Source organism: Phoca vitulina, unplaced genomic scaffold (assembly GCF_004348235.1).
Source record: "Phoca vitulina isolate PV1807 unplaced genomic scaffold, GSC_HSeal_1.0 scaffold70, whole genome shotgun sequence".
NCBI classification, from domain to species: Eukaryota; Metazoa; Chordata; class Mammalia; order Carnivora; family Phocidae; genus Phoca; species Phoca vitulina.
In genome coordinates this window covers 5,512,879-6,057,870 of record NW_022589773.1, presented here as the reverse complement: position 1 = coordinate 6,057,870, position 544,992 = coordinate 5,512,879, and the positions used below count along the sequence as shown (strand labels likewise).

At 41.1% G+C, this 544,992-nt stretch overlaps 2 protein-coding genes and 2 pseudogenes across 20 annotated transcripts in view; 1 reads left to right on the top strand and 3 right to left on the bottom strand.

Moving 5' to 3' along the window:
- Positions 1-67,198: 67,198 nt before the first annotated feature.
- Positions 67,199-346,488, top strand: FANCC (FA complementation group C). 9 transcript variants are annotated; one of them, XM_032392967.1, is made up of 19 exons: positions 67,199-67,362; positions 76,386-76,399; positions 76,499-76,549; positions 87,626-87,687; positions 167,940-168,182; positions 176,287-176,371; positions 180,861-180,955; positions 218,880-219,000; positions 219,177-219,208; positions 256,343-256,456; positions 257,363-257,427; positions 280,462-280,626; positions 298,817-298,973; positions 309,823-309,875; positions 311,172-311,271; positions 318,960-319,035; positions 321,503-321,584; positions 323,842-324,016; positions 328,279-329,304. In XM_032392967.1, exons 5-19 carry the CDS (start codon positions 168,018-168,020, stop codon positions 328,750-328,752), a joined length of 1,959 nt encoding a protein of 652 aa, XP_032248858.1. In that variant the 5' UTR covers positions 67,199-67,362; positions 76,386-76,399; positions 76,499-76,549; positions 87,626-87,687; positions 167,940-168,017; the 3' UTR covers positions 328,753-329,304. The 9 variants fall into 9 exon arrangements, with proteins under 9 accessions (XP_032248858.1, XP_032248861.1, XP_032248857.1 ...); XM_032392970.1 differs by lacking the exons at positions 76,386-76,399; positions 76,499-76,549 and adding an exon at positions 345,466-346,488 and having other exon boundaries at positions 328,279-328,485; XM_032392966.1 differs by lacking the exons at positions 76,386-76,399; positions 76,499-76,549.
- LOC116624804 lies at positions 92,449-92,575 on the bottom strand (annotated as a pseudogene).
- Positions 346,489-358,708: 12,220 nt separating the features above from the next.
- AOPEP (aminopeptidase O (putative)) overlaps positions 358,709-544,992 on the bottom strand; it is a 337,732-nt gene continuing 151,448 nt past the window's right edge. For 2 of the 11 annotated variants that reach the window (XM_032392876.1, XM_032392875.1), the window contains 12 exons: positions 507,233-507,422; positions 503,087-503,193; positions 480,688-480,790; positions 479,948-480,055; positions 469,369-469,412; positions 459,314-459,374; positions 435,242-435,304; positions 434,753-434,827; positions 382,213-382,329; positions 364,540-364,626; positions 362,733-362,877; positions 358,710-359,754 (listed from right to left, as the gene is read on the bottom strand). In XM_032392876.1, the coding sequence (XP_032248767.1) occupies positions 362,737-362,877; positions 364,540-364,626; positions 382,213-382,329; positions 434,753-434,827; positions 435,242-435,304; positions 459,314-459,374; positions 469,369-469,412; positions 479,948-480,055; positions 480,688-480,790; positions 503,087-503,193; positions 507,233-507,422 (1,096 nt within the window). In that variant the 3' untranslated portion in view covers positions 358,710-359,754; positions 362,733-362,736. Of the gene's footprint in view, positions 359,755-362,732; positions 362,878-364,538; positions 364,627-364,849; positions 366,919-368,995; positions 374,423-382,212; positions 382,330-434,752; positions 434,828-435,241; positions 435,305-439,264; positions 441,857-453,792; positions 458,862-459,313; positions 459,375-469,368; positions 469,413-479,947; positions 480,056-480,687; positions 480,791-481,800; positions 485,299-503,086; positions 503,194-507,232; positions 507,423-544,992 lie in introns of those variants that run through there. The other 9 variants (XM_032392877.1, XR_004297944.1, XR_004297945.1 and 6 more) reach the window with 9 other exon arrangements.
- LOC116624734 lies at positions 477,101-477,928 on the bottom strand (annotated as a pseudogene).

Here is a 544,992-nt window from a genome sequence, read left to right as displayed (position 1 = left end):
CGGCTCTGGTATTTACCACTGTGTCCCCGAAGGCTAGAACTGTGCCTGGAACATAGCATTCAGTTCAGTACATTATTTGTTAAGAGAATAAACCCAGAAAGTACCTACTATAATTTCTGCCACTTTACAGATGAGAACACTAGAAGGTTACCAGTTTCGCTAGAAATTGTAATGCAAGTCATGGATTTCTGAGCCGCCAGCCTTAGGCACTACCCGTGGGAACTCTATGACTACTGTTTGCCTCTTCTCTGCGTTCCCATCACAGCTGGTTACTGAGCATAGCACCCTCTCTAGATCCAGGCACCGTTCCCGATTCTGGGCAGGATAAAAAGAGTAACAGGACCACAGTCCCTGATACAAAGAACCTTAAAATCTAATTCTTCCTATTTCCCTACAAATATATAAATATAAGGACACATATAGGTGCATTTTTGTTTTGTTTTACTTTGCTTTTTATTATGGCAAAATTTCCAAACACACAAATATAGCAGAGAGTAATGAACCCCCATGGATCCAGTTCCAACAATTGGTAACATTTCCCTGTTCTGTTTTGTCTGTCCTTCAATTTCTTGTTGCTTGCTGGAGTATTTTAACACAAATCCCAGACATCATCCCATTCCACCAACAGATACTTCATTATGTATCTCTAACCAAGAAGGATTGTTTTTTTTTTACTTGAAGTATAGTTGACACACCATGTTACATTAGTTTCAGGTGTACAAAACAGCAATTTGACAAGTTTATACATTATGCTAGGCTCACCATGAGTGTAGCTGCCATCTGTCACCATACAACACTATTACAACATCATTGACTATATTCCCTGTGCTGTGCCTTTCATCCCTGTGACTTATTCATCCCATAATTGAAAGCCCATCCCGTCCACCCCACCCATTTTGCCCAACCCCCTCCCTCTCTCCTCCTCTGGTAACCTAACCACCCTGCTTTACTACCCCAAACAGAATTGACAATAATTCCTTTATGTCACATAATACCCGATTCATATTCAAATCCCCCAGATTGTCCCAAAGTTGACTTGTGTGTGTGTGTGTGTTTATTTTCTCCTATTTTTTTTGAGCATTTCACCATTTCTATAATTATTCAAAATAAAACAAAAAAAGGCAGGGTGCCTGGCTGGCTCAGTTGGTAGAGCATGCATGTGGCTCTTGATCTCAGGGTCATGAGTTCGAGCACCACTTTGGGTGTGGAGATTGCTTAAATAAATCAACTTTTAAAACAGCAACAACAAAAAAAAGACAACAAATTTTTTTATATTTTAAAAAGAAATATGTTAGATAAATGAAGATAGGTGTACAACTAAATATAATATAGAATATGATGCATCGTTTTTTAAAAAGGAATGAATCAAGCAAAATGGGACTTAAAGGGATGACTAGATCAGGAAAGATGTCATGGAGATGGCATTTGAATTTGGCCTTGAAGGATAGGATTTCAATAGGTAGAGACTTTGGGAAGGGCATTATCAATAAAAGAAAGAGGCTGAGCTAAGTCCCAGAAGATAAGAAATTTAGGGTGTGTCTGGAAAACGTGAGGTCTATTATGTTGGAGCAGATGCCACCCATGAACTACGGTTCTCAGAGTGTGGTCCTAGGACTAGTGGCTTCAACATGACCTGGGAAATTGCTAGAAATGTAAACTCACAGGTTCCGCCACCCCCAACTCTACCAAATCATAATCTCTGGGTTTGAGGCCCAGGAATCTGTTTTAATAAGTTCTCCAGGTGATCCTTTTTCTTTCTTTCTTTCTTTCTTTTCTCTTTCTTTCTTTCTTTCTTTCTTTTTCTTTCAAGTTTTATTTATTTAAATAATTTCTAAATTTAAATATTTATTTAAATAATCTCTTTAAATAACCGACATGGGGCTTGAACTCAGGATCAGTGGTTGTACTCTTCCAACTGAGCCAGCCAGGTGCTCCTCTCTAGGTGATTTTTTTTTTTAAGATTTTACTTATTTATTTGAGAGAGAGAGAGAGAGCAAGCATGAGTGGGGAGAGGGGCAGAGGGAGAGGGAGAAGCAGACTCCCCACTGAGCAAGGAGCCCAACACGGGGCTCAATCCCAGGACCCTGAGATCATGAGCTGAGCCGAAGGCAGGTGCTTAACCAACTGAGGCACCAAGGTGCCCCCTGATTCTTAAGCTCCCAAAAGTTTAGGATGGGCACGTGTAGGGCACATGGGAAGAAGGTGACCTTGAAAGCTAGCCTGACAGTGGCCTTATTCGTTTGCCCTCTTGAAGACTGTTAAGCAGATACCTGATCGTGCCTGTGTTTCAGAGCTCTGAAGGATGGATGAGAGGTACAGAAATAGAACCTTGAAGCAGGAAGAGCATAGGAAGCTGTTGCAGGGGCCGCCAAATGCAATTATAGCAGCAAGGCCTATTACTTGTGTTTCCCAACATCTGCTCACTGCTTGGGTTCCCAACCCAATTTTCTTCTGCAAGAACCAGCACTTTCCTGACCTTCAGTCCATCTGCTTCAGGTAGAGCCATCCAGGCTTCAGGGTTGATCATGTGACTCAGACTGTCCAATAAGAGCATCATTTCCTGGCCACAGTGATTGGTTCAAGGATGGGAGCATGAACCAATCAGAATCTGTTTGATGTTGTGAGGCTCTCTGAGTAGATGTGCTTTGGTAGGATTTGCTTTCCACTGAGAAATGTGCAGCCTCCTTGTGAGTGGAGAGGTAGAGAGCTTTTCTGAGAAAGGAGCCCGTAGTGCAAAAGGCAGGGCCAAGGAAAGAAGAGGATGAAGTCAAAACTGCTTACATCATTTGAACCCTGGATCCAGCTGTACCTAAAGCTAATCTATTCTCAAAATTTTCAGTTCTGAAAGTCTTAGTGTTCTGGCCAACTGGAGGCAGGTTTTTTTGTTTTTTTGTTTTTTGTTTTTGTCCTAAATGACCTAAACCTATTCAAGCATTGGGCTTGATAGGGGAGCCACAGATTCACAGGACACCGACAGTGGCTTTTCACTGAGAGGAGAAGAGATTGAGGAAGTCAAAGGTGACTGACAGTGTTGCAGGTTGGATTCCATGAGAAGCAGACTCTGAGAAGGAGACGTGTGTTGGGACGTTCACTGGGGAGTGCTCCCAGGGTCAACCCCTATAGGACAGTGGAAGCAGCAGCCCTGGGCAGAGGGAGAAGTTGAACTGCCATGCTGCTGGTCCTGTGGGGGCCAAGATGGCCCTGCGGAGTTGGATCAAATTAGGGTGAAGAGACTATAGAGCTCTACACTCTTAATTCGACCAGTCACTGGATACACGCTGCCACCAGAAAGGGGGCATGAGATCGGGTCAGGTGTGTTTCCTCCACCAAGTGTAACTCCCAAAGAGAGACTGAGCTGAGCCATCAGCCGCCAACAACCCCACAGCGGGGCAGAGTGCTGAGTCTCCGGGCGGCGGGAGCAGCCCAGCATTCACCACAGCCAGGCTTCCTGCTTGAGTGCGCGGCTGTGAGGACAGGGATGCCTGCAGTTGAAGTGAGGGAGGGAGGAGGAGAGGATGCAGTCCGGGAGAGGGTGGAGGCAGTTCTGAACCGGTGGTGTTTAAACACTTGAAGAGATGTTCCCAGAGGTCCAGACTGACATCCATCTGGGAAGAGTGGGAATGGAAAGCATAGTTGAGGAGCACCTGCCAGGAGAGAGTGGAGATGGAAAGGAGGGAGGATGGAACTTAGGGGGCAAAAAGAAGAAAAGGAACCCATGAAAAGAGAAAAGAGGAGCAGTTAAAGAGGTAGCAGAACCAGGCAGTGCTGCAAATTCCAAGAGAGTAGTAATAATAGCAAATACGGGTATTAATGCTGGGCCAGGCTGTGAGCATTCACTGGCCAGGGACCTTAAGGTGATGGCAAATGAGTTGGGTGGCAGTTAGTCAGTTGATGAGCAGTTAAATTAGGGGAAGAATCTGGAATCTGGGGATAGGACAGGTGTACTTGAAGCATGTGTATTTGCTGACTAATACATAAAAGTCATCAAAAGTGAGAGTATGTTTGCTGAATAAATTTTATCCCTACTCTCTGTTTTCATTTAAAAGCTGTTTTGGGATGTAATTCACATACCATACAATTCACCCATTTAAAGTGTACAATTCAATGGTTGTTAGTATAGTCACAGACTTGAGCAACCATCACCACAGTCGATTTTAGCACATTTTCATCTCCTTTTCAGCTGTTACTTCCCTATCCTCCCCATCTCCCTCAGCCACAAGCAACCATTAACCTACTTTCTGCTCTGTTTTGGACATTTCATACGAATGGAATTATATAGTACATGGTCTTTTGTGACTGGCTTCTTTCACTTAGTGTAATGTTTTCAAGGTTCATCCAGGTGGTAGCATGAATCAGTACTTCACTCCTTTTTAGGGTCAAATAATATTCCACTGATGGCTATACCATGTTTTGTTCCTCATTAGCCAGTTGATGGACATTTGGGTCATTTCTGCCTTCTCGTGATAATGAATAGTGCTGCTATAAACATTCATGTACCAATTATTGTATGGACATACTTTTTTCATTTCTTTTGGAGATTGCTGGGTCATGTGGGAAATCTATGTTTAATCATTTGAGAAGAGAGACATACAGGAATATTGGGAGTGTTTCCCATCTGAAAATACAAATAATGATAAAACCAAACAAATGACCACCCTAAGGAATGACCTAACCTCTGAGATTCCAGGTCTTTAGTACTAAAGAGATGCTCCATTTGGTCTCAGAATAACCATGGATTTGGCTGTATCCCCTCCCTTTCCCATCACCACCTGTTCTTGGGGGTGAGCTGAGGAAAGGAAGATTAAAATGGGTCCTTTGATCCTAATAATGTATGTATTTTACTTGCAAAGAATATTATGTAGCTTATGATAGAATCTGAGTTTGGAGTCAATCTAACCAGTGTATGCCCTAATTTGGGGTACATTGGTGGGAGTTAGGAGGGAGTAAATGAGGTATAATGCTATGTGTCAGATGGTTAAAGGATGCTAAATGGGGTTAAGCTTCAGGACCAGGTAAGCAGAACCTAGAAATTCAGAAGCAGGAAGGATCATTGTGAACTGGCAGGGTCATTTTGATATTTCTGTGGGAGGCAGGACCAGGTTTTGAAATTACCTATCTGGCAGAGCTACTGGCACCCTGTGAATAAATGTCCAGGATCAGATGGGAGGAGAGATAGTGTCCAAAATAGAGTTGATATCTTTGCCGGGTACTGGGCTTTACATTCACTTTCTTATGTAACCCTTCGAGCAAGGCTGGTATGAGACATTAAGTTCCATCGTGCAACTAATCATACCGAGGCTCAGAGAGTGTACCAGTCAGGGTCCAACAAGAGAAGCAGAGCCAATAAAAGAAATGACAGATAGATGATAGGTAGATGATAGATAGATAGATAGATAAACAGATTTATTAAAGAAATTGGCTAATGCAGTTGTGGGGGCTGGCTAAGCAAGTCTAAGGTCCTCCGTAGAGCAGACAGGAAGGCAAGATAATGAGCAGGCTGGAACCCCAGAGGCATGACCTGAAGAGAATCTTTAAACTCAAGGAAAGCCTGAAACCTCTGTTGAAGATCTTCCAACTGATGGGTCAGGCCCACCCATGATAATCTCCTTTTTAATCAATTTAAAGGTGATTGATTAGGTATTTTAATCACAGCTGTAATATTCCTTCACAGCAGCACCTATGTTAGTGTTTGATTAAATACTGGAGAAGGGGTACATGTTATAAAATGGCCACTGTTTCCCTTCCGACGCCCCAATTCTTGAAGGAGAATAACCCTAACCAGAAACTAATGAAAGAGAATGCTAGGGACCGTAGTTGAGCCTAGCCAAGGAGACCATCAGAAGCCACCACAGAGAGGATAAGGAACTCTGTTGACTCCATTATGAAGAACAGAATCCATTCTTGCTGGCTTAAGCAAGAAGAGAGTCACTACAAGGTAACAAATGCTTGAAAACAATAACAGAATTACTGAGAAGGCTGGAGGAAAAAACTGGGGGCTGGGGTTTGAGGAACAATGCAGAAGCAGACTACCAAGAGGGTTCCTGCCTCTCTTAAGATGAAGAAGCCACCAGTGACACTGGAAAGTTTCTTGACAGCTCCTGAACCAAGCCACCACAACCAGGAGGAACACCAGAAGCAACACAAATCTTTCCTCAGACTCCCCTCTGCTTTCTGCCTTCTCGGACTGCACAGGATGGCTGGGAGGTGATTTATCACATCCTGACTCCTGGCTGCAAGGGAGTCTGGGAAGTGCTTTTAGTTCCTCACCTCTAAGAGGTAAGATGGCTGGGTGGATGTTGGGCATCAGTCCACCCCAGTAATAGACAACGTCCTCCAGCCATTAGGGAGCAAAGCCAGTATGCAAGTCCACGACAGGCTCTTAAACCCCACAGTACACTTCCTGTGATCCACAATGGTCTTTCTTACCTTTTTAGATTTGGGACTTTTTCCTGTCTGGGACTTGTCTAGAAACATTTCTGGTCTCTACTATCTAAATTTGCACTTGCCTATTACATCCACAGTTTCCCCTGTTGTCACTGGGGGCAGACTTCTCTGAAACTGGAGGTCCTCTATATGCAGGAGCAAATAAAAGCAACCCACTGTGTTTCTACCTGTTCACATCGCCTCAAGCACTGGGAAGGCTGCAGTGTGTGGAACTCTCTCTTCTTCCTGAGCCAGTTGCTTCAAAATCTTCTATTTATGGAAGCTAGCCAAGCAGTCACCGGGCCGTTAAACCCTGTGGTCTTAGTGATATTTGGAATTATAAGAAGCATTTGCGAAATAAAACAAAAAACAAAGAAAACAAAGCTGGCAACAATAATAGGCAATATCTGCAATGAAAATCAAGTTCTTCCTTGGATCTTCTGTTTGTGTCCTGGTCACATCAGTCCTGTACCCCAGAAAGTCCTAAATAAATCCCAGTGAACACACCTAGGCCAGCTTCTGGATAAGCAAAGAACCATGACGGTTCACTGTGGGCAGTTCATGAATGAAGAAAGATTTACACATATGTCAGTATGACTCCTTTGTAACCATTAGGAACTCTGAAATAGACATTTTGAAGTCTCTAGAGAGAACCAAATCAGCATTCCTAGCAAACATCCCCAATATCAAAGTTCTAGGTAAATGATACATAACTCCATAAATCTAAATTGATGGATTTTTCTGGCACAATTGTACAACTTCTTTCTGGGAAAGAATCCTCATAGTAAGTCTTTGTTTAAGAGAAATAACCTTGCTTCATGTGGTTTGTTCAATAAATCCCACACACCTGTATTTGGCTGTATACATATGAGAGGCCTGATAACGTGACGTAGCAAGACCTATATACATATTTATTTGTGACAATTTGATTTTCTGCGAGATCGGGAAAATCCTTGTGGGGCTGCAGAAACTCTATGTTTACTGATACTGAAAAAACTTCATGATCTATTGATCAATTAAACTGCAGATTATGAAAAAAGTAGGTACATCATATTCCTCTTTCTGAGAAAAAGTAGCTTTACATAGAGCAGAGGCAAAGTCAGAGAGGGTGTACATTTTAATGATATGATTCTTACAAATAGTTTTCGGTATTATTTATTGATATCAATGTGATATTATTTAATAATTACGTTATTACTTAATGTGCTGCATTATTCATTGTTTATTATATTATGCCGTTTCAGTATATTATTGTTTCTGGTGATTTTATGTGTATCTATGTCTTCATTACTCCGTGAGAAATAGTTGTCATGTTATGAAGAGAGATTTCATCCCAGCCCTTCTTTCCTCTTTTCCCTTTTGAAAACTAGCTTTCTTCAGGGACTGCATACAAGCAGCCATGGATCCTCACGGAAGCAAGGAGCCTCTTAGAACATCATGAAGGCTTCACAGGGGCTCTGGGAGAAACGAAGGCAGCCTGGCCCCTGGGAGATGCTGTGGGGCAGGACCGGGCTGGGGTCTGCCATCAGACAAAGGGACTGCTGCACATGGGAGGCGAGCAGATGCCAACAGACAGCTTTTGTGAGTCCCTTCATGTTAATTAACTTTTGTGAGAACTTTCATGTTAATTAACTTTGCTTGAGCTTTCCCTGGACTTGAAAGCTTTGGAGTGGTTTGTTTTTGTAAAATGCTTTGACTCCACGGAGAGCAGCTTCAAGAGGGAAAAATGGAAAAACAAAAAGAAAGAAAGGGAAAATTTTTAAGTGGGGTTGTGCTTACCAGGACATTTCTTCCCTTGGCTCCGTCTCTCCCCTCCCCCCACAAGGACCGACGCAACCATCAGAGAGAATTTTAATGACCTTTTTTCTTACCCTAAAAAATAAACCAGAACCAGACTTCCATGCAGTAAGAACTAGCTTTGCCTCACCCAGGCGAAGACAGGTGTGCGTGTGTGCGTGTGTGTTTTAAAGGAAACAAATTCGAAGTGTGAAGAGCCTTGGCCTAATTTATTTCAAGGTAGAGACAAAGGAAAACAGAGCTAATTTGGTGGGGCCCGTTCTATAGGTGAACCAACTTGCCCGTCCACAGAGCGGCAGACCCAGGTGACATACAGCTGGCGGTGGCGGTCCTGGGGTTTCCAAGACTTCGTGTGACCAGACGGGGATGGTAGAGGCTGGCAGAGGCCAGGTAAACAGAGAAGGTGCTGGAAAGTGGAAAATCTGGTCAGCCCTCTAGTTGTTGATAAAGGCTACACAACATCAAACTCCTGACTTACCTTTTCTTCCATTTTGTTATGAACATTTTCAAACGTATAGAAAAAGTTGAAAGAATCGAACACCCACGACCTACATTCTGTGATGAACACTTTGCTATTTGCTTTTATCACATGTGAAACCGTCCATCCCTCCCACTCACGTGTCCAGCAGGCCATCTTATTCTGCAAGGATCTGGAAGTCACTGATGTACACTTCCCCCTGAAGCACTTCAGTGTGCATCTATTAATTGGAATTCAATATTTGTTTATGGCTTGTGGAATTTTTTAGGTAAAATTTATATGCGGAGGAATGCATAAATCTCAAGTGGACCTTCAGATGAGTTTTAACCAATGCACACAAATTACCTTTTTTAAAAAAATGATTTCGAATTTAACAAAAAGTTACAAGAATAATACAAAAAGCTCTCGTTTGCCCTTTACCCAGGTTCCCTACTTTTTTTTTAACTGGTCGTGAGTTGCATACATCATGTACCTTTACTACTTAATAATTCTGTGTATGTCCTAAGAGCAAGGCGAGTCTCTTATTTAGGAAGTTTGACTTTGTTATGACATTTTTTTAGCTAAACCACAGTCCATATTCCAAATATGACAGTATTACCCCGATAATTTTCTTTATAGCATTTTCGCCTCCAATAGAGGTTCCAGTCTTTTGTGAGTTATGGTTTTAACTTTACTGTGCCCTTATTTATCTTGTTTAATGATTTTGGCTTAAATTCTGCTTTGTTTTATATCACAATAATGATCCTTGAATTCTTATCGTGTCCTTAGCCTGGTAAATCTTTGTCCATCTCTTTATTTTTACTCTGCTTGATTCACTGTGTTTTAGGTATGTCTTTTCGATCACAGCATAGAGTTGGGTTTTGTTATATAAGCCTATAAGCCAATTTGAAGATCTTTTCACATAGAGGCAAGTTAAACCCATTCACATTTAATAAGATGACCAACATTTGGTCTCAACTCTGTCATATTTTTTTATGTTATAATTACAGTGAATATTATACTATATTTGCTATGCTTCTTTCTCTACTAATTCTATCACATATATTAATTTTAAATGTTTTTTTGGTATTTGAGAATTTTTTGTTCTCCTTTGTATTTCTATATTGTATAGTTTCCTTAAGTCCCTTTTTTCTTACTTATCTTCTTATTATCTGATCCATCAGTGGTATCTTCTGACTCTCACTTACTATAATAGGCAACGATCTTATTCTGCTCTCCCTGTCTTTATCCTGGCTCCTCACATTTTTGGATGTTTCTTTCTACTTTGTGAGAACATATAATATTTATGTTTTCCACCCATGTTTGCTTTCTTGTTTTACTCCTAGCTCTGCAATTGACTATATTAAGTGTTCACCATTGATTATTTTGCTAAAATCTCGTCTGTTATCACTTAGTGGGATGAAGTTCATTTTCTCCTGTAATCTTCAGGAAGCGCATATGCACAGTATTCCATGGTTTGGATAGCTGAGGTGGGTATAAAATCCTTGACTAGCACTTTCTTTCCTTGAGCATCATGAAAATGCTGCTTCACTGTTGCTTTACTTCATATGTGGCTCATGAGAAGCTGATGCTCAGCCTGATTTTCTTACCTGTAAGTTACCGGATCTTTTTTCCTGGAGGCTCTGAGGATGTCTTTTGTTTTTGTTTTTGTTTGTTTGTTTTGTGGCCTTAAAGTCTAATTGTTTTACTAGGATATGTCTTGGAGATAATTGTCTCATGTCAATTTTCAAAGTTACCCTGTAACTGAATGTTTATTTATGTAGACTGAAATGTTCTTTTATTTCCAGAAAATGGTCTTGGATGATAAATTTAAATACTAGTTCCATTCCAATGTTCTGTTTGCTTCTTCAGAGACCACATTATTCATGTGTTGGACCTTTGTCATCTGCCTTCCATTTTAGCCACTTTCTCTTGGATTTTTTTAACTTCTTTATCTCATTTTAATTCTCTTGGTTGTTTGTCTACTCTTTTTCGATGTCCCTTATTACATTTCCATTGAAATTTATTCTCCAGTGGGACTTTTAATTTATTCTTACTTTCTCAGATAATTGCATCTTTTTCTTTAACATCTCTCAATCAATTCGTGTTGCATTTCTTCTTGTTTTACAACCATTTCTATTCTTAGGTTTTTTTAAATTTATGATTCAAAGATTTTAAAAACTCTATTTCCATATATTTCTTTAGGATACTTAATTCAGTTTAAAGAGTTGTGTTAAATTTTCTTTTGCTTTGTGAATGGGTTTTGGGAGGAGAATTTTTATCAGTTCAAATGTGACCATCAACATGTTTGTTTTCTTTTTACAATTGTCTTGTAAGAAGTCATCTTGATCTTTCAATTTCTAGCTATTTTGTGGGCAGTGTCTTTAGATAAAGAGTGCTTTCTTATGCCAGCTTGCAAAGTACAATTTCTTTAATAGATGATGTTGACAGTTGTGGTGGGGGCAGGGAAGGAATTGATTGGTGCAGTGGTGTGCTGATAAATGTTTAACACCCAGATCTCCAGGGGGAAAGTAGGCTGAATTGTAGCTGTTGCCAGTTTCTGTGGTATCTATCCTCCCTCCGTGGTGGATTTCAAGCTACCAATGGGTTGTCACTGAACACAGAGTTGGGAAGAGATGCTGTTAGTCTTTGTGAGCCATTATGTCTCCTGAACATCTTGTTTCTCTTTTATTTTTGCATGATCTTTAACTTCCCCCCATCCACCTCCCCTCCAGCAACCCTCAGTTTCTTTCCTATAGTTAAGAGCCTCTTATGATTTGCCTCCCCCTCTGTTTTCATAATAATAAGAAGAATTTAAAGCTATTTTTAATTTTCGTGTATGGAATCGGCAGATCTTCAGTTGAAAGCTGTTCACTCTTCCCATGGCTCTCAGTATTCACAAATGCATTTAATGTTCACTTGTCATTGAATCTCAACCCAACATGCTCCTCTTGTGAAGATTTATCCATCTTTGTGTTTACAACCTCTAGCACAGATTCATGAGTAAAGTTGTTCATCTGCTGATTTTATATTTTAAAAGGTTTTTTGTTTTGTTTTGTTTTGTTTTGTTTTTTAGTGCCAACACAGTCATAAAATCAATGACTCAGCAACACTCATAGGCTACAACACACAGTCTACAACACAGGCTACAGCTCCATGTGCTCACACGCTAATTCACTCATTCATTCAGTCAGTCCATCAACAAACATATTTTTTTTTTTTTGCTAACCCATCCCCCCACCCCGCTCTCCTCTAGAACCCTCAGTTTGTTTCTCAGAGTCCATAGTATCTCATGGTTCATCTCCCCCTCTGATATCCCCCCCTTCATTTTTCCCTTCCCACTATCTTCTTCTTTTTTTAACATATAATGTATGATTTGTTTCAGAGGTACAGGTCTGTGATTCAACAGTCTTGCACAATTCACAGTGCTCACCATAGCACATACCCTCCCCAATGTCTGTCACCCAGCCACCCCAACCCTCCCACCCCCCACCACTCCAGCAAACAAACAAACAGCATACTTTGAGCACAAGCTCCGGCAACTGTTCTAAGGATGATAGGAAGATGAAATGACTCTGACATAGACCCTGACCTGAGATAGCTGGACGCTCAGTTCCTTGCTGCCTTTCTGCCTCCAATTTTTATTTTAATTCTGGACACTTACTGTGTCTTTATAACACTCAAGGAATTGAATAAAAATTCGAAAATCCAATTTATTGTCTGTTTCTGTATGTTCTGTCTGTATCTTTACATTTTTATTCAGACACTGAAGCAACTCACTACTTTGAGGTATCTGTCACTACGATGGTAAACGATCCAGGTTGGACCTCACTTCCGTTCCTCTGTTTTGACGCAGGTGTAACCACATAGGCCTGGAGAAAAGCTCCGTTTTCGGACCGTCTGTGACCAAGCACGTAAACACGGACAGAATTTGAATTTTATCTTAAAGAACTTTTGTAGACTCTAATATGTTGTTTTGATGGAAAAAGGTAAATATGTGTGGAGAAAAATAACAATGGTTTAAACATCTTAGTCCAAGGTGGCAATATTTTTTTCCAAGGGAAAAAAAATAGACTGCAAACTAAGTGGACCTAGGGTAGTTTGGTTTGGTGAAGTAAATTACAGGTGGAAATTCTGAAACTGAAAGAGGGCAGCACCACTCAGATGGCCATCCAAGGGATTTTTTAAATGTATTATTCGTCCATCTAAATACATCCTTTGGATCCTCAACAATGTGATTTTCTTTGCAGAGATTGTCTTGCACAAGATATAGGCCACTCTTGGTAAGCAGCCTGCTCTGAAGCAAGCCATCATGCTTGGCTCCTTAGATCTTGTAATTGTTTTTTTTGCTCATGATACATTTACCAACATACCCCCTTAATTATACATGCCACTGCAGAGCCTCATTATGCGGCTCCAGCTTCCTTCGCTGACTGGGTGAAGGAGACCCCATTCGATTTCCTAGTTTCGTTGAAGTGGAGAAATGCTTCACTAACCCTCATCTTAAATGTACAGCCTCAAAGCTGCTTTGCTTGGGTTGTATTAAAACGTTTATAAAGAAGCAAGATGATTAAAGCTGGAAGGGGTCCACTGGCTTTTGAGATTATGGATGATTTTTTTAATACTTCTGTATAGTTTCTAAACTTTTTTTCAGTGCATGTATATTACTTTTGTCAAAGCCACATGATCAAATTTATTTTAAACACACACACACACACACACACTAAAAATCGCAAGGAAATATACCAAGACTACACATTTATGGGATTTGGAGACATTTTTATATTCTGCATGCTTTTAATATCTTCTAAATATTATTTTTAAAAATAGAACAATTACATACAAAAAGTTGCCCATGAACTACCAAAAAAAATTAATTCTCTTTATGAAAATCAATAAGCATTATAAAGCAGTATTAAAAATTCTGATCTTTTAGCACCTAGATTCCCATTGTTTACATATTCCATTTCAGATAACCCTTCTTGATAAATGTAAAGATTTAATTTAAGACCTTTCCAGCCTTCTTGACTGTTTTAATATTTTCAACAAACCAGACTATTCACTGCATCTCTGAGGCTTCTGAAAAGCAAGCCTCTCTCACCTTCCCTCCAAAACTCACACACACACACACACACACACACACACACACGTGTCATACTGGTGATCTCTAGGTACTAGAAACAGGATTTAGTTTTGTTTTGGTTTGGTTTTGCTTGTTTCCATTTTCTAATTTTCTTCAGTGCTGCTTCCATAATAATAAATAGTTAAAAAAATAAATCGATCATGTAAATAACTGCATCCCAGGCAAATAAATAAAACATTGCTCCATATTCTTACCAACATTTGGTATTATCAGAAGTGTCCATTTCTGGAAATCTGGTAGGTAGATAGTATTACCCAGAGTGCATTTCCTGATAATTAATAAAATATGCATTTCCTGATTATTAATAAAACAGTCCTTGGTGTATTTGTCTAGATCTGCACAGAATTTGCACTGTCTTAATTACTACATTACAAAAAATAAATAAATAAAATCAAGGGGCGCCTGGGTGGTTCAGTCAGTTAAGTGTCCAACCCTTGTCTCAGCTCAGGTCTTGATCTCAGAGTCGTGAGTTCAAGCCCCATTTTGAGCTCCATGGTGGGTGTGGAGCCTACTTAATAAATAAAATCTTGATATCTGGTATAGCAGTTTCTCTAACCTTGGTCTAAATCTGCATTGTTCAATACAGTAGCCACCACCCACATTAGTCCTCGAAATGTGGTTAGTTCAAATTGAGATGTGCTTTAAGTCTAAAATACATTTAAGTGCAAAAGACTTAGTACCAGAGAAGAATGAAAAGTATTTGTTAATAATTGTTATATTGATTACATGTTGAAATGATAATATTTTGAATATAGTGGGTTAAATAAAATACATATTAAAATTATTCATACTTGTTTCTTTTTACTTTTTTAAATGTGGCTACTAGAAAATTTCAAATTATACACATGGCTCACATTCTTGGCTCAAGTTATAGTTCTCTTGGACAACACTATTCTAGAACAATCTATTTTTTCTATTTTTTAAATCAAAATTAAATTTATATTTTTCCCTAGAAATGTTTCCACCTCGTAATTTTCAAATGTATTAACATAAAGTTGTTCATAATATTCTCTTATAATCTTTTTAATGTCTACAGCATCTGTAGAGATGTCTCTTCATAAAATTTCTGATTTTGGTTATTTGTGCCTTTTGTCTTTTTTTCTTGATCAGTCATGCCAGGAATTTCCCAATTATTGATCTTTTTAAAAAACCAACTTTTGACCTTATTGGTCCTCATTTTGTATGTTTGTTTTGTATTTCACTACCTTCTGCTCCTATGTTTATGACTTTCTTCTTGCAATCCTCTTCATGTTTATTTTGCTGTTCTTTTTCAAATTCTTGAGGTGTATACTTCAGTTATTTATTTTTAGACTTTTTTTCTATTGTAATATGTTCTATGCTCCATATGTTTTAATATGCATTATTTTTGTTCAGCCTAAATATTGTCTCATTTCCATTATAATTTCTTATTTGATTCAATATATTTAGGTGTCTTTATCTGATTTCCAACCAAAGAAAAATGTTTTTTTTTAATTATTTATTTAACTTTTAGTGACCAATTTCTAACATAATTTCATTGCCGTCAGAGAACATTCCTCTGTAAAATTCATTGAGACTTGCTTTTATGGCCTATTAGATTGTCAATTTTTATATGCCCCTGGTTTGCTTGAAAAGACTGCGTAGTCTGCAGTTCCTGGAGACAGATTCTATGTATAATTTAGGTTGAGTTTGTTAATCATGATGAAATCTTCTTTTGTTTTAAAGATTTTATTTTTAAGCACTCTCTACACCCAATGTAGGACTCAAGCTTACAACCCTGTGATCAAGAGTTTCATGCTTTACTAACTGAGCCAGCCAGGTGCCCCTTTGTTCAAATCTTCTATATCATGATTTTTTTCAGCTACTGAGAGACATGTTTTTAAATTTCCTCCCATGATTATGGTGTGTATATTTCTCATTTTAGTTGTCAAATTTTAATTTAAATATATTGAGGTTATACTAGTAGGCATATACAAATTTAAAATTATTATTCTTGTAAATCTAGAGTGTATCATTATGAACTGGCTCTCTTTATCTCTCATAGTGCTCTTTGCCTCAAAGTCCATTTTATCTAATATTCATAAAGCTACACCGGCTTTATTTGGTTAATATTGGTATGGTATATGTTTTTCTATTCTTTATATGTGCCTCTCTTAAACAGCACATAGTTGAGTGCTTGTTTGTTTTAGTATATGACAGACTGATGATCTTTTTCTCTTATCTGAACAATTAAGTCCATTTATATTTATTATAATTATTGGTATATTTTCATTTAAATATACAAACTTATCATGTACCCTCTATTTAACCCACTTTTTCTGCATATTTTACTCAACTTTTTTCCATTTCTTTCTTATGGACTATTTTTATATCACTCTCATTTTTCTTCTTTTGCTAGCTTAGAAGTTATACATATTTTAGACCTACCATCTGGGATCAATCTCCTTATGCCTGAAGTATTGCCCTTAGAATTAAAGTTAATAAGTGTGTGCTGGTTATAAAATTTCTCAGTTCTTTTCTTTAAGAATGTTTTTATGTCTTTTTCCTTTTTGGAAGATAGTTTTCCTAGGTATAGAATTCTAGGTAATAGTTACCTTCTTTCAGCACATCTAAAGAATCATTCCTCTGACTTCTGGCTTTCATTACTGTTGATGAGCTTTCAGTCCATTAATCTATTGAAAAGAAATCATCATTATTATTTAATGTGTGGTAGGTTGAAAATCTCCTCCCTAAAAATATGTCCATGTCTTAATCTCTGGAATGTATCATTAACTTTATTTGGAAAAAAGAATATTTGCATATGTAGTTAAATGAAGGATCTTGAGATGAGAATATAGCCCTGGATTATTAGGTGGGTCATAAATGCCACAGCAAATTTTCTTATAAGAGAAAGGTAAAGGGAGATTTGATATACACACAGGGGAGGAGGCAATGTAACTACAGAGACAGAGATTGGAGTGGTATGTCCATAAGCCAAAGAACACCAAGGAATGGTCGTAGCCATCCAAAGCTGGAAGAGGCAAGAAATAGATTCTCCTCCAGAGCTCCCAGATGGAGTACAGCCCCACTGACATCTTGATTTCAAACTTCTAGTCTCCGGAATTGTGAGATAATGGATTTCTGTTGTTGTTTCAAAGCACTATGTTTGTGATCATTTGTTACAGCAGCCACAGAAAATGAATATAGCCTTCTTGAGGTTTAGTGTGCCTCTCAAATAAGTGAATACATGTCTTTAGTCAGTTCTAGAAAATTCCTATCCGTTACCTTTTCAATACTACCTTTGCTATTTTTCTTTTTTCCTCATTTGAAAATCAAATATATCTTAGAATTTTCTCAGTACATCATAACTCTTACCTTCTTTTCTATATTTGCCATTTTCTTTTTGTTTCTATCTGCGACATCGTGGATCATTTTTTCTGTTCCGTTTTGCAGTTCATGGATTCTGTCTTCTACTACTGAACAAATCTTTTAATTGTTGGTTTTATTAAAACATTTCTTCTATAAGTTTTGTATGACTCATTTTTATATGTGTAACATGTTTGCCATGTTTTATAGTTTCCTATTCCATGCAGATAAATAAGTAAGCATCTAGAAGACCCATTAAGCTAGATAACAGAGCTCCTAGAAGCCAAAGGGTGCATGGTTCCACAATAGCTTCATGTGCCCTAATTTGCAATAATTAAGTCTGGAGAGAATGGCATGCCTCAGAAAGAGTTGTGGTGTGGCCTTTGCAATGGAGTGGGCTGGAATGAAATACATAGAAACCTATATTAAAAAACTTAATTTATATTGTTTATATTGGTTAAAGTGATGCCAGCTCATACTAAAAAAGGAGAATGATGCTATGATCCTCATGTCTGTAACTGGTTGTAAGATTTTAACTGGTACTGATGGTTTCACTCCCATTCCACTACTCATTCTGTGTTCCCTCTTGATTGGGGGCTTACTTTTCAGGGTTATTTATCCAGTGGACTGGCCCAAATCTTTATTAACAGAAATATGAGCCCTTTGTCTCACTGCATAGGGTTGCTGTGGTCTTCCACTAATTTTTACCATTGAACATGGTCAAACCATTAGATGTGTCCTCTGAGTTTCACTCATACTCCTCCCTACTCCAGTTATGTGATGTAAATCCTATTCTCCTGGAGAAGCAGAATAAATCAACCTAACCAGTGCTTAGTCCAACTTTTTCTTGAGTACTTAGTGGTATGAGGAGCCTCAAATGATCAAGAGGAAAGTCATAGCTTCTAATTCAGTGTTGTGTGCCCATTGGGAGCATTCCTTTCTTAGAAATTAAGGTTCTAAATCAATAGACCCTAAAATTACAGAGCCAATAAACAAACTTTGCAAGTGGCAATAAGGAAAAATTTTTAAGTGGATGATAAAGCCAATAATGAGAGGTGTCATGCCCTCTTCAACTCATTAATTCTGGCAATGGGAGAAACCACACTATTGGTCATTGATTCCAAGTATATAATATTATCCCATAAGACAACATACCAACTTCACAAGATGTTGTTGGCAACACACCTAATCTTTAATTGGCTTCTTTGTTGCAAAGTCAAATGCATATGTGGGAAGTGAAACTTATTTTCATTTTTCCATTGCCTTACTTCTTCATGGGAGCTTCATGAGCTTCTTTGTCAAAAACACAAAGATGGGTAAGGTATTCAATAAATCATGAATGCAATTGCTGGAAGAAACATGGTGTGTAGGGAAGCAAATCCAAACCCAAAGTATGTATCTATGCAGGTTCGTCAATTGTAACAAATGTACCACTCTGGTAGGGGATGTTGTTTATGGGGAGCTTTGCATGTGTGAAGGCAAGGAGTGCCTGAGAAATCTCTGTACCTTCTGCTCAGTTTTTAAAAAAGAAAAAAAAGTATCTATTTCATGCCCCCTCCACTGTTGGGGAGGCTTGTCCTCCCAGGTATGTGTTAATTGACTGTGTACGTTATCAGTAAGGCTTCTGATCAACAGCAGGCTATTAGTGGTTACATTTTTGGGGAATCAAAAGTTATATGTGGATTTTTTATTGCGCAGGATGGGGGTGGTGTCACTAAATTCCATGTTGTTCAAGGTCAACTGTACAGTTGTTTTGGCAATCAAAATGAACAAACCACAAAGCAACATGGATAAATCTCAAAAATATTATGCTGAGTGAAAGAAGCCAGATTTCCAAAAATATTTTTTATATAAAGTTCTAGAATTAGCAAAACAAATCTAATTTGTTGTGATTGAAATCAGGTCAGTGGTTGCTTTGAGAGTATGGGGTAGAATTATCTAGGAAGCAGCACAAGAGAACTTTCTGGGAGATAGAAACTTTCTGTATCTTACTCAAGGATACACATTCACTGAGCTATACAGTTAAGATCTGTGCTTTTTACTGAATACAAATGGTACCGCAATAAACAACATATGATATATGAATGTGTATGTATACAAATATATGTGTGCATGTGTGGGTATATATCTGTTCTTTGCCCCACCCCTTTCCAGTCCTCCCTTGAGAAGATATAAGATCTAGGAACTAGATAATACAGTCCCAGAGAAAAGCAAGGCAAGTCCAAGGATGACAGAAAAGAAGGCTCAGGATGATAGCTGTACCATAGGCCCAGATGGAGGGAGAATGGAGGTCTTCAGGAGGGAAGTCTCTAAGTAAGTCTCTAAGTAAATAATAGAACAGATAGATTTCTTCACAAGGAAGCCTGAGGACTGTCCATGTAAAGTTGTACTGAGAGGTTATTAAAAGGTGTGGGAAAGAAAACTAAGGAAAAGAAAAAGAAAGGCAATCATTAACTACAAAAAGGAAAAGTAAGGAAGGTACTATGATCAGAGTACTCTGTAATACTCAGCTGAGAACAATATTTATATAATCTTAATAATGTAAATACTAAATATTAACCAATTCTAAAATTTGTGACATAATTATATTGGGGGACAGAGGAGGGAAGGCTGAGGGGATGGATCTTCTACAGTAATATCAAGCAAATAGATAAAATGGGCGAATTAAAAGAGGTCAGGGTACACACAATACTTTGAATTATGGACATGTAAATGCCAGGAAAAAATGGCTTAAAAAGTTGATAGTAGTTGCCCAGAGGAAAGGAATGGAGCATGATGAAAACAGAAAACACTGTGCTTTGGCACAAACTATTGAATACTATTTCTCTTTATAAGTATTATAAATGTACTGCATTGATAAAATAATAATTACCTAAAAATTGTGTGGACTTTAAATTGTATTTACAAGGTAACATTAGGGGCGCCTGGGTGGCTCAGTTGGTTGCGCGACTGCCTTCGGCTCAGGTCATGATCTCAGGGTCCTGGGATCGAGCCCCGCATCGGGCTCCCTGCTCAGTGGGAAGCCTGCTTCTCCCTCTCCAACTCCCCCTGCTTGTGTTCCCTCTCTCACTGTCTCTCTCTCTCTGTCAAATAAATAAATAAAATCTTTAAAAAAAACAAACAAACAAGGTAACATTAGCCTTTTCCAACAACAGAGTTCTCAACCTTCTAGGGAGATGTTTAGAATAATTTGGAAAAAAAATCTGAAGCCATTTACTAAGGTAGTTTATTAATTCAAGAGGCCCTGTAGGCACACACAACAGACACTGCAATTTATCTTTACTCATTTATTTGTTTACTTGTTTCAGAGGTTCAAACTAAAAACATATAAACAAACAAAAACATTGAAAGCAGCTCAGCAGCAAAGAAGAAATGGGAACCCTTACCACCCTGTGGTGAACAATGCAAGGATCCCTCTCCTTAGGCAGTTTACAGACTGGAAGATCCCTTTACCCCCATCAGCCAGTAAATTAAATACAGTATTTCCTCGATTCTAAGATCACCTATTCAATACCCACTATCGATTTAATAACAACTTTGGGGCAGGCATGGTTGGGAGAATGATTGGCAAGCCTACTTTGGCTTGAATTGTAAGATGCATCCCACTTTCAGAAATATTATGTGAAGACCATGTATCTCTCAACTGAGGGATGCTTTAAATGCCCTGTTTATTGGTCTTGTTCTACATGTCCCATCTGGGGCCTGTTGATTTCAGGATTTTTATACAGTTGTGCAGTGGATACATTACCCCGAGTCACCACCCTGAGGTGGTGGTTCCCTCAGCTGAGGCCCTGGTTCCCCCAGCTATATTGAGTGTTGGCTGCCAACAGCACTTAAGGGAATCCTTTCCTACAATTTGCCTTTGGTTCAGAAGAGACACTTTTCCCAAGTTCATGCCCCTTCCCTGGAACAGCTTGCATCCAATGAGTGGTGGGCCAGGAGTATGAAAGCTCAGCCCTCTGAGAGCCCTTTCAGCTCCAGAGCTGCCTGGGGGTTGACTGAAGCCTTTGTTGAGATTGGCAGCTCAGCTTCTCCCTCTGCCCAGTCCTGCCTGGAGGATCCCCTCCATGGATATAGAGCTTGAGCGAACTCCCCACAGAACTCCAACATGCAAATCCCTCGAAGCTTCCTGGGATGCCAACCTGGGACAAAGTCGAATTTCAGCCTTTGGTCTCTCCCTTCATGCTGAAGGTAAGATTTTCCTGGCATTTAATGTTTTTAGGTCTGAGAACATCATCTCTCTCAGTGTGGAAAGGAAAGCATCATATCTGAGGCTTTGACTTACTTCCTAAGGCCCAGGGCTGGTGCTTTTCTGGGGCAAAGCCGTTCTCTGGGTTCCTGAAGATGTGACTCAGACAGGGCAGTCTACCACTATAACTGATGTGACATCTGACTTCTGCAAATTAGTTACTGTCCCTGAGCCTTCATGTCCTACTGTGTAAGATAAAGACAAATGAGAGAATTTGTGCTAAATACTAGAAAGTATTTAGCACAGGCCTGGCATGTGGCAGGGGCTCAAGGAACATTGTTTCCCATTCCCAGTCATCTGCCCACACCCACTTTGCTCTGAACATCCTATATAGCGTTATGGAAATGGGTTCGGCCTCGTTCAGAGAGGATGGGGCCGGCAGTGAAAGAGAGACTCAACCAGACAAACCTTTCAAGGTGCGGCAGACCATGAGGGGTGCTGCCTGGGGTCCCAGTCCAGCCCCACGGAAGAGGCCACCACATTCAATGACCCAAGAGGCACTGAGGGGAGAGTCAGGCTGCCTCTGGTTCCCTTGGGAACTGGAGGGGGTGTCTGGGTGTGTCCCCTTTCTGCTTTCAGCTGGGAATGAGCTGGTGGAGAATTTTCCCCTCCAAGCAGAGAATTATCTGCCCCTCCCCCCCCCCCCCCCCCCATCCACTCATAGCCCACCAGTTCTCTGGGCAACCCTGGTTAGCAGTTTGGCCCTTTCTTGCTGCACACAATTGACACGGAGCTCCCAAATCTGGTCCATTCAAACATCACGAGGAACACTCTGTTTTTGTCACTCAGCTTCTAGAAACATGATCTTATCCAACACAGGCAAAATGGATCTGGTTTGTCTTCTTCCAGTGACAGTGTGCTTCCTCCCATGGCATGGCATTTTCTGTAACTTTTCAGATTTAACATTTCAAATTATTTTTAATGGGAGCTCCTATAGACGCTGGGTTCTGGTTATTTTTTTTCCCCCCAAATGCTGAAAGGTTTGATTCTTCCATCTATCCATCAACAAATCGCATTGAATGACGGTGCTCAGTGACCCAGGATGCCACTGGAGACAAAACAGACCATACATATTTTCTGGTCTCCCTGGAAAATTAGTGCAAACACTTTCATCACTGCAGAGAAGGAAAATATGCACGGAGAGGTGAAGATTTGCTTTGTTTTGTTTTGTTTTGTTTTGCTTTCCTAAGAAGAGATTTCCCCCTCCTCCAAACAGTGAAATTCATATTGTCCTTATTTGTCTGCAAATTAAGCAGTTAGCTAGAATCCCCGCTCTGCTCACTCAGTTTCTGTGAGCCAAGGCCCTCACTTCTCTCCACCTCGTCATCCTACGTATTCTAGGACCATAATCTCTCTCCCTCCAGGACTATTTGGAATTCATTCTATTTTTGCCCTGCCTTGTTAAAAGCAGCACTTAAAATACTTTGATTTGATCTTACCCCATCTGTCCTCCTTTTTTAACCCCATTGTAAAGAATCCCCTTTGCTTTATGAACAGCCTGTTTTTATTTTTTTTTATTTTTATTCATTTATTTGACAGAGAGAGAGACAGCGAGAGAGGGAGCACAAGCAGGGGGAGGGGAGAGGGAGAAGCAGGCTTCCTGCCGAGCAGGGAGCCCGGTGTGGGGCTTGATCCCAGGACCCTGGGATCATGACCTGAGCCAAAGGCAGACGCTTAACGACTGAGCCACCCAGGCGCCCCAACAGCCTGCTTTTAATTCGGTGGAAAGCTGGTTGGGTTGCTCAGCCCCTTTTCTCTCTCCTGCTAAATTTTCCCGTTTATGAAGAGATACAATCTAGCCCTCCGGAAATGAAGCAGGAGGAGAACCAGGAGCTCCGGGCCTCACTTCGGCTCTCCCAGTGTGCTGTGAAGTCGTTCCCCTCTGAGAGGTGGGAAGGACGATTCATCTCTTCCTACACAGAAGCGGTGCCTGAATACTTTAAGATGAAAATGTTTGTGTACAGGGTGGTCTATTTAAAACAGTTCCCGTATGATGCAATGCAACTTGAAAAGGAAACTCTTTCAGATGACTCACCCATTTAACAATAATAATTAGCATTGAGGAATCTTGCTTAGAACACCCAGCAGAATATTTTATGATTCCTTAAGAGTTCACACTCTGCCTGGAGATTCAATCAAGGCAACATATCAAAGACTGACATCCAATTTCATTTGTGTAAGTTTGGAGAAGGGGAGATGGGGTTTACCAACAATTCAAGAGAAAAGGACTTAGGGAATTTAGGAGACTTCGAATTCAGATAAGCCATTAGTGCAACCTAGTCATTCAAACAGCCAATAAAATGTTGGGATGCATTAATGAAAGCCTAAGGTCTCAAACAAAGGAGGTAATGACCCCATAGTACTCTTTGATGGTCAAGGCCATATTTGGAGTATTTTTTCAGTTATAGGTGATGAATCTTAAAATAAATATCAACAAACCAAGAAAGCATCCAAAGAAGACAGCCTGAAAAATGAAAGATCTGGAAACCATACAAAGTACTCATTTCTAGATTAGGTAGGAGAACAGGTTTCAGAGTTAAACAGAACTGGGTTCCCGGCCCAGCTCTATAATTTACCAGCTTTGAACTTGGACAAGTCACTTAACCCTGCTTCTGTATCATCATCTATAAAAATGGGGATAATAGTACCCACATCACTGGCTTATTCTGTGGGTTAAATAAGATCATTCGTGTGTACCTTGTGCTCAGTGCCTAGCATATAGCATGTGCTCAATAAATATTAGTATTATTGTTAACACTGACAACAAAAATAGTGATTATGATATTACCTTCTAGTTGTGCAGCATTTTCAGTTTCTAAATTGAGTTTATATCATCATGTTTTCTAAAATTCACATTTACTCTGAGTTAGGCATTCCTGTTCTCATTTTCAGAAGTAGAGAACTTCACGGGCCCCACCGGGTCCTTTCCTTTATGCTCTGTTACCAAGCGCGGATCTCCTCTGCCACCACCACAGAGTCCTCACGACCAGAGCAGCATCTGGGCACCCAGCAGCTGATTGAGTGAAGCCACCCTACGCCTGAGGAGGGGGCTGAGGGGAGCCCCAGAGGAAGGGACCCTGACAACAGATTGGGCCAATTATTGTGACCACGGAGCTTCTGGTCAACCTGGTCTTCTGGGAACAGCTGTATCTGTAAGTGATCAGCTATATCTATAGGAGCACTGTGCATGACGCTCATGCTCACTTCCCTGAGAACGGAGAGCCCCACCTTGGCACCAGCAGAGCCTTGAGCAAGTGATGTAACTTCTCCACCTTGTTTCCTCAACAGAGAAACAGAGTCCCTCTCTGTAGCAGGCAGTTCTTGAAGCAAATGTGTAAGCACATCAAAGTCCTTTGAAAACACTAGAAAGTGCCCACAATAACACTGCTAAAGTAATTTCAAAGCAGATGATACTAGCTTTTAAACATCAAAAACTCTGTAAGTCAAAGCTACATTAACTATAGCAGACTTGCGTAAGTCACTGGGTTCACCGTCAGACATTCATAAATGGAGTCACTAGGGGCCCAAGAACTTTACCTGGAGTGGAGGCCCCGCCTTTATCCCTGAGCCCAGAGCCTTCTAGCACAGCAGCTTGGCTCCCCCAGCCCTGCCTCGGCCACCCACCCTAAGCCTGGGCAGCCAGGCCCCCTCACCTGGCCTCCCCCTTCCATTTGGGGACCCCTGGACTTTTCTGGTGTCCTGGTCTTTCACCCTACCTCGGCCCTTTCTCACTTGTGGTTTTGGCACCCCTCTTACTTCTGGTTACTCTTCTGGCACAAACCCCGACCCCCAGAGATCATCACTCAGGCCAGTTTTCCATCCCTGGGGCAGGGAGCAAAGGGATTCAAATTCCACTGTCCAACTTCACCTTCAGTGGCACCTCAAGGTCACAGCATCTGTGGAATTGAGGTCTGAGCCTTAAAATGGCATTTAGGGGAATGTTCATGACCTTGGCCTTGGTGATGATCTCATGGATGTAAGACCAAAAGCACAGGCAACAAAATCAAAAATAGACAAGTGGGACTACATCAAACTAAAAAATGTCTGCACAAAAAGGAAATAATTAAAGGAGGAGAAAAACAGCCTACAGAATGGGAGGACATATTTGCATATTTATATATATATAGCCAATAAGAAGGTTAGTTCTAAAATACATAACTATAACTCAGTAGCAAAAAAAACCCAAAACCCTAATAACCCGATTTTAAAAATGGGTAAAGGACTTGAATAAACATTTTCCAAAGAAGACATCCAGGGCACCTGAGTGGTTCAGTCGATTAAGGTTAAGCATCTGCTTTTGGCTCAAGTCATGATCCCAGGGTCCTAGGATCGAGTCTCTCATCGGACTCCCTGCTCAGCAAGGAGTCTGCTTCTCCTCTCCCCTTGCTCCTCCCCCCTGCTCATGTGCACTCATGCTCACCCTCTCTCTCTCTCTCTTTCTGTCAAATAAATAAATAAAATCTTCAAAAAACAAAAACAAAGAAGACATCCAGATGGCCAACAGGTATGTGAAAAGATGCTCAACATCACTCATTATCAGAGAAATGCAAATCAAAACCACCATGAGATAGGGGGGTTATTTTGTACCCTGTTGGTGGGAATGCAAAATGGTGCACAGCTATGGAAAACAAGAGGTTACTCAAAAAATTAAAAATAGAACTACCATATGATCCAACAATCCCACATCTGGATATTTATCCAAAAGAAATGAAATCAGGATCTCGAAGAGACAGTAACACTGCCATGTTCATTGCAGCACTATTTGCACTAACCAAGATATGGAAGCAACCTAAACGTCTACTGATGGATGAATGGACAAAACAAATGTGGTATTTACCTACAGTGGAATATCATTTGACCTTAAAATGTGAGGAAATCCTGAAATATGTGACAACATTGGATGAACCTAGAATATAATGCTAAGTGAAATAAGCCAGTCACAGACAAATATGTATGATTATCTCAAATAATCAAACTCAAGGAAGCAAAGAATAGAATTGTGGTTCTATTCTTCCCTCTGCCCCTCCCCCCACTCACTCACTCTTTCTCACTCTCTTTCAAATAAATAAATCTTAAAAAAAAAAAAATGCCACAATTTCCAAAAGATAGTGAGTTGGCAGAACCTGCTGGTGTCCATCCAATATCCATTCTCTCCTTGTTCCTTACCATCAGCCTGAGGCTTTACCTGGGGCAGCGGTGGGCCCAGAAATCACTCACTTCCCTCTGCGTTTAGGGATGGTCACATTACCCAGTTCTAATAGATAAAATCTGAACAGAAGTCACTGAATGGGTTTTAACTGCATTCTTACTATGATCGTCTTCTATCATCTGCCCGTAGTAATAGAAGAAGTTTGTATGAAGCATGAATTCAAGCGTTTTTCCTACCTAAGCAAACTAATACAGAACTAAAGATCATGAAAGCCAGGTGGGCAAACACCTGGAAATAGCATATTGGACAGAATCTTTAATAAGGTACAACCCCCCTTTTGCCCTCATCACAAAAATGTAGAACTGTGGTTAGACTCCAAATTTGGGGGTCTTTTCAATTGATCTAGACAAAGCAGTGGCAGTAGACCAAGGGAAGGGAGGCAGGTGAGGTGTGAGTCTTTTCCTCTCCTAAATTTGGTAATTCTGAATGTCACAAAGGTCCTTTGTTTAAGAACACTGCATGTTCCAAGCTATTCCCGGAATTTTTTAAATGGATTCCATTTTCCTGGAGGAGTAGCTTGTAACGATCTGCTTGGCTCTCTGCCTTTACGGCCCTCTACCGTAGTCACTTAGCCCCCCATTTGTAGATTCAGCCCTGCTCCCAACCCTGTCCTCAGGCAGAGGGACGGTACAGCAACCCAGTCTCTCCTGCCTTTTTTTAGTGGTCTCTGGCCCATCGACAAAAAACAAGGATCCTGGTTAGTCTCTGGCAGAGATGGGCATTTACTCCTGGGTAGAAATAAACAAACAAAAAGATGTGTTTATTTTTAAACGTCTGTGTGTAAATGTAAAACAAATGTGAAATCTTAAAAAATAAGTATTCCCAAGCACTTGCCAAGTATCAGCACTCCTAGGTGGCCAAGGCATTCAGTGCGTGAGGACCTTCTGCTTCCAATTGGTCATAGGAGGCTTAGGGGATCCTTTAGGATTTATTCTAATTTTCCAGGAAATATCCCATTTAAAGGGAGAAAAAAATACTTAAAAAAATAATGCCATGAAGCTTCCATTATACAACCCTTAACATACAGCCTCTTCCTTTCGAAGCTCACACATTTCCATACTATCCTATTTTTATTCAGACTGGTCAAAACTGGGCTTCTTTTATATATATATATATATATAATTTAAAGAAAGTGATTTGATGAAATTTAACAGCCTTAATGAATTAAGCTGAGGAAAATGCAGAAGGCTTTAATAACAGCAAACCTATTGAAATGAAAGAGCCTATACATTGTTCTACTGACAGACTTACTAGCAGAGCAAACCAGATGTAGGTTGCCAAGGGAAGTTCAGCTTGTAAATTGTAAGAAAAGAATATATTGCCAGGCTCTGCTGGGCTCTGTTACTTCTTCATTAAAATGCACTGTCAATCAGGTTGAAAAGAAATGTCTAATTAACACCATAGGGCACCAAAAAATTTAGTGTCAGAAACTCAGCTGCTATCCCCCCTTTACAACTGTATCTCTCTAAGCAACTCCATTCCCCTCTTTTAACTTTCCCTCCACAGTGGAACCCCTCCCCCATATCCTACTTTCTTATGATCAAAAGCATCAGAGAAATTGCAAAGTGCATTGCATTACACAATTCCCTCTTTATAGCTAAGAACCAGCTAGAACTAAAATTTCCAGCAACTTCTCTTCTTTGTATGCCCGGTATCCATGCAAGGACTCAAATACAATGGAACATAACAAAACCAACAGGTTCCACCTTGAGGTCTCCCCTTCCAAGATGTGGAAGAATTAAGAGTTCTCGCTTGGCAGATTCTAGGCTTGGCTTTACCACCAAACTGCTTGTGTGACTTGGGGAATGTCCCTTCCATACTGCTGAGCCTCAGCTTCATCACGCATAAAATAGAAGTAAGTCATAAAAGGTCTTGTCAGCCCATGTCAAGGATTGCTTCAAGGATCAAATGAGACAGGGTGTACAAATGGGCTTTGTAATATTTAATGCATGATTATTACCCCAGTATCAGCAGAGTTGTGTGAAGTCCGTATGTGTCTGGTTAGTAGGAGGATGTGTCTGCATCCTGATGCCTCCAGAACGGTCAAGGTCCCTCAGTCCCTCTGCTTTCCTCTGTTCACACATTGCTCATGCCCAGCAATAGGCACTATTGGAGACAGAGTGGAAGCTGAGGGTAAACCAGGCGATTTGGGTTTGGGGAAAGTTCTAGAAGAAGGAAATAAAAGATGTCAATCAGAGACTCTAAGACATAGACTAGAATCCTCCCTACTCGCTTGACAGCCAGGCATCAAATATCGTTGGTTTCTCCATCACGATGCTTCTCTCCCGTCCACACACTCTTGCCATTTTCATCTCAGGATCACATGCTGGCACTCCTGCCATGGAATTGTTGGTTGATTTTTGTCCATCTTCTCCCCTCGAGTTTCTTCTGCACATAGGTACCAGATTAGTCCTAGTTAAACCCTGCTCAGCATATGGCAGTCCCCTTCGGCAGATTTCAGTGGTTCAATTGTGTCTCTATACAAAGGCCCCTGTTCTTCACCTGGCATCTGAGGCTCCCACAGTTATGCTAGCATGTGACTGGCTCACCTCCCATCACTTCCTTTCTGTGTCTGCCTGATCATTTTGAAGTTTTTTGTTCTTTACTCATACATATAATAGCCCTTTCTATTTCTTCAAATATAATCCAATATAGTCATTGTATATTCTGTGTGTGATCATTCTAAAGTTCTATTGTGTGTTGTTTGTTGACTCTCATTCATGGTACCTGTTTTCTCACACGTTCTCTGATTTAAAAAAAAAAATGACTCACATTCTCTATAATTTTATCTAAAAAATTATTTGAAGCCTGAATTTAAGTTTTCTCCAGAGAGAATTTTAGTTTGCATTCGGCCATGTATTTGGGGTGCTATCAACCCTGGTTCACTTTGAACTAAAATTCTTGGCTTGAGGTTTAACTTTCAGCAAGGTAGGGGCACCTGGCTGGCTCAGTGATAGAGCATGTGACTCTTGATCTCAGTGTTGTGAGTTTAAAGCCCAAGCTGGGCATGGAGCCTAAAACAAAACAAAACAAAACAAAAAACCTCTCATCAAGATAGGAATGCAGGGAACTTCCATGATTTGGTAAAAAGCATCTACAAAAAAGCTGCAGCTAACACCATATTCTATAGTGAAGTTCATAACAGTCTCGTTCTAAGATCATGAACAAGGCAAAGATGAGGGTTCATACCTATCTTATTCAACATAATACCATAAGTTCTAACCACTGCAATAACACAAGAAAACAAAATAAAAGGTGTACAGAATGGAAATGAAGAAATAAACTGTTCCTATTTGCAGATGATATAATTGGCTGTGTATCCCAAGGTATCTATATAATAACTAAAACTGATAAGTGAGTTCAGGGAAGTTGTAAAATGCAAGAGCAATATGTAAATATCAATCATATTTCTATATTTTAACAATGAACATGTGGAAAATGATATTTAAAAGGCAGTATCATTTATAATTGCTGCAAATAAAATGAAATACTTAGTATATGCTTGATAAAACATGCAGGATTTGTATGTTGGGAATTACTAAATGTTGGTGAAAGAAATCAAAGCAAACATAAACATATGGAAATACATACTATATTCATGAATTGCTTCCAATTGAAAAACATAGTAAAGATGTCATTTCTCCCTGAACTAATCTGTAGGTTTAATGACATACTATTAAAATCTCCACAAGATTTTTTGTATGCACAAACAAGTGTGTTATAAAAATTACATGGAAAGGCACAAGCCCTGGAATAACTAAAACTATCTTGACAAAGAAGATTAAAGTGGGTGGATGCATTTAATTCAAGGCTTACCATAACAGCTACAAAAAGGCCATGTGATATTGGCAAGGCATAAATACATAGATAAATGGAACAGAATAGAGAACTAGACCCACACAAATATACTCAATTGATTTTTGACAAAGGTACAGAAGCAATTCAATGGAGGGACAATAGCTTTTTCAGCAAATGGTGCTGAAGCAATTGGGCATAGACACAAACCTTATAACAGATGCAAAAATCAACCTCAATGGATCAGAGAATTAAATGTAAAATGTAAAACAATAAAACTTCCGAGAAAATCTTTAGGATCTAGAGGTAGACACAGAATTCTTACACTTGATAGTAAAAGAACAGTACACTAAAGGAAATTTTGATCATTTGGACATTATCAAAATCAAAACCATTTTTCTGTGAAAGTCCTTGTGAAGAACATGAAAAGACAAGTTACAGACTGGCCGAAAATATTTGCAAATCACATATCTGACAAAGGACAAGGACCTAGACTATATAAAAATGTCTCAAAACTCAAGAGTAAAATGAATGAATGAATGAATGAATGCAATTAGAAAATAAGCAAAAGATACAGATATTTTACCAAAAAAAGGACATACAGATAGCAAATAAGCACACGAAAAGATGACAACATCATTAGCCATCAAAGAAATGCAAAAATTTAAACAATAATGACATATCATTATACACCTATGAGATTGACTAAAATGAAAAATAATGAGGGGCGTCGGGTGGCTCAGTTGGTTAAGCGTCAGAGTCTTGATTTTGGCTCAGGACATGATCTCAGGGTCGTGGGATCTTAGGGTCATGGGATCTCATGCCGTGGGATCCCTGCATCCGGCTCCATCAGCGGGGAGTCTGCTTGAGATTCTCTCCCCCTCCCTCTGATCCTCTCCTCTTTCCCTCTCTCTCTCTCAAATAAATAAATAAATCTTAAAATAAAAATAAAAAATAGTGAGAACATCAAATGCTGGTGAGGATGTGGCAAAACTGGAATCACTCATGCATTTCTGGTAGGAATGTAAAATTGTAAAGCCCGCTTTAGAAAACAAGTTCATAGTTTCTTACAAAATTGAACATGCCATCAGTTGCAGTCTTGAGCATTTATCTCAGAGGAATGAAAACTTATATTTACACAAAAACCTGTACATAAATGTTGGTAGCAGATTTATTTGTAATAGCCAGTGTGTGTGTGCTTAAACAAACTTTGCTACATCTGTATCAGGAAAAACTGCTCAGCAATAGGAAGGAATTATTGGTACATGCAATGAGGTGAATGTATCTCCAGGGAATTATGCTGACTGGAAAAAAAACAATCCCCAAAGATCATATACTGTATTATTTCATTTATAGAATGTTCTTGAAATGACAAACTTATACAAATGAAAAACAGATTAACAGTTGCCAGGGGTTGAAGATGAGGGCATGCGGGCACATGTGTCGGGTGGGGGCAGGGGGCCCTACAAAAGGGCAACAAGAGAGATCCTTGTGATAGAACTGTTCTGCCTCTTGACTGTATTGTCGTCAATGTCTCGGTTGTGATTTTATACATAGTTTCTAAAGATGTTACCATTGAGGGAAACTGGATAAACCCTATACAAATCTCCCTGTATTATTTCTTACAATTATACGTGAATCTACAATTATCTCAAAATTTAAAAGCTCATTTTAATCTTAAAAATATTTGTGCACACACGGTAATAGGAGACAGAAATGTACACAGAGGAAGGAGCGTTAAGCAGGGAATTAGGAACATTTTCATGGATAATATGGCCTTTGGCATGATTCTTGCAAGGTGAGTGGATGGTCCCCAGATGGACAAAGAAACAGAAAGAGCATTGAATCAGAGGAAATATTCTTCCCAGATGGGTAGACAAATTTGTCCACTGAGGGGGAAAAAAAAAAAAAAAAAGAAGCAGCTCAGGATATGTTATCTTTTTAATTGGTATTTCCAGGGGTGCCTAAAGGCCTCCAGAAGAAATCAACCAAGAACAGGGATAATCAGAAGGTCAGCTTAGCTTGAATGAAACTGTGTCTGTTCCAGTCCATTTTAATGAAATAAATTAACTTGCTGATGTAGAATTAGAAATTTGGAGGTAACTTTTGAATTATGACCAAAGTAATTATTTTGTTGATGAATCATGTTTTTCTCAAATATGATTAGGAGAAATAAATGGATCAATGCTTTCATTTGAGACACTGTGACACAAGAGATTTCTACCATAGTGTATTTATTATAGGGGTATTTTGTTTTCAGCAAAGCCTCTAAGGGAGTCTCACTCCTCTGTTTTGCCTAACTCCTCCATAGGGAGGTCTGAGATTCCAGAACGCATCATCATTTTGAAATGCAGGTTAACACAAAGATGGGATTAAGATAAGCAAATTAGCTTAATATCCACATTGGAATGCAAGTCTTCAAACAGTGGAATATTTCTGTGCTTACTGTGATCTCATCCTCTCATTTTCTGTCATGAATTAACCGGCTTAGAGAAGAGCATTGCTGACCACCACAATAACTGGAGACAGATTCTAAACCACAAGATCTGATGGCACTCCAAAACTAGTTCATGAGACTCGGCTCAGCGTATCCGACTATCTATGAATGAAGGGAATATTTGCATTGTTAGTGTAAAAGCAGCAAGTTATTTCATCAGCTCTTAAGACATCTCTCAGCAGTAGCCACGTCGGCAGCCTGAAGCTGCCAAGGATGCGGACTCTCAGGCCTTCACCCAGGACTGGGGGCATATTTGTAAATGTTACTCAGTTATTTTTTTGTTTCTAGGTCATCTAGAATGCTTCGTTTATTCTCAGACTCCAGACTGAAACTAACCTGTTGAGTTTTATCAGGGCCGAGTGGCCCTAGGAAAATGGAGAGAAAGAGAAGAGCCTTGTGTTTGGCCTCCACCTCCTCTTCCAACAGCTTATTTTTTTCCCTTCACCTCTCTCTCAACTCCCCATATTCCTGGGCCACCCCTCACAATCTACCTGCCTTCTGCTAGAAATCTCCTAGAAATCTGGATTTGGAGTGTCACCAGCCTGACCAGGGCAGAGAATCTGCCCTGCAATTGAGTTGTAGATGAGCCTTTGTCTTAAATCAACTTTGAGAAAAGGCACAAAGCAAAATGTGTGGAGGCCTGGAGAGATCCGGTGGCTATATGATGATCCAATGCAGGTGATTCCCAATTTGTCAAGTAGCATAGTGATGGGCTGCCAACACACAACAAATCTTTAATAGGCATCTTCCCTGTTCCAGAAGCTCTGCTAGGTACTGGGGAGAGCAAGAAAAAGATGTAATCCATGCCTTCAGGTAGCTCGAGATCTATGAAGAACACAACAACTAAAGGAAACAATTAGAACACACACTCAGTTGCTCCACCTTTGAGTTTCCATTGCATTAGGCACAAACGTCTGTTGGCACTTACCTCACACCATGGTTTCTCCAGGTTCTAACAGTGTCGGGCATACAGCAGGCTCTCAAAAATATCTGATGAAATAATGAATGAATAAACAAATGAACAAACAAAACATTATTCAAGTTACCAATATAGAGTGTGACAGAAGCAATTAACTCTGGCTGGAGAAAAAGGAAGTCTTAATGAGAGATGGTAATTGGAACTGAGACTTAAAGCACATCTAACACAGTGTCTGACCTTGAACGAGCCTATAATCAAAGATAAATTGATTAAGTTCAGGTAGAGAAGAGGAATTTGGAGGCCAGGGTGTTTTTGGCAGAAGTACCTTCAGTACCTAGCTTAGTGCCTGGCACATGGTAGGAACACAAGAAGGAAGGAAGGAAGGAAGGAATAGATGAAAGTAACAAATAGCATATACAAAGTCAACCATATTGTGAAAAAGTAGGCACATGTAGGGAATGGTATATTTGGAAAATTATATAATCAGAAAAGGGAGAAAAACAGATTGTTAGGACAAAAAGAATGGAAGATAAAAGAAAAGTGTAATGCAAGGAAAAGAGCTGCTTGGAAGAGAGGAATGGGACAGGGAGAAAAGAAATTTTTAAATGAGAGCCTGGGAATAGTTCAGGACTACAGAACTGAAGGTCTGCTTGTTATGAGAAATGAAGTTAAGTATCGTATATCACCAGAGTCAAAAGAGCTTGCAGGCAACAGGACTCTGCCTAGGAATAGAAGTATGTAATTCATTAAGAAAAGATGAAGACTCTAACAATCATGGTCCAGAAGGAGCTGATCCATAGGAAAATAAAAATAAGAAGAGTCAAGAAAAAATTGATTATCTCTAAGCTGAGGCAAATCTGAGTGAGCTTTATTAGACTGTGTATTAGTTATCTATTGCTGCATAACAAGTTATCTCAAAAGTTTGTGGCTTTAAATAGCAATAAATATTACATCACATAGTTTCTGTGAATCTGGAATTCAGAGGCAGCTGAGCTGGTGGAGGGAGGACCGAGGGGCAGGAAGAATTTGGGGTGATGGATATGCTCATTGTGCTGATTGTAGTAACGGCTTCCCAAGTATATATACGTGTAATTTCTTTTAAGTCAATTATGTATCAATTAAGTTGTAAAAAAAAGAATACAAGATTTAATTTACTTCCCTTGTACCCTTTCTCAAGAAGGTACTGGAGGGTGTACTCCCCCAAAATAGTGGGGTAAAGCAAGAACGGAGAAGACATGGGATCCAGGATGCAGGGAATTCAAAGCAGAAGAAAGAAAAGGGAATCCCAGGACAAGGGTGAAAGGTTATGCAGGAAGTCTGGAGAGCAATCAAGTCAGATATGACTAAGTTAGAAAGCCTTTGGAGAGATTTCTTCAAGATGAAACTGATAGAATGGCCAATAGGTCCTAATATATTGAGAGGAGATTTGCTCAAACAGAGAAGAGTCTAAGGATATCTTATAGTTATCACATGTACATAGAAAACTTAGCATATAATTAAATAAGAAAATTATCAACTCCAAGGAAAATCAAACATTGTGCAAGAAAATGTCTTTGACGTGGCTCTGCTTTGGATGATCTTCCATCCAAATCTATCATGGTGAAAATGTCAATGATGCATATTGGTCTAGCTAAAGTTATTGTAGAACTATATTGGGAGGATGAGGGTACGGGAAGTATATGTGTGAGGTAGGACTAAGCCAGTCCAGGGATGAAATCCTCATTGTCCATGGTGGGAAACAATAAATAATTTCTAAAATTAAAAAATCAGAAAGTCACAACACATTTAGATATATATAGAAATCACTAGAGAAGAAATAGCTGACAAATTGGGAAAATTGCCGCTGGGAGGAAAGGGCAAGAAATAGGGAATAAGCGGGCCAGGATCTGTGATGTAGGTAACAAGCCTTCCTGAACCATTGCACTCAAACTCTATGTGTATGTAATTTTGATAAAATTGAGAACTAAATTAACATATATGGTGCGATAAAAAAATACCTCATTTAGGATAATGGGGTTGGTTGTACAACAATGAATATGCTTAATGCCCCTAAATTGTAAGCTCAAAAATGGATAAAATGATAAATTTTATGTTATGTGTATTTTACCACAATAAAAAAATGCATTTATTCTAAAAAAAATTGTGAATAATATGCCAAAATCTTCAATGAATGCCAGATGACAAAGACCGCATCGGGCAAGAGATGGAGGAGGGGGGCAGAGTGCAGGTTGAGCCCAGAAGGGAGTTGGTTGGGGAATAAGACGTGTGCATGGTGGCATGGGTAGAGTATGATTATGTCCCCATCTTGGAGACTAACTAGAACTTCAGGGATCTGAGGTATGTTGAGTTTAACTGGCTGAAAATTTACCCCCTAAAACAGTTTTTTGGTAAGTGGGAAGATCTGGGGGTCTTCATCTTCCTTCTCTTGTGGGTAATGCTACATGCCCACTGCTAGAGTTTGTTTCTCTCAATAATTCTCTGGGCCAGATAGACACTTCGATAGAAGCATTCTTTCTTCAAATGTGTGACCCTCCCTGGTGAAGCTGCTTTTTCTTGCCAAGCACTGTTGTAATAATAGTCTATTTCCTCTCTGTGTTGATGTGACTTAAATATCCAAGAACAGCCCCAGATTTGGGGGAGGGGAGTTACCTGAGGTCTTCATCATCCCAAGCACAATTACCTACAACTGACAAGTCAAGCCACGAAGGACTGCCATATTTCCCATCTCCTCAGTGAAATCTCTGACAATCCCAACTTGAAGGGAGGGTTCATTCTGTCCCATTTGTCTCATGTATATTATAATCCAGAACATTCTCTTGGTTCTTCTAATGCACCGATTACTTTGTTTTATTTTGAATCATTCAAATTATCCCTCACGTTGCTTTTTTTTTTCTTAATACCTTTGATTCCTGTCACCCAATTTTCCCACCCCCCACCCTCCACCTTTGACAACCACTAATCTATGTATCTGAGTTTCTTTTTCTTTCTTTTTTTTGCACTGATTCCTCTGTTCATTGTTTTTTTATTCACATTTTTTTCAAGCACCTACTATGCTGCCCTATACTAGCTGTGGGGGAGAAGATAGCTGTAGAAACCATTTGAGTTCAGAATGAACGTATTGGAGAGTCCAGGAAAAGGAGTGATTAACACTTTCAAGCAACAAATAGCAGAGGAGGGTCAGGGAGGATTCTTAAAGGATGAATATGAAGTTTTCAAATGCTCTAATCTTTTATCATCTATTAAATTATAAGCAAATCAAGACAAGCACCATGCCTTATACTTCTCAGATCCCCCTACACCAGCCCGCCTTGCATGGAGTGAATAATGATTATATGTTTGTGAATTAATCATTAAAATCATATGGATGGACAGAGGCCCAGACTTCTCAACTTAGAATTTCCATTTTTACGGGGCAATTCCCACAGTTGTCATTAAGGTTTGCAAATTTGTGTTCTTTGACCCACACTGAGAGAATCTAATGTGGTCGTTAACCTTTTTGGAGGATGTGATGGCGATGTTGCCAAAATAAAAATGAGGGTCTGGCGCCTGGGTGGCTCAGTCAGTTAAGTGTCCGCCTTCAGCTCAGGTCACGATCCCTGATCCCAGGTCCTGGGATGGAGCTCCGACTCCGACTCCGGAGCAGGGAGTCTGCTTCTCCCCCTCCCTCTCCCTCTCCCTCTGCCCCTCGCCCCACTTGTGCACTCTCCCTCTGTCTCCCTCTCTCTCTCCCTCAGTGTCTCTCTCAAATAAATAAAATCTTTAAAAATAATAAAATAAATTTAGAAAAATGAGGGCATTTCAGATAATATGGAGATAAGAGCTGCCCCTCTGTTATAGTAAATTGCTAATCTTCCTTCCTTTAAACATTCATTTAAATGTGAATGTAGTCGTATCCCACGAAGTTGTAAAATATTTCAGGCTCGCCTTTCAAAATCAAAGTCCACAGTGACCCTGTGGGGCAGGTCATGATCATTAAGAATAACTTCCGGGTGTCCCCCTGTGGCTCCCCCCGCCACAGCCCGGCTGGGAGCGCCGCGAGCCGACTAATGACAGGCCTGTGACAGCATCAGCTACCAAGTCAGTGAAAGAAAAGAGTGTTAGCGACCCTGCTAATGAATCTGTAAAACAGAAATCATAAATTTTGCTTCCTTGTGTGGGTGACTGCCTCTCACACCTACTTGTTATTCTTACCTTTGGGTGTTTCCTGAATTGAGAGAGAGAGAGAGAGAGAGAGAAATATAGGGATTGAGGGTGCTGCATGTTTAAATGGTCAAACGCCACACCCCTAAGAGGCCCCAGGTGGTGAGAAGGTAAGACGTTTCTGGCCTGTGGTAAAAACACCAGGTTGATCCTGGGTATTTCACTCTATTTTAACATGGAGAGGCGGTAAATGATACATAAGTTATTGGCAACGATTTGTCCCAGACAAAGTGGGTTCTGGAAAAGCAGCGCAACTGTAAGTAACATCTGAACTATGGAACCAGCATGCAGTGCTCCACATCATTCAATACTTTTAAAATTGATATCAGCGTTATTTACCAATCCCCTCCCTTGATATTTAAGGACTTACTGCATTTCAGTGTTAAATGACCAAATCTCTCTGGCTCCTAACTCCAAGAACCTGTTCAAAATAAGATTTTTTCCTTGCTACTGTCAATGTATGCAAATATATTAAGTACAAAATGATCCTCCAGGCTCATGCTTCCCACATAGTTTGAATACTCACTCTTCACACAAGGCAGATGCCAGCAATACCATAAACAAAATCAGCATGTTGTCAAAAAGTGGTCACTCAGGAAAGACAAGTGCACTTGTCAGATGGAGACATTGGGAGTGTCCGTTGGGAAAGATGATTCCAAAGTGTTTCCCAGCATTTGTGCCTGGTCATTGAGAAGAGACTCAAATCTCAGGCCCTCTGGATCTGCCAGCACAATGTGTTTCCCGGTGATTTTCTAGCTTGGTCCCCAAGCGCAGTTGCTTCAAGCGTGGAGTGCACAATCTCCAGAGTAGATCTCCATGTCGCATGCTGAGTTTCCACAATCATTTTCCCAAGTGTCCAAGTGCATCTTGTTGACATAGGTTGTGGGTATATTTATGTAGGGCTCTATTAGACCCACAGCTTGCCAGCCTGGCTAACTGCCCAGGCATTTCCTCTCTGAAAATTTCCAGAGGAAGTGGGCAGGGGTGGGCACAGTGGGGTGGGGGTATGGAGAGATTCATGTGGCTCCAGGTGTGATGAATGGGATGCCGGGAAATGTTATCGAGGCTTGGAATTTTGGAAACACTGGAGTCTGCAGAAGGGGAGGAAAGTAGGTTTTTATTTCATTACTTGTATTAATATTGAGATATAGACTCCAAAAGTAACGAATGAATGAATTCAGGCAACATTTATTGAGTCTGACTGAACCAGACGCTGTGTGAGGTGCTAGGATCACAGAGGTGTTTTTCTTTGGGTGGAAGTTAAGCAGATACAAAACTACTGAGGAAACACTGATGGATATACAAATGCTTGAAGCTGGTATATGTATCAGCTTGGATGCTTCTGGCTGGAAATATTAGAAAGTCTGATTCAAAAAGGCTTAAATGATCAGTGAAATCTACTGGCTCACAGAATTGAAGAATCTAGAAGCAGGGTTATCTTAAGGCTTGATCCAGAAACTAAACCATGTTACCAAGGCTTCAGCTTCTTTCCAGTTCTCAAAGCTGCTTTCTGCTTTATCCTGAAGTTTGGTTCTCTCATGGTTCCAAGACGGCTGCTGCCAGCCTCCAGGAGTACAGTTTTGTCCACATCCAGCAGGAAAAAAAGAGTGATGTTGTCACACCATTCCCCTAAATATTCTGAGAACAATGCTGACTGAAACAGCATGGGTCATACGACCACACCCGCCCCCCCCCCCAAAAAAACAATTACTGTGGCTAGGAGATGAAATGCATTATCTGAATAACCTCTAGGTTACATGTCAACCACAAGGGTAGGAAAATAGTTCAATTTATCAATAAATACTTGGTTGGGGATGCTGGTGCAAAAGATGGGGGGACTTCTGATTCTGCCTGAGGAAGGGATGATGTGGGTGGGAGAGAGGAGGTTGGGGAAGTGCTTCAGCAAAACGGAGATGTCAGGTGGGACCAGAATACGAAGAACCTTGAGTGCCAACTAAGAAATTTGGACTTTCACACTATGGGGAAAGAAGTTGGTAAAGCAAATCCGTAGCATAAGCCACATGGATTTACCAGTGTCAAAGCATAATTTTCAAAAAGTTAAAAACATGACTCTCTTATAAATATAGGATGAGTACGTGTCAAAAAATGTATTCAATTCATTAATGTATGAGGAATCGGCTAATAATGTAAAGAGTGTAAAGCTGGTTTGAAGAGCATCTGAGGGACAAGGGATTATATAGCTCATCAGGAAAGGCACTTAAAAAAATAAAAAGGATATTAGAAGAACATTACTAAACTAGAAATAAAACTGGTTAATGTGCTTCAGAGCAATGAAATCATAACCCCTAGGGTTATCTTTTCTACCTGAGAGAAATAACTTGCATTTCTACTGGACAAGACATAAGTTAATACTTAAGTCTGCATAGAGTCTGAGTCTTTAAAAAATGGTAGCAAGCAAAGTAAAATAATAATACAACCTCCTAGACCCAGATAATTAAATAATTCTTCATGCGCCTGTTAAACAATGCTTTAGTATGATATTAAAAAGGCGGTCATCTTCTTGGCTTTCTTTCTAAGTTTTGGATACTTTTTTTCTTAACATCAGAGCAATCTATTTAAGAAGTTTGGGGCTTTTTTTTAAATGGACTTGAACATTATGGTACTAGCATGTCAGTGAATACTGCCAATTATAATCAGTTTTAATTAGTCATTAAAACAGGTGTGAGGAAATCTGCTCAAAGAAAGGCATTTTGACTGATTTCTGGAGTGGAAGGTGGTTGAATTCAGCCACCCTTCAGTAGAAGGGGAGGTCCCCTGCTACCGTCAGACTAGAGAAGAGACAAGAGAAGGAAGAGTAGGAAGGAGACAGCCTGGGGCCTCCAGCGCCCACAGAGACAACTTTTCCAGGGGGTTATCCAGAAAGCAACCGGAGTGGAAATCAGGGCCTGTTTCAACACTGTCAGTCCAAGAGACATCAATACTGAACCCACACTAGGCTGCAATAATCCCACCTCCTGGTCCCTTTCTCACCCATGAAGTGTTTTGGTTAAAAAAGAAAGACATTCTATACACTCAATAATTAAGTACGGCCAAACTAAGCCATGTTTAAACCCACATTTTTGGATAACAGATTTATTAATGATCTGGTTGAGAGAATTGAACCATTTGGTGTTTGGAAAAATTCGAAATGTTTAAAATAAATACTTGGCAATGTTTCTCTCTGACTGCTGCAATATGTTCAGTTATTCTTAGGGGTAAAATGTCCCTATCGAAGATTAATTTCATAGAAATTGCTTAGCAGCTTTTCACTAAAAATACGTTACAAAATATTAAAAGGCTAATATCCATTTCTACAAAGTGGAATTTATTTCAAAAGCAGCTCATCAGTCCAAACAATTTTTTAATTTACTGTTAGAGTCTTAGGTGTAATATTTATCATGCCATAGATACCCCATAAAACCAGGATCGCTACATTTAGCGAATAAAAATACAATAGGCCCAGTAAATCTGAATGTCAGAAAAACACTGAATAATTTTTTAGTATAAGTGTGTCCCATGAATACTTGGGACATACATGTGATAGAAAAATGGTCCACAAAGATGTCCAAATTCTAATCTCTGGAACCTGTGAATATATTACCTTACATAGCAAAAGGGACTTTGCAGATGTGATCAAATTAAGGATTTCTCTTCAAATGGAGAGATTATCCTGGATTATCTGGGAGGGCCCAATGCAATCACAAGGGTCCTTGTAAGAGAGACGCAGGAGTGTCAGAGACAGAGAGAGATTGCAAGATGCTACAATGTTAGTTGGGAAGATACAAGATGGGTCCCAAGTCAAAGAATGCAAGTGACTTTTAGAAGTTGGAATAAGCAAGGCAACAGTTTCTCCTTTTGAGCCTTCAGAAGGAGCACAGCCCTGCCAACACCTTGACTTTAGCTCAGTGAGACCCAGTGGGATTTCTGATGCACAGAACTGTCAGGTGTTAAATTTGTGTTGCTTTAAGCCGCTGAGTGTGTAGTAGTTTGTTACAAGAGCCATAGGGAAACTCATACAAAATTTATACTAAAAAATTATTTGTTGTTCATTTGACATTCAAATTTCATTTAAGTGTCCTGTATTGGATCTGGCAACCTGCCTAGACATGGCAGCAGTGGGGTGTGGCAGAAAGCACTCTTGGAGGAGATAGGAGATGACTGTGGGGATCAAATTCTTACCTTCAGGCCTGATTCCTCAGGTGTAAAAGGAGGGGTTTTGCCTGGATGATCACTTTGGTTTCCTTATAGTCCATGATTCCACTGAAGAAATATTCTTTTGCCAATATAAAATAGAACAAACAAACCTTAAAATGTTTGTAGGTCAGGACAATTGTCTTCGTTTGCTGGATGCATGTGCATTCATGTGTTTGTGGTCTGTCTTCTCAATCTTTAACCACTCACCCGAATATGGACTACCCATTGTGTGTGTGTGTGTGTGTGTGTGTGTTACGTGAGCAGGCATGGCCCTTCCGCGGTGCTGTATCCTCATATTGCTTTCTCTCTCCTCACTGCAGCCCTGCTTCTTCTGAGCTCTGTGGCAGACGATGCTGGCAGATACTGTATTAGTATCTTACAGCTGCTGTAACAAAGTACTGCAAACCTAGTGGCTTCAAACAACACAAATTTATGTTACAGTTTTGAAGGTCAGAATTTCAAAGTAAGTTTCACTGGACTAAAAGTGTCACAGGGCTGCACTCCTTCTAGAGACTCTAGAAAACCCATTTCTTTGCCTTTTTCTACTTCCAATAGCTGCCAACTTTCCTTGGCCTGTGGCCCCCCCACATCACTTGGATTTCTCCTTCCATCGTCACATCTCCTTCTCTGAGTCTGACCCTCCTGTCTCCCTCTTCTAAGGACCCCTATGACTATATTGGGTCCACCCAGATAATCCAGGAAAATCTCCCCATCTGAAAAGCTTCAACTTTATCTCATCTGCCCGGTCCCTTTCACCATGTAAGGTAGCGATCACAGGTTCCAGGGGTTGAGACACAGACATCTTTGGGGACCTATTCTGCCTACCACATATATCCAGCATCTATTCTCTCCTTCCTTTCTAACAGAGCATATATTTGTTCACTCAGACAACATGATCGGCTTATAAATTTATTTCAATCCCTTGAAGCTACATGTTCCAGATGTGACATAGTCTGGCTAACAAGATGTTAGCAGTCTACTGGCCAATGAGAAGTAGCATTCTGGCTTTCCATGAAAGCTGTTATTTTCTGGATTAAAAGAAGCGGATTCAGCTGGTATATACCTTTTGCCCTCTGCCATGAACTCTTCATCTTGCATGAAAAATGAATGTGATACCCAGAAGGACAGCCACTATATTTTAAACATGAGAATGAAAATCACGCATGAAAGATAGTGAAACACAGTCAAAGGATCTGAGATCCCTGACAGCATTGTGGAAATGCCACACTAGCCCTAGTCTGCCAATCTCTAGACTTGTTCCTGAGGAAAAGGACCCCTTCATTGTTGGTGCCAGGGCAATCAGCTTCTGCAACTGAATCTGGTTCTAATGGACGTGGGTTCTATCTCAACCCTTGCTACTCATAGTGTGCGTCCTGGATTGCAGAATCTATGGCCCTTCTCCAGATCAGCTGAACCGGAACCTGCATTTTAACAAGAAAGTGAGGTACTTTCATTTGCTAGGGGTGATACGTATGCACTTCGGAGTTGGAGAAGCACTGCCTGAAACTCACAGAGGCCAGGGAGGGAAATGGCCCTGGGTTCTTTGGCCCTAGGCTGGAAGATATGGTTGGTCTGGAAATGATGCTGCCCTTGGGATTTACTGGAATAAATTTCAAACATTGGAAGGTGGGCACAAAATTGCGTATACACAATCATTAAGTATGTTTCTCATCCCCCCACATACACACACACCAGTTACCTTGATTTCTTTCTTTCCTTGTCTCTGCTATAAAGTTGTGGTTCATACTAGTCAGCCTAAGACCCTACATCTATTTTATTCAATCAGACCAAACTGATGAGGAATTGAAGGCAGGATGAGATCAGGAAAAGAAGGAAGATTACCTCTTCCTTTAAAAACTCTTGGTGGTTTGTAAATATACCTGCACACTGCGTTTCTCATTTCTATTAAATCTCCGAATTTATACATTTAACATGGACTGTAAATTTTGTATTCATTTCTTTGCAATGACTTCTATCCGAATATTACAATGTACAATGTTACAATGTTACAGCCACCAAGTTTCCTGGGGAGTGAAGGGAAAACATCAAGGGAGCAGATCTTTTTTTTTGAGAGAGAGAACACATGCAGAGGGGTAGGGGAGGGGCAGAGGGAGAGGGCAGACTCCATGATCAGCACAGAGCTGGACTCAATCTCACAACCCTGAGATCATGACCTGAGCTGAAACCAAGAGTCTGATGCTTAACTGACGGGGCCACCCAGGCGTCCCTCAAGAGAGTGGATCTTTTGATTGAATTTGCCCTCTTGAAAACTGTTTTGTGTGTCTTTAAAATTTAATTAATATTAAATCCCAAAGGTACAAAAGAATATACAGTAAAACCCCAAAGGTACAAAAGAATATACAGTGAAAAATCCCCCCCTCCTTCAATCCCTCTCTCCAGCTGCCAAACTTCTCTCCCTTAAAGCAACCACTGTGATCAGTTTCTTGGGAATCCAACCACATGGGAATTTTGCATGTTGGAAGAGGCAAAGAAATGCAGCTGAAAATCAAGAGTGAAGTGTAGATCGTTTTGAATTGTAACTACAAGCATACATTAAAATTAATCTTTCTCATCATCCAATTGCTTTCTGTTAAGATCTTTTGCTGGCATTTAATTTTTCTCTATCATAGATAAAACATTTGTTAAGTAAAGATCAAGAATCTTGCCACCCACTCATCCCAGAGGACTAAGGAGATAGTATTTATAAATGCTTTGAAAGTCTCAGAGGAAAGTTCTGAGTAAATATGAATGGCTGTTATGGCTGTAGCCCACTTTTATATAATTTGCATGTTATAACTGTCCCCTCATCCCCAAGCCTATCACACACTCCACCCGCCCCCTGCATCCCCAGCAGCTTCTAAGGGTGAGAGGTTAATAAGAAAGGATGATTGATGTAAGGCAAGGTTAAGTAGGATACTTAAGTAGAATGACAATTTTTGTTTTGTTTGCCTAAAGCTTCCCAACTCACCTGTTCTCTAAGAAATCTGGAACTTCTTCCAAAAGAGAGACACCTAACTGCATAACTTCACAGTTGTGTGGCTTTATTTAATAAATCAAATAATTTAAGAATATTCTGTATTCTTTTAAAAAATAGTTTAATATTTTAATACTTTCTTCTTTCACTTAGTAATATGTCATGGGCATCACTGTTCTGAACAATGGCATTGTATAGCATTTGAAAGTAAGAATGCCTCCTGTGTTTAAGGATACATACAAGGAGACTTGGTTCACACTCACACAGTCCAATCAATATATGTTTTTGAGGGCCTACTGTGTGCTGAAAACAAAGTGGACACTGCAGAGACCCAGGATGTTTTCCTGGCTCAATACAAAGCCTTCAGTGATAAGTGTGAAATTGAAAGATTCAGGGGGGAGTTCTCTGGGACCTGAGAAATATGGGGGAGTGCTTAAATTGTAGTGGTTTGAGAAGACTTCTTGACTTTGTCCCAGACCACTTTGAGTACCCAGACAAATGGCTAGACTTTTCTAATCATAAGCAACTGAAGTAGATGGAAATTAATAGACTTTATGTCCTTTTTAATTTTTAATTTTAATTTTAATTTTTTAAATTTAATTTTATTATGTTATGTTAGTCACCATACAATACATCATTAATTTCTGTGTAGTGATCCACGATTCATCGCTTTCGTATAACACCCAGTGTTCCATGCAACATGTGCCCTCCTATTAAGGGCTAACCTATCCCCCCACCCCGCCTCCTCTAAAACCCTCAGATTGTTTCTCAGAGTTCATAGTCTCTCATGGTTTGTCTCCCCTTCCGATTTCCCCCCCTTCATTTTTCCCTTCCTTCTCCTAATGTCCTCCATGCTATTCCTTATGTTCCACAAATAAGTGAAACCATATGATAATTGACTTTCTCTGCTTGACTTATTTCACTTAGCATAATCTCCTCCAGTCCCATCCATGTTGATGTAAAAGTTGGGTATTCATCCTTTCTGATGGCTGAATAATATTCCATTGTGTATATGGACCACATCTTCTTTATCCATTCATCCGTTGACGGGCATCTCGGCTCTTTCCACAGTTTGGCTATTGCGGACATTGCTGCTATGAACATTGGGGTGCATATGGCCTTTCTTTTCACACTTTATGTCCTTTTTAAACACAAGACCTTTAATTATAGCACTGTTGGGCAGAATGCCGAATGATGGCCTGAGCCATCTGATAAGCCGATGTAGAAAACAGTAATTTCCATGTATATTCCATTAAAGGGCATAGCCCATAAAGATAGTATTAAGAGTTTATATTTCCTTCTCCTTAATCTTGTACTATAGTTAACCTCCTAGACCCAAGACATTTCTAGCAATTAATGATTGGTTGAGGTTAATGGTTCTGACAAAACCTTGGTTCATTAATCCTCTTCAGATGGTCATTAACCTCTAGAATCTGGTCATTAACCTCTAGAAACTGCTAAGTAGGATGCAAAAAAGCATTTTACCAGTATTGTTTAAAGGGTTGTATAATTGTTTCGTACATGTAGATAGTTCACATGCAAGAAAATGTCTGTCCTTTATTGTGTATGTATGTATGTGATAGAGTAAAGTTTTTCTACATTTTTATTTCTAGGATTTTCTTCCAATATGAAAGAATAATTTGACATAAACATACTACGTATGTAGAGAAAACTATCACCAAAATCTGGCATCCTAAAATGTTTGTATTGGCCCAAAGAATAGAGGGTATAAAATTCACTTTAAAAAATGGAAGTGATTGGTTTTGTCCTTAATACTTTGAATGAATTTATTAAAAGTTACAATGAGAGTGAAAATTGGATTGTAGGTGAACATCCCCTTGAAAATGATGCCGTATGTTTCCCATATTCTTAAAAGAATGGAGTATAAAGTATAGTTGATATATCACAAATATAGGTCAGTTTGTTATTGTAACCACGACTCATATTTTTACAATAATTTGTTCTGATGCAGGAATTTTCATAAGGAAAGATATGATGTCTCAGTGGATCATAATGTTGCTTACTCCCGATTCAACATTTAATTGGCTTTCCTCTGATTTTTACATCCTGAGTCCATAAAGCTTATTAAATGACACTTCAAAATTTCTTTCGGTGGTGGAAGCTCTTGTTAAGTGAAAAAGCCTGTTGGGGTTTTCCCGCTGTGGTTTCCTACTTAGGGCTTCCTTATTACATCATGAACATTAATCACCACATTATCCAGTAACAGATCAGACTTACCCTATCTTTCAGATCCTCATTAATCTACTAGTAAAGTTATGAGCTCCATTAATATGGTTACATTTAGACTGTCTCCCTGAAGCACAGTCTATTCATTACTGGGCTGAATAACTCAAAACCCACACGTCTCCTCCAGGCTGAAGATGTTTCTGAAATGTCAGCTCTGACAGAGCAGCCGTCCCAACACCCTCCACATAAGATTCCTACAGAAAGTTTGCTTTATTTACTGCTTTGTTTACTATCTTAGCAGGAGACAAATTCTCCGAGCAGGATCAAGCGTGCATCTTGCAGAGACCAAACCATGTGTTGCTGTCCAGAGTTTGGCTGTTTTCCATTCGGAATGCAGGGCCAGCCCCACTTGAGAAAGAATGTGACATCTTCCTATAGTGGGATCACCCCATCAGGGAGAGGGAGTACTGCCAGTTCCTTGTAATCCTAAACCTACCCACGCTTGGATGTTCCTTGGATGCATGACAGTGAAAACAGCAGAGCATCAAGTTCACCTGGCCATGTTCACGTTGCTGAACGTGGCCAGCTCAGATGCAGAGCCCAATGTGGTCCTGCAAGAGCGCGTCACAGAAATGATAGACCCTCCCACCATTCACAGTCTGTGGATCTCTCGTAAATGCCTGTCATTTTATTGGGAGTGTGGGATTTTCTTTAAGATCATGACAGGAAGAAGTCGCTGAGCCTCTCAGCTTCCCTTAGAGTTCAATTTGCTGCATTCATGGCTGGATTCAGCAGTTACTTTTCGCATTCTGATTTTCTGTAGACTAGTATATGGATTTAAGCGTGTTGTTTCCTACTGCAGGATGTAAAAATGAATAAGTAGTTAAGATATATACCATATACATATGTTGTTTATCCTGAGACTCATCTCAGAGAACTTAAATAAATTTAAAGAAATTTAGAAAATTAGATATTTTTTCTGAAAAAATACTGAAGTCAATAAATATTTTGTCCAAAATGTCACATGGATAACACAGAATTCCATGTCAGGGGTGCCTGGCTGGCTCAGTTGTTAAGCATCTGCCTTTGGCTCAGGTCATGGTCCCAGGGTCCAGGGATCGAGCCCTGCATCAGGCTCCCTGCTCGGCGGGAAGTCTGCTTCTCTCTCTCCCACTCCCCCTGCTTGTGTTCCCTCTCTAGCTCTCTCTCTCTCTCTCTGTCAAATAAATAAATAAATAAAATCTTAAAAAAAAAAAAAAAAGGATTCCAAGTCAGACAAGGTGAAAGAAGCAAACTATCGGTAAAAGCAGAAGTCTGTGAAAACAATTTAGTGATCACTTTTTTAAAGACTACATTTCAAAGACTAGAAATTATAGATTTGTGAGCAGAGTAATGTGAATATCAAAATTTTCAGCAAAATAAGCTAGTACTGGAACTTGGGGGGCTCATTTCATTCTTAAGATCAAGGAAACCCCTGTATTCTTTAGCAAGCTATAATGAAAGGTAAGGAAACATGAAATGGATCGGGAAATAAATGAAGGCATTTTCAAAGTCTTTCATGATTTTCTTGTGGAGCACCTGGAGAACTAAGGCCTGGATAATGGTACAGTTTGGTGGATTCATAGCTGATTACACCAAAGAGGTCAAAGGGGCAATGCTACATGGAAAAGAAGGTCTTTAAAGGAGGGCTCGACAGCTCTGTATTTGACCTTGCACCCAAGAAGTATGCTTCTCAGATTCATAAAGTGTGTAAAACTCAGGATTCAAAAAGATCTCTAAAGATTGCACAGATGGACAGAAATCAACAGAATGAAATTGAATGCGAACAATTAAAACTAAAAGCCTGCATTTAGGCTCAAAAATGCCACTGTAAAGTACACAAACGAGCCTAAGAAGTTTATGTGAGAAAACGTACACAGTCACATGCAAACACGCTCTAGGTGTTTCAGCTGATTTCAAGGAGAAAATGAGTCAAAAGTGTGAGCTGGCGAATGAACTACCTAATGAGATCTTAATTTATATTAACAGAAGGATGGCATCCAGATCAAGGGAAATAATCATCCCAATGGGCGCGTCTCTGGTCGGTCCACATCTGGAGTTGCAATTCTGTGTGCCACCCTGGGGAGGCCAGGCTGGGCCGAAGGGTAATGGAGAACAGGCAGAGGTCAGCTACGAGGGAGGTCGAGGGGATGATTAGGGGGATGGTGAGAGAAGCGGGCTAATGAGAATCTAAGTCTTTGAAAGCTCGGGAGCTTCCCATAACAGGGGAACAGACTTATTTTTTTCCAGAACGAAAGTGGAATGTTAAAGGGGCTAAGAGAAAATTTAAAATAAAGGAAATTCACTATTATATACTCCGACCACTCCAACACAAGTACAACACTAACGTGATGTAGTAATTAAGGGGCTTCTTCAACAAATAAGTGACATGAAAAAGAGAAGGGAAATGGATGGGTTTTAAAAGAGCCTTAAGAGATTTATCAACCAACCAAATCGTGTGGACCTTGTTAGATCTTGATTCCGACAACTACTTGGTAAATCAAAGAATTTTTGAGATATTTAGGGAAATTATTTTTTAATAATAGCTTTGCTGAGACATAATTCAACATGCCACAAAATTCACACTTTAAAAGTGTACAATTCAGTGATTTTAGTACGGTCACAAAATTGTGTACCACTCACCACTATTTAATTCCAGAACTTTTTATCACCCCCCCAAAAAACACCCCATGGTCATTAACAGTCACTGCCCCTTTTCTCCATCACCCCAGCCCCCAGGAAGAATTAATCTATTTTTCTCTCTCTGTGGATTTGCTTTTTCTGGACATTTCATATAAATGGAATCATATACTATGTGGTCTTTTGTGTCTGGCTTCTTTCATTTAGCAAAATGCTTTCAAGGTACATTTATGTGACATTGTATCAATACTTCATTCCTTTTTATGGTGGATTTATTCCACAGTGTCCCAGTGGAATAAATCCATTCCTTTGTATGGATACACCACCTCTGTTCACCCATTCAGGCAGAAGTTGACAGACATTTGGGTTATTTCCACTTTTTGACTATTATGAGTAACACTGCTATGAACATTCACGTATAAGTTTTTATATGGACATATGTTACCATTTTGGGGGGGTAGATACCTAAAAGTAGAATTGCTGGGTCATATGGTAACTCCATTTTAACATTTTGAGGCACTACCAAACTGGTTTCCAAAGTGGCTGTGCATTGTACACTCCACCAATAATGTGGAAGGCTTCAGATTTCTCCATGTACGAACCAACACTTGCTGTTATGCCTTTTTATTAGAGATATCTTAGTCAATATGAAGCAGTATCCTATGGTGGTTTTGATTTGCATTTCCCTAATAATCAATGGTATTGAGAATTTTTCAATGTGCTTATTGGATATTTGTGTATCTTCTTTAGAGAAATGTCTATTCAAATAACTTGTTGATATTTATATTAGTCTATTTATCTGTTATTGAGTTGTAACAATTTTTTTTTTTAAGATTTTTTTACTTATTTATTTGACAGAGACACAGCGAGAGAGGGAACACAGGCAGGCGGAGTGGGAGAGGGAAAAGCAGGCTCCGCGCAGAGCAGGGAGCCCGATGCGGGGCTCGATCCCAGGACCCCGGGATCATGACCCGAGCCGAAGGCAGACGCTTAATGACTGAGCCACCCAGGCGCCCCAAGTTGTAACAATTCTTTATACATTCTAGATACAAGTACCTCATCAGCTATAGCACGTGAAAATATTTTCTCCCATTCTGTCAAGGTTGTTTTTTCACTTTCTCGATGATAACATTTGAAGCATACATAAAGTTTTAAATTTTGATGAAGCCTTATTTATATAATTTTTCTTTTTTCACTTGTATTTTTCTCTATATTTCTATAATTGGATTTTAAAGATAACTTTTCCACCAATTAATTTAATGTAGTTAAATATGCCATTAAAAACATGAAGTAACAATGGTGTTAAATGCAGTACATTTAGTTTTACGATGGTAACTTATTATGGGACTGCTTTTCGTGATAAAGATGTATATGTAGTCATTCAGTTTTTAGATCCACATTATATCAGCAGTTCAATTATCACAATGGTTTAGTCAAGTCTGGAAGGGAAGGGACCCCTCTGGAAATCACTGTAAGTAGTAATACACTCATATCACTTGACAGTTGTTTCCCTTGCCCAAAATTTCACAAAACAGTTATGTTCATGAATAAGGGAAAAAAAACACATTGCTTCTGAAATTTTTCTCTACATGGTATTGCCAACCTGGGAAGCTCACCTGTCCTTCCTCCCACCCCCAGCAGAAGGAACTAATTAGAATCTGGAAAAGTGAGAAAATGTGATTTGAAGTACTTTCTATTCAATACTTTGTATTTGAAAATAAAAATAAAATCTTAGTTTTGTAATTCAAAATATAAAAGATAAATCTTAAACATCTTCTAGGCTCTTAAGAGAAACACATCAGAGGGAGGATGGGTGCAATAGGTGAAGGGGATTAAGAGTGCTCATCATCATGAGCGCTGAGTCATGTATAGAATTGGTGAATCATTACACTGTACAGCTGAAACTAATGTAACGTTGTATGTTAATTATACTTGAATAAAAAGAGAGAGAAATTCATCAAAAATGGCAAGGATGGGGGAAATGGTGAGTTTTGTATTTGTCCAAAAGAGATGTGAGGTTTAAAATGTTGGGAAACAGTGTCCCAGTGGAATAAATGATTGTTATAAAGGGTCAAATCACAATGCTTCCACCCATCAGTTAAACATGTTTAAATGCCTCTAAGGAGTAGATACTTAAGGAGATAATATTAAAAGATAGTATTGCACAAATAGGTATAAATGGAGTAAAACTCGGGTTTCATTCGATAATCAGTGTCCTCACATAAACTCAATTCCATAATCCCTGGGTCATTATATATAACTATGCACTAAAAATTACATAATACCTTAAATACAGATATTAATCTTAATTAAGTCAGTGATTCATCTTCACAAAACGAGTATTTTTTTTCGAGTAGTTTTTTATAATTACTATAACTAACTGCCCTACTTTAACTTTGTTCTATGGTTGAAATGTTTTTCTTTTATTTTTACATAAATATTATTTATATTGGACATAACACAAATCACCTACAATTAAATACGGTGACTAATAAATTTTAATTTTTGCTCCCTCTCAATACCCCACGAAACAGGGCAAAATAAATTAAACAGGCATGAAACCAGAAGAATAAAGAAAGCAGAATAGGCAACAAAGGCGAGATCGCAAAAAAACTTTGGAAGCCTACGAGCAAATCCGTGGATGGCATCTGTCTTAGTAAACCGGAGACTAAAATCTTGGCCTGCTGAGAAGATCAACAGTGAGCGGATCTACACTACTAAACCCTGGGACGGCTCCGGAATTGGAGGTGTTGGGTCCTTCAGAAGCAGGAGGGCAGAGTAGAGCTAAAAACAGTCCCTCAAGCTGCGCTCCACCCCCGACCCACCCACCACACAGCCCGATAATTACCCCGCCCCTTTGCCGGCAGAAAATAGGACCGGTTTAACCAACCTGGATTCTTGATGTTGGGGATACACGGTCCAATTTAGGGCAGGGATAAAGTTTGTCCTGAAAATCACAAGTGCAAATCTACACACTGAACTGGGAGACCGAAGCCTGGTGTATTCTGCTTGGGGTCCCCTAACACTGGTAGCCAGGAGTATGGTCCCAGGCCGGAGCTAAGCTTTCTACTCTGCTGGGAAACTAACCAGCCCCCTTTTCCCAGTTCTGTAGATACTAATATTTGGGGTTCCCCTACAGAAAGGACAGGCTGACACCTATCATCACCCAGTGAGGCCCACCCACTGACAGGTTCCACCCAGGTATGTGGAATTTCCAATGAACCTTTAATGTCTCAATATTAAATATGAATAGGCAAAGTTCATCATAAATTTGAAGAAATCTTTTCTTTTGGAAAACAAAAACAGAAATGCAGAGAAAGCACAGATAATTCAAGAAAACTTCAAAATAAGAAAAGGTATTGCATCCAGATACAAACATTATAAACATGGAATGTTTGGGAAACAAGAAAGAGCTTTTGTAAATCATATATATGATTGCAGAAATGTGAATTTTAACATAATATTCAAAACTAAAGATGGAGTATCCCAGTAATTAAAAGGAAAAAGACAATTAGAAAATTAGAAGACAAGGGGCACCTGGGTGGCACAGTTGGTTAAGCTTGAGACTCCTGGTTTCGGCTCAGGTCATGATCTCAGGGTGGTGAGATAGAGCCTGGTGTTGGGTGCCGCGCTCAATGTGAAGTCTGCTTGCGATTCTCTCTCTCTTTCCTTCTCCTTCCTCCTCCCTCAGCCCTTCTCCCTGCTCATGCTCTATCTCTCTCTCTCAAATAAATAAATAAATAAAATCTTTTTTAAAAAAAAAGGAAAAGAAAATTAGAAGGCAAATTATAAGAAAAGGAGAGCATCCTAAAGCATCCATTCATTCCACCAATATTGAGTGAGGGCCTGCTTTGTGCCAGACACTGGCCTGGGTCTTCAGGCTACAGCAGTAAACAAACCAGCAGAAGATCCCTGCCCTCTAAGACTTCACATGTTAGTTGGAGAAGTCATAAACAATAAATGTAATAAATAAGTAAATTATATAACGTGTTAGGAGACAATCGATGCTTCAGTCAAAAAAAACGAAGAAGAAGAATAGAGCAGAGTAAGGGTATTGGGAGCATGGGAGTCTTGTTTCTTGTTTTCATTTTAAATAGGATGACGAAGGTATACCTGATTAAGAAGGAACATCTGAGCACAGACAGGAAAGAGGCGAGAGAAACAAGAAGCAACAGCTAGTGCAAAGGCCCTAAGGTGGGCCCTTCCGCAGCATGCTGAAAGAAGAGAAAAAGACCAGCGTGCTGGAGCCCAGTGTGCTAAGAGGGGATGAATAGGGGCTGGTGGCCAAGCAAAAGCAGGAGTTCAGATCCGATGGGCCCTTGTGAGCCAAGCTTTGACTTGGACTTAGACTTTTTTTCCTGAGTCAAGATAGGGCACCACTGGAGGATGTTCCGTAGAGGAATGCCTACTTTGGCTTTTAAAATGACATTGGCGCTACAGGGTGGAAGCAGAGAAATCCAAGAGCAAAACATCACAGTGATCGAGGTGAGAGACCGTGATACCTGGGACCAGACGACCAACAGTGGAGTGGTCCTCTTGGAGAAAGATGCCAATGGCGATAAATTTACGAAATCCGTAGGGGTAAATAATTATGAGTACAACCACTGCTGAGCAAAAATATTGTATAACTGAAACTAGCAGAAGGAATCTCAAAGCATCCAATGGAAAGCAGGAAAAGAGAACAAAGTTAATGGATCCAGGGATATATAATAGAAGCTTTGAATAAGTTGGTTTTATTTTTATTTATTTATGACTAGTCCATATTTCCTCCAAGAAATCCATGCTACCTTTTAAATGTTAAAGAGTTTGCTTTTGCCCTTGGGGTCAGGTTCTGTTGTGAGTCACTTTGGAAAAATGGACTTGAACCCCTGGAGCCACCCCACCTGCCTAGAGTTCGGCATACAGAAGCAGAATTGGGGTTGAAGGGAGGGGGTGGCTAAAATGAGAAGAAAGGAGGTGGAAGCCCACCTCTGTGATCTTGCTCATTAACTGGTTCTGCAGACCTTACTCAAACTTTCCCTCCCCGAGGTGCTCCCAGCACAGAGCTAGCTCAGTGCTTCCCACAAACAAGGCAGAATGCCTAGAACAGGGGCCATAGGCTCAAATACTTTTGGAGTCAGCCAAGTAACAGATGTGGCAGGGTTGAAAATGTTCAGTCATATTATAACTTGGGAGGGTAGAAAAAAAGGCACATCTTAGGCTGGTTACCCAGAAACAGGCCTGGAGATGAGCTTTTGTGTGTAAGGGGTTTATTAAGGAGGGCCCCCTAAAGAAACCAGGAAGGGGAAGGAGGAAGGAAGGGGAGGGGAAGAAACCAAGCAAAGGTTCAATGTCAGAGTCTGCACCTGCAGGGGAGGTGACTCCAGGAGTCCAAGTCCAGTTTTCCGAAGCAGATCACTGCAGGGCCTGAATTTTAACGCAAAAGCCCAGAGAAGCCAAAAGAGGTAACAGGGGCTGGAGGCAATTTCTTTGACTCTTCTTAATCCGTTCTTCCTGAATCCCTACCCATTGGTTTATGGTGGGAACGGAGAGTAGAGAAGTAGTTTAAAAATTAACCGTTAGTTCTATCTGGCTTAAAGATTCTCGTCTGTTCCCTTAATATAATCAGTCTCTTTAGTTGTGGCTTGGCCTTCTCAGAAACGTTTACTTGCTCAGTTACCCCTTCCCTCCCCGCTTGCTTCTCTTCCTAAGATGGTATCTTGAGCTATGGAGGGTGGAGTATGTCTTATACAACTCCTGGGATGACAGAGAAGGGCTGGGGGCTCCAGTTGAGGTGTTCTTTGACTTCTCTGGCCTCTGGAATGATGGCTCTTAGCCACCTCTGTGTAGTTCACCCGGATGTCATTCATCCCTGGCCTGGTCTCTGTCACTTTGATCACAGTGTGGAGTTATTCCCTCCTGACGTGGCATCACATCGGCCGCCCCCTGCTATAGACCCTGGGGTCTGTGCCATGTTTTCCCTCCATCCTTTGGGCTAAGCAGCCCAGACTTATTTACTATCCACTCATTCTGACCACCAAGTCTTAACTCACCCACACTGGTGTGGGAAGCCCCAGAGGCAAAAAAATATATTTATTTGTTGTGGCAAAAAAAATAATTTTTTATTGTGGTAAAAATATATATAACATAAAATTTGTCATTTTAACCATTGTAGTGTACAATTCAGTAGCATTTTTCGATATGTCGTATTATACAACCATCACCACTCTTTCCAAAACATTTTCAACATCCCTGACAGAAGTTCTCATTACCCCCTTCCCCCAGCCCCTGGTCACCTCTGATCTACCTTCTACATCTATGAGTCTGCCTATTCTAGATATTTCATATAAGTAGTAAAGTCATACAGTATTTGTCCTTTCGTGTGTCTGGGTTATTTCACTTAGTATAACGTCCTCAGGGTTCATCCATGTGGTAGCATGTGACAGAACTTTATTCCTTTTTATGACTGGATTATATTCTGTTGTGTGTGTAGACCTCATGTTGTTTATCCATCCATCTCTTGGTGGACACTTGGGTTGTCTCCACCTTTGGCTATTGGGAATAATGCTGCCATGAACACTGGGGTAGACGTATCTGATTGAGTCTCCAGTTTCAGTTCTCCGGGGTGAGAGTTCTTTGGGGTAGTAGCAGATTGTTGGGTCATACAGTCATTCTCTGCTTAGCTTTCGGAGGAACTGCCAAACTGGTTTCCACAGCAGCTGCTTCGTTTTTACATTCTTACCACCAACTCATGAGAGTTCCAACTTCTCCACATCCTCACCGACACTTGCTATTTTCTGTTGTGGTGGTGGTTGTTTTATAATGGCCATCTTAGTAGGTATGGAGAGGTTTTGGTTTGCATTTCCCTGTTGAATGACGTTGAACACCTTTTCAGATGCTTATTGGCCATTTGTGGATCTTCTTTGGGGAAATGTCTATTTAAGTTCTTTGCCCATTTTTAAATTGTGCCACCTGTCCTTTTGTCAGAGGCAGATTTTAAGAGAAGTGTGAGGACAAAAATCCTTGTGCCTTCGGTGTGCGCCTCACAGAATCTGTACACTCACATCCTGGACTGAGTGTGTCCCATGCCTCAGTTGTCAGTGCTAAAAAAGGTGGTGTTTTCCTTTTCCTTTCCCTATAATGTACCCTCCTTCCCGGCCTAAACCTAGACAAGTTACCTCATTTTTTTCTTTAGGTATTCTTGGTATTTTAAATCTCTTCCTACCCATTTAGAAGGATGCCTCTGATTCTACATTTATTTTTTTAATCATTTATATAAGTAATCTCTATACCCAAGGTGGGGCTCGAATTCACGATCCCAAGATCAAGAGTCGTATGCTCCACCGACTGAACCAGCCAGGCGCCTCAATTCTACATTTAGACAAGCATAAGAGAATGGCATGTTAATAATTTTCAGAGTATTATTTCCATGACACATAAATGAGTGAGAGTTAGGCCTGGCCTTAGTGTTGGGGTGTGTGTGTGTGTGTGTGTGTGTGTGTCAGATAGGGTTAGCCATAAACTCTTATCTAGAGTAGCCCTTCTCAAATTTTAATATATATTCAAATCACCTGGGTATGATCCTGCTTCAGTAGAGCTTGCTTATTTATTTATTTGAGAGAGAGAAAGAGAGAGAGCATGAGCAGGGGGAGGGTCAGAGGGAGAAGCAGACTCCCTGCTGAGCAGGGAGCCTGACACAGGACTTGATCCCAGGACCCCGGGATCACGACCTGAGCTGAAGGCAGATGCTTAACCTACTGAGCCACCCAGGCGCCCCTCAGTAGAGCTTTAAACAAGCTTCCAGTTGACAGTAATGCTGCTGGTCTGTGGATTATACTTTGATTAGCAAGGTTTCAGAGGACAGCTTGCACATTAAAAAACTTTTTGTGAATATACCCTCAAGTAGTTCCTGGGCCGGAGAGGGGTTTAACAAGCAGTTTCCATGCGTGAAAAATGAAGGGATACTATTAGTAGGCAGATCACTAAAGATTTCTACAAGGTACGCAGTATGGGAGTCTCAAACTCAAGTGCTTGTATGGGTCAGTCTGGGCTCAGTGGAGACCATCAGGCTGGAGAAGCTCTGCCTGTGGACAGGGCATTCTGCTCCTGAGCTCCCCCTGATAGTTCCCAGGCAGAAATGCTGGCCTAGTGTGTCCATACTGTCTAATTTCTTGAAGAGAATTGGGATATACAAAATTTTCTGTGAAATGGTCTGAGTTCTAAATGTTTTCAATTAATTTTTTCTCAAGTGCCCTTCAAGCTAAACTAACTCTGTTGGCCAGATGCAGATTTTGGGTTGCTTGCTTACTTTCTCTGGTCCAGGATTTTGCTAGACCCTTGAAAGCTATAAAAGAAGAGGACTTGATTTCAGCTCTTCAGATGAGTGTGGCCTTGTTGGGAGCTAAGACGGGTGCATATGAAGTAGCCAGGAAGCAATACAAAGATGTGTGTCTGCAAGTGTGAGTCACTTAAGGAAGCCATGAAACCAAGCCCCAGTGAGGCTGCAGATACCATCCCAGCGCTGAATCTTGTGATTTGCAGAAATGCCCTATGGGTGGGAAAGAGATCTTTACCTTGTCTCAGTGGGTCAATTAGTGCTGATGGAGAGACAGTGAAGTTATTATTGTTCAGCACCAACTTTGATAGTTAAGCAGGTAATAGTGACGAGACAATTCTGGTTTAAGAAATAGATTCATCTGCAAATATTAGTGGAATCTGCCATGAATACTACAAGAAACTGTCCTTGAAGAAAGAAAAAGATTTTCTAAAAGTTATATGGTTTGCAACTGTCTTCATTACTATGGAAAAAACATAACAAATTGTATTATGAATCATTATCTGAAATGAAGTCATGAAAATTCATTTGAATTAACAGATGGGGTATGGTAAGCTGAATAATGCCCCCCCCAAAGGTGTCTATGTCCCAATTCCTGGAAATTGTGAATGTTACCTTATGTGGCAAAAAGGACTTTGCTGGTGTGATTAAGTTAAGGATTTTGAGGTGGGGAGATTATCCTGCATTATCTAGGTGGCACAATGTAATCACAAGGGTCTTTATAAGAGGGAGGCAGGAGGGTCAGAATCAGAAAGGGAGAAATTGGAGGATGGGACCATGAGCCAAGGAATGCAGCCAGCCTCCAGAAGCTAGAAAAGACAAGGAAACAGATTTTCCCCTAGGATCCCAAGAAAGGACATAACCCTGCTGACACCTTGATTTTAGTCCATTGAGATTATTTGGGACTTCTGACCTCCAGAAGTACAAGATAATAAATTTGTGTTGTTTTAAGCCACTAAGTTTGTGGCAATTTATTATAGAAGCAATAGGAAATAAATACAGATGATGGAGGGATATAGAGGACAAGAAGTATGAAAGCTTCTGAAATGTTTTGAGTCCCAAACATAAGCAGAGGAAAGTGGTTTTCTATTAATGATACTCTGTCACTTGCTGAATGGAATATTTTTTACAGTTAAAATGATTTTTTCAGATATACCAAATCTCTATTGGCTTACATGAAAAATGGGAGTGACACTTTTATTACATCTCCATGTGATGAGATTATGTCAGAGAAATGAAATCAAGAGACAATAAATGTAATGTGCTTAGCAAAATGCCTAACTCATAGTAGGTGCTCATTAAAAGCTAGTTCCTTCTACTTGCCCTTACAGATCTTAGATCTTGAGTAATAAAAGCATAACATATATATAGATGTCATTCTTGAAGTTTGTTCTTTTAGCATGTAGTTTTTTTCCAACTTTACTGAGATATAATTGACATATAACATTGTGTAAGTTTAAAGTGTACAACATGATAATGCGATACACATATATATTGTGAAATGACTACTACACACAGTAGGGTTAGGTAACAGCTCCATCACCTCACATAATTATCTTTTCTCTTTCTTTCTTTCTTTGGTGAGAACATTTCAGATTTACTATCTTAGCAGTTTTCAAGTATATAATACAGTATTGTCAAATATCGTCACCAAGCTGTACATTAGATCCCCAGAACTTCTTCATCTTCCAAGTGGAAGTTTGTACCCCTTGAATAACATCTTTTTATTACCCCCACCCCAAGCAATTGTTTTATGGTGCAACTTGAATGTACTGAAACCTTAATTTAGTACATGAATAAATAGAAAGATGCAGTTAACGAGTCTTACTGGAAAACACTAGGCAATTAAAGGGTCAATCTGAAACAGACACAAGAATGTGATGAAACTTACTTATTTTTGACTTAATAGTTGCCAGAATTAATCAAATCATAAATGTGCATAATTTCTTTTCATTTGGGATTTTTTAAGTGCTTATTCTTAGCAGTTCTTTAATATTAATTTCATATTAAATGAACCATTATGAAATACTTATGAGAAAAAAATATTTTTAAACCATGTGCTCATTTAAAAATATAATTTATTACTTTCCACAGGCAATAAAAATGTACTATACAACACACCATGATTGGTGGGAATGCATTTTTTACTAAACTAAAGAAAATCAGACTAACACTGCCTTAATATGTGTATATTTTTTTGAAACAGAGTGTATCATTGCTCAATGAAAAAAGGACAGATTTTTTAAAAAGATTTTATGTATTTATTTTAGAGAGAGAGAGAGAGAGCATTAGTGAGAGAGCACAAGCAGGGGGAGCAGCAGAAGGGGAGGGAGAAGCAGACTCCCCACCGAGCAGGGAGCACAGGGCCCCAGGATCATGACCCTAGAAGGCAGTTGCTTAACCCGCTGAACCACTCAGGTGCTCCAAAAGGACAGATTTTTGTTTTCTGGGAATTCTGTGTCAGAGATTGTACAACAATAAAGTTGTTTTCCCATTCTACAATGTTGACAGAATTTTAACAAATGGTTAAGAGTCCCTTGCCTTCCTCTCTCTTGGTGTGGTTTAGGTCTCCTCCCCCACCTTTATTGGAATTAAACTTGCTATTCTCTTGAGTTTATCTCATTTTAACAAATCTATGTCTATTGATCTATGCTGCTGGAAGAGAAGATGTTGATTAATTAAAGACAGATTCCCTTCACTGGAATAAATTTCACAAGCACAGAGAATATGTTTTTTTTTTTTTTTTTTTTTTTAAGATTTTATTTATTTATTTGACAGAGAGAGACACAGCGAGAGAGGGGACACAAGCAGAGGGAGTGGGAGAGGGAGAAGCAGGCCTCCCGCCGAGCAGGGAGCCCGATGTGGGGCTCGATCCCAGGACCCTGGGACCATGACCTGAGCCGAAGGCAGACGCTTAACGACTGAGCCACCCAGGGGCCCCTTTTTTTTCTTTTTTTCACCACATTAATCCCAGACCCACCATAGTGCCTTAGCTGAGTTCAGCCCTAAGCAACAGGGATCTAAAATGCTAGTTGAAACAAAACAGATTTTTCTTTATTGTAAAAGAAGCTCAGTGTTAGGCAAACTAGGTGACTCCCATGATTACTGTGGACCCAGAATCCATTTCTTTTGCTCTGCCATCTTTATTCCATGGTTATCATCCTTGAGGGTACCTTATGGTCCAAGACTACTGGAACTCCAGCCATTTTGCCCCACATTAGGTAGGAAATAGTTGAAAGGGGAAAAGGGCTAAAAAGTTCCTTGCTCTTGTCTTGCTACCTTTTAAGAAGACTTTCTGAAGATGTGGTATATATATACAATGGAATATTATGCAGCCATCAAAAAAACCTGAAATCTTGCCATTTGCACCAACGTGGTTGGAACTAGACGGTATTATACTAAGCGAAATAAGTCAATCAGAGAAAGACATGTATCATATGACCTCACTGATATGAGGAATTCTTAATCTCAGGAAACAAACTGAGGGTTGCTGGAGTGGTGGGGGGTGGGAGGGATGGGGTGGCTGGGTGATAGACATTGGGGAGGGTATGTGCTATGGTGAGCACTGTGAATTGTGTAAGACTGATGAATCACAGACCTGTACCTCTGAAACAAATAATACATTATATTAAAAAAAAAAAAAAGAAGATAGCAGGAAGGGAAAAATGAAGGGGAGGAATTGGAGGGGGAGATGAACCATGAGAGACTATGGACTCTGAGAAACAAACTGAGGGTTCTAGAGGGGAGGTGGGTGGGGGGATGGGTTATCCTGGTGATGGGTATTAAAGAGGGCACATATTGAATGGAGCACTGGGTGTTATATGCAAACAATGAATCATGGAACACTACATCAAAAACTAATGATGTAATGTATGGTGATTAACATAACATAATAAAATAAAATTTAAAAAAAAGAAGCCTTTCTGAAAGTCTCATCCAACAGTTTTCACTTATGTCTCTCTAGATACAATTAAGTTAGAGGGCCACCCAATAGCAGGGGAGTCTGGGAAATGTAGTTTTTTAATTGGGCACATTGCCATGCTAAGTAAAAGTAGTGTTCTCATACTAACAAGGGGAGGAAGTGGTAAAATGAGATCAATAAGGACAATGTAATGAGTTTTCTGTTAAGCAAATTTATTCAGTTTACAAGACTATTCTTTGGATTCATACCCCCCCATCTATTCTTAAATTTTTAAAAATTGAAATGATGGTAAATTTTTTTTTCCCTCCTAAAGTCCTTACTTGACCAGATAAAAAGTTGTTAACTCTGTTAGTCCTCTAATATTATTGACATTTTACTGGTACAAGAAATTCAAAATCTAGGGAATTCCTGGACTACATAGGTGACCTGCAAGATTTCTCCCTGCTCCAAGATACTCAGATGGATCTGTGTCTTCAACACAGCCTACATGCTTCATGCCTTCTGCTTAGAAGTTCTCACTAGGTAATCCATTGATTAATTTATCAAGTATCTCAGCCAAAGTGCTAACACCTAGAGACACAAAAGCTGGCACCGCCAGGTCCTTAGTCAGGGCTTGCTTTTGCGAAACTGAATAAACTACATTTAAAATGGAGACAGGAGGCCAGAAGGGGGAGCTCTCACCCTACCATTTGTCCTCTTGCAGGAACCCTCGCCCCGCAACAGGAAGAAGCCTATAGTTTCTTACCTCAGCAGGAGGCACATTTTCTCCTGCCCCAGCAACAGCCTAGCCAATGAAAGACTATCCCAACTCAACCAATGAAAAGCAACTACACTTGGAACTCCCAATTTGGGCTTTTTGTTTATAACAGTCCCTCAAAATCCACCCCCCCCCTTTTTCTTCAAGGAGAGAGTATTCCTCTCCTTTCTTCTCCAAAGTTGCCAATGGTTTTGCAGAAGCTTGCATGTCCCCAATTGCAATTCTCTTGCTATTCCCAAATAAAACCATTTTTTGCTGGTCAAATAACTGACAGTTTTATTTTTAAGGTTAACACTTTGTAGCAAGAAAGAAAAACTCTGGGGCTCAGTTGGTTAAGTGTTCAACTCTTGATTTTGGCTTGGGTCATGATCTCAGGGGTGTGAGATTGAGCCAGGCATCAGGCTCTATGCTCAGTGGGGAGTCTGCTTGGGATTCTCTCTCTGCCCCTCCCCTACTCTCGTGTGCAACGCATGCTCTCTCTCTAAAATAAAAAAATGAGAGAAACTCATTGAAAGATTAGATAAAGGGGTAATTGTTATGAAGATGTAGGGGAATCTCACAGAAAGCTAAGAACAGAAAAATAAATATAGTCAGTTTGCCTTAAAATTGGGCTTAAAAAAGCTGGGAATAGAAGCTATCTCTATTTCTCATGGAATAATATGGCCTTTCAATTTCTTTTCTGCTTTTCTCTCTGAACCAACTTTCTTTACTGCTTGTATTTTTTTTCTTCCCCCAGTAAGTTTGGCTGGCATGGGGGCTTAGCTCCTGTGGTACAATCTGGGTTTTGCCATTCCAAATTCCCCAGCAGTTGCTTCACTGATTCAGTGAGGGTCAGGTTACCATTCCGAGTTCAAATAGCTGTGGCAAGGAGTGAGGCAATTAGTACAAATATGTCCTCTTAAGGTGCATTCTTTCCGCAGCCCCTAGACAGTGAGCATGTGAGGGGAAGGAGAGGTACCTGCAACAGTTATAATACACTTCCCTTTTTCCATTAATTTCCACTTCCTGCTGCCCTCAGTGTCCTGATCTCTGGTGCTTTTCCCCCATTGGGGTGGCAGATCAAAGACCTTCACTATTACTTGCACCATTTCTGAGAGTATTTTGTGCACATTCTTATTGTTTTCTTCTCTAATTCCATGTACATTTCCTCAGACAGAATGTTTTAAGAGAAAAGCAATGTGGTGATTACCTTATATAAGCCTCTAGGGTCACATCGCCCCCTCCCCGACTTCTGCCCCATCAAGAACTTAGGAAGTGGTCTGGTACCCAGCCTGGAGAATGAGCAAGAGCATAGCAAGTGGGAAGAAGCAAAGCACCAGAGTCAATCTATCTGGATTTGAAGGTACTACACCTATTAGTAAAGACTGTTCTGTGCATCAGTTTCAATAGCTGTGAAGTTGGAATATTACCTACCACGTAAGATCACTGTAATAATTAAAATAATCAGTTCAAGGCATCAGCCCCGTGCCTGAACTTAAATACTCATTAAATATTCACAGTTGAGATAGCACAGGCGAGTATCAGAGCTGTGGACAATACAGTGTTGAAGTGCTATGAAAGCTGAAAACTAGGTGGGTGTCTGGACTAATTCTGGAAATATGAGTCTTACTACAATGGTTAGACGCCAAGACAGTTGATTTTATTTGTTTGTTGAATTTTTTTTTTTAACATTTTAAGGATTTTTAAAAAGATTTTATTTATTTATTTGAGAGAGAGAGGATGAGAGAGAGAGAGAGAGCACGAAAGGGGGGAGGGTCAGAGGGAGAAGCAGACTCCCTGCTGGACAGGGAGCCCGATGTGGGACTCGATCCCGGGACTCCAGGATCATGACCTGAGCCGAAGGCAGTCGCCTAACCAACTGAGCCACCCAGGCGCCCTGTTTGTTGAATTTTAAAAGAAGATTTGATATCAGGTACTTTATAGCACTCACCTGTGATGTTTTCCCCCTAGAATATAATGATTCTAATGGATAGATTCCATTAGAATAAATTCTAATTATTTCTGAGAATGAAATAATTTTCACCTACACATGCTGCTTTTCATTTTTGCTACATTATTTAAGTATGATTAGGCTCTGTACTATACCAAAACTGTTTCTAGAGGTACATATACTCAGGGTTACAAGCTGATTAAAACTAGGATTTTTTTTTTAAAGATTTGATTTACCTGAGAGAGAGAGAGCATGAGCGGGGCAGAGGGGGGCAGAGGGAGAGGGAGAAGCAGACTCCCCACTGAGCAGGGAGCCGGATGCAGGGCTCCATCCCAGGACCCAGAGATCATGACCTGAGCTGAAGGCAGACACTTAACTGACTGAGCCACCCAGGCACCCCAAAACTAGGATTTTTATCTTGGTATTTCTCAGGAAACTTTTCAGGCATTTTACAAAATGTTGATTTCATTACTGCTTAAAGTATTAGGATAGTTCCATACATATGGATGCCAAATAAAATGAGCATCTATAAATCTCCATTAATTTACATTTATATATTTACACTATACATGCTACCAATTTAGGTGTAAACTAGGCCTAAACATGACATCCTTTTATCTATAGTAAAGTTGAATTAGCTTAGCAAAACTTTATGAACCACTAAATCAAAAAGACATATAACTGCAATATGGCAAGACCTCAATTATTATTATTATTTTAAAGATTTTATTTGAAACAGAGAGTGAGCACGAGTGGGGGAGGAGCAGAGGGAGAGGGAGAAGCAGACATCCCACTGAGGAGGGAGCCCTATGCAGGGCTCAATCCCCGGGACTCCTGGATCATGACCTGAGTGGAAGGCAGATGCTTAACCAACTGAGCCACTCAGGCGCCCCGAGACCTCAATTATTAATGCTACAAATATCAGAAATAATTTTTCAGCAAATATGTAAAGGGACCTGAGTACCACAATAGATATTTTCTCTAAGGAAATAAACAGCTTGTTTCCTTTGCTGGTAGAAGCAAGTCTTAAATATTAACTTGCTCACATTTGTCACCACAAACACAATGACTTTCTCCTTATGGCCAATGAGGCCATAATGAGTGTCACTCAAGCAGGTATCTTCCTACACAGGCTCTGCTTTGGATTTACCCACAATGAACTATGCACCCATCAATATAGCATAGACCTCTTTAGTGGGCAGGGAATATTTTCAAGAATGGATTTAACACCTGATTCCTTAATACAGCTGCAGATCCTGCCTATTTTGTCTCAAATTCTGGATTGGGTTCCTTTCGTATCTCCCTTTATGAAAAAAAGATTGTTGCTACCACTAACCTACATGCTAAGTTTGTCACTTAGGACCTGTGTAAGCTTGATGTAACCTAATCCCTGTATTCAATTTCTTCTTATATAAAATGGGTATTCCTTCATCACAGAAGGCTGTAAGTGTTTGAATATTTTTATTACATGCATACACTGCGTTGCAGTAAGCTTTTTTTAAAGCACCCATTAAGTTGTAGTTTTAAGATTATGAGGCACTGATTTAAAAATATCTAAAGCTTGTTAGGTTCCTCAGATTCTTTCTTTTCACAACTTAAACATCTATGAAAAACCTCCGTGCACTAAATTAAAGAATAAAAAGAAAAAAAATTCACCAAGACAAGCTGAAATAACGGAACTTTACAGAAAATGCTTTTATTTAAGCGGTTTCATTGAACTTATCTAAAACCGATTCACACTGTATAGAGTTGATTGGGAGGGGATAGGAAGGATTATTAACCCCAAAAAGATTCCTTTTTTTGTGTATGACCACAGCTAGCAAACCATATGCTAGGCCTTGTTTAGAGGTTTTACCCCTTGACAAAGCTTCAATTTTTCTTTTAAAAAACTGATTTCCATTTTACGTCCTCTGCATTTTGGACTGAGTCTTGCAACACTGGGCAACAACCTGATTAAAAACCCCAGGTTTCTCCCTCCCGGGTCTTTCCCGCCGTCTAGTTCTCGCCCGTTACTCCAGCACCGACCCTGGAAAGGTAAGGCAGCCCCAGCTTCCCCACCGGCCGCGGAGCTCGCCCGGCCGGCGCGAGCCGACTTCCGGCGAGCCGGAGCTAGACCCGCGTCCCTCCCCCGCGAGCGCGAGATTCCTCGCATTTTCCCGCGATGCCGCGGAAGCGCGCGGCACCGCCCGCCAGGCCCCAGAGTGCACTGCGGGGCTAGAGAGCGCGAGCGCCGCTCCACTGCCGGGCGACCGCGGGAAAATTCCAAAAAAAGTCAAACAAAACAAAAAACCAGTACGGGGCAAAGCCAAATTTGCAAGCCACAGAACCCGGGCGGAGGCGTCCTTTCTGCCACTGCCCAAACTGCTGAAGCAGCTCTGGCGCAGACCACCCGGTAAGAGAGGCCGCAGAACGAGAGCGAAGGCTGCTGCTTCCCTGGGGGTCTGGCCGACGCGTCAGCCTACGGATGGGGGTGGGGAGGGGGAGAGTAGGGAGGGAAGACTCGCGAGAACGTTCGCCGCGCTTTGCGCATCTAGGTGGGTGAGCGGAGCGCCCGCCGTGCGTTAGGGCTGAGGAGGGGAGGTGGGTAGAGGCTTGAGGTGGCGCCAGCCCGCGGAGGGGCGGGTCGGTGGGCCAGGGGGCGGGCCAGGGGGCGGGGCCGGCCCGGGGGTGGAGCCGGCTCAGGGGTCACGCGGAAGGGAGCCCCCGGAGCGGTGAGACCTGGGAATGGGCGTTTCGGTTCTTTTTGTTCATTGAACCCTGGCAGCTCTGTCTACTTAAAAGGAGAGGTGCAAAGGTGAATTTCTTCACTCCGGATCCGTGGGAGCTGTGAAAAGCTCTCCTCTTCTAACCCATCACCCTTACAGCTGGCCGCTTGCTCTCCGTCCCCCTGCCTCCAGGGCACTGGGAGGGGGCGAGGCCCAATTAGAGAAGCCTGGGGCGCGGCTGTTACCCCTCCCGCCCTCAAGGCCTTTCATCGCACAAGGGGAGGGAGGTTCTGATCGGCGACCGTCTCCCCGCAATTCTCTTTCTTTGACCGCTAGGCCAAATCGCGTTCAAATCCCTGAGAGATTTTTTTGGGAGATGTTTCTTGGATTGCTTTTTTGTATTTACGTGGGCGCTTTTACAACCATGAACCTTCTGTGGTTATGTTGTACGGGTTAGAAGTCTGGAAGAGGAAAAGATTAGGACTTATTGAAACATGAGGAATTTGGGACCAGAATTTTAAGGAAAGAGGCCGAGGAATTTTCCGGCAAAGACCTGTATGTGCCAGTGCTTTTATCCTAATCTGAAACTGTTGGAAAGCTCCTTGGCTCCCGGTTTCATTATAACCTGTCCATTTAGTGCATCTTAACTGTGATGTGATTGACTTACCATTTATCACGTGAGCAGGGCACTTTTGGGCCACCCAACTTCAGCCATTTATGAATGTCACTCACCTTCAGTGATGTGCAGCTCAGAACCTTTTCTCATTATTCCCTTAAAGAGGGGAGGAAAGGTTGTTACAAATGATAGAATTCATACCATGTGTTGGGATCATTTATTACATAAGTTTAGATAGAAAACACGTTCATTGTGACTTTATCCATTAAACTTAAATCAAACTGATGTTTCAATATAATGGACTGTGCCAGATTCACAGGGAAAGAAGCATTCATATGCATATACAAGAAAGACTGCATCAAAACAGAATTTGCTTTTCCTAGTTCTATTAGAGGCCTCTTTCCCCAGGGTTAAAGTTAGGTCCTGCTTATTTAGAATTGGACTAATTATACTTTAGTATATATTACATTTTAATTAATCTTTTTCGTTATTCAGTCATATTCCTCTTGATTTCTTGAAAAACATTTACTGAGGTTCCAGAAAAGGAAGGCAAACTATATTGGAATTTTTTGTTCTCTAAAAAAAAGGCATTAACTTGATTGATTGGCTGGGTGTGGAAGATATGTTGCTGCATGTATGTGAAACTGTGCATGTACATTTAAAAATAAATGGTATTTTAAACCAGTTCCATATTTCAGCAAGTAGTTCCAGTAACAATTATACAAATTTTGTATTTATGAAAACCAGCTACAAGGAGGCCAGCCTGGCCAGTAGAAAGTTGGATTGATTACCTAGGCCACAGAGAGCGCCAGAAAAATCACACATGGTGTGGCAGTTCCAAGTTGGTAGTGGTGGAGCCTCAAATCAGGCTGGAAATCAGTACCAAATGGATTTATAAAATTTTAGGTTGGGGTATGTATATTCTCTGTTCTTGTTTATGGATCCTGACTTTAATATGAAGGAACACCTATGGGAGAAGTACATTGAGTTTACAGTGTTTTAATAAAAATGTAGTAGAAATAGAGAAGGAAAAAACTTAAAAATTTATCAGAAAAGTTAGAGAACACTACAAATCTTGAGCATTTCATTTTCTACTAAATACCTTTTTTTTTTTTTTTTGGAAGAGACCTTGCAATGTTAACTGGTTCGTTCTCTTAGGCTCTTCATTAGTTCTGCTGGGTATGTAGAAATCATTTCCCTGTTGAGATCTCTGAAATAGGAACATCTATAATCTTCCTGGTACCCTTCTCTAGTTATAGGGAGGCAGAGGTCATGTGGAAATCACCTTTTTGACATTGTATACTCTGTTTTCTAAAGAATTAAGTGATTTTTAGTAAATTTAGGTTTTTGGAATTGTGCAGTGATTACTACAATTCATTTTTAGAACATTTATACCACCCTAACAAGTTTGCACATGCAAGTTCCTAGTTGATCCTAGCTGTGGCTTTCAGCTAGGCAATCAGGCAACTACTGATTTGCTTTCTGTCTCTATAGGTTAGCCTTTGGGCATTTCATATAAATGGATTCATAAAATAAGTACTGTCTTATCTCTGGCTTCTTTCACTTAGCATGATATTTTTGAGATTTATCCATTTTGTAGCATGTATCAATAGTTCCTGTTTATTGCTGAATAGCATCCCATTGTATGGATATGCCATATTTTGTTTATCTGTTCATCGCTTGCGTTACTTCTTTTTTGGCTATTATGAATAATGCTGCTGTGGGCATTCATGTGCAAGTCTTTGGACATATGTTTTCATTTTTCTTGGATAGATACTTACAAATGGAATTGCTGGGTTGTATAATAAGTTCATGTTTAACTTTTTAAGAAACTGCCAGACTTTTCCAGTGTGGCTGTACCATATTATACCACCCTAACAAGTTTGCACATGCAAGTTCCTAGCAATGTATGTGGGTTTTAATTTTTCCAGAACTTCATTTGTTAATTGTGTCTTTTTAAAGTAGCCATCCTAGTGGGTGTGAAAGTAGTATCTCATTATGGTTTTAATTTGTATTTCCCTATTGGTCAATGATGTTGAATATATTTTCACGTGCATATTAGCAATTTCTATGTCACTTTTGAAATATCTATTGAAACCTTTTGTCCATTTTCAATTGGGTTATGTCAACCTTTTAAAAGTAAAAGGTAGATGATTCAGGCAGCAAAATCAGGTTTATTTGGGAACAGCAGAGGAACTGCAATTCAAGACAAGCAAACTATGGTGAACCATAGGCAAGTCCTGAGAGCAGAGTAGGTGTGTCCTTTTATAGAGGAAAGGAGGAAGTTTGGGAGGGTCTGTTTTGAACAAAAGTTCATTGGAAGAAAATGAGAATTTGAAGTGGTGGCAGCTTATCGTTGGCTGTAGGTGAGGGCAGCTTGTTGTTCCTGGGCGGAGAGCAAACCTTCCTTCTTACTGCTGGACAGTGCAAGCTGGGACAAGTGCTATGTGTGTGAATCATCTCTTCATGGTTTCCAAAATTCCAATTTTGAGTTAGGTTTCCTTAACACCTTTTCAAACCTTTCTTAGCATCACTGACCAAAAGTTGAGCCATCTGTTCCTTGTTAGAATTGTTTTTGTCCTTTGGTGCCAGGAAGGATCTTTCCTGTATGTCATGTCCCACATCAGAGGGAGGTGCACAGATTGGAAACCACTGAAGCCACATTTGAGTAACAAGAAACAGTGGGAGAGAGAACTCTCAGGTATTCATTCAAAGTCTGTATCTTATCAAGGTTATAAGCATTGGAAATATCTTGATGTGTTGAGGCTGCCGCATCATCCTGTTGGATATGTCCTTTCTACAAGGTTTTGACAGGCAACAGGTACAAAGCTTAAAAACGATTATACAGAATGATATGAAGAGCAGAATAATGACACCAGTTTATGTAATAGTCCTGAACCAGGAGCCCAAACCCGAAAGTGACTGGCTAAAGAGAGCGAAGGACCCTAGATCTTCAGATGGAATTTATTGTAGCTAATGTACTTGTTCCGTAATTTTATGTGATTGGGTTTCTACTTTGGAGGATTTATCCAAGTGCAACAGGTGGTGTTTGCTATTGCATAAATGCTTCCTGGTTCAGCAAGTAGGTAATCAAAGGCTATATGCAAACTCAAAGATATTGTGGGTTCAGTTCCAGAACACTGTAATAAAGCGAATATTACAGTAAAGTAAATATTGCAATAAGGCAAGTCAGATGGATGTTTTGGTTTCCCAGTGCATATAAAAGTTATGTTTACACTATACTGTAGTCTATTAAGTGTATGATAGCATTATGTCTAAAAAAATACATATCTTAATTAAACAATATTACTAAGAAATGCTAACCAATCTGAGCTTTCAGCAAGTTATAATCACTGATCACAGATCACTGTAACAAATATAATAATAAGTTTAAAATAGTGTGAGAATTACTAAAATGTGACACAGATACAAAGTGAGCAAATGCTTTTGGAAAAATGGCACTAATAGACTTGTTTGACACCGGGTTGCCACAAACCTTCAGTTTGTGGGGAAAAAAAAAAATGCAGTATCTGTGAAGCGCTATAAAGTGAAGCACAAATAAGGTATGCCTTCCTATACTTTAGCCAGTGACCAAGTGTTTGTTGTTGGGCTGCTATTGCCTTAGGACTGGGTTTGGCAAGTTTTCCCAGTTCCAGAGGAAGATGTCTAATCATTCGTTCATTGTCAAGGAAGTCCACAAAAGGGGTAAAGTACCCTACTGGTGGAGGCAAATCCAAAGTCACATATGCCTCCTGGGAGTTACCTTTTAATGTGGCAGTGAAGTTTTAATGGGGAAAACCTATGCGAGGCTTCAGATTTATTGTGGATGTCCCTGGGGACAGTTAGAAATCCTGGTATGCATTGGCTCCCCCCCCAACCCCGTGGGCTAAACATTCATAGGCCCAGTGATTCACCACAGACAAAGATGAAACCACGTAGTGCACATAAGACTCCTACTATGGTTTGATTATTAATAATGGTGTTAATTGAGATTATTCAGTTGGCCCTTTTGAGCCTAGGGTCACTGGTATTTAGGGAATAATTAGGGAGAAACGGTCTTGTTCTGTGGACTTGGTTCTTGAAGGCTGTATAGAAGGGGGTTATTTTGCTACAGCAAGCAAACGTGAAGTAGTAGTGAGAATGGGGAACTGTATAAGTGCAATGGGTGTAATTAGTTGCATTGAGAGTTATAACAGGGGACAGGTCAAAGCAAGGTATGGGGAAAACCTGGTTGTAGAAGTTTGACTCAGAAAGAAATACCCTCTCCTCCCTCCCCCTCCAGCAACCCTCAGTTTGTTTCTTATGATTAAGAGTCTCTTATGGGGGGACTGGGTAGCTGGGTGATGTAATGAGCACTGGGTATTATATAAGACTGATGAATCACTGACCTCTACCTACAAACCAGTAATACGGTATATGTTAATTAATTGGATTTTAAAATTTGAATTTTAAAAAAGGTTGTTTGAAAAAAAAAAAAGAAAGAAAGAAAGACCCTGAAGGGTGAGGGTCTAGTTAGTGGTTGCATTGGAGATGAAGAAAAAGTTGGCTACAGGGAAGACTAAAGGTTCACAGCTGTCATGGACAGATCCAGGTTTCTGATGACATCCAACAGTGGGAAATGTTTTCCCCTTTTGCCAGGAATCAGGAAATATATGGTGTCTCTCCCAATCGTATGGGGGCCTAAGATGTGGGGTGACCTGATGGGGTGGAAGCCAGCAGTTTGGACAATGAAAGGATTCACCTGAGGGAGAACAGAGGCGTTAGAAGTTTATTTAATACACCGCGAGGGAGCAGCAGGCAAGACAGCAAAGGAGAGACTGTCTGCCACGAGGTAGTGGGTGGGGGCTGTTTTTAAAGGTGGGAGGAGAGGAGGTATGGGGACATGGAATATTCCCTTTTTTGGTAACTGTGCCTGATTGTAAGTAGCCCTTTGGTCAGTTAGGGCTTATGGGTATTTTGAGGTGGGTGGCCAGGTGGTTGCTGTGGGCCCTTCTGCAGAAGCAGAAAGGGGAGAATGTACAGGTCTACCCTCATCATGTTGGGAAAACTCTGCTTCGGCTGTTGTTTGCTTCAGTTCCTGGAAATCCTTAATTTTAGGTCACCATTTGGTGTGCAGGTTTAGTCAGGGTTTGAGGCTTTCTTTAGATGAGACACATGGATCCAGGAGTCAACTCCATGGAGTTTGCTGGCACAAGAATTGGTCGTAATTACCTTTCTAGTGTGGTTGAAGAGAGTCTTTTTGGAGATGTCCTTTCTAATAAATGAAATCCCCAGGTTACAGGGTGTGGTGTTTGGGGGTCTTCATCTCCTGGGAACAGGTTGTGAAAAGATTGCTCTGTTAGCGCATTATTGTTTTCAAGGGATGTAATTAGACCTTTGCGATACTGAAATATATCTCCTTTTATTAGGTGTGGGTCAAAAAACGTCGAAGCTAGATGCATAGGGCACTCAATAATTATCTCAAAGGTGAGAACTTGTGGGTTCCAAAGGGGGTGGATCTGAGATTAGGAAGGACTAAGGCAGTTCTTCTGGCCAGGGTATTTGGAAGTTTTCCACAAATTTTGCCAGTTGAGTTTTTTTTAGTGCTGCTGGTTTGTTCACTTAGTCCTGAAGACCGAGGATAGTAAGTGAAAGATGTGAAGGGTGATAAGTAACAGTGAAAATGCTACAGAACTGGCCAGACATCACAGACTCACCATAATATTTGACCAATAAAGTGAGTTTTTTGGTCACTGTAGGGCTTAAGAGGGGTTCCTCGGGTAGGGATGATTTTTTTTCCCCCCAGTAGAATTTTAGCTACTGAAGAGCAAAGTAGCTTGTCTACATGGAAAGGTTTTGACCCAGTGGGAGGACATGAATCATTGCCAAGACATATTTGTACCCATGAGATGGGGGTAGCTGAATAAAGTCCATTTTTCAAACCTCGAATGGTTCGTTAGGCAATTTAAAGTGCCCAGGAGCAGTGAGGATAGGTTTTCCTGGATTGTATTTTGGGCAGTTGGGGCAATCACAGTAGGCCTTTTTTGTGGCTTTGTTAGTATTTCCCCACTAGTATTGAAGAGGAAAATTATCCAGAGCAGGCCCAGGCCGGCAGGCCCCAGAAGGTGGAAAGTTACTAGCAATACTAAGAGATAACCAGAAGCCCCGCTTGAGCAAGAGATAACCAGCCATTTCTGCTTCTGTAGACAGGCTTCCCGCCACAAGCTTCCTGCACTGCCCTAACTACTGTTCCCGCCTAAAAAGCACCCCCCTCCCTGCCAATTTAAACCCTCCTACCGGCAGTCAGCACAGCCCTTGGAACCTGACTCCCTGCACTGCCCTATAAAAGCTCTGTAACCCCGCTACCTGGGGCCCAGAATTTTGAGTGCGAGCTCGTCTGGGTCCACCAATGTAAAATAAACCCAGGTTCTCCTACTTCTCCGAGTGTTGCTTGGTTTCTCACCTTTCCATAACAGCATTGATTCAGAAACCTTATCATTTTATCCATAGACCACTGGTTGAGTGCATGTACAGTGGTCAATAACGGAAACTTTAAAAATAAACTCAAAATGGATTAAAGACCTAAATGTGAGACCTGAAACCATAAAATTCCTAGAAGAAAACAGGCAGTAATTTCTTTGACATTGGCCATAGAAATATTTTTCTAGATATGTCTCCTGAGGCAAGGGAAACAAAAGCAAAAATAAACTATTGGGATTACATCAAAATAAAAGGCTTTTGCACAGTGAAGGAAACCATCAACAAAACAAAAAGGCAACCTACTAAATGGGAGAAGGTATTTGCAAATGGCATATGCAATAAAGGGTTAATATCTGAACTATATACAGAGCTTATACAATTCAACTCCAGAAAAAATCCAATGAAAAATGGGCAGAGGACCTGAATAGACATTCCTCCAAAGAAGACATACAGATGGCCAACAGACATATGAAAAGATGCTCAACATCACTAGCCATCAAAGAAATGCAAATCAAACCCACCGTGGGATATCACCTCACACCTGTCAGAATGGATAAAATTAAAAAGACAGGAAATAACAATTGTTCATGAGGATGTGGAGGAAAAGGAACCCTTGTGCACTGTTGGTGGGTATGCAGATTCGTGTAACCATTGTGAAAAACAGTATGGAGTTTCCTCAAAATATTAAAAATAGAATTATCGAATGATTCAGTAATCCCACTACTGCTATTTACCCAAAGAAAATGAAAACATATGTATTTTGAAAAGATATATGCACCCTATGTTTATTGCAGCATTATTTACAATAGCCAAGATATGGAAACAACCCGTGTCCATTGATAGATGAATGGATGAAGGTGTACACACACACACACACACACACACACACACAGGAATATTAATCAGCCATAAAGAAGAGATCTTTCCATTTGCAGCAACATGGATGTACCTAGAGGGTGTAATGTTGAGTGAAACAAGTCAGGCAGGAAAAGACATACCATATGATTTTACTCTTACATGGAATTTAAGAAACAAAACAAAAACAAATGAACAAAGAAAAAAGACAAAAAAACAAGAGAAATAGAGAGAACAAACTGGTGGTTACCAGAGGGGAGGTGAATGAAGGAATGAGTGAAATTAAGGGAATTAAGAGGTACACTTATCTTGATGAATATTGAACAATGTATAGTAGTGTTGAATCATTGTATTATACACCTGAAACTAATATAACATTGTATGTTTATTGTATGTTAATGAATTATTTATTTTTAAGATTTTATTTATTTGAGAGAGAGAGAATGAGAGAGAGAGAGCACATGAGGGGGGGAGGGTCAGAGGGAGAAGCAGACTCCCTGCGGAGCAGGGAGCCGATGTGGGGCTTGATCTGAGGCCTCCAGGATCATGACCTGAGTCAAAGGCAGTCACTTAACCAACTGAGCCACTCAGGCGCCCCTATTGTATGTTAATTTAAAAAGGGAATAAAAAAATAGAAATACAGAATTTCTGGTGGGGCTGAGTTTTTGTTTGGCCCAAAACACAAGTTTCTCTTTTTATCATACCAGCCACCGTTTGATTGCCAATATTGTTTTTCCTTTTCTGGTGCTGATTGTTGGTGTGTCTCGTCAATTTCTCCAGACTGCCCTCTGGAGGTGAGTTCCTTTGGACCATAACAGAGGTTTGACTTTTGGACCCTTTGAGGGTAGCATTTTTTGGGAAATGTGAGTGAGGTGATTTCCTTTACCTTTCAGAGAGTCAAGCTTAGAATGCCCCCTGGACCTTAATAATAGCCAAAGCAGCAGGTAAGAATATGGCATCCAATAATTACTGAAGGTAAGGCCCGTTTTTAATTTTATCTCTGCTGGAAGTAAAAAAGCCACGTTGTTTATATAACATTCCAAAATCGTGAGCCACTCCAAAGACATGTCTACCCTCAGTGCAAATGTTGCAATTTTGTCCTTGTCTAGGATACAGGCCTAAAGAGTGCATATAATTTGCCTTGATGGGCTGAAATAGCCAAAGGCAAAGGTGCTGCTTCAATTATTTCAAAAGTTGATATTGCATACTCAGCACAATATTTACCATTTTCATCTTTCAAATAAGATCCACCGGTGAACCATGAAAAGTCAATGTTATCTGAAGTTTTCTGTAAATCATCATGTGGGTCGGAAGGTGATTTGTTAGTATTTAGCAGTTGTTGGGGCTTTCATCAGTAGAGGAGGGGAGAAGATTAGCAGGATTAAGGTAACTACAGTGAACAAGAGTGATCTAGGGGGCAGTTAACATGATGATTTCATAGGAAGTGAAATGGCTTAATGAAAGATGTTGAGTATGATGAGAGTTAAGAAGAGCTTTGACAACATGTGGCACAAAGATGGTTAAAGGGGATCCCATGATTATTCCCTCAGTGGCCTTTACAAGAAGGGCAGTAGCAGGTATAGCTATGAGGAACGGGGATATCCCGGGGCTACAGGATTTAGTTGTTTTCTATAATATCCTGTGGGTTGGTGGTGATCCTTTTGTTTTTGGGTGAGTATCCCAAGGGCATTCCCTTTTTCATATACAACAAAGAAAGGGAGTTGATAATTGGGGTGTCCAAGGGCCAGGGGATGGTTATTAAACCAAATCTTTTAAGATTTGAAAAATCATGTCATCTCAATCTTCCTAGGTTTAGATGTTTTTAAACAAGGTTTATAAGGGTTGGGCCATAAGGGAAAAGTTGGGGATCCAGTTGCAACAGTAGCCTGCCAACCTGAGAAAACCTCACAGCTGATGTTTGGTTTTGGGCTTTGAGAAGTTCAGGGTGCCATGAAGCCTGTGTGATCTTAGATGCAGTCCTTGTTCTAAGGTTAAATGTCCTAAGTATCAAATTTAAGTTTGAACAAATTTTAATTTTTTTAAAGAGACTTTCTATCCCTTTTTGGCTTGGAGTTTTAGCAGATGGATGCTATCTTCTTGTGAGGAGGCTTGGGAAGAGGAGCAGAGAAGTAAGTCATCCACATATTTAAGTGGAGTCTCCAGGGAACTTGATATCATCTGGGTCAGTCTTTAAAGCTTGTAAGAAAAAAGGGCTTTCCATGAAACTCTGGGGCATTACTGTCCAGGTATATTGCTGTTCTTCCCAAGTAAAGGCAAAAAGATATTTACTAGTTTTATTTACTGGGATACTGAAGAAAACATTACATAAATCAATCATAAGAAAATTTGCTCTCAGTAGGGATGGAAGCAAATAAGGTGGGATTGGGGACAACAGAGTGGCAAAGCGATGACAATATTGTTTATGGCTCGGAGGTCCTGATGAGCCTCCATCCATGGCCATTTGGTTTCTTCACAGGTAAAATGGTGTTGCAGTGCCTGGTGCAGGGGATAATGAGGCCCTGAGTCTTATAGCCTTCTGTTATTGGCTTAATGCCTTGAAGGGCCTCTATTTATTAGGGTATTGGTTAATTCTGGGGAGAAATTTTGAAGAATCTGTTTGGATCTTTAACAGGAGGTGCACTGTGGATTCTGTAAATATCAGTTGGGGATTTTGCCATGGAGAGGATGGTAGCTGATCCATTAGAGACAAATGATTAGTGTCCTTGGAATAGATATATTGATATCAGAGATGGAGCAAATAAGAGATATTGAAGGGTCATTTGACTTATCTAGTTAGCTATTTTGGTTCCTGCTGTCAAATTCTAGAATTATTTCCACCTTTTGGAAGAAAAATCCCAGCATGATATTTTTCTAAGAAATCTTGGCCCAATAAATAAATAAGGTCAGAGAAACTAAGGAGAAAAAGTTGGGTATCTCCAAAGGCCTAAGCAAAAAGGTATAGGTTTAGAGATAGGAACCTGTTGAGATTTATTAGAGACTCCCGCTATTTGAACTGTTTTAGTACTCTGAGGCAGCGGCTGTTTAATGGCAATGGAGTTGAGCACTGAGGAGTGTAGCTTTAGTATCAGTAGGTACAGAGAGATTCATTCCCCGTCTGGAGAGTGGTTTCTCCAGGTCAATTAAGGGAAAGGACTGGAATAGTCCCTGGAGTTTGGAGTTCCATCACTGGGGATTAGAACATTGGCTGGATAGAGGGCTGAAGGTGCCTGGAGCACTTAGACTTGTAGCAGTCTTTCTTCCAATATTTTGGCTTTTTGCAATAATGGCAGAGACCAGGAGGGTTTTGGTTTTATTTAGGATCCTTCATTTGTTGGAGTTCAAATGAAGGGGTTTATGGGTCTTTCTTTTATTTGAATCATCTAAGATGTAGGTGACCTTGTTTGCTAAATCAGCTCAATCTGCAGTGGAGATACTTTTTCATTCCATCCTGGTCCTTTTAACTAGAATAAAAAAATCCCAGTTCAGCCTGTTAATGAACATAGAGTTAACTGCTATCCAGGTGGACTCAATATCCAAAGCAAGACCAGAATTTTCTTTAAAGATAATTTGGAGCTGGCTCTAATAATCATGCATGGGCTCATTGGGCTTCTGGGTACAAGCCTGAATCATATTCCAATCAGCTGGCTTTGGGAAAGCCCTGAGAATTACCAAAAGGAGTCAGTTGGCAATTCCCCAAGCCTGATCATATATATGGCAGCAAGGGTTTCTTTTTACCCATGTTGTAATTCTAGGCTTCTTGGGATCGTTCCATTTGGTAGTTTTCATCCAGTGTTGGGCCTGGCCTTCCCTAACAAGCATATGGTATAAACCAGAGAAACCGGGCTGATAAGTTTGAATGACTATACTAAATTCCTTAGCAAGTCTATGGGGATCCTCAGTTACTTTGGGAAAATCTTTGACTATGGCTTGTAATTCAACTTTAGTCCAGGTAACATAAGAAATTAAGGGTTTAGCATTTGGATTGACAGAGGGTCTGATTTTAAAGGGGCAGGTTTTAATAGGTTCAGGGGAGCAGGAAGTGAGGAGAGATTTTGAGAAAAAGAAAAGTTTAGTGAGGGGATCAGAATGAGAAAGTGGAGGGTATAAAGAAGATGGGGGTGGTGCAGGAGGAAAAGAAGCTGGCAGCAGAGACAAAGAGCACAAGGGAGGGGAAAAAGAGGCCTTAGAAGCTTTTTTGGGTCTTCTTTCAATTGTTCACCTCAGTTAATTTGGAAATGATATTTTGTAAAGAGATGATTTTAAAATCTTGGAACATTTGGAAGCCTCCAGGTACCAATTAAGATAGGGATCCCATTTAGTCTGTTTAATTTCAGAGCTATGGTCTTCTAATTTGGTTCTGAAAAATATGAGTTTGGGCGATTGAAGGTTCCCCATAATGGCCATTGGAGTTGTAAGTTATCTTTGGGCATTTGAGTTGTAAGTTATCTGTAAGTTGTCCTACTTAGTTAAGGATGCACAAGAGGAGGGACTGTAGTTTTTGAACATAAAACTGGGATCCCAGAAGGAGGACCCTCTTGAGAGAATTTAGAGGATTGGGATCTTCTCATACTTCAAAACCAGAGGTTCAGAATATAAATGAGTATCACTAAAAGGACTATACCTTCAAGAAAACAGATCACCAATAAAATTGGAGAGCTCAACCAAAAGGAGGGAGCTTGAATCTGAGAGAAGACTTATCAAACTGAAAGGAAGAAGACAACTCAAGCAGAGAGTATGAGGGGTACAAGTGGGTGCCATGTGTGGCTCTAGGGGTCATTAGTTCCTCTAGGGTTCATTGCCTTCGGATCCCACTTCTGACACCATGAAATGTCAACTTTTTTTTAAAAAAAATGTAAGTGATGAGCCAGCAAAATCAAGTTTATTTGGAAATAGCAGAGGAATTGCAGTTCAAGAGAAGGAAACTATGGTGAACCATAGGCAAATCCTGAGAACAATGGAGGGGAGGATCCTTTTATAGAGGAAAGGAGGAATTTGGAGGGGTAGTTTTGAATAAAGTTCGTTGGAAGACTGTGAGAGTTCAGCTGCAATAAATGGGTCTATGTGAGAGCCCTCCTTTCATGGCTTCCTCGTTCCAATTTTAACTTAGGTTTCCTTAACACATTTTCACAGTTGATTGTCTTATTATTGGGTTGTAAGCATTCTTTGTATATCTCAGTAGAAGCCCATTATCAGACACGTGTTTTGCAAATAATTTCTCTCATTCTGTTACTTGTCTTTTCATTCTCTTCATGGTATCTTTTGAAGTACAAAAGTTTTAATTTTGAGGAAGTCCATTTTATCAATTTTTTTTCTTTTTTTGGATCATATCTTAGGTTTATGATTAATTTCCATAAACTTTTGTGTATGGTATGAGATAGGGATCCAAATTCATCTTTTTTGTACATGTATATCCAGTTGTGCTAGCACTATTTGTTGAAAAAAACCTTCCCCCACTTTTATCAAAAATCAATTTGCTGTATGGGTACCTGGATGGCTCAGTTGGTTGTGTCTAGCTCTTGGTTTCAGCTCAGGTCAGGATCTCAGGATCATGAAATCAAGACCTTTGTCAGTCTCCATGCTCAGCACAGAGTCTGTTTGAGACTCTCTCCTTCTCCCTCTACCCCTCACCCCACATACGCACGCAAGCTCTCAGTTTCTCTCAAGTAAATAAATAAAATCTTAAAAAAAATCAGTTGACCATTAATTATTCCTAGACTCTCATTTCTGTTTCAGTGATCTGCATGCCTGTTTTTATACCAGCACCACACTGTCTTAATTATGGTAGCTTTGTAGTAAATTTTGAAATTGGGTAGTAAAAGTCTTCCATTGTTTTTGTTCTTTTTCACATTATTTTGGCTATTCTGGGTTCCTTACATTTCCATGTTAAGTTTTGGTATCATCTTGTCATTTTTTTCCCCCAAAAAGCCTGCTGATTTTGATAGAAATTGCATTGACTCTGTAGATCCCTTTTGGGGGAGAAATGTAATAACATGAATATGGAATGTCTTTTCATTTGTTTAGATCTTTAATTTCTTTGAGCATTTTTTTGTAATTATCATTGTACAAGTCTTGCCCTTCTTTTGTTAGTTTTATTTCTTAGTGTTTCCTTTTTGATGCTATTGCGAATAGAATTGTTTTTCATATTTCAATTTTGGATTGCTCATTGCCAGTATATGAAAATACAAATACACTTGTTTTTTTTGTATATTGACCTAGTATCATGCAACCTTGTTTATTACTTCAGGCAGGTTTTTTGTGAATTCCTTAGAATTTTCTACATACACTCATGTCATCTGTCAATATAGACAATTTTATTTTTCCCTTTGCATTTGGGTGCCCTTTTTTTTTTTTGGCCTAAAACTTCCAGTACATTGCTGAATGGAAGTGGGGAGAGTGGACATTCTTGATTTGTTTCTGATCTTAAGGGAAAAGCATCTAATATTTTACCAGTAGGTATGATGTTAGATATAAGTTTTTCCTTAATGATCTTCATCAGGTTGAGGAACTTTCCTTCCTATATTGTTGAGAGTTCTTATCATGAATAAATGTTGGATACACAAAATAAAGAGTTGTAAAAGAAGATATCAAAACATAAAATGTTTGGGGGGCGATAGTGAAAATGAGAGTTTTTAGCATGCCTTCAAACTTAAGTTGCTACCAACATAAAATAGACTGTTATATATACAGGCTGTTATATGTGAACTTCAGGGTATCCAGAAAGCAAAAACCTGTTAATACATGTACAAAAGATAACGAGAAATGAATGTAAATATAACACTACGGAAAGTGATCAAACCACAAGGGAAGAGAATAAGAAAGGAAAAGAGAGAAACTACAAAAAACAGCCAGAAAACAATTAACAAATGGCAATAAGTGCATACTTATCAAAAATTACCTTAAAAGTAGATGGATTAAATTCTCCAATCAAAAGGCCTAGAGTGGCTAAATGGATTTAAAAAAAACAACAAGACTCATTTAAATAACTGTTAGAACTAGTAAATGAATTCAGTAAAATTGCATGATACAAAATCAATATGCAGAAGTCTGTTGCATTTCTATACATGAGTAATGAAGTATCAGAAAGAGAAGAAACCCCATTTATAATTGTAAATAAAAGAATAAAATATGAATAAATTTTTTAAAAGATTTATTTATTTATTTTAGAGAGAGGTGAGCATGCAAGCAGGGGGAAAGGCAGAGGGAGAGGGAGAGAGAGAATCCTTAAGCAGATTCCCTGTTGAGTGTGGAACCGGACATGGGGCTCGAACCCAGGACCCTGAGATCATGACCTGAGCTAAAATCAAGACTCAGACACTTAACTAATTGAGCCACCAAGGTGTCCCTACCTATGAATAAATTTAACCAAGAAGGTGAAAGATCTGTACACTGTAAACTATAAGACCTTGATGAAAGAAATTGAGGAAGATACAAATAAGGAGAAGATATTCCATGCTCATGGATTAGAAGAATTAATATTGTTTAAAATGTCCATACTACCCAAAGCAATCTGTAGATTCAGTGCAGTCCCTATCAAAAACGTTTCAGTATTTTTCACAGAAATAGAACAAATAATTTAAAGATTTGTGTGGAACCACAAAAGACCCTGAATAGCCAAAGCAATCTTGAGAAAGAACAACAAAGCTGGAGGTATCATGCTTTCTGATTTCAAACTATACTACAAAGCTATGGTAATCAAAACATTTGTTATTGACATAAAAACAGGCACATTGATGGAACAGAATAGCCCAGATTAAACCTACACACCTATGGTCAATTAATTTCTGAAAAGGAGCCAAGCATTGCAATGGGGAAAGTCTCTTCAAAAATGGTGTTGGTAAAACTGGACAGCCACATGCAAAAGAATGAAACTAGAGCACTATTGTATACCGTACACAAAAATTAACTCAAAATGGATTAAAGGCTTGAATGTAAGACCTGAAATCATAAAACTCCAAGGAGGAAACATAGATGGTAAGTTCCTTGACATTGGTCTTGACATTTAATTTTTGGATTTGATTTCAAAAGCAAAAATGAACAGATGGGAGTACATCAAACTGAAAAGCTTCTGCACAGCAAAAGAAACCATCAAAATGAAAAGGCAACCTACTGAATGAGAGAAAATATTTGCAAATCATACATCTGTTAAGGGGTTAACATCCAAAATATATACAGAACTCAAGCAAGTCAATAGCAAAGAAGCCGAACATTTTCATTGAAAAATGGGCAGTGTATCTGAACAGACATATTTCCAAAGAAAATATATAAGTGGCCAACAAGCTCATGAAAAGATGTTCTACATCACCATCAAGGAAATGCAAATTAAAACCACAGTGGTATATTACTTCACACCTGTTAGAGTGGCTATTATTTTAAAAAAAGTTTGAGAGAATGTGGAGAAAAGGGAACCCTTGTGCACAGCTGGTGGGAATGTAAATTGGTGCAGCCACTAAACAAAACAGTATGGAGCTTCCTTATAAAATTAGAAATAGAACTACCATATGATCCAGCTGTTCCACTTCTTGGTATTTATTTGAAGATGAAAACACTAATTAAGAAACATATATTGCATACCGTGTTCATTGCAGTTATTATTTACAGTAGCCAAGATATGGAAACAACAAGAATATTCATCAGTAGATGAATGGAAAAAGAAGATGTGGTATATAGACAATGGAATACCGCTCAGCCATAAAAAAGAATGAAAGCATGCCATTTGCAACAACATGGATGGATCTGAGGGTATTATGCTAATGAAATAAGTCAGAGAAAGACAAGTTTATGACTTTATTTATATATGGAATCTAAAAAATGAAACAAGAAACAAAACAAAAACTCCAGATATGGAGAATAGATTGGGGTTATCAGAACGGCAGTTGGTTATGGGGTGGATGAAATGGGTAAACAGAGCAATTATATGGTGATGGATAGTAACTAGACTTACTGTAGTGTATACAAAGATCAAATCATGGTGTGTGTATGAAACTGAAGTTAATATAACATTACAATCCAATTGTATTTTAAGAAAAAAAAATGAACGTTGTTGAATATATCGACATAAGTCATAGCATAATTGAAGCATTAAAAAAAGTCACCAAAGTTCTTTTTTACCTTGTAATGGTATTTTACATACATCCGTATAAAACAAACATGGTAGAGATAATAAAGCAGAGAACAGATCTGCTTTGAAGTTAAGTTTTGTGTGGCTTGCATGATGTTTAAGAGTTTTCTAATCACTAACATTTAAACACCAAGCAGTTTCACCTTTAAAAACCCATATTTTCTAGGTTTTTATTAAGGCAGTAGGACAACTAAATCTGACTTTTCCTTTGCCAGCAGCTGGCAGGAACTAAGTTCTGGCTGTCTTCTTTGGATGATGCTTTGTCTCCCAGTAGCCTCAAGCCCTTTTGATTGCTTTACTCATTTATCTGACCCATTCTGGACATTTGAATTTATGATCTTTGTCTAAAGTAATTTAGTAACACTTGAATCATTTTGAAGTGCATTCAGTTGTCAAAGTTATAGCTAGGGGAAAAAATGGGTAATTCTGAACAAAATAGAGTGGAGGCTTTTCAAAAAATTAATTTTGACCAGGATGAGGAATTCCTGAGAGCCCAAAAAGAGGATAGTGCTGAAGAACTTGTGGGGTTACTTCTGTTTGTGCAGCTTTTAAATATGTCTTAGTTATTAGGGCATGATAATCTTTTCAGTTTCTAAAAGAGCCGGGCATTTCTGGTTGCCCAGACTCAACTTATTTTAGCAGAGAACCTTCACCTTCAATAATAACTTCTCTGTGAAATGTTTACAGAGAAAAAACTGAGGTTAGTGGCAAAGCTGTTGACTGTTACCCCCGAAACTGACGCTGGTCTGGTGCTCTTCTCATTGCCCCAGCAGCCCCATGGCCAAGGATTGCTGGTGCTCCCTGTTGAAACAGTCTTAAGCAAGTCTTTGGCAGGCTTTTTTGTTGCATTTTTCTACTGTGTAAATAAAGGTATTAGAAGAAATGTAGGCTTTTGAATACTGCCTAACCAGTTTCTGGTTGGTAACTTGCCCTGAGAGCCTCCGTGAATGCCAGCAAACAAATTAGATGCACAGTGTATTTGATATGCATATCTTCTCCCCAAACAAAATTTGAATTCCACAAACACAAATTGAGTCATTTTCCAAATGTTTGTATAGGAATGGAAGTTTTTATCCTATCCTTCTGTAACCAATACCATAAAACTTCTGAAGGTCTATGATGCATTTGTTGTACAATGTTAATCCAAAACAAAACTTTATTCTGACCAAATTTGTAGCTATCGAGAGATACCAAACTCATTTCCATTGATCAGTACAACATGTTTGTACCAACCAGATCTAAAAAATGTGTAAAGGAGTGCCATGCTGTAAAGATCTTATTATAGTTGTAAACACAAGTGCAGCTGTTACAAATCTAGCAAAACCTCAGATTAAACAATTTAAAATTTACTGAAGATGACATTCCAGAGCCATTTTTCATAATATAAACACTCTGGGACATGCCTTTGAAATGAGTGGGATTGTCATTAATATTAATGCCACTGAATTCAAGGCTGGGAAGTCCTTTCTTTCCGAGCTTATTTTCACTGCTAATTTTGGAATAGAATATGCTTTAACCTGAAGTATGGCATGTTTATTCACATCCTGAAAAAATTTGATTCTGTTGCTTTCGAATTGTAGGAATGCAAAAATACAGTATAAGTATTTTATTCTTTCTTTATGGTCTTTTAACTTAAATGAGTTTTTTAGAATTTGGCAAAAATTAGCTGTTAATGGAATCCAATTGCATTAGTCAATTAGAAGATAGTAAATAGTTGATATTTTAGAATTGTATCAGTTGGACAATTTAAAATGCTGTATTTAAGGAAAGAATTTTATTGTGAATGATTTTGAGCATGTTTCTTGTGAACTTGTCTTTCAGTTAGGCTGTGGTAGGACAAGCTTTCAAAACCTGCACTATTCCAATTTGTTTTTCTCATTTTCCACTTAGTGTGATTACCAGTGAGGTATCAGTTAAGCAGCATAGTATTTTCTAGAGCTACGTTCTGTGCTTTGATTTCTTATGAAATCTTGTATGATTTTTTGGGGTTTTTTTGGTCAGATTTAAGAGTATACAGGAGTCCACTGGAGGCGCTTTGAATGGGTCAGATAGTTCTAGGAGTGGGTGTGATTGTTTTGTTTTTGTTTGCTTGTTTATTTGTGACCACATTTTATTTTAAAGATTTATTTATTTGTTTTGAGAGAGAGAGAGCAGGAGCAGGGAGAGGGACAGAGGGAGAGACTATTTCAAGCAGATTCCCTGCTGAGCAAGGAGCCCCATTCAGGGCTTGATCCCACAACCCATGAGATCGTGACCTGAGCCGAAATCAAGAGTTAGATGCTTAACTGATTGAGCCACCAGGTGCCCCTGGTGACCGCATTTTAAAATTCCATTTACCTTTACTGAATTTCTCCACTGGACTGTTGAGGAAGCATCTAAATTGGGTAATAAAGCAGTTGAATGGCTATTGCTAAACCATCTTTAGTCTTTGATTAAAAAGAGGCAACATTTATCAAAAGAAGGCAGTTGAGTCTCCCTTATTTACATTTGTTCTTTAATTTCTGTTAAACATTTTCTGACCAGAAGAATTGAAGCCAACCATTGTTAAGTACTGTGTTGTAACCTAAAGTTAGTAACTGGAAGCACAGAGCTGATCAGAAGAACTGGCTTTTTCTATCAATATAGAAGACTGGTATACCACAGTGAATGCTGTTGCTTTTGTCTCCCCCTTCTTTCTTTTTGCTTTCCTTTTTTTTTTTTTTTTAATTTAAGAGGTTGTGGAGGTTTCTTGAATTCTTTCAGCATTTACATAAAATTCTGTATTTTGAGAAGGAAATCTGAGCAGATACAAAAAGCCTCTTTCTGTTTAAAAACTTTTTTCAGTTATTGTAGGATTTTCCTTCATTATCATCCATTCTGTCCTTTCTCTGATATTATATCTTCTTTTTGTTTCTCTTTCTAGGTTTATTCCCTGCTTATGGTGGTGAACATCCTCTAGTATCTTCTTGAAAGGGTGTGTGGAAGGTGAGTTATTTTCTGGTCACTGTCTATTGAATGTGTCGTGATTCTAGTCACGCTTGATTGATAGTTTGATGGATATAAAATTCCATGTTAGAAATAATTTTCCTTCAGAATTGTGAAGGCATTGTTCCATTTCCTTCTACCTTCCAATGTTTTTACAATTTTATGATGATGTGCCATGGTGTATTATAATGCTCTTTTCATCCATTGTGTTGAATCCTTTCAGTTTGGAGCCTCTTGTTCTAGGAAAATTTGTGTTCACTGTATCCTCTCTTCCGTTTTCTTTGGAGCCCCTTTATTTGGAATTTGACTTCCAGGACTGATATTCTTTACCTTCTTCCTGTTTTCCATCACATTGTGTTTTTGCTTTACTTTTGAGACATTTTTTTCAACTTTAAATTCTTTCTTTTCTGTTGAGTTTATTTCTAGTATTTTATGTTTAATTTCCAAGATCATTCTGTGAATGTTCATTTTGTTAATATTTTCTCATTTCATGGATATAGTATTATCTTCTCTGTACTATAAAGATACGAATGTTACGACTTTTTGAAAAAGTTTTTAAAGTCTCTCCTTTTCCCGTGTGACTTCCATGTTGTTTTTTATCTGTATATTTTTTAAATTTAAATTTAGTTAATTAACATATAGTGTATTATTAATAGCAGAGGTAGAGTTCAGTGATTCATCAGTCTTACATAATACCCAGTGTTCATTACATCATGTGCCTTCTTAATGTCCATCACCCAGTTACCCTAGCTCCTCCAACAACCCTCAGTTTGTTTCCTATGACTAAGGGTCTCTTATGGTTTGTCTCCCTCTCCGATTTTCTCTTGTTATATTTTCCCCTCCCTTCCCCTGTGATCCTCTGTTTTGTTTCTTAAATTCCACATATGAGTGAGATCATATGATAATTATCTTTCTCTGAATGACCCATTTCGCTTAGCATAATACCCTCTAGTTCCATCCATGTCATTGCAAATGGCAAGATTTCATTTGTTTTGATGACTGAGTAGTAGTCTGTTGTGTGTATGTATATATATACATACCACATCTTCTTTATCCATTCATCTGTCAATGGACATCTGGGCTCTTTCCATAGTTTCACTATGGTGGACATGGCTGCTATAAACATTGGGATGGAGGTGCCCCTTCAGGTCACTACATTTGTATCTTTAGGGTAAATACCTAGTAGTGTAATTGCTGGGTCATAGGGTAGCTCTATTTTCAACTTTCTGAGGAACCTCCATGCTGTTTTCCAGAGTGGCTGCACCCACCAACAGTGTAGGAGGGTTCCCCTTTCTCCGCATCCCCGCCAACATCTATTGTTTCCTGACTTGTTAATTTTAGCCATTCTGACTGGTGTGAGGTGATATCTCATTGTGGTATTGATGTCGAGTGATGTTGAGCATTTTTTCATGTGTCCGTTGGCCATTTGTGTGTCTTCTTTGGAGAAATGTCTGTTCATTTCTTTTGCCCATTTCTTGATTGGATAATTTGTTCTTTAAGTTTTGAGTATGATAAGTTCTTTATAGATTTTGGATACTAGCCCTTTATCTGCTAGGTCATTTGCAAATATCTTCTCTCATTCTGTCAGTTGTCTTTTGGTTTTGTCAACTGTTTGCTGTGCAAAAACTTTTTATCCTGATGAAGTCCCAATAGTTCATTTTTACCTTTGTTTCCCTTGCGTTTGGAGATGTGTCTAGCAAGAAGTTGGTGCAGCCGAGGTCACAGAGGTTGCTGCCTGTGTTCTCCTCTAGGATTTTGATGGATTGCTATCTCACGTTTAGGTCTTTGATCCATTTTGAGTCTATTTTTGTGTGTGGTGTAAGAAAATGGTCCAGTTTCATTCTTCTGCATGTGGCTGTCCAATTTTCCCAACACCATTTGTTGAAGAGACTGTCTTTTTTCCACTAGATATTCTTTCCTTCTTTATTGAAGATTAGTTGACCATAGAGTTGAGGGTCCATTTCTGGGCTCTCTATTCTGTTCCATTGATCCATGTGTCTGTTTTGGTGCCAGTACCATACTGTCTTGATGATTACAGCTTTGTAATAGAGCTTGAAGTCTGGCATTGTGATGCCCCCAGTTTTGGTTTTCTTTTTCAACATTCCTTTGGCTATTCAGGATCTTTTCTGGTTCCATAGAAATTTTAGGATTATTGTTCCAGCTCTGTGAAAAAATTTGATGGTATTTTGATAGGCATTGCATTGAATGTGTAGATTGCTCTAGGTAGCGTAGACATTTTAACAATATTTGTTCTTCCAATCTATGAGCATGGAAGGTTTTTCCATTTCTTTGTGTCTTCCTCAGTTTCTTTCATGAGTGTTCTATAGTTTTCTGAATACAGATTCTTTGCCTCTTTGGTTAGGTTTATTCCTAGGTATCTTACGGTTTTGGGTGCAATTGTAAATGGGATCAACTCCTAAATTTCTTTCTTCTGTCCCATTGTTAGTATATAGAAATGCAACTGATTTTTGTGCAGTGATTTTGTATTCTGGCACTTTGTTGCATTCCTGTATGAGTTCTAGCAATTTTGGGGTGAGTCTTTTGGGTTTTCCACTTACAGTATCATGTCATCTGCAAAGAGTGAGAGTTTGACTTCTTCTTTGCCAGTTTGGATGCTTTTATTTCGTTTTGTTGTCTGATTACTAAGGCTAGGACTTCCAGTACTATGTTGAACAACAGTGGTGAGAGTGGACATCCCTGTCGTGTTCCTGACCTTAGGGAAAAAGCTCTTAGTTTTTCCCCATTGAGGATGATATTTGCTGTGGGCTTTTCGTAGATGGCTTTTGTGATACTGTGGTATGTTCCTTCTATCCCTACACTGCATAGAGTTTTAATCAAGACAGGTTGCTGTACTTTATCAGATGCTTTTTCTGCATCTATTGAAAGGATCATATGGTTCCTGTCCTTTCTTTTATTAATGTGATATATTACATTTGATTGGTTTGCGAATGTTGAACCACCCTTGCAGCCCAGGAATAAATCCTACTTGATCATGGTGAATAATCCTTTTAATGTACTGTTGGATCCTATTGACTAGTATCTTGGTGAGAATTTCAACATCCATGTTCATCAGGGATAATCGGTCTGTAATTCTTTTTGGTGGGGCCTTTGGTTTTGGGATCAAGGTGTAATGTGGGCCTCATAGAACGAATTTGGAAGATTTCCTTCTATTTCTGTTTTTTGAAACAGCTTCAGAAGAATAGGTATTAATTCTTCTTTAAATGTTTGGTAGAATTCCCTTGGGAAGCCATCTGGCCCTGGACTCTTGTTTGTGGGGAGACTTTTGATTACTGCTTCAATTTCCTTGCTGGTTATCAGTCTGTTCAGGTTTTCTATTTCTTCCTGGTTCAGTACATCTCTAGGAATATATCCATTTCTTCCAGATTGCCTATTTTGTTGGCATATATTTGCTCATAATATTTTCTTATAATTGTTTGTATTTCTTTGGTGTTGGTTGTGATCTCTCCTCTTTCATTCATGATTTTATTTATTTGTGTCCTTTCTCTTTTTCATAAGTCTGGCTGAGGGTGTGTTGAGCTTACTAATTCTTTCAAAGAACCAGCTCCTAGTTTCGTTGGTGTGTTCTAATGTTCTTTTGGTTTCTATTTCACTGATTTCTGTTCTAATCTTTATTAATTCTCTTCTCCTGCTGAGTTTAGGCTTTATTTGCAGTTCTTTCTCCTGCTCCTTTAGGTGTAAGGTTAGGTTGTGTATTTGAGACTTTTCTTGCGTCTTGAGAAAGGCTTGTTTGCTGTATACTTCCCTCTTAGGATCGCCTTTGCTGCCTCCCAAAGGTTTTGAACACTTGTGTTTTCATTTTCATTTGTTTCCATGAATTCTTTTAATTCTACTTTAATTTCTTGGTTGACCCATTCATTCTTTACTAGGATGCTCTTTATTCTCCATGTATTTGAGTTCTTTCCAAATTCCCTCTTGTGATTGAGTTCTAGTTTCAATGCATTGTGGTCTGAAAATATGCAGGGAATGATCCCAGTCTTTTGGTACTGGTTGAGACCTGATTTGTGACCCAGGATGTGATCTATTCTGGAGAATGTTCCATGTGCACTTGAGAAGAATGTGTGTTCTGTTGCTTTAGGATGGAATGCTCTGAATATATATGTGAAATCCATCTGGTCCAGTGTGTCATTCAAAGTTCTTGTTTCCTTGTTGATCTTCTGCTTAGATGATCTGTCCATTGCTGTGAGTGGGGTGTTATAGTCCCCTCCTATTAATGTGTTATTATCAATGGGTTTCTTTAACTTTGTTATTAATTGTTTTTTTTATTTGGCTGCTCCCATGTTAGGGGCATAAATGTTTATAATTGTTAGCTCTTCTTTTTGGATAGACCCTTTAATTATGATATAGTGTCCTTCCTCATCTCTTGTTACAGTCTTTGGTTTAAAATCTAATTTGTTTGATAAAAGGATTGCTATCCCATCTTTCTTTTGATGTCCATTAGCATGATAAATGGTTTTCCACCCCCTCACTTTCAATCTGGAGGTGTCTTTGGGCCTAAAATGAGTCTCTTGCAGACAGCATATGGATGGGTCTTGCTTTTGTATCCGGTCTCATACCCTCTGTCTTTTGAATGGGGCATTTAGCCCACTTACGTTCAACTACTGAAAGATACGATTTTAGTGCCGTTTTATTACCTGTAAAGTCACTGTTTCTGTCTATTGTCTCTGTTCCTTTCTGGTCTTTGTTACTCTTCGGTTCTCTGTTCACTTACAGGACCCCCTTTATTTCTTGCAGGGCTGGTTTGGTGATCACAAATTCTTTTATTTTCTGTTTGTCCTGGAAGCTTTTTATCGCTTTTTCTATTTTGAATTAGCAATAATCGCTCCTCGGATAAAACTCATTGGCTACGATACTGCCACTGCGCAAAGCTGCTTTTTCTATTTTGAATGACAGCCTTGCTTTATAAAGTATTCTTGGCTGCATATTTTTCTCATTTACCACCCTGAATATATCATGCCAGTCCATTCTGGCGTGCCAGGTCTCTATGGATAGGTCTGCTACTGTAAACTACCCCTGTAGGTTACGGACCTCTTGTCCCAAGCCGCTTTCAGGATTTTCTCTTTGTCTCTGAGATTTGCAAGCTTCGCTATTATTATATGTCCATGTATTGACCTATGTTTATTGGTTTTGAGGGGGTTTCTCTGTGCCTTCTGGACTTGGATGCCTGTTTCCTTCCCCAGGTTAGGGAAATTCTCCACTGTAATTTGCTCCAATATACCTTCTGCCCCTCTCTCTCTTTCTTCTTCTTCTGGGATCCCAATTATCCTAATATTGTTTCATCTTATGGTATCACTCATCTCCCAAACTCTCCCCTTGTGATCCAGTAGTTGTTTCTCTCTCTTTTTCTCAGCTTCTTTATTCGCCATCATTTTGTCTCCTATATCACTAATTCCCTCTTCTGCCTCATTTATCCTAGCAGTTAGAGCCTCCATTTTTGATTGCATCTCATTAATAGTATTTTTTATTTTGACTTGATTAGATTTTAGTTCTTTTATGTCTCTAGAAAGGGATTCTCTAGTGTCTTCTATGCTTTTTTCAAGTCTAGCTAGTATCATTTATAATTGTTATTCTGAACTGTAGTTCTGACGTCTTAGTTATATCTATACTGATTAGGTCCCTGGCAGACAGTACTGCCTCTTCTCTTTTTTGAGATTAGTTTTTTTGTCTTGTTACTCTGTCCAGAGAATACATGATGGAGAGAACAAAATACTAAAATCGCAACAGCGACTCCAGAGAAATACACACTAATCATATCAGAAGGGACCCAAAACTGGAAAAAAAAAAGAAAAATTGGGAAAAGAAAAGAGAGAATATAATCAGACAGGTGAACAGAACAGAGCAATACACTGGACCCTCTGTGTATTTTGATCTGTTTGTTAGTAAACTAGATCCCAAAATTGTAAAGAAAGAAAAACTTATATACGTACAAAAAGAAAATTAAATACAATAAAAGGATAGACTATAACTGTAAAAATGAAAATTAAAAGACAAAGAAGGGGTGTCTGGGTGGCTCAGTCATTAAGCGAATGCCTTTGGCTCAGGTCATGATCTCAGGGTCCTGGGATCGAGCCCCGCATTGGGCTCCCTGCTTGGCAGGAAGCCTGCTTCTCCCTCTCCCACTCCCCCTGCTTGTGTTCCCTCTCTCGCTGTGTCTCTCTCTGTCAAATAAACAAATAAAATCTTTAAAAAAAAAAAATAAAAGACAAAGAAAAAAGAAAGGCTATAAACAGACAGGTGAATAGAACAGAGTGATACACTATGCCTTGGGTGTCTTTTGGTCTGTTAGAAGAAACTGTATTCCAAAACTGTAACAAAAGGAAAACTTACACATATGCACATGCAACTGTAACAAAAGGAAAACTTACACATATGCGCATATATATACACACACACATACATGCACACATACAAAAACAAAATTAAATACAATGAAGGGATGGCATATAACTGTAAAGATGAAAATTAAAAAAGACTTTAATGAAACAGTACAGAATGTAATCAGACAGCTGAAGAGAACAGAATAATACTCTAGGTTCTGGGTGTATTTTGATCTGTTAGAACAGACTGCATCCCAAAATTGTAAAGAAAGAAAATCTTATATATATACAAAAACAAAACTAAATACAATGAAAGGATAGAATGTAACTGTAAAGGGGCGCTTGGGTTGCTCAGTCAGTTAGGTGTCTGCCTTTGGCTAGGGCCATGATCCCAGGGTCCTGGGATTGAGTCCTGTATCAGGCTTTCTGCTCAACAGGGGGTCTGCTTCTACCTCTCCCTCTGCCTGTTGCCTCTCCTGCTTTTGCTCTCTCCGTCTCTCTCTCTGTCCGTCTCTCAAATAAATAAATAAATAATCTTTAAAAAAAAAAGAATATAACTATAAAGATGAAAATTTAAAAAGACTTAAAAAAAAAAAAAAGAATAAGGGACACCTGGGTGGCTCAGATGGTTAAGTGTCTGCCTTCAGCTCAGGTCGTGATTCCAGGGTCCTGGGATCGAGTCCCACATCAGGCTCCCTGCTCAGTAGGTTGGTTGAAAAGGAAAGAGAAAATAATTAAAATTGAAAGACTACAGAATCGTGAGAAAAAAACCATGAATTCTATATAGTATTTCTCTCTTGCATTGGTGTTTTGCAGTTCTGTGTGATCAGTAAACTTGCTCTTACCCAGATGTTTTTGCTTATCTCCTGGGGGCAGGGGACTGTTGCGCTGATTTCTCAGGTGTCTTTGCCCCATGCAGAATTGCACCGCCTCTGCGTGGGGTGGGAGGGGGGGCACCTAAGTAAGTGGTTGTGGATTACTGTATGTGGCTTTTGTTCCCTTGAAGGCTTTCTGCATCGTTTTTGAGGATGAGAATGAAAATGGCGGCTTCCCAATCTCTAGTCCTAGAGTTGAGAGCTTGCGCCCCCCACTCTTCAGTGAGCCCTCAGGAAAAGCAATCACTCCTGTTTCACTGGTCTCCATCCACACTCCTTGCTCACACAGCCTGTGATCGAGCATTTTTATCTCAGGCATGTGACCCTGTCTTGGGTCTCCTAACCCTGTAGACTACTGTGGCAAGCCGCTTGTCCCAGGGGAAGAAGGGGGTTTCACCATGGTTCTCCCGCTTGGTGGGCCCCTGCTCGGATAGTGCCAGGGTTTGTGGTTTATGGCAACACCAGGCTGAAAGCCCACTCCTGGGCTCACTGATTACAGCCGCTTTTCCTGCTTCGAAATCTGGGAACTCTGCTGCACTCAGGCACCCCCGTTCTTTCTGAGACTGCAGTGTCCCACCTAGGATTCTGCCCTACTTCACCACCTGAGCGCCTTTTAGGCAGGGATGTCCTCCATTGGAGTAGACTTCTAAAAGTTCCGATTTTGCGCTCCGCTGTTATATCACTTTCTGGTTGCTGGTCTCCATCCCCTGTTTGCGGCACTATGGCTCTGCTCTCAGCTGTGTCTGTTGACTTGTAGTCCAGAGACCTCTGTTTTATCATCTCCAGAGAATAAACTACCTCTTTTTGGTCAGGTTGGGGCCTAGGCTGCCAGAGTTGGAATGAAGCTGTGGAGCTCTAACTGTATCTTAGATAGCCTTTAAACCAGTTGACTTTATTTTAGGTCTCCCTTCACATCTCCATTTCTAGATGTCCCAGATTTCTTCATTTCCTGATCCTGTTAGGAGTCCAGTGGTATAAAATGGGATGTAAAATGGGCTGGGTTTAGCTCTGTTGTTCTTCTCAGATTCTGGTTTCTTCAGTTTATTAAGTTAGTCACCATTGGTCTATCACTTTCTAGCTTGTTAAATTCTATTGCTGTTTTCTCCTTTTCTATCCTCTTCATCCTTGTAAGTTTATGCCTTAAAAAAAATGAAAAGTAATTTCCTTTATTTTCATCTTTGTACAGTTTCAGGGAGGAATGAAACCTATGTATGTTCAGTCTACCATCCTTATGTGGACATTCCTACAGCAAATACCCCCTCTTCTTTTTTTTTTCTTCTTAAATGATTTAATTTTTAAAGTTTAAACCTTCATACACATTTTATCCCTTAAATGGCTAGCTGGTTATTCATATAGAACATATAGAACTAATAAATTGAGATTACCAGTAGTGACATTTCTACATGCAGCTGGGTTACCAGCATTATGTTCCATTCTGTTTGCTGTAGGTCTGATAGATGGATGACGATATTAATTTGTTGAATGAACATTTATTAAATGGCTGATGTGTGCATAGCTTTTCACCAGGCTCTACTGTGATAGTGAACTACTAAATAGGAACAGTGTAGGCTGGAATACCAAAAAGACATGTTAAGGAAAGAATTCAAATAGTCTTCTATAACTTCTATAACTTCGGATTGCTATGATATAGTAGCTGTAGACATACCAATGGAATTGTGAAGCAAACAGACCTAGATGATCTTTTTGAACAAAAGTATCAAGAAGACTATTAGTCTGAGTGATCAGTAGGATCCATAGATATATTTATCCTGTAGGTGTTTGGAGGTGAGATTCTGGGGCTTAGGACAGGTGACAGAGCTGAAGGCAAAGATGTATGGATTGTAGGTAGAAGCTCAAGTTAGGGAAGTAAATGGAATGGTCTTTGGGAAGTGAGGTGAACGAGGCAGAACGTGGAGACCCGTGGAACACTGACATTTAAGGCTATTTGGAGGAAGAAGCAGCTTATAGCAGATAGAAGGAGTGCTCTGCAGCTTCTACCCTTGCAGAAAGATCAAGTAAAATGAGGCTCAACATGGAGAAGTGCCTGGGAATGCTATTTTTACTAAAAGATTTAGGAAATGAACATTTTTATATTAAAAAAAAAACACCTGCTGCTGTCTCTTGGAGCATATTCACCCCAATTACAGAAGCACTGATACATAGTGAGAGCAGATGGTTATCTTAACCTGAGTGATTGTGATAATTGTAGAAAATTGACTGGATAAGGCCAAGGCTGGGAGAATTATGGGTTGGAGTGGAACTTGGGAAGATTAAAATATAGGAATATGGGGTTCTTTTACTAGGGTGGATGTTTGGTGATACGAATTAAGTGGATTGAAGTGTCAGATGTCTTCTATACTACAACTTTGATGATTCACTAGGAAGACTTCACATAATTCAGCATGTAGTTGTCCTCAAATTATGGTTTATTACAGGGAAAGGATACCAAGTAAAATCAGCAATGGGAAAAGGTGCATAGGATGAAGTCAGGAGAAAACCAGGCACAAGCTTCTAAGAGTCTTTTCCCTGTAGGGTCACACAGGACACATTTTCTCCAGCAGAACTGTGATAACGTGTAGTATGTCATCCATCAGAGAAGCTCATTAGAGAGAGAGTCAATGCCCAAAGTTTTTATTGGGGGCTGGTCACATAGTCTTCCTACCATCCTAGCAGGTACCAAATTCCAGACCCTCAGAAGGAAAGCAGGTGTTCAGCATAAATCACATTGTCTGTACAGTTTAGGCACTGTGAGTCCCTCTTAGTAGTTAGGGAGGTGGGAACTCTTCTAGTATCCAAGTTCCCAGAGTCTAGCCAAGTGCCAGTGTTACAAACAGTCCTTTCTGAGGAGAGCAGTTTCAGGCCTGCTGTGTTAACTCTTTTTTGCACAACCATTTTAGGAGTTAAGCCATTTTTGAGGCTCAAAGTTAAGTTTTAATCTTGGTAAGTTGCTAAAGTGTCTGAAGACAGAGTTAAAGCCTTACACGGGTGTAAACTGGTGGTGTGGCGAGAGTAGGCAGAAGACTAAGCTTCTAGAAGATTATGAATTAAGGGTGAGAAATATATTCCATGGAATTTTGGAACTCATGATAAGAAAGCTGGTTAGTGAGTGGAGGATTGTGCTATGGACTGAATTTCGCCTGCCCATCCCCCCCCCTTCATGTGTTGAAGCCCTAACTTCCAAAGTGACTGTGTTTGGAGATAGGGCCTTTAAAGAGGTAATTAAGGTTAAATGAGGTCGTAAGGGTGGGGTCATAATCTGGTTTGGTGCAAGAATTGGTACCTTAAAAGAAGGGGAGGAGAGATCTCTTTCTCTGCATGTGCACAAATAAGAGGTCATGTGAGCATACAGAAAGGTGGTGGCCATCCACAAGCCAGGAAGAGGAACCTCACCAGGAACCAAGTCATCCAGAACCTTGTTCATGGGCTTTCCAGCTTCTAAAACTAAGAAAATAAATTTGTATTAAGTTACCCACACTGTATGATTTTTTGTTAATGGCAGCCTGAGCAGACTAAGGCAGCTTGGGATCAGACGAGGACTTCAGCTTTATCAGGGTGAACTCTTTGTGGAGCAAGAGAATATTAACATGGCACTGGGTTTCTGCTTTTGTTGGTTTTTTGGTGTTTTGTTGATTCTCTTTTTGTCTTTGCTTTTAGCTGACTCATCCGCATACCACCCTTTTTGAATTAGCACAAGTTATTAACCCAGGGTTCTAGATCTGTGCCATCCAGTACCATAGTCAATAGCCACATTTGATCATATAAATTTAAATTAGAATTAAATAAAATAAAATAAATTCATTTCTTCAGTTGCACCTGCCCCATTTCATGTGTTCAATAGCCACATGTGGCTAGTGGCTATCATAGTGGATGCCATAGATCTGGATAGAACATTACCATCATTGCATTGTCTTGCCAGGCAGCACTTTTCTAGACTGTTGCTTCACACCTCTCTCCTCTCTCCTTTATTTTCTGTCTCAGTGGTTCTGAACTTTTCCAGGTTCAGGGCATACTTATGAATACTAAAATTTTTGGTGGGCATCCTTAAAAGGTTTTAAAACAACACTAAGAAATGAACAACAGTTGCAGTGCAAATTCTGGTGAAGCATAATGTGTCAAGCAGAGCCTATAACAATATCTGCAATTATCATGCAATTCATTTGGTCACTCTTCTGCAGTATGTGCCATTAGAAGAGATGTTTTCTACCCTTACTGGGTTTGCTTATATATTTGTAGGACAAAGAACTTGGATAAGCACACATTTGTTCTCTGACACGTGCTTTCCTGTTTTATTTTCCTGGAGGTGGTAAGTACAGATGCTTTAAAAGGAAGCATCAATAACCAGGCTGCTTTGCTGAGCACTGATTAGTCTGAGGGATCATAGGCCAAGTGAAAGCTGCAAACAATCTGGCATTATTCAGAACAGATTGTTTCATGAGATAATAAGTATAATAGTGGTTAGAAGGGTCATAATTCTCCCTGATACCCATCCCACCCATCCATGTCATATGTAGGAACTGTTCTCAAGAATCTTCAAAACAGCCCTGTGAGGTAGGTATTATTTCATTGCCGAAGCCAAGTGAAGGCAACACTCAGAAATTTCATATGATTTGCCATGGGTCACCGAGCTAGTAAATAGAGATTCTGGATTCAAACCTTTCTGTTGGTCTTCACAGCTCGTGTTTTTTCCACCATAATGCAGCTGGGCTTGGCCAGTGGCCCCATCTCCCCACGGGCGGGAATAGGTCTCTCAAAGCTGTGTTCAGGGTGAAAGGGGTTCTTTGTAAATTCCGTACACACTTAAGGTAAAGACTGAATGACCTGGAAGGGGATATTTTTCCTTTTATTTTAAGGGATTGTTGTTATTTTTATTTTAATTATGTTGACAACGCAGAAAAAAATTTTTTTTAAAGGAAAAATCACTCATAATACCAGCACTTATTTTGGAACATTTAAAGACTTTTCCTGTGCTTATACAGACGTATTTTTACAAAAAATGTTATGTATCATATGTATTTGTCTGCAACTTCCTCATTTGACTTAAGAATTTAGGATGAACGTATCTCCAAGTCAGTCAGGTATAGTCTTTGTGCAGTTAACTGCTCTGTTACTTTAAAAATATATTTTGTTTTTTAAATGGTTATTGTTATACCCACTTTAAGGACTCTTTTCCCCATTTTAGCATCTAGGTCTGTTTTTTTCTTTGTGTGGTGTTACTAAGAAACAGTTGCAAGACAGGAACAGTCAAACTTGGTGGCACTCAACACCAAATAATTCCAGATGTTTGCTTTTCCCTACATATAGAAAGAACTCAGTCTGATGCTGTGTTTGCTCTTCTCATTCTCCCTTGTCTTTATTTCTCTTCCTTTCATTTAATTTTAACCTCAATACCAGACTTGTTTTGTGCAGTCCTTGGCCTGCTGTTGTGCTGTCTTTGCCACGGGCCCCCCCTCCGGCCCCCAGTCGCTGCTGTGTTTTTTGGCAGGGAACAGAAATGATGGTGGTCCTCTACATTGACTCGGGAGTACCCCAAGTCAGCAGTAATACTTGGCATAACAAGTACCAGGGTGGGATAACCACACATCCCTGGCCTGGGATTTAAAAGTTGTTAGTTGTCCTGTGAGCTGTGGTTTAGCGATCGACTGAAGCAGGAGATTGAATTTATTTCTTACAGGCTTCTTTTTCTTGGTCATCATCTGATATTATTGCCTCGTTATTATTTATTTTATTCCCTTTATTATCTTTGGCTCAAATTTTCCTTTTAGTCATTTTTCTTTGATCATTTTTTCTTATCTTCTTTCTGCTTCTGATTCTTCAGACTTCTTCCCTTTTTTAAATTAGTCTTATGCTAATCAGATTTTCCTTCGGAATCTAATCTGATTTTTCATTGGATGGGTATAGGGAGGGTGAGGTGAGGAAGGTGGTGGTAAATAGGCCACCTGCTACGTGTTTAATATAAAACAAGATTTTAAGGAACCTAATTCCTTTTTGATTCCTTGTATTTGGAAGACCATAGAATCAGCTGGACACTAATATGTGGCTTATGTGTGCAGTCCTACAAAAAGAAGACTGGTAAGTCCCTACTTCCTAGGAGTTCAGGACACATCGTAGGAGATGTAAGGAAAATATGTCAGCAAAGGTAAACCAACATGACAGAAAGAAACTGTCCTATCAGACACATACATTGTGAATGGATGATAGAGAAAAATGGGAAAACTTTCAGAAGCAGATGAGTTTTCGGCATACGGAGGTGTTTTATGTCAGTGATAAATAGAGCTATACTGTTAACTTTTATTCGAAGGAAGGTTAAATATTGACTAAGGGATAGAATCTGTTCTGGGGCTTGGGAAATAAGGTTTTGTATTCGGAAGACAATTAAACGTGGCTGACAACTTCAGTATTGAATTGGATAACTTTTTACTAAAATGTGGTCTGTGGATATTTATTATATCTAGCAATAGAATAGTTGTTAATGAAGCACTTAAAGAGATATACAGATGAATCAGATAGAATTTCTTAAAATAACGTATTTTTCATCTTTGGGGAAATCCTAGTTGGAACTGGAAAAATCCCAAGTTTTATTATCACTCATTACAAATTATAGGGATTTTGATATTGTCCAGCAAAAAATTCAGTAGATTTTAGGAACTAGTTATTAGTTGACCTCACTTCTGCACATTTTTGTTGTTTTGTAAGAGTACCTTAAGGTTCAAATCACGTTAGAAGTAGGGTAAACAGTATGTGCCTGTGAGGTCAGACTGAAACTATAGTTTTTCCTGTCAGCACTTGAGTAGAAAAAAACTAGTTTAAGAACTTGACTACAGTTTAGAATCTTGCACAAAATCACATATACTATGGTACTTTTAAAGCCTGGAACCAAAATGTAGAATCATTTTGTTTTATAGCACTTAAAACTACATCTGATATTACTCTGTGTCTGTGCTGTCTTGATACAGCTTTTGGATTGCATTAGTGGTACAAGAATGACTCTTGTATTTAAGTGTAACATACGTTGCTTGACTGCACAGATGGTATCAGTTTTGAATCTACTAAGTAAAAGAAAACTAGAACAACAATGATTTTGCCAGTTCGTTTTTACTGATTTTTATTTATTTTGGATGACTATAGTCTTTGTAAAGGTGGCAGACTGAACCTGGAAACTAGAGCCAAGAACAGAGTGGGTGGGCGCCCCTCCTGTTCTACCACACGTCTGCTAATTTTTCCCAGGAGAACTAGTGCAAGACTGCTCCCTAACATAACTACTGTCAGATTAGCCCTCCTCCCTACCTTGTTTCTTCAATTAAATGTCCACAGGTCAATTAAACCCTCTGTAGTTCTTTTTTTTTTTTTTTAATTTTTAAAAAGATTTATTATTTATTTGACACAGAGAGAGAGAGACAGCGAGATAGGGAACACAAGCAGGGGCAGAGGGAGAGGGAGAAGCAGGCTTCCCGCGGAGCAGGGAGCCCAATGTGGGGCTCAATCCCAGGACCCTGGGATCATGACTGGAGCCGAAGGCAGACGCTTAACGACTGAGCCACCCGGGCGCCTCAACCCTCCATCGTTCTTACATCCCATTTGTCCATGGCCCAATCCTTTTTTCTCATCCTTCCTCGATTATGTCATCCATTTCCATGGCTTTAATTACCTTCTGTGTGTTGATGGTTCCCACATCTATGTCTTTAGCTCAGATCTGTCTCCTAAGCCTTCATACTCATATAGCCTATTGCTTATTGGACATTTTCGAGTGGATGCTCCAAGTATCTTGTACTCATCGTGCCCTAAACTGAACTCATCTTTCTATCCAAGTAAATCCTTAGTTCTCTGTTCCCTCCTTTAGTACACGATGGTACTGTGCACCTCGTTCCCTAATCAGAAACCTGAGCACCATCCTGTTTCCTCCCTATTCCTTTTTTGCTATGTTCAGTCAGACAGTAAATGTCATACACTCTACTTCTTAAGTGTCTCTCATATCTAGGAACTTTTCTCCATTCTTTCATGCCACTTGACTGGGCCTCAGGTAACTAGAAGACAGTCTTCCTCTCTCCCCTTCTAGCCCATTTTCTATACTGCTTCTCTATGATATTTCTAAAACACAAATCTGATTATATCACTTTGGTGCTAAAAATTCTTCAGTGGCTTCCTGTTGCTCTTACAGGAAAGTCCAAGGTCCTGACCACATCTTATAAGGTCCTTTCAGTTCATCTGTTGCTTGCCTGAGCAAGGTGACAGCCTTAGTTAGATTTACTTTTATAGCCTGAAGTTCCCCTAACACCATTCATGACACTTTCTTTTCTTATGAGAAGCAAGAAATTTTTACTATGGTCTGTTGTCCCTTAGTAAGCCCCTGTCAGATCTGTGCACCCCTCTTCCTACAGATCCATCATCCATAGTGCAGCAGGTAGTTGTAATGGTTGGCAGCTTCCTCTGAGAAGTCTCCATCTAGAAGTTATGCTTGATGTTGTTTTAATGTTTTTATGACAAACTATAGAGAGCCTGTCTACTGATCCTGGCCCAGACAAAGTAATGGAGATGATTAGATGCCACCACAGCCTGTCATTTTGGGTTAATAAATAGAACAGGTAATAAAAGGGGTCCCTGGGTGGCTCAATTGGTTAAACATCTGCCTTCGGCTCAGGTCATGATCCCAGGGTCCTGGGATCGAGCCCCCCGTTGAGCTCCCTGCTCAGTGGAGAGCCTGCTTCTCCCTCTCCCACTGCCCCCCGCTCATGCTCATTCTTGCTCTCTCTCTCTCAAATAAATAAATAAAATCTTAAAAAAATAAAGAACAGGTAATAAAAGAGTTAACCATCTGTTCCTTTTTTTTTTTTAAGATTTTATTTATTTGACAGAGAGATAGAGCCAGAGAGAACAAGCAGGGGGAGTGCTTTTTTTTTTTTTTTTAAGATTTTATTTATTTATTTATTTGACAGAGAGATAGAGCCAGAGAGCACAAGCAGGGTGTGGGGAGGAGGAATGACAGAGGGAGAAGGAGAAGCTGACTCCCTGCTGAGCAGGGAGCCTGACGTGGGGCTCAATCCCAGGACCCTGGGCTCATGACCTGAGCTGAAGGCAGACACTTAACTGACTGAGCCACCTAGGTGCCCCCCATCTGCTCCTTTTGAAGCAGTTTTCCAAACAGGCCAACAGAGGTTGGCTATAGGATATGGACATTATTTCTTCCCTAAGAGAATGGGATTCCTGAACGTCTTGGGAAGAGAAGAAGGAAGGAAGGAACAAAGGAAGGAATGTCACCAGTAGAAATATAAAAATGGTGAGGTCAAAATACAGAAGTATTGGGGTGCCTGGGTGGCTGAGTCAGTTGAGCATCTGACTCTTGGTTTCGGCTCAGGTCATGATCTCATGGGTCATGGGATTGAGCCCCATGTCGGGCTCCATGCTCAGTGGGGAGTCTCCTTGAAGGTTCTCTCCCTCTGCTCCTCCCCAACTTTTGTGCGTGCACATATGCGCATGTTCTTTCTCTCTCTAAAATAAATAAATCTTTAAAAAAATACAAAAGCATTAATAGAGTAATCTTTCAGCTGGTCTCTATTTCTAGATACCCTAAAATGTTTGTTTTCACTATTGACAAAGAGCCTGGTGATGGGTATTAAAGAGGGCACGTACTGAATGGAGCACTGGGTGTTATATGCAAACAATGAATCGTGGAACACTACATCAAAAACTAATGATGTAATGTATGGTGATTAACATAACATAATAAAAAAAATTAAAAAAAAAAAAAGAAGTCAACTGTGGGCCTCTCCCAGAGAAGGGAGTAATCCCTGATTTTGGCAAGATTCTAAAACAATGCATTATGCCTTGTTAGTCTATGCTTTGTCTAAAGACAGGTCCTCTTGCCTCAGTTTTTTACAAATGCTCTTCCCTCTGCTTGGAACATTCTACCTGCTGTTCACTTAATGAACCTTTGCGTATGGTTCAGGTCTCTTTCCCTGTAAACCTTCCTTGACACCCTAAGTCTGGGTTAAGTGCTCTGCTGAATCTCCTGTACCATAGAATGCTTCTTATACTGCAGCTTTAGTTTATGTTTTAAGTTCAGTGAGTATAACTAATTTTATCATTTGAAATGAAGGGGGTTTCAGGAGTGTTTTCAAGAGGATTGAGTCATGAGACATTTCTCCACTCCTGAAACCACTAAAGCCATGAATTTTCTTTGAACCTAATTACAGTTTTGAAATATTTGTAATATAGCATACCTTAAGATATTCTGTGAATGAGAGTGGCCTGCCATAGTCCAGTTGTGAATGTCTTGAATGTGAATGCCAGTGTTCATATTTGATATTTTTTATTTTGGTATATATTCCACCTGTCAAGCCAGCCCAGTCTCGTCCTAACACAGGATGTGTGCTTATTTGGCTATCTTAATATACCCTGCATTTTTTTCCTGTCTTAACACCCAAATTCTGCCTGAAACTTCTTAGCCTCTTTAACACTTAGGCTCTACCTCCGCTTCTGATAGATTTCATTAACCATGTATTTTTCCTAAGGCATTGTTGTCTGGACTGTTGCTTCTGAGAGTACTTTTATTTCTGTGCTCAGGAGAATTTAATATGCCTGAAATAGTATAATCCACAAAGGCTATGTAATTTCCTAATTTATACTTTGCTAAAACCCTATTGAAAAATCCAAGTGAATTACCTTTGAATAAGAAAAAAAAATGTCTTAACAAAGGACTATGGATTTGATATGGTATGTAAAGGAGCCATGAAAAAAGTACAGTTCTTTCACATGTGATGTTTTTTTTTCACTTACTCTACCAAAGCCATCTTTGTCATCCAAAAGACATCTGGCTCTTTGTTATTTTTCTGGAAATGAAGCCTCCTCATATGTGAAATCAGTGTATTTCTATCCTTATGTCATTTTAAATTGGAATTAATATAGAGGGGTTTTAATATACAGCAGACTTGATATTTTCAGATTTAGCTTGTGCAGTTTTGACTGTTTGCAATTGATCTAAAAAACCGATGACATACACTGAATTGTGGTTTTCCTGAGACTCATATTTGAGTAATAGGTAGTATGAGTCAGGTTTGGGGGCATGAGGCATTGACATAGTCAGTAAGCCTACCTCAGCCCTCAGAACCTGCTCTCAGGGCAGCTTTGCTATCTACCCATCATCAGAGCTTATACCTTAGTTCTCACGAAGTAATAAAGCATTTTTCCATGGTTTCATAAAGAAAGCCAACTGCTAGTCCTACTGATGAAAAAGAAGAGAAAACCTTACGATCTAAGAAAATGCTGGTTCTTGGTGTGAACAGTAAAGTTTTGGATAAATTAAAGACTATGATGTCTCATTAAATTGTAGTTGTGAACTAAAATGTGAATGAGTCCATGAAAGTCATCAAGTTGGTGAACCTGTTTCAGTGAGTACCCTCCCAGTGTGAATATTGCTCAAGTGAATGAGAAAATGTAGAAGTTGGGTAGATGATTAGTTTGTACTATGAGGATATGAAGAATTCATTATTCTTCATGGAAATATTCTGTAGAAGGTCAGGGTTGGATAACAGATATGAAATATCCAGTATCGAAGGCATTTGTCAGTTCCTAAAATAACCTTTAGGGTGGGTCTAGTTTTATTTCATAATTTTTAGACATGATTTTCTTTGTGTAACACAAAGTTAATGTGAAGCATCAACCAATCATAGTGCTAGGGACAAGTTTCCTCTTGCATTCTAGAAAGTGAAGATGTTATAGACGGGAAATGTGCTCCACACAGATGACAAAGATAGAGACCAAAACGGTGATGAGGAATATGAATAAGCTGTGTGTGGTGTTCATAACTCCAGTGAGGTAGTCTAATATTAGGGGTTGCTAAGTGACATGTTCATCACTTGTGATGTAGTAGTGAAGTGGAGGTTTAAGAACGCCTGAGCAGGAAATTTCTCACTAGCCTCATGTAAAGAAATTTATAAAAAGCTAGAAAGGGGAAAAATAGTTACTAAGTATTCTTTAAAAAAGTGTCTACCACTTTTTTGAATCTCCTTCAAGCTTTTCACGTTTTGGTTGAAAACTTTCTCCTTTGTCTTTTTCTGCCGCCTGTTTTGTTCCTGATATTATTGCTGATGGCCACCACAAGGTCGGAAGGACCTCACTGCAAGTTTATAACATTCTCTTTCACATATTTCATCTTGGGTGCAGCTATGAGGCATGAATAGCCTTATAAAGCATTGTCATTCATCATTTAGAATCACTTTGGTACCTCTTCGTTCAGTGAATGGATGCTCCATCCTTCTGTAGTAGTGATGTTATATAACATTGAGTAGATTTTGATGGCAGAATTTTATGACTTGGCTTTTATTTATTGAGACTAAATTTACAAAGATCACTGTTTTAACCATTTTGACGCGTATAATTCATTAGCATTAAGTGCACTCACATTGTTGTGCAACCATTACCACTTCCTAATTCCAGAACATTTTTACTGTCCCCAAAAAGAAACCCCTTACCCAGTAAGCAGTCATTCCCCATTGCCCCCTTAACCTCTCCCTCACCCCAGCCCCTTGGCAACCACTAATCTGCTTGTGTCCGTATGGATTTGCCTTTCCTGATATTTTGTATAAATGGAATCATGCTGTATGTGGCTTTTTGTGGCTGAATTCTTTCACTTACCATGTTTTCAAGGTTCACCCATACTGTGGCATATGTCAGTTTTTCATTCCTTTTAAAGGCTGAATAATACTCCATTGTATAGATATGCCATATTTTATCCATTCATCAGTTGATGGATATTTGGGTTGCTTCTACTTTTTGGCTGTTATGAATAATGTTGCTGTGAACATACGTGCGCAAGTTTTTGTTTGGATACTTGTTTTCATTTTTCTTGGGTTTGTATCTAGGAGTAGCATTGCTGGGTTGTATGGTAATTCTATGATTAACTTTTTGAGGAACTGCTAAACTTTTCCACAGTGGCTACACAAAAGTTTTTAATTCTATGAAGTTTTTAGTTTTTATTAAGTCCAGTTTCTTTTTCTTTTTTTTTTTTTTAAAGATTTTATTTATTTATTTGACAGAGAGAGAGAGACAGCGAGAGAGGGAACACAAGCAGGGGAGTGGGAGAGGGAGAAGCAGGCCTCCCGCGGAGCAGGGAGCCCGATGCGGGACTCGATCCCAGGACCTGGAATCATGACCTGAGCCGAAGGCAGACGCTTAACGACTGAGCCACCCAGGCGCCCCTCTTTTTCTTTTGTTACCTGTAAGTTTGATGTTAGAAAAAATCATTTGCCAAATCCATTGTTATGAAGCTTTTCCCCTGTTTTCTTCTAAGAGTTTTATAGTTTTTGCCATTACACTAAGGTTTTGATCCATTTTGAGTTAATTTTGTGTGTAGTACAAGGTTAGAGTACATTAATTTTGTAATCTTTAAAAAAACACATTTACAGCTATAAATGCTTTAATTACCTCCCACTTCTTTTGATTATGGAACTATTCTATTTCTTCTTGGAGTTTTGTTAGTTTTTGCTTTATGTGATTTGATACTATATTATTTGGTATATACACATTTTAAGTTATTATAGCAATATAGCAATTATAAGCAATTCATCAGTTTGTGAATTGACTTTTATCATTATTGAGTAATGATTTAGCTGTAAAGCTGATTTTATTTTATTTATTTATTTTTTAAATTTTATTTTATTTTATCATGTGATGTTAGTCACCATACAGTACATCATTAGTTTTTTTTTTTTTTTAATATTTTATTTATTTATTTGACAGAGAGAGACACAGCAAGAGAGGGAACACAAGCAGGGGGAGAGGGAGAGGCAGGTTTCCTGTGGAGCAGGGAGCCCGACCTGGGGCTCGACCCCAGGACTCTGGGATCATGACCGGAGCCGAAGGCAGATGCCCAGCGACTGAGCCACCCAGGCGCCCCCATCATTAGTTTTTGATGTAGTGTTCCATGATTCATTGTTTTCATATAATACCCAGTGTAAAGCTGATTTTAAATAGAAATAGTTACACCAGCTTTCTTTATGTTAATGTTTGTAGCCATATTCAGCATTTCTTTATCCTTAAGTTTTAATTGTCACTCAGATAAACACTGTATGTTTGAATTTAAAAAATTCAATCCAATCATCTTTTTTTTAACTAGATCCTTAGTGTATTTTTATTTTATGTGACTGGTGATACAGTTGGATTTAAGTCTGCCTTTTATTTCTTTTTTTCTTTTAGCTCCAACTATTCTGTATTTCATTTTCTTTCCTTTCTTGCATTCTTTTGATGATTTTAACAAAATCATTCTATAGTTTATTTCTATTAGTTTCAAAATTACATACTCTGTTCTTTTTAATGGTTAGCCTAGAAATTGCAAGATACATATTTAATGTACAAAAGTCTACCTTTCCTCTTCTCTGGGACAATATAAAGACATTATAACAGTTTATGTGCTTTTGCTGTTGTCGGTTTTTTACATTTTATACATAATTGCTTTTTTCTTTGTTCTTTGTTACTTCTGCCTTCCATCTTCCTCCTGGTATAATTTTTTCTTCTACCTAAAGAACACTCCTCAGATTTTTCTTTGCTGGTTTGCTGGTAAACTCTCCCACTTTTTAAAATCTACCTGATAATGTTCTTATTGCATTTTTATCCTTAAAAAATATTTTTGCTGGGTATCGAATTCCGGGTTACCAGTTTCATCTGGAACATTGAGACTGTGCCTGCTTTTAGGATTTCCTCTGTGCCTTTAGTTTTCTGCAGTTTTACTATATATTTTGTTTCTGAGGAGTGTGTTTGGTACCATTCCCCAGAGAATGCTCTTGGACTGATGGAATGCTCCAGTTACTCACCGGGTAGTTGGCTTAATAACCTTTTATTAGCTCCTTTCTCTTCCCTCTGTCACCTCCACTTCCCTAACAGTGTTTACCTTCCAAATAAATGATCTCTACTCAAATCGTTTTCTCAGGGTCAGCTTCTAGGGAACCCAAAATAAGGCATTTATCTTTCTGGAGGTTAATTAGGCTTCTAAGATCTGTGGATTAATGTGCATATTGGTGACAAAAAGATAAACTTGGAAGATGTTTGGTTTTCTTAATGGCAAAAGACTTGGAAACTTCTGGATCAAGATAAAGCATACATGATCCTAGACAGAAGTATAGGCTTCTCAGTTGCCCGAGTTTCCCGTATGGTGTATCTACCATGCATGAGAAACCCCTTTAGCAGTTCTCATGAAGTTTTATACGTTTTTGATCATCCCTCCACCCTTTGCTTGAGTGTTATTGTTCTGGAACCCAGTAATATGCCTGCCCACTCAGGCAGTAGGAATAACTGATGCACAGCAATCCCCAGACATTCTTCAGAATTTGCTGCAAGATTAGATATACACGAAGACCAGTTTTCTGGGAGCAGTCTCTTAGCAAGCCTAAACTTTAGGCGTGTTTAAGTTCCATTCTGAAATCCGTGTGCTACATTTAAGGTTAAAATAAAAAAAATGTTTTTTATTTTGAAAAAATGATAGAGAATTCATGAGTATTGCGGTTTTTTTATTTTTTATTTTTTTAAGATTTTATTCATTTGAGAGAGAGAGAGAAAGCACGAGCAGGGGGAATGGTGGGCAGAGGGAGAAGCAAGCTCCCCACTGAGCAAGGAGCCCGATGCGGGGCTCTATCCCAGGACCGTGGGATCATGACCTGGGCCCAAAGCAGACGCTTAACCCACTGAGCCACCCAGGCGTCCCTGAATACTGGGGTTTATGTGAATTTTGTGGAGAGGAATGACTTACGAATTTTAGTATGATCATAATTTTTAACTTACTGATGTTAATGCGTGGAATTATTATTCCCCTCTAAAAGACAACTACCTTTTTATAGAGTGCTGTCTTTATAGTATACTCAGGGTTTGGTTGTGTAGTTTTTAGGTTCCCACTCCAACCCAGTGGATATGCAGACACTTAGTGATTGTATGAAAACCATACTTCACTGTCAGGAGACAGATAGATAGTGCTATATATAAGAATTATATATGCATCTGAGCATTTACCTCACCAGATATTTTAAAGGTTCAGAAAATTAAAAAAAGAAGCAGTAGCTGTGAGAAACTGTAGAAGACACACTAATAATATATATAAAGGAGAAACCATAGATTGAAATGAAACTTAGATGAAGTGAAACTCTTAGACAAACAGAAAACAGTGAAGGGAAGTATAATTGGAAATAAGAAAAAGAATGAAATGCTATAGAACTAATCAGAAACACGAGATGTAAATACTCAACAAACTGTACTCAAGATGGAAAAGCAAAGGAAAAGTGTCATGGCAAGAACTTGGTAATGCAGGATTATCAGGGACCAGACTTTTTTTTTTTTTTTAAAGATTTTATTTATTCATTCGAGACACAGGGATACAGAGAGAGAGAGCATGAGCAAGGGAGAGGCAGAGGAAAAAGCAGGCTCCCCGCTGAGCCAGGAGCCGGACGTGGGGCTTGATCCCAGGATCCTGGGATCATGACCCGAGCCGAAGGCAGATGCTTAACCATCTGAGCCACCCAGGCACCCCAGGGACCAGACTTAAACACATTGAATCCATGTGCTAAGTGCTGTAACTATTACCTATGATGAGAACATGTAAAAGGAAATTATGGGAAACACAATCATAAATACAGTATATGTATGAAATTACAACTTGCCATTGGAGTTTATATCAGTGCATACTAAGATTAAATCACTGCCTTGAAATGATCCAGTAGTTTTCAAATACGTGGACAGATAAAATACATCAACATTTATAACTAAGGTCTCTGGAACAAATAGTTGTTACAGCAGCCATAGCAAGTTGAATTTTCTTCTATATATGGTCTTAGCAAAGACAGATTATCTTATATAAAAAAGACATGATCAACGTGGACAATGAAATTATAAACAAAACACTACTTTACAAGTTGTACTTTCTTGCTGAAGCATTAGTCTATGTTTTAGAGGAAGTTCAGAATGTTTTTAGAAAAGAAGAAACAATTTCTTATCCCACTTGTTAATATTAAATGCCAAGCATTTTACTTTTCTGTCTGATATCCCTTTTCTAATACATAGATTATTAGGAATTTGGGACAGTAGTCTGCAGCTGAGAATTAAAATTTCAGAGCTCTTAAGAGAAATTGTGCATTGAACATGGGTGAATGGGGGAAACTTATCAGCTGGAAAAACTAATTTTACTGCTACATAGCAATAGAAAAAATATCGACTCAAACCCTTATTTTGGAGACCTATCTTGAATTTTTATACAAGGAGAACAGAAATAAATTCTTATTCAGGAAAAAAAGCATATTGCAGATATGTGGGTCTTATTTACAGCTGTCTCCTTTTTTGTTGTTGACAAAAAGAAAAATTTCTAGTTTAACTCCTTGAAGGCAATTTGAATGATTTCCATTTTGGAAATCATAACAATTTCATATTAAATAATGGATGGTGAGGTAGTCAGATGGAAGTATTCAGTTCATCCAGCATCATCAGATTGGTTTGACAAATGGAATTCTTTTAAACTGTGTGGAAAACATTTTGCTCCCTTTCTCCTTTGGCAGAGGCAGACACTGTGGTTTCCCTGTTGAAGTTTGGTTGGGTAAACTTGGGATGTGTAAACAGATAGAGGGATAGCCTCTGATAGTTGGAAGGACCCACTGAGCATTTAGCATGCGACTGCAGGCTCTGAGGAGGTGGGTTGGGCTAGGCTGGGCTGGGGTTGTTAGAGAGACTTAAGAGAGGAATTAAGCAATGTGGACAGAAATGAGGAATGCGAGTGCTCAGAATAACATGAGGGTTCTTAAGAAGCCAAATATTTCAGGTTGAGGTTCCTGAAAAGTTTTGCTTTGGATATGGATAAAAACAAACAAAAGTAACTCTTCATATTCAACCTTCATCTCCTTTTGTGACGTGTCATCAGTGATTTGTGATGCAGATGAGCATGTGATGTGTTTCTCAGTGAATGGCTCTATCTGACACGCTGTGTGACCTTGGGCAAGATCTTCAACAGCTTTTTGTCTCAGTTTCCTCATCTATAAAATGGGATTGTGGGGATTAATTGAGCTTTGTCTAAAGCGCTTATAAATGCTGTCATAGAGTAAGCACTATGTAAATGTTAGGTGCTATAATAATAATAATTACCATCATCATCATTTTATTTTTTTAGTTTATTTTAGTAGCTTAAGAGACCCTCTTGAGGAAGAAGCTATTGCTTCTTCTAATACCTTAGTATAAAAATATGTATTTCTATATAAATGAATCAGTAATGAATTGTTTAGTGTTAAGGTGATTTATAATATGTCTGTGTTACCTTTGAAAAACTAATTTTTTAAAAAAATTTTTATTTATTTATTTGACAGAGAGAGACACAGCGAGAGAGGGAACACAAGCAGGGGGAGTGGGAGAGGGAGAAGCAGGCTTCCCGCGGAGCGGGGAGCCCAATGCGGGGCTCGATCCCAGGACCCTGGGATCATGACCTGAGCTGAAGGCAGACGCTTAACGACTGAGCCACCCAGGCGCCCCGAAAAACTAATTTTTTTAAGTTTTACTTGTATAAGTAATCTCTACCCCCAACGTGGGGCTCGAACTCACAACCCCAAAATCAAGAGTCACACACTCTGTTGACTGAGCCAACCAGATGCCCCTGAAAAATCAATTTTTGAAAAATATTAGTAACTGTGGATGATTTCTATTTTTGTAGCATTTTTCCAGATTAAAACATGAGCCAATAAATGTCACATAAAAAAACATAGCCACCTGGGGCTATTTAGTGTAGAGTCAAAGAACTATACACACTTCAGGGATCCCTAAGGGCATTATTATATTATAAAACTGCACAGTAATGTTCAGTGGTAGGCATCCCCTGAGTAATCCAAATTTTAGGATGCTTTTTTAAAACGACAGGGAATTGTATAATTGCTTTTGAAAAAGATTTCCATCATGAATACATAAATCAAGTTTTGACACTTAAAATTACTCTGTGATTTTATTAATTTAATTTTTATTTTTTAAAGAATTTATTTGAAAGAGAGAGCACACGTGTGAGAGAGAGAGAGCGCAGGAGAAGGGGGGAGGGGGAGAGGGAGAAGCAGACTCCCTGCTGAGCAGCAAGCCTAATGCGGGACTTGATCCCAGGACGCTGGGATCATGACCTGAGCTGAAGGCAGACGCTTAACCCACTGAGCCACCCAGTGCCCTACTCTGATTTTAGCAACTTCAGTTAGCTTTAGTATATTCTTAGGTGCATTAAAATGAAAGATGCATGTAGTTTTTTACAACCTTAAAATTAGCATGAGAGAAATAGAACCCTTAATTTTCCTTCCAGACTTTTCTTTTTCCTCTTGTCTTTTCTAATACTGTCCATAATGTGTTAAACGGCAATGATGGTTTGAAACTATCTTGTCTTGTTTTTGTTTTTGTTTTGTTTATATGGGATCAGTTGGGGTTTTTGTTGTGGTGAATGTGTTGGTTTTGTTTTATTTTCTTACACATTATACCACCATTTATCCAATAATTTCTCTTTCCTGTGAAGAAGAAAGTGGAAGTTGGAGGATGTCAATGCAAAACGAACAAACCTTTCAGAATTTCTAAAAAAAGGTAGAAAGTTTTATTTGAGCTGAAGTTAGGACAGCTGCCCAGGATACACAATCTTCACAAAGAAGAGAGTGCTCTGGCAAAGGAACATTTGGTTTAGGGTCATATACATTTTTACGTACAAAGTTACAAATCATTAGACAAAAGACATTTCAGAAAGTTGCAGACCTTATCTTAGGTTTCTAGCATATGCAGGGCTGTGTGACATTAATCTTAAGGGAATAGGAAAGTTTCCCTTTTTTTATCTTTTGTGTTCAGAATGTTCCTTTTTGGTTATTTAATGAAGCAGATGTACACTGTGTGCTCAGGGCACAAATAGAACCCATGCTTTGAGGTTTTGTGGAGTCATTTGACCCTGGAAAATTAAGTATAGCTTCCCTAGGAGCCCAGGAGAAGGGCCTGCAAATGTTAAAAGTTGAACATTTCCTATATCAGTGATAATTAGGATTTTTGTATTTAGCTACTAAAGTTATTATATTAGGATTCCTAGAAATAATAGCAAACGTAATCTCCATATTTAGAAATAGCTTGAGAACTGTGTAGTAGGTGTTCAGGTAAATGTGTATTGAATGAAAGATAAATGAATCATATCTAGATGCAGCCTTATTTATAAGAAAGCAATACCTCTCTTACTTTCCTTCTCAGGAGCAAGGGAGCCTTTCCTGGAAGCCTCCATTCTCGGTGTTTCCTTGTATCTCCTCCTTGGCCAGGATATAGTCATTGACAAGGGGAGTGGGATTACCCTGACTGATTTAGGTGGAATAGGTGTTTTGGGTGTAAACCACAAAGACAACTGCACTGGTTATGAAAATAATCCATGATTATCATAGGAAATTTGGAAAATAATAAAAAGCATAATATAAAAAATTTAAAGACTATGATCACATAGAGGTAAGTATTGTTAACATTGTGGTGTTTAGCATTCCAGTTTTTTTTTTATTATGTTAATCACCACACATTACATCTTAGTTTTTGATGTAGTGTTCCATGATTCATTGTTTGCGTATAACACCCAGTGCTCCATTCAGTATGTGCCCTCTTTAATACCCATCACCAGGCTAACCCATCCCCCACCCCCCTCCCCTCTAGGACCCTCAGTTTGTTTCTCAGAGTCCATAGTCTCTCATGGTTTGTCTCCCCCTCTGATTTCCCCCCCTTCATTTCTCCCGTCTTGCTATCTTCTTCTTCTTCTTCTTTTTTAACATATAATGTATTATTTGTTTCAGAGGTACAGGTCTGTGATTCAACAGTCTTACACAATTCACAGCGCTCACCATAGCACATACCCTCCCCAATGTCTATCACCCAGCCACCCCATCCCTCCCACCTCCCACTACTCCAGCAACCCTAAGTTTGTTTCCTGAGATTAAGAATTCCTCATATCAGTGAGGTCATATGATACATGTCTTTCTCTGATTGACTTATTTCGCTCAGCATAATACCCTTCAGTTCCATCCACGTCATTGCAAATGGCAAGCTTTCATTCCTTTTGGTGGCTGCATAATATTCCATTGTATATATATACCACATCTTCTTTATCCATTCATCTGTCGATGGACATCTTGGCTCTTTCCCCAGTTTGGCTATTGTGGACATTGCTGCTATAAACATCAGGGTGCATATCCCCCTTCGGATCCCTACATTTGTATCTTTGGGGTAAATACCCAGTAGTGCAATTGCTGGATCATATGGTAGCTCTATTTTCAACTTTTTGAGGAACGTCCATACTGTTTTCCGGAGTGGCTGCACCAGCTTGCATTCCCACCAACAGTGTAGGAGGGTTCCCCTTTCTCCGCATCCCCGCCAACATCTGTCATTTCCTGACTTGTTAATTTTAGCCATTCTGACTGGTGTGAGGTGGTATCTCATTGAGGTTTTGATTTGGATTTCCCTGATGCCAAGTGATGTTGAGCACTTTTTCATGTGTCTGTTGGCCATTTGGATGTCGTCTTTGGAAAAAGTTCTGTTCATGTCTTCTGCCCATTTCTTGATTGGATCATTTGTTCTTTGGGTGTTGAGTTTAATAAGTTCTTTATAGATTTTGTATACTAACCCTTTATCTGATATGTCATTTGCAAATATCTTCTCCCATTCTGTCGGTTATCTTTTGGTTTTGTGGACTGTTTCTTTTGCTGTGCAAAAGCTTCTTATCTTGATGAAGTCCCAATAGTTCATTTTTGCCCTTGCTTCCCTTGCCTTTGGCGATGTTTCTAGGAAAAAGTTGCTGCGGCTGAGGTCGAAGAGGTTGCTGCCTGTGTTCTCCTTTAGGATTTTGATGGACTCCTGTCTCACATTGAGGTCTTTCAACCATTTTGAGTCTACTTTTGTGTGTGGTGTAAGGAAATGGTCCAGTTTCATTCTTCTGCATGTGGCTGTCCAATTTTCCCAACACCATTTGTTGAAGAGACTTTTTTCCATTGGACATTCTTTCCTGCCTTGTCGAAGATGAGTTGACCATAAAGTTGAGGGTCCATTTCTGGGCTCTATCCTGTTCCATGGATCTATGTGTCTGTTTTGGTGCCAGTACCATACTGTCTTGATGATGACAGCTTTGTAATAGAGCTTGAAGTCTGGAATTGTGATGCCACCAGCTTTGCTTTTCTTTTTCAACATTCCTTTGGCTATTCGGGATCTTTTCTGGTTCCACACAAATTTTAGGATTATTGGTTCCATTTCTTTGAAAAAAGTGGATGGTATTTTGATAGGGATTGCATTGAATGTGTAGATTGCTCTAGGTAGCATTGACATCTTCACCATATTTGTTCTTCCAATCCATGAGCATGGAAGGTTTTTCCATTTCTTTGTGTCTTCCTCAATTTCTTTCCTGAGTATTTTATAGTTTTCTGAGTACATATTCTTTGCCTCTTTGGTTAGATTTATTCCTAGGTATCTTACGGTTTTGGGTGCAATTGTAAATGGGATCAACTCCTTAGTTTCTCTTTCTTCTGTCTTGTTGGTGTATAGGAATGCCACTGATTTCTGTGCATTGATTCTATATCCTGCCACTTTACTGAATTTCTGTATGAGTTCTAGCAGTTTCGGGGTGGAGTCTTTTGGGTTTTCCACATAAAGTATCATATCATCTGCAAAGAGTGAGAGTTTGACTTCTTCTTTGCCAATTTGGATGCCTTTTATTTCTTTTTGTTGTCTGATTGCTGTGGCTAGGACTTCTAATACTATGTTGAATAGCAGTGGTGATAGTCGACATCCTTGCCATGTTCCTGACCTTAGGGGCAAAGCTCTCAGTTTTTTCCCATTGAGAATGATATTTGCTGTGGGTTTTTCATAGATGGCTTTTATGATATTGAGGTATGTACCCTCTATCCCTATACTCTGAAGAGTTTTGATCAAGAAAGGATGCTGTACTTTGTCAAGTGCTTTTTCTGCATCTATTGAGAGGATCATATGGTTCTTGTTCTTTCTTTTATTAATGTATCACATTGATTGATTTGCAGATATTGAACCAACCTTGCAGCCGAGGGATAAATCCCACTTGGTCGTGGTGAATAATCCTTTTAATGTACTGTTGGATTCTGTTGGCTAGTATTTTGGTGAGAATTTTTGCATCCATGTTCATTAAGGATATTGGTCTGTAATTCTCCTTTTTGATGGACTCTTTGGTTTTGGGATCAAGATAATGGTGGCCTCATAAAACGAGTTTGGAAGTTTTCCTTCCATTTCTATTTTTTGGAACAGTTTCAGAAGACTAGGTATTAATTCTTCTTGAAATGTTTGGTAGAATTCCCCTGGGAAGCCATCTGGCCCTGCACTCTTGTTTGTTGGGAGATTTTTGATTACTGCTTCAGTTTCCTTAGTGGTTATAGGTCTGTTCAGGTTTTCTATTTCTTCCTGGTTCAGTTTTGGTAGTTTATACATCTCTATGAATGCATCCATTTCTTCCAGATTATCTAATGTGCTGGCATATAGTTGTTCATAATATGTTCTTTTAATTGTTTGTATTTCTTTGGTGTTGGTTGTGATCTCTCCTCTTTCATTCATGATTTTATTTATTTGGGTCCTTTCTATTTCTTTTTGATAAGTCTGGCCAGGGGTTTATCAATCTTGTTATTTCTTTCAAAGAACCAGCCCCTGTTTTGTTGATCTGTTCTACTGTTCTTTTGGTTTCTATTTCATTGATTTCTGCTCTGATCTTTATTATTTCTCTTCTCCTGCTGGGTTTAGGCTTTATTTGTTGTTCTTTCTCCACCTCCTTTAGGGGTAGGATTAGGTTGTGTATTTGAGTCCTTTCTTGTTTCTTGAGAAAGGCTTGTATTGCTATATATTTTCCTCTTAGGACCGCCTTTGCTGCATCCCAAAGATTTTGAACAGTTGTGTTTTTATTTTCATTTGTTTTCATGAATTTTTTAAATTCTTTAATTTCCTGGTTGATCCATTCTTTAGTGGGATGCTCTTTAGCCTCCATGTATTTGAGTTCTTTCCGACTTTCTTCTTGTGATTGAGTTCTAGTTTCAAAGCATTGTGGTCTGAAAATATGCAGGGAATGATCCCAATCTTTTGGTACCAGTTGAGACCTGATTTGTGACCTAGGATGTGATCTATTCTGGAGAGTGTTCCATGGGCACTAGAGAAGAATGTGTATTCTGTTGCTTTGGGATGGAATGTTCTGAATATATCTGTGAAGTTCATTTGGTCCAGCGTGTCATTTAAAGCCTTTATTTCCTTGTTGATCTTTTGCTTAGATGATCTGTCCATTTCAGTGAGGGGGGTGTGTTAAAGTCCCGCAGTATGATTGTATTGTTGTCAATGTGTTTTTTTTTGCTTTTGTTATTAATTGGCTTATATAATTGGCTGCTCCCATGTTAGGGGCATAGATATTTACAATTGTTAGATCTTTTTGTTGGATAGACCCTTTAAGTATGATATAGTGTCCTTCCTCCTCTCTTATTACAGTCTTTGGTTTAAAATCTGATTTGTCTGATATAAGGATTGCCACCCCAGCTTTCTTTCATGTCCATTAGCATGGTAAATGGTTTTCCACCCCCTCACTTTCAATCTGGGGGTGTCTTTGGGTCTAAAATGAGTCTCTTGCAGACAGCATATCGATGGGTCTTGTTTTTTTATCCAATCTGGGGCATTTAGCCCATTTACATTCAGGGTAACTATTGAAAGATATGAATTTAGTGCCATTTTATTGCCTGTAGGGTTACTGTTACTGCGTATTGTCTGTGTTCTGTTCTGGTCTATGTTACTTTTAGGCTGTCTCTTTGCTTAGAGGACCCCTTTCAATATTTCTTGTAGGGCTGGTTTCGTGTTTGCAAATTCCTTTAGTTTTTGTTTTTCTTGGAAGCTTTTTATCTCTCCTTCTATTTTCAATGACAGCCTAGCTGGATATAGTATTCTTGGCTGCATATTTTTCTCATTTAATGCTCTGAATATATCATGCCAGTCCTTTCTGGCCTGCCAGGTCTCTGTGGATAGGTCTGTTACCAGTCTAATGTTTTTCCCATTGTAGGTTACAGACCTCTTGTCCTGAGCTGCTTTCAGGATTTTCTCTTTGTCTATGAGAGTTGTAAGTTTTACTATTAGATGTTGGGGTGTTGACCTATTTTTATTGATTTTGAGGGGGGTTCTCTGTGCCTCCTGGATTTTGATGCCTGTTTACTTCCCCCAATTAAGGAAGTTCTCTGCTATAATTTGCTCCAATATACCTTCTGCCCCTCTCTTTCTTTCTTCTTCTTCTGGGATCCCAATTATTCCAATGTTGTTTCATCTTATGGTATCACTTATCTCTCGAACTCTGCCCTCGTGATCCAGTAGTTGTTTATCTCTCTTTTTCTCAGCTTCTTTATTTTCCATCATTTGTTCTTCTATATCACTAATTCTGTCTTCTACCTCATTTATCCTAGCAGTTAGAGCCTCCATTTTTGATTGCACCTCATTAATAGCCTTTTTGATTTCAACTTGGTTAGATTTTAGTTCTTTTATTTCTCCAGAAGGGGATTCTCTAGGATCTTCCATGCTTTTTTCAAGCCGAACTAATATCTTTAAAATCGTCATTCTGAACTCTAGTTCCGACATCTTACTAATGTCCGTATTTATTAGGTCCCTGGCAGTCGGTACTGCCTCTTGTTCTTTTTTTTGAGGTGATTTTTTTCCGTCTTATCGTTTTGTCCAAAGTAGAACAGATGAATGAGAGAACAAAATGCTAACAGGGTAACAATGACCCCAGAAAAATATACACTAACCAAATCAGAAAAGACCTGAAACCGGGGGAGAAGAAAGGGAAAGAAAGAAAAAGGAGGAAAAAAAGAAAAAGAAAAAGATAAAAACAAAGAAACCAAAAAAACCCAGAATATGATCAAATATGACCAGTGCCACACACTAGATTTTGGGCGTGTTTTGGTCTTTTAGAAGAAAGTGCCTCCCAAAATTTTAAAGAAAGAACAACTTATATAGGTACAGAAATAAGGGTAAATACGCTGAAGGGATGGAATATGACTGTAAAGATAAAAATTATAAAAGATTTTATAAAAGGAATTGATAAGATAAGAAGTTGGTTGAAAAAAGAAAGAAGAGGATTAAAAAAAAGTGGGGGAGGAGAGAATGTGATCAGGCAGGAGACTAGAACAAAGCCATACACTAGAGATTTAGGGTATATTTTGGTCTGTTAGAAGAAACTTTATCCCAAAATTTTAAAGAGAGAACAACTTATATATATATGCCAAAAATAAGGGTAACTACTATGAAGGGATAGAATATGACTCTAAAAATGAAAAATAAAAATGTTTTTTAAAAAAGGGATTGATAAGATGTTGGTTGAAAAAGGGAAAAAGAAAAATTCAAAAAAAAAAAAAAAAGACAGTTAAAAAAAAATTAACTTTGAAAGACTAAAGAATCATGGTAAAAAAGCCATGGATTCTATGTGCAGTATTCCCCGAGCGCTGGAGTTCTGCTGTTCTCACTGATCGGTAAACTTGGTCTTGGCTGGCAGTTCTCACTGATCTTCTGGGGGAGGGGCCTGTTGCCGTGGTTCCCAAATGTCTTTTCTGGAGGTGGAATTGCCCCGCTCTTGCCGGGTCGGGCTAAGTAATCTGCTTGGGTTTGCTCTCGGGAGCTTTTGTTCCAAGCTTTCCGTACAGCTTTGGAGGATGGGAGTGAAAATGGCGGCCTCCCAATCTGCACCCGGAGGAGCCGAGAGCTCAGGTGGGGCCCCACTCCTCAGTGACCCCCAGAGAAAAGCAGTCAATCACTCCCATCTCCTCGGTCTCTGGCCCCACTCTATGCTCACCCGGCCTGTGACCGAGCATTTCTATCTCTGGCACCCGACTCGTGTGGAGTCTCCAAACCCAGCAGATCCCTGTGGTATGCTCCCATGCTGCTCCTCCTGGGGGAGAAAGGGGAGTCTCCCTGGATCTGCCGCTTGTTGGGTCCCTGCTGGAAGAGCAGTGGCCCGAGTGTGCCACGGATCACGGTTTATGGCCACCCCGAGCTGAGTGCCCACTCCTCGGCTCCGTCTCTGCAGTCGGCTTCCCTGCTCTGATACCTGGGAGTTCTTCCGCACTCAGGCACCCCTGGTCTTTCTGTGACCCCGAGGGTCCTCAGACTACACTGTCCCAGCGAGGGTTCCACCCCCCCGCTTAGCCACTGGAGCGATGTCCCTCAGTGGAGCCGACTTCTAAAAGTTCTGATTTTGTGCTCTGCTGTTCTGTCACTTGCCAGAAGCGGCTGATGGAGGCCCCCTCCTCCGCCGTCTATCTTCCCGAATATCGCCTCGGATTCACTTCTCCGCTCGTCCTACCTTCCAGAAAGTGGTCGCTTTTCTGTTCAGACAGTTGCTGCTATTGTTTGCTTCGATCTCCTGTTGAGTTGGTAGGTGTTCAGAATGGTTTGATCCCTATCTAGCTGAATTCCTAGGAGCAGACGAATTTAGGTCTCCTACTCCTCTGCCATCTTCCTCCTGTAGCTTTCTAGTTTTTGTTTTTTAGAAAATTGTAGTCATGTTGTACGTAGTGTTTTATAGTCTTAAATTTAGTGATCTAACACAACCGTTTTTTCATGTCATGAAACCATGTTCTTCAAAAATGAGATGAGTGGTCTTCTGTGTTCTTCCATATGGCTATATTACAAATTATTTAAATAATTGCTTATTGTTAGAGATTGAGATCATCAGTAGTTTATTAGTATGTCTATGGTAAAGACCTGTTAGTATCATTGTGTACAGCTGTGGTAAGGAAAGTGGGTGAAGGGGCATAAATACTTTCAAAGCTTTTGGTGTACTTCTCTGTTTACCCTCCAGAAAACCTGTGCCATTTACACTTCCACAAACCTATATGTGAGTGGCTATTTAACTGTATTCTTGTCAGCTTTGGGAATTATGTTGTAATTGCTTGTTTTATAGACAAAAAGTGGTATTCTTTTGTTTTTCTCTGCTTTTTTGATTACTGGTATTATTGAATATTAGCAATAGTGGGTACCTGTTGAATGAAAGAATAAATATATGTTTCCTGATGTGTAGATTATCTATTCACATCCTTTACATGACATTATTTTTACTTTTTTATTGTGATGTACATAAAATAAAGAACATAAGGTATGTCAATGGTAAGTGTAAAACTCCATAGAATAAATTTATGACATTCTATTTTAAATTGGTTATTCCAAATATTAGTTTACCTAATTTATGATATTATAGTCATTTGAAATTATAGCGTCTCAGAGCCTGCTCTGGTTGGGTGAGTTATTTCATCATACATCCTCCTGGCTATAGACTTCACCTTTGATACTGAATGAATAAGTTATTTCTTTCCAGATTCCTTTATGTTATTTAGTAAATGTCTATGACTCTTCCACACACTGCTTTGCTTTGGCAACATAACATTTTATTTGTCTTCATATTCTCCCAGGTATCAAAATCTGTTTTCCACCCTATAGAAAGAATTTAAAATTATTTTCTTATTCCTTGGCTCAGATTCTTTGTTCTTTTTTAATTGTAATCGTGTGGGTGTGTGTCTCAGAGCTTGAGTAAATGACATTTTCCTGTGTTATTTATTAATAGTTATAACTACTATTTATTGTTAGCATTTTTCTCATTTAATCTTCTCTTTTGGTTCCATGAGATTAGTATCAATACCCCTTTCTTTTATAGAGAGATGAAATATTAGCCATACAGCTAATAGTGGTAGCTGGGATTGGAACCTAGCTTGCTAGTGATATGTTTGGATATTAAATTATAAACTATACTGTGTTTGGTCTTGCATGTAGAAAGAGGCTGAGCTGAGGTTTCCAAGTTATGTTGAAATTTATAATTAATTTAAATTTGGTTCTTGTTCTCAAGTGGACTCTTCTCCCTATTATTTGCAGCTAGAAAAATAAAAGGCCTCAAATATAATTTAATAAAACCAATAAGAACCATACCACTTTTATAGTCATTTTTGTTGTAAACTAGTGTTTGTGCAACCCATGACTTGACAGCTGACCAAACCATCTTATATTACCATATTTTGAATGTAGCAGGAACTGGCTTAGCAAAATCTTAAAACCTCAAACTCTAATATTTGTGGTACAGTAAAATAAACAATTTGGGACTTTCAGGTTTGTGTGGTGCACAGCCTGTCCAGGACATTGATGCTTATTCTCATTGTTGACTCCCTTGCTTTCATGAGCAGTTTTGCTGACATTAGGGTTGCCAAGAGAGATTATTTCTACCTAGCAGAGAAATCTTGGAGAAAGCCATCAGCTTCTTTTTATTAGCAATACAATAATTAATGATAATATCTAACATTTCTTGAATGCCAGGCCCAGGTCCAAGTGCTTTCTGTATATTGACCCATTTTAAGCTTCATTGTAGCCCTATTAGGTTTTTTCCCATTGTACAGATACCAGAACTGAAGAACACAGGTTAAATAACTTCCGAGGTCACAAGGCTTGTTTATGGCAGAGTGGGAATTCAAACCTTGGCCGTCTACCTCCAGAGTCTGCCTCCTTCGTCACTCTATTATACTAACATTTATTAGATGGAAAGAGGGAGGTATTGGTGACTCAGAAATAGCTGTTCACGTTTTTGGGAAGGTTTGACTTGATGCCTGGTAGCAGCTCAAAATAGTTAAGCAATTGCCATTCATTAAATTCTTAACTCATATGAAATGAGTCATCTTGTACCCAATATTATGGTGGAACACAGTGAGTCAAGCATATTCTTTTGTGTTCATACAAATTTAGGTAAGCTTGCATTTCCAGTAAACAAAACAGTCTCCTAGAAAGACAGTGTTTAAAACAAAACTTTGGAGAGTAGATTCAGAATCATAGTAATAGTCACAGAATGATCAATGATCAATGTTTAATACTCTCTAATAGTGTAGCCTTATTGGTCTTGCACTCCATTCCTTTTAACTGAATATTTCAGAAATGGCAGGCTGAATATTTTGAAATTGCCCAGGATGGCTATAGGCAGAATTTATCTTTGACACCTTCTCATTTCACCTGTCACTGACACCTTGGTCTGTTCTGCCATTCCCCATTACTAGGTGGGGTGCCCAACCATCTTTACTCACTGTCAGCAAATCCCTTCTAAGATATTCATATTAATATTTATAAGTATGGTATGCCTTTTCTTAGGAGGGCATTTGCATTTAATAAAAGAGTCAAAGGCCAGTCTATAGGGTTACTTTTGATATTTGCTTCACTCTTCCTGAAGCTCAGGAGATTTGTCCTTTTCATCCTTGTCTATCATCAGTCTGTCTTGTTCTATTGCCAAGTCTAGGTCTCAAGAAGGAGACTTGGGTGGCCCAAGTTAACACCGGTGACATGATTGATAATGATAAGGGTGAATGATGGAAGCAATTCATTGTAGAGTACCGTTTTGATCTCACCTTCCTACTCTTCCCATGGTTGAAAACTAGTGAGTAAATGAAAACTTGGTTTATTATCTTTAGGCATTTAATATTACCCTGTGTCCTGTACCAGTCCTCCTCACTGTCTCTGATCAGGACTTGAGGTGAATAAATTAGAGAAATTAAACTGAAAATTCTGACCCAGTTTTTGGAAATAGTTGATTGTGTAGTTTTGGCCAATTTAGAAAGCTGTCACTTAAAAGTGGCCCTTGGTCAGATATTAATTGGTCAGTTCAGATGTGGCACAGTTGCTTCTCTGTTTGTTCCTAAGGCAGTAGTGTGTGGTGGAATCAGCTACTGGTCTGAATTCAGGTGTCACTAGCAGGCCTAGGGGACAATATGGAGTTAGGATCATAAGTAACATGTAAAGGGTGGAAGGATCCAGAGGCATAAATCTCTCCCTGTTCTTCATCTTTTGCAGAAGCCTCTCTTATTATCCCTTTGGTCTTAGAAATAGAGTTTTTTCCTTGGCAATGGTCAAGATCAATCTGTCAGGGCAAGGACATGGTGAGAATGTCAGCCTAGGTTTTTAAAATGGCAAGGGGATAGGCTTTTGTGGTTTGTGTGTGTGTGTGTGTGTGTGTGTGTGTGTGTGTGTGTGTGTGTGTGTGTAGGCGGGATGTTTTACACAATTGAAAATCTGCAAGGACAGAGAATCAGTCCTGAGAAGCATGTGTGTTGCATGATGGCCAGAGGAAGAAGAGCTTTCAGAAGGGCTGACTTAGAAGGTACTATTGGAGAAAGGAAGAGTGATGTCCATGAAACCAAGGGAGGAGAGTATGTGTAGGGCAAGCACTGAACAGTTTGATGCTACAGAGAAGGCAAACAAGACCAGAGCAATTAATTCTGCCCTTGTCCCAGGAGGTTTGGTAGCACAGAGTTGCTATGGACCTTTGCTCAGAAATCTTAAACATGATGGTGGGAACAGAAGTCATTTCTGGAAACTGAGGAATGAATAATTACTGAGGAAATGGAGACAGCAGTGAGTGGGTATGTAGACTGTTCTTTAAAGATGCTTGACTGTGAAAGAACAGAAGGAAATAGGATGATAAGATCAAGGAAAAGCTTTTTACTTTATTCTTTTTCAGGATAGGGGAAAGAAAGGTTTTTAATGGGCCAAGAGAAAAGGAGGTGATGGATAGGGAGAGCAGTGCATGGAGAAAAGTCTTAAATGAGATGGGAAGGGATAGGAGTAGAACCTGGGTGGGAAAAGAGAGGGTTCCCAGAGACCCCAGGGAAGGGTGCAGTTTCATTTGACAATGAGATAAGTGTGGGGAAGTTGAGGACATTCTAGACAAATAGTTCGAAACATGGAGAGACTGCCTTTGACTGAGTACAGTGAATACAAGAATACAGGTAATAGACTTCCAAAAGATTGTACAATAAAAATGCATAGAATCTAAGATTATACATTTAAATTTTTTCCTGAATTATCTTTTTATTTTTAAATTTTTTAATTTTTAATTTTTTTTAAGTTTATTAAGTAATCTGTACACCCAACATGGGGCTCAAACTCACAGCCCCAAGATCAAGAGCTGCATGCTTTTCCGACTGAGCCAGCCAGGTGCCCCAGACTTGAGTTATATTTTCGATTATTCCTAATACACAGTTGATTAAAGTGATGTAAACATTTGACAAATTTAAAAATAATCTGTTAAACATAAAAGTAAAATTTCATGTCAACTGCAGTTCTTTTTTTTTTAAGATTTTATTTATTTGTTAGAGAGGGAGAAAGAGAGAAAGCACAGCAGGGGGAGTGGCAGGCAGCGCAGGCAGAGGGAGAAGTAGGCTCCCCGCCGGAGCTAGATGCAGGACTCAATCCCAGCACCCTGGGATCATGACCTGAGCTGAAGGCAGATGCTTAACCGACTGAGCCACCCAGATGTCCCTCAACTGCAGTTCTTGATGGTTAGATGGCGATGGGGTGGTGATATTTCTGTTGAGAAATGTATTGGTGCTAATCTTTTTGAGTGGCCCCTGTTTGGAGCCGTGGGTTTTACATCTTAGCACTATCATGTACCATGGTGAAAGGCAGATGGAGTAAGAGTCAGGAATGGCTTTTTTAAAGAAGGGAAAACCCACTTCCCTTCCTGTACCTCTCCTCTGTTTTTAATACTCTGCTCACATAATACTTTGTTTCACTTCTCACTTGTGGGCACCAGTTGTGTAGAGGTTTCCCCACACTAAGCAATTCTCAGACACCAGCTGGGGTCCTACAATTTAAGTCTGTTCTGACACCACCTGGAGATGGAGTCAGAAAGGAAGGGTCCAGAGGGTTCCTAGTGCAGGAGCTTCAGTCTCTATGGAGTTTGGGATACACCACCCTCCTGAACGTGGATGCATTCTTTTTTACCAACATGAAAGCTCTCCTAAACCCCAGAGTTCGGGGATTTTTATGGAGGCTTTGTTATGTAGGTATGATTGATGAAATCATTGGCCATTGGTGACTGATTCAGCCTCCAGCCCCTCTTTTCTCCTTGGAGCTATATGTGGAGGGGTGAGACTGAAAGTTCCAACCCATGAATCATGATTGGTTCCCCTGGCAACCAGCCTCTATCCTTAGGAGCTTTCCAAAAGCATTAACATAAACTCAAGTGTGGTTGAAAGTGGCTTGTTATAAATAACAAGACACCCATTTCACCTTTATGGCTGTGAAGCTATTTCAGTAACTGAGAACTCGAGACCAAATATAACAGAAGATGTTCCCATTACTCTTATCACTTAGGAAATTCCAAGGGTTTGGGAGTTGTAAGCCAGGAACATTGGATGAAGACCAAAAAACATATTTCTTACTACACAGTGTAGCATTACAGCTTTCTTCTACAAAGTGGGAGAGGAATGATTATGACAGGAGAAGGAGGAAAACAGAGGCTTAGACTTCAGTTGTTCTTAACAGAGTTTTTAGGAAAGAGAATGATGCAAAATTCATAGTTTGAAACCTAATCCCCAAAGTGATGGTATTTGTAGGTGAAGTTTTGGGAGGTGATTAGGTCATGAGGATGGAGCATTTATGACTGGGATTACTCCCTTATAAAGGACTCAGAGAGCCTCATAGTCCCTTCTAATGTGTAAGTACACAGCAAAAAGACAGCTGTTTATGAACTAAGAAGCAGGTCCCTACTAGACACTGAATCTGTAGTATCTTGAACTTGGACTTCCCAGCCTTCAGAACTTATGTAAGGAATATATTTCTGTTATTAATAAGCCACCCAGTTTGTGGTATTTTTTAACAGCAGCCTGAACAGACTAAGAGTACTTAAAAAAGTTGAAGATCCAGGAATTGATCCTAAAACGAATTGTGCCTGTGTACTCCTTAGAAAATCTCTATATATCCCCACTGGAAAGTGTACCTCAAAGTTAAGACAGTAGTATAGACCAAAGACTGGAAGCATGGTCATGGCAGGTCTGGGTCAAGGTCATCTCCCTTTCTTTCAGTGTATTTGTTTTTATTGTTCAATAATACATGGCTTGTTCAGTAATACATGTCCTCAAGTCATTCTGGGTTTAGTTGGGTAAGTGACTGATACAGGGTCTGAGTCTCCTCATTTGTGAACTGGGGAATTTGAGTTTAGACGATCCCTAAAGTTGCTTCCAATTCAAAAACTGTGATTTTATGATATAATTATTTGTGTAGGCCACCCTTGATATTGGTAATGCATACAAATTGAGACCAGTTTCATCTCCTTTCCTTTTTTAAAAAATTAATTAATTTATTTATTTGAGAGAGACAGATAGCAACAGAGAGCACGAGCCAGGAGGAGAGGAGGGAGAAGCAGGCTCCTCACCGAGCAGGGAGCCCAGTGCGGGACCCGATGGGGGGCTTGAGCCCAGGACCCTGGGAGCATGACCTGAGCCCGACTGAGCCACGCAGGCGCCCCTCCTTTCCTTTTTTTAATGAAAGGTAAATCTGGTTAGTTTTTCTCTTCTATATTGTGATGTGTTGAAAATGATTATTTGATTGTTTGAACTCTATGGAGTAATTTTTGGACTGTGTTCTTAAAACATATTGATAAATAGGTCATCTTTCAAGATATTAAAAATTAAGTTATATTCCTTTTACATAAGAAATGCTGACAGATTTGCTAGTTTTTCATTTGCTCAAATACCACATATTTGGCTGTTGATTGTGGATGACACTTTGTTAGAAAACTGATGTTTTTAATTAACGATAACCCAGGCTCACGGCCTGTGTCCAGTTTGATGTTGTAGTGATTGTCATTTCTTTGAATTTTAAGACTCCCTCTTCTTCCCACCTACAAATACAATGAAAGAAACTGAAGAGTCCGAGCCAAGGAGTAAAGGGGAAAGCAAAAAGCAAAAAAAAAAAGTAATTCTTGTAGAGAGGAAAAAAATATTTTGATATCTGGGAGAAAGTGAAATAAAATGAAAAGACTTGTTGGCCAAAGACAAAAAATGTGAGAATGAGTACTAGATATTTACTGAATAACATAAAACATTCTGGAGACAAATAATTTTTTTAAAAATTAAGTAGGTTTTGGATATACAACTTTATAATTCAACATTGTATACACTACAAAGTGATCACCAAAAGTCTAATACCATCCATTATACAGTTGACTCCTTTCACCCGTTTTGCTTACTTCCATCTGGTAACCACTCATGTATTCTCTGTATCTATGAGTTTGTTTTTGTCTTGTTTTGTTTGTTCATTTGTTTTGATTTTTTAGATTTTATGTATGAGTGAAATCATACGGTATTTGTCTTTCTCTGTCTGACTTATTTTGCTTAGTGTAAATACCCTCAAGGTCAATCCATGTTGTCAAAAAATGGCAAGATTTCATTTTTTCATGGCTGAGTAGTAGTCCATTGTAAAAATATACCATGTCTTCTTTATCTATTCATCTATTAGCGGACACTTAGATTGCTTTAATATCTTAGCTATTGTAAATAATGGTGCAGTGAACATATGGGAGCATATAACTTTTTGAATTAGTGTTTTTATATTCTTTGGAAAAATACCCAGTAGAGTAGCTTGTGTTATATGGCAGTTCTATTCTTAATTTTTAGAGGAATGTTTTACATGGTGGCTTTACCAGTTTACAGTCCTGCCAACAGTGTACGAGGGTTCCCTTTTCTTCACATCTTTGTCAGCACTTGTTATTTCTTGTTTTTTTGACAATAGCCATTATCAGTGTTAGGTGATATTTTACTTTGGTTTTGATTTGCATTTTCCTAATAATTAGTGACGTTGAGCATATTTTCATGTGCCTGTTGCCCATCTGTATGTCTTCTTTGGCTAAATGTCTATTCAGATCCTCTGCCCCTTTTTAATCAAGTTTTTTTTTTTTTCTTTTTGAGTTGTATGAGTTCTTTATGTGTTTTGGATATTAACTCCTTATTGGTTATATGGTTTGCAGATATCTTCTCCTGTCAGTAGGTTGCCTTTTCGTTTTGATGATGGTTTCCTTTGCTGTGCAGAAGCTTTTTAGTTTGATGTAGTCCCATTTGTTTTATTTTTGCTTTTGTTTCCCTTGCCTTTGGAGTCAGATATATCACTTCAGTGTCAGAGAGCTTATAAACGTGAACACAGATGCAAAAACCCTCTTTTCTGTGTTTTCTTTTAGGAATTTTACAGTTTCAGGTCTTACATTCAAGTCTTTAATCAATTTTGAGTTAACTTTTGTGTATAGTATAAGACAGTAGTTGAGTTTCATTCTTTTGCACATGCTGTCCAGTTTTCCCTGAACCATTTATTGAAGAGACTATTCTTTCTCCATTGTATATCCTTGGCTCTTTTGTCATAGATTAATTGTTCATATATCTCTGGGTTTATTTCTGGGCTCTCAGTTCTGTTCCATTGATCTGTGTGTTTGTTTTTGTTCCAGTACCATACTGTTTTGATTACTAGCTTTGTAGTATAGTTTGAAATCAGGGAACATGATACCTCCAGCTTTGTTCTTTCTCAGGATTACTTGATTATTCATAATCTCTTATAGTTCTATACAAATTTTAGAATTATTTGTTCTAGTTCTATGCAGTATGCCATTAGAATTTTGATAGGGATTGCACTGAATCTATAGATTGTTTTGGGTAATGTGCACATTTTAACAATATTTTAATCCATGACCATGAAATATATTTCTGTTTATTTGTATTTTCTTCAGTTTCTTTCTTCAGTTTCTTTCTTCATTGTCTTATAGTTTTAGCTTTTTTGTGTAGTTTATGTAATTGTAGGTATTGTAGTTTACAGGTCTTTGCCTTTTTGTTAAATTTATTCATAGGTATTTTATTCTTTTTGATGCACTTGTAAATGGGATTGATTTCTGTATATTGATTTTCCATCTTGCAACTTTACTGAATTCATTTATTCTAACAGTTTTTTTTGGTGGAATCTTTAGGGTGTTCTGTATATTATATCACATCATCTGCTAATAGTGCCATTTTACTTAGTTCTTTACAATTTGGAAAGAATTTTTTATTTTTCTTGCCCAATTGCTGTGTCTTGGACTTCCAATATTATGTTCAATAAAAGTGGTAGAAGTGGGACATCCTTGTTTTTGTTCCTATTCTTAGAGGAAACACATTCAGCTTTTCATTATTGAGTATGATGTTACCTGTGGGTTTGTCATATATGGTCTATTTTATGCTGAGGTACGTTCCCTCTATCCCCACTTTGTTGAGAGTTTTTATTCCAAATGGATGTTGAATTTTGTCAAGTGTTTTTTTTTCAAGTGTTTTTTGTTTTTGTTTTTGCATAGATGATCATATGATTTTTATCTTTCATTTTGTTAATGTGATGTATCATGTTGATTGATTTGTGGATGTTGTACCATCCTTCCATCCCTGGAATAAATCCTGCATGATTGTGGTGGTGATGATCCTTTAAATGTTGCTGCATTCGGTTTGCTAATACTTTGTTGAAGGTTTTTGCATCTGTGTTCATTAAGGATATTGGTCATAATTTTCTTTTTCTGTGATGTCCATGTGTGGTTTTGGTATCAGGGTAATGCTGGCCTAAAACGTGTTCAAAAGCTCTCTGTCCTCTTTAGTTTTATGGAAGAGTTTGAGAAGGACAGGTATTAAATCTGCTTTAAATGTTTGGTAGAAATTGCCAGTGAAACTGGTTCTTGAGTTTTGTTTGTTGGGAATTCTTTGATATTGTTTCAGTCTTCTTACTAGTAATCAGTCTATTCAGATTTTCTATTTCTTCATGATAGTCTTGGAAGATTATATGTTTCTAGGAATTTGTCCATTTCTTCTAGGTTGTCCAGCTTGTTGGCATATAATTGTTCATAGTAATCTTTTATGATCCTTTGTATTTCTGTGGTATCAGTTGTAATTTCTCTTTCATTTCTGATTCTGTTTGAGCCCTCTATTTTTCTTGGTGAGTCTAGCTAGAGTTTGGCAATTTTGTTTATCTTTTCAAAGAACTAACTCTTAGTTTTGTTGAACTTTTCTACTGTTTTTTTGGTCTCTATTTCATTTGTTTTCTCTCTGATCTTTATTATTTCCTTTCTTTTACTAATTTTGGATTTTGTTCTTCTTTTCCTACTTCCTTTAAATATAAAGTTACATTGTTTGAGATTTTTCTTGTTTCTTGAGGTAGGCCTGTTATTGCTATGATTTTCCTCTTGGAACCACTTTTGCTGCATCCCATAGATTGTAGTATGTCCTATTACTGGTTTCATTTGTCTGTAGATACTTTTTTATTTTCCCTTTGATTTCTTCAGTGACCCATTGGTTGTTCAGTAGCATGCTGTTTAATTTCCACGTTTTTTGTTCTTTTCCATTTCTTGCTTGTAATTAATTTCCAGTTTCATACCATTGTCATCAGGAAAGATGCTTGATATGATTTCAGTTTTCTTGAATTTATTGAGACTTGTTTTGGGGCCCAACATGTGATTGTTTTGCAGAATGTTCCACATGCACTTGAGAAGAACATGTATTGTATTGCCTTGGATGGAACGTAATATATATATCTCATAAGTCAATGTGGTCTAATACGTTGTTTAAGGCCCATGTTTCCTTATTGTTTTTTTTTGTTTTTTGTTTTGTCTGGATGATCTATCCATCAATGAAAGTAGGGTATTAAAGTCTTCTCTATTATTGTATTGTGTTCAATTTCTCATGTTAGGTCTGTTAATATATGCTTTATGTTTTAGGTGCTCCCATGTTTTGGGTACATATACATTTATAAATGTTGTGTTTTCTTGCTGGATCAACCTCTTTATCGTTATGTAATGTCCTTTTTCTTTTATTACAATATTTATTTTAAAGTCTATTTTGTCTGATATGATTATAGCTACTCCAGCTCTCTTTCATTTTTGTTTGCATAGAATATCTTTTTCTGTGCCTTCACTTTCAGTCTATATGTGTTCTTACTTCTGATGTGAGTCTCTTGCAGGCAGCATATAGATGAATCTTTTTTTTTTTTAATCCATTCAACCTAATATATTTTGATTGGCAGATTTAGTCCATTTACATTTAAAGTAATTATTGATAAGCATGTACTCATTGCCTTTTTAAAATTGTTTTCTGGCTGTTTTTAAAAAATTCCTCTCTGTTCCTTTCTTCTTCTCTTGCTCTCTTGTGGTTTGATGTTATGTTTAGATTCCTTTCTCATTTCTTTTTTGTATTTACTCTAATTTTTTTTTCCTGTGATTACTGTAAGATTCACTTAAAATGTCCTATGTAAATAGTCCTTTTTTAAGTTGATAGCAGCTTGATTTTAAACACATTCCAAAGATTTACCTTTTTACTCCACCCCCCACGTATTATATTTTTGATGACCTATTTTTATTTTATGCTTTCCTTAACTCATTTTGATGACATCTTTTTATCTTATGCTTTCCTTACCTAATTTTTTGTAATTTTAGTTAATTATACTACTTTTGTCTTTTCACTTGCTTTGTAAATGATTTACCACCTTTGTTACATATTTACCTTTTAAAGTGAGATTTTTTTTTTTTCATATGTTTTCTTGTTATTAATGAGAACCATTTCTTTTTGGCTTAAAGAAGACCCTTATCATTTCTTGTAGGGCCAGTTTAGGGATGATGAATTCTTTTACCTTTTGCTTGTTTGGAAAGCTCTTAATCTCTCCTTCTATTCTGAATGATAACCTTGCTGGGTAGACAATTCTGGGTTAGAAATTTTTTTCTTTCAGCGCTTTGACTATGTTGTGCCACTGCCTTCTGGCAATAAAGTTTCTGCTGAAAAGTCTCCTGATAGCCTTATAGAGTTTCCTTTATATGTAACAAGTTGTTTTTCTGTTGCTGATATAGGCTTCTGTCCTTATTCTTAACTTTTACTATTTCAATTATAGTATTTCTTGGGGTGGATCTCATGAGGTTCATCTTATTGGGAGCTTTCTGGGCTTCCTTGACCTGGATATCTGATTCTTTCCCTAGATTAGTGGGAAATTTATTATTTTTCAAATAATTTTACTGGTCCTTTGTCTCTCTTTTCTTCTGGTATCCCTAAAATGTGAATGTTATTCCACTTTATATTGTTCCAAACATTCCTTGAGGCATTTTAACTTTTCTAAATTCTGTTTTGGTTTTACTGCTCTGAGGGAGTCTTTTGCTTTGTCTTTGATTTGTTCTTCTACTTCATCCAGTTTCCTGTTGAATCCCTCTATAGTGTTTTTCAGTTCAGTTATAACTTCTTTTTGGTACTTTCTTTTATTTTTTTTACCTTTTTGATGGAGTTCCCACTATGTTCATCCATGCTTCTCCTGAGTTCAGTGAGCATCTTTATGATCATTACTTTGAACTTTTTATCAGGTAAATGGCTTATGTCCATTTCATTTAGTTCTTTTTCTGAGGTTTTGTCTTGTTCTTTTGTTTGGAACATATTCCCCTCTCTCTTCATTTTGCCAACTCTCTGTGTTTGTTTCTATATATTAGGAATGCCAGCTACCTCTCCCAGTCTTGAAGGTGTGTGGTCATATGTAGGACATATCCTGTGGGGCCCAGAAGTGCAATCTCCCTTGGTCACCAGAGCCAGGAGCTAATGGGGTGTCCTCTATGTGGGCAGCATGTGCCGTCTTATTGCAGTGGGACCATGGCTGGGGCATGTTGGTGGGTGGGGCACATCTGCTGTGGCTCACTGATGGTTGAGATTGTCTCCTGACCTGATTGCAAATGCTGTGGCTCACTGGTCATAAGGCTGGCCCTCCACGTAGCTGTAGGGCATGTCAGTGACTGCTATGGTGAGTTGGTGTGTGGGGTTCTCAGTAGGGTGCACGTATTGACACCAGCAAGTTGGAGGGAGAATGCCAGAATGGCTGGTATTAATAAGGTAGGTTGAGACTGCAGAAATTACTCCCACCAGTCTTTCAGTTCCCAGGGAGAGTCCTTGCTGTTTTCTGACTTTCCAGCAGATACTTTAAAGTTAGTAAATGGGTTTAATTTACTTATGGTCTATGCACCTTTCAAACTGATAGTTTTTCACTGGTGTCCTGGTTGAGTGAGTCTCTGCAGAAGGACTTTAAGAGCACATTTTCTGTTCCCTATATTTTTATAGTTTTTCTGAATGTAATCCCCATTGATTTTCAAAGTCCAGTGTTTTGGGGTTTTTTTCCTCTTGTGTAGGATCTGAGTTGGTATGCTTTATGTGGAGCTTGAATCCCTTGCTCCTCAGGGAAAAGTTCTGTATGGTTGTTATCGTTCCCAGTTGTGACTGGCTGTAGCTGGGGGGGTGGTTGTTCCCTGGTCAGTCTGTTCTCTGCCTCTCTTTTCTATCTCAGTGCTGTCGTTTTATCCTTTGTTGTGGAGATTCTTTTTATTCGTTTTTCAGGTTCCTTTCAGAGAGAATTATTCCATATGCAAGTGTAGTTTTGTTGTATCTGTAGGAGGAGGTAAGTTCAGGATCTCAGTACACTGCTATCTTCAACCCAACCATAGAAACTGTTTATTACTAGAACTTTTTAGATTGGAAATTCTGTGTGCATAGGTAGTTTCTTTATTACCTGAGTTGGCAAAGCATCTTTTTATAAAGAGCCTAAGAAATTTCTCCTCTGAAAGGGTGCCAGGAACAATTGTGCTTCTTCTTTATAGTTGATTTGTGTTTAGCTTTTGGTCAAATTGATTCACGATTTGTTTGCCAGTTTGGGGTTGGCCATGAAAAAATATAGAGCTAGTTGGTGTCATTTTGTGTACTAACCTCTGTTTCCCATGCTTCTGTAATAGGTTACCACAAACTAAGTGGTATAAAAGAGCATAAATTTCCTGTATTACACTATTGGAGGGCACAATTCTGAAATTAGTTTCTCTGGGATAAGATCAAGGAACTGTCAAGGCTGATTACTTCTGGAGACTTTAAGGGGAGAATCTTTTTCCTTGCCTTTTCCAGCATCTAGAGGCTACCCTCATTCCTTGGCTCTTGGCTCCATATCACTCCCACCTCTGCTTTCAGTGTCACATTTTATTTTTATATTCTTCTGCTTATCTCCTTCCCTTGTAAGGACTCTTGTGATTACATTGGGCCACCTGGATAAAGACAATAATGTGTCATCCCCTGTCCCATGTCCCCCCCGCCCCCATCCTCAAGATTCTTAACTTCATCACATCTACAAAGTCTCTTTTGCCATGTAAGATAACATATTCGCAGGTTCTGGGGATTAGGACATCTCTCTTTGTTATGCTTTTTTCATCAATTTGCCTTGGGTTGTATTTTACAGTGCCTAATTGAATGAGTAAAGGTTAACCACCTTAAATATTCATGGAGCAGGTTGGAGGTGTTAAAAAAAAATCAATACAATAAAAGCAAGCATAATTCAGAAAATAATGGAGTTGGGGGACAGCTCTGGATTGTAGGTTTTTCCATCTGACTTTGGAATTTAAAGAATATTGAAGATTACTTTCAGTTCTTACTTTTTCCAGTACAAAATATGGTGATCTTGAGGATTCTGTGTAAATTTTGGAAAGTTCCGATTCAACCCATTTTAGGGTAAGCCCAGGTTTAATTCCCTGAGGGAATTAACCAAGTCCCTATATTCAGCCGTAAGTGGTCATAGAACACCCAGTTTTGTTTGTCCTGGATGTATAATTTTAGTACAGTTTGTGATTGCTTCAGACGTTGCCTAAAATTTTTTGAATCTAATACCAAACTTGACTCTCCTGCTTTAGGAGAGACATTAGAGTAAAGGAAAAACCACTTCTTTCTGTGACTCCACTATAGACCCTTAAGGCATTAGAAGTAAAATTAATTCTTTAGGGCATTGTTTCTTAAACTGCTGTTCTACATAATAGTCTTTCTTTTTGGTTTCTTTTTCTCTTCTTTTTTTTTTTTTAGAGAGAGAGTGCGTGTGAGCATGTATGTTGGGGGGAGGGGCAGAGGGAGAGGGAGAGAGAGAATCCCAAACAGTCTCCACACCCAGCATGAAGCCCGACTTGGGGCTTGATCTTAGGACCCTGACATCATGACCCGAGCTGAAATCAAGAGTCGGATGCTCAACTGACTGAGCCACCCAGGTGCCCCTCATAGTTTCTTTTTCATTGGCTTTATTGAGATATAATTCACATACCATAAATTCCTCTATTCCAGTTGTGCAATTCAGTATAGTTTAGTACATTCACAAAGTTGGACAACTGTCACCACAACCCAATTGTAGAACTTTTTCGTCACTCCAGAAAGAAACCCCATACCCATTAGTAGTCACTCTCATGTTTCTATCCCAGCTTTTCATTTATCCGTTTATCAATTGATGGACATTTGGATTGGTTTCACTTTTTGGCTATTATAAACAGTGCTATGAACATTTGTGTACATGTTTTCATATGAATGTGTGTTCTAATTTCTGTTGAGTATATACTGTAGTGGAATTTCTGGGTCATGTGGTAACTCTATGTTTAACCTTTTGTGGAACTGCCAAACTTTTCCAAAGTGATTACATCATTTCACATTCCTATCAGTGTATGATGGTTCTGATTTATCTACATCCTCATCAACACTTGTTATTATCCGACTGTTTGATTTTAACCATGACTAGTGGTTGTGAAGTGGTATCTCATTGTATTTTGGTTTGCATTTCCATTATGGTTAATAATACCTAGCATCTTTTCATGTGCTTTGTTGGCCATTTGTATATCTTTTTTAGGGAAACGTTCCATGTGACCTTCAGAAGAATATACTATGGTTGGGTGAAGTGTTCTATAGATGTCTGTTAGGTTTAGGTGGTTATTTAAGTCTTTTGCTTCCTTGATCTTCTGTCCAGTTATTCTATTTATTACTGAATGTGAGGTTTTGAAGTTTTATTAACATTAAAGTCTCTATTTCTCCCTTCACTTCTGTCATTTTTTGCTTCATGTACTTTGGTGCTCTGTTAGCTGCACATGTTAATAATTGTTATATCTTCCTCATGGATTGACCCTTTTATCATTATAAAATACCCTTCATTTTTCTAGTAACATTTTTTGTTTTAAAGCCTGTTTTCTGGGACACCTAGCTGGTTCAGTCAGTAGAACATGCAACTCTTGATCTCAGGGTTGTAAGTTCAAGACCCAGATTGGGTGTAGAGGTTACTTAAAAAATAAAATCTAAAAGAAAGTCTGTTTTCTCTGATATTAGTATAGTTATGCCACCTTTCTTGTTTTTGCATGTTTTCATGATACATCTTTTTCTTTTTCTTTCCATTTTATTTGTATCTTTGAATCTAAAGTATATCTTCTGTAGACTGTGTATAGATTTATTATTTTTTTATACAGTCTGATAATCTCAGCCTTTTGGTTGGATTGTTTATTCCACTCAAATTCAATGATGTTATCCATATACCATTGACCTTGAACTACATGGGTCCCCTTATAGGTGGTTTTTTTTTTTAAATAAATGTAGTATAGTATGTAGCTGTATTTTCTCTTCCTTTATGATTTTCTTAATAACCTTTTTTCTAGTTTACTTTATTACAAGAATACAGTATATAATACATAAAACATACAAAATATGTGTTAATTGTTTATGTTATCTATAAGGCTTTGGTCAACAGTAGGCTATTAGTACTTTAGTCTTTTGGGCGTCAAAAGTTATACACAGATTTTCAACTGCATGTGGTATCCCCTCCCTGCCATGTTGTTCAAGTGTCAACCATAATTAGATCTATTTTTGACACATTTGCTTTTTATTTATTTACTTTTATTCTCTGTATTGTCTTTTTTTGTTTCTCTTTTATTGCATTTTTTTTTGCCTTAAGTGAATATTTTTAAATATATCCTTTTAATTTCTTTAATGATGTTTTCACTATACTTTTTGAGTATTTTTATTAGTGGTTCTGTAGGCCTTACCATATATATCTTAACATATCAGAATCAGCTTCAGGTTTATACCAGATTAATTCCAGTGGTATATAGAAACATTAATTCTATATAGCTCTGTTCCCTTCTCCTCCCCACTTTTTGTATTATACATACTGCATCTTTTAATGTTACAGATCCAAAAATGCATTGTTATAGATACTACTTAACATATGTAGTAATTTCCTTGGCCTAATACAGCTTTGCTCCCACATACCTCATTTGTGCTGGTATTGGCAAATATATCACATATATCTTACATATTTGTATGTCCAGCCTAATGACATGTTATATAAGTAGTGCTTCATACAGTTGATATTTATGTCAGTTATGATAGGCAAGAAGAATATGCATTTATAATGACTTTTACTGGTGTTCTTTGTTTTTTTTTTTTTTATGTAGATTTGAATTACCTTCTGTGGTTACTTGCTTTCAGTCTTAAGAACTTACTTTCGTATTTTTTATAAGGTGGGTCTTCTAAGGAGCAAGTTATCACAGTTTTTGTTTATCTGGGAAAATTATGATTTCATCTTCAGTTTTGAAAGATAGCTTTGCTGGATATGAGATTCTTGGTTGGCAGATTTTCCTTTGAGCACTTTGAATGTGTTACCCACTCTCTTTTGGCCTCTCTTGTTTCTGCTGAGAAGTCTGGTATAGTTGATCTTGGATTTTTTTCCCCCAGTAAATTTGAGAAGGTTTAACCATTATTTCTTGAATGATTTTTTTTTTTTTTGGTTCCTTTCTATCCTCTCCTTCTGGTACACTCATTACAAGTATGTTGGTGCACTTAATGATGTCCCACATTTCTCTGAGGCTTTCTTCATTTTTCCTCATTCTTTTTTTCTCTCTGATATCTCTCTCTTGATCTATGTCGATCTTGAAGTTTGCTTATTCTTTCTTCTGTCAGTTCAAATCTATTGAAGCATCCTAATGAGATTTTTTTTCTTTTTTTCTGTTATTGTACTTTTAACTCCAGAATTTCCATTTGGTTCTTTTAATAATTTCTGTTTATTGATATTCCTTATTTGATGCGATATTGTCAGCATACCTTCCTTTACTTCTTTAATTATGGTTTCCTGTAGTTGTGAGAATATGTTCATAATTGTTATTTTGAAATCTTTTTCTGATAAATTCAACATCTGATTGTTCTCACAGGCAGCTTCTGTTGCCTTTTTTCCTGGTCTATGGGTCATACTTTCTTATTTGTTTGCATGCCTCCTCATACTTTTTTTTTTGTTGAAAATTGGACGTTTCATGTAATATACTGTAGCAGCCCTGGGCACTGGTTGTCCTCTGATGCCCCCTTTCAGGCCTTGTTGTATCATTTGCTTGTTTATTTCTTTATTAACTGAGTAGTCTGTTTCTCTTCCGACAGTATTAAGCCTCTGATATTGCTCCTCAGAAGCTTTGGGTATGTCCGTAGTCACTTTAGGATGACAGTGATACTGGTAGGGTTTTCCTCAACTCTTTCTCTGACCATACCCAACTGTTGAGCTCCACTGATTGCTGGATAATTACTGTATTGTTTTTAATAATGCTCTGAGATCTAAATTGCTCTATAAATGAATCCAGTCAAATTACGTCTTCTTTGAAGGAATTATTTCTGAGGTTAGTGTTTGATATTTGTTCCATCCCCAGGAGGGCTTCTCTGAACTTATTCCCAGTTCTCTCCTGCAAACTAGCTGGCCTGCAGTTTAGCATGTATCTTGAATCTCCTCCCAGATGCCTTTCACCACAGTCTTTACTGTTTTTGAGAGCACACTAGGCTTGAACTTCTCCACACCTTGTTACAAATGAAGTAAGTTCCTTTGGGTAGAGGTTAGAAGTCATCTGTTATGGCCTGCTTCCCCCTTCTGGCAAAGTCTCTGAGCCAGGGCTCTGGAGCTCGGGTGGTGACAATGAAAAGCTTCTCTTTGAGTGACATTCTTGCTCTAGTTGGTGAATGCTTGGTGGAGGTGCAGCAGCCTGAGGTCTACTCAGCTGCCACTTCTGGTGTGGAACCACCGCAGCAGGAATGGGCAGGGCCTCATGATTCTTGGTTTGACACACCCAAGTTAGAGCTGTCATACTCCTTTGGGACTTAGCCTCAGCAACAGGCAGCTGGAGGCAGTCCTGCTCCTCCCGGGAAGAAAGCCCCTCTGGCTATTAGCTGGAGGGAGAGGGAACTGTTCTGGCTGTTGCAGTGTGGAGTACTCTTGCTGAGCTGAGAGGAGAGAGGTAGGGAGTGTTCTTCGTTCAAATGCCTCAGACTCTTTCTTACCAAATTTGCATAGATTTTCTTGAATAGGTATTTTTTTCATTTGCTGTTTACCTTTGGGACCATTTCCAGAAGCTTTAAATAGTTGTTGTTTTAATAATTTTCACCAATTTTGCATGACAAAATTATGTGTGGACTAGTTTATTCTCAAAACTTTAATTAACCAAATGTTACAATTGCGCTTTTTAAGCTAGTGGACATTTGTCAAGATCTTTCCTCAGAATTAGTAGGCAAAATAAGTCATACTGCTTCTTTGACTTATTTATTTTTTTGAAATCCTACCCAAGTGGATGCAGTTAAACCTTTTAAAGATTGCCAGACCAAATACAGTTCTTGGGGCATAACAAGGAATGGGCAATAGTACTTTATTAAGACTTAGGGTAGGTACGTACATACATAATCAAGTTGTTACTTAAGATTACCTTGCCCCTAAATGAGTTGTCTTGAAGATGATGCAGGGAGGGTAAGAGAAAGACCAGGCTCCCTCTGAGAGGAAGAGGAGCATCTGTTAGAGGAAGGGTTTAAGGAAAAGTTGGCCCATGGAATTAATAATGCCACAGGCCATATGGTACTGTTAGAATTCTATCCTATAGTCTAAGTCAAGATGAGAACTTTTTTAAGAACAAACAAACCTAGCAACAAAAAACCTTCATATGTTAGATGTGAGAGATTGCCCCATGAAATTTTTAGTTGACATTGGAAATGCATATTATCTTGGGGGGAGAGTTAGGGGGAGAAGCAATAAGCTTTTGTATTTAATTTCCTGGTGGTTGAGGAGTTCACATACTAGACTTGGAAGCAGAAAATACCTCATAGTGCAACCAACAGGAATTATCCTGTTGGATAAACCAAGCATCTGGCTGTATGAAATTGGAGCTCAGAGAACTGATTAATTGTATTATATAGGGTGTGAGGGCTGTGGCTGCTGCCAGATGTAGTTGAGATCCATTCTTGCTTTTCTCACTCGGTTCCTGATATTTCTGTTCTTTATGCCCACAGTCTAGAGTAGTTTTGAATCTTGTGGGTCCAAAGTTGCTTATGCCACCATGGCCTTTTTAAATAGCCCTTTTTTTTTTTTTTTTTTGTGGGTGGGGGTGAGTGGGCCGGCCGAGATTTACAGCCAAATTGAGCAGGGAGCACAGAGTCCCTGTATATCCCATTTCTCCTCAGATGTACAACTCCCTCCACTATTGACATCCTGTACCAGAGTAGTGCATTTGTTACAATTGGTGAACCTACACTGACAAATCATAATCATCCAAAGTACATCATTTGCCTTAAGGTTGACTCTGGAGGTGTACCTCTGTGGGTTTAGACAAATGTATAATGACATGTATCTACCATTATCTTAACCAGTATCTTACAGACTGGTTTCACTGTCCTAAAAATCCTCTGTACTCTGCCTGTTCATCTACCACTCTTCTCAACCTCTGTGAGACTTTTGCTTTTATTTTTAAAATTACTTAAGGAATCAGTTCTGTTATAATTCCATTCCTGTGCTGAACTGTTGAATTACATGTACTTTGACCATAATATAGTTCAGAAAATTCCAATTATGTAAGGACTGCTGATACCTTCCTTTTATTCCCTTCTTCCCTTTCTTTCTCCAAATAATGGCATGTCAGGACCATATTGTGTAAAAGAGATGTTCTTTTATTTCTTGAGATTTCCTTGATGATCTGCTAATTGGAGATACTTGTGGACAATGATAAAATCTGATAATGCAACCTCAAGTAGTAAGGTTTTGCTCTAGCTCCGTAGAGCTAGAAGAAAATTTAAAAATGGTTCCTATTCTCTGTTTAGAGGTTATGGTCACTTCTTGCACAGAACTCAAACACAGAAATGACATGTTCTTGCTGTGTAGCCTTACCTAACAGAGCTATATAATTCTTGGGTACCTTAATGCACATGCTGATCAATTTCTCCCTGCTGCACCACTTTTGGAAGAATCTGCCCAGACTTTACTACCCATTGATCACCAATCATTACAGGATGAGCAGCTGATCTAGTAGCAGCCAGTCTAGAGACTCCATTGGCTGAATTGAGCCCATTGGATTCTCTTCCCTGAGAATGGGGACCTTGAGATCCTGAGTTAATTAGATGGTGATGAATCCTTGGGGTGAAAGATCATCTTGAGTTGTGACCAGGTTCTGAACTATCCCATAAACTTACATAACTTACACCATCTGCCAGCCAGGGGGAACGAAAAAGCCGTGAGTCAGTAGAGGAAGGGTAGTCTACAGAGAGGAGCTGACAGCAGAGGACACATGTGGAGACCCATGAGAAATGGTGGCAGGAGCTTCTAGTTCCAGTTTTCACTTGGTCCAGCTAACTTTGTTTTCTTTCCTTGAGTATCCGTGAGATTTTTTGTTGTAGCCTTTTCAGAATGCCTCCCTCCCCATTTAACTCAAGTTAGTTGTGTGGGGTTTTGTTCTACAACTGAGATACAGTGCCAGTAGTTAAGTAGATTCTCATAGAATTAAAAATCTTGAAGACTCTGGGTTGTAAGACACACAGAAAGATGGAAAACCAAGGTTTGATTATCAGTGCAAAATAAGGGTATGTGGGGTAGCCTTTTGTCGATGTTTCCTTTACCTGCTGGTGTTTATTAACTCATTCACCACCCTTCCCTTTTTTACGGAAAGAATGCCTATATCATTTCATCTTTTCTTAAAATGGTAAAAATGTCTGCTGTTTTCTCCCTCCTTAGTTATCCATTTTTCTTCAATTTCTTTATATAACCTCAGGTAGAATACTGAAGTAGGTGCTAGGAGACCTGGATTCTGTTCTTGCTGGAATTCCAACCAAATGGATGGTCTAAGGAAGGTACTTCATCCTTCCGCCACCCTATTACTATGAAGTGAAAGGGTTGGCCTGGATCATTGAGACGTCTACCTATAGTTCCTGTCTCCTTAAAGGAGACATTCACAGGCTGTGGGGCTTAGGACATGGACATATATTTTAGGGGCCACTGTTTAGCCTACTACAAATGAGATGGCATATTTGAAGCAATTTTTAAAACTTTTTGTTCCATAGGATATTCTTGACAAGACACGGCCATTCTTTATTTGAAGCTGTGTTAAAATACTATCTTATAGTGATTTACTTAGTGTGCTGTAGCATGAAAAGGTCATATAGTGACAGGGGAAAAAGCAATCATTGTCCAAAGTGGTGCATCTTTTTATAAGAGGTCTTATGGCAAGAAGCCATCACTTGAACTCTGTTTGCCTTCCACACTTCATCCTAAGGCTGGTTTCTTTGTGGTTGTGAGTTGGTTTCCAGCAGCGGCTAGAGCTCTTGTTTCCTTCTTCGTATCTGGTGAGGAGCCTTTTCCCAGTAGCTCTTGTATGAGAAGATAGAGTGTTTTAGCATGGGTGAGGGAGTATCATTTTGGGCCAGATAATTGTTGGTTGTTGGGGACTTTGTTGTGCTTATAGGATGTGTAGTGGCATGTTTGACTTCTCCCCACTGGATGCAAATAGCACTGTCTTCCCCAGTCCTGACAACCAAAAATGTCTTTGAACAATGTCATAGATCCCCTGTATGTCAAGATTGTCCCTGATTAAGAACCACCGCTTTAACCCAGTCAGAGCCCATTTTTGTCTCACCAAAATCTCACCAAAATCTGCTGGCTAGAAAATTTCAAGTCTTGTTAGGAAGGAATAAGGTAGAAAAATGGGTGCTGGAGAGGTAACTGCAAATATCTACTGCACCTGAAATTCTAATAAGGACCCAAAATGGGTCAAACCTGGCAGGCTTGCTAAATTTTTGCTAGATCCCTGTTAGTATATTCTAACATTATGGTCTTTTATGTTAGAAAACTAAAACCCAATATTACACTTCTGTAAAAAAAAATTCCATGGGGCTATGAATCTCAAGTTTTCTTTTTCTGCTTTATTAATGTCAAAAAGTCAGTTGCTCTTTAGCTTAGAATTTTTGTCCCTGCATAACTTCATTCTTTTTCAACAAGTCTCTTCCCTGAGGTTTTCACATTCAGTGGGATTTACCCTCCCTGTGACACTGCTTCTCTTGCCCCTTGCCATGGGGCATTAGGAAACACACAGTAGTACAAACTGCATTTAGCATTGCCATTTATGCACTAGAGAACTGTGATTGGAATTTTTCTAAGTGGTCATTTTTTTTCCCTTCTGAAGTAATTGAAATAGAATACAGGCGCATTTTGTTTTGAAGTTTCTGTGATTTACAAATGAACGAATCTATACTTTTATAGGCATCAGATGACTGGTATTTTGGGGGGTATGTGTTATTTCTTTCTTGATTGTGCTCTGTAGAGGATCCTTTCTCTGTTTTCATGCGAGTGCTCTGACTGTAATGGAAGCCCTGACTAGTACTAGATGAGAGGGTAGGCAACATGATTGGGAATAAACATAAGCTGCTGCTTTTTTTATCACAACTAAAGCATAGTAGTGGTTACACATACAATGGCTCATAAATAAAGTGCCCCCAGCAGACCAATAAAATATAACAAAGCTAAGTGATATACAAGCTAGAATTTATATGAATTGTTCAAGTGAGTCTGTGTTGGGGTTTTTGTCATTGGCAATACGTTGGTGCTTCACAAAAGCCATGAAGAGCTCTAGAAAGAACTCTATTTTTGTCCTGACTTTAGTTGTATTCTGTATGTATACAGCATAGGAGAAACAATCTACTCTATCCTAATTATTACTTATCCCATAAATTATCTTTCCCTACATGCCATTTTCTGTTTTACTAATAGATCATTTGACCTCAGCTTTGCTGGTATAGAACCTTTATGTTCATCTTAAATTCCTTCAGGGTGGGCTGGGGGGACTATATTATAATCATCTTTCAATGAGTTGAAAAAGCACAATTCCCCAGTCGAGCTTAAAATGAAAGACTTGAGTGAGTGACTTTATGAATATCCTTCCCAGAGCTTTTAAAACTACTACAGCTTCTCCCCCTTGAGTTTTCTCACCCCTTTGGAAAACAGGTAGGGGAAGAGATCTACAAGTAACAGTATTCACTAAGATAATTGAAGCTGCCTAGGAGGGAAGAGGACATTCAAGAGATAATTGAAGCTGCCTAGGAGGGAAGAGGACTACTAGCAAGATTTGGTTTGCTATGGTTATTAAAGCAAAAATGGGAGCAAGGAGAAGGCATGCTGCTTCTTTTTCAGGAGATCTTGGCAAGGGCCTAGTTTTAAAAGAGAAAGAGACAGCCAGTTAGGTTGAAATGATTTGAAGTCCATCCCTTCATAATCATATTTTTTGAAGCCAAGGTTAACAGTTGGGTTGGAGGTAGGTATACATAGCCCTTTTTTGACAAATGGACTAACTTCTCCCTTGGAACTATTTCAGTAGGTGGTGCTCTTGTGCCATAATATAGCATAGTTTTTAGAGAGGTTCTGAGACCACAGTGGGTAGTAGTAGAGCCTGTGTCCCTGTTGATCCTGTGGGTCACTGCCAGGTGCATCAGTTGGATAGCAGCATATGGGTGTTTTTGGTGAGAGGGTTTTGTTTTGTTTTTTTCTGGAAATGAGGTAAATTTAGGTCTTTACCTAAAGCTACCTGAGCTCTGCTTTCCAGGGGAACGTAACTGAGAGGTTTACTAACCTTTTAAAAAATTTCGTGGCTTGGGGTGCCTGGGTGGCTTAGTCAGTTAAACATCCGACTCTTGGTTTCATTTCAGGGCCTGATCTCATGGGTCGTAAGATCGAGCCTAGTTCCGGGCTACCCGCCCAGTGGGAGTCTGCTTGGATATTCTTTCCCTTTGTCCTTTCCCCCACTTGTGCGCTCTCTCTCTCAAATAAAATTTTAAAAAAAAATGTTGTGGCTCTAGTTTTTATCTAAACACTTGTGATGTGTGTTGTGTGTTACCAGTTTTCTATGACCATTCTTTTTTAAGATTTTATTTATTTACTTTTTTGAGAGAGAGAGCACAAGCAGGGAGAAGGGGCAAAGGGAGAGGGAGAAGCAGACTCCCCACTGAGCAGGGAGCCTGATGCGGGGCTCAATCCCAGGACCCTGAGACCATGACCTGAGCCAAAGGCAGACGCTCAAGCAACTGAGCCACCCAGGCACCCCTATGACCATTCTTTTTTATTGTAAATCATCAGTGAACCTCCAAATCAAGTTCCTTTCCAGATAACTCAGGCTATCATTCTGGTTTCTTTGTTTTCCTTTCCTTTAGCTTCGGAGAAGATGGAGTAGAATAAAATAAATATATGGGAGAGAAACTTGTAAATGATGAAGGAATATAGATGAAAAACATTGAGTTCATGCAATATCCAGTAATAACTACAGCTGACAGTGAACCCAGTTGGCATCAGCCCTTTGCCTCACTTCTTTTGCTGTATATTGAGTTCTTTGGTTCAGAGTTGGTTGTGAAGTCATGATGGTAAACAAGGCATCCAATAAAGTCCACGTTTGGTGCTGCTGGCAGACATGTAGTAGGGAAGGAAGAGAAATTTAAATCCAGACTGAGTATCCATTCCAAGCAGGACAAATTGCTTTTTGCCAGAAGTTGCCAAAAACATTTACGGGTCTGTTTTCTCTGGAAGTTTCTTGGGATTGTCTCTACAGTGAAAGACAGTTGGTTCACTTTGTATTCACCAACTACTAAGGAAGAGGCAAATGCTTGCCAGACTCTGCATCAGCTGGGTGTGCTGATCTGAGCAGCTGATTCCTGTTGGCTCCCCATGCTATCAGGTATCAGTGAGCTTAGCTGGTCTTGGCTACAGCACTGGCAGCCCCCCTCTTGAAATTTGTGACCCAGAGATCCAGTGGATGTTCAGGGCACTCTCTGGTGGCTTTTGAATTTTTCTTTTTATAATTCATACTTTATTTTGTGTAGATTTGTTTATTGTCTTATCTGCTTTTGTTTTTTTTAATTATCTTTCTTAGTATTCAGAATACACTTTCTTTTTTTTCCACAGGGCTTGAACTCATGACCCTGAGCTCAAGACCTGAGTTGAGATCAAGAGTTGGATGCTTGACTGACTGAGCCACCCGGGTGCCCCCAGCATATACTTTTAATCTCAGAACTCAAGTATTTCTTGAACATTCTTAGCTCAGCTTCTCTTCCATTTTCTTTACTTTCTTTTGCTGTGATACCTCCTAGATGTTTGTGAAGCTATCACTCAGGTTTCTTAAATGCTTTTCTTCTTTTTTTCTGGGCTACATTCTGAGTGAATTCCTTATTAATATTATCTTCAGATTTACCAGTTCTTTCTTCAGTTCTGTCCAGTCTGAAGTATTTTGTGTGCTGAGTTTTAAACTTTAATGACTGTATTCTTCATCCATGTAATTTCTAAATGATTCTTTTTTAACCATCTCTTGTTTTAATTCTGCCCTTTTTGTTTTATAATTTTTAATTCTTTTTCAATTAGCTTTTTAAAAGCATCTTAAATATGCTTATTTTGTTGGACTGTTTTGTAGTATTAATTTCATCTGAAGTGAATTAATGCTCTGATGACTGATTCTGTTGCCTTTATTGGCATTAGATTTCTTTATGTACTTAGAACTTTGGTTGAATGACATGTTTTAAATGAGGTCTATTTTGTATTGTTTTCATTCGTTTACTCATTTTCCACCTCTTTTCCTCTTTGCTCATTCTTTGTAGCTATTTTAGAGTTGTCTTGGGTGGCTTCCATGGAGCCCCAGTCTAGAACCACAGTGGTAGTTTATACTTGGGCAATCACAGGCGGTCTTATTGAGTTACTGAACGCTGGCTGGCCCGTGTCCTCCTTCCTCCCTACGCCACAGCTCTGTATGAAACAAGGAGCTGCCAGCCTTGTTTCAGAAATGGGGGGCCTCCTCCAGTTATCATGTTGACCGTGCTGTCACACAGCGATGCTAGGTCTGACTCTGTCTTTTGTGGATTATGTTTAGCCTCAAAACTTTGTAGGACTCATACTTCCAGTTTCGGTTCCTGGATCCTGAGCTTAGGAGGCTCAAGGCTTTAATTTCGAGGGCTTCCCTCTTTGAGTTTCTGCCCCATACCTATTTCACAGAAATGTTTCTATTATTTTTGAGCTTGCCTGCATCTTTTTGGTTTTCTCTTCTTATGTTTCCCCTCTCATTGCTCTATGTTTGGAGTAGAGAGGTTCCATCAAAGTGAATTTACTGTGCCATCTTAACTGGAAGTCATGTGGGCTGGGGTTTAAAGGAAATAAAGTGAGATATTTGGTTTTACATAGTACTAAATGCTAACCACAAAAATGCTTTTTTGTGTGAGTTCAGTGACCCATAGCATACAGTTATTTAAACTCCTCCTTCAGAGGCTTGTAGCCCCAAGAAGAAGAGTGGGATTAAGCAGGTGGGATTTATTAAGATTCCATGGTTCTCTACAAGGATTTCACCTTTTATTTTTCATTTTGATGGTAATTTAAAAATTCAGTTGTTTCCAAACACTTAAATGCCCACAATTCTAGCTAGTGTCTTCAGATGTCAGAGCCTGCGGTTCTGTTTGTATTGGCGCCAAGTAGCACTCCTTTTAGATATTGCAAATGAACAGAGGTGAAAATGCAAATCATATATTTGAGCTGAGTGAGAGATTGCTGTTTCACAGTAGTTTAAAAAGAGAAAAGGGTAAATTTAGCCATCCCCACATATGGTAGCAAATGACAGAAGCTGCTGGTAGTTTTTGGTAGACAGTACCAAATTTACATGACCAGTCCAAGTGAGATTTAGTAACCTGTCCTCGATCACATTGAATTCATTTTGTTGATTGAAATTTTATTCAGTTTGTAGATTTGTTGGTATTTGTGCATGTAAAAATTTTGTAGATGAATAAGAGTTATAAGCATAATGGTTTTACTGGTTTTGTACTTGTTAGTATTTAACAGGTTAAAAATGGTTTTAGATGGCTCTGAGAGCCCTCAGCAGTTTTTTCTTCAAGTTTGAGAGACATGGATCAAAGGGTAGCTTAACTCTTCCTGTGCAGTGTAGTAGCATCCTGTGTTTGGTTTTTATGTTTTTGCCTGGCTCACTCCTGCTCATACTTCATGCTTTTACTCAGCATAGGCATCCTTTCTCTCTGGAAGTGTCTGACACCCCCGTGCTGGGTGAGGTGCCCCTTCTTAGTGCTCCCTGCAGCACCTTCTGTTTGCTTTTTCCCAGCCCTTCCCACAGGGGATTGTGTTGTTTCTGTTTATAGATCCTGATTTTCTCATTAACCACAGGTTGCTTGAGAGCAAGGAACACACTGCCATCTTTTTACTTAGAGTGTTTTTGAGAGTTTCTGTCATAAAGTGTAGGCTCCCAATAAATGTGTGGGATTTTTTGTTTCTGTTTATTTAGTAATAAATTGTGAGTGGAACCAAGGGTAGAAAGAGGCAGAAATAACTTGGAGGCAAATCAGTGACAAAGGTAAGATTTCTAATATTTTAATATCTAGTGTGCTCCTCAGCCCATTTTTCAAACTTTTGGTCTCACCAAAAATCACAATCTTACTCTAAGATAAGAGAATTAAGGACAAGAATGCAAGGAAAGTAACCACTATTTCTAACAGAATGTATGTGGGAAGACTGGTATTTTTTTGAGCCTCAGTGGTTGCTCTTTGGTGCTCTGACAGATAACAAGGTCAGGGGGCTCTTTCTTAGTAGCTCCAAAAGCAAGCACTATCACAAAGGGATGCTTCTGCTTGGAAGCTAGGTCCAGAGAGCAGTTCTTTTCTCCACACACCTGGGGCCATGGGCCGGAGAATGGAGCCCCATAAATCCTTAGACAGAGTTATCTGCTAGATTAAATTTCCTTAATTCTTTGCAAAGTCATCTGAAGAGTGTGTTCACTCTGCACCTGGATTGCAGTTGCTTCCTCTGATTCCTTAGACCTAGATTTTGTTTACGATTGAGGTTTGTTTGAAATTATCTGTAGATTTCATGTCTGTGTTTTTTATTAGACTATCTCCAAGGAGAAATGCTGCTGACTCAATAGAGAAAAAGCCAGCTCCTCCTAGTGGAACTTTCCTTAAAACCTCATTGTTTTTTTTTTGGGGGGGGGGGAATATAATTTCTTTCTTAAGCACTTTATGTGGAAACAAGAATATTTTATTGTGACTTTTTAAAAAAGTCACAAACACAGGGACAAATTGACCAGTCTTACTTAAAATAACGAAGCAAAGAAATATTACTTTTTAGTAAATTAAAAATACTGGTATCAGGCTTTCAGTAAGGCAGAGGTGGTGTGTTGTCAACCTTAAGCATGGTTGGACATAAATTTCTTAATTTTATTTTTGATTATATTCCTAGAGGTTTTAATTCTCTCTCTCTCTCTCTTCCTCTTTTGAAATAGGCTCCACACCCAATGTGGCTTGAACTCACAACCCTGAGATTAAGAGTCACACGCTCTACTGACTGAGCCAGCCAGGCGCCCTTAAATATTTTCTGATAAGGCCATTGTGCCCCTAGTTGATGACATTAATTGGAGGCTAGGTATTTAATTTGTCTTTTTCTTCTCTCATAAAGTGTGTTTTGTAGCATTCTGTCCTTAAACCTCTGTTTGGTGCTTATTTCATGGGAGAAGTGACTTCAGTTGACTCATGCTCAAGGGAAATGAAAAAAATAATAGTGCTTTTTATCATAGGTTGCCATTTTGGTCATGGGCCATATTTGGCATGTATAGACTTACCTCTCCTACGTGTGGCCTAGAGATGGAATAGACCAAAGGAAAGCAATTTCTAACTTTCCTGGCCCCTGACAAGTATGATACATCCATTTTGAGACTGTGAGGTTTTTAATGAACTTTGAAATGTTGACAATCTGGGAGCTTCATGTCTATCAACACAAAATCAGTTCAAATTTTGTCTGTCTTAGTCTCTCCTCTACAGCAGCCTTAGTGGATTTGTTTATTTATGTATCACACATTTGTTCAACAAATATTTATTGAGTTTCTATGTGCCAGCTACTGTGCACAGCAGTGGTGTCAGAATGTGCTTAGCAAACTAGGTCCTGAGGACATGTGCCAGTTATATGTGTTTGACTGCAGGTAACAGAAAAGCCAATAAAAGGTGGCTTAATCCCAAAGGAAAATTCAGAGTAGGATGGCTACTTAATTGCCTCAACTATGCTAGTGAGAGGACCCAGGTTCATCTTTCTGCTCTGCTCTTTGTAGGTTTTTGGCCAGTCCTCTCAGGCGTATTTACTGCTGGATCCCAAGGCAGCCACTGCTATTCTAAGCATCACATGAAGACTATAATATCTAATATAAAAAAATGTGAATTTATTTTAGATTGAGAAAGACTCTATCAGAAACCTTCCAGCCAAAGCTCAGTTGTCATTGTCCCAAGTAGCATAACGCTGGCCATTCCTACAGTTGGTAAGAGGGCAAATGGAAATACCGTGACTGGTCTACACCAGCCATTCTCAAAACGTGGCTCAAGAACCCTTGGGTATCCCTGATTCCCTTTCACAAGGATCATAAGGGCAAAACTATTTTCATAATAATGCTAAGACATTATATACATCATCCACTCTCATTTTCTCTGTAATCTATAGTGGAGTCAAAGATTACATGATGTATGATGGTATCATTGCTCTGGCAGCTAATGGAATGTGTGTGTGTATATTTTTGGGTCTTACATTTTTTTCAGGTTTAATTTCTAATGTGGTAAATACAAATATAACCCCGTTTTATTATAAATATATATATAAATATTATATTACATAAATATAAATATATAAATATAACCACATAAACAAAACCTCTCGGTAATATCTTTAGTAATGTTTAAGAATATAAAGGGTCCTGAAAATGTTTCCGATTTCCTGGTCTCCATTAATCAAGATGTTCACCCGTGGCATTGGAACACATCCCAGCTTCCCCAAGACTCATGGCTGTGAGATTCCTGGATGAACTGATTCTGTTAACAAAGAAGCAGCAGAAGGGTTAGGGCTGTCAAGTAGACAGTTCTGAGGAGGAGTTCTGTTCTGAAGAGGGGGCCTTGGACAGGAGGACATAGCAGGGACATAGCACATACTTCAGGCTTTGTCTCTGCTTTGACCAGAGCCATGCTCAAGTCTGTCCTTATTTTGTTTTTAAATGTAGTACAAGTATACATAAACATACAACTTATCATTTTAACTATTTTTTAAATGTACAATTCAGCAGCATTGATTATATTTACAATGTTGTACCACCTTCACCACCATCCATCTCCAGAACTTTTTCATCTTCCCAAACTGAAACACTGTACCCTTTAAATAATAATTCTCCACCCAGTCCCTGACAACCACTATTCTATTTTCTGCTTCTATGAGTTTGACTACTCTGGGTATCTCCTATAAGGGCAATGATATAATACTTGTCCTTTTGTGTCTGGCTTATTTCTCTTAGCATAATGTTGTCAAGGCTCGTCCATGTATGTATCAGAATTTCCTTCCTTTTAAGACTGATAATACTCCATTGTATGTATATATCCATTTTGTGTATTTACTCATCTCTCAATGGACATTTGTGTTATTGCCACCCTTTGACTATTGTAAATAATGCCGTTATGAACATGGGTGTACAAATATCCATTTACTTTCCTACTTTGAATTCTTTTGGTATATATGTAGAAGTGGAATTGCTGGGTCATATGATAATTCAATGTTTAATTTTTTAGGACCCATCATACTGTTTTCCACAGCAGCTACGCTATTTAGTATTCCCACCAGCAATGCTGGGTTCCAATTTTTCTGTATCTTCACCAACACTTGCTGTTTTTTGTGTTTTTAAACAATAGTCACCCTCATGGGTGTAAAGTAGTATGTCATTGTGGTTTTGATTTCCATAATGATTAGTGATGTTGAGCATCTTTTCATGTGTTTTTTGGCCATTTGTATATCTTTGAGAGAGATCTATTCAAGTCCTTTGTCCATTTTTTAAAAACTGGGGTTTTCTTTCTTTCTTTCTTTCTTTCTTTCTTTCTTTCTTTCTTTCTTTCTTTCTTTCTTTCATTGAGTTGTGGGAGTTCTTCATATATTCTGGATATTAATCCCTTATTTGATACATGATTTGCACAGGTCTGTCCCTTTTATGTGTTGAACTTTTATACAAGGTTTCATTTTACTAAACAATTTTTTAAAGAGCTTTAAAGTTCTATATCACTGTTGTCATTGTTGTCACTTTTGTGACTTCATCCTAGATGTTTACCCACTGTACTGGTTTAGAAGATACAGATGGTAGGAGCTTGGTAATTACTTTAGTGCTCACAATTAAATTATAATAACTACTTTTGAATTTCTCACACTATTCAAAATGTAGCCCTGGCTACTCTTATTTGCATACTTGGCCTTATAGATTACCAACTCTTTGCCATGAAAGAAAACAATGATGATTAAAATGAAATGATTTTTAGAATATTTTTCCTTTATATCTGTGGCAATTGTAGCCTTTGACAGGACTTTAAAGGCACCAGATTCCTCATCATATCAGCTGAGTAAGGATTCTTTTTAGATTTTTTCAGAAAATCTAAAAACAGTTGAGTTCTAAGTTGTCTCTAGATGGGACAGCCCTTTTGAGATAGCGAATTGCCTTTCAACAGCAATACTAATGGAGGATCAGAAAATTGTAAGTTAAATTATAGAAGGGATTTTCCATCCTGAAACTTTATAGATTAAGAGAGGGTAATACTGTCACATAATGTTAAATGAGAGGCTGGAATTGCTGGCTCATGCCATTCCTGGTCACTCCCAGTGCTGTGATAGACAGAACATCCTGCGTGCTCCTGCCTGGGGCTGCAGGATTTACTCTTTGAAGTCAGGGCTGCTTAAATACTCAGGTGTGAACATGGAACTTTGGGAACCCACCTTGCTTTCTAAAAGATAATTTGAGAACCATTGGTCTGGGGGCTGTCCCTTGCCAGGTTCTTAACACTTGGTATCTAAATTAAGGGAAATGCTTTTGTTTGTTTTTTTAATAAATTAGGATACTTTGCCCCAGCCTGTCACCTACTTGTTTCTTTCCTCTTCATCATCTTTCTTCAGACACTGCTCAAGTGTTGTGATGCTTTTCTTTCCTTCATTACTTCTCATGAGTTGTGCTTGGTAAACACCATATTCTTTGTGAAGCACATTTCCATTAAGTTTTTGAATATATCCTTTACCCAGAGAACAGATATCACCAGAATGGGGAACCTTTTAGCGCTGAAGCATTACCTCTTCTTCACCTGCTGTATTTTGAATCCAGGCCGTTATCTTGGCGACTCACATTGTGAACCCTCATGAATAATGGTGTATCTTTGTGCCGTGGTGATTTGAGTTAATAAAATAGTACTTTGCAAGTAGTGGAGTCATTTTCAAGCAGTTTATAAATGAGAAAAGAGGGGGAGACAGTGATCCAAAGCAGACACCATTTTTTAAAAAGGTTATTTATTTATTTATTTGAGAGAGAGAGAGAGAGAGCAGAGTGAGCAAGAACATAGTGTGGGGGCGGGCAGAGGGAGAGAGAAAAGCAGGCTTCCAGCTGAACAGGGAGCCCGAGGTGGGGCTCGATCCCAGGACCCTGGGATCATGACCTGAGCTGAAGTCAGACATTAACTGACTGAGCCACCCAGGCGCCCCCAATGCGGACACCATTTTGAACCAGCCCTGTTTCAGTATCTGATGTTTGCTAGCTCTGATGGCTGGATTCCCTTGCTACTTTATCCCTCTTCCTTCTGCCTCCTTCTTCTGTAGGATCTCCTCTAATAGCAAAAGACAGGGACATGAACAAGTACATGGGGATCCTTTACTAGACAGTCATTTGCATTTGGGTGTCTAGCTCTCTCTGCTCACAGGACATTTCTTTTGTCTCTTCTATATGGCAATTTCTGAAGGTCATTTTATTTTCTCCTGGAAATATATAGTGAGGAGACTAAGAACTTTTGTTGTTTTTAGTCTGTATATGTGGAGAAGGTGAAATCATGGTTTTGATTCTTTAGGACTGGGTAAATGTGCCAAAAGAGAAATAACTCAAGAAATGGAAAATGAGGATTTCCTTCCAACTTTCTGTGCCATTTGCTTTTGCCACATAAGCATATACAGTTTGTGTACAAAATACTTGTTAAAACCCTGAGTTCTAAGGAAGTGATGTCATTGGCATCCACCTTTCTTTTATGCTCTCAAAAGATGCTAAACATTATTTCTCTGGTTGCTCCAATGAAATGAATATGGGCATAGACATCCATGTGAGGGCATGCACACTAAGCAGACTCATGAGAAAGTAAAAAATTTACGTTGGAATTTGATATTCTTGATTTACATCAAGAATTTGATATCAATCAAAAGATGTAAAGTCAGATCTCAGTTGTCTAGTAAGTGTGCAGATTAACTGGGATACAAAAATTAATGATTTGTGAAAAAAGTTGAAATCACCGTGAATCTGCAGAATCCTCTCTTTTATGAGGCATGGATTCTGTTTTAGCTGCATGGACACAGCCTCATTTTTCTCTGCTTGAACATGGACCTCTCACTGGTTACCCTCCTCTGAGAGATGAATTGGATGTCTCTTCCACCTTATGACAATGGCCCTCTCAGGGCAAAGCAGTAGCCACATAGCTATGGGGAAGTGAGGGTGGGTAGAGAAGGCTGTGGATTTTCTCCTCCTGAGAGCCAAGACTAGGAAAAATGGAGCCATTATTTGAGGATGGGAAGGAGAAAGAGAAAACAAGCACTAGGATTGTATCTCTGGCCAATTCTGATAGTTGTAATATTTTCAGAGAACTCAGCTAAAAAATAGAAGATACTCTTTCAATACTTTAAAATTTTTATTGTATTCATCAGATACTTTAATGATTAGCATTTATAAGCTATAACATTTTTTCTTTTTTTCCTTTGGAGTAATATCTGTATGGTAAATGTATATTTAGAAGTTTTTTTTTTTTTTTTTTTTTTTAAAGATTTTATTTATTTATTTGACAGAGAGAGACATAGTGAGAGCAGGAACACAAGCAGGGGGAGTGGGAGAGGGAGAAGCAGGCTTCCCGCGGAGCAGGGAGCCCGATGTGGGACTCGATCCCAGGACCCCGGGATCATGACCTGAGCCGAAGGCAGACGCTTAACGACTGAGCCACCCAGGCGCCCAATGTATATTTAGAAGTTAAAGATTTTTTTTTTCTTTTGTAATGGAAAGTAACACATATAGAAAAGCACATAAACATGACTCACGGTTTTATAAATTTTTAAAATGTTAATACACATGTTACTGGCATCCAGGCCAAGAAATAGAATATTGCCAGCATATTGATTGCCATTTACATATACCTTCCCCATAGTACTTCTTTTCTTCCTCTAAAGGTAATAGAATTCCTGACTTTTCAGGGTAACCACTGCAGTTTAGTTTTACCTGATTTTGAACTTTGTGTAAATGAATCATATCTTATATATTATGGGTTGGTTTCTTTTTCTCAACATTATGATTGAAAATTCATCTCTATGCCTGTAGGTATTTTCACTGCTGTATAGTATTCCTTTGTATGAATATATCACATTTAATTTATTCATTCTACTCTTTTTTTTGGCATTTGGGTTCTTTTCAGTTTGGGTCTATTATGAACAGTGCTGCTATGAACATTCTGCTGGTGTACATAAACAATAAGCTTGGAGTATTCTTTGAGGGAGAGTTTTTAATTTGTGGATTTTTGCATGATTATGATTTACTGAGAGGGATGTGTGAAAATTCCCAGTATGATTGGGATTGATTATTTCTTTTTGTAGGTATGTCAATTTCTGTGTTATATTTTGAGCTTTATAGTTTGTTTTACATTTCTGTGTTACTGGAGCATACAAATTTAGAATTGTTTAATCTTCTTGGTGAATTGAACACTTTGTCATTACTAAGTGACCCTTTTTACCTCTGGTAATGCTTTTTGTCCCAAAGTGTATTTGAGTTGGTACAGTTTATTGGATTCCTTTGGTTAGGTTTGCATGGTTTTTCTTTTCCTATTCTTTCAGCCTCTCTGAATTACTGTATTTTTATGTTTTAGATGTATCTTTTGTAACAACATACAGTTTTTTTAAATTAAAAACTGATAGCGTTATCTACAATAGCCAAATTATGGAAACAGCCCAAGTGTCCATTGATTGATGAATGGATAAAGAAGATGTGGTGTGTACACACACACACACACACACACACACACACACACACACACACACACACAGGAATATTACTCAGCCATGAAAAAGGATGAAATATTGCCATTTGCGACAGCATGGATGGAGCTAGAGAGTATTATGCTAAGTGAAATAAGTCAGTCAAAGAAAGACATACCATATGATTTCACTTGTATGTGTAATTTAAGAAACAAAACAAATGAGCACAAAGGGGAAAAAAAGAGAAAGGGCAAACCAAGAAACAGACTCTTAACTACAGAGAACAAACTGATAGTTACCAGAGACGGGGGGTGGGTGAAATAGGTGATGGGGATTAAGGACTGCACTTGTGTTGGGCACCAGGTGATTTATGGATATGTTGAATCACTATATTGTACACCTGAAACTATTATTACACTGTTTGTTAAGTAACTGGAATTTAAATAAAAACTTAAAAAATAAATAATAAATAAAAAACTAAAAAACCTGATAATCTTTGGGTTTTACTTAGAAATTTAAGCCATTTATATATCATATAATTACTGATATATTTGAGTTTAAATCTACCATCTCACTCTGTGCTTTTTTAAAATCTTGTCCATACTATATTCCCTTTTTCTCTTCATTCTTCCCCTTTTGGGGTGGTTTTTTGAATTGTAAATTTTTCTCTTCTGATAACTTGGAAATTATATACTACCTGTTGATATTCTATTAGTGGATATCCTAGAAATCACAGTACGTATTCTTGAATTATTAAAACCTAATGTTAACACTTTTATCTTCATTCTCCTGGAAAATGCAGACTTTAGAACTCTTTGACTCTATTTTTCTTATATACTATTGTTTTTATATATCTTAATTTCTGTATATATTTAAAACCCCAATGATATTATTCTTATTTTATATCATAAATGTTAATTTAATTTTTTCCATGTATCTACCATTTTTGTTATTTTTCATTTCTTCTTGTGCCTCCAGAATTCTGTCTGGGATCATTTTTTGTCTGAGAGCAGGCTTACTGGTGGCAGATTCTCTCATGGGTCAGATGTTTATTTCACTTTATCTTAAATATTTTAGGTGGGTATAGTATTCTGGGTTGGCCCTTTTTTCTCTTTTATTGTATTGAAGGTATGTTTTCTAGCCATCTTGCTGTATTTTTTTAATATCTTATCCATTCTTCTGTATATTCCATTATTTTTATTTTCCATGTTGAATTCTGGGTAGTTTCTTCTGCTATATCTTCTAAGTTCACTAATTCTGTTTTCAGCTGGGTCTGATCAGCTGTTAAACCCATCTGTTGAATTCTTAATTTCAGCTAGTTTTTTTTTTTTTTCAGTTTTAGAATTTCTACCATATTCTTTGTTTTGTTTTTTTGTTCTTGTCTGTTGTTTTGGAGTTCTTCTTCATGTGTTCTTTTCTTCCTGTGTGCTTGATTGTCTTCATTATGTAATTTTTATTGTATTTGAAAAATTATTTTTAGAAATAGAAACCTACGATGATGTTGTTTTCCTTCAGAGAGGATTTTTGTTTGTATCTTCCAGGCACCTGGCAGCAGACTTAGAAACCAGGGACCACCTTAATTTAGTTTTAATTTCGTAGTTAGGCGTGGTATATGCAGGCTGGTTCACTTCTGTTTCACCCATCCTCCCAGGGTGTACCCTTATAGGCCTCAACCCTAAGTGTGGGGTGGTTTACCAGGCCCTCACTTTGGTAGGGCTGGCCTCCTACTATTATTCTCTGGCAAGGTTATCAAAAGAGGATTTTTGTTTTTTTTAAGATGTATTTATTAATTTTGGAGTGGGGGGGAGGGGCAGAAGGAGAGGGGGAGAGAGAGAATCCCAAGCAGACTCCCCGCTGAGCATGGAGCCCAATGTGGGACTCAGTCTCTTGACCCTGAGATCATGACTTGAGCCGAAATCAAGAGTCAGACGCTCAACTGGCTGAGCCACTCAGGCACCCCAAAAGAGCTTTTTTAACCTTTGCCTTTTAACTGCATCTTCAGGATCAGAAATGCATCCCTAGGCCTGTGTAACCCATGTGCCAGGATCTTTCTCTATAATTTGACACTGTCTTTCTGATTCCTTGATGATTTTTAAATTATGTTTTTGTATTCCATGCTCAGTAGGTAGGTTGGTCTCAATTGTATAGTCTACCATTACCTGAAGTAGGACTGAAATTGGATGCAATTTTAATTAAGTATGTTTACACTAAATATATTATGTACCATACTTTTGTTTACCTCACCTATCCTGGTTAATCAAGAGAATTTATGATAGACTTCTACTTCCAGCTATTTACAGTGCCTAGAAGAGCCAGATAAAACATCTTTTGAAGCCATTGAAGTCAGTACTCAAGGGGTTAAGCCCCTGGCGTGAAAGGAAGTGCAGAGTACTGAACAGATTCTTTAGCAGCTTTTCACCCTCAGGGCATTGCCATTTCTTGAGAAGCTGGGAGAGACTGAGAACCTGCAAGAGGGGGTCAGAGAAGTTAGCAACTCTTCTGGCAATTTCACAGGGTTAGAGAGACATACATTGGATTTCCATAGGAAAAGATTGTTATTCTTACTACCTAAAACTGTACAGCTTTGATATGTCAAGAAACATCATAAAAATGCAGGAGAATGGATAAAATAGGAAAATCACTGTTTTTCAACCCCTAATGGATCTAAAATGATCATCAATTCAGAAGACCATTCAGGAAAGGGTTGATGGTGAACTTTATAATGGATGGATTAGGTTGACAGTACCTGAAACAACTGATCAGTTTCAACATTATGGTACATGAGACAACCAGTATATGCCTTCTGGTTTGATTCAAAGCACACACCACTACAAATGAAGTATTCTTGGGAAAAGGTTGACCCTAAATCTAAAAAAACCCTCTGAATCGTGCTTTCAGTTTGTAGGCAGTATAGGGGATAGCAAAACATGCTAACACCACAGAAATGCAATCAGCCAAATGCACCTTTGAAAGCTTCTACTAGTCAATACAATAGATTCTATTAGCTTCTTCTATTGGTTGTTTTTTTCAGGGGATGAATGTTATGAAAAAGTTAAAAAAATCAAGGGGTAATTATTACAGATTAAGGGACACTTATTTTTATATTATTTTGTTACAGAGTAAAGGAGAAATATCAATATTGACCATATGCAATGTGTAGATCTTGTTTGGATCCTAATATAAACAACCCAACCTAAAGGGAAATTTTAAAGAAATTTGAACTTAGATGGGCTATTAGATGATTATTGCTGGATTTATTGGGTGTGAAAGATAGCGTAGTTAAGTTTCTTTTTTCTTTTTGAGTCCTTAGAAAAGAGATACAAATCAAAGTATTTTGGGTAAAGTGGTATGATGTCTGTGATTTGCTTGAACTAGTTAATGGGTGCATAGGGGTTCATTTGGCTGTCTTGTCTGCTTTTTGGTGTCTTTAAAGATAGTCATTAAACTGGGGGAAAAAAAGAAACATAAACAAAAGTTAACTTGTACCACATAGCCTGTGCCTTAAGTGACATCATCATAAGCTCTTCTCTCTGTTGGGTAAAAGTCTGCTGTTTATGAGTGGTGTCAGATAAAGAGACGTAAACTTTATTTTTTATTTATTTATTTATTTTAAATGTTTTATTTATTTATTCATGAAAGTCAGAGAGAGAGAGAGAGGCAGAGGCAGAGGGAGAAGCAGGCTCCCCGCCTAGCAGGGAGCCCGATGCGGGACTCGATCCCAGAACCCTGGGATCATGACCTGAGCCGAAGGCAGACGCTTAACCATCTGAGCCACCCAGGCGCCCCTAAACTTTATTTTATTTGCATAGCATTCTTTCCTAGCTGTTAGCCTCATCTGTTAGACCTATGTAACTCTCTCACTCTTAAGGAGGCACACCTTGATCCATAGTCTTAGTAAGAATATATGGAATGGAAGAAGGGCAGTTCTTCAGTGCAAAAGTGGGGTGCATTCATGTTAAAAGAACAGGAAAAAGGGTGGTAGATGGGCAAAACCCACAGATATCTACTACTTTACACTTGCTGGTTACTCAGGACATTCAGACCTGCTGCTGTCTACACAAAGAATTTTTAAAACACTTCCAACTAACATAATTTAGCTTTCCCTTCAAAATAGGAGATAATCTGAAGTAATGCCTGGTTAATGCTTCTGGCTTCAGGTCCAGAATTTCTGGATAATGTCAGTTCCTCTTCCATTTCTGTGATAGTTGGTAAATTAAGACTTTAGAAAATTTATCTACTAATAATATACTCTATATATGCAGTAGTAGGAGAGGGAAAAATGAAAAGGAAGGGAATTTAAAAAAATTATATGACACAGCAGGGAAGACATACACAGCATCCAAAAACCTCACTCACGCATTTTGCTCAAGCAGGCATAATTTGCACATGATGATAGAGTACTGCTGGGCACACCCGGCTTTGTGGCTTGGACGATCAGTCCAGTCACTGAGGCCTGCTATAGGCTCTGCCCAGAATCCAGATCTTCCACACACACTTTAAACACCATTGGATCTGCTGGGTCATATGTGGCAGAGCAATTTAGCATGAACCAACTGTGCAGTGATTCTTGCTCTGGGCCCTACCCATATTTCTCATTGCCAAAAAATAGGCAGAAGCAGATAAATGGTCTAAAACCCATGCAAGTTTATGTTCATGAGTCCCAGAGATGTCAGCCAAATGTTTTGAAAAGGTGCAAAAAGGTGGACAGTAAAACCCAAGTTTGTTTTCTGCACTTATCATCCAGCTATCCAGGTCTCCACATTGGAGGCAGCCACTGGTACTAGTTTGTAGTTTATCCTTATTTTAAAGGGCATATTCTGTCTTGTATGGACCATTGGATCACAAGAAACTTCCTGAAGTGGCAGGCCCTGTATGTTCATGGGATTTATATCCCACCATCTGGAACACATGCAAAGCACCTGTGTCTTCTTCATCTCTAGGTTCTGTCAGCCTGATAACTTCAATATGGTAGACTAGTGTAATATACCGTGTTCTGAGTTGATAGGAGGTGAAAGTGAACTGCTTTAAGGGAGGTGAAAGTGAACAGCTTTCTCATGTCCTCAGGTTATCCCAATGGAGAAATGTGTTTATTACCAGCTTCGTAACTGCATTCTAGGTGCCGGGGGCAGCGGGGGGGTGGGGGGGTGGTTACTAGTTTATTCCAGTTAGGATCTACATCTGAAAGTACACCTTGAGTTGGAGTCACCATTTGATTATGTTTATGATAGCCCAATATCATTGACTAAAACCAACTGGCCTCCTGGTTGGAGAGGTGGGTTTTGTTTTTTTTTTTTCTTTGTTTTTTTTTTGCAGATCACCAGACATCATTTTTTGATAATCCAATCTTTCACTTGGCCATTCCTACTAGAAGAGTATAATGAGGTAGCGTCCCTGATCATAGGCAATACCTCATTGACCTGTATTCCCTTCTTGTTCCATGGACTTCTGGTTTCCGATACCCTAATACAAACAGAAGTTTCCCTGCTGTTTTCTATGATTTGGCCCAGTAACCAGTTCTAAATTCCTCTTCTTTCTTCAAAGGTTTGTTGCCTGCAGCCCACTATCTAGTTTGTATTAGATATTATATCAGTATATATGAAACTATCAGTTTGTAGTTGCTTTTTTTTTCTGAAACCACAGAAATCAACAGTGGTTAATTTAAGGGGGAAAAAAAAGGATTTTGCAGAAAGCCCCTGGGTAGTGGACAGAATTAAAGAGAGAGCTGAGGGGCGCCTGGCTTGGCTCAGTGGGTGGAACGTGCAACTCCTGATCTCAGCTCAGGGTTGTGAGTTCAAGCCCCACGATGGGTATAGAGATTACTTAAAAATAAAATCTTTTTTTTTTTTAAGATTTTATTCATCCATTTGACAGAGAGACACAGCGAGAGAGAGAGAGAGCACAAGCAGGGGGAGCAGTAGGCAGAGGGAGAAGTAGGCTCTCTGCTGAGCAAGGAGCCCGATGTGGGACTCAATCCCAGGACCCTGGGATCATGACCTGAGCCGATGGTAGATGCTTAACTGACTGAGCCACCCAGCCACCCCCAAAATAAAATCTTTTAGAAAAAATAGCTGGAAAGCTATACCTTGTTAAGGACATGATGTAGGGTGGCCTTAGGGATCTAGACTGAGAGAGTCTTTGGAATGACTTAGTTCCATCCTTATGTCAGTCTATTCAAGATTCAGATTCCCAGCACAGGGTCTGGTTTGCCTAACCTGAGTCATCATCTCACCTCTTGGCTGATGCCGCAAGGTGCCTTGATTAATAGGCTCACCAAGACTTGTGGAATGAAGGAGAGGTTCTTTCTTCAAGGGACAGTGAGGTGTTGTAACCAAAAGAAGAGAGGAGGAATGCTCAACAGGCACAGTCAACAGATGCCCATTCCACGGTGTTCGGATTAGGTCATCATTTCTCAGTAGAGGTGTCATCGGCCTTTGGGGTAAGACTATTTTTCTTCGTGTGATGCTGTCCCAGTGCATTGCAGTATGTTCAACATCCCTGGCTCCTGGGCACTAAATACCAGCAGCACTCCCACTGCTAAGCATCACAGTCAGGTCTCCTTGTTTCCCAGCCATTACCATCTCCCCCTAGACCGGCTGTGAACAGGCTCTCAGAACCATGGCTACATGATCCCTAAAGCTGTTTCCATTTAAAACAATCAGATGTATTCCTATGGCTAAGCAAAAGGTTGTTTGTAATTTGGCTATAATAAAATAATGTTTTCTGTTTCCTAACCAAAAAGGTCTTCAGTTTAGTGTCTCTGAATATCTAAACAGGCCTCATCTAGAACCGTATGAACTATGTATGAAATTCATTAATTTGTTTCTTCGGTTTATTTCTTTGTTTAGGGCACAGACTTTAGAGCTAGACTCTGAATCAAATCCCACAACCTGTAGATCTGCTATTTACTAGCAGTTACTTCCTTTGGGCTTTTACATAATCTTACTTTGGGCAATTACATAATCTCTCTGTGCCTCTGTAAAATGAAGATAATGATAATAATACCCATTTCATAGGGTTGCTTAGAGGATTAAATTAGTTAGTGTGCATAAATCATTTAATATATTGTTAAGAGCATAGTAAGTGTATGTAGGTATAAGCTATTACTGTATTTCTAAATGGGATATTAATTAAATTTCACATAGATACACCTTAAAAATTTTTTTTTCTGGGGAAGTTACCTTTTAAAAATTAAATTGCTATATCTGGAAAAGCATTTTGTTATGGCGTTTAGTTTAGAACTATACTTTGAAAAATATTGGTGAATTATTCATTCTTTTATCCAATATTTCTTGTTTGCCAAGCATTTGTTAAATTCTAGGAGACAGGGAATTATATACCAGTGGAAGAAGCAGTAACTAAGTGAGCAAATAATTACTGATGGGATAGGAGTTATGGAGGAATGAGCAGAAAGCAGTGAAGCAGGGAAGGCTTCCATGTGTTGACGGTGAACAGATGAGAGGCTTGGACCGGACAGGTGCACAGCATAGGAAATGAGAGCAGGTGCCAGAGCTAAGTTTTTGCAGGACTTCAGAGACTCCAGGAGAAGGAGCTAGGATCTTTTCTACAGGGAGTCTGTAGAAGCTTTTGAAGTTGGGGGGAGGTTTTAAGTAGGAGTGTGCTGGGTGTGATTCTCATTTGGGAAAGTTGTTTTGTGGACTGTAGAGAAAGAATTGGAGAGGGGTGGGTGGGACCAGGTAGAAGACTCTAGGGAAGAAATGGATGGGGATGGGATGGAATGCAGCAGTGGAGTTGGAAAGAAGTGGATAAGTTGAATGAAATCATGCATTTTTATTTTGGAAGTAGAATTGACAGGTGTTGGTGATGGCTTGGATGAGGAGGACAATGAGAGAAAGGGAGGAATCAGGGAGAAGGAATAAAGTTTTGGCTATTAGGTGCCATTTGACAAGATGCATATATTTCTTCTATGATTAAACCTTTTTTTTCCTCATGGTCCCTAAGACCAAGTTTTTAGGACCATTTAAAAATTTCCACCTTCCTGGTCTAGAGTTTTTTGTACTGCAACCAAATTGTATGCTCTCCTTAAATATTTTTATTTTCTTCTTTAGTAATGAAACCCCTATGTTGATGTTTTTAGCACCTAATTGGGACCATTTTATCTGTTAATTATTGCTGCTGAAAGTTTAAACTCACTCACTGTTTGCAGAGCTATCTTTTGAAATCAGATAGCTGAGTATCATCCCTGCCCCAAGAAAGTCGGAGACCTTGTAAAAGCCTGCATGGTTAAGAAGCAGCTCTTCCTCCTCTGCACGGTGTGCTTCTATGGGTGAGGATGGCGAGGAGCTGGGGTGGTGGGGGGGCACCTGGGGTTTATTTAGCCAGCTCTGCCTGAGGCCCACGCTCACTGCGCCACTCCACGGTTCTTTCTAACATGTACTTCATGTGTGGTAAGTCAGATTTATGGGCTATGTTCTATCCCTTAGGACTAGTACACCTCCTCAGTAATTGCAGTTTTTCATATTTTACTAAAATATGATTTCTTCTTGTGAATGAACTGAGATCAAGCATATATACTAGTCTTTAATTAAATCAGTTGCTCAAATCGATGCATGTGGAATGAATTATTTTACTTTTTCCGAAAAGTGAAGAGAAACTGGGAAGAAGTAGGCAGTAGTGCATAGAGATTTTCTTTAACACCTAAATGAGAAGCCAGAAATGCATATAAAACATGAAAACTTTAAAAAACATTTTTTAGACACAGACTATTATTAAACACCCATGGATGTTTTTGATTTCCCATTACATTAAAATATCCAAATGAACTTCAGAACATTTAAAAATAGCTCAATCTTAAAAAGAAGATATAAAGTATTATTAGCTGTGTGCTTTTTGTGCATAATTAACATGTGTCTGTGAAGATATAATGATTTCTAGTGGAATATTACCCATGATAAAAAGTTCAGAAGGTGAATATTGGAGCTATAGCTGGGTGACATGTTTTAAAATAATTCAAAGATGACTCCATAGAAGGCATTCTGTTCTAGTCCCTTATACTCCCCCTTTCACTCATCAGTGGAATATGAAGTTGCCAGTAAAAATCCTTTTAAAAATGTTTCATTTTTCCCCTTTTTTCTAGATTTGATGTGTGCTCACTGTTTCCTTCAGTGCTTGGCAGGCCACTGTGAAGGTCCATCACCTTTTCCCTTTTTCCAAGATGGCTCAAGATTCAGTAGGCTTTTCTTCTGATTATCAGTTTTGGCTGCAGAAGCTTTCTGTGTGGGACCAGGCCTCCACTTTGGAAACCCAGCAAGATACCTGCCTTCACCTGCCTCGATTTCAGGAGTTCCTGAGACAGATGTATGAAGTTTTGAAAGAGATGGTAAGTGGTGGACCAAAATAACGAATCTCTACTACATTTAACCAAGCCTGAATGTTATCTAGGGTCAGGGACTTGTGGTATTGACCTGATGTCTTGATGGATTAGAAAGACAAATTACCCATAGGTAATACAGATGGGGCAGTTTCCTGACCTTTGATTTCTTATGATTTCAGTCTCCTCGAATAGTTACATTGTCATATGAGACTTCCTGACCAATAAAGTTGTTTTAAAAAAAAAACAAAAAAACAAGACTTAGGGGCACCTGGGTGGTTCAGTCGTTAAGCGTCTGCCTTCGGCTCAGGTCATGATCAGAGGGTCCTGGGATCGAGCCCCGCCTCAGGCTCCCTGCTCAATGGGAAGCCTGCTTCTCCCTCTCTCACTCTCCCCTGCTTGTGTTCCCTCTCTTGCTGTGTCTCTCTCTGTCAAATAAATAAATAAAATCTTAAAAAAAAAAAAAAGAAGACTTTGATACTTGTTAGTAATAATTGAGATTCTTTTAAAGTCCTTTTCATCTCTTAAATATTGAAGAGTTTTCCAAAGTGCTTACCCTTTCTTTCTTTCTTTCTTTCTTTCTTTTTTTTTAATAGAGGGAGAAAAGTTAGGGGGAGGGGCAAAGGGAGAGTAGGAGAGAGAATCTTAAGCAGGCTCCATGCCCAGGGTGCAGTCCAACACTGGGCTTGACCTCAGAGCCCTGAGATCATGACCTGCACCGAAATCAGGAGTAGGACGCTTAACCAACTGAGCCACCCAGGCACCCCAATGCTTACCCTTTCTTTAATGCTGTCCTAAAGCAGGTTCTACCAAGAAATGATAAATAAGATATCTTCTTTTGAATATCTTAAGTGTCTTTTCTGGTGAATATTAAGATTTTGAGTGTCTTCACTATTGTTGTATAATGTGTTTAAAATTTGGTATTTTTTTCATTTTGACATTTCTCATTTTTATTGCAATGGATATTTTTATGAGTTAACATGCTTTCATATTATGAAAATATTCTTTGTTTTATACTTACTTTCTAATTCAAAATGAAAGTGAAATTTTCATTTAATATATTATTATTAAATATATTCATTTAATATAGGTGTTCTTGTGTTACATTTTTCTTCCCTTAATCAAAGAAGCAAGTCAGAAATTTAAAGAATTATTTATGTTGACAATATGAGTTCATGTGTTTTTAGCAACTAGAAGGAAAGAAAGTCTGTATGAGCAACTGATGCTACCTTTTATTTTTTATTTATTTATTTTTTAATTTTATTATGTTATGTTAGTCACCATATAGTACATCATTAGTTTTTGATGTAGTGATCCACGATCCATTGTTTTTGTATAACACCCAGTGCTCCATGCAGTACGTGCCCTCCTTAATACCCATCACCGGGCTAACCAATCCCCCCTCCCCCCTCCCCTCTAAAACCCTGTTTGTTTCTCAGGTCCATAGTCTCTCATGGTTCATCTCTCCCTCCAATTCCCCGCCCCGCCATTTTTCCCTTCCTTCTCCTAATGTCCTCCATGCTATTCCTTATGTTCCACAAATAAGTGAAACCATATGATAATTGACTTTCTCTGCTTGACTTATTTCACTTAGCATAATCTCCTCCAGTCCCATCCATGTTGATGTAAAAGTTGGGTATTCATCCTTTCTGATGGCTGAGTAATATTCCATTGTATATATGGACCACATCTTCTCTATCCATTCATCTGTTGAAGGGCATCTCGGCTCTTTCCACAGTTTGGTTATTGCGGACATTGCTGCTATGAACATTGGGGTGCATATGGCCCTTCTTTTCACTACATCTGTGTCTTTGGGGTAAATACCCAGGAGTGAAATTGCTGGGTCATAGGGTAGCTCTATTTTTAAATTTTTGAGGCAGCTCCACACTGTTTTCCAAAGTGGCTGTACCAACTTGCATTCCCACCAACAGTGTAGGAGGGTTCCCCTTTCTCCACAACCTCTCCAACATTTGTTGTTTCTTTCCCTGTCCATTTTTGCCATTCTAACTGGTGTAAGGTGGTATCTCAATGTGGTTTTGATTTGGATTTCCCTGATGGCTAATGATGATGAGCATTTTTTCATGTGTCTGTTAGCCATTTGTATGTCTTCTTCAGAGAAGTGTCTGTTCATCTCTTCTGCCCACTTTTTGACTTGATTATTTGTTTTTTGGGTGTTGAGTTTGAGAAGTTCTTCATAGATTTTGGATACCAGCCCTTTATCTGTAGTGTCATTTGCAAATATCTTCTCCCATTCTGTGGGTTGCCTCTTTGTTTTGTTGACTGTTTCCTTTGCTGTGCAGAAGCTTTTTATCTTGATGAAGTCCCAAAAGTTCATTTTTGCTTTTGTTTCACTAGCTTTTGGAGATGTATCTTGAAAGAAGTTGCTGTGGCCGATGTCAAAGAGGTTACTGCCTGTGTTCTCTAGGATTTTGATGGATTCCTGTCTCACATTGAGGTCTTTCATCCACTTTGAGTTTATCTTTGTGAATGGTGTTAGAGAATGGTCGAGTTTCATTCTTCTGCATGTGGCTGTCCAATTTTTCCAGCACCATTTATTGAAGAGACTGTCTTTTTTCCATTGCATGTTTTTTCCTGCTTTGTCAAAGATTATTTGACCATAGAGTTGAGGGTCCATATCTGGGTTCTCTATTCTGTTCCATTGGTCTGTATGTCTGTTTTTGTGCCAGTACCATGCTGTCCTGGTGATCACAGCTTTGTAATATAGCTTGAAATCGGGCAACGTGATGCCCCCAGTTTTGTTTTTCTTTTTCAACATTTCCTTGGCGATTCGGGGTCTTTTCTGATTCCATACAAATTTTAGGATTGTTTGTTCCAGCACTTTGAAAAATGTCATTGGAATTTTGATCGGGATGGCATTGAAGGTATAGATTGCTCCGGGTAGCATAGACATTTTAACAATGTTTATTCTTCCGATCCATGAGCGTGGAATATTTTTCCATCTTTTTGTGTCTTCTTCAATTTCTTTCATGAGTGTTTTGTAGTTCCTAGAGTATAGATCCTTTACCTCTTTGGTTAGGTTTAGTCCGAGTTATCTTATGGTTTTTGGTGCTATTGTTAATGGAATCGTTTCTCTACTTTCTCTTTCTACAGTTGCGTTGTTAGTGTATAAGAAAGCAACTGATTTCTGTGCATTGATTTTGTACCCTGCCACATTACTGAATTGCTGGATGAGTTCTAGTAATTTGGGGGTGGAGTCTTTTGGGTTTTCCACATAAAGTATCATGTCATCTGCGAAAAGAGAGAGTTTGACTTCTTCTTTGCCAATTTGAATACCTTTTATTTCTTTTTGTTGTCTGATTGCTGTTGCTAGGACTTCTAGTACTATGTTGAACAACAGTGGTGAGAGTGGGCACCCTTGACGTGTTCCTGATCTTAAGGGAAAGGCTCTCAGCTTTTCCCCATTGAGGATGATATTCGCTGTGGGTTTTTCATAGATGGATTTTATGAGCTTGAGGAATGGTCCCTCTATCCCTATACTCTGGAGAGTTTTAATCAGGAAAGGATGTTGTATTTTGTCAAATGCTTTTTCTGCATCAATTGAGAGGACCATATGGTTCTTCTCCCTCCTCTTATTAATGTGTTCTATCACATTGATTGATTTGCGAATGTTGAACCACCCTTGCATCCCGGGGATAAATCCCACTTGGTCGTGGTGGATGATCCTTTTAATGTATTGTTGGATCCTATTAGCTAGGATTTTGTTGAGGATTTGGGAATCCATATTCATCAGGGCTGTCAGTCTGAAATTCTCCTTTTTGATGGGGTCTTTGCCTGGTTTGGGGATTAAGGTAATGCTGGCCTCATAGAATGAGTTTGGAAGTTTTCCTTCTGTTTCTATTTTTTGAAACAGCTTCAGTAGAATAGGTATTATTTCTTCTTTGAATGTTTGGTAGAATTCCCCAGGGAATCCATCAGGCCCTGGACTCTTGTTTTTTGGGAGGTTTTTGATCACTGCTTCAATCTCGTTACTGGTTATTGACCTATTCAGGTTGTCAATTTCTTTCTGTTTCAGTCTTGGCAGCTTATAGGTTTCCAGGAAGGCCTCCATTTCATCCAGATTGCTCAGTTTATTGGCATATAGTTGTTGATAATAATTTCTAATAATTGTTTCTATTTCCTTGGTGTTAGTCGTGATCTCTCCCTTTTCATTCCTAATTTTACTAATTTGGGTCCTTTCTCTTTTCTTTTGGATAAGTCTGGCCAGTGATTTATCGATCTTATTAATTCTTTCAGAGAACCAGCTTCTAGTTTCATTGATCTGATCTACTGTGTTTATGGTTTCTAATTCATTGATTTCTGCTCTAATTTTAATTATTTCTCTTCTAATGCGTGGCTTAGGCATCATTTGTTGCTTTTTCTCTAGTTCTTTAAGGTGTAGAGTTAGTTGGTGAATTCGGGATTTTTCTGTTTTTTTGAGTGAGGCTTGGATGGCTATGTATTTCCCCCTTAGGACCGCCTTTGCAGTATCCCACAGGCCACACCGACCGATGTGTTTTCGTTCTCATTGATTTCCGTGAATTGTTTAAGTTCTTCTTTGATTTCTTGGTTGACCCAAACATTCTTGAGCAGAGTGGTCTTTAGCTTCCAAGTGTTTGAATTTCTGCCAAATTTTTTCTTGTGATTGAGTTCCAGTTTTAGAGCATTGTGGTCTGAGAATATGCAGGGAATAATCTCAATCTTTTGGTATCGGTTGAGACCTGATTTGTGACCCAGTATATGGTCTATTCTGGAGAAAGTCCCATGTGCGCTCGAGAAGAATGAGTATTCTGTTGTTTTAGGGTGGAATGTTCTGTAAATATCTATGAGGTCCATCTGGTCCAAGGTATCATTCAAAGCTCTTGTTTCCTTATTGATTTTCTGCTTAGATGATCTGTTCATTGTTGAGAGTGGAGTATTGAGGTCTCCTACAATTAACGTATTGTTATCAATATGACTCTTTATTTTGGTTAACAGTTGGCTTATATAGATGGCTGCTCCCATGTTGGGGGCATAGATATTTACAATTGTTAGATCTTCTTGTTGGATAGACCCTTTAAGAATGATATAGTGTCCTTCTGTGTCTCTTATTACAGACTTTAGTTTAAAATCTAATTTGTCTGATATAAGAATTGCTACCCCAGCTTTCTTTTGAGGTCTGCTGGCATGGAAGATGGATCTCCATCCCTTCACTTTCAGTCTGGATGTATCTTTAGGTTCAAAATGAGTCTCTTGTAGACAGCATATGGATGGGTCCTGTCTTTTTATCCAGTCTGCAACCCTGTGCCATTTTATGGGAGCTTTTAGGCCATTCACATTGAGAGTGATTATTGAAAGATATGAATTAATTGTCATCATGTTGCCTGTGAAGATGTTGTTTTTATATATTGTTCCTGTAAATTTCTGTTGTATATCACTCTTGGGGTCTTCTTTTATAGAACTCCCCTTAATATTTCTTGCAGGGCCAGCTTAGTGGTCACATATTCTTTCAGCTTCTGCCGGTCGTGGAAGCTCTGCATCTCTCCATCCATTCTAAATGAAAGCCTTGCCAGATAAAGTATTCTTGGCTGCATGTTCTTCTCATTTAGTAACCTGAATATGTCTTGCCAGGCCTTTCTGGCTTGCCAGGTCTCTGTGGATAGGTCTGACGTTATTCTGATGTTCCTCCCTTTGTACGTAAGGAATCTCTTCCTCCTAACTGCCCTTAAGGTGGTTTCCTTGGTTCTAAGATTTGCAAGTTTTACTATTACATGCCAGGGTGTTGGCCTGTTTTCCTTGATCTTAGGAGGGGTCCTCTCTGCCTCTAGGACTCGAATGTTTGTTTCATTCCCCAGATTAGGGAAGTTCTCAGCTACGATTTGCTCAAATACATCTTCTAGTCCTCTCTCTCCACTCCCTCCGGGATTCCAATTATTCTGACATTGGAACACTTCATGGTGTCACTTATTTCTCTGATTCTATTTTCATGGATTCTGAGTTGTTTTTCCCTGGCCTCCTCTTTTCCCTTTTTATCTATTATATTGTCTTCCAGGTCGCTTATTCTCTCTTCTGTCTCATTTACCCTAGCTGTTAGATTATCTAGATTGAATTGGATCTCATTGATAGCATTTTTAAGTTCTGCCAATTCACCTTTTGTTTCTGCCCTTAGAGACTCTATGTTGCCATTAATTGATTTCTCCATTCTAGCCATTGTCTTCACAATTGCTAGCCTGAATTCCATCTCCGACATCTTGGTTATATCTGCATCCATTTGTAAATCTGCAGCATAAGTCATAATCTCTGAGTCTTTCCTGTTTTGGGGGCTCTTCCTCCTAGTCATTCTGTTGATGGGTGTTTGAGGGAATGTATAGAGTCCAAATTATTGACCAGAACCCAAGCAAGATGCACCTGTTTTCTTGGGACCTTCGGGTTGCTGGCCTCTTGTTTTCCCAGGCTATCTTCTGCAGGAGGGGCCTGCCGCACTGTTACTCAGGCAACCCTCTTTGGGCGGAGTTGCCCTGCGCCCCTGTGGCGGGGGATGGGCTCAGTGGGAATCAGTCTTTGGGGCTTTTGTTCTCTGGCGCCTTTCCCTGGCGGCTTTCCGCGTCTCTTCCGCGAGTCAGAGCAGAAGAGACCATTTCCAACCCTCTGCCTCAGAGCAGAGAGATCGCAGTCTGTTCTTCAGTGAGCCCTCCAGGCCACACCGTCTCCGTTTCTGTCCGTGCTGCTATAAACTGCAGCGTCCTGGGTTGTGCGCCCCTCCGCAGCGCTCCCAGTCCTGCCTCCAGGTCAAGGCACGTCTCTGCCCTTTGTGCTTCTAAAACCGCCAGCCGCTCCCAGTTCGCGTGCGCAGGACTCCGCTGCTCCAGGTTTCTGCCCCGGGGGCTGCAGTTCACCGGCGCAACCCTGCTGCTCTGGATTTCCATCCAGGGGGCTGCAGTTCGCGTGCAAACGACCCCGCCGCTCTGGGTTTCCACCCTGGGGGGCTGCCCTAAAGTCCTTTCCCCGACACTACCGGTCTGCGAGTCTGTGCCCCGTCCACAGCGTGCGAGGCTGTCACTCACCAGCGGTGTAGGATCCCCATGGCCAGGCTCCCTCCCGCTGCCGTTTATCCTCCAATATCTGCCCGCAGAATCACGGCTCTCCACTTCCTACCTCAAAACCAACTGCCTGCAAAATTCTGTTTGTAGAGATCCAGATCTTCTTACATCTCAGGCTGGTTTCGTGGGTGCTCAGAGTGGTCTGGTAGAGATCCAGCTCAGTTCCGGGCACCAGCTGAAATAGGGTCCCCTACTCCTCCGCCATCTTTCGCCCTCTCCTGATGCTACCTTTTAAAATTGTTTTTCTGTAATAGGACTTCTGCAACTTGGCTTTCAGTTGGTCCCAGAAAGTCTAGGCCTGGCCTTGATGCTAAGATGAATATGAAGAATTTATTGGTGCAGCAACTTATATTTCAGCTTATATACATATTACCTCATTTAGGTCTTATTTTTGAACTTTCTTGAAAGGTAAAGAAGTGGGAAGAGGGCCAGTTGTACAATAGCATGTAGATTGTTTAATCTTAAGCTGTTTTCTATTTGGTTGATCTTTTTTTTTTGTCTCAGGTTGTTGTAGAGTAAGTATGATGTCATTTAACATATAGTAACTGAAATCGTAATAAACAGAGATATATATCTTTATGCTTTGGCTGCTTTTGTTTCTTTTTACAAGTTCCAGAGTTCTTGTCCTCCCAAACCTTCTTTGAAATAGTCCTAGTAAAGTTGAATTAGGAACCTCTCTTATGGTAGAGTAAAAAAACCAGGATGAAGATATAGGATTATATAGTTATTAATCACCCACAATATTTTGTTCACTGTTATACATTCTTTGTTATTTTTAAACAAATTGGCCTTTCCTAAGTATGAGTAAAATAAAGATAATTTTGTAAGAAGATTGATTTTATGTAAATGTGCTGTACATCTTAGTTTTGATGATGTGGTTTAAGGATGAAGTTAGGTGGTTACTTGTTAAATTTTACTTGAAATTCCTCCTTTTCTGAAATACTAAATATTCAGATTCCTTCAACCTGTAGTGTCAGTTCAACTTTCTGAGTTGTGTGGTGTACTTTTGTTGACCAAAACATAATTTTCTTTTACAGGATTCAAATACGATCATTGAAAGATTCCCCACAATTGGTCAACTGTTGGCAAGAACTTGCTGGAATCCTTTTATCTTAGCATTTGGTAAGAATTCAAAACCTGTCTTCTCAAAATACAAAACTTCTAATGATAATTTTAATCTTTGCATTGTTTAACAAAATACAGAGCTTCAAATTACAAATTTTGTCCCGTTGTTTACAAAACAACTATTAAGATTTATTCATTGTTCCATTAGAAAGATGGCATCCTTTTCTTGTCCATATATGTTCATATAGATAATCTCACATACACGTACATACACACACCTATACACATGCAGATCTGTAAGAAAACAGAACTTGTATTATAGAGTAGACTCTTCAAGATGATTATCATAACCTCATTTTTAATTCAGCGTGAAATGGTGATAATAATGAAATAATTTCTTGTTTCACAATTTCATGTTAACTCACATTTTCCATGTGTAAAATCATTCTTCAGTGTCTGAATCCTCCCATGGCCCTGACATTATTTAGGGGTGACATTGTGGTTTTACCCAAGGTGAAGAGGAATTTGGGGACACTTTGGGGGTAGATGTTCCTTTCTTGACTTCCTGCCTACCTGTCTAGCCTCATTTCCTGTGTAATTCTCCACGGGCACACCACACGCATGATAGCCAGGTCGAGTTACAGTGACTTGAACGTACATGATGTCAGGACCTGTGACATGTGATTCCTTTGCCTGGAGCTCTGTTTTCATCTCCTGTCCTCTTAAACTTTCTTTGGGATAGTTTTGCTGGGGCTGAGTTAGGAACTTCTCTTAGTGTCTCCATAGCTGATCGCATCTCCCTTAATTATAGCACTTACTGCACTGTTTTGTAATTGTTGGTTTGCCTGTCTGATGTCCTGGAGGACCGAATGCCTCTCAAGAGCAGGAACTGTGGTTTTAGTTCTTTTTGTCGTCCTAGGGCCAAGCATAGGGGAAGCAGACACATCGGAAGGTGTACCGTTGAGGTTTATTGCCTTGACTTGGCTCTATTTTTAGCTAGTGTAATATTTACTTGATGATAGTTTTGCAGGATAGGTAATTATGGATTAAGGCAAGGAAATCACTTTCCCCATAATGTAAAACTGATAAAAGCCAGGATCCCACCCCTCTAAAGCCTGCATTGTTGTAATGATCCATCCTGTGTATCACACCGTCATGGTTGAAGTGGTCCAGTTCTGGCTTTAACACCAGCCAGCCTCACGTGAATGTATATATTTACTGGACAGGTATTTACTAAGCTTTTTTTTTTTTTTTTTAATATGTGAAGCCTAGGAAAACATGGCTACAATTTCTCTCACTGGAAGCATCCAGTCACAGAGAAAAGAGACCTCAGCAGATCAGCCTGACTCAGAAATGGTTTGTGTTTATGGAGCTCCGAACAGGGAGCTGAGAGAGAAAGGAGAGTTTTTCAGGGGAGGTCGAGCTGGGGCCGACTCTTAGGGAACAGTAGATGATTCAGGACTTTCTGAGACAAGTCACCAGACTTGCGTGGTTTCAGATCCCTTATTTGTAAAAGGGCTGGACTGATTTATCCCTAGGGCCTTAAACTTGTATCTGTCTGTGATCTTTCCTTTGCACCTATCCGTATTACATTGGCCCCCTCTGACAACCAGAAACAAATCCTTCATCTCTTTTTGTTTCTGTGCCTCTGTTATGTTTCGAACTGCCTGTTAAATTTCAGCTTCCTGTTTGAGGTGTGCCTTGGGTTCTGAGCTTAGTGGAGACTGACAGACAACAGAACTCCGGGATGAATCAAGTCTTGCCTGCGTTGCTACTGTTGTTTTGCTAGTTGGGTACTTTTGTCCAGGAAAGGGTCCTTTCTTATGGTTTTATAATAGCAAAATAACTTTTTAAATACAGGAAAGGTGACAGTTTCCATCAAAGAAAGAAGTTAAGTCTCTCATAATGTTAAGTGAGAATTGGATCAGAAATAAAGATAATAAAAAAGGAGGAAAGATTCAGAAAGGAAAAGACACCATGAAGAGGAGAGAAAAAACTGATAATAGAAAGGGAGGGAACACCTTTTATTCAGGGGTGTTCTCTGCATAAACTTATCGCTTTCACCTTCTTGGAATTCTGACTGGTTGTTTTGAGCTATGCTCTCATGATTAAGCATAACAGCTATAACCTCACTATTTGCTATTTATTGCTATATAAAATTTGCCCCCAAACTTGGCAGCTTAAAATAATAAATATTTATTGTCTTAAAAAATGCTGCTTTCACACTTTTAAATTATAGATGAAGGAATTTTAAAAGAATTTTATTTTTTTTTTAAGATTTTATTTATTTGAGAGAGAGAGAATAAGAGACAGAGAGCATGAAAGACAGGAGGGTCAGAGGGAGAAGCAGACTCCCCGCCAAGCAGGGAGCCCGATGCGGGACTTGATCCCAGGACTCCAGGATCATGACCTGAGCCGAAGGCAGTCGCTTAACCAACTGAGCCACCCAGGTGACCCGAATTTTAAAGAATTAATTTAGCTTTCATTCGGAATTTTAGTTCAGGATACCAAAAAAAATATTAGGTGGCAAATATATGCTGGTATATTCTTTTCCCTTCCACTCATTTTTAGAATCCAAATTTTCACGAAGATCTGCTGGCAGTGACTGCTTGCATGATGAACCCCAGGCGTTTTCCCATCTCACTTAACTGCCCTGCAGGATGTCCACTCTGAATCTCGGGGTCTCAGGGAGGAGCCTGACAGAAGCCTTCTGCCCTGCAGCGAGTGTTGGTGGCACTCATGAATAACAAGTGATGGCTTGCATCTGTAAATCCCTAAAGCAAAATAAGTTCGTTAACAGTACATTTCAGTGCATTTCAGTACATTGACTCTGGGCAAAGGAAGGCACCTCCCAAAGGTTGGGTGAACATTTGTCTGGCTGCTCTCTGTTTTTGTTTTTGTTTTTGTTTTGTTTTGAGAGAAAAATTTGAAAAATGATATACTTGTTGAACTAAGTGTGCATATTCACTCAACACCTGGGGAAAATTTCCATCTTTTAGATGACTTAAGTTTTCTAACAGGGGAAGCTGCTTGTGTAATAAGCATATCATTGCATGTGTCTGACACTCTGTGACATGAAGATAGTTAGAATTTCTTCTAATATTTAAAGCATAGGAAGTACAACAGTCAAATTTTTAATCAGTGGCATTGGTTAAACCTGAAGAATCCTAGGATCTTCGGAGGTTAAATGACATGATTCATGAAATTAACCTATAATAGGCAAGCCAGTGATACATTTGAGCTCATAAAAAGTAGGAAAAAAATCAATGTCCCTCAAAATAATACCAGATAAAGTTTGTTCAGAGGTGTTATTATGGGAGTATAAACTTATGACGTTTATGGGGAATAAAGGGTTTAATAAACAATTACTATTAGTGTTCTTTGGTGTGTGGTTGAAAATGCAGGGGTAGCTTACTGCAGTTTATATTTTTCTTATTTCTTGTTACCGTAGCTCTTAGAAATGCTGTGTTTATGAGACCGTAGAAGATGAGAGGGTAAAGGGCATCAGGTGATTCTGCAGAGGATTGATTCCAGGTGCTGGGCTTCCTCAGCCGCCACTCCATGGTCTTCGGATGAAGGCCACGGTTGCTTGGCTCTCGTGTAGATACTGACATCTTCAGTTTTAGGCATCCTTCTTGCTTCTCAGTTGTGTTGTAAAATCTCCAACTGGAATGGACTCAGTTACCAAACGAGGAAAAAGAAAATGGCTCACTGAGTAGATAATTCTTGCCAAGTATAAGATTTCAAAGTTCAGTGTTTTCATCACATATTTGGTAAAGTTTTAAATTTTAGAGTAAAGAATGAGGAACATGTAAGAGGCTTCTATTTTATCCAAACCCTTTAGTACTAAACAGAATATGTTTTAAAACGATCCTTTTGTTAATTTTGTTTTTAACAAGTGAGGGTGTTTTGGGAAATTAGAAAATTAAAAGATTAAGACTAATATTGACTACTGCCTATAACAGTTATATTGCTTTTAAAAGGTTGAAATTACTAGCAGTTTGAAATATACTTTAAGAGAACTTATCTTGAGAAAAGTACAGTTCTTTTAGTTATTTCTATCATTCTCTTTTGGCTTTAAAAATTGTTGCTGTGTCAGGGACACCTGGGTGGCTCAGTCATTAGGCGTCTGCCTTCGGCTCAGGTCATGATTCCAGGTCCTGGGATCGAGCCCTGCATCGGGCTCCCTGCTCAGCGGGAGGCCTGCTGCTCCCTCTCCCACTCCCACTGCTTGTGTTCCCTCTCTCGCTGTGTCTCTCTCTGTCAAATAAATAAATAAAATCTTAAAAAAAAAAAAGAATTTGTTGCTGTGTCAGAACGGTAATTGACCACACAAGGGCTAAGCATAAGTGATCCCAAAACCACAAGAATAAAAAACCCCACGAAGTTTCACACATGGTCCTGGATGCTTGTTCTGTGAATTTAATAGTTTGAGATTTTCCTAAAATATAATACATGTATTTCCTTTAAATACAGTGTTTAAAAAATTTGTATACTATCTTTTCTATTTGATAAAACCTACTTATTTTAGTTTTCCTTTTTGCAGATGAAAGCCAAAAAATTCTAATATGGTGCTTATGTTGTTTGATTAATAAAGAACCACAGAATTCTGAAGAATCGAAACTTAACTCCTGGACACGGGTAAGAGTAAATCTTGCCCTGCACTGCTTTGCGTTGAATTGGTTTTTTAAAGGTGCTCCTTGGATATCCAGTCCAGTTCTATGATGTTTTAGAAACTTTTTCAAATAGTCTTTACTGTTCCATTATCTTGCTGGGTGTAAAGTTATTCAAGAGATTTCATTTTTGCTTGATTGTGAATTCCAGAAGATAGCAGTCTTTAGGGTGAACTTTTTCATGCCTGGAAGACCTCACGTTGTGTGATTTTGAAAAATTACTTTCAGGTAATGAAAAGAATGTTCTCTCTTTCCTTCTAGCGATTGCAATCCTTCAAAAAATTGTTTCTCCTTATCAACCTAGTTTAAATACTTACATAATTTCCGTCTTAAGTATTTCTTTGCCTCTCTCAGGATCTAATCTGTAGTAAAATGAAAATTTAGAAGTGCCCTGGGAGCTGCTGTCTTTATTTTATATCCTGAAGTTGGTATCCAGGCCGGGGTGTTCAGACTAGCACCCGGTGCTCATTGGCTGCTGCTTGCTGCTCACCGTCAAATCGGTTCCTTGACTGTGCTAGGCCGCTTAGCTGACAGCGTCCTGCATTCCCCCCACAGGAAGGACAGGCACAAGTTGGCGAATGTTGTAAGGCTGGGCTGTGGCTGCCCTCACCACCAGCAAGTTGCTGTTCTTTTCTTATACCCCCCATTGTCCTGCTGTAATAACCCCAAGGACTCGCTGATGCCGGTCAGACTTCACTTAGTATGCATATGGTTCAGATTAGCTGCTTAGTATTATGAAATCACCCACCCAGATTAATGCATACAGTTTTGTCTATCAGTCTGACTGGTGATCTCATTCCATTCACTGCTTTTTACCATTACTTTGTTTTATACAAAATTGCTGACAGAGCTGACAAAGACAGTGTTTGTATTTTTCTTTTAGATTTAAAAGAAGAATTGAAGGGAGAGTAGAAATGAAAAGAATTGGGCGGGGGAAGCAAAGGGTGCAAACTTTACGGGAAGGTAAATTACTGTAAAGAGCTAAAGAAAGGAACTGGTAAGTAGAATTAGGGAAGAAAAGGTATGAAAAACAAGGTTATAGAAATAGAATAACATATATAGTCTTTAATTTTTTAAATTGTTGCTTTTGTTGAGTATTTGATGTTTTAATGATTACTTAGGATATATTTTTATATTGGCTAGTTCATTAAGTCCTGAAATAAGGCATGTAATAAAGTGTTTTTAGGGTCACTGGGTCAACTTTCTTCGTTTAAACTCATGACTTTATTAGCCTATTTTAAAATTTCTAGCCTTGCATTTTATTCTGTGGATTTCCCTTATTTAATACTGCGTTCATTTATCAATAGGTATATATAAAGTGTAGCACAGGAAGGTTAACTTAAAATCTTAACTCCGGCCATCAGGGAATTCACTGGTAACCAGAGCTATGTACAGGTGTGATGGTGGTACAGAGGACACCTGCTCAGACTTGGGGGTTTGTGGATGTGTCCTGCAGGAGGCGATATACCAGCTGAGTTTTGAAGGGTGACTAGGAGAGCAGGGATAGAGCTTTAGGAAGGATATTCCTGTCAGCAAAAAGAGCTTGCGCAAAGATGATTGGAGAGAGCCCATGCCCTTTTCAGGGAACTGCAGGTACTTAGATAATGCTTGAGCTTGGGATTTTGGACGGCTGGTAATGAAGCATGAAGCCTAATGTATAATTATAAGAAGTTTTTGGGACGTCTGGGTGGCTCAGTCGGTTAGGAGTCTGCCTTCGGCTCAGGTCATGATCCTGGGGTCCTGGGATAGAGTCCCGCGTTGGGCTCCTTGCTCAGCAGGGAGCCTGCTTCTCCCTCTGCCTGCCGCTCCCCCTGCTTGTGCTCTCTCTCTCTCTGACAAATAAAATCTTAAAAAAAAAAAAAGAAGTTTTTATTTTATTTTGAAGGCAGTGGGGAAGCCAAAGTATTTTAAACAGAGAAGTCACTTGGCCAGGTGTGAATTTTAGAAACTTAACAGCAAAAGGAAGTTGATTTGGAAGGGAGCAGGGATAGCACTTTGGAAGCTATTTTAGTGATGAAGGTGAGAAGTCATGCAGCCCTAAATGAAATGAAGAAAAGGGGCCAGACTTATGATATGAATAAGGTAAATATTCAAAAGATGTAATGGCAGGTTAAGTGCAGATGTACTTAGGTGTAGATGGAGTTGAGCATACTGTTCTTAGAAAGTGAGCTGATTTACACATAGGAGGGCTGACAGTCCTCAGGGCTTGGGAACAGTGGAGCCTTGGGTGAGGGTGAGATTGCCCAGGGAGGGCAGCTGGCATGGGGAGGGAAAAGAGCCTCGGGACAACCTTGGGAGACACTGGCATTTAAGGAGTGAGTGCAGGAATAAGCTACACTGCGGGTCAGAAACAGAGAGTCAAAGGTGTAGAAGGAGAAAACCAGCAGCATTTCAAGAAGGAATGAGTGGTCATTCATATCTAATGCTATAGTGCAGGACTGTCCAACACAAATAAAATACATATTACATAGATAATTTAAATTTTCCAGTAGCTGCTTTAAGAGACAAAAAGAAATAAGTGAAATTAATTTTAATAATATTTTATGCAACCCAATATATCCAAAATATTATCATTTTAACATATAATCAATATAAAAATTATTAATGAGATTACTTTATAATCTCTTTTCATACTAAGTCATTGAAATCCAGTGTGTATGTTACATTTACATTTTGTATCTACATGTTACATCTTAATTCAGATGCTAAATTTTCACTGGAAGTTCTTGCTCTGTATTTCAATTTCATAAAATTTACAGTTGAAAAAGTAGGCTCACATACCCAAATTGTTACAAAGAAACTTATAACTGAACAAAGTGTCAGTTTTTAAACTTAAATTTAATTAAAATTTTTAAAAATTAAAAACTTATTATCTTCACCGTACTCAGTGCATTTGAAGTGCTCAGTAGCCCCATGTGGCTAGTGGCCACTGTAGTGGACAGGGCCGCTCTAGAGCATGAAGCAAGATAAGGACCAAAAAGCAGTGCTTGGATTTAGCCACTTAGGAGGAATCACCTTGGTGAGAATAGGTTGAGTGGGAGGTGTGAGAAATAGCCAGATTCTACAGTTCAAGGAATGTGATTGAAACAGCCTGAGTCAAAAACTACGAATTTCCTCCATAAATTCTAAAATTCAATAAAAATTCAGATTATTAAATTTGAAAATGTTGGACTGAGTTGTATGAGTTGTATTCTTAGAACAGAGATGAAATAAAATTTTTGTTTGCTGGCCATATGTTAGCGTATGTTAATATGTTGGAAATACATTAATACAGTGTATTTGTTTTTGTTTCTGTTTTTGAAGTTTTACTGGTAACCTCAAATGTATCATCAAATAACCACCTCAGTGACTATTCTTACAGTTTAGAGATTTGTTGAAGTCACAGAACTCTTTCACCTTTTTCGGAATACTTGGTTCTTGAAAAACTTGGTTTTACTGGTGAATCGACTGAACGGATACTTTTTGAGCACCTACTGTTGTCAGGCCCTACACCAGAGGCTGAGGATATAGCAGTGGATCTAAAGATAGTCTGTTCTGAGAGGTTATAATCCAGGCGGAGATACCAGGCCTGCCAATTTAGGAGATACCTGTCTTCTCTGGGCAAGACCATACCTCTATGAATTTTATTCTGATGCGAAGAAAACAACAGAATACCAGGTGCAGAGATCAGTGAAAAGGGTTTTACTTCATCTTTATTCCCTTTCAAAATGCAGTGCTAAGTAATATCCAAATGTTACATGTATTGCTTTAGTCCTCTACTTCATTCTTCTTAAAAAAACAAACAACTTTTAAATTATACAGAATCTAACAAACATACAGAAAAGTGTATCAAGCACAAATGACAAGCTTAACAAATTATTACAAAATAATTTGCAATTATTTTTGTAACTACTGTTGTAACTATCACCTAGGTCAGGAAGTAGAACAGAGCATTATCTGCCTCCTCTAAGCTCTCTGCCCCCAGGTGCCTCTTCCTGCTTACATGCTCCTTTGTCTCCCTCTGGTAGTAACCACTAGGCTGGCTTTTATTTACATTGCTTTATGGTTTTACCACTTAATTATGCAGTTTGGCTTATTATTTTCACTTGATATAAATGAAATAATACACTATTGTTTTGTGTTTGATTTATTTTGTTCAGAATTGTTTGTGGTATTCAACCATGATCTTAGATGTTGTGGTTGGCCCGTGTTCATTTTCATTGCTGTATAGCACTCCATTTTATTAATGTATCACAGTTTATTTATCCATTCTGCCTTTGATGGGAATTTGTTTCTGGTTGGGGAGAAGTAGGAACAAAGTTGCTGTAACATTCTCTCCTGCATATCCAGGGTTCAAAGCATATATTTTATAAAGAACTACAAAGGAAAAGAAGAGCAGCGGGAGAGTAAGAGAATGTGTTTTAGTGTTTAAACAAGTGTTTACAAACACTTGTGAACAAGCCTTGCACATGCCCTGTTTTGTGAAAATAAAGAGCATTCTAAAAAAGAGGGAATTATAGGTTATTTTGTATGCGTATCTTTAATTGTATCAGCTCATACTAAGTTGCTTTCCACAGTGGTGGTTCCAGTTTAAATTCCTATGATCAGTGTATAAGAGTTCCATAGCCTCCTGGTTACTTGGCATTGTCAGACTTTTAAAGTTCAGTTATTCTGGTGGATGTGTGTGGTAGTATCCATTATAGTTTTAATATTTCCCTGAAGTTGAGCACCTGTTTTGTGGAATTCCTGTTCATGTTTCTTAATTAATTTTCTACTTGGCTGTCTCTCTTATTGATTTGTAGAAATTCTTTATATGTACTGAATCTGGGCACCTTTTTTTTTTTTTTTTAAGATTTAATTTATTTATTTGAGAGAGTGCACGCAGAGGGAGAACAGGGAACCTGATGTGGGGCTTGATCCCAGGACTCCAGGATCGTGACCTGAACCGAAGGCAGACACTTAACTAACTGAGCCACCCAGGTGCCCTGGGTACGATTTTATTTTATATATATCGTAGCTATTTTTTTCCATTCTGTGGTTTGTGTTTACATTTCTTTCTTTTAAGGAAGACATTTTAAATTTTATTGTAGTCAAATTTATCAATCTTTCCCTTTGTGTTTAATAATTTTGTATTTTGCTTAAGGAAATTTTCCCCACTTCAAGATCATGGAAATCTTCCATATTATCTTCTAAAAGTATATTGATTTGCCTTTCCCATTTAGGTCGGTGTAGCTGTTTTTTTGTATGCTCTAAGTAGGCATCCACTTTCACTTTACTTCCACATGTATACCCATTGTCCCAACACCATTACTGAAAAGTTCTTTCCTCACTGATGTATGGGGCTACCTTCATCATAAGTCAAGTGTCTTTGCATGTGCAGATATGATCTTAAATCTCTCCATTGGTTTCATCTATCTGTGATGGTTAATTTTATGTCAACTGGACTGGACTATGTGGTGCCCAGATATTTGGTCATACATTATTCTTGGTGTTTCTGTGAGGTGTTTTTGAATGTGATTAACATTTAAATAGATTGGGTAAAGTAGGTCATCCTCTTTAATGTGTGTGGGCATTTCATCCAATTAGCCAAAAAGGCTAAACCCTCCCATGAGAGTTTTCTCTGTATTGAAATCGAATAAACAATGGGTTTGAGTGAACCCAAAGTTGTATATTTTGTTTTTTGGTGTAATACATCATTGTCAAGGCATTCTACAGGGAGTGTCCTAAATTTTTCGGAAACCAGTGGTTTCAGAAATGATGGTATTATGTATACCAAGTTGCAAGACAGGCAAGGGAGTCAGAAGAGACAGTGGGTTTGGTGCTGGAACAACTGCACTAAAGACTGGTCAGCCAAAGGGCAGACACTGCTGCTTTGGAAACATGATTATTCTACACTGTTGGTAATTTCCATTATTATTCGTTTTTGTGTTGTTTGGGATTTGGAAATGCTAGTCTGGCTCAGCTCAGATGTTGAAATGTAGGGAAAGAATTATTGTCCACAATTGAATGGTACTTTAAAAGGGAAAATAGCATGTTTCTTGAGGGCAATTAGTGAAAGACAATAGAGGCAAGGTGAAATTCAGGGACAAGGCTGGGGATGCTGGAGATTTCTCTTCCACAGCTCCACTCTGGCAAAACATTGGCAATCCTGTATGACTGCTGTCTCTTTTGTTTTGGTTTTACTTTTGAAATAACAAACACAATACCAGTATCTTTTCCTACCTGTATTCTATTTGCTTGACTTTCTAAAACCTGCAGTTTCTTTGTTTCTTTGAATTTTTATATTCACATTTGGCGGATAGTTATTAATTGCTTTCCCAGTATCCATCTCCCTCCTTTCTTACCTTCTTACAATACTGTGCATTTCTCAGCTGTGCATTGTGCATCTTGGGTGATACTTACCCCACCATGGTCCTGGAGTTAGTCCTGCCTGGCTTAATCAGGACCACCTCTCCCTTTCCTTGGCCACAGCGATTGGTCAAGATGGACATATAGCCCACGCTGGAAATTCAGTCCTACAACTTTTGTTTGATTGATCAGGGAAGTGGATTTTATCTTTCCTCCTGAACATGAATTAGGTAGCACATAGTCCCTGAAGTTGCTGTCAGTCATTGTGGGTCCACGAGGACAGAGCCTGCCTGGGAATGAAGTTAGTCCTGAGGAAACACAGCTGAGAGAAAGAGAAAGACGGTCACGTTCAGGTTGTTTTTGTTGGGGCCCTGGACCAAGCCTCTCCTGGACTTCAGTGCTCTAGTCCATTCCCTTTCCTGTTCAAGCCAGTTTGGTTTAGCGTTGTTTTTACTAGCAGCCAACGGCATCCTAATGGAAAAAACAGATTTATTTTGAGGTTTAATAAACTATTTTTTTGAAGGGTTTCAAAACTCAGGTATACACATACACAATTGCAAAAGAAAAAAAATCTCATTTACTCAAAGGGTAATATGAATCAATAGTGAATTTGACAAAATAATTATAGTTACTTAAAAGTTGCATACTTGATTCAGAGTTGTTTTTCCACCACCGCTTATGATGAAGATGTATATTAAAGAAGGCCTCCTTGGAGGGTGATGGCAGCAGCATGGTGGCGTGACAGTCTCGTTTTTGCCCCTGCTAAACATTTAAAATTCAACATTTGTCCACGAAGAGAAATGCCTATGTGGGAATTGTGGGATCCAGCAACATACGCGAGGGACCCAGAAGGTGTCTCACCTTCCTCTGCATCAGGTAGACCCCAGTGCGGGCAGGTAGACCCCAGTGCGGGCTGTGGAACCGGCTGGAGCCTGTGAACTGGCTCCAACCCCTCAGCAGAGGCCCCTGGGAAACGCTGACTTGGGCAGATATCCACAGAGGCCAGAGCCTTGTACAAGTCCAGGTTTCTAGAGGAGACATTCCGGCACACTGCTGGAATAGTAATACAAGTTTGGACACTTTAAAGTGGGCCCTGTTTCCTTTCTCGGCTTGTGTGAGAAAGAACAAGGTGAGAATGGAACTCCAAGGCACATGCAGCAGCAGCCCAGCCACCCCAGTGGACTCATGTCACGTTGGTGTGGATTAGGATTTCAGACACCTGACATTTGGAGTAACAGAGGGTGTGTCACAAGTGGTAGGACCAGGGCCTGCAGAGCTTATAGGAAGAGAATTGGACAAAAATGTTAAAGCATCTATAGGTCACATAGTTCTCCTAGAATATAAATTATTTTTCTTATAAAAGCTAGGAAACTTCTAGCATTCATATTTATAGATAAGTTGAAATATGCTTTCTTTGTATTCTGTCCACCACCAAACATAATGTTTGGAGACTTGAGAGAGAACGAGACCAACTTTGACCTAATTTGCCTCCCTGTTACCGAAAGCCAAGTTCGTCTGCCTGTTGCTCTAAAGGCCAATACTCAAGAGATGAGTGTTTATGATAAAGGAATATGAGCTTTATTCAGGAGGCTGACCACCTGGGGAGAAGGTGGACTCTTGTCCAAAGGCCAACTCCAAGGTTTCTGTGTGGCCAAGAGATTTTTAAAAGGGTTTAATCATTTAAGGGAATGCAGTGGTCTGTGACACTTCTTGATTATGTGCAGACTCGGTGATACCAGCTACAGAGTTACCTCAGTGCTTGGAGGTTGTGCAAGAAGTTCTAGTTCCTTGGTGCCCAGAGGGGGTTGTGTAGGAACGTCTGAATCCTTGGTAACCTGTGCATGAGTGCCCTGTTCTTTCTGCAAAGGAGGGTGAGGTCTGTGGATGTGCAAGGGAGGTCAGTGAAGTCATTTGTATAACCTTAAAAATGAAAAACATTTTGCTAAAAGATTGCTGGGCTAATCAGAAAGCTAAGGGGGGCTTCAAACAGACTTGTTGGCCACTGTGGTCTGGGAACGTTCTGGTCCTTTATTCCCCAAGGCCCGTGGTCTGCAAATCTCAAAGAAAGTAAATTAATTCTGTTACAGATCAAGGGCCTTAAGTCAGCATGTGAGTACCTTGAAGCAAGTTAACCCTTAAGACTGGCTGGAGTGCTGTCACATCCTGACTCCATCTCTCATTAGCTTCACTGAAGTTATTTGTTTGAGCCTTACTTTACCTGAAATGGAGATTTTAACAGTTTCTACTTGATAAATTTTTTGGAAGATTAAATGAAATAATCCATTTCATTCAATGGATTAAATTAAATGAATAAATAAAAATATATTTAAAATGAATCAAATAAAAAAGGTGTCCTTCATAGCCTCAAGTCTGTTTTACTTTTTTGCACAGTCCTGAAGTAAATTCATAATATCCTGGTCCCCTCACACTCATTTCCGTAGTTGCACACTAATGGCATAAGCCCAGTAGTTGAACATCACCACAAGATCTTAGCAAAAGAGAGACTGGTCTGCAAGTAACACCTTTATCCCATGTCACAGCTTACCAAATAACAAAGGACTGGTCATATACATTTCTTTTAAAAATATCTCTTCCTTTGATTTTCATCCCCATGAAAATTCCCCTTTAAATTATAAACTGTCTACTTCTTTATTCTGCACATTTGGAACTTTTCAAATATAGTGTGACTTTCCTGGACCCAGCAACCTCCTCTCTAGAGTGTATGCAACTGTTTCCACAGCTCTTCCCCAGAGAGCCACATGGCTCCTTCCAGAACCTCTCTCAGACCACTGCTCAAATATCACCTTATCTGAGAGGCCTTCCTCATCAGTGCCTGTCTCAGGCACTCAACTCTCCTTATTTTGACTTATTTTTCTTAGTGCTGATCACCCCCTGACATACTGATTATTTTTTCTTCCTGCCTGTTCCCTCCCATACAGCCTACGAATTCCATGAGAGTAGAGACTTTGTTCTAAAAGTATAGCACAGTATCTGCTACATTGTAAGAATTCAGTGATTATTTGCTGAATGAGTAAATAAAGGAGTATGATTTCAGATGGTAAACCCTAGTGTGTGTGCGGGGGTGGGATTCCACTTGGAAAGAAGAGAGTGAACAGACAGAAGGTTGGGCATAGTCAAGAAGGAGTGATTTTCCATTTAGGCTGGAGAATAAGGTACTTATGGAGAAAAGTAGAAATTAAGATTAGAAAAAAACAGTTTGGGAAGAATTTTGGAGGGCCATGAATGCCAGTTTGTGAGTTTGTTCATAAATTAGTAGCATAGGGCAAAGGAAGGAGCTACTGAAAGTATTTTAACTGTGGCATTGGGAGAGAGGCATTTGTCATGTTTGGATCCCTTCCGGTTTTTTCCCTTGCTCTCCTCTAGTCTTTCTCAGTCCTTCATTCATTTATTCCATAAATATATCCTGAGTGCCTACCATGTACAAGCAGATATTAGGGGACATGAAGATCTTGCCTTGCAGGATCAGGTGGTTTTATTGCAAAGTAATAAGTGAAGGAGTAGAAGGACAGCATGTTGAAGGTACTGTGGTAGCCCAGTGAAAAGGAAAAAAAGCCTCATTGGGAGTTGGGGAGGTTTGCAGGGCTGGTCAGGAAGGCTTTCAGAAGATGACATTTGAGCTTGTATCATGAGGTATGAGGCAGAGGTTAGGGGTGTTCGTGGAACTGGAAGAACTGAAAGGGATTTGAGGTGCATGTAGGAGAGTAGGCAGAGAAAAAGCTAGAAAAGCTCTTCCTGGTAATGATATTAAGAATGGGCTATCCCATCTACTGTGGGCTATCCCATCTACCGTATACTGGCTATGCATGACAGGTAGATAGGGCCGGATCCTGAGGATTCAGACGGCCCCTAGTAAAGAGTGTCTTTAACCTGGAAAGCAAGGATTTTAATTGGAGGGGTTTAAATGGGAGTGTGGGGGCACTTACATTATATATTTATGAATTAGTGGCTTCAGTGCTGAAAATACATTTGAAAGTACAGGAGGACAGGACTTGGTACTGATGAGTTGTTAGGGAAAGGATAAGGGAGCAGTTTAGGATAGTGTTGAGAGATTTTAGGGGACTAATAAATAACACCTCTCTCTTCTTCTGAGTTAGGAACTATTGAGATACACCAGAGTTAGGTAGATGGATATCAAACATCCATCCCTTAACTCTTAAAACAGATTTAAGAATGTAGCTTCTGTCTGTGGTTCAGTTGGGCCCATCTGCCTGTGGTAGACAAGTCAGCCTGTCACAGCTAAGCTGGACTACAGTAGGCCTGCCTGGCAGGGAATGAGCCTGTCTGACTAAGCATGGTGCAGTGGTAGACTAAAACACATCCTTTCTGCAGGTAAGGCAAGTCAGAAAGACAGAGTTGGGAGAGGAATTTTTTTGTTTCTTCTCCCAAATTGACCAACCAGGTCAGTTCTTCTGGGGAGAAGAGAGTGATAGGACTGAGAGATGGTGTCATAGGTTGGGCTTTCTGGAAATCTCGCCTTGAGATGGAGATAATGTGCAGGGAGTGACAGCTGTCGAGGGGATAGGAAGGACACAGGATTGTGCAGAGGGAGAAGCTCAGCTACAGTGCAGTCTCAATGGAAACTTCTGCTGCACGTACAGGGACAGAGATGGGGGACCCTTCAGAGCTTTCCTGCTTTCGGACAGGAGGGCTGGGCCCTTATGCCTCTGCTTCCATCAGTCATTGGAATGTGGCCACTGAGGGAAGGAGGTATGATCTTGAGCAAGGCAGAGATGGCTAATGATGATATGGATGTGACTTCACAACATCCTTCACAGATACCAAAACCATTCCTTTTCTGCTTTTCCCTCCTGGGGAGTGGGGTGGACAGTCTGTCTTCTCTGAAAACATGAGGACAGGCAATTTGTTTCCCTCTAAGAGAGAACTCCTAGGTTTTTGACTTGAGCATCATGGTGGATGGTAGTACCATTCACTGAGAAATGTAAGGGGAAGAGGGCAGAGTCCCTAAAATAAGCCAAGTAAGAAAGTACAAGAGGAAGGAGGAGGAGATCAGGTCAGCCCAGCAGCTGTCCCATATTCGTCTTCTGTGCCATCTTCCAGAACAGTGGAATGCAGAGACCCTGTTTTCTCACTGCCTTTTGGGTTCCCTTTACATTCCTGGGACCATAACTCAGGGAATACAATGCAAATTGAGTCCTCTTCCTTTTCTTGTCTGTTATTGAATAAAAAACTGGCTGGGAAAATGGGAAAGCATAGAAGATTTCTTCATAGTTTTGTAAATGTGTTTTCCCCATGGCTTTTGGAAACCACTGCAGCTGTGTGCCATACTGTGCTAGGGCAGTGGTATCTAGTAGTAGGCTACCCAATTCAGCGGGTACTCAGTAACTCCATGAAACAGCATCTGCCTTACTAAATATCGTGCTCTGATTTAGCCTGATAAAGTCTCCTCAAGATTTCATAGTTTTGCAATAGAAGTATGGTATTTAGTATTTTGCAGGGTTCTAGAAAATGTGCAAACACTGCTATTCTCATTCCCAAGTATTTTACATCCATTCAATGTAATCAGCAATTCATGCTACACATGAAGTTGAATTGTGAATGTTTATGTCTTTGTATGTGCATGTTTTGGGGAGTGGTAACTGTCTCCTGAGTCATTAATGTGAAGACACTGAACTTATTATTGAACTTCCTGGAATAAACATTTGCTTCTTCTGAGAGGACAAAATGAGATACCATTTGTGTTCTTGACTAGGTTTTTCTTTATTTCATTTAGGTGGATTTCTGCTTATTCTAATTCTAAATTGTATCAGATTGTTTTTTAGTAAGTTGCCACTGCTCAAATAGGCCAGATCAAGACATTTATTGCCAATTAGGAACAGGATGTTTGAGATGTTTGGTGATGTTCTCCGGATGACCTGTTTTATGTTTTATGTTTATTTTGTTTTATTTTTGTTTTATGATCATGTTGGCTTTTCCATTAAACTATAACTTTAATTGACTTGGCTTTGTTAATAGAACATTGACCAGATCCCCTTCTATAACTCCCAGTCTTCTTATTTCAACCCCTTCACCCAGTTCTCCTGTTGTGCCCCAACCTCAGTCTGGAGTAAACGGGAATTTTTAGGTCTGTGTGTTACAGGTGTAATATATGTTTCTAAGACATAGGCTCACTGTATTTCAATCTGAATTGCCTGGGTAGTGCTCCGTGGGCTATTTTGAGGATAAATCCCGGTGAAAAGTAAATTTAAACAGTAATGTCTATAGTGGAGGTATTTCATACTGAATAGCCACCATTGAGGGCCATGTGGATGTCTGCACTACATGTGGTGACATGATCTCTACATCTGTTTTGAAGTTCAGTTGTTTCCCAGACCACATGTGCATTTCTTTAGGGGGCTGACATCCCTCCCTCCCAGGATCCAGGCATTATAAGCTGGCAACTATAACTGGTTTACTCTCTTTGACCTAGAGATTGTTATACTTTATCTTAGTTTGACTGTTGTTCCTATCAGATCTGGTTCTGTTTAATATTGACAACATTGGAGTTTCTATAAATTAGCAGCATGGCAAAAGAACCAGGCATATTTAAATCCATAAATCTTGATTTCCAGGTCTTTTAAAGGCTTTGTGGTTTAAATAGTCCTTTACTCTATGGTTGACATAAGCAGTACTTAAAAGAATGCTGGCTATCAGGGAGCTTTTGTAGCTCAACTGGAACTAAAAAAAAAAAAGAAAGAAAAAAACACCTCAGCTGGGTCACTCTTTTAAGAATCACAAAGTCCAGATCTCTTCTGGCTCTATTAGTGAGATATTATAGAAGTTACATACATCATTTCCATATCTTAAAAAAAGGAGAATACTAATGATTCTATTTACATGTGATATCTAAAGTGGTCAAATTCATGGAAACAGAGTAGAACAGGGGCCGGAGAAGGGGAAAGGGATTTGTTTAATGGGTATAGAGTTCAGTTTTGCAAGAAGAAACGTTCTAGAGATCTGTTGCACAATAATGTGAATATTCTTAACACTACTGAACTGTATATTTAAAAATGATTAAGATGGTAAATTTCATGTTATGTGTTTTTAATCACAATTTTAAAAATTTAAAGAAACTTTAATGGATAGTGTTACTGTTAATTGAATGTTTAGTATGTGTTTTAGATGAATTATCTTATTAAATATTCACAACTTCATGAAGGCAGGTATCATTACCCTGTGTTATAGTTAAGAGAATTTAGATTTAGAGAAGTAATTTACTAGCTAGTAAGTGGCAGACCATTTTGGACCTAGTTGTGACTTTAAAGCCACTCAAAAAATACATTGCTGCCAGCTAAACTTAAGCCAGTCTATTTTAGCTTTGGAATCTGTGATTCTTAGGATTCTGAGATGTCCTAGGGACCCTGCAGAGATCCTTCAAATGAGAAAAAAGAAAGTTCAAATGTTTAGGTGTTCAGAGATGACCCCTCTACCATTTCTACTGAACTCAAAATGCATGCTAGATTTAATCTGTGGTACATCAGGAACAACAAATGCCTTTATGGGAAGCCAAGGTGTCATTCAAATGTTAGAATAGTTAAGAGGTTAATAGCTATTACTTCTGTGGAAAGTAGAGACTGAGAAGGGCCTTTACCATTTCATTATATTTTATTTCTGCTTTTTGAGTGTTTAATAACAAGTGTAACTTCTGTTTTGGGTTGAATTGTGTTCCCCCTAAATTCATATGTTAAGTCCTAAATCTCAGAACCTTAGAATGTGATCTTATTTGTAGATAGGATCTTTGCAAGTGAATTGATTAGTTAAAATGATGAAGTCAGCTGAAGTAGGGTGGCCCCCTAATCCAGTGTGACTGGTGTCCTTATAAGAAGGGAACATTTGGACACAGACATGAACAAAGGCAGAATGCCATGTGAATATGAAAGCAGAGATTGGGGTGCCAGCCAAGGAATGCCAAAAATTGTCAGGAAACTACCAATTCTGATGACCCCTTGATCTCAGAACTCTAGTATCCAGAACCCTGAGACAATAAATTTCTGTGGTTTAAGCCACTCAGTTTGTGGTACTTTGTTACAGCAGTCCTAGCCAACTAATATGTAATTTCTAAAGTGAAAAAGAAAAGAAAGTTAGCCATGATTCCTGGGAGTTTATTCTAAATAGTATTCAAATTAAAAAAGGATCTTTATATATGATGTTCATTATAATAATTTTTATAATTGGGAAAAATGAGAAGCAATGCAAATGGTCTAAAGACTAGTGGATAACTAAATTATAGCATATCTACTTTTTTATAGCAAATCTACTTCAAGAAATATAATGTCATTTTGTATAGCCTATGAAATAATGTGAAAAATGTGTATAACATAAATAGAAAGTTGGATGTAAAATTATTTATACAAAACAATAACAGCTGTGCAAAATATATATGCACTGACTTAAGATTACAAGCAGAAATGGAAAAACTTAGGATAGTGGTATCTGGGTGAATTTTTCCTTTTAATATTTCTTTTAATTTGTATGCTTTTATTTCATCAAATTATGATAATGTATTGTGGTTATAACAGTATATTTTTAAAAATCAACTTTATTGAGGCAAATTTTCCATACAGTAAAATGTATCCTTTTAAAGTGTATAGTTTGATAGTTTTGACAAATGTATACATGCTTCTGACCACCACCACAATCAAGAAATAAAACATTTCTGTCATCACAAAAAGTTCTGTATTGCCCTTTTACAATCTGTCACTCTCTCAACCCTGGCCTTAGTCAACTACTGATCTGTTTTCTGTAATCCACAGATTTGCTTTTCTCTTTTCTATTATTTCATATAAACAGAGTAATATAGTATTGATTTTTCTGTCCGGCTTCTTTCATCCAGCATAATTTTTTTGAGATTTTTCCATGTTGTAGCTTATCTGAGTAGTTGATTCCTTTTTATTATTGAGTATTCCCTTGTATCAACACATCGTTTTGTTTATCCATTTATGTGTTGATAGCAATTTAGATTGTTTCTGATTTTTGGCTGTCATGAATAAGTTGCTGTGAACATACTTGTATAAGAGTTGCATAGTCATGTTTTAATTTCTCATGGATAAATGCTTAGGATTGGAATTGCTGGATTGTGTGATACATTTATACATAACATTGTAAGATGCTGTCAAATGGTTCACATTCTTACCAGCGATGCATGAGAGCTCCAATAGCTCCACTTATTCACCAACACTTAGTATACTAATATGTTTTTGTTTTAGTCATTCTCACGGTTGTATAGCTGTCTTCTTTTGTGGTTTTAATATGAACTTCCCTCATGATTTGATGTTAAGGCATCTTTTCATGTGCTTATAGTTTCTTTTGTGAAGTGTCTATTCAGGTATTTTACTTATTAAAAAATTGCTTCCTAAAAATATTGCCATCTTATGTAAGAGTGCTTTTAAAAAAGTATTTTAAATACTGTTCCTTTGCCAGATAATTATATTATACATATATTTTTTTTTATATATATAGAGAGAGAGAGAATATTCACTCCACCTGTGGCTTGCCTTTTCTTTTCCTTTTTTTTTTTTTTAAGATTTTATTTATTTATTTGACAGAGAGCAAGAGAGCACAAGCAGAGGGAGTGGGAGAGGGAGAAGCAGGCTCCCCTCCGAGCAGGGAGCCCGACGCAGGGCTTGATCCCATGACCCTGGGATCATGACCTGAGCCAAAGGCAGATGCTTAACCGACTGAGCCACCCAGGCACCCTGCCTTTTCCTTTTCTTAATAATATACTACAAGGTACATAAGTTTTAAATTTTGGTGAAATCTATATTTGTCCATTTTTTTCTTTATGATTCAAACTTTTTGTGTCCTCAGAAATTTTTTGCTTATAGCAAGTTTATAAAGATTTTCTCTGTGTTTTCTTCCAAAAGTTTTATAGTGCTAGCTTCTATTTACATTTAGATATATGATCTACTTTGAGTTAACTTTTTTATATGGATTTGAGGCAAGGGTAGAGGTTTGTTTCTTCTAAATTGAGATCTAGTTATTCCAGATATATTTTTTATCAGTTTTTTCAAAAATGTTTGAGGAGATTCTGATTGGAATCTCTAGATCAATTTGAGGAGAATTGACATCTTACCAATCAGTATTAAGTGTTTCAACTCAGGAGCATAGTATAGCCGCCCATTTATTTTTTTTTAATTTTTTTAATTTTAAAAAGATTTTTATTTATTTATTTATTTGAGAGAGAACAGAGCGAGTGCAAGAGAGAGAAAGCACAAGCAAGGGTGAGAGGGGCAAGCAGACTCCCCGCTGAGCAGGGAGCCTGATGCGGGGCTCGATCCCAGAACCCTGGGATCATGACCTGAGCCGAAGGCAGACACTTAACTGACTGAGCCACCCAGGCACCCCTAGCCATCCATTTATTTGTATTTCTTTAACTTCTCTCATCAGTATTTTGCAGTTTATAGTATACATTTCTTTTTTTAATTCTTAAAATTTTAAAAATTTTTATTTTTTATTATTTAGTTAACATACAGTGTTATGTTAGTTTCAAATGTATAATACAGTGATTCAACAATTCTATACATTACTCAGTGCTCATCATGATAAGTATATTCTTAATCCCCTTTACCTATTTCATGCATCCCCCAACCCACCTCCCCTCTGGTAACCATCAGTTTGTTCTCTATAGTTAAGAGTCTGGTTTTTGGTTTGTCTCTTTTTTTCTTTGGTCATTTGTTTTGTTTCTTAAATTCCACATATGAGTGAAATCATACAGTATTTGTCTTTCTCTGTCTTACTTCACTTAGCATTGTACCCTCTAGATCTATTCATGTTGTTGCAAATGGCAAGATTTCATTCTTCTTTATGGCTAAGTAATATTCCATTGTGCATATGTACAATTTCTTCCTTATCCATTCATCTACTGGTGGACACAGGTTGCTTCCATAATTTAGCTATTGTAAATATTGCTGCAGTAAACATAGGAGTGCATATATCTTTTTGAATTAATGTTTTCTCATATTTTTTGGGTAAATACCTGTAATGGAATGATTGGATCATATAGTAGTTCTGTTTTTAATTTTTGAGAAAACTACGTACAGTTTTTCATAGTGGCTGTACCAGTTCGCATTCCCACCAACAGTACACGAGGCTTCCCTTTACATTCCAGCCAATACTTGTTTTTCTTGTATTTTGATTTTAGCCATCTGACTGTGTGAGATGATATCTCGTAGTTTTGATTTGCATTTCCCTGATGATTAGTGATGTTAAGCATCTTTCATGTATCTGTTGGTCATTTGTTTGTCTTTGGAGAAATAGACATTTCTGTCTGTTCATGTCTTCTGTCCATTTTTGAATTGGATTATTTGTTTTTTTGTGTGTATTTAGTTGTATACATTCTTTATATATTTTGGATATTTAACCCTTTACCAGATAGGTCATTTGCAAATATCTTCTCCCATTTAGTAGGTTGCCTTTTAGTTTTGTTGATTGTTTCCTTTGTTGTGCAGAAGCTTTTTATTTTGATGTAGTCCCAACAGTTTATTTTTGCTTTTGTTTCCCTTGCCTCAGGAGATAGATCCAGAAAAATGATAGTACAGCTGATGTCAAAGAAATTATTGCCTGTGGTCTCCTCTCGGATTTTTATGGTTTCAGGTCTCACATTTAGGTCCTTAATCCATTTTGAGGTTGGGTTTTGTTTTGTTTTGTTTTTGTGGTCCACTTTCATTCTTTTGCGTGTAGCTGCCGAGTTTTCTCAGTATCATTTGTGGAAGAGACTGTTTTCCCATTGCATATTCTTACCCCCTTTGTTGAAGATTAATTGACCATATAATTGTGGGTTTATTTCTGGACTCTGTCTTCTGTTCCATTGATCTGTGTCTGTTTTTGTGCCAGTATCATAGTGTTTTGATTACTGCAGCTTTGTAGTATAACTTGAGATCTGGGATTTTGATACCTCCAATTTTGTTCTTTTTCAAGATTGTTTTGGCTATTCATGGTCTTTTGTGGTTCCATACAAATTTTAGGATTATTTTTTCAAGTTCTATGAAAAATGCTTTTGGTATTTTCATAGGGATTGCATTAAATATTTACATAGATTGCTTTGGGTAGAATGGACATTTTAACAGTATTTGTTATTCCAGTCCATGAGCCTGGAAAATCTTTCCATTTGTTCGTATTATGTTCAGTTTCTTCCATCAATATTTTATAGTTTTCAGAGTACATGTCCTTCACCTCCTTGGTTATGCTTACTCCTAGGTATTTTATTATTTTTGGTGTAATTGTAAATGGGATTGTTTTCTTAATTTCTCTTTCTGGTACTTCATTATTAGTGTATAGAAATGTAACTGATTTCTGTATAATCGGTTTTTATCCTGAAACTGTACTGAATTCATTTATCAGTTGTAGTAGTTTTTTGGTAGACTTCCTAGGTTTTCTATATATAATATCATGTCATCTGCAAATATTGAAAGTTTTACTTCTTCCTTACCGATTTGGATGCCACTTATTTCTTTTTCTTGTCTGATTGCTCTGGCTAGGATTTCTAGTACTATATTGAATAAGTGATGAGAGTGGGCATCCTTGTCTTGTTCCTGGTCTCAAGGGAAAAGCTCTCAGTTTTCACCATTGACTACGATGTTAGCTGTGGGTTTTTCATATATGGCCTAATTATTAAGTTATGTCTAAAGAGAATTTTTATCATGAAGGAATCTTTTTATGATTTTATAGTGTCATTCTTTGTCTCTTGTTACAGTCTTTGTTTTTTGTTTTTTTTTTTAAGATTCATTTGAGAGGGAGAGAGCGCAAGCCGGGGGAAGGGCAGAGGGAAAGAATCTCAAGCAGACTCCCTCCTGAGTGGGGAGCCTGATGCAAGGCTCTATCTCATGACCCTGAGATCATGACCTGAGCTGAAATCAAGAGTAGGACGCTTAACCGCCTGAGCCACCCAGGCACCCCACAGTCTTTGTTTTAGTCTGTTTTGTCCAAAGTAAGTATTGCTAACTCAGCTTTTTTTATTTTCCACTTTCATTTGCGTAATAAATGCTTTTCCATCCCCTCACTGTTAGTCTACATTTGTCTTTAGGTCTGAAATTAGTCTCTTGCAGGCAGTATGTAGACAAATCCAGCTTTTATTTTTTTAATTTTATTTTATTATGTTACATTAGTCATCATACATTACATCATTAGTTTTTGATATAGTGTTCCATGATTCATTGTTTGCGTATAACACCCAGTGCTCCATGCAATACGTGCCCTCCTTAATACCCATCACTGGGCTAACCCATCCCCTCACCCCCCCTCCCCTCTAAAACCCTCAGTTTGTTTCTCAGAGTCCATAGTCTCTCATGGTTTGTCTCCCCCTCCGATTTCCCCCCCTTCATTTTTCCCTTCCTACTTTCTTTTTTAACATATAATGTATTATTTGTTTCAGAGGTACAGGTCTGTGATTCATCAGTCTTACACAATTCACAGTGCTCACTATAGGACATACCCTCCCCAACGCCTATCACCCAGCCACCCCATCCCTCCCACCCCCCACCACTCCAGCAACCCTCAGTTTGTTTCCTGAGATGAAGAATTCCTCATATCAGTGAGATCATATGATACTTGTCTTTCTCTGATTGACTTATTTCGCTCAGCATAATACCCTCCAGTACCAACCACGTCAGTGCAAATGGCAAGATTTCCTTTTTTTTTTTTGATGGCTGCATGATATTCCATTGTATATATATATACCACATCTTCTTTATCCATTCATCTGTCGATGGACATCTTGGCTCTTTTCATTGTGGACATTGCTGCTATAAACATTGGGGTGTGTACCCCTTCAGATCACTACATTTGTATCTTTGGGGTAAATACCCAGTAGTGCAATTGCTGGGTCATATGGTAGCTCTATTTTCAACTTTTTGAGGAACCTCCATACTGTTTTCCAGAGTGGCTGCACCAGCTTGCATTCCCACCAGCAGTGTAGGAGGGTTCCCCTTTCTCTGCATCCTTGCCAACATCTGTCATTTCCTGACTTGTTAATTTTAGCCATTCTGCAAGTCTATCTTTTTATCCATTCTGTCACTCTTTGTGTTTTGATTGGAGTGTTTAGTCTATTTACATCCAAAGAAATTATTGATAGGTATATACTTACTGCCACTTTTTACTTGTTTATGATTGTTTTTGTAGTTCTTCTCTGTTCCTTTCTTCTCTTGCTCTTTTTTCTTACAGTTTGCTGGCTTTCTTTAATGATATTCTTAGATTCCTTTCTGTTTATGTTTTGCATATTATTACCAGTTTTGATTTGTGGTTACCATTAGGTTTACATATAACATCTTATGCATATAATAATTTATATTAAGCTGATGGTAGCTTAAAGTTTGAACGCATTCTTTGCTCCTTTGCTCTTTGCTCTTTGTATCCTTTTATTATGTAAATCCCTTGACTGGTTTTTTTTTTTATAGATATACTTAATTTTACTGGTTTTATGCTTCCTACTTTTCTTATTCCTACTTACGGTCTTTTTATTTCCACTCAGAGTCCTCTCTAACATTTCTTGTGTGGCTGGTTTGAATTCCTCTAACTTTTTTGTCTGGGGAACTCTTTATCTCTCCTTCTATCCTGAATGATAGCCTTGCCAGATAGAGTATTCTTGGTTGCAGGTTTTGTTTTGTTTTGTTTTTTGTGTTTTTTTGTGTGTTTGTTTGGTATTTTGAATATATTGTGTCACTACCTTCTGTCTTGCAGTGTTTCTGCTGAACAATCAGCTGATAGCCTTATGGGGTTTCCTTTGCATGTAACTGTTTTCTTTTCTCTTGCTTCTTTTAAAATTCTCTTTATCACTATTTTTTGCCATTTTAATTACATAGTGTCTTGATGTGGACCTTCTTAGGTTGATTTTGTTGGGGGGCCCTCAGTGCCTCCTAGATCTGGATTTCTGTTTCCTTCCCCTAAATTTTATTTCCTTCCCCTCTTCTCTCTATTCTCCATCTGAGATCCCTATAATGCGAATGTTATTACATTTGATGGTGTCTCTGAATTCTCCTTGTCTATTTTCATTTTTTATTATCTTTTTCTCTAGCCTCTTCAGCTGGATCATTTTACATTACTCTGTCTTCCAAGTGACTGATTAGTTCTTCTGCTTCCTTTAATCTACTGTTTATTCCATCCAGTGTATTTTTAATTTCATTTATTGAGTTCTTCATCTGTGTTTGGTTCTTTTTATGTTTTCATTCTCTTTGTTGAGGGTCTCCCTTGGCTCCTCCACTTTTTTCAAATCCAGTGAGTACCTTTATGACCATTACTTTAAATTCTCTATTAGGTATATTACTTATCTCCATTTTGTTTAGCTCTTTTGTGATTTTTGCCTTGTTTTTTTTTCATTTGGGACACATTCCTGTCTCCTTTTTGTTTAACTCTCTGTTTATGTGTTAGGAAATTCAGTTATGTCTTCTATTCTTGAAAATAGTGGCTTTATGAAGAAGAGGTCCTGTAGTGCAGTGTCCCCTCTTTATCACAACCTGGCACTTCAGGGGTGTTTCCTCTGTGTGTTGTACACACCCTATTGTTGTGGCTGAGCTGCATTTGCCTTCAGTTCAGTCATCTACAATGGCTCTCTTTGCCTGTTGTAGGCAGCGTTTGGTCCCTCTGTTAGTGGGCCTGTCTGGGGTTGCCTTGGCCTTGAGTTTAATCATACCAGGTATTTGTCAGAGATGCAGTAGCACCAAACTGTAGCATTCTTTCCCTGTGTTGTCCTTTGAGAAGCTTTTATTGGTGGGTGGGGCCTACAGTCAGATCTGATATCTGCCCCCATCCCACTCCTGAATCTGCAATTGGCCTGGTGTGTGTGGTTATCTTCCCCCCTTTCTGGGGCAGGAGTCACTTTGGAGTGGTGCTGACCCCTCTACGGGGTGCTTGGTCACTGCCAGGCTTGTGGAACTGCTTTGAGTGGTCTGCAGCCAGGGGCATATTGGAGGGGGCAAGTCCATCGGAAAATGCAGGGACAGAGTGTTAGGTGCCAGCAAGGTCGTTGTGGTCTGTTCTGGGTGGGGACCTACAGCTGCCTAGGAAAAATCCTGCCAACTCCTGGCAGGTTGGAGGGGGTGGGTCCATAGGAGAATGCAGGGCAAGGTGTGTGCTGCCAGCAAGGTTATGATGATCCACTGTGGGAGGGGACCTGCAGCCACCGAGAAAAACTCTTGCCATGGCCAAGATGGAGAGGGTGAGTCCAAAGAGGAATCCATGTGGCGGTGGGGCTTGCTGTTAGCAATCTAGGTAGGGAGTATTGGTGCTATGCTGGTTCCCACAGATTTCCAAGTATCTAGCCCGGGGGGTGGGGTCGGGGAGGGAAATGGTGCCCGCCAGCTCTTTTATCCTTGGAGAGGTCTTTCAAAGATCCTTGCCCCTCCAGCATACACTTCAAGATTAGTAAATAAATCTCCTTCCCGTATATTCCAGGTGTTTTTCAAACTGTTGCTTCTATGCTGTATCTCAGTGAGGATGTTTGTTGTGTTGTCTCTTTAAGCAGGAACTCCGCCCTTCTGGCTCTCCCAGAGTCAAACCTGTTGAATTTTAAGATTTTTATTTATTTATTTATTTGACAGAGAGAGACACAGCGAGAGAGAGAACACAAGCAGGGGGAGTGGGAGAGAGAGAAGCAGGCTTCCCGTGGAGCAGGGAGCCCAATGCGGGGCTCGATCCCAGGACCCTGGGATCGTGACCTGAGCCGAAGGCAGACACTTAACGACTGAGCCACCCAGGTGCCCCAAACCTGCTGAATTTTAAAGTTCCACACGTTAAGCCCTGTCGCTTGTTAGGCCCCTCCGGCTTTCAAAGCCAAATGATATGGGGATTCATCTTCCCCCTGTGGGTCTCCTGTGCCTGCTGTGTCTGGCCGGGATCTGCTCCTCTCCCCACTCTGTGCCTCCTGTGTCGCTCCTGCAGATATCCCATGGTTGTCTTTGTCTCCCAGCTGCATCTCTGCTCTTCCTACCCTCTTCAATATGCCTCTTCACTACATTTAGCTATGAAGAAGAGTCTGTTCTGCCAGTCTTTGAATTGTATTCTGGGTTATTTACACTGATGTGGGTGTTACCTAGTTGTGTCCATGGGTCATTATGATCTTATGATCCTCCTAGTCTACCATCTTTCCTGGAAGTCTATAGTGTACATTTCTTGCACATATTTTGTTAAATTTATATCTAAGTATTTTATGTTTTTGAATGCTAATTATTTAATTTACAGTCTTTTATGGCCCATACATAGAAACATACTTTTGTTTATTGACTTAGTATCTTGGCGCCTTGCTAAACTTATCAGCTTTTCATAGATTCTTTAGGATTTTGTACATAATCATATTTAAATTTTTACTTCCCCATCTATATGCCCTTAATTTTTTTTTCCTGTTTAATTGAACTTGCAAATCCTTCAGTACAATGTCGAATACATGCTTTGAGAGCAGACACCTCCCGTTTCCTCATCTTAAGGGGAAAGCATTTAGACTTTCAGTATTAGCATGACTTTATTTCTTTTTTAAGATTTTATTTATTTATTTGAGAGAGAGAGAAAGAGAGGGAGAGCACAGAGGGAGAAGCAGACTCCCCACTGAACAGAGAGCCTGATGCGGGGCTCGATCCCAGGACCCTGAGATCATGACCTGAGCCAAAGGCAGATGGTGAACCGACGGAGCCACCCAGGAACCCCTAGTATTAACATGACTCTAAGTGGGTTTTCCATAGGTGTTCTTTATAAAGTTGAGGGAATTCCCTTGTATTGATAATTTATTGAAAGTTTTTATGATAAATGAATGTTGAATATTTTTTTATTTTTCATTTTCATTTTTAAAAACTGTGGTAAAATATACATAACAAAGTTTACCATTTTAACCATATTTTTTTCTGAAAGATTTTATTTTTTAGGTAATCTCTTCACCCAATGTAGGGTTCAAACTTAAAACCCTGAGATCAAGAGTCACATGTCTATTGACTGAGCCAGCCAGGCGCCCCCCATTTTAACCATATTAAAGTGTACAGTTCAATTGCATAAATGTGCAACATCAGTACCATCCCTCTTTAGAAATTTTTTCATCTTGCAAAACTGGAACTTTGTATCCATTGAATAATAGCTCCACATTCCCCACTCACCCGCCCAGTCCCAGGTACCCACCATTCTACTTTCTGTCTGCATGAATTTGACTACTCTAGGTTTCTCATATAAGTGGAATCATACAATATTTGTCCTTTTGTGACTGGCTTATTTCATTCACCATATGTCTTCAAGGTTGTGATACGTGTTAGAATTTCCTTAGTTTTTAAGGGTGGGTAATATTCCACTGTATGTATATACTACATTTTGTTTGTCCTTTGACTGTCAAGAGACATTTTGGCTGCTTCCACCTTTTATATATTATAAATAATGCTGCTGTGAACATGGGTGTAGAAATACTTGTGACTATCTGCTTTCAGTTCTTTTGGATATGTACCCAGAAATGGAAGTGCTGGATCATGTGGTAATACTCTTAATTTTGGGGGGGTACTACCATACTGTTTTTCTCTCTTTTTTTTTTTTTTTTTTTAAGATTTTATTTATTTATTTGAGAGAGAGTGAGAGTGAGAGAGAAAGTACGAGCAGAGGGGAGGTGGAGAGGGAGAAGCAGACTCCCCGCTGAGCATGGAGCCTGAAGCGGAACTCGATCCCAGGACCCTGGGATCATGACCTGAGCCCAAGGCAGATGCTTAACCGACTCAGCCATGCAGGTGCCTGCCCTGCCATACTGTTTTTCATATTGTCTGGAGTATTTTATATTTCCATCAGCAGTGTATGAGGATTTCACTTTCTCCAGAGCCTCCCAACACTTATTTTCTGTTTGCTTCTTTTTAATAATAACCATTCTAATGGGTAAAAAGTGGTTTCTCATTGTGGTTTTGCATTTTCAATTCCCTAGCGATTTCATGTGCTTATTGGCCATTTATAAATCTTTAGAGAAATGTCTGTTCAAGTTTCTGCCCATTTTTTAACCAGCTTGTTTTGTTTTGTTTTTAATGAGTTGTAAGAATTCTTTATATATTCTGAATGTTGACCCCTTATCAGATATATGATTTATAGATATTTTCTTCTATTATGTGGTTGTGTTTTACTATGTTGATAGTGTCATTTGTTGCACAGAACAAATTTAAATTTTTTAATGAGGTACAGATTATTTATTTGTTGTTGTTGTCTGTGTTTTGGTGTCATATTTAAGAAATCATTGCCAAATACAATGTCATGAAGCTTTTCCTCAATCTTTTCTTCTAATGATTTTGTAGTTTGGGGCCTTAAATTTGGAATTTTGATCTTTTTTTCAGTTAACTTTTGTATATGGTGTAAGGTAAGGGTCCAACTGCAGGGGTTTTTTTTTTTTGCATGTGGATATCCAATTTTTCCAACACCATTTGTAGAAAAGATTACCCTTTCCCCATTTGAATATATATGCAAGAGTTTATTTCTGGGCTTTCTAGTCTGTTCCATTAGTCTGTTTCATAGCACCATATGATTACTGCATAGTTGTAGTAGATTTTATAATCAGGAAGTGTGAGACCTCTGCTTTGTTCATTTTCAAGATTGTGTTGGCTCTTTAGAGACCCTTGAGAGTCCATTTGAATTGTGGGTAGATTTTCTAGTTTTGTGAAAAACATTGGGATTTTGAAAGGGATTGCGTTGAATTTGTAGGTGGTTTTGGGTAGTATTGGCAATAATATTAAGTCTTCCAACCCATGAATAAGGGACGCCTTTTCATTTATTGGCATCTTCTTTAATTTCTTCCAGCACTGTGTTGTAGTTTTTAGTTTATAAGTCTTTCTTCTTTTTGCTAAGTTTATTCCTAAGTATTTTATTCTTTTTGATGCTATTGTAAATGGCATTGTTTTCTTAATTCCTTTTTGGGTGATTATTGTTCATGTAATGAGAAACACAATTGATTTTCCGTGTTGACTTTCTATCCTGCAACTTTGCTGAATTCATTTATTAGTTCTAACAGGGTTTGTTTTGTTTTTGCTCTTTGTTTTTTTGTTTTTGTTAGAATCTTTAGGGTTTTCCACATATAACATCATGTCATCTTTGAACAGAAATAATTTTACTACTCAAGTTTGGATAGCTTTTATTTCTCTTTATTACCTAATTGCCCTGGGTAGAGCTTTCAGTTCTATGTTGAAAAGAGGTGACAAGAGAGGGCATTCTTGCTTTTCTCCTTGTGTTAGGGGGAAAGCTTTCAGTTTTTCATCTTTGAGTATAATGTTAGCTGTGGACTTTTCACATATGGTCTTTATTATCAGATAGTGTTCTTATATTTCTAGTTTGTTGAGTGTTTTTATCATTAAAGAGTATTGAATTTTATCAATTCACATGATCATGTGTTTTTTTTTCCATCATTCTGTTAATATGATTTATTTCATTGATTTATTTTTGTATGATGAATCATCTTTGCATTTGAGGAACACATTCTACTTAGTCTTGGTCATAATCTTTTAATGTGTTGCTGAGATTGATTTGCTAGTATTTTGTTGAAGATCTTTGTATCAATATTCATCAGAGATATTGGTCTATAGTTTTTTTAAAGTGTCTTTATCTGGATTTGGTGTCAGGATAATACTGTTCCTCATAGAATGATGTAGTTCTCTCCTCTTTAATTTTTTGAAAGTGATTCGGAAGGATTGATGTTAATTCTTCTTTAAATATTTGTTAGAATTGTCCAGTGAAGCCCTCTGGTCTGGGGCTTTTCTTTGTTGGGAGGTTTTTGATTACTTATCCAATCTTTTTACTAGTTATAGGTTTGTTTGGTTTTTTCATTTCTTCATGATTCAGTCTTGTTGTAGGGATTTGTTTATTTTATCTAGATTATCCAATTTGTTGGTATATAGTTGTTTAGAGCACTCTTATAATCCTTTTTATTTTTGTCACATGTCTTCTGTTTCATTTCTTACTGTGTTGAGTCTTTGCTCTCTCTCTGTCTCTCTTTCTCATTCAAGCATTGTAAACATTTGTCACTTTTTGTTCTGTATTTTTTTCATAGAGCAAACTCTAGGTTTCATTGATATTTGTCTATTGTTTTTCTATTCTCTTTTGTTTATCTCTAATGTTTATTATTTCCTTCCTTCTGGCAACTCTGAGTTAGTTCCTCTTTTTCTAGTTTCTTTTTTTAAGATTTATTTATTTTAGAGAGAGAGAGTGAGTGCGCACATATGTGTGTGGGGGAGGGGCAGCGGGAGAGGGCAAGAAGCAGATTCCTCACTGAGCGTGGAGCCCCACGTGAGACTTGATTCCACGACAGGTGAGTCTCGATCCCACAACCCTGAGATCATGATCTGAGCTGAAATCAAGAGTCAGACACTTAACCGACTGAGCCATGCAGGTGCCCCCTCTTTTTCTATCTTGAGGTTTAAAGTCAGCTTGTTACTATCCTTCTTTTTAATATAAATATTTACAGCTATAAATTTCCTTATTACCATTTCTTTTGCTATATCCTGTAAGTTTTCGTATGTTTTGTTTTTATTTTTTATTTTTTTGTCTCAAGATGTTTTCTAATTTCCTTGTGATTTCTTATTTGAACTACTGGTTGTTTAAGAGTGTGTTTTTTTTAAAAAAAGAGTGTGGTGTTTAATTTCCACATTATTTGTGGATTTTGTAGTATTTCTTCTACCATTGTCATCTAATTTTGTTGGATTATGATAGGAAAAAATACTTTGTATGACTTCAGTCTTTTATAATTTATTGAGACTTGTTTTGTAGCCTAACATATGGTCTATCCTGGAAAATAGTGTATGTACATTTGAGAAAAGTGTGTAATCTGCTATTGTTGGGTAGGGTATTTTTTATATGTCTCTTAGGTCCAGTTAGTCTATAGTATTTTTTTAAGTCCTGTGTTTCCTTATTGCTTTTATCTTTGGTTATTTTGTCTATTATTGGAAGTGGGATACTGGAGTCTTTACTCTTACTGTAGAGCTGTCTCTTTTTCCCTTAAATTCTGTCAGTGTGTGCTTGCTTCATATATTTAGGAGCTCTAATGTTTGGTACATGTATGTTTATAGTTATATGTTTTGATGAATTGGCACATTTATCATTATATCATGTCCTTTGATTCTTGTATTAGTTTTTGACTTAAAGTCTTTATTGTCTAATGTGGTCTATCCAACTCTACCCTCTTTTGCTTATTGTTTGCATGAAATATTTTTTCTATTCTTTTACTTTCAATCTATGCATGTCCTTAGATCTAAAGTGAGTTCACTGTAGACAGCATATAGTTAGATCTATTGTTTATTTTTGTTTTTATTTTAACCCATTCTGCTAATCTTTGTCTTTAGATTGTAGAGTTTATTCTATTTACATTTTTAGTAATTACAGGAAGGACTTATTATTGTCATTATGTTTTTGTTGGATGTCATAAGTTTTTGTTCCTTATTTCTTCCCTTATTTCCTCCTCTGTTTAGTTGATTTTTTGTAGTGACATGTTTTGATTCCCTTTAGTTCAGATTCTATAGGTATTTTCTTTGTTGAGTCTTTTTTAAATTGATACCAACTCAACTTCAAGCATGTACAGAAATTATAACTCTGCCTCTTTACTTTATGAAATAGATGTCACAGATTACATCTTTATGTATTGTGTACCCATTAACTTAGATTTATTTTTTATGCTTCTGTCTTTTAAATTTCCTAAAAGAATTAAAATGGATATACACACCTCAGTTACAATAATACATGAATTTGTGTCAGTATATTTAACTTTATTGCATAACTTTATATTTTCATATGGTTTTGAGTTTCTGTGTAGCATCTTTTCTTTTTAACTTGAAGGACTCTCTGTAGCATTTCTTGTATGGTAGGTCTCGTGGTAATGAATTCCCTTCACTTTCATTTATCTGGGAAGGTCTTAATTTCTCCTTCATTTCTGAAGGACATTTGTGCCAGATATAGTAATCTTTGTTAGCAATTTTTTCTTCAGCACTTTGAATATATCATCCATTCCCTTCTGGCCTGCAGTGTTTCTGCCGAGTAACCCATTTATAATCTTACGGGGGCTTCCTTATTTGTGATGAGTTGCTTTTTTCTTCCTGCTGTCAAGTTTCTCTTTGTATTTGACTTTTGACAGTTTGATAATATATCTCAATGTAGACCTCTTTTGGTTCATTCTAGTTGGAGTCCTTTAAGTTTCTTGAATTTGGATGTCCAGTTCCTTCCTCAGATCTGGGAAGTTTTTGACCATTATTTTTTCAGATAACTTCTATGCCTGTTTCTCTCACTTGTCCCTTTCTGGGACTCCCATAATGAATATACTGGTGTTCTTCATGGATTCCATAAGTCCCATAGGCTTTCTTTACTTTCTTCATTCTTTTTGTTGTTGTTGTTCCTTTGATTCAATAATTTCAGATGACCTCTCCTTAAATTCAGTATTCTTCCTTCTGCTGGTTTACCCACTATTGAATCCCTTCAATGAATTTTTCAATTTTGTTCTGTTTTTGAGCTCTAGAGTTTCTATTTTGTTGTTTTTAAAGACATTTTTATTTCTATATTGATATTCTCATTTTGTTCATATGTAATTTTTCTGATTTTCTTTAGTTCTCTGTGTTTTTCCTTAGCTCCTTGAGCATATTTAAGACAGCTTTATGTCTTTTTATAGGAAGTCCAAAGTCTGTGTTTTTTTAGGATCACTCTGGAGATTTATATTGTTCCTTTGAATAGTTCGTATTTCCCTTTTTCTTTGCATGCCTGGTTATATTTGTTGAAAATTTGTTATTTAAAAAGCCAATTTTCTCAATCTTTACAGGTTTGCCCTGCATGAGAGAAAATCGTCCTAGTTAGCCTGGCATAAAGGCTTAAGGTTTTCTCAGGCCTCTTCTGGGTGCATTTTTTTCTGGGCCTGTATGTTTTCTTTTTCCAAGTTTTCTGTATACATGGCTTCTTTGAAATATCCTAATTTTTTTTATATGTGCAGCTGAAGCAAGCACTAAAATATCCTAATTTTTTAATGAGTCTCCTTCCTGCCTCTTTATAGGGTGTTGGGTGTTCTACTGTTTTTCTTTGCCTATAATCTTACCCCCAGGTGTCTGCCGGTATCTCATCCCCTGTAGTTTTTGCACACTGCAGTACTCACCACTGCCTTCTATGACTTCAGGCCTGAAATCCAAACTGTGCCACCATTTGCATCTGAGCTCCAAGTCAGGCAATAGAGAAAGCAGTTCCTTGGGCAGGCTACAGGCAGGCCTTAATATTACAAACAAGTTTCACTCTTTTTCTATTGTTAGGAGGGCGGAAACTAGAAATTGGGCCCCTTCCTTCTGAGCTGCATGGGGGGAAGGGATGGACAAGGGCAAGCAAAAATGCCATGCAATTTCATACTGTTTTGAGTGTGGCTTTTTCTTGATTGGGTGTTTGATTGGTTGCTGCAAATCCTTGACTGCTTTTCAGAGTTCCCGCAAAGTTGTTTTAGTCAGTCTATGGTTGTTTTCTTGATACTTCTATTGGAGGAATGAGGGCTTGAGACTTTCTAGTCTGCTATTTTGCTGACATTACACCATCAAATATTGAATATTGATTTTTATGTATTAGTTGAAATAATCATATGATTTTTCTCCTTTATACTATCAATGCTCATATAGTCAATATAGCATTTATTGCAATTTACGTTGTTAACCCCACCTCTCATTACTGGGATAAACCCCATTTAGTAATGTGGTATTATCCTTTTTATGTATATTGTTGCTTTCTACTGCTAAAATTTTGACAAGGGACACCTGGATGGCTCAGTCATTTAGTGTCCAACTCTTGATTTTGGCTCAGGTCATGGTCTCAGGGTAGTGGGATCGAACTCTGCATTGGGCTCAGCATGGAGTCTGCTTGCGAGTGTCTCTCTCTCTCTCTCTCTCCCCCCCTCTGCCCCTACCCCCTGTGCTCTTTCTCCCTCTCTAATTAATTAATTAATCTTTTTAAAAATAAATTTTGTTAAAAATTTTTGCATCCATGTTCATGTGGAATATTGGTCTCTAGTTTTCCAATAATGCCTTTGTTGGCTTTGATATCAGGGAAATTCACCTTTATTTTCTAAGTGAATGTAGGAATGTAGGAATTTTTTTTTCTCAAATGTTTGCTTGATATCACTAATGAAACTATCTGGTCCTGAAATGTTTTTTCTGGGAAGTTTTTAAATTATTGGTTCAATTTCTTTAATAGGTAGAGGGGCGGAGGAAGATGGTGGAGGAGTAGGAGACCTGGATTTTGTCTGGTCTCAGGAATTCAGCTGGATAGGGATCAATTTCTTTAATAGGTGAATTCTGTTAAGATTTTCTATTTCTTTTTGAGTCAGTTTTAGTAATTTTTGCCTTTTAAGGAATTTATCCATTGCACCTTTGTTGACATAATGTTTTTTATAATGCTTTTAATATCTGTAGGATGTCCTCACTTTCACTTCTGACATTAGAACTTGGATCTTTTGTTTTTTTTTTTTTTGGACTTGCATATTCTCCCCTTTTGCCATGACTAGAGTTTGACAAATTTACTAAGTTTTTAAAAAGAACCAGTCTTGGTCCTCATTGATTTTTATCTCTTGTTTGTGCATTTTTCTATTTCTTTTATTTCTGCCTTTATATTTGTTATTTCCTTTCTTCTTATTTTGGATTTACTTGGATATTTTCTTCCTAACTTTTAAGCTGGAACTTACTTGATCTGAGACCTTTCTTCATTTGAAACATAAAACTTAAAGCTATAAATTACCCTTTAATTGCTGCTTTAGTTGCTTCTCTTGAATTTGGGGACATTATGTTTTCATTTTCTGCAAAATATTTCCTAATTTTCTCTCATAATTTTTTCTTTGATTCTGGTTATTTTGAAATGTTTTGCTTAATTCTCAAATATGTGAGGATTTTTCATATTTCTTTTAGTGATGTATAATTTAATTCTGATGTGTCTGAGAAAATATTTGTATTATTTTAGTTCCTTTCAATTCTCTGAGATGTGTTTTATGGCTCTGAGTTTGATCTGTCATGGTGACTTCCACATTAAGTTGAAAATAACTGGATGGAGTATTCCGTAGATGTGGGTTAGTTCAACATGGTTGATAGTTGTTGAAGACTGTGAAGTTCTGAGATTTCTTTCCTCCTTGCATGCTAGGAGGTTAGTCTGTCATGTTTTAATGCCTGCTGGTAGAAACAAAGGGCTTTATTATAATACAGTAAACAGTATGACTTTGATGTATGTGTCTATTCCCTGTGTCCCCTGTTTTCTATGGGAGATGCAGAGAGTTCCAGGTAAATACTGTTCATAGATGGGTATGAGTCATATCTGAAAAACCTTCAGCTTGGGAGTAGTCAGATCTATAATAGATGGCAGACAAACTTCATTTTACCCTGAAGGGAGACATTATATTATACAGTAAACAAACCTGCCCTTTGCTTCTGATTGAGACCCTACCTCTCTCTTCCAAAACTGTTTGGTGAGAAGCATCCTTGAAAAGATAGCATGACGCAAAGGCAGCCACTGCTTTGGCTCACAAAAGGTGCAGAAATGCAAGAGACTAATAGAGAATTATCTCCCTATAACACTGTTGTTCAAGTCTTTTGTTCAAATCAGCCTTACTGATTTTCTGTTTTCTACCAGTTACTAACTGATAGATGATGTATGTTGAAGTCTGCAGTTATAATTTTGAGTTATCCATTTCTATTTTCAATTTTGTCATTTTTTGGGTTTCATTTATTTTGGAAGCTTTGTTATTGGGTGTAAGCATGTTTAAAATTGTGACATCTTTGATGAATCAACCCTTTTATTATTAATGGAGTGACTCTTTTGTTTCCCGGTAATAATCTTTGTTCTGAAGTATACTTTGATATTAGAATGAAAAACAAAAAAATACCCTAGCTTTTTTTTATGTTATGTTAATCACCATACATTACATCATTAGTTTTTGATGTAGTTCCATGATTCATTGTTTGCATGTAACACCCAGTGCTCCATGCAGAACGTGCCCTCTTTAATACCCATCACCAAGCTAACCCATCCTCCCACCCCCCTCCCCTCTAGAACCCTCAGTTTCTTTTTCAGAGTCCATAGTCTCTCATGGTTCGTCAACACCCTAGCTTTTTTCTGGTTAGTGTTTGCATGGTATATCCTTTTCATCCTTTTACTTTTAACCTAATATGACTTTTTAAAGTGGGTTTCTTGTAGGTAACATATAATTGGTTCTTGGTTTTTATCCAGTCTGACAGCTGCTGCCTTTTCATGGAATGTTTAAATATTTCTACTTAATGTGATTACTAATGTGCTGGGTTTAAATATTTTGTATTTGTTGCTATTGCTAAGTCACAAACCATCCCAAAATTAGTGGCATAAAATTAATCATTTTAATGCCTTTTTGGATTCTATCAGTCAGGAACTCAGAAAGGACATATTGGGGATGGCTTGCTCTGCTTCTCAACGTCAGGGGCCTTGGATGGGGAGATTTGAATGCTAGTAGTGATGGAATGATTTGGGGCTGGAATCATCTCAAGGCTTACTCCATTAATGGTGGTTGATGATGGCTGTTAGCTAGCACCTCAGCTAGGGCTATTGGCTGGAACCCCCTACCTAGTGGCCTCTGTGTCGGGCTTTTTGGCTTCCTCACAGCATGGTGGCTGGGTTTCAAGAAAATGTCTAAAAGTACCAGGTAGAAGCTACCTCTTCTTTGTAACCTTTTCTCAGAAATCACAGAGTCACACTTACCGCACTCGCTAAAGTAGTAGTAAGCACAAGCCCCTACCCAGATTCAAGGGAAAAAGACAGAAACCCCACCTCTCAATGTGAAGAGTATCAAAGATATTTAGGACCATGTTTTAAGACTGCCACAAAAAAAAAATAAAATAAAATAAAAAAGATTGCCACATCTAGTATCTTTTTCTTGTTTTCTTGTTTTTCTCATTTGTTCTTCATTATTTTTCCTATACTCCTAACTTTAAAAAAAAATTTATTTTTGCTATTCCATTTCATCTCTACTTTAGTTTAATAGCTATACTTTTTTATCTTATAGTGGTTGCTGTAGCACAGCACTATTTATTAGAAATATAATGTGAGCCATAATTATGTATTTAATTTTCCAGTAGCCACATTAAAAAACTAAACAGGTGAAATTAATTATAAAAATATTTTATTTGGGGCACTGGGTGGCTCAGTGGGTTAAGCATCTGCCTTCGGCTCAGGTCGTGATCCCAAGGTCCTGGGATCAAGCCCAGTGCCAGGTTCCCTGCTCAGTGGGGAGTCTGCTTCTCCCTCTCCCTCTGCCCCTCCCCCCGATCATGCTGTCTCATGAATGTGCACTCTCTGTCTCTCAAATAAATAAATAAAATCTTAAAAAAATTTTATTTTACATAATACAACCAGTTATTATTTCAACATGTAGTCAATATTTAAAAATGAGATACTTCATTCTTTTTCTCTATAGTAACTCACTGAAATTCAGAATATAACTTATTTATAACAATTCTCAATTCAGACAAGTCATGTTTTAAGTTTCAATTTGCCACAGGTGGCTAGTGGCTACTGTATGGGGCAACACAGCTCTAAGATTTATAATACTCATATTTTGTATCATGTAAGAGTATTTATATTACCTTAAAGTATAGTGTATATGTATAGTATGTATGTGTATAATATTAGAATGTTACAGCAATTTATATCCATTTCTTTTCTCCCGGCTTTTGTTTATTATTATGGTAGATTTTATTTATGAAAATTTTATAAAGCCACAATACATTGTCATTAATTTTGCTTTAAGGAGTCAGTTATTTTTTTTTAACAAAAATGAAAAGTAAGGAAATAATCTTTTATATTAACACATATATTTGCTATTGTCAGAACTCTTATTTCTTTGTGTAGATGCTCATTTCCATTTCATAACATTTTCTTTTCTCTTGAAAAACTTCTTTTAACATAGGGTGGATTACATGTCTGCTGTTGAGAATTCTCTCCACTTTTGTCTGAAAGAGGTTTCGTTTCATTTTCACGCTTGAATGACATTTTCACTGAATATAGAATTCTGTTTTCGTGTTTGTCCTTTGGTATTTTAAAGATGTAATTCGAGTGACTGTGTTGTATAGTTTTGAGAAGGCTATTGTCATTTTTATCTTTATATTCATCTATGTCTTTTCCCCTCTGGCTGCTTCTAAGATTTTTTTTTTTTCTTTATCACAGGTTTTCAGAAAATTGATTAGTATGTATCATGGTATGGTTTTCTTTGTATTCATCGTAGTTGGGATCTTTTGAGCTTCCTGTATTTGTGTGTTTATAGTTTTTATCAAATTTAGAAAAAGTTCAGCCATCATTTCTTTAAATACTTACTCTGTCCTTTGCTTCTTTTCGAGGATTCCAGATACATATATGTATATATTAACAAGTCCCAAAGGTCATTGAGATTCTTGTCATATGTTATCCTATCTTCTGTCTGCTTCATTTTGGATAGTTTCAGTTGCTATGTCTTTTAGTTTAGTGATCTTTCTTTTGCAGTGTTTATTCTGCTTTATTAATTTAAACACTACTTAATTTCAATAGTATTTGCTTCCTTATTATTTTTTTGGTCACATTTGGTAATTCTTGCAAGATTTCATACTTTTTCATTGCTATTATATTTGTTACGGGGATCTGTGATTACTAACCTTTGGTGGTATTATTGTAATTGTTTTGGGGCTCCATGAACTGTGCCCATATCAGATACTGAACTTAATAGATAAAGTGGTGCTCCAGTGACCAGCCACTCCCCATCTTTCTTCCTCACCTTGGGCCTCCCTATTGCCTGAGACACAACAATATTGAAATTAGGCCAGTTAGTAACCCTACAATAGCAGTGCTCATGTGAAAAGAAGAGTCACATGTCTTTCACTTTAAATCAGAAACTAGAAATGATTAAGCTTAGTGAGAAAGGCATGTCAAAAGCTGGGATAAACCAAAAGTTAGGCCTCTTGCACCTGATAGCCAAGTTGTGAATGCAAAGGAAAAGTTCTTGAAGGAAATTAAAAATGCTACTCCAGTGAACACACACGTGATAAGAAAAGTGAAACAGCCTTATTACTGATATGGAGAAAGTTTTATTGGTTTGGACAGAAGATCAAACCAGCCACAACATTCCCTTAAGCCAAAGCCTAATACAGAGCAGGGAAGGCCCTAACTCTCTTTAGTTCTATGACAGCAGAGAGAAGTGAGGAAGAAAAGTTTGAAACTAACAGAGGTTGGTTTGTCCATGAGGTTTAGAGAAAGATGCCATATCCATAACTTAAAAGTGCAAGCTGAAGCAGCAAGTGCTGATGTAGAAGCTGCAGCAAGTTATCCAGAAGGTCTAGAAAAGATAATTACTATTTTTTTAAAGATTTTATTTATTTATTTGAGAGAGAGAGAGCAGGAACAGGGGGGAGAGGCAAAGGGAGAGGGACAAGCAGACACCCAGCTGAGCAGGGAGCCCATTGCGGGGCTGGGATCATGACCTGGGATCATGACCTGAGCCAAAGATAGATGCTTAACTGACTGAGCCACCCAGGCACACCTAGCAAAGATAATTTTTGAAGGTAGGTACACTTAACAAATTTTCAGTGTAGCCTTCCTTCTGTTGGATGAAAATGCCATCTAGGACTTTAATAGGTAGAGAGAAGTCAATGCCTGGCTTCAAAGGACAGGCTTGAATCTCTTGTTAGGGGCTAGTGCAGCTGGTGACTTGAAGTTGGAGCCAGTGCTCATTTAGCATTCCAAAAATCCTAGGACCCTTAAGAATTATGCTAAATCTGCTCTGTCTATGCTCTGTAAATGGAACAACAAAGCCTGGTGACAGAGATCTGTTTACAATATGGTTTACTGAATATTTTAAGCCTACTTTTGAGACCTACTGCTCAGAAAAACAAAGATTCCTTTCAAAACATTACTGCTCATGGACAATGCACCTGTTCACCCAAGAGCCCTGATGGAGATGTACAGTGAGATTAATGTTTTAATTCCTGTGAACACAATATCCATTCTGTAGTTTGTGGATCAAGGAGTCATTTCAATTTTCAAGTCTTATTAAGAAATACATTTCATAATGCTATAGCTGCCAGAGCCAGTGATTCCTCTAATGGATCTGGACAAAGTCAATTGAAAACCTTCTGGAAAGTATCCACCATTCTAGATACCATTAAGTATATTCATGATTTATGAGAAGAGGTCAAAATATCAACATTAACAGGAGTTTGGAAGTTGATTTCAGCCCTCATGGATGACTTTGAGGGGTTCATGACTTCAGTGGAGTGAGTCACTGCAGATGTGGTAGGAATAGTAAGAGAGCTAGAATGACAAGTGGAGCCTGGAGATGTGACTGAATGGCACAATCTCATGATAAAACTTGAAGAGGGGTTGGTTGCATTTTATAGGTGAGCAAAGAAAGTGGTTCCTTGAGATCTAATCTAGTGAAGATGCTGTGAAGATTATTGAAATGACCACAGAGGGTTTCAAATATGACATAAACTTAGTTGATAAAGCAGAGGATTGGCTCCAGTTTTGAAAGTTCTGCTGTGGGCGAAATGCTATCAAGCAGCATTACATGCTACAGAGAATTTGTTCATGAAAGCAAGAGTCAGTTGATGCAGCACACTTTATTGTTGTCTTATTTTAAGAAATTGGTACAGGCACCCCAGCCTTCAGCATCTACCACCCAGATCAGTCAGCAGCCGTCAATATCAAGGCAAGACCCTCCACAAGCAAAAAGATTATGGCTTGCTGAAAGTTCAGATGATGGTTAGTATTTTTAGCAATAAAGTATTTTAAAATTAAGGCATGTACATTATTTTTTTAGAGCTAATGCTATTGCACATTTAATAGACTACAGCATGGTGTAAATGTGATTTTTATATGCACTGGGAAACCAAAAAATTAATTTAACTCATTTTATTATGGTATTTGCTTTATTGCAGTGGTTTGGAATCAAACCCACAATATCTTCAAGGTATGCCTGTGGTTTTTGGGTTTGTTTTTGTTTGTTTGTTTGTTTAAGTAGGCTATATGCCCAATGTGGGGCTCGAATTCACAACCCCGACATCAATAGTTGCATGCTCTACCAACTGAGCCAGCCAGGCGTCCTGGTATGCCTGTGTTTTTTAACTACCCATTTCCTTCCTTGTTATATTCATAATTTTCTTTAACATATATAATTGTAATATATGCAAATACCTGTTAAGGTCTTTGCTTGCTAATTGCATCATCTCAGTCATTTTCAGCTTCTTTCTTTAATTTTCTTCTTGGTTATGTGTCATACTTTGCTCCTTCTAGGCATGTCTAGTAACCTTTTGTTTGATGCCAGATACTGTGACTGTTACATTGTTGAATGTTTTGATTATGTTGTCGTCTTTTTAGTTTAGTTTTATCTTGGCAGACATTTATGATCCTGAAGATAGGTCAGTCCCTTCCAGGCTTGAATTTAAACTGTGTTGGGGTAGGTCTATAATAACTATAGACCCTGCTATTAAGATGTGACCCTTTCTGAGTATCTGATGATTTCCTGAACACAGAATTCCAATGTCTCCTAGTCTTGTGTGATATCTGGGAATTGTTTAGCTTATCACTCCCTGGCAGTTTTTTGTTTGTCATTGTGGAATTTCACCATATACATCCATGGATTATTATTCAACCAAAGGCACGACCCCCATGTTGATTTGTGGAGTTTTTTTCTGTCTAGTTCCCTTGTTTACCCTTAAATTCCAGCTGCCTTTGTCTTTCCAAGCTCTAGTATCAGTCTCCTTAACTCAGTGAGACTTCTGTGCTCTGCTTGCAACGGCTCTCCCTGCTCCATGCTTCAGAAAGTGCATCCAGGCAGAAAGCCAGGCTGATCATAGGACTTACCTCATTGGTTTTTCTACTTTCAGGGATCAGGCAGTCTGGTGCTGCCTCTTGTCAAATGTCTGAAATCATTTTGTCTAGTTTCCCTTTTTTTCTATAAGGAAGAAGATAAATGCAATAGCTTGCTAGGATTAGAAATCCTGAAGATAACTGGAGTGCTTTAAAAACCTATGAACAGATTAATAAAGTTTCAAGAAATTGACAAGTCAGTTTTATAGATTAGCATATATATTAATATGCTGTTTGCCCTCTGTATAGCTAACATTTTCAGTTTGCAAAGCTCTATTGTAACCTGCCCTATTAGCATATAAATAGTAAGAGTTTGCAGAATGTACATGAAATACTTTAATAAGAGTATTTGTTCTGTAATAATTGTCCTTTGTTAATTTAAGATTGTAAAATTAAAAAAAAAATTGTTGGGCCTCTGGATCAGATCAGACAGGAATTATAGCGTTTTGAGACTGCATGTTTTGGAATGGTTGGGCACAGGCACTCTGCAACAAACTGCCTGGGTTTAAGTCCCGGGTCTGCCACCTATTAGTTTGGTATTAGACAAGTCATAGAACTTCTCAGAAATACAGTTTCCCATCTGCAAAGGGAAAATCATTTTGCCACCTTGGGAGGATTAAATGATTATATATGATGTGTGTGTGTGTAAAGTTTTAAGAGCAATGCTTGATGTTAAATGCTCATTTAATGTTAATTATTATTGTCATTGTAGTTGTCATGCTGAGTTTCTGATTAGGTTAAGATTTATTCCTCTAAACCTCAAAATTATTTTTACCATTTTAATAGAAACATCCCTTGTTTTTTTAAAGCATGTATATTGTAGAATTTAAAGAATAATAAATAACACTTATATCTACCATTCAGCATTAGCAAAAGAATATTATTACGTTCAAAGTCAGCCATACAACTCAACCCCCTCACATATCCCATTATCTCTGATCTTGAATTTTCTTCTTATGATCATATGCCTTGCTTTATAAAAAATAGTTTGACTATATATTGATTTAGTCTTAAACAACATATAATTTTTCATGCTTTTTGAATTTTATGTAAATAAAATGACATATTCTTCCACTTGTTTTGCTCAATGTTTTTTTGTTTTTGTTTTTTGAGATTCATCTGCATTGGTACATGTAGTAATAGTGCATTCATTTTCACTACTGAATAGTACTTTCCTTATTTCTAGGTTTTTGCTCTAAAAACAGAATGGCTCTGAATGTCTGTACATGTCTCCTGATGTACATGTGCTAGAGTTTCTCTGGATATATGTCTAGAAACATAAATTTGAGGTTGTAATCTTTAGCTGACTGCCTGTGGGAGCAGATGAGAGTGGAAGTGAGTTGTTGCAGTATTCCAGGCAAAGGGTTATGGGGGCTTGAAACAGAATGGTTATCAAGTGATGGAGGGAAGCAGATGAATTTCAGATTCATTTTGGAAATATAATCAACAGGTGTCGGCACTGTATTTCACAAAAGTGGGGATGGGGTGAGGAAAAGGGAATATCAAGGATGACTCCCAGAATTTTAAATGGAGGTGCATTTATTGAAATGGGTACTTCTCCCAGCAGTTAAGACATTTTATTTTGTTTTAATTAATACATGGGTATTTCTTTTTTTCCTTTTTTACATTTTTAATATCTCATTAACTGCCATTCCTAATGTCACTGTGCTTGCCTGTAGAATACATTATTCTTTCCAATATGGTGCCTTAGATCTGATCTAAATATAATAAGAACTAAATGGTTTGCAATTATATGTAATGACATTGAATAAAGACTCAAGAGGCTTTCTTAGGAATATCCTGAGATTTGGACTTACCTCTTGATTACATCCAGTACCAAGCCGTGTGGGTGGAAGTTACTAGTTAGCTAAGTTTCAGATAGGTAATGTATGATCCCATTAAGGCCTTTAGTCCATGCTTAAGTAATTTTAAATGCATTGACATTTGGAGGTTAAAAAAAAAAAATCGTAATTTATATGCTAAGGGACATAACAAATAATACCAAGTCCAAAGCTCTGGATTCGAATTTTGGCCCTGGCACTGATAAGCTGTGTGTTAGTTTCCTATTGCTGCTTTAGCAAATTACTGCAAATTTAATGGCTTAAATGATACATTTTTTTATCTTTCAGTTCTGGAAGTCCAAAGACCAAACGAGTATCTTTGGCCTAAAATCATGTGTTGGCAGAGCTGCATTCCTTTTTTTCTTTTTTTTTTTTTAAAGTAAGCTTCACACCCAGTGTGGAACCCAGTGCAGGGCTTGAACTCTGAGATCAACACCTGAGCTAAGATCAAAAGTCACATGTAAGCCACCGAGGTGGAACGCAGGCTGTGGGAAAGAATCTATTTCCCTGCCTTTTCCACCTTCTAGAGGCTACCCCAGTTTCTTTGGCTTGTGGCCCCTTCCCCTGCCTTCAGAGCCAACAAGTCCTTCTCAAGACTGCCATCTCTCTCTGTTGTCACTCTTCTGCCTCCTATTTTTACTTTTTTTTTTTTTTTTTAAGATTTTGTTTATTTATTTGACAGAGAGGGAGAGAGACCTAGAGAGGGAACACAAGCAGGGGGAGCGGGAGCAGGAGAAGCAGGCTTCCCGCTGAGCAGGGAGCCCAATGCGGGGCTCGATCCCAGAACTCTGGGATCATGATCTGAGCCGAAGGCAGATGCTTAACCGACTGAACCACCCAGTCACCCCTATTTTTACTTTTAAGGACCCTTATGATTATATGGAGCCCATCTGGGTAATTCAGGATAATCTCCCTATCTTAAGTTCAGTTGATTAGCACCTTAAATTCCATCTGCAACCTCAGTTCCCTTTTGCCATGTAAAGTAACATAGGTTCCAGGGGATCGGACACGTGTGTACGTGTACACACACCTACCATAAACTTGGTGCTCACAGGCCAGTCACATTGGCAACTTGAGCAGCTTTCTTATCTATGAAACAACAGCGATGATGATGATGATGCCATCACCTCCAGATTTAAGTGAACAGTTTTTATTTTTTTGGAGTACTTGTTTAAAAAGTAAACAATTTGCAAATGTTGCAGGTATTATTTTTGTTCTAGTTTATACTGAAGCCAGTATGTAATACAGGAAAACACTTAACAGGCTCATAATCCGCTTTAATCTTTTATCTCTGTGTCCATAAATCATGCACTTTAAAATTCAGGAGATGTGTATGAATTTTAGTGTGTTCTGAATAATGTGTATAAATGAGATATTTAAAGTATGTGTAAGTTCTAATGCCCATTTTATTTTTTAAGCTAAGTAGGCTAGGAACAATAACTTTATGAGCCCAAGACATGTGGCTCTATTGCAAGCTTCTTAAATTCGAAATTGTGTCAGAAAAGAAAACGGCTGCCATATAAGAAGGCAGTGATGTAGGGTGGGGGGATGGGTTAGCCTGGTGATGGGTATTAAAGAGGGCACGTTCTGCATGGAGCACTGTGTGTTATGCACAAACAATGAATCATGGAACACTACATCAAAAACTAATGATGTAATGTGATTAACATAACATAATAAAAAAAACCATAAAAATCAAAAGAAAAAAAAAAAGGCAGTGATGTAGTAAAGGACATATATGGGTGATTTTTCTCTTAAAAGGTTTGTGGGTTAGCACAAGTCATTTAAAGAGTTTAATACTTTCCTCTCCGCTGCTCCTCTCTGAATCACTTCCCTCCTCCCTGAAAAGTTTATTCAAAGCTGGAGATGAAAAGCCAGACAGCCAGATGAAGAGCTCGACTGCAATCAGAGCTGTTTGTATCATACTCATAAATGCAGTCTAATCTATTAGTAAAATTCTAAAATAGCATCGAAAAGGAACTCTGAATCAACCAGAGGAATTTAATTTAAATGAATAACTTTATATATATATAGATAGATAGATAGATAGATAGATAGATAGATAGATAGATCTATATATATATAGATCTATCTATCCATCCATCCATCCATCCATCTTTGTATTTGTTTTGCCATTCTTTGGAACAAGGTAAATTTTGTTAACTTAAGCCTCTAAACATAAACTGCATTTTGGTTGTAAGATCAAGTCATAGCTCACACAGCTTTGTGTCATTTTTTACTGTGTAGCATTTTGCCACAGGTAAAGTATATAATGAGGTAGGCAGGGGAAGGTTGTAACCCTGTGTGAGAAAGAGGTACTCCCTGCCCCAGCACTGAGTAGTGGAGCCTTCTGGAATCCATGGGAGCATATGTCCAAGGAGAGGGATGGAAATGTGAAGTCTCCTGGAGGCCAGCACAGTTCAAAGTTGGTTTCCTCAGTCTCGGTCTTGTGGTTTTGGGGGATTTTATGGCTTTTTGAGGTATGTTTGGGAAAGAAGGATCCTCATTCCTTGTTTAACCTATGCAAATAATCTCCAAGGACTTTGATCACTAGGAAGAGGGAAATGAGTCTATCATCTGTCCTCCAGATGAAAGGCTTGTCTTGGCAGGAGCGTTACAGAGATGGGTCACGATTTTTTGGTGGTTTTGATTTTATGCTTCTAGAAAGGATATTTTAAAAATGCTTATGGTTATTTTGTTTTCTTTAATTCTTCTTGGTTTCTTTCCGTTTTAGTGATAGAAGCCGTGGCCAGCTGTCTGTGTGAGTTCACTCATACAGCCTTCCCAAGGCAGGGGCCCTGATGTAGACGGGTTTAGGTAGAGGTCTGGAGGTTTTACTCTGGGGGCAGGCCTGCCTGCTAATTTCTGGTGGAGCTGACTTGTCCTTTTTAAAAAAGAGTTTTAGAAAAACTTTGGTTTTTGGTTGGTTGGTTGTTATTTATTTATTTATTTATTTATTTATTTATTTATATGTATTTTTATTTATTTAGAGAGTGGGAGCTGGGGTAGGGGCAGAGAGAGAGAAAGAGAGAGAGAGAGAGAGAGAATCCCGAGCAGGCTCCAGTGCCCAGCACGGAGCCCTATGTGGGGCTCAGTCCCACAACCCTGAGATCATACCCTGAGCCTAAATCAAGAGTCGGATGGATGCTTAACTGACTGAGTTACCCAGGAACCCCTAGAAAAAACTTTGTGTTGTCTTAGCTCCTACAGAGAAGACCTGCTGTGCCTAGGTGACGGCTCCCTCAGCAAGGATGGGAGGGTAGAGTCAGGGAAGTTGATGAACCAAGGGTGCCCTGACTGACATTTGAGCACCACCTGTGATAATACTCCTTGAAGAGTATGTCTTTAAAGCCAGATTACTGTTGTGAACACAATTAGACAGAATGGAAAGCAAATTTTTGATAGAAAACAAAAGTTTGGGGGTGAATAAACCTACAGAATTTTATGCCTGTATTCCTTAGTATACTTCTGTGTGTTTAATCATGGGATTGATGTAAGGGTGAGTTGTTCCTTGGTATATGTTTAACCTATATCTTAGCTACTTATTAAGAAATTTAACTTGGGCCCATTATCTTCTTTAAGAGGACTGAAAGGGAATTTGGAGGGGCATATCTGTTTTCATGGTAGTGTTAGATGTATGGTGAGTTAAACCATTTTTGTGAAAGTTGAAAGTGTAATATTAAAAGTATCCAGTTTTCTAGCTATTTGTGCACATTAAAAATAACTTGCTATTCATGTTCAGTGGTTTTCTTGTTAGACAATGTAGGGGACTTGCCACAACACATGCAACAGATTATAAGAAGACTGCAAATTTAGTAATTACAGCGTGGCAGAGACTGTGCTGGCAGATCCTGGACTACAGCACTCTCTTTAATCACGGTGCTTCCCGTAGTGTGGGTGGTCACGGTCCGCAGACAACTCAGGCAGTCCAGTCCCCACGCGAGGGGGATTGTGAGCAGAGCACAAGTAAACAGCATTCCACAGGCTTTTCAGGATTTTCAGTTTGAGAAAGCATAGCATTTCTTTTTAGGTTGCTTTTCCCCTTTCTCTCCTCTTTTTTTAGACTCCTCCTCTAAATGTTTATTGCTTAAATTGTTTGCTTTTTCCAGATGAAGCCTTCCTGCATATGCTGTTGCCTTCCTGGTCCAGTGGTTTTTAAAATTTTTCTTTGAAAATATATATGTTCAAAATTTTATTTCAGCACAAAAGCTGAAAATAATCCATAGGATATTGTGATCATTAGAAGGTAGCAACTTCTCATAGTAAGCCCTGGTAAAATGAATTTAATCAATTTATTTCCTTATTTCATTTAAAAACACTTAACTCCTCCCTCAAACATCTTTTGATGTTTGTTTGACTGAATGAAAATCTGAATCATTTGCAAAGTTTTTTCTTACTTATTAAGAAATGTCTTTGCTGGCCTGTTTTGATTTTTGGTAATCCAGTTTCCCCTTTTAGAAACTTTTATTATTCTAGCCCTTAATGTTTATGAATATTAACAAAAGAAGCAAGTGATGGAAATGCAAAGTCACTAGTTTCTGTCTATGAGAATTATGGAGTTTATGAAAGCTTTTGGTCAATTTTTCTGGGGAGGAGGTATTTTAAAAGATGAAGTATACAGATGATAATGTATTATCTGAAGCTTTAACGTTTTTCTCCCTAAAAGAGTGATTTTTAAAAGAAGGACTTGGAAAAATACAGATATGTTAATAAAAGACCAGTTAATACTACAAATGTATACCCTTACCTCCTCACCCCTATTGATTTCTTTAAGGTAATAATGTCTTATTGCTTAAAATTATAACCAGGCTGTTCCTAGTCATCAATTTTTTAGTAAAACATGACATTATAATATTTTATATTAACATATATAATTAAGTAATATAAAGGAGATTTTTAAAAAAACAAAATAGTTTTCAAATTGTATTACATAAGATATAGTCCCTAATAAAGTCATATTATACTGTACTTTTTTCCCATAAACTGATGATAAATAAATTGCCTACGATTATAATTTTTAATGACATTGTCAAAAGCAAGAGTAACCTCCTTTTAAAGTCATACCTGTAAAAAATCCAGTGTTATATGTAGATTTTTGGAGAATTTTATTGTTGTTCATGAAAGCACTTACAAAATACTTTAGTCATTTTCATTTATGATAAAGCTAATCTAATTCTCTGTTCTGATGCTACTTGCCAAGCTTTAGATCACAACGGCTTAATTTAAGAAAAAAATTGCTGGCTAATCCCCTTTGGTATTTTGAAGCTATTTTGGGCATCCTTTGTTCTATGGTACGTTACAGTCTGTTTATGGGGAGCCATCCTGTGTTTGATGTGGGACCCTCTGGCAGAGGGAATTGGAACTTGAGAGTCTGGGTGCAACTGGGACAAGTTTAACGATGCTGAATTTAACTTTCTTTTGGAATAGTCTTTCATCTATAAATTGAAGGATTACATTTAATTTTAAATGGAGTAGGGGTGAGGCAGGTTGGTTTTGGTTTGAGAAATTACCATTTGGAGTTTAGTAACCATATCAAAAGCAGGGATGTTGACATTTTTTATTTTAATAGTACCGGTTAACGTATACTTAAGACTGAGTGTTCAGTCTCCCTTTCCGTGAGCTTCCTGATAGATCTCAGAATTTGCCTTAAGACACCAGGGTAAACCCTCCTTCACAGAAAATGCACCTTAGAGTTCTTAATGCCTCATTTCAGGCACATGTTGTGGTTCCCACAGAGTGGGCTGCATGAGACCCAATGAAGCTTCAGCAGGTTTCTATTCATAGACGTGCTCTCAGAACATTTCCCCAGTTACCAGTATGTAATTAAGCTGATAATGTCCTCGTGACAGAGATTCGTGGGTTTATTTAGATGTAACCCCTTGAATTCCTTTCATAAAAAAGATATTAGCAATATGAGAGACAGAAGTAATATGAAGACTAGAAGACTGAAGGTGCTACATATTACTTTTTGTGGTTTTTTGAATGAAATTAAAACTATTACATGTATTCAGATTACTCTTCTTGAAATTAATTTCCTTTCCTTATCTTTGGTCTATAAGGAACATATTGACATATTACCAACATGGTATTTATATGCTTCTGGTGATATTTGCAGTTCTGTATTACCCTCATTCCACCCTAAGTGTAAATATTCATCATTGTGTTTTGTATTATTGATTAGTGACTCTCAAAGTGTGGTCCATGGATCCTCAGGTCTCTAAGAGTTCTGCCATGTCCTTTCCAATTTTTTATCTTTGTGATGTTAGATTTTCTTCAAATATTGAACCCAAACAACATTTCACAATAGATTGAATGCAGCAGCAGATAAGAGAACACAGATACCATTTATTAAGCTAGACATTAAAGAGATTTGCAAAAAATGTAAAACTGTGCCACTGTACTCAAAATTTTTCTGTTTTGGAAAATATCTTTTTCATAAATAATATTGTTACATGTAAAGGGTTTATTGTTATCTCTAATGAACTCATAGATAATATAAATTTTTCTGAGGTTTAATTACCAGTACTGTAAATATTAAAAGATAAAACATATATAAACAGAATCTCTTTGGGGTCCTAGGACCAGAAAATCTGAGAACTGCTATTATAGATATTAGGACTATTAATGTGGTTCTCAAATCAATATTCTGTTGGCTTCTCTGAGAGTCTGATCCAAATGAGCCTATAAATATATGAAATTAGCCTGCAGCCATGAGGTTTTAATTAACTGTCCACTTTATATTTTCAGAATATTTTCATGATGTATCTTTTTATTTTGTTTTTTAAAAAATATTTTATTTATTTGAGAGAGAGAGAGCACAAGCAGGTGGGGAGGGGCAGAAGGAGAGGGAGAAGCAGACCCCCCGCTGAGCAGGGAGCCCCATGTGGGACTTGATCCCAGGACCCTGGGATCATGACCTGAGCCGAAGGCAGACACTTAACTGACTGAGCCACCCAGGCACCGCTGATGTATCTTGTTATAAATGAAGTTCTATCAAGCAGAATGTCCAATGTCCTCTTACAAATTTAAGAAGGCGCCATAGGTTGCATAGTTATGATCCCTTTTACTTATTTAACTACCTCTTTCTAGTTTGACATAATCTGCACCCATTTGTATTTTAATACATGGCTTTTAACAAACATTGTAGATTGCCATCTTTCATAGATGATTCTATGGCAATTGTAAAATGCATGGAAATTGTAATAAGCAATAATATACATCAATCTTAGGTGTACTTCAGATATTTCTAACCACATCTGCCTCAGTTACCTAATAATTTTTATTTTTCTATTGAATTACAGTTTGGGATTAAAAAAGAAAAAGTGGCAAAATAACCATTATTTTTGCCTTTATTATTCTCTTTAGTTTGTCTTGCTTTGTAACTAATCCTTTAAAAGGTGATTACTTTTGACTTGGAAGGGGCTAACTGCCCTATGGAACAAACTTCTATATTGGAAACAGACAGGTAAGAGTTGATATGGCTCCTTCTCCTCTCTTTAGAATTATCTTAAATCTTTAGAACAAGTGATTGCTTGTCTTTGAAGTACCTCCAGAAACAAAGAGTATGCCTTGGCAACTTATGGTGGGGGTTGATTCACTATCTATAGGAAGTTGTGTAACTTCTGTCCCATGCTGGGAGAGCTGGCACTTTATCCAGACCAGCCTCTCTCCCATTACACCCCGTCCTCTGTGCTTAGACATCCCCACTTCTGCTGGGGGAGTTTCCCCAATTCTTTTCATAGCCAGCAGCACCCCTAAAGTCTTCCATTTAGTCTCCAGTCACATGGATGGGGAGGAAGTTTTCCTCCTCTGAGCTTAATACAGCAATTTTTTATTTGGCATTGTAGGTGATTTGCATGATAATGAGCTTATTATGCTATTTGTTGAGTTCTGCCAAATACCTAGTTGATTTTTTCAGTTTTCTTCCAAGATTATAGTAGTCAAGAGCCATCTGTCTTCTATATTACATGGTACAGCTGCAAACGCTTCTTTAAGTAAGCAAAATGTAGGTGTGTATGTTATTATAGAAAGTAATGCAACATTGCTAATCTGAGGTTTGGAGTATATTAAGGGACTTGGTTTCTGGAAATCTTTTTAAACTTGGAAACTTTTAAACCTGCTATTACCTATCACTTAAAAAGAAGTCTACAACTGTCTAAGTAGGTGGCCTTCTGTGTCTTGGCTGATACTAGAGTGTGGTGTTTCTTACGCAAAGGGAACAAATTTAAATCACTAGGTGCTAAACCAACAGATTTCAATGTGGATTAGTTAAGAACTATTGTCGTTCTTGTTACATGGTGGCATAAATGTGGTTTCTTTCCACATTTAGTTTATATGGAATCTGTCTTTGTTCCTTCATCCTTTTCTTTTCTTTTTTTTTTTACTGAAAACAGAAATAGCAATTTTGTTAGTGGATTGCTTTGAAGGGAATGTGGAAGGAGGGACAGAACTGGACTGGACCTGTGATTACTTTTCATGAGTGTGGATAAGTACAGGCTTCAGAGTTCACCAGGCCTCCAGTTCCCTGGCTTGTTTTTTTGTTTTTTTTTTAAACTTTCCAGAGATTTTGTTAGTGACTTTCAAATGGAACGTCAAGCCTTGGAACGGCTCCATTAGAGAGTTGTGTGGTCTGAGCCACGGGAGCAGCACTGTTTCTTTTTCCTGCACTACTTTTACAGAGGTTCACTGAGCTGGGATGCATGAGAGATGAGGGTGCACGGGTGTGTGTTAGATGCCACTCTTTCCCTCTTGACTTGTTTGAAAAAAATACTTTAGCGAGTTAACATTTGCTTGTTGCTTAAAAAGGAAGCAAATCAGACAATTCCAGGGGCGCCTGGGTGGCTCAGTCGGTTAAGCATCAGACTCCTTTTATCAGCTCAGGTCTTGATCTTGAGGTTGTGGGTTCAAGCCCTGCGTTGGGCTCCATGCTGGGTGTGGAGCCTACTAAATGAATGCATACATACATACATTTTTAAAAATACATACATACAGTTTATTTAAAAATACATACATACATACATTTTTAAAAATACATAAATACATACAATTTATTTAAAAATACGTACAATTTTTAAAAATCAATTCTAAAGTGCTTAATACTATATAGTTAAAAGTTTTCAAAAATGGTCTATCTTTTTAATTGTGTTTTTATATTGCATAGTACTAGATTGCATTGTATGGATTTTCTTTCTTTTTTTTTTTTTAAAGATTTTATTTATTTATTTGACAGAGAGAGACACAGCGAGAGAGGGAACACAAGCAGGGGGAGTGGGAGAGGAAGAAGCAGGCTTCCCGCTGAGCAGGAAGCCTGGTGTGGGGCTCGATCCCAGTACCCTGGGATCATGATCTGAGCCAAAGGCAGATGCTTAATGACTGAGCCACCCGGGCACCCCTGGATTTGCTTTCTTGTTGGGAGATGTAATACACCACTTTACAACTTGGCATCATCTCAGCTGACTTGTTCTAGAGAGTACACTTTGATTGTCTAAATCTAAAAGAACACTTGACTATTATGTTCATGATTGAGACAGGCTTATTCTTTAGGTAAATATCTTGAAGTGAAAATAGATGTCTTTTATTCCTTACATTGCTATTTATTTTATTTTTAAAGATTTATTTATTTATTTGAGAGAGAGTGAGAGAGAGCACGTGTACGTGTGGGGGTAAGGGCAAAGGGAGAGAATCTCAGCAGACTCTCCGCTGAGCGCGGAGCTGGACTGGGGCTCTATCCCAGGACCCATGAGATCACAACCTGAGCCAAAACCAAGAATCTGACGCTCAACCGACTGAGCCACCCAGGCGCCTCTCTATTTTTTTTTAAATGATCTTCCATTTCTATGTGATCTGCTTATTATACATGTAGGTTACTTGAGAAATAGTAAGTTTCTAGTGAAAATAACAATTATATTAATACTTTAGATTTTGATGCTCTTTTGTGGATTTCAAAGCAAATCCATATCTCATTTAATTAATTCTCACAACCCCATGATACTCCCAGGCCATGTAAAATTATCTCCGTATTTTAGATGAGATGAGACATGTAGGAATTTGCCTGAAAACCCCCCATTTGGTAAGTGAAGTTACTCTGCTAAACATCTTGCTGCTCTTCTATGAAAGTGAAACAGCCACTCTGGCTTCCAGGTAGATCTCCTTTGTATTTTAAAGATGTCATGTGGAGGAGCAGCAGTGCTAATATTTTTTATAATGCACATTTTTTGACTGTTTACAAAGTGTCACACACTCTGAGATAATGTCCAAGATTCAGGATTCCTGCTACACTATATTAGCTCTTGATAGTGACTCATTTGCACAGGTATTCAAGCACCAAATATTCACTGATATTTCTGATAGCATCCGTTTGCATTTGTCTGTAATTTTGAAGATTTGACAATGAAAATTTAGAAATAAGAGATTTTATCCTTTAGATTTATACCAAAAGAAAGAAGAAGAAAACATTTTTAAATGCTAAATATCTATTATTATCAGTGGCTATACTACATGGAGTAGATAGATGCCAATTAGTATAAACCATCCTAAAAATAAGACAAGTATTTCCTAAGAAAAAAAAGAAAGCTCACATGAGCTGTGAAAGCTTTTTACCTAATAGATGTCCACTCTCGTTTAGAGGGTTCTTGTAACATAAAACTTGGCGGGGGAAGTAAAGTATGGAAAGGTCTCATCTAAACAAGAGAGCCATTGTACCAAGGTGAATGTTCACCTTTCACATCCCTGGAAGATGGTCACTGCTGTAAACACTCATCCTTAAAATGGAAACTAGGGGCCTCTAATAGTGTTTTTCCTCTGTTCTCCCCCTCCTTCATTCTCCCAGTGGCATGCCTGTGTGCACCAGTCCCTACCTGCACTAAGCGGAACATACAGTGGTACTCAAACTAACCTAGGCACTGTCCTTGGAGCAAACTGTCCAGGGGGCAGACTGCCATCAGTCAGTGCTTACTCAGACCCAGGGACCATGTAATCTACCATATTAACATGCAAAAGAAGGGGCACCTGGCTGGCGCAGTCAGTGGAGCATGATCTCAGGGTTGTGGATTTGAGCCCCACTTTGGGTATAGAGAATTACTTAAAAAATGAAAAATTTTTTTTTTAAAGCAAAAAAAGAAAAATCATTATCATGTGATAAATCATTATCATGTCAATTGATGCAGCAAAAAGCATTTGATTAAATCTAACACCCATTCATTACAAAAATCTCTCATTGAGTTAGAAATAGAGGGAAATTACCTTGATAAAGAGTATGTACTAGGTATCTACAACTAGTAGCATCATATTTAATGGGGAAAGGTTGAATGTTTTCCCCCTTTGATCAGAAACAAGACAAGGATGTCTGTTCTCATAGCACTGGAAGTTCTAGCTACTGTTATCAGGCAAGAAAAAGAAGTAAAAGGCCTACATTCTGGAAAGGGACTTTAAGGGATGTAGGGACTTGGAAAGTGTGGCCTGAGTGGAGTATGTGGTACAGATTATTTTAAAGAAAATGGTACATAGCAGAATTCTCAACACTTTCAGACCCAACACCAGTTTTTTTTAGAACAGACATTTTATAATGTCCCCTTAGCTATCCTGAAGTGAAATTCATAAATACTCTTCCTAAAAAAAAAAAGAAATCAGTATGTTGCCTTTACTATAATATAAAGAAAAATAAAATGAAGATAAATATATAAAATAATATACATTTCAAAATGTAGGTGCTTCGACATTATGACCCTAGAAGACATAATAAATAATCTAATGTATGCATCTCCACATAGGTTCTCTGAGAATGTGACCGCCACAAATGTAGACTGTTACAGGAAGGTGATGTGACAGTGAGAAAAGTACCATGAGTGGCCTTGCCTTCTGGGAGATGATTTTCGATAACAATGGACAACTCCTGATAGAGTTCTGACTAAAATGCATCAAAATCTCCCCTTATAGACATTGAAAATTACATTTTTTGAGAAGTCAGAGGATGTCAAAACATGCAAAAAATGCTTTGTGTTGATGTGTAAGGCAGATTTAGGCTCTACGGGCAGGTTTTACATACCTGAGAGTTCAGTAGGACATTTGAACGTTGTGTCTGTCCGTTCACCCTTAGAAGATGTATTTCTAGTCTTCCTTGACTAGCTTATGCTAGTAGAGCCACAAATTTGGGGGGGGGGGGAGTGGGTTTTGATTGGTCCCATTGAGAACCATTATTCTGCTCTACAGCCCTTTTTTGCCTAATATCTTCAACATTTAGTTCCAGTCAAGTGTGGTAGCATTTTAGAAATTCCATCAGCCCTAGCTCCTCCGGGGTCATGAAGTGTGTCTTACTTCTGTGAGTGCTGGCTTTGGGTGCCTTTAGAACATCTCTAGGCCTACCAGACTATAGCCATGGCATCAGGCATGGAGCCATGTGCCTATTCTAGGGGTCTGAGTCTCAAACCTCTGATCATACTCTTGCTTGTAGGCCACATCTCCCTTGCTGAGATTGGCTTATCCCCTAGGGACTTCTGGAAATCGGTCACTGTTGTCCACTTCATTACAGTTGTGGGGTCCTATGGGAATCTCTGCTATGTTCTTCCACCCACCAGGAAGGTCTCTTTAGATGGCTCTATCAGTTTAAAATATGCGCAGATTTAGACAAAAAAACATTCTGGCCTCTGCCTAGTAGCTCCTCAGGGTTCAGCATCACAGCAGTGGCAGCAGTAGAAAGTTCTCCTGTCTGTGCACCACTGGTTTGCCTCAAGAGTCATCCCACTACCTTTAGTACCAACAAGCCATGCTTCCTGCAGAGACTATAAGGAGTGTGTGCAAAAAAATAAGCATGATTATAGGGCTGTTCTATTAGCATGAGGCCTAACACAAAAAAAACGGTCAGTACCTGTGGACTCTGATTACCATACAGTTCCTTTTTCTTTTTACTATATTTGGCTTTTTTTTTTTTTTTAAGATTTTATTTATTTATTCATGAGAGACAGGGAGAGAGGGAGAGAGGCAGAGGCAGAGAGAAGCAGGCTCCCCGCCGAGCAGGGAGCCCAATGCGGGACTCGATCCCAGGACCCCAGGATCATGACCTGAGCCGAAAGCAGATGCTTAACCATCTGAGCCACCCAGGCGCCCTATATTTGGGTTTTTAACTGAAGATTTTGAAACCTGGAGTTCATGAATGGGCTTCAGAGTGTCAGAAAATTCCATGAAATTATATTAAAATGTTACTGGTACGGATAGTTTTCCTGGAAGGGGGTTCACAACTTTCATCAAATAATCCGAATAGGTCATAGAGGACTTCTGTTTCTAGCTATTGCAAACTCAAAAACCCTCCTCCTGAGAAGGAGTAAGTCTGGACAGTATATTAAAAACACGCTTGAAGGCATGAAAAAGTCCATAAAATAGTAAAGGCTTACCATGGCAGGATCCAGGTAAGGACAGAGGCTAAGGGAGGTGAACCCATTGTTTGGGGCTGAAGGTGTCTACCAATTCCAGAGGAATCAACTTTATAAGAAGCAAGGTGCTTTTAACAGCATTGCAGGGCTAGGAGGGTAAGAATTAGAGTCTATGGCCTACTAATGAGTGAACCCCTCACTTTAGATTGGGACCCTGAGTGTGTGACCTTAAGAGTAAGTGTGAAGTGGACAGGCCCTCTCAAGGAGTGCAGTTTAGTTTCAGATCCTTTTAGTTTCTGAAATTGGATTAAGATGGTCCTGGATTGCTAGTGCTTCAGGTCTAGTAGAAGCCTCCTTGGAGGAAGCTCTTATTTCTACCAAGAGTGTAATAAATGTAATATTTGGCACAAAATAAAAATAACTAGGCACACAAAGAGCCAAAACAGCAAAATTGAATTAGTAGATACAACAGAGAACAAAACTGACACATAGGAGTTTTAGATACTGGCATTAAAAGTCTCAGACTTTAAAATACCTATACTAGGGGCATCTGGGTAGCTCAGTCAGTTAAGCGTCTGCCTTCGGCTCAGGTCATGATCCCAGGGTCCTGGGGTCAAGCCCTGCAAAGTGGGGGTGGGGGTGGGGGTCCTTGCTCAGCGGGGAACCTGCTTCTCCCTCTCCCTCTGCCTGCCGCTCTGCCTGCTTGTGCTCTGTCCCTCCCCTTCTCTCTCTCACTCTCTGTCAAATACATAAATAAAGTCTTAAAAAAAAAAAAATAAAATACCTCAATCCATGTAATCTACCATATTAATAGGCAAAGGAAGAAAAATCATATTTTCATATCAATTGATGCAAGAAAAAGTGAGAAGATCTAGTACTCATTTATGACAAAAATCTCTCAATGAGTTAGGAATAGAGGGGAATTACCTTGACTTGATAAAGAGCATATATCAGACACCTACAACTAATAACATCATACTTGATAGTGAAAGATTGAATGCTACCGCCTCTGATCAGAAACCAGGCAAGGGTATCTGTTTTCATAGCACTGGAGGTTCTAGCCATTGTTATAAGGCAAGAGAAAGAAATAAAAGGCCTATATTGAAAAGGAAGAAATAAAACTATGCCTATTTGCAAGAAATATAATTGTCTATGTGGAAAATCCCAAAAAAGAAAGCAACTCTTAGAATTGATAAGTTCAGCAGAGTCACCCAATAAAAGATCAATACACAAAAATCAACTGTATATCCATATACTAACAATGAACATGTGGAAACTGAAATTAAAAACAGTATCACTTACAGTCACCCCTAAAGAAAATGAAATCCATGGGTATATACTTAACATATACTTATAACTTTTATCTAAAAGTGATTAAAATAATAAAAATAAAATGCTGATGAAATTAATTTAAAAAGACCTAAATCAGCAGAGAGACATGAAGTATTCATGCATCGAAAAACTCAACATAATAAAGATGTTAGTTTTCCTCAAATTGATCTATAAGTATAAAGCATTTCCTGTCAAAATCCCAGCAAGTTTTTTTGTACACATAGACTTATTCCAAAACTTACATGGAAAGGCCCAGATCCTAGAATAGGTAAAACAGTCTTGACAAAGAAGAATAAAGTGGGAGTGATCACTGTATTCTATCTTAAGGATTACTGTAATAGCTACAGTAATTACATCAGGTGATATTGGCAGAGGCATAAACACAGAGGTGAATGAAATAGGATAGACTCCAGAAATAGAGCCTCACAAATAGGCTCAACTGATTTTTGACAAGTACAGAAACAGTTCAGTAGAGGAGTTTCAACAAGTGGTACTGGTGTACTTGGGCATCAGCCTAAACATTACAACTTACATAAAAACTAACTCAAAATGGATCAGGGACTTAAGTATAAAATGTAAAGTTATAAAACTTTTGGAAAAAAATAGAAAATCTTTAGAAATTAGAGCTAGGTAAAGAGTTCGTAGACTTGATACCAAAAGCACAGTACATACAAGGGACAAAAATCTAGGGGCGCTTGGGTGGCTCAGTCGGGCATCTGACTCTTGATCTCAGCTCAGGTCTTGATCTTGGGGTCATGGGCTTGGGCCCCACATTGGACTCCATGCTTGGCATGGAGCCTACTTTAAAAAAAAAAAAAAAGAAGTCTCAAAACTCAACAGTAAAAGCACAAACAATTCAGTTAGAAAATGGGCAAAAGATATAATAGACATTTTACAAAAAGGGTATACAGATGGTAAATAAGCACATGAAAAGATGTTCAAATCATTAGCCATCAGAGAAATGCAAAAAAATAAAATCACAGTGAGATATCAGCACACACCTATCAGAATGGCTCAAATTGGGGCTCCTGGGTGGCTCAGTTGGTTTAAGCATCTGCCTTTGGCTCAGGTCACGATCCCAGGGTCCTGAGACCGAGTCTCACATTGGGCTCCGTGCTCCTTGGGGAGTCTGCTTCTCCCTCCACCTCTCTCTCTCTCTGTCTTTCATGAATAAATAAATAAAATCTTAAAAAAAAAAAGAATTGGCTCAAATTAAAACTAGAACACTGAATGCTGGTGAGGATGTGGAGTAATTGGACCACCTACACGTTTCTGGTAGGAATGTGGCAGTAGGTCCAGTATCACACCAAAGGCAAGTGCCTTACTCTATCACTCTAGTACCAGCTTTGACAATTACACAGACTGTTGACTTCTTGTAGAAGTAATGACAGCTAGAAGACAGTATAATGAGATCTTTAAATGCTGGGGGGAGGGGGGAAGGCTGTCATTCTTTTCAGAATAAGCCATTTTCAGACAAAAAGTAAGAGAATTTATTACCAGCTGACCCACAGTAAAGGAAATGTTAAAGTTGTTCTTTAAGAAGGAAAATGACCAGAATAATCTTCTACCCAAAAAATAGAAGAAATCAATCCTGGTTTTGTACTCTGCTTGGGCCAGTGAGTTCCAACCCTGGCTGCACATCAGAATCACCAGTGGAATTTTTAAAAAAATAACCTCCATGTCCTTCTTCAGTAGGTTTGGTGTGTGGCCTGGGGTCTAATGGTACTGGTGCCCAGCCTTGGGTGAGAAACAACTAGAACACTGGACTAGAATAATGCAGTGAGGTAGCAGGGTGGTAACTGTAGAATGAGAAGCAAGGGGCACTGTGGCTGAAACTGAGTAACTATCTCTTTCCTTTACCTGGGCCTCCACCTTTATACTTTGTGTGTCTTAGTTGAAAACTTCCCCACAATTTTTCCTCTTCTGTTCAAACCAGGTTCTGTCCCTGCCACCCGTGTAACCTGTCTCCCTTTCATCCTTTCTTTTCAGTCCTTTGCTGTCAGGGCAGTTCAGGCACTCACCATGTTGTGACTTCATGTGATAGTTGGCTGTTAGTCTCAACCTCAGTGTCGTCCTCTTCTTCCAGTCTGTCTTGCATGGTGTTGCCAACCCCATCATCATAAAGCATAGCTTATGCCACTGCCCTCCTCAGAAACATTTTCATTGCTCTTCACTGTCTACAAAATAAAGCGTGAACTTAATACTTTTTAAAAATACAAATCAAATCATTTTCCTTCTAAATACCCTTTAGTTTCATCCTGTTGTGCTTGAAATAGCATTCCCAGTTCCCGTTAACCACAGCCTGTAAGATCCTGTGTGATTGGAAGCCGGTTTTATCTCCATCCTGTTGCATACCATTCTAACCCTGCTCACACGGCCTAGCAACACTGGCCTTCCTAGGGTTTCTTCAGCCGCACTTTCTTTCTTGCCTTTGATCTGAACTTGCTGATCCATGGCCTGGAATGCTGTTCCTTCCTTTTCCTTCAGGTCTTGGTCCCATGCTCAGTCTTTAGAGTTGCCTCCCTCCCTTCTTGACAATAAACCCATTCTTTCCTCCCTGCTTTTTTCTAGTCACAGCATCCTGATCATCATCTCTTATCATTGTCATTGTTGTCGTGTACTTCTTTATTTATTCATTCCCTCTTCCTCCTCCCCTCACTGGAAGGTGAACTGTGAGTGCAGCAACCTACACTGGCTTGTTGGCTGTTACATCTCCAAAGTGAGGTACACCATAGGTGCTCAATAAATATCCTCTAACTTATTTTAAACATAGATATGTAATGATAACGTTTTTATAGTAAAGCAACTCTCTGACAAGAGACTCTTGTTTTTCCGTTGGTGCTAACAATGTATGAATTCATGGTTTTTTGCAGAAATTCTGCCTATTCCCATTCTCACATGTAATCTTTGGATGAATGGAGGTCAGGGAGTGTGGTGGAAAATGAAACTGTTTAGGAAAAGACTGACATCTGGGGGAAAACAAGCTGGGAATAGAATTCTGTAATTATGCAAGTTCCAAGAACCTTTACCTTGTTAGCATAGCTCAAGATCTCTGAAATTTCCATAATGATCTTTACTCTATCTGTTCTATAATTATTAGTAATAAAAAAAAATTCAGTCGAATTAATAGTATTTTTTGTTTAAAGGGCATGTCAGAGAGGGTTACATTCACAACTTAAATTTGTGTTGCTTTCTATAGTTTGTTCATACATATTCATTTAACAAGCCCCTATGAAAAATATATCTTCATTTTGAAAATGAGAAAATGACACTCTAAATGTTAAGAAACATTTAGAAAGCTGGTTGGGTTATAAAACCAGGACATAGGTCTGTTTCATTATTGGGTTTCCCATCACTGGGGTATCAGGTTTCAATTGAAAGTATCTGTGGCAGGAACTAGAGAGTGAACAGACTTGCTTGTCCTTAAATCCTGCAGTCAGTGAAGGTAACTGCTGCCAGGTCAATGGTCTGAGCCATGTGATAGCTACGTGTTCCCTGGATCCCCATTCCATTAGGAGACCAGTCTCATCAAAACTATTACTGCATTCAAAACTCTCAGAATTGCTATTTTTAAAATTTATTTATTTATTTGAGAGAGAGAGCACAGGCAGGGGGAGGAGCAGAGGGAGAAGCCGACTCCCCGCCGAGCAGGGAGCTGGACATGGGGCTCGATCCTGGAACTCCAGGATCATGACCTGAGCCGAAGACAGACATTTAATTGACTGAGCCACCCAGGCGCTCCAACTCACAGAATTTCTCACTGTAATGTTGTTTTGCCCCTGAGAGAGCTACATCCTGACACTCCTTCTTGCTGCCTTATGGAAAATGGATCTGGGGATGGGAGAAGGCAAGAATAAAAAGCAGGAGAGCAGGTAGGAAGCTGTGACAACATTAGGTGAGAGGTCATAGTGGATAGGATCAGAGTGAAAGTAATGGCACTGGAGAGAAGTGCACGGGGGCAGAGTGTATTTGAGCTGTGCCTATTTCCATTCTCACATGTAATCTTTGGATGAATGGAGGTCAGGGAGTGTGGTGGAAAATGAAACTGTTTAGGAAAAGACTGACATCTGGGGGATGGATCAGATATGGAGGATGAGAGAAAGGGTATGAAGGATGAATCAAAGGTAACAGCTAAAATTTTGAACAACCATGTGGATGGTGACATTTACTCAGATGACAAAGAGGAAAAAGTGGTTTGGAGATGGTGGGAATAATAGTAGTCTTAGACTTGTTAATTGTGAGCTCTCTCTTCCACATTCAAAGATACCAAGTAAGCCGGTTGCATATATGAATCTGGAGCATAGGAGAAGGAGCAGGGTGGGGCTAGAAATTTGGAATGTGTTGTAGTCACCCAACGAGAGTGAGATGGGCCTCCTAACACCGTCCTCCAAATTTGGTTCTGATGTAGAGATCAGTGGTCTCACACTTAAACCAAGAGGGCACCACACCCATACCAAGAAGGTATGAAAAAGTTTAATGCTTATGTAATGGGGCTCTCTAGGGAGATCAGCACTGGCTCCCCAGCTGTTCCAGAAATGACTTGAGAGAGCTGGAAAGCAGACCGGTTTGGCTTTTATGGTGGTGAGAGGATGGTCTTGGGCAGGAGTTGCCTTGTGTGGGCTGAGCCTTTTGAGGTTTGCACTTCACGCTGGGGCCACAGGAAGGAGCACCAAGGCCTTCTTGTCAGCTGCCAGATATGGGGCAGAAGGGGGAAGGGGAGCAGTGGGACTTGAAAGCTATCAGCAATCAGACATCAAAAGTAGATTTAAACTCTTTATAACAGAAGACTTCAGAAATAAGCAGTATCTAAAATGATGGAACTAGATGGGGCGCCTGGGTGGGTCAGTTGTTAGGCATCTGCCTTCAGCTCAGGTCATGATCCCAGGGTCCTGGGATCAAGCCCCGCATCAGGCTCCCTGCTCCGTGGGAAGCCTGCTTCTCCCTCTGCCACTCCCCCTGCTTGTGTTCCCTCTCTGGCTGTGTCGCTCTCTGTCAAATAAATAAATAGTCTTTAAAATGATGGAACTAGAAAGGATCTCCTGGAGGTTCACTGAGCTCTGAGGACTCCAACACTTAAAAAATCAGATTGAGGAGGAAGTACCAGCAAATTAGACTGGATGAGGAGAGAAACTATAGTACAGTATGCCACCAGCTAAGACAAAAACGTTTCAGGCGAGCAGAAGCCGGGGATACCATGTGCCTGCAGCACCGCGGCATGTGGTGGGTGTGTGTACTGGAGAACGCGGGGTGGCAGCGCTGGGGGGAGAGTCAACACCTAGGATACCGCTGAGGAGGTGAGCAGGATGGGGGAGAGGTGGGTCCATTAGTTTGCATCATGGCCTTCTGATCAGTGAATTTGTAGAGACAGAAGCCAGATTAGAGAAGACTGGGGAATGAATGTGAAGTGGGAAGTAGACAAGGCAAATTTAGAAAGTTTTCTCAGGAAATTGCTAAATGAAGAGCAAAGAAATGAGCAGTAATTAGAAGGAGGGAGATGTTGGATCAAGGGGAACTTTTTTTTTTTTTAAGTTCGAGAGTGCTCAGAGCATGGTTATAAACCGATGTGAACAACCGAGTGATGATGCCAGAGAGAACGAGGAGCATGGCTGTAGAGAGAGACCTGGCAAAGAGGGGAGGAGAGGGGGTCAGAGCCCAAGTGAACAGCTCCGCTTTATAGGAGCAGAGACACGCTTCTTCCATCAGAAGAGGGAGGAGGACAGAAAACGGGGCTGTTTGTGTAGGTGAATTTATGAACTGGTTGGTGATGACAGGAGCGAGCTCCTTGCTAATTGCTGTTTTCCCAGCTATAGATGAGATGAGGTCCTCTGCCAGCAGTTGTGGGGAAGGGGCAGTGGTGTGATGAGACAGGAGGAGATATGAAGTAATTGCTCAGAAAGTTGTGGAGCAAATCGCCCAGGAAGCATAGGAGGGCCTGAGGCAGTGCCGGGCCCATTCGAGGCTTGTGGTCATGAAATCAGAGCCAGAGCAGGCGGCTCCGGGGTCTGATGTTCTCACCAGTGTCGGCTGTGTGGGCGCTGGCGAAGAGAAGGTAGAGATGGGTTCACGGGGTGGGGGTTTCACAAGGCAAGCGCTACAGCACTTTGGGGTGGGGGTGGCAAGCAGGGAGCTGAGGGTCCTTGCAAAGGAGTGATCATTTAAGCTTGGCAAGGTAGTTATTAAACACGTGACCTGCTTACAGTAAATGTAAAGCATACATTTCTAGATCTGCCTACCTCTGTCTTTCTAAATTATGTGAGTATAGGTATATTTTAGTGCTATCGTTTGAATCATTTTTATGGCTCTTTTTAGTTCAGGCTTATTTTCTAAAGCCTTTTGATTTTGGTTTTTGGAAAACCAATGTATTATCCCCCCTGGAATTAATGAGTGAGCAAGCAAGAGGTTCTGTAAGCAAAAGTAAAAGTTGCAGACTTTGTTATGATTGGACCTGTGTTTGGAAATTCTGTGAATTGTGTTATGTCAGCATCCTGCTCATGGAATAGGCTATGTAAACAATGGGTGTTGCGCGGTTCTATGAATGAGCAGCCTTCCTTCTCGCTTACACACTTAACCACTGCAATTCTCCAGATTTCTGAGTGTTTATTTCATAGTAAAAAGGGCTCTAAAAATACCAGGCCAGTTAGGTTTTTATTGTAGATCATTTCATTTAAACTGCAATGGGACACATAAAGTTTAAAAAAAAAAATTGAAGGCAGGATTTTGAAGGAAAAGCTACATAAGTCTGTCTGTAGTAACTTGTTTTGGCTGTGGATGTGAAAGTGCAAAAGAGATGTGAATAACTTTGTTTCATCTTTTAAATGAGAGCAATTGGTACATTTAATTGATGTACAAAGGATTTGAATAATAGCACACCAGAATGTCCAAATACTGTGCCAGGCTGAGAATATTCCATATACCGAATTTTAAAGTAAAAGAAATTCTCCTTTTGAAGTTGATTTTCAATATATTCATAACTTCTTATCTGCAATATTATTTTTTAAAATTGTGAAGGCATGTCAGATGATAACTCTGAGTGTTCAGAGTGAAATGAGAAAAGGATTAGAATGGATTAAGCTTTAGGACAAGAGACAAGGAGCACAAGTCGTATAGGGGAAGATTATTAGTTGGAGTATGCGAGCTGGACTGAAAAACATGAGACAGCAGAGCACTGCAGGGAGTAGAAGTTAGTAGGAAACAAAGAGATAATCTGTAGAGAAAACAGACCCAAACACTTGATTGTTTCAGCCTGCCAAGTAACAACAATTTTAGGGATATAAGTTGTATTGATCATGAAGATTTAAAAGTCTGGACAGGAGTAATAAGTACAAAGAAAACTAACGTTTTGCCTTTCACTGGGTGGGAATTTCTGCCTTCCAGGAACCCTGACCTTCTTCATTGGGCCTGTGGACTTCCCTGACAGTGTCCTCTCCCCAGAAGCAAAGACAGCTGGGGTGGGAAGGAGGGTGTTTTGAAAATGAAGTCATGATAGGAGGGAGGCAGGGGCAAGAGCCAACGGGAGTTTTTTAGGAGAGGACTGCGTGAACAACACCAGCTTGTATGCATCCTGAAGCTGTGGCCACAGTGACACCACTTGCTTTCCTGAGGAGTGCATCTCGTGTCTCTAACCTGGGGACATTGCAAATATTTAAGTTTGCTATAAGAGATTGTTAATGTTTGATTTGTAGGCAAACAGATTATGAGACAGAATGCACCAAAGACCTCTCTCTGTCTTCCTAATAAGGGTACCTTCCAGACATTTGGCCTGTCTCAAAGAAATTGAGTCAGTCCTGGCACTGAACCATGAGAATTAACATTTATTTAGCACCTACCATGAGCCAGATCTCTAGCTGGGTGATTTTCGTACAAGGTTTCTTTCAGTCCTCCTAACCTTGAGAAGTATTGTTTTCTCCATTTCAGAGATAATTTAGAAACTGAAGCTTACTGACAGTGATATTTTACACTAAGCAAGAGTTGCCAGTTGAACCTAGGTATGTCTGACTCCCAAGTCCTAGGATGTTTCCACTCCAGAGTATTCCCATTCAGCTCCTCAGGTAATCTTGCTACAGCTACACAGGATGGTCTAAAGCTTGCTTGGATGGTTGTTACAGTAGATTTTGGACCAGAGAAGGATTAACTCTAGCAAAGGTAGGGAAGTGATAGGACGACCTGGGCTTCTCTCTTTGTCTTGATTTATTCCCCAGTGCATGGGAGATAAATATACATTGTGTTCAGGTTGTGGGCAGGCACTAGGATGGTGGTCCTTAAACTTCACAGTGCAGTGTGCTGGGTGATGGTCCTGCTGGAAAAGCTCCATACCCAGAGGTTTTGGTTCAGTGGAATGTCTGCGTGGTAATGAGAACCTAGATGATTCTGATTGAGGTGTGTGTCTCCACATCACACCAGGAGAAACACTGAGGTAGATCACCCTGTTTTCACTGGCTCTTCCTTGGTCTCTTCATCCGTTTCTTATCTGATTATGAGATGATAAGCCTAGAGGTGGTGGGCCCACTGTCAGATAAGTGTACACAAAACTGGGCATTGTGATGATTTAGAGGGCAGGAGGTGGACCTTGACCATGAAAATGAAGAGAGAGAAGGCTAAAGTTACCCCAAACCCAGGAGCTGGGTTACTTGGCTGTCTATTCTATTCCCTCCTTACTCAAACTGAGATTGAGCAGAGCAGCTACCGATGATCAGGGATGTGCTGTGAACCAACACTCCCATGCGTGTGCCTCACTTAATTTTGTAACAAACATATAAAATCAATTTTATCATCTACATTTTATAGAAATGGGAACTGGGGAAGCCTGACACTGTTTAAAAAAAATTATCCCAAGATCATATAGCTAGAATCAAAGTCTGTTTAATTTTAAAATCCCACAACCTTTTTCTTTCCTTCATTTTTTATAAATTACACAAATAATGCATCAATATAGTCTCACAGACAAAAACATCGAACAGCCCAAACATTGGATACTTCTCCCAATCCCATACCCCTCCACAGAAGTAATCTCTGCTATCAACAGACTGCGCAGATAGTCCATGACTTTTGATGGTTCAACTGACAATTTTTTGACTTTACGATGGTACAGAAGTGATACACATTCATTCGAATTCGAATTTTGATCTCTTCCGAGGCTAACAATATGCGGTATGATCCTCTCACGTGATGCTGAGCTGCCACAGCTCCCATCAGCCAGCAATCATGAGGGTGAACGACCGTTAACACTGACAACCGTTCTCGACCCACACGACCATTCGCTTTTTCACTTTCAGTGCAGCATTCCATAAATTACCTGACGTAGTCAATTCTTGATTATAAAATAGGCTTTGGGTTAGGTGATTTTGTAAGTGTTCTGAACACAGTGAAGGTAGCCCTGGCTAAGCTATGGTGTTGGGTAGCTTAGGGGTATTAAATGCACTTTCAACTTATGATATTTTCAGCTTATGATATGCTTATTGGGACATAATCCTATCATAAGTAGTGGAAGATCCATAGAGCCTTCTAGTCTTTGCATTTATATATGAAAATATCTTAATTTTTTTGTGTTTCTTTTCATATAAAGGTAATAACTCTGCATGTATTATTCTGTAACTTACTTTCTCACGTAATACTAAGTCTTGTAGTTATTTCCATATCAATTACAAAGTCTTCTTTATATAGCCAGGACTCATCTTTATACCAGAAACAGCAGGAATATGCACAAACTATAATCCAAACTAACTTTAAAAAGCAGGCGTGTGTTTAAACCAGAGCTGCTTAGCTGGGACTGTTTTGCTATTGAGGGGATTTGGCAATGTCTGGAGAGATTTTTGGTTGTTACAACTTGGAGGGGGGTTGCTACTGGCATGTAGTCGGTAGAGGCCAGGAATGCACAGGACAGCCCCCAACAAAGAATTATCAGGCCCAAAATGTCAATAGTGCAGAGACTGAGAAAAACCTCCTCATCTTAAGGATTTCAGCAGCCTCCTGAAGGGCTTGATCGATACATAGTTTCTCAGCATTAACCTTTACTTAAGAGTGCTGAGTAATAAATCAATTAGTTTTAAATGGTAGGATTTCAAGTTTTCTGAGGAAGAAAACAATTATACTCTAGCTTCTTCCCTGATTTGCAATCATATTTGAACTTTTATACCTCACAGTGTGTGGTTTATGAAAACGGCAAAATAATCAGTGACTAATTATTGAATCTTGCATCCCAATTTCTTGAACCATGCTTCCCCACCTAATAGGGAAGGGTGTTTCTCAACACGTTTTATATGGTTAGTTTTCCTTCAGTAGTAAATTGCTCACTGAATTAAACTTTGTCCACTTTGGCTTGAGTAGATACTGATTCTATAAAATTAGAAATCATTTAGCAGTTTCAACTATTGAAATACAATAGTTTCAACAATTGAAATAAAAGGAACTGTGGTAATTGCACATCTATTAGATTGAACCTGCCATGCCCAAATAAGACTAATAAGCGAGACTGTTGGAAAAAAACTGTCGGGTTCCAGATTGGGAATTGGCATTATTTAGGTTAATTTATTTAGACTGCTCTTTTATGTTGAAGGAGATAATGTATAAGTTCTAAGCTTAGGCTGTTTTTATCCTTTAAAAAGTCTGTTTATTACCACTTTGCTAAAGTATGCATAATCACAAATATTTGCAATGAAAATAATGAGGGTTTTTTTTCCCTCAAAATGATTTTAAATTAATAAACATGTCTGATTTTTAAGAGGAACATACTAGAAATAAAACCATATCTTTAATTTAGGACTCATTTCTTCTTGATTTGGATTGCAGATTTTTCTAGTACCTGGTGGTATGCCAGTTACATTTTGAAATATTTTTTAATTCTTAATTTATAGAAATAACAAAAAATACTATCAAAACTTAGAAAATGTTTTTAATTTACAGAATTCTAAATAACTTTCCAAGCAATTTATATCTTAGTTGTTTTATAGTTTTATCAAGAACAATGGGTATGCATTATAACATGAAAACAGTCTTCCTTATAATTTTAGATATTAAGGATTTTAAATTTTAGAAGAGTTAGCAGTGAAACTACATCACTGTAATGATATTTTTTTCCTGAGAAGTCTCAGTATTATGGGTGCTTCAGACTAACAGGCACAGAATAATTGTGATGGTGTAAAATATTTAATTCTCTTTATGCCACTTTGTCTCTTAGAACCTTCATCCAGAAGTAATTTGCAGAGTTTGTAGTTTTGCCCCTTGTGTCTGTATCCCTGACCAGCACCTTGTTTAGTCTGCCTGCTTTTGAACTTCAGAGAAGTGGAGTCATACTGTGTATTTATTTCTATAATTTTATTCTTTTCCTTAACATGTGCTGTGCTTGCTTTTCTATGTAAGTTTTAGAAAAGCTTCTGAAATTCCACCAAAAAAACCTATTTAGAATTATTAATGGTACTACATTGAGTCTCTATGACAGAGAATTTACATCTTTATGACACTGAATTTTTCTTGTTGAAGCCATAGTGTATCTCTCCCTTTAGGCAGGTCTTTAATAGATGTCTTAAAGTTTTGTGACATTTATCTTCTTTGTTGTTTTGTCATGTAGTGTCGTGCGCAGGGCACTGCTGGTCCATTTTACTTTATAGAGGGCAATTTTTCTTCTTTTTCACTGAAGTAATATATTTAGTCACCGCTTATATGTTGGTCTGTATTCTAGATTGTGTTTGTTGTCAGGGGAAATAATGATTTAAGATTGAGTTATTAAGAAAATTAGCCAGTTTTCACTATGATATCTAATTTAGGAAAATATAAATCACTTGCAGGGATTTAATTAATTGAAAATTTTAATATTAAATGTAACAAACAGGATAATAACATAAATGTTTTACTAGACGTTTATATAAAATGCCATGGGAATATAAAAAAAGAAGTGACTAATTCAGTATTTGGGCACAGGTATTTTATATGGTAAATGAACGTGCCAAGTATTCAAAATGACATCAGTTCTATTGGCCAACAACTGAATAGACCGGATGCTTTTGTAAAAGCTTGAGAGAAGAGAAGATTAATTATGTTGTGCTGTACCTCGAGGATTAAATTTTTTGGTCAAAAATGGATAAATTGGATTGAATTAGCAGAAGCTTTGTTTTGCAATTCAGGTTTGCAGGAAAAAAGTGTTGTTTTTTTTTAAGATTTTATTTATTTATTAGAGAGAGAGAGAGCACAAGTAGGCAGAGTGGCAGGCAGAGGGAGAGGGAGAAGCAGGCTCCCCACTGGGCAGGGAGCCCGATGCGGGGCTGGATCCCAGGACCCTGGGATCATGACCTGAGCCGAAGGCAGCCGCTTAACCGACTGAGCCACCCAGGCGCCCCTGCAGGAAAAAAAGTTTTAAAAATGTGTAGCTGTCCATTACAGTTTTTATTTAAGGATAGTCAAGACAGATTTTTGATTTTCTAGTGCCCTTTTAGCAAAGATGGTCCTTGCTGCTGCTTCTCCTGTCCCTTCTGGGTGCTCTCATACCGTGGTACTCTTAGATTGTCACAAATTTAGTAGCACCAAAGCAGCATATTATTCAGTGAAACTACATTCATATTGGTGTGCCAGGTTCCAGTCAGTGTTACCAAATTAAGTAAACCCCTTTGAAGTAAAAGCGCATAAGCAATGTCATGTTTTTTCCATTATTCTGTGGGTATTTTATGGGCTGAAACTTAGGAAAGCAAATTGTGAAAAGGAAAATTCATCATTTTATACTGTAACGAGGTTACAGAGGAATCCTGCAGTAATTATATTGTTCAGTAACTATAAATGAGCAATCCATTCTATTTATTTTTATTCGGCTAGTGTTTATTGAATGCCTAGTGTATGCAAAGCGGAGGGCTAGTCAACAGTTGCTCTAGGGAGTATAAAGATAGTAAGACCGTCCCTTTCTTGGGGAGCCTACAGGCTAATGAGTAGAAGAGGAGAAAGATGACTTCACTGCAAGGCAGAACTTGGTAGGCACTGTCACAGAAATACAGATAGGGTGCTGTGGGGATTTCAGGAGAATCTGATCTCATCCTGTAAGGAACTGGATCAGGAGTCTTGGAGAAAGATGGATTTTGAAAGACGTGTAATTCTGGCAGCTAGAAATGTGTGGAGGTTGTGGGTTTTCTTAGGAGAAAGAAATGGTAGGGAGGTGGGAATGTGGTGACCAGCAGGGAGTCTGATGCCGCCAAATTGCTGGGATCAAAGAGAAAGACCAGGAGAAATAAGATTGACCAGGTGGGCTGCGCTTAGGCATCCAGCAAAGGCTGGGAGCAGGAGGAGTGACAGGAGCATTTCCCAGGTGTTTCTGCCCTGCCTACTCTAGCCTCTTTCCCTCCGCTTCTCTCTGCTCCTTCCCTAATGGTTTTGTGTGTCTGTCCCATCACACAGCCTCTCTTTCTCTCTTTCCCTGCCTCCTTCCCCTCACTCTTTCTGTCTGTACCAAGCTGTCAGAATCAGCTCAGAAGTCATCATCTCTGGGAGCATTCTGAAACCCTACAGTTGGAATTAATCATTATTTCCTCTGTTCCCACAGTGATTGTCTTACCCCCTCGTTGTAGCACTCACTGCATTCTGTCTTATATTATGGCTGTTTCCATCTCGATCTCCCTTCCTTGGGCCGTAGGGTCTTCTTATCCCAATACCTTAGTAGCATGGTTTGAATATAGATCACATTCAGTATGTTTGTTGAATGAATAAGGGATCCTTGTTTATAAACAGTTTTTATTTATATTATGTATAAAGAGCTAGATGCAGTAGAGACCAAAGTGATGGAAATTCTAAAAGACTTTAATCATCAGATGAAGAAATTGTTTGGAGAAGCATGAAATATGTGCTCTGTCTCAGTTCAAGAAAATTGACCACAGTTTGGCTCTCCTAGCCTGAGCAGAAACCACAGTCCTTCTTCCACAACCCAGCCCTGTGCCAAACCACAGCCTCATTGCTCCAACTTTCCTAACCCGCCTGTGAATGTGCTGCCTGTTACAAGATGGAGCAGATACAGTGAGGTGAGGACAGAAAAGACACCTGAAAGCAAGGGCAGTGGATTTTCCTCTGATTTATTTAAAACTTATCTCCTTATGAAACTTCACCTTCATGGTATAAGCAGTTTTAAAATGGCTTTTCAAACACTAACAGTGTTCTTAAAACTCCTGCATGAATAAAAATTGGGCTTCAAATGTTTTGTACACCACTGTGTTCGTTCCTATACCTTCCACCCTCGAAGGATTTTAGATCACGAGTCAGGGGGATGTATTTGCACATTTTCTTTATGCCCTTCAAGTTAGAACCTGTGTGTTTACATTCACATCCTTTTTGTGGATACTGCTTCCTATATTCAGAAACCCAGTTCTTCATCAGTTCATTGGTAAAATGAGAGGATTGAAAGAGAGGATTTCCAAGATTGCTCTCTCAGCATTTACAAAATAATCAATTATCATATGACAGTAGGAATGAATTTTTATCCAAGGGCCAGATGCCCACAGAATCTTTAATGGTTTTCTGTTTGGACTGTTAGCCACTAGGTGGCAGTAAAAAAAATTCTTAGCAAGGTCTAGTTTGAGGTGTCTGTTCTGAAGTTATGTAACCATAGCCAGGCCTCAGTATGCTGTTTCTTAGGACCTGTGATTATTTTACCAGGGATAAAACTCTTGTGGCCCTCCATAGCAATTCTTACTAGAGAATTATGGGAAAAAACAGACATAAGTTAAAGCATGTAATTTTATTTTACAAAACATTTTCTATGATAAAACGTAAGCCATAAAGGGTCTTATGCTGAGGACCAATCAGAATTGCATTGTTATGATAAAAAACTATTCCAGCTGCCTTGTGTAGAGTGGATATAGGGAGGTTCCTTCTAAGTTTTGGCCATAGAGTAAGTAACCAGCTTTGGTAATTGTGGAAATTTTGGAAATACAGATACTTGAAAGAAGAAATTTTAAATCACTGCTAGAAAAAAAAAATCTGTGTTAACTATTTGGTATATTTCTCCTCAGCATTGTTTTTCCATACAAAATTAAAATCACATTGAACATACAGTTTGACACCTTGCTTTTTAAATAAATGTTACATAGTCTTTTCCTATGTCATTAAATATCTGTTTCAACATAATTCACACTGTTGCATAAACCATGATGAATTCAACCAATCCAGTGTTGTATGCGGTCCTTGGGTTCCTTCTTAGTTTTTCACTATTATAAGTAATGCTGCTCTGAACTTAAAACTTTCATTAAGATATATTCTTGGAAATTAAATTACTGGGTAAAAGGATATGAACTGTAATGCTTTGGCTACATATCATCAAGTGATTTCCCAGAAAGGCTTTATAAATTTGTGCTCCCAGTAGGGACAGAGTGCCCCTCTCACCACATCCTTGCCAACACTGAGTAGTATAGTATGGGGTTTTTCTTTGTTTGTTTTTGTTTTTTAAACAGGTAGGAGGTGGGATGGGGAACTAATATTTATAGCATTTGATTTTTTAAAAATCATTTTCTAACCATATCATTTTAGGAATTTAGTCTAGGACAGGTCTGCCAATTAAGTTGTTTTCATTTTTCCAAGACCTTAAATATTAGAGTAAGCTTGCATAAAGCAGGCATTATGAATACTATCTAGGGAACTGTTTATTACTCAGGAATTATTTACAATCCCTAGTCATACCCTCTGAATCTATTGAGTGTCCTAAAATTTTTTTTCTTTTTTTCTTTTTCTTTTCTTTCTTTCTTTCTTTTTTTTTTTTTTAAACTTATCATTGGCTCAGCTACCAAAGTAACTCATACACTTTTAAGAAGCAAGCCTCCATGCATTGGTTCAAGGACCAGGATGTGAGTGCTTCTGGGAGGCACTGGATTTATAGGGGAAAGACTTGGCATGGTTTTCCTTAAGATCTACAATCTTAACTGATCCCTAACTGTTACAGCCTTGAAATTGGTTTCCTTCTACTGTACATACACTGTATGACTTTTTATACCAACTAAGCTTGTAGTACTTTGTGCTTTAATTTTTTAAGGGTCAATCATGTGAATTATAATGACAGTAGCCACCTGTTTATAGGTGGTTTAATTGAAACTTGCTTAATTGAATTTTATTAAAAACTTGATTTATGGGCTTTTAAGTGAGACGCCATACTTAGAGAACTTAGCACAGTATTTCACACATGGAAAGCACTCATAAATTTTAGTTGTCTTAATTGTTAGAATTCCCTCAAGAAGTGACATTTAACCAGGTCTGGAGGAACCCTCATGGCAGAGGGACTGGAACATCCTAAAGTCCTGAGGGGCCAAAGAGCCTGTAGCCCTATGTGGCTCCAAACAAGCCAGTGAGGGAAAGTCAGCCCTAGGCGGCGGCTTAGCTTTGACAAGAAGTTTAGGCTTCACTGGGAGAGCAATTGAGAGCCATAAAGGGTCATAAGCTGAGGACAAACCCTTTTGCATTGTTATGTTAAAAAACGATTCCATCCACCTATGGAGAGTGGTTACAGGGAAGTTCCTTACAAGGTTTGGCCATAAAGTAAATAACCAGCCTTGGGCACGTTACTTAAGCTAAGTGTGTCTTAGTTTCCTCATCTCCAACACAGATTTAGTAATAGTAATAGTACTCACACCATAAACTCTGAGTTGTTATTTATTTGTCATGTCCTCAGAACAGCTTCTAGTGCTTTAAATGTTGGTTAAATTTAGAATGCTGAAAGTTAAGCACTTCCAGTACTACCCTCCCTCCAAATAGCTGACCTCCACCAGGGAAAACCCAGACTGGCCCTGACTCTGAGTCCTTGGCCGAGCCTAGTTTCCAAACCAAGCCCAGCTTCCTCGGAATCTCCCTGTGTCTGGTCTGGGGTGGGTGCCTCCACATGGATGTGGCATATGCTGGCCAGGCCTGGCTGGCCTTCCTTCCCTAGAGCACTTGCATGGCACTTCACACAGTGGGTCAGGCCACAGTTAGCCACTTACACCGTGTGGGCTTCCTGCTGGGGTGAACTACACAGAACTCGCCAGTACCCACCGATCCTCAAAGGATGGCACACTGGAGGTAACTTACCTCCCCTGGCGTTGCCAACCTGACCATGACTGCTTACTCTCACCCACATGGCACTTGGTGTTTGAAACCAACTGGGCTGTCCTCAGCTCCTGTTTGCTTTCTGTATTTATAAAGGACAGCTTTGAACTGAAAGAGAAAAAAAGGCAAATAATATGCAAATTCCATCCAGCCTTTTCTTCTTCACTCTAGTAAGGAGCCTCTTAAGTATTTTATACCTTACAAAAAGTTTACTTTAACTCTATAAATCTCTGTTTTTCTCCCTCCTCAGTGACTTACTTTTGTAAAGTCGTGTGATACATGTTGCTGGGTTTTTAAAAAATCATCAATATCTTTTGCTTAGTAGTTAGTAATGTTTCAAAGCTACTTTCTTAACTTGCTATGAATTTTTCCAGTTTGAAAATAGTAAATGGGATCGCATGCAGGGACAGCAGTTTTCAACCTGCATGACTTAGTAGTGTTGCCTGGAGTCCTGTTTTGAGGATCATGAGGCAAATCTGAGCTCGCAGGGAGAAAGTATCATGACCTACAAGAAAGGGTGCACACCAGATCCAGGGTAGAATTCTCCTTGGGAGGAAGGACGGCTGTAGAACTAGTCGGGGAAGGGAGAGATGGCACAGAAGGCCTCCTCAGTGTTTCTAATGCTTGTTAAATGTGGTGATGGGTGAAATTTGTCATATTATTTTATATCTTTTTGAATATGTGAAACAGTTCATGGTAAAATTGAAATGATGCCATCGACCCTGGGCATTACTGGTAAGTTTGTTGTCCTGGTCTGGAGGGGCCTACCCTTCACTGAGGTAACACAGCCCCTTCCCTAGATTCAATGGTCCTCCAAGTATTTGTATATGGACTCATACACTTAGATGCACATACACGAGTTTATTTTATCTCATAATGTGTACTTACAAAATGCAATACAGAACTTAAAAAAGAATAAAAAGGTATATTCCCTGTGAATATACTGAAAACCACGGGGTTGTACACTTTAAAGAGTAAATTTTATAGTATATGAATTATATCTCAATAAAGCTGCTGTTGAAAAATAAAATGTTTCCAAATACAACACTTTTTCAAAAAGTAAATATTTTTTTTTCTGATTTTAATAGTAGTATACATACACACATAGGAAACTGGAAAATGTACTAAAGTAGAAAAAAATATATATACCCATAATAGCACCACCCCAGAGAATGTTAACATTTGGTGATAGTTTCTTCCATTATTTTTTCATTTCCATGTATGGATTATTTTTATATTGATGAGATTGTTTCTGAGTATTAAAATTTGCATCTTCCTTTCTTCATTTAACATTGTAATACAACTATTTAAAATGCTCTCATAAATTCTTTATAAACATTTTAATGGTTTACAGTGGGCCACTGTATGAGGGTATTATAAATTAATCAGTTCCTGCTGTTAGCATTTTTCACTATGAGAAATACCATTGTAGTGAACATCTTTGATTATAATCCCCATCATCATATTTGGATTTATTTCCATAAACGTGTGCCAGATACATTAAAAGTCCTGAAATCTTTTAAAAACCTTTAATATGTATGTCCAAGTTGCTCTTTATAAGGCAGGCCTCTACTACCCTATAAGGCACCTTTGTTCAGGTTGTAAACCTCTGGGCAGATATAGCCCTGGCAGTCTGAGCTTGGGGTGGGAAATGGGCTGTGTTACACCCACTCACACCCCCTGGGGGTGTCTCAGTGTGGTTCACAGCAGCAGGATGTATGGATACCCATTTATATTTTAATAGCTCACACAGAGTACCTGTTTCAGAGAATCCAGATTAGCATTTGGTATTTAGGTCTGTAAAAATCTTTAATTCATTAAGTGAAAAATGGTATGTTGATGTTTGAATTTACCCTTTGGTTTTATGAGTGTGAACATTTATTGGTGTGTTTCTTGTGCATTTGTATTTTCTTTTATGAATTATCTGTTCATACTCATTTTTTATGTTCTTAGTGTTTGTCATGTATTTTGCACATTTATTTATGATCTGTCATTACTTGTTAATAATATTCTTCCTAGTTTGTGCTTATATTATTTTATGAGAGCACAAGGTTTTATTTCTATTTAGAAAAACCAATCATTTGCTCTCTTAATTTTCAGTTTACAAAGTTCTTCCCTATTCAGACACCTGAAAAGTACTGTTTTCTTCTCATTTATTATTTCATTTTTACGTTGATCTCTTTACATTGATGTTTAACTTTACATTAAATTCAAGTATATTTTGATGAATAACATAAGGTACGAATCTAATTTTTTTTTCAAATAGCGTTCCCATAACACCATTTAGTGCATCATCTTTCCTTAGTAATTTGTGGTATGTTCCTTGTCATGTGTTAAATTATAGCTACTTTGATAAAAATATTTTGCTGAGTTTAAAAACAATAAATATCACATTCTTAATATGGTTAAAGCACTGTTCATTTATTATATATTTTTGCTTCACTGTTAACATTTGTTTAAATTGACCTATTTTTAATGTGATAATTTTAATGCTAACTTATTTCTTCTTTATACCACGAATCCAGATGAACTGAGTATTTGGACAAATTAGGATTACTCATTTCACAGAGATGAGTGCATTTACAGATGACCTAAACTCTAGACATTATACGTAATAGGCACTTGCACTCGCTTTTAATAACTTTGTCTGTTTATGTTTTTAAGGGGTTGTTATCTCATATACTTTCGGCATTCAGATTTGATACAAAAGAAGTTGGTCTTTTTACTCAAGGTCTTGGATATGCACCTGCAGATTACTGTCCTGGTTTGCTTAAAAATGTGAGTATTTTTAATTTATTAGTATTGAAATTTTTGTTGCTTAATGTACCATTGGCAAAAAGGGTAAATGGAAATATCTCACTCTTCCAGGAGAGATGTTTTAACTTTTCTCTGTTTATCTCTTCTTACCTTGGGCCGACTTACAGCCATGTAAGGAAGAAATGTGAGGTGGGAGATTATGAGAAAAAAGAAGGAAACCAGGAGAGGTTATTCTAAATCAACCAACCCCTCTTTTCTCTTAATGGATCTCATTTATTCTCTCAAAGATTTTGGGAGAAGAGATTTCCTTAACCAGTGTAAACACACCCTTTTACTGTTGGGTGAATTTTGTATTTAAAATAACCTGATAGGAACTTTATGTTAAAGCAAAAAATTCAATAAGTAACAATGTTGTAAATAGTATTATATATTCACATCTTAGTATTAAAGCTATGTTTCCTTTTGCCTTGAATTTTGGCCAAATTCAAGAAATTTTAATTTATGATCTTCTAAATATTGTTATGAGATTTCTAATGTTTGTTAACTGTCCTGGTCTTTTGGAAACTTTATATATAAATAGCATTTTTAAAAAATAACTAGAGCTAAATTAGGAAAGAAAAAAATAAGGTAACTTTAATGTGGTTTTATTTTTAACAGGTTTGGTTTTCTTTGGAAATTAATGATCAGTCTATTGTTCATTTGATTAAATTGGAATGTGGAATAACAGACATTAAAAATAAAATCCAAGTTATTAGTAAATGTGACTTGGCACTGCTTTCTTTTCATTTTGACAAAGTAAAACAAGGAGAGGATGGGTAGGGGAGGGGAGGGAATCTCAACGGAAATATCACTCACACCAAGAAAAATAGAACTGATGTAATCCTGTTTTGCAGGATGAGTTAACCTGCAACTGATTTTGTTTTACAGATGGTTTTATCATTAGTGTCTGAACTCCGAGAGAATCATCTTAATGGATTTAACACTCAAAGGCGGTAGGTGTTAAACTAAACATCCCCCTTCTTAAGTTTCAAAATGTATCAGTCTGGTTATGAGAGAAAAATTTTATAATTCTTTGGAAATGCATGTTCATAAGTTCAGGTTATATTCTGTATGGAGAGATTATTTATACACGGTAAATTGGTGAGTTTTATGAAACTTTCTTTTTTTAATCACTATTCTTTCAACTTTTATAGGGCAGTAAATCATGCAACGTCTCTTGTGACCCATTGAGTAAAAAACCCTACATATACAGTAGGGAACACAAACAAAGGAAGGGCTCAGCTCAGAGAGAGAGAGAGAGAGAGTGTGTGTGTCTTATAAATACACACACACACAAACAGTATTTACAAGGCAACAGATATTTGATATGCACATATGACTTATTTTAAGAAACATAATATTCCAAAATCTAGACTAAACAAATCAAATAGATTCAGACAAATTAAAAGGCAATTAATCACATTACAAAATGTTCTTCACTATGTGAGAGAATTCAAAGTTGTCTTCATTGGTGAGTAGCATTTCATTTTTTTCTTTAAAGATTGTATTTATTGATTTGAGAGAGAGAGAGAGAGGGAGCATGAGCAGGGGGAGGGGCAGAGGCAGAGGGAGAAGCAGAAGCCGTACTGAGAGCTGGGAACCTGACACAGGGGCTCCATCCCAGGACTCTAGGATCCTGACCTGAGCTGAAGGCAGACGCTTAACCAACTGAGCCACCCAGGTGCCCTGGTGAGCATTTCATTTTTAACAAATTATTAACTAAGAGAGTCTGGGGACAAGGGACTTTTGTCCTTGTTTTTTGCTTTTTGTTTGTTTTTATAAAGTTACTGTCAATTAAAACTATCACAAATGGTCTTTGCTCTCAGCCTACGTGATTCTTTGCATCTAAACTGTAAAGTAAACTATAAAACCCTTAAACAAAAACACTGGAGAAAATCTTCATGACATTGATTTGGCAATGATTTTTTTGGATATGATACCATAAGCACAGCAACAAAGGAAAAGTAAATAATTGGACTTCATTAAAATTATGAATTTTTATGAATTATAAGACATTATCAAAGCAAAAAGCCTATTGACTGAGTGAAAATATTTGGAAGTCATGTATCCAATAAGGGATTAATACTGAAAGAACTGAAACTCAGCAAAAACAAAAAATTCAATTCAAAAATGGGCCAAGAGAGATGTCTTACGTGTCTGCAAAGATGATATGTAACCGGCCAGTAGGCACATGAAACTGTTCAGCATCACCAATTATTAGTGAAATGCAAATCAAAACCACAGTGGGATATTATGTCACATGTATTAGCCATGATCTATAATTTTTAAAACAAGCAAAAATGGAAAATAATAAATGTTAGCAAGTAAGTTAAGGAAGTACAACCCTTGTGCATTGTTGGTGGGAACGTAACAAACTATAGACTATAGTCTTGCTGGTGGGAATGTTAAATGGTACAGCCACTGTGGAAAAGTTTGGCAGTTCCTCAAAAAATTAAACATAGAATTACCATAAGACCCAGAAATTCCACTCTTAGGTATATATTCAAAAGAATTGAAAACAGGGACTTGAACAGATATTTGAACACCAGTGTACATAGCAGCATTATTCACAATAGCCAAAAGGTGGCAACACTTCAAGTTCCCACTAACAAAATGTGGAGTGGATAAACAAAATATGGTATGTAAATACAACAGAATATTCTTCAGCCATAAAAAGGAATAAAATTTTTATATATGCAAGAACATGGGTGGACCTTGAAAACATCATGCTTAGTGAAATAAGCCAGACACAGAAGGGCAAATAATGTATGATTCCACTTATATGAAGTACCTAGAAGAGGAAAACTCAGTAGAGACAGACAGCAGAATAGAGGTTAGAGGTAGAGGGAATTGGGTTATTGTTTAATGGGCCCATTGGTTATGTTGGGGGTTAGGGATAATGAAAAGCTTTGGGGATAGATTGTGGTGATGGGTACACAGCATGTGAATGTGTTTAATGCCACTAAATGGTTACCAAGTACAAATAGTTAAAAAATAATAACAATTATGTATGTTTTACCATGATTTTAAAAAAGCAAGAAAAAAAACAAACATGATACCAACTGTACATTCCATCAGATGACTAAAGTTTAAAACACTTACATCAACCTGTGTTGGAGAAGATATGGAACCACTGGATCTCTCATCCACTGTCTGTGAGAATGTGAAGTGGTATCATTACTTTGGTAGACAGTGTAGTACTTCATTATAAAGTTAAACACACACTTATCATATGATCCACCAACTCCATTCTTGAGTATTTACTCACAATAAACGAAAACATAGGTAGTCATAAATATTTCTATACAGATACTCATAGCTGCTCGATTTTGTAATAGTTCAAAACCAGAAATGATCCAAAGGACCACCTTAACTGGATGGATAAACAAGTAAGTATTGTCTGTTACCACCATTTAAGAAATGAAAAGACAAGTCACAAACTGTGAGAAAATATTTTCAGATTATGTATCTGATAAAGGGCTCCTACCCAGAATATATAAAGAACTCAGTAATAAGATATAAAGAACTCAGTATAAGACCACCTAGTTAAAAAAAAAATAGGCAAAAGATTGGAAAACGTCATCAAAAAATATATACAAACAGCTAATAAGCACATGAATACTTGTATACAGATGTTCATAGCAGCATTATTCATAATAAAAAGTGGAAGCAACCCAAATATCCATCAACTCATGAATGGATAAACAAAATATGTTGTGTCCATACAGTAGAATACTATACCTCACTAAGAAAAGAACAATCTACTGATTGATGTTACAACATGTGTGAACCTCAAAAACACTATGCTTAGTGAAAGAAGCCAGTCACTGAAGACCATATATTATATGATTCCTTTTTTATAAAATGTCCAGAATAGGTAAATCTATAGAGACAGAGTAATTAGCTGTTGCCTAGGGCTAAAGGTAGGAACAGGGATTTGCTGCAAATGAGTACAAAAGATCTTGAGGTGATGGAAATGTCCTAAAAGTGGATCATTAGTGGTAATGGCTGTCCAACTCAGTAATTTATTAAAAATCTTTGAGGGGCGCCTGGGTGGCTCAGTTGTTAAGCGTCTGCCTTCGGCTCAGGTCATGGTCCCAGGGTCCTGGGATCGAGCCCCACATCGGGCTCCCTGCTCCGCAGAAAGCCTGCTTCTCCCTCTCCCACTGCCCCTGCTTGTGTTCCCTCTCTCGCTGTGTCTCTCTCTGTCAAATAAATAAAATATTAAAAAAAAAAAAAAATCTTTGAATTGAACATTTCAAATAGGTACATTTTGTGGTATATAAGTTATACCTAAAAAGTAATAAGAAGAGTCCCTAGGAGGGACATGGAAAGCATTTACAGTCATTTATTTACATGTCAGGTAGAGACTTTGGTTTTGCCTTGAGATAAATGTTGAATAATAGAATTAGAAATTTATTTAAATGGACTTAAAACATCAGTAGGATACAATGTATATGTACACCCTTCACCAACAACCCAGACTATGTCAAGTTGATGATTTTTTAAAAACTTAACTGAGAATAAACAACAACAAAACAAAAACACTATTAACAAGTGGAAAACATTAGCCAGAGAATTGGAAGATATTTGCAACCATAAAACAGACAAAGGATTAGTATGGGAAGTATAGAAATGCCTCCTGCAAATCAATCATAAAGAGGCAAACACTCCAGTATAGAAATGGGCAAAAAATATAAGTAAGTTATTATTATTACTAAAAGAGGAAAGAAGAATAAATAACAAACATTTAAAAAATTCTTCAAGAGTGATGTCAGCATGACAGTAGAATAGGAAGCCCCAGTCCTTGTTTCCATACAGAGACACTGACTTAACAATGGTATATGACCCAAAGAGCCTTTATGAGAACTCCAGAAACCAATTAAGACGTTATAATACCCCAGGCAAACTCAAAGTTAAAAACAACCATATGGAAATGGGTAAGAAGGCCATTTCATATCAATCACAGTAGCCCTTCTCCTAAGCTGGCTCAGTGTTGTGGGATTGGGAGGAAAATTCTAGCTTACAGCTTCTCCCTTGATGGGGAAAGAAAAGAATGGAATATGTTCAGTGTTTCTGCTTTGGGGGGCTGCCTGAGGGACTGGTGTCTCACTTGCCTGACTCTGACCACTGATGGGGAACCAGCATACTTTCAATGCCTGGGGACTGTGGCACATTAGAGAGTCCTCAGCTGCTTTTTGCAGCACCAGAGAACTGACAGTGCTGCAGACGGAGGTAGGCTCGGAGAGAAAACACCCAACTCACAGCTAATGTCTAGGTGGCGTAGGGGGTGGGAAAGAAGAGTGGAATATATATCTAATCTTTCAGCTTCTGAAGGGACTACCTTAGGGATTGGTTTCAGTCTCCCTTGACTTGAAGCAATAACAGAACCAGCATACTTTGGAGGTGAGGAGGCTGCAGAGAACCAAAGAGCTTAGTGGCTTGTTGTAGCACCAGAGAACCTGCAGTACCACAGACAAACACCAGAGGGAGAAAGAGATTGCAAACTCCTGAAAAGCTGGCACACTCTCTGGGAAATTACATAAACAATCCCAGAGAAGACCCATCCCCAGAAAAGATTCAAAGGACCCCCAGACTCTCTCACCAGGTTGATTAGTGAACGTCTTCCCTTGTACAAAGGCAGTCCATAAAGACTGGGAGAAGTGGCTATTTGTTTGGCTGCAGAAAACACAACAAAATATAACAAGGCACACAAAGAAACAGGAAAACATGGCCCAAACAAAGGAACAAAATTAATTTGCACAAACCTACCCTAAAGAAGTGGAGAGCTATGACCTAACTACCTGGCAAAGAATTAAAAATAATCGTCCTAAAGGGGCTCAATGCGCTACAATAGAATACAGATAAACAACTAAATGAAATCAGAAAAATGATGCATAAACAAAATGAGAATATCAGCAGATAGCAATTATAAAAAACAACCAGATAGACATTCTGGAGCTGAAGAATACAATAACTGAATTGAAAAATTTAGTAGGGGGGTTCAACAGTAGACAGTCAAGCAGTTAACTTGAAGACATGTCACTTGAAATTGTCAAATCAAGTAAAAAAAAAGAATGAAGAAAAGTTAATTAAGCCTTAGAGTTTATGGGACATTATCAAGTGGACCAATTATATGTATAGCAGGAGTCACAGAAGTGAGAAAAAGACAGCTTATCAAATCTGAGGAAGGAATTGGACATCCAAATTCAAGAAGGTCAAAGAACTCCCAACTAGAATAAATTCAAAAGGACCCATAGCAAGACATGTTGTAATCAAACTGTCGAGAGACAGAAAATGTTGACAGCAGCAAGAAAAAGCAAGAAAGAATACGAGGAATGCAACACCTACAAGGAAGCTCTCCAGATTATCAGTGGATTACTCAGCATAAACATTAAGTCCAGAAGGGAGTGAGATGACATATTCAAAAGTGCTAAAACAAAAACCTGCCAACCAAGATTATTATATTCTGCAAAGTGTCCTTCAAAAATGGAGAAATTAAGACTTTCCCAAATAAACAAAAGCTGGGGGATTTCATCACCACAAGACCAGCCTTACAAGAATTGTTAAAGGGAGTTTTTCAAGTTGAAACCAAAGGGCTTTAGGCAGCAATACAAGAGCATACTGAAATATAAAACTCTCTGTTAAAGGTAAATATATAAACAAATGCAAAATCCTGTGATACTGTAATGGTAGTACATAAATTACTTTTAAATCTGTTACAAAAGTTAGACAATAAAAAGCATAATTAAGAACTACAACCACAAAAGTATGTAAATGGGAGCACCTGGGTGGCTCAGTCGGCTAAGCATCTGCCTTCGGCTGAGGTCATGATCTTGGGGTCCTGGGATTGAGCCCCATGTGGGGCTCCCTGCTCAGCTGGGAGCCTGCTTCTTCCTCTCCTCCCCGCTCCTGCACTCTCTCTCTCTCTCTCTCTCGCTGTCCCTGTCTCTCTCTCTCAAATAAATAAAATGTTTAAAAAAAAGTATTAAGTGATAAAATCCTGAATACTTTTCTTAGCAGTCCTACAATACAAGTTAGATGAAAATAATAACTATGGTGTTAATTAACATTTTATTCTACTACTAATGCATGTCAGTCCTCCGTAGTTATAATGAGATATGTAGAACTAAGTTAGTGGTAATTCTTTTGTTCAGTCACCAGCTTTTAGGGTAAATAAAACATTCAGGGCATGCCTGAGATAAAAATGCTCAGTCACAGGCTGGGTGAACACAGAGTTCTGACAGAAACCAGGGAGACAAGAGTGATTGACTACTTCTCTGTGAGGGTTCACTGAACACTGAAAGCTCACTTTCAGCTCAGGGGCTAGAGAGTGGAGCACCGCCATATTCATCCTGCCTATCAGTGCTGAAAGCCTTCAGGGAGCAAAACCGCACCACCTAGTGCAATCTGGAGCTGCTTACACTGAGCTGGGCCCCCTAGCAAGAGAGGCCCATTTCCACAAGTGCAAGGGCACCTGAAAATCAGCCCAATAGGCCCCTCGCCCAGAAGACCAGCAGGAACAACTGGCTAGCACCCTTTACTCATCATAGAGAACTGCAAAGCTTCAGCTCTTGGGAAAAACAGTATATAGCATTCGAGGGTTTTTTTTATTCTTTAGTCTTTCAGTTTTAGTTTTTTTTCAGCTACTTTATTTTTTTAATTGTTTTTTCTTTTTACTTTTTACTCTTCATATATATATATTATTTTTGGTTTCCTTTCATAGTATTTTATTTTATTTTTGTATATATATGTTTTTCTTTCTTTCCTATTTTAGGATCTAGTTTCTTTTAACAAGCAGACCAAAATACACCCAGGATCTAGTTTTTTGTTTTGTTCTGCTTTGTTTCTTGTTTGACTTTTTCTTGTTTTATTTTTGTTTTCTTCTGCTTTGTTCTCTTTGTTGTGGTGGTGGTGGTGGTCTTTTCTCTCTCTTTCTTCTGTTCTTTTCTGGACAAAATGATGAGATGGAGAAATTTACCCCCAAAAAAGAAGAGGAGGGTAGTACTCACTGCCAGGGATTTAATCAGTACGGATATGAGTAAAGATGTCTGAACTGGAATTTAAAACAATGATTACAAAGATACTAGCTGGGCTTGAAAAAAGCATAGAAGACACTAGAGAATCCCTTACTGTAGAAATAAAGAAACTAAAACCTAGTCAGGCTGAAATTAAAAATGCTATTACTGAGATGCATCCCAAATGGAGGCCCTGAAAGCAAAGATAAATGAGGAAGAAGAGTGTCAGTGATATAGATAAAATGATGGAAAATAAGAAAGCTGAAAAGAAGAGAGAAAGACAACTACTGTATCAGGAAGGAAGATTTCGAGAACTCAGCGATTCCATAAAGTGAAATAATATCCAGATAACAGGGGTTCCAGAAGATGAAGAGAGGGAGAGAAGGGCAGAAGATTTATTTGAACAAATTATAGCTGAGAACTTCCTAATCTGGGGAAGGAAACAGGCATTCAAGTCCAGGAGGCAGAGAGAAACCCCCCCCAAAATCAATGAACATAGGTCAATACCTTGACATATAATAGTGAAGTTTGCAAATTTCAAAGATAAAGAGAAAAATCCTGAAACCAAGAGGTCCTTAACCTACAAGGGTAGACACATAAGACTGGCAGCAGACCTGTCCACAGAGACCTGGCAGGCCAGAAAGGACTGGTATGATATATTCAGTGTGCTAAATGGCAAAAATATGCAGCCAATATACTTTATCCAGCAAGGCTGTCATTCAGAATAGAAGGAGAGATAGAGAGTTTCCAGGACAAATAAAAACTAAAGGAATTTGTGAACACTAAACCAGCCCTACAACAAATATTAAAGGGGATCCTTTGAGAGAAGGGAGAGCCCAAAAGTAACAAAGACCAGAAAGGAATAGAGACAATAGACAGAAATAGCAATGTCACAGGTAATACAACGGCACTAAATTTTCACTAGTTACTCTAAATGTAAATGAGCTAAATGCCCCAATCAAAAGACACAGGGTATCAGACTGGATTAAAAAAAAACAACAACAAAAAAACAAGACCCATCCATATGCTGTCTACAAGAGACTCACTTTAGGCCCAAAGACACCTCCAGATTGAAAGTGCGGGGGTGGAGAACTATTTATCATGCCAGTGGACATCAAAAGAAAGTTGGAGTAGCAATCCTTATATCAGACAAACTGGATTTTAAACCAAAGAGTATAATAAGAGATGAAGGAGGATACTATATCATAATTAAAGGGTCTATCCAACAAGAAAAGCTAACAATTGTAAATATTTATGCCCCTAACATGGGAACAACCAAATAAATAAACCAATTACTAACAAAGTTAAAGAAACTCATTGATAATAATACAATAATAATAGGGGATTTTAACACCCCGCTTGCAGCAATGGACAGATCATCTAAGCAGGAGATCAACAAGGAAACAAGAGCTTTGAATGACACACTGGACCAGATGGACTTCACATATATATTCAGAGCATACCATCCTAAAACAACAGAACACACATTCTTCTCAAGTGCACACGGAACATTCCCCAGAATAGATCACATCCTGGGTCACAAATCAGATCTCAACTGGTACCAAAAGATTGGGATCATTCCCTGCATATTTTCGGACCACAATGCATTGAAACTAGAACTCAATCACGAGAGGGAATTTGGAAAGAACTCAAATACATGGAGAATAAAGAGCATCCTGGTAAAAAATGAATGGGTCAACCAGGAAATTAAAGAAGAATTAAAAAAATATATGGAAGCAAATGAAAATGAAAACATGGCAGTTCAGAACCTTTGGGATGAGGCAAAGGTGGTCCTACGAGGGAAGTTTACAGCAAACAGGCCTTTCTCAAGAAACAAGAAAAGTCTCAAAAACACAACCTTACCTTAGACCCAAAGGAGCTGGAAAAAGAACAGCAAATAAAGCCAAAATCCAGCAGGAGAAGGGAAATAATAAAGATTAGAGCAGAAATCAATGATACAGAAATCAGAAAAACAAAAGAACGGATCAAAGAAACTAGTAGCTGTTTCTTTGAAAGAATAAGATCGATAAACCCCTAGCCAGACTTACCAAAAAGAAAAGAGAAAGGACCCAAATAAATAAAATCATGAATGAAAGAGGAGAGATCACAACCAACATCAAAGAGATACAATTATAAGAGAATGTTATGAGCAATTAACAGATTAGGCAATCTGTAAGAAATGGATGCATTCTTACATATGAACATAGAAACTACCAAAACTGAAACAGAGAGAAGTAGAAAAAAACCTGAATATACTCATAACCAGCAAAGGAATCAAATCACTAATCAAAAATCTCCCAACAACCAAGAGTCTAGGGCTGGATGGCTTCCCAGGGGAATTCTACCAAACATTTAAAGAATTAATACCTATTCTTCTGAAGCTGTTTCAAAAAATAGAAATGGAGGGAAAACTTCCAAACTCATTCTGTGAGGTCAGCATTACCTTGATCCCAAAACCAGACAAAGACCCCACCAAAAAGAATTACAGACCAATATCCCTGATGAACATGGATGCAGAAATTCTCACCAAGATACTAGCTAATAGGATCCAACAGTATACATTAAAAGGATTATTCACCACAACCAAATGGGTTTTATTCCTGGGCTGCAAGGGTGGTTCAACGTTTGCAAATCAATCAGTGTGATACACCACATTAATAAAAGAAAGAACAAGAACCATATGATCCTCTCAGTAGATGCAGAAAAAGCATTTGACAAAATACAGAATCCTTTCTTGATCAAAACTGTCCACAGTGTAGAGATAGAGGGAACATACCTCAATATCATAAAAGCCATTATGAAAAGTCCACAGTGAATATCATCCTCAATGGGGAGTAACTGAGACTTTCCCCCTAAGGTCAGAAACACAACAGGGATGTCCACTCTCACCACTGTTGTTCAACATAGTGCTGGAAGTCCTAGCCTCAGCAATCACACAGTAAAAAGAAATAACAGGTATCCAGACTGGCAAAGAAGAAATCAAACTTTCACTCTTTGCAGATGACATGATATTCTATGTAGAAAACCCAAAAGACTCCATCCCAAAATTGTTAGAACTGATAAAGGAATTCAGCAAAGTCACAAGATATAAAATCAATGCGCAGAAGTCAGTTGCAGTTTTATACAATAACAATGAGGCAGAAGAAAGAGAATTCAAGGAATCGATCCCACTTAAAATTGCACCAAAAACCATGAGATACCTAAGAATAAGCCTAACCAAAGAGGTAAAGGATCTTTACTCTGAAAACTATAGAACACTTATGAAAGAAATTGAGAAAGACACAAAGAAATGGAAAAACATTCCATGCTCATGAATTGGAAGAACAAATATTGTTAAAATGTCATGCTACCCAGAGCAGACTACGCATTCAGTGCAATCCCTATCAAACAAAATACCATCAACATTTTTCACAGAGCTGGAACAAACAATTCTAAAATTTGTATGGAAGCAGAAAAGACCCCGCGTAGCCAAAGTAATGTTGGAAAAAAAAAGCAAAGCTGGAGGCATCACAATTCTGGACTTCAAGCTGTATTACAAAGCTGTAATCATCAAGGCAGTATGGTACTGGCACAAAAACAGACACGTAGATCAGTGAAACAGAATAGAGAACCCAGAAATGGACCCTGAACTCTGTGGTCAACTAATCTTCAACAAAGTAGGAAAGAATGTCCAATGGAAAAAAGACAGTCTCTTCAGAAATGGTGTTGGGAAAATTGGATAGCCACATGCAGAAGAATGAAATCAGACCATTTCTTACACCATACACAAAAATAGACTCAAAATAGATGAAAGACTAAATGTGAGACAGGAGTCCATCAAAATCCTAGAGGAGAACGCAGGCAGCAACCTTCTGACCGAGGTTGCAGCAGCTTTGTACCAGACCATCTCCAAAGGCAAGAAAAACAAAAGCAAAACTGAACTATTGGGACTTTATGAAGATAAAAAAGCTTTTGCACAGCAGAGGAAACAGTCAACAAAACTAAAAGGCAACCTACTGAATGGGAGAAGATATTTGCCAATGTCTTGTCATATAAGGGGCTAGTATCCCAAATCATTAAAAAATAATCAAACTCAACACCCAAAAAAACAAAAAAATCTAGTCAAGAAATGGGCAGAAGAGATGAACAGACATTTTTCCACAGAAGACATACAAATGGCCAACAGACACATGAAAAAATGCTTAACATCATTCGGCATCAGGGAAATACAAATCAATACCACAATGAGATACCACCTCACAGTGGTCAGAATGACTGAAATGAACAACTCAGGAAACAACAGATGTTGCCAAGGATGTGGAGAAAGGGCAACCCTCTTACACTGTTGGTGGAAATGCAAACTGATGCAGCCACTTTGGAATACAGTATGGAGGTTCCTCAAAAAGTTAAAAATAGAGTTACCCTACAACCCAGCAATTGCATTACTAGGTATTTATGCAAAGGATACAAACAGTGATTTGAAGCAGCGCATGCACCCCGGTGTTTATATCAGCAATGTCCACAATAGCCAAACTATGGAAAGAGCCCAGATGTCCATTGACAGATGAATGGATAAAGAAGAGGTGGTATATATATACAGTAGAATATTATTCAGCCATCAAAAAGAATGAAATCTTGACATTTACAACAATGTGGTTGGAACTAGAGGGTATTATGGTAAGCGACATAAGTGAGAGGAGCACAAATACCATATGATTTCACTCATATGTGGAATTTAAGAAACAAAACATGAACGTAGAGGAAGGGAAAGAAAATTAAAATAAGACAAAGCATAGAGGAAGGAAATCATAAGAGACTCTTAATTGTAGAAAACATACTGAGGGTTGCTGGAAGGGAGGTGGTGGGCAGATGGGGTAATTGGGTGATGGGTATTAAGGAGGGCACTTTAGGTAATGAGCACTGGGTGTTGTATGCAATTGATGAATGACTAAATTCTACCTCTGAAACTAAGAATACAGTATATGTTAATTAAATTGAATTGAAATAAGAAACTTAAAAAAGAATGAGACTACTATGAACAATTATACTGTAACAAATTGGATAACCTAGAAGAAATGGTTAACTTTTTTATAAACATACAGCCTACCAAGAGTGAATCATAAATTTAAAAAATCTGAACAGATCTATAACGGGAAGGAGATTGAATCAGTAATCAAAAACTTTCCAACAAAGAAAAGCCCAGGACCAGATGGTTTCACTAGAGTTTTCTACCAAATATTTAAAGAATTAACACCAATCCTTCTGAAACTTTTTCAAGTAATTGAAGAGGAGGGTACATTTCAAAACTCATTTTATGAAGCCAGCATTACCGTGATACCAAAGGTAGATGAAGACAGTAGAAGAAAAGAAAACTATAGACCAATATTGATGATGAATATTGATGATGTGTAAAAATCCTCATCAGTATACAAGCAAACCAAACTCAGCAATACACTAAAAAGATTATGCATATGGTCAAGTGGGATTTATTCCTAGCATGCAAAGATGGTTCAACATACAAAAACCAATTAGTGTAATACACCATATTAGCTGAATGATGGAGAAAACCACATCATGATAATTTTAATTAAATCAGAAAAAACTATTTGATAAAATTCAACACCCTTTCATGATAAGAAAATTCAACAAATCAGGAATACAAAGAAACTACTTCAACAAAATAAAGACCATGTGTGAGAAAGCTGCAACTAGCATCATCCTTCATGGTGAAAGACCAAAATTTTTTCCTTCTAAAATCAGAAACAAAGCAAGGATACCCTCTCTTACCACTTCTTTTTAACAAAGTACTGGAAGTACTAGAGCAATTGGGCAAGACAAAGAAACAAAAGGCATCCAAATTTTATTTTGTGTGTGTTTTTTTTAAGATTTTATATATATATAGAGAGAGAGAGCGCACGCACATGGGAGGAGGGGGAGAAGGGGAAGGAGAAGGAGAGAGAATCTTCAGCACAATCTGCGCTGAGGGTAGATCCTGACGCTCAGTCCCATCACCCCGAGGTCATGACCTGAGCAGAAACCAAGAATAGGACACTTAACTGACAGAGCCAGTTGAAATACCCTTCTCCTAAGGAAAGGCATCCAAAAATTTTTTTTAAGATTTATTTATTTAGTTTAGAGAGAGAGAATGCGCAGGGGGGGAGGGACAGAGGGAGGAGAGAGAGTCCCAAGCTGACTGCATACTGAGCGTGGAGCCCTGCGGTGGGTCTTGATCTCAGGGCCTTGAGGTCAAGACCTGAGCCCAAACCCATAGTCGGACGTTTAACCAACTGTACCACCCAGGCACCCCTCAAGGCATCCAAATTTTAAGGGACAGTTTATTGTTTGTAAATGACATGATCTTATATGTACAAAAGCCTAAAGACTCCACAGAAAAACTGTTAAAACTAATAAATGAATTCAGTAAAGTTACAGGATGCAAAATCAATACTCAAATATCAATTGTGTTTTTATACACTAACAGCAGTCCAATAAGAGATTTTTTTTAGAAGCCCATTTATAATAGCATCAAAAAGACAAAATATCTAGGAATAAACTTAATCAAGGAGATGAAAGACTTGTATGCTACAAACTACAAAACATTGCTGAAAAACATTAAGTATGACACAAATACATGAAAAGGCATTCTATGTTGAGGGATTGAAAGATTTAATATTGTCAAAATGTCCATACTACCCCAAGCAGTCCATAGATACAGTGCAGTCCTATTAAAATCCAGATGGCATTTTTCTTTTGCAGAAATGGAAAAAAAAAAAAAAAGCCCTAAAATTCATAAAGAATCTTAGAGAACCCCAAAGCCCTAAAATCCATAAAGAATCTTAGAGAACCCCAAATAGCCAACAACCTTGTAAAGAAAAACAAAGGTAGAGGACTCACACCTCTGGATTTGAAAACATATCTCAAAGCTACAGTTATTAAGCCACTTTGGTACTGGTATAAAGCCAGACACAGAGACCCATGGAATAGAATAGGAAGGAAGTTGCAAAAAGATACCCATAATGTCATAAAACAATACACACATATAAAGTAAAAGTGTTAAAACTAGACAGAAAGGACTCATATCATTAGGGGAGTGCCAGGTCCTGGGAAGGAGAAGAGGAAATGGGACAGGAGAAGGGTATTTCTTTTTTTTTTTTTTCCTTAGGAGAAGGGTATTTCAACTATAATTGAAACATTCTTATTTCTTTAAAACCTCAACTAGAAATAACAATAAAATGTTAGCGTTGTAAAAATCTTGGCAATGAGTACACAGTTGATGTTATAGTAATTCCCTATGTTTTTGTATACGTCATAATTTTATAATTAAACTTTAAAAAATGAAAATACAGTGTTAGCTAGTAAAATCCTGAAAATTAAAAGATAATATTCATAATAAAGGAATAATTTCGTGCTTCAGATTCTTATTTCCAAAATAGCAGGTGTAGTTCATGAAAAAACAATCATCTTTAATCAGCCTCCGATTGGTTAGTATTTATTCCTCTGTGCAGTATTTTTCCCCTTTATTTAAATCTTTTTGCACTGTACCCATTATTTGATTTTACTGGTCTTTCAGATTCTTTCTTCAGAATTTATGCTTTTCATTTTCTCACCCTCAGACAGAAGAGGACAGCAGTTCAGAAAGGCATCTATACTCCACTGACCACAATTAGGAAAGCCTGCTGGAAGCTATTAGCTCATATTCTCATTGCATCTGAGAAATTTCCATTTGTGCCAGATTGTATCATTTTGTGGGTCAGGTTCATTCCCAAATTTATGATTGTTTCTTCAGTAAAGATGTATTGTTCAAAAGCAATATGCACATATTCCCCGGTGCAGAGCAAAGTTTACTGAAGGATGTCCATGCTGGCACTCCAGCTGGCGGTAGCCACAAGGACACAGTGGTGATTAACTTGGTTAGTAGTTTAAAAACATTTTTAGTCAAAGCAAGTCGGTGATGTAATTAGTAAAATTCTTAACTGAATTTACCAAGAGTATGAGATGCTTGTGCTAGTAGAATGTCCTCTCACTGGCACATCTGATACATTTCTAATTTGCTCTGTTGAATAATGTTTACTATGGAGTCTTAATTTTTGAATGAATTTCAGAATTCAACAAGAAATGTCTTGCAGGTATTTTTTTGAATGTGTTGAGTTTTTAGAGAAATTCAATCTCTTGAATTAAGTTCATTTATACTTATCAGAAGATTGAATTTAAAAGCAACTTGATGCTCAGCATTCTTTTTGAGTCTCTTTATGAGCTTTTAAAGTCCTACTTTTAAGACCTCAAACCAGGAAGTTCTGTTCTCCATCCATAAAGGAACCTGGATCCCTTAAAGCTTATGTGAGACTCAGAACTCCACATCTACAGTTCTCTAGTGAATTTTAAGTCCAACCAAGTGTGTTCTCTTGTCCCAAGTAGAAACTGATTTCGTGAAATTGGTAGTGGAATGGCATCATGATAACATTTAAAAGAGCTGCCAAACTCTTTATAGTTGTTGCTATCATAAGTTATAATAATAACTACAAAATGCATCATTTTAATGTGTAAATTTCTCCTATTATATGTATATATATGTGTGTGTGTGTGTGTGTGTGTGTGTGTATGAAGTTTTCTGTACATTTTTAAGATTTAAAAGTCAAAAAAGTTGAATAAGAATATACTATAGTAGGCAGACTACTTTCTGGTATACTTGAATGTAGATATTCCCCTATTTATGAGACTTAAATTTTATCATTTTCCTTCCCCTAGGAAGACTTAAAATGTTAAAGCCACCAAGAGCCTCTTAAACACCATATGAGCAATGCAATTCTGTTTTTTTCTGTGATTTTTAATAGAGGGCATCTTACTTTTTTTTTTTTTCATTTTTTTTGCTACTTAAATCTTTTTTTTTTAAGATTTTATTTACTTTTGAGAGAGAGAGCATGAGTGGGGGAGGGCAGAAGGAGAAGCAGACTCCCTGCCGGACAGGGAGCCTGATGTGGGACTCAATCCCAGTACCCTGGGATCATGAGCTGAGCTGAAGGCAGACATTTAACTGACTGAGCCACCCAGGCGACCTCTACTTAAATCTTTAAAGTTCATTTCAAAAGACTCAAAAGTCTTGTAGAAAATATAGAATTAATCTCATAACTTCAATGCATACAGTGGCAGAGGAACAAAAAAATAGGAAAATCTGTTTGGTTTCCTTTTGCATTATTTTTAGAAGCCTGATAAATGGTCTTGTCATAGGATTTTAAATAGAATTTCACTTGCCACCAGCTAAAATCAACAATTCAGTGACAGAATATTTAAATTCTCTCCTGTTCTTTGCCATAAACCGTCCAGAAGGAATGACATTCTGGACTTTGAGAGCATCATCAGTTTATCTTGTAGTTCTGTGGTTTGCTGCAGATGTTTTGGAAGCGTCAGTATAGCCACATGGGAATGATGTTTCCAGCAGTATATGGTTACTGTTGAGCCTTATGCAGTTGAATTTTTGTGCAAAAATCATTTGGAAGTGCTGCTCTGGCAATCAATCAAGACATAATGCTTATCATAATCCAGTCTGGAAAGTGTTGCATAACTATAGTTGAAGTTGGACCTCCACATTCTGGCAAGCTTCAGACCAAAAGAGGGAGTCGTGAAGGCTGTGAGCACTTTGAAGCCCTTCAGAAGATCATCAGTTGACCTTGCCTGCATTTTGATAGAACCAAGAACTGCTGAAATTTATATGAGACTTTAGAATTTTTCAGGAAAATTCTCTTGGACCTTTTCAGCCTAATTGAGAGATAACAGTCTGCAGACCATAAATTTCAGTGCTTGATAAATGCCCTTGGTGCCAGGATTGTCTTTTCCACTCACCTAGTCACCAGTGATAGTCTCTGACTCCTCTCTTTTAAGGTAATGAGAGGATGGTAAGAATTTTAAGATAATGAGAGAAAAGTTGGACTTACAGGTCTTTTAGAGAGGAGGATTGTTGAAGGGCAAGATCACTACCTCCCTGCTTCTTTATTTCAGAGTTCTGGATTTACTATGAGTACACATAACTCTTTTTCCATTTCTCAAACATTCTCAGAACCCTTATTCTATGCAAAATATTCTACATTCTGTGCAAAATATACAAAAAACCTTCCACATTCCACACACAACAACAACTCTCCCTTTCTCCTATCCTACCCAAGTAAGTTAATAAATTCCAAAAATTTAAGGTATTTACAACTTAAGCTAAATCTCTCTTTTCATTAAACTAAGATGATGGACTTGAAAACGTTAATTATTTTTAGATCTAAAACCACCTTGGTGGTAGGTTAAAGAAAGATGGTAGAGCACTGTGGAAGATACCTGTTGTTAAAGAGACCTCAGTCATTTAGGAAAGTGGTACAGAACAAGAAGTGAATTTTAGAAAAGGTGATTATTTGAGGAGAAAAGACGAACTGTTCACACATGAGAAGAAATCATTTTGTAGTTTGACAAAAATTTATTTCTGTGAGAATTTTACAGTTGATTATCAAGAATATAATACAGCTCAACTGAAAGTTTATAGGAATTAACTAACAAAAAATAAATCTTAAATACAGTTCTATCATGTCTCCTTAAAGTATTCAGGTTATTACTAGAGATTGATACCTTATTCTGGGGACTGCTACTGAAGAAGTAGTGTACAGCAGCGTTTCTCAGGCTTCAGTGTGCCTAAGGATCATCTCATGTTAAGATGTTAACAAGCAGAGGGCACCTGGGTGGCTCAGTCAGTTAAGCGTCTGCCTTTGGCTCAGGTCATGATCCCAGGGTCCTGGGATTGAGTCCCATACAGGGCTCCTTGCTCCCCAGGGAGTCTGCTCCCTCTGCCCCTCCCCCCTGCTCGTGCTTGCTCGCGTGCTCTCTTTCTCTCTCTCTTGCAAAAATAAATAAAATCTTAAAAAAAAAAAGATGTTAACAAGCAGATTTTTTGGCCCCACTCATAGGGATGCTGATGCTGATGATTCTGAGGACCATATTTTTGGAGTAACTCCGATATAGAGTGCTTGGCCAGATCCTGAAGATTAAAGTACAAGACCTGGGGCACCTGGGTGGCTCAGTGAATTAGGCATCTGACTCTTGGTTTTGGCTCAGGTCATGATCTCATGATCTCATGGGTCGTGGGGTCGAGCCCCACATCATCGGGCTCTGCTCAGCGGGGAGTCTGCTTGGAGATTCTCTCTCTCTGCCCCTCCCCCCACTCATGCATGTGCTCTCACTTGCATTCTCTCTCTCTCTGTCTCAAATAAAAATAAATAAATTTTTTAAAATAAAATAAAGTGTAAGACCTATGAAGAAGAGTGGCTCTCCTAATCTAAGCAGATGGAAATGTAATGCAAGAGACTAAATCAAGTGATGAACTAAGTTCATACATGGCCTAGCATTCACTTTATACTCCAACTCCTAGAAATGATGGGGGCATTTTAACAATTAAGTATATAATACTGTAAAACAAGGGAGCATTTGACAACCCACAAATTACAGGAAAGGCTTCAAATAGCAGGTAGTGGGATATTTTTGAAGGAAAATATCACAGCCCAAAAAGCTTGCAAGAGAGGACTACTGCAAAGGTAAAAGTAACACTGGGGTGGATTCATGGAACAGGAGGGTACATGGCAGCCAACAAGACAGCTTGTTGGGACTACTGCAATTCACAGAATCCAACTATGGGCTGGGCCCTCATACGCTCCTCCTTATCCACTGCCTTCAAACAAGAGACAACAGAAATGTCCTGTTTCCAGCAGGAAGGAGGGAGGAAGATTTGGAGAAGTAAGCACCAAATGGCTATTAATTCCCAGCAGTTCTGGGGGTGCTCCAATGTGCAGAGTGTGATTTATTGGCAACCCCAACCAGCACTACATCCTGACCTCCAGAGGAAGCTATAGTAAAAGGCATTCATGGGGAGGCTAATGGGGAATCCCAAATTCCAGAAAGAGCAAATAAAAAAATCACCAGATACTCATGGAAAACCAACACCATGAAGAAAAATGAACTAAATGCAACAAAACAGAAGATGCAAATATACTAATTAAATGGATTATGTTGGACAAACAAGTGTTTTTTTTAAAGGTATAATTAATTGCCCTAAGAATAATAAGAGAAACTTCCAAATCCTTGAAATACGAATAAATTGGTTACATTTCTAAAAAGGGGACTTACAGGAAAAAATGAATAAAAGGCTAAAGAGATAGAGCTGAATAGCAAATAATGACTTCAAAGACTGAGCCAAATAGTTCTCCTAGGAGAAAGTACAGAAGGACAGAGAAGTAGAAAGTAAGAAGGTGGGGTTTTTGGTTTTGTTTTTCCTTTTTAATATAAGAGATCAGAGTGGGGTATGGGGGAAGATGATGGGGTAAGAAGGGCCAGGAATCCACCTCTTTACTTAGACCAAAACTTTACTGAGAGACTCTGCCTGATGTAACTGTTTTGGAACTCTGGAGTCTGCTTGAAGACTTGCAGCTTTGGGGGGATGGCTTGGCCAGTAAATTTCAGCTGTTATCATGATAGAGACTACCCATCACCAATCCCCTAGACCCATGATGGGCAGCTGTACCTGCATTCCTAGACAGGCTTGTAGTAGGAGGGGTGGGCAGTGCTTGATGAGTTTTGGTCTAGTATCAAAAGATAATATGCACAGTTATATGAAGAGGCCATTAAAATACTCCTGCCTTTGAAAACTATATATCTTTGTGGGGCTAGGCTCTATTCACATACTTTGCTCAAAACATAGTGCAACAGATTGAATGCAGAAATGTGTACAAGAATCCAAGCGTCTTCTTTCAGGCCATATAGTAAGATTTACAAACATTTAAATGAGTGCCACTCTTCTCACTATTTTATTTTTGTCTTGTAAAATATCGTTATGTTTAACAAAAAATGTTATTCATGTTAACATCTAATGAGTTTATCATTGTTACTTTTAGTGAATTAATAAGTATTTTCAGGTGTCTCTGCTTTAATTTCAAACATCATAAATGTTGAAAGTTACAACCTCATAAACAAAAGTTCTTTGGTATTCTCAGTAATTTTTAAGTTAAAATTCAACACACTGAGAATCTCCTGACCTCTACACAATTTCTATCCCAGACCCCCTGAAGAAGGGGAAGGGCTCAGGGAGACCTATCTTGTGATGTATCATCAATAAAGTATACTGTACCCAGCTCAAAAAAAAATACATGTATATATAAGCAGACCAGCAGTGGTCACCAGATATTTAAGGAAATCATATTAAGCATATAATATGAAAAAATAGCAATACAAATAAAAAAGATTATTCAAAGAAAAGACTATCTCAAGTAAATTAATATTAGTGCCTGCATAAAAATAAAAGGTAACATTATATCCATTAAATAAGAACAGGATGCTATTTAAAAAAAGGAAAAGGAACATCTAGGCTATTAAAAAAAACTTCTTGTAAATGAATCATGAGAGATGAAAACCATAATAAAAGGATTGGGAGGTGCCCGGGTGGCTCAGTGGGCCTTTGGCTCGGATCATGATCCCAGGGTCCTGGAATCGAGCCCCGCATCAGGCTCCCTGCTCAGCAGGGAGTCTTCTTCCTCCCACTCTGCCCCTCACCCCCTGTTCATGCTCTCTCTCTCAATAAATAAAATCTTAAAAAAAAAAAAAAAAGGATTGGAAGATAAATTTGAACAGTTCTTTGAAAATCTAGAGTAAAAAGACCAAGAAATGAAAAATAAGACAGAAAAGTGTCCAGGAAGTTCAATATTCAAAAACATTGGAGTTCTCATAAAGAGAGAACAGATAATGGATAGAAAATTATCAAAGAAACAATCCAAGAGAACTTTTCTGGTTTAAGCTCCACTGAGTGCCCAGCACAATGAATAAAAATAAATCCATACCAACACACATCAGTGTGAAATTTCAAAGAGAATTTCCAAAAGCCTCAAGGGAGTAAAAACAAGACTTATATAAACAATAAAGATTCATAATAGCATGGGCCTTCTCAGGAACAACACTGGAAGCTAGAAGACAGTAGAACCACACCTCCACAATTTTGTTGGAAAATTATAAGATTTCTGTACTCAGCCAAAGTATCAATCAAGTGTGAACGTAAAATAATTTCGAGACATGCAAAGTCTCAAATACTTTATCTCTCATCCACCTTTTCCCACATAAGAAGAATGAACCAAGAAAAAAAAAGATACAGGGTTCAGGAGAGAAGTGAAGGAAATCCCCAGGACAGAGATCCCAAAATGATAACTGTACAGAGGGAATAAAAAGTGACCTGCCTGGATTGGAACAGGTCAGAGGGTTCTAGGAGAAACTTCTTTTAAGATGATGAAAGTGGTAGAATGTCAGATATATTTGAATGTAGTGCAAGGAGATTATGCACTTGGGTTGGAGTTTGGGAAAAAGGAAACTGGTCTTTTGGAGTGCAATTTAATATGCAAATGCTGACACAGGGTCCCAGATAGGCATGTGCAAGGATACCGCTGTAGCAGTGTCTGTAATGGTGAGAAATCAGAAATAACCTAAATGTCCATAAATAGGGACATTGTCAAATTACAGAACACACATATTTGTTTAATAATAGGCAGCAAGTAAAAAAAATGCGGGACAGCTTTTTGTTTTCTGTTGTGGTTCCATTTGTTTTTCAGAAAACACAAGACTAAATTTCTAGATTTATGATTATATATGAATATAACTAGAAAAAGATCTAATAGCCTATATCTCAAACTTTCATTGTATCGATCTCTAGTTGTTTATTCATTTAACATCTATTTCTTGAGCATGTAGTATGTGTAAGGAGTTGGTTCCTTCATGCTGGGAATGGAGCAGAGAGCAAAACAGAAAAAAGGACGTGTCCTCATAAAGCTGATATTCTAGGAGGAAGAAACAGATGATGAAAAATAAATAAATACATTATAGGTCAGGTGATGCAAAGTACTCTGAAGAAAAGTAAAACGGTAAGATAGATAGATGGGGTGGGAGGGCACTTTCTGTGTTTAAGCTCTGCTGTCCAGTGGCGCTTCCTGCAGTTATGGACAAGTTCTGGAAATTAGCAGTGTCTAATACTATAAGCCACTAGCCTCATGTACCCACTGAGCATTTGTTATAAGGCTGGTGCAACTGATAAATTTTATTTCATTTGAATTTAAATTACCACATGTGGCTCAGTGCTACCATATTGGTCAGTGCATTTGAATGGGATAGTCAGGGATGCCATCACATAAGGCAACACTTGAACTGAGACCTATACAAAATGAAGGAGCTAGCCATGGGTTCCAGGCAGAATGAAAACCAGGACCTCATCTGGAGTAGTTGGAGAAGTTCTGTAAGGCTGGGGCAGGATGAGTAAGGGAAAGAGTAGAAGAAAATGAAGCCAGAGGAACAGAAGGGGCCACCATCATGGAAGGCCACAGCGGCCAGTGTAAGACTTTGCTTGTTCTCTGAGGTGGGAAGCCATTGCAAAGCTTCGAGCAGACAAGTGAAGTGATCTGAATTTTTAAAGGGTTGCTGGAACTATTCTGATGATAAACAGTGGGGATGAGGGCAGAAGTAGGGAGAAAGTTAAAAGGCTCCTACAGTAACTCAGACCACAGGTGATGGTGAATTAGTGGGTAGTGATGGAGCGTAGAGGTCATCAAATGAATTGACAGTACTTACTGCTGGTTGGTAAGGCGCACGAGAAAGGGGGGACCTTGAAGGGCTTTCACCTGAGCAAATGAGATCAGCAGCACTGGGGAAGAGAACATTTGGAGAAGGAATTCAAGAGTTCTGTTTGGGGCATGGTAAATTGGAGGTGCCTGTAGATAGTTATGCCAAAGTCCTGACAGTAAGTGATGTCAAAATGGGAAATTCAGCTAAAGGATTTCTTCCTGGAGAGTTGAGTAAGAGAAAGGTTCATTGATGGTGTTAGCCTTCTTTATGTGAGAGACAAAGCAAGTAACTTGTCATCAGTCTTCAGCGTGAAGATTTTCTGTCTTTAATTACACGTGGCTCTAAGATTTGGATAATTATTTATTTATTCCATAGAATGGTTCCTGAAAAAATAAGGTTCCTGTCACGAGTTTGTATACCACTTGTAACTCTGCCAGATATTGAACCCCTGGTGGAGGCTCTGCTCACCTACCATGGACATGAAGCTCAGGAAGTGCTCTGGCCTGAGTTCTTTGATGCTGTGAATGAGGCCTTTCTGCTGTAAGTGATGTCCATTTACTCTCAATCAGCTTTGTTTTTCCTTTCTTAGAATGCTTCAGTATATTGGAAATGCAGTTTTCAAACTTTTGGTCTCAGCACCGCATTATTGAGGATCCCAGTGAGTTTTTTTTTTTATTTTTTAAATGTGGGTTTTATTTATTTATCAATATTTTACCATGCTTGAAATTAAAACAAGTTTTAAGAATATTTATTACTTCATTTAAAAATAATAAATTGATTACATGTTCACACAAATAGCATATTTTTATGAAAAAGTGATCTTTTCCAAGAAGAAAATTGTTTACAGGAGTGGCATTGTTTTACATTTTTGCACATCTCTTTATTATCTGACATAAGACAGCTGGTTCTCATATGTGTTTCTGTTCCGTCTGATGTGATACGTTGTTTTGGTTAAAGTATATGAAGAAAATTCAGCCTCACACAGATACATAGTTGGAAAAGACAAGAATATTGCAGTAGCCATCTCAGATAATTGTGGATTTTCTCCTTGGATAGATACCTCACCAAAATTTGAAAATGGTAGTGTTTTAAGGTTAGTTGCTATGCAGAATCTGAAATTATAACAATGAGCTTTTCATACTGTTACATTAAAACCCATTGAATGTCTGAGAAATACTTTTTTGTTTGGTTGGGGTTTTTTTGGTGGTATAATTTTAATAGCTCTTCTGCCCAAGCAGGATTTTGTAGCCTGGTTTTTGAATGCATGCTTCATTTGGGAAATATTGGTTTATTAAGTTATGCAGATCTTCTAAACCTGACATACTTCATCAACACTTTCATTCTTGTCAGCACCAATCTCATCAGAAATGTCTTTAGGTATTAGGAAGCTTTTCAGGCTCACATTGGCAGGAACAAATTCTCCAAGATTAAAATTTCTACTTAAAAACTCAAATTTATCTTTGGCTACGAAATACTGTCATTTGTTTTCCTTGAGGTACAAAGGTCATTTCACTTATTTTTGAGAAAGTATGTGCCAAATACTCAATTCTGAGTAACCACTGTGTCTGCCATTCTTTCAAGTAAATTTCCATTACAAAAAGGTGGCTAGTTGATCTTGCAGCTCATACAGTTGCAAGTGCTTTTCCTCCAGACAACCATCCTGATTTGTTATGCAGCAGAAGTGCAGTATGCATGCTTTCCTTTTCACCACACAGAATGTTTTTTTATAAAAAGTATTCTCAAGTGTAAAATTTAGTAAAATTAATATTTTATACTGCTTCCTCAAACACATTTTTGTGTGAAACTGGCACTGTTATTACTATATGTAGTAGTGAAGAATACAGTGACTACTTCCTCTGCTTGACTCATGCTGGGCACAGTAGTTTTACTTGCTAGTGCTTTTGCACTATGAGTGCAAATGTCAACACAGTTGTTCCAGGAAAAACCATGAGATTCTAAATAGTTATTCAACATTTTAAGTATTTCTCTACCCTGTGTGTGTACTGCCCTGCTCATTTAACAGAACTCCTGTTCTCCGTGTTGATACGAGATGAATACAACCAACACAGCTAGTTCAGCCATATCGAGAGGTCCACTTTTAAGGCAGAAGTATAATTCTCTTGATGAAATATTAACTTATTACATCTGTGTTTGAATTATTTAATTCCTTTTTGTTTCGACTCTGAATGATTGATCTCACAAGTGATGCCACAGTAAGCTAGCACCATAATAGTACTTGAAAACATTCTATTCAATAAGGCATAATAAGGTAAATTAGTAACATCTATGAAACCAAGGGAAAGATAGCTTTCTTCATATTTGCTTTCACTTACAGTTTAGCCCCGTTCCTTTGGTGTACACGTCTCCCTGTCATGAGTCGGGGAAATCTCTGGTGTATTGGTTTAATCTTTTCCCAATGAAACAGCTGTGGATGAGAAAGCAAATCTTTTCATTCTCCTTCGTAAAGTAAATGTTCCATTCTTAGATGTTAGAAAATATATTATAAATGAATTTTATTTTTTAATAAAATATCAAATTATAAGAAAATCTAAAATATGTTATATATTTGTGAAGTATATATAAATATACTTAGATCTAAAATAATTTAGATAAAATTTAGACTTTTCAAAAAATTTTTAAATATTATTGCACAATTAGACAACAAAGTGTACTTGCTTCTTGTTATGTTTCCCTGTAGGCTCAAGAGGAAATACTAGTTTACTTATTTACTTACTTACATTTACCACTCCCCGCTTTATTGAAATATAATTGACATACAACATTGTGTAAGTTTAAGATGTACAAGTTAATTTGATACACTTTTATATTGCAAAATGATTACCACCATAGCTTAGCTAACACCTTCATCATGTCACATAATCACCATTTCTTTTTTGTGGTGAGAACATTTAAGATCTACTCTTAGCATCTTTCAAATATATCATACTGTATCAACTATAATCACCATGCTGTACATTAGATCCCCAGGATTTATTCATCTTACAACTGGAAATTTGTACTCTTTAACATCTTCAACATCTCCCCATTTCACCACACCCTAGTTCCTGGTAACCATCTTTCTAGTCTCTGTTTCTGAGTTCAGCTCTTTTAGATTCCACATAAAGTGATATCATACGGTATTTGTGTTTTTCTGTTTGACTTATTTCACTTAACATAATGCCCTTAGGTCCATCCATGTCACAAACTGCAGGATATTCTTGCAGTTTGTGTCTGAATAATATTCCAATATATAAATATACCACATCTTCTTTATCCATGCATCTACTGATAGACACTTAGGTTGTTTCCATATCTTGGCTATTGTGAATGCTGCAGTGCACATGGACGTACACTACATCCTGTTTTCATTTCCTTGGATATATACCCAGAAATGGGATTGCTGGATCATAGGATAGTTTTAATTTTCCATGATGGCTGCACAAATATACATTCCCACCAACAGTGCACAAGGGTTCCCTTTTCCCCACATCCTCACCAACAGTTGTTATTTGTTGTCCTTCTGATTCTAGCCATTTGGACAGGTGTAAGGTGATATCTCATTGTGGTTTTGATTTGCATTTGCCTGATAATTAGTGATGTTGAGCATCTTTTCACTTGTCTGTTGGCCATCTGTCTTTTTTGGAAAAATGTCCATTCAGGTTCTCTGCCCATTTTTTAATTGGACTATTTTTGAGTTGTGTGTGTGTGTGTGTGTGTGTGTGTGTGTGTGTGTGTGTTGAGTTGTAGAAGTTCTTTATATATTTTGGATGTTAGCCCCTTATCAGATATATCATTTGCAAATATCTTCTCCCATTCAGCAGGTTGTGTTTTCATTTTGCTGTGCAAAAGCTTTTTACTTTTGTATAGTCCCAGTAGCTTATTTTTGCTTTTGTTTCCCTTGCCCGAGGAGATATATCCATGAAAATGTGGCTAAGGCTGATGTCCAAGAGATTACTGCCTATGCTTTCTTTTAGGAGTTTTGTGGTTTTAGGTCTCACAGTTAGGTCTTTAATCCATTTGAGTTTATTTTTATGCATGGTGTAAGAAAGCTGTCCAGTTTTCTCAGCACCATTTGTTGAAGAGACTCTCTTTTACTTATTGTATATTCTTGTCTCTTTTGTCAGATTAATTGACCATATAAGCATGGGTTTATTTCTGGGCTCTCTATTCTGTTCCACTGATCTGTGTCTGTTTTCGTGCTAGTACCATAGTGTTTTGATTACTATAGCTTTGTAGTGTATCTTGAAATCTGTGATTGTGGTATCTCTAGCTTTGTTGTTCTTTCTCATGATTGCTTTGGCTATTCAGGGTCTTTTGTGGTTCCATGCAAATTTTAGTATTATTTTTCTAGTTCTTTCCCAAGTTCAGTTATTGAAGAGACTGTCCTCTCCCCATTTTATATTTTTGGCTCCTTTGTCATAGAATGACCATATATGCATAGCTTTATTTTGAGGCTATCTGTTCTATTTACTGATCTGTATGCCTTTTTTTATGCTAATACCATACTGTTTTAATTATTACAGCTTTGTAAAATAGTATGAAATCAGGGAGCATGATGACTCCAGCTTTGTTCTTTCTCAAGATTACTTTGACTCTTTGGGGACTTCTGTGGTTCCCTATAAATTTTAGGATTGTTTGTTCTATTTCTGTGAAAACTGCCATTGAAATTTTGATAGCAGTTGCATTGAATATATGGATTGATTTGGGTATATGGACATTTTAACAATATTAATTCTTGTTAGGTTTTTGAAGATATTCTTTATTAGTTTGAGAAAATTATCCTCCATTCCAGTTTACTGAGTTTTTGTATTGAATTGGTTTTGATTTTATCAAATACTTTTTCTGCATCTATTGATACGATCACGTGACTTTTCTTTTTCAGCCTGTTGATGTGACTGATAACATTAACTCATTTTCTTTTTTTATTTTTTTTTTAAGATTTTATTATTTGACAGAGAGAGACAAAGCGAGAGAAAGAACACAAGCAGGGGGAGTGGGAGAGGGAGAAGCAGGCTTCCCGCGGAGCAGGGAGCCCAATGCGGGGCTCGATCCCAGGACCCTGGGATCATGACCTGAGCCAAAGGCAGATGCCTAACAACTGAGCCACCCAGGCACCCCAACATTAACTCATTTTCAGAAGTTAAACCAGCCGTGCATACCTATGACAAACTCCACTTGGTCGTGATGTATAATTCTTTTTATACACTATTAGATTCAATTTGCTAATATTTAGTTGAGGATTTTTACTTCTATGTTAATCAGAGATATTGGTCTCTAAGGTTTGTTTTGTGTTTCTTTTTTCTCTAAGTTTTTTTATAATGTTATTGTCTGCTTTTGGTATTAGTATATTTCTGGCCCCAGAAAAAGAGTTAGGAAGTATTTCCTCTGCTGTTCTCCCCTGAAAGAGATTGTAGAGAATTGCTACAATTTCTTCCTTGAATGCTTAGTAGAATTCAGCAGGGCCTGGTGCTTTCTTTTTTGAAAGGTTATTAAATGTTCATTTAATTTCTTTAATAGGTATAGGCCTGGCCTATTCAGCATATTTCTTCTTATGTGAGTTCTGTTAGAATGTTATCTTTCAAGGAAGTAGTCCATTTCATTTAGGTTATCAAATTCATTCGCATAGAGTTGTTCATAGAGTTCCTTTATTATCCTCTTAATGACCATAGGATCTGTAATGATGTCTCCTCTTTTATTTCTGACATTAGTAATTGCTGTTCTCTCTCTCTCTCTCTTTTTTTTTAAGTTAGCCTGGATAGAGACTTAATTGATTTTATTGATCAATTCCAAGAACCAGCTTCTGGTTTCATTGATTTTTCTCTATTGATGTCCTGATTTCTATTTCATTGATTTCTGTTTTAATTCTTACTTTTTCTTTTCTTCTGTTTACTTTGGATTTAATTTGCTTTTCTTTTTCTAAATACCTCCCTGAGGTGGAAACTAGGTTATTGATCTTAGATATTGCTTATTTTCTGAGTGTGTATTTAGTGCTATAAATTTTCCTCTAAGCACTACTTTTGTTGCATCCCACAAATTTTGATAAATTTTATTTTCATTTTCATTTAGTTAAAAATAATTTTAAATTTCTCTTGAGGTTCTTGCTTGATCCCTGTGTTACTTAGAAGTGTGTTGTTGAATCTTTACATAATTTGGGATTTTCAAGTTATCTTTCTGTTATTGATTTCTAGTTTATAATTGAATTGTGGGGGCGCCTGGGTGGCTCAGTCATTAAGCGTCTGCCTTTGGCTCAGGTCATGATCCCAGGGTCCTGGGATCAAGCCCCACATTGGGCTCCCTGCTCCACGGGAAGCCTGCTTCTCCCTCTCCCACTCCTCATGCTTGTGTTCCCTCTCTCGCTATATCTCTCTGTCAGATAAATAAATTTTAAAAATCTTAAAAAAAAAAATAATTGAATTGTGATCTGAAAGATGACATTGTATGATTTCTATTCATTTAAATTTGTGAGGGTGTGTTTATTTAGGTTTTTGGGGGGGTTGTTTGTTTTTTAGAGAGAGAGCATGAGCAGGGAGGGGAGGGACATAGGGAGAGGGAGAGAGAGAATCCCAAGCAGGCTCCATGCTGAGTGCAGAGCTGCAGGGCTCCATCTCACAACCCTGAGATCATGGACCTGAGCTGAAATTAAGAGTTGGATGCTTACCTGACTGAGCCACCCAGGCACCTCATGAAGGTGTGTTTTATAGCCCAGAATGTGGTCTATCTTAGTGAAGTTCCGTGTGAACTTAAGAAGAATGCATATTCTGCTATGTTTAGATGAAGAATACTACAAATGGCAATATATACAGTTGATTGATGGTGTTGTTGAGTTATGTCCTTACAGATTTTCTACCTGCTGGATCAGTCTATTTCTGATAGAGGGATGTTGAACTCTTCAGCTGTGATAGTGGATTCATCTACTTTGCAGTTCTGTTACTTTTTCCTCATATAATTTTACACTTTGTTATTAGGCACATACAAGTTAAAGATTGTTGTATCTTCTTGGAGAATTTACGCCTTTATCAATATGTAATGAATTTCTTTAGTCCTGATAACTGCTAGATTTGAAGCCTACTGTGTCTGAAATTAATATAGCTATTCCTGCTTTCTTTTAATTCGTGTTAGCATGGTATATTTTTCTCCATCCATTAGTTTTGATCTGTATGTTTCTTTATACTTAAAGTTGTTTTTTTGTAGACAAAATATAGTTGGGTCTTGTTTTTTGATCTACTCTGTTGGTCTCTATCTTTTAATTGGTGCATTTAGACCATTGAGGTTCAAAGTGATTATTAACATAATTGTCTTAATATCTATTATATTCCTTACTGTTTTATATTTGTTGCCCTTGGTATTTGTTCCTCTTTTTGTCTTCCACTCTTTCTCTGCCTTTTGTGGTTTTAATTGCACATTTAATATGATACCATTCTATCTCATCTTCTTTCTTAGCATATTTATTACACTTTCTTTTTTTACCTTTTTTAGTAATTACCCTAGAGTTTGCAATATCCATTTATAGCTAATCCAAATCCACTTTCACATAACATTATATGTACCTCTTTACAGATAGTGAGTACCTTCTTTTTTAAAGATTTTATTTATTTATTTATTTATTTATTTGAGAGAGCGTGTAAGTTGAGGGAGGGAGAAGGATAAGCAGACTCCATGCTGAGCATGGTGCCCAACTTGGGGCTGGATCCCATGACCCTGAGATCACAACCCCAGCCGAAACCAAGAGTTGGATGCTCAACTGACTGAGCCACCCAGGGGCTCCTATGAGTACCTTTAAATAACAAAATAATCCTAATTCCTTTTTTCTGTCTCTTGTATCATTGTCATTCATCTCATTTATATGAAGCACCCTAAGCATATATACACACATAAACATATATAATTGGGTACATTGTTCCTATTTATTATTATTTGAACAGTCTATTTTCTGTTACATCAGTTAAGAATAGGAAAAATAAAAGTTTTTATTTTGCCTTCCTTATTTTTTCTTTGATGTTCTTTTTGTAGGTCTGAGTATCTGACCTATGCTATTTTTCTTCTCTCTAAAGAACTTCATTTAATTTTTTTTTTACAGGTTAGGTCTACTGGCAACAAAACTCTTCAATTTTTGTTTGTCTGAAAAAGCGTTTGTTTCTCCTTCACTTTGGAAGAGTAATTTCACAGGGTACAGAATTTTAGAAGGTGTATTTCTTTTTCTCTCAACACTTTAAATATTTCACTCCACTCTTTTCCTGCCTGCATGGTTTCTGAGAAGTTGGATATAATCCTGTCTCTTTTCTCTATAGTTAAGATGTATAGGCGCCTGGGTGGCTCAGTCAGTTAAGCGTCCTACTCTTGGTTTTGGCTCAGGTCATGATCTCAGGGTCATGAGATCAAACCCAGCATGGGGCTCTACACTCAATGGGGAGTCTGCTTGAAGACTCTCTCCCTCTGCCCCTCCCCACACTTGCCCTCTCCCTCTTTCTCTCTCTCTCTCAAAATAAATAAATATTTTTTTAAAAAATGATGTATTTTCCCTCTGGCTTCTTTCAGGATTTTTTCCTTATCTTTGATTTTTTTTGTAATTTCAAAATGATATGCTTAGTGCAGTCTTTTGTATTTATCCCACTTGGTGTTCTCTGGGCTTCCTGGAATTGTGATTTGGTATCTGACATTAATTTGGGAAAATTCTTAGGCATTGTTTTAAAAAAAAAATTTATTTCTCTCTCCTCCTTCTCCTTCTAGTACACCCATTACACATATGTTACATCTTTTATAGTTGTCCCACATTCCTTAGACATTCTGTTCTGTTTTTTCAGTCTTTTGCTTTTTGGTTTTCAAGTTCCCATGGATATATCCTCTAGCTCAGACATTCTTTCCTTAGCCAGTCTATGGTCCACCAAAGGCATTCTTCATTTCTGTTGTAGTGGTTTTGATCTCTAGTATTTCTTTTTGTTTTTTTAAGATTCCCAACTCTGCTTACAGTGCCCAAATCTGTTCTTGCACACCATCTATTAATGCTCTTAGCATATTAATCATAGTTGTTTTTAATTCCAAGTCTGATAATTCTAACATCTCTGTGTGTCTGGTTCTGATTATTGCTCTGTCTCTTAAAATTGTGGGGTGTTTTTCCTTTTGATATGCCTTGTCATTGTTTTCTTGATAGCTAGATATGATGTACTGGGTAAGAAGAACTACTGTAAATAGGCTTTTGTAGTTTGGTGGTGAGGTATGAGAGGAGGGGAAGTGGTCTATGGTCTTATAATTAGGTTTCAGTCTTTTAGTGAGCTTTTGTCCTGAACTGTGAACTTCACACAAGTTTCTCAGGGTTTTTTTTCCCCTTACTTAGAGGACAAATGCCCTGAGCTGGCTGGAATTGGTTATTTGCCTTCCCACAGGTCTTTTAGGCTCTGATAATACCACCGGAGGTTAGGCTCTGGTTAACTAGTTTTCCTTGAGGGCAGACCTTGTTAAGAACGGAGTGCTGTATTGTATTCAAAACCTAAAGTAGAAGTAGATTTACTCCCAGTGTTTACTAAGAGAACCGGGTTAAGCTCCTGGAGGCAAATTTCGTAATATTGTGGGGGCCTTCCATGACTGGATCCCACTGGACTTTCTAACTCTCTGAGTTGTCCACACTGAGCCTCCAGCCCTTCACTAATTACAGTGCACGTTTTCCTACCTGGCACTGGTTCCTAGGGCAGTTTCTACTTGTGGATCTCTACTCCAGTAAGTCACAATTTCTATTTGCTTATCTGTTTTTCAGTCTTAGGGGCCAAGGTTTGTCCTATGTCTATCTTAAGGATACAAGAAAAGTTGTTGATTTTTCAGTGTGTTCTGCTTTGTACTTGTTAAGATAAGAGTGGTGACTTCCAAGTTCCTTTCATGTGCAACAGGAAATTGGAAGTCTCTATATGGTGTATTTGAAAATACATATAACTACAATAGCATTATTATATTTAAAAAATTGATACTAATTCCTTAGCACCATCACGTATTTAGTCAGACAGTAAATTCTCTTGATTGTCTCAAAATTTTTTTTTTTTTTTTTTTACAGTTGGTTCTTTTGGAGTCAGAGTCCAAAGTCTACATGTTGCATTTGGCTGATAGGTTCAAAAGTCTCTTTCAATCTGTAGGTTCCCAATTTCTTTTTGTTTTGGTTTTGCAAAGTATTTGTTGAAGTAATATGGTTGCTTTACCACACTCTCAGGTTACAGAGCATTCTACCATCTCAAGTGTGATAAAGGGTGCAAACCCCTTGCCCTCTTAATATGCATTCAATTTCTGTATGTATAATTTAGGCCTATTTTGTTATTTTCTGTTCTGGGTTTTTTGGTGTTGTTTTTTTTTTTTTTTTGGCCTGTTGTATATTCACACACCAGTACCACTTTGTTTTAATGGTGGAGCCTTTCTTATACACCTATTATAAAATAAAGCTAGTTCTCCCTCATTTCTCTTCCTTTTCAGGGTTTTTCTGACAATTCTTACTTGTTTTATTTTCTTGTTGTTGTTTTGTTTTGTTTTTTTGTTTTATCTTCTAAATAAACTTTGAAACCATTGTGTCTAGCTTCAGGAAAGATAGTTAATGTTGTTTGGGGGAGGCTCATGTGAAATATATAGGTTAACTGAGAAAGAATTGGCATCTTTTCTGCATGAAGGCTTTCTGTCCACCTGTCCAAGAACACTTATGTCTTTCCATTTGTTCAGGTTTACTTTTTGATCTTAAAGGGGTGTTTTACATATTTTCCTCATATATAAGTTGTAATATTTTTTACTCCTAAGGTTTTATTGTATTTGGGGGGGGGGGTCGGATTTTTTTTCTGTAACAAGTATATCTTCTCCCCATCTTTAAATTGATTTTTATTATATCATTGCATTTGGAGAATGAGCATCTCAAAATCACCATTTTTCTTTCAGTTAGTTCAGAGGAAGTAATTACCAGTAGAGTATTTGCTGTTTTTCATATATAATTCTTAAAAATTAATGTAAGAATGTAAGTTTTAATTTCATTTTACATGAAGTGTTATAATACAGGAATTTGTTAAGGTAATATTTAGAAAAAGAAATAGAAGGTTAAATTATTTGATGTTGAAAAAAGTCCAAACAATTCTCATGGTTAAAAAATACAGTCTTTTTCTACCTACTGTAAACCTCTGTCACAATTTACCCAAGTCTGAATTTCCTGAGGAGTCTGATCAGTTGTCTTTGGTTTGTATAATGTGATAAATGTGCTTCACATCATTTACCTGAGTACATACTTCAGGTTCTAGTGGCTTACCCTACAGCTTTCATTTTTCATCCTACAAAGCAGTTTTTCAAAGTATTTACTTTTGAGTAAAATGTTCTTTGCCTTTCACCATTGCAGCTCTGTTTCTGATTTATTTAGTAATACATTTCATCAAGTTATAGGGTCTTAGCAACCTGTGCTTCCAGCCTCTTTCTGCAAGACTTGAAGTAAAGGGAAATGGGAGGAGAACGCCCCTTGGCATCCCCTGTGAAACCTCTCAGAACTGTTTTAGAAATTACTGGTGAGGAAGAGACATGCTCAGAAAATAGCTACTTTTGCTCCACCCACAGTGCTCAGACAGAAAGCTGAGGGCAGTGGCTTCATGGGTAGGCCTGAACTCCTTTGCTGTTTATTTTACTTCTGATAGCATGTTCTCCCTCAGCAACTAATAAAATTTATTTGGTTTGGAAAATTATGTCTGCTAATCCATTGGGGACAGACAGTCCAGAAATGCTGGGTGGCCTTCAGCTTGTCCAATTCCTATGGCTTCAGCTCAGCAAGTTCCCCGAGCAGTGGCGTAAGGGCTGGCACCTTTCCATGGACACTTTCCCATGGACGGAGCATCCTAGCCACATGTTGACATGGGGAGGCTGATTCAGTCAGTCAGTGCAAATTACCACCCCCACACCCAACACTGTTCTCCCCCCAGCCCCTTGAGCAGTTCCCCAAATGTGCTGTGTGGTCATTTAGAAACCACATACTTTCTTTGACCAGTGCGCCCTGCCCTGTGTTTAGACTTCCAACTCTTTGCCTGCCACAATACACCAGTGGAATTTCATCTGTTTTACTATTGGCCGGGTGTCTGTGGCCTTGGCTTCCAAATACAGTCATGTACTTTCAGAAATGGGCTGCCTGTCTTCTTTTAAACAGCAGATTCTTGCCCCTCTCTGCAGTTTAGATAACCTAGAGGAAATCTTTAATTTCTTGGCCTAAATGTCAAACCTAACTTCTCAGGTCTCTTCCTGCAGTTGCCCTCACAGTCACGCAGGCTGCAGGCTGCATACAACCTTTCTGGGAGGCCTGCTTGAAATCCTTCCGGGGGTCTGTGGAGTATAAATAATTCAGTATGACATGTCCTCTAAGGTAAATCTACAGAAATATTGAAGAGTTTGATGACCGGGTGGAGAGTTTTTTTCTACATACTAGAATGAATGAGTCAGTTGAACAAATGAAAGGAAGAATGAATGGATGCAGGACTGACCAACCAACTGGCCTCACGGTATGGCTGTGAATGTTAAATAGGGTGACCGTACAGTTCATAATCTTGACCCAAACTTTGAGAGTTCAAAGGGGACTGCCTTTTTATAACTGTGGTGGGGTAACAGACGTAAGGCACACTGAAATGTATTTAAATGGGTCTCATGCCTGTAATATGTTTAGCATGGTGCCTCGCACCCAGAATAAATGTTCAGTAACTGTTCACATGTTGCTATTATTATTGTTGACTTTAGTAATTATATCATTTTTTATAATGTTTTATTAGGTTTTCTCAAGCTTATATCTTTTCCTTCTAATGGAAAGGTCACTGAGCTAAGGCCAAATGTAAGCTAAATTCCTTTTGCTGAACTATAGTGTGTGTGTGTGTGTATATATATATATATATATATATATTATTCCCTATTAAAAAAAATTTTTTTTAATCCTGTTGCTGAAAGAACTAATACAGCCTCCAAAGGTGCCTACCAGGAAAAGAAAGTAAATTACAAGAAAAGGCTGACCTTTTGCCAAGCTACTGGTTCTGTACTTTTTCAGCTCAGATAAGAAAAATCAGGCTTTAAGTGTTTTCAAATGATATAGGTGAATGTCAATAAACAAAGAAAGGTTAGTGTAATACCAAAGACAGAAAGGTAGCAAAGATGAGTAGTAGTAACTAAAACTCTATTTATCCATTTATTGAGACTTCCTGAGATCCTCTTTTTTTTTTAAACCTTAATAAGATATGGTCACAAAATTAGTCATTGAAAAAGTTTACTTTTCAAATAAAAACCTGCTGATGCTGATTTGTAATAGACATTCCAGTATGTTTGGGTTTGGACATTTCCTTTGCTTGGTGTTGCTGCTCTTTGTTTTGAAAAGTGATTTCTCTGAACACGTAAGTGGCAATGGCACAGTCCTCAAATTTGTTATACTTCTTGGATCGAGTTTTCATGGAAGTACACCTTTGGGATATAATAGAGAGTGTTCTTTCCAATTCCTTGGAATTAAGTAGTTCTCCAGAAAAGCTGATCCGATTTTTGTGGGCTTCTCTGGCAACCCAAACAGCCCTGATCTCTTTCTGGTTTGGAAAGGTGGACTGCTGCCTGTGTTTGTCTTGAGTGAGGAAGCGTCTTCCTTCCCTTCGCCTCTCTGACATTCCCTACTGACAGGCACTGCCTTCGTTCGGAACTGTTCTTGCAAAGAATTGAATTCCACATTCTGTCTCTATTGTAGCTATCAAAAAACAGTTGGAGCCAAAATTATTTATTAAGCACCTGAACCATTTTCTTTATATACTGCCTCTTTTTGGAAAAGATGGGACAAACAACAGCCTCAGTATTTTGGAGAAACAAAGTACAGTTTTCTAAATGCCAAGGAGGCATTTATCTAGCAGACTAATAGCAGGAGATGTTGGACACGGGAGTGTCCTGTCAGGCTTCTCCTGCTTTGTGTCAGAAAACTAGGACTCAGATGTTTGGGGCGCCTGGGGGTTCGGTGGGTTGGGTGTCCGACTCTGGGTTTCGGCTCAGGTCATGATTTCGTGAGTCGTGGGATTCGAGCTGCATGTTAGGCTCTCCACCTGACAGAGGGTCTGCTTAAAGATTCTCTCCCTCTGCCCCTGCCCCCCAGTCACACACACGTTCTCTCTCTCAAATAAATAAATAAATACTAAAAAAAAAAAAAGACTTAGTTGCTCTACATGAAAGCACTGACTGGAAGCCTATTCCTCCTATTTTAAATGAGAAACTTTTAATGTATTACACCAAGTTTTGATCGGTATCTGGGCTAGATAGATGGAGTAAGTATGGTTAGAGTAGAAAAAGGACTGCCTTAGTGTTTCTATGACTAACACATGTTCAGTAGAGTAGAATGAAATTTTTCAGTGTCCTTTAAAACATTTTTATCTTCTGTGACTTTATTGGCTCTTTAAATTTCCACAGAAATAATATATTCATTTTATCTGGTCAAACAATACAATACAGAAGTATATACAGAAAATGTTAATTATCCTCTCATTATCACCCTCTAGTACTTCTGATAACCATACCTTATATTCTTGTAAACATAGAAATCTATATAAAACAGTTTTTTCTCTTTTTTTAAGTAGTTTTAAAAACAAAAAACAAAAACAGCATCACACCATACACATGACTCTGGAACCTGTTTTCTAACCAATATATTTTGGCTAGCCCTCAAGGGTTATAGATCCAGCTCATTTTTATAAAATAGGAACATATTCCCTGATATGAATGGACCTTAATTTATTCAGCTACTTGCCAGTAGATGCATTCAAGTTGTTTTTAATTTTGTTTTTATAATATTGCTGCAGTGAATGTCCTCCAACTGATGCTTTTATTTCTGCCAGGCAGATTCACAAAAGTATGGTTATGAAAACCAGGATGATGTCTGTTTTACAATTCGTTAGATGGTATGCATAAACAAAAGAGCAAAGCCATTCCATCTCACCTCTGAGAACATATGTCCCCTGTACCTACTAAAGCATTGGACGTTGTCGTAAACATTTGCTGATGTGTGAGGAGGAAAATGATAGCTGTGTTAGTTTACCTTTCTTTACTATTAATAAGGTTGAAAATCTGCATATCTTTATTGGCCATTTGTGTTCTTCTTTCATAATTTGCCTCCTCCCAGCCCCCGGTTTTATTGAGATGTAATTGACATATAATGTAATTTGCCTTTTTTATTTCAAAACCAACCTGGTACACTTTTAGAACATTTTACATAATATGAATGTGTTGGTCTAGTCAAATTCTGTTATGCAAGTATATTAAGATCATATTGTTTTGGTGATTTCTTCATCACCAGTATTGATTATAAAGAGTTAAATTTTTGATGTTTTAGGGCAAAATAGATTGTTTTCTTCAACATGAGTTCATAAATTTATTTTATTTTATTTTATTTATTTATTTATTTTTTTTAAGATTTTATTTATTTATTTGAGAGAGAGAGAATGAGAGACAGAGAGCATGAGAGGGAGGAGGGTCAGAGGGAGAAGCAGACTCCCTGCCGAGCAGGGAGCCCGATGTGGGACTCGATCCCGGGACTCCAGGATCATGACCTGAGCCGAAGGCAGTCGCTTAACCAATTGAGCCACCCAGGCGCCCCATGAGTTCATAAATTTAATCACAGCAAATAAATGAGTATACTCTGAATAAAGGGTAATAAAAAGATAATTGTTAACATACACATTTTTTATTTTTTATTTTTTTTAAAGATTTTATTTATTTTTTTGACATGGGGGAGAGCAAGCACAAGCAGGGGGAGCGGCAGGCAGAGGGAGAAGCAGGCTCCCCGCTAAGCAAGGAGCCCGATGTGGGGCTCCATCCCAGGACTCCTGGGATCATGACCTGAGCCAAAGGCAGCCACTAACCGACTGAGCCACCCAGGCGCCCAACATACACATTTTTTAAACTGTTTCTGAGAACAGAACAAAAATATTATGTACTTACTGACTTGAGTATATAATTTTGCAGATCTTACGTAAATTTTTAAGCAGTATTTTTTATTTCAGATATTTGATGGAACTACCATGTTACACTAGCTTCCTTTTTATATTTGTTCATGTTTATCTACTGCTCATTCTCAACAGCTCATACCTTTGTGCTGCCAGGCCTCACTCGGCCACTGTGACCATTAGGTAAAAATCACACTTACTGCACACGGCTGCTCAGAGGCCCTGGGAATGGTGTTGCATGAAGAACTCTCCCTGAAGTGAGAAACTTCTCTAATGACATACATAGTTATTTCATATGGATCCTGAAAAAAAAAAAAAGATGTGGTGAATGCAGGTCAAAAGATGTCCCTGCTGTTTGGGAAGGGAGGAGCCACTGAGCAGCCAAATTCCCTCTGCACCTCAGAGCGTCCCTGCCTCTTGGGGGCTTTCTGGTTCATGACAGGGGCTACAGATACCCTCGCCCCTGTCCAGGGAAGTTCTCCTGTAGAAAGCTGGATGGAAACCTCTCCCAGGGGTCTGTTAATGTGACTAAAACTGGCTGACAGCCTGCCAGCCTAGACTTTGAAAAGACTTCCGCAAACACTGAAGGGAGTGGACACAGGGTCCAGGCATCTTGCTTACCCAGAAGTCCGTCCGTTCACTCCTCCACTGCTGCCTGGTTCACGCCAGCACTGCCCACACCGGCCCCCTTGCGCTCCTGAGCTCCCCACACCCATTCTAGGCCCACACTCCGTTCTCCCTGCTGCAGCCGGACTGACCTTTGTGACTGCACACCGCATCCTGGCACTCCTCTGTGTAAAGTCCTTTGGACCAGAATAATCACTGAGTGGAATCCCAAAGCCTTACAAGCCACCTCACCTTCGCTCTCTGGGGTTTCTCTCTCCGTCTGACATTGCTCTTCCCTGTCTCAGGACCATCACGGCTGCCATTCCCTCAGCTGAAATGCCCTTCTGGCTACTCTTCACCTAGCTAATCTCAACTCAGCTGGAGAGGCCGTCCTGACCACCCAGTCTCGGTCAGGCCCCTTCTGTTACTCTCTTTTACCTCAGCCTGCCCTTTTCCTTCATTGCCTTTTTCTCAATTTAGTATGTGTATGTGTACCTCCCACTGGGCCCCAAGTGTTAGGGGTACAGACTAGGTCTGTTTGGTTCCCACTTGCTTGGCCTGTACCTGGCACTTTGAATGCCTCACAGGAAGTGCTCCTCTTCCTTGCATGGATGCCCACCAGCTCCTTGCCATCCAGGATGATAGGGGAGGTGGCATGGGGCTTGCAGCCCAAAGCACCAGTGGCACAAGAAAGGACATCCATAGCGTGGCCCCCAGATGGGCCAGGTGATGCAAGAAGGGGGGCACCGTGGCAGTTCTTCTTTGCCAGGTGTCGGGAGGTGAGGGAAGGGGGTCCTGCAAGACTTCCCAGAAGAGTTGAAGCTCAGGGTGAGAACGTGAGATGAGAAAGAGGGTCAGAGGGGGGCCTCCGTCCTGCCCTTTGTCCTGTACTCTGCCTGTCTGTGAGAGTCCTTCTGACTCTTCAGCTTTGTCTGGCCTTGCCCCAGAGTTAATCCAGGACAAAGGTCTACAGGAGGTACGCCGAGGGAGAAGAAAAAAGAGAAATCATGAGAAATTGCACTGTGACCCTGCCTATTCATTTCCTGCGCCTGCGCCCATGCTCTGGGCTTCACACCAGCTCCTGCAGAGAAGTGGCCCAGAAGCCCTGGTGAAGGGAAAGGCCTGAAGGGGTTTTTGGCTAAGAGGGGGCCTTTGTGCCCTCAGCTTTTGTTTTTCTTAGTAAAGGCAGTAAACATCTTTGGCAGAACCTGGCAGCTCTGATGTCTGTGATACACAGGTGAAGGGAGGGAGGTCTTGGAAAAGCTGGGCTGAAAGGAGAAAGAGAAGTCTCCCCAGGCCAAAACAGGCCCAGTGTTCACAGGGAGGAGCCACCAGTGGCTCAGAATTAGGTGTCCCCTCATGCTCCCTCCCAGGAGAGGAGGGAGAACCCCTGACTCACTGACCTGACTCAGGAGGAACATCCACGTACATTCTCCTGTGGAAACATAGCTTCACAAATTATTTGGGGCCCATAGAGTACCATGGTAGGGATCAGCTATGGATCTACCAGGCTATTACCACCATTTTTGAAATGATTACTAAAGGAAAATATTTTTTAACTTTCAAGCGACAGATTCACAAATACAGCCACTGAATATTCACTAGATGTCAAGCATTGTGCTAATCTCTGCACATGTATTATTACTGCATTTGATCCTTCTGAGAACACGGTGAGGGAGATAGGCCCACTTTACAGATGAGTATACTGAGGTTTAGAGTTTAAGTAACTTTCCCAAGGCCATCGAGTTAGTAGGTGGTGGCTCTGGTCTGATTACATACTTTAAATCCTTATGATGTACTTTCAAACATAACTTTCTTAAATTTGGGACGGTATCCGTCAAGGCCTTTTTCCATCTTATTACTTATTACTTATTACTTATTACTTATTACCTTATCACTAATCTTTCCGTCACTAACACTTCCGTCACTACTACTTGTTTTTCCTTTTGGAAAGCGTTTCTTTGGGCATTTCTCTAATTTCTTGAGTTGAATTGCAAGCAGATTCACATTATTTTGCAAACTGACACTTGGTAAATATTCATTGATTACTGTAAATATTAACTGCTGTACGACCATGATGAAAAGAAGATTCACAAACTGGACTCATTACTGCATTTTGATCTATCTCAATCTTATTTTCTTAGTAACCCATTTCTGTTTAAAATTTTGTTTATTCTTGCTGAAAGGAAGAAGATTTCTCTCCCCACATCAGCTGTAGTCTGCCTCTGGCTTCGGCACCTTCCCAGCCTTGAAAAAGCAACACTGCATCTTTTTGATAAGCTAATCTCCAGTGAGAGAAATTTCCTGAGAAGGATCGAATGCTTTTTGAAAGATTCATTACTGGTATGTGCTGGGCTTTGATGAGGAGAAAAATCCTTAAAGAGGATGCTGGGTATCCTCTCTTTTAGTCAAAGCAAGGGGAAATGTAAACGAGGGCAGTTGGCACCTTTTAAAATAATCATGTATCTGCATTTTGTTATAGGAATACCCAGCTTAGGGGGCTTTTCTGCACGGTTGGAGCGTGTCTTGAAAACAGGGAGAGGTGTGAGATTTACTGGGTCAGTGCACCTTAGAGTGCACACTCACGAGAACTGATACTAAGGCACACTGTTTTAAAACAGTAATTCTTATTTCCACATGAAAAGTAAGTTTTAAAAAATGAAGACCTTACAAATGAGAGGCGGTATAAAACAAAATCCTGGAAGAAAGGTTAAAACAACAAAAACAACTAAGAATTCTTTTAAGTTTTCTTTTGGTATAAGCCTTCTAGCCTTGAACCCTGCCCTCCCTTGTATTTGGGACTTCTCAGGCCTGGGAATTTGGGGGCTCAGTGGACCAAATGGACTGGCTTCATTACCTAAACCAGGGTCAGATGGCAGGACTCACAGGCAATCCTCAGAACCTGACCGGTGGGGGTGTTTTCCCTTCGTGGGAGGCAACTCTGTGGAATTTATGTGCATTTTTTAAGAGCAGGAATAAAGACCAATGCACCCTGAAAAAACAAGCCAAAAACTACAGGAGGTGCCGTGCTCCCTGGGCATCTGTTTTACGAGAACCTCAGTGGTTTCTAACATGTTTTCTCATTAGCTTTTGTAACCTGGGGAACGTAGGGCACAGAGATTTTCTTCCTATTGTACCGGTGGAGAAAATCAGTTCAGAGATGGTGAACGGTCAGATCTTTAGTTGGGGGCTAGGAAGAGTGGGCAGGAGAGAGTGTTCACCTCCCCACTTGAGTGAGACTTGGAAAGGGGGGAGCTCTGAGGTTGGCTGAGTTCACACAACGCCCACCTCCCAGACACCTTCTGGTTTTTTTTAATTCAGTTGGCACTTCCTGTTTTCTTTCTCTTTCATATTGGAGACTGTGTTAGGGAATCCTGATTGAATCAGTTGCCTTCTTCCTCTGTCCCATTGTTCCTTTTAGGTCCCCATCAGCCGTCTCCCTTACTGCACAGGCTCTTGTCTGCCTTCACGTTCTGGGGCCTCCCAGGCAGCTGTGCACGGTGCTGCGGTCACCAGTAGCCGTGTCCCTGCAAGCCAAGTGGCACAGATTGAACCCCGCTGGTTTGCAAGTTTACAGTGTTTGACAGGAAAAAAGGAAGGAAAGAAGATAGATACAGAAGACTGAGAGAGCACAAGAGGTTTCTTTGTTTTTAGGAAAATTACTACTTTGACCTCACCATTCAAAAGACTTGCATAGTAAGGTGAGAAATAAGAATGCACCTTACGTAAAAATAGCTACAGTAAAATTCAAAATGAACAAAGGCTTTTAGAAGTCCCTGGCCATTCCAAACATTACCTTTATTATCAGGTACATCTCTGTTTCTAACTTAAATGTACATGGTATAATTTAATTTTCCCTAGTCCTTTCTCAGGGACAAAATAACAGTAACTGAGTTATTTCCTTGCTTGTGGGGTCCTTATTAATTTTCTTTAGGTCTTGTCCCTATAGAGAAATTCCAGTTCCGTTGGCTTTTCTGAGTTGGTTTGATTCTGCAGCCTTTCTTTGGTCCTGTGGTTCTTCTCTGAACTTCCCCCATGTCCTTTTTACCTGTGGCCCTCTGGCTTGAGAGCACTCCAGCGAGCACAGGATATCCCAGCATATGAGAGCCAGGAGGCAGTCACCCCCACTGAACACTGCACTACACAGCCTTCAGTCTCCAACTTTTATAGTTTAATGTCCCCCAGGCAGACAGCTTAGCAGTCTGTTGATCTACAGAAGTATTTATCAGGCTCGTGTGTGTAGGGATTCGGAGCTTCCATTATGGTTAAAGGAGGATTCCAGAGAGTGTTATTTGGTTTAATTTATTGTGGCATTGGCAGGATGTGACCTCTCTATGCCTTATGGTTCAAGGAGGTAATTACAGTACAGAGCTGCAAGCCCCTGATTGGCGTGGGCCGCTCTCCTCAGGCATCCTGGGTCTACAGTGCCAGAAAACACGGCAGGCTGGAATATGCCTGTGACGTGACTGAGTGATTACAAGGGTAACCTGAAGAGCCTGCTTCCTAATTGCATCATCTGATTCATTTATCGCAGCACAGTATCTTGGTGCAGTGACAAGGCCGTGCAGAAGTATCAGAGAGAGATCTCGAAGACTCAGATAGCAGGGGCCTGCTGTGTTTTCCTCCAGAAGAAACTTGATGCCTATTACATTAGAGTTGGATTCTGAGAGTAATTAAAGTGTGATGGTCTACGTAACTTGTATTTTATATGGAGCACTGTTAATTATGTTTCCATCTCTTGGGACTGTCCAGAAATAGCCCTGGAAATTCTATAGTTACAAGATGTTGCAAAAACAAAAGATAAAAGTGTGGTACAGGTTGTACAAAGGGAAATGATCTCCCCAAATGTGCTTTGGTCTTTCAGGGACTTGAAAGCCTGGTATTTTCTTTTCATTTCTTCTTCTTCTTCTTTTTTTTTTTTTGTAGTTTTTTTTTTTTAATTTAAAATTTTTATTTTAATTCTAGGTAGTTAACATACAGTATTATATTAGTTTCAGGTGTACAATATAGTGATACAACACTTCCATACATCACCTGGTGCTCATCATGATAAGTGTTCTCTTAATCCCCATGATCTGTTTCACCCCTTCCCACACCCACCTCCCCTCGTGTAACCATCAGTTTGTTCTCTATAGCTAAGAGTCTTTCTTGTTTTGTCTCTCTTTTTCCCTTTGCTCGTTTGTTGTTTCTTAAATTCCACGTGTGAGTGAATTTATAAGGTATTTGTCTTTCTCTGACTGGCTTATTTTGCTTAGCATTATACTCTCTAACTCCATCCATGTTGTTGCAAACGGCAAGATTTCATTCTTTTTTAAAGCTGAATGATATTCCATTGTATGTAGATCCCACATTTTTATCCATTCATCAATCAGTGGACCCTTGGGCTCCTTCCATATCTTGGATATTGTAAATAATGCTGTTATAGACATAGGGGTGCATGTATCCCTTTGAATTAGTGCTCTTTTTAAAAAAAGATATTTATGTATGAAAAAAAATATTTATTTATGTAAGTAATCTATACCCAACATGGGGCTTGAACTCACAACCCCAAGGTCAAGAGTTGCACACCCCTCCAACTGAGCCAGCCAGGTGGCCCTTGAATTGGTGTTCTTGTATTCTTTGAGTAAATACCCAGTATGCTGTAGCATAAGGTTGTTCTATTTTTAACTTTTTGAGGAACCTCCATACTATTTTCCAGAGTGGCTGCACCAGTTTTCATTCCCACCAACAGTGCACAAAGGTTCCTTTTTCTCCACAACCTCGCCAACACCTGTTGTTTCTTGTGTTGTTGATTTGGGCCATTATTACAGGTGTGAGCTGATATCTCATCGTGGTTTTGATTTGCATTTCTCTAATGATGAGTGATGATAAACATCTTCTCATGTGTCTGTTGCCCGTCTGGATGTCGTCTTTGGAGAAATGTCTGTTCATGTCTTCTGCCCATCTTAATTAGATTATTTGGTTTTGGGGGTATTGAGTTTTATAAGTTCTTTACTTATTTTGGATACTAACCCTTTATTGGATATGGCATTGGCAAATATCTTCTTCCATTCCATAGGTTGCCTTTTCATTTTCGTTTTGTTCACTGTTTCCTTTGCTGTGCAGAAGCTTTCTATTTTGATGTAATCCCAATAGTTTATTTTTGCTTTCATTTTCCTTGCCTCAGGAGACATATCTGGAAAGAAGTTTCATATCTAGAAAGAAGTTGCTACAGCCTGTGTCAAAAATGTTACTGCCTGTGTTCTCTCCTAGAATTTTTATGGTTTCAGGTTTCACGTTTAGGTCTTTAATCAATTTTGAATTTATTTTTGTGGATAGTGTAAGAAAGTGGTCCAGTTTCATTCTTTTGCATGTTGCTGTCCTGTTTTCCCAACACCATTTGTTGAAGAAACATTTTCCCATTGGATATTCTTTCCTGCCTTGTTGAAGATTAATTGACCATATAATTGTGGGGTTTTTTTTTTTTCTGGATTTTCTGGATTTTCAGTTCTGTTCCATTGATCTTTGTGTCTCCTTTTGTGCCAGTACCATACTGTTTTGATTACTAGAGCTTTGTAATATAGCCTGTAGTCTGGAATTGTGATGCCTCCAGCTTTGCTTTGCTTTTTTTTTTTTCAAGATTGCTTTGGCTGTTTGGGGTCATCTGTGGTTCCATACAAATTTTAGAATTGTTTGTTCTAGCTCTGTGAAAAATGCTGTTGTTATTTTATAGGAATTGCATTAAATGTGTAGATTGTAAAGCTTGTTATTTTCTATTAAGACTAAGTAATGAGGCACCAATCTAATATTACCTGAATTCTAAATGCATATATCTTTTTGACTTCTAAAATAAAAACAAGGGATGCCTGGTTGGCTCAGTCAGTTAAACGTCTGCCTTCGGCGCAGGTCACGATCCCAGGGTCGTGGGATCGAGTCCTGCATCGGGCTCCCTGCTCAGAGGGGAGCCTGCTTTTCTCTCTGCCTGCCGCTCCCCCCAGCTCATGTGCGTGCACTCTCTCTCTCTTTGACAAATAAATAAATAAAATCTTTAAAATAAAATAAAAACATGTTTTTGAAACCTGCTTACTTTTGAGACTCACCCTTTGGCTTCCATGGGCTGAACTGCCCCCAAGTTCATGGCTCCCTGCCACAACTGGTGGCTCCTAAATAAATGGCAGTATTAGCCTCAGTTTGTCATTTATTCTGCAGACTGAAACTTTTCAAAGCAGATAGTCTCGTGTTTTCCTTGACAGAACACACACTGCAAGACTGTAATCCGTAGCTTCAGACCTACCTTAAAAACTGATGTCACCAAAGCAGTGAAAGCCACTTGCTAATTATGCAGGGTTTTTTGACCCTGTTTGGTTTCCCAAGACTGACCAGAATCAGAAGGATATTATGTTTTCCAGTTACCATTCTGTCTGTGGAGCCCAGAAAGCTATTGTTTCTATTCCACATTTGAATGAGAAGTGCGGGCTGGGTGGCACGGTGGCGCTGTGCTTGGCTGCCCTGCTGCATGCCAGGGCTGGGATGTACCCTGGTTCCCATGCCCTTTGATTCAGTCATTCGTTGGCTGACCCCGCATGCCGCCTGCCCCTCGAGCTGGGTCCAGAGAAGCTGCTCCCTCGCCTTCACCAATAGATTTGCCCAGGAAAGAGCAGGGAGGAGAGGGGGAAGGGAGGTGGGGTGCATTTTGTTTTTGTTTATTCAGATTTTGAATCTATTCCCTCCTACCTGAAAGTCTTTGTAGCTCAATTAAAATCATTTCTTTATCTTGTCGAGTATACCTCAGTAAAGCTGAGGAGGGGGGGTGGTAGAGGAATTATTTCTTAATCTAATAAGAGCTTAAGAATAAAAGCATGCAGATACCCCTGATGTGAGATAGGATGTGTTGTTTTCATTCTCCAAAGAGCAATTATAGCCACTTCAAAAAGAAAAACTGCCTTTACACAACATTCCAAGCACAGATCCCCTTTAATAAAAGATTATACTGAAGAATTAACTCCACATCCCAGGTGATGTCAGTTTTCTGTACTTGAATAACTTCTTACAATGTTCTAGGGTTTTCTTTTCCTGCTTTTTCATTAGCAGTCCTTTAAGCATTTCTTTTTTTGAGCTCTTTAATGTGGTGCATGTAATTTAGCAGTGGTCGAATAGGAAAGTGTGGTGATGGCTTACGCTTGTAGCAAAAAGGTGAAGAATCTGCATCTGGGACAGTAGTTGCACTTCCCAGCATCGACCTCTGGGGGGCACCAGACACACACACCCCCTCCCCCGTTCCAGGCATCATCTCTGTAAAGAAAGAGGCCCAGATTGCAAGTGCTGGGGATTCTTACTGTTGGGGATGCAGGACTTTGCAACCGACCAGTCAAATGAAGGGAGAGAGAAAAAACGAAAAACAAAGTGCAGTGTTCGACCTGGGGTTTCAGTGCCACTTAGTGACTGAGCCAAGAAGCAGCAGGAAGCTGAGGGGCTATCTTCCTGCTCAAGCTGCACAAGTTCAGCTCACTGGACAGAGGCCACTGGGCAAGGCTAGAAAGAACTTCAGATTTGGGGGTTCTTGTTCTGCATCCAGAGCTGACATGCCCTGCGTCTTAACGCTCTTGGGGAGCACAGGTAAATTTAAAATACAGAAGTACATTTGGTGCTTAAGTTGTTTTTCTTTTAAGCCCAGAAATGATACATTTATCACTAATTAAACAATAATTGCATTATGGAGTACTGAAAAAAATTGCTTGTAGTATAAACAACATCTGGTAAAGATTAAAAAGAATAATTTTTCCAGGCTCAAATTTGTTGAAAGAAACTTGAGTGTTTTGAAACAAAATAGGTCCTGAAATGTAAAAGGGATATTTACAGTCTTATGTTTAGCATTCTGAAAGCAGAAAAGAAGAAAATGGCATAATAAAACATACGTATTAATAAAGATACTTTACACAATAGATATAAAGGTTTCATATAAGTCGGTATCTTAAAAACCAAATTGCTTTTGAACTCCATAAAAGAGTTTACTATTAGAATGAATCTTCTGGAGAATCCCTTTTTTAAAAGAGGAAAGTTATCTTCTGGTAAATACAGTCACCCTTCAGTTACATACATATATCACCACAGGGGCTCCCGCCCGTCAGGGTTTGGAGGAGTGGGCTGAGTGGGCCGGACTGCTGGCTCCTGCATACGCCGCACACCTGGAGGGCAAGCTTCTCATCAGCCATTTCTTCTTGAAGAGAATGACCGTTCCTGAGTAAAGTATTTAACTCTCTTAAAACAGACCACGAAAGAGAATCTATTCCAGGCTTCCTGAACTTCATCTTCTCTCTTACCTCCAATTTCCCTCTTTATTTTTTAGATAAAAATATCTGTGAAGGATGATAAATGGAAAAGGCTTGAGAACTTTTCTGTTTCCTCACTGCCCTTTTTTCTATGAGGCATTCACTTTTGTCTGTGAATTACCTCGAATCATGGTACAATTTCCCTTTCTGGTTTGTAGTCTCTCTTTTCTTCCCCTCTTCCCCATACTCTATCGAGCACACACAAGGAATCAGAAAATGGTAGAAAAGAGGAAAGATTTCTTCCATGAGAATTCTGTTCTTCCATGTTCTCAGGCCTCTTTCAAGTGACAAGTGGCTTGTAATAATCCTTGATGAATTGGGATGAAAATAACAGATTAGGCATCAAGGGCAGAGAGTGTGCATGGATGTTATTTGTACAGTTGGCCTCTCTCTCACCTTTCCCCCACAACCAACAGGCCAAGAGCACACGGCCACTGCGCATTTCTTCTGTGTTGACTCTGTCTTGCCTCGTTTTGTTGAGGGCTGGGAATAGGCTGTCCTAGGCAGAGAGGAGATAAACGATGCATTTCTGGGTAGCTGTGGGAGACAGGAAGGGGATGCACACCCAACAGAACAATCTGGTCGATAAGAAAAGGAAGCCAGAGTCCGAAGCTCTCCATCATCATCTTCTGTTCATCCTCCGACATTCAGTGAAAGGATTGGGGGTGGTGTGAGGGGAGGGAAGAAGGCAAAACGTGTGTTATTGATGGCCTCTTGGTGACATAGTTTCCCTAGACTTGAAATAATGTGTACATGGAAATCGTTAGGCCAGATGGAGAAGAGCAGAGCTTGAGAAGGAACAGATTTTGGTAGGATGGAGAAAAACAAACAGATGGAACCCAAGAAAGTTTTTCTTTCCCTCATTTTTACAGGAAAGATAATCGCCCAGATTGCAGGGCTTTAGAGCTAGGGTTCGAGGCTCTGGGTTGCAGGGTAGCCCGTGGTGGGCTGTAGGGTCCCATTCTACAAATAAGACAGGGCACAGAGGGGTTAAATGTCTGGCTCTTCCCTCACAAGGATGCTGTAAAGATTTAGGGGAGGGAAATTTATGGCTTCCAAAGAAGCATAAATTAAGACTTTAATTCTATTTGGAGGATTCTCTTGATAAGAAAAGCAGCTTAAGTTTGCTTTTGTGATTTGATGTCACTGGGACACATGCCTGGCCTGTGACCACTCCAGGCTTCATGAGGGGACTCACTGACCCTGAAATTATGTGCTCGGGAAGTGTAAAGAGTCTCATTTGAAAAACCATCAGTAAAGGCTTCGGATGAGAAAGAGCTGTTCACAGCTCTGGGGCAGCAAGGAAGACTGGTTTTTAAATCAAAATCTCTGCCACTGCTGTTTCAGCAAGGTTCTCCTGCCTCTTGGCATCTTATCTGTTGTAAAAGCTAAAAGGGGTTGTAGAAGCAGGCTGAGAGCAAATAAAAGTCTGAAATATTTAGATAGAAGGAAATCTAAGCAGAGAGTCCAATGGCATGGAGAGAGCAGGAGGTTCCACACATTCTGGAGACATTTAAAACATTGGATTGAGTGGTTTTGATAGAAAACACTGCATAAAATAAAAGTATGTCCAAACTCTAGTCCTCTCTTAACAAACTAAGTTAGAACATTCTTGCTTCTCCCCCTTTATTTTCATGGCAGCCTGTTCTACCCATTGGATTATCTTGTCATTGGCGATTTAGAAATCCCTCCCTGTAATCAGTATTTTTTTTAAGATTTTATTTATTTATTTGAGAGAGAGAGCACAAGCAGTGTGAGGGGCAGAGGGAGAAGCAGACACCCTGCTGAGCAGGGAGCCCCATGCAGGGCTTGATCCCAGGACTCCAGGATCATGACCTGAGCCGAAGGCAGACGCTTAACCGACTGAGCCACCCAGGCGCCCCCCCTGTAAATAGTACTGAATGATTTTCTGCTAGCATCAAATTTACATTGTGGCTGTGGATTAGTTAGGCCATTTGGATTGAAAGGAATGGTTCTATTTTACCATTTCTAATTTTGGTTTTCTATCAGTGCATTTTCAGGCTCTGTATGTCTGCTTGTGGGCATGTGACACAAACACTTATTCAGGCATATTGTCCATCTGTGAAAGTTTGAAAAATTTTTGGCAAATCTGATGAATCACTGTAAAACATATAGTTCGCTTTTCTCTTGTTTGATTTTTCCATTATGAATATGTAGAAAGGTTTATGATACTTTCTGGGCATTTATCCAGTGACCTCTTAATAACTGTTATTATTTACAGTGGGTCCGAGACACAGGGAGATTAACTGACTTGCCTGAGATCAAAGCCAAGAAATAATTTGCCTCCCTTCTGTTGAACCATGGTCCTGCCACATTACTTCTTGAGTACATAATGAATTTACCTATGAGAATTTTTAGTTGGTTTCTTTTAAATAAAAATTCACATCAATGAAGGATTAGGGAATGTGGGTTATTCTACTTAAAGAGTAGCAATTTGTAACTTGCAAAGCACAAATCCCTTTCTTCCAGTAATTAAAAGGAAATCTTCCCATCCTTTCAACAAGTGGCAGTGTTTTTGCCTGGAGCGGGCTGGGACAGCCTGTAGTGGCAGGATGTGAACACTAGATGGCACACGTTCAATGTTACAATTCAAAAGGTCAGCGCAGACTGGAAAGTGGAAAAGAAAATCTATGGAGAGAGACTCCATTCTTTCTTCACCATGGCCCAGAAAACTTGCGAGGCAAAGCATATCCTTTCTTCTTCTTTTCTTGCTGAGGGGCTATGAAAAAATGTTTACCAAAGCTGGTCATAGCAAGTGCAGTAGGACTCAAAGAAATGTCCCTTGTAGAGCTTAATCCACTCACATTTTGATGCTACTGTAAAATCTGTTTCAGAACACAAATGGCATTTTCTTTTTTCTTTTTTTTTAAAGATTTTATTTATTTATTTATTTATTTATTTGTCAGACAGAGTGAAAGCACAAGCATGGGGAGCTGCAGGCAGAGGAAGAAGCAGGTTCCCTGCTGAGCAAGGAGCCCGATGAGGGACTCGATCCCAGGACCCTGGGATCATGACCTGAGCTGAAGGCAGACACTTAACGACTGAGCCACCCAGGCATCCCACAAATGGCATTTTCATCTGGCTTAATGTTATGCTTTGAGCTCTGGCTGAGAAGATAGGCAGCCTGGGTCAGGCCCACTGAAGCCCCACCTAGGCCACAGTAGGTCAACTTCTGCAGATTGAAATCATCAAAACCATCACAAAAATATTCACAGAATAAATCACTTTTCTTGTTCAAAATGATGGTATCTATATTTTATTTTCATTAGCCCCTTTTTCATCCTAAATTTAAGCTGTTAAATTCATAGTGCACTAAGATGTGATATTATTTAGTCCAGGATGGTAGTAGTCACTGTTTTCCTCAATAATAATTCTAAATTACTATGTACTCATTGCCTAATAAGGAGGAATGAAAAGATGGCAGGCCCAGACCTGGCCTTGGGGCACTTCTGGGCCATGGGGGGTGGTCAGACACACGGGCAGGTGTAAAACTAGCAACACAGGCAGGCTCTGCCTTTACTACAGCATGCTGGTGAAAGGTATTTTTAAATTTCCCATGATACTTATTGATTCTTTCTCTGGATCATATTGGCCTGTTGGAGAAAATGTAGAACATACAGGAGTATAAAGAGGAAACGAAGCTTGCCCATAATCTCTTTGCTCCTAGAGAACCAGTTTGTGTTTGTAATGCAAGGCTTTTTCCATGCACTCAGCGTTGGTTTTTTTTCCCCAACCCAAAGGGATATGCCTATTTTCTAGACACCGGCAGTTCTAGACAACTCATCTCCCTGATAATAACCAGTCATATGTTATCCATGAAATGCTTCTGATATTTTACTTTCTTTTGGTCTCTTCCTTTACAGCCTGAAGCAGCCTGCCACCCTGCCATATTCAGAATTGTTGATGAAATGTTCAGGTAAATGATGTGCTATTTTTGATAATAATTGATCTAGAAAAGCCAGTTTCCAAATATGAATTAAAAATTTTGTGGTAGTCTCTGGCTATACAATGGGGAAGTTAGTTTCTGATTCTGTCTTACCCCTCTGAGCTATTTGGTAAAACCTAAATATCAGTGTATATTTAAAAGCCAATGCCTAAGAATTAAAAATAACTTTTTTTAAACCATTTAAAGTTCTAATTATAATGGTAGAAAGGCAAAATCGAATTAGATATTAATCATTAACTGTTCATGTAGGACTTTTCTCAGCTCAAAATAAAGCATAGCAGTGTACTCCCTTCACCACATGAGGGCTGACCGATCTTTTTAAAGGAATTTAAAGCTAAGGAAAAACCGAGAAAAAGAAATAAATAATGCCATTCTTAGAGCTGAAAGGCAAAATCAACTATGCATGTTATCCTAAAACACATTAATTTTACAAATATGAGTACTTCTGAGGAAGTTCATTGGATTTACAGGTGAAGAGAGATGAGAGACCACTGGATACCAGGTTGGGTCATGGCTGGCCGTTAGTGGGAACTTGTTACCAAGGGAGGGTTTCCATCCTCTTTCCTGGGTGCTGGCGCTTACTCTCCCCGCCTTCATCCCCCTCGCCCTCAGCAGTAGAGCCTCCAGAGCAGACAGTAACCCTGGGGAAAGGAATTTTTACAACAGCAAATAACCCAGTCCTTGAGTTGGTCTTAACATACCAACTTCAGGCTAAATAAATGAGCACAGGAGTAAGTCAGAATGATGTTTTTAGTTTAAAGCGAGCAAAGTTTGAGTTGATTTGTTTTGTTTCAACATATAGTTAGTTGTATGAAAATGCACAAAAACCAATCCAGGTACAAGGCAGATTTTTCACAGATTCTTTCACCGCTTCTCTGGGTGGATTTGACCAAGGCATTTTACCCCCTTGGGCAGCTCTTTCTCCACTTGAAAAAGCAAAAGGTCTGTTGATTTTGCATGCCTGGGCGTACAATGTGCGAGTATTTCTAAAGAGCACTCAGGCCTATGTGGAAGGGATATGCAGTGCTTAATAATTTAAAAACCAAGAAAGGAAGCTCCGCCGATTGCTATTTTAATGAAAGTATTTAGAAAAGGAGTGACAGATTTCTCCTACTTTCACACGAGGACTGAAATCTGATGAGCTAAGATACTGCTGAAGCTTATGGCACAAAAAGAACGTTTCCACTCTTTCCTTTTACAATTCAGGCTCACGTGTTTGCCAGATTAATCATTATGTGTGTTGTAATCTGGCTTTGCATTGCTCAGGTGTGCACTCCTGGAAACCGACGGAGCCCCAGAAGTACTAGCCGCTCTTCAAGTGTTTACACGGTGCTTTGTGGAAGCTCTGGAAAAAAAAAACAAGCAGGTTTGTTATATTGCATATATTACTCATTACCTCAAAGACAAAAAAGGCTGTTAAGAGTATCTAGCTAATCACCAGGAAGGAGCACTTTATTTTTAGTAATTTTGATAAACTGTTTTGCTTATGAAGAAAGCTTCCAAATGAATGCCCCAGCAAAGGTAAAACCATTTTAGTTGAAAATAAATCAGGATAGTTTCTGTCTGCCCTGTGCCCTGGTACCCAGAAGCATTTACCTGCTCTTGTGTAAGAGAACTCTCACGCCAGCACGTGCCACCCTGGAGGAGGCATTTTCCGGTGCCTGTGTTGCATGCTGTCTGCCATGCGGGCCTCCGCCCTGCCCAGGCATTCTGGAATCTATATGGCAGGTGCTAAGAAGGAATGCCACATATTACAAAGGAGTGCTGGGCATTCTTAATTATTAGAGTTTCCTTGCCTAGCTAGGAGAGACCCAAATGTGAATTGGGTTCCAGGAGAGAAAGGAGCCAGTAAAAGTGACAAGGAGAGATTTGAATCATTGTAGAGAAGCAGCTAGGAGTGGCAGTGACCAAGAAGTGCGGGTTGGACACAATCAGCGAGCGAGAAGCCAGGCGTGAGGGCTGTAGGAAGACTTGTACTGTGGGGCCCCATCAGCAGAAGCCAGACAACCCCTACCAAGGGCCGGGGACTGATTAGAGGGACCTTGTGAAACAGGAAGCGTTCCTACCAGAGCTTTCACTGTCGGGCACTTTAACTGACCTATACTATGTGTGGGGCCTTGCCTGTCCGGGCGCCTGGGTCCACTGCAGCTTCCCAAGAGGTAGGCCATGGTCCCTCACCATGCTTTCCACAGCCTGACTGAAGAGAGCAGTGCTGTGTGACTGTTACCTGCTACAATCCCATACACCCCTACACCGAAGAAATCTCTCAGGTTTTAGCAGATGTTTCCGCTTTTTAAGGCAATCATAAATATTTATGATGTGTTTTCTCCCATCCTTTTTCCCTAGGGAGGTTAAATAGACTGTAGCAAACCACGTTTCAGTGGTACCCAGCCTGGAATTCAGGAGGAGAGCTCTGCTGAAAGGCATTGGTTGGCCCTCACACCCATTTTGAGGCATAACTGTAAATATCTTTTATCCTCCCTTGTGCATTTTTTGTATTCCCAGTTAGGAACCAGCCTCTAGAAAACCTGCCCCCTTGACTCCTGAACAACACCTAGGCTGGGGCTGAAGACACTGGTGAAAGCATTAGCTTCAGTGTGTTTTTCTTATCAGCCTTGCCTTGGGCACTGCGGATTCGGACTGGAGTTGCGGTTGCTTTTAAGTCATTTGTCTATTCTTATTTTTTTTTATTGAGGTCTAATTAACAAATACCAGGTTCAAGTATACAACATAATGATTCAATATTTGTATATATTGTGAAATGTTAGAGTAAGTCTAGTTAACATCTGTCACCACAAAGTCACAAAATTTTTTTTCTTGTAGTGAGAACTATTAAGATCTACTCTCTTAGCAGATTTTGGATATGCAATACAGTGTTATTAACTGTAGTCACTATGCTGTATGTTACATCCATGAGACTTATTTATTTTATAACTGGACGTGTTTGTACCTTTTGATCCCCTTCACTCATTTCTCCCACTCCCCAGCCTGCCTCTGGCAACCACCAATCTGTTCTCTGTATCTGTGAGCTCAAGGGGTGTTTTGCTTTGTTTTGTTTTTTGATTCTACATATAAGTGATATCATATGGTATTTATCTTTCTCTGTCTGACTTATTTCACTTAGCATAATGCCCTCAAGTTCCATCCATGTTGTTGCAAATGGCAAGATAGCACTTTTTTTAACAGCTGAGTAATAGTCCATTGTATATACATAGACCGCATTTTCTTTATCCATTCATCTATCGGTGGACACTTAGGTTGTTTTCATGTCATTGCTACTGTAAACAATGCTACAGTGAACATAGGGGGTATAGTTAGTTAACCATCTTTTTGAGTTAGTGTTTTCATTTTCATTGGGTAAATACCCAGTAGTGGGATACTGGATCATTTGGTAGTTCTATTTTTAATTTTTCAAGGAACCTCCATACTGCTTTCCAGAGTGTCTGCACCAATTTACATTCCCACCAACAGTGCACTAGGGTTCCTTTTTCTCCATATCCTTGCCAACACTTGTTATTTCTTGTCTTTTTGATATTAGCTCTTCTAACGGATGTGAAGCGATTCCTTGTTGTGGTTTTGATCTGTATTTCCCTGATGATGAGTGACGTTGAACACCTTTTCATGTACCTGTTGGCCATCTGTAGGTCTTCTTTGGAAAAATGTCTATTCATATTTTCTGCCCATTTTTTTAATCAGATTTTTTTTGTATTGAATTTTAATGAATTCTTTATATATTTTGGATATTAACCCCTTATCAGATATATGATTTGCAAATATTTTCTCCTATTCGGTAGTTGCCTTTTCATTCTGTTGATGGTTTCTTTTGCTGTACAGAAGCTCTTTAGTTTGATGTAGTTCACTTACTTAGTTTCACTTTGGTTCTCTTTGCTTTTGGAATCAGATACAAAAATCATCACCAAGACCATTGTTGAGGAACTTCCCACCTGTGTTTTCTTCTAGGAGTTTTATGGTTTCATTCTATTTTCAATCTATTTTGAGTTTATTTTTTGTATATGTTGTTAAGATAGTGGTCCAGTTTCATTCTTTTACATGTGGCTGTCCAGTTTTCCCAGCACCATTAATTGTAGAAACTGTCCTTTCCCCTTTGTATATTCTTGGCTCCTTGACCATGTATGTGTGGGTTTATTTCTGGGCTCTCTGTTCTGTTGATCTGTGGGTCAGTTTTTATGCCAGTACAATACTGTTCTGATTACTATAGGTTTATAATAAGGTTTGAAATCAGAGGGTATGCTGACTCTAGCTTTGTTCTTCTTTCTCAAGATTGCTTTGGCTGTTCAGGGTCTTTCGTGGTTCCATACAGATTTTAAGATTGTTTGTTCTATTTCTGTTGCTTTTCTTTTCTTTTTTTTCTATTTTTGTTGCTTTCCTTTTAGAATATTACCCTGCTTAGGCTACACTGGTCTGGCGGTATGGAGGGGTACACACTGAGTCCCAGTGGAAAGCAAGGCAGGGATCCAAAAAAGAAAGAAGAATTCATTGCCCTAACTTTGGTCTCAGAATAAGAGGGCAGTAACCTCTTATCTTTGCACAGGCCTTCATATACATATATTACGTCATTCCTCTTTGTAGGGCTATTCCTGATTGCCTGCCTTTTTAATTGACGGCCATTTCTCATCATTGATCTCCTGCCTTCTTGAGTGCCCATTTTTAGATTACTCATAATCCTTTTTTTTTTTTTTTTAAAGATTTTATTTATTTATTTGAGACAGAATGAGAGAGAGCACATGAGAGGGGGGGAGGGTCAGAGGGAGAAGCAGGCTCCCTGCCGAGCAGGGAGCCCGATGCGGGACTCGATCCAGGGACTCCAGGATCGTGACCTGAGCCGAAGGCAGTCGCTTAACCAACTGAGCCACCCAGGCGCCCAGATTACTCATAATCCTTAATGCATAACACCCTGTGTCCTGTGTGATCCATGCATAACACTCTTTCCTTTCTGTGTTTTATTCATTCATTCATGCATTTATTCTTTTTTTAAATTTTTTTTTAAAGATTTTATTTATTTGACAGAGACAGAGATAGCGAGAGCAAGAACACAAGCAGGGGGAGTGGGAGGGGGAGAAGCAGGCTTCCAGCCGAGCAGGGAGCCCGATGTGGGACTTGATCCCAGGACTCTGGGATCATGACCTGAGCCGAAGGCAGACGCTTAACGACTGAGCCACCCAAGCGCCCGTCATGCATTTATTCTTAATAAAACGAATATTTATGAATCTGATATTCAAATGAGACCTGGACTGGTAACAATAATTTACATGTATCCGTATAGCCTGTCTCTGTCTTACAGCCTTGCCTGTCTCCCCCATGTAGCCACTGTTCTGAGTTTATGTTTATCATTCCTTTGCTTTTCCTGAAAATAATGTAATCACATATATGGGATTTCCTAAACCATGTTTTCTTTACTTTTTTGCACTTCATAAAACAAACAACAAACAAGAGTAGCATACTGTGTGCAGTCTTTTGAGCCTTGCTTTTCCCACTCACCAAGATTGCTCTATGTCGTGTGTGGCCACGGTGGGGTGTTGCTGTATAGCACTCTGTTGGGACAGTGGTGGTAGGCCTCTGGGTTGTTTCCAGATTTTGTTTTCGTTTAGAGATAGGGTTGCCCTGAACATTCTGGGATATATATATATAGGAGTGGAAGTGCTGGTTATTAGGTATGCAAAGATTTAGCTTCTGTAGATACTGCCAAATTGTTTTCATATGTGGATGTACCAATTTATATTCCCCCCAACAGTTTATGAGAAATCCCATTCATCCACATTCTTTCCCATTGTCAGAAATATTTATCTTCAGTGCTTCGCATTCTCTTTTTATCCTTTCCTCTCACCCTTGTTGTATTTGGCAAGCACGGTGCAGTTCCATCAATGTGCCCAGTTGGACCAGTGTTGCCACAACAAGCCACTTTTTCTAAACTTGCCTAATGGCTTAGTACAAACAGCAAATCGGTTCAGGTTCTGGTTCCAGCAATGGCAGAGTCCAATAATAGACTAAATCTCCTAATGAAAATTATAAACTCTGAGCAAAATATGCTTAAAAACTATTTGAAGGTACTAGAGAGCCACTAAAAAAGCACATAGAAACTGGAGGAGATTTAAGCCTTGAAAAAGGAAACCACATTGGGATTTCTGCTAACCGTCTCCTTAGGTCTCTCATGTGAGGAGTGGGAGGGGGTTTTGTGGGGTCACAGGTGCCCAGAACTGAAGGCACAATCTGCTGGACTTGAGGTGTCATAAGACAGGGCTGTGAGCTGCCAGAGAAACAAAAAATAAATAAATGGGACAAAAGAAAACTAACATCAAAAGGTAGACTTAAACCCAAACATACTAACAGGCACATTAATTATAAAAATTAAATAAAAATTAGCTAAATATGCTAGTAAAAAGGCACAAATGTCAAATTGGATAAACTAAGATCCAACTGTATGTTGTTTTCAAGAGACCCATTCTAATTATAAAGACACAGATAGAGTAAAGTAAAAGAAAGGAAAGATAGGCTATACAAGTAATCATCACAGAAATTTGGTACGGCGCTATTAGCAGCAGATGGCGTAGACTTGAGGACAGGGTATGACAAGAGATAAAGAGGGACATTTTATAATGGTACGATGGTCAGGTCATCAGGAGAAATACCAATTATAGATGGATATGTGCCTAATAAGAGAGTTCCAAAATACATGAAGCAAAAATTGACAGAAGTAAAGAGAGAAAGACAAATGCACAGTTACATACTTAAGGGGCATCTGGGTGGCGCTGTCAGTTGGGTGTCCAGCTCTTGGTTTCGGCTCAGGTCCTGATCTTGGGGTCCTGAGATAGGGCCTGCTTCAGCTCCGTATTGAGCATGGAGTCTGGTTTCCCTCTCCCTCCACCCTGCGCCCCCACGCTCTCTCTTTACCCCCCCAAAATAAATAAATCTTTAAAAAAATAAAATAATACTTAGATGTAAATTTAATAAAAGATATATAAGACCTCTACACTGAAAACTACAGAACATTGCTTTAAGAAACTTAAATATGTGAAGAGAGAACCCATAAAATTCCAGAACAATAGCCAGAACAGTTCTGAAAAACAAATGCAAAAAAAAAGACAAACCCCAGCAGACGCATACTACCTGATTTCAAGACTTTAAGCTACAGTAATCAAGACCGTGAGGTATCAGCAAAAGGATAGATAGATTGGTAGAACTGAAGAGTGAAGAGTCCAGAAATATATATCCATATAGTTCATACATTATATATATATGTGTGTGTGTGTGTGTGTGTGTGTGTGTGTGTGTGTATGGTCAGTTGGTCGTTGACAGAGACACCAAGGCAATTCAATGGGGAAAGGAACGTTTTGAACAGATGTGCTGAAACAGCTGGATATCTATATGGCAAAAAATGAACCTCTGCCTCACAAAATACAAAAATTAATTAGAGATAGATCACAGACTTCAACGTAAATGCTAAAACTATAAAGCTCCTAGAAGAAAACATAGGAGAATATCTTTTTTTTACATTGGAACAATCTAAGATTTCTTACAATGGATGCAAAAAAAGCATAAACCATACAAGAAAAATTGGGTAAATTATAGATTTCATCAGAATGAAAAGCTTCTTTTCTTTGGTAGATTCGTTAAGAAAGTGAAAAGGCAAGCCACCACATGAGAGAAAATATTTTCAATACATATGTTTGACAGAGAACTTGTGTCTGATCTCTTACTCTTACTCCCTAAGAATATAGGGATATATAAAGATCTCTTACTCCCTAAGAAACAACTCAGGTTTTTTTTAATGTAGAAAAGAAACGAATACACACTTCAAAAAAGATACATAAGTTGGCACTAAACACATGAAAATTGTTCAACATCATTTGCTGTCAAGAAGATGCATAGTAAACGCATAAAGAGGTGACATTTCATACCCACTGGAATGGCTGAAATTAGTAAGATTGGCAATATCAAATGTTTGCTGTGTGGAGCAACTGGAATTCTCATAAATTGCTGGTGGGAATGTGAGATGGTACAACCATTTTGGAAAACTACATGGCATTTTTTTAATAAAGTTAAACAGGCATCTACTCAGTAATTCTTCTCCTGTGCTATTTACCCAAGAAAAATGAAAACACATGTCCACAAAAAGACATAAATATGAATGTTAATTTGACACTTTTTTCATAGTAGCCCCAAACTGGAAACAACCCAAATACCCATCAATAGGGGAATGAATAAACATTATGGTATATTCATACAATGATTATTTCAAGCAATAAGAAAAGACTGGAAGAACGAACTACTCAACAAGCAGAGTAACATGGAAGAATCTAAAAAAAAAAAAATATGTTGAGCCAAATTAGACACAAAAGAATACAAACTCTATGATTCTATTCATATGAAATCCAAGAATAAGCAAAATGAAACTCTTGTGGAAATCAAAATATTGGTTGCTGGGGAGTGGTGGAACCACAAATGAAGTTTTTGGGGTGACAGAAATGTTCTCTGTTTTGACTGGGATGATGGTCACATGGATTTACAGATTTACCAAAACTCTTCAAAGCCCGAGCACTTCACTGTTTCTAGATTTTCCTTTAATTTCTTACAAACATACTTCAAAGCCACTCTGCCTTCAGAGGGCATAAATAACTATAGCGCTTTGGTCCTCAAAGTGTTGCAAGCACCATTGTTGTTTCATGCTTTTTTTGTTGTTAAAAAACCATGCTGGAATACCTAACATCTCACAACCGCCTTGGAAACTCTCACTTAAATAGGAGATTTATGTGCATAATTGGGTTCATGTGAGGTAAAGAACTGCTATGAAGACATCAGGAACATAACTTCATTTTTCTTAAGCCCCAGAAGGTGATTTCAAAAGGTTCATTTTTCTGGTACGTATTTACAAGGTTATTGGAAGCATTTTTTAAAAAATAAATGTTTAAGAAAACATTCTGACCATGTTAGTACTAGTAGGTCTTTTTGGGGTAGATGATGCAAGATTTTGTTCTTTCTTAATATCCCTTTCAACCGTAATGTCCATGTGTTTTTGAATTTTTTATTCTCTTGTAGCTGAAGTTTACATTCAAGACCTACTTTCCTTATGCTTCTCCATCTCTTGTAATGGTGCTGCTCCAACACCCGAAAGGTACGTGAAAGTTGATTCTACCCATATTAAAATAATTTCTGAGAAAGAACACTGACAAATAATGACCCTTCCCTACCAGTCCCTTATGTATAAAACAGGGGAGACGGACTCAGTCATCTCTAACATCCCTTTAAATTCTCGGGGTCTCACATTCTGTGGGATTTTGAAATGAGAATTTTCTGGACTTACCAGTTATCACTTACCAAAAGAAAGAAAAAAAGTGGACTCTCGTTAAGTTTTGATAGTCTGCTCCGGATAACACGGGCTTCTACTGGTGCTGGCCAGATCCACCTGAATGCCAGGATCAGGCCAAGACTTGGCTGAGGAAGATTAAAACAGTATGTTTATTTGTATTTCATTCTTTCCACTCTGTGCCCCTTGTTGCAGAAGGAAAGATAAAATGATGAACAAAGCCTAGGAAATTTAGGGGAAATTTCTCCTAACCGAGCCAAGGGAAGAAGACTTTTGAAAGGATTCAGTAAGTGTATTGGATCATGGCCTTCTCTGGTCTCATTTGCCAGCCTTCCATTGGCCACATCCAGTTGGGGAAGTGATGATTCCATCCTTACTGGAGTTGACCTGTTGGCGTGTGTAGGAACTTGTGTTTAGGCAACGTTTCAGGCATAGAGAATAAAGGCATCCTTCCCCGTGGCAGCCTGGCATCTGAGGGAAAGGCAGCACACGGACGCAGCGTGGCCTGTGCCAGAGAAGAAGGCATTTTAAGTGTGGAAGGAAAAAGAAGAGGGAAAGAGCCGGTAGTATTTCCTTTTTATGCTATTTTTACTTGCATTTTTCCTGAGACTTGAATAAGTTGATTCATTCAAGGAAAGTAGATGATTCAAAGTTTCAGAGCATTTTACAAAATCCAGTTCTTTTTCCTTTTTCTAAAAGATGTAGGTTCTCACCCAAAGTGACCCATCTGACCCTGTCCTCTCAGGTGCTGGCAGTAGAGGTGGTAATGAGGCTAGCGGGACCTGGGGTCAACAGTGTTGTGAAACTTACCCTGTGGGAACACAACGGGAAAACTTTGATAACGAGACAGAAAAGTCAGCATTTCTCTTTCTAGGGGTACACTTTACAGCTTAGGTCAGATTAGCAAAGCCTGAGGTCAGCCAAAGCTGAATGAGCTCCAGAAAAAATACCGGAGTTGTTATTTTTTAAGTTGGGAAATCTATAAACAAAAGACTAAGGTGATACCTTGGGCATGAAGTCAGCCATTTACCTTTTCCTTTATGTGACTGTCCTAGATTTATGTCCAAAAATAAATAAGTGAATTTTAGCAGGAGTTCCTCCTATTCTGCTTTTCAGCATACTACTTTTGGAAAAAAATGAATGTTAAGTTCACAAATTGAAGTATTTTTTTAAGACTTTATTTATCTGAGACAGAGAAAGAAAGAACACAAGGAGGAGCAGAGGGAGAAGCAGACTCCCTGCTGAGCAGGGAGCGCGATGTGGGGCTCGATCCCAGGACCCTGAGATCATGACCTGAGCCGAAGGCAGATGCTTAACCGACTGAGCCACCCAGGTGCCCCTGAAGTATTTTTTAATAGTAGAATCTTCTATTCATCAGAAATTGATTTTGTGTCCACTGTAAAGTCCTGTGAGGCATAAAAGATAGATCACTTACAAGCCCTGACTATCCAAGAGCTACAGTAGGGGGGGACATAAAATAAGTATCTAAATAATTAATACAAAGAAGAAAATGAAACATACCTTCAAAGGCTACAAATCAAGAGTTAATGGGCATTTCAGAGGAGGGAAAGATAATGTACGAGCCTATAACCCGTGACATTTGTGGGGTCGTTAGCAGTGCTTACCCTGTTGCTTACATTATCTTCTGATGTATTTAATTACAGAGCCTATCACTGCATGGAAATGTGGTAACTTTGTCAGATGTTGTGTAGAACTGCAGATACATACGTGTTCAGATGTGTCTAAAACCATGGGATAATTATGAAACCAGAAAAACTAACTCAAGAAAGGACATTTGTTTGTATGATATCTGTGTATTATTTTCCTGGCCTTTCCTTTAAACCTGAAATCATATTCTGAATTCATCACAGTCATAGAAAAACAGTTGGGCAACCTATTCTTAGTTCCCTGTTGACTTTTATTACCATCTTCATGTACTTTGAAATCATGAATTGTCAGTGATGGGGAGGGTAGAAAAGAAAAAAACCTGGGGTATCTGCAACATAACATTTCCAGTCCTAGGGCAGGCTGCAGTTTGTCTCCTTCCATATTCCTGAGTTAAAGAGCCTTTGAAGTTTAGTTCTGTGTAACACTGAGGATCTTCCCAGGCCTAAGGGATGGATATCGACTGGGAACAGCATGAGACCAGTGGTATGGGTCCCATGGACCAGGAAAAACAAGGCATTTTTCCAAAGCTCTTCTGGTCTTAGCAGCAGATGATCCTGATAGGTTTGACTTTTCTTCAGTTCCCTCTGGTCTGTCTCTCTACCCACAGAGATCCCACAAGAACTGTGGCACCAGCCACTGAAACATATTTCTGAAATGCTCAGAGAAATAGTTGAAGACCAGACTCACGGGTAAGCAAATCCTGACGACTCATAGGTCTGCGTCACAGTGGTTTCTCTTGATCCTGATCGTCCCTTTATGGAGGGCTGACGGGGGATGGCCTTTACTGGTCTGTGACCATCCCCAAACAGGTAAGCACTTTGCTGAGTGAGAAGTAGAGGAAGCACATAGCGAGCTGCATGTATCGCTCAGAATCAACAGATACGTATGTAAATACCTTGTATAGAAACTGTCCTGAATAATGGCCGGTATTGGATTTTGAAATATATAAGCATAACAATAAGAAAAATAAAAGCAGTGCCCGCATGCCACCCCACCCCCCCAGCCATGCAGAAGGAGAAGGGTGGTGCCCTCTGGGTCCCTTGGTCTTCTCCTTCCTCTTACTCTCTACGGAAGCAAATTCTAACCTTCTCCTGCACAGTAGGATAAAATGCCCCTTTTCCTCCTCTTTTTAATAAATATTTTTCTAAAGTTAGAAAATCCATTCTAATATAAATTAATTTCTAACATGATATTAAATACCCTCTCATATACATTATTTTCCTAAAAGCAATCACATTTAGGCTTTTAGTTCTTTGTGACATAACACCCTTCAGCTTCCTCTTGACTTACTTTTTTGTAGAGTACAAATATTTTATTTGTTGTCTATACTAACCTACTAAGACTGTCTTTATTTGTTCCTTTTGCCACTATTCCCTCTTGAAATTCTCTGTAATCTCCTCACTGAGCCATCACATATTCCACTTGGTCCTCCTTATGTTCATGATCACTGATGAAGGCTTTGTGCCGGTTACTCACCTACCCCTCCCCAACAAGATTCGTACCAATAAATGAGACAAAAAGAACTAGCAGCCAAGCGGGAATCAGAGTATTGGACTCACTGACGACCTGTAACACCGTCAGCCTCATGTGCATCCTTTCAGATTGTCTCTGTTGCAGAGCAGGACCTAGACCCAAAACTTCACAGTACTCCTACTTAACCTAGATCTGCCTTAATTAGATTTCAGGGTCCACCTGCAGGGAGGAGTGGGTGAGCAGGTTTAGATGCTTTCTCAGCCGGCCACTGGGACTGCCTCACATACTTAGTTATTGGTAGAAAACAGCAAGAAGGACCAGGCCCATTTGTGCAAGGCAAGCTCTGAGCTCTGATCCAGGTGTGATGCCCATCTGTGAGTAGGGAGCGTGAGAGAGCCCTGGTGCTCAGCTTATAGTGAGGTCTGTAGGGGAGAAACCCTGTGGAGCTTGTCCTTTGCTTTTGAGACATCATAACCCAGCCGACCACTGATGCGGCCCACAGAGCACCTCTTCTCCCTCCTGTGGGACAAATAAGATTAATACCCTCCTTTTTTCTTTTCTCTCCACTGTTCCAGAAGCTAGATTTCAAAACATTTAATCACTTAGACCCAGATCAAACCAAGAGAGTCCTAGAACTCTCCTGTTCCAGGAGCTTCCCCGGTTCAGAAGGAAAGTTCTGATCTAACTTGATCTCAGGGCAGACTGCTCCATTTTCTCCAGGGGAGATATTAAGCTGCTGACACTGTCACTGTGCATATTAATGGATCCTTTCCTTGACTGGAGTCTTCCCTTTAAACAACCAGCACACCTCTCAGTTCCCAGCATGACAGAAGGATAGCTTCACAAAAGCTTCTAGCTTTTCAGCTTGGACATATACGTGATGACAGGAAAGAATACAGTATGCAGCCCATTAAAAATTCATAATTACTAGAATACTGACCAGAACCTTGTGTTTTGTCAGAAGGAAACCGTGCATGTTTCTGTCTGCATCCCTTCTCTGGTCTCCATCTGGACCCCCGGGAGCCCCCTCATTTCTTGCTATGGAGCTCTCTGGGTGGCTGCGTAATGGCTGGGGGGCCCCACTTTCCACGGCAGCCCAGCTGTGCAGGCCAGGCAGAAAGCGAAGGGGTGCCTGCAGGTTCTCATCTTGTAGCATTCCTATTGGTCATGGTCCAGAATCTTTCTTTGTCAAAGTCCTGTACTCACTCATGGTCCTTGGATATAAAGATTTAAATGTCTGAAGTCCTCAGGGCACATGGGGTTTTGAAAGACCTGCCTTTGATGGCCCTGTGATGAATTCAGCATGGCATAGTGAGCTACTTTTCTGGGTCTAACTTGTATTCCTTGCAAGTTGTACTTCAGTGCATAAGAACAATTCAAGCCAACCATTTGCAAACATTACAGTTGCTTTAAGAACCAAAAAGAGAAAGAAATCAAGTTGCTGGGCTGCCATGTGTTTTGATTCTGTTCCAGGTCCTACGGAGGCCCCTTTGAGTGCTGGTTTTTGTTCATTCACTTTGGAGGATGGGCTGATATCGCGGCTGAGCAGTTAGTGATGTCAGAAGCTGAACCCCCTGAGGCCCTGCTGTGGCTCTTGGCATTCAGCTACAGCCCACGTGACGGGAGTCTGCAGAGAACACAGACCATGGTGGGTGGCAGGGCCCACTCTGTGTGGTGCTCCGGGTCCATCTCGGGATCAGAAAGGATGCTGCAGGAAGGGGCCCTGTAGTGGGTTTGGCTTCCACTAACCCCCAGGCACCTAAGCACTGAGTGTTCACTGTGTTCATTGTGGAAGCATGTTGATGTCCACCCAGATAAGTGAGTGGACGGCTGCTGGGTTTGTGGTCGGAGACGTCTTCTTGCCTCACAGAGTTGAGTGGAGACAGGGGCCTGCCACTCTGCTTTCCCAGGAAGCATGGAGGAGATGAGGCATAGCCCTTCTGTCCCCCACATTGTTTTATCTGTTCTTGCTCAGCTGCCACCTCTGCCCTCATTTACAGACGCTCCTGGCCCAGGGGCCACGTCCTCTAGCATTTGCTATGCGGAGTCTGACTGCTCTTCTGAGGAGCACTGTCCTCTCTCTGATCAGCAGCCCGGCCTGTCTTGACTTACTGCTTTCTTGGCTCAGTCAACAGATCCTCACATTACCAGCTTTGTTTAGAACTCTTACTAAAGTAATCTGATATTAACCCCTTAGCTTCTGAAAAAGGACTTGGGCATTCCATAAATAACAGAGCCGCTAAGTACTAGACTGACTGTCTATGGCAAAGAGAGTTGTTATTTTATGTGGAGTATAATGATTACAGGAAGCAGTGCTTTGATTAAAGGCATTGGCGCCTCCCTTGCAGACATTTATTTGTTGGTTTTTAAAACTTTAACTAAAGCTAGAACTTTTTGCTAATTTTAATAATTAAAGGGAGCAGGTTTCTTTATGTAGAAAGGAGTGCTCCTTTTTGCTTGATGTTTCCCATTGTTGGAAAAAAGCGGACTAGTACAGATATGTCTGTATATTTTACTTGTTTAAAGGCTTGCATGGTAGAGGAAAAAAAGAGTTTTGGATTTTAAAAAGTGGAAATTTGGTGATTATTTCGGATCAAAAATAGAACATTTTAAGAAATTATCATAATCCACATATGTATTTGAGGGTTAGTATATGATTAAAAAGAAAGCCTTCTATTTCCCTTTTAAAATATCAAACTAATTAAGGGAAATCCTAATCCTAATTAAGGGAAATCCTTATTTTTAATGATAGTAGTAGTTAAAATGCATGTAGCACTTGCATGTATGATTTCCAAAGCCCTGTTATATATACTTTGATTGTTTATAAGTTAAGTAGGTAGGTTATGTGTTAAATTCTATATCGATCATAGAAACCAACAGAGGTTCACTTTTGAACTATAGAGAAATAAGTTGTCCCCCCCAAAAATGTAAGTTCTAGAAAGTTCTGCATTGGCATGTCTTTCTAATACTTAACTTGGTCTTTTTTTTTTTTTTTTTAATAAAACCTGTGCATAGTTCTTACTCCAGGGATGCTTAGGCATACTGGATAAAAATAGATTACCTTGGGGCACCTGGGTGGCTCAGTTGGTTGGGCATCTGCCTTCAGCTCGGGTCATGATCTCGGGGTCCTGGAATCGAGCCCCACATCAGGCTCCCTGCTCGGCAGGGAGTCTGCTTCTCCCTCTCCCTCTGACCCTCCCCACAGCTCATGCTCTCTTGCTTTCTCTCAAATAAATAAATAAAATCTTTAAAAAAATTAGATTAGCTCACTCAGAGTAGTTTAGCACCAGCATGTTCACTTCCTTCTTAGCTATCCTGTCAGAGGTGGCTATTCGTCTTGTGATTGAAGCCACACTCCATGTTTGTGATCCCAAAGCTTCTTTCTTCCTCCTTGGTGCCCTACCCGAGGCGCTGGTGTGTGTGACATCCTGAGAAGCAAGTGGGCCCAGTTTTCCTAGTTTAACTAGTAAGACATGCCTCTCGTTCTCCTGGGTTTTTTGAGCTTTAATCCCTTTGATGGTCTGTTGGGTGACTTGAGAAACGAACTGTGAGCTGCCTTTGAACGTGTGATTATGGGGAGATTTGAATGAGCCTGACAGCATCTGTGCCTTTTCCCCAAAAGGTGTCATTAAATCCAGTTAATCGCTCAGCCCTGATAGCATACTGTAGCTAGAAGCACCCCCTCCCCTGACCACCCTTGAGGTTCAGTAGCAGGGAAGCAAGAGCAGCCGCCGCACAAAGACCCACCCTTCTCTCTGCAGACTGTGTTCACTGCCAGCCAGTGTCCATCTTCTTTTGCTAACTTTGAATTGGATCATGATAAAAACAAAAAATGCCTGTGTTTGTATATCCCTAAGAATTAGGCCAGGGTTCATACTCTAACTTTGTCATTCCACCTCTAGGAATTATCCCTAGGGAAGTAATTAGAGATCCATACAAAGATTTATGTATGAGACATGAGCATTATTGTAATTGCAGACATGACAAATGGCCTAAACTTTGAATAGTAAAGAACTGACTAAATAAATTGTGACATATTCTAACCATGGACTAGCATTCTGCCATGAAAAATCATGTTCTCAAAGACTGTCATAGATACATGACATTGCTTACAGTGCATTGTGAAAACGCAAAGAAAACATAGTGCATAGTGAGTGCTGTGTGCACAAGGCATGGGAAAAAGACGAGAAGGATGTGAACCTACCTGGTTTCCTCCATCTCCCCTGGAGAAAATGGAGCAGGACCAGCCTGAGATCAAGTTAGATCAGAACTTTTATTTGGGTAGTGGAGTTAGATACTTTTTTGTTCTAAACTTCTGCAGGGAGCATATGTAAATTTTCATAATGCAGGATAAAAAGTGCTACTTAGAAAAGAAAGCTTATGTCTTTTACCTAAAAACAAATGAAAAAGCATTTAAAGTTTTGGCATGTCGGGGGACGCCTGGGTGGCTCAGTGGGTTAAGCATCTGCCTTCGGCTCAGGTCATGATCCCAGCGTCCTGGGATCGAGCCCTGCATGGTCCATACTCAGCGGGGAGCCTGCTTCTCCCTCTCCCTTTGCCTGCCTGTCTGCCTACTTGTGATCGCTCTCTCTCTGTCAAATAAATAAAATCTTTAAAAAAAAATAAAAATAAAAAAGTTTTGGCATGTCAGGTAGAAGCTTATGGACATGGAAGGCATTTAAAGGGAAAGATGGTCTGGGATGAAGAAGACCAGTCTTAGAGAGTACTGGACAAGGGTAGAAAATCAAGAAGATTTTCTTCAGTCAAGAACAAAATGGATATGAAGGCATAACTTCCTAAGCTCTGACATTTTTGCAAACCATTTAGATGAGAAGAGGGTCTTGAGCTCCCATAGACGCCATCAGATGAGGGCAAGCTGGGCCCAGCTGACAGGAGGAGGTGGTGAGAGAGTAGCCCTCTCCTGTTGGAATGCTGCCATTCTCCATGGAAGAGCCCCATGGTGCAGTTTCTCACGGTCTTGGACTGTGGTCAGAATAGCTCACACAGCACTCCTAGTGTACTGGAGTTTATGACAGACTTCATTGAATGAGGCCTTAACTTCCAGGAAAAAAAAAAAAAAAGACTCACACAAAATCCATAAAATTGGTCATGGGAATTCTCAGAATAGGCCTAAGTATTCTTCCGAAAATGACGGAACATAGCTGTTCATGAGTGCCATGTGGCATTTTGGATCTATGGCTTTCAGTTTTTTCTTTGTTTCCAAGTCACAACTTGATGTACCATTCTTCTAGCAAGCAGAAGTCTCAGCATGAAATAAGTATTTTTTATGCAAAAACAACCCACAGACCTATAACAATCACCATTATTATGTGGATTCCACAGACTTGTGACCTCTACTTGGGCTTTAAACATGTATGAACAGACTGTCCCTGTGTGTAAAACAAAACAAATATGGTGTGTGTGTGTGTGTGTGTGTTTCCACCCCTCAAAGATAGCAAAAGGCAAAAGGCAAACTCATTCTTATCAGAACATTGGCTCAGTGGAGGTCCAGTTGCATGGGGCTTTAATTGATTTGTGGCTGTGATAGTGAGCGGGTCTTCAAGGAGCTTTTTGTTCTTTTTCCCACAATATAAAAATCTGACTACATTCTGCTGAGGATTTTTCTCCATTTCCTTTCTTTAAAAAAAAAAAAAAAAAGGTCAATTCCTGGCATGGTGCCTTGGCTGCTTAGTGAGCAAGACGAAAGAAAGTCAAGAAATTTCCATTACGCCCATTTGGGTTTGTGTGGAGCAGTGTGTAAGCTCAGACATGAGTCGCCTCTGTCTGCCTTCCCTCGGGCGCCAGTCCTCTCCTCTTTCTGGGGGTTGCTTCAAAGTCCCAAATCAGTCCTAGAATTATGCATGTGTTGACTCTTCCCTAATATCTCACCTTTGAAATTATACTTCCCAGATAGAGGTAAAGGCAGTGCTTGGCCACCTCAAGAAGCTGTTCAGAAGTCCGACTCTCTCAGCCAAGGATCTGCAGGCAGCAGCTGCAGAGAGCCGAGACAGAGACCCCAGACCACCTTTGTGTCAACAGCTGATCAGGCACCTCGTCCTGAACTTCTTGCTCTGGGCTCCTGGCGGCCATGTGATTGCCCGGGAAGTCATCACCCTTGTAAGTCTCCCCTTTTCTAGCATGCTAAGTCTCACTCACATTCCAGGGAAGAGGTGGATTGTCTGCCCAAGGGTCTGGCCTTTGACGAGTGTGTGTACCAGGGTGCTATCCAAACATGGAAGGACAGGCAGTGAAATTGACAGTTGGGACCCCAGAGCCTACCCCTCGCAACACCTTCATGACATGGAAGAGAAAATGGAGGCTCAGAGAAAGGTGGTGACTTCTTCTAGGTCACAGCTTGCTGCCAGGGCCCATAGCCAAAGCTAGTTCTTCTATGTCCTCATGTATTTATTCTTTTAGTTACATTGCATGACTCCCTTCCTCACGAAGAGGACCAAGACTTCAGTGAGGTGTGTTCACTGTAGCAATCCAAAGAGTTTTGTTTGTTAATTAAAAAAAAAAAAAAAATGTTTGCTAATTACAGTGAATTCCTTCCTGAAACCCAGCTGACATGAGAGATAAAGAATGGTCCAAGTCAAAAGTGAGTATTATTCATGGCATTGGCTTAGGCAGTGACTTCTTGGATAATGTCACCAAAGGCACAGGCAACAACAACAAGTAGATAAATTGAACTTCATCAAAATTAAAAACCTCTTGTTCATCATAAGATATTAGTAAGACAGTGAAAGGACATGGAATGGGAAGAAAACATTTGGAAATCATATATCTGATAAGGGTTTAGTATCCACAATATATTAGGAATTCTTACACCTTAGCAATAGAAAAAATCTAAATCAAAGGTCAGATCAGATTTGATCAAAGGTCAAAACAGATCAGAATTGACATTTCTCCAAAGAAGATATACAGGTGGCCATCAAACACGTGAAAAAATGCTCAACAGTATTAGACATTAGGGAAGTGCAAATCAAAACCCAGAATGAGGTCATACTCCACACCCACTAGGATGGCTATTATAAACAAAACAAAATGGAAAAGAACAAGTATTGGTGAGGATGTAGAGAAATTGGAACTCTCAAAAAAAGGAAAAAGAAAAAGAAATTGGAAGTCTCATATATTTCCAGTCGGGAATATTAAAATTGTACAGCCACTGTGGAAGAGTTTGATGGTTCCTGAAAAAGTTAACCAGAATTACCATATGATCTGGCAATTCTGTTTCTCTGTAAAAGAATTTATAGAATTAAGTTAGACACTTAGCCACCCCTGTTCACAGTGGCATTATGCACAATAGCCAATATGCACAACAACCCAACTGTCCATCAGCAGATAAATGGATAAATAAAGTGTGGTCAGTACATACAATGGGATATTTTTAAGCCCTACAAATGAATGAAGTTCTAATACATGCTACCAAATGGATGAACCTTGAGGATATTATGCTGAAATAAGCGAGACACAAAAGGACACGTACTGTATGATTCACTTATATGAGGTACCTAGAATAGCAAATTTATAGAGACAAAAAGTAGAATAGAAGTTACCAAGAGCTGGGCAGGGGAGAGGGATGGAGAGCTTGACTGGGATAAAAAAAAAAAAAAAGTTCTGGAAATGGATAATAGTGATGGTTAGTGATGGTTGTACAGTACTATGAATTTACTTCATGCCAATGAATTGTCCACTTAAAAATGGATAAAAGAGCAAATTTAAAAAGCATCCACAAGCTGGCTCTTAGAATTTTTATTTGCTTTTGTTTTTATTTTTTATTAACATATAATATACATGCAGAAAATGTACAGCTTGATTAATGTTCATAAACCAAAAATAACTATGCAGCCAGCAACCAAATCAAGAAAGGAATGGTCTCAGCACCCAGAAAACCCCCTCTTGCTCCCTTCCCCGGGCAGGTTCTGTTTGAATGTGAATATGAGGGGAGTCCCAGTGATAAGTGGGACTGCCAAGAACCTCAGAAGCCAGCACTCAGGAGGTTCTCCTCAGTCCTAGTAGAACAGTCAGCATTGAGCAGGCAGGCCACAGCAGCCAGCCTGTCAGTCCTGCCTCTCGTGTTCAGACAGAAGGCCTCTCAAGAGCTTGGGCATTGCCAAGAGCAGAAGAGGACTCACCTGTTACACATGCTAGGTGCCATCTCCTCAGGGCCCACCCCAGCACAAAATCTATTGTATAGTTTTATACAGTGCATACCTCACTTTATTTCAAGTCTGTTTAGGGTGGATGAACTTCATAGGTGAGAGCTAAAAAATGTCCATGTGTCCATAGACCTCAGTACCAACTAACGTCTTATCTCTGGCCAGGTATAAGTTATAATAGTCACTTTTCAGCCACTACCTCAGCCAAGTGATCAAGGTCAACAGGAACAGTGATAAGTCGTGTTGACTGTAGGTACCCTTAGTATATTGTGATGAAAGTGGCACTTCTGTGGTCTTCCTCCCCAAAACCTGCAGCCCCAGTCTAATATTGAGAAAAGTAATTGACAAGCCCCAATTGAGGGACATTCAACAAAATACCTACTCAGTTATTTCAAAAAGTCAGCAACAGGCACTTTTGAATCATGAAAGTGTTGGAGGCATTTTTGTCACCTGAGACAAATGAAATACCGTGAGACAAATGAAAATGGGAACAGCTTTCCAAAATTTATGACACACAGCAAAAGCAGTTGAAAGAGCAGTTCATAGCAATACAGGCCCACCTCAAGAAATAGGAAATCCCAAATAAACCACCTAACTTTATACCTTTATATCTAAAGAAACTACAAAGAGAAGAACAAAGCCCAAAGTTAGTAGAAGTAAGGGAATAATAAAGATCAGAGCAGAAATAAATGGCAGAGGGACCACACACACACACACACACACACACAAAGATAAATGAAACTAAAACCTGGTTCTTTAAAAAGATAAAATTGAGGGGCCCCTGGGTGGCTCAGTTGGTTAAGCAACTGCCTTCGGCTCAGGTCATGATCCTGGAGTCCCAGGATTGAGTCCTACATCGGGCTCCCTGCTCAGCAAGGAGTCTGTTTCTCCCTCTGACCCTCCCCACTCTCGTGCTCTCTCTCTCATTCTCTTTCTCTCAAATAAATAAATAAAATCTTTAAAAAAAAAAAAATAATAAAATAAAATAAAAAAATTAAAAGATAAAATTGAAAACCTCCAGCCAGAATCATCAAGAAAAAAAGGGCTGAAATAAAATCAGAAATGAAAGAAATTACAGCTGAAATCACAGAAATACAAAGGATCATAAGAGATTACTACAAACAACTATACACTAACAAATTGGAAAAGCTAGAAGAAACGGGATAAATTCCTAGAAACAAGCAACCATCCAAGACTGAATCATGAAGAAATAGAAAATCTGAGTAGACTCATTATAAGTAATGAAATTGAATCAGTTATTTTAAAACTCCCAAAAGACAAAATTCCAGGACCAGACAGCTTCACAGGTGAATTCTACCAAACATTTAAAGAAGAACTAATGGGGCGCCTGGGTGGCTCAGTTGATTAAGCGACCAACTCTTGATTTCAGCTCAGGTCATGATGTCAGGGTCGTGAGATCAAGCCCTGCGTTGGGCTCCATGCTGGTTGCAGAGCCTGCTTAATATTCTCTCTCTCCCTCTCCTTCTGCCCCTTCCCCATTCACTCTTTGGAAATAAATAAATAAATAAGAGTTAATGACTGTCCTCAAATTATTCCAAAAAATTGAAGAGGAAGGAATGCTTTCAAACATATTCGTGAGGCCACCAAAATCAGATAAGGACACCACACACACACAAAAAAACTACAGGCTAAAATCCCTGATGAACATACATGCAGAAGTCCTCAACAAAATATTCATAAACCAAATTCAACAATACGGAGCATAAAAGTCATATGATCATCTCAATAGATGCAGAAAAGCATCTGACAAAACTAAACATCCATTTATGATAAAAACTCTCAATAGAGTGGATATAGAAGGAATGTACCTCAAAATAATAGGGGCCATATATGACAAACCCACAGCTAACATTATACTCAATGGTGAAAAAAGGATGAAAGCTTTTTCTGTAAGATCAGGAACACGACAAGGATGCTACTCTGACCACTTTTATTCAACGTATCACTGGAGGTCCTAGCCATAGCAATCAGACAAGAAAAAAAGCATCCAAATTGGTAAGGAAGAAATAAAACTGTCACCATTTGCAGATGACATAGTACTATATTTAGAAAACCCTAAAGACTCCACCAAAAAACTATTAGAACTAATAAATGAATTTAGTAAAGTCACAGGATACAAAATTACCATACAGAAATGGTTTACATTTCTATACACTAATCATGAAGCATCAGAAGGCGAAATTAAGAAAACAGTCCCATTTACAATTGCATTAAAAAGAATAAAATATGTAGGAATAAATTTACTTTTTTTTAACTTTTTTTTTTAAAGACTTTATTTATTTGACAGAGAGACACAGCGAGAGAGGGAACACAAGCAGGGTGAGTGGGAGAGGGAGAAGCAGGCTTCCCGCAGAGTAGGGAGTCCAATGCGGGCTCGATCCCAGGACCCCGGGATCATGACCTGAGCTGAAGGCAGATACTTAACAACTGAGCCACCCAGGCGCCCCTAAATTTACTTTTTTAAAAGATTTTATTTATTTGAGAGAGAGAGAGCAAGCTAGCACACACGAGCAGGGGGTCAGGGCAGAGGGAGAGGGAGAAGCAGACTCCCTTCTGAGCAGGGAGCCCAATGCAGGACTTGATCCCAGGACCCTGGGATCATAACCTGAGCTGAAGGCAGATGCTTAACGGACTGAGCTACCCAGGCACCCTGGGAATAAATTTAACCAAAGAGATGAAAAGACTTATACTCTGAAAACTATAAGACATTGATGGAAGAAATTGAAGACAACACAAATAAATGGAAAGATATTCTGTGCTTATTGATTGGAAGAATTAATATTGTTAAAATTATTACCCAAAGCAATCTGCAGATTCATTGCAATCCCCACCAAAATACCAATGGCATCCTTCACAGATTAGAACAAAGAAATCTAAATTTTGTATGGAACCACAAAAGATCCCAAATAGCCAAAGCAGTCTTGAGAAAGAACAAAGGTGGAGGTAACACATGCCCTGATTTCAAACTATACTACAAAGCTATCATAATCAAAACAGTATGGTATTGGCACAAAACAGACATAGAGATCAATGGAATAGAGCGTCCAGAAATAAATCCATACATATGTGGTTAATCTATAAGAATGGAGGCAAGAATATACAATGGGGAAAAGACACTTAATAAATGGTGCTGGGAAAACTGGACCACTGTCTTTACAAAAGTAAATTCAAAATGGATTAAAGACTTGAATATAAGACCTAAAAGCATAAAACTCCTAGAAGAAAAAACATAGGCAGTAAGCTCTTCAACATCAATCTTAGCAATATTTTTTTGAACCAGTCTCCTCAAACAAGGGCAACAAAAGCTAAAATAAAATAAATTGATTACATCAAATTAAAAAGCTTTTGCACAGTGAGGGAAACCATCAACAAAATGAAAACATAACCTATTGAATGGGAGGAGATATTTGCAAATCATACATCTGATAAGGGGTTAATATCCAAAAGATATAAAGAACTTAAACAACCTAAAAAAAAAAAAAAAAAAAAAAAACCTGATTAAAAAATGGGCAGAGGACTTAAATAGACATTTGTTCCAAAGAAATACAGATGACCAAGAGATGCTTGAAAAGATGCTCATCATGACTAGCCATCAGGGAACCAGAAATCAAAACCACAATGATCTATCACCTCACACCTGTCAGATGGGCTATTATCAAAAAGACACAAAGTAAGTGTTGACAGGAATGTGGAGAAAAGAGAACCTTATACACTACAGATGGGAATGTAAATTGGTGCAGCCACTATAGAAAACAATATGGAAGTCCCTCAAAAAATTAAAAATACAACTATTTATGATCCAGCAATTCTATTTCTAGGTATTTATCTGAAGAAAACGGAAACACCAATTCAAAAAGACCATATGCAGCCCTATGTTCATTGTAGCATTATTTATAATAGCCAAGATACGGAAGCAACCTAAGTGTCTATCAGTACATGAAAGGCTAAAAAGGATGTGGAATATATATGGAATATTACTCAGCCATAAAAAATGAAAAGAAAAAAATGAAATCTTGCCGTTGCCACAACATGGATAGACCTTGAGGGTATTTGGCTAAGTGAAATAAGAAAGAGAAGGATTTTTAAAAAATAATAATAATAAATAAAAGAGAAATATAAATGCCATATGATTTCACTTATATGTGGAATCTAAAAACAAAACAGGGGCACCTGGCTGGCTCAGTTGACAGAGCATGTGACTTTTGATCTTGGAGTCATGAGTTCAAGCCCCACATAGAGCTTACTTAAAGTAGATAGATAGATAGATAAAATTAAAATGTCCTTAACTATTTAAAAAAAATAAGAATTAAAACTTAAAACAAATGAAAAAGCAAAATAAAATGGAAACAGACTCATAGATAGAACAAATTGATAGTTACCAGAGTGGTGGTGGTTGGGGGTGGGGGAGGTAAAACAGGTGAAGGGGATTAAGAGGTACAAACTTCCAGTTATAAAATAATTAAGTCATAAATTTTGGTCCAAGATGGCAATGTAGGAAGATGCTGAACTCACCTATCTCCGTGGACACACCGAATCTATGCCTATTTATAGAGCAATTCCTCCTGAAGAACTGAGGGCTGACTGAACAGCTTCTGCACAACAGAAGATAGACCACATACAGAATGGCAAGAAAGATGGAGACAACGGTAATGAAGGGAAACCCCCAACTACAGCGGAGAGGGATAGTACTGAGAGACCATGAGTAGATTTGTCTGCCCTGGGGCACAGAAAAAAAAGCCTTGGTTTAAAATTATAAAGGAATCAGCCCTAGAGCCCTTCTGAACAATGGGGGAGCTGCTGTAATTCTTTGGGTTAGAGGGGCTGGTGAGCACCATAGTTTATGTTCTTCCTTCACCTTCATAGCACAGACATGAGCCAGGTCTGGGCACCAAAGCCAGCCTGCCACCTCAGCAAGCCCCATGCCTCTAGCCCACACAGTTCCAGACACCCTGGGGAACAGAAAAATGTAATTTAAAAGAATGACTAGAATATAAAGGATCCATCCCTAGAACCTTTCCAGTCATTGGGCAGGGGCAGACTCTCTCCAGATCAAAGGGCTGGGTAAGCACCATGGTTTATATTCCCCCCCACCTTAATAGAATGGACGGGAGCAGGGTCCAGGTGCCCCAGCCAGCCTATCACCTCAGTGAGCCTGGGCCTCTAGTCTATACTAGCCCAAGCCTTCCCACCCAGCACAGTGCAGACCAGGACAGCCCTGGTCAGCATTCACTTGGCCTCTGCTGTCCCATCACGGGCCCCTTGCACAGAGCATCCTGGGATCCCCAACCAACACCAGACACAGATCCAAGCATCTAGTCAAAGTCACCAGGCACACACAGTCTACACAGAAGATGACCATTCTTTCAAGTTTAGGAGAAGTAACTGTACCACTGAATTCATAGAAACAAACACAGAAAGTCAGGCAAAATGAAGAGACAGAGGAATATGCTCCAAACAAAAGAACAAGCACAAAACCTCAAGAAAAAAAAAACTGAATGAAATGGAGATAACCAAGCTACCTGTTAAAGAGTTCAAAGTAATGATCATAAAGATACTCACTAGAATGAAGAGTGGCTGAACTTACTGAGAACTTTAACAAAGAGATAGAAAATATAAAAACGAATCAATCAAGAGTTGAAGAATACAATAACTGAAATGAAAAATACACTAGAGGGAATCAACAGATTAGAGGATGCAGAAGAATGGATCAATGATCTGAAAGACAGGGTAATGGAAAAACACCCAAGCTGAGCATAAAAAAAGGATTTTTAAAAATTGAGGTTAAGGGGAGGGGTGTCTTGGACAACATTAAGTGAACAAACATTTGCATTAATAGGGGTCCCAGAGGAGAAAAGAGAAAGGGTCGGAAAACTTATTTGAAGGAATAATAGCTGAAAACTTCGCTAGCCTGGGGAAAGAAACAGACATCCAAGTTCAGGAAGCACAGATGAAGTTCAAACAAGATGAACTTAAGGAGGTCTACACTATGACATGTAATAAGTAACATGTCAGAGATTAAAGATGAAGAGAGAATTTTAAAAGCAGAAAGAGAGAAGCAACTAGTAACATATGAGGGACTTAAAGGGATGAACGGGGAAAAAAAAATACAAGGAGGAATACTCTCTTGGCAAGATTATCATTCAGAATTGAAAGATAGTTTTCTAGATAAACAAAAGTCAAAGGAGTTCATCCTCACTAAACCAGTCTTACAAAAAATGTTAAATGGAATTCTCTTAGTGGAAAAGAAAATGCCATAATTGGAAGTAAGAAAATTATAAAAGGAAAAAATTTCATGAGTAAAAAGAAACATATAGTAAAGATAGTAGAGCAATCACTTATCAAGCTAGTATGGTTAAGAGACAAATGTAGCAAAAAGTAGTAGTATATATTACATTGGGTGGGAAGGTAAAACTGAAGTTCTTTTAGAATGTGTTCAAACTTAAGTGACTATCAACTTAATGTAGTCTGCTATATAATTAGAATGTTACATATGAACCTCACGATGGTCACTAACCAAAAACTTATAATAGATATACAAAAATAAAGAGAAAGAAAGCCAAGCATAACACTAAAGAAAGCCATCAATCATAAGGAAAGAGAACAAGAAATGAAATGAAAGAAAAGAACTCCAGGCGCTGGGTGGCTCAGTCAGTTGGGCGTCTGTCTTTGGCTCAGGTCATGATCTCGGAGTCCTGGGATTAAGCCCCGCATCAGGCTCCCTGCTTCCAGGGAGTCTGCTTCTCCCTCTCTCTGCTCATGCTCTGTCTCTCTCAAATAGATAAATAAAATCTTTAAAAAAAGAAAAGAGAAGAACTACAAAAACAACCAGAAAACAAGAACAAAATGGCAATACATAGCTACCTGTATATGCTGCCTACAAGAGACTCTCTTTAGACCTAAGGACACATACAGACTGGAAGTGAAGGGATGGAAAAAGATATTCCATGCAAATGGAAACAAAAAAAAGAGAGAGAGAGGCAGAGTAGCAAGACTTATATCAGACAAAATAGACTTCAAAATAAAGACTGTAACAAAAGACAAGGGCATTATGTAATGAAAAGGCATCAGTCTACCAAGAGGATATAACAGTTATAAATATCTATGCACCCAACATTGAAGCACCTAAATACATAAAGCAAATATGAACAGACATAAAGGGGGAAATTGCCAGCAATACAATAAGAGTAGAGGGTTTTCCCCACTTATACCAATGACTAGATCATCCAGGCAGAAAATCAATAAGGAAACAGTGTCTTTGAATGACCCCAGAACGTTATACCCCCAAACACCAGAATGCACATTCTTTTCAAGTGCACACAGAACATTCTCCAGGATAGATCACATGTTAGGTCACAAAACAGATCTCAATAAATTTAAGAAGACTGAAATCATACCATGCATCTTTCCCAAACACTATAGTATGAAACTAGAAATCAATCACAAGAAAAAAATGAAAAAACAAACACATGGAGGCTAAACAACATGGTACTAAAGAACCAGTGGGTCAATGAAGAAATCAAAGAGGCTATCAGAAAACTGCATAGAGACAAAATGAAAACAATGGTTCAACATTTTTGGGATACAGTGAAAGCAGTTCTGAGAGGGAAGTTTATAGCAATACAGGCCTACTGTAAGAAACAAGAAAAATCTCAATCTAACCTTACACCTAAAGGAAGTAGAAAATGAACAAAGCCCAAAGTTAGTGTAAGGAAGGAAATAATAAAGTTCAGAGCAGAAATAAGTGAAATTGTGACAAAAAAAAAAAAAAAACAAAAGGATCAATGAAAACAAGAGCTGGTTCTTTGAAAAGATAGACAAAATTGATAAACCTTTAAGCAGAAAAAAAGAAGACCTAAATAAAATCAGAAATGAAAGAGGAGCAGTAACAACTAAAACCACAGAAATACAAAGGATTATGAGACTATTATGAAAAATTACGTGAGATCCAACTGGACAACCTAGAATAAATGGATAAACTCCTAGAAACATATGGTCTTCCCAAACTGAATCAGGAAGAAATAGAAAATCTGAACAGACCAATTACTAGTAATGAAATTGAATTAGTTATCAAAAACTTCCAAAAAAACAAAAGTCTATGACCACACTGATTCAGTGGTGAATTCTTCCAAACATTTAAAGAAAAGTTAATACCTCTTCTCCTCAAACCATTCCAAAAATACAGAAGAGGAAGGAAAACTTTTTTTTTTAAATTTTATTATGTTATGTTAGTCACCATACAATACATCATTGGTTTTTGATGTGGTGTTCCACGATCCATTGTTTTCGTATAACACCCAGTGCTCCATGCAGTACGTGCCCTCCTTAATACCCATCACCGGGCTAACCAATCCCCCCTCCCCTCTAAAACCCTGTTTGTTTCTCAGAGTCCATAGTCTCTCATGGTTCATCTCTCCCTGCAATTCCACCCCCCGCCCCATTTTTCCCTTCCTTCTCCTAATGTCCTCCATGCTATTCCTTATGTTCCACAAATAAGTGAAACCATATGATAATTGACTTTCTCTGCTTGACTTATTTCACTTAGCATAATCTCCTCCAGTCCCATCCATGTTGATGTAAAAGTTGGGTATTCATCCTTTCTGATGGCTGAGTAATATTCCATTGTATATACGGACCACATCTTCTCTATCCATTCATCTGTTGAAGGGCATCTCGGCTCTTTCCACAGTTTGGCTATTGCGGACATTGCTGCTATGAACATTGGGGTGCACATGGCCCTTCTTTTCACTACATCTGTGTCTTTGGGGTAAATACCCAGGAGTGCAATTGCTGGGTCATAGGGTAGCTCTATTTTTAAATTTTTGAGGAACCTCCACACTGTTTTCCAAAGTGGCTGTACCAACTTGCATTCCCACCAACAGTGTAAGAGGGTTCCCCTTTCTCCACAACCTCTCCAACATTTGTTGTTTCTTTCCCTGTCCATTTTTGCCATTCTAACTGGTGTAAGGTGGTATCTCAGTGTGGTTTTGATTTGGATTTCCGTGATGGCTAATGATGAACATTTTTTCATGTGTCTGTTAGCCATTTGTATGTCTTCTTCAGAGAAGTGTCTTTTCATATCTTCTGCCCATTTTTTGACTTGATTATTTGTTTTTTGGGTGTTGAGTTTGAGAAGTTCTTCGTAGATCTTGGATACCAGCCCTTTATCTGTAATGTCATTTGCAAATATCTTCTCCCATTCTGTGGGTTGCCTCTTTGTTTCGTTAACTGGGAAAACTTCTAAATATATTCTGTGATGCCAGCATATTACCCTCATACCAAAACCAAAAGCACCACACAAAAAAAATTATAGGCTACTATTCCTGATGAACATAGATACAAAATCTTTAGCAAAATATTAGCAAACCAAATTCAACAATACATTAAAAGTATGATTCACCATGACCAAGTGGGATTTATTCTGGGGGTGATAGTTCAGTATTTGCAAATCAATCATTGTGACATACTACATTAAGAAAACAAAGGATAATAATTATATGACCTATTAATATTTGTAGAAAAAGCATCTGACAAAATTAAACACCCCTTTATGATAAAAACTCTCAACAGAGTAAGTTTAAATGGAAGGTATCTCAATAAAGACCGTATATGACAAACCCACAGCTAACATCATACTCAATGGAGAAAACTGAGAGCTTTTCCTCTAAAATTGGGAACAAAACAAGGACATCCACTCTTGCCAGTTTTATTCAACATAGTACTGGAAGCCCTGTCCATAGCAATCAGACAAGAAAAAATAAATAAAAGGCATCCATATTGATAAGGAGGAAGTAAACTCTCAGTATTTGCCATGACATGATGCTACAAATAGAAAACTGTAGACTCCACCAGAAAAACTATTAGAATAAATGAATTCAGTAAAGTTGCAGGATACAAAATTAATATGCAGAAATCTGTTGCTTTCTGTACACTAACAAGAAAGTAGCAGAAAGAAATTAGGAAGACAATTCCATTTACAGTAGCACCAAAAAGATTAAATACCTAGGAATAAACTAACCAAGGAGGTGAAAGACTATACTCTGAAAACTATAAAACATTGATGAAAGAAATTGAAGATGACACAAATGGAGAGATATACCATGCTCATGGACTGGGCGAATATCCATATTATCCAAAGCAATCTCTAGATTCAATGCTATCCCTATCAAAATACCAATAGTATTTTTCATAGAACTACAACAAATAAACTGAAAATTTGTATGGAACCACAAAAGACTCTGAATAGCCAAAGCAATCTTGAGAAAGAGCAAAGCTGGAGGTATTTGGGTCCCAGATTTCAAGATATACTACAAAGCTATAATAATGAAAACACTATGGTACTGGCACAAAAATAGACACACAGATCAGTGGAACAGAATAGAGAACCCAGAAATAAACCCATGCATATGGTCAATTTATGACAAAAGAGGCAAGAATCTACAATGGGGAAAAGACAGTCTCTTCAATAAATGGTGCTGGGAAAACTGGACAGCCACATGCAAAAGAATGAAACTGTACCACTGTCTTACACCATACACAAAAATAAACTCAAAAGTGGATTAAAGACTTAAATGTGAGACCTGAAACCATAAAACTCCTAGAAGAAAACATAGGAAATAATCCCTTTGACATCGGCCTTAGCAACATTTTCCTAGATAGGTCTCCTCAGACAAGGGAAACAAAAGCAAAAATAAACTATTGGGATTACACCAAAATAAAAAGCTTTCATAGCAAAGGAAACCATCAACAAAATGAAAAGACAATGTAATAAATAGAAGATATTTGCAAATGATCTGACAAAAGGCTAATACCCAAAATATATAAAGAACTTATACAACTCTACACCAAAAGTACAAATAATCCATTTAAAATAGGTAGAGGACCCAGGGACACCTGGGTGGCTCAGTCGTTAAGCGTCTGCCTTCAGCTCAGGTCATGACCAGGGTCCTGGGATCGAGCCCCGCATCAGGCTCCCTGCTCAGCGGGGGGTCTGCTTCTCCCTCCCCCACTCCCCCTGCTTGTGTTCCCTCTCTCGCCGTCTCTCTCTCTGTCAAATAAATAAAATCTTAAAAAAAATAATAAAATAGGTAGAGGACCTGAACAGACATTTTTCCAAAGAAGGTGCACAGATGGCCAACAGACATGAAGAAAAGATGTTCAATATTACTGATCATCAGGAAAATGCAAATCCAAATCACAATGAGATATCACCTTACACCTGTCTGAATGGCTAGAAACAAAGACAAGAAAAACAAGTGTTGGCAAGGATGTGGAGAAAAAGGATCTCTCATGCATTGTTGATGGGAATGTAAATTGGTGCAGCTACTGTGGAAAATATATGAAGGTTCCTCAAAAATTTCAACTGGGTATTTACCTAAAGAAAATGAAAACACTAATTGAAAAGATATATGCTCCCCTGTGTTCATTGCAGCATTATTTACAATAGCCAAGATACGGAAACTAAGTGTCCATCAATAGATGAATGGATAAAGAAGAGGTGGTATATATACACAATAGAATATAACACAGCCATAGAAAAGAATGAGATCTTACCATTAGCGACAACATGGATGGACTTAGAGGGTATATGCTAAGTGAAATAAGTCATGCAGAGAAAAACAAATATCATATGACTTCACTTACATACGGAATCTAAAAAACAAAACAAATGAACAAAAATAAGTCCATGAGGATGTAATGTATAGCATAGGGAATATAGTCAATATTATTATAATAACTTTGTGTGATGACATGTTAACTAGACATGACAGGGATCATTTCATAACATATAAAAATATCAAATCACTATGATATAAGCCTGAAACTAATAGGATATTCCAATTATTTCTCAACATGCTAAGTCAACAGCAGGCACTTTTGAGTCATGAAAGCGTTGGTGGTATTTTTTTCACCTGATCTCTGACCATGCCCTCCTGTGGATGGAGCTTCTGCCCTGAGGGAGCCTTCTCAAGCCTGGCAGCTGGGACTCAGGCTCTTCATCCCGGAGCCTTTGCCCTACTTCTCCCCAGCGAGTTCCTGTTCCGCTCATCTCCTATGCTGTTACCTTGGGAATGGAGAAGCAGGCCCCTGCAGAGTTTGCCTTGTTTCACAGGCCACAGAGATGATAGCCAGCCTGGCCCTGCCCGTGGGGTAAGAGAGGAAGAAAGTGGCCCAGAGAATGCTCCTCTGGTTATTCCAATCACATATCCACCACTCTGGGGAAACAGTCCGCATTCAGAATGGAACATTCTTACGTCTCTCCCAAAGAGGTGCTGTGAATAAGGAGCCTAGAGTATGTCACGAATTCAAGTTTGCTGCCTCTCCTGGGCAGCCCATTCCCACAAAACAGTCCAGTCCTAGCCATACATTAATGCTTCTGGCCTGCACCTGAGGCTAAGGGAAGGTGGAAAACTCCAGTACATCTTCATAAAATATCATAAGTCTGCTCAGCTGCAAAAAAATTCATTGAAGGGAAAACACCAATGATTCTCATTACACATTGGCTTTTTAGCAGGTGTAGTTGTCTGGGCACCTTGGAGCCCATCCATCATGGTCTAGAGAGCCTCCTTGGCACTGTCCTTGTGGGTGTTTTGAAACTATTTTTAGTAACATACCAGACTTCCTAACTGGAAGGCTTCCTGCAGTGGCCTCATGACAGGTTGAGGGCATCCTGGCTGATGCAGCTACAGACAGGACAGATGGAAGAAGTCCTCTGCACAGTGCCAGCCTCTCATGGGTTTCTCCTCAGCCCCCCTATCTCATCACTTCCTCTCTCTCAGAGCACTGTGGAAGGAGTCCTGGGTCAGGTCTCCTTGGCCTGGGAGCAGGTGGTGGCCAAATGGTAGAAGTGTTGGCTTTGGTGGGATGGCCTTTCTCTTCCAGCAGGAAGAGGCCTTTCTCTTCTCTTCCAGGACTCCATCCCTGACCCAGCTTTGATGTGAACTCAGGCCCGAGCAGAGCAGCTCCTGAGCCAGTGTCCTGGTCTTATCCTTCTTATCCCAGCATCAGCTTTGCGGAGCTGTGCACACTCGAGGCTGCAGACCACAGGGGCTGCATGTCTGTGCCCTGTCTAAAGGCTGTGACCTCCCACATTGTCCCACACTCCAGCTTCTGCTGTAGGATACTCCCTACAAAATGCTCCCCTGGGCTCCTGCACAGGCCCCCGTAATCAGCTTCTGCCCGCCTTGGGCTTCTGAGAATTTCCACTGAACTCCTTCTTCGGAACCCCTGCCCCTTCACGCCTGGTGTTCTGCTCCTCTGGCTACTAGGTTTCTTGCCCTGCTCCCTCCCTATGTGCCTCCTTAACCAGGATGAGTCAGAAGCAGCTCGGGTGGTGTTGGGATTGGATTCCTCCTGCCCTTGAGGCTCACTCTGTCCTGCCCCCTGTCCTGTCCTGAGTTCATGTTTCTCTCTCCTGTCATCTTTGTTCCTGGTCCACAGCAGTTCCAGGTAAGTTAGCTAGCATCTGAAATAGAGAGTTCAGTTCTATAGTTGTTGAACTCAAATGAATTTCATCTCTATACAGATGCATCTCCGCCAACAATGCAGATTGCCTACCTGGGCTGCAGGGAGGCGGGCATGTGACCAGAGACCGTGAGTGGAACAGTGTAGAGGTTGAGCTGGCTCGTGAAGATGACACAGGGTCAGGACAGGTGGCCTCCACAGTCAGCTGTTAAGACTAACAGCCCAGGGGAGCCCCTCTCCCTGCACTTGGGGTCTCCCTGCACTTGGGGTCTAGGAAGTAGATTAACTCTTTGAAGGTGTCCCAGGGAGGCTCATGCAGTTTCATCCATCCACAAAGACAGAACTGTATCTGACAGAGGTCATCCACAGCATCTGTGATTCTGAGTAAAAACCACACAGTGGTAATATGGATACTGAGAGCACAGTGAACCCCACCTAGTCTGGTGGCCTGCCCCCAACAGCCTGGCAGAGCCCTTCTGAGCCAGAGTTGAAGAGACCTCATGCTGTCGCCGTGCGCCCCGCACATCCTGTGCTGCCAGGGCATCTGCCTCAGCTGCCGGTCAGAGGTGGTAGCCCTGGAGTGAAGCGTTTCCGGGGCAGTGGGACTGTCCGAGGGCACCAGGGCGGGCAGCCTCCCACCAGAAGGCCCAGTGTGGAGATGGATGGGAAGCTGACCTTTGGCTGCTATGGCTGATTAAAGATTTGACTGAGGGGTCTATAGAAACTGTCCCACACAAAGTGAGTATATAGATTACTCTCAACATCAGGGCTGCTTAATGTGCTCGTGTCTAAAAAAGTCACAGTAAATTCTTCACACAATTCAGTTGTGAGATTCTCACCCTTGCCTTTTTGCTGAGCTGAAATTCTTAGGAAAATACTTAGGCGCCGACAACTGAGAATGCCTTGAGGCTGTATTTAGCAGAGCTAACAGTTCCTGCCTTTCCTGCTTCCCTTGAGAATCGGGTGTTAAAACCTTAGATGTCTATTAAAAAACAAGTGGGCCCAGGTTGCTAGCCCAAGAATGCCATTTATAAAGCTGTTTGTGTGAGAACAGGTGGCGTTTTCCTTCCAGCAGTTTCCAGCTCTCATATTAGTGTGAGCTTTTTGCAGACAGGCCGCAGCACGTTCACTTGCCTTCGCTCCCCACAGCAGATAGTCGCCCGGCTTGTGACTGGCATTCCAGGAAACGTGGTGCTTATTTGTAGCCTTTGTGCGTTCCAGGCCATTCTGTCCGAAGAGGGTGATCGTTAGGAAATGACTCTGCTCACTGGATGGCCAGCCTCTGAGAACAGACTTGCTTTGCCAGTCACCTTGCAAACAAAACAAGAGCCCTTCCGAAGCTAATAAGAATGCAGCTGCTTTTCGGGGAAGGATGGGTACGGTTGGTTCACTGGACCAAGAGATGAATCTGTCTGGTTAGTGTTTTAGTTTTCTTTCTCCTCTGTCCTCATTGCAGATGGCGCCAACTGATGAGTTAACCCACGAGATGACCGGCTGGCTTGACCAGACCTTGTACAGATGGGATCATCTCTGCATGGAAGCCCCAAGGTCGAGAAAACTGGCCAGAGAGCTCCTCGTGGAGCTGCGCTCGGCCGGCACGGCCCGTTGACCGCAGAGCTGCCGTGCAGAGACCAGGCTCCCCGCGGCCTCGTGATGTGATGATGAGACCATTTCTTCGTGGAATGAGTAGTGAGAATGAGCCAGACATCTTGGCAAGATATGCTAGCACATATTTTATGAAGTGAGAAGACAGGTTCTTAACCCAAACTCCATCCAGTTTATTGTTCATGACTGGATTGTGCCTTGAGCATTCCCTACCTGCTCAGCCCAGCTGCCAGAGAATCACTAAAGAAAAGGCTTAGATAGGAGAACAGATTTTTGTTTCCATTTTCCCTCATATCAAACCAAGATACACAACTATTATTTGAGTGGTTCAAAGTCTTTGGACCAAGAGATGGGTCATGAACACAGGGTCAGGACAGGTGTGGCCTCCCCTGATCGATTTAGAATGTAACTTAGTCCTTTTCCACAGGTCTCTCTTTTCAGAAGTCATGTTACTGTTATTGGTGTTTCTTTTGACCCGCAGGGATTTGAGATAAAGCCACACTGTCTTGCGTGCCTAAGAAATTCTTCATCGAGGTGTCTCTCAGGCACCTCAGAAGGGAAACAGAGCCCGCTCGAGACCGACAGCAAAGTGGTAGTGCCCGGGACCACTGCTCATCGGTGGAGGACAGCTCTGCCTGCCAGAGGGATAAAGCCAGTTCCAGTGGGAACTGTCTTTGCTTTGTTTGCTAAACATTGCCACCAGAGGGGCTTGTGTGACCTCAAGGATGGCTGAAAGGGGAGAGTATAGGACATATTCTGGAAACATTAAAAGAGATTACGGATTAGTTGTCTAGTTAACTGAAGTGGGAATTCAAATTTTTTTTTTTTTAAGATTTTATTTATTTGAGAAAGCACAAGTGGGGGGCAGGGGCAGAGGGAGAGAGAGAAGCAGACTCCCTGCTGAGCAGGGAGCCCGATGAGGGGCCTGATCCCAGGACCCTGAGATCATGACCTAAGTCAGGTGCTTAACCAACTGAGCCACCCAGGTGCCCTGGGAATTAGAAATCTCTAATAAAAGAATCGGTTAACCCCAATATTTATTTCATATCAATTAAAAAATTTTTCCCCTTCCAGGTTTATTCTTAATATGCATTGACTATGTGCTTTTCTGTGTGCATTCTGGTGGTTGAGTCAGTCAGGACTTTATGTCCACTTTGATTTATGTGTTAGTGATCTCTGAATCGCCCTCAGTTTGGGCTCCTGTTTGAGGTATGAGTAACATTTTGTTGGATTAAAGGTTGTGGTTTTAGGAGCATTACTGTTTTGGTATATGGATCCACCTAAAGATCTGGAAAATTCAAGAATGTTTGATCTGAGCCTGCCTTTTGAGAAATGTTGCAGTTTGAGCAATGTTCTGGTAAAATACTGTCCACACAACTACCACCATTATTACTTTCATATAAAAAGGCTTCATCAAAACGTGTAGTAGTAGGCTTCATTTGGAGTCGAGGACATCTCTTCTGTGTTGTTTGCCATGGAAGCTGTGAACAGCTCTGTGGGCATGAAGAAGGGCATCTGTCGTCTGGTAGCCTGAATAATCCCTAACGTGAGGGCCCGTCAGGAATCAGACTCCTGTTGTCGGTGTGCTTCCGCTGGAAATTCATTCTCAGCAAGACTGTTACCCACCTCAGACTGTTGAAGTTGCATTTCTGAAAGGTTCCTTCCCGTCCTGACCTTACCTCAGCCTGTTTGTAGTATCTCCAATTCCTATACAAAGCCTCAAAATTCTCCCAAACCTTGGGTGTTTGAGTCAGCACCTGACCAGACTATCTGATTGGCAGAGCTTTAGTCTTCACCCCGGTGAACTCCTGGCAGCCAGGCAGTTCTTGTGTCTGGAGCAGGCCCTGGTTTGTTTACTGATTCTACTTTCTCCCCTTGCCTTTCCCTCCTTGAGAAAGTCACTGACAAGGGGAGAAGTGCTCCACAGGGGGAAACAAAGGGAAGCAGGACTGTTCCCCAAACTGGAGGGGCAGCCGGGAAGCCTCACCGGCAGGCCCTGGCCTTCAGTGGTGCACATGCCGACCACTTTAGAAGGGTTACTGCATCATCCCGTTCACTTCTCTGAGGAGGAGGGAATCTCCCTAAGTGCAGATGGAGGGGGGGGTGCGCTGTGGAAGGGAGGAAGCGACGCTGTCCGCTTGACAGCCCAGGAAGACAGGTACCTTGTGCTCCTTCTGCTCCTGAGCAAGCCTGCCCCCAGCCACCCCAGAAGAGACCCAGTCCTGGCAGAGGAACTCAGGAGCAGGCTGAGAAGTATCTAGTAAATTCCACTTCCTCATCCCGTTGCTTGGAGTAGGGGAAAGTCAACCTGTGGGTTCTTTCGGTTTTTTGAAGTTCAAAGAAGTAGGGTTCGAGCTAGGAATGGGCTCTGGTGAGGATGCACGTGCAGGCCCCACAGGCCGCTGAGCCTTGTGCCCCTGTTGGAGAGCTTGGAGCGCTGAGGCCTAAGGCAACAACATCAGCAGTGAGGCTGAGACCCAGAGGCTGTGTGTGGGGTTTACTGGACGGGGTTTCTATCCACCATAGTGTCTAGGCCGGGCAGATGCCTCCAGCTTCCACCAGCAGAATAGCCAATGACGAGTGGCTCCAACAAGGAGGACACCTGATGGTCGCAGACACAGAAAACCCGGAAAGGTGGCTAACAACGGGGTTGGCTTCAGTGGGGTTCTGGGTTTTCTCTCCAAGTTCAAGAAGGCTGCCAAGTTGAGACTTTCTTGACAGCCTCCAAGAAGGAAAAGGACGTCAGGTTCTCCTGTCTCTCCCACCAGCCCGCACTGGACCTGCCCTTAGGTCATTGGCAGACCCAGCCACGGCGGAATGGGGTTGCTAAGACCATGGGCAGATTTATCAGGACACTAAGGAGCCTTGAGCTTCAGGGCCTTCCACTGCCTGGCCCCTCAGAGGCCCTGGGAGAGGCCCCAGCACCGTGCTCCCATGATCATCTGTTTTTGTAAAATTCATAAAGAGAATTTAACTGCCACTGGCAAAGGTGTCTCTGTGCACTCCTACTGTCCCCCTTCCCATTGGGCAGTGCAGGGTGGCCTTGTGCACTGGAATCCGGCTGAGAGGACTCGGAGTTGGTTCAGCATCACTTCAGGGTCTAGTGAAGTTACTGCGGAGGGCGAGCTTCCAAGAACGCTAGCGCCCCCTGCAGGGGCCAGGGCCCAGCAGCAGTGTGGCCTGTGCCCCCTGAGGAGGAACCCCGAGGGGAGTGGGGGGAGTCCTTCCAAAACCCGGAGCTTGGGTCTGGGATGAACCTGATAGAGGTTTTCAGAGATCTGATAACAGCTCTAAAATGATCTGTTACCAAGAGCAAGCTGTGAAGCGGAGAGAAACGTTAAGTCCTAATAATGAAGTTTTTGATAAAGCGTGCTGGAGAAGCTGTGGGAATATGTAAAATCACTGTCCCGACAAGAGGTGATCAGAGGACAGAGCTGCCAAAAACCGGGGAGAAAAGGCATTTATTGACCACCTGTTAATGCAAAGCCTGTCACCTGCACTTTGTGATGTGTGGAATCTGTTAGCGTTTTTAAATTTGTAATTTATTTTTTTTATTATAAGTAAAAAGGTACATTACACCTAATTTTGTATTCATTAACTATGACAACCTTTCTCAGAAGCAGCTTGCCTTCACTCCCCAGTTACAGAAGCCGCGTGTCTGAAGGAGCCCCTTGTGAGCAGTCCTGCTCTGTTACACGTGCGCCATTAGCCCTTCCCCGCTCGGCCCCGTTCCTCGTTGGGTGGGCATGGGCTCCTCCCTCCGCGTGACCCTGCTGTTCACGGGGACCCCACAGACTCTCAGACACTCGTCTGGTACTACCCGTCACCAAGCCAGTTTACTCCTGAAGAACCAACATTAAGGCAAGATAAAGATGTATGTGTTAAAGCCTTCTTCTAAAATCCGGTTCCACAGTCTATCCCATGAGTCCACATCCTACCCCTCAGTGTAAGCCTTCCCTTTCCCCAGTCCTGACATAATCATGATCCCTTATTGTACTTGGGGTTTAGGGCAGGAAACTGGGATACTTTGATACGGAAAGTTCCACACAACTTTTCTGTAGAAAAGCTGAGTTCGATCACTGTCGAACATCTTGGCCTCCGCTGTTTCTCACAGTATGATGAATCCATGTGTACCAGCCCAGCTTCTTGGTGGCAAGCAACAGAATCGGACGCGATGTCAAAAGTAAAAGGGAATTGATCGAAAGGATATTTAAAAGTCCACAGAATTGGGGGGCAGACAAGGCTGCATGTCAGGCAGTCAAGAGCAGTGCCCAAACCTGCCACCACCAAATCCTGCCACTTAGAGCCTTTGTAGCTTGGTCCTGCAAGGCCCGCCACCTCCAGCAGGGAGACGGGCCTCTGCCCTGTGCCCTGCTCTGAAGCCCCGGTCCCTGCAGGGGCACCTGATGGGGCGCAGGTCCCCGACCTATGCTTCAGCTGGAAGCAAACTGGAAAAACAGGTGTCTGGCTTGTTTTGCCTCCATGACATTACTGGAACCTTGGACCCCACCAGCGGTCTCCTACATGCAGGAAGGGGTCAGAGCCTGGGCTGCTGAAGAGAATAAAAAATCTCCACAACACTATGTATCATCAATCCTTAAAGCTCGTCTAGAGCAGTTGAGAAGGTTGAGTCCCATGAAACCGTCCAAGCACTCAGCAGGAAAATGCAGAGGAGGGCCCTTGGCAGGAAGCGTGCCGCCCGTGAGGCTGAGTTTCTCCAGCGCCGCTAGAACAGCGTGGAGCAGGTGAGTCTCTGTGGCGGGGTGTTGTGTGCGCTCTAGGGGGGTGAGCAGCATCCCTGGCCTCTCCCCACTACATACCGGCCCAGAAGTGACGAGACTTTCTCCAGAATGTCTCGGGGACCTCCCCCCAACTCTCCAATCGAGAACCATTGCTCTAGCTGGTGGTTCGTTATTTCTGGAAAGACGTCCTGGATAGAAACACAGTTACAGAGATATAAATTAGGCTTAAGAGGATCCTAATAAGAAAACTAGATCATCTGATTCCAAAATTCGTATGGAAAAGTAACCACTGAGGAGCGGCCAGGAAAAGTCTGAAAGTGCAGGGATGAAGTATAACGAAGTGGGGCATGCACTGGCACGCGCTCTAAGGCTCGAGCATGACAGCAGGGTGATGGGACCGAGGGGGGCACACGGAGACCCCATCTGGGTTGTAACCCCTCCTTGTGGATCCAGCAGGCAGTTCTCAGGTCCCCTCACAGGTCTGGGCAGCCCCTAATCCCATCAGTCCCTTTCTCCCTGATGCTTTCCCTTGACTGGCAGAACATTCCAGGGCTTCCCCTCAGCTGGAGAGCTGGTCCCTTCTTGACCCCTGACCTTTTTCCTGGGGGGAGCCCCCAGGCTCCATCCTTGGGCCTCTGCCCTGCAGACCCTCCCTACACTGGGCTTTCACATGCCATCTCTGTGCAGAGGGGCCACACCCCCTCCTGGACCATAGGCCTGCGTGTCCCACTGCCCAGGAAGCATCTCCCCCCAGAGGTCAGATGACCATCTCATGTGCAAAGCTGATTCCACCAGCTCTACCCCATCCCCCCAAACCCACTATCTATCTTCCCACATCAGTTGTTGGTAATTCCATTTTCCCAGCGACTTGCACCCAATTCTGGACCCTTGATTCTTCTCTCTCTCACCCCCACATCCAATCCATTAGAATACTCTGACCATTTCTTGCCCTCCACTCTTAAGACGCCATCGTCCGTCTGGTCTCCCTGCTCCCGCTCCACCCCACTGCAAGCAGTGTGGGCGATCTCTCTCCACTGCGATCGTGGTACGCCACTGTTGAAGGCACTCCAGATGCTCCTCACCTCACCTCAAGTAAAACCCAACATTCTTAAAATGGCTTTCAAGGCCCTACACAATCTAGGCCCTCCTTTTACTCCGACTTCATCTCCTAATTTTCTCTGCAACCCTTTCACCCACCCACCACCACCAGCTCCACCAGATGGGCCCCCAGCAGTGACTCCAACACATGGTACACTCCAACCCCAGGGCCTTTGAATGGGCTGTCCTGACCTCCCAGACATGCAGGCCAGTTCCCCTGCCTGCTCACAGGTCGCTGCCTCCATGAGGCCTCCCTGACATTGACAGTGACACCCCACTCTCCTCCACCCCTCCCCCTGTACTACCTCAGCTTTTGTCCCCCCCCCCCAACTCCTTCTAGACACCAGGTAATCTACTTATGTATTCTGTTTACTCTTCATCGACTGTCTCCACCACAGGTGCCTGGAATAGTTGCAGGCATATAAAAGAATGCCAATAAGTATTTGTGGAATTGATTTGTAAAGGGATTTAGTATATGGTAAAAGCATTTTGATCAACAGGGAAAAGATGGTGTTGGGAAATCAAGTTGGATCTCCACTTCTTCGATGAAAAGAAACATTACAAAATAAAATGTCCAACCCTCTTTACCAAATGTCAGCATCTTGAGGTCTGGGCTGGGGTTTTCTCCAGAGAAAGCTCTGGCAATTCTGTTTGGAAAGAGAGCGGGGAAGAGAGCCTATTACTCAGATACATAAAAAGCTAGTTTATAAAAACAACTTTCCTGATGTAGAATGTTTTTCTATTTCATTTAGCCTTCCTTGCTCACACACACCCAAGTCCCTGCCTGGGGTCTGCGAGTCCAAGCCCCTGGCCACTGCTTCAGAGAAGGCGTCTCAGTCCTTTGTGGGGAGCATGGGAGGGGTCTTCCCTGCACGAGGAGCTGGGGAGGGCCTGAGGCTCCGCTCACATCACCTGGAAACATCCATGAATTCTCCAATTCAGCCAAATGGGAGCACTTTCTATGTAAGACAGAAAACCCAGAAGCCACAGAAGACGAATAAAATTGCCCATACAGAAGCGTTAACCAAAAATTGAAATACAAATAACACCCTGGGAAAAAATATTTGCAACACATGACAAATAACTGATTTCCAAACTGTTAAAGCTCTTCTCCAGATCAGTAGAAGGCCTTCAGCCCAGAGACTTATGGGTCACGATACAAACATTGCACACAGTTAACAGAAGGAGAGATACACAGGACTCTGATGAGACTTTTAAAAAATATTTAATACAGCTTGTGAGAAACTCAAATTAGTAAAAACATTTTCCCATATCAAGATGCCAAAGCAAAAGAGACTGATTTGGCCACGCGGGGCGGAGGCAGAGGCACCGTCCTTCACAGAGGGAGAGACTGTAACGTTTCAAGGGCATACGTCCCAGAAACAATGGTGACAATCACCAGGTGACCCAGCAATCGCACTGCTGCTGTGTCCTGTGTCCCCAGGGGGATGGGAAGGGGAACCGGGAGAGGTGTCCGTCCACCGTGTTCCCGGCAGCGCCACCCAGCAGTCAGAGGTGCAAACAGGCCCGGGGCCGTGACACATCAGGGGATCCAAAAAATGGGGTCTGTCCATCCCACGAATGTTATTCAGCCGTAGAAGGAATGAAGATCTGACACCTGCTACAACATGGACCAAACTTGAGGTTATTCTGCTAAGGGAACTAAGCCAGACACAAAAAAGCAAATATTGTGTGATTCCATGAGAGTAGACAAATTTGTAGAGACAGAAAACAGAATGGTGGTAGCCAGGGGCTGGGGGACAGGGAATGGAAGGTTAGTGTTGAATAGGGAGCGGTTCACTTTGGGAAGATGAGAAAGTTCTGGAGACGGATGGTGGCCACGATTGCACAACACTGTGAGTGCACTTAGTGCCACTGCCCTGTACCTGTGAAAATGGTAAATTTTGTTGTGGAAGTTTTCCAAAAATAACATTAAATAAAACATGTAAAATTTACATATCCTATTCTCCATGAAGGAAATTCCAGTTCTTCAGAGCCACCCCCTCCCATTTCGGGTTGCACGGTTCCCCCCACCAGGAGCAAACCCAGGAGCCGTCCCACGGACGCCCCCCCCCCCCCCCCCCCCCCCGTGCACCTGCAGAATGCCCGCGGCGACTTTCGGCGGCGCTGCCTCCAACAGGCGCTCCCTGGAAACACCTCGAAGGCGCAATGGTCAAGGGCTGGTTAATACATTAAGTCAACCCACACACCCTTAGAGCTGCTGCCAGGCCCCATTCCCAGGGTTCGAATGTCCCCGGTTTACAGACGAGGAATCCCCGCCAGGAAGGTTGCGCGGGGGACCCGGAGCGGAACGCGTGCGCCACCGGGGACTCCTGCCTCTTGCAGTCCGCGACGTTCGGACCTGCAGTCGTCCGAACAGAAGTCAGGTCCCTCCTGCGGGCCGCCCAAGACCCAGTCTGTCCCGTGGGAAGAGGAGTGTGTGCCGGGCTCCCGTCGGGGCGTGGAGCCGGGGCCGTGCACGCGCCGTCCTCAGCGGCTGGGCGGGGCCGGGGGCCCGTGGAGCCCTCACACTGGAGGCTTGGGACAAGGGACCAGGTGAACAGGCGGAGGAAAACGTCCTTTTTGCCCCACGTATAGTTTGTATTTGTCTGCCTGTTTGATGTAGGCCCCCCAGATTGTACTCAGTGTTTGCCTGTTCCCGGAGAGGCTAAGCGGAGCCGGGGCGGCGCCGACACCGTGCCCCGCATTTCCACCAGCACCGCGGCGCTTCACAGGACCGACGCTCTAGCCTCGAACAGAGCTTTCTAGAAAACGACAACCTGGTTGCATCCAGGTCCCCGACATAGGGGAAGAGCAGTTCGCGGTCTGTCCGGGCGCCCAGCCGCCGCGGTTACTAATACGCGTAGGCGCTCTACATGACGGCCTCCGCCTCCAGGGCACTGAAGCCAGAATTTGTGCCCTTCTCTCTTCTGCGGCAAGTCTTTTAATTTATTAAATAAAATCATAAAACGACAATCCCTTTCCCTTAAGTGATCTGTCTTCTCTTTACAACCCAACATAAACGCTCGCGGGGCCCATCTCTTGGGCAAACACTAAACCTGGCTCCCACCTCTTCCTGATCCCCGCACTCGGGTTTATTTTGAGCGCCCCTCCTTACACAGAACTGAGGTTGAAGTCTCGGGAGACTGCAGTCATGCGGTGGGGACGCGGGAGCCCGAAGCGGCGGGGTGAGGAGCGCCGGGGTCTGGCCCTGGGAGTGTGTGGGGGGGGCTCCTCCTCTCCTGCCTTTCTCAGCCACAGTATACTCTCCGGTGCCAGGACCCTCACTTCTGCCGCCGCGGCCCGTTCTGCCAAGCCTAGTGCAACAAGGGAAGACTATTAGAGCGGGAAAGAACTTTCTGGAACACCGGACTCTTGGCGGTTCGGTTAGGGCCCACCTTCAGGCGGTTTCGGCACCTCCTGCACCACTGGGGCCGGGCCTCACAGTGGTGGAACCACGGCCAAGGGCCGCAGGAGGAGCGCCAAGAAGGCGGCGTGCACCCTGCCTATCTGCTTCCCCGCCAAGCCCAGGGGAGCCGCCCGGGCAGGAGCCCCGCACCGCACCCGCACCCCCCTCGGCTGTGCCAGCGCAAGTGGCAGCGCAGCCGGAAGAGGCGGGGGCACCCCCGGCAGTTTAGCCGGAAGAGGCGGGGGCACCCCGCGGCGACAAGGACTGGTCCCCTCCCAGTCCTTGTCGCCGCGAAGCCCGGGGCCTGAACCATGCTCTCTCCCACACTCCGCGGGGAGCAGGTGAGTTTTCCGAGCGCTGCTGGAGTAGCCGGAAACACGTGGTCGGAGAGGCCTTGATCTGCATTTCTGCATTCTGCTTTGCATTCCACGCCACGCGCACATGCACGCACTCACGCACTCACGCGCGCACGCATGCACGGGCGTTTGGTGCTGTCACCAGCCCTTCCGGTCCCGGCTGCCGAGAGTGGGCCGCTCTGGCCGGTCCTCTCCCGAGGGCCGTGTTTGCCTCTGCGGCCTGCTCCAGCCCCGGGGCCGCCCGACGCCCACCCACCATCCCGGCAGAAGGCTCTTCACGGCCGGGGCTGGTCCTGGGAACTTCGGGTTTCCTTCTGCCCCCAGGCTGGGCCGATGGCCTCCTCCCTCTTTTTTCACACCCTCTGGACTGGAATAGAAATGCCTTATTGGCCGATCAATCTCCCAGACAGCCCCAAAGGGTGGGCAAAGATCTATAAAACCCCGCCGGTGAATAGCCCCAATCGGCCTCTCCTCCCTTCCACCTTGTAAACCCCCAGGGCCCAGCCAGGGAAGGCCGAGGTCATTGTCCTCAGGACCGTGGCCGGGGGGCCGGGAGGGGTGGGGGGCTGAGAGTTCATGCCCCCCCACCCCCGGCACTGCCCTGGGAGGTCCAGACCGCCCTTGTAAGCCCCCACCTCCCTGAGGCTTCCGACGCCCGGGCCCTCTCTGCCTCCCCAGGCCCGACCTCGGGCTGAAGAGACTCCCGGGAGTCTAGGCGCCCGTCGGGAGGGTCCCCGCCCCACTCTCTGCAGTCGGAGGCAGTTCAGCCCCAGGCGCCCTGGGGAGAGGACCCTCCAAGGGACCATCCAACCCCAAAGCGGCTGCACGGGGTCACCTGCTGGTGGCACCCGTAGCAGCCCCTCCCTGACTTCTCAGGAATGGGAATGTTCCAGGCAGGCCGGCCGGCAGAGGCCACAGGCCCAGGACGCCCAGAGATCTGTCCAGCAGGGCGGACAGTGCGGGTCAGCCCTGCTGACGGGGGAGGGGGGGGGGGGGGGGGGGGGGGGGGGGAGCAGAGCCCCCCTCACGCCCCTCATCCTCCCACCGCTCCGCTCAGCTGCAGAACCGGGAAGTGGGTGGCCCAGAATGGAAAGCTCTGAAAACATTGGCGCACCCCGTGTTTGGGCTTCGCCAAGTGTCCACGCTGAATCAGCCGGGTCAGGGAAGAGAGCCAGGATGCTCTGGAAACATCTGTCTGAGGCCTTTCTTTTGGAGCTCTGTTCTTCATTTTAAATGGATAGTTGAAGGTTAGGGACACAGATTACTATTTCTGGTTCCTGTACTTGGGACATGGGTTCTGCCTGCTTTTGTGACATGTCTGTACCTCGTTTGGGATGGAGACTATTATTTCTATGTTTTGATTTGAAATTCCAATAAAAATAAATGCTTTGAAACCCTGTCATCCTAAAATAGAGGCCAAGAGGGAGAACTGAAACATCTTCCCTTGTATTTCTTCCCCCCCCACCCCCCCTGCATTTCCGGTCCTGGTACAGCCGGGGCGCCCAGCACTTCTGCCCCCGCCGCTGCGCAAAGCCCACGGCCAGGTGATGGGAGCCAGGCGGGCAGCAAGTGCTCCTGGGGATGTCCCTTTACCCCCTTCCTGAAGCTCAGCCCCTCAGCCCAACCGGCCAGGAGAGGAACGGGGGCTGCCTCAGGCTGGCTAGGGGCTGACAGCCAGGCCCAGCACAGTGGGGAGCACACCGGGGACATTGGAGGCCTGGCCCTTCAGTCCAACCATGGATTGGCCCCACCTGTTTCCTAACATGCTGGAAGCCAAGGTGACCTGGGGAGATGTGCTTCTGTCCCTAACCTGACTTGCTCTTCAAAGACACAGGGTCTGCTCCCTAAGGGGCGGAGGAGCGCTTCCGTTTCTAGAGCCCTTGGTTCTGGGGAGGACAGCTGACTGGCAGGTAACCGAAGAACTCGCTCAGAGGACAAGGCTCTGCTTCTTGCTTTTTTAATAAACCTGTTAAAACACTGCCAGTTCTGTGCTTGACTGCCTGGGTGGGGGTGCTGGTGGCGGGCTTGCTCAGTGGCCCCCACGTCCCAGGGGGGGCTCGGGCCAGGGGTGCCTCACAAAGGAGCAAGCCTGCTAACGGACTACTGCTGGCAGGGAGCCCCCAAACCGCCCCTGGGAAATGCCGGGTTCCTGGCAGCCAGTAAAGGCCGAGTGTGATTCAGGGTCAAACTGACGCACCACTTAAGGAAGCCGCTCTCACTGGACCAGGGGACCGACGGTGACGCCCCTCCTGTCCCGGGTGCTCTGCTGGGGGTGCGCTGTCTTGTTGGGAAGCAGGCTTGTTCTTCTCGGTTTATTTCTCCCACTCCTCCTGGGGGTCAGCTCAGCCCCCCATGTCTGCTTAACGTGAGAACTACGGCAGGGGTCGGGGGAACCGCCTAGGCCAGAAAGGAGTTCTGGGGGAGCAGAGACCAGGACCTGTGCCGCCCAAGAAGTGTACGAGACTGCCCCGCAGACGGGTCTTTGTGCCGTCTCCCTGGGGACTCAAGATGCCATTTTCCCAAAGCCGGTGTCACCTCACCCCGCCCTCACCCCCATCCCTACAGCAAATCGGATTAGGAGTGCAGGCCTCAGTGACAGGTGGGCTGTCCCTGGGGAGCGTGACAGTCCAGGCCGTGAGGAGCTGTCACAGGGAGGGAAATCCTGAGCCATGTGGACCCACATTCATATCCTGTCACTTACTAGGTGGGGATCTGCCCAGTTAAACCTGTCTGGGGGGAGGAGGGGTCCCACCAGGGGAAGCTGGGCCGGGCAGCCTCCCTCCTTCACCCGCACACCTACACCCTTGTCTCCACAACGGCCCATCTTCTGTCCCCAGGGCTCCCAGGCCCCCTGCAAATTCTCCCGCCTGCCCTGAGGCCGCCCTTGGAAGGCGCTATGTGCACCTGCGGAGAACAGCAACCCAGCGAGGGCAGTGGGCTTTCTAATCCCAAGCCCCTTGCGCGCCCCGGGGGGTCCGCCACGGCTGCTTTTCTGCAATCAGAGGACACGTGCAGAAATCAGCACGCTAGTCCGAACTGTCTATCCCCTCATTGCGGGGCGGACACGGGTATCTCGCCGTGTGGGCAGAAACTCAGGGCATCCACTCACCCCTCCTCCTTCACTGTCCCCGTGGGGGAAAACACCCGGCACAGGCAAGGCCCCCGGTGTCACAGGCCGAGAAGGCAGACACGGCACAGGACTCAGCCAAGGCAGTGACGGGGCAGGGGACTGGGGGCGGGGTGTGTGTGGGGGGGGAGTGTCGGTTCAGGTGACCCCTCAGGGACCGGCCACAACTGGTTGCAAGACTCAGGGGATCACAAGAGCAAGGGCATCAGCTGTCTTTGTGTAAAATCCCATGCGTGGGGTGGCTCAGCCCTGCCTCAGTGGCTTCTAGAGACAAAGAGGGGCTTGAACTTTCTGGAAAAACAAGAGTCAGCTAACCACTGGGCCAACTGGTTGCTCCCGGCCACGGGGAGGAACGGAGCGGCTGTGTGCACACGGACAGGTGCAGTGTGCGCCCCCGGTCCCTTCCTGCTCCACCCGGCAGGCCCAACACGCTCACGCAGACCATCTATTCCAAGTCGGCACAGGGAGCAGCGCTCTTACATTTATTCGAATTCAAAAATCACAATAATTCTTGTACCACTGTGGTACACAAGGCACATACCGTCGTACGCAGAGCACAGGTAACAGCGAAGGGCAAACCCCCGGGAACCTTCTAGGTTCCATTAAAGAATTCTGAAGACCAAGAGCTTCTGATGAAGGAAGGTGTTAACGCCACACTTCCTCCCACAGGCCAGATGCAGAGCGGGGTGCACTCGGCCCGCACGGCCCGGCAGCCTGGTCTCCGAGCGCGGGGAGAGCCACAAGGGGGGCCGGTGGGCAGGAGGGGCGGGGCCGGCTTGCAGAGAATACCCCTCGGGTAACACCGTTTTTCTTTTTTAAAAACATTATTAAATTCAGAAGCACACAGGAATGCAAAAATAGTAATCCACTGTTTTATTATGAATACGTCTTGGATTCTCACCCTGCCCTTTTACCAAGGGTATTAACATTTTGGACAAATTTAAACAACAGACCTAGCAATCAAAATAATCCTGCAGAATCTTTCTGAAATGATCTAGAGAAGAACTCCACTGGTCCCAGGATACAGAAGCTGTGACTTCCTGGAATTCTAGAAATCTCCAGTGCAGGCATATGCTGAGGGGATCAATGCAAAATGTTCAGCAGCTTTTCCAATGCATCTCAGGCAGCTTTCATCATTTGTGTGAAAGAAGCGCCTTCGCTTCACGGAAGAGATCCAACGCAGACTGATCTTGAGGTGGCAAGTTCGGGGCAGGGGACAAAGGCACCATGCGGTCCATGAGCTCCAGGGAGAGCAGCCTCGGGAAAGAGAAGCACCAAGGCGTGGATGCTGCTGGCTGATGGCTTCAGCAGCCCCATGACCCTTCCTGCGATGTCCAGGGTCAATGCGATCCTGGTCCCACCAGGGCTAGGTGTAGATGCACGAGAAAGAATCTCGCTGAGATCTTCCCTGCAAAGGAAAAAGCAGTACAATTTACTGCCTGGTAACAACGGAGGAATGCTTGTACCTGCACCTCTGCTCGCCTCCGCTCCGGCTTCGGAGAGAGGACCTGAGCAGAGGACGGGAGGAGACCGGCTGCACCTCACGACCCCGCCAGTGGGGTTCACAGCCGTGTCGCTCGCATCCGGCCGTGAGAGCCGGCGGCCGCACCCAGCCTTCTTTGCCCCACGCGGCTCCGGCCCCCTTCACTGCACCTGCTCCCACAGCCTCAAGGTGCCCTGCGGTCCGCCTCCAGGATGGAAGCTCATGCCCTCCAGGCGCCAGGGCTCTACGGACAGCCACACCCCGGGGCCACATACAGATGGGCGCCGCCACCGACGTGTGCTCCTCGCGTGGGCGCAGTCCCAGCTCCGGAGCCTCTGGGCACTTGCAAACAGGAAGGCTTTTTGCTCGAGGGCTCGACTCCTGTTCCTGCTGAACTGAGCCAGTGTGTAAAATGAGAACTGATATCAGCTCAGTAGGCACCGGAGGGCGGGTCCAATCGACAGCCCGGAAGCAGTGCCTCGGCTGGGAGCTCGGCGCCGTCCTGCGGGGGCTGCGAACACAAAACAGAGGTTACCGTGCTCGGCAAACTGCAAGCAGGGCGCGCCTGGAAAGCACCGGCCCTACTCACATGCAACCCACTGCTGACATAGCTTTCACTTGATTTTTCTGGTGATGCCTTTGGTTTTAGTTCTTAGAGAAGTTGTTTTGCAGCTTTCAATACATTTGACCTTTCAGACAGGTATCTAATTAGTGAGTTTATATTTCCGCAGACTTTTGGTACATTCGTGTACTCCCGACAGGAGGGAGCGCATCCTCGGAGCCGAGCGGTCTCGTAGCCTCCAGAATCGCGCCCGGCACCGAGCGGACCGCTCAGCGGCGGCCTCTGCCCCAGCAGCTTAACTGTCCCCATCTCACCTTCTCTTCAGGTGCAGAACTTAGCCACTGTGAACAAAGCGGAAACCAGTCACTGTTCACCAATCAGCTAAGCTCTGCACCTCGGCAGAGAGGTCGTCGGCTGGGCGGAAGGAGCGGGCCGCCGAGCGTCTTCCACGGCTGTTGCTGCTTCTGTTTCCGGAGAAGAGCTACAAGATGCGTCTGTTCTCCGAACTGCAGAGAGAGAGAACTACGGCTTCTGAAGGAGCAGCCAAGGTCATGGCTGCGTGGTAATCCCTGGCAATGTGATTTTAATCTTAAGTCACAAATCAGCATGCCAGGAACCCAAGCAGCCAGAGCACCGGAGCAGCGCTGGGCGCCGCCGTCCACCCACTAGCCACCGCGTGGCCGTGACTTCGGCTCGCTGGGCATTGTACCCGGCGTCCTGGGGGCCCAGCCCACAGCCAGAGGACTCCGCGGCGACCACGCGCACCCGTGCAGCTCTGGCACATGGAACGAAAAATGCAACCAGCAGCTGCCCCTACGTGGTTCGCCGCTTCTACCCTGGGGGCCCGGGGTTCTCAGTGAACGGGGCCGGGGCGTCCCCCGCTGGAAGGCGCCACTGTCACTGAGCAGGAGCGACGGGGAAGGGGCGTGCGTGTGGCCCCGCGCTGATCCCCAAGAGGCAGGGACAGGAGGGGAGCAGACTCGTGACCAGGGCTCCCCCGAAAACTCCCGATGGAGAAGGGAGAGCCGTGAAGCCCACTGTGGCTCCCCACAGCTGCAGCAAGGGGGCGGCGGGGGGGGGGCACCGCCCCACTGTATGCACAGTCTCCAGGAAACCGCAACTCTCCACGAAATAAAACATCTCAGACAAGTAGGGTTTATCCCGCGGCTACGCAGGGTGGCGGCAGGAGAGGCTCGCGGTCTTTCCCGCTGGCCCGGCTCTGCCCAGGACACGCCGCCGCCACAGGGACGGTGGGGGACGGATCGTGCACAGCTGTTGTGCGACAAGACGTACAATCGTGGCAAATACCCCCATTATTTCCTTTTCCTGGCAAACGGTTCCTGGACTCTTCTGGAAGAACAGGATCATACTTTAGAAAACCCTTTTCTCTCCTTAGTATCAAGAGTTCTTTCAAATAAATATTTAAACATGTTAGAAATGGTTTTGTTAACAGCAAAACAGCAGAAGCACACTGAAAGTCTGACAACAGATTAAGAATATCTACATAAAATATTAACCATGAAGAATTCTACATGTAGAGAAGCTGTATAAACATCAAAAATGCTTGAGATTTGATGTGAAGTTAAAAAAAACGATACAAAATTAGGCCCCATTATATCACATAAATGAGAAGAAACAGAAGCCGTGGTGGCCGTCACGGGCCGCGCTCACAGCCCCACAGTTCTGCCTAAAGCTTCCCGGACCATTGGGATGTGACTTTTAAAACGCAGAAACCCAGTTAAAAAACGAACTGCTAGGATGTAAATCTAACAGGTCAATTCCAAGCACAATTGATCGGAAGCAGTTTAAATAATTTAGGGCTCGCACTCCAGTGCAGACCAGGGAGAAATTCTGCTCCAGTGCAAAAGGTGAGAAATAAGCCGGGCACGGGGTTGTTGAGAAGTGCATGGCGCACTCCGGCGGGCGGCCCCTCAAGTTCTCCTGAAGATGGGGGCCAGGGGTGCACACACGTCTGCATGGAGCTCAGGGTTCAGGGTAACCCGGCCACGTGCTCCCATATGAGCCCTCACCTGGACAACTGGATCAGTGCTCCAGCGGCCTCCCCAGCCCACCATCTAAACCTACTCCAAGTGCTCTCCGGTGTTTTTGTCCCTACAAGTAACAGAACCCCAAGTGGCCAAAACAGTGTCAGGAGAGCTACTCTGGCCAGAGCGGGCCTCATGCTGCCGGCAGGCGCCTGCCCTGCCTGCGCTCCCAGGCCACTGGCCACGGAGCAGGAGCAGAGGACCGTGGCTCAGCATCTCATTATCGGCTCATGTGGCTCCAACGAGGAATCTCTGGTTAGAGCGCAACAGCGGAGCAAGGGAAGGGAGAGAATCACCTCTTCAGAACAACATCTCGGCCACCACCTCAGCTGACGATCTCTCCATCTGCTCCTTGGTCAGCTCAAAGCACCGGCGGGCGACCTGCTGCTGCCTGGGGTCCTCGCTCAGCATCAGCTCCCCATACAGGTACACACCCATGGCCTGCAGGGCACAGGGGCAGAGCGAGGGAGGGACAGGAATGAGGTGTCCGCATGCACACAAACTTGCCCGTCTGGGAATGACAGAGACCCGAGAAAGACAGATGGTCGACCAGCTGTACTTCTGCAACCTATGGTTTTCCATCCCTTCTCTCTCGTTCACACTGCCCCCCCCCCCCAGAATTCTTAGCTATCCATTCCATCAACAGAACCTTGGCGACCTGTTTTTGCAAGGATGACTGTGTCAGGAATGCCAGGGACAAGCAGGGAGGTCCCCACAATGCCCGCCATGGAAACCCGCACGGCTGCAAGAAGGCCTTCCTCCCGGGACAGTGCCCCCAGCACATCACATGGCGCCTCGGGGGGAGAACCGTCCTGCTGCCCCGGAACAGGTGCCCGCTGCTTCTGCCCGGCCCGGCCGAGCCCCCCAGCCTTCCCCACCCGGGCAGCAAACACCACCTCTGCAGTTTGCTACAGTCTGAAAAACAGCCGATTACATCCTGGAAGACCACAAGACCCCTTTGGTTCTGCCTTTTCTCTTGCTCTAAAGCACAGTTATGCATTACATTCTGCTGGAGCAAATTAAAAGAAGGATCTCAAAGACGGCACAAGATAAAAACTCGGTAGTCTGGGGCTCAAAACTTGTTCCCTGAGAAAGTTGACTTCTAATCCTTATTTGGCAAAGGTCTTGGCTCTAAAAAACCAGTTACTTTTGGTTTTCAGAAAAAACCTTAAGTTGCTTCTTACATTCTGTCCCTGACTGTGTTTCCAAACACCTCTGCTCCAACTGTGCAAATGTGACATTTCTTCTGCTACAAAGTCATGTATTTTTCTTTGTGGGAAGAATGAGCCCTTCCTTGCTGGCTGCCCCCCATACTCAGGCCCTCTCAAAAGTCCCTTTGTTCGCCCCACCCCCACTCAAGCATGGCTCCATTCTGCCAGCCCACGGTGCCCGGTGCAAAGCTCGCTCAGTGGCACACAACGGTCACGCTAACAGCAACGAGCTGCAGGCTGCCTTCCAGAAGCTGACAGAACCCGCGGCACAGCCCCCCCTCCACAGCCACGCTGGGCAGATGTGGGTGTGCAGAGGCGGCAAGGAGGGCACCCCCAGACATGTTCATACTCCTTCGTGCTTCCTGCGGGCTCCGGGGAAGGTGACCGCCTTCCCCCGTGAATAGTGAGGGAAGTTCTGGCAGGAAGGGAACTGGAAACGGGGGGGGGGGGGGGGGGGGGCCGGGATGACACACAGGGGCGTGGCAGGGCGTGGCTGGTGCGGGCACAGACCAGGCTGTCCTAGGCAGTCGGGGCTCTCCGTGACTACTCAGAGCCGCTGAAGACACGGATGCACACCGGGACAGCTAAGCTGCGGCCTGGCCCGAGACCTGGTGACGCCGTGAGGTCTGCGTGTGCGTCATGTGGTAATGACAGTGGTCCACAGCCACGTCAAACCAACATTTTGGTTTGCTTTAGGGACACCAAGAGAGGGGAAAAATCAGCTCCAGAATGTTTTAGGGAAGCTCCTACCTACTTCTTAGAAATCTTTGGAAAATGTTTAAATACTTGTTATGAAAGAGAAGTTCACAACTTGGGTCCCTGTGTTAGTAAGTGCACTGGAAGTCAGGGGACAGCAGTAAAGAATTCTCATCTGCTGAAGAAGGAAACTTACCTGATCCTCCTGGAGGAATCTCTCCACGTCTTTGTAGGCTCTTGTGTATCTGTGCTTAACAATGAGCTCACACCATCGATGGCGAACCTTAAGGAAGGACAGAAAATCCAGTAAGCAACAAACCGGGGGGGTTCCTCAGCCTGTCTTTTAAGATTTTATTTATTTATTTGAGAGAGAGAGAATGAGTGAGAGAGTGCACATGAGAGAGGGGAGGGTCAGAGGGAGAGGCAGACTCCCCGCTGAGCAGGGAACCTGCTGCGGGACTCGATCCCGGGACTCCAGGATCATGACCTGAGCCGAAGGTAGTCGCTTAACCGACTGAGCCACCCAGGCGTCCCTCCTCAGCCTGTCTTAATGACAGAATTTGTATTACCAAAAGTTACTCTCTCAACTGTATTAATGTCGCTGACACTTTGTTGTAAATTTTGTTTTAGTTTAATTTCGTGTACAAAGAAAGGAACCATGTTCCTCACTGGACCGTGGTGTGTCAACTTTAGGGGAAGAAGGGACATGGTTCAGTTAGGTGTTCTGATGTTTTTAAATGCAATTCTGCAAGACACCAGATAAATGCAAAACATAACCGGGCAATGAAGCACACAGCCCAGCCAGCCCAGCTCTGCCCCGCAGCACGCGGTCAACAGACGTGCCCTTCAAAACCACAGCTGCTTAATTAACGCTGTGGATCATAACAATAAAGACAGTGAGAGCGGGAAGACACGGTCCTCCACATTCCCGAGAAGACGCACCGCACGCCTCTGTAGCGTGTGTGGAGGGCGCCCGGGGCCAGGAAGGAGAGCAGAGCCCTTGCCACAAGCAGCCCCCCACCGTGTGCCCGCGGGGTGCCGCATGTCTACACAGCCTGCCGCAAACAGCCCAGCCGACTGCGGGGGCCATTCAGTTCAGATCCACTTGACTCAAGGTTTCGCAGAATGAATTTGCCAGAACCCCAGCCCCTCCAGACAAAATGGGAGTCTGGGCCCAGGACTAGTGGTCTCTGCTGGTGGAGGCAGAGCCCCAGCATCTCCTGGCACATTCTTTAGGTGGAGAGTCTACCTGAATTCGGTTTTCAGAATCCAGTCGCAGGCCCATGCCTACTGCCCCAAGTCCTCTCAGTTATATGCAGTGAGCAGTCTACCACTTTGTATTCCTTTACTGGCTCAACATCAGCCGTCCACGGAAGTGATTACAAGCACCTAAAAAGCTTCCTTCCTTCCCTCTTTGTTTTTATTGCCTTTGAAAGAGGGAGACCCTGCATAGTAATCCATTTGTGGCAATGGGATAATGTAAGCAAATTCAACATTTTGGCTGGGGCCCCTGTAAATTATATCATTACCCACTGCTGGCCGGATCTCTCCTTTAATCTACTATAAATAGATATACACACAAACAAGTAGAAATGAAGAAACAAATCTTCTGGGAAGAATCCTTCCCCTGGGCTACAGTGCACTCCCAAGACTGGGTGTTAACTTGGGGGCTCTGCCCTTTGCTTGTGGGCAGCAAGCCCTTTGAACTTCTAAGGACAGGATGCCAACGAACTTTACATCCACGAAGGAATTTCAGAGGCACATGGAAATGAGCTAATAGCCTCGGAGCATCACAACAAACGGGAAGAGGCTGGACTGGATGGGTCTTGGCAATCTTTCCGTCTTCCACAAGATGTTCTTTTCCTACATAGCCAACAGAAATGAACAGACCATAAAAGGGAAAGGGCAGCCCCTACAATATTCTCACAGAACAGGACAAGTGGACTGAGCTCTGAGAAGCCAGCTCGTCATACTACACCAATCAGAAGCCACCAGAACCACCAGACGCCCCGCTCCCGGGCCCTGGAAAGCACCCAACCAGGCCCCGCTGGATGCCCTTCCACTGTTTTCTCGCAGTCATGCTCATCTCAACACCTCAGACACCCCCGGTGGCACCTTGCGAGCTTGCAGAAAATGGGGGGGCCAGCTCGGCAAGGTCAGGAGAAGGCCCCCGGCGAGCAGAGGGTGGCCTGGTGGGAGGCCCACCCTGCGGGGCCGAAGGCTGCTCTGTGCCCCGCCCGGGGCCCTCAGGAAAGAGCGCCCCTTTCCACCCTGCCCACGGGGTGCTCTCCTCTCCCTGATACACATGGACAGCAATAACAAGGCTCACCTGGGGGCCTACTTCGGCAGAAGAGGGCCTCCAGGCAGGCAGAGGCGGGGTGGTCCCACCACAAGGGGGCGAAGGTCCAGGAGGCCCGAGCGAAAAGACTCTTTGACACCAACATGAAGTCAGCACTGCCATTTTTCTTCCTTCTCTTACTGTTAGAAAGAGATTACTGGCACAAGAAGAGATCTAGTCTTCTGACCCCTGAAAGCCAACATGGCATCCAGGAAGCACAGCCCAGCGTCCCTTCCCCTGGAAGAGCAGAACAAACAACAAGCCTTTTCTTTACAAAAGAGCTCAGTGCATTTCAGTATTTCAGGGGCAGGATGTTTACAAGACACCACAGAGATGCTTCGTGAGGCTGAGGGCCTGACAGATGTTTCTTGCTCCCGCACAGGGCTTTTACCTCTCTTCTTACTTCTTTCACAAAGAAAACCCTCATTTTTTATCCCCTAAACTCCAGGACCTAACCTGCATGGCCACTTGTCACCACACATAATGGGGGTCTTCCCGAAAAACTGGCAGCAAAATGACATTTGTCTCAATTTTTCCCAGCAATATTTCCAAAGTAGGTACTGACAGAATAGTCCCCTTCCAGATCACTGAGAAACTGGAGAATCCTTGGCAGGGGCTGTCACATACGTGTATCACGCTCCTTCTCCCACTGGAACTGGAGAAAGTGAGGTTCCCGTGCTGGGGGGCCAGAGCCAGAGAATTTGGAGCAGGCCTCTGAGCAGAGGGCTGTCCATCCTGTAGATCTGCCCTTCCTCATTTTCTATTTAATTAACTAAACAACGGGGTAGTGGCCGCCTTGTGTGTAACTCCCTCAGTGAGCTCACCGGCAAACACCGCGCACGCACAGGACAGCGCCCGCGCCCGGCGGGCCTCCCTCCACAGCCTCCCGGGCTCCTGGGTTCTGCTCACTGAGCTTCCCTGTTGCAGGCGCTCACACAGGCCCACACGGATCAAATCCCACTTTAAAGATCCACGTTTTACTGTACTTCAGTTATGTCAATAGAGCTGAAGACATTTAATGACCTTTTGAACGATGACTCAAATTCACCTCACTCCAACCTCATGCCGGGAATCATCTGCAAGCACCCCGGCAGCCAACATCCTAGTCCCCAAGGCCATCAACGTGGTCAGCCTGACAGAGAAGGGGTGAGGAGGCACGGGGGGGGGGGGGGGGGGGGAGCAGAAGAACCAGAACCTGAGGAGGATGAGAAAAGGGGCATTTCGGAAGTGAAGAGAGGCAGAGCTGCCCCAGGTGACAAAGGGCAGAGTCCCGGGACCCCGAGGGCCGGCGCCCTCCGTCCCGCTGCTCTGCGACAGTGTGTGGCAGGGCGCTGGAGGCCTTCCCCCCGCTGCGCCTTCCCTGCGGGTCCCGGCCCCTGCCATGGCCACGTGGGGGGCTCCTCGCACACATGAACCATTCAGCACAGCGTGTGGCACACGACTGAGGAAGAATGATAAAGAAAAAGAGAATGTAGGTCCCTGGTCCTTCCCACAAGGTCACAAGGAGGTCTGATACACAGACGTGCACATACAGGTGTGCGCCCCTAAATCCTCCAGTCCAACAAAAGCTAGTTTGAAACTCTGCTCTTCAGAGTTCTGCTTAAGGGATATACTGAACAGAAAAATGATGTGGGTGCTGCCCTCGGTACACAGGTGAGTTTTAATACAGCGGTGCGCATCTGCACCACTGGAAATGGATTCCAGAAGTTTCCAGGTTTCCAAAGCCTCCATGAACAAAGGGTGGTAAGTACACAGACATTAATGTTCTCCCTGGGGATGGCCAACAATGCGACTGGTTCTTTGGGGTTGGGTGCCAGAACTGAGGTGGCAACAACGAAGGGGAGGTGTGCAGAAGCGGATTCATGTTGGACCCACTTTTGGTGACAGAGAATGAAAACCCTCCAATAATCCACATAACTGCTCCAGACCGGTGGATCCCTGACCTGTAGCAGGCACTCCTCCAGGAGGAACTCCACCAGGAAGGTGGGCTGTGTGTGTGGCAACAGGCCTGAGCCCCTGGGAGGCCTGGTAGACGCGTGGCCTGGGCACCCACGAGGTATCCTGCACTTGACATGTATAGCCGTGTATACACGTGCACACACACGGAATCCTTTCCCTCACTCTGGTATTTTCTTTTTTTTTTTTTTTAAAGATTTTATTTGCGAGAGTGCACGAGAGCGGGTAGCGGCAAAGGGAGAAGCAGACCCTCCACTGAGCAGGGAGCCCGATGCGGAACTCGATTCCGGGACTCCAAGACCATGACCTGAGCCGAAGGCAGTCGCTCAACCAATTGAGCCACCCAGGTGCCCCTCACTCTGGTATTTTCTGTCCTTTTCTTTCTGCTGGTCAGTGAGCTACTCAATTGATTTCATGACCCACCGTGCCCTGAGCCACAGAGCCCGAGGCCCCAGGCTGGAGACCTGGGTCTGCCACTCAGCCCCGTCAGCGCGGCCCAGGTCCCCGGGGTGGGGTAAGACGAGGGTGGCCCCTGTCTGGCTGCTGTGGAAACTGACTGAGGTTGCCCATGGCAAGTGTACCTAAGGGTCCCATATACTGAGTGCCTGTCACTTTAGCAGGAGTGGCATGTTTCTCGGCTTTCTTTTCTATTTCAGAAGTTCTGTTATTTATTGAATTTATAAAAACTTGGGAGTATCATGTCAAGAAAGTGCTGTTAACTGGCGAAATGACAGAGCAAGGTGCCCATCGGATGGCTGCTGGTCGAGAGGGTGGACTGGAAGGTGTGTGAGGTAGAGCAGCCCAAGACAGAAGGCACAGACAGGGCTGGGCTCCCGGCTAGGGGTTGGGGGAGGGGGCGCGAGTTCCCCAGGCCTCTCTGGGCCCCTGCTTTGCCTGCAGTGACTGGATTCAGGAGTCTGAGATTCCCTGCGGGAGAAGAGCAGGGGTGCCACCAGGGAGGGGCTGAGAGGCCTGGGGAAGCTGGCGCGTCTCCTGTCATCCAGTACACCCAGGGGCCGGGCACTGGGAATTTCCCAAACCACCTGTGGAGACAGAATGCCCAGCTCAGCCCTGCCTCAGCCCCAGCCCCATAGCGTTTCTACCATTTCAAGGAAGTTCTTACTACTCAAAGGCTGAGCCGAACTACTTCCGGCCTGCTCCCCTGACTTCCGGCGGTCATTTGTATTCCCACTCCACATCTCAGACTCAAGGGGACAAGTCCCATGACCCAGTGGGGCCTCTCTGTGATATGACCGTGACCTTCATTAGGACATGCTGGGGGTCCCCCTCATTTGGTCGTTCTCTCCCAGAAACAGGAGAGAAAGACTGCTGAAGAACAAGCCCACTCCCCACCCCAATGTCTTTTCAACCTGAGAATTTTCATGTATCCAGAAGCAGTTTCCTACCAAACTCTGGAACAAGAGTTGGGAAATTTTCTCTATCAAGGGCCAGTGAGCGTTTTTGGCTTTTTGCAGCCCATTTGCCATTGTACTGCCAAAGCAGCCTAGACGGTACGTAAATAAGTGGGTGTGAGCACAGCGGTCTTCAGATAAAACTTTATTTACAAAAACGGGGTGGGCGGGGCTGGCCTGGCTACACTCTGCTGACCTCTGCTTAGGACGGAAGCCCACACCCCAGGTCCTGGAGTGAGGCGAGGTGAAGGGGTGCTGGTAAACATTCAACCCCCAAAGCTACCTGCATGATATCTTAGAACACAGAGCTGGGAGGTCCTCATGAGCTGGCTCAGGCCTACTTCAGCCTGGTCCTGCCAGAAAATCTAGCACGTTTCTGGATGTGGGGCCTCTTGAGTCCTTTTCTCCCTATAGGTTAAATTCCTTCTGAAACAGAGTGACTCTCAAGCCGGTGGGCCCAGCACAAATGCAGATGTGAGGCATCATGCATGGGTGGGTGACCTGACATCAAGGAAACACAATCTTTGGGAAGAGTGACCCCCTAAACCAGCTCGCTCCTAGTCTCCCCACATTGTCGGAGCTTCCCTCTGTCAATCACTACACACCCCAGTCTCCATGCTTAGTAACACTTCACAATTCTCAAAGTTCTTTTATAGCTTTTACCTCAAGTTTCCTTTTTTCCTTCAATTTCTGTGTTTTCCATGAAGCTATTTCAAAGAAATAAAACATTCTTTATGGGAAGGCACCCCATAAGCCTGTTTATTAACTAATAGACTAATTCTCCAAAGTGGTTTTCAAACTTCTCTTGAACACAATTCTTCTAACTTCTAGTAAAAGTGTACTCTGGAACCTTCTAAAGATAAATTAAAGAATGTAAGTGGTTCTTCAGGCAGTTTAAACCTCCATGTCAGAGAGGAAACACCTTTAAGGTAAACAGTAAACCTGTGGGGCCCTGGGTTCCTCGGAGGCGGAGTTTGAAAACCAGTGTCTCAGAATTACCGTGCCTGAAGAATAAATGCAATCACAGAGGCTGTGCAGACATGCTGCAGTGTAAACCAAGAGCTTAGTTCTGCTAACTCAGCCAATACCCCGGCCTTGGTTCTCTAAGCACCGAGCCTACACAGGCACGCGCACGCACACGCACGTCAGAGAGAGGAAATCAGGCCGTTGCTTCTGTCACTGTGGTCTGGGAGCCAGGGTTTGGCTTGGTGCACATCACTGTCCAAGCCTGAAAAAGCCCCTATGGCTCCTGGAGGTAGCTGCTTCTCTGCTTTATCTTCAAATGTTTAAAAATTATAAACACATAACCTTATACAAACAAACCACCCAATGAACATGAAATTCTAGCCATTCAGCCAAATTTGTTTCTGATCTTCACAGCAACATTCAACGTGGATATATTATTTTGCGTTTTTCCTTTTCTCCACTTGCCCCTGTCGGGCTTACTAGTTTAGTGGAGCCCACATACCTTCGCTCAAGAAGACAGGGGACGCCCTTCTGTTAATGCACCACAGCTCCACTAAAGTCTCAGTGTGTCCCACAAAGTCCCAAAGTGTGTTAATAGCCTTTGGCTTTTTAACAAGGACGTTGGGAGGGGCCAGCAGACGGGAGGGGACAAAGATGTCGGCTGTGACCCCAGCAACTCCCGCACTGGCGCGCGCATCCCCCAGCCCATCAGCACCCTGCCACCACCGGCCACTCTCTCCGAGTTGGGTCTGCGACCTGCCCCGCCCCCGGTGCTCCTGGAGCAGCCTGTGTTCCCTTGTTGGCCCGCACCCGTACCTGCCCTGAAACACAAGCTCACGGGGAGAGCAGGGGCCGGGCACCTGCAGGTCATCTCCAGGCCCGTCTCGATGCCTGGTACACAGTACATGCTTGACAAATGTTTCTGAATGAATGAAGCCCCTTTAAAGACTCAGAATGCTTTCCAGCTACTTGGAAATTATAAGGCACAGTTGGAAGCTGTAAAACGCTTTGAAGAATGCCACCCATCCTATTTATGACAGGAAGTACTCCCCTTTCTTTTCAGTCCTTTTGATTTCAAAATTTACTGTTAAAGGGAAAAAAAGTCTGTTTAGGGAACATGATCTGGGAAGCCCATTAAGCCTCATTTAGAGTTCCATTTTATATCTGTAAACAGAAAGACCAAGGCTCATGGCTTTGGGGAGTTAATAAGTCTAACACTGCAGTAAATGAACCCGCTTTTTCAATTTGTGCCTGAAATTAGATTTAACTTTGCTTTAAAGTGGCTTTCCTGCTGGTGAGGGCAGGAAGGCCTTTGCAGAGTGTGGCTCCAGGACAGACAGCATCTCCATCCAGTGTTTTCTTCGGCGGCGTGTGTAACGCTCTGGTGTGCCTCACGAGAAAAGATGAAAGACCCCTCAGCTGTGTGGCTGTCACGTCGAGACTCCAACATCTGTACTGTGACTCTAGCACTTCTCCTTTGCGCTCCCACATTCGCTGCTCCTTACTGAAGAGCTGCGATCTTCATGCTCTCTTCGAAACAAAAAAGACCTAGAAGTTACTGCATTTGCTGTCACGAAGCCGGGCGGGTGCGGCAGGGACAACAGATGAGGCATGAGAGGCTGTCTGCTCTTTCTCAGGGCTCTTACCACCCATGCCTGAGTCAGCCCCTAAAGCTCCGGTGATGGACAACTGGTTATAACTGGTTATAGCCAAATATAACCAGAGCTGTGGCAACACGCAGAACAGGGCTCCTTCGGGACTGCCTCACACTTGACACATCCACCCAGAGCGACCGGGAGGATAAATGGGATGACAAATGTGAAGGATTAGAAGAGGCAGCCTTACATAGTTCACAAGGGCAAGTTCTAACCTTTCTTCCTTCTCCTGTGGATATACTTACTCTTTCATCTAATGACATTAATGCTGTTAAGGGCAACTGGCTCCAAAAAGTAGAACTTGGGAGCCCATGTTGGGTCCACCTTGAAATATGGCACTATTTGCCTTCCTTTCCCATCAAAACTCGATGACAGTCTGTTCCAACATGTAAGTCTGTAATTAGGAAGGAACACATTCCACCTTTTTTCTTCCTTGTGTTACCATGGGACACACAGCTTTTACGGCAAAGAGGACTTTTACTGTTGGCAGAAAACGGGACCATGGGTTACCTCCTCTGATAAGCTCAGAAGGGACACCGGTGCCTTCTCTCACTCTCCTCAGAGGCAGACTCGAGGCTAGAGGGCCTCCCTGTCTCTACCAAAAAGGACTGTTCCCTCCCGAAGGTGTTTCCCTATTCCAATTACCCTGTCACGTCAGATGCTACTAGCTGCCGTTCCAGAACACCTGGAAACTCAGGAAAAGTCATTCTCCAAAAAATAAGTATTAGATGCTGAGGATAAAGTGGTGAATAAAACAGACAAGCCCCAGTCTTCTTGGAACTTGTAGTTCAATAGAAGGTCTAAGAAAAATCCAGGAAACCAGCAATACCTTTGTGACAAATGCCGTGAAAGAATGTAACACGGTGCAACGGGGGAAGCCGGGGTGGCACATTAGATTCTGAGAAGGAGCTACACAAACGGGAGTGCAGAAGGAAGACAAGACACCAGTTCCTGAACGAGGAGGCATCCCAAGCCCAATTTCTAGCCATACCACACATGCCGCGAAAATTTCAGCCCTCCCTTCCCCTCTCTTTTTAATGGCTATTTCTTTCAATACCCTCCCTACAAAACCACTATTCACAGCAGCCGAGATGCGGAAACAGCCCCAAGTCCATCAGCTGATGGATGGATCATGGCTGTAATCCATACGATCGAAAATATTTGGCAATACAAAAGGAATGAAGTGCTGATATATGCTGAAACACGGACAATTCCCGAAAACAGGACGCGAAGTGAAAAGAAGCCAGTCACAAAAGGTAGCATACTGTGTACGGCTCCGTTTGTAAGAACGTCCAGAACGGGCAAATTTAGAGAGATGACAGTGTTGCCAGGACCGGGAGTGGGGGCAGAGGCGACGGGAACAACAGCTACGGGCCACGGGGGCTTCTTTGAGGGAGGATGACAATGTTCTACAATCATCTGTGGTGCTGGTTGCACAACTCTGCGAATACACTAAAACCACTGAATTGTGCACTTGAAATGGTGAATTGTGTGGCCTGTGAATTATTACTCAAAGCTGTTATTAAAAACAACCTAAGAGTCAAGCTGGGGAAGGCTGTTTCAGCAAAGGGCATTGTTCTATAGAGTCTACTCTTGAGGAAACTACCTGGTGTCCCGACAGCAGAGCCAGGGGACTTCCCGAGCTCAGCCCGGTTGGCTTCTTCTACCCACAGATGGGCAAGATCACTCGGTCTACGGAACATGGTTCCATGTGGTTCAAGGCTGCAGCGCGGCAACATGCAGACCAAGTAGCTTAAAAAAAAAAATCAGTGTCAGTGCCACCCCATGAAGTTTAACTGATCCCTAAATTTCACACACACATGCACAAAATGCCACGATTTGCATATAAGTGGGTGCTCTTTAATTTTTTAAACAGTTTAAATCCAATTTTCCCTTTGCTCTCAGGGACCAGCACAGACATTCACACCTAAGAGCGAATGCTGCCACGACACAGGGTGGGGGCCACAGAGCCTGCGCCCTGCCCCGGGGAAGGCTCCCCGCACGCCTCAGGGAGAACCTGCATCCCACGTGTGGTACGTGGCTTCCACAGCACAAAGGCCAGACTCCCCCAACGCCCAAATCCTGGTGTGCCAGGGAACTAGAGAGCAGGGAATGTGTCCAGGTAAGGCACTGGAGGGGAGAAAAGCAATCTGGAAAGATGGGACCATTTTGGAAAAAGTGAGCCCTCTATTTTAAGGTACTTATGGGACACTTTACATGTGAATATGGCTCAGTTTACAGCTGTGGGAAAAAGATGGCAGTGTTCATGGACAACAGGGAGCATTTTTTGCTGTGGATTTCAGCACAGAAATAGAATATGAAAGATGTAAACTACTGAGGGAGGAATAAAGAACCCAGAAGCACCAACAAAACCCCACACTGATTTCACTTGTGAGCCCTTTAAAGACAAAATGGACATGTGATGTAGCTGGGTTTTGGGCTCTACCGAAAGAGCATTAAGGCAATGTTATCTGTAACCCCAGAAAATGTGTTCATCTCTGCATCTGAGAAAATCTGTATAGATGGGGGTGTGGGGGGCATATAAAGCTTCTATACCACAGGACCTGCTGCTGAGCGCCAAATGGCAAAGAACAAAGAACACTAAGAGACTAGAAACTTTTCTAATCAAGTCTGGCTGAACCTGTGGCTAAACGCCCCTCTATTAAATGTTCTTTTCCTTTTTCTTCTATTTACAGATAAATTATAAATATTATCAACTGATTTTAAGTGTTTATTTAAATGGTCCTAAGAAGAATTGAGCAGATTATGCAATTAGTGGCTCATTTTTTCTTTATCTTCATCACTTAACACACATTTGAGCAGCCCCAACATGCTGGAATGATTCAAGTAAATAAAGCACAATCCCTGGCTTCAGGAACAAGAAAGGAATATTAATCTAAAAAATATAAGTTTTTTAACTCTGTCATTTTAGATCAGTTTTTGAAAATTTCCTTTATCGTACTATAGTAGGGGACACTTTGTTGCAAGATTTCCACAGGAAAAAACCTAGGGGCACTGAACTGAGTAACAAAGAAAGAAAACTCCAAGAAAGACCTAGAGATATCTTCCTGACTTGAAAGGAAATGTTCTAAAAACAGTTTCATAAACCAAATACAACAAAGGAAAAATACACAAATATAACTAAAGAATTATATAAGAGCTCCGTTCTTTCCCACATCATAAAAGGCACAAGGTTTAAAAAGACAGGTATGTCTAAAGCAACTACAGAAAATTACCCCGATCTCTTTTTTCAATCTGTACCCCACCCAACCTTTCAAAACTCTAGAAAAGGAATTACAATACTGTGTCAGAGACAGCTCAGTGCCAGCCCCCTCCACTCTAAAGCACTGTCTTGGCCTTTTAAAAAATGGGTATTAATTCACACTATAGCTCACAACCAGAAGTTGGGGTTTCAACAGCATCTGACCTCTTGATTTGTAACCTGAGCTTAGACATGTCACCAGGCCACCAAGCCGGACCCCTTGTCCCTGCAAAGAAACTGTGACAAACAGCCCAATGCTGGATATGGCAGGTGTTTTGGGAAACTCCCACCTCATAACTCACCCTGAAAAACCACCTCACTAATTGCCACACATCATTCTGACTCTCCACAATGGTCTCTTTTTTATGCTTAATCCCCAAACTGCCTCGTGGGGCTCTAGGCCAGGATGGTGCCTCCAGACAATGCTGGTTGAGGACGTGGGGAGGTCCTGGGGTGTGTGTGCAGCCTCTGGGAGGAGGGAGGAAGAGGCGTCCCTGCACCGGGCCGCCCTCCCACAGCCCCGGGATCAAAGGCAACAGCATCTGCCACTATACTGCGTAGACTGCAGGGAGGGGGACCAGAGTGGAAGGAGGCTCAGAGTTTGGGATGCTACATTTTAATAAACGTAACTAACTGAGCATCCTGAAGTGGCAAGAGAGCCTAAAGAGATTACAACTAACCTCTCCTCTAAACTGCTCTGTGAGGAAAACAAAATAGAAGTGCTTTATTTAATTCTGTAGCTGGAATGCTGCGGAAAAGCAACCAGAGGAGTGAAGGGGGACAGGGAGCTCCGCGTGACCGGGACCAGACCTGAACACTCTGCGGAGGACTGTGACCTTGAATGGAAGGAGTGTTAGCATTAAAAGGAACGGGCAGAATCACAGCGATGGATCAATTTTAGAATTCAGAGACGTAGAAACTGACTAAGCTTTTATTCTCTGCCCTTTTAACATGCCAAGGTCTGTGAATCATGAAATTCTCTCAATTCACAGAAACTATGCTTTGGGCCCAGATGAAATCAGAAATGAGCGCCAGAGTTGTCAGACCACTGCACTCCTGGAATCATCCCCTTTGGACTTCAAAGACATGCTGTGGTGGTTTTTGTTCCAGCAAACAATGAGTTCTCTTAGTAACAACGTACTCAAATACACGCCCTCCCCACATATGTGAAGCCCACCATGGGAGGGGGCCATTTGTTGGGTTTTCAAGGGCTCTTCAGCAGGAACCAGAGGAAAAGCAGTGATGTGGGAAAGGCCCGCAAGGTTGGATGTTTTTCCATTTGCAATCAACCTTGAACGTGTCCTTTTCAGAGCGGAGTGGAGCGGTCGGATGCTGGCATGGCTTCTTCTGGGTTCTAGTGGTAAAACAGGTTTGTCCCTCTTTGCTGATCTGCTTCCTCAGATATGCTTGCTACTACTACTTTAGTTGTAAGTTGTTTCTTTTTCTTCCTTGTGGGAGATTTTGTTTTCACCTCTTCCAAGGTTACATTCTTTGGAGCCTCAGAAGTACAGCACTTCATTAGATGAGAAGGAAAAATTGCCTCTTGTGAATCAGCTGGTAGTGTCGAGCTGGGGTTCTTAAATGGGAGTGACTCTGCCCCCTTGGAGACATTTGGTTAGGTCTGCAGACACTTTTGATTGCCAAACCGGGGGTGGGTGGGTGGCGCTCCTGCTAGCATCTCATGGGTAAAGGCCAGCAATGCTAACCTTCCTACAAGGCCCAGGCCATCCCACAACAAAGAAGTACCCATTCCAAAATGTCGGAAGTGCCAAAGTTAGGAAACCGTGATTGACAGCAAGTTCTCCCCTGCACCCTACCCCTCCGGCTCACCATGCCCCCAGAACAAGAACTCTGTGACCTGAGATGCTTACGGGCTCCTAACAGGTAGCTTATGCTTCTTTTCTTTCTTTCTCCGTGACAGATTAAAGGAAGGAGAGAATATAAAGGTTGTTTCAGGTAAATAACAAAACCTGACCATTTCACAACAAATGAGAGACTGTGAATCTTACATGAACAGAAATTACATGAAAGCCATGGATGCTCACAGACATTTTCTCACATCGTGTTGTTAACAGTCCCATGAAGAAGGGGTTTACGGCTCCATTTTAATCCTGAGGAGATGGAGGCTCAGGATCCTTGGCCATGGTCTGCAGGGAGGAAGCAGGGGAGCTGGTGAGGAGGACCCTGACGTCACCCCGCCTGGCATTTTTCAAACCGCGGGCTGTGGCCAATTTGGTGGATCATAAAAATCAATTTGTTACATCACAATGCACATTTTTAAAGAAAATGAACTAGGAAATGATAGTAAATGTAAGAGTAAAACTGGTTTTGTGAAACTCATTTTGCCACTTGGCTGTGGTCATAAAAGCCGGAAATCTGCAGTCCCGTCCAGGCAACGGCTGTGCAGACAGGAAGATGGCGCCCAGGAAGGGGACGATTCGGCTGTGGTCACCAGCCATTTGGGGGCCTGGGACTCGAGTGGAGCTCGTTACCAAGGCAGTGCCTCGGCCAGGACCAGGTGCTCGGCCTGGGTGTTAAGAAGAGATCAAGGCGTGGAAGAGGCACTCCCACGGCTAGGAGCAGGCACCGTTCCTTCCCTTCTCATGGCCGGCCATGAGGATGTGTCCCCTGACGGGAGACTAGAGGGCCGGCGCCCAGCTGTCCCACTCCAACCCACCCCCGAGACCTGTCCTTTCAGCCCTCAGTACTTCCCCAAACACAATGAGGGGAGGAGCTGACACTGGTCATGGCCTCTCCCAGAGACTTAATTTTCTGGCTCAATCTACCAACTGAAGCACCACAGCAGAGCATGACACCTTGGGGAACTTCCTGACCAATGTCTTCCGTTCCCATCTAGGCCAGATAAGATGCTGAGTTGCTGATTCTAAATTTCTGAAAACTCACTTGAGGTGTGCCCCTAATTTTGAAGTGCTCACTTGTAGTCTATAGAAAAGAAATTAACTTCAAGGTCACTTGAGGAGCTCTTGGGAAAAAAGGTCCCAGAGCCAAGCTGCGTGGGTCCTCACCTCCCCCCGACCACAGCAGCTACTACTACAGTTCAAGAGACCTGCTTAAAGAGAGCAGGAAAGTCATTTAGAAAGGGATCTTAGAAAATATCCTTTGTTCCAAGAATCAGTTAAACTTCTGTTTTTTAACTTTCATGGCTCTTTAGTTGAGCCAATATGCTCAAAAACTGTAGACAATACATTTCTGTGAACTGAGGTTCCCCTCAGCTCATTTTCCGTCCTGGTTAAAAGCAGCCCCACATACGGTTAGTAGTATCATTAGCTCAGGATGTAAAAGATGGTTGACTCTTGTACTTAGGGTTACTTTCCAGGCTAAGAAAGGCAAACATCCCCCCCACCAGTGCCCCACGTTTCATGTGGTGGCAATGAGAAGGGGGAGGCAAGGCACAAAGTGGCCTACGATTACACGTGTGACTCTGCCCAGCTTCTGATGACATTTGTCCTTCAGTGCTCTTCCCGTAAGCCTGGGAGCACGTGGCAGCCCTCTCCCGGAGAGCAGGCCTGCATATTCACACCAGGGGTGACGCAGGCACCTGGAAGCCAGGGACTGGCGTTCAGAAGGCCGACACCCACTGATGTGACATGCAACACACTGGTGAGCAACATCAGCCTGGGCGCCATGCTCAGAAATCCTGACCCACGGACCAGATGTTCCGGGAACACAGCTAAAACCCAGAAGCAACACAGCTGATACAGGTACTGAGCTACCTAGAGAGAATAAGTAAAACTAAAACTCCCGGTGGGACCGCACGAGCCCGCCCACACACACAGAAGGGAGGAGGGAAGGGCCCAGGGGGGTGACAGCAAAGAAGGTGAAGCAGCTACTGGACGGAAGGCCCCGATTCATGGCAGGACAGGCGTCTCACACAGCTGAGCATACTCTGGTGGGACGCATGGAGAATGTACTGCTCTGACAGCAAAAGAGTGCTTTAGCGCACTGAGTGAGCAGGGCGGAAGCAGCCGGAGCCTCCGCTTCAACAAGCTGTGGAAATGCTGTGGCAACAAGACAAGGTGCAGCAGGCCCCCCTTGTCAAAAGGGACGTTACGTATGGGCTTTCAGGGAAAAGGTCCGTCCAAGGTAAGGCGAGCCTTTCTGTACACCTTGGAAACGTGGGGGAACTACACCCCCTGCTCTTGCTGGAGAGCCCCGTCGTCCCTGGGGCTGAAGTCTCGGTCCCAGGTCCCAGCACCCTGAACAAAGAGCAGCAGGGCCATAACTCACACTGCTCCTTGCCAGGAAAGTCACTCCAGAGCCCTTTCCCACAGGCATGCCCCAGACACGGCCTGCCACACTCCAGTAGATCCGGCCAACTTTCCAACGGCTGCTATTTGGGACAAAGCTCTGATAATGACTGAAAGGGATGGTCCTTACTTGTTTAGGTCAAGGAGAAGCACCGAGAATAAAGTCAGAATCTTCAAGACCTTACCATCAAATAATAATTCTTTCTCCCAAGAAATGTTCTGTCACTTAAAATAAAGGCAGATGATTATTCAACTAAATTCCTGCTAATCAATGTCACAAAGAAATCACACTTAACTAATAAAGTTTCTAGAGAACAGCCTAGTTGGTCAAAACCCTGTTGCTTTTCCGGTTCTGAGTGACATTTCAAGGAAACTTCACAGTGAGACGAGCTGTCAGGGTAACTAACTCCACGCCAGGACCTCAGAGAACTTAGGGAGGGGGCAGGAGGCACACCGTTAGGAAAAATCCCAACTGCGCACCACGGCCTCAAGGCCCTCCTTGATCTGGCCCCTGCCCACCCCCGAGCTCAACCCGGCAGGGCCCAGGGCAGGGGCTGACAAGCTCCAGGAGAAAGCAGGCCAGATCAGCCTGCAGCAAGGAGCGCTATGTATTTTTTTTTTTTTTTTTAAGAGTTTTGCGGGGGTGGGGTGAACAGGGTCTCGCCCTCACAACTTCCGGGCACAGAGTGACAGGTGCCCAGCGCCTGCTCTGATCCGCTGCCGGTCACAGGGGCCTGGCATTCCAGAAGAATTCAGCTCTGATTAAAACATAACCTCATGCCTATAAATAAAAACGTCTTTTAAACACTAATTAAAAATAACAGGCTGGCATTTGGAAACTCCCATAAACAGAAATATAAGAGTTGAAATAAAGAGCAACAGTTGCCTGTTTGATCTATGCTCAGGTGGGTAAAAAGCCACATGTGTCTTCTCTGAAGTTTTTCCATTAACTCCTGAATTTATGAGGCTTTAAAATGCATAACAATGTCCATCTTACCTTTTAATCTAATAATGTCATAGTGAGCTTTTCCCGATTTACTCCATTTTAGTGACTGTGTTAATTAGTTTTCATATTTTAGTTAACCCAACATATCCAAAATATCATTTCAACACTGTAATCCATAAGAAGAAATTCTGAGATAATTTGCCTTTTTGTACACCATGTCATCAATGTCCGCGGTGCCATTCACACTCCCGGCGCATCTCAGCTCACCACAGCCGCGGATCAAGCACTCAATGGCCCGTGTGCGTTCAGGCTGCCGCTCGGCCCTGGACGGGTCTCAAATGCTCAGTTATTTCAACCGAACACAAACCAAACTCACTTGCATTTTAGGAGTTTTATATAAAAGAGTTTTTCTCGTTTTGACTGTGTGCTTGTTTTTTACTTCAGATGACTTAATACAATAAATATTTACTATTTTAGGTATATAAAAACTCCTGGAATTCATCTTAGGATTCACACCACATTCTTCACAGTAAGCTAAAAGATATTACGAACCACATCATATTGCTTTCCCACAAGCATCCAGTTTTGCTTTTCAAACCACGGCTGTTAGATTTAGTTTTCATTTCCTTTACACATGGCTCCTTTCCTGTCCTAACTGAATGCAACCAAGAAGTTCTGGCACATCTGAGCCAAGCTTCCTTAATGTGCAGCAGGATGGCGCCACCATCGTGCACAAAATGACCCGCCTGAGTTTCTAATTCAAAAACAATCCATCCTGTCTGCTCATTCCTTTAGGAGACTTATGTCCATCTTTATGACTTAAGTAAAAGGGAAAAACTCGGGACCTCAAGATAGCCAGGTAATAACCAGGATCAGAGGCTGCCTACTGGAGCAAGCACAACCAGGGGAGCAGTTCACTGCTTAAAGTACCTGCTCTTCACTCAGAAGCACGCTGCATGGATGCTAAAGGAAATAGCAGTTTCAACAGCTTAGGATGCAATGGGACCCTCACTCTTCACCAACAGCGGGGCCCCACTGTCTAAACTCTAAGAGCATTCCTGGTTACCTCTGCATCCTGTTGGGGGAGGTGGTATGTCCTCTCGAGGCTTTGCAGAGTTCGGGGGTTCAGAGTCTTCTGCTCCAAGAGATGCTCCAGAAGCAAGACAAGCTGGTCTGGAAGGAGCTAAGGGCAAAACCAAAAAGTCTATGAAAAGGCTAGAGACTTGATCTTGCTAAAACCTCAGAGCTTACACCATATCCCCAAAGACACTGCATTCTGGGGCATGATTAAGCCATATTCTCCATGGCTTTTCATGTCAGTTCTATAGTTAGAGCAGATAAAAAGATCAGGTATTTAACTTTTTTTTTTTTTTAAGATTTTATTTATTTATTTGACAGAGAGAGACACAGCGAGAGAGGGAACACAAGCAGGGGGAGCTGCAGGCAGAGGGAGAGGGAGAAGCAGACTCCCCACCGAGCAGGGAGCCCGATGCAGGGATCGACCCCAGGACCCTGGGACCATGACCCGAGCCGAAGGCAGACGCTTAACTGACTGAGCCACCCAGGCGCCCCCAGGTATTTATCTTTTTATTTTTAGGTTGTACAATGTGATTTTTTTTAAGGTGTGCAACATGATGATTTAATATACATATGCACTGTGAAATGATAAAACCTGTCCTTATCTTAATAAAACATTATCATGGTTCATTAGATTTCTTTCTTTACAACATGTAAATGCCAAAAAATGTCAGTTAACCCAGATAAAGATTCAAGAAGCCATCTGATCTTAAGTGAACACATGGAAAAGAAATAAGCAGTTTTCAGATTTCCTGTAGCACCTAAACCTTGCAAATGTACAACCAAGAAATAAAGGGCACATAATGAAACAAGAACCATGTCTCACAATCCCTCCATTATAAAAAGTGTAAGTTTACTATTCCATTAAAATGACTGTACATGTGATTTTATACGTATATGTATAATCTCTCTCTCTCTCACACACACACACACAATGCACAAGGTCACTCTTATTCCTGAGTTTTCATACAGTCAAAAAATGCTGTTGATCACTTAAAGGCAAAGAGAGGAAGATGTTTTCATAGGACATAAAAACAACGAAAATTTATGAGCAAACAATATTTGTGAAATCCAAGAACTTAAAATGTCTTATTCACTACAGTACTGCACGCAATGCCTGGATCAGCCCCGACCACAGGGCAGTGCTCAAATAAACTATAAATGGAGGAAAAACTAAATGTAAGATCCATCTTGTAGAAACTGTAGGAACTGAAAAATATTTATTCTGAAATCAAGGTTTTAACATTATGACTCTGAATTTCACTATTCTCTACATTTAGCTTTTCTCCATCCCTGCTTATGACCAGATAATCCCTGTCAGCTAACTCGATTTTACAGGTCTAGAAGTCAATGCTCGATCAACAGAATATTCATACTACCCACCTGGATTTTAATCCCCACTTTGTTACTTTAAAAGAAAATTTAAAAATCATTGGCTTCTCTTGCTACCTCTCTACCTTTTTGCCCCTTAGTGTGCACTCTGCCCCATCCCCATCCCCCCTCCCCAACACACACACACACTTCCCAAAACACAGAAGAAAACTGAGTAGACAGCATGCACAATATTCACCAGGCAATTTCATAGTGAAAGCATTTCTTGTATTTTCTCACATCGCCCTTCTAAGTGATAATAAAAACCCCACTTTCCTACAGACAAACATGGATGTACATCACTTGATTCCTGGGCATTTTTATTTTATAACATCACTTCGTTCCACCTTAGAGTCAATGCTGTGGATCCTCTCTCAGGCTGACAGGATTGAAACAAGGTGCCTTCAGCAAAAATAGAGGGTTACAACCAGCACTGACCCGTGAGGTCCTATAGGAGGACTCAAAGGATAGCTAAAACTTCATTCACTTTCATTATAAGTCATGTGCCTTTAAGATGTTTGAAGATATCAAATCACTACATAACAACCAATAACAAAAATGACAGTTTTTCATTTCTTACAGTTTCAGACATATGAGGCTTTTATATTTTCAAAAATTTGCTGTTTATAAAAGAGCCCAAATCCAGGGCCAGCAGCCTCTAGGGAGCCTCCACACCAGTTCATACCACAAGCAATGTGCTCAGGTCCTGCCTGGCACCCAGGCTTCCTCAGCCCTCCTTCCTACCCACAGCATCCTGCAGCCTCCCTCTCTGGATCTTTCTTTCTTGCCTTCCAAGAGAGGATTTTCCCTGGTGGAGGCTAATCCTTCAGCCCTGGCTTTGAGTACACCCCTTAGGTCACTCCCCAACTGTCCTCCTACACTTGAACCCTCTTCACAGAGCTGGCCTTTCTCCCCCATCACGGTCTCACCCCACCCCCCACCCCCACTACTGCCCTTTATAAAGTGTGTCCCAATGGCCCTCACCACGTGGTGGCCTGGCCTGGCTTCTGCCTCTGCAGGGGCTGTGGAGGGGAGAGCCCCAGACTGAGTCAGGGGCCCATCCAGCCCTATACCCTGACAAGCACTCCCAAAACTGGTCCCCAGCATTTCTATAGCTAACCACCCCTAGGAGTAACAGCTTGATGTATAGGCCACTCTGGATGCAGGACAACAGCTTCTGGGGAAGGGCCCACCTGACAAAGCACAGAACACCTACCAGCTGGGGGTGTGGGCCCTGCTGGCTAACTGAACACGGCAGGAACCAGCCCTGCCAATTTGCAGAGTTGCAGGAAAGGAAGGAGCAGGAAGGAAAGCATCTCCCTATTACGCATACGCACTTACAAAGAGGCCTATTGTTACAACTCAAGTTTGGGATTTGGTTTAAACTAGAGAGACCCATGGAGGAAAGAAGACCTTGAGTAAGATGATTCGCTTGGTCCTTAACTTACCCCAACTGGGTTTTACCAACAAACACAACTCCAGCTTGAAACTGAAGAATTACTAGCTTGTGAACTGATCAAGGTATCTGGATTCATACTTTTATATCTTGAAGTTTTCTTCTGAACGGGTCACACATCCTCACAGAGAAACAAAACCAAAGGATCACTGAAGGCCTTTGTCCTCTTCAAATTTTCCACGATGGAAAAATACTTAAAGCCAAGCCCCCTGCCTGAAGATGGACAGCGGAGATGGATGGGAGGGGGTCAAACCCTTAGGGCTCTCTAACACGTTTCATTTACTCTAACTGGAGAGAGGCAAAGAGAGCAGGCCGCACGCCCCGCCAGGGAGGCCCCCCACCCAGGCAACGCTGCTGGAGAGTGGGCCTGTTGAGAGCGGGCAGAAGGCAACGAGGGCCCACATGGAGACCTGAGACCATTTCTCCAGAACGAACGCCAGGAGCTCTGCTAGTCCTAGCCTTCAGAGCGGACTGGTAGAAATGACTCTCCCTTAGTAAACAACCTGTAGCCATCTGGCTTCCAACTGCGGCTCTTCTAATTCACCAGGAAAAATGCAGTTTCTAAACAATGAGGAAAACAGAGAAAATCAGCGATCAAATGCTATTTTAGTACACAGACAATAAGACTGATTCAGTATCTTTCATTCACAAATAAGTAAACATTACATAATTTTTTACATGACATTACAGACCCCCTGAAAGGAGGATATGAAAGCAAAAATGTGGTAAGTAGCTCACTTTAATACAGTACATTTCTCTTCATAAAATAAACATTTACTCCCTGTGAAGCCACCCTACAATGAAAAAGAAGTACTATGTAATAAACCAAAATGTCTGCACAGCAGCGAGTGAGATCGTACACTGGCAAACGTGCTCAAAACACGGTGCTGGGCACCGCCCGCCCTGGCGGCTGGCGCGGCAGCAGTGGGAAACGCTATGCGGGTCATTCTACTCCCACCCACGGAGAAATCACATTAAATTTCACATGACTTCTAGGCCAACTGTGTTTTAATGCAGCAGTACTGAGAGCTTCCGTCACACTATGGGGTGATTAAGAAAAATAAAGTGCGTGTTTCAGAGCGTTATCTCCTGAGAAAGCAGCTCCTCTAAACATTACAAAAGAACCTGACTTTATTTCTGAGGGTCTAATGGTGCTCACGCCCACAGTTTAACAGTGACAGGAATAGAAGGTCCCTTCCTTTGCACACACAAGGACTTAATGAGGGGGTGACTATTTTTCCACAGGGAAACCACCTCAGTATTTTAAATATTCATCTGCCTCAGAAACTTAGACAAAATAAGACAATGGGGTGCCAAAGTCATGTGCTTTGTGTGTGAAAGAGAACTTCACACACTGTAAAACTTCCTCGAATACAAAACATAAAATGCTAAAGGGGGTCAGTCAATACAAATGCTATTTGTTAAGGATTTAGAAGTCTGTATTCTTGCTTTAAAGAGGGAGGATTCCGTAGTCGCTAATTACTCAGAAATGTACGAAGAAAAAAGAAGTCTACCTGGTATTTTTCCCAGTCTACTTAAATTGCTGAGGGAAGCCACACAACTCTGAATGGTTTTGAAGAGTTTCCACACAGGCTCTTGGAAAGAAGATATGAATTTTCCAAACCCACCCTCCTTGTCTACAAGCAGCACAAAGCAAACAAACCCTGACTCTTCCAGAAGCCCCTTACCGCCGTCAGAGGGGCATCACTCACTCCCGGCTCCCAGAGGACCACCCACGCAACTGAGCCCCTCCACCATTTCTGCCATTAGCAGGGCGCAGAAAAGGCCAGCTCGCCGTCTCGATCAGAAAATGTCACCAATGCATCCCACCACTGACCTTGCAAAGGCAGGAACCGACACGAGGAACCCGGCGCCGCCACTGCCTGCACCCTTCAAAGGGAAGGCACCTCCCCTCATGGCCCAGCCGGCCCGCGGCAGCCGCACACACGGAGGAAGTCTCCGACAGGCTCCCAGACGGGGAGTGAGCCTGGGACTAAGGCAGCCACCGACGGACAGTGGCGTGAGTTCTATTATTACCCCATTATCACTCTGGATCTGTGCCTAAATGAAGCATGCTTCCTCCCTGCTGCCATTTCCTTTTATCCTGGCTGGAGACTAAAAGCGGATCAATGGGGGCAATACATATGATGTCACTTCAATTTACAGCAACAGCCTCCCTCCTTCAGTCTGTCTCAAATACACAGAAAGATCAATTCTTCCCAAAAATGGTTAAAAAATGCTTAGGGAGCATTCTTCTTCCAGAAAAGCATTCTCTGCTATATTTGTCTATGTTACTACGGCAGGAACTGTTTACACTGAACAAAAACAGAAGAAATGGGGGAGGGAGAAAAATCTCAAATTCTCCTGTATGCTGGAGACTTGCTGGCTGAAATTCAACAGAAGCAGGGTCCAAACCAGAATCAAAGCAGCTGACCTTTCAAAGTCAAAGGCTTTCGGGCACAGAGGCACAAGAGAGACAGCAGTTCTTTGCCCCTTGGATTAAAAAGGTAATCCCATAGATATAAAAAGTCTTTTTTATAAGATTTCCCCAAAGTCCAATAAATTCCTTTCTACCTTTCCCAGAAAACGTACCACACGATAGAGCCTCAGGTGCCCCCACAGTCCACAGCGTGAGAACAGACAGTGCTCCCTCTTGTACTTTCCTCATTATGGGCAACAGGAACGGACTATAGGACACAAGGGGAAGCCTTAACAAATCATTTTTCAGATGGCGCTTGACCCAAAATAAAACAAAAGAAGTAAAAATCTCTAAGTTAAATAAATTTTTGTATCATGACTTTTGAAAATGGGGTATAATTAAGATATAATTTTAAGAAATCCTCAAAACATAAGAATTCTCCTTCCTTACAACCCCAAAAGACACACAAAATCCTCAAGAGTATCAGAACCCTGGTGAAGCTGACCTTCCAGACCCCAAACACCAGCCAGGACTATGGTCTTCACAGAGATGTTAGAATATGATCTTCCGTCATCTGTCACTTTCCTAATGATAAATGTTTTTAAGTGACAAAAGTGAATTATTTAATAATATGTACACAGACAAGTGTCTGCCTAAGAGCTGTTGTCAACTAAGGTATCATGATATAATTAAAATATTCCTAGTTTAAACTAGTAACTTGTATAGAGGAAAAACAATTGGTTTGAGTTGCTACTGAAAATAAACTAAAAACAAAACCTACAAAAGAAGAACCAGCCTCTACATGCTAAAACAAAAACTTAATACATTTTAAAGAACTGCCAAACTTAAGAAAAGCAGTCACAGTTCCTATTATTTTGGGGATACAAACTTGATTTACCAACAAATGAAAGTCACCAAATAAAATAATTAAAAGTGAAAATAACTTCCTTCAAAATACTGAGAGAGCAATCAGTAGACATATTTACTCAGCACAGTCCCTTTTGATTATCAAGTATCTTTAGGGAGTATGTCTGTAGTCAAATTTTAGTAGAAAAATTCAAGCAGAAGCAAATATTCATATAATTCATTTCAGAGGAAAAAAAAATTGGGAAACAAAAATACAGTAAACTCCCCTCACACACATTTCTTGCCATCTTACCATACTACAGAAACAGTTTCACCTCATTCTTTTTAATAGTTGAGTAGTATTCCATTATGTGGTTCCATACCTTGGCTACAATCTGACATACAAAACCAGTTGACAGTTCTCACAACAAAGGTATTCACACGCTGGACTTTAGGGGGTCGTAAATTAGTATGCAACTAGAATTTTGGGTTAGAAATACTACTACTTATAAGTTAGGAACTCCAGCTCATAAAACACACACTCTTATTCAAGATAAATGCATCAGTATTAATACAATATTATTACTTTAGGTAAGAGCATTAATTCTAAGGAAACAAAAAGAAGATTCCCGTTTAAAAAAAAACCTGCAAATGCAAGTTAAAAGTATTCTCTGATACTTTCAAGTGTTCCAAATTCTTTAGAAAGCTTTAAACCAGGCCGACACTGAGCATGCCATTGTTGTCATGGCACAGTGAATGGACTGATCACTTAGGAATTTATAGTTTTCATGAGTGATGATTTTCTTGAGAAGCATAAAATTCAGATCAGGAATTGTCTCCCTTTGGCCCTTTTGGTTATTGATCTGACAGGCTGCTGGGTAGGGGAAGCAGACATGAAGATCCTAAGTACTCTGGTAAAATTCTGGGAATTTCCAACATTAGTGTTTACAAAGATTTATTTTCCAAAATGTAGGACATAAACCATTAATGTACACACATGGTCATAAAAGTTGACAAGAAGACTGCATTTCATGTACTTTAAATAACATGCTTTGTGTCAGACAGCATATAGTTTGCATAATACTTTCACAAAAGTTGGGAAAATTAAGTTAGCACAGGAAAATGTGACCCTTCTACAATGTGAAAACATGAGAATGATCGATGCCAGTCAATTACATCAGATCCTACCTGATGATGGTGTGTTTTAGTCTCTGTGGTGTCACTTTTGGAAGTACCACAACCAACCGATAGCTCAAAAGTATAGGACATGAGCTGCCTGGTTTTTTCCTTTTTTCCTGCCTCCAGCTGAAGTAAACTATTTTTCTTAAATCATGTCAAAAACATTTCCCAATAATTTACTTAATGGAGAGAAGATCTACTTTATGAAAAAATTCAATACTGCAATCTAATTTAAGCACTGAAATGCGTAAATGATTAAAGCACATGCTCTAACGAAGTGCTGAGCCAGCACCTAGAAACCAGGGGGTGGCGGGGGGGGGCTTCTATAAAGAGGTCCAGTTAGTACAGGCAGAGTCCCTAGCACTAGGGTCACAAGAAACCTGTCGGCATCTCTCTAGTCTTAGAAAAACAGTATTTGAAAATAACACAGATCTCAAAAGTTCAGATTTCCACGCTTCTCCATAAAGAGGAATGCTAACACCATCAGATAGAAGACATTAGTTCTGTGCACACAACACTCAAATATTGCTAGAATCTTACATTTTCTGAATGCTTTGCATATACAAAGCATTGCATCAAACAGCTGCATGCTCAGATTTTTATGTTGTCATTTACAACATAAATGAACTATCAAATATTTTCAGTTTTTTCCAAGAGACAAAAACCAGTAATTTCATTCAAATTCAGAACTTTTCTTTCTCTAACTTCCTATATTACCCTCAAAATGTCAAAATCATAGTCTGTGTGGCATTATTTATTACAAATTTAATACCTGAGTAAATAACTACAACTTTAGATTTCCCCTTTATAACATTTGGTTGAATGTATTTCATGTAGCCCTACGTTCCTGGTAAAGAGTGACCTACAGAACATACACAAAAGGTTTTCATAAGCACAAATATTTAACCCTTAGGAACATCCAGTCTAAAAACATACTTTTCCCTCTAAATAAGTAGTGAACAAATGGGGAAAAAAAACAAACAAAACCTAAACTCTTATTGAAAATATACTCTTCAGTATCTTATGGACAAAAACAGGATCCTCTTAAGTGTAAACAAAGAATAATGAGTTCAAACAAAACTATATTTCAACTTCTGTAAAAAGTTTAAGGCAACTCCTTATGGACTGTAACCCGACAGTGCTCATTTCTTGTGCCACCTACCCCGGCCTGACATTCACATGTTTTATCAAATTTAAACAAAGGAATTAATGTCCACTATAGTAGGTGGAGTAACATAGTAAGATGACTGCAAGAATAGTTGGCAATCAATGATTTGGCAACTTAAATCTATTACAAGAAAACTTTTAGCTACAAATGAAAATTCAAGCCAGAAGTGATTCTCACTTCTAAACTAAAATAAATCCAAAAAATACACACATTCAAATACATCAACTTAAAAAGTTTTATAAGCATTCTAATAATAGATGCGGTAGAGGATTCTTATTTTAAAAGCTAATGAATGGTAAAATAACTGAAATGCCTCTGCAATTGTAATCAACTGTATTCAACCAAACGATGGCTCTGGAATGTTTTTAAAGAGCTAATAAATAAGTTAGGTTGTACAAGGAGTGGCAACAACCCATTCTGCTCTAAGTGCAAAAAATGGATAGTACCTCTAAGAGAGACCTGCCCTTTTGTCTTCCAAAATCTCCTTGTTAAAACTTGCTATTCAAGATTAAATTTTTCCAAATTATCAAAATCACCCGCTAAAAAGAAAGTAAGCCACAAAAGCATTTTAGAGACAATGGTACTAACAAGACTGTAAGGTGAGAAAAAGACCAGCAACAGGAGGAGGGTGAAACCAAGTCAAATCACTGGCCTCAGCTTGGACACGGACTCAGGCACGGATGGACACACACACAGTCAACGTGTTTTTAAATGCAGAACATAATTTATAAACAAATTTCATTCCTGGGTGTTTATTCTGGTCTAGAATGCTAACATTCCATCACTCCTGGTTCCTGCCCTTTCTTCTTCACAGGAGCATAGTCAAAATACAGAAACATCTTTTGGTTAGGCTTTATTTTCTAATATTCTTTCTATGTTTTCTACCAAATCCAAACTAAGCATGACTTTAGCCACATGTCTACAATGTGTTGTGGTTTCTGTCATAAAGCTGACAAGGAGACATATCCCTAAATACATGTATAGCCAGCCACAACTAAGGAGGCACTGTGGGGGTGGGGCAGACGAGGGTGAGGAGTAAAGCTGCATGAGTGACTGTGGGCAATGAAACAATAAAGTTGTGTTTACTTAATAAAAATACGTTGAGAGTATGCTTCCACTGACTGTCCAACGGCTGAGGGTTATTTCACAGAATAACTTCATGTATATAAAGCACATGAGTCACATTTCGCTCAAATTCTGTACACTTCTGGATTCGAGTCCAGACATTTTATATCCAGGATTAACTCTGGAAAGTTTCATGAGGAACAGAGCAAAGGATTAACTTGGGAAGGGTCACTCTGACACTTATAGCAATTCATATTATTGAAAAAGATATGGATTATTGAAAAAGATATGGACTTAAGAACTTCAGGAGAAAGAAAGGTAGAGAACAAGTTTCACGTACTTTCAAGAAATGTTTGCTCCATTTTCAACTTCTTGTCTCTCTCCTTCACCTCAACACCAGCTCACCTGAAGGGAATGAAAGCTCCTACTGGGCCAGCATTCTGTATGAAGAGCAGTGGCTGCCTTGTGGATGTACATCATGTGAGAAGGTGAACGGGAAACAGAACAGTAACACCACACGGACATGTTCGAGGCCCGATTTGTTTACCCCCAAGTTGCATGCTATGTACAAATGGCTGAATAATTCACAAATTAATGTACTTCCCATCACAATAGACTCTATTCCCAACTAAACAAGTAAACTAAAACAGTAAGTTTTATAAAATGTTCTTTGGGGGCGAAATGTCCACATTATTGCTAGGAGAGTTCATACATTATAATCTTATGTCTACTGTGAGCTCCAGCTGGGACTCATGGCCTGGAGCAGCCCGAAGCTGATACGGGAATAGGAATCTAAAATGCGGCCTTGTTTGCTGCCATGGAAATATTTTCTCATGTGAATTCAAGTACTTGAAAGTCAATCCAACAGAAGTAAGTCTTCAAAGATGCAAACAGATAATTACTAACCACGGATCTAAAAAATTTATGGATCTAAAAATTTATGTATGCATCTGTATGCATCTAAAATCCTAAAATTGCTAACCATGGATCTAAAATCCTGGTAGGTCAGAGACCTACTAACACCCTTCTAATAGGTGTTGGCACGAACATGATTAAACCTACAATGTGCTTTCTAGCGGCAATCTAAAATCTCAAGGATGTGCATGTTATTCCTAACAGATTCCTAATGAAATTTCATAAAAACTGTAGTTAAGTTTTAGCAATTAAGTTTTATATCTTCCTTTGTGTGTGTATAATGTGGTCATGTAAAAAAACAAACCAACCAGTATTATTTTACTGGAATAATACATTTTAACAGCACAGAACAACTTCTGGAAGTTACAGGAAACATTAAGACATTTCTAAGTTTTCTGTTTATTCAATTTTAATGGAAAATAGTCCATTGGAAAAGCAAACTTTCCCTTCCCTTAGCATCCCAAATTATCTCTATAAATTAACTTGGAATTTATCTTTACAAAAAAAGAGACAGCAATGAAACACAGTTTTCATCATACAGATTTTTTAAATTTTTTCTTTAAATAATTAAAGCTAAAAACTAAAAACCACTTTTAAAAATGGGATTTACTTTCCACATTCTAACAAAATTTTTGCTACTTTGCTTTTACTATATATCAAAGTTACAGCACACCAATTATAATCTACACATTCTATGCCAAGCTGAAGCTTGATTTATTTAAAATAAATTAACGTGAAAAACCAGTGATCATGGATTCCCCTAAAAATAAAAAATGGATACACAGATTTTAAAATGACTAAAGTCAACCTCACTGGTTGAGAACCACTTCTCCACTGATTTCACAATGCAGGGTCTCGACTCATCTGGGAACTTTGTAAGTAAGAGTTGAGACAGAAATAAAAAATGAACAGGCTGCTCCATCCTGGGCAACCCAAACAAACTTCTTTTTAGAGTCAAAGTTTAAAATGCAGCTTTTTTTTCTTTTTTAATTGTCTGGGTTAGCCGTCCGGCAGTAAGTCTACATTTCCATCCAAGAATGTTTTTGCTAGGAATTAAGACCAAAGACCAGAACCCCTCTAGATCAGCACACACACTCTCCAGCAGTCATTTTTGTTATTCTTTTCCTGCTGGATTTGTACTTTAAACGAGCTTTCCTGTGCGAATGAGAATGCACTTGTTTACCTGGGTTTTTTTTTTCCTCGAAGCCTTGGTAAATACAACACACCAAAAATTACAATAACATAGACGCCCAGGCCCTCGAACACACTCCGCAAGTTAAACTGTTTACAACTACAAAAGCGTGAAAACAAAGGCAACAGCCCGTCAGAAGCACCCTATAGTATTTCTGAAGGCAACTGAGAGCTCCCATTCACATCAACTGGTATCACCATGGTAGTGGGAATGCAAACTCCATAGAATGGGCTGTTAGCTGCGAGCAAATAAGGACAGGATTATGAGGCAAAACGAGTATTAATAGTGACCAAACTTGGCTTTCTTTCCCGCTAAAGCTCATTTGGTGGAAAGACTGAGGTTAAAAGGAGGAAAACGAGAAGGGATTTGGTAGATGGAGAAGAAACCACTCTAATTCTCCTAACGAACACCAGCTGACGGCCCCGGGTCCCCGCAGCTGTCAGACGCGGCGGGCTGCGGCGGGCGGAGCCGCCGACCCGGTTGGGAAGAACGTCTTACTTACTGAGGTTCCCGTCGGGGCGCGGGCCGGAGCCTGGAGTCCGCTCGCACCCGCCGCGGCGCCGCCTGATATCTCCCGCGACCGCCCCGCGCGCCGCCTCCTCCTCCCCGGCCAATCCCCGGAGAGGCCGCCCGGCGCGCCCCGCCCCGCCCCGCCCCGCCCCGCCCGGCCAGTCGGGGCCGGGTTCCCAGCGCGCGGCGCCCCGGCCCGGCCACACCCCTGGCCCCCACCCGCCCCGCTAGTCAGCTCCCACCCGGTAATTACTCTAATTAGAAGTCTTAGTCTCAGCAGTTAAACAATGTACGAACCAGTCCCAACACAGCCTGCAATTCAAGTGGCTTTGAGAACAAAGGCAATCATAGCTGTAGCAATTTTTCCTCTAATTTACAGAATGTGAAGACTTTCTCTCATTGCACGTTGTACTTAAAAAAAAAAAAAAAAAAGGTTTAACCTCTGGTATACATGCCCTTTCACAAGGATATCAGCATTTCTGTGGAAAAACACCAGCACACACCAGCTACATGTAACAAAAAAAACACTGTTTCAAGAAAAAAAAAAAAAAAAGCGTCTTAAACTTCTAAGTTTGGTCCCTCCTGCAGAACCAGTGTTCCTGGATCACTTGGCGGAAAGATGTAAGATGTACAGAGATGTGGGAGGACTGTTTTCCTACAGTTTATAGACCATGTGAATAAAAGGGAAACACACTACCCGGGGCATCTTTCTAGTAAGCAATCTGCACAATTCTTAACTGGTATGGGTGGAGGTTGCTAATCGTTCACACTAACATCAGCTGAATGGCTACCTGCCGGTCCGAGGAGGAAAACACCACATGCGAGCAGTTTCCTGGGTGCAAGAACAGCTTTAATGCCTACTGACTTGCATCTTTCCCCCAAACTTCACCAGAATATTTCGAAAGCACACAAGAGGCCAGTCTTGTTTCCAAGACTCTTACAGCAACCCCAGTAGATAAAGGTCACCAGAATAGATTCCAACAAGAAAAATCAGAAACTGCAACCGCCATCACCCAGAATAGCTATTTCAAAGATTTGGGGAAATGTACTTATCAGGAATAAGGCATTTCTTGAAGACAGATCTACTTCACAATAAAACCAGAAAGATAAATATGGCCCCAAACCCAAGGAATCCTCAGGAAGGGATGTGATCAGGCCTGTTTTCCCTAGAAAATTATAATAGCCCATTCACAGCTCTTCTGGGTATTAAACTCTTTTTTCTAATTTTAAATGTACACTGGAATTTTCAGGATGAGTAAAATTATAACCGTAAAATATGTGTTAGAAAAATAAAACATCAAAAACAAAAAAAAGTCCTTTCTTACTTTGTTGTCCAGTACTGGCTTGATCTTTAAAGCAATCTGCATCCATTTTAGAAGAATTACTCAACACTCAGAAGTTTATGTGAAAGATTGAAACAAAAAAAAAAAAGGCAATGAACTACTAAAGTAGAGAAATAATAAAAACAACCACTACAAAAATGTTGCACAAAACAGGTTACATGTCTTATACATCTCTTCCCCTTTCAATATACTTTTCCCCAAACACAGATCCTAAATTTTTCAAAATTTCAGGTAGTTTTCAGTCTCACTCCATGCATTTACTAGAAAATGCTTGAAAATTTCTCTATTTTTAATTGAATGAAATCTTTATGATTATGGAAATTATGAAACATTATGAAACATTATGAAAAATGAATTTAGCACCTTAGTTTGTTACAAGATGCGATTTTTGCTTAGCAGCTGTTTGCCTTTCTAGATGTTAACAGGACAAATATCTAAACACAATTTAGTTTCACTGTAGTAACAACTTAAAAAGTTAATCTCTTTTAACAAAAAAATCAACTAATTTCAAGTTAAAACAAGGAGAAAGTAAGAAACAACTAATCCAAATGGAACACTTTCAAATGCTAATGTACCTAACTCTTTATAAAGTTAAAGCCCTGAAAATAAGATGGTATTCTTAAATGCTTAAACTAAGAAAACCAGGTGCCTGGGACATAAAAATAGAGAGAGGACTTCCAAACCCTTGTTCTGCAGATAAAATAAACATAGTAAGCAATTGAGAACACAGGGAGAAAACTCCTCCAGAGAAAATATATTTCCCCCAAACTTATCCTTCCAAAATTCCCCACTAAGTCAACATCTAAATCTTTAAATGGCTTTAAAGTCTTTCTTAGCTAAGTTACTCTCTTTGTGTACAAGACAGGACAGCTCCCTTTAAATATTAAGAACATTAATAAGCTTTATGTATGTTCTCAAATGTATAAGAACATAAAAATCATTCAATATAACTCTCAAAGAAGTTTCAGTATGAAAAATCCATGTTATGTTCCTTCAGATAATAAACAACATAAATATTCTGCAATGAGAGACAGACAAGAATAAAGAAATTTTACAAAATATACCAAAATGCCTTGTAAAAGTAAATATCTAACAGCCAAGCACCCATGCTGCTATCAGCCTCATCGCTGACACAAACTTATTTTAACATTTACTTTTAAAAGCAAAAAGCCATTGTCAATTTAGCTGTTGGTCAAACCTGCAATTTTGTTTTAAATTGAAAGGTAAAGACCAAGAGTTAAGATAAAATACCACATATTGTCCTGAAAGTATCTCCATGTAAGATCGAGTTCTCAACATCAGAGATTCCATTTCTCGTTGATTCCAATACTATTTGCTCAAGCTATTATTATAATTACCATTTCCCCTTTTGGAAGTCAAATTAATAGCCCTACCCCATGAAATTACTGTTATGATTATTATTTTTGAAAGAAGCCGTATCTAGGGTGACCCCTCCGCACCCTTTTCCCAAGCAGAGCGCAGTCCCCTGCTGGCCAGCGCTGCTGCGCCCCCACCTCTCTTCAAAGCAGAGGCGGTGACACCTTTCCAAGGCTTTTCAAAAGCAAATCCCCAAACGCCACTATCCATTCCACAGGGCCCGCCGGGCGATGCTGCCCTAAATCTACACGTCTCGCTCCATGCTCTCATCCAGCTTCACCTAAGTTTAAAGGCGGGTAGAACTACACTGACATCTGTCCCAGGAGCACGTTTGTCTCTGAAAAGCAAAGAATGACCTAATAGGAAGCACAAGGACAACAGATTATGAAAGGCACGGGGGTCGGGTGGGAGAACAAAATTAAAGTACCTAGCTCTTGGGAGACTACGGCTGTTGTGCAGCAATCAACGACGCGAACGGCGCTCTCCGGGTTCGGAAGCCAAGACCCTGGGTGAGTGCGCGGGATCCCTCCACAAGACTCACAGAAGCCCTCCGCCGGGAGGACCAAGCACCCAGCGTCCACGAAGAAGGCGCAGGCAGTCCCCAAAGGGGAGACGAAGAACAAGAGGGATTTAGGGAATTCCAGGTGTGCCCAAATGCTTGGATCTAAATCCCGGAGCACACCTAATATAAGGAAGTTTCAACCACAGCAAATCGTGTCGGCCCTGGGGCCCCACAGGCCTCGCTTCCTCCTCCCCGCCCCAGACCCTCACCCGACACCAGTCGCCAAGCCCCAGATAAAGGTCGGCTAGCGCCAGTGTCCCAGCGGCCTCACAGTCCGAGAGTGGGGCATGGGGCGCAGGGGTCACCCTGCGGAGGGAGCGGGCGGTGGGCGGGACGCGGGGCCTCCCACGGAGGCTCCCACGGAGGGGGCGGTGTCCTGGCCCCGCCCCGGCCCCGCCCCCCAGCCACGCAGGTGTCAACAGAGCCACCGCAGAGTCTGCGCACCGCGCCGCACCTCGCGGGACCAGGGTCTTGCCAGGTGCGGGGGATAAGACTGCCTCTCTTTAAAAACAGCGTCCTTTCCTCTGAACACAAGCGGTGGGCCTTCAGCTGGCAAGTCACCTAGAACCCGGGTCTACTCACCTAGTGACCTTGGGCAGAAACACCGCGACTTCCGTTCTCTTCATCTAAAAAAACTCGATCCAACTCTCAAGGGTGTCAGGAAACCGTTGGAGCCCTTTCGGGCTAGGGACCGACTTTGGTCCTGGGCATGAATTTACAACCGCCCACCCTCCTCCCGCATGCTCCTCAAAGACCAACAGTGCTGACAAGGAGTGGAGCTCGGACTGAAACCGGTGAGCCGACTAAAGTTAACTGCCAAATCTCAACCAGTTGTCAAAGCAGCTCTCCGTTCTCCCACCCTCCCTGATCTACAGTGCCTTCCTCCCTTTGTGAGGGCCCTAGGGCCTCATCAGGCCTGCGTGGTGGCGCGGACCTGGATTATACACCCACGTTTTCCACGCCCACCGGGACAGGTGAGTTTTGCTTACTCACAGCTCTGATTCTGGCCTTCTCTCTGCTCGTTCTCTGACACAGTGACCTGTAAGCTCCAATGTGTGTCATTCAATACACTCAGTTCCAGTTCCAATCCTCTCAGCCGTTCAAACTCATTCTTGAAGTCAAACTGATATGGATTGCTAATACCAGGCCCTCCACCTGGAATGCCCTCGGACTCTCCTAATCACTTTTCAGGGGCTACCTTTTTCAAGAATCCTTCCAGCAACATTTTGCGCCTTCTGGGTTTTATCCTCTCACCCATCCCCATGCAGGTAGTCCCACGCCGCAGTGCAACAGAACTAGCAGAGTGATGCTGTGCACGACACACCGGGTGTCTGAGCTGGAAGGCCACACTGTCTTTTCTTTCAGTCTCCCCACCCAGCCCCCAGCACAGCCAATTTGGAATTAATGTCACCTGTCTTGTGGCAAGATCAAAGTTTCAATCTTGTGCCCATTAGCACTAATTTTAGCAACTAAAATGATGAAAATTTGTTAAAATAGGATCAACTTTAAAAGAGAAAATCAAAGATAATACACCTTTTTTTTTTTTAAGCCTTATACCATTAATTTCACAGGGAAAGAAAGCCATTACAGGTAAATGTCGTATCTACTTCAGGGACATTTTCTACTCGGAAGCTGTTGACAGCTTAACCACTGTAACTCTGCTTTATGCAAATGCAGATGGTGCTTTTCTCCCAGGGCACTTCACACGTTTGTGATCTCAGCTGACTTTGCCATGGCATTGCAGACATGGGCACACACCGCCCAGAGCCTTAAAAGAGATGGCTAGGGAAAGGGGACACAGAAGTCAAGCCACTTAAGACACAAGAAATGCACACAGTGCTTGAAACTATGTAAAAATTTTACAGATGTGAGTACCAAAAAGGATGTTTAGAGTGTTAAAAATAGAGTATTGTGTTATTGGAGGTTTTTGTATGAAGTTAGATGTTAATAACAAATGAAAGCACAAAAAATTCACAAGACAAAAAATGACTGATTCAATTATTAAGTCAATAAAACTATAACTGGATCATTCTTTTGAACAGAGAAATGCCATTTTCCCCCCAAACTAAAATTATAAATATTTGTATGTCAGACTTAAAACTTCTCTTTATATTCAGTAGTTGACATTAGACATTACAGTAAAATGGAAGCCCATTTAAGCTAGAAATACAGATGACCTTTTCTACTGTTATACCATGTATGTACATGTACATACATATGTAATTTTTCCAGGCAGTAGTTATCAGAAACCTTAGTGAGAAGCTATGAAAACCCACTTTTTTTTTTTTTTAAGATTTATTTATTTGAGAGAAAAAGAAAAAGAGAGAGCATGTGTGCACGGGGGAAGGGGCAGAGGGAGAGAATCCTGAAGCAGACTCCCTGCTGAGCTCAGAGCCCCAGGACCCTGAGATCGCGACCTGAGCTGAAATCAAGAGTTAGATGCCTAACCAACTGAGCCACCCAGGCGCCCCGAAAACCCATTTCTAATATCACACAGCCTGTATCTGTCTATTGTCCAACCCTATGAACTCCCAAGTCACTAACCTTTACATTATCAACACTCTCTAGTGCAGGAAGCAGGATAATGTCCATGTCCTAATCCCTGGAACCTGTGAGTACGTTAGGTTACCTGGCAAAGGAGAATTAAGGTTGTTAATCAGCTGACTTGGAGATGGGATGATCCTGGATTATCCAAGTGAGCCCGAGGTAATCACAAGGTCCTTACAAGTGAAGAAAGCAGGAAAGGAAGAGCCAGAGAGACAGCAGTATGGGAAGGACAGGCCCCAGCCTTGCTGGTTTTGAAGGTGGAGGTAGGGGCCATGAGCCAAGGAAAGCAGGGACCTATGGAAGCTGGAACAGGCAAGGATGTGGATTCTCCCCACAGAGCCTCCAGAAAGGAACAAAGGCCTGCTGACACCTTGAGGTTAGCCCAGTGAGACGGATTTTGGACATCTTATCTCCAGATACTGTAGATAATAAATCTGTGTTGTTTTAAGTCCCAGAATTTGTGGCAATTTGTTACAGCAGCAATAGGAAACTAATACTAATACATCTGGGTTCCAAGTTCCTCTTATAATCAACGTCACTGCTGCTCAATATGTGAGGAAAATAAAAACATCCGTTAAAAGCTCTCAGCTACACCTGCACTCTGATCTGTTTCCTCCTAAGAGGGGAGAATTTCTTCCAGGGCCCTCCCCTCATCCCCAAGCACACAGCTTCATAGGGAATTTCAGGCTAGATTCTAGGGTCCGAGAAGTTTGCTGGGGTCGGCAGGCTGAGCTGAGAAGAAAACTGGATAGGAGGTCTAAGAGCCCTTTCAGGTCTGGTTCCTAACTGCTTCGCTGCTTTTATAGTGCCACGGAGGCTGGGGCAGAGCATGTCAATGAAACAAAGGACAAACATGAAACAAAACGCCATGGGCAACCACGTCTTGATCAAATCTAAGAGCGATTCAAGTTAATAAGTAACATAACCCCACCACCTTTTTCATGGCTTTAATTATTACAGCCAGTAAAAAATATTCAGGCCATCCCTGTTTAGTGATGTTTTATTTACCCCTAAAGGCTAAAGTCTTCATTAAAAGCAGAAGAGCTATGTTCAATTCAACACATATGGTGAGATCACAGCCCAGTTTATTGTAGTTTTTTGAAGTGCCACCCCCCCCCCCAAACATACACACACAACCGAGGACTCTGGATACACAGCACTGCAATTACAATTGGGCCATATCAGGTTTTATATTACTACATAATTGACTTAAAACACAAAAACTTATTTTTGAATAGTTCCCCGCATTTTCTGTTTTTCTAGCACAAATCAATCTTTTCCTGGGGCCATTTCCTCCGCTGTTCAAAGGGCACAATGCTGCTGTTGGAAGGGGTCTTCCTTTGCCCCCAGATGTTTCGCTCGGTTGTGCTAAACCTGGCCAAGTTCCTGAAGAGCACGGGGCCTTGTGGATGGAGAAGCCAGACAAAACGTCTTAAGTGGTAAAAGGAATGGGTAAGAGGTTGGAGCAATCCACATGTCCACAAGATCAGTGCCATTGCTTTCTTTTTTTCATCATGCACAGCCTTTATCATGGAACCGCCTGATTTTGATGTTTTCCAAAGTCCACGCTATTATATTTTCCAAAGAGAAACAATTAACCAGCCGTATCTTTCCAGGCAAACTCTTCACTGAGGGAGGAAGGGCAATTCTCTGTCATGCCCTATATTAAAAAAAGCAATTTTTCCCAAGTGTACCTCACTTGGATCAGTGTTTTTTATATCTTTGGCTCTCCTGTGGCATTACTGTCTGTGGAGTTGAACCGGCATGAGAGGTGCGAGGGTCATATCCAAATAAAGACCCTGCCCCCCACAAGAGAGGAAGGCTGAGGTGGAAGTGATTCTGTCACGAATGGCCTCACCTCCAGGAACACGCAGCCGGAAGGGAATGAGGGAACAGGAATGTGGCCTCACCAGAAGATGTCTCTTGGAGCACCTGGTCAGAAATAAGTGAAGGAGAGTTCTATGTTCTTCTCTTTAATCCCAAGGATGGAGACAGATTCTGGAGAAGCCCTGGAAAATGTGGAGGAGCCTCAGGCAGTGGGAAGCAACACAAGATGAAACACACCTGGGCCCAGGGCCGTGACATTTTTCCTTTAGAAAAAAGTACTTATCATGTTGCTGTACAATGGTATGTCTGGAAACTAAACTTGGCTTTGTATTCGACCATCCTTTTTTTTTTTTTTAAGATTTTATTTTTATTTATTTTAGAGAAAGAGAGAGAGCACGTGTGTGCATACGCAAACAGGGGGAGGGGCAGAGGCAGAGAGAGAGAGAATCTCAGGCAGACGCAATGCTGAGTGCGGAGCCTGATGCAGGGCTCAATCCCAGGACCCTGAGATCATGACCTGAGCCGAAATCAAGAGTCGGACGCTTAACCGACTGAGTCACCCAGGCACCCTGACCATCCATTTTTATTAGCTGACTTGCACACCGTGAAATACAGCCCTCCTTCATCTCTAGTTCTCAGAAAACCATTCCTGATAGCAATGTAATTCTAAAGGGGGAAAAAAAAAAACAAAAAAGAGGCTGGGCATTAAATTTTACAAAGCACGGGAAAAAAATTCCTATCACTGCAGGCACAAGCCTGTGGGAAGGGCTTGGGGAAGCAGAGCCCACTGGTGAAGCTGTGGCCTCCAAGTTGCCTGACCCCGTGCTCCTCTCCCCTCCTGCGGTCCTCTGGGACTCAGGAGAAACCATCCTCCACCTGCCGCTGCTTCTGTATGAGGAGGGCTAACAAGGCCTCTTCCAGTCCCTCCTACATGTCCCTAATGCTATTCTTATTGTATTCCCAGAATTGAATTAAATTAAAATAGTATCCTTCACATGCCTTAGTTCTGTGGGAAAAGGAAATATATCAATCATACAATAACTATAAAAATTTAACATCCTGAAAACTGTTTTCACAAACTCTGAGAAAAAAAATAACATCAGCAATCTTATTTAGTCTGCTGTTCCAAATCATTCTTCTTGATGGTAAATAACACCAGTGACTATTGTAAAGATTTTTAAAAAGTAGTAACATGAAAAATGAATGAATGACAACAGACAAACACGATGTCCATAGCAGGTAAACAAATTAGTAAACTCCTAAGTTGTTTCTGTTGTATAGCCTGCCCTAAGAGCCTTTAGGAGAAGTATTCTTAAAGTAAAATGTGTGTTGATTGTAGGATAGGACTTACTTGAAATGTGACCCAGCTTTTAGCAAAGCCACAAATAATTAGCACTGAAGACATAGCCATGTAAAAATATATGAATTTATTAACTGTTGCTATTGGTAGCACAAAATACTGATTTATTTGCAAAAATACGATTCTTAACCCCACCAGTGCAATTTAAGTCCCTTCACTGTGTGCTGTGAAAATAGAGTATCTTGTGAACAGCTCCTCTGAATTCAGGAAAAAATCTAAAGATGGCAGGATGTCTCGCTTCCTCATTAGAGGACAATTTTAAGTTGAGAGGCACTCCGTGACTTGTCTGCCTAGGGGCACAAAGGTTAGAACCTCGCTGTCAGCTCATCCCCAAAGTCCCAAACTAACATCGCTGCTACTAGACAGAACAAATCCAATTTTTAAAAAATTTGCTCAGAGACTTTACTTTTTAACCTCTAACACTACCTTTACTTGGACCTTTCCCAACTGATTCACACTTCTTAAGATGCAGACTCCCAAAGCGCATAAAGAAGCCGCTGGCTGACCCCCTCCCAGCACCCCCTGCCATTACACTAGGAAATACTGAAAGGCACTGCACAAATTCCCGCAGGTGTCCCATTCGACTTCTGTCTGTCCAGTGGATCCACAATAACCCTGCTTTCAAACCTAGAGCTGGTAGTTCCCCCCATGAATCTAAACAGTGCCTGGTCTAACAAGATCACTTAGAATGCCAAATTTACTGGCAACCTTATTAAACCCGCCTCATCCATAACCTCCCCACGGTTATCTTCAAGTCCAAATCCCCAATAGCAACAGTAAGCCACACTGACTCTGGGGCTGCTCTATCATCTCCCTCCTGGTGGCAGTGGAAGCACTGACCCATCCAAACAGGAGTCTATGAGTCCTGAGAGCTGCTACAGGAAAAGGGGAGATAAGCCAGTATTCAAGACACCATCCAGTACCCCTTCACGGACAGAACCTGCTGCTGTCAGTAAGGAGATCCACGACTTCTAACAATCTGAATGCAGGACTAATTAAAAATACAGGAAAAGAAATCTCCCTTAACAAGAGAAACCATTTCCATGAGAAGATCTTTTCTCTTGCAGGTTACCTTGGAGGAAAAATACCCACAACTTGTTTGTACTGTAGAAATATTAATCATTTTGCAGGGCGCCTGGGTGGCTCAGTTGGTTAAGTGACTGCCTTCAGCTCAGGTCATGATCCCGGAGTCCTGGGATCGAGCCCCACATCGGGCTCCCGGCTCGGCAGGGAGCCTGCTTCTCCCTCTGACCCTCTCCCCTCTCATGCTGTTTCTCTCTCTCTCTCTCTCTCTCTCTCAAATAAATAAATAAATAAAATCTTTTTTAAAAAAAGAAGTATTAATCATTTTGCAACAAAAGAAGTCCTCATTTCCTAGATTTAACCACCAGAATCTCTAAATAGCCAGGTAGTGGCCTGGATTTGTTTGCTGTAGTTACCAAGAGTTGTGGCAAACAGGGGTTATGTCATTAGGCTTTCTATCATTTTATTTAGAGTTTTTTTGATTGGGGAGGAGAGAGAGGAAGTGTGTGTATATGTTTATATTCAGATTTAAAATTTGTGCAAGTTGCCTAGAAACCAAAGCACAGAAGAATTCACAGCCTGATGCATGCTAAATTGCAGCTGCTGGAAACAGCATGTTCTCCCAAGCACACTCCAGGCTGGGCTCATTCCTATATATCCCTGTCATTCAAGGTTGATGGTATCTAGTTTTCCAGGGAGTTTGGTTTAGTTATACCATTATGTTTGGTATAATGAGAGAAATCAGCGTTTTCTTCACCCTGATTAAATGCACTTAATTCTTTAGGAAACTTAGAAGGAGGTCCCTTCTCCTGTGTCAGGACAGCACATATGTGTAACGCTTTACATTTGGGAGAGATATAGGCCTAAGTTAGATGGATGGATGGATGGATGGATGGATGGATGGATGGAAGGAAGGAAGGTAGGTTTCTCACACTGAAAGCATTCCCCACATTGAGCAACTTTCACCTAGAGAACTGCATGTATTTTGTACACATCTTGGGTGCCAACACTCCCCACCATGTCACCACACTCTTGGGTCACATTTTGTACACGGGGGCTCAGTCAGAACACTGGTCAGGATCACTATAAATCACCACGGGAAGCCAGATAACCGTTAGGAATTTATGACTTTGTTCTGCCAGGTAATGGGCTACACTATGCAGATAAATCAATTACAGTGTTGCCACAGCTCTCAGGACTAAGCACTTCCTTCTCCAAGTGTGTCTGAAGGCTTACAGAGAGCAGCTGGAGAGAAAAGAACAGCGCTTGCGGGCTTGCCTTTTCAGTTTAGCAAACTGGACCCTTTACCATCTTAAAATGCTCTGTCCCAGTCCTTCAGCAATCTCCTAGAGGCACTGTGCCCAGAACAAAGATGATGCCTTATTTACTCCAGAAACTGAAGGGTGGAGAAGAAATGTGAATATCGCAGGGAAAAAATGCAAGTTAAATTTCTGTGGAACACCTGAATTCATTGAGCTTTGGTGCCCAAGATGCTGTTTTTTATACCATAATCTCAAACAATGAAACCCTGCACACCCTTTACAACCGAATGTAGCAATGCTTCTGATGACTTTTAGGTGCCAAGGACAAAAATATCTTCCATGGTTATTTGTACAGCCTATCATTTCTATCAATGAACTCTAATCTGCTTTCTGGTAAAATAAACGAAGGATGGGACTTCAGAAAGAATTCCTAAGATAAAATGGTTAGAGACTGATAAAGGAAAATCCTTTTTTTTTTTTTTTAAGTCACAATAAGGCTAAAAGGTGGATGAAAAAGTACATTATTTCTGAAACGTCATAAAACAGTTCTTCATAACCAAACTACCAACACCGTTCTGAGGTCATGTCGGTGAAACACTCTGAAAGCGTCTACGGGTGCTCTACGATTTTCATGCCCACAATCAGGCTGCAGATACCGCACACATCTGTAATGTTCAAACTGCACAGCAGCATACCAGCTTCGAATGCAAAGCTAAATAGATGCTACCACTTTCTGCAAGTGGCACATTCAGAATGCATGACCTGCCAAATTGCAGTGAGCATCTGATCCCCTCACAGTTGAATTGGCAAGAGATGACACTCAGGGCCCTGACTGCTAAGGCAAGCTTGAGGCCAGGCCGGAAGAAGGAGATCAAAGGGCCCTCAGAGCCACAACGCCCCACCCCCACCCCCCAGCTGACTTCAAGCCCTGTGTCTCCAGGTCAGACACGGAGTTCATGGGACAGCTTTCCTCCCTATCTCAGTTATGTCATGCCTGGTGACATCTGAAACAAACTAACAAAAACAAAAAAATCCTCACCATTCTGATATGTGCTGAAAGGCATACAACACCACACCTATTTTTGGTGTGTGTGGCCAATAATGTATTTAAGATAATTAGGGAGCAAGGAAAGCTTTTTACAAAAAGATTAAATATATTTATGAGGGATGAAGGACATTCCCCCACCCTCTACTATGATTGCTGTCATTTCATGGGTTGCCACTCTTAGAAATTTATTTAAAACTTAGGATTTTTTTTTTTGCCATAGGTCAGGACTGAAAGCAAGTAGGGCCTACCAGATAAATTCCATCTTCATGAATTGTAACTTCAAATAATTAAATCAAAAGATGTATTTTCAGACTTTCAAATAACTAAATTAAAATGTCCTTCTGAGAAACCAGTGTTAAGATCTTGAAAAACCAAGCAAGCTCACTGGAAGATTCCAACTGCCTTCAAGCTTAGAGAAGCTTTTAGGCTTAAAGGAAATGTGCTAGCATAGAATCACAGGTACATCCTCATAAAGGAACTCTTAAACACAGCAGGAATTCTTAAAGACAGCAAAAATCTGGGGAGATTTAAGACATGAATATTTGTACAATCCTTTGTACTCAAGAACTTAACTCACTGTGACCAATGTCACAGGAGCTTCTCCCTCCCTGGGGTCTGCAATCTCTCATGTTCATTTTCTGGATGAAGCATCTGAAAGCATGTGGTAGGAGGTGAGTCTGGGCGAACGAATGATGAAGGGGCAGTGCCTGCTCTTACTGACAGACAAGCTATGCTACGTAGCAATTTCTTTAAAAAAATATTATATGAATCTGGTGTCAAAGGGATTAATTTTAAAAAACAGCAAAGCACCAGTACAAAGGAAATTCCTTAGAGAGTTACTACCGCTTAGATCTTCAAGATGTTCATACTGGTCCTCAACATGAGTCAAACTGTTAGCTCTGGTTACTGACAGCTCCCACAGGATGCATAATTGGGGCAGATTTTTCAAATATGCCAACAATTAATGTCCAGTCTTGGGAAAAAAATGATGTGTGATTTACTGTTAGAAATGTTTTTCTTCCAAATTATTAAGTGAAATGCTAGGTGTATAGGATGTCTTCCTACTTCTCTCCCAGGTTCATAATGAAACCAGAAACATATCAACCAGTCCAATCCAGCCATTAGCCAGAATCACCTTCCCTGCTTGTCAAGGCACCTTCCCTGCTTGTCAAGCTTCTCTTTCTAGAGAGCCATATTACATCACCGAAACAGTATGTGCTTTCTCTCAGTGTAGCTCATGTCAAATCAAGGACTGTTAGCTGATCAGAATTGAAAGCATAATTGTTCCAACCTTTCTCCATTAAAAAAACATGAGGATATTTACATCTTCCAAACAAGTTTCTTTAGCCCACATAAGAACGGATGAGCCAAAGGAGGCCTCACAGGCCACAGTGCGTGGATTAAGGGGAAAATTATTAATACCCACGCAGAGTTTCAATACTAGCTCATCTTTACTTTTAAATGGTTTCACCCTCAGCCTTCATGCCATTTCTGCCCCATTTATCATCTCAACTTATAAGGAGCATGGTCTCAAATTCTCTCATCTCTGTGATCTGTAAGAGAACTCCATTTGTATTTACCAGTTTTGTCCTTTCGTATCCTGATGCTATTCTATCAAATCGACCTTTATTGCAAGGAAGGAGAAAACAGGGGTGAAAAAGAATGATTTAGTGGGTGTCTAGACCTATTTTCCTTTATTAAGGATCCACTTTATGAAGATACCAGTTTAAACTCTTATTCAGAAGGATAGTAAGAATAAAGTTGAAGTAATCGCTACTTACATCTTGGCTTTGAGCAATAAATAAAAGTATGATTAAGTTTCAAATATAACTGAAAACCCAGGTTTTCATGAACGTAGCCTAAGAACAAAACAACATGAATTTCAGGACTCAGAACAAAATCTCAGAAGACAAAGCAGGGACATGTCATCAACAGGTCATTTAAAAAGCAATTCTCTCATTTTCAGTAGGAGAACTGCACTAACATAGGTAACAGCAAAACAGGGAAAGAGAACATACATCTTTTTTTTTAGATTTTATTTATTTGACACAGAGAGACACAGAGAGAGAGGGAACACAAGCAGGGGGAGTGGGAGAGGGAGAAGCAGGCTTCCTGCTGAGCAGGAAGCCCGATGCAGGGCTCGATCCCAGGACCCTGGGATCATGACCCGAGCTGAAGGCAGACGCTTAACGACTGAGCCACCCAGGCACCCCGAGAGAACATACAACATCTTATAATCACAATTTGGTTAAGCAAATGAGGATTATAAATTTCTATGTAGAATATACCAAATTTAATGGATGACACATAGAATTTCGGGCATTTAACTTCTGGCTATACAATATGATTTTTACTATGTCCATATGTAGAATCATTATGTAATTCATACTCGATTCCCATTTCTGAAATGGCACAAAATAAACACAAAAAACATCACTGTGATTCGCTGAATCACATAAAGCTCCTATTTCTAAATGTCAAATATTTCCAACGTGATCTTTTTGGGGAGAGGCTTATTAAGTAGACTTACTGTATTATTAATTAGAGTGTCATATAATTAACCTAGTATTTCATTTTCAAAGACGGGGAAACTTTGAGTTATGGACTCTACCTTCAGTAAACCTCTCTTAACATGAAGAATCGCTGACCAATGGAGAGACGACCACACACACGTAAGCCCATCAATTCTACTAGTTTAACACGTCACCTACGATAGAAAGGCTGGGTGGAGGAACATGACTGAATGGAAGGAGAGGGAAACTGGACAAGTAGATTCTGCAGGAGGGTAGGAGTCACCATGTGGGGGGAGGGGGGGGGTGGATAAGAGATGAGAACGAAGAGACATGCTGGGCACTTGGAGGCATGAGGCACTTGATTCAACAGGTTGGGGGAGAGACCAGCACCAGCAAGAGGAACAAAGGTATCAAAAGAAGAGGTGAAATGAGGACGCATGAGGGTGACACCTCGAATGTGCCAACCTCTGGCCTCCGTGACCCCGGGGTAGAGAACGGCCTCAGAGATTAACAGCACACGGCAGTGGGGCTATTCTTAGCTGTGTCTGCTGACTGAAGTTGCAGGCACCTTCCCTCCAACCATGTAAGGTGTGCTCCAACTCCACTGTTTCTAACTGAAATCTCTTCAGAAGTTACACTGGTATTCTAAAAACAGCCATTCTAAAGATCTTATTTATTTATTTATTTGGGGGAGAGAAAGAGCATGTGCAAGAGCAGGGGGAGGGGCAGAGGGGCCCGACACGGGGCTCGATCTCATGATCCCGAAATCATGACCTGACGTCTAATTGACTGAGCCACCTAGGCTCCCCTAAAAACAGTCATCCTAAAATGAACTCGGGTTGGGTGTTCTAGCACTTGGCACAGTATCAGGCAAATCCTTATCCCCATTACACACACGCATGTCCCTGGTTGGTAAAGAACTCTGGGCATGTTTCAGGGCAGCACAACCTATAAATCAGTGATAAGGCTATTTTCTCATAGAATAAAGGCTATTTCACCGTAGCCCAGAAGTGGGGACAACTATAGATCACCCTGCCCTGACTTTATGCAGTCATGTATTTACCAGTTTGTTTCGGGGAACGTGTATGTATTCCTCAGTAATGCCTACTGTGTACAAGTTACAGATCCCAGTCCCCGGTGCAGCTGAAAGGTGCCGCCACGGGACCCTGTGCTTCTGAGAGACCCACAGAGCAGAGTGGATGCTGGCGGGACACCGGCTCTTCTGACCAGTCCCACTGGACACCCAAGTAAGGGTGAACATCGCTGTCTTTAGAAGGGCAGAGAAAAACATCTCCAGAGTTCGCCCGGTGGCTTCTGTGTCAACAGAAATACCTTTGAATGGCAGAACTTAAATGAAAACATACCCAAGAGGCATGTTTTAAAAACAGTGCTATAGAACTTGCTTATTTCCCTGGAGGCAAAAGCCCGCTCTGGTCCAGAAGGGACGGGCCTTCCGCTAAGCCACGAGGCCCCATAGACAGTAGGGTGTAGAAGGGCTCCCCCTGCACCTGGGGCATGCCTGACCAACCCCAGGGCCCCAGGAGGGCCAGCACGTGCACCTACAGCACCAAGAGGTGACCCAAAAAGGAAAGGCACACCACCAGAAGCAGCTGGCCCCGGCTGGTCAGGACCAACGGGGCTTTCTCAGACATACAAGATAAAGGGTGTTTTCAGGCCCACTCACCATCACACCGGAGGGTTTCTGGGCCACCACACATTAGTCTGATAACCTTGGACACGTGCCTTCTGAACAGGTTCCTTTCCATGTTATGGTTAACACCACAGGATGAGAGAAACCACAAAGTACAAAAACTACAGGGGACTGAGCAACTTATTCATGCCCCCTGTAAGCACTGGAAAAAAATGTCTTTAGCAGAAACACATGTAACCAAAAGAAAGGGTGGGGGCTGTGGAATATCAAAGCCCCTCAGTGTGGCACAAGGTCCACAAACAGGACAGTCCTCCAAATATCTGGGACAAGTTGAAAGACGGAGGAGCACATAGCGTCCGCTTGTCAGAATTGAGATACATCCAAAAATGACCCTAAATGATGTGATCCAGTAACAGTTTAGGATGCTCATGTTTTAATTCTCCCACCCTCTGGGAGCCAGGCTGGGAAGAGGATTCAAGATGCACAGGGAAGCTTCAGCAATTCTTTGGTTCCTCATGGGAGTGAAATCCAATGGCCCCCTTTTGTCTTGCCAAGCGTGCAGCTCTGACCTCATGCTCCACCAGCTGCCTGATGTCAGCACATGGGCCATGAGCTGTGCTCCTGGCCTTTGATGGAAGGCGAGATCTCAGTCAGGTATCAGCTGCTATAAAGAATTTCTGAGGGACTTACTTTCTTCTCACATGAAAACGAGGACCCACATGACATCATGTTCTGGCACTTTGGGGACGTGTACAGCATGCCTAACCAGAGTGGGTCCTGCTATTGGATGTTTGTGACAAGAGAGAGCCTACCTACGATTCATGATTCTGTTTAAACTAAAAAGAGCAGATGCATGAAGAGCCAAAGGAGACAGATGCACTGACTCCATTTAAGTCAATACTGGTAAATGCAGAGAAATCTATTAATTGCCAAAACAATTCACGCTATTCACCCGCATAAATCTGTATACGACATTCACTTTGTGTGGTAGCGTTACCAGGCTCACGGCAGGTGCGTGCGTGTGTGTGTGTGCGTGTGCGTGCCTGCACACCCCAGGGATGAACTGAGCACTCCAAGGGCCACTTTCCACTACCTTGGGACAAAGCCTCTCTGGGAGGGGTTTTCCCCCATGTAGACAGCAAGATAGCCAGAAAAGCCAACCTGGCCCCACAAAAACGCAAAAAAACCAAAGAAGAGGCCAGGCATCAGTTATAACCCCTTTCAGGACTCAATTACACTACTCTGAAGACTATTTGCATTTTAATAAAAGCCAGAAAAGACAGGCCGGCTGTGTAACTGCATATTCCTTAGAAACAAGTTGGGAGTATCAATTTCAGCGTAACTCTTGAAGTAGAACAGAAATAGCCCCACAGTTAATTGCTGAACAGAGGCTCATCTTCCATAATTCGCATATTGTGACTGCAAGCTCAACCCACAAGTCACGAGGTGAGCTGGTAGCACACCCTCAGATCCTGAAATGGACGTCCCTTTGATTCACGCTGAGAGAGAAGAGGAAACACAGCATGGCTGTTGCCACTTTTTACACCAATGGTCACACCCAGAAAGTCAAAGGTAAAGAAAGTTATCCCCCAGCCCTGAGCTCACTCCTGCCATCATCCATTTGTGAGGCTGTGACATCACATCACAGTCTACATTTATAGAAGTTTACTCTGGTACACACAAGATCGTTTCCACATGGATTTAGTTAAGGTACACAAGTCCCTGGGAAAGCCAGGATTCCAGTACTCACTGTCCATCAAGTATGTTTTCATGAAAGGTATAAAACAGATCTTCCCAAAAGGCCAAATTTCAAAATCAGTGAATTCAGTTAATTAGAAAAAATGAAAAGTAGCCTGAATGAACCACCTTTGAAGTCACAAATACAAAACATACTCCCATTCTTTTTCAATAATTTTTTTCACTAAGAGACTTAAAAGACAAACACCGGAATAGTAAGAGTCTACAGCTCTCCGGATGACTGGATTACAGGCAGTCTTCAATTCTCTTCTTTATACTTCCCTATATTTTCTAAATTTTCTCTAATAGTATATCACTTTTTAAAAAAAAAAGATTGTATTTATTTTAGAGTGAGAGAGAGAGAGACAGCGTGCGTGCACACACTCAAGCGTGTGGCAGGAGCAGAGGGAGAGGGAGATAATCTCCCCAGACTCGGCACTGAGTGCAGAGCCTGACGCAGGGCTCAATCCCAGGGCCCTGAGATCATGACCTGAGCCAAAACCAAGAGTCGGCTGTGTCTGACTGAGCCACCCAGGTGCCCCGACGGTATATCACTTTTATAACAAGAAAAAAATGTTAATTTTCTTGGCTCAGGTTGGTTTGAAACTAGAAAGGGAACTAAATATGCTGAACTGAAGTAAATATACAGGAAAAGTACCACACAGGAAAACAAACTACTCTATGCAGAAACTGGGAACATAGCACCCTGCACCAGTCAACTCAGCATTTGGTGTAGTTTCAACAATCTGAGCAACATAAACCAGGATCCCCAGCGAGCCCACCCAATCAGCCCTATGGGGCGGGCATACTGTAGCCTATGTGTCACTCCGATCTGACCAAGAAACTCTCAAAGACCTAGGCAAGGCTTAGTAGAAACCCGAGTTGTTACATTAACAGTGGACTTAGTTATTACAAATGAAACTGAATTAAAATTAATTCCAATTCCCTGCCCCTGAGTAAACCTTTCTTAGGAGCTTCCTTCCATGAGAAGGCTGAATTAACTTTTTTCTTCCTGGTGTCCCTGATTAGCTGCTGGAGAAGATGCTTATAAGCACTGAAATGTCCAAAATATCAGCAACAAATGGAAGGAGAATAATTACTATTGGAAAATCTGCAAACTGGAATCAGTGCTAAAATCGTGAGGAGCTGGTAGAACGCCACGTCTCTCAAACCCAGGGATGAAGAGTGACTGGCATGGCACCAAAGTGGCCTGGAGTCATGACAGGATGGCAGGTGTCTGAGGGCCCAGGAGGGGGAAATGCTGCATGCAGGGAGGACACTTACATGTGCGAGCTCCAAGGAACTGCTCTGCCGAGAAAGCACGGGCTAGAAGGGGCTGCTCCTGGGTGGATCAGGGGCATGGCTCTTCGTCAGGAACACACCGCAGACAAAAGGGCAGAGGCCAGGAAAACTGAGACTGATAAGATGATTTAATGTGTGCATCTAGGCAACATCCCTAAGGAATTCAGTAACGTCAGCATGAAGCCCAATGGCTCGGTTCTTCACCCTCCACTCTGCCCTAGGCCTCCCTACCACATCTCTTCTCAGAAATATGTGACTAGCCTCATGATGCCCCTTATGCCCCACTGATGGGGTGCACAGTGACGGGGAAGCAAGCAGTCCTAGGCAGTACTGCAGAGCCCACAGGACAGTCAATTTACAGCAAAGGAACACAGCTCAGTGACCTGCAGCACCCCGCCCTCCACAGGTCCCTGCAAGCTTTGCCTCCCTGCCATGCACCCTCTGAGAGCTGCTGCTACCCCCCATTAGCTCTGCCACTCCCTTCCACACATACCTGTAACATGGACTGAAAGCCTGTTGGAACGTGGAGCCAACAGCTCTCACAATGTCAGAAATAATGCCTCACTTTTAAAACTACCCTGAAAAGAAATTCTTAGATATCCTAACACATGTAATACATATAATGAGAAGGAGACCTTAATAGAATGCCCCATCTGTAATATAAAGGAGAATTAAAAGGAAAGTGGGTCCGGATGCATTAATGTGGATTTCGGTATTTACAAGCCTGTGAACCCTAGAAGACATAATGAAGCAGTAAGAGGCCTAAAGAATCCCCATAAACACACAGCTATTAATGCAAACTGAATCAAACATGCTGTGGAAGTTACTCAGACACAAAAGCATTCTCACTGAGGACATGGTTTTCTGAAATGGCAAGCATTTGGGGGAAAACTCAGCAAAATACAATCCTCCCAGATTTACCTGGCAGTCACATTCCTAGAGAAGTCAGAAAATATTAAAACTGTGCCTAGAGAGTCAGGTCTAAGCTCCGATATCGGTGCCAGGATTCTCAGCTGTCTAACCCTGCAGCGGGCACCTAAAGACTGCAGGAAGCAGCACATTCCTCACCACGCTGGGAAGTGCTACGCACTGCAGACACACTATTCCCAGACTCAGCCCACTAACGGCCAAGAGCACCCCCCAATCACGGTGACACAACATCATCCCCATGGGAGTGGTTCTGCCCCGTGAGAACGGCTCCTTGATACCAAACTACTCCCACATGTCAGTGTGCTAGAACAGAAACGGAGGCCAGGCTAGGTGCCACAGCCCATAGTAAGCTGTGGCCGTCTCCTCAGCTATCAGAACCTACGAGAACATCTCTGCCGTGGTTTCTCTCCTGTGCATTTCTGTCACTTGGCACTTGGGTACCCCTCATCCTTTCCTCTTGGGAGGTGAGGTGCTCCCTCATTATTATAAAGAACATTATCTTTACCCACTCACTGCTAAAACCAACCCTCAACAAGTACAAATTGTTCAAAGACCAGCAGGCCTGCAGCAGGTGTCCTGGGGCACCTAAGGAGCGGCCACAGACCTCACCAGGAGGCTCGGTCATGACTAACTAGGACTTGGCTAGAAAAATGTTTATTTGATAAGCTCACTGCCAGAATAAAACACACCTGCAAATCCGAGAATAAACAAAAATAATAAGCGACTTTTATCACTTGGTCTTAAAGGTGCACAGTAATCCCTACCATGTCAAATGATGGGATAAATTCTTCTTGTACAACTTTTGTGAGGCCTTTGGAAATAGCCCAGGTTCATACAAATACCCCTACCTGCATTTTTAATAAAAAACCCTTAAAAGCTACCTAATTCTAGAAACTAGAAAACTTACCATTTGATTATTTTAAGCACCATAAAACATGGTCTACATACACATGTGTCCACTCTATATTCAGACAATGTGTATAATTAGAAATATAAACTTACAACCTTTGGCATGAGCAAAAGAGAAAGTAACAAAAAGAAAAGCACAAAAAATAAAATCCCCTCTCAAAGTAAACTAATTTAACGTTGAAACAATTAACATCACACACGGCCTCCATACTTCTTATCAAGTCTACAAAAAACCCCACATAATTAGAGATTAGAGAGGACAGAGTACCAAGGACTACAGTTTTGGTTAACATGCATTAACAATCCTTGAAAAAATGCAAAAAAACCCTAAAACAGTTTCTACCTTTCTTTGGTGTGTAAGAGTATCAAATAAAAGTCAAAGGTTAAGGTTATTCCTTAAATATAGCCTATGGTTAGGGTGTAAAGAAACTAGAACCCTCATGCATCACTGGTGGGAATGTTAATAGGGTATAGTTTTTTGGAAAACAATCTGGTAGTTTCTTAGTAAGTTACACATAAGTTTACTGTTAAGACTTCTAAGTGCCTACCCCAAAGAACTGAAAACACACGTCCACACAAAAACTTGTGAGTCTTTATAGCAGCATCATCCACAACAGCCCCAAACTGGAAACCACCCAAATGTCTATCAATTGGTGAACAGACAAAATGTGGTATATCCATACAATGGAATACTACTCAGGAAAAAAAAAAAGAACAAATTACTGATACATCCTACAACATGGATGAACCCCAAAACGGTATGCTAAGTGAAGGAAGGCAAACGCACAAGACCACATATTGTACGATTCCACTGATACGAAATGTCCAGAAAAGGCCAATCTATAGAAAGAGAAAGAAAGTTACAGGTTGCCCACAGCTGCGGGGCGGCGGGAAACAGAGAGTCACTGCTAATGGGTGCCAGGGATCTTTCAGGGATGATAGAAATGTTCTAAAACTGGATTCTGGTGATGACCGCACAACTTGGCAAATTTATTAGAAACCAATGAATTGTACACTAAATTTTATCCTCTAGCCATTACACCTGACACAAGCTGTTAAAAACATACATAACACACACATACATAGAGCCTCTAACTGAAGCCCTGGGCAGCTATGAAATGTTAAATCTGTGTTTTGGTTGTCCCTCTTTCTTGACTCCAGACTGGAAAAGATGACATCAGGCCATTAACATTATGAGAATGCAGAATTTTGCTATTCAATTTCCTCTTAAAGATAATAAAGGAGCATGGGGGGAGGGAGGGAGGCACGCAGGGGGAGCAAATAAATCTGCTCTTTCCTCATTATGGAGTTCAAGCCAGGTCACGGCCCTATTAGCCGGTAACCACGAGTAGCTTACTTATTACTTCACACGGCCGGCGGGGGCAGTGCTGGGGCCTGGGAACGCAGAGTCCCCTGCCCTATGAACATAGGACCTTTGTCATGGGCAAACCTAGGCCAGGCACTAGGCTAAGCATGCTAATGGACACTCCGAACAATCAAGAAATGAGAAACCAGGGAAATGTTTATATTCAGTTCATGCGCTGAAAATCTAACACAAGCCACTTACCTCCCAAACCTCAAAGTTAGGCTTTATTTGTTAAAATTGGTATCAACTGAGTAATTTTACACAGTGAGAAACCTCAGTCTGGTAAGCAGGCACAGCGTGGACAATGCCGTAAGACGACCTATCTTGCCTTCCCCTCCCATCTCCTACTGAGTCAACTGCTGCCAAGCACCTACTAAACAGCTGGGCAGGGCCTTACGGCCAGTGTGCTAGCTCTGCCTTGCAGACTCAACGACGGACCCCTTCCCAGCAGGACAGCAGACTGGATGGCATCTGGCACTGTTCCTGGGCACAAAGACCAGGCTCCGGGGCCATGTCTGAGCGCTGGGGGCTGACGGTGCCCACTGATGGAATGGCCCTCTAGGACATGGGTCGTGGAAGAAATAAGAGCAAGGACAAGCTAGTCCTTATCTGGAATTTCCTGACCACCAGAGCCAAGACTGCCCCTGCCATGTACTCATAGGAGGTCCCGCTGGAAGCCGTGGCACACGTGCCATGTCGAGAAGACAAGCTTCTTAGGACCACCTTATACGTCCCTGTACAAAAGTTTCTGAACAGGAAAAAAAAAAAAAGTAATAAGTGATAAGAGGGCCAATCTGACAGAAACGGTATGCAATTATTTTCTGTTGAAGTTGGCAGGATAAAAATCCATCTTATGAAAAATGAAATTCTGTGGAAAACAGTAGAATGGGCAGGAAAACGGAAATGCTATATTTATCCTCCTCTCTCCCAGCACTCTTGAGTATTTCCTCTATTTTCAGAAGCAATAAAACTGTTCTCCCTCCCAGCATTCTCCCTGCACTCCGAGACACACTGGCCGACAAACTGGCCAACGAGCTCGCCGGCATGGCAGCCCCCGCCCGGCCCAGAGTGTAGAAACACACCATCTCCGGGGCAGCCGGCACTCACACGGGGTCACACAGATGCAGGTCTGCACACTGCTGCAGCTATCCGCTGAGGGGGGGCTGAGGGGAGCCCCCCCCCCCCCCCGGGCCTATGAAATCCTTCCAATGGCCCTCACCACTCATGGAGAGGTATGGCACTGCCTGGGAGAAAATGGGGAGAATGTTCCAGCGACTTCCTCCCCAGGGGGGCCCACAATGCCCCTTACCATGAGCAAGCCTGTCGCGGAACTCAACAGAGCTAAGAATATTCCAAGAATGCCAAGGACGAATGGAAAGGACCAGCAGTGTTTTTTCATGATTCATTCCCCTCGTTCCAAACCTACTTTCTCTCTCATTCTCTTATCTCTATTTAAAATAAACTTCACAGAGGAAAAGTAGGGATCAGGTGAGTTAAAGTGGCAACCCATATAATCTGATAGAGCTAGCTGGCTAACAGAACGTTTGACATGAAAATTATCCTACATAAAAATATAATTTCTTTCCCATAAAAAATTCAAGCCTGTTCATAATTTAGAGGGCATGTGGAGTCTCAATCCTTAGCAATTAGGGAGCAAAGTCAGTCCACTGGGTTTTGTCCAATGACCCTTTTAACTACATGAAAATGATGTCTGATTATCAAATAATGTGATGGCTTATCTATAAAAACTTCTTTCTAAAAAATATTGATTCTTGATTTACATAAGCAAGGACATTCTGAGAAGCCTTTTTAAATCATGCATAATACATTACTCATAGTTGAGACAAACACTGGGCCCATTTCTTCAGGGTCTAAGTGGGTTTCTATTAGTAAGTCCATGCCTGGGGATACTCACTATTCGGAGCCAGCTCTACATAAGAATAATAGTTATTGTAAACTCAGACCTCTATAGCTGTGGGGTGGGGGTGGGGGGCGAGGGCAGGCAGGGATATCTCAACACTTGTTTCTGACAACTTCCTGGAATTCTACAGTACTCAGATACCAGCAAGCACTGTATTTCTGCCTGGCCAGACCTTTTGCCAATTGAGATGACTGATGACCTTAATTAAGACCTCAACCCAAATCAATAAAACTACTACTGAGGACTTCCAACTAAAACTTTCTTGGAGGAGCCTAGTGGAAACTTCCAACAGAACCCCAGGCAGTATTTGCCTGGGGCAGAGCGGCCTCACGGAGCAGATTCCGGGGTCAGCTTAGCAGAGAGGTGCACCTCTAGGCGTAGCTGAGACCTGCCAGAGAAGTAACTGGGCTGCCTCCCTGGTCTTCATGCTGGGGACACTCCAGCCGGCCAGGAGACGCGGGCTGATGTTCCAAACATGGCCATCCTTCTCTGGCTACATTTCTGATCTATCCTATCGCTTCTCAGGGCCCCTTCCGTTCTCTTAATACACCGCAGATGATGAATGACTTTAACCCCTGACAACAATACTGGAGAAGCCCATCACCAGTAACATTAACTACTGTCACTGAGCAACAATCCAGGGGCAGCTCTTTGTTAAATGCTTTACAGTAACTGTTCTATAGATGAGGAAGCTGAGGTTTCCACAGACTAGTTTGTCCAAGGTAAAAAACTAGTAAGGGATAAAGATGGGATTTCCATCTACCTGTCTATGATTTCCAGGTTGTGAAGGACAACAGCGGTGGGGGGAAATGTACAGCACAATTTCAGTTCAATTCTAGGAGCACAGATGACCCACAGCATCATCTGCGGCCATCTCCACAGTTCGGTGGAGAAAGAAGTTAATGGAAACCACACATGTTCTGGGAAAAAGAAGAAAAAGTGTCCATCCACGACAGATTTACACTTTTCTTGCTAAGAAAACTACAGTAAAAAAACTGCTTAGGAAATAAATGCTCTTGACACACGAACTCTTTCTACTGAGCTACCGTTACAATGGCTACTTTATTTTACTTTTCAATTCTTTTTTTTTTTAAAGATTTATTTATTTATTGCGGGGGATGAGTGGGAGGGGCAGAGGGAGAGGGAGAATGTGGAGCCCAACATGGGGCTCGGTATCATGACCCTGAGATCATGACCGGAGCCAAAACCAAGACGCTTAACTGACTGAGCCACCCAGGTGCCCCAATTTTCAATTATTTCTGATAGTAAGATTTACTATATTGAACGGTCTTTAAAAAATGAGGAAGTGTTTCCAGATATGCTGGTAACAGTTTTTCACAGGAAAAAGTCCCACCAAGAATAGCATAGAGATAACTTCTTTATTCTTAACCCTCACATAAATGATGTGCCTTGCCCTCCCAATTATTAAAAGTTCATTTTGAAGACAAGTAATTAGAATACCAAAGTTTATATATATTTATAACACATCCCCCTCTCTTCTCTGTAACACTGCATGATCACAAAATAGGTTTGACACAAAAAATTAAAAACTGAGAAATTATGAATGTGTTCAAAATCGACAATAATCACAGGATTATTTACTCTCCTCTCCTCCTCCTGTTTTAAGAATCTGAACACAAGAGGAGTCCTGCAGCAACAAATCAGATTTCCTCTCTTCTGTTATCCCGAACTCCATCAGGATTACTGCAGTTTTCAAAAAAGTGACTATGAAGTTCAGCAAAACCAAACAAAAACCGTATCTTTTGCCTCCTGTTCCAGAGCCTGGTTTGCTCCAACTTCACTTTTTCCACTGAACTTCTCCCTACAATGGCTCATGATGACAATGACTTTGCATTATGCACAGGGCAGTTCTCTGGGAGCGTGAGTCAGAGGCAAACAGTGCCAGCTCTGGAAATAGCGCCTGCAGCTTTCCTCTGAGCTGGGAGACAGTGGTCACGACAGCGGGTCTCGCCCCTCACCTCCCCTGCTTGCAGGTCAAAGGCTGACGGGACAGGTATATGTGTGTGTGTACGTTTGCACGCACACCACCCAAGTTATACGTGCATGCTGGTATGACAGGAATCCTTTGTTGGAAGACCATTCAGCATCATTTAGATATGTCTTACGATAATCTGGTGCTCTAAGGTTGGGTAATGCTACTGGTGACCAAGTCAGTGACTTAATCTCTAATGAAGACTCAAAGTTTGCCAAAGGAGCAAATTCATTCTGCTGGGGCAGGGGGGCGCCTTCTGCAAGTCTGAAGCAGCTCAGTACCTACATTCCCTTTTCAACTGCTCATTTGGGGGCACTATCCTTTTGTATCTACCAGCTGTGTTGCAGATAAAATACAAGCAGAAACCAGAATCTTCCTACTCACTTTGCCCTGCCAACTAAACCTTTCATAATCCAAGTTCAGCATTAGGTTTATCAATACTGCTTTTGGGGGTGAAGGTGGTTTGATTTGGCCTGTAAGCTATGAGCCAAGTGAGAGAGACTGAAGAAAAATATAACTCTAAATTTGCAATACAGCAAGGTAGGAATATGTGTAAACATGGAAAGCAGCCTTGCATTTTAGAATAAATAACATCACCATAAAAGAGATCTGCATAGACTGAAGAAAAGGCATTTGTGGGTGTACCCCTGCTGCAATACAAAATAAAATGACTAATTATCTGGTCACACTCACATTTGATTGAAAAACTACCACAACATTTTCATGTTGCAGTTGCTTGGACTATGATAAGGATCACAAAAATTCAAATAATCTGTGCCTTGTAAAAGTCACTAATTTAACATGAAAAGCAAAATTTCACATCAGTCCTTGCAGACACCCAGCTGCCTCACCATGAAGTCTTTCTCCGTGCTCGGAAATGACTGAGCCCTCAAAATCTGACGCAGCCCCTGCCTCACCAAGCCTCTGTCCACTAGGAAAAGGCCCTCACTCTGCACGTGTTTCTGCATGACAAGGGATGACCTGGTAGGGACATCCCAAGTCTCTCAGACGTTCTTTCTGGGCCTCCCTCAGATGTCCACGCCCTACAACATAACAAAGACCAGTGTGACCCATTTCTCCTCACCTGGAACCCAAGGCTGCTCTGCCTCCACACCCTGCTTTGGGAAACTGCCCAGCTGAAAAGAGCAAAAAAAAAAAAAAAGGGGGGGGGGGGAACCTGGGCTCTGGTCCCAGGGCAGCACTCCAGCCTGGGACCCGAAGCTTCTCGGGGCCTCCATGTTCTCACATGTAAGAAAAAGGCTGGCCTTCAAGAAGCTGTAAGGTCTTCCCTGAGTCTAACAGCTCAGTCCCATACAACCTCCCAAATAAAGTGCTAAAGTGAAACCTGACTTGTCAACTTTCCACGTGACATTTCCCCCCTCATTTCCTCTCTTGCGGTCCGGCACACTCAGGTGTTTAGGACCTCAAGCAGCTTTAACATTACAGCCACTAACACACCCCTTCCAGGTGCCTGACTTAGAACTTCAGCAGTTATTTTAGACAGCTCCTTGGTGGTGGTGGTTAGATGTTCTCAAGTTCTCAACCTTTTAGCTCGTCCCCACGTTCTGTGCAACAGCATAAGACCAAGAGGAGATTTTTCAGAGATCTAAAAGCCATGTTCCCTTTATTATTTATTTATTTTTGAGAGGGAGCGAGAGAACAAGCACGGGGAGGCGGGCGGGGGGGGTGGGAATCCTAAGCAGGCTCCACGCTCAGTGCAGAGCCCGACATGGGGCTCAATCTCACAACCCTGAGATCATGACCTGAGCCTAAATCAAGAGTCGGGACGCTTAACCGACTGAGCCACCCAGGCCCCTCTCCAGGTTCCCTTTAACATTTAGAAACTCAACATGACCAAGAATCATTTCAGAGAAAATAATTATTTCACAAACTACCTATACTAGAATTCACTTTTTGTCCTGAAATAAGTGAAACACTGCAACCCTGTCTAGCGAAAGGTAACAGAGGTAACTGGAAGCTTCCCTTCAACCAGGCATGCCCTGCAAAGTGAGCATGGAGGGCGAGATGTGCCCCATATTAAGTGCCTTTCATTAGCTGGGCATTTGTATAAGCTCCGCCAGCCTTCCAAGGAACTTCACATCAAAACAGTTTGGCCTCAAGATGCAAAAGCAATGACATACTGAGAGCAAGAAATGATTATAGATTGATCTAAAATGGAGCTTTTGGTAGACTACAGATCTTACAGCCACAAGAGCACTCTGAGAGCTTCCGGTCTGGACAAACTGGAGGGAGGGGCTGACGAAATGCTACAGTAGCTCCGAGAAACAGGATGAGTCTTCTAGAGTAAAGCCAGAAGACAGGTGAAACAGAGAAATTTGTAAAAGTACTACTGCTACATTTGCTGCCCACCAAAGAACAGTAAGAAACCATGGCTGAATTTTTTTTTCTTAATTAGTAAATAAATTTAAGAACGCTCTCCTATCTCACGATCGCTGAGAAGAAAAACCCAAAAGACTGGTCTTACTGTCCACGTCAGAAGGTAGTCGACTTTCACAGGCATTGGACGAGGTGCTGTAAAACGTATTAACTATTTAGTCCGTGCCAGCTGTCTCGGTAAGTCACCTCACCTAACTCCCCCAGCGCTCCGGTGAGGCGAGGGTCTACCCCCTTTGACAGGATGACACGTGCTGGCACAGCCACCCAAGGCCTGTGGACCTCAGCTAAGGAGCACCTCTCCAAGACACTAGCACATCTCCACAGAAAACAACGGGATTTCATCAGACCAAATTCCAGAGAGGGTAAGAATGGCTCATTCAACAAAGATCAAAAGAAAGCCACACCCAACAAGGCTATGAGGACAGAGAGGAGCCTGAGTCACAGGGAGCCAGGAGCTGGAACAAAAAACAGGCTGCTCCGTCTCCAACTGATGCACGAGGACTCTAGGCTCAGTGACTCATTTGGGAATCTTGGGTGAGACATTTAGATTTTCCAGTGACTACTCTACTGCCTTCTGATCTATAAAATGGAGGACGAAAGCACATTCGGGTATACAGATACTTTCAGATCCTCACAAGAAATAAAAGCATAAGTGAAGAAAGCACGGTTCCACTCCCATGAAAATGGCTAAAATAAAGAAGTCTGACAATTCTAAGTGCTGATGAGGAGACACAGGAACTGGGAACCGTAAGCACCACTGGTAGAACATGCTGCAACCACTCTGAAAAACAGTTGAGCAGTTTCTTGGAAAGTTAAACACACCCCTACCCTATGGCCAAGCCATGCCAGGCCTGGGTATCTACCCAAGAGAAACATGTCCACATGTAGGCAGTTAAACACTATTCATAGTAAGCCAAACCTGCAAAAACTCCAAACACCTCTCAACCAGAAAACGAATAAACAAAACGTAGCACATCCACACAATGGAATACCACCTTGTCATAAAAAGGAGCAAACACCAAAATGTGCAATACTGCTCAACCTCAAAACGGGGTGATAAATGAAAGAAGCCAAGCCCAAAAGACTAAAGTGTGTATGATTCCATTTATAGGAAATTTCCAGAAAAGGCAAAACTCTAAAGACAGAAAGCGTATCAGTAGTTGCCTGGGGCTAGGGGGTCAGGATGGGGATTGACCACAAATGGACACAAGGGAACTTTCTGGTGATGGAAATGTTCTAAAACTGGACTGTGGCGATGGCTGCACAAACTGTGTCCTAAAACTCAAGAAACTGGCTATGGGTGCATTTTATGGCATATAAAAGATATGGGACCTAAAACTCAGTACAGCTGCTACAAGAGAGAACCAGAACCACTATCTTCCGCTGGCTGTGGGAGCACTCGGCAGCCTTCACTGTTACTGTGAGCAATCACTGTTAAAGCTGGGCCTTCAACACTGAAAAGTAAAGCTCCTGTAGCTGACAGTTAGGGAGAAAAACTCAGAAACCAAACTGTGCGTGAACACAACGCAGAGCTATTTCTCTTCCAGATTCTTCCCGCTGTTCTCCTTGACTTCTCCTGCTCCTCACGGAGATCATGAATTTTTCTTGGACACCAAATGAAAACTGCCACAGAAAATTAACTCTATGGTTTTCAGTTATAAATGAGGCCACATAAAATGACAACTGTTGCCTTTTCTATGAAAAAATCTTTCCCCACTTTACATAGTCTCCCCACTTTACAGTTTCCTTGATATTAATTACTGCAAATCAGTTTGTTTTCTTGCTTCATATATATGAAGTCTGAACCTTCACATACCTATGATTTAGAATTTAACACCCTGAAAAACAAACATTTCTTGATTTATAGAGATGTAAAATGTTAAAGGATTTGGATATGCACTTAATGCCATTTTGTGGCCCACTTGATGAGTCTATTTGTGCTCATCAACAGAAAAAGGGGCATATAATTATTTTTTAATAACTTTTTTTTAAAGGAGGTCATGCTAAATCTGTGCTGCTGAAAACAAGTGGGATGCTTTTTGATGACAGAATACAACATTCAAAAATCACAAGACGAAACTGAAGGACTCCAGAACTTGCAGTCACCACCTTTAATTCTGAAACATTCTCATTTCTCATTTTGCCTCAACCAAATGTTCAGCGAAGGGAAAAACCCCAAAACTTAACAATGCAAATAAAAGGGAAAAAACAGAGTGGAAGAGATTGAAAACTTTATACATCCTCAAGTCCAGAAGTAGCCTGAACTCGCTGCAGGCCTCCAACTGCACATGAGCCAAAGGGAAATACTAATTTCCCAGTTTCAGTACGTTCTCATGAAGACAATCAGAATTTTGAGAACTGAAATGATGGTATCCTCAATTCTACAAAATAACAAAAGCTGAATAAACTGGAATATTTGCATCCTGGAATCATCCTGGAAAAGCCTTATGGAGAATGCAAAAAGCCCACAGAGAGAGGACCCCCTTCCCTTACAGAGATCCAAACTGCTCTGTAGACATACTTGTACCACTGACAGAGGTTGGATTCAATTCTGTTTCCTACTCTATACAATTTTTTACATTCAACTGTAAACTCATTTGGGACTGTTTTCCATTCATTTCTGTACTCCTTATTCAGGGCTTTGTATGTTGTGGATATGTGGTGAAGTTAGTAAATAAATTGTTCAAATAAATATAGAATTTAATAAGGAATGTGTTAACATGGAATTACAGGCGGTATTATATTTCTAGCATTGGGTTTTCAAATCACCCTGATTTGCAAGTGTAAGCAGAATTTCTATGATAGGTTCCAGCCTTACTTGCAAAACATGGATGAATTTATTTTTTAAAAATCACATATTCAAATAAAGACACTAACATTATTTACATGTACGTCGATCAAACCCCTATCTGTGCTTACAAATCAGGTAAAAGCATTAAAATGGATTCAGTTAATTCAGTTACCCAATTTCCCACCATAACTTCCAGGCTGCATGTGTAAAGGGTTGCTTTATCCAAACAAGGCCCAGGCGTGGAAACTCGAGTCCAGGGTAGCCTCAGGTACAATGCATCATATACTCATGTCCTTAGTTTATGCCACACTGGTTTGAATTTACTTATCCACATGCTGCTTTGTAAATGATCTTTGATGTGTGTGTTTTATCTCCTATGGCCAGAAATGACATCTCCTGTTTCTCTGGTATTTTCCAGCAGCTTCTTACACAGGTCTTACGTACAACAAATCCAAGAAAACATGCTGGCTGATTAGAACTGACTTGGGTTTTCGGCTTTCATTATCTGAAAAACAGAGTCCTTTAATTTTTTTTCCCTGTATATTGCACTGTGCACAAACCATGATCATGTAAACCCAGTTGTGTGTGGGGAAACTAACCTATTTCAGGCAAGAGTGTATGAAGAATAAAACAGAGAAGGAGTTTTCTCCATGAGAGGCTTTCAGAAAGCACCACTGGTTTTAGGCCAGAGAGCCTGTTGACCACATGCAATTGGCGAGCATTTATATACTGCTAAGATGCAGACAAAAGACTTCAGAAGATCCACTTTAGATTTCTCACAAATATAAAGCCAACTCAAATCTGACTGCCATAAAATGAAGTACTCTAAATTTTAGAGTTCCTAACAACACAGGACTTTGAAGAGTAACAAGAAAGTAAAATGAATTTAAAGCACTTTATATACAGTACCCTAGCTGGTCTTCAAATCCACTCTCTTGAGCAGCAAAAAAGGTTACCATTATTCTCATTTTACAAATGAGGAAAATAAAGGTCAAAAGCCATTTGACAACTGGGAAAAGTAACCCACAATGAGACATATTCAAGTAACATTTTCGGAATTTAAAGAAAAAAAAAATCTGGGAGAAAAGACCAGGTCACTCTGAGGGAAAGAAATGAGACCAGCGCTAAGACAATGTAGTAACATACTCAAAATAAAAACGTGAATCAAGAATTTTATATCTAGTTGAACTGACCTTCACATAGAAAGAGCACAAACTTACAAAATGCAAGAACTCAATAAATATAGTTGCCCCACGCTCTTCCAGAGAAATCCACTCTAGAACTAGCTTCAAAAAACCAAAATCCCCGAAGATCAGTTGTATGAGGACGGCTGATGAACATTACAGATTTACTTGCAGAATTAAAGTTATGTGATTTTATAAAGCATATGGTATTAAGTATATAATATCTACATGCTCTGACATCATAAATCTAATACAACCATCAAAGAAAGGGAGGAAATAGGAAGACTATATAAACGATACCATCAGCTTGTTGACCATGTTAAAAGTATTTATCTGGAAGCAAAAAGACAGTATTTCATGTCACATGATAGAAAATAAAGAGAGGAGGGGCAAGAAAAGGTTAATATCTAATTTCACTACTGCTCACAGCAGGAAATCAATAGACAAGAGGGGGGAAAAAAGTGAAGAGAGACCAAAATGTATTATTATGTCAAAGTAACCATTAGAACAAAAATCCAAGCCTTCTAAATACGAAAAAAGGACAAAAGAAAAAAATATATCATAAAACTATATAAAAGAATCAATGCTAAACATACTCATTAATTTTATAATTAATATACACTGGCTTAACTAGCCTATTAAATGAAAGGATTTTCAGATGAAAGCAAAAGTCAAGTGACAAACTCAAGGAGCACACAATTTTGGTGGCACAGTTGGGACCAAGGGCAGGCCTTCCTGGCTCTGAGCTCTCTGTATAGAATGGATGAACAAGATGACCCACAACAACCAGGAAAGCTCTACCAAATGTGCTTTCATGAAAACTGCTATCATTAAAGAACAAAATAATTAAATAAAAACTGGGACATTACAATTTCTTAAAAACATAACAGCCAGGTGTGACTTAATAAGGTCTAAGTGCCATGAGCGGGATTCATTCATCTAATTCATTCGACAAGTATTTTTCGAGGCTGCGTGTGATCAGGCCCTCCTAAGTGCTGGAGATACGAGGCTTGAGTGTCATTTCTGCTGTGCGCAGACACCCAGAAATACAAATGAAATACAGGTTGGCTATATTTAAAGGTATAGTGTCTGCCTCCTAAAAGAGAAGATGAATGGAAACTGTAACAGGCCCTAAACTACGCTGACACCGGTAGGTGCTACTACGATAACGCATCTTATTAGTGCCAGATGATACCAGGCACAAAGCAGCGGTCATTAAAATGCCTCAGATGAGAATAATTGCCAAGTAAAGCATTCTATCACAGGAACGTAACTAATGCTTCCTATAAAAGTAACTAAAAAGTCATGAAATTGTTCTCTGCCCGCCTCCCCTTTCCAGCCAAAACTCATGGTTTATATTAAAATGGCTTTCATCTTTCATGGCATAGAAGAGCTGATGCCTGCTGGCATCGAATCTGCTAAAATCAACAACAGTGTAATTATCTGCACACTTTCAAGTGTTTTCAAAATACTCGCTGGTTGGGATTTTCCTCATTTAGAAATGTATGCTTTATGCTGGTGGTCTAAGGCTGTCAATGGCTTGGGTTAAAAAAAAAATTCTTTAAGTCTTGCCTGAAGCATTCTTTTCTGCAGCAATTATTTGATTTGTTTGGACCTCACCACCTTTCAGAGCGTTCGCCCCAGTCTACGACCCCCTCACAGCATCCTGCTGGTTTGCAGTACTACCTTAATGGTGCATTTACATGAGCGGATGCATGCAAAGCACTCAGAACAGGGCTTGACACATGACAAGTGTCAGCTATTATTATATTAATAGTTCCATTCACAGATTCTTTTTAAAATACGTGAATAAGTGCGTGAGGGTAAGTGGATGACTATACTTTAATTTTCTCTGTTGTGCTAGTCGAAAATGGAAGGGGTTTCAGTTCACTCAGAATTCTCAGAATATTTTTTATCAACTGCGGATTCTTAAAAAAATAAATCTACAGAACAGATGAAAATTTAATGGTATAAAATCATACAGATCAGACTTCCTTCCTGAGGCTACCAAAAATACATTTTATCAGCAATTCTTCCTTGGTCCAGCTTTAAAAAAAAGGGAGGGGGGCAGAAAAAGCCAAGATCTTGTGAAACCGGATCTAACTTGAGACCTGGGTACAGAGAATTTAATAAATTATGTATTTGCTAGAGATTTACAAGGAAAAAAGGGTGACCCACAAGTAAGACCCAGTTCTAAATATTGCAGCAATAAAATAACGAATTGCATATTAACAGCGCTGTAATTACTCTTTTTGTTTGGTTTCTTTGTAATTACTTTTAATAAATTACGCTGCCTCTCCCCATCACTCAAGTAAGTTGTCATCCAAAGGCACAATCAGTACAACACAGGACACAAAGCCACTCACAGACAGGGAGGGCGGCCGGTGCCTCACGAGCAGTGACTCATTAGAACCCATAAAGCTTTTCTATGGAGATCAAGTATCAATGAAGCTATTGTAAGAGATTACAGCTATATAAATGTAGACTAGTTATGAATTCTCACAGGGCAAGAGCATTTTCGAAAAGAAGCAAGGGCACCAATGCCTGGGAAACCACTCAACACCAATGCTGCCTCAGTTGCGTAAGCGCGGCTGCCTGAAGCCTACCATTTTGCTGAATGTGGTGTAGTTCCTATGAAGTGAAGGGACCCTTGGTTCAGCCCTCTCTAAATTCATCTTGTGCCATTTTGCCAAGCTTTGTATCCTCACGGCTCCAGAGTCAAGCCTAACACCGTCACCGTCTGCTGTTACAGGTCCAACTAAGAGCCAGATAATTTTTATTAGTCTTAAATAGTTTTCCAGAAATCATAAACTTAATATAAAACAGACCTCTGTCACAAAAGACAAACAGCAGTAAAGCACTTTGTTAAATAGTTTAAAATTTGTACCTACCTTTAACATGTTGAATATTTCAGTATTAGAATTGTAATAAAAGCATTTTCTTAGAACATATAAAAATTTTAAAAGGAACAATAAATGGGGCAAAATTCATAAACCAAATTGGGTTTTATACACAATTTTTTAAATGTGTACATCATTATTCATACCAAGATTATCACTGCAGTTCAGAATCAAACAAATGGAAAGAGCAAATGAAATAAAAGTGAGAAAAAATGCTCCAGAATCTAAGAAGCATATTATCACAAAGAAAATAGTGCCTATGTTTGTTTTCTCAAAGACTTAGAAAACAGAATTTATCATTTGGCTCCAACTAAAATGGCCATTAAATACGATATAAAGTCCACATTTCACAACCATCTTTCTAGATCTTTGTATGTTTCGCTCCATAGTTCAAGGAAAACTTCATAAAATTTTTAACAATTTCATGCTACAGAATATTGTTTTTCAGGTTCCGGCAGAAAAGAACAATTAGGTTACCTTAAAAGGTGCTTTTGTTAGAAACCACTTGTACCTAGTGTTGCTTATGACTAATCGTAACACAGGCCGACACACTCACCCTCGCCAAGACCACTAGCTTGGAAACTAACACATGTAAAGGATGGACTGTTAATAATAATAATAGCCAACCTCAGTATTACTGAATTTTCAGTGTTTTGAAAGTTTGCCAATGCATGCTTGTGACATCATCATATATACTTGATGATGACCAGAAATGAGTATCTTAAAATTTATTCTCTGTACGTTATCACATATGCATGAAATAGGATTTCAGGTGCCTCTTTTGAATCTGAAAACTGGCATTTTCTTCTTCTAAAGGAATCCTACCTCATTCATATATTTTCCCCTATATGCTATTTATTGTTCTATACTATAGTATTACTAACCCTTAAAAAAAAACTATTTATTAGCACCACGCTCTAACCAACTGAGCTAACCGGCCAGTTCCAAAAAAAAACTATTTAAAAACTTTGTATTTCATGTATATTTATAAAAGTATATTATCCCTTCATCTTTGAATGTGATGGGTAATTTGCATTTATCTTTGAATCGGTTAGAGATAAAAGCAGAAAAAAAAATTACGTTCCTCTTCCAAAACCAACAGCCATTCAGCAACATCTATTAACATTATTTTTAAAAACAGACACCACACAGTCAGCCGCCACCACTGTCTCAGCAGCCCTCACAGAGCAGGCCGATCCATTCCCCCCGGCTGTTTGTGTGGTTGTTCATGTTCTCCTTGCCTTTCTGTTGCACAAGTTATTCAAACTAAAGGAAAGGAATGTGAAATAACTGAAGAAGAAAGACTATCAGAATGAAGGAGAAAACACCTGAGGACCAGAAGCAAAAGAGAGGTGAGTTTTGTCATTTGAAATGAAGGAAAGAAAAACCAGCAGGAAGGAATTGAGTTGCACCAGTGGAAGGGGGGCGAAGATGTGAAGAGAAAAATAAAATGAAATAAATGTCAGGAAAGACAAAAGATGCGTCAGGCAGACCGACGTAGTAGCTTCAGGAAGAGGAGAGCTGAAAACCTGTAACACCGCACAGCTACCTGGTGGGGCGGGGGGTGGAGAGAGACTTGAACAGTAAGCAGAAGAGCCAGGAAAAGGCCAGGAGAACATTTTAAATCACTTCTCCGGGTGGTACCTCTCACTCACCCCAGTTTACTTTATTTCATTATTCGTTATTTTAACCCACAGCTGAGAACGGGGTAAGTTTGTTTTGCTTCCCCTTCTGAGTTCACTGAAAAACTCAACCCATAGATCAGGCTGTGCTGACCACTTAGCACCTTCAAGATTTTCTTTAAGGGGGAAAATAAATATCTCCTGTAAGATCACATTCACTACCTATAATTCCTCGCCAGTTGCCCGCTTCCAGACTCTGGCCTTGCACCGCTGCTCTGTTTTCCTTCCTCAGGCAGGTCAGACGACTCTGCTTTCCACAAGTCAGTAAATACTGGAGAAAAAATGTTCCGACCCTCCCACAGTTAAACACAGACTAGTTAACCAAGTTCAGTCATCTGGGCTGAATCCTGCGTGAGCCTGAAAGATGTAAACAGAGACTGGGGGGATGGAGGAAGGGCAGCGTGCGGGAGAAGTGGGGCAAAAAAAACAAAGTAGGCAAATAAAGGCAATGGGCAGACTTAAAATTATGCCTACCAAAAATGACTAAAACTCATTTTCTCATGTTAACAGTAACAGAAAATGAATAAAAGCTGAAAATACCATAGTTTTATTTCAACGTTGTAAAAAAAAGATAGTGGATGAGTTAAAAAGGAGAAATTAGGTTCATTTGCTTCTACTTGTGGCATGGTAGACATTTAAGAACATTTATGAAACTCAACAGCGAGTTAACTACTGAGATTCCTACTAATAACAGGTTCAAATCGTAGCAAAAAATTAACACATGACCTCGATTTAAATACTCATTACCACACAGAATTCGCTCTGTATTTCGGAATAGACACTCGGGCAATCGGGGTACGGCACCTTGGCTACCCGCTGCAGGGTGGCTTCTGAGCCTTTCAGAACTCGCTCTAATGCCCTTGGTCACTGATTACACTCCCTCTCACCCTGCCCTTGAAAATATCGCCTGCTTTGCCTCAGCGAACTCCAAACCCTTTCCTGGGTGCAACAGAGGCAAAACAGTGGGCAAAGGGCTTGGCTGCCATGCAGAGCCAGGAAGAAAGACTAGACACACTGATAATTAATATTCTCTGATCCAATTCTGAAATTTCCCATCTTCTGGCCCTCTCCACCTCCCCCTCAAAGCTAGTCAGCTTTAAGCTGCACTCCTTGAAAGGAAGTTCAGCTTGTTGGTCCCAACCTACTTTATTTCTGTATCCTCTTTAAAACTGCTGCCCACGTTTTCTAAGAAGAAAAGTCAAACGTGCACCCTGCTCATAAGCTCTAACACACAGCCTCTATCGAGGAGAAAGGCTCAGCAAAGAACCCCATTTTCTTGGGAGGTGAAATCCTCAGTTCCCTCCTTCTCATTCTCAGAAGGCAGTGGTCAGATAATGGGTGTCACACATGTGGTTACTTCAAGTTCAGATTTTGGGGGTGATGGTACCTAGTAATCCACAAAGGTAAGGGCTTCCCTTCATTCATGCGTGACATACTGTGCATTTGGGTAATCATCTTTTTGGCTTAAAAAAATAATAGCCAGAAAATATTTTTTCGAAATGTTAAGCAAGCCATAAAACTTTTTCCTTCTTTGGACATTTTATGATCTCATTCATCACCTCACAGACATTTTTTAAAACACCTGGAGCATGAAAGTTAAACAAACACAACCTACCACAGCATGCCGAGGTATGGTCAGAAAACTCAAATCTATTCAAAATGAAACCTTTTTCTATTACTGTTTAACTTAAGTGACAGATATGACTCTGTTTAAAAAGGTAAGGGCTGGAGTACCACTCTTCATGGACTGACTGTCTCCCTACAAATGACCAGGATCCTAGGCCAGTTCTTTTCCCAATTCTCTTAGAAGCTGTCCTTGGTATCCTTACATGCACTCTGAAACTTTGGAATCACCTTCATTATGATGTGCTTTGTGCACATTCTCGGACGCTGCAATGCCCATACTAAGGCAACACATCAGAGAAGTTGGCAGCAATGCTATCAGCAGGAATTTGGCTTCAGAATCAGGAGTGATTCATCATACATTCTAGCAGCAGAAAAACAACACACATCTATTTTAATCCCTTGGTGCTATCAAGAATCAAAAAACAGTACAGTAATTAAGTCAACGCAACAATAATCCTATCTGCTGTAACACTGGTAAAACATTATTCAGAAAACAACATACTACTTACCTTATTTCATAATTATTTCATAATTATTTATTACAATGACAAATCAAGTTTTAACACAATTTCAGGAGAAAATAGGTAGTCCAAACTTCTGCAAAGTAACATACTGAAATTCTAAATTAAAAAAAACAAATTTCTCATTTGCTTTACAGTAAATAAAATCTCTCCTAGTGTTTCAAAAGAAATCACTTCTTTCATCTCCCTCCATTTTTAAGATTACTCTAATTTAAAGTCTAAAGGCTAAACGAGTGAGTGTGCTACTGTATCTATCACAACCAAACACAGAAACCTGATATTGTGGGCAATTTATTCAGAACACCCCCCCTTTTTAGAGGTACCTTAACAACTGCATAACTACTATTAACGGGTCTAATATAATAATGGAACCCGCTTATGTCCTATTGCTCTAGTTAATGAGCACGAAACATATCTCTATCGCGAATCATTCTCTTACTTCCTGAGAATATAGTATGTCTATAATTATCAGAGATTATCAACCAATATTTCTGTATAACCATCCACGTTATTTTACGGCTTACTGTACATTTAATTGAAACTTAAAAACTACTACTCTATTGTTATGACCAAGTCCTCAGGGGCTAGGGGGAGATTTCTCAAGAACTCCACCCAGTGCTCTTTCGGGGACCCTACCTTTTCAAACACTTCTTCAGCCTCCCTTCGTTTCCGTTTTCGGGGTCTCCGGTTCACTCGAATCCATTTCTCGACCTGAAGTTCAAAAACCACAGAGCGATTTAAACACGACGACGGGTGGTGAGGGCCATCCCTCTGCGTGAGAAAGAAACGATCGACGGCCTCGCGACGCTGCCTTCCAGGGCTTCACCTGGGGAAGCCACAGGCACCTTCCGGGCTCGCCGGGCGGCCTCAGCGCCGGGGGCTCAAGAGACGCGCGGGTGTGCGGCGCGCCGAGGCCGTGACCTTCGCCCGGGCCCGGCCCTCCGGTCACCGGCCCGGTCGGCCACCCGCGCGCCGGTGCGCGCCGGAGCCCCCGAACGGGGCCATCTTACCCACCGCTGTCGCGCGTCGGCGCCGCGGGGAGTACGCGGTGAGGATGCGGCGCCAGACCCACCGCCCCCAGGGAGGGAGGAAGGGGAGCGCGGGGAGCTCGCCTCCCGCACTCACCTCGGCGCTCACTTGCCGCGCGAGCCCGCACTCCGCCCCGGCCTGGCGCTCCCTCTGCAGCGGCTGCGGGGGAAGGGGAAAGAGTCAAGTTTACCCCGGGAGCCGCCCCAGCCTCCCTCCCCCGCGCCCCACCAACTCGGCGCGCTGACCCACTACCTCGCCCGCGGAAGGTGAGGGTGGGAGCGAGGGCCCCGCCGCCCGCGCCCAGCGCCCGCCGCCCCGCCGGCCCGCGGGAGAGCAGCGGGCACGCTGGGCCCGCAACACCTAAGGCGCAGCGCGGGCGGCGGGGCGGCGCGGGGCCGGGGCGGCGGCGCGGGCGGAGGGCGGGCGCTGGGGCGGGGGCGGGGCCTGCCTTAAAGGTATAGGCGGCCGCGCCGTCCTCCCTGCAGGTCGCCCCCGCCTCCGCCCCCGCCGGCGCGCCGGCTAATTTTATTGTTCTTTTTGCGAACGTCTTTCTTCCTCTCCCCGCGCCCCGCCCGCGCCCGCGTTCCCGCGCCCTCCCACGCGCGGACCGACCTGGGCGCGCATGCCTTACCTTTCCAGCCCCCATCCCCCGCGGACCCCTGGGGACCCGCGAAAGGGTTTCTCGGCCGCGTTGCGAGCAGAAGCGCTGCCCGGCCGCAGGCGAAAGGGCTTAGCTCGAGAAGCCGCCCCCACACCCCCGCGGCCAGCCGAACTCGCTTCTCCGGTCAGAAACCTAAGTGTCCAGATGGCCTTCGCGGAGCGGAAAGGAACTTTCCTAGTGGGCTTTTTTTTCCGGGAATGGACTAGACGTCATCAAGAAGACGTTTTTCAGTGGCCCCTCCGAACTCCGGGGCGGTGGCAGGTGACCTCCCGGGGGAGAAACCCGGAGCGCGTAAAAGGCGAGCCCCGCGCACCACCCGCGCCTCGACGGAGCCTGTGCGCTCTCGGCGCGGCCGGCGCCGCACGCGCCTTGCCCGCGGACCCCCACAGCGACTGGGGAGAATTTAAAAGGAGACATTGTCTTCATAATTAGGGGGATAGTTTCCACTTAGTTTGTAAAAGTCTGCGATGCTCCACATTTTTCTGCCGACACCCAAAAGGCTTTCTTCCCATCCGTATCAGAAGTTGGCTGAACCAGAAAGGGGGTGAACAGTTGGGTCGCACTCGTATTTGTTGATCTTGACCATCCCTTTAACTTTATCGCATTTCTTTAAAGAAAATCTGTCTTGCCCTCTCTTTATTGCTACTCCATCCTTCTTTCAAGATCAAAAGCTTTAGATCAAAGCCAAGATCAAACTCACTACTTTAAATAGAGGCAACTTTGCCACGGAGTATTTTACACAAAGAGGAGCTTCTTAATGGAGACATCAGAGTGGAAAACTTTATTTTATCCCTTCATCCTATATTCATAACTGGACTACTTAAAATTACATTGATGATGCACTTATATGTCCTAAAATAAACAACAGGTCTGCTCAAATGGGGGATTCTTGACTTAAGTGTTTGTGTTTCCATGAATACCAAAATAAATAAATAAATAAATGTAACTCTAGTTAGATAAGCATATTTGCCATTTTGTATCATTATTAGCTAAGTACTATGAAATGCATGCTCATTTGCTAAAGATTTTTCGAAGTGGTATCGAATCTCCTTATATATAATGTACAACTATCATATACAATTTTTCCACTGCAAAACAAATGTATAAAAATAGTTAATGCCTTGCACATCTCCAGTGCACATACAGAGGCAGGTAAAAGTTACAAATGATGAACTGGATTATGTAATTGCAGAGCTGCTTACTTTCAAATGGAAATAAGACCTCCAACTATTTGAGCTTCCATGCTACTAATAACAGTTCCAGAATCAATAGAAATCTATCACTGGTAGACACTTCTTCACCCACTAGAATTTTTTTCCTTGGGAATTTACCACCCCTAAGAACTCTGATAAAAAAACCTTTCATTACTGATGTACTAAAACAGCACCCCAAATAGACCTTCCTTAAGTATCCTTTTTGTTGACTGATCAACAATTTTAACATGTAGCCTTAAAAGAAACAAAAAATAAAATAAATTCCAACAATCCAGTAGTGGGAATAGAAAATTACTGAAAATTAAATCATATATAGACTTCTATGAAAATCTGTTATTACAGATGGATAGTTAGTACTTGAAGGCTTGTTTTCCATTGTAATTCTCATCTGACTGTAGTCTCAAATACACACACACACACACACACACACACACACACACACACAATTGTTCCTCATGCTAAAAATCCCATTAAGTCACTAGAAAGATCTTAGGAATTGAGACCTGGGAACCCTGTCTTGCTGCCAGTGACAGTCTCCTTTCTTCCTAGTCTGCAGCTCATGGAGAACCTAATGGTTTCTGGCATAAGCTGAGCAAAGGAAAGAATCCTACTGTCACTGCTCCTCTGAGTAGGTAATTAAAGCTATGGTCCACTCTTAAGTTCCTCCTAACTCCTTTCCTTTGTACTCTTACACCCTCACACCCACTACCACAATCCATCCTACACCAAGAAGCCAGAATAGTATTTTGAAAGGTAGTTCAAATGATACCACTTTGCTTTACCAAGAATGCACTTCTTTCTCTTCTCTGCCTGGCTGGCTCCTACTTATTCTCTAGTTTTGGCCTTAACTCTAGAAAGGTCTTTCCTTACTCCCCACTCCAAATTATGTCACCCCCACTATTCCTTCTAATAGCATCCTGTTTATTTCTTTTAAATTGCTTATCTTTTAGAGCTATTAAAAATTATTTTTAATTAAGAGACTATTTTTTAGAGCAGATAACAGAAAAATTTATGCAAAACACACAGAGTTCCCATATGCCAACATAACACACAGTTTCCTCTATTACTAATATCTTCCATTAGGGTGGTGTGTTTGTTACAATTCAGGAACCAATATTTGATACATCATTATTAAATAAAGCTCATGGTTTACAGTAGGGTTCACTATGTGTTGTACAGTTCTATTGCAGCTTTTTTATTATTATTATTAATTTGTTGAATGTCTATCTTCCCAGTTGGACTTTAAACTCCAGGAAGAAAGAGATCCTGTCTCTTTTGTTCTTGATTTTGGTCCAGTCAGTTAAAATATCGCTGGCACATAGTAGATGCTAAATAAATACGTTAAGTAAGCAAATGGAAGATATAGGAACAAATGACTGAATGAACAGCATATGAAATTTCAAGGGGGAGAGTCTCAAGATAAAGATCTTTCTAATTAACTCCTGTTTGTTTCTCCACTAAAATACCTTATTTTGTAAAAAGCACAAAATTATGCATTTTGTTTTTAAAGAAAGAGACCATGGGACATCAGTTACATTGCAGGGTGCTTCTAAAATGACCTTTTAAAAAAAATAAAAATAGAAATGAGAAATAAAGATTCTTAATTCCCTCTTCTATTCATCATGAAAACTGTATTCCAAAAATTCAGTGCTAGGAGCTGAATTTGATCTAGAATGAAATAGTAACACATTTTAAAATTATTGGAAAAAAATATTTTTTAAAGATTTTATTTATTTGAGAGAGAGATTGAAAGAGCACACAAGCGGGGGAGCAGCAGAGGGAGAGAGAGGAGCAGGCTCCCCGCTGAGCAAGGAGCCCGATGCGGGGCTGGATCCTAGGAGCCAGGCTCATGACCTGAGCCAAAGGCAGACACTTAACTGACTGAGCCACCCAGGCGCCCATTTTATTGGAAAAATATTAATTCTTTTTTACTGTGTTCAATATAACCTCAACACATTTCTCCTTTTGCCTATCTAAATCTCCCTTTCTTCATGGGCTGACCCCAATAAAGGTAGGGTGTGGAAAAACTGGAGGAAGAGTACTTTTTAAAAATTGGAATTCTGGGGATGCCTGGATGGCTCAGTCGGTTAAACGTCTGACTCTTGATTTAGGCTCAGGTCATGACCTCAGGGTCATGAGATCCAACCTCTGCCCCCCACCCCACTGGGCTCTGTGCTGGGTGTGGAGCCTGCTTGAGATTCTCAAACTCTTCCTCTCCCACTGCCCCTCCCACCCTTCCCTGCATGCACGCGCACTTTCTCCATCCCGCTCTGTCTCTTTAAAAAAATAATAAATAAAAAAATAAAATTGGAATTCTGTAGACAGGGATGGATACTCTTAATAACTATCTTTAAGAAAGTGGTGAAAGCACTTTAAAGCTATCTTTTAAAAACAGATGTTTTCTATTTGAAGTATGTTTTAAAAAATGTTTCGTCTAGTAGAGATGCAAGTTTTGAAAGGAAGTTGTTTTAAGAGACTTTCTTGTCAATGCAGTTTGTAATAGCTGAAGACAATTTCAGAGGCTAAGGAAAATGCCATTGCTTTAGAATAAAAGCGTTACTTTATCTAGTGGCTGGAGATTACTTTTAGAGAGAAAATCCCTCCTCCTCCTCCTCCACCTCCCCCTCCTCCTCCGGAAATGACTCCTTTCATTGGAATATGGTATCGATAATAATTTCATATTGTTAATATGGATGTGTGCTTCTGCTTCATGATGAGCTACAATCCAGAGGAATGAGAAGCAGCAGCAGGCCTTCCTAGTCACCTAGAAGGCCGAAAGGGCGGACAAGGGGAACCCTTTAATTAGTCCAAACAGCCTCAGATGGCAAAGTACACTCACTTGGGCTCAGGAGAGGAAAAACTATCCACTATAAGAAGTCAAAAGATCTTTTAATACCAAACAATGTAGAGAGGTTTCAGAAGAGCTCTATAGCCAACATATATTGAGTGTAAATTAAAAAGTACACACCTACACAAAACTAGAAATGAAAAATCAAGATAAGTTTAAGCTGCAAATAATAACAAGGAAGTAATCCTGATTAGGGTCAAAGTTCTCAAATGTCTAGGTCTTTAAATTTTGCTCTACCCTTTTAGAATGTAACATTCCTTTATGATATCTTTGATTTTAGAAAAATTACCATTTCTATTATTGCCCATTTTGTGTCTGTGTTAGAATGAATGCCTAATTCTTCTTTCTCAAGAGGATTTTGGCCCTGCTAAATGGACCTCTTAGTGGAATCCTTATAAAGCATGGTTTTCAAAAAAGGAAATCCTTCCCACATTTGTGCTGCAGTGAGCTGGCTAAGAGAACCTCTTCCTCTCAGTCATCATAACCCTGAACTCACTGTTATTCAGAAACTTTTACAGAGCTTGCCTGAGGGAACATGCTCAGCTCTGCCATTTCTAGATCCCCTCTGCGAATCTGATAAAGCATTAGCTATCAGCTTTTGGCTCCCTAGAAAAAAATACACCTACAATCATTCACAGTCCCCTACTCCCTTCCCACACACACATCAACTGTCATGAGGTTTACAGATTTTTCTGATTGCCCAAACCCCTACCCTAGATACTCTAAGATCCTCTTGGATTAGAGCAGACCCCACCATATAGCTGGCCCAGGACGACGTCTTACTGGTGCTCTGTGAAAGTCCTTTTATCGCATTATGTTCTGGTAAGAAGCCATCAACCTTTATTGAGGTGCATTGTAAGAAACAGCCCCATAAAACCCATCCCAGTGTTTACCGTAAGGATAGTTTCAGAGGATTGTTTATTACATTAAATAGTAATTTTCTGAGAGGACCCACAGGGAGCCTGGTATCAACATCAGGAATAGCTGGACTCAGGCACCTGGTTTGTTTTACCTCATGAACACTACAAATTGATTCCTTTTCCCTCTTCTAGAAAATTCTGTGCCCCTACATTAAACCAAGCATAAGAACTTCAAGGGGTGCATATTGTATGATAATTTAATTCCTGGCCCCATCTTATTTTCCTACTATTATTTTCACATTTCTTTGCTTTTTATATTTTAATTTATTTTTATCATGCTCTATTTTGCTTTAGAAGCTGTCTTAACTCCATTTTGGGCAAAGAAGAGTATGAATAAATAAAATATTCTGGGTTTATTTTTTCTTTCTTTAACTTTCTTTTACTTTTTGGGGGAGAGGGAGAGGTTCTGATAAAATGTGACGGTTCTAATATTTCTCTCCATTAAAAACACTTAGAAGTGAAGCATGGGAGGTAAGGATGTACTATTACACTCTACTTATAAAATTCAAGGAAAAGAACTGTTAAAAGACAAAGCAAAAGTAAATACACTATTACACAAAAATGGTGCTAAACTACTATAAAAATGTTAACCAACCGAGTATTTTACCTCTTTTGATATCGAAACCAGAGGAAATAGGTTTTGACCTCGGGAAGAAGAATGTAAGCTGGATATAGAGACAGGTTAGTCACTTAACAAGCATATTGAGAGCCTACTGCAAAACAGAGCACTAGACTTCGTGAACACAGAGCTGAATAAGACACCATCCCTGTCCTCAGGACCCTCGTGTGACCAGGCAGTCACCTGGCGTAGTATAAGGAGCACACAGATAGCCTGTTGGGTTGGAATCCAGGGTCTGCCATATATTATTAGTCGTGTGACCTCTCTAAGCCTCCTTTCTTAGAGACTTGTGAAGATCAAGGGACACATGTGATGTGCTTACAAGGGGAGGCAGTTGTTACTTACCAAATTCTAGAAGCAACGCAACATCACTAGAAGCTGGAGGGAAGTGACCTTAAGACACAAAGTACCCAACTGCTACGTGTACCAGAGACCATGGAACCTCAGAACTGGAAGAAAGAACCAGAGCAGCCAATTCTGTAAGGACTGAATGGTTTGCCAAGTGCTTCCACATACAGACTGCACTGTTTATTTCTCACATAGTCCCATTTTCAGGATGAAGAAACTGGGTCTCAGGGAATTTTCGTATCTTTTTTTTATATATATATTATTTTTAAGTAATCTCTACACCCATCGTGGGGCTCGAACCCACAAGCCCAAGATGAAAAGTCGCATGCTCTACTGACTGAGTCAGCCAGGTGCCCCAAATTTTCATATCTTTAGTATTTAATATTGGGTAGCCCTTAGATCTCCAGCCTGGAAATGTAGCACTCTTTCTACTCCAGCATGAGAGCTTAGGGAACATCTAGCATGACTGTCTCACTTTAAAATAGTTGCTTATTATGTGGATCAGATCAACCTCAGATCAAAACACAGCCCATAAAATATTATCCCATACCATAAAAGTCTATTGCAACAGCCATTTCAGAACACAGACATTGTACACCCCCTTCAACACCTATATGACTGCAATTCTTTACAGGAGCTTAACATTCGTGGATATTCTGACAAAGAGTTTCACAGGTGAAATACAAAGTTATGTAGGGGTGGCGTTAAATCAGAGGGACCCCTGACTGCTTATTAGAATCACCAGGAGGGTTTTTAGATCCCAATGCCCAGATGGCATGCCACATCGCTGAAATTCACATCCTGAGAGTGGGACCCTGCATCAGTCCTTTTTTAAAGCCTTCCCCACCCCGTCTCCCCCAGTGATTCCACTGTGCTGCCAGTGTTGAGAACCACTGGTTTAGATCATTTTAATGATGACCCATCTCTAACAAGTTACTATTAAGAAATTCCAGATGTTTGGGAGACATCTAAATTTCAAGGTCAATGCCACAGAGGACAGCCATCTATTAAGTTCTATTTCATTAAGTCTCTGGGTAAACAACAGACAATGCTGGGCAGGATGGGCTGCTGGCCTGACCCAGGGTAGCAATTCCTACTGCTTACACCTGGGGATAAACTTCTGGGCAAGATTAGTTAAGTACACACACACACACACACACAAGAATTAAAAAGAAGTAGATGATCTCAACACTAACCAGAAGGGAGGCAAGAATGAATGGATATTTGACTTTAGAGTTTTTTCCAGGTTCATGGGTAATACAATTCTGGATCTGGAATGAAAAGAGCATAGATTCTTGTCTTTCGGGGAACCTGGAACCCCACATACATATGAGGTGCTATTTCCCACTCATCCCCTGTAGACAGTGTTCTAATCATGTCGATGGCTGCCACCTATTCCCTGGAAACAAATATTTTACATTTGGAAGACTGCTGGCTACAATTCGGGGACAGTGTGTACCAATGGAAAAGACCCTTTGTTATGTGCAAAAGCTACTATTCCACACAGGAAACAACCCAGGTTGGTCTTCCTTAGTGTTGGGCACCATGCTCTAACCAAATGGGCTTCCTTATTTAGAAAAATACACTACAATGATGCTATAGGAGAACTACTCTGGCAAAATGCCTTACAAAAGATATTAGTTACTAATTATTTAAAAGCACAAACATATATGTGAACATTTCAGTAGCTTGAAAAGCAAACACTCATGTCTAGGTCCCTTTGGTTATTCCCTAAGATGGATGGATACGCTATCTGTAAGTATAGGCACAAGGAGTGCCTTGTGCTTCATGATGCCTTCAAGGGAAGCTATGCATTGGGAGTCTGGGGCCCCAGCATGTCTCTTTTTCTTTTTCCAGCATGTCTATTTTTAAAAACATTGGCACTCAGACTGGCTTGCCTGTCATCTGGCCTTCCAAGAGAACTCAATGAAGTCACAATTTGCAAACAAGTACAATGGGCCTAAATCGTCCCACCTCTATTCAGAAGTAAGAACACACAGGCACGTGCACACACAGAATAGGGAAAGTAAAATCCACCACAATTTGGGGGGGGGGGGGGGGGGGGGGGCTGTCCCAAATAGAAATACTATATGAGAAAGAGCTATTTTCCAGAATGTTTGTTCACCAAACATTTAGATCCATATAAGAGGTGTTCCAGAACAACAACGAGAAGGGCCAGAATTAATTGGTTGCTAATCTCTTTACTTTTTGCAGGATGTTTCCTCCAGCAGTGGATTAAATCAATGTTTAATGCTACACAGGCCCAGCTGTGTCCATATTAGGAAAGCCCAAGCTCACATCTCTTTCTCGGTGAAAAAAGGATCCGTCCTCCCTCCTTTTGCTCTGCTTCCACCCCCTGCGTGTGTAGGTGGGAGAGTAGGAGCTGGGGAATGTGAACTTGATCCAGCATTGATCAGCCAAGCAGCAAACTCTCATTGTTCTTTAGATACCAAACATAACTTCTCTCTACTAGGGATAAACCCAGCCATTCTGCATACAACACGGCTTTTGTGCTCAGTAGTATGAGAGATGAAAAAGAACCACCAAGAACATTAAAGCTTTATTAGACTCATCATAAACACCTAATATGTAGACTTTGAGAATCTACCCAGTGAATTTATATTCCTATTAATATTAGGTATGTTAGACTCTCTTAAACCTACCAATCTTCTGGTCATTTCTGTTTTATGATTATGGATTTCAATTTATAGCATAAATACTGCAGTCTACTTTAGCTTTGCTTTCTATTTGAGCCTTTCTTATCTCACTGCCTTGCTCTCTGAGGTTCAAGGGCATTGGAAATCATGCTAATGTACAACTAAATATGCTGTTGTTGTTTTTAAGTGCTGTCCTATGAATGTGGTTTAACAATCTCTGTACAAAGCCATATGTAATGAGAAATACACAGTTAAGAACCTAGACCTAGGCACCCTCTGTCCTTACCAGCTAGAAGCTGTGTAACCTTGGGCATGTCACACAACATTTCTGGGCCTATAAAAAGGCGATTATGCTATCTGTTTCGCAGAGTGGTGCTGAAGATGAAATGAGACAGCACATAAACCAAGCGGCACCAAGTAGACCAGTAGATGCTAATTCCCTGCCTCTTTGCCCCCAGAAACAAAAGCCCGTCTGGTATTTTGAACCTAAGTAAACTTTCAAAGGTCTCAAATAACTGAGTTGTGACATCATAATAAAAAGCCTCACCTGACCACCACACAGCCGTGTCGCCTCTGACAGAGCCCACAGTGACAGTGGCATGGCTGAGCTACTATAGGCAAATGCCTGTTCTCTTTCCAAAGGACTGGTGGCCACAAGGAAACAAGTTCTCTTTCTCATATGCCTTATGATAAAGGAGATCATTCTGTTTCCGGTCCCATCGCACTCAAAACAATAAGCCCACTGTTGTTCTAAGAATATCAGAAATGAAATTTGGTATTTCTACATTGTTCTCTGAAGGTACCAACATGACAGGTGCTAGATACAAAAACATCTGAAATCCTAATAGTAGCTACATGCATTTAACACCAATGTAATAATTAAGAAGAGAGAAAGATTAAATTCACAAATACAATTCTATACAGAGCCACCCGATCTACACGTTCTTAGATTTACCCATTTACAGTTTAATTCACTAGAAGCATTTATGCAAAACCCAGGCAGACATCCCTCAGTTACAAAATCAATGACAGTGACGAAGAAACACAATTTGAGGAGAGACTCAGTGAGAGCTCCAAAGAAGCCAACCTTGTAATGAGTATAACCAAGAAGAGTCTCAAAGAGAATGTATCTTTGGTTGGCCACATGGAATATGAAAAGTGACAGCACACACAACTGAGGGAAAAGGAAGAGAATACAGAGAAGGGGAAATGGAGCCCCTGGAGGAAAGGCCCGAGGAGCCGCCGGGCATGGAAGGAGACCTCTCTCCATGGAAATAGGCCATGGGGGTGAAGGCATTCTCTCCAGTCCATCCCTAGTATTACTTGTTGCCCCAGAGTCTCAGCCCCCAAGTCTGATGCATTGACTCTGGCCTCCCTTCCATGCATTTTCATGCCAGTAAAATTGCTGAAATAAAGAAGTGAACTATGGAGCTGTGGGGCATAAATAATGTCATATTGGAAGGTCGGGGCTAATAACAACCAGGATGCCCTTAATGCTCTTTAAGAAAAACCATCTGATCTATATAGCCCTCGATGTGGTTTGAAATTCCCTTAGCCTACAAAAGAAAATATTTTTAGCATGTAGCACACTTTGTAACAGACATATAAGTGCACTGAAAATATAATTTTAGGAAAGCATCTGGGTTTGATCATTTCTTGTTATACCTCAATGCCAAATAGGTTCTAGTTTCTCAATATAAGGAACATGGCAACATTCGGCCGCAAGCTCTACAGCAATCACTGTAGCAATTTCTCATAAACATTTCACTACCGGCTCTGCTTGGTTTTATTTTTTAAAGCGGCAAATAATCTACAGATTTAAATATAAAAGCAGCATAAAAAATATGAATTTTTTTGGCCCCAATGTCTTCCCCTCCTAGAACTCACTGGATCATCTGGACAAGAGACATAAATGAGTATTTACTTTTATGTCCCAAAATGTATCCTAGAAATAATCGTTGCCACTGTCTGAGGTAAAACTCCCCTGCAGCTTTTATTGATCTGCAGGCATTTCAAGACATTGACAACCTGAGCAAAATTTTTTTTCATCTCCTCCTAGTCAAACAGGTTACTATCTGTGAATAATTGATTTGCAATAGAAGCAAATGCCTATTCTTCAATGATCAACCAGCCTAAATGCTCTTGCAGATTGATTATTACCTGTGATTTCTCCCAAGAATCTTTTGTATAGCAATTTTCCAGCTGAAGAGAAAAGAAATGTACAGACAAGGTTTCTTGATAGCTACCTTTGTAAAACACCACTCAGGAGGAAACATATGAAAATTCTCCCAATACCGGGGCACCTGGGTGGCTCAGTCGTTAAGCATCTGCCTTCGGCTCAGGTCATGATCCCAGGGTCCTGGGATCGAGCCCCCCGTCGGGCTCCCTGCTCGGCAGGAAACCTGCTTCTCCCTCTCCCATTCCCTCTGCTTGTGTTCCCTCTCTCTCTGTGTCTCCCTCTGTCGAATAAATAAATAAAATCTTTAAAAAAAAAGAAAAAAGAAAAGTCTCCCAATACCACTCCAAACTAAGGGAAGTTTCCAGTCTGTGGGCAATTCAACAGATTCCCAGGTTGGAGAGGGAGACACTTGGAGGAAAAGTCAATCCAGACTTCTCTCCTCTCAGAGCAACCAGGCTCATCTCCATGGAGCTCACACTTCAGCCAGCTACTGGGCATAGCATATAGTGACATGAGGCAAAAAAGCGGCTCTGGCCTTCACCCAGGCCAGCCCCGTTCTTTCCCCAAAGAATCAGTGAGGGTTCAGAGAAGGCAAGTGGCTCACCCAAGGCCACACAGCTTAGTGGCACAGGGCTGCTTCCAAAGCCTCATTTAATGTATCAGTTACCTCCTTTGTCCAATATAGAATTAAGTTCGCAGAACAAAAGTTCATTACAGCATCCTCTGTGAAAACAGCAAATTGGATACAACACAACTGACTCTCCTTTCCCACCCAGCCTCTACTCCCGCTCTTTAACCTCAAAATAATGCGGCCGTGCATTTTATGCATCAAATTGTCTGGACCGTACTTAGATACGGTGGTGGCAGTTATAAGTAGACAGGATCAGAAGCAGAAACACTGAGCTTGCAAAGTCCCAAGCTGAAGGACCGGCCTGGAAGGACAGGGTCTTCTGTTGAATAAGCTGAACACACCCACTACCAAGCACCATCACAGACAACTGCCATACAAAGAAATGCGTGTGACATGCACGCTACCCTTTTTAAAAACACACATGCGGATTTGGGCAGTTTGACAATCACTGACCGTTACCCTGACCCTTGTGATTACGCTTGCTTCTGGGCCACCTCTGGGCTGTGCCCTCGAAGCTCGCCTGCTCCAGGTCAGGGGAGAGGACAAAACGAGGGCAAGAGCCAGGGACTCTAGCTGGAATTGGCTTTTGAATGCAAATAAGAAGATAAAGGATACATCCCTTAAATGCTTTAGATGGTATATAAAGACCTTCTTTGTTCGACCAATTGCTTTTTCTCACTTGTTGTTTTGGTGACCTGATATTTATTACCTAATTTAGTTTCCATCTCGAGGAATAGCTCTGTCTTTCTAAAAGCAAAGATCTCGGGTGCCTGGGTGGCTCAGTCATTAAGCGTCTGCCTTCGGTTCAGGTCATGATCCCGGGGTCCTGGGATCGAGTCCCACATCGGGCGCCCTGCTCGGCAGGAAGCCTGCCTCTCCTTCTCCCACTCCCCCTGCTTGTGTTCCTGCTCTAGCTATCTCTCTCTCTGTCAAATAAATAAATAAAATCTTTAAAAATAAATAAATAAAAGCAAAGACCTCAACTAATCTCTACACACACTCATATTCATTCACACCAAAAAAGATACCAACTCTTCAATGCAGTAAACCCCAGAATTTCCTATGTAAAATACTCAGATACACAGGGCTACCACCATTTAGAGATAGCCACATGGAAAAAGGATGTACACACCACGACACATATTTATGGAAAAGCCCTGGAAGGTGAGTTTCATATTACTGCATGCACAAAGCACAGTTTTGCCCACTAAAGAATAGTAAAGAACAGATTCAGGAAGAAGAGCAGTCATTAATTACATTAAAAATCATCACTGCTCAGAGCTCCCTGCTGTATTCATTTATTATCTCTTCATAGGTCTTGTAAAAATGAAGGCAAGGATGGGTTCCAGCTGATTTGGATTAAAAGCAACCTTGCTAAAAACACAAAATACTTTAGTTGGATGGACAGAGGGCTAAGGGTCCCAGATCTGAGCTGGGGCTCTGCCGCTAACTGGGGCTACCAGCCTGGGCAGATCAGGCCACCACTCCTGGGGAGAGAAAATGAGCTCCTCACCACGACTTGCTCCTGCCTATGATTCTAAAGCAGACCGAAAGTCGTGCAACACCAGAAAACACTAATATTTAACCATGAAGCAATAGGGGCCACACCCAAGAATTCTATACCATGCACATAGTAAATATACATCTATTTTGTACGACACAGTGGCTCTCCACAAAAGAGAAGGAAAAAAGCCCCATGTTCTAAAATCAGCCAAGTGTTCCTAATAGCTTTCCTTGTCAGCAGGTGGCTCTGGCGGCAGGTGCTCTGGCAAAAGTCCCCGCGAGCATGGTGGAGGGCCACCATCAGAGCGGCTGCCCAGAGGCATGGGATGCAGCTGACAATGCTGTGCAATGTCAAAGCGCCAAGGGGCCCTGTGTGTGTGCACCCACGTCCACAACCCACTGCTCTGCCGGGCCTCAGGGCTTGCCCCAGGCGTGGTGAGAGCAGAATGCACGCGCTAAATAATCTGCCTTTGATGAAGAGTCTACCAGAATATGTCTCCAGGCTAATAAAACAGAGAATAGGGGCAGTTCTTAAAAAGTAGAATCAGATGTTTTTCTATTGATGTATACGTTTACAACCTGATGCTGATATCTTTGTCCTGATTCTTTGAGTTTACGTTGCTCCTTCTTTCCAAAGAACTCTCTCTATGAAAAAGCTAAAGCACCATTGTAATGAAGTCCTGTTAAATGGTATCACTCTTTATGATCGCTGCAATGTCCTTACTTAAGTGAACCTCTCTTGTGGGTGCACAATCTGTATGAACCTGAAAACCAGGTAACGTCCATATGTCCAAACATGGCCCGCCAGACTTTGCACCTTGAGGACAATTAAACTGGCTCCCGTGCACATCAGCTGGCTGACTTGTGACCCAGTGGGGCACAGCCAAGTCTCCTGCCTCCAGGCATGCTGTCTTCCAATGGACATGGTCTCCCAGCTGAATGTGGCAAACACAGAAGTCAACTTCTATGGCTCCTCTCAGGTCTCAAACTCAGGGCAGAGGCCCCTCGAGCATGCCTTGAACAACGGTTGGTTGCAGATGCCCTCACAGGCCATGGGCTCATGGGCAGGGCGGTGTCCTGTCAGCTTTGTAAGCCCACTGCCCAGCACAGTGCTTGGCATAAGGGTTGAACAAATAAACCAAACCATAAAGCCAAATATTTGGATCGCTTGGGAGGAATATAAAACTAAAGGATTCTAAGAGCTTAGATTATACTCAAGGAATAAGAAAACTTCTGTTGATTCAATATATTGCAGAATATGACATGATTATGGAGTCTCTCAGTTGGTCCCAGTCCTACTTATGGAGATCCTCATTCACTGGGTATGGCCTGAGTCCAGGATCTGTAGGTTTTGTTTTTTTTTTAAGATTTTATTTACTTATTTGACAGAGAGAGACACAGCGAGAGAGGGAACACAAGCCCAGGGAGTGGGAGAGGGAAAAGCAGGCTTCCCGCGGAGCAGGGAGCCCGATGCGGGGCTCGATTCCAGGACCCCGGGATCACGACCCGAGCCTAAGGCAGATGCTTAACAACTGAGCCACCCAGGTGCCCCTGTAGTATTTTTGTTTTTTAAGTAGGCTCCACACCCAACATGGAGCCCAACGTGGGGCTTGAACTCATGACCCTGAGATCAAGACCTGAGCTGAGAACAAGAGTCAGATGCTTAACTGACTGAGCCACCCAGGTGCCCCCAGGACCTGTGGTTTCAAACAGCTTCTTGGATGATTCTGATAATCAGGTCTCCACATAACTGGGCTAGGTGGCCTCTAATCCAAGTCTGCAAAGCTATGCTTCCGGAAAATACCTACACTTATCTCTTTATTAAAAACCATGTGTGGGGCACCTGGGTGGCTCAGTCGGTTAAGCGTCTGACTCTTGGTTTTGGCTCAGGTCCTGGTCTCGGGCTCTGTGCTCAGTACTGAGTCTGCTTGTGATTCTCTGCTTCTCCCTCTGTCCCTCCTCCTTTCCCTCTCTCTCTCTCTCTCAAATAAATAAATAAACAAAATCTTTAAAAAAAAATGAAAACCATGTGTGCACAGGCCACTACCAACTGTCTCTATCAATTGGATGGAACCAAGTAGACTTTTCAAAGCTAGTGGCTTCTGCTTCCTTTTCCTTCTGGTTCAAGAGGCAAGCAAATATTGTTCTTCTCTCCACAGTGCCACACCCTGATCATGTCTGTGTCCATCTGGGCCAGTTCAGAATTTGTATTCTTTTTAAAGAAACAAGTTCTCAAATGCTCTTTATCCACCCGACAGAGCCATTCCCATATGCCCTCCTCTGAGCTCACTTTAAAAACAGATGTCCAATCTGAGATCCTGAAGGGTCTCAGACCTCAGTCTAGGTCAATATCCTGAGTGTTCTCCCTCAACACTTAGCAGGATTCAGGCATGTCACCTGCATTACATGAATCTGTGCTTGTTTCACATGGCTTCCTACGTATTTCTCTGAGGGCACCTGTAGATATTCCTCAGCCCATTGCATGTGCTTTCTAAGGAGACACCACTGGCCATCCAGATACTTAATGATGCTTTTTAAAAGCATCCGTGTTAAGTGAACAGCTCCTGGACCTGAAAGTTTAAAGTTGATAACCAAGGGGCGAAAGTCTCTCTCTGTTCTTCTCACTCCCAGAGACTCCCTAGTACCTGAATGGAGGGGAGAGGCTTGGCCTTTCATCCAGGAGTCTTCCTTCTAGCTAGGCTGCTGGCCTACCTGCCCAGGGATCTAATTGCCGTTCAAGTATTAGCACCCTTTTACAGGCCTCTGGTGGTCCTCTGTGGCTCTTGAATCTTGTGGGAACCCTCCAGCATCACATCCAAGTTCCTGTGTAGTCTGGCAGTGTCCTACCTTACTAATCAATGCCCTTTGCAGATCCTGCTCTCCGTGCAAAGTGGGCAACAATATGCCTGTCCCTAACAAGGGGAAAGATCACTACTCCAAGTTGTGGTCACAATGCATTCACCCAATGTATTTTATCGCTACAAAAAAAAAAAAAATGCACTGACCCTTCTATTATTCGGGGGACAGATGACCTTGGTTAGAATGTGGCAGAGGCTGGGGACAGAGAGGGGGGTGACAGTGAGGCTGGCTGGGAGGGTGCTTTCCCCCAGCCCTCCCACCAGGAAGCTGTCTCCATTCCTCTGCTCCTGGGGCATTACCCACTGAGCCTTAATCATGCTTACGACAAACTGGTTCATCGGCCCCCTCCCATTATTGAGATCTGATTCTCCCTAATGCTGCTCAAGCATGCATACTCAGTTTTCCACCCCTAGATGCTGGTTCTGACTCTCCGCCTGCCTGAAATGGCCTTCTCCCCTATGTATCCTTCAAGATTGGCTTCAAATGGTACTTCAACCCTCCCTGTTTCAACAAATGGGAAATGACCTCTTTCTTCCGAATGCTAAAAGTTAGCATTTTTCACAAGTTACTGCTTTCTGCCTTAGGTTGGTTACTTGTGTGTCTATTTTCCTTACTGAATTATTAAGCATCTTGAGGGCAAAGCCTGTGTTCTCTCATCTTTGAGTCATCCACAGTCCCTCAGAAAAGATAGAGGTACCAGCTATATTCATGGGAAGAAGGGAAGGGATGGGGTGAGGGGTGGGCACTGGACTAGGAGGTAAGATTTCAGATCCTGGAAGTTTCCTCTTGCAAATCTCATCCACCTGGTCTGGGATGCTTGGCAGTTCTGTAGAAACCTAAGCTCTGACACAGTTACAAAGGAAATCTTCAAGGGAGAGGAAACAGTTTTAATCCTTATTATTCACTTAGAGTCTCATCTTAGACTATTGTGAATGAGATTCAAATTCTTTCTGAAAATTGCGTTTTGAAAGAGAGAGAAAAGGAAGGAAGGACACAGAACTTTCATTTGGGGCACCAAAGGAAAATGTCTCCCGGTTCATCGTGGTGCCTTATGCTTTGAAGAGGTCAGTTCATTTAGACAGTGTCAGATCAGATATCCCCAATAATACACAATGCCCAGCACAGACCTTCAGTTACCTCGTACTCTCCAGGAGAACTGACCCTTCCTTCCCACATTTCTCTCTTGTTCCACAAGACAGGATGTCATTTGGGACCACAAAAATCTATAGACCCCAAAAATATTCATCCATAGGGGAATAAAATATATAGTGAGGTTGACTTGAGTGATTTTTATTGGCCATTTTGAAGGGATTCACAAGAAATGTAGAACTAATCAGGGAAGTATTGGGAATAAGCATTGTTATGGGCTGAATATTCGCCCTAAATTTACATGTTGAAATCCTAACCCCTAATACCTCAGAATGTGATTGCATTGGAGATAGGGCCTTTAAAAAGGTGATTAAGGTAAAATGAGATCACAAAGTGGGCTCTAATCTAATTGACTGGTGTCCTTAGGAGGGAAGATTAGGACAGAGATCTCTACGCACACAGGGGAGAGACCATATGAGGACACAGGGAGAAGTTGGCCATATGTGAGCCAAGGAGAGAGGCCTCAGGAGAAACCGATCTCACCCATACCTTGATCTTGGACGTCCAGCCTCCAGAACCGGGAGATCATAAATGTCTGTTGCAAAATCCCACCCGATCTGTGGGATTTTGTTATGGCAGCCTGAGCTAACTAGTAAGAGCACGAAGGCACAGATGCCAAGAATGAAAGAAATCAGGCTACAGATGAAAGGACTTTAATAAACTCTCTCTCTGTCTCTTGTGATTGCAGAGCAGTGTATCACTTTGAGGGATTTGTGGGCTCTTCGATGAACTGTGGCGACTCATCGACATGATGGGCCCTGCCCCAACTGAGGCCAGGGAATCTAGTCAGTGTATCTCTAAAGCCCCCTGACAAGGTATTTAGTCACTTAGAAAATATAAGCCGAACCACTGGACTAAAAAGACAGCAAAATTATTAGGAGCCCAGAGGCACCTGGGTGGCTCAGTTGGTTAAGCCGCTGCCTTTGGCTCAGGTCATGATCCTGGAGTCCCGGGATCGAGTCCCGCATCGGGCTCCCTGCTCGGCAGGGAGTCTGCTTCTCCCTCTGACCCTCCCCCTTCTCATGCTCTCTCTCTCTATCTCATTCTCTCTCTCAAATAAATAAATAAAATCTTTAAAAAAAAAAAAAATTATTAGGAGCCCAAAAAACACACCACATTATAGCAACTGCTACTACTGATAAAAAAAGAAGCAAGGATCTCATAGCACATATAATTTGAAAAATATCATTTCTCTGGAGTTTGCAAAATAACCAGTCTCAGTTTTCTTGAATGACCATTAAATGTAGAATTCTTATAGACATCACTGAGACTGAGTATCCCAATAGACCTTAAACTTATGTTGATGTGATTACATAAACTGTGCAAAAAATAAGCTTACAAGTTATGCCGCTAATAAACCACAGGCTTTCTCTGTGCTAAAAGCACCACATCTTATCAAATTTCCTCAGTTCTGTGACCTCAGCATTTTCCCTACGAGACTTAAGTTGTCCATCATTTGCTTGTGTGGCCTTTGGCAACTTGCAGATGTTTGCTTGAAAAGGAGTGGCATTCTCCAAGATGACACAAGAACCTGCTGTTCTAGGAGGGGATGCAGGAGCAAGTCTGGGAGCTTGAGGTGCTTCCTGCCTGTCTGAGACACCCGATGTGATCGGCTATTACCCATCTTCTCGAGCCTCCTCAGTGCCCTTGATGCCCATGGCTTTGCCTGTTCACATCTGCTCAGCACTTCCCCCAAACAGCAGACAGCGCCACAGAAGGGCCGTGAGGTTCACTGGCGTCGTCAATGTGCTACTTGTTAGTACCTCGGGAAACAGGCTGCCTGGGAGTCGAAACTAAGAGCTGAAGTGAGGCTGGTAATTGGTTCATGCCCTTCTGGATGCCCACAGTGAACAAGCACTCCCATCCGTGGACTATAATCATCTGCGCTGTCACGGCACATTGAAGGGTGTCTATGGACTGGCCGAGCTCTATCTTTATCCATACATTTGACAAAAATACAGATGATTTCAGTTACATTTATTTGGTGGGGGATTTTAAGGCATCATGCACTCAGATTTTAATTCATCTAATAGTTTTAGAGCAGTACTGTTCACTAGGAATATATGCGAGCCACATTTGTCATTTACGATTTCCTAGTTGCTGCATTTAAAAAGTAAGATGTAACAGCTAAAGTTAATTTTAATAATATATTTTAGTGGGTATATATACATTGGGTTATGACGTAGCCAAAACAGTATCATTGTGACATGTAACCAATATTTTAAAAACCATTAAAGAGACATTTTACCTTCCTTTTTTGGTAATAAATCTTCTAAATCTGATGTGTTTTCACAGTCCACCTCAAGTGCTAAATTTTAACCAGAAATGCTTGGTCTGTATTTAGATTTCATAAAATTTACGGTTAAAAAAAGTAGATTCATTCACATACCCAAAGTTGTTCCAAACAAAAACTGAATTATTAGATCTTAAATTTAGATGTGGATTAGATTAAAAATTCAGCTCTTCAGGCAGACTAGATATTTTTCAAGTGCTGAATAATTACGTGTGGCTAGCGGCTGCCATACTGGACAGCGAGACCCCAAGCACCTACTGTGCACATCACAGCAGGTAAGACAAGATGAGTCAGACAGAGCCCTTATTTCCTCTGGGTGGGGAAGCCTATGTATGAGACACATATACAAATAGCAACAATGTAAGGCAGGTCATGACACTTGCTAAGTACACAGAAAGGAAAGCGTTCCAAGGAGAAAAGGAAATGCACAAAGGAAGGTCGGTGGCAAAGAAACAAACATTTAGAGATTGGTAATTATGGTTGGGCATATACCTAGGAGGGTAGAAATTAAAGTTTAAAAAGACAGCCTGGGGCAGTTCTGCTGATAGCCTCAAATAGCAAGCCAAAGAGTTTGTCCTCAATCCACAGTCAATGGGGGATAAGTTTCTGGTGAGGAGGAATCTTTTAGAAAGATCCACTTAGTATTGATGCGGAACACCTTCGTGGCTAAAAAACCAATTAGCTACTGAACCGGTCCAAGCAAAATATAATGAAAAAATGGGGGAGGCGGTAGGAAAGGAAAGAAAATTCGAAATGTAATAAATATGTATATAAGGATACCAGGACTTGGCAATGTGGCCAGGAACTCAAGGAAAAAGAGGAGTCAGAGAATTCTGTAGCAACTAAAATAAGGAAGTACAGATAAAAGGCTGGATGGGAAAGTTATTTCTAACGTATCTGCACATAAATGTTTTAAAAGGAGTTGGAATATATGTGCATACAGGCTGGTGGGGGGGTTTGGAAGAGACACTTGGGCAGACATTAAAAGAAGTCAATATCTATTTATAGAACAGTCAAATTAGCAGAATGGGCGACTTTCTTAGAAATAATGTATACTATTTGGGGCGAGGAGGGAATCTGAGTAAATTAAATTACAGTACTATTCGTTAGAAGGCTAGGCAGCTGTTGAAAATTACTGCTCTTAAATTATATCAAAGGATAAGGAAAGCTGCTTAAGATATACTTTTAAATGAGAACTTTGAGCTTGGATAATAAGATTCCAATTTTGTTTAAAAAGGATATGCACCTACATTCTGTATAGCACAGAGAATGTGTGGAAGGACCACACCGTGCTGTTGGCCAGCCTGGATCATCTCTGCAGAGAAAGGCTGATGGGGGCAAGGGCTTTTCCTTTTTATATCTTGCTATTGCTTGAACTTGCTACAGAGAACACATTATTTGAGTTTTAAAAAGGGAGACAAAGGAAAGGGTAAACCATGTATTCAGACCTCCAGAAAAATGACTGAAAGGACTTATAGCAAAAAATTATCTCTGGGCCATTTTAATTTTCTTATTTTGAACTTTTTATATTCTAAAATAAATACATAATACTTCTATAACCAGAAAAAAACAAGTCATAAAAGGAAATAATCTATAATACTGATGGTACAATCAATTTTAAATCTGTTTGCAAAGCCAAAGGTTACAGGGTTGGGTGTTCTTTAAAGAGGTTTGGATCCAATTTCTTTTACTTCTTTGGGGCTCATGCTTACTTTTATTGCTGCTGAAGTGATTTCCACATTTTTTTTAATGATTTCCATTCAGTGTGGCCAAAAAGGAAAATCGAGGCCAACCACAAGGCAAGCCTTCCTGAGAGGAGACAAAAAGCCTCTGTAACCTGTGGAATGAAAACTTTACCGGGAGAACGTGACTCTTTTGTCATGAATGACTTCAGTTGCTGGTGGACAGAAATTTTTAACGAGAACAAAGAGCATCGAAGCGATTTCAGTGCTCTGGTTGTCAATCCCGGCCAAGCACACTCGTAACTTTATATTATAATGATGGGGACAAAGAACAAGGTGTCCCATTCACCGCCAGCTGGCTGCACCCAGAGGGTCCCGGGCCTTTGCAGAGCCTTTCACTGAAGTGGAACCGAGAAGGAACTCTCAAGGAGTGCAAAAAGGACCGTGAGTGAGTAAATCATCATCAACCATGTAAATAATGGCAGAGAATGGGTACGGAGATGAAAAGGTGCCTTCTGATCATTCACCAATGGAAAGATGTGCACTAAATCAGAGTCCTTTCTGTCTGACGCTGTTGTTTTTACTGAACAGTTAAGCGCCCAAGGAAATACCAGTTGGGTCTTAAAGACAATTTATAGCTAGGCTGGCCTCATTGCACCTGGCTGTGTTTTGACAGCAGGTTTCGTCAGTTTATAGCAGAAATTCTTGTCTACACTATAAGCTGTCACAAATGCAACTAGACCTTGGAAAAAATGCACTGCTCAGAGGCAAATCTCTCCCTTCGCCGCGCCCCTCCCCCTTTTAATGAAAAGCAAAAGCCTCCTGCTGGTGGCAAAGCCTCCTTCTCTTCAGGGGAAATTAGGGAGCCTCCTGGGACTGAGAGGGTCAGCCCCAGTGTTACAGCCCAAGTGGGGTGCGCCTGCTTCTGGGCACTCGATTAAGGACTCTTTCTTTTCTCTTCCCTCGGGGCTAACTGTTGAATACAGCGGTCTTGTTGTGTGGAGCCAGGAAATTTCGGGATCCTGCTCTCTGAGCTCCCCACTCTTTCCAGTTTCCAGGCCATGGAAAGAATGTCTGGGCGCCTTGCAACAGCCTGGCCTCGGAACACAAGGCCCACAGCTTTGGCGAATGCCCTCTGCCCCCATCTCAAAGAAGAAGGCAACGCTCGGCTATTTGGGATCAGACAAACCTTAACTTTGTTTTTGAGACTTTTCTCCGCAGTAAATGGCCGGGTTCGGAAGCCCCCGCCTTAGAAAGCCCAGGACCTCACTATAACACACACAAGCTGACAGAGCTGCCTCCCAGGACTGTTGCCTTACCCTCCCCTGTTTGGTTTTGCTTTTTTAGACCTCAGGGTTTTTTTTTTTTTTTTTTTTTTTGCTCCCAGACGATTGGGCCAAATAAATAACTTTTTAACAGGTGACACGCATCCCCGAACAGAAGGAACTGCATCCTTTTTAGGAACGAGTTCATGGCGGCTGGTGGCCGACATTTTCCCCTGTGTGATAGCACGGACAAAGATGTGAAGAGAGGGATGAAAAGGTAATGGAGAGCAGCCCCTCCTGTTCCTTAATTTCATGGTTCACAGACATTCATTGACATTCAGACACTCCCAAGGGGAAGCTCATATAACCAGCCGTGAAACTAGAAACGAGCAGGCTAAGGAGGCTGCTTGCCTGGGCCCAGGGCAGGGTTTCTCACAGCCATGGGGGTCCACTCCCAGACACTAGGGCTCACTCTGATGGGTCTGCAGCTGCTCGGGGGGTGGGGGTGCAGCCCAGACTGGGAAGCTCCAGGCCTGCAGGGTCCCTTGATCGGCTCCACACGGGATGCCACCCTCAACTTCCCAGGGCCTATGCTCTGGCAAGGGTCGGCCCTCGGGGGCTGCCCGTCAGGCTCCAGGAAGCACAGGACCTGGGGAGAGTGGAGGGAGGTGAGGCTCCAAGCTAGGCAGTTCCCATGGAGCTGGGACTGGTCGGGAATGTCTCTCCCTCAGACGTGCCCATGGGCTGAAAGGGAGGGAGACAGTAGAACAACCATTCAGCTGGGATAGGTCCCGGTCCATAAGATGAAGAAATGAATCTACATGGCTCATTCGGATCACACCAGCTTGAGGCAGGGATGCAGAACCAGGCGAGGAAGTTGAGGGGCAGCTGCAGCGGGGAAATGATGGAGAACGAAGGGCATAATAGGTCAGAGGAAAGCTGTAGGCAAGCCAGCTCACTCACTCACCTGGCGGTATCCAAAAAACAGAGCTGGAGACCACCTGCTCAACCGACCGGTGGCCTTGAAGTGTTGCCTGGTGACACCACCCACAATATACACCACACTTTGCAAGATCTCACTTAACACACAGTTCAAGGTCAACCAGCACGCCCACCTACAGCGCCACAGTCCCCTGAGGCAGAGGCCGGAGGCACACACCATGATCGCGGGCGGAAAAGGGTGGGAGACCATCATTTTCCTGACTTACAGATACTCCACCTCAGTAAGATGGTTACTTTTATAACTACACATACAAACAAATCATTGTCAAAATTGATACGCTAAGCAGCAAGCTTCACTCTCCTCTACAGACCCTCCTGACCAGTCATGTTGAGCCCACCTGTGGTATTCCAGAACTCTCAAGCCAGTCTCGGAAGATGTTTTCCACAGACAACTCAAGCCTTTAAAAATAAAGCAAAAAGTCAAGGATTAAAACGGTACAGAGCACTTACTACATACATAGCACCTTTTTCTATAACTATTCGGGTAGATCACAGCATCGATCTTCCAGAGAAGTACCTGTTCCCTGGAGAAAAGCAACGTTGTGCCAGGTTCAAGTGCAGAGGGCACTCAGTCACACTCAGCGTAGCTTCGGTCAACAGGGATGTGCACGATGGGATCTAAAAATCGGAGGCACACTGTAATAGGTGCTCTTAATGCCTCGAGAGGAACTGTTGGGTTGGGAGCCCCAATTCAGGGAGGACAGGACACATCAGGCACGACTGCTTCCTCCACAGTTGGCAGCAAAGTGAAATCGGAACGCTCCAGCACTTAGCACATCAAAATGAAATTTGAACTTTATCGTGACGGGGGCTGCGGCAGGCACAGATGGCACGATCCCCTGTCAGAGCGCAGAGGCCCACAGGCTGCTTTATTTGAAATAAAAGTTGCTCGTTAAGTCTGACCCAAAGTCAGCTCCAATTCTTTTGGTTTCATGTCCTGCTGATTTGAATACTCCTTCAATTCGTGAAGTATCCAGTATATTTAGGGTCAACAGACCTTAGGTTGCGTCTTCCTGTGTTCCTGGGCTAATGACATTTAAAGCAACCGCAGTCCCTGTCTAGATACCCCCGGCCCCAGCTCCATCTCCCTGCTCGCAGAGGCCTTTCCTGAGCCCTGTCCCAGGCTGTGTGTGAGGCATCCACCATGCTCCCTGCCCTCTGCGCCATGGCATTCCGCACTGCGTGCCTGCCGTCTATTTCATTACTTGCCCTTTAACTGTCCCCTCACTGGATCGAAGCTCTCTGAGATCAGGGTCTATGGCTGTTTGACTCACTTCTCGAGATCCAGAATGGAGACCAGTTCCTGGTATAAAAGATGCTTCCCATAGATATTTTTTATTTGAATGAATGAAAACACATTTCACTTTTGTTTCAATAAAAAGTATTCCCTTTTAATTTAAAAACCACCTTTCCCAGTAAGAGATTCCCAATGTGTTAAACTCCAAACCTATAAAAATTTTATATATTATATTCTACATCATACATAAATATATATACATATATATATACATACATACACACACACACACACACACAGATATATATATAAATAATATTCCTTCCCTCCTTTTAGGGATTGCAGAGAAGTTGTGGAAAGATACAATGCCATCCATCTGTGATGTTAAGGTGCTGAAGCCAGTGCTCCCTCACCTCCTGGGCTATGCTCCAGGCTGGGCAGTAGTGAGAAAGGGAGGAGGGAGAAGCGGGCCTGGATGGGGTTGGGGAAGAAGGGGCTGACTGATATTTTTGCGACCTTCTCTTCCCCAGTGAGAAGCAAGTCACTGGTGTGCCTTGGTCTTCCTGGGCCAGGGCAAAAGCAAACGTTGCAGAAGGGTGCAACTGTTAGTATTTCCAAAGAAAATGGGGGGCAGGAGGGACTACGCAGAGTAAGTGGTTTGGATTCATTTCAAGATGATGCCCATCTGTGGGATGACCGGGGAAGGGGACAGGCCAGAAGTGGAGAAGGGGAGAACAATGACCTCCCCAGGATGCTTGCGCTGGGCTCCTCCAGGTTCCCGGGCTCAGTGGAATTACTGGGCGTGCCTTGTATGCAGGTGCCCACAGGGGCCACCGTCCCCGAGCCTTGCCCCACTACTTCTTCGTGGTCACTCAACAGCATCAATCCAGGTGCGAGCGACCAAGTTCCTGCTGTGACGCAGAGCGTGGAGGCATGTGTGTGCACGCACGTGTGCAGCACGTGGGGCAGGGGTGGGTGGGTGGGTGACTGGAAGGGAGGAGGTGGCTCTCAGAGCACCTTAGATCCAGATCACTGTTCTTCTTTGGGCTCGGTCGGCCGCACTGGGAGGTGCTGGCAATGCCCTTCACAGGCCTGACTGATCTGCTGGGAGGAGGAGGAGAGCAGGGCTGAAGGGGCCCCTTAGAGAAGTGTCTGAGGAACTCAAAGCTGATTTACTTTCTAACGAAACGTGCAAGGCTGCAAGGGCAGACAGACTATATAATTTCCGCTGAAGGTTAAGAGGCTCCGTGGAAGGCCTGCTCTTGTGGGGAAGGAACGCAGACCATCCCCACCTTGTCTGGCACCCAGGAGGGGGGTTCACTTGGTGGTGCTGGGTTCCTGCCCTGGGGCCTCAACAGCTGGGGATCTGCTGGTGCTCTAAGTTGTCTATCCTGATTGAGAGGCACGCCTGCTTTCTCCCGGGTCCTTCCTTCCCTGAAGCTTTTCCTAAGTCGCCCATTCATCTGCTTCCTTTCCAGCCAGAGAGGGGCACTGGGATGTCGGGAGCCCTCCGGGGCCCTGGGGCCAAGAGCTCCCGTCACCCTCCTTCCAGCGATCTCAGGAAAGCCAAAGCAAGAGGCTGACTCTGACCCAAGCTTTGTTGAGCTGTGGCATTCTAGGAAAACGGGCATTCTTAAATCTTGCCCAACTCGAGAGGAAGACAGGGGATTTAGAAAGGATTTAGACAAGAAGGTAGTGAGGATCAAAGGGGCGAGTACACTGGGTCCACAAGGGGGGTCGAGGGAACTGGGGTTCAATGTCCTGAAGAAGAGAAGTCTGGGAGTGACTTCATGGCCATTTTTGAGTGATTTTACAAAAGAGGGCGAACAGCTGTTGTGCATAGTCATGGAGGAGCGAGTAAGAGGACGTGGACATAAATTTCCTTCAGGGAATTTTAGCTGGAACACACAGTTTTTTGTTTTGTTTTGTTTTTTAAAGATTGTATTTATTGGGGCGCCTGGGTGGCTCAGTCATTAAGCGTCTGCCTTCGGCTCAGGTCATGATCCCAGAATCCTGGGATCGAGTCCCACATCGGGCTCCCTGCTCCGCGGGAAGCCTGCTTCTCCCTCTCCTGCTCCCCCTGCTTGTGTTCCTGCTCTCACTATGTCTCTCTCTGTCAAATAAATAAATAAAATCTTAAAAAAAAAAAAAAAAAAATTGTATTTATTTATTTGACAGAGAGAGACACAGCGAGAGAGGGAACAAGCAGAGGGAATGGGAGGGGGGAGAAGCAGGCTTCCCACTGAGCAGGGAGCCCGACGCGGGGCTCGATCCCAGGACCCTGGGATCATGACCTGAGCCGAAGGCAGACGCCTAACGACTGAGCCACCCAGGCGCCCCCAAACACATAGTTTTAAGGGTGGCATGGGGAGGGGCCAGGGAGCTGAGCCCTGGAATGTCACTGAGCAAGGCCCAAGTCTTCACCAGAGAAAACTGAAGAATGGGCAACACTTCTCCCTGCGGCATTGGTTCGGTGGATGCCTACAGGGCACAAGGTTCTGTGGAGGGCTGAGCTGGGAACCCCCAGGGCTGGACTGTCCAATAGGGACACATACCAGGCACGCCCACGGTGCCACCAGCGCTAATGCAGAGATGTGGGACTACGTGTGCAAGAGGCACCGGCTGCCTCAGGTGGCTCAGCTAGAAGGAGGATGGTGGGAGGCGTGTCAGGGGAGTCTTCTTCAAGGAAGCAAAGCTTGAACCATGTCATGGAGGAAGGCTGTGCTGTCCCCAACGATGGTGCAGGGCCAGCAAAATGGAAGGAAAGTGCATGCAGGGCAAAGGGAGCAGAAGCAGGAAAGTCCAAAGCCATGGTCAACTGGGCAGGCACACAGAATGAGGTGAGGAAAAAAAGGGGTGTTCTGTGAGAACCCTGACATCCTGCCATTGAGCCTTGGCCTCATCGAGGAGGCTCGGAGCATGTCCACAGAATGGCACAAACAAAAGGGAGTCGAGGAGGAGTAACAGAAGGGAAAGAGGCCGGAGGCAGGGAGACCAAAGTGGAGACTGTGAACAACTTGTGCTACAGTCTATGACCTGAAGAGCTGGCTGGGCCAACTGTGTGGTTGGTTATTCCACTGGAAAGTAATAAGGCAAATTTTGCATTGCCATATTTAGTGTTTGTACACACAGGTCCTATTATGGAGTGGCACCAAAAACAAAGCAAACAAAAACCCCTCTGCCCACTACCAAGTAAAGGCATAAAAGTAGTAGCTATTGCTTACTGAACACCTACTGTGTACCAGGCACTAGAAAGAATATCTCATTTAAACTTGACATTATTTGCACAAGACCAATATTAGTATCCCCATTCAGAGATGAGCAAATGCACGTTCTGGGAAGTTAAGGGACTTAACCAAGGCCACACAGATCCAAGTCTACGCTGCCTGGCTGCGAAGCCCCCACTTTTCTTTCTATGCTGAACTTAGGTATCATGATACATCGATTGTGATTTTTGGGGGCAGGCAAGCCTGTGGAAAAGGAGGGCCTGTGCTCGCACCAAACAGCCCTGCCTTCTCCTTCTTGCTCACATCTCTCCTGCCGAAGGCGGCCTGGCCCCTGCTGTGGTCACCCTGTTTGTCTGCCCTTCATTTACAGTTCTGAAGAGATGGGGAGACCCTTGGGAGGAGCAAAAGTGTAAGGGCAGGAGAGTTCATCGTTCAGCTGCATCCAGGAGCAGAAGACACTCTCCCGTGAATGAAAAGAACATGTGTTTTCAGATCACTTTCCTTTGGAAAAGTTCACAGCATCTTATAACCATTATCACTTCATTCCTCATAATATCCTTGTGAAGTGGGTGTCAATTATTGTGTGGCTTTGAGCAGATGGAGAAACTGCAGCATAAGAAGACTGGCCAAAGTCAGGCCAGACAAAGGGCTAAAGAAAAGACCCAGGTTTCTAGACTCCCAATACCAGTGCAGACATCGAACCACACTGACGCCTGTCTGGGGATTGCTAACAGGGAATGAGACTTTAAACTATGAGAGAATGATGAAAGCAATAACTTCAACTGCTAAAAAAAAAAAAAAATGAAGGTACTATAAGTGGCCTTACTTCCCAAGGAAATTATGAGAGATGTGTGATAATGCTGAAATTTTTTTAAGTAGGCTCCATGCCCAACATGGGCCTCAAACCCACAACCTCAAGATCAAGAGTCATATGCTCTACCAACTGAGCCAGCCAGGCACCCCAATAATGCTTAATCTGCAAGGAAGAAATGAACTGCAGACTGTTTGGAGGGAAAAAGTAACAATTCCATAGTTTTTGCTGTTTTGATCATAGTGATTGAGATGACAGTGCAGGTGAATTTTTAGGTCTAGACTTGGATAGATAGCCATGGTAAAGCAAAAGTTGACTTTTTCAGATCAAGACAGAGTCTAAGCCAATGGTGAATGTTTCCCCTCTGAGATCATGTGGCTTAAATAATCACAACAACAAGCAGAAGCATTTCCACTTCGCTGGGACCCTGGACTTACAGGAAATTACTCTTCTGCATGTCTGATCACTATGGAAATTGATTTTATACAGATAGCTAAAAGTACACAGACCCACGACCGCATGCCCCCATATTTGTACTAGTGAGCGGTACTTGCGCCTCATTACCCGAGCCTCCTGGATAGCTGGAACAGCAGGTTGTTTTTCCCCCTGGCTGGAGAGTACCCTCTCTGCACTCCTACATCCTGTAAGGCCACTCTTGAGTTTCAGGCATCTGTCTTCAGGCCCTCTGAGCTATAAATGTGGTCACACATAGTCAGCACAGCAGGGGAGAGAGTATGTTGGACACCGTGGCATAATGCGGGTGAGAGAAATAACTGTGTTTCAAGTGGAGAAAGCTGAAAGGCAGGGGCTCTTCCCTTTGTGATATTAACATGCCTAGAAATAGACCTGGGCTCGTGTGAAAATGGTATTGCACGCGCTATATTGCTTGTTCAGTTGATTTCTGAGGGCCGAGGGACACGGATGGCTGGGCTGGCCAGCAGCTCTGCCACTTGTGCCTATCACCCGCGGCCGATCAGAAGAGTCCTCACCGCTCTCTGCTCCCACCTGCAGCCCTTGAGAGTCTAATGATCGCGTTCTATCCACGCCTCTGAAGGAAAGCACAACTTTCACAACTTTCTAAGGCCCCCCGCAACTGTCACGTGAACTAAACCACAGATGGAAGGAACACTGGAAGTGCAGGTACTGGATGAACGCAAGCACTGGGGCCCTCGGTGCTCAGGGTCTGAAATGGAAAAGCCCTCGTTCAGCAGTGCGACCGACATTCTTCACAGATTTTTAAATTTTTGTAGTTTAGGTTTTTAAGTTCCCTCTCTACATGTGGATACAAATAGTGTGCGTCTCAGAACTCTGCACATGGTTATTTGTTTCTCGATCAAAAGGAGTCATTTGTGCTCAGGCAGATAATGAGAATGGCTGAGGTCACATCTATAAGCGAGCACTCCCTAGCTCCACGGGGGAGGCAGGGCAGTGAATGAAACCAAATACAGGGACGTGCACACAGAGACATAATAACTGATGAGCAAAGAAAAAACCACTGTTGGGGCGCCTGGGTAGCACAGTTGGTTAAGCGTCCAACTCTTGGTTTTGGCTCAGGTCGTGATCTCAGGGTCGTGAGACTGATCCCCACGTCGGGCTCCACGCTCAGTGCAGAGTTTGCTTAAGACTCTCTCTCCCTCTGCTCCTCCCCCTGCTCTCTCCCCTGCTCTCAAATAAACAAATATTAAAAAAAAAAAAAAAAAAAAGGAAGAGCAAGCCACTGTTGATAGGGTTGATATATTAGTTGGGCAGGGAGCTCTTGCATCAGGGCCAGCTGGTGCCCAGGGTCTGTTTGGATTTCCTTCTAAGCACTTTCAGCTTTTTCTTCCCTTGGTCTCATAAAACATCAACATTTGAACAGAAACCTCACATTGAAGATGTCTAAAACACAACTCCTCACTCCCTCCCCTCCACCTCCAAATGCTCTCCCTCCCACTCCCTGCCCCACATGGATTCCTGAGACAAATTCCCAGCCCCCTCTGCTTCCAGCACTACTCCAGAGGGTCACTGAGTGGCCCAGAAAGAAAGGTCAGGTCGTGCTGGATTCCTCCACGTAACTTCCAAAACCAACCAACCAAGTCTTAATCCGTGGCCCCTCTGGAATATCCCTCAGATCTGTTCATTATTCCCAAACCCTCCTGCCACCGCCACATCCCTGCCCGGGTTCCAGCTCTAGATCTCTTGAGTGAACAGCTGTCTAGGTTTCTCATTGGTCTCGTGACTTCTAGTCCTCCCTGCCCACATCGATCTTCCACATTGCCCCCCGGAGTATCCTTCCAATCTGCTGATGGCACTCTCCTACTTAGAACCTTCGGTGTACTTCTCTGCCTGAAGGCTTGAGGCTAGGACGCCTGGGCCTTTCCCTGTGCACCGAGGACTCTGAAACTCCCAAAAGCACTTCCTACACTGAATCATAACGATCTGTTTTCATGCATATCTTCATGTTGATTAGGAGCTCCCTGCAGGCTGGACATGGAATCTATTCCTTTCTGTCCCCTAGTGTCCAGCCTAAAGCCTGCTAGGGGAGGCGCTCAATAGATAATGTTAAATTAATCGAAGCAAGAGAACAACGCAAAACAGTGTGACACAGAGGAGACTGGCCCCTGAACACCAAGTGGCTGGTCTGATCTGAAGAACCTTGCCCCGCTCACAATGGCTCACATGCCTGACAGATGTGCCCAAGGATCAGTTTGCAGCCGGGCTACAGACTAGAGGCTCCGGGGGTAGGTGTGGGGCCTTTGGAGACCCAGATAAAATTGGTACAATATGCTGCATAGGTAAAAGGGCAAACGGTCTGTTTTAATAGCTGAATTAGATTCTGACATTAGTTAGCAGGAAAGATGTTCAAGGTTCAGAAAATATTCTGCTATACTTGCTGAAATAGATTCATTGCAGGAAGGAAATCGCCTTAACTTTTAAGGGGAATTTTAAAAGGAAGCTTAAATCTGCTAGCCAAAACATGACCCTAACTGGGAAAGGCGTCCTCTCAGGGGGTGAAGGTTGGTGGTCGGTGGCCACCCTTAAACAGAGACCATCCCAACAAAAGTCTCTTTGTGGGCTCAACAGTGTGTCCCTCGATAAATATTCACAATGATAAGATCCCAGTCCCCCGGAGCCCTCGGAGCCAGAGGGCTCAGGGCCATCCCCATGAACTTCATAACCTTATCAGGAAGAGGATGAAAAGAAAGAAGCCCTTCCCAATTAAAAATGCACTTTGTTGCTTCCATGAAATTTGCTATATTTGTGCCGTAAGTTCTTCCAAAAGAATGTATAGTACAGACTGGTAATAAGAATACACCATTTCTAGTATTGTCTTATCTTTCTTTTCTTGCATTAGTTTCTAAGGAAACTGCTCCATCTTATCAGGGAATCTGAAAAGTTATTCCAGGGCAGGTACAGAAGAAAAGGGGGAAAAAAATGTCTTGCAGGTAAACTGTTGTTCCTGACCTTAGGAATAATGGCCACATCTGATGTGATTTTGCATGAAGAAAATCCGTATGTCTGCTTAAAAAGAAAGGATGGTAAATCTGAAACACTTAAGACTTTCCAAAACAAGCCACACTTCCTTCAAGCAGCCTCCTGAAGAGCTAATAATCTTGGCCGTTTACTAAAGCCCCACGCAATCTCCCTGTATAAGACTTCCTTCAGCATCAAAAGGCATGAACACAAAGAGGTAGAAATGAAGGAATTTATCAAATCATATGGGTATGTTCATTTTGTATGATGCACTGGCTTGCTCTATGTGTGTGTGTTCACATCTAATTTAAAAAAACAAGCGGATAACAATAACACTTCTAACAGTTGAAGCCAGAATTGGAAGTAGAAGGTGGAAGATGGGGAGTTTAAACAAAAGGCCAGGCAAAAGTCTAACACTTAGAAAAAAATCTTCATGTCTTCATGGCCCCTGGATACCCCCCTGAATTTGCATGTCACCTCCTGGTGGCTCAAACCCTGCCACCTTCCCTTTAAGACACTCCATTTGGACTGCCTATAAAGCTGGCCCACCTACATGGAGGATGGCCTTGCCTGGGTCCAAGTCAGTGTCTGCGTGAAAGAATTCATTTCCACATTTGGAAACCTATTATGAGCATAAAAACATTGTTAAATCTGTGGATCAGAAAGGAGAAGAACATTGGCTCTTCTTCAAAGGAATGTTTAATTTCTCAAGATGCCCCCCCTCAACGTTAAATACCAATTTTGCTATTGGGAATTATGTTTCAGGGTATTCACTTCTAGTGTCTAAATTAAGATAGGAAATTAGAAGGAGAGGGTTGGAATGAACCCAGTGTAAACTTTGATGTAGGTCCTAAACCTCCTCCTCCTATACGTGGTCAGCCCCTCAGTACCTCAGTGCTCTTACTGGGAAAATAGGGATAGACATGTCATGCACTAAATAGTGTTGGATGAAGGATTACCTGAGGGCCTGCATATAGGAAGTACTGCCCTCCAATACCCACTGTGATGATGGTGTTGGGGGGGGGGGGTGTACTGTAATAAGGATTAAATGATTTACTATATGTAGATCCTGTATACAGGGCCTGAGGCACAGAAGATGACTATTGATATAACTGTTATCAATCATTGATTGAACACCTACTTTTCACAGATATTATCTCTTTTATTCCTCCCAAGGGTGAAAAACCGAAATTTGGAGGGATGAAGTAACTCACTCCGAATCTCAGAGCTGGGAAGGAGCCATGCTGGGGTAAGAACCTAGGAGAGCCTGACTTCAAATCCCAGGCTCTTATTACTACACTACACTTTTACCTTCAATTAAACAGCATTTCCTTATATTAAACCGTGTTAACTAGAGAACCCTAACTTAGAACTTTCCTCTCCTCCCTTCTTTTTCACGGCAGCTGAGGCCACGAAGTGTCCCTGGCTTGTCTCTCATACTACTTTCAGGGCTTTTGACTCTGGGCCCTCCCAACGCTGCATGCCCTGGCTCCCAATATCCACGCAGACCTAGCTCTAGGGCTGGTTGATTGTCCTGGGCTAGGTCCCTACTGCTGTTAAGAGATGAAGATTGAACTTTCTAGATTGCAACAAGCCAAACAATGGCAGGGTCATTTTTAACATTAAAAGTAAAACCGGGCTCTTAATTCCTAAATCGGTCCTCACCTTTTTTCTTCTGGGATATTCTCCAACAGCATTTGAAGGAAATCCTGGAAGAAGAAAAAAGCAAACCATTAAAGATGTCCATCAATAAATAACACTGTCCAGAATCGTGCCAGAGCCCGAGTGCTCCCAGCTGCTGACAGCTCACCTGCTAGGGAAGCTAGGTCTGTGATGACTTATTAGACTATATACTCTATATTTATTAATTTACCAGGGCTTCAATCCAATCAGTTAAAGAGATTTGTTTTGTAAAAACCGCAAATTGAAAAATGTACTGTTTGTTATTTTGACCTAACCCAACAGTTTATTTCATGTTTAACTATTTTCAAAAGGCTGACCATAGCATAAAGCACTATCCCCTCTCTACTTAACCACGTTTTCCTCCTCTCCAGCTTTCCCTAGAGATCCTGTGACACCTGAACACTCTCAACTCCAAGAGGCTAGGAACTAACTTGCAACATTCTTGCACTGTTCTATGGAAAGATAAAGACAGGGGTGCCTAGGGGCTCAGTCAGTAGAGCATGCGACCCTTGATCTCAGGGTTGTGAGTTTGAGGCCCACACTGGGTATAGAGATTACTTAAAAAAAAACAAAAACAACAAAAAAAGATGAAGACAAAAATCAAGACAATTAATATCCCAGTGGAGGAACAAAGATGTCACAATTACAAAATGGCTCGTGGGCCCCCGCCTCAGTCTGAAGCTACTTCTAGTGATACTGTGCAATCTCCTATTGCTTCACATTTTGGATCTTTCAACAATAGATTTTTTCAACCTAAACACATAACTTAGACACATCTATTTTTTCCTGTACTGTGGAAAATTTCAAACACATTCAAAAGTAGAGAAGAGTATAATTAACCTTTATGTACCCATCAACCCACAGCCAATCCGTCCTAACCTCTTAGCTGCCTCCTATATTATTCAGAAGTGAATCCCAAATGTTATATAACACCATCAATCAATGCTTCAGTAAATAACTCTAAAAGATAAGGACTCTTTGAAAATATAACCACAATACCATAGGCCTAAAAAAATTCACATATGAATGCTCAAGATTACATTTATTATTTAATTTGCACCTTGAGTACTGTGACCAATCTTTTCAGCCCATAAATTCTAGAATCTTGATTTGGTCTCAACCAGATCTGTCAGATAAAATACAGGACGCCCAGTTAAATTGGGGGCATACTTACACTAAGAAATTATTTGTTGTTTATCTGAAATTTGAATTTAAGTGGGAGTTGTGCATTTTTATTTGCTAAGTGACCCAAGGCTAGTGGTAACCCTAAGTTATCTGAAGGGTTTAAGAAGAAACATTTTGGATCAATACAGAACATGAGACAGAGAAGAACAATATTTAACTTTCTGGACTTCATATTGAACAATCAATAAGATCTACACTTGAAGTTTTTATTTTAATAAGTTGAAAACAATCGTTTAAAACAGGTCCTTTAAAGAGGGGCCTCTGTGTAAGCCCAGATGACCAAAGAGGATGCTACCAAACCAGAATTCCTGCAGAAAGAAGCCACACCCTCCGCCCCACCCCCAAGAATCAAGTCTGCAGATCCAGGGTCAGCACAGGGCTCTGATGAGATCCATTTAAGACACAGTGCGAGATGGAAGCAGCACCGACCTCCGTATTACAAACAGATGGAATTAGAGAGGAATAGAAATCTGCGAACAATTTGTATGATGAGGTGTTCTCTCTCCATCATGGCACTGAGCAGAGCCACCGTCCCTGTGTGCTTACAGGTGGCTAGGGCCATTTCTTCCGGAGGCCAAGTCTCCCTATTAGGAGTACTAATGAAAGATTTATTTCTCCTAACCTCTGTTCTCCTTCCAAGTCATTATTTGTCTACTGCTGCTTCACCTACAATAAATGATACAAAGAGTAACAAAACTAATATGAAGAACATGGATCATGTAGTCATAATGGAAAGGGACAACTCCAAATCGAATGTCTCACATCTGGACCTGCAGTGGGTATGTGGAGAAAAAAAGGAAATGAGTAATATCTAGAATGTGAAGAATTATTTTTGTTTGAGGTTCTTAAAGTCATTATTTTTATAATTTTAACAATCATTTTGTTAAAAGGTTAAATTAGAAATTGATTTATCACAATCTGATATATTGATTACTTTGCAAATATTTCATTGGCTTACTGACAGTATTTTTGCTTCTTAAAAATCTGAGTGCTGTACTGATAATTTCTTACTAAATTTGCTTCATTATCTCCTTATAGTCCATATCAACTTATCCCATATTTGTCCAGTAATTTATGCTCAATTATGGGGGGTGGGGATGACATTAACTCAATGACAAGGGGGAGAACTGAATTGCAGGAGAAGCAGGAAATTCAGAGTTAACCTTAATTCTGCCCTTTTGCATTTTCCAATTACAATTGGATCTTTCTTTATAGGAATGCAGAGCACAATGTTCCAGAATTTTGTGTCAATATAGGATAAGTACAGGAGGTCCCCAAGAAACCTTGCTTCATTTTTAAGAAACCTTGTTCCGCCTCCTGGTAGGTGGCCATCTGCCTCTCCTGCCTTAGGGCTGAGACCTGGAGGCCACCCAGCAGCTCGCTGGAGGCTCTCAACCAATGCTGGGGATAACAGGTCTAAAGAATCACAATGGATCACAAAACCCCACCACCTCAAGCATCTCTAAGTCATGGTATCTGTATTCCCATGGGCTATGTGAATGCCCATTCACGGTTCTAGATGTTCTGTCTAGACTCCATCCAGTCCAAAGAGATTCTTGGCCCCAATGCTATACCAGCTATTAGTGGATTCAACCCTACTGGTTGGCCCTTCTTACTCCTTTCATGACCTAATCATTAACCATGACATGCTAGTTTTCCTGGTTCTTTTTGTAAACGGGGCATACACCCCTGGAGTGGACTCATGATAGAAGCTTTTCCCCACTCTCCACAACAGGAGAACATAAAAAGAAAAATGCTTCCTAAGATTATTCCTTCCCTCACCACCTCTTTTCAGTTCTTTCATCCATCTTTCCTCTTCCCTTCAGCATGTTGGCAATTTTGTAAAGGCAATTTACAAATCTTAACTGGACAAGGAGGGCTTTCCTTCAAGGCTGATTCTAGGATCACAGACAAAGTTGGCTAGCATCAAATGCCAGAGTCCCAGTTTGTCACCTCTACAGTATGTCTGAAAAAAGATTAAAACCAAAGGGAGACAAGACAATAAAAAAAAAACCCAAAAAACAAAAACAAAACAAAAACAAAAAAGGCCTCCTGCTGTTCTGACAGCGGGCTAGGATAAAATTTTATCTGGATCCTTGGAAATTATTACAAGCCCTCACCCCAATCAAAAAATACATTCCTTGAGAAAAGTTTTTCATTTCCTCCTCTCCTAATATTCTATATGTGAATCAGGTCAGTCCCAGAGAGGTTATTTTCATCAACACCTAACAACATTAAATTAAGCACGATTTAAAAAAAAAAAAACTACGCTGATTTTTGGCACATGGCTAATTTGGTAATTATTTTTTTAGTCCTGGTAAAAATATTCAATAAAAAGCAGGTACACATAGATTCTACGGGATAAACTGGGAATGGTTGATAATTGCACAGATTTAGTGATTTCTTTCAGATGTTTTATGAATAATTACCATGGTCATGGGGGTTGGGCAGGAGAGGCAAAATAAATAACCAAATAATTTCAGCAAGGACCACGTCAGCAAGATAAGAACTGAGACGTGAATTGTCTGGGAAGAAGTCATTGTTAACCTGCAGTGGGGACTGGGACGGTGATAAACCAAAATGTTGGGTGGGTGGGGTGTTCACAAGGGAAAAGATTAAGAAGCAAACTGGAAAAAGAAGAAATTGAAGGACTTCTGAGCAAAGAAACTGGATCACAGCCCTCCTCATCACTAACAAGCAATACAAACAAAAACCCAATCCACTAAAAAAAAAAGGAGGGGGCAGAAATGTCACCAGAGGCATCCAAATAAGGAAAGAAGGACAGCCTCGTGGCATAAACTTCAAAAGGAGACAACTAAGGAAAGAGACATAAGATTCCAACAGAGCCTCCAGCCCTCACTCTGCACCACCCCCAACCTCATGCTTAGCAGTAGTGGGACTGGTGAATTGCCCAAACCCTGCAAATTCTCACAAATACCCACACAATTGGAAAGAAACAGGAATATCTTTATCTTTCCTCCTTTCTTTCTTTTTCTTTCTTTTTTTTTTTTTTTTTTTGACCGTTAAGGGACTAGAAATGTTTACTGGAGAGAGATGAGCAAAAGCTGGGAAATAAACAACTAAGATGCTCTTTGATGAACTACAGAGCTTCTAGAGCTCCACGCTGAACTGCAGGAACAATATGGATTGAGAGAGTACCTGCAGTGGGGAAAAAGCTGCACCCAAATCAGGTAAAGAGAATCTTGGCTGGAACATTTAAAAGAATTTTAAGAGTTCGTGGAGCCAAATTCTTGCAACAAAAGCTGTATGCAGCCCCAGTGGAGCTCTTGCCCTCAAGCTCCACCATTGCAGAACATCCAAGCTTCAAACTGTAGCTCAGAGGGAAAGAAAACATGTCTCCGACGAGTTGGGAAAGAAATCAAGAATAATGTTCCAATACATATGAGAATAAATAAAAGGTCAGGACAGGGCTACGCATGCCGAGAATGAGCAAGAAGAAAAGTATGGCAACTATGCAAATTAATGTAACAAAACCCACATAAAGAGAGAGCAGAACTAAGAAACATAGGATAAAAGACAAAGACTCCAGTGTTGAAGAAAACATAATGCAAGGAACAGAAGAAAATTCTCTATGAATGTTTTACACTATAAAATAAATTAACAAAAGATCATAATAAGAACATAAAGTCAGTAAAATGAAAGCTCGGAAAACAACAAAATGAGATGAAAAGAGAGATTTCAAAGCAAAGGAAATAAATTAAGGACCAAAATAGAGGCGCCTGGGTGGCTCAGTCGTTAAGCGTCTGCCTTTGGCTCAGGTCATGATCACAGGGTCCTGGGATCGAGCCCCACATTGGGCTCCCTGCTCAGCAGGAAGCCTGCTTCTCCCTCTCCCACTCCCCCTGCTTGTGTTCCCTCTCTCACTGTGTCTCTCTCTGTCAAATAAATAAATAAATCTTTAAAAAAAAATAAATATAAAAAATAAAAAATAAATTAAGGACCAAAATAATACCAGTACATGACAATAACACAAAAAAGTAAGAAAAATGTAGACATTAAAGAAAAAAATAATAATAATGTTATAATAACATTAATAATAAAAATAATGTCACTTAAGATAAACACATGCCATGAGGAAGAAAAAGATGAAAGCAATTAGAAAATGAAAGGTATGGAGGACAAAGATGATATAACACAAGGATAACTGGCAACCCTGAAATCCAGAACCCTGCAAGGGAGAAAAACCTGAATGTGTTCAAACATACAATTAAGACAATTTCGCTGAAAGAAGGAAGAACAGAAGGTAAGACTGGAAGTGCACACTCCTTCGCAGGAAAAATAAAACTGATGCAGACTCGTAACACCAAGCTATTTTCTGAGTCAATTACTAAATGTCAAAGATAAAGAAAGAATTCTTCTGTCATCTGAGTGGCATAAAGAGGAAAAAGTAGGCTGACTTCAAAAGTTTCCACAACAGGGCACCTGGGTGGCTGAGTCCCTTAAGCGGCTGACTCTTGATTTCGGCTCAGGTCATGATCTCAGGGTCTTGAGATCGAGCGCCAAGTTGGGCTCCATGCTAGGCATGGAGTCTGCTTGCCCCTCTCCCTCTTATCCTCCCTCCCCCACCCTCTCTCACTCTTTTTCTCTCTCCCTCTCTTAAATAAATATATACAATCTTTAAAAAAAGTTTCTACATTATTAATCAGAAGGCAGTTAAGCAATAGCCACAAAGTTCTGAGAAAATGAAAATGTGACTGGAGAATACTATACCCAGCCAATTTGTGATTCAAATATAAAGGCAACAGACAAACATTCTCAAGCACATAAGAACTCAAAAATCACAGAAGCAGTGAGTCTGCAACTTAAACATCAATTTGATAACAAAATTCAGCCAACAAAAAATGGAATCAAAATAAGGCATTCATGAATATAGAAGCATGGCAAAGTGACTGGTGGTGAAACTGAAGTCCTTTAAATCTAGAGCTAAGACTATAAAACTATGAAAAGTATGGTTACAGCACATATAACAAATGATATAAACCTTGACTCTATAAAAATATTTAATTATGAAAAATTTTGAATTGGGGGAAAAGTAGTAGAAGTACATAACTGCTAATTTCCTCAGCTTTTACAGAAGTGAATAAACTGACGCTTTCTAAAAATGGAATAAATAGCTGAAGAGGAAAAAAATAACAATTTCAACCTCAAAGATTTTTTTTGTAATCATCCTTCTTGACTATGGAAGAATCTTTTAGGAAATGATCTCTCTTACATTATTCCAAAGTTCAGGAAAGTTCTTTGCATTCACTTTAGTTTCTTCTTCATTTGTTAAATTCAAGTAAAATAAAATTGAAAACACTTAATTAAAAAGCACGTATAATATAATCCTATCTTTATAAAATTACTTCTACATATACCTTTGTATCTTTATATGTGTGTACACATATACATACATATCATGAATGTATACATATCATGTAACATACAAAAAGAGAGAGAATAGTGTAATTTCTGGAATGAAGTTCACCTAATATTAATTATGGGTATTTATAGGTGGCAGGATTTTAAATAGTATTTCACATTTTCTTTGTACTTTTACGTATTGCTGGAATTTTTTTTTTTTTTACAATGAGTATGTCTCAGTTGAAAAGCAATAATTTCTAAACTTACTGTGGTACTTGCAGAAATAGAGATTGATGGAATAGAATTAATAGTCCAGAAATAAACTCTTACATTTAAGGTCAACTGATTTTCAACAAGGATGCCAAGACAATTCAATGGAGGGAAAGAATAATCTTTCAACAAATGGTCATGAGACAACTGAATATTCACATGCAAAAGAATGGAGTAAGATCCCTACCTCACACCATATACAAAAATTAACTCAAATGGATAAGAGACCTAAATGTAAGAGCTAAAGCTATAAAACACTTAGAAGAAAAGAGGAGTAAATCTTCATAACTTTCAATTAGGCAATGGTTTCTTACATATGATAGCTAATATATAAGCAACCAAAGATAAAAAAAGATAAATTGAACTTTATCAAAATTAAAAACTTTTGTGCTACAAAGGACATTATCAAGAAAGTGAAAAGATAACCCACAAAATGAGAAAAAATATTTGCAAATCATATATTTGATAAGGGACCTGAATCTGGAATATATAAAGTACTCTTACAACTCAAAAATAAAAGACAACCCAAATAAAAAATTGGCAAAGAATCTAAATGGACATTTCTCCAAAGAAGATATAAAAAAGCAAAAAGCCAATAAGCACATGAAGAACTGCTCAACATCCGGCACCCGGCTGGCTCGGTAGGTCGGTAGAACATGCATCTCTTTGATCTCAGGGTCATGAGTTCAAGAGTTGGGTGTGGAGCCTACTTAAAAAAAATGCTCCACATCATTAACTATCAGAGAAATGCAAATTAAAACAACAGTGAGATACCACTTCACACCCACTAGGATGGTTATTATTTAAAAAACAGAACAACTGTTGGTAAGGATGTGAAGAAATAGGAACACTTGTGCACTGCTGGTGAGAATGTGAAATGGTACAGCCACTGTGGAAAACAGTATGGCAGTTCCTCAAATATAATTAAAAGATAGGAAGGCAGGAACTCATACAGGTATTTGTACACTAATATTCATAGCAGCATTATCGACAAGAGCCAGAATGTGTAAATAACCCAAGCATCCATCAACGGATGAATGGATAAACAAAATATGGCATATACAGACAATGGAATATTCAGTCTTTCTTTTCTTATTAATACAGTATTTATTTATCTTCTCTCTGTCAAACCATGAGCCAGCCACTTTCCCCAGGCTGCTTGGGGAGGTATAGGAAAAGGAACATACAGGGCAGACAAGACACGGGAGAAAGACCTATGGGAGGTGGAGACAGCTCCTTCACATGGCCAAGAGGATGAGAAAGGCCACCATCAGGCAAAAGAGCCCCATGGCTTCCGAGAGGGCAAAGCCCAGAATGGCGTAGGAGAAGAACTGTTGCTTCAGAGAGGGATTCCTGGCATAAGCAATGATGAGGCTCCCAAACGCAGTCCCAATTCCAGCCCCAGAGCCAGCCACCCCTACCGTGGCAGCCCCAGCCCCAATGAACTTGGCTGCTGTGCGGATGTCCCTTGAAATGGCACTGGTTCGGAAGCTGCGGCTGGAAATAAGTGAGGTCAGGGGACGTGGGGCTGCCAGGCAGTTGAGGCTCTCATCTGTCAGTGTCCCCGGTGGTTTTAGCGCCATTGCAGACAGTGATCAGCTCAACAGCTGAGAGGTGCTCCTGACCAAGAAGGGGGTGGAGACGAACTTTGCACAGGTGGACATTTTTAGGGGATGAGGGCCTGTGGCAGGAGAGCTGTTCCCAGTGCAAAGAAGACTGGAATATTCAGTCTTAAAAAGGAAGGCAATTCTGACACGTGCTGCATCATGGATGAACCTTGAAGACATTACGTTTGGTGAAATAAGCCAGTCACAAAAGGACAAATATTGTACTTACATGAGGTATCTAGAGCAGTCAAACTCCTAGAGACAGAAACTGCAGTGATGGTTGCCAGGGGCCAGGGGCGAAGGAAACAAGGTGGAGTTATTGTTTAATGGATCCAAGTCTCAATTTGGGAAGATTAAAACATGCTAGAGATGCCTGGTGCTGATAGTTGCACAACAATGTGAATGTACTTAATGTGCTGACCTATACATTTTACAGTGGTTAAAAAGGTAAATTTTTTTATGTTTTACCAAAGTTTAAAAAGTAAAACTTGACATAAAGAAAGGAATGAAGTGCTGCTCCGTGCTACCACATGAACCTAGAACACACTGTGCTACATGAGAGAATCCAGCACGGAAGGCCACGTATTCTATGACTCCATTTATGTGGGACACCCAGAAGAGGCAAATCCACAGAGACAGATGGTAGGTTAGTGGTTGCCTGGCGCTGGAGTGCAGGGGGAGTGGGGCGGTGATGGCTAATGGGTATGAGGCTTCTTGTGAGGCTGATGAAAATATTCTGAACATAGCAGAGTGGTGAGGGTTGCACAACCTCGTGCATATACTGAAACCACTGATTTGTACCCTTTAAAAGGGTGAAATTTATGGTATATGAATATACATATGGTACATGGTATATGAATATATATGGTATATCTCAATAAAGCTGTCATGAAAAACCAATAAAGCTGTTGTTCAGAAAAGATAAAAGAAAACCTGAGTGACCTGGTAGAGGAGGCACTAAGCATTCCACGGGAAGTTGACATCAGCACCTCAGAAGTCACGGGATGGGCAACACGCTCATTTAACACTGCAGTATCTCAGTGCGCAGTGGTTTTAGGCAGTGGGAGTTTGGGCTAATCGGTCCACCAAGCATATAAGATTTCTGAGCCTATTTTCAAGATGCCTTTCCAAATATATGTTTAGGAAGACCCTCCTTTCCCCCCAGCCAAAAGAAAAAAGAATGTAGGAGCAAGGAACAGTCATCTCGTCTTGTTACACTCACGCTACTCCCACTGTATGTGTTCTGGTTGTACACACACGTACATCACAGCTAACACTGTGGACACTGTGACTTCAAAACTGTGTATGAGCATCATTGTCAAATATCAAGAATACCCATCGGACCGATCGGTGTTAAGGCCACATCCTCTATTCTCTGTCAGTTACGAGCACTGTTTTCAGAGCCTCTCCCTCTTTGCTAACTTTCTTGCTATGTGCAGCTTGGCCCGACACCAGTATAAGCTGACAGTGTCTCTCTCTGATAGTTTGGTGGCCAGGCTGTCTGAATATTTCAGTGTATCTTGTTATTAATCGATTTGTTGATGGAATATATATGGTGCATGTACGGTGTGCCGATTGGATATTAGGTACTGGTGAGATAAAGAACATGGTCTGGCCTTGTTGAGCTTATGCACAGAATGGAGGAGATAGAAAAAAACAAATGGATCCACCAATGACAATATAATTATGAATAATGGCAATGACAATGAAGGCAATGACAAGGGCAAAGGGCAAAGAATAACACGGTGGGTACACAGATGTTCGGCGGGGGTGACTCTGAGATTGTGGTAGTCAAGCTCAGACAAAAGGATAAGAAGGAGCCAACCTTGCAAAGATCATTCCAGGTAAAGGGAAGAGCAGGATTGCGTTGTTTTTGTTTTTAAGGTCACGTAAGGTGCAACTATCCACATCCCTGTGCACAGGACAGCTTTGGGTTACAGTCTGTCCCAAAGCTATAGGGAGATCACCCTCCCCAAAACAACACCTCCCTGTGTTCACTTCATTAACTCCCTACTTTCCCTATTGCATTAAATTGTAAATCTTTTCCCTACTTTTTGATACTCACATAACCTAGTCCCCACATGTCACACTCCCTCCAATTACATATCATGGACTCATGACGACTCATAAATTACCTGGGAAAGAATCAACTGCCCATGAAATGTGTGCACAAATTTTCTTAAAAATGCAAAATAGGTGTCATCTCCAAGTCTTTGGGCAAGGAACCGGAGAAGGAAATAGCCCTAGAAGAAAGGAAGAAAAAAAAAAAAGATGTCTATCATGGGTTCACGAGAAAGCTGCTTACGACGTAGCCAATTCTAACTTCCCACCAGCGCTTTCTGCACATAGAGAATGTTCTGTCTGACCTGTCCTGGGCTGCCCTTTCAGATCCTTACCAGTAAGGCTGGACCTGGAAATTAGGGAATGGCTACTTTGCTTTCAACCCTTCTGTTAATGCTATCACCATCTGGTTTTTCCTCGGTTTACGTGAAGCCTAATGTCCATCACGGACCGAAAGCGAGGAGGGGCCCAGCTCCTGTCTCCCTCAGCTAGCAGGAAAAGCCTTTGCGACGTAAAATACTTCCTTATTCCTCCTGTCTTCTCCTTGGAACCTAATGGCAATTTTAAGATTCGGCTCTCCAAAACTGACATGAAGCAGAGAGAAGGAAAGTACAGGGCAGGGAAACTGATTCATGTCTCATTTTTGGGATATGAAGTGTTTTAAATATTGGACCCTCAGATACCTGCCCAGTCATATGACATTACAGTGTGGATAGTCTCTTTGTTTTGTCCCGGCCACGTTTACATGTTTACATGTATAACCTAAAGAGTGTTGCCCCGTAACAACTGACTTCTGTCGCTTAGATGCACTTACCTTTAAATAATGAACCTGCATGAAGACCTTCTCGGGATTGAGCCCATGTTTGATGACAGATGATCCTGAGTCACTCACGTGGCCAGTCTTCTCTTTATTGGGTCTAAAATGATGCAGTAAAATTTTGTTTAAGTATGCACATTTTTCAATAATTAGACCATAATATCATCTTATTTCTTATTTTCAAAGTTGTTCAACAGTGTCTGAGGTCTATTCAATTGTACCAGGTATAATTTAAAACAGTTTATATTATAAATTCATATATTGAACAAGGAGGGATTTATATTTGGGTTGGCAACCCGAGGTTGGCTATTGGCAATATTTTACATCATTTTATCCAAGATTAAAGCTTGCCAGACCCTCAAGGAATCTGAGCTGCAATATGAATTATTTAAGAACCTACGGGCTTTTCTTTTGGTGGGAGTGATGGACTGGGAAATGCAATGGAAAATGCAGCTTTACTCAAAAGGGCAAAGAACTAATATCTTTTAAAAAAAATCCTGAAAGGCCCAATGTTACCCACTTCTCTTAATTTGCATTTAAGCAGTTAAGATCTAAGAAATATTTGTACTCTGAAGCCACTTTAAAATATCAAAAACAAAAACAAAAGTCATAGCGGCCCATGTTTTTAGAACAGGTACAGGCATTACCAGCATACACTTTAACCTGTTCATTTCACAAATGAGGGAAACTGAGGCACATAGAAATTAAGACTGCATCCCGGTCTCATAGCTTGTTTTGAGTCGTGGTGACATCAGCATTGAAACCAATGTCTCCTTATTATCTATCACGGTGCTTTCCATTTTGCTCTATAGCTTTAAGTATTTTTTTTTTTTAAGATTTATCTATTTAATTGAGAGAGAAAGAGAGAGAAGAGCTGGGGTGGGGGGCAAAGAGATAGGAAGAGAGTCTTAAGCATACTCCCCACTAAGCACAGAGCCCGATGTGGGGCTCCATCTCATGACCCTACGATCATGACCTCAGCCGAAACCAAGAGTCGAATGCTTAACCAGCTGCGCCACCCAGGTGCCCCTATAGCTTTAAGTATTTTTAAAAATTCCTTTAAAAAATATAATTGGGTAATAATGAAGCTTCAACAACTAGCTAAAATCAAAATGAGTGGCAACGTACTTACAACTTTCAGCTATTCCAAAATCAGTCACTTACTGGCTCAACAGCCTGAAGAGCGTGACTTGGGGTGAGGGGAGGCAAGGGCTGACCATCGGGCTGGCACATCAGAAAGGGGGGATTTTATTCTTCAAAAGTAGTGTGGTGTTGCAAGGTACATGGCCTTTGGAATCTGAGAGACCTGGTGTTGAATCTCAACCCCACTTCTTACTACTTGCTACCTACAGGCAGATGACTTAAATCCTCTTACCCTCAATTTACTCACTTGCAAACTGGAAATAATCCCACCCAACTCCCCAGTTCCTGTGGGGAATAATTGAGATAATACACGCAAAGCCCCTAGCAAGAGCCAGAGCTACAAAAATTACTCAATAAACTTAATAAAATATTCTGAAGTTGTTAGCAATAAATAGGGCTAAATTCAAGGTTGGTCATCTGATGTTAAGGCAATGAATCTCAGTGGTTCATCCATTTAATCCCATATGCTCACGGACACAAATGTGTCAGGATGCTGGACCCGAATAGAAGTGCCTGAAGATGGCCCACCTTGCCAGTTAGGACCTTTGCAGTGTGTTCTAGCTGCCAAGCAAGAACCCCTGATTAAGTCTCTGCAGAGTATTCCAGTACATTATCTCAGCAGACAGAAGGCACGGGATCAACAGATTCCTAAAGTAGAGACAACAACCGGCCACCAGAGCTAACTGCATACTTTCAATTTTTGTGCTTGATCCCTGACTTACATACATGACCATACTTGCAGCAATAACTAGTCTCTTTCATCTTCATTTAAGACTCCATTGAAAAGCACCAGCTTTATTCCTGCTCTCAAGTTTGTCCTGGGACTGAGCGTTTTTATAAAGAAAACCACCCTGGCTTTGATAGGCAAAGCCCACCACCCTCAGCCTTGGCAGGAGGACGGCTTCTCAGAGTTGGCCTAAATTCAAACCAGCTTTCCCAGCCCCAAGAGGGACAGACTTGCTGTGAGCTTCTTACGCCTTAAGCTTTGTACTGAGACTATTAGAAGGGGAGGGACACAGAGGACCAACGTAAATCTTGGCTCCAAAGGCTGGCTTCTAGCTCAAGTTCCTAGTGACGCCTGTAGCTGGTGCTTTTTTCCCCTTTGCCTAAATATGTCCTTCCAGAAAGCATCCCTCTCTTACTTTCTTCTTTCACCTTCTCCAAATGAAGAAGTGTTCGAGAAAATTCTTTTATGCTGACAGCATCCAAGGCAAATATACAAGTCCCCAAGAGATTCCTTTTAAAGTAGACGTCGTGCTGGAGAGAGCAGGGCGCAGGCAAGCTTTATGAGAAATCAAAGGGAGTGGTTTTTACGAGGAAAAGATACTCCATGAGTGGGGAAAAGGTGACTTCCATTTCTGTGCTACTCCAGCCCTCATGATGCAACTTATCCCAGGTCTAGGCAGAGAGACAAAGCACGGAGAGAAAGCAGGGAACAAATCAACTCCCCCATCATGCAAAAACACATGAGTCTCACAGGTGAGCGACAGAAGACACACCCAAAAAGACTACATGCCAATGTATGATTCCATTTAAATAATTATGGTCAAGGAACAGGCAAAAGAGACCAATGGGGATAGAGACCAGAATAACCAGAATAATGGTTACCCTTGGGGGCGAGTATTGACAGAGCAGGGAAAAGGAGAAAGGTTTCTGAGATGCTGGGAATGTTCTATATATTGATCTGAGTGGTGCTTTCACTAGGATACATAGTAAAAATCTACTGAGCCATCCAGAAATACCTATGTATGTTACATTTCAATCAGAAAGTTAAGAAAAAATAGATGCACGCAAAGCAGTACACGTTTTGTGAGAATAAAAGGGAATCAGTCTAGGAAAGGAGCTTTGCTGTTCACGTGCCCTGAACACAAGATGAGGATTAATGAAGCCCTCTGCACAATGAAGTATGTTTTTTAAATGACGCTGGGAGAGGCAGAAAGAACTGTGGCAGATACCACTGGCTCAGTCCCATTCTCATCCACCTTCTTTCTTGCCTCTTATACTATTAAATCTGAAAAGTGAAATGCTCACTTTCCAAGTGTCCTGGCAGCTATGAATAGTCAGAAGACATGGTCCAGGCCAATAAGACAAAAGCTGATGAGGTGGGGTTCTGGGAAAGCTTTTGCTTTCCTTACGATAGACGGAAGTATGATTGGTAGATGGAGGTACAGCGGCCACCCTGCAACCAGGAGACAGTAAGTCAATATGCTATGAGGGCCAAAATCCATCAAATGAAAGAACGTAGTCTTCAATGGGATCATTCAGCTGCTGGCCAGCCCAAGACTGCCTGCCTTCAAACTTGTTATTGTCTGAGAAAAGGAACTCTCGTCATTTGTTTAAGTCAAGATTGCTTTACTATTCTATTAATTATGGCCAGATTCATTCCTAATGGATGGAGAATTGAACTAATACTATCAGCTACCATTTCCTGTTATCCCCCCGTGCCAGGTACTCTGCCAAGCTCTTCTTACGTATCTGGGGCAGGTACTATGAGTACGCCCATTTAAAGCACCGGAAAGTGAGGCCTGGAGAAGACCACAAAGCTAGTTAGTGGCAGAGTTGAGGCTGGAACCCGGGTCCACGGAACACCGGAGTCCTTGCTGAATGCTGAGGCCTCCCCAAGATCCGGGCCCCCACAGTGGCTGTGCCGAATATAAGTGGAGAAACTGAGACAAGTTGCTTACCCTCCCCGAAGCTCAGTTTCCTCACGTACAGAGAGTGTGATGAGGCTCAGATAATTTGGAAGCACCTTGTAAACGTAGAAGTGTTAAGCATCTCTTGAACATTACACACCAGTGTTTATTTCCTTGGCTGGAATACATGGAATGTGAGAGATCAAGTTACCAAGGTCGTTTGAGCTTAAATGCCCTTGGTTTCTGTTGTACCTGGCACCGAATGTAACAGCCAAGATTAGCATGACCTTTCCCTTCCTGCCTCCTGGCTTTCCGCCGCGCTCAGAAGCAATATGGACATTTAAAGAGCTGTCAGATAGCAGTGGTATTTGATACACAGTGATTTGACTTAGAATCAAACCTCCTGAAGAAAGGACTGATTCTGCAGGAGTATCACCAAAGGTGGGATTTGGGAAAATGCCTCTGAAATGTGCCCAGGTGTGTCCGCTTGGGTCCGAACACCCACTGCCCCGCCACAGCCCAGACGGGCCGTCTGCCAGCATTCTGCATCTCATACCCCTTGGCCATAGAAGCGAGAGCCACGAGATATCTTCATCTATAAATTCACTACTGCTGTGGTGCCTGAGCCAGAGACTAAGCACCGCAGACATGAGACAGAAAGAGATGAGACAACATCCCTTCAGCATTTCAACCTGCTTGTCTGTCTATCAGTCACAGCCAAATCACAAGGTGTGAAGGGCGGGGAGCAGGACCTCACTCACCCACCATAACGGAGGAAGTGCAGAAAGCGGTCTCATGGTACTTCGCTGAGCCCCAAGTGCACATGTGAGACCTACGGGGGGAAGCACACTGGTTAAGAGTTCGGGGTGAATCTTGACTCTGCCACTTAAGTGCCACTCGAGACACCCAACCCCATGAAGCCCGATCCTTCATCTATGGAAAGGGGACAGACGGTGATCGTGACCATGACACCTCATTAGGCTGCTGCAGCATCTAATAGCACTTAGCCAGAGTTCCTGTTGGCATCTGGTAAGCACAGCATGAATGCTGCTTTCTGGTCATCATGCATTCCGACTGGACTTCAGGGAATGCCGCCGACCCTGCCTCTGACAGGCGAAGTCCTACATGTTCTCATAAGGCGAAGCTGGGCGAAGAGTACACAGGACCTGGTTTTAGGAACCACTCGTTAGTCTAAAATCATTCCAAAATAAAAAGTATTTTAAAGAAGACATGGCACATATATGAGCCCTTCCACCTTTTCCTTTGCGAAACCGAATTTTGAGTGTAAACCCTTCAGAGGTTGGTCTTTCAAGCTGCTCCTTGTGGAATCATCAGAAAACAGAAAGAAACAACAGATTTCAGGTGTTGCCTAAAGTTGCAGCGAGCTAGAGCTGGGCAGATTCCTGATACACAAGCCCACAGTCTACACCACTTTTACATTTCTGGGTAAAAAAGGAAGGCGGAATGATTTGAAGTACAGGAATCTTAGATCCTCCATTTGTTTTTGCAACAATGTTCCCATCTATAAAATGTGCATTCTTGCCCACTGACTACACTAGCAGAGAGAAGCGGACAGAAAGTTGTGCACACCTTTAACTAATGATGTATCGTGTCAGAGCTACCGTTTGGCAAGTTTGATTATCTGTGTGCTTTTCACAATGGATTTAACAGTTATCCAACCTGAAGGTTCTTCCCTGTCAGGGACCATTATCCTAGAGCCGACACAGCAGGATATTGCTCTGGTGTTGAAAAAGGCAATTGCTAAGATGATTTGAGACAGAAGGAGGCTTCCCTCCAAGGAGCCAAAGGAAAGCGAGGACAGTATATTCTGTCCCCCTGATGGTGAAAGGAGCCAGTGGTCGGAACCTATAGAAGGAGAGGTCAGCTGCCGAAAAAGGTGACAAGGAAAGATTCGGTAGTTAGCAGAACTGTAGAAAACACAAACAGAGTCCACAAATTTTGATAAGCAGGGTAGGGACATGAAAGATGAAATTTAGAAAAGCAGGAGGTAATAAGAATCAGTACAAAACCAAAACAGTCCTCAGGTTTTGAGTGGCCATAAATCAGAAATACCTAAGAAACAAAATCCCAGAGAAAAAAAAACAAAGAACAGATGAATACAATGGTCTGAGCTGTATATTACCACATTCAACATAGCAAGAGAGAATCTGGACCTGTTTTCAAAGGAGACAAGGAGAAAATGGAGGGCACAGACCCCACTCTGCACAGAACGTTTTCGGAAGGCGAATTTTCAGAGGAATGTTCAAAAGATGGAGGGGGGGGGAATGCTGGAGAAAGAAAACAAAACAAAAACAAAAACAAAAAGCAAAGCTCAATACAAGAGCCCAGAAGCTGTAAAATCCTTGCTGGAAAGGCAAAAAGTCAGAATGAGTTGATGCCAATGGAGAATGTCCAGGACAATGAAAGGGGCTTTAGAAGTTCAGAGCATAAAGACCAACTGGTAAGAGGTGACAGAACCAACAGAACTACTTGACTCCCACTTCGCTCCAACCTTCCCGCTAAGGAGAATGATGTACACAGTGGAAGGAGCATTGTTCTGTGGGAACTGACGTCTGGGACAGGGGAAGGGGACTCCCTTCAAGAGTCCCGACCTGCCTCAGCTCTGAAAGCTTCCACCGGCAATCACAGACCCCTGGGGGGATCATCATGGAGACAATGGGGGAGGGACTGGTGGGGACAGACAAATGCTCTTCTGATTTGCTAAGGAAGAGGGGCTAAGAGGAAGGAAGGCAAAATTTGCGACTGGGTTATTGAACAGAGAGCTCGTGAGCGCTTACAACAGAAAATGATGAACTACAGGAGTTAGAGTATCTAGAGGGCCACTTCCAGAAATTCACTGTGGGCATCAGGCATCCTGACTTCTAGAGGACAGCCGGCAGAATGGATGTAGAAGTGGTGAGTGTACGGTGGTTGTTTCATGGCTTGTCGGGTAAAAAACAGAACTCAGAGCTCGAGGCTGTTGATTAATTACTTGCTAGAACCAGGAGGGAGCAGTACTTAGGGCTGAGCCCAAGGAATGATGATGTACCCGTGTAACAGATTTGCATTTCAGTCCAAGCTGGGAGTCTAGCTGGTTGACTGGCAGCACCCACAGTCAAGAACAGCAAGCATATGCTGAAATGAAGATCCAAAATTAATATGACAATAGTTAAGAAGGACAGAGGTTTTAAAAATTAAGCCTTGGCCTATGAAAAAGATTTAGTATATTAAATTGTCTGTAAACTCAACATGCAGCAAGAGGTGATTGATGTGGCTTCCAAAATAATAACCACACTGGGGCGCCTGGGTGGCTCAGATGGTTAAGTGTCTGCCTTCGGCTCAGGTCATGATCCCAGGGTGCTGGGATCGAGCCCCACATCGGGCTCCTGGCTCAGCGAGGAGCCTGCTTCTCTCTCTCCCTCTGCCTCTCTCCCTGCTCATGCTTTCTCCCTCCCTCTCTCAGTATCTCTGTGTCTCAAATGAATAAATAAAATCTTAAAAAAAAAAAATAATAACCACACTGGGCTCAACAGGAACAGTGAGAAGGTAGCAGGAAGGACTGCTGGGGAGGGGGTCAGACAGCATGGGGAGCAGGGGGCACGACTGGGCTCTGGAGCCAGACTTTCCTCTACTTCCTCCCGGCTTGCCACTTAGTAGCTGTGGAAACGTGGCCCAATGCTTAACACCTCTACACATCGGTCTCCTCATCTACCACATGGGAAGGAAGATGGCCAGTACCAATCTCATAGGGCCATTTTGAGGACTAAATGAGATAACGTATGTAGAGTGGTTGGAACAGTGTTTGGCATATTGGAAGCACTCAGTGAATGTTACTAAGGAGAGAAAAATGCGAGGGGGTTGGAGTAGTAAGACCACCACGAGAAGGTTTATCATACTGGTTTAAAAATGAAATATGGTGTATGTGTGAGTGCATCCGACTGGACCCATGCTGGTCCGTTCTTTTCTGGCCCAGCCAGACAAGAGAAGCAGTAACAGTTCCACTGCATTCTTTACAAGTGGAACCTCAAACAGAGTGCTGTGTTCAGTTCAGGTGTCACATTTGGAGAAGGCCACTATCAACGAAGACAACAACAACGGACCAAGCCCAAGGACGCAAGGGTTCTCCCCACCTTGTATTATGTATGACAAATTTCCAAAACTTGTGACCTAGTGACCAGGAAAGGAAAGACCGTGGTCTTCAAATATGTGGATTTGTTTGGCACAGAACAAGGCAAACCCGGTACAACTCTGGCAGTAAATGAGATGACCTGGTGGGCCTTACAGGGAGGCAGGTTCAGGGCCAGTCGGAGGAAGGCCACTGTAAGATGGGTGTACTCAACAGGGAAACTGCTGCTTTCCAGAGCAGGGAGAACCAGGTCCTGGAAATCTTCCATAGAAGCTGGGTGGTGTCTGTCAGGGATATGGGAGGTTAGGGGAAATCACTTTTAAGGTCCTTTCTGACCCTAATATTCTATGATTTTCAGAGATAAAATGGCCCAGAATAATTTCAGCTGCAGCATTTAGATGTAAACCAGTATTCATCCCTGCAGTGGAGTTAGTAGGTTGGCTCTGCAGCCTTGGTCATGCCAAATCAGCATCAAGGGTGATTCTGATTAAAACCAACCAACCAACCAATACCTAAATGAATTAGAGGAAACTTAACTGAACTTTACCCAACCGCATGTATCTGGGGATAGATTTAACCTAAGAATATAGGATTCAAGCAGTAAGAGGCTTTCATTATCCTGTTTCCAGTGTTGTAGTCTGGGGGAGAAGGCGAAGGAGAGAGAGGTGCATACGGGCTAAACCTGAGCTGGAATCCTCATAAGCCAGGTTAAAAGGAGCCCCGCACCCTATGCAGGGCTAGGGTGATCATAATGAAACGTGAGCTGTCAGTTGGCCACACACATTCAGAACATAGGAATACAGAGAACCTGGAAATTACGGGAGGCAAAAGGAGAAAAGGTAGCAAGGGAAAACCTTTCTTGTACTTCATCGAACAAAACCCACGACTCTATCCTGGAAAGAGGCAAATGAGACAAGCACCAGCTTCATTTTGTAAGGGGAGGCTAGAAGCACTTTTTGAACACCAACAGCACGCGTGGTGCTGTGTGCCGAGATAGTGGATGACTCAAAGCGGAGCAGATGGTCTGTGGGAGCTGAGGAAGGACTTTTCCCTGCTGGGTGGAGGATAGCACAGCACTGGGGACTGGGAGCCACAGGGGGTGGAGCCTTGCCTGGGTTTGCAGCCCAGTACATACCAGGATATAAAACAGGGTAAGTAGTTGGGAGAACAGCTCTCTTCCCAGTCTCGCGGGCAACTGTGTACGACTTAGGTCTTATATTTAACAGGCTGTGCATTAACAGTAAGACCATTCACCACAGCATTGTTTGTAAAAGCAAAAACCTAGAAATCGCCAAAATGTCCAATGGTTAACAGGTAGTTACATAGTTAGTTGCGGAACATTCAAAAAAACCTACATGTGTTGTGAACAGAACAACAATTAGGATTATATTATTAAGAGAAAAATGGAAGGTAGAGCATGTAGTGGAAACAAATTCACACATACACACACACTCATGCATATGTACTTGTGCTTGAGGGATGCTTTCTAGGTGGGGTGGTGATACCACAGACACTATGGAGATGTCTTCTAGGCATCCAACGCTAGAAATGGCTCCTTGGGTCCCCTCTGGTGCCCCGAGGACACCAGCTGCCTCCTGCCATAATTTCATCTGCCATCTCTCCTTCAGACATTGCTAGTCAACCCTGCTAAGGCTGAGATGATGTTATAAGATGTTACAAAATACCCAATGATTTCCATCAATCCCTCTTTCTTTAAAAAAATTGAGATATAATTCACATATCATAAAATTCACCATTTAAAAAAAAAAAGTACAATTCACTGGTTTCGGTATATTCGTAAGGTTGTGTAACCATCACCAGCACCTAACTGCAGAACATTTTCATCACCCCAGAAAGAAGATGCCACACCCACTGGCAGTCACTTTCCATTCTCCCTTCACCCCAGTCCCTGACAACCATTCATCTGCTTCTTGTCTCTATGGTTTTGCCTATTCTGAATATTTCAGATAAATGGAATCATACAGCATGTGGCCTTTTGTGACTGGCTTCTTTCACTTAGCCTAATGTTTTCAAGGTGCCTCCATTTTTGTAGCACGTAACAGTACTTCATTCCCTTTTATGGCTGAATGATACTCCATTGTATGAACAGAACACGTTTTATTGATCCATTCATCTGCTGATGGACATTAGGGTTGTTCCCACCATTGGCTGTTAAGAATAATGCTTCTATGAACATTTGTGTACATGTTTTTGGGTGAACTTATGTTTTCATTTCTCTTGGGTAAATACCTAGGAGTAGAGTTGCGGGGCTGAATGGTAACCATACATGTAACCTTCTGAGGATCTGTCAGACTGCTTTCCAAAGGAGCTGCACCAGTTCACTCCCACCAACAGTGTAGGAGGGTTCTAATTTCTCCAAAACCTTCTTAGCCCTTGTTCTTACTTTTCAGGATACTGTCCTAGTAGGAATGAAGTGATACCTCACTGAAGTTTGGATTTGCATTTCCCTGATGGTAAGTAGTGTCACGTATCTTTTTATGTGCTTATTGGCCATTTGTGTATCTTCTTTGGAGAAATGTCTATTTAGATCCTTTGCCCATTTTTTTTCCCTTTGCCCATCTTTCAATTGAGTTATTTGTCTTTTTATTGTTGAACTGTAAGAGTTCTTTATATATCCTGGATACAAGTCCCCTCAGATATATGATTTGCAAATATTTTCTCTCATTCTGTGGGTTGTCTTTTCACTTTCTTGATGGAGCCCTTTGAAACACAAAAGATTTTAATTTTGATGAAGTCCAATTTATTGTTTTCCCCCTTTGGTCACTTGTACTTTAAGAAACTGGTGCCTAATCCAAAGGCCATGAAGACTTATACCCATGATTTTTTTTTCTAATAGTTTTATAGTTTCCGCCCTTACATTTAAGTCTTTGATCCATGTTCAGTTAATTTTTGTTTGTGGTATGAAGCAGAAGGTCTAACTTCATTCTTCTGCATGTGGATATCCAGTTGTCCCATGGCCATCTGTTGAAAAGACTATTCTTTCTCTCATTGAATGGTCTTGGCACCCTCGTCAAAAACCAACCGACCATAAAAGAAAGAAGAGTTTGTTTCTAGACTCCCAATTTTATTCCATTGGTCTATATGTCTGTATCACACTATGTTGATTACTGTAGCTCTGTGGTAAGTATTGGAATTGAAAAGTGTGAGTCCTCAACCTCTATTATTCTTCAAGATCGTTTTGGCTATTCATTCTGGGTCCCTTGAATTTTCATATGAACTTTAGGATCAGCTTGTCCATGTCTGCAAAAAAAAATAGGCAGCTGAAATTTTGACACTGGTTCCATAGATCAGTATATGGAGTATTGCCATTTTAACAATCTGAAGTCTTCCAACTCATGACCACAAGACTTTTTCCATTTATTTGGTTCTTCTTTAATTTCTTTCAACAATGTTTTGTAGTGTCCAGTATATGTGTTGCACTTCTGTGTTAAATTTATTCCTAAGTATTTAATTATTCTTTATGTTACTGTAAATGAATTTGTTTTCTTAATTTCATTTTCAGATTATTTATAGCTAGGTATAGAAACACAATGGACTTTTGTATATTGATCTTGTATCCTGTAACCTTGCTGAACTTGTTGATTAGTTCTAACAGTTTTTTGCAGGGAGGATTCTTAGGATTTCCTAAGATAACATAATGTTATCTGCAAAAAGAGAGAGTTTTACTTCTTCCTTTCCAACCTGGATGCCTTCTATTTCACTTTCTTGCCTAACTACCTTGGCCAGAACCTCCAGCGCAATCTTGAGCAGAAACATAATCCCTCTTTTTAGTTTTTTCTCTCCTCAACCATTGACATGAAAGAGGAAGAAACCCTTTTAAACTGCATTTTTAAAAAGATTTTATTTATTTATTTGTCAGAGAGAGAGAGCACAAGCAGGGGGAGCAGCAGAGGGAGAAGCAGGCTCCCTGCTGAGCAAGGAGCCTGATGCGGGACTTGATCCCAGGACCCTGGGATCATGACCTGAGCCGAAGGCAGACGCTTAATCGACTGAGCCACCCAGGTGTCCCTATAAAACTGCATTAAAACGTGTAGTAGAAGATTCTTCTTTTGTGTCTTTGCAGCAGGTGCATGCAAATAGCTGCATTGTTTTTTTCTCAGCCATTCTGGGTCAAAACTATTGGCCAAAACACAAACGAAATGGCAGTGTCAGGGGGAAGGGTACAGGGAGGACGAGAGTTTTTCTGAATGGGAAACTAACACTCATTAGCCAAGAATGTAATGTATATCATGCTAGGACTGGCTGAGTGAATGAAACGTCCTCAGAGGATGGGCAAAATAAGAGTGAATTATTACAGATCGGTTTATGTATATGAATTATTTTTTAAGGAAAACATTTCACAGGCAAATAGGGTTATAATGAATCAGTGCCACACAGGGCAAGACAGAAGTATGCATATATACTTACAAAATTTATTTTCAGAAGAATTCACAAGGAAACGCTAGCCGTGATTATCTTAGGGTGAAGACTGTTTGGGTTTTCCTGTTATGTACTTTTAACTAAGCAGTGATTATGAACTGTTTTATTTCTTCTTTATGTTTTTCTAGATTTAAAAAACCCTACCAAATGTAATTGCAAAAATGAAACACCGCGTACAGTAAATATGTAATTAGGGGCCTATCAAGGAGAATTCCATCCCTCCCTTAGAAATACCTGAGTGATGAGTAACCAGGGAATGGTCTAGAAAAATGAACAGGGAGTGTTATTTGAGTTCAAATATTCAGGACATGTCTGTCATCTTTGTTGGGTAAAAGAAGTGAGAACTGAGGGAGTCCCTCCAACAGGAAACAGGAACTGAGTGGGCAGTTCGGGGGGACAGAGCTGGCCTTCAGAACAGGAAAGCGCAGAGTCTGTTTCTGGCTAGCTGAGAGCCTTCAAGTTTTTCAGAAAATGCTGGCGCAGGTACAGCCCCGTCCTGTCACGGAAGGGTGGACGCTGTCTACACAGCTAGCTTGCTAGTGAGTGTGGTTCCAAAAAAGAGAATTAGACAGAAAAAATGGGGGTGAAATGGTCCCCGGGCCTGAAAGATGGAGAATGGAGTGTAAGAATCGCTGGATACGCACGGAGAGACCTCAGGAACTCCACAGGCCAGTGTCAGTGGTTGGAACCCAGGTAAGAACTCTCAAAGCCATAGAGGCAAGAATTGCTTTCTTCTTAGGGCTGTGGTCAGATTCTGCACAGAATGCTGGGGAAATTGTACTGAGTGGAGCCAGAGGGGACACCAGCCCGGCCCTAATGTAGAGATTAGACCACAAGTAGGTTCCAGGAAGGTATGAAGATTCCATTTGTCTCAGAAGCATTGCCAAGTTAATTCTTACCTCAAGCTATTAGGTTGAGCATCTTTGTTTAATGTTCAAACTTTTTTTTGGTTTGTTTTTGCTTTTAATCCCATCTTTTCATTTGTAACCAGGCATTCTTGTTTCCCCCAACCCCTCCCTTTTTAAACATCCTCTTAAATTCTTAATACAATTAACTTTTTGAGCATTCTAGCCAATTGCAAGTTTGTCAAGAGGAAAGGTAGGTGTTTCCAGGCTCTGGTGGGTAAAGAGATGGGAGCAGGTTGCCTGTGTGGTCACCAGGGGAGGGTGGCAGCAGTGAAAGAAGAGATAGAAACCAGAATAAACCAGAAGAGAGAGTGGGGCTAGCTGCGGGGGCTGCGTCCTTGTGCCCTCTGTCACCTGTTGGGCAAACATTGACCGGGTGTCAGAGGGTCTAGATGACAGCCCCTAACACGTGTTGAGTATTTACTATAGGATGAACCATTGGAAATTGACAATACTGAGCCATTTTAGATCCACCAAAATGTCAATTCTCTGTGATTCAACCCAATACATGTATTCTAACTGATTTATATGTATTCATCACAGAACCCCCCCCCACTCACCTTTAAAGTAGAAACTATTGTGTTTATATTCCCATGTTATAATGAGGAGACCAAAGCTCACTGTGCTTGTGTAACTCTCTAAAGGTCACACAGCAAGTTGAGGAGTCAGGATGGGACTCAAATCCAGCCACTCTGGCTTCCAAGCTTACTCTCTAAACCCTAGACTACTCTCCTGGCTTGAGACCTGAAGACCAACAAGCTCTGGAGAGAGCCCAGGCCTGCATTCTCAGACGGTTTTTCTCTAAAATGAGGCAGGACAGACCAGGCTTTGGCCAAGCAGGAACTGGGACTGTTGCCCTTCACTCTGTTAAAGTCATAACAAACTTCACAAAGCCCACATATTCAACCACTTCCTTTACTGGGTCAATCCTTATCTGCGATCAGAGAAAGCTTTACATCATATTATTAGAAGCCTTCTTTGAAGCTGTATTGACACTTCAACCAGTTTTGAATAGCGCCAAATGAGCAACTTAGAGCCTCAGGCCAATCAGGAAGAGCATCTCAAACTCTTCTAAACCCAGCTGTGGGTTCCTGAAATGGCCACCCAATTCCATCTGGCTTCTAGATAGACTCTGTCTCTCTGATCAAGTGTGATCTCATAGGCTGGGTAATCTTCCCAGAACTCCCATTTTCATTATGTCATTCCTGGAACAGAAAATAGCTCCCCAGTGCCTGGATGGTCACATGCAAACTCTTGAAACTGACCTCTAAGGAACTCCATTACTTAGCCTGTCCTTCCCTGGCCCCCTTCGGTCTCACAGGTCCTGATGGCTATCCTCCCCAGGAAGCTCATTCTCACCTAATGCCCATTTCCACAATTAATCTACTGTTTATGCCTGCCAGGCTTTGCTCCTTGAATTCCCTTCCTTCCAGCCTTTCCCAGTCTCAATGCTAGCCCTTCTTAACCATCCCAGCTCAAACCTCACACCTTCCCAGCGGCCCTTTCTAGCCAAGCCTACCAATAGTAACCTCTCAGGCCTTAGAACTCTGAGGATGCAGCCTAGGGTTTTTCTATCTACTGTGTTGAGACCAGTATTTCAACTCTATGTAAATAAGATAGAAAGAACCTCAGGAACAGAGACTGTGTCCTCTATGACATTCGTTTCTTCAACATTTATCAAGTACCCATTCAGTGCCCAACCCTGTGGTATACAGAGGTAAAAAAAAAAGACACAGTCCCTAGGTTCAAAAGGCTTATGACCCAGAAGAAAGATGCATTAGGTTAGACCATGTGAAACTGCTGTTTCTATGGGTTAAAAATGGTCAAATATTGGCAATATAACGTGGCTCATTCTAAATATAATTACCATAGTAAGATCAGGGATAGAGATACAACCAGAGCATTTGGGGGTACAGAGGAGGGTCATGCACTTATCTTGTCAGGGGAGAGCCTGAGACTTCTGGAACACAGTGATATCTGTGCTGAATCGTGATGATCTGGAGTCGTGTGACAAGGGGAGGCTATTCTAATAGAGACAACATGAAGACAAGGCAAGGAGGTAAGAAAGAACAGGTAGACAGTAGATGTCATGGGCTGCATTCTATTTCTCCAAAATTTTTATGTTGAAGCCCTAACCCTCAGTACCTCAGAAGGTGACTCCATTTAGAGACAGGGCCTTTAAAGAGCTAGGTCAGTTAAAATGAGGCATTTGGTCGGTTCCCTTTACCAGACGAGGCGGTTCGGGCATACAAAGAGACACCAGGAGTGCAGACACGCAGAGGAGGGACTGTGCGAGGACTCAGCGAGAAGGGGCTACCTGCAAGCCAAGGAGAGACACTGCAGAAGAAGCCAAACCTGTTGACACCTCGATCTTGGACTTTCAGCCTCCAGGAGCGGGGGAAGTCCATTTGCACATACTGGTCTGTGGTAGTCTGTTATGGCAGCCCCGGCAAACTGATGCCGTAGGGTTGGGTATGAACCGAGTGAGGCGGCTAGAGGGTGAAGCAAAGGATGGGAAGAGAAGAGACTGTCCCAACAGGCAGGACAGCTGGTGTGCGGCGCTGTGCCTATGTTAAGGACCCTGAACTTTTTCCCGGAGGCGAAGGGAAGCTTTGGGAGAGTTTTAAGCAAGGAGGTGGCAGAATCAGAAGGTGTTTCAAGGAGAGCTCCCCAGCGGCGACGAGGAAGGTGGATTTGATGAGACAGAAAGATCAAGTCGGAGGCTGTTGGATTGGTACCAGCGAGTTATTAATGGGACTCAAATCCAGGGAGACAGCAGTACCAGGAATGGAGAAGGACCCAGCTGAGAATACTTACGAGGAAAGTTCATAGTGCCGGCTGAAACCCTCCCAGGGCAAGGAGTGGAGAGGAGGAGGAATTGGAAGGCCCCCACTTTTGGCCTGGGATAAGCGTGGGAACGTGAGCCACCACGGATGAGCTCACTGCCATAGGAGACGAGCAGATGGGGCCCAGGGAGTGGGGTTACCAGTGAGAGGCCTGTAGGGCCACCAGGAAGACAGGATGTCAAATGGGTAGCTAAGCAGTTGCCTCTGATCTTTGAGGGAGAGCGGAGCCAGCCTGTAGATGTGGGAGCCTCCAGCAAAGAGAGGAGGTATGGCCAGCGGTGCCCATGCCCCACTCACAATCCGTGGGGCCCTTTTATCATCTGTGTGCACATCAACTCCCGGCATGCTCTCCATGACTCTTGGTCAGATGTGGCTCTCGGGTGGCCCGAGCCTGTTTTGCCTGCAAACACAAGAGTCGGAAGTACCTGGGAACATACATCTGTCAAAGCAATGGGGACACGTGCAGGGGTGTGTCCACAGTCTGGGCCGTACCCCTGCGGGGACAACTCTGAGACTGACCCACACCACCTTCCAGGGCCATCCTATGGGACTTGACTTGATATCATAGCACCCTGGCTTGGCCTCCTCCCCTTCTCCTTGCTTCTACTTCCTGTCCTGGGCATACTTCCTCATAAATCTCTTACACATGAATCTTGTCTCAGGGTCTGCTTTTGGGGAATCCTACCCATGACAGGGTGTGTAGATGAGACCACTCCAGGAGGATGTGCGGCAAAGAGCGGAGTCCCCAAGGGAACACCAGCTCTGAAGAGGCAGGCGAAGAGAAGAGCCTGAAGAAGATGGAGGAGGAACAGCAGAGGGGCACCGGAGAGGCAGAAAAAAGAGAGGCAGAGGGGCTGCCAGGAAAGCCAGGTGACAGAGATTCCCAGAATGAAGACTTGTCAATAGTACCAAACAAAGCAGAGGAGTTCCAATAATATAAAGACTGGGGGCGCCTGGGTGGCTCAGTCGTTAGGCGTCTGCCTTCGGCTCGGGTCATGATCCCAGCGTCCTGGGATCGAGCTCCGCATCAGGCTCCCTGCTCCGCGGGAGGCCTGCTTCTCCCTCTCCCACTCCCCTTGCTTGTGTTCCCTCTCTCGCTGTGTCTCTCTCAAATAAATAAAATCTTTAAAATATATATATATATATATATAAAGACTAGAATATGTTTACAGAATCTGGTGATCAGAAGGGCAAAATGACCTCAGGAAAAAAATAGTTTCCCTAGATTCATGACCCTGGCTCACAGTCCCAAGTGATGGGAACTTCATTCTCCCTTCATAAATGGATCCTCCCTTCCCTTCTTCCTCATGGGCAGAAAACCTCACTTAGATATACATAAGTTCTAGATTTACGTCAATGCACACACATTTTCGCTGCCACCTCTGGAACTAGAAATGTGTCTTTAGTTGTACTGAGACTGACAGGTTGGCTCTCGGGCCTCTGAGAGATCAGAGAGATGTGGATGTTGATGCATTGATAGAACTGAAGGAAGAACACGGCTGATGGCATCGGTTTTCCCTGGGGGACAGGAGGCAAGAGAAGGAAGGGAGAGCGGGGAAGGGGGGAAGGTCTGGACTAGATACTGAAGGCCACGGGGAAGGGAGCTGCCCAGGGGAGAGGGAAAGGATTTGTTCCCAGCCTGTGGGGCCGCTGGAGCCCGAAGCAGGCACGCCGGGAGTCTCAGGCCCCAGCATGGAAGAGCAGCGGAGGCTGAGCCTCTGGGTGGAGGTGGGTGTGTGGCAGAGACAAAGGACTCTCAAAGGAGGGGCACTTTTCCATGAGGCAGGTTTGGGTGGCTGCGAGTGGATGAGTTCCCACATGTGGGTGGGAAAAGACCGCTGTGTTCTTCAAGGATCAGAAATAAAAATTTTGAGAAAAACTTCAGAGGTGAAAGCTTCATGCATACTAGAGGTGCACACATAGACTAATTTCAAAAGTCTTGTTTAATTTTTTTTAGATTTTATTTATTTATTTGAAAGAGCAGGGGGGTGGGGGGAGCAGGGAGAGAGAGAAGCAGGTTCCCCACCGAGCAGGGAGCCTGACATGGGGCTCAATCCCTGGGCCCTGGGATCATGACCTGAGCTGAAGGTTAAGTGTCTGCCTTCAACGCTTAACCTACTGAGCCACTCAGGTGCCCCTCAGCAGAGCTTTAAACAAGCCATCTGAGCCACCCCTAAAAGGCTTATTGTTTCAAGTGGAACACACAGTGTTAGGAATTGTGCAGACCCACAGAGCCTGTGGCATGCACATCTCCTTGTGGCTAAGGAGGGTTGCATACTTGGGGCTTCTCCCTATTAGTATGGGCTGTCTTTGTGACCAGGGAATGAGGCATTTATGAGGAAGGTAGGAGAAGATATCTGCGTTTCTCCGGAATTCTACCATTTGTGGAGGCAGCAGCTAGGAGAAAGAGCCACATCAGATTCTGTGCCTGTCAGCGCCTCCTCAACATGATATATTTTCACGTTTTTCTCAGCACGAGCTTGACTTTAACAATGAATCCAGAAAAGAGGAGAAGTGATAATAAATCACAAACAATAAAAACCAACAGAGATTTCTTCTGACCTCACCACCGTAGCTCTTCCATCCTGTAGGCCTGTCAGAGGAAAGCTAACTAACACTGAGTAAAGCACTTTAGAGAGAGAACGCAGGAATCCAGCAGTGCTCCAGGGACCAGAGGCACTGGAGCCTTGCAGAAGGCCCTTCGCATCTTCCTTGGCAAGAGTCACGACTGCTGCAAGGTCAAGGGTGGGGTGGGGGTGGAAACAACAGGAGAGCGGAGTGGTGGCGGCCAGGCAGAGTAGGACAGCAGTAAGATCAGCTTCGTCTGGTGCACAGTTGTGCCGAGTCGGTGGACAGGTGAGGGAGAGTCTGAGGAGAGCCACTGGGGTCTGGTCTATGGGAAAAGCATCTTTAATAATTAACAAATGAGAAAAGGCGTGGAGTTAGTAATGTGACCCCTAACCTTTTGAGCAAATCGCCATGCCTCAAGAGCCTGCAGCCAAATTACAGGCTTCCCAGCCAAGGAAGGCTGAGAAGGAAAACACAGGAACCGTTGTAACCAAATGAATCTCACAACCAAGTCAATCCAGGACACATCTGATGAGAGCCATGTTCAACACTGGATGTATGGAAGACACGACTGGAAAACGGTTCTTGTAAATGACTAAAATTAGCAAGCCAGAACCAAACGCAATTTTAGTTTTTCTCTTCTCACTTTGTTAATACTCCAATATCTATAATCAACACAATGTTGAGTTTTTTTCCTGATAGCCACCGAAATAATCAGACACATTCACTCATGTGTAAGAAGACAAAGATACTTGGTCCAAGGATACTTTTTTTTTTAACCCTGACCTTCATATCCTTCAAGATACCTGCAGTGGTTTTTTGGTTTGGTTTAGTTTGGTTTGGTTTGGTTTTAATGCAACTAAATGCTTATGGAGTTCCTTAAAGGCAGAGAGAAAGTGTATAGGGAAAAGAAGGTCGTTTCCATCCCTGGATTCCAATCTCTGTTCTGCTCTGTATCAGCTGTATGCTGCTGGACCCCTTAATACCTCTTTCTGAGACGTGAGTCATCTAAGTGAAGATGCTGAATAGCCAGCAGGAGGGGTGGGGACTGGCAGCAGAGCACAAGGAAATCCAGGAGAGTGTGACACAGAAGCCAAGAGAAGAAAGTGTTTTTAGAAGGAGGGAATGGTCAACCATGTTGAAAGCGGCTGCAAAGATGAGTGAGAGAAGCTTCCATTTCGTCTGCACCACCGAGGAACGCGGAACATATCAAGACACAAACCAAGACTTCTAAATTGTTCTTGGTCCATCATTTCAAGGCCATGGGCTATCTTGAAAGGGAGGGGGAGAAAAAGAGCATCTTTGATTACTGTCTTGTTTTAAGCGACTTCTTTCCCAAGGTCTTATTTGCATATTAAACCAAAATAAAATCTGAGAACAAATTTTTATAACTCTGATTTTTTTTTTCTTTCACTTTCAGTAATTTCTAGGCTCTCTGTGCCCATTTAAGGGAGAATTCTAAAGGATGGGAGTAAACTAAACCTTGACTATATAATTCAGGGCAGGTTCAGAAACATTTCCTCTTCATTGTAAGCGCATCTGATAACAATAGATTCCATACTGATGTGCAACAAATCTTTCGAATGCAGTCATTTCATGGTTAGCCTAAATTTAGGCAAACATAATTTCTGAATATTAAGAAAAAGAAAAACAAATGCCATAATAAGCTTTCCAGCACAAGGTTCTAAAAATAGTGTATTTCTTCTCCCAGCTCTACATACACAGGAAAAGCTCTTGGCCATCAGAGGCTGGGTTGATCACAGCTCCGAGTCCAGAGAGAAGGCTCTCCTCACATGCGTACTGACTTCCCCGTTGTGAGGCTGGCCTGCTTATGAACTGGGAGCACATTTCATCAACTAATGCTCATTATGACGCCCCACCCCCTCGCCATGCCGACTTCCCAAGGTCCTCTGCTGGCCCCCCACCTTCCTCTGACCTCTTCCCTCACTTTCCTCTCTCCCTGGTGATTTCAGTGTGCTCAGACTTGTGGGTAAGTATTTATAGACTGAATGTTCCAATCTTTCCAGTGAGCTGCTGACTTGTAGACCCCACTAAGTTCTCGATATCGAGTATCTGTCTGGCATCCCAAACTTAACATATACAAGACTGGGATTTTTACTTTTCCTTCCGATGTCTTGCTGTCTCACCAAATGGCCTCACCATCTACCCAGCGGCTCAAGTCAAAAGCCTGGAATTATTCTGGATACTCTCATCTCCCTCTTCTCCATACTCGATGACCAAAGACCTGCCAGCCCCACCACCTGGACATGTCTCAGATGGGTCTGCCACAGCCGCCACCAGGACCTCTTGCATATAGACGACTGCAAGGTTCTAACCCTCCCCTTCCCATCCCTCAGCGGCCTGCAGTCCATCCCCCAGCCCGAGCAGCCCTGAAAACACAAGACAGATCAGGATCCTTCCCTGCTACAAGCCTTGGGGCACCTTCCATTGCACTTCGGCCTAAGGCTCGCTGGCCAGACTCCTGCCTGCCTCCCTCTGCCCATCTGGCCACACCGCCCTCCTTTCTGTTCCTCAAGTACCAGCCTGCCAAGCCCTTTCCTGCTTCAGGGCCTTTGTAGTCCTCAGAGACACCTTCCGTTCACGCCACTTCTCACCATCCGGAACCCTGTGAAGGCAACAGGGTCCCGCTACATGGAAGCTCCGCGAGAGCGGGGACCCTGTCCACCTCCGTCGTATAGCCATCCCGCTGGCTGAGGGCAGAGGGGTGCAGAGAGCGGTGCTGGGTGGGGAATGCGGGGCTCCTCGCTCTGGATTTCCTACACAACCCATGAGTTAGCGGACGTAGAGGTTTCGTATGCGAGAGCGAGGGACTTCTTCTTCTTCGTGGGAAGAGTGGCCACACCCCAGGCGGCCATGCTGCACAAAAGCACCAGCCAGCCTCCCTTTGGGGGGGGGGTATTTAAAAACAAACAACCAAACCGGTTCAGACTGGCTTCTGCCCAAAGGTCGACTGGCCTTGTCATCAAACTGGGGGGCCACCGCTGGATGGCTGTCTTCCCACCTGTCTGACGGCTGTAGTGGAGAGGGGGCAGGATGAAAGCTTCTGTGGTCATAGCAATCGCAGTATTCCTGGGGCCTAGGCTTGGGCTTGCCGATAAACAACTATTTAGAGAAATGAAGAAAACGAGCAAAGCAGAGAGGGGCAAAAATGGAAAAATGGCAAGAAGTAATCCTACAAGTAAGCGCTGCAAGACACACGTGGACACCACCCTGCAGGAGCTCGGAGTAGAATCTCCCCCAGGCACAGGCGTGGCCTCCTGCTGGGAGGACCCCAGACAAAAGGCCCCACTGACACCGACATCTGTTCCTGCTACACACTTAGGAAGCAATATTTTCCTGAAAGTTTGTTGTTATTATTTTTTTAATTTTGGCTTTAAAGGGTTACTGTCTGTCAAGCTACCAAACCTTGTCCAAGTCCTCAGCCACCACACAAAGTGACTATTAGAACTTCAAACAAAGAATTTGGTCCTGGAAATGGCCTTGTGTTCGTTTTTTCCTGAACAGAGACACCAGGAAAACGTCAGAAGGCAAATCTAAGCCCAAGCCCTGAAAGACTTCAAACATAACAATCACATTCCTGGGAGGATGAGTGACCTAACCCAATTTGATTTAAAAAGGAAACACAGCAGATTTAATAGATGGCCAGGATGCGTCTTGAAGGAAAGGAGGGGGAGGCAGAGGATGAGGAGAGAAAGAGATCTCAGGGCGCTTTACCTCAACACCTGCATCTCCTCGGGGGAGTTCCGCACCTCGTCCTGGAGGCGACACCAGCGCAGACAAGCCTTCAGCTCCTGCTGCTCCTGGGCCTCGTGGGGGGCCAGCTGCTTGGGCCACAGACACACAAACACATGTGCACAAAACACAGTCACTGTTGTCCTCACGCGGGGTCACAGCCGCCCGACAGGGCAGCTTGCTCAGTTTCAGGGTGACTGCACGGATGGCCTCCCCGCGGTGCCTGGCACCCCATCAGAAAAGCCAGAGGGCCAAAGGGGTCTGGTAGGTCCTCACACGAAGACCCAGCCGCTCACTCTCCTGCTGGTGATGGAGCTGGGCCTGGCTGTCTGGAACCCACCCCTCACACACCCTGGGGCCCAGAAAGAGCAAGCTTCCCTAGAGGGCTGTTTGCACTCGGATTCCATCCAGCCCTTTCCTGCTTTGTCTTTCGGCACCGGGGCGGGGGGAAGGTCCCCTCCATTTACCTCCTACTTTTCCCAGTCCTCAGTTTGGTTAAGGGCTGTTTACAGTGGAGCCTGCTAATGCAGCCCAGATGATTCTGTTTGCATATAAGCAGAAAGAGTGTACTGCCTGGATTCACTCTGGGGGAGGGGGACGCCATCACACCCTGCCCTGCTGGTGAGAACGGGCTACTGCCACTGGGCTCACAAAGCCCCACAACTCAAGTCTCTGTAAGGGAGGGCAGCAGAACATCGGCCTGGGAGGGAAATGTCAGTACCAACAGGCACTTCTGGAAATGAAAGATCCTTAAGAGTGAATTCAACAGGTATTTACTGAGTCTCTGCCAGACCCTGGGTACACTATGGACACAGCCTATAAGAACACTAGCCATCAGAGTGCAGTGATGGTAGAGGTTAAGGAAGAACCTAGATGCCCTCTGGCCATCCAGGTGAGTCCCTGAGGAGGTGGTGGGGCCCACACTGGTCCCCAGAGAAAGCAGGAGTCAGCCCAGGGAGGAGGAATTTCAGGAAGAGGGAAAGCATGTGTAAGGTTCAAGGGGCCTGGAAAGAGCGTGATGATGTGTTTAGAGAACGGTGAGGGATGTAGTCGGGCGGGGAGCATGCTATTACCTGGGGAGAGACAGAGGTGCCAAGTAGCCAGCAAAGGCCAGATGAGCCACAGGTTCTGTGTGCCCTCTTGCTAAGGACCGAATCATGAGTGGAAAATTCATGTTGAAGCCCTAACCCCCAATGTGACTGTATTTGGAGATGGGACCTTTAAGGTGGCAATTAAGATTGATGAGATCACGGGTGGGCCCTGGTCCAATAGGCCGGGTGTCCTTAACAAGAAAAGGGAGAGACACCAGGGCTCTCTCTCTACATGTGCACAGAGGAAAAGCCACGGGAGAACACAGAGAGGAGGTGGCCGCCACCAAGCCAGGGAAGAAAGGTGTCACCGGATTCCAAGCCTGTCAGCACCTTGATCTTGGACTTCCAGCCTTCAGAACTATGAGAAAACAAGTATTGTTTAAGCCCCCCGGGCTGTGGTATTGTGTTATGGCAGCCTGAGCTAAGACACCTGTGAAGGAGGTTAGACTTTATCCAGGTTGATGACAAGTTACACGATGCAATCTTGCAACTAACTGAATTCCCTTCTCCCTGCGGAACACCACTCCAAGTGGAATGCCCCTCTGTCTCCTCGTTCAGTGGTTTCCCCCTCCCTCACTTTGCCATGCTCGCTAACGTTCAGTGCTGCAGAGCACAGTCTGTCTGGGCTGCCAAGTGGCCGATGTGCGTCACCCCCTCTTTCCTGGTGGCATCTGCCGCTGACCATGTGAGCTGGCCCACACTCTCCTGCCCCAAAGAGCCCCTCTCCTGCTCGGAAGGTCTGCCATCAGGGACCAACAGCAGCTCAGTCTCACCCTTTAAGGAAGGGGCTAGAGGGATCGACACACTCTGGAAAGGTTTCCAAGCTTTGTGCTGGTATCCAGAATGGCCACTTTGCTTCAGACCAAAGGGCTTTCACATATTGAAGAGATCCTGCCCCCTTTAGGGTCTTTAGACCCTAAAGGATAGTGAGGTGGGTTGTCCCCTATGCCAGGTTAAGGGAAAGGCAGGGACAGAGAAATCTCAACTCCTACTTTACCTTTGAGGCCCATGTCAGAAGTCACCTTCTCCAAGAAGACTTTCTGGATCTGCTCAGGCCTGACCTCTCCCACCTCTGAACTCACACAATATTTGGTATTTACCTCTCTCTTCTAACTTATTTTCTTCTTCCTTCTACTGTGTGCTTTTCTTATCTTCACAGTTAAACTATGACCTCTTTCAGAGCAGGGCTGGGTCTCACTCATCCTTTTATCCCTACAGGTCTAGCACAGAATGGACACACCAAAGGTATGTCAGCTGTGGGATGAGGCCAGACCGGCTTCATGCCTCTGTTAGTGGAGATGGACATATTCAGGGCAGTAAGAGGCAGGACGTAAGCATGAGACTCAGGACTGACACTCTGGAAATATGGGCAGGGGCCAAGGCGACAGAGGAGTGCTTTTTGTGGATACGGGAGATAAAGGACAGGGAGATCATCGTTAGATGCCTGAAATATACTCACAATTACCAAGAACAGCACAAATCTGTCTCAGGACAGAAGCACCCCAGAGAAGGGATGATGATAGAGGCCCATTTATACTGGCCTATTTAACCCTTGCTGAATGCCTACTGTGCATCAGACAGGTGGAGGAAAATACAAAGAGAAAAAGAAGAGAAAAAGAGAACTGGCATTTCCTGCATGAGCTCCATGTGTCATTCATAATTATCCCATTCACCGTGCCAGTTTGCACATTCTTATATGTATTTTCAAATGAGGAAACTGAGGGTCAGGGAGGCTATGGAACCTACCTACACTTACAGAGCTGGTCAACAGCAGGGCTGGAATTCCCTGCCCGGTCCGACTCCAAACCCCGCCACCCTGCCCAAATCTGCCACGTGGCCTCTCTTCACTGTGTGGCAGGGGACACAGATGTGCACGCTGCTGGCCAAGGTGCAGAGGGGGTGGGAGGGTGAATAAGCTGCAGCTCCACTTTGAAAGAGACCACAGTCTAGTTGTGAGGATAGGAGGAAGAAGAAAGAAGTGAGGAAAAAGAGGTAAGTACCAAATACTGTGGGAGTTCAAAGCTTCTAGAAGAGTGAGTACTGTGAGTGGAATGATCAGTCTGGGCTATCCAGAGAAGGTGACCTTGAACTAGTTAGTGAAAAATAAACAGGATTTCAACAGGCAGAAGGAGCTCGAACAAAAGCATATAGGTATGCAAAAACTTGAGGATTTCAGAAAATGTTAACTAGTCCAGTGTGTAAGGGGTGGGGATGGCAGGGAAAAGAGTGACCAAATATTAGGGGATGAAAAATAAGCAGGAGGCAGTTTAGCTGCCATATCCTCATTAGAACCGGCAGTCAGTGCTTTAAAGTAGAGATTGTAAGCTGGGAGCGCGCTGCCCATACCTCTGGGTATGTTAGTTGGCATAGGATTTTTTTAAATTACTAAATTTCATATAAAAATCCAGATTTAGAACTTCCTTTTAAACCACCAGGAGTCCAGACTCCACTGAGCCCTCCCGCCGACCCAGCCATGCTTGGTCCGAGCTGAGGGGAGGTTGCCAGCTTGTCTCAGCCCTCAGCACGCCCTAACCTACGACACCAGCCACTTTATTCTTCGTTACTTGCCAGCAGACATCTGAGATTATGCCTCCAGATGTAAATTTTCATCTTATTAGGAAAAAAAAAAAACCCAACCCAAACCAAACACAAGTCAGTGTCACCACAACCATAACCACAGGGGAGTGCTTGAGCATGCCACGGCATGACCTTCTCTTCTAGTCTTTGCTCAAATGTCCACCATCAGAGAGGCCTTCTCGTGGTGCCTTCTAAAACTGAGCTTCCCCGCCACTCTCTGTCCGGCCTCCCCTGCCTTCATAGTGCTCACCACCTGACATGGTAGGGATGCATTTGTCTGCTTCGCTGTCCTCTGTCCTATCCCCACAGGGAGAACCCCCGGGGGCTCAGGGCCTCTCCCCTCTCCCCAGCATCCAGCACAGTCCTAGCGCGCAAGAAGCCCTCTCCGGATCTGTGGAATGAACAGATGAACAGAATCTGACTCCGGGTCGGGAAATGCTTAGGGTCACTGTAAACCTACCTGCTGCGCTTCAGCCCAGAACACGTCTTCCAAGTGAGTGGCGAACCCTTCACTCAGCCACTCCTCCGTCCAGTCCCGAGCCCCGATGGCTAGGCCAAACCAGGCGTGAGCGATTTCATGGCAGAGCCGGGTCCCACAGAGATGGCTCGCTCCTGTCAAGATGCTCTGAGAGAGGAAGATGATGTGTGGGCTGTGGATAATGGGGGAGAAAACACACGGGAGTCTTGTTAGAGCCTGCCCTCGCGGCTGCCCCATGGGGCGGCTTTCTTAGCCTGGCGAGCCTGTTATTATCATGTGCATGCTAGATCATGACCGATAGGCTTGCAGCTTAGATGCTTTCAGAAATAAATAAAGTGGCAGTTTACGTTTCTGGCAGTGGTTCAGGTGGCCGTTTGTGCCAAGCAGTTGTCTCCGTCATCCAACGGCTATTACCTGTAATGAGTAACCAGCACCAAAGTTTTTTTTTTTTTTTTTTTTTTAAAGATTTTATTTATTTGACAGGCACAGCGAGAGAGAGGGAACACAAGCAGGGGGAGTGGGAGAGGGAGAAGCAGGCTTCCCGCGGAGCAGGGAGCCCGATGCGGGGCTCGATCCCAGGACCCTGGGATCATGACCTGAGCCGAAGGCAGATGCTTAACGACTGAGCCACCCAGGCGCCCCGCACCAAAGTTTTATACCGAAGAAATGACAAGGCAATGGAAGCATTTACTCTGAAATCTGGACTGTAAAAGAAGAGCAGGTGTGAGAATGTGAAGCCATGCTGTCAAGAGAGTGATCAAAGAAGCCCCTTCAGCCAAAAATCCGAGCAGCTTACACACAAATTGAGAAGTCATGCAGAAGGACAGGAAAAGCCGAGAAGAATGGGACCAAAATTTTCCATTGCAGACTGGGGCTGGCTACGGAGTGAACACACTAACAGGTGTCGTGGATGGGCGAGGTTTCCCAGAGACTCAGAGAAAGGCCCAGTCTCCGTAAGGCAAAGCTTTTCAAAGGTCTCATCTCCTCCCTGTAGATGCTTATACACTCACTGACATAACAAAATTGGGCAGGGGGCGGGGTGGAGGTAACCACCCAGGTGTGCAAATGGCCCCAGGGCTGGCACCAGCTGGGGAGATTTATCTAATCTCATTTTCCATACCTTGTTTTAAAGCCCCAAATACCATGATTAGAATTGCATAGAAGTGGGAGAAAGGGAGGCTGAAAACAAGAGGCGGAGAGCAAACCTCCCGTGCGTCCCCCTTCCACATTGCTCATTGATCCAGGACTTGTTTACAGTTTTATTAAATGAAGAATTTGCTCTTAAAAAAAAACGAAAACAAACCCAAAACCCTCTCCTCCATCAATTGAACGTGAACAGTTGTGAAAGCTCCCAAATTAAGAAACCATCCACACTGGTTCCTTCCTTCAGAAGCCATTTGTTTGCTCTCGCGTGGGCTCAGCACAAGCCAGGGCCGCGCGCGGATCTGTCCTCCGCCCCCACGGCCACCAGTAGAGAAAGCCCCACCTGTACTTCCCTTGCACAACATCGCCCATTCAGCCCAGAGAGCTCAACTGAAATCGCAGGAGCCACGTGTGCCAAAATAGACAGCTTTCATGTGAAATAATAACAGGGCAGGCACGCAAATGAAAAGCGTCTGCCAGGCCCTCGGCAGAGTCCACCAGAAACCCCAGGAATTAAAAGTGCACTCGGGGCATTTAGGACACGGGGGTGCTTGCGGGGGGGGGGGGGAGGGGGCAGGCGCCAACAGTAGCTCAGAGCACTCAGAAAACAAAAAAAGGAGGCAGGAAAGAGGGAAGGACGGGAGGGAGGAACAGAGAGGCACAGGAGCTAACCTCCTTCTCACTGAGAAAGTAAAGCCCCGCGGAGAAGACAAACTGCGAAACCTGGCATTTTCAAGTCAATGACCCCTTGCTCTGGCATGTGTAGCGCTACAAAGAAAAGCCACAGAAATGTACCAAGTAAATAACATTCCAGACATACTGCTGGCAGCACTTCACCCTTTTGGCTAAAACAAAACAGAAGTAACTGCAGGCCTTGTAAACAGGCTCCAAGACGCGCCTGCGTCGGAAGGGTCTGCGGGCCAGAGACACAGACGGTGTGCACACAGCGACAGGGACGGGACGGCTGACCCGTCCGCTCAACCCAGGGAGGTTACACAAGCTGATGACTGAAATCACAGCCAGACTGGTCAAGAAGAAAAAGCCTGCCTTGTCCGCGGTGACCGCTCGCTGTTCTGTCCCAGTGTGGAAGCCTAGCCAAGGCCCATTTATGCAAATATCAAAGTCTAGAGAGCCTGAAGGAATGCACGAAAGCAGCTGCGTGGGGGGCGGGGGGGGGGGGGGGCTGTGCGTTTTCCTGCCCTTTAATCTTTTCCCTCCAACGGCCTTTGTTGTCTCCACCAGACCTCCTTCCCCACCTGCCAGGACGCCACCAGGCCAGGCCCCAGTGAGTCTTGGCTGGGCTCAGGACGGACCGACATTGCTGGAATCCTACACTCCCACTACCCATCCCCAGTCCCTTCTTCCTAGCCGGGAATAAATGTACTTCCTACTGTCCTCTGAGAAAGATCAAAGCTTAAATGTCCTCCTGGGTCAGAAGGAAGGGCGTTTCACTTGATATAAGGGACCCTATTATCAGTGGAAAACACGACCTTCTCCCTGAAAAGCAATTTTCCAGTTGAGAATCAGACCCTAAATCCTTCTGCAGTGGAGTCCGCCCTCTGAGGTTGGGTTTTACCTGTGGGCTACTCTGGGGTCGTATTTCCCTATGAAGGAAATGGCTTCCTTCTTAAAACTAAATGAAAAACATGGAGTCAGGTTTTGATAACCTTTCTTGAGGGTTGTTAAAATTCTGACGTAAAAGAACCAATAGAATTTACTTTTAAGGAGAATTTCCTCCTCTCCTTTCGACCCTAAAAGTCAGGATTTCTCCTGTCAAGTAGGATTTTTTACACTGCTTTTTTTCAACAGCGAGTGGGGAAAAGTATAATGCTCTTAAGCTCACTTCAAGGAGTAATATTAAATACTCCTTTACCAACAGATAATCTACTTCCTGCCCACCTTCAAGATAGAATGGATATTTAGAATTTTCTACTTCTACCTTAACCTTGATTTATAAGTTTCACCCCTGGGTTCCTCACACATTCCCGCGTTCTCAGAGCCTTATTCATGGTCCCAATCAGCCAGCAGGTCATCCGTCTTCGCTCTGACAAGGCCCATTGGAAAACAGGTTTTCTTGTTTTCCCCTGAAAAGGCCTGTGTCAGCTGCCTGTACAAATGCCAAATTGTCGATTCATCATTGCAGAGGATGGAACATAATCACTTCAATGATATCTTCATCCTAAAAACAGTTTTTTTGTTTTTTTTTTAATGCACGGAGTTTATCACTTTTCCCAAGTAAGAGATGGACAGGAAAGTAATACTTTCAACTCTCAGAAAGCACCAGCCCCCTGGTCCGTATTCCCCATCATAAATTCCCTTTCGCTATAAGTGGTTGAGGAGGACAGCAGGGCAGAGCAGGGGGGCAGCACAGAGCGACAGCGGGACACGTGTTCTCATTCTCTCCCAGGAGACCACCAGCGGGGCTGCTCCCTCCAGAGGAGGCCACGTCGTGTTGGATGTCTGCTGCCTTTGCCCCTCGAGATTAAAAATATCATTTCTGGCCTGAAAACAGCTTCTCAAGACTCTTCCTAAAAGCTACCTCCCTACCCAGATTAGAAGGCTGTGTCTGTTAATTTAAAACATGCTTCTAGCAGAGGAGGAAGGAGAGCCTTCATTACTCTCAAGAGCCGCTCCAAGCCTTCGGGAGGAATTCAATTTGGAGCGGAAATGGAGAATTTCATCAGATCTTAAGCAGGGGCTGTTCTGTGATTTATTTCAGCTTTGTCCAGGGAGACGTGACCAGCGCGGCCCATCCTGCTGCCCAGGGAGAGGTCCAGCACTTCCCGGCTCCAGCTCCGAGCTCCTGCCTCAGCTGGTCAGAGCAGGCTGCGGGTGCGACCAGGAGGACAGGAAATGGTTTTTGGTTCAGGACAAGAAGAGCCCCAGGCCACCCCTCCCATGATACTGGAGCTGATCCCAGTTTCCCTGCGGGGAGCAGATTCACTTTTTATATAGATCCTTGGGAAGTGCATCCAGGAAACCGACTTACACTCCTCAAGCTTGGACTTCTTAGTTGATTCAAAGTTTTTCACAATCTCAACAACACATGGACCCCAATATCCCATTATGGAGAGGAAGGATGAACCAGGAAAAGAGGGAAACAGAAGCTCCTTTCCCTCCAAACTGGATAGCCTTAAGGGTCTTCTAATCACGTGAAAGCAACTTTTGCTTGTGTGACTTAATTACTTGCTAATTTAATTTGGGCAACTAAAAGTAGACTCATAGGAGCCTGGGGCAATCTGCAAGGAGGACAAATCTTAGCTACCACTCCCTAAGATTCAGAATATGTTTTCTCTTTCATTCTTAAGGTGTGATGTGATACATGCCAAGCACTTCAACGAATGTGTTTACAAATCAAAATGCTCAACTTGAGGCCCCTCTTCTCTGCAATGAATTCCTGTACTCCCCCTCTCCTGCATGCAGTCTAATGTAGGGGATGCATCTGTGGTCCCAAAGGCAAAGAGGTTGCCCAGATGACCTGGAGACCCATCTGGCTCTGAGACTGCTCAGTAGGGACTAGTTACGTTCCATTTGCCCCATCTGGCATCCCACTGTGGCCACACAGGGTAGTCTTTAAACTGGAGCCATAGGAGATGAGGAAATGTTCTTTCGGGGATAGGGATTTTCAGGAGCTTGAGGTAGAAACCAGTTTCTAAAAACTTGAAGAAAACTTACTACATCTGATCAACACTGGGATCTAGGTTTGAGAGAAAAGGGTAACATTAAGTTTAAGTTTTCCTTTCAAAATTCTGAATAGCAAATAGGCAGTAAAACACCTACTCATTTACCTAAATGGATTTTGGCTGAAACTGCCAACATAACCAGAGCAGAGAGAGAATGTCCAGGGCCACACTCCAGAGATTTCTACCAAAAACATATCTTCCTTCTAAAGACTCCTATTGCTTGAGCACTTGCTGTGTGCTAGGCACTGTATGTTATATACATCATCTCATTGGACCTGCCTCATGACCTCAGGAGATGGATTTTATTATTATCTCCATTTTACAGATTATAAAAGTGAGGTAGAGAAAGCTAAAGTGACTAGCTCAAGGTCACATCACTGGCAAGTAATGGAGTATTTCTACTCATACAGTCTTAACCCTGAAGCCTTACTCTGATTCACTGGCCCAAGGTCACTGGGTTTAGACCTGTAAATTCTGGGCTCCCATCCCCCTGTGCCAGCTCAAGCCCAGTGGTGCAATGCTGCCCTTGTTGGAACTCCATCTTCAGAGCCCACCCAAGGGAAGCCACCAGCCATGCCCTCTGTTCCCGAAATCTATGTCGCAGCCAGACTGGCCCAGGGTTACCAGACCTTTTGATCACAGAGCTTCAGCCTCTTCCTTGTGGGAAGGAGGGTGAGGATGGAAGGGACAGGGGACAAAGCAAGGAGAACACCACTACTCCACTTCTGATATCCCCAAAGGACCTAAATTCCTGAACATAACACCTTATTCTTCCTAACCCTGTCCTATGCCAGGAGTCCCTCATGGACCACCTCAAGGGGATGCTTAGATGGACAAGCAGGTGCAAAGGTGCTCAGGCCAGTCCCTAGGAGCCCAGGAAGAGCAACACGCCAGACTCTCCCTGACCTCTATCTCCCACCCAATTTTGCTAAAGCCTGACATTTCTTTTTCCTAAAAAGACATTATTTTTTAGAGCAGTGTTAGGTTTAGAGCAAAACTAGCAAAGGATACAGAGAGTTCCTATACACCCCCTCTAACCACACATTTCTAACCTCCCCTACTATCAGCATGCCCCACCAAAACGGTGCATTTGTTATTGCAATTGATGAACCTACACTGATGCATCATTATCAGTCTATAGTTTACACTGGGGTTCACTGTTGGTGTGGTACATTCTATCGGTTTGGACAAATGTATGAATGTAACCACCATTACAGTATCACACAGTACACCGAGTAGTTTCACTGCCCTGAACAATCCTCTGATTTTTTTTTTTTTTCCCCAAGAAGAGATGGTTTAAAGCAGATCACAAACTCAAAGGGTTACAGGAGCTGAGAACATAATAAAATGAGGGATGTGGGAGACGGGGGAAGTGGATAAAAAGATGAGGGAAGTAGACAAGGAGATGAGGAAATAGAGAAGGAGGGGGGAAATAGACAAGGAGAGGGAAAAGGAGTCAAGGAGAGGGGAAGTAGACAAGGAGAGGGGGAAGTAGACAAGGAGAGGGAAAGAGACAAGGAGAGGGAAAGAGACAAGGAGGGGGGAAAGAGACAAGGGGAGAGGGAAATAGACAAGGAGAGGGAGAAAGAGACAAGGAGGGGGGAAAGAGACAAGGAGAGGGGGAAAGAGACCAGAGGGAGAAAGAGACAAGGAGAGGGAGAAAGAGACAAGGAGAGGGAGAAAGAGACAAGGAGAGGGAGAAAGAGACAAGGAGAGGGAGAAAGAGACAAGGAGGGGGGAAAGAGACAAGGAGAGGGGGAAAGAGACAAGGAGATGGGGGAAGGAGACAAGGAGATGGGAAAGGAAACAAGGAGATGGTGGGGAAGTAGACAAGGAGAAGAGGGAAGGGGACAAGGAGATGGGGAAGGGGACATGGAGAGGTGGGAAACATAAAATGAGGAAAGCAGATAACAAAAGGAAGGAGGAAGTAGACAAGATGGGAAGTGAATAACAAGATGAAGGAAGTAGATTAGGGAGTGATAAGGATATAGGGCAACAGGTAACTACAACAGGGAAGTAGAAAACAATAGGGGGAAATAGGCAGCAATTTTTAAAAACGCCATGTCAAAATTAACCTAACCTATGGACAGGGGCTACAATTTTCTCATCTCTCGTTTAAAGCAGTTATCTTAGGGGAAGAAGCTTATGCTTTCATTGCACAGGGAGGTTGTAATGACGGATATCTGCATCCTACCAGGGTTCAGGATGGATGCTCATGGAAGATGGGAAAGGCTCAAAAGCTGAGCACAGATGACAGCTGGGAGGAGAGAGGGGGCTCCTAGTGAGGCACAAGGAGGGAAGAAGGGGACACCAAAACATTTTTGCCTGCTTCATAATTTGGTTTAGTGTTGGCCTTAGGCCTATTGCTAATGGGCAAAATAACAGCATGGCGGCGACAAAACAGAGACCATCTCTGGCTCTAGCAAACACAGAGGCCACTTCTGACTCGAGAAAACAGAGGCTGTCTTTGGGAGAGTGCTTAGCTATGGAAAAGCAGAGCAGTGGACACTGCCCTGCAGGCCCGCCGGGCAAATCATCCATTGGGAACGCTGTCTAGACCTCAGCCCTGCGTGCTAAGTGCTGGCAGTGCTAGTGCCCAATTATTAGGAGTTGGCTACCTCTCACTTGGGCCTGCCTGAGGAAGGTGGTAGTGGTTGGCATCTAGTTGTTAAGCTCATCTAAAAAGTGAAATAAAGCTACAAGTGGATGTCTCAGGTTTTAAAACTAAAGAATCAGAGGCTCGTATTTGAATGATCCAACTAGATTTGGACTTTCCTTCTGAATCGTAGCATGCACGTTCAACCTAAGGAGTCTTTGTTTTCTCACAGATGAGAACAGAGACAACTTTTTTTGAAGTTACTGAACACTCCGGTGTTTTGGACACCAGGGACCCACCCATACCAAAACTACATGAACCATATTTATCGCAGCCGAGCATGTCTTTTGAATCATGAAATTACTTATGAACCGAGAGCTGTGCATTTTCCGCAGGATCTGGAGAACTCTTCTGGTAAGTAATTACCAATTAAAACATGTTGGCAGCCTCCACTGGAGCACAGGGATGACAGAATGTGATTCTCTCCACTCCCTCACCCCCCTCCTGCTCCCATCCTCCCCACCAGGGTGATGATGTTTGTTCCCATAAAAAGAGCTAATAAAATTAGCTTCCCCTGTGATACAGGGGAAATCTTTATTTAATAAAATAATGCATTTTGCTTCATTCCCAGAACAGCAACAAAATGGCGCAACTGAGAACCATAATAGCTCATCCGGTTGGTTTTCACTGCGCGTACAAGTCTGTCATTTGTGGCCATGTGGAAGCTTGGAAAGCTGCTTCATGAAGGAACACGTTCAGGTAGCTTGCACAACCCTAAGTAAGAAGTGTGTGGTTACGAGTTTCCTTTGAAATACAGTGTGAACACTCTTTGGGTCCACAAATCATGTCTTCCCGTGTTCCTTGTCTAGAAAAAGAAATTGTGGGGATTTCCCAGCGAGTACTCAGAAATGTAACTGGTGGGTGGTGGGTGGTGGGGGTGGGGAGGTCATCCGTTGCTTCCACAACTGAGAGGCACTCTGGGAATCTGAAATCTCAAGATGTAGTCGGGAAGATGTTTAAGTGCTGCGCTGGGGGCTGGTGAGAACACACGAGGCAGAAAGGCCGGTCCGGACAACAATAGGCCTGAGCACAGCAGGCCACTGTAGATGGATAGAATGAGTCCTGGAAGCAGACACCCGTGCAGAGGACAGGGTCCTCCTGCCAGACAGCCACGCTGTCAGCTAGCTTTCAAAGCACTAGGTTATTCTGCGTCAGAACAAGCAGCAGTGGGGACGCCTTGGGTGGCTCAGTTGGTTAAGCGTCTGCCTTCGGCTCAGGTCATGATCCCGGGTCCTGGGATCGAGCCCCGCGTCGGGCTCCCTGCTCAGCGGGGAGCCTGCTTCTCCCTCTCCTACCCACTCATGCTCTCTTCTCTCTCTGTCTCTCAAATAAATAAAATCTTCAAAAAAAAGAACAAGCTGCAGAGCTGCCTTAGGGCATGGCCTAACAGAATCAGATCTCTAAACCAAAGGTAGATCCAGAAAGATAGAATTAAAGGAAGCAGAGTTCAAGTATTCTCTAATGGTTGGTCCGATGGTGGAGGAAAAGGAGAGGAAAAACAAAATAATGACGACGGTAAACTCTTAAGACATGCTTACTCTCTCCCAGGCACCATCTGCGTACTCCAACTTCACTAACCCCTTCTGTTCTAACAACAATCCCGCGAGGGAAATATTATTATTATTATCACCCCCATTTTACACACAAGTAAACTAAGCCATGGAGAAGTCACATCGCTTGTCCAAATATCCCATAGTTGGTACCTGTTGAAGCGGATTTAAACACAGGCAGCCTGGCTCATCTACGTGTTTTGCTTTTGATCAACATCAGCGTGCTTCAGAATCACCCAGAGGTAGGATTGCTAGATAAATACAAGACACCCAGTCAAATCCGGATTTCAGATAAACAATGAATAATTTTTTAGTGTATGTCATGTCCCATGCAATATTTGCTAAACCTGGCAACCCTACCTGGAGGGCTTGTTAGAACAAATCACTGGGCCCCACCACCAGAGTCTGATTCAGAGGCCTGGGCAGGGCCTGAGATTCTGCATTTCTGCGGGTTCCCAGGTGATGCTGGTCCAGGGACCACGCTCTGAGAGCCAGTGACTTACACTGTGGGGGCTGCATGGCACTAACTTAAAAAAAAAAAAAAAAAAAAAATCCGCTGCCGAAGTCTATAAGTGGGACTATTTCACCTTGAGATCCAGATTTTCTAATTATATTGAAAATGTGAAAGATTTGGCTACACTAGGCCCACATTCCCAGGTAAGAGTTGTAGCGGAATAGCAGCTGACCCTTTTAGAGGGGGCTCCGTGCCCTCAGACCCCAGCTCCCCACCACTTGCTTTCTGTCTCCCCACCACTGGCTGAGTCCACTTATTTATAATCGTGTGTGTTTTTTTCTCTTCCTATCTTATAGCAGGACTAAGAGAAAAGCAAAATATTTCTTCTGCCCGTGCCTCCGTTAAAAGTGGGCATCAAAGACCAAGTGTTCTAGGGGATGCTCTGCTATCCACTCATTTATATTTGCTGCCTGACTCTTTATAAGCATGTGGATTTAATCTCTTACTTGGTTTTTCTTATGAAAAATTCTATCAACCTTGTTCGTGTCTAGAAAACAGTTTAGCAAACTCTTGCTTCACGGAGAGGCCAAAGACGCAAACAAACATCAGCCTCACTCAAGTCACTCACTACAAATTCCATATTACTAAGCGTGGAATTAATTAGGTTTATTGTATTTTTGAAATCCAAACACAGTTTCAATTATTACTAGTCACTAATGGCTTATAATGAAGGCAGAGCTTGTTAGCTAAGCAAACAACTGGCATGTTTGTTGAAAGTGTAAATAGAAGGGAAATTCATGAATTAAATGAATGAATTCGCTGATTGTTCTCGCTAGGCTGTAAAGGAGCATTCAGCTGCCACAATATATATCACCACCTTTGCTGAAAGGCTTAGCCTGCTCGAGTTATCTTTATCTGGTCAGAGATCTTCTCAGTGGTCGCTTACAAAGTAAATGTCTCTCTGAATTTTTTAAAGTACTCATCTGCATCAGTAAATGCCATTAAGGATAAGGGATCACCTGGCTATGGGGGGTTCATAAATAACTTTGCTTTTACGAACAATAGCCATATCCCCTAATCTTTATTTGACTCCACAAATAGACTAAAACAGCATGCCTGAGGACATAAAGGGACAATACACCTCATATTTTCCAGGGTGGTCCTAGAAAGTATGGGGCAGATGGTCATTCTCAGAGGTATTGAACTTAACAGCATTTCCCTTTAAAAGGTAATAAACTGCACCAGAAACAAAAAACAAAAGGTTTCGCTCTCCAGTCTCCTGGTTTTTAACTATGCTTTTCATTTAAAATTCCTAGTCTTTGCCTTTCTTCTCTCCAAATGGAAGTTCCATGTTTATTGGATATCTATAGTTAATTCCCATTTCTCTTGGATGTGTTCACCATGCCGGAAGTGTCGGGGAGGGTCATAGGAGTTCCTCTCCTAAATAATTCTTAGTGCCCATGCGCCCATTCCTGGGCGGTTGCCTTCTGGTCTTGTGAAAGACACCTGGATCTGTTTGCAATATGTTTAGCTGCAAGTAACAGAAAAGACAACTCAGGCTGGCATACACGAGGAGAGGTTCTTGTCCTTCCTGTAACAAGACCCCCCGAAGAGGGTGGTTGCTGGGGTTGGTTCAGTGACTCAGCTGTGGCAGCAGAGCTCTGGGTCTTTCTATCATCCCACTCTGCTAGCCTTTCTTACTGTGTTAACTCTCATCCTCAGGCCTGCCACCTCGTGGTCCCAAGTTGGCTACCACAGCTCCAGGCACCACATTCATGTTCAACATAGAACAAAAAGGCGGGAGAAAAGGGGTGCTGTGCCAGCAACATCTCCCCCTTTCATCAAGAAAGCAAAACGTACCCTAGAAAGCCCATAGCAGATTTCCTCTCACTGGCTACCCCAAGCTGTAAGACAGCACAGGGAAGAGGCTCTTTGGCTTTATCTGATTCCATGGCAGAAATAGGCAGGTAGACGGGGTTTGGTTATGGGTGTAGGGCCGGCTACAGCACCCTAGTGCAACCCTCCTTCTCACAGATGTCAGAGTGCCATTCCTTCGGTCTCTTAGAATGCAAATACTTTCCAAAGAAATAATGCACTAAAAAGAATTCACGCTGAAGTGTTAGGGATGTATCTCAGATTTTTCTAGCCAGGAGGCAATCTGAACATGGGGACTGTAGGATGGGCAAGTAGATATATTTCAAGGACATAGTCTACCTACTTCCCAACTTAACCTGATGCTGGCTGACATTTGGACTTTTATTTTACCTTCTTACCCTCCAGGGAAGACTGAAAACCCGTTAAAGCTAAAGGCAATCCTATATATTATGGTGGTTTTTAAGAACTCAGGCTTTGGGGCCAGAGCCCAGGGGTTGACTCGTGGCTCTCCCATTTACCAGCTTCATCACTGTATCAGTTTCCTAGTGCTACTGTAACAAATGACCACAAATCCAGTGCCTTAAAACAATACAAATCTATCATTTCACAGTTCTGCAGGTCAGAAGTTTGACACTGGTCTCACCGCTTCTAGAAGTCAGGACACTGGGCCTCGTGTGTGTCGGGTGGGAGGTGACTGGAAGGGGGCTGAGAGGAGTCTTCTGGGGCATGGGTCACATTCTGTTTCTTGATCAGGGTGCTAGTTACAAAGGTATATTCAGTGTGTGAACGTTCAACAAAGCTGTACACTTAAGTTGCACACACTCTACAATGTACTGTACACTTCAGTGAAAAGTTAAAAACAGACAAGTATGTTGGGAGGTGGCCATTTTCTTCTTGGAAAAATGAAGGCAAAGATTAAGCCAGAGTCCTGTTGGTAGGGACAGGAAGGAGACCAGAGATTGGGCAGCCTTCCTCTCGTCCTTCAAGCTGAGTGTACTCCAGGCCAGTTCCCAACACTCATTATGTGTGTATTTTAAATCTCTTGAGGAAAAGGTTTTTTTTTTAAATTTCTTTTGCCTTAGAGTCACATTTCTAGTGCAAGTGAAAGGTACCTTGTATCCTTCAGACGCACCTGTAAAAACAGAACTGATACTGCTATATATCCACGCCTGCTTCATTTTCTTTCAGACACAGTGGAAAACATGCCACTATAATAAACCCCTTTTCCATCCCGGCCAGCTGGAAAATTACGTTATGACTGAAATGACATCATACAGCTATGACACCAAGCGAGCGGCTGCTCTGAGAAATCCGCGTGAGGCAGTGACAGCATGGATGCGAATGCCACTCGGCCATGAATCCCACCTTTTATTAGCAAATGGCTTTTTTATTGCCATGACATTTCGAAAATGAAACTGTGGCAGCCACACTGTCGGAGGCCATTGATCACCTAACGTCCCTTATCGCTGAAACTAGCCACACGGGTCAAACAAGATGAGACCGGGAGGAGGAGAAAGCTCGTTTTTAAAGACCTAGTTCTAAAGGCGGAAGACCAGGGCCTGGGGCCAGGGCAGCGGTGCCTCCCAGGGGGTGGGCTGGCCGTCCCTCTCCTGCTATCAGTTGTTTCTAAAGTGGCCTCAAGTAGTAGTAGTCATAATAATAGCATAAGCAGTAGTAGTAATAATAGCACCTACAATAATATTCTTTGATGTAGAATACTGACGTCCTACGACATCACACTCTAAGCAAAACCCAGCATGCCGATTAGGCAAATAGAATAGGACAAGGCCGACTCTCCTCCATCTTTTCAACTTTTGGGATGAACCATATGAAATTGCTGATATTTGAGCATGTTCAACACCCCAAAATGGGCAATCTCATACGGCTCGTCCTATAGACTGTCCCTCCCCGACCCAAGATCCTTCTCTGCAGAGATGTCAGGAGCTGCCACAAGATCTGGGAAAATTCCCATACTTCTCAAGCAGCAGAGAATTAGAAACACTACTGCATTCCATGGTGGAAGTGCAGAAGACAGGTCCCGGGCAAATGACACTGTGCTGTCCTCAGAAAGCGGCAGACCCTACCTAGGTCAGTGCCCCAGATGAGTGCCCCACGCTGGCCTGGGCCAGCTCAGTGTGAAGGCAGGTGTCTCAGGTCAGGAACAGATCCTGAGGCCAAAAGCAGCAGCAGGAGGGGCCAGAGCAGGGAGACCGGAGGGAGGCCGAGGGGATCTGCAGCTGAAGTGCCACATGGCTTGTGACCACCTAAGACCCATGTCCGCACCTGCAAGCCAGCGGGAATGAGCCTGGACATGACGGGAGAGAAGCTGGAATCCCAACCGGGTGGTGTGATTTCAGTGACCCAGTCTCGCACAGATGCCTGACCCTTCCATAATGGAGTCAACCCCCATTAGATTCGGGTATTATATGGTCCCAGGGCCGAGAGGGAGACAGACAGCATACTATTTCATAGCCACTGCCCACAAGATGAACATGCATGCCACATTCGTTTAGCCAGCTGCCAGGAAGGGCTCTGGGAAAGAGAACAGGTTCATTCTGATGGAGGACTACAGATGAGGAGGAAAGATGAGCGTGGGGAGCACTGTCCAGGAAAAGAACTTAGCCCATGAGGGTTGGGGGTGGGTGGGTAAGAAGAGCAGATCTTAGGGAGGAACACGGGATTCAAAGGCCTGTGTAGAATCTGGCTCACAGGTGGGAGATGGGCTGGGCCAGGGAGATAAGCTAGCACTGAAGCTGGGGAAGGTAAGAGACTGGTTCTGGAATCCCTGGACAGTCCATCCAAGAGAGATCTTACAGACCCACCCCTCCTCAGCCTACATATGAGAAAACAAAGACCCAGAGAGCCAGCTTGTTCATTCCACACGATGGGAGCTTCCTCTGTGCCACAGCTAATTCATGTCAGACCCAAGTCTGACAGACATTTTACTCAAAACTGTTTCACAAAATCCCAGTCACAGCAGAACCAGCAGAGGCCCCCTGCCTAAAACTGTTGGCTCCCTCAAAGCTAGGAGCTCGTGGCGACTGAGGGCAGAAATCCTCTGCAGCCACAGCCACAAAATGCTTCTGAGATGAACATCATACCACGTAACAGCAGCTGCTTCCTAGGATGCTCCCTCCGGTAAGATCTGGTCTTCTCTCCTGCTGACAGAGGGCTACCCTGAAGGAAAGCTTCAACTACACCGCCTATTTTTTTTTTTTTTTTTTTTGCTGTTTTTTGTTTTGTCGCTCACCAGTTTCACACGGGAGGAAAATAACAACAAAAGCAGAAAAAGAAAACACTCCATACTATTTTCTAAGTATAAAAAGTGTCATATCTTCACTGTGTAACTCTAACGGTGTACCTGATTGTTTTCGAATTTTCCCCTCCTGTTCTTTCATTCATTTTTTTTAAGGCTCTGCAAATTGACCTTTGGGTTGAACACATCTCTGGAAAGAAAGCCTGGCATAAAGAAAAACTGGGTTATGCTGGAGCGTCAATGCAGGTAACCTTAACTACAGTGTTTGCAAAAGCAAACCCTGTAATGTATGAAATAAAATATTAATAGCCATTACCTCAGTTCTTCTGAGAACAGACCTGACTCACAGTTCTCGTGTGGCGTGATCTCCACACATGCGCCTCACCGTGAACACGGCTCACGTTACCAGGCGATAGAAGCCTCAAAGCAGGCAAGACCAAGCCGGGTATGTGTTTTTATTCCATAATGTCATGGGCAACGTTGCTTATTTTGGCAACTAAGTTCAACTCTCCTGAATTTACCACCTAGTCATTTAAGACTAATCACCTAAACACATACCAGGAGGGTTGGCAAAATTATTTTTAACTTAAAAAGGAAAATACTGGAATAAGATTAACATCTCTAGGTTATTTATCAGCGGCTAGAGATGCAATCACTCAGCTGAACTCTCTGACATTTGAAAGCACCAAAAGGGGCAAAATATTTGTGTTAACAGATGTACGCCAAGGCCTCATAGTTGCAAGTTGCAAATGAACATAATTAGATTTTTAAATTCTGCGTGTGTGGTGCTTAAGTATGGCAAAGACCTTTAGCTTCTCGGGGGCTTATGGTAAGTCTGGTTTCTCCTTTTCTCCCTCTGTCCACTGTCTTCTTGATAAGCTTTAGGTTCTTAGTGGCCTAAAAAGCATCTGTTTGACATTTTTGCATATGATGATTACCTAGCGGAGTTAAATAAAGAATACAAGTCAAGTGCCTACCCTACTACCTGGCACACAGTAAAAATGCCACAAATGCGAGTCCCTCCTTCTAAGGAGCACTGCTAAGTGCTTTCAAGTCCGTGTTTAGAATTGATTCTTCAAGTCCCCCATGAGATAGTGTAAAGTGAACAGTCCGCTTTTATTGGCGGGGGGCCTGGAGGGAGAGGCTAATTTACTCCTCCAGACGGGATGCTGGCACAGTCTGCGGCTGGACCGAAACTAGCACTCTCGGCCACAGCTTAGCGGCAGGGCTCCTAAGCTAAACTGCTTCTTTAGGTGGCCTGCCACACCGAGGTGTGTTTTTTAAATCTGTGCAATAAAATTTGGTGTGGTTGGAGAGGTGGCGGCGGACGGGAACCCACCCACAGGCAAATGACGTCAAAAAGCTAGGGGGAAACATTGGGCTTCTCTGTTCTCGAGAAGCTTCTGCTATGTTAAGCAACCTGAGAAGGAAGCTGACTTTCCATTAAAAACCAGCCGCTTTGGCAGTCGTCAGAGACAGCCTGGGGTCTTATACTTCCCCTCTCAGGAAAAGTGGGGAAAATAATTTCCATAAGTTGGAAAGGAAGAGACCTGGAGTTCAAAGAGTTTCAGAGCTGGAAAGGCACTTAATGGTCATTTGGTGTAACCACCACTTCCAAACAGCAAGGAAGGAAACTGAGGCTCAGAGCAGGCTGCAGACTGCATCTTGGCCCCTGGCTGTCCAGAGTAGCTCACTCTCTAGACCTTTACAGATCCTGCACCTTTGTCCTGTCTCCTTTCTCAAAGGAGAAAATACCTTGCATTCCAGTTTGCAGAGGGGTTGTTTCAATGGAGGTTTGTGGTTGGCCGAAAGGAGAAATGTCCTGTCCACTGATACTCTGAGGCCCAAGATCTTGCTTGGGAAGAGGCTCTAGAGAAGCTGGGATATGTGTGTATGTATGTGTGCGCATGTGGGGTGTGTGTGTGTGTGTGTGTGTGTGTGTGTAAGGGGCACACAACAGACCCTTCCTCCATACACCTTTGCCCGTAACAACTTGATGTGTGAGGTCAAGAGCACTTTGCAGCAGACCCTGCACCCTGGGACTCTGGGAAACCACACTGCACGGGGACTGGGGCCAACCACTAGATCTCTCAGATCGTCAGCTTTCTCTTTTACAGAGAGGACCCTGAGGTGACAGCTAAGAGACAACTGAGAAGCAGCATGCAGAAGTCACCAAGCAGGGTTGTCCACACGTGGCTGCAGGTTCAGCTCTTCCCCATGTCTTTGGGAAACCAATAAGCCTGATTTGAAAATACCATTATGTCACTCACAAATGTGTTTGTATCTTCTTCAGTAAATTAACTCTCCCATTGGTGACCTCCCAAAAGAGAAATTCTTCAATTAATGAATAGTAATACCCTTATAATTTTAAAAGGCCCTTCACATTCATCTGTTTTTTCTCTTTTTAATTGAACCTCAACAGCTTTGTGAGGGTTGTGGATTTTTTCCCGTTCGGGTGAGAAAATGAAGGCCAGAAAGAGGAAAAGACCGACCTGGAACAGCAAGCTCGTGTGTAGCAAGCTTGCGTTCCAGCTCCTCTTCAAACTGGACTCTGGACACGTGCACAGCAGGGCCAGCTTCGGTTCCATGGTTCACAAAGTGAATTCATTCAGGGAACATAAATTCTTGGTCCAAGATTGGGTTGGACAAATAGGACACAGAGGGTGAATTCCGGTGCTGAACCATCCATTCATTCAGCAGACGTTTACTGAGAGCCTGCTAAGTGCCAGGCTTCTGTGCTTGGTGCTTAGGATACATTCATGAACAAAAGGGGCAGCGACTGGGGTGATCAGAGAGATCACAGTCTAGCAGGGGGCGACATGCAGAAGTGCAACTCTACTTCTGAACTGAGTCATTCACTTCTTTCCCTCTCTTGGTTCCTGTGTTTTTGTGGTACGAATTCAGATCTGCACCCCCACCCCCACCTGCTTTATGTTCGGCTCACTCAAGAGCCTCTGCAGCCCTCCCCTCCCAGGCCCTGATCTCCACTCCCTGCTGAAATGACAGGGGTGATGGATGGTTCTGCACAGTGTCTGACTGCTTTAGTCTGAGTGTTGGCAGTTGTTAGTGATGGGCGTTATTATCTGATCATTGATAGATTTCATTATGTGTAGCTTTCTATCATGGCGTTTACTGGAAGAGTGTGTGTGTGTGTGTGTGTCCCAGAATATATTTTATGATAGGTTCTAAGATGGTTGGGGCAAAAGTGTGAGGTGAGCAACTTTCCAGTAAGTGCTCAATGACATGTAGAGAGAAGGTACATTTGAATGACAAGGCTATCCCCGTAAATATAATGATAGGAAAGAAATGACAGAAGAGCATATATTTTTACTGTTTTGATTAAACTAGACTTTTAAATTAAATTTTTATCCTTTTTCTTTTCTATATGTAACTCTTAGTTTCTTGACCCACACAGGCTGGCTCCTTCACCTTACCTCTCTGCTATCTGAGGGCCTGGAACCATTATTTAATGCAATCCTTACACAATAATTGCTTTTATAACATTTTACAACCACTTTTCCTAAACAAAATGTAAGTGGAGCATAAAGAAACCAATATTTTAAATTTACCAAAAGATCACTGACCGCTCTTGAGCTTGTTACTGAGATGAATGAAATGCATTCTTTAATCAGGAAAAAAAGGACGAAAGGGGGAAAAAAATCACATAAAAACATAAGTAGCAACTCAAAAATTATTTTCTTGGTTTATTTTATGTTGCAGCTACACAAGCCATCCCTTTTTGTGTATCCATCAATAAGATATCTGTTGTGCTTTTGTACAAAGAACAAAGATGCTTTTATCAATTCTCAAAAGTCTGTAGCACAAACCATTCATGCTGTCAAACCCCTAAAACCCTTTCAGCAAATAATGAAATCCATCAGTGACAAATGTCAACATACTAATTTGTTAAATGCAAAACAAAAGCAACATTCAGACAAGGCGCTTCATTTCATGTTATATCAGCACTCCAATTTGTACCAAGTTTATGGCAACCCACGGATCATGCAATATTAAACAGGACTGTATTGTAATGACTAAAACTGGAACAATAAACTCTCCTTAGCGAGGATGCTAACAGTGCAGCTGAAATACGTGCTATGATTCTAGTACATTCAACTCTTTCCAAACTACCAGAATTTCTGCGAAGACACCTATTTCTAATAAAGAGTGGCGGCTTAAATGACCCAAATACATGGATTTCAGGTAGATAAAAAAAGAAAATTGGAAAATAAAATTGAAGTCCTTGGGAAGACTGAGAACTCAGTTTAAAAAGACCACTTAGAATGAAATGAAACTCTTCAAGGTATGAAATGCATAATGAAAGGATCTTCCTGATTTTCATTGTTGATCATGATAAAAAGGATATTTTAACTGAGGCTGTCATATTCCACATTATGGCAGACTTTAAAAAGAAAAGCCTGAAGGAAACAGGAGGATGGGTGATGCTGAGGGGCAGGGCTCTATCTGCAGTGTGAGAGGGAGAGCCATCGACATTTCCCGTGATTTTTTTTAAAAAGATTTTATTTATTTATTTAACAGAGAAACAGAGAGGTAGAGAGAGAAAGAGAGGGCACAAGCAGGGGGAGCAGCAGAGGGAGAAGGAGGCTTCCAGCTGAGCAGGGAGCCCAATGCGGGGCTCGACCCCAGGACCCTGGGATCATGACCTGAGCTGAAGGCAGACACCTAACCGACTGAGCCACCCAGGTGTCCCTCCTGTGATTTTCTTAAACACAGCTTCTGATGACGCCCAGTGGCCCTAGAGGACTCGCAGTACAACAGTCAGAGAGCTAACAGGTCTGGTACGCTTCAAGGCCAGACCTAACTTGAGTACAAACCCTGGCTCAAGTGCACGAAAACTGGGTGACTTCAGGCCAAGTTCTTGACCTCTCTGGGCTGCAGTTTCTTATCTCTAAAATGGACATGACACCCACTCTGTCAGGGAAGCTGTAAGGATTTCCAATGTCATGTACAATTTTGATACATGAATGTCTTGGCCAGACTTCCCTCAAATCATTCGATTTCACCCTTTTTACTTTCAGAGAGATTAATTTAGTCAGGCTTGTGGGCACTCAACTGAAGATGTAGCAAAGAGCACCATTTCAGACAAGAAGGCCAAGTTGTGTAGTTGGGGTGCACAAATAGCATCAAATGGCAATCAAATGGTAATCGCAAGTGTTTTAGTGATACTTTTTAAAGTGTATCTAGTTTGGATTTCCATGTATCTTCAATCAATTCAGTTACCATAAAGAGAGGGTGAGGATGACACCTGCTGTGTCTGACCACAGATCCATTTGCTACCATTTTCCCCCAGCCCGGGGGCCTGCTGCCCTGTTACAATCTTTACAACAGAAGCAAACAAGCAGAACTACTTCAAGGAACGGAAATGCAAAAAGTTATCACAGAAAGATAAACATGAGCTTCCAATTTTCTTCTTTAAATGGTGTATTCGTGCACACACACACATTAAGAAAATAGTAGGAGACTGAGGGCCAGAAAATGCACCTATATTGTGATGAAAGAGGTAGATAAACACATCTTTGTAGAAGATAAGTCACACAAATCACACCACTGATATCTTGGGTAAATTCCCAATCGGACAATTGCCACCTATTGTCTAAAATGCCATTACTTGTCATTTCTTTTGGATACAATACCTGCCTATGCTTCCAGTCCTAAAAGGGGGCATGCAGGTAGGTAAAACATTGAGCAGCTGCTGCGTTTCACCCACACAGTAACCTGTGTTTTAGCACGTGACCTGCTCACCCTACTCTGGATTCATTTGCTGAGCTGAAGAACAGCACACCAAGTAAGATCCAGCCAGCTTCATTATTTTCCCTTCTCACTTCTGAACATCATTCACAATAAACCCTATTCACCCTTTCCCATATATATGTGTGTAAGAAACACTAAATGACATATTCACTGGAAACATGACTTTCTTCCCTACTTAAACAGTCAATTAACAGCACACATAAGTCAACTGTAAGTTCTTGATACTCAAAATGTGGTCTGGGACCAGGACCATCGACATCTCCTGGGAGCTTACTAGAAATGAAGAATCTTGGACTCATCTAGCACTGCCAAATCAGAATCTGAATTTGAAACAAGATCCCCAGTTGATTGATATGCACGTTAAAATTTCAGAAGCACTTTCTTAAGTGAAAAAAGTATGTGTGTTTTAAGTGAAAATGACTGAAGAAGTCAGAATTTTTTTTTTTTTTTAATCCTATTGTGGACAGCAAAATGTGTGTGGGACACTGAAAAGCAGGGGGTAGTCCTAAGGACTCAGGGTTCATCCCACATTCAAAAGATAAAACCCACAGTTAACAACTATCAGATGAACACTGGCCATATGTGGAATATTGGGCCAAGTGGAGGGGGTTCAAGGATGATAAGCACAGAGCCGTTCTTCCATTTAAAACACTCACTATTCCCTCAACATAATAAAGGACATATATGACAAGCCCATAGCTAAATCATACTCTACAGTGAAAAGCTGAAGGCTTTACCTCTGAGATCAAGAAAAAGACAAAGATGCCCACTCTCACAACTTTTAGTCAACATAATATTAGAAGTCCTAGCCAAAGCAATCAGGTAAGAAAAAGAAATAAAAAGCATCCACATTGGACAGGAAGAAGTAAAATAGTCACTATTTGCAGATGGCATGAAGAAAATCCAAAAGATTCCACCAAAAAACTAGTAGAGCTAATAAATAAACTCAGTACAGTTGCAGGATACAAAATCAATATACAAAAATCAGTTGTATTTCTATATGCTAATAACAAACTATCAGAAAGAGAAATTAAGAAAACAATCCCATTTACAACTATATCAAAAAGAATAAAACACCTAGGAATAAATGTTTTTAAATCATTTCATTTTATTTTATTTTCATCATGAAAAGTGTACTCTTTAATCCTCATCCCCCTCCCCACCCCACACACATACACTTCCCCTTGGTAACCATCAGTTTATTCTCTATAGTTAAGGGTCTGTTTCTTGGTTTATCTCTCTCTCTCTCTTTTTTTCCTTTGCTCGTTTGTTTTGGTTCTTAAATTTCATGTATGAGTGAGATCATATGGTATTTCTCTTTCTCTGCCTGACTTATTTAGCTTAGCATTATACTCTCTAGTTCTATCCATGTTGTTGAAAATGGCAATTATCCATTCATTTACTAATGCACACTTGGGCTGCTTTCACAGTTTAACTATTGTAAATAATGCTGCAATAAACATAGGGTGCATGGATCCTTTTGAATTAGTGTATTTGTATTTTTGGGGTAAATACCCAGTAATGTGATTACTGGATCATAGTGCGGTTCTATTTTTAATTTTTTGAGGAACCTCCATACTGTTTTCCACAATAGCTGTACCAATTTGCAGTCCCATCAACAGTGCATGATGGTTCCTTTTTCTCCACATCCTCGCCAACACTTGTTGTTTCTTGTGTTTTTTATTTTAGCTATTCTGACAGGTGGTATCTCACTGTAGTTTTGATTTGCACTTCCTTGATGATGAGCATCTTTTCATGCATCTGTTGCCTATCTGGATGTCTTCTTTGGAGAAATGTCTGTTCATGTCTTCTGCCCATTTTTAAATTGGATTATTTGGTTTTTGGGTGTTGAGTTGTAGAAGTTCTTTATATATTTTGGATACTAACCCTTTCCTGGGTATGTCATTCACAAATATCTTCTCCCATTCCATTGGCTGCCTTTAGTTTTATTGATTATTTTCTTTGCTGTGCAGAAATGTTTTATTTTGATGTAGTCCCAATAGTTTATTTTTGTTTTTATTTCCCTTGCCTCAGGAGAAATGTCTAGAAAAATGTTGCTATGGCCAACATCAAGAAATTACTCCTTGTGCTCTGTTCAAGGATTTTTATTATTTCAGGTCTCACATTTAGGTCCTTAAGCCATTTTGAGTTTATTTTTGTGTATGGTGAAAGAAAGTGGTCCAGTTTCATTCTTTTGCATGCAGTTGTCCAGGTTTCATAACACCATTTGTTGAAGAGACTGTCTTTTCCCATTGTATATTCGTTCTTCCTTTGAAGATTAATTGGCCATATAATCATGGGTATATTTCAGGGTTTTCTGTTCTATTCCACTGATCTATGTGTCTATTTTATGCCAGTATCATACTTTTTAATTACTACTTCTTTGTAATATAACTTGAAGTCTGGAATTGTTATACCTCCAGCTTTGTTTTTCTTTTTCAAGATAGGCTTTGGGCCTATGAATAAATTTAATCATAGAGGTGAAATATCTATATACTGAAAACTATAAGACATTGATGAAAGAAACTGAAGACACAAATGGAAAGATATTCCATGATCATGGATTGTAAGACCTAATATTGTTAAAATGTCTGAAGTACCAAAGTGATCTACAGATACAATGCAATCCCTACTTAAAATTCTAATGGCATTTTTCACAGAAATAGAACAAATAATCCTAAAATTTGAATGAAACCATAAAACACCCCAAATAGCTAATCTTGAGAAAGTAGAGCTTTCTTCTTTCTTCTTTTAAGGCTGGAGGAATCACAAAGCTCTAGTAATCAAAACAATATGGTATCAATTTCAGACATTTAGACCAATGGAACAGAACAGACAGCCCAGAAATAAACACATGCATATATGGTCACTTAATTTATGATGAAGGAGGCAAGAATATAGAATGGGGAAAGGATAGTTTCTTCTATAAATGGTGCTGAGGAAACTGGACAGCCACATGCAAAAGAATGAAAGTGGACCATTATCTTATATCATACACAATAATTATCTCAAAATGGGTTAAAGACTTGAATCTAAGACCTGAAACCATAAAGCTCCTAGAATAAAACATAGGTGGTAAGCTCCTCAACATTGGTCTTGGCAATTACTTTTTGAATTTGACACCAAAAGCAAAGGACATAAAAGCAAAAATAAACAAGTAGGAATACATCAAACTAAAAAGCTACTGCACAGAAAAGGCATGATCAAAAAATGAAAAGGCAACCTAATGAAGGAGAGAAAATATTTGCATATTATATATCTGATAAGTGGTTAATATCCAAAATATATAAAGAACGCTTCCAACTCAAGAGCAAAAAAAAACCCCAAGCCAAACCAAAACAAACAATGGGCAGAGGATTTGAATAGACATTTTTCCAAAGAAGACATACGGATGGCCAACAGGTATATGAAAATGTGCTTAAACATCATTAATCATCAGGAAAGTGCAAGTCAAAAATCACAATAAGATATCACACCACACCTGTTTAGAATGGCTAATATAAAAAAATACAAGAAATAACAAGTATTGGCAAGAATGTAGAGAAAAGAGAACCCTTGTGCACTGCTGTAAGAAATGTTAATTGGTTTGGCTACTATGGAAGTTCTTTAAAAAATTAAAAATAGATACCATATTAAAAATGATTAAAAAAAAGAAAGAGATATCATATGATCCAGTAATACCACTTCTGGGTATTTATCCAAAGGAAATGAAAACACTGACTTGAAATGATATATGCACCTCCACATTCACTGCAGCATTATTTACGATAGTCAAGACATGGAAATAACCTAAGATAACCTAACATTCATTGAAAGATGAATGGATAAAGAAAATGTGGCATATATACACAATGGAATATTATTCAGCCATTAAAAAAGTTAATCCTGCCATTAGTGACAACGTGGATGGACCTTGACAGCATTATGCTAAGTGAAATAAATCAGACAGAGAAAGACAAATTCTTTATGATCTCACTTATATGTGGAATCTAAAAGAAAAAACTGAACTCACAGATACAGAGAACAGATTGGCGGTTGCCAGAAGCAGGGCCTGGGGGGTGGATGAAATGGGTGAAGGTGGTCAAAAGAAAAGTTCTGGGGATGTAATGTACAGCATGAGACTATAGTTAATAATACTATATTATATATTTGAAAGCTGCTGTAAGAGTAGATCTTAAAAGTTCTTATCACAAGAAAAAAAATTCTAAACTATGTATGGTGATGGTCATTAACTAGACTTACTGGGGTGATCATTTCACAATATATACAAATATGGAATCATTAGATTGCACACTTAAAACTAATAAAATGTTGTATGTCAATTATATCTCAGTTAAAAATTTAATATAAAAATAAAAATAAACATTACACTTTACTATACTAGGTTAGTTTATTAAAATTGCTACAATGAAAGAATGTATTGGGAGGTATGGGGGCACAGAGAAGGAAGCAATCAATTAGTTTTTGAGTAAATCCAAATACTCTATTCTTTGTCATTCCCCATTAAAAGGTGGAAGTTGCCATAAATATAAGTCAACTCCACACGAGTCAGGGAAGATTATGAACATTTGATTTCCTGGTTATTGACAGTGGGTACCACATTCTACTTAATTGTTTTGGTAAATCTCCCATCTAACCACTTCCTGCAGTGAGGTTTCATACTATTTACTCAACTTTGCATGGATTAAAAATAGGAACCCAAATGGTAACCACCGCTTGACATTAGGGAATATGGAAAGGTCAGTTTTGCCAAGATCTGAGAGAAAGTGAGCTAATCCAAGCATGGAGTTATTGTAGGAAAGACTTGAGCAAGGTCTAAGAAATGGGGCACCTGGGAAGCATCCCACTTAACTTGTGCGTCAGCTGTATCCTCACTGCAAAGCTTCGTGATTTTGTTTAAAGTCAGTTCCCAGAATCTCAGATATATCCAGAACTGAAAGCTAAGTAGAAAACACGCTGAAGCCAAATATAGATGACATTTGGATTATCAACACTCCCCATTCTCCTCTCTCAGGGAGAAACCTGAAAGTTGATGAAGATACAGATATGCAGAGAAAAATGTTTCAAAGAGAATTATTATACTGAATACTATTCCAGAAGGGATAGCTTGTGTCCCATGATATCTTCTATCCAAGTACCATAAAACATTTTCCTAGTGCAGTCTGGGGCAGGAGCAGTGAGAAATGGGGAAGATGATGATGATAATGCAAGAGATTCTCTGGACAGAGAGGGAAACACAGGGAAGATCTGAAAGGCTCAGAAATGGTGAGAAAAAGCAGCTCTGCACTCACCTCCATAAGGGGTGAAGAACCACCAGCCTGCAATAAGATATCAGCAGGACCTAGAGATAATATGGTTTTGGTCCTTAATGGTGCATTTTGAAGAATAATGTTTACATTAGCTAGCTACTGTGGTCATCACAATTGCTTTGGTGACACTGGAAGTTTACAGAGTAGAATGTTCATAAATCACATAATTTGATAACAAGAAGGGACTGTTGCCACCACCTTTTACCCAGTAGTTTCATTTTACAAAAGAGAAAAGAGGCTCAGAGAGGGTCTGAAGGAAAGTCCCAAAGTGAACAAGTTAGTGGTGGCATTCATGTCCTGACTCCCTGTCCAGTGCTCTTCATATTATAATAGCAATCCTGGGTACCCTGAACCCCTCTGAGTCCTGTAAGTCCACGGGAATGAACTATGTTCAGTATTTGCTTTTTTTTTTTTTGAAGATTTTATTTGTTTATTAAGACAGAGAAACAGAGAGAGAGAGAGAGAGAGAGCGCACGCGCATGAACGGGGGAAGGGGCAGAAGCAGGGAGCCCTATGCGGGGCTTGATCCCAGGACCCTGGGATCATGACCCGAGCTCAAGGCAGCTGCTTAACCGACTGAGCCACCCAGGCACCTCCTACATTCAGTATTTCAGAAAGTTCAAATGAATCTACATATTTGCTGGGGGAAAAAGGCAACACAGATTCAAGCACCAAGTCTCTGCTTTTGGTTAAATTTATTGTAACTCTGTGTTAATTCTAGTTGGATAGTAATTTGGGACTCAAGCAATGTAAGTTCTAAAATCTTGTGATGCGGGGCGCCTGGGTGGCTCAGTCGTTGAGCGTCTGCCTTCGGCTCGGGTCATGGTCCCAGGGTCCTGGGATCAAGTCCCGCATCGGGCTCCCTGCTCCATGGGAAGCCTGCTTCTCCCTCTCCCACTGACCCTGCTTGTGTTCCCTCTCTTGCTGTGTCTCTCTCTGTCAAATAAATAAATAAAATCTTAAAAAAAAATTAATTAAAATCTTGTGATGCTTATCGAAAAAGGTTGTCTGTACTTTGTTCCTGTTTTTTGTTTTTGTAACTTTAATAATTAAAAACATGTGCACAGTAAAAAGATCTCAATGTAAAAACTAGCAAATGATGAGGAAAATGCTCTTCTCATCAGTCCTCCAATTTGAGTCTTTCTTCTCCAAGATGAAGTGTTACAAATCTTTCCTGAAAATATTTTCAAGTATAGAGTATAAAGGCATGATGTCCACTGCATCTTGTTTCTTAAGATGATACTGTATCTCAGAACTTCTTCCACATGTAGTTCTTCTACCTTATTTCTTTTGAAGGCCACAGAGAAATCCATTAACTGGTGCGGCAGACTGCACCCACCTGGTCCTAGATGGTTTCTAGAGTTTTGTTTTCACCGGCAATACTAAACTGAACATTCTTGCCCATTTATCCACCCATACTTTGGTGACATTCCTAGCAGTGGAAGGGCTGAGTCAAAGAGAATATGCTTTGAAAGTTTGGTAAATATTGCCAAATTTCCTTAAAAGCAATTAACAACAATTTCTCCTCCCACAAAAAAAAAAAGAAGAAAGAAAGAAAGAAAAAGTGAGAATGCCAGGTTCATTTGCCCAGTTTTCTTTTGGGTTACATTATATTTTTATTTTGAGGAGAGAGACTTTTTAAAAAATACTTGTTAGAACACTTTATAAAATAAGGAATCAAGCCCCTTATTTGTCATGTGTTACGAATATTCCCCTCCCCCATTTGTTTTATTGCTTCTGGTCTTGTTTATGGCATTTCGTTCAATAAAGAAGTTTAAAATTTTAATGTAAACGTATTTATCACCATTTCTCTTTATGGTTTCTGGGTTTAATTGTCTATGAAAGAATCCCCACATCTTAAGAGTATAAATATTGATATTTGTTTACTGCTGTGGTTTGTTTGTTTACATTTAATGTTTGATCTGGACTTTTGTGAAAGAAATATGGTATGCAGCTAAATTTTCAAATTGCTTTTAAGTTGTGTGTGTGTGTGTTTTTTTTTAAGATTTTATTTAGGGGCACCTGGGTGGCTCAGTCAGTTAAGCATCTGCCTTTGGCTCAGGTCATGATCCCAGGGTCCTGGGATGGAGTCCCGCATCGGGCTCCCTGCTGAGCGGGAAGCCTGCTTCTCCCTCTCCCTCTGCCCCCCACTCCTGCTTGCTCTCGCTCTCCAGTGCTGTCTCTCTAAAATAAATAAATAACTTTATTGATTTATTTTAGAGAGACAGAGAGTGAACCAGGGAGGGACAAAGGGAGAAGGAGAGAGAATCTCAAGCAGACTCCCCACTGAGTGTAGAGCCTGACACGGGGCTCGATCCCGCGACCCTGAGATCATGACCCAAGCTGAAACCAGAGTCAGACGCTTAACCGACTGAGCCATCGGGAGCCCCCCAAATTGCTTGTAAGTTATTTCGATAACATTTACTTATCAATCCATCTTTTCCTCGCTGATTTGATGCACTACCTTTCTCATATAAAAAATTTCTCAATGTATTTGAATCTAGTTCCTAGTGCTATTCTATCCCATTTCAAGGGCTTCATTCCTTCCCAGTAACAGACTGCTCTGATTAATGTATCTTTGTAACATGTTTTCATGTGTGATAGAACTAGAACCCATTACCCGTTATTAATCTCTAAAAAATATTTTTCCATTCATTCTCACATGTCTATTTTTTTTCAGATGATTTTTAGTCTTTTTTCTTTTACTTTTTAAAAATACGTATTTATATGGGAAATTTATGGAGGCTGAGTTCTATACCTTACATAGTTTACATTCAATTTGTATTCTTTCTTACTTATGCTTTTTACTTTAGAATTGTTTAATTTATGGAAAAATTGTGAAGACAGTATAACCCACATCCAGGTTCCCCTATTGTTAACATCTTACATCAGTATGATACATCTGTCAAAATGTCTATGTAGAGGTAAATGTATTTGTCCAAATGTACACTAGTATGATGAACCAACCTTAACACATCATTAGTAAAGTCCACAGTTTATTCAGTCTGACCAAATGTCCCTTTTTTGTCCCAGGATCCTATTCAAGACCATATTACATTAAGATGTCGTGTCTCCTAGTCCTCCTTTGTTGTGACAGTTTTTCAGACTTTCCTTGGTTTTGATGAACTTGACAATTTTGAGGAGTACTGGTCAGGTTATGTTACAGAATGTCCTTCAATTTGGGTTTGTGTAATATTTTTCTCATAGTTAGAAAGGTGTTACAGGTTTTGGGGAGGAAGACCACAGCTGTAAAGTGCTATGCTCAACACATCGAAGGAAATGCTATCAACATGACTTACACTGTTGACATTGACCTTGATCATGGGGTTAAAGTGGTAGGAGTATGTGTCAGGTTTCTCAACTGTAAAGTTACTTCTGCCCCTTTCCATACCGTATCCTTTGGAAGGAAGTCACTATGCACAACCCAAACTTAAAAGGTGGGGCGTTCTGATCCAGCTACTTAAGCGGGGAGTTTCTACATACAGTTTTTGGAATTCTGCACAGGAGATTTGTAACTTCTCCCTCATTTATTTCTTTATTCAATCACTTATTTAATGCAGACTCATATAGACATTTATTTTGTACTTTGGGTTACAATCTAATACTGCATTATTTGTTTATTGCTCAAATTGTTCCAGGTTTGGCCAGTGAGAATTCTTTTAATTGGCTCCTGTATCCCACTGACATAACCATATCATTGTCGAGGGTTTTGTTGTTTTCAGTACTTCCTTACTTTCTGGCATTAGAGGATTCTATAGGTTTATCTTGTATATTCCCTGCCCCAGTCCTAGAATCAGCCATTTCCTCCAAGAATCTGGTTCCTTTTACTGGAAAATATAACTAATACCAAACTCTGGGTGCTGGGTATGATCTTTGCAGCTGGGGTTTCTTGGCTTCTAGCTCCTGTGAGCTGACAGAACAATGAAATAGAAGTGTGTATACTAACCCATGTATATACACATATTTATACATATTGTTATATGCATCCATCTGTATTTATATTACTTAATACCATTTTTAAGTCTCTCTTCCCGCACCAGTTCAACCCATATCCTACTGATACTTTAACTGGTATCAAACTGAATTTACAGATTACTTGGGGCTGGTTAGTTTTTCTGCAAAAGCTTAATGTAAAATAAGTGATAATGAGAAATATTTTTGTAAGCCTTTCTATCATTTTTCTTCTGTCATGATCCTCAAGAAAGTTCAGGTTTTCCTTCAGATGTTTCCAAATTTCAAGAAAAAATTTTTTCTGTGATTTTCTTTTTTTTTTTTTAAACATTTTATTTATTTACTTGTCAGAGAGAGAGCGCGCACAAGCAGGGGCAGCGGCAGACAGAGGGAGACGGAGAAGCAGGCTCCCCGCTGAGCAGGGGGCCCGACGCGGGACTCGATCCCAGGACTCTGGGATCACGACCCGAGCTGAAGGCAGCCACTTAACTGACTGAGCCACCCAGGTGTCCCTCTTCTTCTTTTTTTTAAATAAAGATTTTATTTATTTACCTGAGAGAGAGAGAGAAAGCACGAGCAGGAGGGAAGGATAGAGGGAGAAGCAGACTCCCTGCTGAGCAGGTAGCTCAATGAGGGACTCGATCCCAGGACCCTGGGATCATGACCTGAGCTGAAGGCAGACACAACCAACTGAGCCACCCAGGTGCCCCTTTTTCTGTGATTTTCTAAAGCTCTTCTTCCACTCTAACTTTTTATGGTTTCTAAAGTAGAAAATTAATGATTTTTAAGAAATTTATTTTGTAACCATCCATCCTGTTCAATTTTCCTATTATTTTTATTTTCTGTTCAGTTCATTGTCTTGGGTTTCCTATGTATATTTTGCAAATAATGATAATTTTGCTCCCTCCTTTCAATAAGTATAGATCTTATTTCTTTGTCTTGTCTATTTGTATTATTTAGAACAGAGATGAACAAATTTTTTCTATAAAGAGCCGAATATAGTAAATATTATGGGCTTTATCACATACAGCCTCTGTCACAACTACTCAATTCTACAATTATAGTGGGAAGGCAGCCAGAGACAAAATGATAATGAATGGGAGATACTGTTTACCAATAAAACTTTATTTACAAAAACAGGCAGTTGGCCCACAGGCAGTATAGTTTATTGACCACTGTTTTGGAATTGAAATTATGTTACATAATGATGGTGATGGTGGGTACCTTGCCTTGTTTTAATCTTCATTTTAAACAGAATGTTCTTCTGTTTCACTATTAAGCAGAATGCCAGCGTTTGATCTCTCTCTCTCTCTCTCTCTCTCTCACACACACACACACACACACACACAGTTTAAATAATGTTTAAAAAATCCACCTTGCCCTATTTTCTCTGAGAGTATTTATTAGGAATATTGTTGAATTTTGTTAACTGCCTTTTTTTGCAACTACTGAGCTTTGATGTCTTTGACCTATAAATACATAGTAAGTTATGTTAATACATTTTTTAAGATGTAACCATTCTTTTGGTATAAAACTCACCTAGTTTTAGTTTATCATGCTTGTGATATGTTAAGTATTTCCTTATTTTTGTTAATAGTCTGTGTATGATTTTTATATTGATATTCACAAATAATAGTTTATAATATGTTATTATTTTATTTTATTTTTTTATTTTTATTTTTTTTTTAAAGATTTTATTTATTTATTTGAGAGAGAGAGAGCACATGAGAGGGGGGAGGGTCAGAGGGAGAAGCAGGCTCCTTGCTGAGCAGGGAGCCCGATGCGGGACTCGATCCCGGGACTCCAGGATCATGACCTGAGCCGAAGGCAGTCGCTTAACCAACTGAGCCACCCAGGCGCCCCTATAATATGTTATTATTTTAAATTGTCAGATTATGGAATTAGTATTTTGTTGGCTTCATATATATAATTTGAAAGACTTCCTTTCTATGGGAATATTTTTATGGCTAGGACTTACCTGTTTATTGAAAATCTGAGCAAATTCATCTATAAAACCCACGAGGATCTGGTGTTTTTCCCAGGGGAATCTCAAGTAACTTTTCTTCTGTGGGTATTTTTTATTTCAGTTGTCTAGTAATAGTTCTTCTGGTATCAATTTTTGTTGATTCATTTGTTCTTAGAAAATCATTTATTTCACCCAGATTGTCAAAATTATTTGCTGAAAAGTTCACAAAGTACTATTTATGATTTTTAAAAAAATTTTCCTTGCCATCTGTTGTTGTTTGTCACTTTTCATTTCTAATCTTCTGTATTAGTTCTTCCCTTTCTCCTCTTAATTAAGCTCTGTTTTATTGGTGTTGGCAAAATATCAACTTGTGGATGCATTTATCAATTCTGGTTTTCCTTTTCATGCTTTCTAATTAATTCATGTCTGCTTTGATCTCTACCTCTTCTGTGTTCTTTAGGTTGATTTTATCATTGTTTTCCAACCTCTTAAGAACTGATTTGGGCTATGAATTTTTCATCAAGAACAATTTTAGTGGCACCCCATAGACTGGGCTAGATGGTGTTTTATGTTTTTTCTAGATATTCTCCCAGTTTAGGTTTAATTTCTTCTTTGATATAAAGGTGAAGAGAGAAGATTTTGGGGGAGAGGGGTATTGGTCCTCTTTTCTTATTTCCTAATTTATTATTTTATTGCATTGGGGTCAGAGATCATCTTATTTCTCTTGAGGAATTGAACAACATTTTTAGTAAGTCCCGATGTGATTAATTTCTATAAATGATCCATTAACTAGAAATATTTTTTAAAGCAGACAATTATACACTTCACATTGTTTCTGCATGATTGGTTTCTTCAGAGCAGGAGAACTATGTGATTCATGTATCTCTAACACCTTGTAGTACTATGCTCGGTACACAGTTGTTCAGTAAGTGGCTGCTGAATGAATTGATGAATGAATGCCACCTGTATTCAATGGGTTTATTTTTCTGGGGTTAACTGGCCCTAGGCAGTTTCTCCTCATACTGACACAAGACTGACTGATAGTAAGCCATTCACTTCATAGTGATCCATGGTAAAATGAGTCAATAAAAAGGTTAAAACAGGATTTGATATGTAGGTTGTTAAAAACCTAGTTGTATACTCTTTTTTTTTTTTAATTTTATTTATTTTTATTTTAGAGAGAGAGAGAGCGAGCGTGTGAGCAGGGAAAGGAATGGAGGGGGAGAGAAAGTGGGAAAGAATCTCAAGCAGACTCCATGCCAAGCATGGAGCCCAACTTGGGGCTCAATCCCACAACCTTGAGATCATGACCTGAGCTGAAACCAAGAGCCCGACACTCAACCGACTGAGCCACCCAGGCACCTCCCCTCTTCTGTTTTCTTAAATATCTTCTCTTTTGCTCATTTTATATTCATCTTTTAAGGCTCAAGTCTTGACACATATAAAATCAGGCTAGGTTCACTGAGTGTCTCTACTCTTGTGACCTTCATTGACTAGATGCATTTTGGCATGTGAGCTAAAGGGCCTTGTACTATTATCCAGCTGTTTAATACATCTCGTCTTCCTGGTAAAACAATAAGCTCCTTGAGAATCTTACATTACTTTCTATCCTAGAGTGTACCAGGAAGAATGTTCAGTAAACACCTGCTGTATCAACAAGAGAAAAGTTAAGAAAAGCTAGTCCTTTGGTTGACATTCTACCTCATCATGGTCTTGTGATCTTAGTTATATAATTTTACATCTCTGGAGCTCAGTTTTCTAAGAGGGCACACCAAAGAAAGCCCTTTCAAAGATTAAGAAATGCAATAGTTTTTATAATATATTTGATTCTATGAAGGAGAAAGGGAGGCAACTACATTAAGGAAACAGCACAAAATATACATCCAGTTGGTCAAGTGCCAATAGCACCGTCGTTATACACAGACGTCAACAACCATCCCGCTCCATAGTTTGTTTCTCCCCTGCTCTTCAACTGCTGCCATCCTCAGCTCTCACTCCTCCTTGCTCGGTTCACTCAGGGAATGTCAACTGTCACTAACATGTGTCTCTCAGATCTGCTCCCTCTGGGCGCACTTCTCCAGAGCAGCTAGACATCCAACTCTCTATCAGACATTGTGCTGACAGACACATAATGTATCTTTTGGGTGTTGTGCTGGTTGCTCACATTCATTTCACTTAAGCTCATACCTTGACTCCCCTACCCTTGACCCCATAACCAATTCCTTCCCCTGATGTTCCTACTTGTTTTCATGGCCCTACCATTCTTCTCAGAGTCATCTTCAGTTCCATCTTATCCCTCAATGCCCACAATCAGTCAGTTGTCATGTCATCAAGAATCCACCTATCCACCATCTACAATCCATTCTTTCATTTCTATTCCCATTGTTACTACCCTACTGAGGCTTGTATCACCCACTTCTCAGGACAACTCTAACTGCTTCATAACTAACCAGTTTCTGTATGACCCAATCAATCCTATAAAACACTGACAGATTAATCTTCCTACAGTACGGTTCAATACTACAAGATTGATTAGCTGCCTATCATGTTTCTGTGTTGGCTTAATTAACCAATCAACCAACCAAAGACTCAATCAATCACAAGTAATTCCCTATGTCCTTCTAAAACAATCTGATATACAAATTTCACTCTGGAGTGAGACTGTTTGGATTAATTTTCCACCTCTATAATATACTACCAGTGTCCCTGGGCAAAGCAGTGAACCATTCTGTTTTTCCAATTGAAACAAACAAAAAGGACAATAAAAAATAATGGTTAACACTTGATGAATATTTTTTATATGCCAGGCACTGTGCTAAGTGATTTATATGTATTAAACCACTTTAAACCTCAAACATCCCTATAGGGTAGATACTGCTTTGATGCTAACTTTTCAGATGAGGACACAAATCTCAAAAAGGTTAAACACCTCGCTGAAGGTGCAACTACTAGTAAATGGTAGAGTTGAGGCCTAGAACTCAGGTCTCTCTAAGATATTTGGTGAACTTTTTTTTTTTAATTGAATTAAATTTTATATATACAATAGAATGAATGGATCTTAAACAGTTTGATGGGTTTTGATAATTGAATACACAAAGTAACCACCGCCCACATCAAGATACAGAAATTTTCCCAAACAGTTCCTTCATGCCTTGTTCCAGTCAATCCCACCCAACCCCAAAGACAACCACTGAGTTCCAGTACATAGATTAATTTCCGATGTTCTTGAATTTCACACAAATGGAATCATATAATATGTATTCTTTAGTACCTGAATTTTGCTCAACATAGTGTTTTTGACATCCGTGTTGTCTTGAGTAGTACTTCATTGTACTAATATGCCACAATTTGTTTATTCATTCTCCTGTTAGGAGGCATTCAGGTTGCTTCAGTTTGGGGCTATTAAGTATTAGAGGTTGCTATAAATATTTTTGTACAAGTCTTTTTGTAAATATATTTTTATTTCTTTTAGATAAGTTCTTCAGAGCAGGATTGCTAGGTCATATGGTAGATGTATTTTTAACTTTATAAGAAAGTACCAAAAAGTTTTTCAAAGTGGCTGTCCCATTTTGCAATTCCATAGACAATGCACGAGAATTCCAGATGCTCCACATACTTGCTAACATAATCCCATCCACCCATTAGCCACTCTTGTGGGTATAAATGCTATCTCAGAATGGTCTGAATTTGCATTTTCTTGATGACTGATGATTTTTTATATCTTTACATGTTCTTATTGACCATTTCTAACTCGTGTGTGTGTGTGTGTGTGTGGGTGTGTGGTGACTACTCAAGCCTTTTATCATATTTTAAAGTGAGCTATTTGTCTTCCTTATATATCTGAATATAAGCCCATTATAATGTGAATAATTTTTGTCTTAGTCTATGGCTCACCTGTTCATTTCCAAAAATCCATAATCAGAATTTTTAAGTTTATTAATTTTATCATTGATGATTAGTGCTTTATATGTCCTAAGAAATCTGTTTGCACTAAAAGGTCAAGAGAATAGTCTATATTTTCTTCTAGAAGAGTTAAGACTCTAGTTTTCATATCTAGTTCTATGATCCATCTCAAATTAATATTTGTTTATGGAGTGAGGTAGGCGTTTAGGTTCATTTGTTTCTATAGTGTTAATCTAGTTTCTTCAGTCCCATTTCCCCACTGATTTCCCTTGGCATCTTTGTGAAAAACAATTTGACTGTATGTGTATGGGTCAGTTTCTAGATTCTGTATTCTGCTCTGCTGATCTGTCATCCTTATGGCAAAACTAAGCTGTGCTCAGCTTCCATTGTTTCTAAGACAAGGTCTGTCTTTTTTTTTTTTTTTTTTTTTTACTTGAGACAGAGAGAGAGAGAAAGCACAAGTGGGGAGGAGGGTCAGAGGAAGAGGGAGAAGCAGACTCCGCTGAGCAGGGAGCCCAATAAGGGGCTCGATCCCAGGATGCTGAGATCACGACCTGAGCCAAAGGCAGACACTTAACCGTCTGAGCCACCCAGGCGCCCTCCCTACCCGTCATCATTTTTAATGTTGTTCCTCTGAATGTAATGATTCTTTTTAATCTGGCTGCATTTTAGATTTTCTATTTATCTTTGATATTTAGCATTTTGACATGATATGCTTAGATGTAGTTTTGTTTGTAGTTTGTTATCCTGCTTGGGATTTGCTGAGCATCTTTGATCTGTGGGTCGATTTCTTAGATAAGTTTTGTAAAATTTTTAGCCCTTATCACTTCAAATATTTTGTTTCTGCATTCTCTCTCTTTTCTCATTCTGCAACTCCAACTACTTATGTGTCAGATCATTTGATAATGTTCTACAGTTCTAAGATGCCCTGTTCATAAAATGAAAAAAATGCTTCATTTTATTTCAGATAAAATCTATTGATTTGTTTCATGTTCGCTGATCCTTTTTTCTCTGTGTCTATTATATTCTTTATCCCATTATATAAATGTGTCATTTATTATCTTTTTCATTTTGGGAGTTTCCATTTAGTTATTTCTTAAAGTGTCCTTTGTTGTTGTTGTTGTTACACATTGTCTACCTTTTCTATGAGAGCCTTTAACATATTTATCATAGTTATTTTAACATCCTGGTCTGCTAATCCAGCATCTGGCTGTTCTCTGGTCTGCTCCTAATGACTGATTTTTTTCTTGATTTTGGGTCACATGTTCCACTTTCTTCAGGTGTCTTTCTTTCTTTCTTTCTTTCTCTCTCTCTCTCTCTCTCTCTCTTTCTTTCCTTCCTTCCTCCCCCCCTTCCTTCTGTCCTTCCTTCCTTTAATTTTGTTTTTTACTGTATATTCAACTGAGAGTATAAGAAAGACTTAAGTAGATAATATTTATTCTAGGAAAAGATATGCCCTTTCCTTTGTCACGCCAAATCAATACAACCTGTAGTCTAACTGTGGCTTTGTTTTGTTGCTGTTTTAGTTTGATTCAGTTCACCACTGACTTTAAAATGTTTTGAGGTTGGGATCATTAATTTCCCTTCAGTAGGAGCCAATTCCAAGAAAAACCAGATGCTGGAATTATCTCACGAGGATTTTAAAGCAGCTGTCATGAAACAATGCTTCGACAATCAATTAGAAATTCTCTTGAAATAAGTGGGAAAAAAATAGAAAATCTGAGCAAAGAAAGGGGAGTTATAAAAAAGAAACAAATGGAAATTATAGAGCTGAAAAACACAATAACTAAAATGCGAAACACAATAACACAATAACTTACTGGATGGACTTGACAGTAGTTGGAGATAATGGAGGACAGAATCAGTGAACTTGAAAGCAGATCAATAAAATTTACTCAATTTGAACAATAGTAAGAAAACAGATTTAAAAAATAAACAGAACTTTAGGGCTCTGTGGGAAAATAACAAAAGATCCAACATTCATATCATCAAAATCTCAGAAGGAGAGAGTGTGGGACTGATAAAATATTTTTTAAAAAGTATTCAAAGAAATAATGATTGAAGTCTTCCCAAATTTGGCAAAAGACACAGCGTACAGTTTCAAGAAGCTAAGTAAATTCCAAGTAAGACAAAGCCAAAGAAATCCACACCCAGACACATCATAATTAAAATTCTAAAGAGCAAAAAGAAAGAAAAAATCTTGACAACAGTTCAAGAGAAATGG

Excerpts from the sequence above, each read along its gene's own strand:
- FANCC (XM_032392966.1), top strand. The coding sequence starts at position 168,018 with ATGGCTCAAGATTCAGTAGGCTTTTCTTCTGATTATCAGTTTTGGCTG. Across the intron at positions 180,956-218,879 it reads AACTTAACTCCTGGACACGG|AAATTGGTACAGGCACCCCA; the intron begins GTAAGAGTAAAT and ends TCTTATTTTAAG. Across the intron at positions 219,209-256,342 it reads AAACCCACAATATCTTCAAG|GGGTTGTTATCTCATATACT; the intron begins GTATGCCTGTGG and ends TATGTTTTTAAG.